The following is a 513,516-nucleotide window of genomic DNA, read 5'->3' on the forward strand; positions in this document are numbered from 1 at the left end:
AAGATGCAATATCCATCCCCACACTACTACAGAAGTCAGACAGACGCTCCTAACGTTCTACAAAGAAATGCCTGAAAAACTTTCAGCAATAAATGTGTTCTGGAGTCGTCCGCTGTAAGGAAATGACACAAAAATTCACAAAATTTCTTACGTAGCTAGTGGGACACTTGGGTACTGGAGTAGTGCTAGTTAGTGTAAGAAAAACATGAAACTAACGAAAGTTATTATTTATTTTGCAAAAATTCTGAGAAATCACAATGGCACTTTTAGTTATGAATTGAACAAGTTATATCCTAGTTCTTTTCGGAATGTGAAGTTACCTCTCAAGGATAGGACTCGCTAATGAAATTTCTATACAAAGTTTAGGATGGTTGTTGACTTGGTAGAATGGCTGAGAGGCGCGCCTACTCAACTTGAATAATTATCCTTTAGAATGTTGCTAGGTACGGTCGAGGCTGTCGCGTGTGAAATGCAGTGAAGGGTACTGTTGTGGAAGAAATATGGGGCTCGCAATAGCTGTAGCGCACAATACCGTAAACTGCGATGACTGCTGTCTGCGCCGCTCGCTGCTGACAAATAAGAAAAGTCTCGTTCTATCTGGATTGACCTTCGCCAATCAAACTCTCCCTATGCCTTGATGAAGTCAAGGATTCCCATTCGCCCCTAGTCTAACTATTGGCTTGGTACACCGGTCAGATAACCAGTCCACCGCGATGCCACTCAAAAATTCGCTCGCAGGCGTTTAACTATAACTCTCTCCGTTCACACCGCATAATAAGTGTGTCGGCCAACACAGTGAACAACGCTTAATCGCAAGGACTCAATATAGAGTAGCACTTCGATTCGCTCTCGACAGAGGTGCTCTCCCAGTGAAGTACTGAGGAGAGACTGTTCCTCGCTCCAAGAGCGACAACGGAACGGCTCCTCTCCACGCCAGACGTGAAGGGGTATATCTTTCGGTCTCTTCCATTATTCCTTCAGCTCAAGGCGTCAGAAATATCGTCTGCCAATCAGCATTGCTCTTCTAAAACAGGAGAATGACGTTTCGTTTAAGGCGACCAATCCGGAAACCTGTATCATCGGCGTTTGGTGTTGCTGTCTACGTGTGAAAATCTCTGAAACTGCGAGCTATGTGTAAAGAATGCATAGGCTGGCCGCTCCCACACAATGTAGCGGAATTTGCTTTTAAGCCGAACACAGGGTTGTTCCCCCCTTTCACTCGGGCCCACGCTTTCCGCTACACGGGCGGTCACCGGCCGACATAGGCTGGGTCGTCCTCTGAAGGACCTGGCGTCCCGTTGTGCGGTTTCTCTCCCGAACTAAAAGCTTCTGTGACCGTCGTGTCTGGACTGTATGTGTGTACGCCAGCCTCGAGTATTTCAACCACGGTGCGCTTACTTGTTAACTGCATATCGTTTACGTGAATTCATACAACATTGACTTTATCTTATCGAGTTTGGGTTCGAATGAAGTGTTTTGATGTGCGGAATATGATTGTGAGGGCGGAATATGTAAGCAATGAAGGTCAGGAGACCACGACGTCTTACAACATCTGTCAGGAATAGTACTCGAAATAACATCCTCCAGAAACTGCGAGCCACATCGTGCGGATCAAGAGCATCAACACTCCGTACTTCAGCTCTGGGACTGGTTTATCCAGTAGCGGAATATTGCTCACCAGCTTGGATGAATAGCGCTCAAGCGTACCTTGCATCTTATAACCAGTGCCATCAGACCCACACCTACTTTCTGGCTAGTTATAAACTGATCAGCCAGAACGTTATGACCACTGGCCTACTATCGATGTAAACCCACCCAGACGACAGTAGTGCCACCTGGCGAGGAATGACTGCTAACAGACGCATGCACGAAGCATGTAGTATCAGTGAGCATGCTGTCCGTGTGTAGAATGGGTAATGGGTAGCTCCGTTTGACTGCGGGCAGATTGCGATGGCACGAGCATATCAAAAACTGCACGACTTTTCGGGTGTTCGAGGAGTGATGTGGTGAGTGTCTTCAACACGTGACGAAACCAAGGTGAAGCCGTGTCCAGACGTCGTGGGGTTGATCGGCCACCCTTCATTAGAGATGTCGGAAGTCGTAGGTTGGACAGACTGGTAGAACAGGACAGGTGGCGAACAGTGGCGGGACTAACATCAGACTTTTATTCCAGGCGGAGTACAAGCGTGCCTGAACACACAGTGCACCGACACTCCTTCGCAGCCAATGTTAAAACCATAACATTGACAACTACGACTGAAATGGCTCGTGACCATCAGCGCATTGGCGCAGTGGCAGAGTGTTGCTTGGCTTGGTCTGATGAATCTCGAAACATTCTTCATCGTGGGGATGGGAGGCGCTAATCCGTCATTTTCCAGGGGAACAGCTCCTTCACACCTGTACTGTGGGACGGAGACAAGCTGGCGGCGCCTCCATTGTGCTCTGGTGAACATTCACGTGGGCCTCCATTGGTCTAGTGGATCTCGTGTAGGGCACAAGGCCAGGGAGTACCGTATGCTCGTTGCAGACCACATATCCCTTCATGACGATCATGTTTCCCGACGGCAGTAGCATTTTTCAGCAAGATAATGCGCCATGTCACAAGGCCAGGTGTGTGATGGAGTGGTTCAAGGAACACAGTGTTGAGTTCCAGTTGATGTGCTGCCCCCCCCCCCCAGCACGCCATATCTGAACCAAATCGAACGCATCTGGGATGTGGTTGAACATGGCGTCTGGGCTCATCGCCACCCTGCCCAGAATTTACGGGAGTTAGGTTACTCGTGTGTGCAGATGTGGTGCCAGATCCCTCCAGAGACGTACCAAGGTCTCATTGCTTCTATGCCACGGCGCGTCGCCGTGGTTACCCGTGCCAAAGGTACACACACCGGCTGTTAGGTAATTGGTCATAATGTTCTGGCTCATCAGTTTAATTACTCGCTTACCACCTCTGTCTCCACGGTGGGAAACTTCTATTGTACGGGAGTGCAAAAAAATTACAGAAAACTTATAACCTCCCTGCCCATGCAGACGTTCTGAAAACCATAACGGCTTTAATACTGACTACTGCTGGAGACGCACATGGCAGGCGCACTTGGCAACATAAGATGCTAAGTGTATCGATCAAGCCACCTGGCTTTAAACTGCCAGGCAATATCTCGTCTAAGCGAACAAAAACCAATACTGGAAGGTGTGCCGACTCTTCTCACAGGTGGGAGAAAATAATTTCTCCATGCCGTGACTGTGGCGCCGACAAACAGACTGTTTCAAGAATGTCCTCTGAGCGCTTTCACTGGCGATCCAAAAAAGTTCCTACCGACGATGGAGCGATCAGTAGGGCTATATTTATGGCCTGGATGTAAGCTTTTAGTTTGAGGTAACTGTAATATTATCTGTTTATGGGGTAGCCATTCGCTAAATATTTGTTCTTACTTTTCACGCCGTTCACGAGAAATTATGCTGATTCCTTTCTCCGATTGCATTTTCGGCAATATTTTGCAGTAAAGGTGAATATGAACTTTTACAGAATACTTACCGACGTAGAGAAAGGGACGGATCTAATACCATCAAGCACTGATTCCGGTACGACATAAGCAAGGCAACAGTGTCATCCGCATCCAAATTCCTCAAGAACGCGCCGTTCCATTACTGCGCAACAGAAACTCAATAACAGTTTATCGTTTGTGTACAAAGAAGACACGTAATGGTTTGCAAATTCTACATGCAGATTTATACGGCACAGTTGTTATAGTAGACTCTGAACAACACAGCTGTCTGTACTTGATGGAAAAGGGAAATCAGCGTTTGGCGTCATTGGCCGGGAGGCCCATTACGGGGCAGGTCCGGCCACCTTGGTACAGGTCTTATTACATTCGGCGCCACATAGGGCGACCCGCGCGCCGGATGTGGATGAAATGATGAGGAAGACAACACAACACCCAGGCCCTGAGCGAAGAAAATCCTCGGCGCAGCCGGGAATCGAACCTGGGCCCCTTAGGATGGCAGTTCGCCGCGCTGACCATTCAGCTATCGGTGCGGACACTGTACTTGATGAACCTGTCTAAATCCACCAGTCGTAAACGAAAACCCCATTTTATGCGCTGGAATAGAGGAAAGAAGGCGTAATACATTAGGGTCACCAAAGTCATGGTTCAAATGGCTCTGAGCACTATGGGACTTAACATCTGAGGTCATCAGTCCTCTAGAACTTAGAACTACTTAAACCTAACTAACCTAAGGACATCACACACATCCATGCCCGAGGCAGGATTCGAGCCTGCGACCGTAGCAGTCGCGCGGTTCCAGACTGAAGCGCTTAGAACCGCCCGGCCACACCGGCCGGCGACAAAAGTCATATGGTAGAGATATACACATATACAGATGGCAGTAGTATCGCGTTCACAAAGTGTAAAAGGGCGGCACATTGGCGGGACTGTCATTCACGTGAAAAGGTTTCCCACGTGATTATGGCCGCATTAGGGGAATTCACAGGCTTTGAACGCGAAATGGTAGTTCGAGTAAGACACATGGGACATTCTACTTCGGAAATCGCTAGGAAATTCAATATTCTGAGAGCCTCAGTGTCAAGAGTGTGCCGACAGTAGCAAATTTCCAGCATTACCTCTCGTCGCGGACAACGCAGTGGCCTATGGCCTTCACTTGACGATCGAGAGCAGCGGCATTTACGTCGAGTTGTCAGTGCTAATAGACAAGTAACACTGCGTGAAACAACCGCAGACGTCCGATGAATGTATCCGTTAGGACAGTGCGGCGAAATTTAGTGTTAATGGGCTATGGCAGTTAATGGGCTTTTGGCAGTAGATGGCCGACGCGAGTGACTTTGTTGACAGCACGACATCGCCTGCAGTACCTTTCATGGGCTCGGGAACCATATCGATTGGACCCTATAAGATCGTAAAACCGTGGCTTGGTCAGATGACTCCCGATTTCAGATGGGAAGAGCTGATAATACGGTTCGAGTGTCGCGCTATAAGTGTTCGTAAATACACTCCTGGAAATTGAAATAAGAACCCCGTGAATTCATTGTCCCAGGAAGGGGAAACATTATTGACACATTCCTGGGGTCAGATACATCACATGATCACACTGACAGAACCACAGGCACATAGACACAGGCAACAGAGCATGCACAATGTCGGCACTAGTACAGTGTACATCCACCTTTCGCAGCAATGCAGGCTGCTATTCTCCCATGGAGACGATCGTAGAGATGCTGGATGTAGTCCTGTGGAACGGCTTGCCATGCCATTTCCACCTGGCGCCTCAGTTGGACCAGCGTTCGTGCTGGACGTGCAGACCGCGTGAGACGACGCTTCATCCAGTCCCAAACATGCTCAATGGGGGACAGATCCGGAGATCTTGCTGGCCAGGGTAGTTGACTTACACCTTCTAGAGCACGTTGGGTGGCACGGGATACATGCGGACGTGCATTGTCCTGTTGGAACAGCAAGTTCCCTTGCCGGTCTAGGAATGGTAGAACGATGGGTTCGATGACGGTTTGGATGTACCGTGCACTATTCAGTGACCCCTCGACGATCACCAGTGGTGTACGGCCAGTGTAGGAGATCGCTCCCCACACCATGATGCCGGGTGTTGGCCCTGTGTGCCTCGGTGGTATGCAGTCCTGATTGTGGCGCATACCTGCACGGCGCCAAACACGCATACGACCATCATTGGCACCAAGGCAGAAGCGACTCTCATCGCTGAAGACGACACGTCTCCATTCGTCCCTCCATTCACGCCTGTCGCGACACCACTGGAGGCGGGCTGCACGATGTTGGGGCGTGAGCGGAAGACGGCCTAACGGTGTGCGGGACCGTAGCCCAGCTTCATGGAGACGGTTGCGAATGGTCCTCGCCGATACCCCAGGAGCAACAGTGTCCCTAATTTGCTGGGAAGTGGCGGTGCGGTAGGATCCTACTGCGTAGGATCCTACGGTCTTGGCGTGCATCCGTGCGTCGCTGCGGTCCGGTCCCAGATCGACGGGCACGTGCACCTTCCGCCGACCACTGGCGACAACATCGATGTACTGTGGAGACCTCACGCCCCACGTGTTGAGCAATTCGGCGGTACGTCCACCCGGCCTCCCGCATGCCCACTATACGCCCTCGCTCAAAGTCCGTCAACTGCACATACGGTTCACGTCCACGCTGTCGCGGCATGCTACCTGTGTTAAAGACTGCGATGGAGCTCCGTATGCCACGGCAAACTGGCTGACACTGACGGCGGCGGTGCACAAATGCTGCGCAGCTAGCGCCATTCGACGGCCAATACCGCGGTTCCTGGTGTGTCCGCTGTGCCGTGCGTGTGATCATTGCTTGTACAGCCCTCTCGCAGTGTCCGGAGCAAGTATGGTGGGTCTGACACACCGGTGTCAATGTGCAATGTGTTCTTTTTTCCATTTCCAGGAGTGTATATTCTAGCCTTATTTCATAGCTCGTTGGATACGCTGGAATTAATCGTATGATTACGAAATCTTAGATCGTCGAATCAAAAAGGTGACAATTATATCGATATTAATAACAAAAAACGATTTACTCTGTATATAAGCTGAATATGCTTACCGTTCCGATGTCAAAGTAAACTGTCTTAAAAATATTAACTGGATGACCGTCGGTCGTTTGCGGTACAATAAATTTGGTTAATTGTTTCCAAATTTAGTTCCTGGGACACGACACGTTTTCAGATTCACCGAATCACTTGCATAAAACATGGTTAATTGCAGGATTTCACCTCTCCTGGAAAGATTGTTACTGTCGTCGTTTCAGATCGCCAAGTTATTATTCCATTCGAGAAATGTTGGAATACGTTGCGATACACTGTTCCAGTCTTAAAACATTGAGATACAGTGCTCTAATAAAATCCTCTCCTGTTATTTGCTCCTAACATAGTTTTTCTCTCGCATTTGCTGCATTAAACCCGCGTGTCGTGTTAACCCATCACACACTGACCACATTATTTTGGCTCATCATTTAGGATGCTCGCCCCTGCCAAAGATGAAATTACCCAAATTTGTTTCATTCTGGTATTACTCTGGTTCGTAACGGCCTAGTGAGCGTTTTTTGCGTACGAATTAAAAACAGTGAAGGATAAAAAAAAGTTTGCAAGCCCGAAACATTCGCACATCTACTAGCAGTTAGAAGTACGCTGCTGTTGCCGACATTTTTCGCTGTTCCTACTGGTGCAAATGAATATTAAATAGGAATTCTCTTTTTTTTTTCTCTGCCTCTCCCGTTCAGGAGGCGAATTTATATAGCGTTATTGTCTTTTACGCCGACTGATGAGAATGGAACAAAGTTATGCAAATTTGACTAGTTAACGGTATTCATTTTTTTATTTCCGCGAGACAATGCAGAGCTTTGGAAGCAATTTAAGCCGAGTGAAAATAGTACGTGAGCAGGAACCACAACCTGCATCGCACTTTGCACGACCTGGGACCCGACTGTCCTTTGTCCTCTCTCTCTCTCTCTCTCTCTGTCGATCTCGACCCCTCTCTGATACCGTGTTTGTGTGTGTGAGAGTGTGTGTATGTGTGTGTGCCAGGGAGTTTTAACGGCTGCTTACGAGCGAGGAGGTGGATGGGTAGGCGAGGTTGGGAGGAACAGGGTTTTGCGGGGCGGCTGCATATTTTATGCATGCGGGCGGCTCTGTCGGTCGGCTCTCCGCCGTTCGGTTGGCAGGCCTGCGACGCTGCGGACTGTTTCTCCCGTGAATAGAGCGACTGGATGCGGGGCTCACACGTGACCCCACTACAGAAGCGGCTGCACCGGGGAACCCCCAAACGAGCCTCGCCAAGTGTTTGTGTCCCTGCTGTGCGCCCTAGGCGTGGTGTTGCCTCTGCGAAACACACGTTTTTCTTCTGTCTCGCAGGAGCACTTGCCTGTGTTCGTCCTCGAGACAAAATAACCGTGTATTCCGCTCTCTATGCAACAGTACTTTGTTTGTAGGCTCCTCACAACCTACTGCTTTCTAGAGAAGGAAGTCACAATTCTCTTCTTTTACTGAGATACGTGACATTCGTTCAGTTCTGAAGAGTGTTAACACCGCGGAAAAGAAAAATAACGGACTCCTTGGTACTGCTGACTACTACTGTAGCTGTGAATAAATTGACAATATAAGCACAATACTGGCCGCAATTTGAGAGCAGAGATGGGGCCCCTCCATGCCCGCACCAACGTGGTGACCAAACCAAAAGTTCTACTGTCAACATGTTAGTTATCTAATAGATGGATCACAGGATGCTGGGCTGTGTTGTTATCCGTGCGTCTGGGTAAGACTACGCATTAACACAGTCCATCAGGTGATAGATAGTGGACGAAATACGAATAAGGGTAGCAATTTGAAGAGCAGAGGGAAAAAAGTGCCAACGTTCGTGCCGTGGGAAAAAAACCTCTGCGACAGTGGGATGGGTAGCAAGAGCAGTAGTGGCTTACTAGCTGCGATAATTCATGCAAGGTTGGGTTTGTTAGTATTGGTATCATGCATCACTACCGTGGCAGGCGATGGCGATGTCTGTGGCCGCGGTTGTCTAGCGGTTCTAGGCGCTCAGTCCGGAACCGCGCGACTGCTACGGTCGCAGGTTCGAATCCTGCCTCGGGCATGGATGTGTGTGATGTCCTTAGGTTAGTTAGGTTTAAGTAGTTCTAAGTTCTAGGGGACTGATGACCAGAGATGTTAAGTCCCATAGTGCTCAGAGCCATTTGAATTTGATGGCGATGTATCGGAGTTTGCTGCAGCTGATGCATTCCTGGAACAATCAGGATCGTTATATATTAGTGGGAGATCGGCCATAGATCATCTCACTGTGTGGGGTGTGTGTGGAGCTTGTCTGCATTTAGTGTACGGTACGGCTTCCCTGTGTGGTGCCAGTTATTCGGCAAGTGTGCTCCAACTGGATATCCAGTAGTGGCTTCTGATTAACAGGGGTTCACCTGTACCGTTATGTTTGCGTATGCTTGGCCATAGATGTTAGGTCCTTACAAGTATGTCTTTTGGTCTTTTATGTTTCCGTCTATGGTTGTGGTCGTAGTTCCCCAGATTCAGAATAAACGCATTCTGCGAATGTCTGGAGTTTCTGTATATTCTTGTGGTGAGTTTGTGGATTACGTCCGTGCGAGTCTCAAGTCGGTATTCGCGGCGAAGGTCCGCAATGCTTGTGTATCGTGGAGCATTGCTTATGATTTTGAGTACTCTGTTCTGTATGAGCTGCAGACGGCGCAGGCGTGTGGGCGCAGCATATCCCCAGACAGGGGCTGCGTACGTCATCAGGGGTCGAATAAGTGTCATGTAATTGGACCTCGACACCCTTCTGTTCAGTGTGCTACGCCTGTTGAGCATAGGGTAGCGCTGTTTGAGCCTCGCGCTTGCTCGATTGGTTACGTATTGTATGTGGTCCCCCAGAGTAATTTCCGGTCCAGCCAGACACCGAGGTATTTGACTTTCTCGCGGAAACGTATTGGGCGTGCATGTAGAGTTATTGGTCTGCAGTATCGGAGTTTGCGCAGTTGCTTCGGTCTTCTAGCGAACAAAACGGCTTCGCACTTGTCGACGTTTACTCTAAAACGCCATTTCTCTAACCAAGGCTCAGCCACTCTGAGTGCGGTCTGTAAGCGTGACGTAATGTTTGATGGTTTCCAATCTTGCGCGAGGATGGCTGTGTCATCCGCGTAGATTGCCATCGTTGTGTTGTGTGTGGTTGGGAAATCGTTTATGTAGATGTTAAACTGTAGGGGCCCTATGATGCTTCCCTGGGGCACTCCCGCGTCAATTTGAGAAAGTAATTTTTGAGAATTTACATCTGGAGCACACCATTTAATGGAATTGAATCATGGACTGAAGGGAATCATGAAAAAAGGGAATCGCTGCGTTTCTGCTATGATGTTGCAGAAGGATGCTGAAAACTAAGTGGACTGATAAAATAAGAAATGAAGTCGTTTATGGCGTCACCAAGGAAAGGGACATGTGGTGAACATTGACTAGAACGGGCAGGACGATAGGACATCTTTTAAGACATCAAGGAATGACCTCTACGGAGCTAGATGGAGCTGCGAAGGGAAAAAAAAAACTGTAGGGGATGACAGAGACTGGAATACTAACTGGTAACTACAGACGAGACTCAGATTGATTCCATAATATTAAGTTACTCGGAGGTTTCACATTGTTGTACTTGCGTTAACCGCACCGTAATATCAGTAGGTTCAAACTAACCTTTCCTCAGTCTGCTTTGCAGCGTTGATACCTAACATATGTTTCTCAGTGAGTTATTTGTTGCGGAAATTAGCAGTGCGCTTTATGGAATCAGTTTGACTCCACATTTGTGACTGCGTCAGAAAACATTACTAAGTCTCAAGTCTTAATTTACGTACTTGGAAAAAGATTTTAATTATTTAATCGCAACAAAATCTCTTTAAACCTTCAAACCTCTTTATACCCCAGGAAGTGAGAACATCAGTCAGGGAGGATCTTGGTAAAGAAGAGTAGCACACACTATCAGGTGGAAATAAGGTGTCAACTAGAAAATATTGCTCTATACGCCCCAAAAAACTGGAGAGGAAACCTCCACAATATGCAGATGTTGTAATCATCTAAACTGTGGTCAGTACTCATCATCTGTGTGCCACATTTGCATTTAATACGCCATTTTTTCTAAACGAGAGCACTATTTTACATTATTTACAGCTGACGTAGTAAAGACGAACGTTAAACGCTTTCCAAGGAATGAATAAATCAGTACTTTAAATTCCTGTCTGAAAACTGTAGAATTTTATAACTCAAGCAACAGTTTTTTGTTTTATAAATACTTTAGTCTTTAATATGATTTTGACTTACTAAACACGTAATTTCCTTCTCTGGTTCTTCCAGAATCCGTTAATTAAACATAAAATCAAGTTGTGGCAATAAAGATTAAAAGACAAACGAAATATACACAGCCAGTTTGATTCCATGTCTGTAGTTATGTAACACGAATTCATGTCTTTAGTTACAGGTTAAGAGTAAGTACCACTCTTGTCACTGGTATATAATGTGGCCGAGTATGTGCGCCTGTATGGACCAGTAGGGCACACGTATCAAAAATCGATACTCAGCCAAGGACTTAGCCAGGATTTTGTTAAAGGGGAGGGGGGGAGGGAGTTGCCCGATGTGTTAAACAGGACTTTCGAAAGCCTCATGGTTTTCTTTCTACTTTGAAAACACGTTTATTTATTTAGTTATTTGATATACATAATTTGCTTTTGGGAAAACTTCATATAAAAAGCATTTGGTCTCTAAAATAAAGCAGGAAAACCTTCTCCTAAAAGGTTTAACGTATAATAAGAAATATCCATATTTGCAATTAAATTTTTCTTTCGTAAAATAAAAAATAACCGCCTTCTGTCACAATCGCGATTTTATTTCAATGTACGGTGCATTTCGAGCCTTCACGACTCATCTTCACGCCTTTAACAGTCTACATCAATTTTTCTTCTTGTGTCAGATTTAGGTTAATTCTGGCTGGTCCTGGTAAGGTTTCAGTGGTATATTACAAAGTGGCAAATTGTGAATATAAGTTAACAAAACTAAGACTAATTGAATGATAACTTACTGCTTCCAGTAATGGGTAGATGGTTTTGAACCACAGTATGAGTAAATATGTTTATGTGCTTGTAAACACTTATATACATATGTATATATGTGGGTGAGAGTGACTACATGGTCTTGAAGCATAGTATGAGTAAACATATTTATGAGCATGTATACACAAAATACATAAGTGTATAACTGCACATATACGTGTTTACTCATACCATGCCTCACAACGATGTTTCCACTGCTGGAAACAGTAAGTTATTTTTCGATTTATCTTAATTTTGTAAACTTGTATTCCTAATGTGCCACTTTTTAATGTAGCAATATAATCAATGAAGCCTGTGAAAGCACCTAAAGAGAAGTTCAAATGTTCAAATGTGTGTGAATACCTAAGGGACCAAACTGCTGAGGTCATCGGTCCCTAGACTTACACACTACTTAAACTAACCTATGCTAAGAACAACACACACACACACACACCCATGCCAGAGGGAGGACTCGAACCACCGGCGGGAGCGGCCGCGCAGTCCGTAACACGGCGCCTTAAAACCCGCGGCAAAAAAATTGTTCAAATGGCACTGAGCACTATGGGACTTAACATCTGAGGTCATCAGTCCCCTAAAACTTAGAACTACTTAAACTTAACTAACCTAAGGACATCCATGCCCGAGGCAGGATTCGAACCTGCGACCGAAGCGGTCGCGCAGTTCCAGACTGAAGCGCCTAGAACCGCTCGGCCACACCGGCCGGCCGCGCGGCAAAGAGGAGTCCCAAGGGCTCTATAATTCATGGTGCATTGAAATACAATCACGATTGTGACTGAAGGAGGTTGTTCTTTACTTTACGAAAGTAATAAAGTAACGGAAGAAACACTGACATTTATGGATATTTCTTTATTTGACAGTATGATATCTTCTCTCTACTGTCAAACGAATTAAAATTCGAATGAATTGCATTTCTACATTGCTAACAAAACACAACGTCTAATTTAAGGTTCATTATCGCAGAGCAGAAGAATCTTAATGTTGGACTGAATAATTTGTGAAGCTAAACTGCTCCAAATCTTTTTTGATAACAGTTATCTTTCTCCCACAATCTTGTATTTAAATTTATGACTTAACTGAAACCAACTCACATCAAAACATCTCAAGTTCCTAAAATACAATCTCAAATTTTATGAAATTATCTTCCATTTCATTAAAATTCTTCAGTTTCCTTAACTGATCAAGAACTTTTTTTAAATTACTATTTCAATAGTTAACTATAGCAAACAAATTTATTTATTAAAAAAATGGAATGCAAAGATATTATGTGCTACAATTTTGAAATCTTAAGACTGATTCACGCATTAATTTCAACTCTACTTCTAATGAGTTTCTATTCATCCATGATAATATGGTTATGTAGCCTATGATGCCAATAAACCCCTCTACGATGTACAACATACGTTGTCACTTATATGAGTTTATACACAAATACGTTAAGTTGTGATGGTTGGACTCAATATTCCAAGGATATTACAAACAAGACATTTCACAACAGATCGACGATCACTAGCCGCCTTCCGATTTAAATATGGCTTTTAGTGTCAAGAGTCTCCAAAGAGATGTTCGGCTGCCTCCGATGCCGCTCTTTTCGGCACCTTTAAAGGAATTGGCATGCGACAGGAAAGAAAGGAATTCGGAAGGAATTGTTTGTGGCCTATAATAAGGAAGAAACCCCGGCATTTGCCAGAATTGAAAATGGGAAACCAGAGAAAACCATATTCATGGTTGCCGGCGGAAGGATTCTAGCCACCCCACCTCCCGAATTCAGAGATTGCTAGTTTAGCACCTTAAGGCGCAGAGCTAACCCGATCAGTGGAAAATATAACAAAGAAGTTGAAAAAATCAGCCAACCGGTTGCAACCAAAGGTTTATTCAGCCGTCCACCTAGGTTGCGATATTTATAAATATATCTTATTATAACTATCGAAACCTAGGTCAAGGTCTTTGATGGCAACTGGTTGGCTAGTTTTTTAAAGCACTTCAAATTGAATCAGTTGCTGAATTGCAGCCATATTTAAGATTTTGGAATATAGCAGAACTGGTTGTTGTACATTATTCCCAACGAAAATAAAGTTGAAACCTGATTGGTAGGTACTCAGAGAGCGCACAGGATAAGGTTATGATTGTGGATGGGGCCGTAAACAGTTACTGTGAGTTGCACAATCGAACATATAACTTTATTTTTCTAAGAATTACTCATTTACACATTGCTTTAAAAGATCACAATTAAACAATACGGCTGAAGGCATACTTAAAGAACTTGAGATGCACCAAAAAACAAGAACCACTGAAGGCCTGGCTTAGAAATCAAATGCAATTAAAAATAGAAAAAAAATTCCTTTACAAAAACCATGCCATTGAAAACAATTAGCGGCTGAAGGCCTACACTACATGTCTGAAAGACAACTATAATTAAAACACATTAATAAACAATTTATCCAACCAAGAAATTTCTTTTTAAACTTACAACAGAATGGCCAAAAGTCTAATTAAAGAAATATTAACGTATTGCATGGCTGAAGGCTGTAAACAAATTTGAAACAACGGCTGAAGGCCTGAACAACAAGTCAGACAAACAATTTAAAATAAACCTCTTCCTTCTCATAAAAATTTTCGTTTAAAGAATACACATGGCTGAAGGCCTTATTAAAAGGGTTTCACGTAAATCCTCGGCTGAAGGCCACACACAATACATCAAGCAACTAACGGCTTAGGGCCTGGATTACCAACAATTTCAGTCAGAACCAATTTTAAGGAATTTTTTAAAAATAAAATCAATCTTCAAACTTTTAATCCAACACAGCTGAAGGCCTTTATGTAAAATTTAAAAGGAACTGAATTAATACACAGCCAAAGGCCTCGCACAATACTTCAAACTAAAATGAAAATCACAATCTAAAACAAACAGAACAAGTACTGCTCAGAAGTGTTCCAAGGGTCGGCCTGAGAAGGTAGCTCAAACGTAAGGTGAGGTGAGACAGGCAGCCAAGAGCTGAAGTTAAATAATCAGATGGCAACCAAAACTAGGGACGGCCCAAGGACCGACCAACAATTTAATCAATTCCCTTCCGTCGGACCAACGGCACAACGACGGAAAATATCGGCCGAGGACGAGGATACGAACAGCACTACGTCTTCAGAAATTGGCGTTTAAAAACAGCCAAGGGAACAATAACCACTCTAAGAAAAATATTAACCAAACAACTTAAAAGGCTGTCGAACTAAACGAACTGGCGTTTAAAAACAGCCAAGGGAACAATAACCACTCTAAGCAAAATACACTCCTGGAAATTGAAATAAGAAGACCGTGAATTCATTGTCCCAGGAAGGGGAAACTTTATTGACACATTCCTGGGGTCAGATACATCACATGATCACACTGACAGAACCACAGGCACATAGACACAGGCAACAGAGCATGCACAATGTCGGCACTAGTACAGTGTATATCCACCTTTCGCAGCAATGCAGGCTGCTATTCTCCCATGGAGTCGATCGTAGAGATGCTGGATGTAGTCCTGTGGAACGGCTTGCCATGCCATTTCCACCTGGCGCCTCAGTTGGACCAGCGTTCGTGCTGGACGTGCAGACCGCGTGAGACGACGCTTCATCCAGTCCCAAACATGCTCAATGGGGGACAGATCCGGAGATCTTGCTGGCCAGGGTAGTTGACTTACACCTTCTAGAGCACGTTGGGTGGCACGGGATACATGCGGACGTGCATTGTCCTGTTGGAACAGCAAGTTCCCTTACCGGTCTAGGAATGGTAGAACGATGGGTTCGATGACGGTTTGGATGTACCGTGCACTATTCAGTGTCCCCTCGACGATCACCAGTGGTGTACGGCCAGTGTAGGAGATCGCTCCCCACACCATGATGCCAGGTGTTGGCCCTGTGTGCCTCGGTCGTATGCAGTCCTGATTGTGGCGCTCACCTGCACGGCGCCAAACACGCATACGACCATCATTGGCACCAAGGCAGAAGCGACTCTCATCGCTGAAGACGACACGTCTCCATTCGTCCCTCCATTCACGCCTGTCGCGACACCACTGGAGGCGGGCTGCACGATGTTGGGGCGTGAGCGGAAGACGGCCTAACGGTATGCGGGACCGTAGCCCAGCTTCATGGAGACGGTTGCGAATGGTCCTCGCCGATACCCCAGGAGCAACAGTGTCCCTAATTTGCTGGGAAGTGGCGGTGCGGTCCCCTACGGCACTGCGTAGGATCCTACGGTCTTGGCGTGCATCCGTGCGTCGCTGCGGTCCGGTCCCAGGTCGACGGGCACGTGCACCTTCCGCCGACCACTGGCGACAACATCGATGTACTGTGGAGACCTCACGCCCCACGTGTTGAGCAATTCGGTGGTACGTCCAGCCGGCCTCCCGCATGCCCACTATACGCCCTCGCTCAAAGTCCGTCAACTGCACATACGGTTCACGTCCACGCTGTCACGGCATGCTACCAGTGTTAAAGACTGCGATGGAGCTCCGTATGCGACGGCAAACTGGCTGACACTGACGGCGGCGGTGCACAAATGCTGCGCAGCTAGCGCCATTCGACGGCCAACACCGCGGTTCCTGGTGTGTCCGCTGTGCCGTGCGTGTGATCATTGATTGTACAGCCCTCTCGCAGTGTCCAGAGCAAGTATGGTGGGTCTGACACACCGGTGTCAATGTGTTCTTCTTTCCATTTCCAGGAGTGTATTAACCAAACAACTTAAAAGGCTGTCGAACTAAACGCCGTGCCAGACAGCATCAACACGATGAGGATAGGCGCACTGCCGGAAAACTACGCTAACAACCAGGGCAGGTAACTGGGGCGTCAACGGCCACAACGCAGATAATACCGACGGTGCACTTCACTGGTAAGAGTCAATTTAATAATTAATCACAATATAGGAAGACGGCTGCAATATTTTGCCGACTCCAACACATCATACGTTGCTGCTAGCCCGAACGGCCCAGTAAGCAACAACCCGCAAATGAACGAAGAGATGTCACAATAGTTGAGGTTTCATAACAGGTTAGCTGATCAATCAACTTCAGCGTCCAGGTTCGGTGCGAACGAACTTTGTCGCTCTCACAGCTGGCGCCTCAATCCAACAGCATGTGCACACCGCCAGCGGTGTCGCGCCATGGAGACTCCCTTGCTGTTCCGTCCCAACCGACTGGGTGCCTGCAGCACGCAGACAGCATTAAACAGCTGCTCAGTCAAAACCGCACAAGCTACACAAGGTTCCACAAAAACACTTCCACAAACAACTCGAACAATATTAAAACCAGTGACTGTGGAACACCAAGGACGAATCACAAGTCAACACACACGGAGAACCCAGAAGCGGTTGACGACCAAATACACGTCGTCCGATGAGACGACCGACCGAACGACCAACCAAGGTCGTCCCCACTCAAGTCATGGGTGTCGGCAACGATCGGGCGAGTCATGGCTGTCTGGACCCCACTGCTGCTCTGTCCCGACTCAACTCCCGACACACCACGACCCGCAAATACTAGCGGTCGCTCCAAAGATAGTACGACAGTGCTCTTATCGACAAGTGCTGCTGCTGCCGCCCACGGGCAGGCAAGCCAGCAACTCAGTGACGCCAGTAAATCGAATAAGCAACGGGACAGCAGTACCGCAAAGACAAGTTGTCAAGCAATAAACGACACGAACATGAGCCGCGCACGGCTCAAAAGTGCATCACAACAAAACGTGGACTTCTTATATTGCATGTTTTTCCTTTCTTTGTACATGCATTTTAAGATTCAATTTTGGAGGGAATTGATGGCTTCAGTCATTATATATTATTATATGAGCGAAAATAGATCTTGGACGAAAGAGGGGGGGGGGGGGGGGGATGCAGAGCAGAGCATAGTCGGCATCTACGAATTCAAGCAGCGCGCTGAAAAACTCTTTTAGGAACGAACGAACTATAGAATGTGTTGTCATCACATACCCCTTCTGCTCTCCACAACCCCCCCCCCCCCCCCTCTGTTCCATGTCAGAACCGGTTTTCATAACTGAGCACCACCTGTATGACCAGATGCCGTTTAGGTGACATTTTTGTCGATCAACGAGATTTCTGGGCGATGCAGGCAAATCTAAGTGTATTTTTATGGACTGATTTTAGTTTAATGTTATTTACAATGATGTTCACCGTTCCGCTGCCTTGTGAAATAAGAGTAATATTTCTCTCCCTAATTTCTACCAGTCTCCAAATAATGGCTCCAGTGTTAAAATTAATCTGCTGTGGTAGGGTAATTATGCTGTTATAGTAGTGCGTACAAACGTTTAACTTATCATAACTCTAGTGGGTGAATCAAAATCGATTTTCTTCTTTCTCGTTTCAAACATATACGTAACTAGAATTACCACAGCTGCATACAGCATAAAAATAATAAACGGCGGCACTTACATTAAAATAAACTGCAAGTAAGAACTAAACTGATGAACAAAACAAAAACTGAACCCAAGAAAGGCCAACAATGTACATTAGATGGTCTTCGCTAAAATAGCTTCAGGCAGACACTGACAGTGCTGTCGACGTACCGATAGTTTAAATCTATCGATAGCCTTGTTGATAGTCGATAACACGTATCCCTTTTTTGTTGTATAATTGAAGGTCAAAATATACGGGGCATAAAAAAGTTCCCGTTCGAAAGTCGTACTGCCGAAACGTAGAAACGTTATGTTACTCAGGCAAAACCGCCGTGGTCATTGGGGCAATCATCCCACCGATGTACCAGGCTGAAGATAACTCCTTAGGTAAAACATCATGTCCTGCTGCGTGTACAAGCCCTCAACTGCCTGCAGCATATCCTCGTCTGACAGGAGTCGTAGACCCTTCGAGGCCTTTCAAGGGACCGAAGGCGTAATAATCCCATGCGGAGAGATCATGACTATAGGGCGAATGCCCAAGTGTCCTCCCACTTCAGTTGGCGCAACTTCTGCATTACGACATTTTCTATATGGTGACGTGCGTTATCATGAAGCAGCTGCACCCCTTGTCGTACCATTTCACAGCGGCGATTTTCCACAGACATGCTGCTCCACACACATTCTTCATTCTCCGATAGATGGCTGTCCTTCAGTAGCCAAGAAATGAATAACGGCGTGTTGGTCGTGTTTGGACACTTTTCGTAATAACGTCTTCATAATTCACGTTTCCGCATTACCTCACGCAGTCCGAAAAGACAAGAATGCAAGACTAATCTCTTGCCAACATGTCGGTACCTATATACCCATATCCAGATACAACGTCCCATAAGTTTATACTCGTGGACGATATGGTAACGACTTATTAAAGTAAATCTTACAAAAACATACAGCAAGAAATGAACGGAGCTCTAAACCAGCTGCGCCTTTATTATATTAAATGGCATCTACAACCCAACCCAATAAGGCAGTCAGTTTAAACTTGCGTCTTAATAGGAATCGCGCTACGTTGAGAGCCGTGCGTGGCTCTGTTCGTGCCGTGTCTCATTTGACATCCTGTTTTTACTGTACTACCACCTCGTTATGTTAATTTCAATTACTGGTTTCACTGAATTGCCGCATTGCCTGCCCGTGAGCGGCAGCAACGGCGCTTAGCGATATAAGCCCTGGCGTATTATCTTTGCTGAATGCTATTACTTCTCGGTTGTCGTGTGTTGAGAGTGAGTCCGGATCTGCCAGTGAGTTGGGAGGCGGTAGCAGTGCACTTCGGACCTGGCAGTGTTTGACTTAGGACGCGGTAGAAATTCAGTCGGGGCGCGGCTGCAGTGAGGTCTGGACAGCCATGACTCCGCCCGTCGGTCGGTCGTCTTGTCGGACGAAGTGTATGTTGGCCGGCGATCGCTTATGGGTTGCCTGCGTGTGCCGACTCGTGATTCGTCCTTGTTATTGCACAGTCGCTGCCGTTAGTATTGCCTTCCTTCGTGCAAGTGTTCGTGAAACTGTGTGTAGCTTGTGATGACTGCTCAGTTATTTTTGTGCTGTCTCCGTGCTGATGTGGCTTTGAAGTTCCTTGTGCACTGGTCTGGTAGAAAGCAAGTCGTCTTGTCGGTGGGTCCGTTGACTGTCTCTTGGTTGGGTTCCCGGCGGATCGGATATAGTTGGGCCGACTACCTGTCTCCCCTAAGCGAACGTTAATAAAAAAAAATGGTTCAAATGGCTCTGTGCACTATGGGACTTAACATCTGAGATCATCAGTACCCTACAGCTTAGAACTACTTAAACCTAACTAATCTAAGGACATCACACACATCCATGCCCGAGGCAGGATTCGAACCTGCGACCGTAGCGGTCGCGCGGTTCCAGACTGTAGCGCCTAGAACCGCTCAGCCACCACGGCCGGCGAACGTTAATATTTCAAGTGCAGACCGACCCCGGAAACTTCTGTGCGCCGCAGGCTGTACTGCCTTTTCTTATTGGTGTTTTATTGTGTATTTTAATGGCTTATAGCCGATGGTTTGAATTTGTATGCTTTTAGTTGGGTTTCAAATAATGGGCCTTCAGCCGCTTTAAAATTGAAAATTCCTTACTTGTCAAGTCTTCCATTGTTTGGGGCTTCAGCCTCATTTAAATTTTTTTTTTTTTGATAAAGCACTGGGCCCTCTGCCTTTTGAAAATTTATTGTAGTTGTGTTTCTCAATCATGAGCCTTCAGCCGCTTTAAAATTTAAACTCCTTACTTGTTAATCTTAGATTGTTTCGGCCTTCAGCCTGTGTAAAATATTGTTTAAAGATAAAGCTTTGGGTCTTCTGCCTACTAAAAATTATTTTAGTTGTTTTAAGCAATCGGTCTTCAGCCGTTTTTAAATTAAGGTTCTTGTCTTTCAAGTATCAGACGGTATGTGGCCTTCAGCATAATTGAAGATAAGGCATTCTGCCTTGTGTTTTTTTTTTTTATTAATTTTACCTGCAGTCTTAAATCATGGCCTTCAGCCGTCTTTAAATTAAACTTGTTTGCTTTTCAAGTGCTAGATTTGTTGGGCCATCAGCCAAGTTATAGAAATTACTTACGTGAGGCCTTCTGCCTTTTAAATATTCGGTTTTGAGTCTGAATTTTAAGTTAATGGATTTCAGCCGTTTCTAAATTTAAGTGGTTGTGCCCTTAAGGCATAACATAGTGTGGCCTATTAAGCCAATAACTAAGTTAAAAAAATTTTGCTGTATTGTTTGGACAATTAAATAAAGTTATATGTGTTCGAGTGTAACTGACAGCTCCCTTTTGGCCCCGTTTCACAATTCCAACTACCTGTTCTGTCCTGCAGACTTAAGCAGTGCGTTTCACGTTGCATACACGCTGCAGCAACGCACTCAAACTGAAACTTTTTGACCGCCCCTAATAATTTCCAGTTTCCTTGCACAGCAGCTGGGTTGTATATAATTGAGTCTTTGACTCAACTAAGAGAAGCAATAAGAATAATATCAGGAACGCTTACACCTATACCTTTTGACTGGCTAAAAGCACTAATACAGCACCACCATAAATCATAAGAAATCAGTTATAAGGGGCGTTCAAAAAGAAAGGAGCCGGAGGCATAATTACAGAAACCAGTACCTGTATGTTAGAAGTATTGATCCTGGCTGTTGAGACACTTGTCCCACTGTGACTCAAGGCTGTGAATGGCTGTCTCATAAAATTCCCAGGGCTGCGATGTTAACCAGTTCCGCATGTGCAGCTGGACGTCGTCGTCCGAGGTGAATCGTTTGCTCCTCAGAGCCTTTTTAAGGGGACCAAAAATGGCATAATGACAGGGACAACAGTGAATGCCCAGCGTTGCACACAAACCTTGACCACCCTTCGCCAAATGATCAAATCAAAACGACCAGGCAATCTCAACCTTGGGGGTCATTCTACTTCACGACAATGCAAAGCCTCATACGGCGAACACAACCGCGGCACTCTTGCAGAAATTCAAATGGGAGGTTCTCGGCCACCCTCCATACAGTCCAGACCTCTCTCCCTGTGATTGGGCCATTTTTGGTCCCCTTAAAAAGGTTCTGAGGGGCAAACGATTCACTTTGGACGACGACGTGCAGCTGTACGTGCAGAACTGGTTACATCGGAGCCCCGGGAATTTTATGAGATAGCCATTCACAGCCTTGAGTCACAGTGGGACAAGTGTCTCAACAGCCAGGATCAACACTTCTAACATACAGGTAGTGGTTCCTATAATTACGCCTCTGGCTCGTTTCTTTTTGAATGCCCCTTATACACTCCTGGAAATGGAAAAAAGAACACATTGACAGCGGTGTGTCAGACCCACCATACTTGCTCCGGACACTGCGAGAGGGCTGTACAAGCAATGATCACACGCACGGCACAGCGGACACACCAGGAACCGCGGTGTTGGCCGTCGAATGGCGCTAGCTGCGCAGCATTTGTGCACCTCCGCCGTCAGTGTCAGCCAGTTTGCCGTGGCATACGGAGCTCCATCGCAGTCTTTAACACTGGTAGCATGCCGCGACAGCGTGGACGTGAACCGTATGTGCAGTTGACGGACTTTGAGCGAGGGCGTATAGTGGGCATGCGGGAGGCCGGCTGGACGTACCGCCGAATTGCTCAACACGTGGGGCGTGAGGTCTCCACAGTACATCGATGTTGTCGCCAGTGGTCGGCGGAAGGTGCACGTGCCCGTCGACCTGGGACCGGACCGCAGCGACGCACGGATGCACGCCAAGACCGTAGGATCCTACGCAGTGCCGTAGGGGAACGCACCGCCACTTCCCAGCAAATTAGGGACACTGTTGCTCCTGGGGTATCGGCGAGGACCATTCGCAACCGTCTCCATGATGCTGGGCTACGGTCCCGCACACCGTTAGGCCGTCTTCCGCTCACGCCCCAACATCGTGCAGCCCGCCTCCAGTGGTGTCGCGACAGGGGTGAATGGAGGGACGAATGGAGACGTGTCGTCTTCAGCAATGAGAGTCGCTTCTGCCTTGGTGCCAATGATGGTCGTATGCGTGTTTGGCGCCGTGCAGGTGAGCGCCACAATCAGGACTGCATACGACCGAGGCACACAGGGCCAACACCCGGCATCATGGTGTGGGGAGCGATCTCCTACACTGGCCGTACACCACTGGTGATCGTCGAGGGGACACTGAATAGTGCACGGTACATCCAAACCGTCATCGAACCCATCGTTCTACCATTCCTAGACCGGCAAGGGAACTTGCTGTTCCAACAGGACAATGCACGTCCGCATGTATCCCGTGCCACCCAACGTGCTCTAGAAGGTGTAAGTCAACTACCCTGGCCAGCAAGATCTCCGGATCTGTCCCCCATTGAGCATGTTTGGGACTGGATGAAGCGTCGTCTCACGCGGTCTGCACGTCCAGCACGAACGCTGGTCCAACTGAGGCGCCAGGTGGAAATGGCATGGCAAGCCGTTCCACAGGACTACATCCAGCATCTCTACGATCGTCACCATGGGAGAATAGCAGCCTGCATTGCTGCGAAAGGTGGATATACACTGTACTAGTGCCGACATTGTGCATGCTCTGTTGGCTGTGTCTATGTGCCTGTGGTTCTGTCAGTGTGATCATGTGATGTATCTGACCCCAGGAATGTGTCAATAAAGTTTCCCCTTCCTGGGACAATGAATTAACGGTGTTCTCATTTCAATTTCCAGGAGTGTATTATTCAAAGAATATTGTAAGACGTCGTGGTCTCCTGACCTTCATTGCTTACATATTCCGCCCTCACAATCATATTCCGCACATTCCGCCCTCATAATCATATTTCGCACATCAAGACGCTTCATTCTAACACAAACTCGATAAGATAAAATCAATGTTGTATGAATTCATGTAAACGATATGCAAATAACAAGTAAGCATACTGTGGTTGAAATACTCGAGGCTAGCGTACACACACACATTCAAGACATGACGGTCACAAAAGCCTTTAGTTCGGGAGAGGCAAACACCACACATCAGGACGCTGGTCCCTTCAGAGGTTTTCACAGGGAGCTATCTACGTCGGCCGGTGGCTGCCCGTGGAGCGGACAGTGTGTGCGCGAGTGAAAGGGGGAACGACCCTGTGTTCGCCTTAAAAGCAAATTCCGCTACATTGTGTGGGAGCGCCCAACCTACGCATTCTTTACAAATATAGCACACAGTTTCAGAGATTTTCACAGGGAGACAGCAAACGCCAAACGCCGATGCTACAGACTTCCGGATTGGTCGCCTTAAACGAAACGTCATTCTCCCGTTTTAGAAGAGCAATGCTGATTGGCAGATGATATTTCTGACGCCTTGAGCTGAAGGAGTAATGGAAGAGACCGAAAGATATACCCCTTCATGTCTGGCGTGGAGAGGGGCCATTCTGTTGTCGCTCTTGGAGCGAGAACACGTAACGAGAGCGTGCACGCTTGTACGTGTACTCAAAGAGCAAGGAACAAGTCCCTCCTCAGTACTTCACTGGGAGAGCACCTCTGTTGAGAGCGAATCGGAGTGCGACTCTATATTGAGCCCTTGCGATTAAGTGTTGTTCACTGTGTTGGCCACCACACTTATTGTGCGGTGTGAACGGACAGAGTAATAGTTAAACGCCTGCGAGCGAAATTTTGAGTGACATCGCGGTGGACTGGTAATCTGACTGGTGTACCACGCCAGTAGTTAGACTAGGGGCGAATAGGAGTACATGACTCTATCAAGCCATAGGGAGAGTTTGATGGGCGAAGGTCAATCCAGATAGAACGAGAGTTATCTTATTTGTCAGCAGCGAGCGGCACAGGCAGCAGTCATCGCAGCTTACGGTATTGTGCGCTACAGCTATTGCGAGCCCCATATTTCTTCCACAGCAGTATCCTTCACTGCATTTCACACGCGACAGCCTCGACCGTACCTAGCAACATTCTAACGGATAATTATTCATGTTGAATAGGCGCGACTCTCAGCCATTCTGTCAAGTCAATAACAATCTTAAACTTTGTATAGAAATTTCATTAGCGAATCCCATCCTTATGAGGTAACTTCACATTCCGAAAAGAATCCGGAAATAACGTGTTCAGTTCATAACTAAAAGTGCCGTTGTGATTTCTCAGAATAAATAATAATTTTCGTTAGTTTCATGTTTTTCTTACATTAGCTAGCACTACTCCAGTACCGAAGTATCCCACTAGTTATGTAAGAAATTTTGTGAATTTTGTGTCATTTCCTTACAGCGGACGACTCCAGAACATATTTATTGCTGAAAGTTTTTCAGGCATTTCTCTTTAGAACGTTAGGAGCGTCTGTCTGACTTCTGTAGTAGTGTGGGGGTGGAAGTTCCATCTTGCAGGAGCCACAGGGTAAAGTGTACATCTCAGATTAATCCGTTGCGCAGAATGACAGAATAGCACCCACACGCTCACAATATGGTAACAAACGGTCGAACCTAAATCTTCCTGTACTCCAGATCCTGGCACCAAAAAACCGCTAGAAATCAAGGTGACCCCTAGGGCATATAGGTGGAGAGGTGTTCCCAGCGATCTAGAAAAGGAATGGAAAAGATTGTGAAGCAGAAGCAAAATCAAGACTAGAAGCCTAGCTGATGATCCAGAGGGCTTTAACCTTTCGAGAAGAGTACGAACTACCCTAAATCGTGTGAGGGCAGGCTTCGGAAGATGTAGCGAGATCATGAAAAATGGAACCTCTTGAACGACCTTCAATGCGGGTTTGGGCTCAACTAGCCGGTAGACCGCCTGATCAATTTCATTTTGGATGACTTTAGTGGTGAACTTGCGAACAAACATACACCCACGAAAAATGCCATTGACTGGCTAAAAAAAAATTTGTCTTATCGTGTAAAATTTTGTAATATGTAGTGCTGAATGTGTTTTATTATACGGCGTTATCACAATTTTTAAATATTCGTCTTGTGAATGCCGAACGAAGAAATAAGTAAAATAAACATGTCTACAGTGCAGTAAAAGGCACACATTTCACTAATTATTTTCTGTGTAGTGCTGTTCAAACGTAGAATATTATACAATCCGAAGTCGAGTTGTTTGCAGCAATAACGCGAATCGTTTTTCGTTGTTTCATCACTGATCAAGGCAAAGCTGTAACAAACAAAGCGGCTAAAGCAAAGTACCCTCTTTACACTTTCGTTGCGTTGACCCATTTGGCATAACGATATAACAAGAGTAGCTCCAACCAGTAACTGAAAACAAGAAACGAGCACCAATCTAACAGGGAAAGGTAGGTCTTTTGGAACCGTTGCTGAGCCCAGTCCAGTGCGGATCCCCTCAGGATTCCCATTCACATACCTCCACCCACTTCCCATTTCAGTGCCCTCCAGTGTATCGACTACTTTCACTGCGTTATGTCATACCATATCAGATTTTGGGGCACTTGGGTTCGTTTAGAGAGGATGCTTAGAGCGTCCATAACGATATTCGATGTTGATTTTCATCTATATCTACATCCATACTCTGCAAATCACTGCGAAGTGCATGGCAGAGGGAATACTTACGCATCTTCTTTCAGATTGTACTTCACTATAGATAACTGCATCATCTGCAAAAAGCCTGAGATTAGTGTTAATATTTTTCGCAAGGTCATAAATATACAACATGAACAGCAAGGCTCCCAACACACTTCCCCAGGGCACACACGAAGTTCCTTTTACATCTGACGATGACTGTCCATCCAAGATAACATTCTGTGTCTTTCCTACCAAAAAGTCCTTAATCCAGTCACAGATACCACCTGATACCTCATATTATTGCACTTTCGCCAATAAGTGTAGATGAGGTACTGAGCCAAATACTTTTCGGAAATCAAGAAATACTGCAGTTACCTGACTACCTCGATCCAAAGCTTTCAGAATGTTATGTGAGAGAAGAGCAAGTTGGGTTGTTGGGTTTTCATAATCCATGCTGGTTGTCATGGAGGAGGTCATTCTGTGCAAGATGCCTGATTCAAAGATTCCACAACGAAGCGATGTCATTCTGTCCAAAGATATCTCATTCTAAGATTCTACAACAATTCGATGTCAAAGATACTGGGTCGTAGTTTTGTAGATTTCTTCGACTACCCTTCTTGTAGATGGATGTTACCTGTGCATTCTTCCAACTACTGGGCATTGTTTTGTTCGAGGGATCTACGAGAGATTACAGTAGAAGAGAGGCCCACTCAGCTGCAAATTCAATGTACCATCTGGTAGGGGTTCCAAACGAGCCCTAGAACTTTGTTCATTTTTAACGATTTCAGCTTGAGGACCGGGGTTCAAGTCCCCGTCCAGCTATCGAAATTTAAGCTTCTCATAGTTTCGATTAAGTCAAATTATGATTATTCTTAAAAAAAGTTGCAGTTGTATTCTTCCTATTCTTTAACTAGCAGAGCTTGTGTCCCTTCCCTGATGACCATGTTGTCGACGTAACATGAGGCTTTGCAGTGGAGTGGTCACTTCCCCGCCCCCCCCCCCTGCTTCCCCACCCCTTTTGGCAGAGGCCAGCGCCGTCCGACGGACCAGGGAAATGCCTCTCCCCCTAGGACATCCACGCAGCCGCTATCGTACGTTGTTCTGTGCTTCTGAGACGAGTAGAAAAAAATGTTCAAATGTGTGTGATGTCTTATGGGACTTAACTGCTAAGGTCATCAGCCCCTAAGCTTACACACTACTTAACCTAAATTATCCTAAGGACAAACACACACACCCATGCCCGAGGGAGAACTCGAACCTCCTCCGGGATCAGCCGCACAGTCCATGACTGCAGCGCCCCTAGACCGCTCGGCTAATCCAACGCGGCTGGACGAGTAGAAGAGACCCATTATCCAGAGGACAGTTGGATGCCCCAACGGGGCGTGAGACGTCCTTGTGAAAAGGACGGTACGAAGTTAGTTAAGGCAAAGGACGGTTAGTTCTTTATAAGAAAGAGGGCACACCAGTAGTTGTACCAGGACTGGCGGCGTAAGACAACCATTGTACAGGATCCCAGGTGTCGCGCCACCGAGTAGGCTCATTATGACCACCACAAAGCTGTCTGGGCATTCCATATTCCGCACACCGCTGTCAGACAGGAGTGATCAACCCTGTCAAACGGCTGACTGAATTCAAGGGAGGCCAGGACCCTGTGATGTGCTGTATCTGTGCAAGTGCAATCAGGTCACGGTATCGACATAAGGCAGCCCAGACCTACATCCACATCTACAGCTACACAGATACTCCGCGAGCCACCGTAAGGTGCGTAGCGGAGGGTACCCTGTACCACTGTTGCGATCCCTTCCTAAGAAGCCTGATTGTCTGGCACCACGTTTCAGGCGAGCAAAAGAATCTTCATATCACAGTTAAGGAGACATTGAGGGCGATAGTCATTGACGGAGGTTACACCATTTGGTTTATGGACAGGAACGAGCAATCCTTCGAAAAAGACACCAGAAAGCTGTACTTCAGGGCACATCGAGTCGTTGCATATGTCCGTCCAGGCTGGCGTCAGTAACTGGCGGTAGGTCGTGTAAAACTGTAACGGGAGGCCGTCGGGTCGTGGCGACTTGTGAGGCGCGCCAGCCATTATAGCTGCAGTGACTTCCTCTTCAGTTATATCCTAAAGTAATACCATCTGCGCGTCCCGCGGTAGTGTGCCATACATAAGGCGAGATATCTCCTCAATCGCGTCTGGGGGATGATGGTGGTCAGCGAACAGTTGACTATCGTGAGCATAGAGAGCATTTCCGATCGCACCTTGTTTTGTGAAGCAGCGACCGTTGGCTGAAGTTGCAGCATGGTTCAGCGACCGTCGCCGACGCCAGCGTTCCGCGATGATGTGATACATTGAGGGCCCTTCGTGGTCCATTTTATCCATGGTACGCGCACCAACAATCGTCCCTTCGAGGTGCGGCCTCGTGAAGTGCTTGCTGACGGGCAGATAAGTATAGTAGCATTGCAGAACAATCACGCAGAACGCGGTAAAAAAAATCTAGTGAGTGCCGCCTCCAGGCGGCGATGTCCCTGCCGTGACCTGTCAACGCCTTTCTAACTGTCAGCTGGCGCAACGTAGCCACCAAGAGAGTGCAGTCGGATAGGCTTCTCACCAACGGGTGCTTGACGTCCCTATTGCCTCCACGAGCTGTCGCAAGGTTACTGAGCATATATACGCCGCATGGTCGGAAAAAACAACAGTCTATATTTCAGCGGCTCGTGTACCCTGAACAATGGTGCGCGAGAGATATACGCGGTCTGTACGGCTGGAGGAGTAGCTGGAATAGTGCGCGAAAACCGCCATATCGCTGTGTGCATACTCCCACGTGTCCATGAGTCGAAGGTTGGTTACGAGAGCGCCAGACATTGAACTTAGTGTGGCAGTTGGTCGTTCGGCGCCTGGATGGAGTTAAAATACCCACCAATGATTAGGGCATCCTCGTGTTCCATAAAGAGGGTCGCAACCACATCTGCGAATGTCATGGCGTCGTTCCAATCCGGAGGGCACATAGATTGCAGAGTGAGCGCCTTGTCTCTCTCGGTCTGGAACCGCGCGACCGCTACGGTCGCAGGTTCGAATCCTGCCTCGGGCATGGATGTGTGTGTTGTCCTTAGGTTAGTTAGGTTTAAGTAGTTCTAAGTTCTAGGGGACTGATGACCTCAGATGTTAAGTCCCATAGTGCTGAGAGCCATTTGAACCATTTTTTTGTCTCTCTCGTAAGGGAGGAAAGTGACGTCTTCGGCAATTAGGCCACGATGGAGAAGGATTGCCATTGGGAGAAGCATGTGACACGTGATTAGTGTATTCGAAAGGGCCGACAAAATCCTCGACATAGACCTTCTGGTGGAGGACAACGTCCATATTTGCAGCATTCAGAGTGCCTTGTAACATCGTCAGTTTATGGTGTGCACAGATGGCGTTCATATTGAGAGACGCCAGTCGGTGTTGTTGGGCCTCCAAGTCCGCAAGGAAGGTGGCGTCATCTCCAGTGGCGGCCGTCAGGGGCGGACCAGCCGCAGCATCAAAAATGGTTCAAATGGCTCTGAGCACTATGGGACTCAACTGCTGTGGTCATAAGTCCCCTAGAACTTAGAACTACTTAAACCTAACTAACCTAAGGACATCACACACATCCATGCCCGAGGCTGGATTCGAATCTGCGACCGTAGCGGTCGTGCGGTTCCAGACTGTAGCGCCTTTAACCGCTCGGCCAGCCGCAGCATGCATCGCGTTTTCTGTCACCGTGTCGTAGCTGTCCCTACAGTTCCAACGAGACATCCCCTTTCACGGCACCAGGCACAGAGTCATCTAAGACGTCATCAGCCCAGGAGCTCATCAGTACTGATGTGGTGTCCCTCGACGGGTCGTCCGCTGTGCACGCAGATGGAGTTGGCAAATCAGGAGGAATGTCACCCAGGACGATTATGGAGGGTCCAGTGCCGCCGCGTCACTAGGACGTAAAGCTGTCTTGGGGTGAGGTGCCGACACATTACCGTCCGACTTCTGCGTGTCAAAAGACTTCGCGTTATCGGATATGTTGTCGTCATCTTGTGGGTCCATTCTCTGAAGATAATCATCCGAGGGTGGACGGTGCCTCTTCCGACGCTTCCACGGGGCCTTTTGTTGCATAAATGCTGTTCTGTGTCGGAATGGGAGCAGCTGTCCATCTTCTCCTTGCAGATGAAAGGAAGGCAGAAGTCGACACAACGCGAGGCATCAGATACATCTACATCCCAATGTCGTGGTCAGCGGTACTAGGCAGGCGAGTGTCTCCTGTCGACAGTGCCTCTGGTTGCAGTGACGTAAAAGGTGTCGGACTCGTCTCCAGGACGGTAATAATCACCTGTGACAGGTCGCGTGGGTGGTGCGGAAGGTCAGCAGTTGGTGCGGTGACTGCAGCATAGGTGACATGAAGAACTGTGGACGGCGCAGTGGAAGCGGCGTCGTTGAGTGGTGCCTGTATAATCCGGCGCTGGAGACAGTTTTAGCGGGCAGGCCCTTCGTGGCCAGAGCCAGCGTAGGTACGGGGCTCTCCATTATACATAATGATGGCACTGCATCCTCCTATAACCAGGTAAGACGGCACATGCCTCATCAATTCAATTTTCACTTGACAGGCAGTGTACAGGATAGGTCTCAAAGGTGGGTCTCAAACGTTTTCCGTTTTTCGACGAAGTGACTGAGTACACTGTCATACGGCTTAAAAGCCGACATGACGACGTCCGGCGGGACCTCGAATAGGAGTTCGGAAACCCTGATCGTACGCAGGCCGAAACCCGAGTGATCAATCATTACAGGGTGCTTAAACTTGAGGTTTCGCGCGTGTCGGCCCACAATTTCGGTACAGAGTTCTTCGGTGCGCATCTTGACAAATGCAACGTTCCCAGTGATGGAAAAGTGAATGCCAATGACATCTTGCGGATCCAAGTGAAGATCATCACATATAAAGTTCACAATTTCGTAAGGTCCTAGTTGAGCATATTCGGCGTGAAATGCGATCTTGATGGTTTTCCGGCGGTAAGAGTGTTCCATGGCTCACTCATAAAAAAAAGCACTCCGTCTTCAGGCCATAAGTGGCCCATCGGGACCATCCGACCGCCGTGTCATCCTCATTGAGGATGCGGATAGAAGGGGCATGTGGTCAGCACGCCACTCTCCCAGTCGTTATGATGGTTTTCTGTGACCGGAGTCGCTACTATTCGGGCGAGTAGCTCCTCAATTGGCATCACGAGGCTGATTGCACCCCGAAAAATGGCAACAGCGCATGGCGGCCTGGATGGTCACCCATCCAAGCGCCGGCCACGCCCGACAGCGCTTAACTTCGGTGATCTGACGGGAACCGGTGTATCCACTGCGGCAAGGCCGTTGCTCGCTCACTCGTAATAGGGACTCAAATACACTAAACAGCGGCGAGAGCTAAACAAAGCGCACTCGAGCTCCACAACAGGCGGGACGCAGCGCTCGTCCGCGCCTCACGGCTGCGCGAGCTGAACTGCCCATTCGGCTATCCGTGCATGACTCCCGGCCCGACTCACTTCGGTATGTCGTCAACCATGTGTTTGCAACCTGTTCTCGTACATCCATTATGTATATTCCCGAGCGTGTGAGACATTTTACTTGACAGTCTCCTGCCCAGTGTCGGTGAATGAATACGATATTGCAGTGTCTGTGTTCAAATAAAGGGTTTATGCAATTATAGCTCATTTCAAAAGAGCAACAAAAGTTTTATACAAATGTTAGCAATTTCTTCTTTTTCTTGTGCCTCTGTCCCACATCTGCGATGGGTCGGCATGGTTCTGAACAGATTTGGCATGCTTAATTTTAGGGGTGGCCAGATGACCTTACTGTCGCCACCCCGTTATACCCTGGCACGGAATGTATGTGCCAGCCATTTGTGTTATTCGTTTGAAAGTGTGCGAAAGGTTGCTAACCGTTTACGAACTGTGTAACTTTGAGGTGGGAGCGCCTAACAACCACAGTCAGGTTGGCCGGCACACCGACCATTGACGTTGATGAGCGAGCGCATGCTAGGTGGCCACATCACCTAGGTGGAAGTAGCATTTGATAACAACGAGAAAGACTTGCCGAGATCTGAAAGAAGGCAATAAATTCTACTTATTCCATTGGAAAGTGGAAACCTATGGTCTCTCTGTGTGTGTCCTTCTTCTTTTTAACTTAAAATTGATATCCTACGTTGCTTACATTGGCGTCCGCAGGTGGGAGGGTTGGGGGAAGGGGAAAGAGGGATCACTTGCCCTCTCACCCCCAGCCCCCTAGAATATGGAGTACAGAGTTTTATTACAGGATTCTCATAAACTCCTTCACGTAATTTACCGTGATTCCGTAAAACCTCTCGTTTAGCCAATTGTAGCATTATGTGACTGATCGCAGCCCGATAATGCTATGGTAATTACCATCTTCTCTTTGGAAAATGTGTCACCAGGCATTCGAATATGGAGGGATGGCTCCATTTGTTTATAATTCGCTCTGCTTTCCATAACAGCAACAACACTGTTGTATCGCGGATCAGAAGAAGGCATAAAAAGAAGTCGCTCTTGTATGCTATGCCGAATTCCTTTATTGAATTCTTCGTAGTTTTGTTCTCTGTCTACGAGGCATTTCTCAGCTGTTGTGGAATCTAATTCTCCGTCCAACATTTTTAACGTAATCAAAACAGCTAAACGGAGTGCTTCCTAGAACATTGTTTGGTTTCACAGAATGCCATGCGCGCCACCGTGTGCAATCCGCTATGTCTTAAAAACTGTTTTCTGCCTCATCGCTTCCGATGAAGATTAGTCAAAGTTTTTTTTTAATTTTTTTTCCGTTTTTAATTGTTTCCTATTCAGACTTTTCATATTCAGTATCACTTTAGCAATATTAATCTATGAATAAAAATGTATTTTCCAAATATTTTACTACTTTGTCTCTTAAGCTATTGATGGTTTTGTTGGGTACAAGTCAGATTTAATCGTCAAAGGATATAATTTTAGACCGTCGGCTTAAAAATGTATCACATCCATAATCATTTTAATAATAAAGATACTTTTCTTTGAAGATAATCGTCACCTAGGCTTGCCTTTTAAGTGCCAAAGTAATCTATCTACAACTAATATAAATATTGAGTCGATGATCACTAATTCTCTGGTATATAATAATTTTTTGTGTCACCTACAAAATTTAGTATTGTGGCATGACACGACTCAAAACTGACCAACTCATATATACAGACATCACAACAATAGTTTATCGTATTCTGTGCACGAAAGTAGACTCATGATGGCTTGCTGAATATATGCAGATTCAGTTTTATACGGCACAGCTACCGTAGCACCCTGTAGTTGTGTATATTTACACTAATCTTGGAGGCCAAATAAATGAGTCTAAGAGAGTTAATAGTGTTTTCTGTGATAGAAAATAAGGAAAAAACTATGAATTTTTAAGGTCAAAAAGATTTCCTCTCCAGGTATTGTGACCTTCTCAAACTCTTTGAGATACAACCACGGAGGTATAATGAGGGGAGTTGTCACGACTTCACAAACATGGAGACGACGTCCGCCATGTCGGTTGCCCCAAACGTTACCTTCTAGTTAAAGTGTTTTGATCAAAAAATTGCACCCCGGTGTCATTTACAGGAGTACTAATCGTTCTAATTACAGTATAAAGTGTAAAGGAATCACATTTCATTCGTAATTCTAGTGATATTTTGTATTATATACATGAATTTTAGTTGCACTAAGTACTTTTACTGTGGTACTTTTATTTCTGTCAATCCGTTTCAGATGTCCTATCAACCCAACTCGAAAAGCTTTCTGGGTGAACGCTTTGAGAAGGAGAGATCGAAAACCGAATACGCATAGCAAAAATGCTCTCATTATTTTGTAGAAAGGAACATAGACTTGACTTGCCATATGGAACTGGGACCTCGTCGGTACACTATGAGATGTCGGTGTATAAATGAAGTAAAACATTTATTTAATATAATTAATTTTTATTTTGATCACAATTACATGGAACTTTCAGCAAAAGTGCTTGGTACACCATATTTTTAGGAAAATTTCACCTTTTTCAGCAAGTCTTTTTCCCCTTTTACTTATACAACTCTATGCAGGTCAGCTTGTAGTTAAGCTGACATTGTAAGAGTGATTCCAGAGTCCCTGGCGGCAGTCGATTTCTTTCATCAATCCACTGGCCGATATAGCGATTATACGCGTTCCACAGTGGCGTTGTGTGCGGGAATAGAAAACAAATACTCGCATAATATTTGCAGTAGTCAGGTATACAACAGTATTTTCAATGGTCACCCAATCTGACGTTTCAGATAGCGTCATCCAATCAACACTGGCGTCGGCGACGGGCGCTGATCCGTGCTGTAATTTTAGCCGACAGTCGCTGTATCACAAAACAATGTGCGATCGGAAATGCTCTCCACGCTCACTATAGTCAACTGTTCGCTGACCACCATCATCTCCCACACGCGATTGAGGAAATATCTCGTCTTATGTATAGCACACTACCGTGAGACACGCAGATGGCATTACTTGACGACATGACTGAAGAGGAAGTCACTGCAGTCATACTGACCGGCGCGCCTCACATGTTGCCAGGACCCGACGGCCTCCCGTTAGAGTTTTACTCGACCTACTGCCAGTTACTGACGCCAGCCTGGACGGACGTATGCAACGACTCGATGTGCCCTGAAGTACAGCTTTCTGGTGTCTTCCTCGAAGGATTGCTCGTTCCTGTCCATAAACCAAATGGTGGAACCTCCGTCAGTGACTGTCGCCCTCAATGTCTCCTTAACTGTGATATGAAGATCTTTATCCGGCTTTCGGTCACCTGATACGTGGTGCCAGACAATTAGGCTTCTCAGGAGGAGATCGCAACAGTGGTGGCTTGCGGAGTACTATGTAGCTGTAGAAGTGGTTGTAGGTCTGAACTGCCTTATGTCGATACCGTGACATGATTACACTTGCACAGATGCAGTGCATCACAGGGTCCTGGCTCCGCTTGAATTCAGTCAGGCCTTTGACAGGGTTGATCACTCCTATCTGACAGCGGTGTGCGGAATGTGGAATTCCCAGACAGCTTTGTGGTGGTCATAATGAGCCTACTCGGTGGCGCGACACCTGGGATCCTGTACAATGGTCGTCTTACACCGCCCATCCTGGTACAACGACTGGTGTGGCAAGGATGCCCTCTTTCTTATAAAGAACTAACCGTTCTTTGCCTTAACTAACTTCATACTGTCCTTTTCACAAGGACGTCTCACGCCCCTTTGGGGCATCCAACTGTCCTCTCATCCTTCATCTGATAAAGGGCCTCTTCTACTCCTCTAAGCAGCACAGAACAACGTACGATAGTGGTTGCGTGGATGCTCTTGGGGGAGAGGCATTTCCCTTGTCCGTCGGTCGGCACTGGCCTCTGTGCCCAAAGGGGTGGAGTGGGCAGGAGGGGGGGGGGGGGGGAGATGGACAAGTGGTGACCAGGGGCGTGGTGCCCAGGCATCTGTCCTCTGCTCCACTGCAAGGCCTCATGTTCCGTCGACAGTGGGGTCATTAGGGATGGAACACAAGCTCGGCTGGTAACAGAATTGGAGGAAAACAACTGCAACGTATTCTAAGAACCATCTGATAATTTGCCTTAATCGAAACAGTGGGAAGCTTAAATCTCGATAGCTAGACGGAGACTTCAACCCTGGTCCTCCAGCTCAAATCCTTAAAAATGAACAAAGCTCTAGGGCCCGAGGGGAATCCCTATCAGATAGTACATTGAATTTGCGGCTGAGTGGGCCTCTCTTCTACTGTAATCTCTCGTAGATCCCTCGAACAAAACAATGCCCAGTAGTTGGAAGAATGCACAGGTAACATCCATCTACAAGAAGGGTAGTCGAAGAGATCTACAAAACTACGACCCAGTATCTTTGACATCGAATTGTTATAGAATCTTAGAATGAGGTATCTTTGGACAGAATGACATCGATTCGTTGTGGAATCTTAGAATGAGGCATCTTGAACAGAATGATCTCCTCCATGACAACCAACATGGATTATGAAAACCCAACGACCCAACTCGCTGTTATTTCACGTAACATTCTGAAAGCTTTGGATCGAGGTTGTCAGGTAACTGCAGTATTTCTTGCTTTCCGGAAAGCATTTGGCTCAGTACCACACCTACACTTATTGCCGAAAGTACAATAATTTGAGGTATCAGGAGACATTTGTGACTGGATTAGGAACGTTTTGGAAGGGAAGACACAGAATGTTATCTTGGACAGAGAGTCATCGTCAGGTGTAGAAGGAAATTGGTGTGTGCCCTGGGGAAGAGTGTAGGGAGCCTAGCTTTTCATGTTGTATATTTATGACCTTCCGAAAAATATTAATATCAATCTCAGGATTTTTGCAGATGATGCAGTTATCTGTAGTGAAGTACAGTCTGAAAGAATCTGCATAAGTATTCCCTCTGCCATGCGTTTCGCAGTGGTTTGCTGAGAATGGACTAGATATAGATGAGACTCAACATCGAATATCGTTATGGACGCTCTAAGCACCCTCTCTAAACGAACCCAAGTGCCCCAAAATCTGATATGGTAGGACATGTGAATGGGAATCCTCAGGAGATTCGCACTGGACTGTGATCAGCAACGGTTCCAAAAGACCTACCTTTCCCTGTTAGATTGGTGCTTGTTTCTTGTTTTCAGTTACTGGATGGAGCTACTCTTGTTATATCGTTATTCCAAATGGGTGAACTAAACGAAAGTGTAAAGAGGGTACTTCGCTTAAGTCACTTTATTTGTTACAGCTTTGCGTTGATCAGCGATGAAACAACGAAAAACGATTCGCGTTATTGTTGCAAACAACGCGACTTCGGATTGTATACACACTTTTCCACCATATTAACTCTTTAGTCAGCTGGATACATATGAGCCTAACGTAAAAATCAGTGTGCACTGTGCTGAAGAACGAACGTCAGTGTCCCAGTTCTGATGGCTTTCATTAGTTAAAAAATGACTTTTACACAAAACTCTTTTTAATCAACATTTCCCCATTTCTTTAAAATTTAATTTCATCATTGTATCTGCTGATCTTCAACTCCACTAGTCATGTCTTACTTTCGCTTACTTTTAAGCAACTATCATTAAAGTACTGAATAATTTTATTTGTCACACTATTGCAGTAGCTGTCTAATTCATTAAACTGTTCCTTTTGACGCATAATAAATGTGTCATCTTTATATAGAACTATTTTGGAACTTAGAGAACGATAATGAATAACATTCGCATCAATCAGAAACGGAAGATGACCCAATACTGAGCCCTGTCGCACACCATATTTTTCAATATTAATTTTAGGTTTGTGGACCACCTATTACCAAGTAGGACTACTTTCAGTTAGAGTTATCGGCTTCAAATTAAGACCCATTCAATACTGCACAAGGAATTTATGATTTACGAACATGTGCCTTTTCTGCTTACCTTCATCTGCAGCACGGGCTGTTGTTTCATCCATAACACTGCGACTGCAGCTAGGCTGAGAGAATTCATTCAATATGAGGTTCTACACGGAGGGGACAAGTGGATGCTATGATTTCAAAAAATTGACGCAGTTCTAATGACATTTTCGCTATGTTCTTAATTAATCCCTTCTCAAGGCTGTACTTTTCTCACGCTGTTTTTGCACATGAAAGTGAGTCACTTTAACGGTCAATCAGTCAAGTCTGCTGCTCGTCTATTCGTGAGCATGTTATCTATGTCTTCCACGTTATTTGATAGCAAGGCTTCCAAAGCTCTGTTAAAAACACTGACCCTGAATTCCTTGTGTCTTCCACATCGTCTCCAACTTATTTTTATTTGGTGCCGTCGGTTCCTTCCCCCTGTAGAGACGTTCAGTGTCGTAGTTTCACCTAACTGCTCTCTCCTTTGCGTTCAACAGTCGAATTCCACTCCCACATTTACCTCTAAATGACTACTCTGCAATTCACACATAGGCGCCTAATAGAGAGTTCATCGAACCACTTTCACACTATTTCTCTACCATTCCAGTCTCGAACAGCACGCGGGAAACACTACCTTTTAAATCTTTCCGTGCAAGCTCTGATTTACGTTAATTACGATTTTCATTTCTCCCTATCTAGGTGGACGTCAACAAAATATTTTGACGTTCAGAGGAGGAAGTTGGTGACTGAAATTTCGTGAAAAGATATCGCAACAACGGAAACCATTGCTAAAAATCCCATACAGCGTAGCAGTACTCAAGCAGAACGTTAACAATCGCAGTGTAGGCAAGCGTAGTGTAGATCTGTTGCATCTTCTAAATGTTCTGCCAATAAAACGCAGTGTTTGGTTCTCCTCGCCCACAACAACATCTGTGTTATCGTTTCAATTTGAGTTGTTCGTAATTGTTCTCATTAGGGATTTAGTTAAATAGACAGCCTTTAGATTTGTGAGATTTATCGTGTAACAGAAATTTAACGGAGTCCTTTTAGAATTCATGTGTATAACCTCATAGTTTTCATTATTTACAGTCAGTTGCCTTTTTAGCGCGCCATTCAGGTATCTTGTCTAAAATCATTTTGCAATTTGTTCTGGTCTTCTGATGACTTTACTAGATGATGTATTACAGTATCATCTGCAGACGATGTAAGATGGCTGCTCATTTATATAGACTGGAAAGAGCACGGGGCCTGTAGCACTTCCTTGCGGAACGCCGGATATAACTTCAGATATCACTTCTGTTTTACTCGATGACTTTCTGCCAGTTACTACGGACTGGGATCATTCTGACTGGAACTCACGAGTCTAGTCGCACAACTAAGATAATACTCCATAGGCATGCAGTTTGATTAGAAGCCGCTTGTGAGGAACGGTATCAAAAACCTTCTGAACGTCTAGAAATACGGAGTAAATTTGAGATGCCCTGTCGATAGCATTCATTACTTCACGAGAAAAAAGAGCTAGTTGAGTTTCACAAGAACGATATTCTCCGATCCGTACTGACTATGTATCAAGAGATCGCTTTCTTCGAGGTACTGCATAATGTTCGAACTCAGTATTTGTTCCAAAAGCGTACTGAAGATCTACTGCAATTTCGCTTCTTGAGTATTGGTGGGATTCGTGGGACATACCAGTCGTTAGGTACGGATCTTTCGTCGAGCGATCAGTTGTATATGATCGCTAAGTATGGAGTTATTATATCAGTATATTCTGAAAGAAATCTAACTGGTATACAGTCTGGGCCAGAAGACTTGTCTTTAAGTGATTTGAGTTACTTCGATATACCGAGGATATTTACGTCCAAGGGACTCATGTTGGCAGAAGCTCTTGATTCGAATTTTGGAATATGTATGTCGTCTTCTTCGGCGAAACAATTTCGGAAAACAGTATCTAGTGACTTTTGCACATAATGATGACGCTTTGCTTTTAATTCCACCAAAGGTTTTTTGACGTTTGAGAATGCTAAATGAGTCCTCCCGACGATCATTACATCTTCTGTTTCTTCGCATTTTTTGTGAAGGCATCTTACCTTGGCTTCCCTGCACTTCCTATTTGTTTCATTCTAAGTGATTTCTATTGCTACATTTCTGTCTTTACTTGAACATATTTGTAATGCCTTCTTTCGTCGATGAATTAAATCTGTCTTCTGTCACACAATGTTTCTTCGCAGTTAACTTCCTTGTATACCTATTCTTGTTTGTCTAACTTCAACGATACCCTTTGTAGTGATGTCCATTCGTCTCCAGCAAAGGTGGCGGTTGTGGTATTCGTTGTTACAGTACAGAAGCAGCGTCATATGCACCTCACCTTCCTCAGAACATCAGTACCCCTCTTCTTTCCACAATGAATCTTTCACGCGATTCTCTTAAACTTCAGCCTAATAATTTCATCATTACTAAATTGTGATCTGAGTCTACATCTGCTGCTGGAACGCCTTACGAAGCAGTATCTGGTATCGCAGTCTGTGTCTAATCATGAAGTAAGTCAGGTAGAATCTTCCCGAGTCTCCTTCTCTTATGTTTTTTGAAAACTGTATTTGCTATTACTAGCTGAAGTACGCTGTAGCACTCAATTTTGAAGCTTTCTCATTTCTCATACCAATGATTATCATAAGGGTCAGTCAAAAGAAAACGAGACAGTTAGAAACAAGTAAGTAAATTGCTTATCATTTCGAAAGTAATCGCCATAACGATTGATATATTTATCCCACTGTGAGACAAAACGGTCGATACCTTCTATACAGTCACGTCGATTAAATAGCTAGGCGTAATGTTGCAAAGCGAAATGAAATAGATCGAGCGTGTAAGGATTATAGTTGGGAAGGAGAATGGTCGATTTCGGTTTATTGGGAGAATTTTAGGAAAATGTGGTTGAGCCGTATAGGAGATCGCTTATAGGACAATAGTGCGACCTGCTGTTGAGTACTGCTCGAGTGTTTGGGATCCGCACTAGGTCGGATTCAAGAAAGACATCGAAGCAGTCCAGAAGCGGGTTTCTAAATTTGTTACCAGTAGGCTCAAACAACACGCAAGTGTTATGGAGATACTTCGGGCACTCAAATACGAATCCAATGGAAAAGTACGAAAAAAGGATGTTCTTTTCGAAGAACACTATTGAGAAAATTGAGAAGGCCAGCATTTGAAGCTGACTGCAGAACGATTCGGCTGCCGCCAACGTAAGGACTACGAAAATAACAGAAATTAGGACTCATGAGTAGGTACACTACTGGCGATTAAAATTGCTACACCAAGAACAAATGCAGATGATAAACGGGTATTCATTGGACAAGTATATTATACTAGAACTGACATGTGATTACATTTTCACGCAATATGGGTGCATATATCCTGAGAAATCAGTACCCAGTACCTCTGGCCATAATAACGACCTTGATATGCCTGGGCATTGAGTCAAACAGAGCTTGGATGGCGTGTACAGGTACAGCTGCCCATACAGCCTCAACACGGTACCACAGTTCATCAAGATTAGTGACTGGCGTATTGTGACGAGCCAGTTGCTCGGCCATCATTGACCAGACCTTTTCAATTGGTGAGAGATCTGGAGAATGTGCTGGCAAGGGCAGCAGTCGAACATTTTCTGTATCCAGAAAGGCCCATACAGGATCTGCAACATGCGGTCGTGCATTATCCTGCTGAAATGTAAGGTTTCGCAGGGATCTAATGAAGGGTAGAGACACGGGTCGTAACACATCTGAATTGTAGCGCCCACTGTTCAAAGTGACGTCAACGCGAACAAGAGGTGTCCGAGACGTGTAACCAATGGCACCCCATACCATCACGCCGGGTGATACGCCAGTATGGCGATGACGAATACACGCTTCCATTGTGCGCTCGCCGTGATGTCGCCAAACACGGATGCGACCATCATGATGCTGTAAACAGAACCTGGTTTCATCCGAAAAAACGACGTTTTGCCATTCGTGCAAGCAGGTTCGGCGTTGAGTACACCAACGCAGGCGCTCCTATCTGTGATGCAGCGTCAAGGGTAACCGCAGCCGTGGTCTCCGAGCTGATAGCCCATGCTGCTGCAAACGTCGTTGAACTGTTCGTGCAGATGGTTGTTGTCTTGCAAACGTCCCCATCTGTTGACTCAGGGATCGAGACTTAGCTGCACGATCCGTTACAGCCACGCGAATAAATCAACTCGACTGCTAGTGATACGAGGCTGTTGGGATCCAGCACGGCGTTCCGTATTACCCTCCTTAACTCACCGAGTCCATATTCTGCTAACAGTCATTGGCTCTCGACAAACGCGAGCAGCAATGTCACGATACGATAAATCGCAATCGCGATAGGCTATAATCCGACCTTTATCGAAGTCGGAAACGTGGTAGTACGCATTTCTCCTCCTTTCCCGAGGCATCACAACAACGTTTCACCAGGCAACACCGGCCAACTGCTGTTTGTGTATGAGAAATCGGTTGGAAACTTCCCTCATGTCAGCAAGTTGTATGTGTCGCCATGTGGCAGTAGTCCTTCCCGCGCTGATACTAGACAACGCATTTCCAGAGTGACGACGAGGCTGTTCACGAGGTGAAACATCCTCTGAACAGCCAAAAGGAAGCCTTCTACAACAAAGTCCGCTGCCACGCCGCTAACCGTTGGGAAACGTGTGTCGCATTGAAGGACGCACATGCAGAGAAGGAATGGTCCAATCATTAAGGTTTCTTATCGCAGTTTGACTCTTTAGAGGTGATAAGATTTGGGGTTATCGTTATCAGGAGAAAGAAAACTGGCGTTCTACGGATCGGAGCGTGAAATGTCAGATCCCTTAATCGGGCAGGTAGGTTAGAAAATTTAAAAAGGGAAATGGATAAGTTGAAGTTAGATATAGTGGGAATTAGTGAAGTTCGGTGGCAGGAGGAACAAGACTTTTGGCCAGGTGAATACAGGGTTATAAATACAAAATCAAATAGGGGAAATGCAGGAGTAGGTTTAATAATGAATAAAAAAATAGGAGTGCGGGTAAGCTACTACCAACAGCATAGTGAACGCATTATTGTGGCCAAGACAGACACGAAGCCCATGCCTACTACAGCAGTACAAATTTATATGCCAACTAGCTCTGCAGATGATAAAGAAATTGATGAAATGTATGATGAGATAAAAGAAATTATTCAGGTAGTGAAGGGAGACGAAAATTTAATAGTCATAGGTTATATACATGGAAGAACCCTGGAGATACTAAAAGGTATCAGATAGATTATATAATGGTAAGACAGAGATTTAGGAACCAGGTTTGAAATTGTAAGACATTTCCAGGGGCAGATGTGGACTCTCACCACAATCTATTGGTTATGACCTGTAGATTAAAACTGAAGAAACTGCAAAAAGGTGGGAACTTAAGGAGATGGGACCTGGATCAACTGAAAGAACCAGAGGTTGTACAGAGTTTCAGGGAGAGCATAAGGGTACAATTGACAGGAATGGGGGAAAGAAATACAGTAGAAGAAGAATGAGTAGCTTTGAGTGATGAAGTAGTGAAGGCAGCAGAGGATCAAGTAGGTAAAAAGACGAGGGCTAGTAGAAATCCTTGGGTAACAGAAGAAATATTGAATTTAATTGATGAAAGGAGAAAATATAAAAATGCAGTAAATGAAGCAGGCAAAAAGGAATGCAAACGTCTCAAAAATGAGATCGACAGGAAGTGCAAAATGGCTAAGCAGGGATGGCTAGAGCACAGATGTAAGGATGTAGATGCTTATCTCACTAGGGGTAAGATAGATACTGTCTACAGGAAAATTAAAGAGACCTTTGGAGATAAGAGAACCACTTGTATGAACATCAAGAGCTCAGATGGAAACCCAGTTCTAAGCAAAGAAGGGCAAGCAGAAAGGTGGAAGGAGTATATAGAGGGTCTATACAAGGGCGATGTACTTGAGAACAATATTATGGAAATGAAAGAGGATGTAGATGAAGATGAAATGGGAGATACAATACTGCATGAAGAGTTTGACAGAGCACTGAAAGACCTGAGTCGAAACAAGGCCCCGGGAGTAAACAACATTCCATTGGAACTACTGACGGCATTGGGAGAGCCAGTCCTGACAAAACTCTACCATCTGGTGAGCAAGATGTATGAGACAGGCGAAATACACTCAGACTTCAAGAAGAATATAATAATTCCAAAGAAAGCAGGTGTTGACAGATGTGAAAATTACCGAACTATCAGTTTAATAAGTCACAGCTGCAAAATACTAACGCGAATTCTTTACAGACGAATGTAAAAACTGGTAGAAGCCGACCTCGGCGAAGATCAGTTTGGATTCCGCAGAAATGTTGGAACGCGTGAGGCAATACTGACCCTACGACTTATCTTAGAAAATAGATTAAGGAAAAGCAAACCTACATTTCTTGCATTTGTGGACTTAGAGAAAGCTTTTGAAAATGTTGACTGGAATACTCTCTTTCAAATTCTAAAGGTGGCAGGGGTAAAATACAGGGAGCGAAAGGCTGTTTACAATTTGTACAGAAACCAGATGGCAGTTATAAGGGTCGAGGGGCATGAAAGGGAAGCAGCGGTTGGGAAGGGAGCGAGACAGGGTTCTACCCTGCCCCCGATGTTATTCAATCTGTATATTGAGCAAGCAGTAAAGGAAACAAAAGAAAAACTCTGAGTAGGTATTAAAGTCCATGGAGAAGAAATAAAAACGTTGAGGTTTGCAGATGACATTGTAATTCTGTCAGAGACAGCAAAGGACTTGAAAGAGCAGTTGAACGGAATGGACAGTCTCTTGAAAGGAGGATATAAGTTGAACAACAAGAAAAGCAAAACGAGGATAATGGAATGTAGTTCAATTAAATCGGGTGATGCTGAGGGAATTAGATTAGGAAATGAGACACTTAAAGTAGTAAAGGAGTTTTGCTATTTGGGGAGCAAAATAACTGATGATGGTCGAAGTAGACAGGATATAAAATGTAGACTGGCAATGGCAAGGAAAGCGTTTCTGAAGAAGAGAAATTTGTTAACATCGAGTATAGATTTAAGTGTCAGGAAGTCGTTTCTGAAAGTATTTGTATGGGAGTGTAGCCATGTATGGAAGTGAAACATGGATGAAGTGAAACATGGACAATAAATAGTTTGCACAAGAAGAGAATAGAAGCTTCCGAAATGTGGTGCTACAGAAGAATGCTGAAGATTAGATGGGTAGATCACATAACTAATGAGGAGGTATTGAATAGAATTGGGGAGAAGAGGAGTTTGTGGCACAACTTGACAAGAAGAAGGGATCGGTTGGTAGGACATGTTCTGAGGCATCAAGAGATCACAAATTTAGCAGTGGAGGTCAGCGTGAAGGGTAAAAATCGTAGAGGGAGACCAAGAGATGAATACACTAAGCAGATTCAGAAGGATGTAGTTTGCAGTAAGTACTGGGAGATGAAGAAGCTTGCACAGGATAGAGTAGCATGGAGAGCTGCATCAAACCAGCCTCAGGACTGAAGACAACAACAACAAGAAGATTTGGGGTGTTGTAGGCGCAGTATCTTTGAATAGAGAACGTCCTGAGTCCCAGGTTCGATCCCTGTTTTTGCTTACATTTTGAATAAAAATAATCAGCAATGGCGACCAAAGACTGGGTGTAATGAGGCATTCTGCCAATAGCAATTTCAAACAGGACGGAAGAGCTGACAGATATTCAGGCTGCTCTCTTGCCCTTGGGGTGAGAAACTACCTCTAAAACGCGGAAGAATCAGCAACGATCAACAACCTGTGGCTGTAGAAGACAACGGAAACTACTACGTGAAAGACATACACAACATGTAGCCTGTAACTGAAAAAACGGCATTCTCGAAATATTCTGGATTATTCCCCCTTTTGGATCTTGTATTCAGATCGAATACCCAACAAAAGGGTAACAATCAGAGAATCGGAGCGTGGAGTGTCATTAGTTTTAATGCACAAGAGCATACAGAAAATCTAAATCTGAAAGCGAGAGCTTATCCTATGTAAAGTATGGGGTCAATGAACTGAAATGGCATGAAGACAAGGATTTCCAGTCAGACGAACAATGCGTAATATCAGCAAAAGCAGAAAATTATATAAAGGGAGTAGAAGTCGTTGTGAGCAGGATGGTAAGGTAGAGAGTGAGTTATTGAAAACCTTTCAGCGATAGGGCTTTCCTCATCAGAATCGACAGCAAATCAACACCCACAATACCAGATCAGGCATACATGTCGACGTCACAAGTAAAACATGATTAGATAGAGGAAGTATCTGAGGATATTGAACGGATAATTCAGTATGTAAAGGAAGAGGGGCAGTCAAATGAAAGCGAGACACATGGAAAAACGTAAGACAACTGTTTATGATTTCAGGAGTAATCAGCATTACTTTAATACATTTATTCCATTGTGAGACAAGACGGTCAATGCCTTCATGGAAGAAAGTTTGGGGTTACTTACGGAACCATGATTGTATTCAGGCGTGCAGCTCATCGTCCGAAGCAAATCGACGACCACAAGTGTCTTTCTTCAGAGCTCCAAAATATGTAAATCGCACGGCTAGTGATCCGGAATATAAGGAGGAAGCTTACGAGCTTCCCGGTGAAACTTTTGCACCATAGTCGAAACATGTGGGCTGGTGCACATGTTGGCAAGGCTGTTTCGATTACACCGCAGAAGTTCCGCTGGGAAGCCGTTAAGCCGTTACACATCCCTCCCCGTGCGATTTCCACATTTTTGGAGCTCTGAAGAAAGACACTTGTAGGCATCGATTTGCTCTGGACGAAGAACTGCGCTCCTAAATTCCGTGGGCAACCGCAAACATTTTTCCATCTTCATTTACATACACATTGCGAAGCCACCTTACGGTACGCGGCCGAGCGTACCCTTATCACTAATACTCATTTACTTTCCTGTTCCATTTGCAAATAGACCGAGGGAAGAACGACTGTCTATATACACTACTGGCCATTAAAATTGCTACACCACGAAGATGACGTGCCACAGACGCGGAATTCAGCCGATAGGAAGAAAATGCTGGGATATGCAAATGATTAGCTTTGCAGAGCATTCACACAAGGTTGGCGCCGGTGGCGACACCTACAACGTGCTGACATGAGGGAAGTTTCCAACCGATTTTTCATACACAAACAGCAGTTGACCGGCGTTGCCTGGTGAAACGTTGTTGTGATGCCTCGTGTAAAGAGGAGAAATGCGTACCATCACGTTTCCGATTCTGATAAAGGTCGGATTGTAGCCTATCGCGATTGCGATTTATCGTATCGCGACATTGCTGCTCGCATTGGTCGAGTTCCGATGACTTAGCAGAATATGGAATCGGTGGGTTCAGGACGGTAATACGGAACGCCGTGCTGGATCCCAACGGCCTCGTATCACTAGCAGTCGAGATGACAGGCATCTTATCCGCATCGTGCAGCTAAGTCTCGATCCCTGAGTCAACAGATGGGGACGTTTGCAAGACAACAACCATCTGCACGAACAGTTCGACGACGTTTGCAGCAGCATGGACTATCAGCTCGGAGACCACGGCTGCGGTTACTCTTGACGCTGTATCACAGACAGGAGCGCCTGCGATGGTGTACTCAACGACGAACCTGGGTGCACGAATGGCAAAAAGTCATTTTTTCGGATGAATCCAGGTTCTGTTTAAGGCATCATGATGGTCACATCCGTGTTTGGCGACTTCGCGGTGAACGCACATTGGAAGCGGGTATTCGTCATCGCCACATCGCCACCCGGCGTGATGATATGGGGTGCCATTCGTTACACGTCTCGGTGACCTCTTGTTCGCATTGACGGCACTTTGAACAGTGGACGTAACAATTCAGATGTGTTACGATCCGTGGCTCTACCCTTCATTCGATCCCTGCGAAACCTTACATTTCAGCAGGATAATGCATGGCCGCATGTTGCAGGTCCTCTACGGGCTTTTCTGGATACAGAAAATGTTCGACTGCTGCCCTGGCCAGAACATTCTTCAGATCTCTTACCAATTGAAAAGTCTGGTCAATGGTGGCCGAGCAATTGGCTCGTCACAATACGCCAGTCACTAATCTTGATGAACTGTGGTACCGTGTTGAGGCTGTATGGGCAGCTGTACCTGTACACGCCATCCAAGCTCTGTTTGACTCAATGCCCAGGCTTATCAAGGTCGTTATTATGGCCAGAGGTGGTTGTTCTGGGTACTGATTTCTCAGGATCTATGCACCCATATTGCGTGAAAATGTAATCACATGACAGTTCTAGTATAATATACTTGTCCAATGAATACCCGTTTATCATCTGCATTTGTTCTTGGTGTAGCAATTTTAATCGCCAGTAGTGTACCTACTCATGAGTCCTAATTTCTGTTATTTTCGTAGTCCTTACGTTGGCGGCAGCCGAATCGTTCTGCAGTCAGCTTCAAATGCTGGCCTTCTCAATTTTCTCAGTAGTGTTCTTCGAAAAGAACATCCTTTTTTCGTACTTTTCCACTGGATTCCTATTTGAGTGCCCGAAGTATCTCCATAACACTTGCGTGTTGTTCGAGCCTACTGGTAACAAATTTAGAAACCCGCTTCTGGACTGCTTCGATGTCTTTCTTGAATCCGACCTAGTGCGGATCCCAAACACTCGAGCAGTACTCAACAGCAGGTCGCACTATTGTCCTATAAGCGATCTCCTTTACGGCTCAACCACATTTTCCTAGAATTCTCCCAATAAACCAAAATCGACCATTCCCCTTCCCAACTGTAATCCTTACACGCTCGATCTATTTCATTTCGATTTGCAACATTACGCCTAGCTATTTAATCGACGTGACTGTATCGAAGGCATCGACCGTTTCGTCTCACAGTGGGATAAATATATCAATCGTTATGGCGATTACTTTCGAAATGATAACCAATTTACTTACTTGTTTCTATCTGTCTCGTTTTCTTTTGACTGACCCTTATGATAATCATTGGTAGGAGAAATGAGAAAGCTTCAAAATTGAGTGCTACAGCGTACTTCAGCTAGTAATAGCAAATACAGTTTTCAAAAAACATAAGAGAAGGAGACACGGGAAGATTCTACCTGAATTACTTCATGATTAGACACAGACTGCGATACCAGATACTGCTTCGTAAGGCGTTCCAGCAGCAGATGTAGACTCAGATCACAATTTAGTAATGATGAAATTATTAGGCTGAAGTTTAAGAGAATCGCGTGAAAGATTCATTGTGGAAAGAAGAGGGGTACTGATGTTCTGAGGAAGGTGAGGTGCATATGACGCTGCTTCTGTACTGTAACAACGAATACCACAACCGCCACCTCTGCTGGAGACGAATGGACATCACTGCCAAGGGCAATCGTTGAAGTTAGACAAACAAGAATAGGTATACAAGGAAGTTAACTGCGAAGAAACATTGAGTGACAGAAGACAGATTTAATTCATCGACGAAAGAAGGCATTACAAATATGTTCAAGTAAAGACAGAAATGTAGCAATAGAAATCACTTAGAATGAAACAAATAGGAAGTGCAGGGAAGCCAAGGTAAGATGCCTTCACAAAAAATGCGAAGAAACAGAAGATGTAATGATCGTCGGGAGGACTCATTTAGCATTCTCAAACGTCAAAAAACCTTTGGTGGAATTAAAAGCAAAGCGTCATCATTATGTGCAAAAGTCACTAGATACTGTTTTCCGAAATTGTTTCGCCGAAGAAGACGACATAAATATTCCAAAATTCGAATCAAGAGCTTCTGCCAACATTAGTCCCTTGGACGTAAATATCCTCGGTATATCGAAGTAACTCAAATCACTTAAAGACAAGTCTTCTGGCCCAGACTGTATACCAGTTAGATTTTTTTCAGAGTATACTGATGTAATAACTCCATACTTAGCGATCATATACAACTGCTCGCTCGACGAAAGATCCGTACCTAACGACTGGTATGTCCCACGAGTCTCACCAATACTCAAGAAGCGAAATTGCAGTAGATCTTCAGTACGCTTTTGGAACAAATACTGAGTTCGAACATTATGAAGTACCTCGAAGAAAGCGATCTCTTGATACATAGTCAGCACGGATCGGAAAATATCGTTCTTGTGAAACTCAACTAGCTCTTTTTTCTCGTGAAGTAATGAATGCTATGTACAGGGCATCTCAAATTTACTCCGTATTTCTAGACGTCCAGAAGGTATTTGATACCGTTCCTCACAAGCGGCTTCTAATCAAACTGCATGCCTATGGAGTATTATCTTAGTTGTGCGACTAGACTCGTGAGTTCCAGTCAGAATGATCCCAGTCCGTAGTAACTGGCAGAAAGTCATCGAGTAAAACAGAAGTGATATCTGAAGTTATATGAACGCACGTTGCTTAAATCGCATTGACCGACCGTCTGCGCAGGGTTCCATACTTTACACTGTAGCAACACAATGCTAGGGCTCCCTGTCAACTGCAGCTGTAGAGAAGAGGCTATGGAACAGGCCAGTACCTCCCGCATACCAATGCTGCCAACTGCTGAAGACTTACGAAGGTCGAGGCATTACTTTTCAGTCAACCCTCGTTTATTAGCCTTTGAAATACTGCATCCCAACTTATATTTTGATTCGCATCACTACATTAGAAATGAACAAAAGTTTTACGTCAGCTGCAACAGAACAGTATTCTATGAAAAGGGTCCTTAGTATGTGTGATTAAAATTATTCAGTGAACTGCCAAGTAGAGCTATGACTGTCCTCACAGCGGACGTAAGTTTCCGATTAAGAAATTCATCCTACAACAGCCTTTCTACACATTACAGGAGTATCAGTCACTATGTGATCAAAAGTATCCGGACACTACCAGAGACATACGTGTTTCAAATTTGGTGCATTGTGCTGCTACCTATTGTCAGGTACTCCATATCAGCGACCACAGTAGTCATTAGACATCGTGAGAGAGCAGAATGGGGCGCTCTGCGGAACTCATGGACTTGGAACGGTGTCAGATGATTGGGTGTCACTTGTGTCATACGACTGCAAACGAGATTTCCACACTCCTAAACATCCCTAGGTCCACTGTTTCCGATTTGATAGTGAAGTGCAAACGCGAAGGGACACATACAGCACAAAAGCCTACAGGACAACCTCGTCTGATGACTGACAGAGACCGCCGGCATTAGAAGACGTTCCTAATGTGTAATAGGCAGACATCTATACAGAACATCACGCAGGAATTCCAAACTGCATCAGGATCCACTGCAAGTACTATGACAGTAGGCGAGAGGTGAGAAAACTTGGATTTCATGGTAGAGCGGCTACTCATAAGCCACACATCACGCCGGTAAACGTCAAACGACGCCTCGTTTGGTGTAAGGAGGGTAAATATTAGACGATCGAACAGTGTAAAAACGTTGTGTGGGGTGACGAGTCATGGTACACCATGTGGCGATCCGATGGCAGGGTATGGGTATGGCGAATGCCCGGTGAACGTCATATGCCAGAGTGTGTAGTGCCAACAGTAAAAGTCGGAGGCGGTGGTGTTATGTTGTGTCGTGTTTTTCGTGGAGGGGTTTTGCACCTCTTGTTGTTTTGCATGGCACTGTCACAGCAAAGGCCTACATTGATGTTTTAAGCTCCTTCTTGCTTCCCACTGTAGAAGAGCAATTCGGGGATGGTGATTGCATCTTTCAACACGATCGAGCACCTGCTCATAATGCACGGCCTGTGGCGGAGTGGTTACACGACAATAACATTCCGTTATGGGATGGCCTGCACAGAGTCCTGGCCTGAATCCTATAGAACGCCTTTGGGATGTTTTGGAAAGCCGGTTTCGTGCCAGGCCTCACCGACCGACATCGATACTCTCTTCAGTGTAGCACTCCGTGAAGAATGGGCTGCCATTCCCCAAGAAACTGTCATCAATGGTAAGGGTGGGCCAACACCGTAGTGAATTCTATCATTACCGATGGAGGGCGCCACGAACTTGTAAGTCATTTTCAGCCAGGTATCCGGATACTTTTGATCACATAGTGTAATTACTCGCAGAAAAAGAAGTGTTTTAGAGTAGGTAAATAGCAGCAAATCATTTTTTTATACTCTTATCCGAAGTTAGTCAGTGACATATTGAGAAGTATGCATCCCTGTGTTGTGTGTCAAGAATTGTAGCCTTTTCTTTTTTTGTACAAGTACAATGAATCTTTTGATAAAATATTATCAACATTATTATTATTACTGTTATTATTATTATTTACATCATAAGTTTTACTTGTTTTCTGTCAGAGCTCGTACTTCACATTTTCCACCAGACCGCAGAAACATGTCTGTAGCAGATTGCTTGTGGTCTGCCACTGTGTTGAATGGTTCTGATGAGACTTGTCACAGCCTTCCAGATTTGAAAACAGTTACCCATAAATAAGCCACAACTAATTCCTTCTTAGTAACACGAGCAAGCTCCTTATATTTGTGTCGAAGTAGTTCTTTTGTTTTCATTTCGTGGCGTTGTATCTGAGCATGACAAAGTAATGCGTTTTCCAGAAGCCGTGTGACGTTGAAGAAATGCTGACGTCATTTTGAGAAAGTATATCGAGCGCAGAATTGAAACATCGCCAAGTCGCAACTGTCACAGTATTAACTACATACTTTTACCGTAACTGACATGTTTGTGACCGAATTGTTCATTGACCATTTGCACGAATTAATCTGAATAACTCTGTTTTTAAAGAACTGTGTACGTATACAAAAGTAAACTTGCGAGGGACGCTTCACATAGGAATCATTAGTCAGCATAATACGTTGTCGATTGTAAACTTCGCTTTTGGGGCGGATACAATCAAACTGATAAGGCAGCCTGTACCACACGCACAACCGAAATGGACAAACATTTTCTGCGGCTTGAAACGTGTGATTGTGATTCCGTCTGCGAAAGAGAGCCTCACATTTCTGCGTCCCAGCAATAAACCACTCTGTGCGCTGTGGCGATGCGTTCCCCTTTAATGGTATCGTGCCGTTGCTCAGCAACGGGTTCTGCAGTGCATTCTGCTTGAAGAATATAGCATTGTCAACCCGGACTAAGCGAGAGCGGATCTCGGTCACCAATAATCTGTACCGCTTCTGAGTCCCACGATTCAAACTTTAACTCTATAATCATCAGTCTTATGACTGTTTGATGCTACTGACCAAGGCGGCGCAATGGATAGCACACTGGACTCGCGGTTTAAATCCTCGTACGGCCTTCGACATTTAATTTTCCGTTATTTTCCAAAATCACTTTATTTCCCAAAATCACTCCAGTCACATGCTGGAATGGTTCCTTTTAAAAGTGACGGTCGATTTCTTTCTCCACGCTTGTCCTCAGTCTCTAGTGACCGCACTGTCTACGAGACGTTGAACTCTGAATCTTCCTTTCTTTCGTTTGATGCCCATAACGAATTCCTCTCCTGTGCCAAAGTATTCATCTCAAGAGCCCCTTGCATCCGACGTCCTTTATTATTTGTTGGATATATTACAATCCCTGCCTTTCTGTAGAGTTTTTACCCTCTACAGTTCCATCTAGTACTACAAAAGTTATTTCCCGGTTTCCGACAGGTCCTATCATCCTGTCCCTTCCTCTTGTTAGTGTCTTCCATTTGTGCCTTTCTTCTCTGATTCTGTGGAGAACCTCATTATCCCTTATCGGTCCACCTAATTTCCAACGTCCTTCTGTAGTACCATATCAATGATTCTTTTATTTTCCGTTTTCTCCACACTCCGCGTTTCACTATCATACGATGCTTTGCTCCAAACGTACATTCTCGAAAGTGCGTTGCTTAAATTGAAGTCTATATTTCGCGCTAGTAGTCTTATTTTTACGGGGATTGTCCTCTTTGCTTGTACTACTCTACATCTATATCAGTACTCTGCAAACCACTGTGAACTGCACGGAACAAGGTACATCCCATCATACCGGTTATTAGGGTTTCTTCCTGTTCCACTCATGTATGGAACGTAGGAAGAATGATTTTTTTAAATGACCCCGTGCGTGGTGTAATTAATTGGATCTTGTCCTCACGACCCTAACAAGAGAAATGCTTAGGGGGTTTCAGTACGAGAGCTGATCGACAAAGACTGAGACTGACCTTTTTTCGTGTAGTTCCCGTGACAGTTTCCTATCTGTAACATGAATATCTGAAAAGAGCGATTTTTTATGTATAATGTCCACGGGCGGCACCACTCTCTTATCTGTAGGTTGGTAGTAATGCTCTATGTTGTTGACAGTCTCTGCGTTTCGCATTCCAAACAATGGAGGCGGCGCTAGAGGAGTAGTGATGATGATGATGAGGTCCCATACTCCGAGGAGCGTAGGGGACGATGCGGGAGGCCCGCACCGCCTACTAGGTAAGGTCCTAGCGGAGGTGGTTTGCCATTGCCTTCCTCTGACCGTAATGGGGATGAATGATGATGATGATGGAGATGACACAACACCCAGTCATCTCGAGGTAAGAAAAATCCCTGACCTCGCCGGGAATCGAACCCGGGACTACAGCACAATAAAATTCTGTGTTCATTTAAACATTTTATCAACTGAAACTTACGAGAAGCTGCCGTAAGCGTAGGGTAAAGGTGCACTACTTCATGCCACAGTGTATAGGTCACTCAAGGACTTCAAAGAAGGTCGACCTTTCTGTGTTAAGTAAGGTGAGCCTGGTGCCTCGGCTTCTGCTGTGACTCAAGTCAACATCAACATACACACTACTTAACCTAAATTATCCTAAGGACAAACACACACATGCCCGAGGGAGGACTCGAACCTCCGCCTGGACCAGCCGCACACTCCATGACTGCAGCGCCTTAGACCGCTCGGCAAAGTGATGGTAATCACATTTTTTTTAACTCTCAGAGAATGATTTAACAGCATGTAGTTTTCCCTCACACTACTGTTACAGCAGCACACTAAATGTCAGTATTGTCTTAACTGAGGAAGCACATTGCAAGGAAACAATCAAAATTTTCTCAGACTGGTTGGCGACTTCATCAAGACAGTGCACGGTCTCATGTCGAAAATGAAGTCATTCAGTTTCTGGTTCAGTTCAGCATTACCTAAGGCAAAGCTTCAGGGTATTCGATTTGAGAACTCTGAAGCAGTGCTGAAGAAAAGTGAGGCTATTCTCAGAGACCTGACAAACAATGCCGTGCACCCTGTGTTTGAGGACTGGTAAAGACGCTATAAAAAGTCCATTCAGTAGAAGGAGAGTACTCTGAAAAAGATGATGTAAACATTGAAATGGAGTAATAAACATCTGTGATAGAAAATCAGTCCAATGTGAGTTTTTTTTGTTCAGCTCTCGTATGTTCCTAGAGTCATCATTTAAAGCTGCTTCTTGAAATTTGGTACGTATGCTTTATCGCCATTGCTTACGTCTGTCTTTAAGAGTCTGCCAGTGCAGTTTCTTCAGCAGTTTTGTAACTCTCTCCCGCTGGTCAAACAGACCTGTGACCATTCGTGCTGCCCTTCTCTGTATACGTTCAATGTCCCATCTTCTCCTATATGGTAAAGGTCTCACACACTTGAGCAGTATTCTATAATGGGTTGCATGAGTGATTTTTAAGCAATCTTCTTTGTAGACGGGTTTCATTTCCCCAGTTCTCTACCAATAAACCGAAGTCTGCCACCCGCTTGACCCACGACTGAGCCTATATGATAAGGCCATTTCACATCCTTAAGAAAGAATTTAGCCAAGGTTTTTGTGCGAGTTTGTTTCCGTCGTTGCTTCTTCGATACATGGGTCGAATAGTGGGGGCGAAAGAGTGCGTCGCTATCCTACACCCTTTTTGAACTGAACTCTTCGCTCTTGGCCTTCCATTCTTATTGTTCCCTCTTGGTTCTTGTATTGTACGAGTGTTGCCCAGAAAATAACACACCGCATTTTTTTCAACAGTTCCTTATTGAACATACTGAGAATTACACATACGAAAGAATGGTGTTTTATCTACGCACCCTATTTGTCCACGTATTCTCCATCCCGTTTTATAGGCTTACACTAGTGCGAAACAACGGTGTGTATACCTTGTCGGTACCAATCTTTGTCTTGGTGGCGGAGACTGTGCTTCAATGTGTGAATCACCTCCTCATCGTCCTCAGAATCAAGGTATATAGAAAAAAGCCTCAAAATGTCTTCCACGAATGCATCTCTCCTCGCGAACGATAACATCAGCTCGCTACAGCATGTCAGATGTGACAGCCGTGGATGGTCTCCCGACCGCTGCAAATCGTGGAGCTGCGCCGATCCGCCTTCTGATGACCTCAGCCCCCGTGCCCAGCGACTGACTGTACTTCTGCCGACAGCAGATGTTCCATAGACTTTGCACAAGCGTTTGTGAATACTCCCCACAGTTTCTATTTCTGCAGTGAGAAATTCAATGACGGCACGTTGCTTGTAACGTACATCACCTACAGACGCCATTTGGAAACTGTCCTTCAACTTCTGTCGGAAGTGACAGAAACTTGGCGCGCTCTCTCAGGAGACTTCAACTAATACATACGTCACATTCGTAGCATTCGTAGCATTGTTTTCGGCTGCGAAAAAAAATGCATTACTTTCTGAGCAACCTTCGTGTATTACATGTCTTTCTCCACCGCTATCTGCAACTTTTCTCAGAATTTGGAACATATTACACAGTCGTAAAGTTTCTAACGTTTTTTCTAGGTCCAAAGATCCTATGAAAGTGTCTAGTTTTATTTTAGTCTTGCTTGCATTACCAAGTGCAACGTCAGACTTCCCTTCTGGTGCCTTTACCTTTCCTAAGACTGATCGACATCTAACTGATCGTCCGTTTTATTTTCCATTCTTCTGTATATTATTGTTGCCAGCAACTTGCATGCATGAGCTGTTAACCTAAGTGAGCGATAGTTTTCGCATTTGTCTGCCCTTGCTTTCTTCAGGATTGAGTGGATGATATTTTCCTCAAAGTCTGAGGGTATGTCTCAATCTCATAGATCCTACACACCAACTTGAACAATCGTTTGCCTGCTGGTGTGGACGAGCGGTTCTAGGCACTTCAGTCTGGAACCGCACGCTCGCTGCGGTCGCAGGTTCGAATCCTGCCTCGGGCATGAATGTGTGTGATGTCCTTAGGTTGGTTAGGTTTAAGTAGTTCTAAGTTCTAGGGGACTGATGACCTCAGATGTTAAGTCCCATAGTGCTCAGAGCCATTTTTTTGAACAATCGTTTGGTTGCCACTTCCCTCCAGCGATAGAAATTCTGTAGGAATGTTATCTATGATTTCCGCCTTGTTTTATCGCAAGTCTTCCAAAGCTCTGTTAAATCCTGACTACAATACCGAATTCCCTAAGTCTTCTACATTGACTCCCATTCCTTTCTCAGTCACGTCATCAGACAGGTCCTCCCTTTCATAGCAGAAGCCTTCAGTGTCCTTTTACAGCCCATCCGCTCTCTCCTTTGCGTTTAACGATGGAATTCCCTTTGCACTTTTAATGTTTGCCCTCTTGCTTTTAATTGCACTAAAGGTTGTTTTAGGTTTTCTATACGCTGAATCAGTCCTTCCAACCCCAATTTCTTTCGATTCCACCTACTTTTCCTTAGTCATCTTGTCTTGATCTCCTTACACTTCCTATTTCTTTCATTCTGAACCGTGCGTGGCTCATGTTCGTGCCATCTTTATTTAACATCTTGTTTTTAACGTAAGGCCGCTTCGTCATTTTCAATTATTGGTGTCACTGAATTGCTGTCTTGTCTGGCCGTGAGCGGTAGCAGCAGCGCTTATCGATACGTGCTCTGTCGTACTATCTCTGGGCGACCGATAGTATTTCCGGGTCGTCGTGCGTCTGGCAGTGAGTTGGACGGATCCCCAGTGAGATCCGCACAGCCAGTACCAGCGGGGACGACCGTTGGTTGGTCGTTCGGTCGGTCGTCTCATCGACGGCGTGTATTTGGGTCGGTTCCTTCCTGTGCAGAGATGTCGGTTGTGTTCCCTCTGCATGGTTGGGTCCGAGCCAGTGTCTCCGGCACGTCGTCCGTCCGAAGGAAGTCAGTGAATGGGAGACGGACCAGCAGTGCAGTCACGACGGAGCAGCAGTCGCGGACGGACCAGCATTCCAGTCGGTCGGTTGGTTTGGAGCAGCAAGCAAACGCCCCCATCGCACGAAGTCGAGCTGGAGCCGCTGGCGACGTGCACGCGCGGTTGGAGTGTGAGGTGCTGCTTGCGAGTGCTACGAAGTTCATCGCCCATCGATCTTGGACATGAAAATTGAGTCCTCACTTAACTTACTATCGAGCCTCAACTGTTTACATTTCTTCGTTTGATCCTGGTTGTCGCTTTTGGAACATTCCTGCGAGCAACAACGTGTGTGTATTTAAGTCAGCTAAGATTCCGGTCGTCTTCCTGTGAAATTTAACTTAATTTATTCCCTGTTATGGAAGTTCACCAGCGGTATCTTCTGCCTTGTGGCCGTTGACGTTCCGGTTACCCGCCCTGGTCGTTGGCGTAATTTTAAGCAGTGTATTTTCCTCGTCGGGTTGTTGCTGTCCAGTGTGGCGTGTAGTTCGACAGCTGAGGTGTTGTTGGTCGTTGTGGGCGCCAATATTCTGTGTGTCATGTGTTGAAATCTTGTGGTCGTTTTGCTGGTTGCATGAAACGGAACTGATTTGGTTGATTGGTCGGTCGGCTCTCTGCCAGTTGGGTTGGCTCCAGATTAAGAAGTTGTTGAACAGGCTGCCTATCCCACCTAAAAAGGCGTTACTGTTACAATCCCAGGCCGACCCTTGGAAACTTCTGAGTGCCGTTCCTTGTGTGTTATGTAGTAATTTCCCCGTTTGGATTTTAGTTATTTGGTTAAGCAGTGGCTTTCAGCCGAGTATCAATATCTTTTAAATTAATGTTCTTGTCTTGCTCTTATGGCATGAGATTGTTATATTTTTATATGGGACCTTCAGCCGAATTTTACTGGAGAGGTTTTAAGATAAGGCCTTCTGTCTTCTAGGCCTTAAGCCGTTTAACATATTTTGTTGATATGTGGCCTGCAGCCGAGTATTAATTTCTCTTAAATTAATCTTCTTCTCTTGCCCTTAAGGCATAAGATTGTTATGCTTCTGAATATGGCCTTCAGTTCAATTTGCATTCAATGTTTTAAGATAAGGCCTTCTGCCTTTTGATTGAATCTCCTCTTATTGCTTAATATGCGACCTCCACCCTAGTTCCATTAAAATTAAATTGCTAAGGCCTTCAGCCGATTAGACTGAAGATTCAGAAAATATTCTTCAGTGAAACCTCCAGAAGAACCTTGTACATCACTTTTGCTTAAGCCTTGTGTCTTGGATTTTGAATGTGGCATTCAGCCGATCTAAAGTTAATCAAAGGAGGTCGATTAAGCTTTTGAGTGTTTTTCATCCTTGTTGTAGTATTGTGTGTTGATAAATAACGTTTGTACGTTGAGTGCAACTGATAAGAACTCATTTTGGCCCCTTTCTACAACCTAATCCGCTCTGTCCTGCTAGCCCAGGCATTTCACGTTCCTAAATCATCTTATTGCTTATTCCCTTTTCTCTCCGAATACTTTTGTACTTTCTTCTTTCGTCGATCAATAGCTGTATTTCTTCTCTTACCGAAGCGTTATTCACAGTTACCATTCTTGTACCTATGTCTGTCTTTCCATCTTCTATGACAGCTGTTTTTAGAGGCTCCATTAGTGTTCAACTTAACTGCCTCCTCTGATATTCATTATCACAGAATCTACAGACGTAGGGAACTTCAAACGCATCTCCTCATTCCCCAGTACTACAGAATCACACTCCTGTCCACATTGTTTCTTCCGGACGCTTGTCTTAAACTTCAGTCTGCTCTTCACCATTACCAAATTGTGATCTGAGTCTACATCTGCTCCTGGGTACGCCTTACAACCCAGTGTGAGATTTCGGAATCTCCCTCTGTCCTTGACGTAAACTAACTGGAATCTTCTGGTGTCTCTGAGGCTTTTCCAAGTATACCTCTCCCTCTTGTGAGTCTTGAATGGAGTATTCGTTATTAGTAGCTGAAATTTGTTGCGGGTATCAGTTAGTCTTTATCCTCTCTCATTGCTACTACCGTGCCCATATTGTCTCGTTACCTTTACTTCCCCCTTCATGAACCATTGACTTAGCCGGTATAGGCAGGCATGCGTGCCTCAACGATACAGATGGCCGTACCGTAGATGCAACCGCAATGGAGGGGTGTCTGTGGATAGGGCATACAAATATGTGTTTTCTGAAGACGGGCAGCCTTTTCAGTAGTTGCAGCGGCAACATTGCGGATGACTGACTAGCATGACCTTGCAACATTAGCCAGCAAGGCGTTGCAGTGCCGGCACTGCGAACAGGTGAAAGCATGGAGAAACTACATCCGTTGCCTTCTCTCCCCCTCCGCCTCCTCCCCCCTCCCCTCAAGGGCATGCAGCTCTACTATCTGGCTTAATGATGATGGAATCCTCTTGCATGAAATATTCTGGGAGGTAAAACAGTCCCCCATTTGGATCTCCGGGCGGGGATTACTCAGCAGGATGTCGTCATCAGGAAAAGTAAAACTGGCATTCTGCAGGTTGGAGTGTGGAATGTTAGATCCCGTAATCGGGATGAGAGAATTTAAAAAAGGAAATACATAAGTTAAATATAGTGGAATGAGTGAAGTGCAGTGGTAGGCAGAATAAGACTTATCGTCAGGTCAGTAAAAGGTTATAAACACAAAATCAAACAGGGGTAATGCAGACGTAGGTCCAATAATGAATAAGAAAATAGGAATGCGGGTAAGCTACTATGAACAGCACAGACAATGCGTTCTCGAGTTAGACACAAAACCAACACCCAATACGGTAGTACAAGTTGACATGCCAGCTAGCATCACAGATCATGAAGTGGTTCAAATAATTCAGGTAATTATAGGAGACAAAAATTTATGTGTGTTAGGTAACTAGAATTGCGTAGAGGGAAAATGAAGAGAAGGAAAAATAACAGAAGAACGAAGACTGGAAGAAAGGAGTGAAAGAGGAAGCCGTGTAGTAGAATTTTGCACAGGGTATAACTTAATCACCGCTAACACTTGATTTAAGAATGATGGTAGAAGACTGTATACGTGAAAGAGATAAGGGACACTGTAAGGCCTCATACAGATTAGTCCGCAGCTCGTGGTCTCGCGGTCGCGTTCTCGCTTCCCGAGCACGGGGTCAGGGATTTTCACCTGCCTCAAGATGACTGGGTGTTTGTGTTGTCCTCATCATTTCATCATCATTCATGAATGTGGCGAGTTGGGACTGAGTAAAGATTGGGAATTCGTACGGGCGCTGATAACCGTGCAGTTGAGCGCCCCACAAACCAAACATCATCATCATCATCATCATACAGATTATGTTACGGTGCGACAGAGAATTCAGAACCAGATTTTAAACTGTAAGAAATTTCCATGTGCAGACGTGGAATCTGGCCATAACTTACTGGCTAGAAACTGTAGACTGAAACCGAATAAATCACAAAAAGATAAAAGATTAAAGAGACGGGTCAGGGTCCTGGATAAACGGTGGGAACTAGAGGTTGTTGAGAGTTTCAGAAAGGGCATCAGCCCACAATAGATTGAAACGGGGCAAAGAAATATAATAGAAGATGAATGGATAGCTTTTGAGATAGGAAATAGGTAAGGCAGCAGAGAATCACGCAGGTAAAACGGCAAGGCCTAGTATAAATCCCTGGATAAATCAGAAGATAAGAATTTAATTGATTTAAGTGACGAAAAAAAATATAAAAATTTAGCAAATCAAGTAGGCGAAAGGGAAAGGAATACAGATGTCTAAAAATTGAGACTGATGGAAAGTGCAAAATGGCTGAGCAGGAATGGCTAAAGAGCTAATGGAAGGTTGTAGAAGCATGCATAACTAACAGAAAGACAAAGACTGCTTATAGGAAAATTAAAGTGACTTTTGCAGAAAAGAGCAGCAGTTGTGTGAATAACAAGAGCTCAAAAGGTACGCCAGTAAAGAAAGTAAATCTGGAAGGTAAAAGGAATATAAAGAGGTTCTGTATAAGGGAAACGAACTTGAGGACAATATGATAGAAAGAAAAGGCGAAGAAGATGAAATGAAATAGACTATTTGATACTACAAGCAGAGTTTCACAGAGTACTGAAAGAGCTAAACGGCAACAAGGCCCCTGGAATTGATGGTATTTCCTCAGAATTATTGAGAGCCTTGGGCGGGCCAACCATGACAAAATTATTCCATCTGGTGCACAAGATATGTGAGACAGGCAAAATACCCCTCAGACTTCAGGAAGAAAGCAGTAATTCCAGTTCCAAAGACGTCAGGTACAGACATGTGTGAATACTACTGAACTGACCGTTCAAAGTATTGATGCGTATTATTTACAGAAGAATGGAAAAACTGGTGGAAGCCGACCCCAGGAAGATCAGTTTGGATTCCGGAGAAATCTAGGAACACGCGAGGTAGTGTAAGTAGGCTGTTTATGTTTTCTTTATGTAAGTAAGCTGTTTATGTTTTCTTATTGGCAACGTTACGTAGCGCTCTATATGAAAATCACTGGCTGTGCTGTGTGCAGTCTGTGGATAGTTTGCATTGTTGTCTGCCATTGTAGTGTTGGGCAGCGGCAGCTGGATGTGAACAGCGCGTAGCGTTGCGCAGTTGGAGGTGAGCTGCCAGCAGTGGTGGATGTGGGGAGAGAAATGGCGGAGATTTGAAATTTGTGCATGAACTGCTATATATATTATGGCTATTCAGGTAAATACATTGTTTGTTCTCTATTAAAATCTTTCATTTGCTAACTATCCCTATCAGTAGTTAGTGCCTTCAGTAGTTTGAATCTTTTATTTAGCTGGCAGTAGTGGCGCTCGCTGTTTTGCAGTAGTTCGAGTAACGAAGATTTTTGGTGAGGTAAGTGATTTGTGAAAGATATAGTTTGATGTTAGTCAGGGCCATTCTTTTGTAGGGATTTTGATAGTCAGATTGCGTTGCGCTAAAAATATTGTGTCAGTTTAAGCACAGTCTCGTATACAATTCTTCTAAGGGGACGTTACATATGTCGACCATTAGCCGAGGATACCTCACTGGAATCTTCTGATTTTTTCTTGTAGTTTGTGTAATTAGTGTAGATTTTGTTTATTGCTAGTGCGTAATTGTATTGAGAATCTCCTTTGTAGTTGCAGTCTTTCATTGTTGTACAGTAAAACAGTTGTGGCATGCATGTAGATTTGCACCAAGTATTTCGCAGCTGCGCTTGCAATTAACTAGATATTATTTTCAGTGCTATGTTAATGTATTCCCCTATTTTTGCTCTTCAAATTGTGTTTTTCTGTGTTGTTGTGTGAAATATTGTGACAATAATGGCGTGTGAAAAACGTAATACTAGGCTCCAAAGTAAACTGAGAAATGACAGTGAAGACAAAAGTAGTGTGTTAGCGCCACCATGTAATGAATTAACTAATGTTCAACATAGTAATTTGGTAACTGTGCATAGGGAAATGGAGCGGGCGGCAAACAATGGCGTAGGCAGTGAAACAATTAGTGAACAGGGAAGCATTATCGATCGATCGCTCGGCAACAGCTCGCCTCAGGAATCCGAAATGATAGGACACAATTTTGCAAATACTGTAGATTCAGGTTTTGCGTCCTCACCGTTTTCTCAAATGAGTCAAGACACATTTTCTGCTTGTCAAAATGTGAATGTTACCGGTGAAAATGCACTGCCAAAAAGCATAGAGAAACAGATTCCAGACACTAATACATTATTATTGCAATTAATGCAACAAATGGAACAAAATCAGAGACAAATGGGACAAAGGCTTCAAAAGTTAGATACAATGGAACAACACCAGAGACAAACACAGCAACAGTTAGACACAATGGAAGAACACCAGAGACAAACACAGCAACAGTTAGACGCAATGGAACAAAATCTTCACATCACGCTTGAACAAACACGTGAAGATTTAACTACTGAGTTACATAACATTGAATCGAAATGTCAAAAAGTCTGTAATGACGTAAAAACACAAATTTGTGAGCATTTTCAAACCTATTTTTTCGCGGCATTAAAATGCATTACAGAATCACGAAGCAGCCATAAAAGAACTGCAAACCATTGTTCATGAAAATCATGAGACCTTGTGGGCTAAAATTGACTCAGTTGCATCTATCGATTCGGTTACGCAACTTGCAAAAACTCAGGAAAACTTAAAGGACACAGTAGATTCGATTTCAACACAAATGGACACTCTGAAACTTGGTTCAGAAAAACACACTGAGGAAATGTGTTCACTATCGGAGAAAGTAGCCGAACTTTCGGATCCGGTCACTAACTTATCTACAAAGGTAGATGATGATCTGAATGACACAAGACCCATAGCCTTCACTGACACAGAAGAGTATGAACAAATTAGAAAATTCAAACAAAATCAAAATCAAATCAATACACAGTACAAAAGAGAAATCCGGGAAGTACAATATCAGTTGACAAAGGTAATACAAGAATTACATATTTCAGAGGACACTCGCGCTCCAGTACGGGAGGAGGGACATAGAAATACGGAACAACCACAAAATAATAACACAGGACACTTCGGAAATTATGAAAGAAATTGGCAAGGCGCATTAGATTTTGAGATGGAACCGCCGAAACGAAGTAACAATGAGCGATGTGCGACTCGCCGACACGATGATTTCGACTATAAGCTGTTCATTACTACACGTAAATTCAAAACATTTAAGAATTCTGGCAACGACATTCATCCACAAGCATGGCTTCATCAATTTTCTCATTGTTTTCCTCCCAACTGGTCATTGGAGCACAGGTTAGAATTTATGTGTGGCTACTTGGAGAATGAACCAGCTGTAAGAATGCGATCGGTCATTCACGATTGTCACAGTGAAGGAGAATTTTATCATGCCTTCCTCTCAGCATATTGGTCTCAAGCTACACAAGACCGAGTAAAGCATAGCATCATAATGATGAAACATTTCGAACAATCTGAATTTTCCAGTCTTGTGAAATATTTTGAAGACATGTTGCACAAGAATCAGTACCTGTCAAACCCATACAGCACCTCAGAACTCATCCGCGTTTGCTTAATCAAACTGCCTGAACATTTGAGACATATTATTTCAGCAGGACATTGCAAAGACGACATTGAAGCTTTTCAGGGACTGTTACAAGAACTGGAAATTGACACTGACAATTGCGGAACGCGAAAAAAGGAGTACAACAATTACAGGTCACATCTGTCACAATTCCGCGATGACAGAAATAATACACGACAAGGCTATTCTTATAACGTAAATCGTGACCAAAACAGACACCACCCGTATGACAACCGTTGGCAGAGTAGTAATAATTACAGGTAAAGATCACCTCTCCGCGGTAATGACTATCACAGAGACAATCAGAGAAACAGACAATATGGGAACCAAAATAATTATTATCAAGGGAGACAGAATAACTTTAGACGCAACGGTCCAGCGCGCAGTTACGACTCAGGGAGAAATTCTCCACCACGTGACCGACAAGAAAGAAACTATGGAATCTACCGACATGACGACAGAAGATATGATCGGAACGACAGACCTGAACTGCATCAGAACTGGCGGGATTTAAACAGAGCAGAGCCCTCTCGTCACAGTGAATTTGTAGAAGTTAGGTCTCCAAATCCCAATAATGACGCGCGCCAACAGAGAGACAATAGGCAATGACTCATACCGCTGGCAGCCACAAAACGTACTTATGAAACTGACTACGCAGCTGCCGTAGCTAGTAATTACGTAAAAATTGAAGACATTAGGGACATCTTACTCCAGGAACACGACGTAAAACATAACAACATTGCATATCCTGTGATTCACATTACTGTAAATGACGTAAAATTTACGGCAGTACTTGACTCGGGCAGTCCCATTTCAGTAATTAGTGAAACAGCTTTTAGCAAATGCAACAAATCGAACAATTGCCCCACACTTCCGTTACGTAATATTAAATTACAAGGTGCAATCTTTCGAAAAAGTGTAGATGTACGCCAACAAACCAACTTAGAATTCTTTTGTCAAAGCCACAGCTTCTCTATGAACTTTCTTATTGTTCCATTATTGTCGACGGAAATTATACTGGGAGTAGACTTTTTGAATGAATACAAAGCAATCTTAAGCTTTCACGATGCTGAAATAAGTTTAGAGAAAGAAGGTAAGTCAATAGCTTTGAAATTTGAAGACTGGCTCTCAAACCATGACGAGGAAATTAATCGGCTTTACCTTCTGTTAGACAACAGTTCGGAATTTTCTACGGAACTAGACACTAACAATCACTCTGCAAGTACTGACAGGGATGATATCTACGGCATATTTGAAATTAATGAGTTAATTCAGAATAAAACTCAAACAATTGAGAATTGTAATGACACTGATAGGCAGGACCTTTTTGAGATTTTACAAGCACATTCCACAGTTTTTACTCACAAAACAGGAACAATCAAGGGATTTCAATACCAATTTCGTGTTCGTGAGCATACTAAATTTTGTGTTAGACCATACGTAATTCCAGCACATTATAGGGACCGTGTTAGAACAGAAATACAATATATGCTTGACGAGGGCATTATTGAGCCTGCAGTAAGCTCATACAACAATCCGTTACATGTTGTTGAGAAGCAAAATGGATCGATCAGGCTTTTCTTAGATTCGAGACAAATCAATACTATCATTATTCCTGAAACAGACAGGCCGCAGACGATGGAAGAACTTCTTCAAAATTTTAATGGTGTAAAAGTGTTGTCTTCCATTGATCTCAGATCCAGTTTTTATCAGATCTAACTTCATCCAGAATGTAGAAAATACACAGCTTTTCTTTGTTTTGGCGTTTGTTATCAGTTTCGAAAACTTCCTTTTGGTTTGAGCATTTCTTCGGCAGCATTCATTCACGGGCTAAATTCTATATTACCTGAGTTCTTAAAACGTCACATCACCTTATATGTGGACGATATTCTGATAGCAGAAGCCTCATGGGAACAACACTATCGCATCCTCAACAGCGTGTTACGTATTTTTGCAGAATCTGGAATTACAGTTAACTTGGAAAAGTCTGAATTCGGTAGGTCAAAGGTGAAGTTTTTGGGACATATTATTTCTTCTGAAGGCATTCAGCCGGATCCTGAAAAGTTAGAAGCAATCAGAGCCATTCCAGTTCCATCCACAAAAAAACAAGTCCGCAGTTTTCTAGGTCTCGTAAATTTTTACCGTCGTTTTCTGAATATGCAAATTCTTGTTACACCAAAACTTTGTTCTCTCACTGGAAAAAATACTATTTGGACTGGGACGAACAAGCACAGTTGGAATTCAATTCTTTGAAAGAAGCGTTACTTCACGTGCCAATACTAGCTCATCCAGATCTGTCACAAGATTTCTGCCTTAGCACGGATTCTTCTAAAGTCGGTCTTGGTGCTCATTTATTTCAAGAAGCCACAGAAAATGACACTACTGTTCAGAAAACCATTGCTTTTGCTAGCCGAGTGCTAACAAAATCTGAAAAAAATTATTCCGTTACTGAATTAGAAGCTTTAGCTATCGTTTGGGCATTTAACAAATTCCGTTCCTTTCTTTCTGTTAAGCACGTAAAAGTATACAGTGATCATCATGCATTACAATTTCTTATGTCTTCAAAATTAAATCATGACAGGTTAAAACGTTGGGCATTGTTTCTGCAAGAATTCCGCTTCACAATAGTCTACATTCCCGGCAAGGAGAACATTGTTGCGGACGCGCTGTCACGCGCACCGGCTGGGCTTGAGAAAAGTAACACAGAAGGCAACCTCGAAAAAAATTTCAGTATTCTGTACATTCAGAAAGTCGCCTTTGAAAACTTCATCACCACATCTTTAAAGGACATTGCTCATGAACAAGATAAAGATCCGATTTGGAAAGACATCAAGAGCAAATGGCATGAAAAGACACACACACACAGATTCGGCATTATTATCTGGTGAGAAACAACATACTGTTCAAACGCTGCACTGTTGATGACAAGCTATGGGTACTTTGCATTCCTGACGATTTTGTTAATAAGCTCATTTGGTACATTCATTTCAGCTACGCACATTTTGGTCCACGAAAATGTTATCATATTCTTCGGACGACTTGTTATTTTAACAATATGGAAAAGAGAATTCGAAGAGTCTTGTCTATTTGTAAACTTTGTCAAAAGGCGAAACCATCTACTATCTCCCATCGTGCTCCGCTGTTTCCTATCATTCCTTCTAAATTAAAAGAATTTGCTGCTGTTGATCTCTTGGGACCGCTTGTCAGAACATCTAATGGATTTGCGTACGTTCTAGTCGCTGTTGAACTTACTTCAAAATTTGTTTCTTTCACTCCGTTACGTAAAGCCACTGGACGGTCTGTATCTAACGCCTTTGTTAAAAATTTCTTACGTGAAGTAGGCCACGTTGCTAAAGTCATTTCAGATAACGGACCGCAATTCAGATCTGCTGTTTGGTCACGCATGCTTCGGAATCATAAAATCAAACCTGTTTTTATTTCATTGTACTCACCACATTGTAACCCATCTGAACGGATTATGAAAGAAATCAATAAGCTTTGCAGACTTTATTGTCACAGAAAGCATCAGCATTGGGACAGATATTTACACTTATTTCAAAACGTGCTGAATGAAATGCCTCATGATTCCACTGCTTTACCACCTACTCTTGTACTAAAGAATGAAGAACCACCGAACAGAATCAGAGAGCTTGTACCTTTCCCAAATACACGTAAACTTCGACACAAAGACATAATTGATTTGGCTCTTAAAAATATAAAATCTTCAGCAGACAATAGGAGAAAACCACACGGTAAAGCAAATGCAAAGAAATTATATATTGGTCAGAAAGTTCTCATTAAAGCTCATTCATTGTCACATAAGAAGAAACACTTGAGTCACAAATTCTTTCTAGTTTACAATGGACCTTACAGAATCCGACGTATACCACATGATAATTGCGTTGAAGTTGAAACTCTGCGTACTAGGAAGAGTAAAGGTTTACATCACATTTCACATGTGAAACCGTTTATTGAAAGATAATCTGCCTTTTAACTTTGTCTTTGCCATATAACTTTTCACTTTACATTGCTAGTATGCTTTGTCAGACTTAGAATCTGTTAACATGCTACAATGTTGGAAGTTAAATATCAAATCAAGAACCAAGAGAACTTACTTAAACAGAAATTACGAATGCATTGTTATAGTGAACAGACGTCACCGTGTTATTGTGTGTGTACATTCTTGCTTGTTAGTTGCACGATTACGTAACGACTATCAGGCTTACATACTTAGAACATATACTGCCAATGAGATTTTAATGCAACATTTTGGTTTACTTGAAAATACATTCTGGATTTAAAGTACTTTATGTGAGATACCAGATGACACAGTGATTAGTTTATGTAACAGCTACACGATTTTATCATGACGCTACTAATGAGTGACAATTTACAATGTTGCTATTGCGGTGTTTCTGTTTTATGTCTGCACAGTTTTATGTATTATTCTGGAAAGTAAAACATGTTTTAGTAGTAACTTTTGTGGTATAGCTACTAGGAGACAGGCTTTTCTGTAGCACAACAATACGTTACAGCACAGTACTTTCTTCATCACAACAATAAGTGTAATAACTACGATATCTATACGCAAGGCATTTCACTTTTGTTTATCATGAGGTAAGTACATTGACTTCTGCAGAACTTAGCTTTCGGAGGACAATAACTACGACACTTCCACAGAGATTATCTTACAGCAAGACGCACATTTAGCGCTACAGGATACGTATTTGAGTGATTAATTTTGTACTTAAAACATTTATTTTTAAAGATTTTTGAATTACAAAGAAAGTTTTCCGTGATACATTTCATTCCATTGCTGTAATCTGTAACACCTGAGGGTATAATTACAATAATCCTCAGGGGGGTACACGCTTACTTTGTGTATCATGTGTGTGGCAAGCACAAGGAGCCCTAGCTAATATGGTATTTGCTTATACAACTTTACACATCGGTACCATATTCCTCTAATACATAAATTACACAGCTATCTGATCATTTAACTTAGAGATAAACATTTTTTTTACTACATCAGTGACAGATGTTTACGTAATTACATCGTTGTATAACTTCACACTTACGAAATTGTATTTTGTCTGTACTTTGTGAACTGTTCATATTTTTTTGGTACCATTGTGATACTATGAGAGCTTTGAATGATGTATTTGGTAAGGGAGAATGATTTTAAAGTACGTTTGAGGTAGATGACGCTATTGAAATGAGCAGAGAATATTTTTTATGGTTTGAAATTATTGCAGAAAGCTACGACTTTTTTGAGATTTGACTGAGGTGTTATGATGTTATTTTTACGACGACGATGTGTATTATGCTGTTGAGGTATGTTTATGATCAATAAGCCGATGTTATATGAGGAATTTGATTATGCTACATATTTATAATGATGAAATATTGAAGAATGTCGACGAATATGTATATGTGTAACAAGGTAAGGAATAAGGAGTAGTCGTTAGGCACTCTGATTTGTGAAAAAGGTTGTTGGAAACCAAGAATCGTACTTGTAAGAGTTATGAAATGTGTGTAAATGTGTAAATGTATCACAATGCCGGCAAAAATTTTTTGGACACTGTTATATTCATAAGATTTTGTTTCTACACATTTGCAACGCAAATTCTCGACCCGTGAAATTTTGTATATGAGACTGTCACTGTAGCGGAAACTGCTGTCATAAATATTTCCATAAGAAAATTAAGTGACCACCTGCACGTAATGCGTCGTGGGCACCCAGCTGTGTCAGACGCCGGGAGAACAAGTCATTAGTGAGTGCCTCGTCAGAGGCACAGGTAGAAAAAAAGAAAGGGGAGGCCATTGTCCTCGCTATTGACATTTCCTTGTTGAAAGCATACTGTGGAGCTTGTAATTTATGATATTTACTACAATGCCTAATGAAATGATTAGAAACATTTTACATCTATTGTCTTTGTAGTTGAGAGATTGCTCATTTTGTTTAATATCTGGTTTCCAGCTGTGTTGCAGCATTAGTTTTATAAAATAAACTTAGATGCATTTGCTAATGTGAACACTTTCTGTCAACAGATCTATTAAATAATTATTTTATGATCCACATTCTTCGAAAAAGGAGCTTTTGGAATGGAAAGAATAATAAGAAGGGACTGATAACAATAACTGCATATATAATTTTCTTTTCAAGTACTTGGTAATTTTTTTGTAGAATTAATTTTTGTGGTGCACCACTTTAATTACATAGACATTAAGATGTGAATAGACATTTCCCTTTTCTGCATTGTTGTTTTTACTGTAATATTTTTATATTTTTTCTGCTTGAGCTATGTCATGTTTAGGTATAAGTTACTGCTGTTTGCCAGGCATAGTGTTACTGAATTTGACTTTGTGTTACTCTTCTAAGCTAGTTTTATTACTGTTTTATTTTTCTTGTTTGCTGCACAGTGCCTTATATTAGTTGTAATATTGCAATTGCTTTGCCTATTTTAATTTTTTGTCATTGATGTTTGTGTTAATTGTTTTGTGCTGCTGCATTGCCTCGTCCCTTAGTTTATGCATCTGAGCTCAGTAGATTTAAGTTAGCTTAAGAGGGGGTAGCCTATAAGAGAATGAGTTGCGATGAATTTGAAGAAATGCACTGAGAGGTTATACGAGAAAAATACAGAAAGCATGTTTGGATAGGATTTGTTTGGTGGAAGCAAAGGTTGAAATAAGACGAATGATCTACGGAATGAAGTTTTGGGTTGGACTGCAGTACCAAATGTTACACTGAAAACGAACCCTGTCCTTTCCTTTTGTGTTATCCCACTATGTGTTTGTGTACCCTTGTGTATTTGTTTTCTTCCTGTCTCTGTGTAGTTTCATAGAATTTTTTCTTCTAATATTAAGCTACATTCACTATGATGAGGAATACTGTTCTCCTCAAATATAATTGGCATTAATAATATGTTATTTACTTTGTAAAGATGTTTAGACATTATTTATTCTGTTTTGTTTTAATGATCATGTGTAAAGTTGATGTTTCAAAAGTTATTCTGATCTTTTATGTATTTACTTATGTCATAATTCCTGTAACACTGATGTATATGTTAGTTCGATTCTTTTGTAAAGCCTGTATTACTACAAATGTTATCTGTATTGTTATGTTTTTAATGATGTATTTTGTACCTTTGTAATTGTATTCTCATGTTATAATATTGTAATTGACACCAGTTCATCAAATTAAGAAACTTGTAAGTATTCATTTCACTGCACACATTTCTGTTGGTCATAGTAATGCACAATATGTGAGAAGTTGGGACTGTTAGTGTTTGCACGTGTGTTGATAATTCAGCAAGGGACTGGATAACAGCATTGCTGGTTCTAAGAACAATTCCAAAAAATTTCTTGAGTGGACGAGTGGTGGTTTATGGACTTGCTATATTGTCTGCAAGACTTCTAAGGACAATTCCAAAAACTTTGTGTGTGCACAAGTGGTGGTTATGGACTTGTTAATTAACTGCAAGACTCTTCAATGGTGATTGTGCACCCGCACAGTCACAACAGATGGCTGCTGGCCATCTCTACAAGGACTACAGTGGGTCTGCATCTCTGATGACCCACCAATACCATTATTTCTACAAGGACTACAGTGGGTCTGCACCTCTGGTGGCCCACCCATACCACAATCTCTACCAGGACTACAGTGGGCCTGTCCACAATTTCTACAAGGACTGCAGTGGGTCTGCACCTCTGGTGGCCCACCAATACCACAATCTCTACCAGGACTCCAGTGGGTCTGCTCTGTGATGACCTACCTACCAATCTTCTTCAAAACGTCGAATGACTCTGCTGTGGGTTTGCTCTGTTGTGGCCCACTACCTGTCAGCATGTCAAGAGTCAGCACTGTCTTTCAGTTGGAAGGACAACACTACTTCTTCAAGACTGCATGGAAATCCACTACTTCCATGTGCATTGTCTTTTACTGCTCAGACTTTGAAAAAAAAAAAAAAAAAAAAAACACTGAAATTTTACTGTAATGAACAATCTGGACGGTCTTTATGGACTGTGAGAAAATTTTAGCTTTTGACCAACATTGTATAAATAAGTGTGTGCATTTGATATCTTTGTTATTGTAATTATGAAAAATTTTTTTCAAATCATTATTGGCCACTGCCCAAAACAATTTGTAAAATTTGTTTTTGGGGAGCATGGGGGCTATGTAAGTAGGCTGTTTATGTTTTCTTTATGTAAGTAGGCTGTTTATGTTTTCTTATTGGCAACGTTACGTAGCGCTCTATATGAAAATCACTGGCTGTGCTGTGTGCAGTCTGTGGCTAGTTTGCATTGTTGTCTGCCATTGTAGTGTTGGGCAGCGGCAGCTGGATGTGAACAGCGCGTAGCGTTGCGCAGTTGGAGGTGAGCCGCCAGCAGTGGTGGATGTGGGGAGAGAAATGGCGGAGATTTGAAATTTGTGCATGAACTGCTATATATATTATGACTATTAAGGTAAATACATTGTTTGTTCTCTATTAAAATCTTTCATTTGCTAATTATCCCTATCAGTAGTTAGTGCCTTCAGTAGTTTGAATCTTTTATTTAGCTGGCAGTAGTGGCGCTCGCTGTTTTGCAGTAGTTCGAGCAACGAAGATTTTTGGTGAGGTAAGTGATTTGTGAAAGATATAGTTTGATGTTAGTCAGGGCCATTCTTTTGTAGGGATTTTGATAGTCAGATTGCGTTGCGCTAAAAATATTGTGTCAGTTTAAGCACAGTCTCGTATACAATTGTTCTAAGGGGACGTTTCAGTAGTACAGACGCTACGACTTATCCTAGATGATAGGTTGAAGAAAGGTGAATCTACGTTTATAACACTGTATTTATAGATTCAGAGGAAGCTTTTGACTAAGTTGACTGGACTACACTCTTTGAAATTTTGATGCTATCAGGGATGAGATACAGGGAGCGAAATGTTATTTACAACTTGTAGACGACCCAGACTGCAGTTATAAGAGTCGAAGCACATGAAAGGAAAGCTGTATTTGAGAAGGGAATGAGACGGGGTTATAGCCTATCCCCGATATTATTCAATCTACACATTGAGCAAGCGGTAAAGGAAACCAAGGAGAAATTTCGAAGGGAATTCAAGCTAATGGAGAAGAAATAAAAAACTTTAAGGCTTACCGACAGCATTATAATTCTGTCAAAGACGGCAAAAGATTTGGAAGAACATTTGACCGGAATAAAGTTGAAAAGAGATTATAAGATGAACATCAACAAAAATAAAACAAAGGTAATGAATTGTAATTGATTTAAATCAGGCAATGCTTAATGAATTGCATTAAGATATGTGACACTAAAAGTAATAAATCAAATGAATTCGCAATTGCGAATAAGGACCACCATCAGCTGTAGAATGGAATGATGACAATGCAAATCTATGCCGGATCGGGGCTCGAACCCGAATTTTCCGCTTACCGCGAGCGATCGCCTTACCTTTTTTTTTATCTCGTTTTTTTCGTGATTGTTCGTTTCGTTTTCGTTTGTTCAGGGCGGACGTCCCACGACACCCGTTCAATTTCGTCGTCGATCTATTTACTCAGCTTTTTTATTACACACTGAGGTACCGTGCCGGCATCCGTTTGGCTATCCGTGCACGGCTGACGGCCATACCCAATATGTCTTCAATCGTGTGCCGTGGGTCTGGTTGTGAGTCGCGATAAGCGGGAAATTCGGGTTCGAGTCCCGGTCCGCCACAATTTTTAACTGTCATCATTCCATTCTACAGCTGATGGTAGTCCTTATTCGCAACTGCGAATTCATTTGATGTGTTTCGTAACGGCTGTGGTCGCCGCAGTGCCTGTTCCTTGGGACATGCTTGTATATCCAAAGGAACTTTGCATCGTAATCAGGATAACAAAGGCACTGCAATATCGTACTAAAAGTAATGGCTAAGTTTAGCTATACGAGCATGAAAATAACTGACGATGGCCAAAGCAGAGTGAATATAAAACGCAGACTGGCTTTAGCGAGATGAGCATTTATGAAAAAGATGAATTTGTTAATACCTAATACAGATTTAAGTTTCAAGAAGTCTTCTTCTGAAGGTATTTGTAACCTCTTACGGAAGTGAAAGACGGACGATAAGCAGGTGCGTAGTACCAACTGAGCCTGAACGCATTCATTCTGTGAAGCTATTGGATCTGCATCAGCTGAGCTACTGAGGAGCAGTTCCCTCCCCAGTGCTCAGTTACTAAATTAATTACTGTCGCGCAGTGGATTTGCTGATATCAAAAGGGTGACTACTTCTCATTACTTTCGTCTTTCTTCGATTTCCTCTCAACCCATATTCTGTACTCACTAGACTGTTCATTCCATTCTGCAGATCATGTAATTCTTCTTCATTTTCACTCGGGATAGCAATGTCGGCAGCGAATCATAACACTGAAATCCTTTCAATCGAATTTCAGTTCCACTACTGAACCTTTCTTTTACTCGTATTTCCATCATTGCTTCTTCGATATATAGATTGAATAGTAGGGACGGAAAACTACAACTATGTCTTACACCCTTTTCAACTCGACAGCTTCATTCTTTGTCTTATTCCCTCTTGGTTCCAGTACATATTGCAATTACCTGCCTTTCTTCATAGTTTACCCCTATTTTTCTAATAATTTCGAACATCTTGCATCATTTTACATTGTCGAACGCTTTTTCCAGGTCAACAAATCCTATGAACGTGTCTTGCTTTTTCTTCAGTCTTGCTTGCTATCACTCATCAGACATGTCTTCCCCCTCGAAAAGGCCTTGAACGTAAAAAAACAATAAAAGTGAACAGCATGAAAAATGGATTCACTGACTAGTAACTTAAAATCTTGGCCTAAGTTAATCCAATATTTTTTCCGATCATGTTCAGTGTGCGTAGGTTAAGAGATTTAATTCTGCACACAATAAAAGGAACGTCTAATAAGAGCAGGTTATTGAGATACCCTAGCATTAGTTACTATGGCAAAATTCTGAGAAAGAAGAATAGGGATGAAAAGTAATCATCATCCTAGATTATTAGTTGTGTGAAACATAGCCGTGAGAGACACGCCGTGATTATACAAGGTGTGTGAGAAAGGTAATGAGAGTGACGTCCCGACAAGATGACCAGTCAAAGTTTGAGCTCCATATGGCCATTACGTGATTATTAAGAGCACCGGTGAAGTTTTGTATTTGTTGTGAGTTACGAAAATGGAACAGAGGAATTTAGAGCAACGTTATGCCATCAAATTTTCTTTTGATATTGGGGAATCCAGCCGGCCGGAGTGGCCGAGCGGTTCTAGGCGCTACAGTCTGGAACCGCGCGACCGCTACGGTCGCAGGTTCGAATCCTGCCTCGGGCATGGATGTATGTGATGTCCTTAGGTTAGTTAGGTTTAAGTAGTTCTAAGTTTTTAAAAAAAAAAAAAAAAAAAGTTCTAGGGGACTGATAACCTCAGAAATTAAGTCCCATAGTACTCAGAGCCTTTTGAACCATTTTTTTGGGGAATCCAGCGGGTGAACTTTGAAAAGTTGAAACAAGTCTTTGGGGAACTTTCGTTATCAAGAGCGCAAGTCTTTCCATAGCACTAATCATTTTTGGAAGGCCAAGAACACGTTGAAGATGTACCAGCTTTGGAGGACCTTCAACTTCAAATGCTGATGAAAACGTCGAACGTTTGCGTGCTCTTGTGAGACTGATCCTCCAAGACAAACTGTCAACCAAGTGTTTTACAGAGATGTCCTTGAAAGGCTCAGGAAAAGAGTGAATCGAGTGAGACCGGACGTTGCAGACAAGTAGGTGATGCATCATTACAATGCCCCATGTCACAGGGTCACCTCCATCACAGAAGTTTTGACCTCAAAAGACATTCCTGTTGTTCCGCAGTTCTCCTGTTCATCTGATCTGAGTCCTTCTGACTTTTTTCTTTTCCAGAAATTGAAAAATGTCATAAAAAACGTCATTTTTTGACTCTGGAGAACATTCAAAAGAATGTGACTGATATGTTAAGACCCTGTCAGCCGAAGGCCTTCAGCGCTCCTACCAAAACTGGGAACGACTCCGCCAATATATAGTTGCAGAAAGGAACTACTTGCAAGGAGAAAATATTGTTGTTTGAAAGAAAAAACTTTGGTAGAGTAAAAAACTCATTACTTTTCTCACGCACCTCGTCAGAACATACCAAAATGAAGTGAAAAATAACATGCAACTACTCCTTCTCTCTCGATCTTGGATGAGTCTTCACGAATTCAGCTAAGTAAAAAAAAAAAACGCCTAACTCACCGTAATCGTTGTGTCAAAATGTATACTGCGGATGGTTCATGTGGCTTTTCCTCAAACTCGTCAGACAGCAATCGGGCCGCCCTTATAAGTCGGGTCTAAGTTCGGAATCGTAGTTTACTACTTGTGGTCAGAAACCGAAGTACCTTTACTGTTCTAAGACTGAGAAAGAAGTAGTGTCTCCTACACACGTTTCCTGTCCCTGCTCTACGCCTATTCCGTGACAAAAATATTCGCCAGTACCGGGCAATGACATAACTGTTAAGTTGCTGTTATACTCCCACCAAAGCACTGTGTGAAAAGCGTTCTCCAATCAGAAAGTTCTCCGTCTTTGCTGTTTTGAGAAACCTTTGAGGCGTGAACCTTCGTTACTGACTTTCTTTTTTAGCTCGCCAATGCACAGCCTTCACGCGCTCAGTTTCAGAAAGACAGCTCCTCGCCTCCCATTCTCAACCCTATTTTTAAGAGTGCACAATAAGCTCATTTCTTGAATGCTGTTGGAAGAATCCCTAACACCCTGGAGCTTGCGTCAGGTGGACACATCGCGCTTGCACCCGGTGGCGAAAAAACTGAATAGCTTGAATATCTTTGTGCCCGGCAGTGAGGCAAGAATCTCTTCAAATGTTGCCTCACCCATCCTGCCTTCCTTGAAGTCATCAGACTGTGCACAATACCAAGTGCAGAGCACTTTAACGTACCTGAGCTTAGCTGTAAAAGTGGCCATTTACTTGCTTCAGGTGAGTCTCCAAAGTTCATCGCTTGAAGGTTTTAGGTGGACTCGTGCATTGTTTATTGCATTCCTGCAGCTGGTGGAAAAACTATGGGCGGCTGCCAGGATGGCGTCGGACGGAAGAAATGTTCAAATGTGTGTGAAATCTTATGGGACTTAACTGCTAAGGTCATCAGTCCCTAAGCTTACACACTACTTAACCTAAATGATCCTAAGGACAAACACACACACCCATGCCCGAGGGAGGACTCGAACCTCAGCCGGGACCCGGACGGAAGATTTAGCGTCGGTAGCTTAGCTAGACCAGATGGCCTGATTTGTCACCCCTCCACCCCTCCCCTTCCCACAAGACTTGCCTGTGTTCCTAAGTTGTCTCAAAGTGGTAATTTAGTCCTGTCATCACCCCTGTGGCTTACAATTGAATGTGGATCGGCCGTTAGGCGTGCCGAGATAGTCCGCGCAGTTGCGCTAATGCTGTGTCCTGGTTGGTGCAACGGTTAACGTATGTGTCTACGAAGCAGAAGATCCTGGGCTCAAACCTCGGTCCGATACACATTTTGATTTGTCGTCACTGATTTCGCGTGATGTCCCGATACAGCTGACAATAGTGATCCCTTTCCTTTCTTTTCTTCCCCTCTCCACCTTCAAATTACATACTTCTTAAGTCCCAGCTTTCTAGGTAATGGGAAAATCGTGCATATACCTCAGGTGTAGGTGATCTATTGATCTGATGTTGTTACATTTTGCTGAAGATGTACTGAATCTCAGCTTTATCTTCGATAAGAGTAGTAGCTGAAGTAATGAATTAAAATTTGTGGCCAGCTTGGGACTTGAACTCAGGCCTCTAATTCACTAGGCAGATGTGTTAGGCACCACAACACCCTGGCATGATAACTAATGCAGCCGCACAGAGACTCAAGTCTAGTGTCCTCTCTAACCCAAACTTCAAATTCAGGCAGGATTTCCCCATTGCATATAAAGCTGACACGCTATTCCAATATAGGAAAGCCTTAACAATACTGACGATTTAATCAGAAATATATAACCAAGCGATGCTAAATGTTACTATCTTTACATAAAGAAAAGTATTGTCTTCTAAATAACCTTCAAATTTCCTGAGCTACACCCATAATTTCTATACACGAAATTAGTGAGTTTGCTCATGGCACTTTTGTTGCCTACGTCTACGGACACTTTCAGAACTCAAATTAATAATCAAATTAACTAATTTAGTAAGATTGAAAACTGAATTGTTATTGTACCTATGAACAGTGAATAGTTGAGGAAGTATGAGAACAGTGGCATATTTAAGTTTAGAAAAATAGTAACAAGTTTTTATTAATCATTTTATAACTACATTGAGCTGATAAATCTTACAACAAAATGACAAAAACAAATTAGAAAAGGGGTGGTGGTTGGATGGAAAAGCATTTATTGGAGTGGAAGCTATATAAATTCTCCACTCAATAAATCCCTTTTACAACGCAATCTGACTTTGTTTACATGAATCCATTGTGAGGCTTAATTCTGTTCAAATGGAATCAATTAAGACCAAGTACACCACAACAGAGAACAGGGAGCTGTGAATATCATTTAACAACCCTACGCCGGTGCAGCAGTACTTCACCCTTTCACCTTGATTCAGCTGCAGCAGAAAATGGTACGCTGCGAGCGAGGAGCGACGAGCTGCGGCAGCTGTAATGGTTCTGAAGCCCGCCCGGTTAGCCGTGCGATCTCAAGCACTGCTTTCAGGGCGGGAAGGCGTGCCAGTCCCCGGCACGAATCCGCCCGGCGGATTAGTATCGAAGTCCAGTGTGCCGGCCAGTCTGTGGTTGGTTTTTAAGATGGTTTTCCATCTGCTTCGGCGAATGCGGGCTGGTTCCCCTTATTCCGTCTCAGTTACACTATGTCGGCGATTGCTGCACAAACACTTTCTCCACGTACGCGTACACATGTGCACCAGTCGCTCTGTCCATATCGTTACAGCTACTAACATGACAATGGTCAGAGTTTTAAGACCTGGCCACTATTTGTTCGAAAGCTCAGATTACAGCAGTCTCTCTTAAATGGCTTCCTCCACCCACTTTCTGGCAACTGGCTACCTTCGCAGTGGACTGTCGCCTAGCCCGGACAGAATGTTGTGCAAACTGGCCCCCTCCTGCTCCACCCCTAAGTGGAAATAGGGGAGTGCCACCGACCAAAGTCCCTCTGCAGGTACAATCCACAGAGCCCTGCTTCCGAAAATCACTTGCACAGCAAGGACGCAGGACTCCCCGCAGTCCATCTTTGTCTCTGATCTCCGTCGCCTCCACTACGGCCCCTTGGATATAAGTTCTCTACAGTCTACACCTGCAGTTATACGAACATTCTACCCACAATTTCCTCACGTAAAAAAGTCATAAACCACACATATCAAATTTAGTACTGGGGAACACCGAGATCATGAACAAAAATATGAATATTAATCTAACTGACCGTCAGAGTGTGGTGTGTCACCTCTCAAAGTGTTTAACAAACTAATTTCCTGTTATGGTTTAGTAAGGTTGTGATTGTTGTCGGGCGCGAGTTGTGTAGTCTGACTATGAAAGTGAGCGAATTCGCTGTTCTATAGTAATTCCCGACCTATTTCCAACTAAGGTAAGTCTGTCACATTTTTTTCTTCACAACCAACGTTTAATCCGCCTAAATCAGCATGTTCTTAGCTGTATACAATACAGTCGGAAAGAAATCGTTTACTGAATATTTTCTCAATAGACATGCGTTTGGGGATGAATGGTCTACTGGTCTATTGCCCGTTCCTCCCACATCGCCTTTTGTTCTTCATTTGACGACTTCTACCGCAAGGATTGCCTTTCTCATTTGCATATGGTACATCATTATGTACAGCGAACGGAGCGACAAAATTGGCCCACGAAAAATATGGAACAAACTAACTAATAAAGCGATGACCCACGAAAAAGCATCGAAACAATCTTTCGTGCCTTTGACTACTTCAAAACAATACGTAATAAATAAAAATGACAATCCACTTTCAATTATTGACAAAACCTACGGAAAACATGGAAAAAGACTTAGAACTTGTCACATATCTTAAATATCTACAAAAGCGACGTTTCTCATGACTATAAAAGAAGTGCACAGACTAGCGTATCAACCTGCAGAACGAAACAGATGCCCGCACCCAACCCACAATGAAGCGAAAATTGGTAGAGAAATTGGGTCCTTGGATTTCTGGCTCGGCATCTTGACCTAAGATTCAGGAAGCAGTGAGCTCATAGCTCGTGTGCTGACATAGATAATGAAGACGATAGAGGGCAGCCTACCTGTACGATGAGTCACAAAAAAAAGGGGGGGGGCGTCCGTTCCTCTCTGCGCATGGGGTGAAACGAACCTAGAGACAATTAATTTATTGTTATCACAGACGAAATTTATTTTTTTATGTTACTTTTATATGAGAATTTTATTACAATAATTTTTAATTAACGGTTCCTAATTTTGTTATTTTTTTTTTTCATAGCTGAGGTCTCCTCAGTTTTCTGCACACGTCAGGCCACCGGTCTCCTCTAGTTAGATTCCTCACTTAATTCTGCTTCTTGAAAATCTGTAAGTAGGCTTTCGCGGGATACCATAGCTTTTGTTTTAAAACAACTTGTTACACTGCTGATTAGGTTATTACTGCTGCCGGCCGAAGTGGCCGTGCGGTTAAAGGCGCTGCAGTCTGGAACCGCAAGACCGCTACGGTCGCAGGTTCGAATCCTGCCTCGGGCATAGATGTTTGTGATGTCCTTAGGTTAATTAGGTTTAACTAGTTCTAAGTTATAGGGGACTAATGACCTCAGCAGTTGAGTCCCATAGTGCTCAGAGCCATTTGAGCCATTTTATTACTGCTGATAGGTTATTACTTGGTGCTTAGTAATCCACATTTATTGATCCGTTTCGAGACTAACTCATTATCAGAAAATCCCAGCAGAACTATACAGAGGTGACTCCCTACAAAAAACATAACAGAAAAAAACCTTCTGTGTTCTTGGTTCTCAAAATCAGCGCCATAACAAACACAAGACAAACGATGAAAAAGTGAGTAACGACAATAACATGACACATCTCCCTGAGTGTATTGTCAGAAGTGTCTGCTCAGATCTCATTTCGCCACATTTTATGTAAGTGCATGTGGGGTGAAGTAGCGAGCGGAAATTTATGAAAAACTGAGTGAAAGCAACGTACTAAATAGTAACTGATTGAGACATCATCCATGGACACGAAACAGGACGGAAAATGTAAGTACAGAAACGTACATAACCTCTACCCTCGAAACAGCTCTCCACAAATACGCAATAATTTTCTTCATGGCTAGTTTGCAGATGACATGCTGTCAAAAAACGACGAAAACGAGTACTAAAATCGATGTACAATAAAACAGTTCAATTAGCGATGTAATCTTAAGGTGTGTGTCCAAACAAAACGAAGAAAATTGCAAATATTGTATTTCTTGGGCCTACAGTAGTTAAATTATTACAAATGTAACATTTTACTTTACAGAAATAAAAATTTAACCCACAGAAGATCACACATTGGTGTGGAAACATGTCTGGGGAAATATAAAAATAAACTAATTGTTTTTGCATAAGTCTGATTTGCAAAACAACCCAGTTCCCACCAGAAGATTACAAAACACATTTGCAACAGAGAAATAATGATTTTCTACCTCACGATTAACAATTTTTTAAATATACTGGGCAAATCTATGAACAAACCAGTACGGTTGCATGTGTCTCTTCTTAGATATGTTCATGCTTTTGCCCTGTATCTTTCTTTAAAAACTTGTTAATCGTGATTTAGAACATATTTATTGCTCTGTTGTTTATGAGTTTTGTAATCTTTTAACAGATGTTCTGATGACGAGTTAATCTCGAAACGCTTATAGAAATGTGAATTACTGAACACCAAGTGATATAATTACTGTAGTGACCTAATAAGCATTGTCATATTTTTTTTAAAAAAATTAGGTCAGGCGTTGGTTGCAATCCTCCTACCCTCCACGTTGCAAAAAAATAAATAAATAAATAAAAATAAAAATACGATATACTGGCGTTTATCGAAAAGCGCCTGCTGATACATATTTTTCAGCATCTCCATGACGCTCATCCGTGAGTCCAATTAGCCTGTGAGCATTCTTCCCGTTCGTTCTACATGCCCTATTAATCCTGTTTACGACGGGTCCTATACACTTGAGCAGATTCAGATGGTACTCACATGTGCTTTGTATCCACCCACTTTTCAAACTTAGTGTGTTCTCAGTGTCCTCGCAATGATCCGATTTGCCATCTGCTTTACCTACAATGCAACATGAACAAAAAAGGTCCCAACACACTTCACTGTAGCAGCCTTGAAGTTACTTGTACATCTGTCTATGACTGTCCATACAAATTAACATGCACACTACCAAGAAATCCTCAAGCCATTCGCAGATATCGTTTGATACTCCATATAATTGTACTTTTGTTAATAAACATTCGATGGAACCATCAAATGCTTTTCAGAAGTCAATAAAGACTGCACCCAACTGATTACCTTCATCGATCGACTTTGATTCAGTTTCAGTACACAAGTCTTGTTCCAACGAATTACTTGCGAGATGTGATCAAAAAGTAACGGAATTCTTTAATTTCGCTGGCTTTATAGTCCGATGCTAAAATATTTTTATCTTGTTGGTACACATGTTGCTGATGTATGTCTGCATTTTCAGCAGTTTTGAATATTTAGTTAATTGTTGATAGTCGAAAAAGTTCTGTGTGTCCAGTGAGCGCTGGATTTTTTATTTAAGAAAAGGTAGATCAAGGATTTTGCTTGAAAAATCGAATAAAGTGTAGGACCGTATTCGGTAATGTTGACTGTGGCTTTTGGCGAATCTGCTATTAGTAAGATAAGAGTTTACGAGTGATATAAACGTTTCAAAGAGTCTCGAGCAGACGATGAAGATGACGATCGCCCTGGATGGCCAGCACATCAATTACTGACGACAAAGTTGAAGATGTCAAGAAAATGGTTCTGGGAAGCCACCAAACAGCCATCAGAGAGGTTGCTAATGATGACAGCATATCCTTTGGCTCATGCTAAGCATTTTTTTCGGATGGTTTGGGTATGAAGCGTGTAGCAGCAAAGTTTTTCTGAAATTATTGAATTTCGACCAAAAACGACGTCGCGTAGGCATCGCTGAGGAATTGCTGAATGAAACTTCTAAAGAAGGTTACAACAGGTGACGAAACATGCGTATATGGGTATGACGTAGAAACCAAGGTCATATAGCCCCAGTGCAATCCGCCTGAAGAGTCAAGACCAAAAAGAGAAACAACAAGTCCGATCACGTGTGAAGGTTCTTCTCGCCGTTTTCTTCGATTACAATGGAACAGTGCATCGTGAGTTCCTGCAGAATACAGAATACTAGCTGGAATTTACGGGTGAGGCAATATGAAGGAAAACGACTAGAACTGTGGCAAAACCACCCATGGAAATTGCGTCACGATAATGCTCCAGCTCACACATCAATGCTTGTTCGTGATTTTTGGGAAAAAAAATAAAACATTTAATGTTACCTCAGCCATCGTATCCGCCGGACGTGGTTGGTTGATTGGTTTGAGGATTAAAGGGACCAAACTGCAGAGGTCATCGGTCCCTTGTTTCATAAACACGGACATGGCCCCCTGCGACTTCTTTCTATTCTCGAGCCTGAAGAGGACCATCAAAATACGTTGTTTTGCCACCATTGGTGAGATAAAAACAGAATCGCTGAAGAATCTGAACACCATGACGAAAAGTGAGTTCCAGAAGTGCTTCCAAGATTAGAATAATCGCTTTCACAAGAGTCTTGTATTTGAGGAGAATTATTTTAAAGAGGACATAGTTGATATTGATAAATAAATAAAGATTCCTTAAGAAAAATAAAAATTTCCGCTCCTTTTTGATCACACCTCGTACATGCTGACGAGTGAGGAAATGATGCGAGTGGATTGTGTTAAGTTACAACAAATTTCACTTTCACACTAGAGATATTTATTTCTCTTATACTGCTAAGTATTAGTTCACTCTTCAACCAGCGACCCTGTTCCAAGCATTTTTCCTAATTGATCGAAATGGTCCAAATTGCTCTGAGCACTATGGAACTTAAGATCTGAGGTCATCAGTCCCCTAGACTTAGAACTACTTAAACCTAACTAACCTAAGGACATCACACACATCCATGCCTGAGGCATCTAATTGGTCACAAAAAATGTAGAAACCACACGTTCTACAACATCATATTGTGACAAATTTATCTGTGCTAAATTTGTTTGTGTGCACCTCACTATTCGTGACACCCCGACTGTTTAAAAAGTAATTCAATAATGCACTACCCCACACATTATGGGGCGAAGCACCTAAGCTGGTAATCCACTTCATGTCTGGAACGGTTGGAAATGTGTAAAAACTTTATCCATAAGAGATAGTACGCCCAAAGGTGAGTGTGTAGCTGTATGGTCAATGATCTCAACTAAATGTAAATATTCCCAGCAGATTATATCCCATTACTCATTGTTTATACAAGGCAAAACAGATTACGTTGTGATTACGGTTTTGGTCTTCATGTTATTCAAATCCTACAGCTTCGTCATGTTGGTATAGAACTCATAGGCTCGGTTTTAGAACAACATATGCTTCAAGACCCCGGTTGATACAAAACCATTTGATGCTGTCAAATTTGACACACTGCTCAGAAAAATGCGACTGCTAAATTTTCAGATAGAACGCTGTTGTGATTCGAAATCTATTTGAAAAACAGACGCAGCGAGCTGTCTGTAGGAATGAAAAGTATTTTATCGGACGAAATGACACTCGTCGGAACAGTGGGACGAGATGATACTACAACACTTAAAAAATTAGGTCAATTTATTACAACATGACATGATGAAATACTTAACTTTGTAACAATCACTGTCCACAGGAATGTCATGAGTATTTATTATTGTCACTGAAAATTGACGTATCACTTGATACAGAGCAAGATGCTCGTCTCTTCTCTCAAACTGCACTTGACGATAAATTTTTATGCAGAGATCTGCCTAACACATTTATCGCACTGCCGGCTTGGTAAAGAGACGATGCTGACTGAGCTGACTGAGCTGACTGTTCCTAGACGTAAGTAAGCGAGCTGATGCAGTGACGCGTGGGAACTATTTTGGCATGTCTACGCCACCATCTCTCATTCGTCGTTGCTTCTGGCAGCGACTGTGTTTACTTGTGGTTCCGTCACGAAGTACCAACCTTCCCACAGTATCTCGTTCATCAGACGACAACACAGAAAAGTCGTCCTGTAACTACTGTCACGTCCAGTGAGCGGTCTAGACGCTCAATGACATTGGAGACTGGAGGAGGTCGGTCGATTCAGCTAATGTAGATGGATAAGTGGAAGTTTGAAATAGTTATGGAACTTGGTCGGGAAATAATTGAACAAATTGCAGGCTTTGAATAACTACAGTCTTTAACTCCTCGTCTGGGCAAGAACTGGATAATGACTTGAATGAAAGTACACTACTCCTGAATTCAAAATCCCACGGAGGGAGGTACGCGGCTAAGTATGAGCGCAAGCAGCGAGCAGAGCCAAAGCGAATACCCCCCCCCCCCCCTGTCCTCAGGGACTACGAATTTTTATAAGAGGGTTTTTACAAATTTTATTCCATTAACGGGGAAACATACATAATTAAACTTCCCCTATTTAACACATTGTAACACGGAAACTAATTATCGTGCGAGTATCAAACCTGGTTGCATTAATGTGCAGAGTATGGGGTGCATGATTTCCATGCTTCACAGCGCTATCGCCCAGTTCCAGCTATGGTCTCCAGATGCCGTGATCAGTCATCGTGATTCATATTCTCACGCACCTGACCAGTCGCAGTGCACTTGATGTGTGAACACGAGCATGGACAAAAGGAGCAGGGCATTATTGGTGAAGCTCTGTTATCAAAACAACAGTAATGCTGCAGCTGCACTTCGAGAATATCGCCGGCTGAAAGGATTACGGAAGGGTTCTCTTTCTCCACCTGTTGTGCGTAGCATGATCAAGAAGTTTGATTCAACTTGAGAACTGGGCGTCGCCACCGGGAAGAGGCCGACGATCGGTTACACCACAGGTGGTTGATGAAATCGCTGTTGCTATGGAGACAACGCTGCGCGCAATTCCCGATCGTCAGACAGTGCGCGTGCTGTGTCGCGACAGTTGAATATCCCGTGGTCCACTGTACGAAGGTGCTTCGAACCATTCTCAAATGGTTTCCGTACAAGATCCATGTCGCACAGCAGCTTGCACCACAGGACGCACAACGACGTGTTGACTTCGCTCTCTCGCAAGGACTGAAGTTGACGAGGGCTGGCCGTGGACCTACCACGGACAGTCGAAGTTAATTTTTTTCTGAGGGGTGAGGTGAACACACAGAATTGCCGAGTGTGCGGATCTTCACCTCCAGTCCCTGTGCATGAAGCTCCTCTGTATGGTGAACTTGTCACCGTGTGGTGCGGCTTCATGGCTACGTTCGTCATTGGCCCATTCTTTTTTGAACAGGTCGGCGCTCAAGGACCAAAGATGTGCAGTGTGGCTGGTCAGCGTTATGGCGATCTGCTTCGCCAGCAAGTCATACCCGCCCTACAGGAGGGAGACGCATTGAACTCAACAGTGTTCATGCAAGATGGGGCCCGACCGCACATCGCTCGTGAAGTTCAGCTGTTCCTCCAAAACACATTTGGAAACGATCGAATTATCAGCCGATCGTTCCTAAAAGCTTGGCCGACATGATCAACCTGATCTCCCTGGGATTTCTGGTTGTGGGGCTATCTGAAGGACAGGGTTTATCAGGGGCACATTCACACATTTGCTGATCAGAAGCACAGTATGTCAAGAGAGGCAGCCAGCATACCGACGGACATGCTTCGTTCTGCTGTACAGAATGCAGTCCCGTGCTTTCACACTCTTCTGGACATTGATGGGCGCCTATTGAGCCCTTTTGTAGCAGTGATGGTACCGGTATGTAATGCTATGATGTACCGTAGCAGCTCATTAAAAGTGTTTCAGTTGAATTGATTCTGCATCATTTTTCTTCCCTATGTCCTTGACATTAATGCTACCACGTTTGGTACACGTACGGTAATTAGTTTACGTGTTATAACGGGTTAAGAAGGGAAAGTTTAAATATAATCACCAACTACATATAAATCAATATTTTCCTATAAGAGAAACATTTACATTTTTACATTTCACTTATCATTGTTAGATATTTTAATACCTGGAATAAAGATACATGTTATTTTATAGTATGAGACATTTCGTATTGTCCTGTCAATTCACTTTTATGGTAGAATGGAAATATCTTATTTTACAATCAACTTTAGAATTGATTACACTTGATTCATTGAAGTACGTTTCATAATATAATTACAATTTCAGTACTTGACAGAGAAAACAATTCACACTAGTTGTGATTCTTCAGTTTCTCCCGGCGTATTTGTTGCTCGAACAGTCCACGGGTATAATGCCGGTTCATAGTGTCCAACGGGCACAGTATTTCGGCGATCAGACATGTCGCCATCGTCAGGTGCGCTGATGAACTGAGCTCCTGAGGGCGCCCGCCTGCCCTCAGGAGCTCAGTTGGTCAGCGCAGCTGACGATGGCGACATGTCTGATCGCCGAAATATTGTGTCCGTTGGACACTATGAACCGGCAGTATACCCGTGGACTGTTCGAGCAATTCACAATAGTTTTTCACACTTTCTACCAATGTTATCATTCTTCAGCGTTTGTCAATTTTTGTCTAAACACTTTGATGAACCTCACTTCTAACGTGTCTAGCAGGCACTACAGATCTGTCAAAAATTATCTCTCCACTGTCTCTAGATGTGCTTCAGGAGGGTAGAACACTACCTGACTATATCCCTCTCTGGGTACTGATTTACGACAGTGTTTTCAACACATATTTCTCTACAACTATCGTTACCCATTGTTTTTTGCACACAAAGTTAGAATAGTCTTGGCAACAATTACAGTGTCTGCGTAGACACCATATTATTACTATAATTACTACACCAGAGCCCATGAGCCGGCCGAAGTGGCCGAGCGGTTCTAGGCGCTACAGTCCGGAACCGCTCGACCGCTACGGTCGCCGATTCGAATCCTGCCTCAGGCATGGATGTGTGTGATGTCCTTAGGTTAGTTAGGTTTAAGTAGTTCTAAGTTGTAGGGGAATGATGACCACAGCAGTTAAGTCCCATAGTGCTCAGAGCCATTTGAACCAGAGCCCATGAAAACCAAGGAAGAGAAATGACTTAACGAGAAGTTGCTGAAGGCATTTCTCTCCTGGTATTCAATCTCGCTTAGTAGCTCATCCAACTTACCTCCTGGAGCTGTTAGCTCATCAGACTGCCTAATTTATGTTGTATTGGCAGTTCCAGCTTAAGTTTATTTGTATTCTTCCTCTCATTATTCACTATACTGCAATTTATTTCCATGCTTAAGTTCAGCACAATATCACTCCCTACTGGGGACATTTGCTCGTATTATATGTCCTGACTGTATCACCATCTGAGCCGTATACCCACGACATTTACCTATAAATGTTAACTTCCCTGCGTCTCGGAGCATGATACCTGTGGGACTTCCGTCGAGACAGATGAAGGAAATGCCCTCCCTACCGGGACAACAAAAACAGCCATTCATTATTACTTAATGATACAGACTTTCGTTTAAAATTATTAGCTTCTGCACGCAATCCTTGAGAACTTCTCGCACTGATTGCGGCGCCTCAGCCGCGCACTTCTTTTGCTCATTCGTGAACAAAAGTATAAATACGCGCTCGCGTATTCTAAGGCTCTCTGTAACTGTTCGTTATTTAACTTCGCGTATTGACATTTCGCGTCATCAATTAGCATAGCTCTTTCTTTGGGACAACACACATAAATAAATGTCTCGTTCCGTTCCCTTCTGACGGTATCGGTAGTATTTTGTAGAGATTATACACGTCGTTCTCTACTAGCGGGACATTAAACGCGTAACTTAAGACTTTTCCAGGAGGAAATATCCAGATCAACGGTTTTGATTAGTCGATATCCTCTGCCTGCCGTTAAGGCCCACAGGGAACCGCTTGTCTTGGATGTCATCTATTATTAGTTCAAGATACTTTACGATCTGAACTGGATTGATCAGATGCGGCTCCATGATACCATTCTAAGCGCTGACAACGCTGATATTAACATATCGTATTCCCGTTCTAGATCATTGAAAATGCTCTTCAGTTCCATCAGCTGATCGTTAACGATGATCAAAGTTACTGCTCGCTGTAACCGTTTGTCAGTGCTGTTCTCAAAGTCTACTATGCCCCAGCTTAATTTGGTTCATTTCATGCGTGATAATTTCTTCATTTTTTGTTGTGGAGCTTACCGATTGATTAAAACTAGCCAACGTTGCTTTAGCTATTGTCACCTGCTCCTCCGAAAGTCTGAGTAGCTGTTTCTGTTCTCCTTCTAAGGCACCTATCTTTGCCTTGAAGTACGTGGCGTCATCTTTGTCTAGGGTTCCGAACAAAATCTTACTGACCTAGCCCACGAAGTTTATGACTGGGTGTTGTGTGATGTCCTTAGGTTAGTTAGGTTTAAGTAGTTCTAAGTTCTAGGGGACTGATGACCATAGATGTTAAGTCCCATAGTGCTCAGAGCCACGAAGTTTAAGATTCCTCGTTACTTCATACGGGATTCGTGCCGTGCTAATTGCCAGTCTGGTTCAAATGGCTCTGAGCACTATGGGACTTAACTTATGAGGTCATCAGTCTCCTAGAACTTAGAACTACTTAAACCTAACTAACCTAAGGACATCACATACATCCATGCCCGAGGCAGGATTCGAACCTGCGACCGTAGCGGTCGCGCGGTTCCAGATTGTAACGCCTAGAACCGCTCGGCCACCCGCCGGCAATTGCCAGTCTGACCCTGCCCCTTTTCTATTTTTCCTATGTACCATCTTAATGCAAGTTCGGCTCTGTTACACTCTGTTGCACTCATATTGAATAATGCCATCCTGTCTTTGTAGTATCCCATTGTTTGCCTCCCGAGAATCGCAGTGCTCTCAAATTTCTCTCTCAGTTCCATTAATTAAAAAAACACACAATTTTAAACGTTACACTGAAAATTTTTCTCGACCCATGTTGTCATAATACAGTGCATGTGACGAATGGAACTTCGTTACTTGCGTGTACGGCTCTTGTCTGGTGCGCTCAACCACAATCAGCAGTAAGATAACACCGACGGAGCATTATGATGTCGACATCTGGAATTAGAAAAATTCCTTGAGTCTGTTTGCATGAACTGTGAGATATTTATTTCGCTTCAGATTACAACATTACGCCCATTTGTTGATACCACTGTGTACAGACCTCACCATTGTGTATCTAACTTATGTGATCTGCCTCGTCATACAATCTCATCAAACAACAGAACCTTATCCCTACAACGGAATTCCCTTGAATTCTGAGTCCTATCATAATATTCCGTATTTTTTGTCTTCCTCTACGCATTCCGTGTTTTTGTACACCGCTGTATTTCATACATGCACTCCTTTGGCTCTGCCTCATAGCCATGAAACTTATACCTCAGCCGGATCTTTCTGTAGTATCCTTGGACTGTTACACGTTCTTCCAAAGAGCAATTCATGTGGCCTATAACCTGTCGCACTATGTGCTGTAGTGTTATACACAAAAACCGCGAGTGTAACCCAGCTGTCCCAATTGGCCTGTGCTCTATTTAAATAATGTCACAACATCTCCGTTAATGTTCGATGCGATCTCTCTAACGTTCCGTTTGTTTGAGGGTGGTAATTTGTTGTCTGTATCTTCTCGATACACAGTAGTTTACATATTCTTTTCATAGTCTCATTCATAAAATTATTTCCCATGTCACGTAACAACAGTGGTGGTATTCCATACGTCAGTATAAGTTCTCATCTAGCACCCTCGCTACTGTGTCAGCACCTTGCCTTTCAAAGGGTTCACCTACCATAAACTTCGACAGCGCATCCTGAAACATATTGATTACTTGCTCACTCTGTCTGTCTGCTTTAATGAACCTACTATGTTAGTGTCACATCTTTCGAAAACGTGCTTAGGTGTCTTCATGATCTCTAGAGGCATCCTTGTGTGTTTCCTAGTGAGCTAATTCTTTTGACAGCTTTCGCATTTCCGCATATATTCTTCTGTATCTTTCTTCATACCGTTCCGTACTCGGTACACCTTTATTCGCTCATAGGTTCTTCCTGTGCTGTAGTGTTCTCCAATGGGAGAATTGTGAAACTGTTTTAATATTGCGACTTTTCCAGTCGAACTTATTCGTTCCGACCTTTCCCGACTCAGCTGTCTTTTGTTTCCGGACATACTTTTCTATATCCTTGATGCAGTTTTCACATTCCTGAATAATATCCCCGCTGTTGTCACCTGCCGGTGGGTTGCTGACCCGTGCCATGGCTTCGGTTTCCGGCATGCTTTGACCTAGGTTACTGTCGCCTTCCGGTCGCGCACCAGCCACCCTGACCTCTCTCACTTGCGAGAGTGTTTCGGCGACCTGCTTTCGTTTTCCAATCTTTTACAGGATCTGATAGTCGTATTCCTCCATCTTTAACCCAAATTTCATGAGTCTGGATGACGGATATGATATACTACCTAACCTTATTAGATGTTTATGGTCAGTACATATGAGGAACTTTCTTCCAAATACATACGGTCTAAGTATTTCACTGTCCAACAAATGGCCAACATCTCCCTCTCAATCATACTGTACCCTCTTTCTGCCTTATTCAACGTTCTCGAGGAGTACGCAACAGGTAAGTCGCTTCCAGTTTTTCCCTGATTTAAAACTGCTCCAATACTTGACTGGCACGCGTCTCTCGTAATTATGAAGTCTGTTTCAAAGTCGGAGTGCTCTTGAATAGGCCACTGATCATCATCTCTTTCTAATGCTGAAATGCGGTTTCTTGCTCGACACCCAGGTGAGAGGCTCCTCTTTCTTCAATAATTCGGGTAGTGGCTTCGTGATTTTGCTGAAGTTGCTTCTGAAACGCTGATAGTATCCCACAAGGCCTAAATACGCCTTTAATTATTTCGTTACTTTGGGCTGTGGATACTTCTTTGTTAGTTTGACCTTCTGTGGATCTGACCACAAGCCCCAAGTCGACAAAATATGACCCAAATAGCACACTTCTTTCACAAAAACTCGCACTTGTCCACTTGAAGTTTTAAATTGTGGAGTCTAAGCCTTTCGAATACCTCTGTCAGCCGCCCATTATGTTCCTCTCTGTCCATTACGCCTATCATTCCGTGTTTCTTGGTGCTGGTCGCTACTTCTCACATCCTCTTGTATCAAATCGATACTGTCCAGCACCGAAAGGAAATGTTCTAAGTCCTCGTCCGGTACAATAATTAATTTTTCTCGGATATTGGATGGCAACTTTGACTTTAACAGCCAGAGCACATCTTTCTGTCCATCGGCTCGTCCCGATACAGAGTGAGATTGACGTATTTCTCGAAATACCGGCGAGGCCCTCCTAGCTCCCGGTTGTACTGTTCCGGCGAAAATACCTTTTTTCGTAATCTCTCTTGTACTCCTGCCGACCAATATTTCGACAGGCATGCCTTTTCAAATTGATTATGTGTATCATAATTCTCGATAGCTTCTGCCGCCCACAATGCTCCACCGCCTTGGATATGCGAGGCTACGAACTGTATCTGTTGTCGTTCGTTCCATATTTTAGGAAGCACGTTGCTAATCGACCGAATAAATCCAACCTGGTGTACTGGCTTCTTATCTGGTATGAATACTTGGAACAACCGGTATTTTAATAGGCTCTCGTCCATTAAAATACCCATCAAAGCATTGTCTGCCCCCATCGCTTTAGGCGATTGTTGTATGTGTGGTTGCTCTCTCTGGTACTCTTCATAAATTGATCCTGCATCTTCCGGATCAGATTCATACCCGTCACGCATGTGTACGTCAGGCTGTGGTACACCACGTGACTGTTGCGGTAATGTTTCCGCAACGCGACGAACGTTCTGGATTTGTGTCGCGATTCTTCGAGCCACTTTGGAATTTCGTCCGTTGCAACCTGCTTAAGCTGCTCTATATCGGTGGCTATTATTTTCTTCGTTTTATTTAATTCTGCGGCTTCTTCGCCACTATCGCTGGCTATAGCGCTCTTTACTTCGGATTTAATCCGATCACCTATCAAAAGTCTTTTTCTCTCACCCAGTCGTGGAGTTCTTTATTTATAGTTTCACTATGCTCAGCCACTTTAGCCCTAGCAGCTAGATCTGTTCGAGTGGTAAATTATTGACTAACTGTACTAGTTGCGCAACTGATAAGCCTTCCGTCTTCTTTTGCGCCATTTGCACTGATTCTATCGTCTCTTCAATGGGTTTCAATGCAGTTTGCACAGTACTAACATCACCCACTAATTTAGTTACTGTTTCTGTCTTTAGTGACCTCCTGCATTGCTGAACCTTCTTTTGTAATACTTTTGAAACAAGCATTCGATTTCGCTGCTAGTACTTCATCGCGTTCTCTTTCCCTAGCCGCTTGTGCTTTCTCGCGTACTCTGTCTTTTGCCATTTGCATTTCATCGCGTTCTCTGTTTTGTCCTGCGATTTGCTTAGTGAGCGCATTATCGCATTCTATTTCTATTGCAGCTTGCGCTTCATCGCGTTCGTTCATCAAGTGCTCGATCTATCTAATAAAGCTGCAAAAGGGTCTGCAGCGGATGCAGGGATACCAACTGCTGCATTATATGGCTCAGTTCCAGTTGCTACCGAGTCAGCAGCAACATTGCTAACATCGGCAACATCTTCATCAGTAGTTTCTTGCACAGGGTCCATGTTTGCGAATTTACCAATTTTGGTCAAATGGTTCAAATGGCTCTAAGCGCTATGGGACTTAACATCTGAGGTCATCAGTCCCCTAGACTTAAAACTACTAAAACCTAACTAACCTAAGGACATCACACACATCCATGCCCGAGGCAGGATTCGAACCTGCGGCCGTAGCAGCAACTCGGTTCCGGACTGAAGCGCCTAGAACCGCTCGGCCACAGCGGCCGGCAATTTTGGTCATTTCACAAACAACTATGCCTAGAAATGGAAACCTCCTTCGATCTAACCTGATTAACTAAACGAAACTTTGTAGGCACACCAATGAAATTACTTGACTGGCAGAATAACAAGTTAACTTAAACATGAAAATTTGCTTGCGCTGGCTTGCGGCTTAGCGATAGCTCTAATTCTGCGCCGCACTGCAACATTAGCTACACTATTCTATGCTGAACGCGCAATAAAATGATTCTACTGGCCACGAAATCATGCGACTATGCAGGGCAAAACTATTGCAATATACTGCGATGGCAACATGCAAGCGACCGTACCTTTTATGCAGAACTGCAGCGTGGGGCGGATGTGAAGCTCATTATCTACAACAGGAATCTATTTTCCGCTTCAACATCGCTTTCCTCAGTACTACACCGGTACAGCTGGTTCATGAAAAATGAAACAAACACAAAATTAGCACATTCATGAATTTTAGTTCTGGCCTCACGTTGTGCGCCAGTTGAATTTTATTTTCAAAAAAGAAAATTTTCTCTCTCGTTTTGTGCGACGCTCTTTAGTGGTGATTGAAAAATAAATTTTGATACGAGGAAATTAACTGGACTGCCGTTAATTAAAAGAAGCAGCCAAGTAAAAAAATGATGATAAGTTTAATTTATCACACGACACTGATAAGAAAATCAAAATTCAACAATTTTGTCTAACCTGCTTTGATACCGCTGGAGTGGACTAACCGCACACATCGTTTGTTGGCCGTATGTTGATCAATAACATTATGCGTCATGCACCTTCCCGGAAACTGCATTTTCAGATCGGCTTTAACAGACGTCAGGGACGCACGAGTGGCTGCTACAAATTCAAACATCAGTAATGTTCGGCTGCGCCCAGCAAACGATATGTCGGCGGTCTAACAGTTCTCGTAGCTGAAACATAGAAAGGCTGGCAGGCAAGGTTAACATTATTAAAACACTGATCAACAATAACAATTATTCATATACTGACGATTCTTTTACGTAGATGAATACTTTACACACCTTCAAATTAACTTTCTAGGACAAGAGCGGAGATATCAATAAAGAACCAGCCTCAGGAGAGAGAGAGAGAGAGAGAGAGAGCTAGACGCTGCTTATGCCTATATACAAGTAGACAAATGAAGGCAAATTTACTATCATTTTTCTTCAGTCTCTTCCTGTTCTGGAAGCCTCTTGCGTGGAAAAATGTTCGAGAGACTTCACTGCGCTCCTTTCCGCCGAGGGTGATCGCATAAAATTTGATTGTTAACGCCGCTTGCGCTGCGTCTGGTGCATTATTTGCCAATTAAAAAATACAATTGCTCTCTTTTGCTAGTGGTAACATCTGTATGCTCTCTCACATATAAGAAAAATTAATTACAATTTTACATTATAAGGCAACTTAAAGACAATACACTGAATTAATATAAAGATACAGCGATTCTTACGTAGGTTTCCATAAATGATTTTAGTTTTTGGGGCTTAAATTTATTTACACATAAATAGAAACATTTCAAGGAGCCAGATATTACCACCTGATCCAAACAGATAAACAATTTGTCACTTTGTAGCCCTGTCAAGACGGAGTTCATTAACTTCTGAAAAGTACTAGGAGCTGTTTTAAGACCCACGAGCATTCGTTTGTACTCGTAATGTCCATATGGCGTACTGAAAGCTGTCTTTGCTCGATCCTATTCGTCTAATAAGACTTGACAATAGTTCTTCGCTAAGTCGAGAGTCGAGAAGTACTTTGCCTTTCCTAGACTTTCAAGAATTTCGTCATTTTTGACAATGGCTACATTGAATTTGGGGAGATCTCATTAACTTACCTACAGTCCGTGACTATTCGTCACTTCTGCTTTCTACTTGCATCAATCCTTTTTGGAATTAAAACCAGGGGAAAATTTCAACCACTTTTACATGGTACTGTGACATCCTTTAACATCTTTTCAATTTCTTGCTGGAGCACCTCCTTTTGTGCTTGCCATTTTGCGAAGGGTCGCGAACATACCACCCTACCTTCTACTCCTGGTAGCACTTTAATTTCGTACCTGATACTATTCCTGTAAGATAATATGTCTCCAGGCAAATGGAAAACGTCGCTGTACACGGTGCATAACTGTGATTTCTGCCTTTTCTTCCGCATTCAAATGACTCTCACGAATGTTCTCCTTTAGTGCACTTATTCTTGATTTCAGCTGTGGATTTACTGACACGGTTCACACTGAACGATCGCTGCAACAATGTGCGCTCCAGAACTGCTTCTGCTACAGGTAGTCTACTGACACACTCTCATCCTTAGTGTTCAGCAAACTAATTAGGAGCTGGCCGCCGTGGCCGAGATGTTCTAGGCGCTTCAGTCCGGAATTGCGCTCTGCCACGGTCGCAGGTCCGAATCCTGCCTCGGGCATGGATGTGTGTGATGTCCTTAGATTAGTTAGGTTTAAATAGTTCTAAGTCTAGGGGACTGATGACCTCAGATGTTAAGTCCCATAGTGCTTAGAGTCATTTGAACCACTCGTTAGGCATTTCCCTGGTTTTACTTTTACTAATGCTGTTTCGAAATGGTAGCCTCTTTCATTCCATTCCCCTCTATTTTTATTGGACACACCCGTTTCTCCCGGGATCCTATTGTTAACGCTGAAACAATTTGTTTGGGTTCTTTTTGCTTCTCTCCGACATTAACAGTTACCTGTCACTGTTGCGTTCCGACAGTTAATAAGTTTCTGTCACTATTCACTCTCGCCTTTCCACATCTTTCTCGCCTTGCTCTAAAGTATCTTTCGCAAGATCCTTCTATTTTCTTTGAATGTACTACAGGGTGTCCAAATCGAAAGAGGCCCCACAAACAAACATTTGTTTAAATTACACTTAAAGGCTTTGCATAAAAATCAGGAAATGTCGTACCTTGTTCATGGGGAAATAAACGTGAATCAAAACAGGTGCTAGAAGTGACCGTCCTCGACTTGTAAACGCAGTTGAACACGACACTGCTGATCCTCGAATGTTCCTGCCAGAACCTCTGGTGTCACTGCCTGGATTTCACAGATGATGTTCGCTCGTGAATCTTCCAAGTTGTGTGGTTTTCTCCTGTGATATAGGATCCGTCCATCCTCGAAGTATGATGGTATAGCATAGTTGGTTCAGACTCTGCAAACTTGCTATGGCTGAAAAGTCCCACTCGAGAGTGACAATCTCTACTGCAGTTTGGGCACTTGAAATGTGAAGGACTTCCACCAGAGGCCGCTCTCTCCTTTCGTCTTGCCCTCTTCCTGATGTCTTCTTGCATGCGTTCGTTCTCTGCAAGCTCAACCCCATTGCACACAGCTTGTCGCCACTTGACGCGGTCACCAGCTGTATTTTCCCACTGACTTAGATCGATGCGCCGACCTGAGTGAGCGAGCGGTTCTAGGCGCTTCAGTCTGGAACCGCTCGACCGCTACGGTCGCAGGTTCGAATCCTGCCTCGGTCATGGATGTGTGTGATGTCCTTAAGTTTAAGTGGTTCTAAATTCTAGGGGACTGATGACCTCACATGTTAAGTCCCATAGTGCTCAGAAGCATTTTTTTGGATCGATGCTGGACTTGGTCAGATCTCTCTTGCAGACATCCTTGAAGCGAGGGTGCAGTCTTCCTGCTGGCCTCATACCATGCCGAAGTTCTCCGTACAGCACCTTTTTCGGTATTTTCTCAGCATCCATGCTCCTAACATGTCCCAGCCACCTTAGACGTCGGTATCTCAGGAGAGCGTGAATGCTGGTTGTGCTTGCGAGCCCCAATACTTCGGCGTTGGGTACTCTGTGCTTCCAAGAGATCTGGTGGATCCTCCGGAGATAGCAGAGATGGAAGCTCTTCAGTCGGGATTCGTGTTTAGCAAGAGTTGTCCATGTCCCACAGCTGTACAAAAGGGTGCTGATAACACAAGCGCTATATACTTGCAATTTAGTTTTTAATGTGAGTAGTCCATTCTTCCGTACTCTGTTTTTCAATCTACCCACGACAGCCGATGCTGTTGCAGTTCTGTTGGTGATCTCAGTGTCCACAGACAGATTGCTACATACTGTAGAACCCAAGTAAGAAAAATCATCAACTACCTGGAGAGGATTGCCGTCAATGCTGATGGATCGAAGGTTGGCGGTTCCCTGCGCCATGATCTTAGTCTTTTGGAGGTTGATGGTAAGACCAAATTTTCCACATGCATATGATAGCTTGCTGATTAGATACTTCAGCTCATCCTCTGAATTTGCTACCAGAGCTGCGTCATCTACACATAACAACTCTCAAATAACAATTTAATGACTTTGGTCTTTGCCTTGAAGGAGCAATGTTGAAGAGATTTCCGTCAAACCTTGTATATAAATACGCTCCCTCCTCACAGTCTTCAAAAGCAAATCTCAGCTCAAGGGAAAAGAAAATGGCAAACAGAGCAGGAGCTAACACTCACCCCTCCTTTACATCGCTATTTACAGGGAATCATTCCAGCGTGTTGTCACACTGCGACGACCTGGCTCCTCCTGCGTCCCCAACCGAAATGCCCACTGACTCCACCCGGAAGAACCACGACGTCGCCCCAAAGATGGGGCCACAGTTACTACATATTGATAACCGCCGCTGCTGCCACTAGCGGACAGGCAACGCTTGCGAAACCAAGTGGCGCCGGTCAACCCGAGAAGAAGGCAAACGACCGCAACCATGTCAACTGAACGATACGGTCTGGCCTCCAACAGAGGACAGAAACCTACAAACAGCACCAACACGAGCTGCAGCACAGCTCAATCGCAATTGTCAAGGAACTCATTGAGAGTGTCCTTAGTGCCATAAAGTGATTGCAGTATTAATTTTAGCGCATCTGATAAACTAGCAAATTGCCTGCTTTGGGACTCTGGCCTGCACCAGAAACGTTATCTCCATCTCAGGGCATGTCTATTAGTCTTTTAACTCACCACTGAAATTTCTTAATGCTACTATCGCTGCTGTGCGTCCTCCGCTGCGAAGCGTTGCCCTTGTGCTGCCATGCGTTGTCGTCGCTGTCGCCCCTTCTGCTGTCTGCCTTCCACGGTTATGCACCACCGTCTGCAATCTCGGGTGCCTGTCTATGCTGCCACTGCTGCTGGCTGCCCTCGAGCCGTGTGTGACCCGCACAGCTGCCTGCCGTCACTGGTGTCGCAACACCGCCTCTGTGTCGTCTACTACCCCGCATTGCCCGCCATGGGTGCCACTGCTGACGGGTACCCACGCGCCATCTGCAACTACCGGTGCCACTGCACCACTTCTGCACACCACTTGCAACCTCGTGCAGCCCGCTGCAGCTCCTGCTGCTGCTGGCTGCCTCTAGCACCCCGCTCCCCGCAACTGCCGACGCCGACGCACCGCCTCTGCGTGCCTTCTGCGACCCCGCGCTGCCCGCCGTGGCCGTAGGCTGTCCTCGAGCCGTCTTCCACTATTGCTGAGGCTGCACCGCCCTTGGCCGCCTCTCAGAATGTCCACTACGCCCCCAGACGCCTTCTGTCTGCTTGTCTGGTCCCGTCTCTTCTTTTGTCTTTTCCAGTCGCCGTCCGTTCCTTGTGTAAGACGTGTATATTTCTATTGTTTATTGTCAAATCACAATTTATGAAAGATGTTTATATATTATTAATAGGATTAAGTAGGAATAATTAATATTTGTCATATTGGAAATAATTGTGGTAGCAGGGAATGTCTGCACCAAAGTATTGTTGACAAGAGAGACCGCAAATTGATATACGAGGTGCATTCAAGTACTAAGGCCTCCGATTTTTTTTCTAATTAACTACTCACCCGAAATCGATGAAACTGGCGTTACTTCTCGACGTAATCGCCCGGCAGACGTACACATTTTTCACAACGCTGACGCCATGATTCCATGGCAGCGGCGAAGGCTTCTTTAGGAGTCTGATTTGACCACTGGAAAATCGCTGAGGCAATAGCAGCACGGCTGGTGAATGTGCAGCCACGGAGAGTGTCTTTCATTGTTGGAAAAAACCAAAAGTCACTAGGAGCCAGGTCAGGTGAGTAGGGAGCATGAGGAATCACTTCAAAGTTGTTATCACGAAGAAACTGTTGCGTAACATTAGCTCGATGTGCGGCTGCGTTGTCTTGGTGAAACAGCACGCGCGCAGCCCTTCCCGGACCTTTTTGTTGCAGTGCAAGAAGGAATTTGTTCTTCAAAACATTTTCGTAGGATGCACCTGCTACCGTAGTGCCATTTGGAACGCAATGGGTAAGGATTACGCCCTCGCTGTCCCAGGACTTGGACACCATCATTTTTTCAGCACTGGCAGTTACCCGAAATTTTTTTGGTGGCGGTGAATCTGTGTGCTTCCATTGAGCTGACTGGCGCTTTGTTTCTGGATTGAAAAATGGCATCCACGTCTCATCCATTGTCACAACCGACGAAAAGAAAGTCCCATTCATGCTGTCGTTGCACGTCAACATTGCTTGGCAACATGCCACACGGGCAGCCATGTGGTCGTCCGTCAGCATTCGTGGCACCCACCTGGATGACACTTTTCGCATTTTCACGTCGTCATGCAGGATTGTGTGCACAGAACCCACAGAAATTCCAACTCTGGAGACGATCTGTTCAACAGTCATTCGGCGATCCCCCAAAACAATTCTCTCCACTTTCTCGATCATGTCGTCAGACCGGCTTGTGCAAGCCCAAGGTTGTTTCAGTTTGTTGTCACACGATGTTCTGCCTTCATTGAACTGTCACACCCACGAACGCACTTTCGACACATCCATAACTCCATCACCACATGTCTCCTTCAACTGTCGATGAATTTCAATTGGTTTCACACCACGCAAATTCAGAAAACGAATGGTTGCATGCTGTTCAAGTAAGGAAAACGTCGCCGTTTTAAGTATTTAAAACAGTTATCATTCTCGCCGCTGGCGGTAAAATTCCATCTGCCGTACGGTGCTGCCATCTCTGCGACGTATTGACAATGAACGCGGCCTCATTTTAAAACGATGCGCATGTTTCTATCTCTTTCCAGTCCGGAGAAAAAAAAATTGGAGGCCTTAGAACTTGAATGCACTTCGTAATTTTAAAAATAGCGGGAGAGACCGCGTATGGATACATTTTAAGAAAAGAGCGGGAAATACCGCGCATTGATACATTTTGTAATGGTAGCAGGAATTGTCTGCACCAGAAAGCATTGTTTGTAGGAGAAACGGCACTTCATCGTTCGTATGAAGTCAGTAGTAAGCGAGAAGTGAAGCGAGTCGGTAGCAGGTCTGAAGCGAGAGGTTGGGAGGAGCGGTGTGCCTGCCAGCCACTAGCTATGATTTACAAGAGATTATAAACGAATGTACAGAGACATCAGCTAACTATTATAATAAGAGGAACTATTATTATTGAATTAATTTTTTGAGAAACTTAAGACTACTGAAGATATGTTTGCGCATTGCTAGTTGTAAGATTATTGTAAAAGTAAGTCCCATTTGAGCTTTTGTAAAATCATTTCATTCATAATATAATTTACTTTTGCCAGCAATATTCCTTTTCTAATTATAATCCATCCCAGAAACCATCAACGTAAAACTTTGCGAAAATTGTATTGTTGTCAAGAAAAAGTTTAACTATGATTTACGTAAAGTCAGTCAAATTAATTAAAGAATAACGTCAGCTTTGCTATTAAAGAATAACGTCAGCTCTGGTAACAAATACAGCCACTTATTATGAAAGCCCACCAGCAGCTAATAAAGTATAGTAAAACAGAGTAAGTATATTCATGTCGCAGTTCGATGTAGCAGTCAGATGGCGATCCAGTGTCAGTAAAAAAGGTAAGGAACAGTTTTGGGTTATTGCAGATAACGACTGAGGGCCACGACGACGACACATTCTATGTTTCGTCGAAATAATCAGAAAATCACTTTTAATAAGCAGCAATTAAATTTGTATGCGAAGATAGAGAAAGAGAATAAATTTCAAAGGGAAGATTTCATTTGTTATTATTAAGCAAGAGATAGAAATCCTAAGGAAAGGTTTCATAGTTTATTGTAAAAGGGAAGGTTATCACTACAAAAAAAGAGGTATAGAGGAGACGGGAAGGTTTCACTTGGCGCTGGATAGTGTGACGCCCCTTCCCTCCTTCACTCGTCGGGAGGAGACGCGACTCGTAACGGTCTTCTCAGCTTGTGCGAACTGGTAAACTGCAATCGTTTATTTTTATTTTTATGCCCGGTTAATTCTGTGATGAAATAAAATCTTGATTCTTGATTTCATCATTACGGTCGTTTTTCACATCATACATAGCGAGGATTAAATTTTGCTGTCTACTATTCCGTTGCTATGTCAAGTTATTAACAACTGTCCGACGTAACTCCAGACATAGCTTATGTTGCAGTAAATGGTTTTTTTTTTACGCCGTAATACTGGTTTAAACTAAGCACTCTTCACTGTCCATTATTCATGTACTCACTTAGTCACTTAAAATGTTTAAAGAGTCCATCAACGTGCTTTAATACACATTGTATTGGCCGTTTAATGAGTTAGGCGACACTTAAGATTTATCTTTTGACTCAGATTTTATTGTTCTTTCTGTAATAAATTGTTTGTCCCTACAACATACGCACTCCGATATGTCATTCAAGATTAACTTCTATTCAGTTCAGTAATCGTGACGCTGACAACAACTTTTGACTAATCGGCTTACTTGTCTTTCTTCGTGTCTTCGCTTTATTGTGTCCTACTCAAAACTACGAATTGTTTCCAGAACGAGATTTTCACTCTGCAGCGGAGTGTGCGCTGATATGAAACTTCCTGGCAGATTAAAACTGTGTGCCCGACAGAGACTCGAACTCGGGACCTTTGCCTTTCGCGGGCTAGTGCTTATGGGAGCCTTTATATTTTATGAAGTAACAGCTTTTTCATGAGATGAGAAAACATTTTATTTTCCAAGCACAGATCAAAAACTAACAAGAATAAACAACTCGTAACCAAGCCGACTACGGCAAAGATAAATATCTATCAGCTGCAGCTTTCACCCGCTGTTTTTGGCGCAGTGGATAAATGACGTCGCCACATCAGCTCCCCTCCTTTTGAAACCGGGTGCGCCAGGTATGTGGGGAAACTTGCACTTGATTTTTCTACCAGCACTCGTGAAAACATCTGGTGCAGGCAATGGCTGCTCCAGTTCTGCACTTGCTGCTTCGTTGTCCTCTTATGAAACCGAGGGCTCGGCGAGACTATCTGCTGTTTCTTTGGCCTCCGCGTTTGAGGGTGATTTTGCAGACCGAGGAAGGAGTGTACCCTCTTCGGTGTAAGCAGGTTTAAGCCGCTCAATTGAGACTGTCTCTTCTTTACCATCCTTATCGATTTTGAAGCTGTGGCTTCCTCTCGTGATTACCCTGTATGGTCCAGAGTAAGGCGAAACAAGCGGCGGGCGCACCGTATCATCCCTAAGCCACACGTGGAACGTTGCTTGCAGGTCTTTATGTACAAACACTCTCCGGTCTCCATGTCTGACAGGGTTAGTGGGTTTGACGTTTCTCATTCTAACGCTGAGTTGTCTCGCGAATTGCGTGCATAGCTCAGGGGTGAACGGCTGTGTAGATGCTGGAACGATAAATTCTCCAGGAACCCTCAATTGCTCACCATAAACCAATTCTGCGGAAGAGCGTTGTAAGTCCTCCTTCACAGCGGTAGTGCTTCAGGCCATGACGTGGAACTACACATTAATGCAGCTTTGAGCGTGCGGTGTAGTCGTTCCACCATTCCATTACTAGATGGATGATAGCTTGTGGTGCGTAGGTGGTTGCACCCGCACAGTAGTAAAAGTTCATTGAAATGTTGGCTTTCAAACTGCCTTCCGCGATCTGTTGTTATGTTTTGCGGAACGCCAAACCTGGAGAACCATGAATGCAACAGTGCTTTTGCAACCGACTCCGCAGAAATGTCTTGTATTACAACTACTTCTGGCCACCTGGTAAAACGATCAATGATTGTGAGCAAATAGCGTTGTTCTGAAGAGCATGATAGCGGGCCCACAATGTCTACATGTATATATGAAAATCTTGCAGATGGCGTCGGGAAGTCAGCAATAGGTGCAAAGACATGTTTGCTGATTTTATTACACTGGCATGTTAGGCATGCACGCGCCCATGCACGACAATCTTTTTGTATTCCAGGCCACACTACTTTGGAGGAAACTAACTTGGCTGTAGCTCGTACTCCTGGTTGTGATAGGTTATGTACTGCACTATAAATCTCGCGCCGATATTGTTCTGGTATGTAAGGTCGCTCCTTTCCTTTTGCTACATCACACCAAATTCCGTCTGGAACATTTGGGACAGACAGACGTCTGAGCTGCAGCGCAGTTCTCTGTTCCTCTATTAGACGGCGCAAGAAAGGATCTTCTCGTTGTTTAGACGCTAACTCGGTCCAACGAATTGAATTTAAACTGGCACAATTGCTAGACAGGCAATCTGCGACCAGGTTGTCTCTTCCTGAAATGTGACGCACGTCAGTTGTGAACTGTGCAATGTACTCGACTTGCCTGCACTGACGTGGTGAATTGAGCTCTGTGTCTCATTGAAATATAGCTACTAACGGCTTGTGATCGGTAAAAATTGCAAAGTGCTTCCCTTCGACAGACGTGCGAAAATGCTTTATGGCTAAGTAAATAGCAAGCAACTCACTGTCAATAGCACTCCATTTTTGCTGCTGTCGAGTCAGGTTTTTAGAGAAAAATGCGAGCGGCTGCCATCTGCCATCAACTTCTTGCTGTAGCGCTGCACCCACTGCTGTTTGACTCGCATCAACCATGAGCGCTAAAGGAGCGCTCAATCTTGGATGTCCCAGTAGTGTTGCCTGAGAAAGACATTTCTTTAAGTCATGGAAAGCTGCTTCAGCATCTGGACTCCATGGAATTTTACGATTTCCTGTTGTATTTTTACCTGCAAGTAACGTTGTGAGTGGCTCTTGGGCGGCAGCTAATTTAGGTAAGTGACGTCTGTAATAGTTGAGCATGCCTAAAAATCTGCGAAATCCTTTGTAAGTTGTGGGAAGGGGCATCTGTTGTACTGCTTCAACCCGCTCAGGTAAAGGTGACAGGCCTGCTGCTGAAACCAAATATCCCAGGAACTTAACCTCGCGTTTTCCAAACGTGCACTTTGTTTCGTTAATAATTATGCCATACTCTGTCAGACGGCGGAAAAGCTGCCGCAGATGTTCGACATGCTGATATACAGAACCAGAGAGTACTAAAATGTCGTCCATATAACAAAATACGAATGGTAATTCTCGAAGCACGTCATGCATGAATCTTTGCCATGTTTGGGCAGCGTTTCTGAGGCCAAATGGCATAAAATTGTACTCAAACAAACCGAATGGTGTGATAACTGCTGTTTTTTTTAATGTCAGATGGAGCCATGGGAATCTGGGAAAATGCTTTGGCGCAATCAATCACACTAAATATTTTGGCATTGCTAATCGTACTATTAAAATCAGTCACATTGGGTACTGGGTAGCGGTCGGGAATTGTGCGGGCATTGAGCGCCCTGTAGTCTCCACATACTCTCCATGAATTGTCTTTTCTACGGACCATGTGAATTGGAGATGCCCATGAACTATCGGACCTACTTCCAATACCTGTTTTTAGAAGTCTGTCGAACTCAGCTCGCGCCGCGAGCAGCTTCTCTGGAGGCAGACGCCGCGGGCGGAAGGCAACGGGTTGACCTTGTGTCGTGCTGATGTGGTGTTGAGTATTGTGTCTGCATTTCCTGGTTGCGTTGACGGGTTCGGTAAGGGCTGGAAAGTCTTGCAGCAGTTTACGAAAAAGTGATTCCTCCGACAGTGCTCTGATATTGCCTACAGTATACGAATCGTTACGACTGTCGGGTGTCTTCTTGCGTGACGCACACGTGTGCGCCCCGCTTAGTTGCGGGTACGAAATCGTATCACAATATCCCGACGCGGATGACGCGGTAGAGGAGCCGGAAATCTTCGTGCTGAAAGACACGGGCACATCGCACTGCACTTGAACCGACATGGAAGACGCAGTAGGCAATATCCCTTCTGTGGGAACTGTCACCAAACGACGGTTAACCAGGTCGGGCATAAGTCGGTGGTTCCGTAAAAAGTCCGCTCCTATTATAGGACCCGGCACATCATCAACCACAAAAGTCCATTTTGGATGGAAGTTGGAATTCAGATGTTATGCCAACTGTTTCTCACCATAGGTAGATATTCTGGAATTGTTTGCCGCAGTCAGCACATGTTGCGTTGTTGTCGTGAGTATATCACCTCTCTTTCTGGAATAAACACTGACTTCTGAACCTGTGTCAATCAGAAACTTCTCACCTGAAGAGAGGTCCAACACGAACAATCGGTGTGATTGGTTGACTGCAGATACCGTGGCGTTTTCACTGCTTTGAATCACGCTCTGACTCGGGCGCCTATGTTGTTGTTGGTGAACGTTAGCACCCTTTAACGCCCGCCTCTTAACTTTGGGTATCTGCAGGGTTGAATACATTGACGGGCAGCTTTACCGAAGCGTCTGTGGTACCAGCACCATTGATCTGTCAAATCCTGTTGGATAGCATTTCTTCGTCTTTTCCAACTGCGACTTCGTAGCTGCTGGTGGTGTAAAGTTACTTGCACGTTGAGTTTTGCCACTTGTGCTGCCAGTTGCTGTATGGTGGGTTCGGTCGATGAGCACTGCTGTTGGGAAGTGTTATTGCATGTTCCTGGCTTACTGACGTCAGATTCCATCACACTACACGTTCTTGGACCACTATCCTGGCTGTAGTTGAATTCGGAACACGCAGAAACTTCGGTTAAGGTGTTTGCGATGGTGCCTGCCTTTTTTACTAAGACTTGCAATGGTAAGTCTGTTTCTGCTGCAATGACGGCACGGATGTTGGCAACGAAGTTTACGAAGCCATATTAGACGTATAGACTCTTCAGGTAGAAGTTCCGGACCGGCTAATGTACGTAAGGCTTTGAGTACCTGTGACGGAGTCTTGTCGCCCAAATCTTCGTATGCGAAAATTTTTTGTAGTCGCAAATCTGGTGACAACGTATAATGCTGTATGAGAGCTTCCTTTAGCACAAAGTAATTTTGTTGCGACAAGGTTTCTTCTACTTACTCTATCACTTCTAAATTTCGATGTGAAACCACTATATTAAATTTATCAATGTTGTTAGACACTCCACGCTGCCGAAATATGCATTCAGCCTGCGTAAACCAAAGCTGGGGGCGCGTCGGCCAGAACGCGGAAAGCTTAACATTTCCGTGTCGTGCGCAGGTACTCCCATCTTTTGCGTTAACATCTGTCGTTCCGTTTTGTGGCGAATCAAAGGGCGTGGACCGCGATCCTTGCTCGAACAGACTGTAGTCTTCAATCTTGATTCCACTGCCCCATGCTTTTGTCTCTGAATTCATTATTCTCGTCGGTATATACACTCCTAAAAAATGGAAAAAAGAAAACATTGACACCGGTGTGTCAGACCCACCATACTTGCTCCGGACACTGCGAGAGGGCTGTACAAGCAATGATCACACGCACGGCACAGCGGACACACCAGGAACCGCGGTGTTGGCCGTCGAATGGCGCTAGCTGCGCAGCATTTGTGCACCGCCGCCGTCAGTGTCAGCCAGTTTGCCGTGGCATACGGAGCTCCATCGCAGTCTTTAACACTGGTAGCATGCCGCGACAGCGTGGACGTGAACCGTATGTGCAGTTGACGGACTTTGAGCGAGGGCGTATAGTGGGCATGCGGGAGGCTGGGTGGACGTACCGCCGAATTGCTCAACACGTGGGGCGTGAGGTCTCCACAGTACATCGATGTTGTCGCCAGTGGTCGGCGGAAGGTGCACGTGCCCGTCGACCTGGGACCGGACGGCAGCGACGCACGGATGCACGCCAAGACCGTAGGATCCTACGCAGTGCCGTAGGGGACCGCACCGCCACTTCCCAGCAAATTAGGGACACTGTTGCTCCTGGGGTATCGGCGAGGACCATTCGCAACCGTCCCCATGAAGCTGGGCTACGGTCCCGCACACCGTTAGGCCGTCTTCCGCTCACGCCCCATCATCGTGCAGCCCGCCTCCAGTGGTGTCGCGACAGGCGTGAATGGAGGGACGAATGGAGACGTGTCGTCTTCAGCGATGAGAGTCGCTTCTGCCTTGGTGCCAATGATGGTCGTATGCGTGTTTGGCGCCGTGCAGGTGAGCGCCACAATCAGGACTGCATACGACCGAGGCACACAGGGCCAACACCCGGCATCATGGTGTGGGGAGCGATCTCCTACACTGGCTGTACACCACTGGTGATCGTCGAGGGGACACTGAATAGTGCACGGTACATCCAAACCGTCATCGAACCCATCGTTCTACCATTCCTAGACCGACAAGGGAACTTGCTGTTCCAACAGGACAATGCACGTCCGCATGTATCCCGTGCCACCCAACGTGCTCTAGAAGGTGTAAGTCAACTACCCTGGCCAGCAAGATCTCCGGATCTGTCCCCCATTGAGCATGTTTGGGACTGGATGAAGCGTCGTCTCACGCGGTCTGCACGTCCAGCACGAACGCTGGTCCAACTGAGGCGCCAGGTGGAAATGGCATGGCAAGCCGTTCCACAGGACTACATCCAGCATCTCTACGATCGTCTCCATGGGAAAATAGCAGCCTGCATTGCTGCGAAAGGTGGATATACACTGTACTAGTGCCGACATTGTGCATGCTCTGTTGCCTGTGTCTATGTGCCTGTGGTTCTGTCAGTGTGATCATGTGATGTATCTGACCCCAGGAATGTGTCAATAAAGTTTCCCCCTCCTGGGACAATGAATTCACGGTATTCTTATTTCAATTTCCAGGAGTGTATATTTTCTTTATGCTTCTGCTACGATTTTTCGGGGTCACCACTATGGGAGCCTTTATATTTTATGAAGTAACAGCTTTTTCATGAGATGAGAAAACATTTTATTTTCCAAGCACAGATCAAAAACTAACAAGAATAAACAACTCGTAACTAAGCCGACCACGGCAAAGATAAATATCTATCAGCTGCAGCTTTACCCGCTGTTTTTGGCGCAGTGGATAAATGACGTCGCCACATGCTCTACCATCTGAGCTACTGAAGCACGACTCACGCCCGGTCCTCACAGCTTTACTTCTGCCGGTATCTCGTCTCCTACCTTCCAAACTTCACAGAAGCTCTCCTGCGAACCTTGCAGAACTAGCACTCCTGAAAGAAAGGATACTGCGGAGACAGGGCTTAGCCACAGCCTGGGGGATGTTTCCAGAATGAGATTTTCACTCTGCAGCGGAGTGTGCGCTGATATGAAACTTCCTGGCAGATTAAAACTGTGTGCCCGACGGAGACTCGAACTCGGGACCTTTGCCTTTCGCGGGCAAGTGCTCTACCATCTGAGCTACCAAAGCACGACTCACGCCCGGTCCTGACAGCTTTACTTCTGCCAGTATCTCTTCTCCTACCTTCCAAACTTTACAGAAGCTCTCCTGCGAACCTTGCAGAACTATCACTCCTGAAAGAAATGATACTGAGGAGACATGGCTTAGCCACAGCCTGGGGGATGTTTCCAGAATGAGATTTTCACTCTGCAGCGGAGTGTGCGCTGATATGAAAGTTCCTGGCGGATTAAAACAGTGTGCCCGACCGAGACTCGAACTCGGGACCTTTGCCTTTTGCGGGCAAGTGCTTTACCAATTGTTTGGAAGGTAGGAGACGAGATATTGGCAGAAGTAAAGCTGTGAGGACGGGGCGTGAGTCGTGCTTCGGTAGCTCAGGTGGTAGAGCACTTGCCCGCGAAAGGCAAAGGTTCCGAGTTCGAGTCTCGGTCGGGCACACAGTTTTAATCTACGAATTGTTTTTCTGTCGTTGATCCATTGCTCTCAAGATTTGTAACTGTTCATCAGTACGAAGGCTAAGTCTGAAAAACTAATATCACTCAACTGAAGTCTAGCATTCGTCTTACTATACCGTCGCGTTGAGAACGGTAAGATTAACTTTCATCAGTCGAATGACTGAGCAATACTTCAGTCTCTACCGCACGAATTATCAAACTTCCAAAACTGAAACAATCTAATAGCGTTTGCGTCCAGACAACTATCGCAAAAGTACTCTAGAGCGACTCATGAGCAACTAACTAACTGAACATTGCCATAACCGAGTTCCATTGTAGTCGCACTGGATTTCCTTTTCGATGCGGCTACAACTCTCTTCCAAGGTAAATGTTATCTTTGAATGAATTACTTTCTTGGATTTAACCTTCGTTCATATGATTTTGAATTTATTCTATAGATGGCTCTGAGCACTATGGGACCTAACTAACCTAAGGACATCACACACATCCATGCCCGAGGCAGGATTCGAACCTGCGACCGTAGCGGCCGTGCGGTTCCAGACTGTAGCGCCTTTAACCGCTCGGCCACTCCGGCCGGCTTATTCTATAGATATTTGATAAAGAATCTATGATAACCCTTTCCTTTTATCTCCCCTTTTTGTATGCTATTCTCAGTATTTGAATGATATAGGTGTTAATCAAAATATTACAAGTGTAGTTTTTATCGTCAATAGTTGCTGTCACTGTCAAGATAACTCACTTCCCTACTTTTAAGTTTCCGCAAAGTTTGTTAATTGGGGTTTTCTGTCCTTGGGACGTTACAATAGAGACCATCTTCTTCTTCTCCTCGGGAACTCTTTTACTCTCCTGGCTCCTGGTTCTGCTGTTGGCCTGCGTACAGGTTATTTAAGTAATGCAAAAGGGATTCTCAAAGCTGTTTCGTCGTTTTGCTAGACGTTGGACCGTGCACGTTCGATATTCCAAAGAGAGACGACCTATTCCTATAACTCGTGGCGTGGTAACTACACGCTAATCCAAGACCAGCCCCCTCCAGCCAGTGGTCTAGACGCTCAGTAACATTGGAGACTGGTGATCATCCGCCCAGTCAACTAACGCGGCGATGGCTTACTGGAAGTATCCCAGCAGAAATTAGTTTGTTCTGAATTCTGTGAACGATTTCTTCCCATTCTTCTAGACTTTTTCCCCAATAACCCACCAGAAATCAATGAAGACTTGGGTCTACCTCTGGATGGGCACCTCAGCTAGGCAGGAAATATAGTCGACACATGCAAACATTTCTCCAGTTGCCTCTATGCTCTCTAGTAGTTTCAGAATGTATTTGCACGGAGTGTGAAACGTTAACTTTGTGATAGCACCCGTTCTACCAAATCTCTACTATTTCGATGCGATCTAAAAAGGCATGAATAGCGAAAAATCTTAGGTGGTTGACTTGTGAATTCTTGTATGTGGTGCATCTGCAACATCCATCCGTTCGACCATGTAAGTGCTAAACACCATATTAGGATGGTTGCGGTCAGAGAGTTTACATGACTACCATACACTATGTTTACTTCATCGACTCCTCAGTGTGCACGTGTCCCCAGTATTCAAAGAAAAAGTACATGTATCTCATCATAACTGAGACACAAGGTCTCAAGCATCCGAGATTTGTTCGTTCATAAAATAAAAATTTTCTCAATTTCTTCTCTGGCTGCTGCCCCCCTTGGAACAAGCTACACTCCTTTCTGTGCACAATTCAGTACCCTGATGCATTTTAAGAAGAATCTGGAGCATTTCTTTCTGTCGACCTCAAAATATTTCTTTAAAAATTAACGTACCTCTTTTCCCTCTGTCAGACAGCAAAGCAAAAGGTTCCATCTTCTTTCTCTTTTTGTTTATCAATCAATGACACCATTTTCTTTCCCCCTATTTACATTACTTGTTTTTCTATAGAATTTTTATACTTCTTTCATTCTTTTCCACTTATCTGTTACTGTTAGATTCCTGTCTTCAATCTACCCACCTGTAATTTCCTTTATTTTTGTACTTGACATGAATTGCAACTAGTTTATTCTGCACTATGTACACTGAGCTAACAAAATCCACGTGATAGCGATATGCGTATATACAACTGGCGGTAGTACCGCGTATACAAAGTATAAAAGGGAAATGAATTGACATAGATGTCATTTGTACTCATGTAATTCATGTGAAAAGGTTTCCAACGTGATTATGGCCACACGATAGGAATTAACAGACTTTGAATCAGTAATGGTATTTGGAGCTAGATGCGTGGGACATTCTGTTTTGGAAATTGTTAGGGAATTCAAAATTCCGAGATGCGCAGTGTCAAGAGCGTGCTGAGTGTACCAAATTTCACGCATTACCCCCACCACGGGCAACACAGACTTCACTTAACGACCCAGAGCAGCAGCATTTGCACGGAGTTGTCAGTGCTGAGAGACAAGCAATAAAGCATGAAATAACGGCAGAAATCAATGTGGGACGTATGATGAACGTATCCATTAGGACAGTGCGGCGAAATTTTGCGATAATATGCTTGGCAGCATACGAGTGACTTTGCTAACAACTTGACATCGCCTTTAGCGCCTTTCATGGGCTTGGGAGCCGTATCGATTGGACCCTACACGACCGGAAAACCGTGGCCTGCTCAGATGACTCCCGATTTCAGGTGGTAATAGCTGATGGTACGGTTCGAGCGTGGCGCTATAAATATTTGTAAATATCACAGAAATACTGTGCACTCGCTATGAATCTCGAATCCACGTAGAAAGTTATGCAGAGAAATCAACGCACAATTAATGCTGCAGATTATTGAATGTTACCGGAGTAATCCTTGTCAGTGCAATAAAAAATCACCGGATTACACGGACAGGAGCAAGAATTGATGGTTATCAGCAGTTATTAGACATTTATCGCTTGCAATATCCGGAAGCGAAAATAGAAGATATGAAAACGAAAACTGTTGCTCTGCGAACAAAGTTCCGAAACTAACTGAAAAAAGCGGAGGATGGCAAGAGCCCAGGTGTTAGAACGTCAAACATTTCTACATCGAAGTTCTGGTCAGCCAGTGCGCTTGTTTTTTGTTTCTGTCCCGTATCGCCATAAGCAGTTTGTCGAACGGCTTAAGAAATCTTTCGGGTCAGTGGTTCGGATTTCCTTCAACAGATTCACAAGTGAAAAGTCATTCCTTTTCTTTCACCACTCAGGAATCCATTTCGTCTATTTCATTATTTTCAGTTGTTTATTTTTGGCAATCAATGCTAATATGATTATGGCTCATGCTTTTTCTTGGTTTGACATGTTGTCTTCACGAAAGCGTGTCGCCAACTCAAAATACTGACAATATTATAATACATATACAATAATATAAACAATAATACAAATTGAAGGTCTTTGTGAGGGGGAAGATTTGTCTGATACAACAGAAGAAGAAACAGAAGTCGATCTAGAAGAAATGGCGGATTCAGAATTAGAATCAGAATTTAAGAGAGCTTTGGAGAACTTAAGATCAAATAAGACGGAAGGGATAGATAACATTCCATCGGAATTTCTAAAATCATGGGGAGAAGTGGCGACAAAACGACTATCCAAGTTGGTGTGTAGAATGTGTGAGTCTGGCGATATACCATCTGACTTTTGGAAAAATATCATCTACACAATTCGAAGACAGCAAGAGCTGACAAGTGCGAGAATTATCCCTCAGTCATCTTAACGGCTCATGCATCCAAATTGCTGACAAGAATAATATGCAGAAGAATGGAAAAGAAATTTGAGGATGTGTTAGATGACGATCAGTTTGGCTTTAGAAAAGGCAATTCTGACGTTGTGGTTGATAATTGTAGCAAGACTAAAGAAAATCCAAGACACTTTCATAGGATTTGTCGACCTGCAAAAGGCGTTCGACAATGTAAAATGATGCAAGATGTTCGAAATTCTGAGCAAAATTGGGGTAAGCTACAGGGAGCGATGGGTAATGCACTATGCATACAAGAGCCAAGAGGGACTAATAATAGTGGACGACCAAGAACGAAGTGCTCATCTTTCGCCCCTACTATTCAGTCTGTATATGGAAGAAGCAATGATGGAAATAAAAGAAAGATTCAGGAGTAGAATTGAAATTCAAGTTGAAAGGATACCAATGGTACGATTCGCTGATGACATTTCTATCTTGAGTGAAAGTGAAGAAGAGTTACATGATCTGCTGAATAGACTATACAGTCTAATCAATACAGAGTGTGGACTGAGAGTAAGTCAAAGAAAGACAAAGGTAATTAGAAGTAGCAGAAATGAGAACAGCAAGAAACTTAACATCAGGATTGATCGTCAAGAAGCAGATGAACTTAACGAATTCTACTATCTAGGCAGCAAAATAGCCAATGACGGATGCAGCAAGGAGGACATCAAAGGCAGACTAGCACTAGCAAAAAGGGCATTCCTGGCCAAGAGAAGTCTACTAGTATCAAATACAGGTCTTAGTTTGAGGAAGAAATTTCTGAGGATGTACGTTTGGAGCTCAGCATTGTATGGTAGTGAAACATGGACTGTGTGGGAAAATCAGAATGGAAGAGAATCGAACCATTTGAGATGTGGTGGTACAGACAAATGTTGAAAATTAGGTGGACTGATAAGGTAAGGAACGAGGAGGTTCTGCACATAAACAGAGAGGAAAGGAATATGTGGAAAACACTGACAAGGAGAAAGGGCAGGATGATAGGACATCAGGGAATGACATCCAGGTAGTAGAGGGAGCTGTAGAGGGCAAAAACTGAAGAGGAAGACAGAGGTTGGAATACATCCAGCAAATAATTGAGGATGTGGGTTGTAAGTGCTGCTATGAGATGAAGAGGTTGGCACAGAAGTGGAATTCGTGTGGGCCGCATAAAACCAGTAAGGGGACTGATGACTCAACAAAAAAAATGTTGATGGTGTGAGAATCACTAAAATATATTGAGGTTTGACATTATATTGTTGACGGTATTATTCAAATGTGTGAATTTCTACGGGACCAAACTGCTTAGGTCATCTGTCCCTAGACTTACACACTACTTAAACTAACTTAAAGTAACTTACGCTAAGAACAACACACACACCCATGCCCGAGAGAGGACTCGAACCTCTGGCGGGAGGGGCCACGCAGTCCGTGACGTGATGCCTCAAACTGCTTGGCCACTTCGCACGGCTGACAGTATTATTGTCAGTAAATACTGAATGTGTGAGGGCTCCCTTCTTTCAATTAGCTTTACACAGTGCATTTCACAAAAGCATTACGTAGAAGATCAGATATACACATTCCATGTTATAGAAAAAACATAAAATATTCTAAACAATCAAATATACAAGTACAGAGGAAATGGACACAAAAGGAGAGAAAGATGAAAAAAATTATCTGTCACAATTAGCAATGTCTTCACATGTGTCAGCCACTAAGTGTGTCCGCTGGTCAAATGGAAAGAAAATATGATACAGCATTGGAGGAACCATTATCAACAACAAAGTTATCTTCCGGCGTGACACCGGCCTCTTTCCCATGTTATTGTTTATGTCCAGCAAAGAATGCTCACTACGAAAGAATATAGATCGGAAGTGCGAGATAGGCTATTGCAGCAGCACGTCCATATCGTAAAGGCGTGGACATTTTGAACTTCAATCAACTAACCCTACCCTGCCAGAGGCATCGCAGTAATCGAAACAGCTCTGCTTTCTTGAATGAATACGATTTCTATAAACGACATGTCACATTGATTGTAACTACGTGTTACCATCACATAGTTTGAGCAATATGTGGTCTTACACCATAAGAAATATTTATTTGCTTTGTTTATTTGCTACGTATCAAAACAATCATTTGCCCACCTCCCTCCTGCTCTACTGTGAGTCACATTTATTGTCCTCTGAGCAAATGATAACTTTTGAACAACTGTTTATTAGACTCCTGCATCCATATATATGAGCTACCACATTGTGTACGTACACTTCATGTGTAAAAGCAGCTGGAAATCATTATGCAAAGATCACAATTCATGTGTAAAACCAGTTGAGACCACATGACTTGAACAGACTTGACATGCCAGACAGTGTGAATACACCTCAATGTGATGGTGCCATGACGTGATGGCCAATTGAACTGGCCTTTACTCAAATGAATTACATAAGTTGAAATAGATGGAATATTTTCAACCTTCTATGTCACATGCTGGTCAAGATACCAACTACACATCCATAAATTCCTATATGAATAATTTTGACTGAAATGATTGAATTTGCTACAGCAAACGAAGACAGCTTTCACTGAGGTAGTGAGCAAAGACTTTAATATACTTCTAGACACGTTTAAAATTTTCAGGGTCACTCTTGAACTTATTTCTCATCAACAACATGATTATCTACAAGCTACAAAAATGCCTCATCTACTTTTTGCTCAGCATACAAAGTGTGACTTGTGTCTACCACATAATTACTTAAATTAGTACACTGATTGTGTATGATAACACTGCATATAATAACCAGTTCTTTACACAGAGCCTTATGTACATCCATCTATAGCTCTACTTGCTCTCAGAAAGTGACTTCACTGGCTTCCATCCTTTTCTCTACCTGTAGGTCAGAGACTTTTGTGCATGTTTCCCAACTTTTATGCACAGCAGTTTGTTTAAAGTCTACCTTTGCAACAATGTTTTTCAGCTGTACTTTAATCTGCTCATCCAATTGTACTTTGAAGGCAGCAAACTGATTTCCAATGTCTTATTTCACCTCTGATTTCAGTTTAGAAATTTTGTTAGAAGTATGAGTTTGTATGTGCTTAATTTCCTTTTGTAGCTTGGAATTTACACTATCAAACTCTGATTTTAAAATGACTTTTCCTTTATCAGTTTCTACTTTTAAATTTGCAGTTTCCTTTTTTAATTTGAACTTTAAGTTGCTTAACGTCTCAATTAATGACACTATCGAAACATTTTGCCCTTCATGCCTAAAATCTGAATACAAATGCTCCTCTACTGATTCTGTCATTATGTGAGTATCTTCTCAACCGGTAGATACAGATCAAGCACAACTGGTTCACCTTTGCCTTGCTCTACTGAAACCACACTAGGAGATTATACCACAGGTTCATACCTATTCTGTACTCGTGTTAAGTACATATCCGGACTGAAAGCTTCAGTACTACTCTGTTCCCACTTAATTCTGTTCATATCAATAATACCCTCTACCAGTCTGTAGAATGGAATTTACTGGGCCCTTACTACTATTGGAAGTCTGTACTGAATGTTATAAGTAGCCCAACAGTTAGAAAATAATTTAAAAGATTAGCTTGTGATATCATCTCCATCACGTTGCACACAGATGCATAAGCTGCCTTTGCAGCTGTGGTTGGTCATTGCTTGCCTCCAGGCCCATAAGACAATGCTGCCATTGCATTTGCCGCAGTCTGTGTTTTGACTCCCTGCAGATGTATTAATGACCAAAAAGTGAACTTATCTGCCTCCAGCTACAGTTTGCAGATCACTGTAACTCTCCCTTTCTGTCAAAAACTACTCTCACAACATAGGATAGAATAAACTGCCTGGCATAGTAAGAAGAGGACAAGTGGGGAGACATAACTGACTGACAACACAGAACTACCATTTTGTGTTGTGTACCTGAAGTTCATCTGCACATACTTGACCTGTTAACATTAACTTTTCTTATCTGTTATTCAGTCATTTACACTGCACTCCCATTTGTGTGAGCTGATTAAGCTTTGCAGTAACACAACAAAAGTCTGGGAGATGTTGATACACCATAAAATAAATAACAAGAGAATCTATTAAAATCACGTACATTGTGGAGGCCATATTTCCTCCAATTTGTTTGGTGTGGATTAGTTACAATAAATACTCAAAGATGCAGATGACACTCATCAGAATTCACGAGACAGGCACCAATTCTGACTGATCAAACACTTTGACTTTTACTTCAATAGTGACTCTCATACAAAATTACAATAACATGCTGCTGCCACATGGGACTCGGAAATGAAACACCAGTATGGTTCTGGACCTGCTAGTCAGTAAGTTGCAGATAAAAGCAACCTACCTATACAGTCACACCAAGAAAGTTTGATCTAATTACAACACTGAGAACACACATAGCTAGATAATATACATTGTCCGACTTACTGATAGCAGGGTGAGAGACTGCACCATGACATAACATAAGCTTTGTTCATTTACACTACCAAAAAAGCACTGCCTACATGACTGTATATATTCAAGTTTATATGCCAACTAACTCCGCAAATGAAGAGACTGAAGAAATGTATGATGATATAAAAGAAATTATTTAGATAGTTAAGGGAGATGAAAATTTAATTGTGATGGGTGACTGGAATTTGACAGTAGGAAAAGGAAGAGAAAGAAAAATAGTAGGTGAAAATGTACTGGGGGAAAGTAATGAAAGAGGAAGTTATCTGCTAGAATTTTCCACAGAGCATAATTTAATCATCAGTAACACTTGGTTTTAAAGTAATGAAAGAAGCTTATGTTTTTGGATGAGACCTGAAGGTACCAGAAGGTTTCAGATTGATTATATAAGGGTAAGACAGAGAATTTTGAATCGGATTTAAAATTTTAAGATATTTCCAGGGCAAGATATTGTTTGAATTGTAGCTTGAAACTCAAGAAATTGCAGAAAGGTAGGACCTGGATAAATTGAAAGAACCAGAAATTGTTGAGGGTTTCAGAGAGAGCATTAGTCAATGACAACTGGGGAAAGCAATTCAGCAGAAGATGGATGAGTAGCTTTAAGAGATGAAATAGTGAATGCAGCACAGGATAAAATAGATAAAATGACAAGGTCTAGTAGAAATCGTTAGGTATCACTGGATATATTGAATTTAACAGATGAAAGAAGAAAACATAAAAATGTAACAAATGTAGCAGGCAAAAAGGAATACAGGTGGCTAAAAAATGAGATTAACAGGAAGTGCAGAATGGCTAAGCAGGAATGGCTAGAGGACAAACGCAAAGATTTAGAAGCATATTTCACTAGGGGAAAGATAGATACTGCCTACAGGAAAATTACTGGAATGGACAATGTTTTGAATGGAGGATATAATGTGAATATCAACAAAAGCAAAACAAGGATAATGGAGTGGAGTAGAATTAAATCAGGTGATTCTAGGGGAATTAGATTAGGAAATGAGACCCTTAAAGTAGCAAATAAGGTTTGCTATTTGGGCAGCAAAGTAACTGATGATGGCCAAAGTAGAGAGGATATAAAATGTGGGCTGGCAATGGCAAGAAAAGCATTTCTAAAGACGAGAAATTTGTTAACATCAAATATCAATGTAAGTGTTAAAAAGTCTTTTCTGGAGGTTTTTGTATGGAGCGTAGCCTTGCATGGAAGTGTAACATGGATGATAAACATTTTAGACAAGAAGAGGATGGAAGCTTTGGAAATGAAATGCTATAGAATAATGCAGGAGATTAGATGAGCAGATCATGTAACTAATGAGGAGGTAATGAAGAGAACTGGTAAGAAAAGAAATTTGTAGTACAACTTGGCTACAAGAAGAGATCAGTTGATAAGACACATTCTGAGACATCAAAGGATCACCATTGTAGTAGTGGTGGGAAGTGTGGTGGTAAAAATCACAGAAGGGGACCAAGAGATGAATGCAGTAAGCATATTCAGGAGGATGTAGTTTACAGTAGTTATTCAGAGATGAAGAGAGTTGCACAGTATAGAGTAGCATAGAGAGCTGACTAAAGACCACAATAACAACAACATTGTACAGCTGAGGTGTAAGTGCCTTTTGACACTTGACACAGGTCCTTCCTCAGTCAACACATGACATGTTCTTCTTCACACAATGGCCCATCACTTCTGTTTATAAGTTTTCAGTCTACTGTGAAGTCAGATAAGCCACATTACTAATGTTTACCCTTTTAATAATGTTTTTTCCTTGACTTACTCCTCCAGTGGAGACTCTTTTGGTACACTTCTTGAAATAATTTTACAGTCAGGGTAACTCTTAAAAAACTTTTTTTGTATGGACAAATTTACTTTTCCCTTGTTTTGGGGCTTGGCAAGTGTCCAATTGAACTTTGCTAAGGTTCGTGCCCCCACAAAATGTGTCTATAGTTGACTCAGTATGACAGAGCATGCAGCCACATCCCCTGTTCACGATTCCGTATAGACTGAATAAGTGGACCCATCCACTATATTGGAATCCAGCTGTTATATTCTATGACATACTGCCTTATAGCAGTGTTTTGTTCTGATGGGCAACAAATGTTAGGTAAAAATGTTCCGAACTTTTCTGCTCTAATGTTTTAGTGATATGGTCACCTGAAGATATTACTTTCAGTGGCACAAAACATGTAGAGTTCCAACAATAAAAGGACTAAATACAGTTGAAGTGGTTTATTAATACCCAATATTAGGGACTCAGTTTAAAAATTTTTATTTCAAGGAGCCTAGCCAAGTCTTTACAACTATTATCCCAGTGTAACATACATCATGCCTTTGTGACCCAAGCTGCTTACCTTTCAGAACTGAGGCTGTTTTATCCAGATAAACTTACTGACAAGAGACACTCTCTTGAATTTGCTGGCAAACCTATGCCACAAATTTAGTCAATAGTGAACATAGGACACAGGTCATATATGTGGCTATCAGAAGGTTTTGGAGTGAAGAACTAAATTGTTTGGTTTCCAGCAATTGAGAGAGCAGATATTGTCTATCTAGCCTTCATGTTGTCTGCTTCTGACTTTCTGTTCACTAGGACCAGCCACTAGCAGCATAGATATGAACTGCCACCTCTCCTGTTTCCTATTCCTCATCATTTAAGCCCTAACTCTTAGATTGGCAGTCATCTTCCATCTCCTCCCACAGGGCATACCATAGTATACCACAGTTGCAGACTGTACCATGAGTTCCCTTTAATTCCCTCTTTTTGTTTCAGACCAGCCTCCCTTCCAGCACTTACAACCCATCCTGCTCCCAGAATCCTGTACTAATAGGTGTAAGAATCGTAACAGAATCCACAATTCAGCCCAAAGGGTAGCCATGTTTTTGATTCAATTCCATCATTATGCAGCTGGTCATAAAATTTTGCCATTGTTAGCATGCTGTGGGTGTACCAGCACACCAGCTTTGCTGATGAGTAAGCGCTGCATCTGCTCACTTTTTCGCTGCAGTGGTCTATAGTCATCTTGCTGCTTGTCAACTAGTGCTGCCATGTGTCCACCTCGCTACAGAGAGCAGTGCGCCACACTGCATAAGTGCACATTGCTTGAGTCTGTGCTGTGTGTTAACTGTTGAAATGCTTAGCAGCATATCATTGCAAAGCTGTCTAGATGCATGTGGCCTGCAAAATCCTGTGTTGCTTCCGCAGGCTCACCAAATGCATGGATGCAATATTCATGGTTGGCATGGCTCAACTGCTGGACCATCTGAGAACATAGCCAGGGCTACACTCTGCTGAAGCTGAGCCTGCCACCCAAGTTGTGCACACTCCTAGCCACCTTGACTGCTGCCTTCCTGCGGCATAGCCCACCTGCCAATCCCACCCAGAAGCACTGCCCCACATTACCCACCTGCAGCCCTTGACTGGACTGCAGCAACCCCTGTTACTTGTGGCCAACACAGCACACCTCGCTGGGGCCACATCAGCCACTGCAGCCCACAACTGCACAGTCTACACCACTAATCTGTCAGTGCTGCTGACTGCTGCGTGTGTGCCTGCCCATCCTGAGAGCTCTGTCATGCTGCACTGGGCAGCCTCCTGCCATCAACCCCATGAGTGTCCTCCCTCCATGCTGGGGTGTGTATCTCCATCATTGGTCAGGCAGCTGTCCCCACCTCTGGTGCTGCTGCCAGGCAGGTATCGTGTGTGTATGGACCTCGGCCACCCACAGCTACCACCACCTTCTGCATGCCACTCCACTGTCACCCACTGCCACATTTTGCACATCTTGATGTGACAAGTGTACTGTAAGTGTTACAATGTACTAAGACACTGTAGCCATTTTTTCAGTGTAGAATGTCAAGAGTGAATAGGGACTCTCAGATCAGGAAATTGTAATTTTAAGTGGACAAGTACTGTCCTGTTGAACATTTATAGAGCCCAGCTTTCATTTCACATGGTATTATTTTGGCTCCTTATGCCTGTAATAATAAAAATTCATGAGTTCAGAACTGTTTTGCTAGATGGTCACTGCATAGCTCATGACAGGCTCAAATATGATTAGGCAGAGATAGGGATAAAGTTTTCCAGAATGTTGCAGTGCTAGGCTGTGATTTTATGCCTCATTGGTGGTGCTGGTTGTATGGATTTTCTCCTGCCCGCTCTTCTCGCCCCAACACTTAAGAAGTACCATAACTGGGATGACTTTGCAAAGCAGGGCAACTTTGTCACTTTTTGAATGAAAATATCCTTGGTGCCCTGCCAAGTTCCTGGATCATCAAATTGATGCGCCACTGCTTTCACTGCACCGGACAACTATTAATGACAGATTTGGCATGCAATTTACATTTATTCATTGGTTCCTGGTCTTTATCAGTGCTTTTTCTTTGAGCTTTTGTAACATGAACTTTCTGGTACTCTACAAACACGTCTAGACCTGCCCACTCATTCCGATGTAAGTGAAAGCTATTTCTTTTGCTCAGTGCAGTATATTATCATTTTAGAATCAGTTTCAGAAATAAAATTATGTAGTGTATTTAGCATAATAATGTAACTTGGCAATGTTTTACCAGGAAGCTTGGTAAAAATGGGACAATTTTGCCAACCTAGAATTTATTGTAAAGCCAAGACCAAACCGAGAGTAAACAGGTATCAAAATTATGACAACACCACACTACAGCTAGCTGTCTCTGCAGAGATTAATAAGCAAATGAGTAGTGGAAAAGCTGCAAAAGAGTTCAATATCCCTCAAAGACCAATTGAGAACAAAGTAAAGAGTCTCCACTTAAAGAAACGAGGGTGTCAGACTGTGCTGAGCAGAGAAGAAGAAGAGGAGATGCTCAAATGATTCCTCATGTGTGCATGTTGGGGAGTGTCTCTTAATACCCTTGATCTATGGCTCATTGTGAAAAATTTCTTGGATTTGATGGGGAAGCAGATTCTGTAATTCAAAAATAACTTACCTGGTAATGACTAGTAGCATTCTTTTATGAATTGGCATAAGCAAAGACTTTCTTCACACAAGTGCCAAAATATTTCCTGTGCAAGAGCTAGCTTGGAATAGATCAGCTTAAAGCATACTTTAGTCTTCGTTAGAAGGAGTTCCACCATCCCACATATTCAACTATGATAAGACAAATTTGACTGATGATCCAGGGTCCAAATGAGTATTATTTCATAGGGGATGCAAGTATCAAGAAAGAGTTATAAACTCTACCTAAGTAAGTTTTTATTTGATGTTTGCTGCTTTGGTGTCAGGTGAACTGCTTCCTCTTTTAGTAGTTTATCAGTCTCTGCAATTAAGGGACCTGTGTATTTTACGAGGACCAAAAGGAACAAATATGGCTAAACAGCAAGTGGTTAGATTGATGCTCTGCATTTTGAAAAGTAGTTTTCCCATTTTGTTCTGCCATTTTCCAGAAACCTGGCCCCAAATTTTTAATAGGAGATAATCTTAGTAGCCAAGTGAATGTGAGTTATCAAGGCATACCAATTCGTCGCATTTGCTTTGTGTTTTTGCTCTCAGCATCCACTGATCTGTGTCAACCTCTAGATGCTTCAGTCTTTGCTCCAAGTAAAAGGAAATGGAGAGCCATATTGACAGAGTATAAGATGAGAAACTCATCTAGTTCCAAGACACTCGAGAAAATTGCATTTCCCAAATCGTTGGCAAAACTTCCCATTTTTTGGATGGAGGAGAGAAAATGAATGTGGCATTGTGCCACTAAATCCTGAAGAAGTTTGTTCTAGAACCCCACATGCAGAGAGATCTGATGGCAATGGCGCACCTATGAGAATTAGTGATTCATTCATGAATGAACCTCAAGCCTGTTGTGAAAATGGTAGTCAGAGTCCACTGAAGACGTGAAGAAGGAGAAGTGATGTGGCACCAGGAGAAACTGTTGACAAATCACACTTGATAAACCACCAATCTCTTCCGAGTATCCCTGTAATGAAACAAATTGAGGGGACTGGTAGAAGGAAGAACACTCAGAGGAATAGCCATCACAGAAGTGATGAATCTGACCGTGCATTTTACTTCCATGAAACATCTGATTCTGAGCTTCAACAAGATGCAGAATCTGTGGAAGAACTAGATAGTCAGGAATTAGTTGATCCAGTGTGATCTTGCTTTTTGCTATTAAGAGGATCATAATTCAGCCATTCATGAGCATTGTGAAATTAATGCCTGAATGGCCCAGGATGTTACAAAACTAAAGCTTGGAATGTTTGTTGTAGTAACACTGCTGACAAAAAAGTGTCAAGCAGTTTTTTGATAAACTTATTCAATTTGGGAGTTTGAGATGTCACATCTTCATACAACAAATGGGAAAAAATTTTTACTTCCCATATGTGTCAGATGAAGTATCCCTGAATGTAAAAGACATTTTGTACATCACTAATCAAAGCAGAGGTACATTTTTCTTTTCTGATGAAAACATTAAACTTTTCTTTTAACTTTGAAGATTTCTGTATCACTTTCTTTGTAACTATCTTTGCATTAAATTGTTTCATACTAATGTGTAATTTGTTTTCATTGCTTTAAACTTATTTTTTGGTAATTTTTTAGTGATTTCCATGTATTTTAACACAGTTGGCAAAGTTGCCCAGTTTTCCAGGTAACTTTGCCAAACATGTTTTCCTTTTTTTAAAATATAAATACAGAAGTACAAAATTCATTTGTATCAGATTGGGACATTTTTTAAAGATTGACAAACTCTGATCATAATTACTATAGATAAATATTTTTTTAAAGTTCAGCCAATGAACTGATAAAGCTTGACTTCCATAAAAAGTTAATCTTTTTGTTTGTATCACTCACCTACTGACAACGTGGACACATTTTCTTCAAATAAATTAACTGAAGTCCTAGACAAAGTCTCAGGTCCCAGACTAACATAGTTTATGAGGCGTTAAACACTAACACAACTTTTATCATTGGAATAAGTAATGACTTCCTAAACACTCTGAATAGCGTAAGTGGTAAAGTGCTATGAGGGGAACTAAAAACTTAGCATTAGTCTTAGACCATATACTAACAGATACCAGTAGTAAAAAATGTGATGTATACATAAAAGACAAGGAAATATTTAAGAAATTTGGTACCCTTACTGTGCCAATTGAATTCATCCACCAATGTGCTGATCAGACCAGGGTTGTGTACGGAGAGGTGACTAGAGAGAGAGAGAGAGAGAGAGAGAGAGAGAGAGAGAAGAGGGTGGCAGGGAGAGATGGGGGCAGGTGGTTTGTACCTCGGCAGGTGACAGCTGGTCTGCCATCTAGGAATACCGAAAGATGGGTGGTAGGTATACAGGCTAGGCATGTGATGCATGATTGTAGGAGCCGGTGCGGAGCAGTACACACTGAAGGTGAAGTCGTGACATGAATTTGGGAGGGGGTGACAGGATGGAGGAAAAGGACACTGCTGGGTGGAGTATATGGGGAAAGTGATTGAGGCCAGAATGATTATGGGAGTGAAGAATGTGTTGCAAGGATAACTCTCATCTGCGTAGTTCAAAGAGACTGGTGGAGAAGCGGAAGGATCGAGATAGCCCGGGGTGTGAAACAACTGTTTAAAAATCAAGCATGTTATACTCAGTTACATGTTGTGTCAATGGGTAGTAAACTTTCTTTTTGGTAAGAGTCTGGCAGTGACCATTCATCCTGATAGAAAGTTGGTTGGACATAAAAAGCTGTGCAGTGTTTGCAGCAGAGTTGGTATATTATATATATGGCTGCTCTCACAGGCGGCCTGGTCCTGATGGCATAGGATATTCCTGTGACAGGACTGGACTAGGAAATGCTGGATGGTTGGATTGTGCAGGTCTTGCACTTTGATCTTCCACAGGAAGACAGGAGTTGATAGTGGTGGCATAGGGATGCACCAGGATGTTGTGTAGGTTGGGTGGATGACGTAACGCCACTTTAGGAGGGGTAGGAAGGATAATTTTATAAATGATTATGGAACAAGAGACATTTTGAACTTATTTTTACCCAGGAGAAACAAACAAAAACATTTAAACGCCATTTTTTATCAGGGATTAAACTGCATAATAATTTGCCCAGGCAGAAGAAAGATACAATTAAAGCAAATTTTTTTTCAACGGGCAGTCAGTGTGTTCCTCTCAAATACTGCATACAACACAGTTAAAGATTGCTTAGAGAGTTAGGAAAACCTGAGTGAGATATTGCATTTGCTAAGGCACTGGATGACAGGGACTCATGCTCCATCTGGCCATACTGATTTAAATTTTTGTAAATCATGTCAGGCAAATGAGAAAATGGTTCCCTCAACAAGGCCTTGGCCAGCTGCCTGACCTGTCATTTACTCATTAAACACATGTGTATACTCCTATGTATGCATGTAATGTATGTATGTATGTGTATGACTAACAATTTGCTAATATTAAACTGACATATCCAATATCATGATAAATTGATCCTTGAATGAAATAATTACTAATACTAACAAATTGTTGCACATCACATACACCATCTTCTGCACTTCTGTACTGTCATGTGATAACAAAGAAATATATCTTCTGTGCTGTAATTAAAGAACCTCTCAGCGTCATATTCTGAGCTCAACGGGAATTTAAATGCTCTAAAAGGCATCAACATTATATTACCAGCGATGTGATTCTAAATTTAACAATGAGTTTCAGATATGTTACTTAAAATCCGTCTTGATTGCAAAAAAAATTTTTTTTTATTATTCATATGACCGGTTTCGGTTCATTCAGAACCATCTTCAGATCTGATATTTTAGTTACAGGAGTAACCCGTTCAAATCCAGCACCTTTCACGTGCTACGTCACGTAGCACGTGAAAGGTGCTGGATTTGGACGGGTTACTCCTGTAACTGAAATATCAGATCTGAAGATGGTTCTGAATGAACCGAAACCGGTCATATGAATAATAAAAAAATAAAAAAAAAATTTTTGCAATCAAGACGGATTTTAAGTAACATTATAAAATCATTGATTGCTGTTGTCCCATAAGACATTATGTCTGTTTTTGCAAAGTTTCAGATATGTTACATCAGGTAAATTAGAACACAGTTGTGCTTATATTTATTCTGCTGTACTTGTGATCCACAGTTGATATTTTTTCTTTACACAATATAAAAAATCAGTGTTTGCTTTCATTTTGATTAAAGTTAAAATATGACATTTTTCAATAGTATGTTCTCTACGACCAGCTAGCAAACAGCTTAGATGGAGAATTTGGTACACTCAGATAATTTGTATGGGAATATGAAAATGAATACAAGTAGTTCTGTTTTGAATTAAAAGTATAATTTATTTACTTAAGAACATAGCACATCTTGCATAGTATTTAAGGTACAATTGGTAAATGAATTCTCCCTTCAGTAACCACAATTATACTCAATGATGAAGTTTTTATTTGTGCAGACAAAATAAGTTAAGCATACCACTGTAGTTTCCTGTGGCTTATGGAATGTGCAAGAAGTTCCATAGTGCTCAGTACATCTAACAGTCCTCACAGAATTTTGAAGTGTTAAATACTGTTTATGTTCAGTTGTAAATAAGTGCACAGTATTAACTATTTGAATTAATTAGTACCAAAATATTCTCATAAAATGTCTATGAAGTTAACAGCTCAGGCACTTCAAATAAATTAATTTAAACTACTAGAACACAAATGGCTGAATCTCTCTTTTGTGGCTGAGAAGATTCTACAATTGCAAGTACCAAATGTAGAATCCCATTAAATACAAATGTTTCTAAAGTTGTATCTTACACTTAAAATTTAACTATTTCAGGCTGTGGATAACATCCTGCAAGCAAAGTAGCCTATTCACATAGTTATGTGTGTTTTCTGGGCAAGACTTTTTTCTTTAATATCTCTGACGTTAATGCGACAAATATTCTGAAAAATTTACTACAAAACATTCTGTTTACATACTTGAAAATGAAAGTTTTAGTGCTGACAAATATCTCCTCATACTAAATGTAACCCTTTTATGAATAACTGTACAACAAAAGATTAAAACTTCAAATAAAAAGCTACATATCTGCAACTTATAATTCGAAAATTAACAGTTGGCTTAGCATGGTAGTCATCCTGTATGCAATGTACCAGTTAAAAATTATTAAAATGTACATAAAATAAATTTTGACACAAAGTAAGATTTTTTGTTTTCTGGAATGTACTAAGATTTTTACAAAAAAAGTGTCAAAAGAAACTGCAATAATCATGAAATCTATGCACTTGACCTGTGCCACTACAGTACAAAGGACTATTATTGAGATGTTTAATATAATGCAAATAATTTCTGTATAATAGTTTGAAGCAGATAATTCCTTTCAAGTATCACAATAAAGGGAGAATTAGAGCCTTTTCAAATTACATTGTTATTTTTCATATTGAGTCCCACCATCATGTGGTGTAAAACGAACTATCACAGGTATGACTAGAAATAAATTAGTAACACACACAATTTACATATGATATACATGTTCATGCATTATTATATCATGCTTTCAAGTTACAACACAAGGGGCCACAAAACACATTAAACACAAGTACAAAAATATTATCACAGTTCCATTATAGGAAATCAGAACTTGCTATGCACTGCAGCTATAAATTCCTAAGACCAACAAATAACTGCTTTAAATGCAGTCCTTTCAATGTATGGTGATGTTCTGGGTCAATGTTTCAGTATAAAAAGCTACTCACAGTCACATGAAAACATCATATAAAACATTTATATTAGGAACTACTGTGTAGTTCTAGATGAGCTTATAAATATATGCTGTGGACATTTGTACATGATGGAGATGTTCAGTGTACTTCATATATTCTTCAGGCTGTATTTTAAACAAAAACCTAATTTTCCTTAGCAGTGACACACTAACAATTCAGACAATGTTTCTGGCTGCTATAGAAAAACATCAAATTTTCATAAAAATTGCTTGCACTGCCACATAAAATTGCAAACCATTCACAAATTCTCAAACAAAAACAGAGCAGGAAATTTAGTTCATTGTTATTTCAGTCTATAACACACAGAAAGAAAAAAGTAATTAGATTAATTGTACAAACAATATCCAACACAATGACAGAGACAAAATTGTGTTAACATGGTCACATTAATTTCATTCATCAGCAAACTTAATAGCTCCCTCACTATAATCACTAAGTCTTTTTTTTAATAAGCATGATATTCAAGCACTCAACATAACAAGCATTACAGGAACCCCAATAACACAAAAAATTTTAAAATTAAATACTATAAACAAAATGCTAAGTAAAAATAAAAATTTATGTCAACATGCATACTAAAAAGGAACAAGTGGCCATTTTGATGGAATCTGAGAATTTATGTACATGAAATAGCAGTCCTATAATACATCTGTGGCAGTTCTCTTGCACTTTTACTACAGTATATTTATCAATGTTGTGAATTGCATCATGGCCTTTCAACAAATCCTCAGTGCTGCACTGAGATCCTCACTGAATATACTTTAAACCTCTTATATTTACATAAATAATACAATAACATAATAACTGATAGGAGGGGCAATGAAGCCCATAAATAATGGTTTATTAATATCACATTTGTAATTTGAAAAGATACTGCATAACAGCAGCACAATAAAAATAGTATGTGGCTTAGAATGCACCACTGGCAAATAGACAGTCATGGGAGATCACAAGATGATGATCATAATACTTAGCTTTGCACCTCTTTTATGATAAAAATATCAACTACCAGCACTGAAAAAGGAATTTATTAATATGCTACCAACTTCTCATACAATTTTTATTTTAAATCCTACTTTTCTTCTTTTGAAGTCTTCTGATCTCTACCCTTTGTTTCCTGCTGACTGAACATTTACACTAGATTCCATTTTTGCATTTTCTCCCCTTTTCTTTCCTTTCACCACTCCAGTTCAGTTCACCAAAAAAAACATTGTCTACCATAACAGACAACTATCACCAAATCAACAGTTTTAAACTTACAATTAACAAGCGTCCTGTGCACGCATAAGTAAAATAAAACAAAATTATGAATAATAGAGCATTTTTCACTTTTCATTTCACGTCATTCCATAATTTTCTTCGCTGCTGCTAAATCAATAAACTTATCTACCAATATTCACACTCTTCCTGTTTGTGCAATGAAAACTCTGCAAGTCTAAATTTGCAAGCCCATTTTTAACTATAAAACTACAAATAAGATAAAATTTCCTGAATTAGTAAAATAAGCAAACACTATGCACCTATAAAAGTTCTATTATGTGCAAAGACCTTCCCGACTCAAGTATCTTCGTGAACCTCTCCTCCACTAACAAATTTTATTTTTATTTGTCCATTAATGATGCGGCATTAAGACCACGGGCACTGACATGCTGCCAGTTTCCCTGAAAACACAAAACAACAGCTAAAGGTGGATTCAACTCACAATAATAAAACTTTTACTGGCTACAACAACAGATGTAAAACATAAGTCAAACAATGGAAAATCCAGGATAGAATGTAACAATATTATGAGGAAGGAAGTTGCTACTAACCATATAGCAGAGATGCTGAGTCGCAGATAAGCACAACAAGAAGGCTCACACAATTATGGCTTTTGGCCACTAAGGCCTTTGTCAGCAATACGCACACATACACAAATGCAACTCACACACATGACTGCAGGCTCAGGCAACATTCATTTAATGTAATTGGATAGAAAAAAAAATCTACTCACTGAGCAGCAGCAGGAGAACTTACGTATAAAAAAAGGTTTTACATATGCAAGTTTTTGAAGCCAGTGGCCCCTTCTTCTGGCAGACAGGCTGATGATGAAGAAAGAGGGGTGAAGGAAAAGGACTGGAGAGGTTTAGGAAAAGAAGTAGAGTTTGGAAAAATCAGACAGAACCCCAGGTCAGGGGAGACTTACTGGAAGGACTGTTTGTTGGGAACCGCACTGGGTGGGATTTGAAAACTTGAGATGAAAGACAGGGTAATATGCAAGACTCTGATTACTGCTAAAACATCATGCACAGCTTAGTAAGAATGAAAAGCTTAGTGCATTGCATGTAATAGAGGTGGGAGGGGGGACAGCAAAAAATATACAAGGCAGAAAATGAAAACTAAAATGGTGTGAAGAAAGGAGCACTTACTGTGAAGAAATTCTGAGATGGAAAAAATTAACATAAATTATGGCCAGGTGGGTGGTGAGAACTAAGGACATGTTGTACTGCTAATTCATTTAAATTAGGACAATTATTTGATAGGCTGCAAGGTGGGGTTGTAGAATGCTTGCCAGCCACATGAGTGGTCTGGGTTCAATTCCTGACTGACACAAAGATGCCTACATATATATAAAAAAAAAAAATCAGTAGTACTCCAGACTGCTAATCACTGGCTAAACACGATAATCAGCTGTGTTAATTAGCACAGTATATTGGATGAATTTTTTTCTTTAGATAGCATACATATTTAAACTGAATGGAAACTAAATGACAAAAAAAAGAAGACTGAAACACAAACCAGCAATTAACCCCATCCTCCCTCCTCCCTTCCATCTTAATGTATTTTACATTTCACAGATATGCTCATAGAATATGCACCTTTGCTTAAAAATTTGCATCAGCCAGGAATTGAAACTGTGCCACCTGCATAGCAGACAAGCATTCTACCACATTGAGCTGTGGGGCCCATTTAAAACCAGTTCTAGCTTTAGAGAATTAAAGAGGTCTCCTTGTTAGTAGGAAAGCATTATAAATGGTGTGTGTAGATAGGAAGTGTTCAATGTGATGAATATAAGCATTGTATCCACAGTATTCGATATTACTGCACTAAATGGTGACAGTCATGATGACAACTGACCATAAATGGTGGATATGGGGGTATGGGTGGGAAGGGGTAACTACTAAAGCATAAGTGTGGAATGTATGGAATAATTTCAGCAAAACACATCTCAATTACTACTACTGGAAAGAAATAACACCACATAAGATTTGTCTAGCACTCACACCCCTGTGTGGACATATTGGTAAAGATATAGATTGGAAGGCCAAGACACAGAAAACATTCAAAAAGACTGATATTATTGTCACATCCAGTGACTATTGGATTCCTTGGCTGACTGATGGTAGTGCTGTTGAAATTTACCTCTATTGGTTGGGAAGGGATGGAAAAGCAGTGACATAAAAGTAACATGGTAACAATGGGTAATCAGATAGTCCATTAATAAGTCTTTTCATAAAAGAATAAAATATTGGAATGATTAATGGACATAAAAAACACTTTCAAAATCAGTATCCATAGCCTGCAGCCAGGCAAGCCAGAAGGATGCCTTCCACAATCCACTGGAGAAGTTGCAAGAATGGCTGAGTTGACATAATGAAAGCCTCCATTCTGGCACTTAAGTGAGCTCAGTTGCCACACACTGTGCCCTGCCAACTGCTGCTAGGAATGGAACACTGTCAATGCAGCATGGTGTAAGCATCAGGCCACTGCAGTGGTGACCTGGATTACATTCTGCTGGGGTGCTTCAGTGGTCTACATGACCAAACGTGACATCCTATCATAACAGGGCTAGGATGAGTGGCCACAAATACCACCCTGCCACTGCATTTGTCATTGGCAGCAGACTACATCAAGTAGTACTTCACACCAGCTAACAACCCGAAGTGGATCTCCACTAGAAGTAGACACTGCCTCTGCTAGCCACAGGTCTATGGTTGGTTGGTTGACTGGAAGGGGTGGGGGGACATCAAACACACATGAGGTCATTGGTCCCATGACCCAAGGTCGCAAAAACTAAGGTATTGGTCCCATGACCCAAGGTCGCAAAAACTAAGGTAGGAACAACACCAGCAGCACAGTCCAGTCAATGGGAAAGGGAAATGTGCAAACAAAGAGGTGGAAGGAATGTCAGGGTGGCAAGCAGAGTAACAAAAACGGGAGGGAAGGTGGGGTGGGCTGAGAGCAGGAACACCCCAGAGGTACTACAGGGCACCGGCACCACCACCTACCCGTCCTGATCCCACTCCATACTATGACTGCAACAAAATGGAGACAACACATACAGAAGAAGAGGGGAAAAGGGAGGGGGTGGGGAACCTGGCTGGCATGGAGGCAAGGCCAAAGACCTCCCAAATCGACACCAATGCTAACTGAGGGACTCCAATTCTGGAAAGAAATTAAGGCACTTAAGTCTGAGAAGTCAAATCACTTTCACAAAGAAAACTGAGGATAGATGTAACCACAAGGGTCCTCCACTAACACATGTGACAAGGAAAGTGGGAGGGCGTATTTAGTGTGAAGGGGCACAAGATGGGGGCAGTCCAGCAACTATGGACTACTGTGAGAGGAGGGGGACACAGCTACAAAGGAGAATGGATAAATGTGGAATAAAAATCCCTATGGCTAAAATGAAGACAGCAGAGGATGGTACATTTTTGCACAAGTTTCATTAGACGAGGGGGACGGTCCTCCATAAACGGTCCCACAACTGACTGAAAAAGAATTTGACATGAAGCTGCAAATACATCCCTGGAGGGGTCACAAAGATTGGGGGTAGGTGGCTGCCCTCCCAGCCATACAATTGGCAAGCTCATAACCCAGGATACCCACACAGCTGGGAAACCAAAGGAAATCAACTGAACAAACAGCATGGTCAAAATCGGTGCAAAGGTTGAATGGCAGAGATCAAGGGGTGGTGGGGAAAACACTGGGTGATAGCCTGAAGGCCACTCATAGAGTCCATCATAACAAAACTTGGGTGAGGGAGGAATGATTAATAAAACATTGAGCCCAGTAAATGGTCATTAGTTCCAGAGTAGACAATTCCACACATGGGAGGCAAGAGATGGTGTTCCCTTCCAAGAGAAGAAATGAAGGCTTATCCCACATGATGTGGATTTGGAGCCATTATTGTTTCAGGAGAGAACATGGGGAACAGGACAAAGAGAGAAGATGGAAATCATGGTGCAGAGAAGCGAGGCAGAGCCCAACTGGTAAACACATTTGAGTGGGGTGACATCCCGGAGCTGTGAAAAGAATAGAATAGGAGGAGTGAGCATGGAAAGAACACTAAAGATTAAGGAAATGGCACCTGTGGAGCCAAAGAAGATAGGAATTCAATAGCTGGACTAGCACCTAATCAATGATGAGACAACATGGACCGAAATATTAGAATAAGAGTTACTTTTCTCTTTCACTCTTTTTTTTTAAAAAAAAAAAAGACTTCCTTGTCATACTTTTAACTTCATTCTTAAGTGTAACTACAAAGAAATGAAAGGAGATTTGGGGGGGGGGGGGGGGGGGAAGAAACACAAAATTAATTATAACTCAGAAAATTGTGTGTCAAACATGTAGAAATTTAGGTGTAAAATGCTTTATACAACGTTTATAAAATAACACAGTTCCAAACAATGAGTTTTATGGTCAAACTTGGTACATATTTTGTAACATACAAAATGCACCAGAGAGGTACACCAAAAGCAATGTTGAGGAAGGGGGAGAGAGGACGAGGGGGGGAGGAGACAGACAGAGAGAGAGAGAGAGAGAGAGAGAGAGTGTGTTTATAGAGTGACTTGTGATGTGGCTACCGACAGTGTCTTTAACTTTATATGAAGTGAATGTCATTCTTCCTACAAAGCTGCTCTTGTGGTAGTAACAGTCTTTGGATGACTATGGGCAGAAGTATGTGGTTATTCCTGAAGAGTATCCCAAACCATGTTTTTATGGTGTTCAGATCCAGAGACAGGTCACTCAATGTGCTATACTGGTTGTGGTCTTCCCTGTTACCTTACTGGTCAGTACTTGCCTTCAGAAGATGCAACATATAGTACATACAGTCAACAAACACCTATAAAAGTAAAAGAGACATACTACCCAGCTTTCAGGACTAAGTGCCCCTTTGGCACGGAGGGGAGAGGGGTATACTAGAGGAGACTAAAAAGGAAGGGTAAGTAACTCCAGTCCCAGTTTGAGACCTTGTTTACCTTCATTGTCAATGCAGGTGGATCTTTTTCATCGTGGGGCCTAAGTGATCTGCTCTTCATTTCTAACCTTTCCTAAAATATTTTCCTCTCCTCCCCAACAAAGGAACTGTTACTCGTAGTTCCAAAAGTTAGATAGTAATATGCATTTCACCTCCTAAAAGCAGCAACAAAATCTAATAACTGAATTTTCCTTTGATACATTTTGTTGCACAGTCACAAGGTTGTATGTAAGGATCAATGACTTCATTTCTAAAAATCTGCAATTTACAATTCTGAGTGGAAGTTCCATGGAGTACATACGTTCACGTGTGTGTGTGTGTGTGTGTGTGTGTGTGTGTGTGTGTGTTTTCTATCTCCCATGAGGGCCTTGTTGGCTGAAAGCTCATTTTCTGTTTCTGACAGTCTTTTTGTTGTCTCTATCTGCAACTCAGCATCTCCACTATGTGGTAAGTTTTTGTTATCTTACTTTTCCCAGCTGCGTTACAGACAGTAATGGAAGTAAACATGGATTATGACCCTTGTCCATCATTGGATGAACCTTCTAGATGTTGAATCTGTGGTTATAAATTGATATCACCACCTCTGAACAATAGCAACACTAAACATTCATCTACCTGGCCACTGATGTCCAAGTTTTAGATGCCTCTAATTTCCCAATGATCTTCCATTGCAGTTAGTATTGACATCAACCAAGTAGCTTATCTCAGCTATCTTCTCTTCCTCCCATGTCTCCAACTGCCATTTTACTGTTAAGCATGCTGTGTCTTTGGAGTCTTTTAAGGCAGCATGTCTGAATAAAATCTTCTCAGTTTTCAGGTTGTGTCAGTTTGAACAAAATTCTGTCCTTGGAGTCTTTTAAGGCAGCATGTCTCAATAAAATCTTCTCAGTTTTCAGGTTGCGTCAATTTGAATAAAATTCTCAAGTTTTTGAAGCCTATCTCCACCATTGTCATCAGGAGTGAAAACCTCGGACTGCTGGAGCTGGCATGATTTTCTGCTTATACGGGCACAAATGCAGTGTCTGGCACCAATCAGAGATGGCTGAAATGATGCACGTGCAGAAGATGAGTTGGGCAGCTCATAGCAGCTCTGGCCCACTGTGGGACTGTGCGGTGTCAAGTGGTATTAGAGGCCTGTGCCACATTCAAAACTGCTGCTCCCACATCCCTACAAATGTCAAGCACCCAGCTTGGCCTCCTTTTGATATCCAAAGTGTGCCTCCATGCCCTACTAAGTGTGTACTCCTGGTCTCTGTTAAAATTGTTGTTGTTTATTCTAATCTCAGCCACTTTCTTTACAAGGGAATCCCAATATGTTGGTGCATGAGACAAAACTCTCATGTTTTCAATTTGTATTTTGTGTCTGTTTTGCAGGCAATGCTCAGCTATGGTTGACTTGTCAAGCTTCCTTTCTTTAATATGTCACTTGTGCTTGGCACAACACTCTGCAACTGTGTGAATTGTCTGTATATAGATGCTTCCACGTTCTCAATGGATGCCATGCACACCAGGAACACAAAGAGCTATGCCATCTTAACAGGACACAGAATATCTCGTTTCATGGCGTGGGCCAGAACACTGGTTTCTGTACATGTTTCTGCAGCACACATCCTAGCTTGCTGCTCATTGCCCCACAGTATGGCAGGAATGCAGCCGGCTTGGCCTCTTCTGCCAATTCACAAGGCATCCTCCTTTGGTGGCACCTGAAAGCATTTAAAATGTCAGCTGCTAAGCCAGTTACTTTCCTGCCGTACTGTGGGGTGATGAGCAGCAAGTTATGCATGTGCTGTGCTGCAGAGACAGGGACTCAGATCAGTGTTCCAGAGCTTGACAAGTCGACCATAGGTAAGCAATTCCCTGAAAACCAACACAAAATTAAGTTTGAAAACACAAGAGTCTTGACCCATGTGACAACATATTGGGATTCCGTTGTAAAGGAGCAACTGAGATTAAAACAAATTACAACTAATTTAACCGAGACCAGAGGTAGTCATGCCACTGCAAAAGACTCCGAGACGACATATCTTTCCTCTAATGTGAGGATGTAATGCACAGTGTAAGATGGCTGAGAAAACTTTGAAAAAAGAAATCACATCTGCTGAGTTCTTCAGCACTTTCACAACACTGCCACAACAAGAAGTTAATTCATCACTTTGCTGTAGTTAAGCAACACATTCAAACTGGTGCAGTGGGCAAAATTTTTTAAGAGGGCAATTCACACCATTATGAGAAAGTGAATGTGATATACAGGGTATAAGCTCAACCTTAATGCCAGAAACTTATTTGATTGTCATCTATTTTTGTCATCAACCTTGTCGTCATTCTATTGAGAGTGGGTGGACACAGTCACGGAAGCACAATAGCACACAAATTTGCGCAAGACAATGTCTAAGCAGCGTAACAAGTTTGACCGCTTAACTCACGGAGTAACTTACATGAAGAATGATAAGGCTCATAGATCAGTTGTTAATCTCTCTGACCAAGAACTGGATGATGGCTCTGTGACAGTGCTGAGTACACAACTTAATTTTTCTCCAGCCCCACAACATCTGCCAATTTTGGATATTTTTACTGGAATAGAGCAGTGCATTCGGCATCTCTCACATGATGCAGCCGAGGATGTCAGACTAACCATCAGCCAAATACTAGTAAAAGCTAAGCCACTGATATCTAATATTAACCTGGAGCAACAGTTTGGTTTGCACTTATTACGAGAGAATGAGGACTTGGTTGTCTTGCAGCCAACAAAGGAAATGCCACTGTGATTGTCACGACTGATGACTTCCACCTGGAGGTGCTACATTATTTAGAATATGATGTGTACCAGAAACTAAGTAGCGATCTGACACAGGCCACTGTCAAAAAGACAGGGAAGTTATTAGAGGACACTGGTTTACTAGATGAAGCACTGCAGAATTTAATGACCCACACTGTCAGACCTCTCAGGCTTTATAGATATAGAAAATGTCCCTCTTAGGCCCACTGTTAGTGCACACAGTTCGCCCACCTACAGACTGGTCGAACATCTGGCAGGATAATGAGTGCCAAAACTGGGTCATTGAGAAAACCATGTTGCAAACTCACAGACATTTGTTGAAACACTCAAGAAAATGAAAATATGCCACAATGATGTAATGGTTTGTCTGGACATTGTATCACATTTTACAGGGTGCCAGTACAAGACATGCTGGTTCTTTTGTACTACCTGGAATCGTCAAGCTGTTCTGTCTTGTTCTAATGAAACATACTTCTTGTATTGCAATGAATATTATGAAATGGTGGGCGGCACAATGATGGGATCACCACTGTCTCTGGCAGTCATGAATTTCTTCATGGAGCACTTTGAAGAGCAAACTCTGAACTCTGTAGTGTTGCGTTCATCTTGCTTCCTAAGTTACCTCAATGTCACCATCCTGTTATTGCCTCATGATGAAAATGCACTTCAGCAGTTCACTGACTGCATGAACAATGTCCATCTCAACATTATTTCTACTACTGAGATGTAGAAGGATGGCAAGGTGCCATTCTTGGATGTTTTAGTTGAGTGGAAGGCAGGAGGCCAGCTTGGTCATTCATTGTACAGGAAACTGACGTACACTGATCAGTACTTGAATGCCAATAGTTTTTACAGCCCTGTACACAAAAAAGTGGTCCTGAACACATTAATGCACAGAGGGAAAGTTATTTCTGATTACCACCTATTGTATGAATTGCAGCTCTGGAGACGTGTTCAGAGAGAATGGTTGTAGCAAAAGAGACGCTGCAAATGCTTTCAGGTGCCACCAAAGAAGGACATCTTGTAAATTAGCAGAAGAGACCACGCTGGCTGCATTCCTGCCACGCTGTGGGGCAACAAGCAGCAAGTTAGGATGTGTCCTGCAGTAACATGGACTAAGACCAGTGTTCTGGCCCGCTTCCAAGACACAAGATATGTTGCACCCTATTAATGACAACATAACACCTCATGTGCCTGATGTGTATGGTGCCCCTTACAAATCAGAAGCATCTATATAGGTCAGACAATTTGCACAGTTGCAGAGCGTTGTATCGAGCACAAGCGACATAGTGAACAAAGGGAGCTTAACAAGTCAGCCATAGCTCAGCATTGCCTGGAAAACAGACACAAAATACAGTCTGAAAACACAAAAGTCTTGGCTCATGCATTAACATATTGGGATTCCGTTGTAAAGGAGGATACTGAGATTATAACGAACAAGAACAATTTTAACACAAAGCGGGGGTCACACTTAATTTGGTGTTGGGGCCAGCTTTGGATATCGAAAGGAAGCAAAGACAGATGCTTGAAGCTTATAGGGAAGCAGGAGTACCTGTTTCAAATGCGGACGAGCCTCCCGCACCACTTCATGTCACTCGGTCCCATGGTCAGCTGGAGCTGCTACGAGCTGTCCAACTCACCTTTAGTGCATGTGTCACTTAAGCTGTCTCTCACTGGTGCCAGAGGCTGCAATCATACTTATATAAGCAGAAATCCATACTAGCAATGACGGAGATAGCCACTGAAAGTTCGAGCATTTTATTCAAATTGACGCAGATTGAAGACTAAGAAGATTTTATTCTGTTAAACATACTATTTTTTGCTAACTGCAAAAGATTTAGGTTTGCAAGTGGTAGTTTTGTGGAAAATTAACATTGTTGCAGTATAGTCAACTTTCATGTCAGTTTCTTTGCTTAATCCACAGTTACAGCTGATTTGTGGAATCCAGTGTAATTCATCTCTTAGGCCAAGAACTGCAAAGAAATCAGTGGGTCAATGTCGAAATCAAGATGTATCCTTCTTAAGTTTACCTTTGCGCAGGCTACTGCAGCTAGCTTTCTGAAACTTCCAGAAGATGCCTCTCAGAACAACTTCATTAGACTGATTTGGAAACCACACAATCCCACTGCTGCCTTTTAATAATAGAAAATTTCTTACTTCAAAACAACCCAGAAGCATTTCACTTGAAATATAATACCATTTGAGCCTGAAAATCTCCTAGTACTGTTCTGCTACAGCTATAAATTTCTTTATTCTCATCCAGAAGTAAAAGCATTCAGCTTTAATATCTTCTGGATTCTCTTTCATTTCCCACAAAAACCCAAGCAAAACCAATCCACAGATTAGCAGCCATATCCCAAGGTTCATAACCCTAAAATACTAGTCCTACTTTAAAACGTGATTTAAAGTATCCACCCACAGTTCCTTAGTCCAACCCCCCCCCCCCCTCCTCCCCCACCAATTGGTAAAACCTGCAGTATTAAATGTAGAGCAACATGTGAAACTACTAGTATCAAATAACAACTGTCACACATGCACTGCACTACTTTCTACACGTGGCGCACCAGCTACCTCCCTCCTAGCTATCAGCCACTCTCCTCCAACCTTCCCTTCTCTCCCCCTCCCAACCTTATTTTTCTCCTCATCCCCAACACCCCACTCAAGCTACATAACTATAGTAGCTATTCGGTGTTTCCAGCCAGCACAATGTGGGCACACACGTGCGTGCGCGCACATGTATGTGTACTCTAGCTTGAAAAAGGGTTCATCCAAAAGCTAGTGACATCTTCGGTTTTGTTTACGTGCTCGCTGATGACTCAGTGTCTCTACTATTTGGTGAGAAGACCTTTCAAACAAAAAATTCCAGCTATTGTTTTAAATATGCTTGTTTCAATATCAGTTCTCATGTTTTTATCTCATGGATCTTCATTTAATAAACAAATAGTCGTCTTTTCCACAGTTGTTCTTGACCCAATTTCTTTGTCTTGTTTTCATGTTTGTATTTTTCACCACTATGTGTTTAGATTCATCAGCGCCTGATACTCTCCGATACTTCCAATATTAAATTTTTATTTATTCCACTGCTTACAAAGTACTTCATTTTAATGGTGTTTAGATCTAAACCTCACACTGACATTCTTGTATCAATTTTCTGGTCATATATTTTATACCTCATACTCTAGGGTCAAAATTCATTGGCCATCTGCAAATTGTAATAAATACACTGTATAATCACTTATTGAGATCCCTATACGGGGTGCATTCAGGTTCTAAGGCCTGCAATTTTTTTTCTCCGGACTGGAAAGAGATAGAAACATGCGCATTGTTTTAAAATGAGGCCACGTTCATTGTCAATACGTCCCAGAGATGGCAGCACCATATGGCAGATGGATTTACCACCAGCAGCGAGAATGAGAACTGTTTTAAATACTTAAAATTCCGACGTTTTCCTTACTTGAACAGCGTGCAATCATTCATTTTCTGAATTTGCGTGGTGTGAAACCAATTGAAATTCATCGACAGTTGAAGGAGACATGTGGTGATGGAGTTATGGATGTGTTGAAAGTGCGTTCGTGGGTGCGACAGTTTAATGAAGGCAGAACATCGTGTGACAACAAACCGAAACAACCTCGAGCTCGCACAAGCCGGTCTCACGACATGATCAAGAAAGTGGAGAGAATTGTTTTGGGGGATCACCGAATGACTGTTGAACAGATCGCCTCCAGAGTTGGCATTTCTGTGGGTTCTGTGCACACAACCCTGCATGACGACCTGAAAATGCGAAAAGTGTCATCCAGGTGGGTGCCACGAATGCTGACGGACGACCACATGGCTGCCCGTGTGGCATGTTGCCAAGCAATGTTGACGCGCAACGACAGCATGAATGGGACTTTCTTTTCGTCGGTTGTGACAATGGATGAGACGTGGATGCCATTTTTCAATCCAGAAACAAAGAGCCAGTTAGCTCAATGGAAGCACACACATTCACCGCCACCAAAAAAATTTCGGGAAACCACCAGTGCTGAAAAAATGATGCTGTCCATGTTCTGGGACAGCGAGGGCATAATCCTTACCCATTGCGTTCCAAAGGGCACTACAGTAACAGGTGCATCCTACAAAAATGTTTTGAAGAACAAATTCCTTCCTGCACTGCAACAAAAACGTCCGGGAAGGGCTGCGCATGTGCTGTTTCACCAAGACAATGCACCCGCACATCGAGCTAACGTTACGCAACAGTTTCTTCGTGATAACAACTTTGAAGTGATTCCTCATGCTCCCTACTCACCTGACCTGGCTCCTAGTGACTTTTGGCTTTTTCCAACAATGAAAGACACTCTCCGTGGCTGCACATTCACCAGCCATGCTGCTATTGCCTCAGCGATTTTCCAGTGGTCAAAACAGACTCCTAAAGACGCCTTCGCCGCTGCCATGGAATTATGGTGTCAGCGTTGTGAAAAATGTGTACATATGCAGGGCGATTACGTCGAGAATTAACGCCAGTTTCATCGATTTCAGGTGAGTAGTTAATTAGAAAAAAAATCGGAGGCCTTAGAACTTGAATGCACCTTGTATTATTATATTTTTGCGTCTAATGCTTACACTTTCTTTTGTGTGTACATTATATTAAGCAGGTGAATTACAATATCCTTGGCACAATACCTTCTTAAACTTGAAACAAGGTGATAAATATATCCCAACTATGACTTTCGATATAGAATTTTTCTATAATGTTTGAAATGCATGTATAGCTTTTATTTGTTCTCACTGATTTCATAGCCTCCCATGTACTGGCTAAAGATATGCTTTACTACATCTACAAACACCAAATAAAGAGACAATAATATCAATAATAATGATAATAACAACAACAGTAGGGGCTTTGGATGAAGGAATAGCTATACTAAAGATTAGCCAAGAGTATGAGTTAAGACGCCCAGGTCAAGGGGAGTTGTTCTGGACAGATACAGAAGGAAATCAACAATAAATTTCCACCTCACATCTTCTCGTTGATCCAATGTCTTGGAAGAACCTCCTATCTAACTTTGGAATAAACCATTTTTGCCAAGCATTATACTCTTTTGTTGCATGAAAGAACCTAGTGTTCTTAGCTTTTGATTATGTGTCAGTTTTACTTTTGTTGTGTATCACACCCTTTCAGCACTGTATGTCAGTCCATCGTGTGGAGTTCATTTTACATAATGCATAACACCCATCACAACAGCCATACTATTACAGCTCCTCTGAACCAGTGGTTTTGTTTGTTTAAGCCTTAAAACAGTCATGACGTACTTCTCTGTGCCTAAACTGATAAAAATAGAAAGAAACTGGGTGCTTCTTTATTTATTACAACTAGTAATGCATACAATATCAATCCTATAATTCACTATTCAGAAAATATAGTTCTGAACTGGCATAAGCAGCTAAGAAAATTAACATTGTTATTCATAAAAACAGACATTTACTTGAAGGTAAAATAAGAAACAACATGTACTGTAGAATGAGATTTTCACTCTGCAGCAGAGTGTGTGCTGATATGAAACTTCCTGGCAGATTAAAACTGTGTACCGGATCGAGACTCAAACTCGAGACCTTTGCCTTTCGCAGGCAAGTGCTCTACCAAACTAGAGCACTTGCCTGCGAAAGGCAAAGGTCCCGAATTCGAGTCTCGGTCTGGCACACAGTTTTAATCTGCCAGGAAGTTTCAACATGTACTGTATTTGTCAAACTGAATGTTTATAGCTTAATAACTAAATAAATTGTGTATAGAAAGAATTAGCAGGTCTCACCACAATGCCATGCACCCATCCAGTTCCTGCAGGGTTTTCTGGAGTAACACCATATCTGCGTGATACAACTCCTGAAGCTGTTATGGCCCACACTTCACCATCTGCCCTTCCAGCTGACACATGGCGGAAACCCGATGTTGATGCACTACTTGTACTTCCAGAGGCTATTCTGTCTATAAAGTTCAGAGAGAGTTAAATAAGTAAAGGAATAGATGCTGAGTGTTAGGTATTATAAACATCAAATTAATAAAACTTTGTAAACTAAAAAGCAAATTAACACAACTCTCTGTATTTATTAACGCAGCAAACTGCTCTGAGAGCCAAAGAAATTGGTACACCTGCCTAATATCAGGTAGGGCCCCGCGAGCATGCAGAAATGCCGCAACATGATGTGGTGTGAACTCGACTAATGTCTGAAATAGTGCTGGAGGGAATTGACAGCATCAATCCTGCAGGACTGTCCATAAACCTGTAAGAGTATGAGGGGGTGGAAATCTCTTCTGGAAAGCACGTTGCGAGGCATCCCCAATATGCTCAATAATGTTCTGGGGAGTTTCGTGGCCAGCAGAAGTGTTTAAATTCAGAAGAGTGTTCCTGGAGCTGTTCTGTACCAATTCTGAATGTGTGGGTGTCATATTGTCCTGCTGGAATTGCCAAGTCCATAGGAATGCACAATGGATATGAATGCATGCAGGTATCAGAAAGGATGCTTACGTACTTGTCACCTGTCAGATTCATATCTAGATGTATCAGGGGTTCCACATCAATCCAACTGCACACACCCCACACCATTACAGAGCATCCACCTGCTTGAACAGTCCCCTACTGACATGCAGGGTCCATGGAGTCATGAGGTTGTCTCCATACCCCTACATGTCCATCCGCTCGATACAATTTGAATTGAGACTCGTCTGACCAGGCAACACATTTGCAATCATCAAGGGTACATGAGTGGGCCTTCGGTTCCGAAAGCCCATATCAATGGTTTGTACACTGACACTTGTTGATGGCCCAGCATTGAAATCTGCAGCAATTTGTGGAAGGGCTGCACTTCTGTCATGTTGAACAATTCTCTTCTGTTGTCCTTGGTCCCGTTCTTGCAGATCTTTCATCCTCGTTATCTTGGAGATGCTGTGTCTCATCACTCATGCACCGACTATAACACCACGTTCAAACTCACTTAAATCTTGATAACCTGCCATTCTTTCAGCAGTAACTGATCTATCAACTGCGCCAGACACTTGTTGTCTTATATAGGCGTTGCCGACCACAGTGCCGTATTCTGCCTGTTTACATGTCTCAGTATTTGAATATGCTTGCCTATACCAGTTTCTCTGATGCTTCAGTGTATAAAGGCTATAGCAGGATAAGGGACACATCTCTGTTCAAACTACTGCACATCATTACCTGGTAGTGCAAACAATGTAACTGTTTGACTTAAACTCATTCCATTTCTGATATTAAGAAAAAGAAAAGAATTATGGTGTCAATGGAGAAGTTAATGAACAGTGCATGACAAATATTTAAAAAGATGAACTTGTACTACTGACAGAATGTAGTTGTGAAGAAGGCAAACTGCAGCTGATTACAGAGAAACGCTTGCTGCTTCAGAATTCAACTGGCTAGAGGTTTATTTTGAGAAGATGTGGATTTGTTCTCATAACAGTATGAACAAATGGTAAGTAAGTGTCGCTGTGCAAGGTGGATGATCAAATGGATGTTTAAAATGAAATTTTAATCAAATCAGTGGATGGAAGTCAATGGCCATGCATCAGAAATGGAAAGCTGATTTCATTTTCTTGGAAGATTATGGCCAGTCTTTTCTGCGACACAAAGGGGTTCTCCTTACCGATAACGTCACATAGTGTAAAATAATAATAGGTGAATATTACGCAATTTTTTGGAGTAACAGGATGAAAAATGGCAATAAAATACCCAACAATGTTATGTAAATGAGATATTGCTACTCACCACATAAAGGAGATGCTAACTCATACACAGGCGCAACGAAAAGACTAATATGCATTTTAGCGTTTGCCCCCCCCCCCCCCAGACACACACACACACACACACACACACACACACACACACACACACACTCTCTCTCTCTCTCTCTCTCTCTCTCTCTCTCTCTCTGTCTCTGGCCACTGTGGCCTGACTAAGATGTAAGTGCACCTGACAGGAGAAGCAATCCGGTGGTGGGGGTAAGGATGAGACATGGTGTGGGAAGTAGAGGGGGTGGGGAGAAGGATTGGGGGGGGGAAGGGGGGAGAACATGTAGCGCTGCTAGTGGGAGCTTGCAGGGGCAGGTAGTGTGCTGATTGGTACAGCCGGCAGTGCTTTTCTTTTTTGGAGGGGGTTGAAAGCAGTCATATGATCTACAGACTAGGCTGCAAACACTGTGCTGCTTTCTATGGTGGGCACAATGAGTAAAAAGCTCTGATGCCTGCCCGCATGAAAGGCCTCAACTAGCTGTGGCCAAGGGACAGCAGGACCATCCAGATGATGAACATGCTGCCCAACACAGTGTGCTTCACTTCAACGATTGTTTCACAGCCTTTGCCATCTGTACCCTTCCTACCAAAACCAGTTTTTATGAACTGTGCAGGCAGGAATTCTCCCTGCAATATATCCTACATTTTCATATCCCACTTGGCTTTCATAACCTTCGCTAGTTCTTGCCTTACACCTACTTATCCCCTTCCTCGTTACCATTTCAGCATCGGATTGCTGCTCCCTTCAGGCACGATTACAACTCAGTCTGCCCACAGTGGCCAGACACAGTGGTCATGTGTATGTGAGTTGGTGTTGGTGTGAATAAGTGTGTGTGTGTGTGTGTGTGTGTGTTTTCTACTTTGGAAGAATCTAAAATGTATAGCAGTGGTTTCATTTTGCCTGACTGTGGCTCAGTGTCTCATCTATTGGTGAGTAGCAATCTATCCTTTTCATAATACTGTTATTCCATCCTATATTTTACATTCTTTTATTTTAGCAGAAGAGATATTGTAAAATGAGACAATTCTCATCCTTTGGGACAGTAATCTTGTCGACGAAAGTGCTTTGGTCATGGTAAAAAGAGGGATGTAAGCTACATTCTGTAATAACATTCATCTTATTCACTGAATTTGGCTATCTACATCCATACTTTCATATACAAACACATTTATAACTGGATTTTTTAATGCAATGTATGTCCCTTATAGGTGGGTAATGGTATTTGAAATCCACTGATGACTCTAAAGTAGTTATGGAAACAATGGCCACACAAATGAATAATATGAATGGATGTTATGCAGACATTCCATAAATGCACTGGAAAAATATTGGACAAATACATTGATCTAAAAGGGGAATAAGTTGAAAAAAATCTGACTTTTCGCTTGAACGTAATCTCCGACTGCAAGGAGAGATACTTGCACCTTCTTTCATGAGTTATTAGGATAGCTTCCTTTTCTAAGTGACCTGTCTTTATTCATTTTCAATGCCTCTATAGAATTAAGAAATATTCTGTTCATTAATAACACGTAGGTGTAGTTGTAACACATTTCTGAGCCAACGGTCAAAAAAAAAAAATGTCATAATATATCACTAGTGTGATTTTTTCCATGCTTCTCATCTACATCTGCACCTCTATTCTGAAGTGAATTGCAGAGGTTACTTTTTATTGTACCATATATTACAGCCTCTTCCTGGTCCATTCATGGATTGAGTACACGAGAATGTCTGTACACCTGTGTGCAAGCTGTTACATGCCTAGTTTTATCTGCATAATTTCCAAAGGATAGATATGTAAGGCACTCAATTTTTGTATAATACAACTGCAATTTCTGCACTAAAATATATTTCTCTAATTTTTCTAAATATGCCCTCAGTATTTGCACATTGTCTTCCACTACATGTCTATCAGTTTAAGATTTTTCAGCATTCTGTTCCACTCTATTACCATTCTCAACAGGCCTGTCACAGTTCATACAGCTGTTTGTTGTACATGGTCAATGTCTTCTATTAGTCTGATCTGGATCTCACACATCTGACCAGTATTTAAGTTGGGCCATGTAAGTCTGTTTTATATTCAAACTGCAGTTTATCAAAATTCTGCCAATGAATTGTAGACTACTATTTCTTTGACTACAACATTGTCTATGTGGTCGTACCTCTTCATATTTCTAACATTGTTACTCCCAAATATTTTTATAATATAACTGACTCGAGTTGTGACTAATTAATCCTGCAGTAGAATATCATACTTTTACATTTTGTGTAGAGCATAACTTAGAATTTTTCTACATTAAGAGTTAATTTACATTAAGAGTTAATTGTCACACTTTGCACACCGGTCCAGCATTTTGTCAAAATCTAGCAGACAGAATTTCTTTGTATATAACTGCATCATGTGTGAAAGCCTGGAATTGCTATTAAAACTATTTGATAAATCATCGAAGTATAAAATGCACATCAACGGCCCTGTTACACTCTTCAGGGGGGAAACTAAACCATTCCACATGTAGACTAAATTTCTGTCTAAGCTGACTAAAGATTCTAGTCTATTGCTAAAAATACGTAATCTCTCATTCCATGTATCCCATCTTTTAGGCAAAATTTTGTTTCATAGCTCTCCCTGCCCTCAATTTCTGGCTCTAGTCTACTCATGATGCTGAATATTATGTGGATTCTTATCAATACAATAGTGTTTCAAACTCTGTCCCCTATTTGTGAATGCTTCCATAATTTATCATTAATCTTTCAGTATTCTCATCTATTTTGAACATTATTATGATCTCTTATAAGTATTTTGTAGCCCTCTGCAGCAACTTTTAACCTCATTGAATGGTGAATCTCCTTTCCGCAACTACAAGTTATATGTAAATATGCACTGAGAATTGCCTGGATACATAATTATAACTATAGCAATTATTTCTGATCTACAACATTGAAATTAAACTCTGAAGGAATGTTATGGCAGATAGAACCATTACCACTTTAAGATTCACGTTAACTTCTTACCCTGAGTAGCTGCATCATTTGCAGATGTTGGCAGAGTCTGCCAATGTGTTCCTTCAGGGAACACAGGAGTGACTTCACGTCTTAAAGACAACTGCCCTTGAGAATCAAGAGCCCATACAGCATAAGAGCCAACAGATATTTGTTTCAAGACTTTGCCAGCTGGAGGCTCCACACTTTCCCACACTGCACCTGTGTACACAATGATTGTTGTGCAACAAATGTGTAACAATATAGAACAAGCTCTTAAATGAGACTGAAAATGTAAACATACAAACTACGTGCAGACATCTGGCTATCAGTTAGATATGTGTTGCTACTGCCAGTGCTACTACCATTACTACTACACTACACTACACTACAACAGCAACAACAACTACTGCTACTACTAATACTAATACTAATACTACCACTACCATCACCACCACCACCACCACCACCACCACCACCACTACTATCATGTATCAGATACAGTACTTGCCAACTGCAGCAACAAGACAGTTCAAGGTCACTTTATAATTATGACTGCAGCCTTTCTCAAGTTATTACATTTAATATGTAGTTGGATATAAGTGTAAGAGTATAACAGTAGGCTTCGTAAGAAACTCATATGTGACAAAGGGGGGTGGGGGGAGGGGGGGGGAGGAGGAGTACTATTGGGATTCACACAAGTCTATAACTTGAGGGATTTCCCAGTTGCATGAACTATTTAAGGCATAATATTAACATGGAGAGCCTTTGTGAGAGAAGAAAGAATGTAAGTTAGCAGAGAAGCCTCTCAAGGCTAGCTATATATAGCCTGACAGGTGATGTGTGAGGCAGAGCCTGACATGAGATTTCCAGCCAGAAGAGGTGACAGATCACCTTTGGGCACTTCTATCAAGAAACTGACCCTGGCGTTTGAGTTGTAGAACTTGTTCAACACTGCCCATACTAATGGTGAATTTTCTTTTTCTTTTCTTGGAATCTTTTATACAATTCTGAAATGATGTCACAGATGACACTGAACTCCCAGACAATCTGACAATGACTGACCACAAATCGGCCAATGATCCAGCTATGCAAAGGGCCATCCAAATGTGTTTATTGTGCCACAGTGCTTCCCTATAACATGAGTTCTTTGTACCAAAACCACATAATATGCAGTCAGAACCACTATGTCCAAGACCTTACTAGGATGTACTGTCTCCAGCCTATATGGAGCATACAACTGTAGTGGTAACCTCATGTATCAATGGTAACAAGCACCAGATAAGTGTTAGACATTGACCCACGAGAAACTTAGCTGAAACTGAAGAACAAATTAGCATCTAAAAATGGTAATGAGTAAAATTAATATTAAGAGTCAAGCTTCATATTGTATTTTCGGACCTGTAGGATTACTGTCAGTGATCCCAAAACGCCAGTATGCAGAGCCATTCCTTCCAACTGCCCAAACTTGGCCTCTAGGACCACAACTGATACTAGCCAGAGGATAATCACTTGGTACATGCTCCCAAGAAGTGCCCTGGGTAAAATAAAAAAATATACCACTTTCCTAAAATACTGAAAATATTTCATTTATGTTAAAACAAGCATGATACAGACAGAGAAGTAATTCTACTTACAGATGGAGAGGTCTGAGACACACCTCTCCTGTAGACGGCATCACCATTTGCAGCAACAGCCCAAACATGAATCAAATGGTCACTACCAATTTTTCCACTGTCCTGTTAACAAAGAATGAAAGCTGCTGTTATATCATGTTATATAACAGTCATTTTAATATTTACACTTGCAGAGTAAGAGTATATTGCAAATATACACCTGCAGTGAGATATCAACAAGTTTTGTATTTCCTAGCTCTTGCCAAGGACCACTTGTTGAGAGTCGACATTTCCTCACCCACCTACGCCGACGTACATAGTCCGTGAAATGTTTCTGACCATGGTAGGTAGAAGGAAAGTCAACAGCATACTGCCACCCTTCCTTATCTACTCCTCCGGGAGTGTGGTAGTCAATACTCCACTCTGAAACCTATTTCACAGAAATTAGTTTACACAATTAATAGACAAGACGTATATTAGGAAAAAAATGTACTACACTTCCATAGAACTATTTAAAAAATTGTCCAAGATTTCTTTATATTCACATAGCATCAAACGAGACGATTCTGGATGCTTTGATGTTATTATCACCATAACTTGCATACGCTACGTTAGACTGCATTGTTTGTTACAGAAGTGGTGGAGTATATGTATAACAAATAAAATATCCTAAACAGAAAGTCCATGTGTACCTATATTTGACCGAGACAGACAAAGTGTCCAAAACAGCCCTATGGACTTCGGTGATTTCGGACACACGATCTTTAAATCTCTATCCAGTTACAAAGTACAGGCAGATAATTTGGACATAAATTGATGTTTCTTAAAAATTCTGCATTCTTCTTATTTGATTTTAGTGACTTCTAAAACATTTTGATGATGTCCATCATTATATATAACTGATAAGGATTGAGATAAAGAATTTTATATATTAAAGATCAATTCTTATTTTCTAACAAATTAAATTGCAATTTTTTTTAAATCCTAAAGCAAAATACTGAAAAAAGAAACAAAACAGGGAAATTCTACTAACAGAGAAAAATCAGTTTTCTTACTTGACATTCAAAATCAAGTTGAAAACACTTTGAACATTGGCCATTAAGTTACAATAACCTATGAGTACAAAGCCTCCAAAAATAAACAACCCTCTCTTCTCGACTGGTGTACAATTTGCTCACGAAACTTGTTCTTCCTGTGTTGTGTCTTCATCAGGGAAATTTGGAACCAAAGATATGTTTCTACTATTGTGTGAGCACAAGAATTTCACACATACTTCCCTTGCACCAACATTTGTGGCCCCTCCAACATATTGCCTCATATGCTCATTGTTTCTGGATGTGTATTTGTAGACCACAACAAGAAAAGCCTCTTCATTCAGTAGTAAAAATTCAATGGATGATGGGTCATTTTTACTTTCACTATACTGGTAGAAGCACTTCAGTTGTTTGCACACTGTTTCCATTTTCCTGGAAGTCACAGCCATAACTGATCTCCCATAAGCAATGTCTACTTTGTGGTGGTGGAAATAACCAGACTTATTTTGAGGATAACAAACTTCTTTGAGCATTTCTTTGAAAACGGAAGTCCATGACTCTGCATTGCTATGTTGGCCCTCCTCATTATCAGGCAATTTCAATGAAATGGGATTAGGCCTGTGGTGTGAAATGCACTCTTTATGTTTTCAGTAAAGTTTGCTGAAATCTGCTTCAGAAGAGATGGAAAAACATCTTCAGAAATGGTCTCGCGAGCAAACTTTTTCCATTCAGTTAGTACTGCTTGCCATGCTGCTTTCAATGGTCTGAAGAAGCTTGCATACAGTGTTTGGGGAAGTGGGTCTCACTGGTGCGAAGGAGAATGAATGAAATATTGTTCTTACATTCTCCAATAAAATGTAACTGGGTAAGTCAACACCAATCATCACTGTTGGCCCACTTTGCTTCTTCAAATAGGTCAAAGCGACTGTAAGCAATGAGTCTTCAAATACTGTTAGATCACATCTACTTTTATTCCTACTGAAACGCATTCCCTATGGGCCACCTTCTTGCCATGTGTCCCAGAAATGCTCAGATTTACAAAGGACATATGGTGGAAGCAGTTTATCATCAACACTTACTCCCACTATTATCAAAACACTAGATTTGACAAATCCTTCACTTTTTAAGCATGCTTACTACCTTACTACCTCATTTTTTAATTATCTGCTGCTTGCCTGGATATCTGAAATGTTAGTTTTGTCAGAGCTGACCATGTTGCTTGGTGGGAGATTTTCCAGCACTGGCTTTATATTGCGAAAATACATTTTAGCTGTCACTTTGTCATGGCAAACAGAGTTGTTCTGAATGCCATCTGAGGAATAAATGCACCAATACTTCTCCTGGAAAATTGTTACAAAATTTCTTCTCTTTCTGGCTAGTTAGATCAATTACCCAAGGTATCCCATTTAGTGAAAGGAAATCCCTAATGTGCAGATCTCAAGATACCTTGCTTCAGCATTTCATTTTCTTCCTCATATAGTACTAGTTGTCCTCCCATTTGTTTTGAATGTGTTTCCTGCACTTTCTTTTGAAGAGTCGATGTAGGTATACTACACAAATCACATGCTTTTCTATACTATAATTTACCACAATGAATATCACAAACAGCTTTATCTAAAAGTTCTAGGTCATAATTACACTATACTTAGCACCTTTCTTGCTTTTATACTTTCTTGGCATTATTCAAAATCACTCCACAAAGTACACAATTTTATAAAATCTATCATTATTTTATAAATTTACACTAAAGCTTGATCCTTATACAGCTACTGACTCAATGCCATAAGCTACTGATCTCAGTGACAACTGCAATTACAGTACTTTTCTGCTGGTCTCAACATTCAAAAATTTTCACTTGATGATACTGCGTAAACTTCTAACAATGAAACTGTTCATCAGATATTTATCTAGGTAAACATCTGACCAAAAAAAAAAGTCATGGAACATGGTAAATACAATCTGTGCTTAAAATAATTGCTGTGCAGAAGTGAAAATTAGTGGCAATTCATTGATATGCAGTGGAAAATAGCTAATAAATCATACCATCCAAAATCCTCCTGGTGCCCAAAATCACCCTGTTTGGCTGCATGTTACCAATAATTGAAGCCAGCTGATAATGGTGGAATACAAATTCAAAAATAGTTATGAAATTGCAAAAACAAATGTCTATGTGATTAAGAATCTCTAAATCTTATAACTGGAAACACACCCATTGCCAATGCATGGACAGCAATTTTGTCTTCTCTCTTGTTCGCTTATGTTTTCCTGTGCTATCACTCCACATATATCGGTCAGTTGGTAGCCCATGAGAAGTGTATCCAGTGAGAGGGTTCCAGCGTTGGTTTTCATAAACATAGAAGCAGTGAGTATCTGCCATAGGATTGATACCTGAACTGCTTGTTTCCAGACCTGTAACAGATTTCAGCTTTCAAAATAGCTTTCCAAATAGAGCATGCGATATCCTAGAAAAACATTTCCAGTTTTTACATATCTAAACACAATTGCTTCAGTATAAAGCAGTTTTATTTTTAAAACATTGTAACTGTATTACAATCTTATTATTTATTATGCCTACCCCTTCCCTGCTCCCACTCCAGTGCTAAACATGCCTTCTTTCCCTCCATCATACTTACATACCGTATTTACTCGAATCCAAGCCGCACTTTTTTCTGGTTTTTGTAATCCAAAAAAACCGCATGCGGCTTAGAATCGAGTGCAAAGTAAGCGGAAGTTCTGAAAAATGTTGGTAGGTGCCGCCACAACTAACTTCTGCCGTCGAATACATGTAGCGCTGCACAGGCATGCTTTGCAGGCACAAAGATAAATACTGGTGCCAAAACCTCTGCGTCAGCAAATAAATTTAAAAAAAAAAAAAAAAAGGTGGAAGACGAACTCTTTTCTCCACCCCGAGTTTCGACCACTGCATTTTCATACATTATCTAACGAAGTAAATACAAATTCCGTATTATTCATATTCGAATGTAGCAGCATTTCAATGTACTACGAAAATCTGACTGGCAAGACTATTTGGGATGTTTGTCAGTATGGCCAACTCTGTTCTGAATTTTTTCCTACCTGTGAGAAGAGATGGTTGCTAATAGGAACTTTTATGAATTGTGAATCACATGCAGTATTCTATTCAGCATAAGAATAATACGAATATTTTGCCATGTATTCTTTCGTGTTTGCTGCTATCTCATTTAAATCCTGTCTGCCTAATAAACTACGAATCTAGTGTGAGACCACAGCAAACGCGTAAGAATATACATATAATGTCATGTTTATATTCGTATTAATCTTATGCCTAATAGTGAGGCAGTCAGAAATGAAGCACGGCAATTGACTAGATTTTTAAACCTAAGATGACTCTAATTTCTGTGCAGCATGTAATGTACTAAAGAGGCGTCTGCAAAGATTTTCAAACGGAGAAAAATTTTCGCTAAACTCTCGTTCAGAACATCATCTATCATACGCAGTCTATTATTTGGTTCTTGTTGATCATTATCAAAGAAAGCAGCAGTGTAAGTAACAACAAACAGCAGTCTCTTGCCATTGTTTCACTAATGAGACGATTCCTCTCTTTTAAAAAAAAAAAAAACTGTAAACAGCGGTATCGTGCACAAAAGCAAGCCATGCCGCGAGCGCCAACAGGCCGTAACCACTCATTATCAGAATGCGACAAACAATGCATGACACAGTACAATAATGCATTTTCAGCTAAGAGTGACGTAAACACCTATAACAAGAGAACGGCACTTATCACATCAAAGAAAAATAAGCAATCAATTCAAACCAGACAAAGCACGTGAAAAAGGTAGGGTACCCCTTATAAATACGGACGGAGCGCCTGACGCATAGCAATGGCTACCTGGTAAAGCTTAACTGCTAAGCTTATGACTCGAACAAAACTACTGTAGTTGTATCGTCATTCATTCGACCTAAATTGTGCCTCATATTACAATGGGCCAGCTTTGTTTCGATTTGGAGGTGCGGCCTAAAACTTTTCTCTCCCCTTGAATTTCGAGTCTCAAATTTCAGGTGCGGCTTAGATTCGGGAATTTTTTTTCCTTGATTTCGAGTCTCATTTTTCAGTTGCGGCTTAGATTCGAGTAAATACGGTAGTCCTTTCCTGTTCTCTCCTGTCCACCCCTCTCCCCTCCCCACCTCATCACAGCCTCCAAATGCTGTACCTAGCAGTCCTACCCTGCCTCTGCCTCTGCCCCTGACCCTGCCCCTGCCCCTGCCCCCCCCCCCCCACACACACACACACATCTCTGCAAGAGTACCCACAGGCAGCACCTTCCCCCACTCCTACCTTGCTATTCGTCCCCCACCCCACAGAACACCTCTTCTTTAACACCACTTTACAATCCAACTAGATTGTCAGACACAACTGCAACTGTGCCCATTTGGTCTTCAAAGTTTCAGGTTTTGTTGGAAAATGTAAAAAGGAGTCATATTTCTCATTCTGTAGGAGCCAGCCACATGGAATGATTGGAGGTAAACAACCATGTACACAGAGTGAGTCATAAAAGTGTAAATATCTATATGATGACAGATCAATGGTCACCAAATACAAGAGGTTTCCAACAACAGATAGGCATTTAAAAAAAATAACTCAATAATTGTGATGGTATAAAAGACTATGGTTTCATTTGAAAGGAAATTAATTTGATGATGATACATCTGTAATAAATTCACAACAGAAAATAATTATAATTTATTCAGGAATATATTACAATTTTAAAAATATTTTAAGTTTGCATCTTTGGTGACCCCACCTTGTGTAGGGAAAAATTTCCATGACAGAGTAAAAACTACTACAATGGAGAAGGTGAAAAATTCATGACAACCTTTCAGGAAAGATCCTCCCCAGCCACCAGTGTAGACCCATGCTGTATTGTCGTAGCCAACACCCCACGTTACCCCAGCGGCACATGTTTCAACACGACGCAGATGACCACCCATCTGCCTCCAGTACATCTCCAATGGATCTATAATCACCTGAATAGAAATGTTTCATTATCAATATACTCTTACTACTTAGTAATAACAATCACAGTAATAACAATGCTGAAAACAGATCATTATCTTTTATGCCACACTCAAGAGACACGTATAAAGGGCTGTGAATATTTTAGTATGACATGATGAACAGAAGTCAACAAAAAAAGTTTTAAAGAATAGAAGGTTGGAAAAGAAAAGCAGGTCATCTTGAACACCAGTACAAGATAGCACCATTATATGCATGGTAAAACGGACTGATATATTCCTGGTACACGTCATTGAGGTCATTAGTACACTTGAATTAATGACACCAGACAAATAAATATAAAAAGAATCACAAACAAAATTTAAAAAAGCAGTAACTGAACATTACAGTCATGTTGTTGTTATTAATAATAAACAATCTTTGACAAGCCAGTAAAAACAAGTACATTCTCACTACTATAAATTTAAGCTGAAATGTAGGTAGCGAACAGAAAATGCCAAAATAACTTCCCCTTTTCAATGTTACCACACAAAGCTGTATGACTCACACTCACACTCTCTCTCTAACTGTGTCACACAGTATATCTACATGTACATACATACATACATACATACTCTGCAATCACTGTGAAATGCATGGGTTTATAGTTCCTTCCCTTCATTTTATAAGTGAACTCAGCATAATAAAATGTTGAAACATGATGCACATTAATCTTAATTGAAGTAAGAATTACTTTATCTCTTCTGAAACAAGTATCTACATTACCTAATGTAGATTTCTCAGAATCACTCCCAGACAAAAATCCTTCCATCAATTCCCAGTTCAACTTCTCAGCAGTGGTTCCCAAGAAACTCATAATGAAATTCACTTGTTGATTGCTGAGGAATGTCATACCTATTGTTTCTTTTTGCTAAAATGCAATGTCTGTGAATATTTCTATAGTTAGGCACATACTTTGTTTTCCAGTTTAATATATACAGTTGTGTGGATAGTAGATTTAACAATCTAGCTATATGCAAGAACAGACAGTAAGGCTTCAGCCTTTATACTGAACAACTCTGATGATGCATCGTCATATAATAGGTAACAATCACAGCACTAAGGCTCACGAGAATTTAAAAGTGTATCTAAAATTGGATGGCAGCGAAGTTAAAGATGTAGCTTATGTCCACTGCTAATGGGCACAGAATGGGAATATGGGTTGAGCAGACTGGCTTCCGGCGGCTATCTGTCTTGGTGAAGACTGCCAGTCTTGCTAGCGGGATGAAAGCAGAGCTCACCACCTGCAGCATCGTCGACAGGACTGACTGCGGGCCTTTGGTATAGAGCCGCGTGGAGGGTCTGAATCAGAGGCTGAGACGGTTCTGCGACCGTGTGAGCTGCAGATTCCTCGAGCGCGCCATAGGGTGGTGGGGTTTCGGGTTCCGCTGGATAGGTCAGGAGTCCACTACATGCAGCAAGCGGCTACACGGGTAGCAGGGTTCAAATGGTTCAAATGGCTCTGAGCACTATGGGACTCAACTGCTGTGGTCATAAGTCCCCTAGAACTTAGAACTACTTAAACCGAACTAACCTAAGGAAATCACACACATCCATGCCCGAGGCAGGATTTGAACCTGCGACCGTAGCGGTCGTGCGGTTCCAGACTGTAGCGCCTTTAACCGCTCGGCCACCCCGGCCGGCGGGTAGCAGGGGTTGTGTGGCATGGACTGGGCGGTTTTTTAGGTTAGATGGCCTCAGGCAAGTACAGAAAGGGCTGTGGGGCAAAGTCAGGACATGCGGGGGCCAAGCAGCAATCGGTATTGTAATTGTAAACTGTCAAAGCTGTATTGGTAAAGTACCGGAACTTCAACGCTGATAGAAAGCACCAAAGCTGAAATCGTTATAGGTACAGAAAGCTGGCAGAAGCCAGAGAGAAATTCTGCCGAAATTTTTACAAAGGCACAGACGGTGCTTAGAAAGGATAGATTGCATGCAACCGGTGGTGGCGTGTTTGTCGCTGTTAGTAGTATTTTATCCTGTAGTGAAGTAGAAGTGGATAGTTCCTGTGAATTATTATGGGTGGAGGTTACACTCAACAACCGAGCTACGTTAATAGTTGGCTCCTTTTACCGACCTCCCGACTCAGCAGCATTAGTGGCAGAACAACTGAGAGAAAATTTGGAATACATTTCACATAAATTTTCTTGGCATGTTATAGTCTTAGGTGGAGATTTCAATTTACCAGATATAGACTGGGACACTCAGATGTTTAGGACGGGTGGTAGGGACAGAGCATCGAGTGACATTATACCGAGTGCACTATCCGAAAATTACCTCGAGCAATTAAACAGAGAACCGACTCGTGGAGATAACATCTTGGACCTACTGATAACAAACAGACCCGAACTTTTCGACTCTGTAAGTGCAGAACAGGGAATCAGTGATCATAAGGCCGTTGCAGCATCCCTGAATATGGAAGTTAATAGGAATATAAAAAAAGGGAGGAAGGTTTATCTGTTTAGCAAGAGTAATAGAAGGCAGGTTTCAGACTACCTAACAGATCAAAATGAAAATTTCTGTTCTGGCACTGACAATGTTGAGTGTTTATGGAAAAAGTTCAAGGCAATCATAAAATACGTTTTAGACAGGTATGTGCCGAGTAAAACTGTGAGGGACGGGAAAAACCCACTGTGGTTCAACAACAAAGTTAGGAAACTACTGCGAAAGCAAAGAGAGCTTCACTCCAAGTGTAAACGCAGTCAAAATCTCTCAGACAAACAGAAGCTAAACGATGTCAAAGTTAGCGTAAGGAGGGCTATGCGTGAAGTGTTCTGGTCTTACGTTAAATCAGTAAGTGGCTCAAAACAGCATATCCAGACACTCCGGCATGATGATGGCCTTGAAACAGAGGATGACACACGTAAAGCTGAAATACTAAACACCTTTTTCCAAAGCTGTTTCACAGAGGAAGACCGCACTGCAGTTCCTTCTCTAAATCCTCGCACAAATGAAAAAATAGCTGACATCGAAATAAGTGTCCAAGGAATAGAAAAGCAACTGGAATCACTCAACAGAGGAAAGTCCACTGGACCTGACGGGATACCAATTCGATTCTACACAGAGTACGTGAAAGAACTTGACCCCCTTCTAACAGCCGTGTACCACAAGTCTCTAGAGGAACGGAAGGTTCCAAATGATTGGAAAAGAGCACAGGTAGTCCCAGTCTTCAAGAAGGGTTGTCGAGCAGATGCGCAAAACTATAGACCTATATCTCTGACGTCGATCTGTTGTAGAATTTTAGAACATGTTTTTTGCTCACGTATCATGTCGTTTTTGGAAACCCAGAATCTACTCTGTAGGAATCAACATGGATTCCGGAAACAGCGATCGTGTGAGACCCAACTCGCTTTATTTATTCATGAGACCCAGAAAATATTAGATCCAGGCTCCCAGGTAGATGCTATTTTCCTTGACTTCCGGAAGGCGTTCGATACAGTTCCGCACTGTCGCCTGATAAACAAAGTAAGAGCCTAAGGAACATCACACCAGCTGTGTGGCTGGATTGAAGAGTTTTTAGCAAACAGAACACAGCATGTTATTATCAATGGAGAGACGTCTACAGACATTAAAGTAACCTCTGGCGTGCCACAGGCGAGTGTTATGGGACCATTGCTTTTCACAATATATATAAATGACCTAGTAGATAGTGTCGGAAGTTCCATGCAGCTTTTCGCGGATGATGCTGTAGTATACAGAGAAGTTGCAGCATTAGAAAATTTTAGCGAAATGCACGAAAATCTGCAGAGGATAGGCACTTGATGCAGGGAGTGGCAACTGACCCTTAACATAGACAAATGTAATGTATTACGAATATGTAGAAAGAAGGATCCTTTACTGTATGATTATATGATAGTGGAACAAACACTGGTAACAGTTACTTCTGCAAAATGTCTGGGAGTATGTGTGCGGAACGATTTGAAGTGTAATGATCATATAAAATTAATTGTTGGTAAGGCGGGTACGAGGTTGAGATTCATTGGGAGAGTCCTTAGAAAATGTAGTCCATCAACAAAGGAGGTGGCTTACAAAACACTCATTCGACCTATTCTTGAGTATTGCTCATCAGTGTGGGATCCGTACCAGATCGGGTTGACGGAGGAGATAGAGAAGATCCAAAGAAGAGCGGCGCGTTTCGTCACAGGGTTATTTGGTAACCGTGATAGCGTTATGGAGATGTTTAGCAAACTCAAGTGGCAGACTCTGCAAGAGAGGCACTCTGCATCGCGGTGTAACTTGCTCGCCAGGTTTCGAGAGGGTGCGTTTCTGGATGAGGTATCGAATATATTGCTTCCCCCTACTTATACCTCCCGAGGAGATCACGAATGTAAAATTAGAGAGATTCGAGCGCGCACGGAGGCTTTCAGACAGTCGTTCTTCCCGCGAACCATAAGCGACTGGAACAGAAAAGGGAGGTAACGACAGTGGCACGTAAAGTGCCCTCCGCCATACACCGTTGGGTGGCTTGCGGAGTATAAATGTAGATGTAGATGTAGAATGCTACAAGACTCTGAGGTAGAGAAGGTGGGGTCTGTTGGAGAGGGGAGGGACAGGGGCATTACACCATGCCAGTGAATTTGCAGTGTGCAAGGGATCTGTGTACTATATGCTATAAACCTATGAACTGGGGACAATTTCAATGGTGTCTGAATGTCCGTTGAGGAATGATAGCACTTTCTTTCTCATGAGCTGAAACCAGAGGAGGCAGTGTTATTGGACATTGGGGTCTGGAGTGAAGTCAACATTCTCACTCATCCCAAAGCTGTTCAACTGCTTTAAGGTTGGGACTCTGGGCAGGCCAGTCCATTTCAGGAATGTTGTTGTCTACAAATCTTTGTCTCACACATGCTGCTTTGTGACAGAGTGCATTGTCATGCTAATAGAAATAGTGATCATCTCTGAACTGTTCGTTTACTGTGTCCAGAACACAATGTTGTAAAATGTGTTAATATTCCACATTTAGCATTTTCTTAAGTGCAATGAGGGGACCGCACTCCAACCATGAAAAACTACCTCCATATTGTAAGAGAACCTTCTCCGCACTTCACTGTTGGCATTACACATGATGGCATGTAACATTCTCCAGGTATTTGACAAACCCAAGCCCTAACATCAGATTGCCACAAGGTATAGTGCATTCATCACTCCTAGTCACTGTTTCCAGTCATCAACTCTCCTGTGGCATTTCTCCTTACATAACCTCAAGTGTGGTGTAGCACTGACTATAGCAATAAGCAGCTTACGAGGAGCTGTTCAACCATTGTACCACATTATTTTTAATTCCCTACACACAGTCATTGCACTAGCTCCACTGCTGGTAACACTCTGGAATTCATTATTGATTCTTTCCGTTGATTTCATGTGATTGTTTTACAACTACCCTCCACAATTCTCGACATTTTCTGCCTGTCAATATACCTAGGTTTAGCTGTGGTTTTTCCTTCATGTTTCCACTTCACAATCACATCACTGACATGAAGATGTAAAACATCACCTTTAGAAAGGTTGAAATGTCCCTAACGGTTTTATTACAGCAGTGTGCACATAAGAAAGCAAATGGTTGGGTGATGCACAATGCCAGGGAGACTTGTGCCACATAAAACTCCAGCCAATAACATCTTTCAGCCACATATGCCTGTAGTGTAAGCTTCACAGAATGTGGTGCAGCTGGCACTGATTTTCGAGAAATATACTTTTTTTCACTGTTGTTGGTATAAACGCTACAGTTCTTGAGTTCTCTGTAAAAAAATTAACAGTTCTGTAGAATTTTCCGAAAAAATATTATGATCAAAATTCTGAATAGCTGTGAAGCTGGCAACCAATTTTTAAGAAATATACATTTTTTTCAGAGTTCCTGGTAGATATGCAATAGTTATAGAATTCTCTGTACTAAATCTGAATAATTCTGCAGAATTTCATGAAGAAAACACTAGACATTGGAAAATTTTAAAGTTGTAAAAAAATTATTTGCCAATTTGCAAAAATAACATTTAATCACAATTATGAATAGCTTCCCGAGAGTTATAAAGAAAACCTTGATGACATTTTTCTGTGCACATAATAGTTCATGAGATAACTGCAATAATGAGGGTCATATTTTCACCACAGAAAATATATGAAATCGCACTAGAGTTCTGATGACAGTTGCAATCATAGTTCTGGATAACAGCCCAAGAATCTTATCACAAAACCTAATGTAATTTCTTGTGAAGGTAATCATTTAAAACTGCAATGATGTGGGACTTCCCTAACATATAGCTTTTCATTTGGAGGCTGAGCTTCACTGCCCTAGTTGTGATGGGTGCATGTAGGTACAGGTCAGCACACATCCTGTCATCTGTCACTATGTATCCAACTCCTAACAACCCCAGAAATCTAATGGCAGTTGCGATTTTTCATCTATTTCATGCATTGTATTACTTACTTTACACACTTTTCATCTATTTTGTATTACCAAATTCTGAGGCTTCCTTGTAGCCTGTTTACCATTAACAAGTTTTCCATGATGTAACCCACTGCCAGCCCCCAACCTGGAGGACCAGGGTATTTGATTTTGGGGTAAACTTTCCCTAGACGAATTACTTTCTGTTCAGCTGTTGAGGTTCATCTCCCTTTTTCTTACAAATGTGAAAGTATGAAGAACAGGGAGTGAAAAGATAGGTTGTTTTGAGACACACTTCGTCTGGTTCATTGACAAAGACCTGTCTGGCTTGGGTGGCCTTGCCAGTAGCTATGCTACCGCCAGCATAGCTCTTAGTGTCATCTGAACATGCAAACCTCTCCGCCCACACAGACAGTGCTTCTTTAAGGCGGTGTCTCCTGGAGTGGAGACATTGTATTACAAAAAATTAAATTTGATTTTCTTTGCTACAGTTATGTATCTGATTAGAAGGTAGCTTTCTCTATAATTTGCTTTCACGATTTCCTGTTACTTCATTGTTCGATACATACTGGGTTATTCCAGTATTTAGCAAGACATATGCTATTTTTTTCACAGAGGAGTTCATGCATCATCGAAGTCGAGCACTTTTTGTACCTTAATACTTCCGCTGTCACGGTTGTAAAATAGGAATAGGGGTAGGTTCTTGTTCACTTAGAAGAGGTAAAACATCAACTGACTCATACAATGAATTCAATTAACTTGTGTCAACTCAAAAGACACGTGCTTATTGGACCACCAATCATCAGTATTCAGAAATCACCTCTTCAATGAGAATGTGAGCGCTGTTGTAGACCCTGCTTATGGTGGTACAGCTGCTGGAGAGGGTCATTTGAGAGAGAGAGAGAGAGAGAGAGAGAGAGAGAGAGAGAGAGAGAGAAAACTTGGTGTTGGTGTTGTCATCTCTGCTCACTAGAAGGAGTCCCAGCCAATGCTTAGCAGCCTAAAATAAAGGTCATTTGTAGACTTAATTAACACTTTCAATGTTTTCATTTTATCAGTGGTGTTTTGCCTTCAATAAATGTCATGGATGAAAAGCTTTGTATTCATCTGCATGTCATGTCAAACAGACATAGGTCTATATAACAATGTGCAAATTTTCTTAGCTCTAGGAAATGTGCACTGCATAGTGAATACCAGAAATTAATTATAGCAGAATTATTTTGATATGAAAAAAGCATACTGATTTCATTTTTAACAAAAAAAATTGCTTTTAAATTACTCAGCTCTAATTCTATGTCATTAGGAATCTGTATTATATTTTGATCACTAACTAAAAATGGGTTTCAAACTTATGAAAATGACTTTCAAATGACCTTTGCAATATTTATGTTATTCAGTATATTTGCACAAACTGTTCTTATCCACAGCATATTGACGCTTGTTCTTTCAGGTTTGGAAATTTTTCCACACAGTGACTCTTGATGTATAATGCAGTAATATTTTAGTACAGTATGATTTAAAAACTTTTTGATTAAAGTTTCAGTGCCATTGATTCTACCTATCACTGGCGGCTCTCCATCAGTACACACATTGATGACTTTACCATAACATACTTCTAAATTTTTTCAGGCATAATTCCACATTTTCCAATATTTCTGATAGTATTATTTTAGCATGCAATGCCTCCAGACTTTCAAGATTTTGGAAGACATTAAAATTAACACCAATTCCTGTTACAAAAATTATATACTGGGCAACACTGCATATATCATTTGATCCACCTGAAGTTAGTGAGAAGACAGTACAATGAACAAGGTTTTCAAGTTGCTGAGGTACGTCCTGAGAGAGTTCCTCATTTCATCTCTTAACTGGCCTTGATATAGCAGTTTTTTCACTTTCATTTCAATATCCTTATTACTATGATGGCGTGTAAGCATTTGGAGGCCAATTATAAAAATATCTTCCCCATCACTAATGCTACAGAAGTTTCATATGATGCTTATGTCATTGCTAACTCTTATCAACTTACTTTAGCAAATATAAATATCTTTTTCTGGCTTTTTCCTTTTCGTAAGTCACAAATTCTTTCTGTACATCAGATCCAAGTACAAGCTTCATTGCTTCTTTGTTGGTCTGGCATTGCGTTTTCTAGTGTCCATCAAGGCCATGTTGTCTATCATGTGCAAGAGTACTTCAAAAGACAATGCAGTAGTCTGTTCCTGATGGAATACAATAAACAGAAATAAGGACCTCCAAACTATGGAGCGAAGTCCTCAAAAAATTCTGCCATAATTAATTTCTGGCATTCATTACACAGTGCACATTTCCTACAGCTAAGAACATTTGCACAAAGTGACATAGGCCTAAGTCTTTCTAAGATGACATACAGACAAGTACGAGGCTTTTCATCCATGACCTTTATTGATGGCAAAACAATGTCACAGATAAAAGAATCAAATTAATGGAACTTAAGGTTCCTGGGCTATAAAAGATGATGTTTAAATACATTAGTTAAATCATTTAAAATGTTAATTTAGTCTAACAAACAACTTTTATTTTAGGCTGCTAAGCATTATTTGCGACTACTCCTAGCGAGCAGAGACAACACCAAGCTATCTCCCCCCCCTCTCCCCCCCCTCACCCTCCTCACAAGAAAAACATACAAACACACTTTGATCCAGAAATCTCGTCCACAATTATCTTCAGTAAATGACACTCTACAGTAACTGTAGCACCACAAGTGAACCCATGACTGCTCAGTTTCTCACTGAAGAAATTTCCAAACACTGATGATTGGCACTCCAATAAGTGTGTGTTTTTTGAGCTGACATAAATTAATTGATTTAATTGCATAAGTCAGTTGTTCTTTTAGCTCCTCTAAGCGAACACAACCCTACCCCTATCCCTATTGCTATTTTCAAACCCTGAAATGAAAGTATTAAGGTACACAAGGTGCTTGACTGTACGACACATCTGAACTCCACAGCGGGGGAGGGGGGGGGGGGGGCAAAAAAAAAAAAAAAGCATATGTCTTATTAAATACTGGAAAATTCCAGAAAGAATCATCACTGAAATAACAAGAGTTCATGGCACATTATAGAGACAGTTGCCTTCAAATCTAGTACTTAAGTGTAGTAAATAATATAAAATTAAATTAAAGTTGTTGTAATATAACTACCATTAGATTGCTAGGGTTATCAGCAGTTGGACACATAATGACAATCGACATGATGTGTGTTGACCTGCACCTACATGCACCAGTCACAACTAGGGCAGTAAAGCTCAGCTTCCGAGCGAAAAGCTACACGTCAGGGAAGTGAGTCCCATATTATTGCAGTTTTTAACGATTACCTGGACAAGAAATTATAGCAGGTTTTTTTGATAAAACTATTGGACAGTTATTAAGAACTATGATCAGAACTACCATCAAAATTCTAGTGTGATTTTGTATTTTTCTGTAGTGAAAATAGGACCCTCATTATTGCAATTATCTCATAAACTACTACCTACACAAAAAAAAAGCATTAAGGTTTTCTGTAGAACTCTCGGGGACCTATCGAGAATTGTGATCACAATTTTATTTTCGCAAATTGGCAAATAATTTTTTACAACATTAAAATTTAGTATTTTCGTCATGAAATTCTGCAGAATTATTCAGATTTAGTACAGAGAACTCCAGAACTACAGCATGTCTACCAAGAACTCTGAAAAAAATTTGGGTACCAACTTCACATGACTGCTTCAGAATGCATGTAGAACACTTAGCATTGACTTTGATGTCAGTTTACATATGGTGACATTACTTAGCTACTATACTGTTCATTATGGGTGGCATAAAACAAACACTATAAGTAATATGTTCAAAAGTGCTACTTTTCCAAGCACTTAAATTCTACTAGGGGGAATCAAAAGCAGCTTCAGTGGATCAGTACAGCACTTATCTTGGTGATACCCATTATTAAGGTACACAATGGCTGGAGCATGGTGTGTGCAACAGAGACAGAGGGCACACTGGTACCAGTGCAAAGTATTCTCCATCTATCTCTGTGCAGAATGCAATATAGAGCCGCCTTCTTCAGTGCACACCACTATTCCTGGGTGACATCCAATGCCTAGTCCATGTTTGAAGTCACTTAGCTGTCCTGACTGACCCACTCTGCAGTTCTGCTTCTCTACCGACAACATAATACCGCCTCTACTGACAACACAATACTCCCCAAAACATTTTATAATGGTAGGCCCACCTCTTGTCACATCAAGAGGTCAATTCTACATTACACAGAGATGTCTGATAAGATAATGTAATATCATTTAGGGTGAATTGTGTTCGGCATAGGCACACAAGCAGTGAAGCTGCATTACACAATGTTCACAAGTACTGGTAACATCTAAAATGAGGATAGTGTTTTATTTTTCTTATGTATTAAAAGAACAAGAACCGAAGCTGATATAAACTGGGGCGGGGTGTAAGGTACAATGGCCATGATGCATAAGAGAGCAAGGAGAAAAGCTTCTCGTCTTGCACAGAGCTGGTGTAGATACAAGTGAAATTTTACTTTTATAATTTTGGTAGATACTACACAATAACTTCAGTCACCTGCCAGCTTGGTCTAACCAGCATTTTTCTTTGTATGGACTTTTAAACTACCGGTAAATTGTTTATTTCTTCCTTCTTTTTTGGATTATGGTTTAGGGCACAAAACTGCTATGGCCATAAGCGCCCATTCCGTGGCGTAGTGAAGGGTAAAAACTGGAATTTAAATCAGCAGCAATGGGAGCTAAACTCAAGAAGGAGGAAACTAAAAATGGAAGGAAATCTTAGAAAGTTGCTATTGAGGGGGGATTGTTCTACCTGAAAAGAGCTTCAAATTACCAATGTCATCTCACTAATACTGATAAACACAAGGACACGATCAGCTGAGTTCATGTCATCTGGTACAAGGTAAGATATATCAGGCAACAGTTGTAAACGGGCACGTAGTGGATTAAAACAGGGGTACTGAAGTAAAAGGTGTCTCACCATTCATGATTGAGAGCAGTGGGGACAAAGCAGGGGAAGATTGCCACTTAAAAGATGTCAATGGCTAAAAGAGGTTTTATGTCCCACAATTTATTATCAAGAGGTGCAGACCAATGTTTGTGCCGTAAAAGAGCAACACAATGACATAAAATGTTCAGCAGATCGGCAAAGGAAACCATGTGAACAGCGGGCCGAGGAAGAGAGGCTGCAGCCTTTGACGCTATGTCGGCTGCCTTGTTTCCGCAGATACCAACATGCTCTGGGTTCCAGAGGAATGCCACAGAGATGCCCCCCAAGTGAAGCATGTGGAGGCAGACTCAGTTCTGGTAGAACTAACAAGAAAAATCACCCTGTTGGCATTTTCTGTGATCTTGATAAGGCCTCTAATTGTGTAGGTCACAAAATTGTACTAAGGAAACTGAAATCATATGGTGTTTAATGCATTGCCTGTGCATAGATTGAATCACAAATAACAATGGAAAACAGAGTCACATTAGTAATTTATACAACAGGAATAATACATCTGATTCACAGCAATTAGTTTAACCTCCAGTCTTACTAAGACTCCTCATTCCATGCTGTCATAATATTCTACTATAATGGAATAATGGAACAAGGATAAAAAGGTTTTATTCTTTCACATCTTGCAGAAGCCCTTTGGGGACATGCCAGTTCATATTCTTCATAATAGCATAATGTCAGTTCGCTAGTTGCATTTGTGAAACACTTTCCAATGACAATCAGCATGACATTTTGTGGTTTTATTATTAGGAGGTGAATTTGATCTTCATTTTTGTCTTACAGCTACATATTTAACGTACCTCCACAACATCACGTAACCAGTGTTAATCACTGTACCTTCTGAATACTACTGTTTTAAATAAGTCGAAACCTAGGTCAATGGGTTTTCAATAAACCTTGTACTATTGCAATTAATTTGGCTGTTTTTCCCCATTTTCCTCACGAAGAGTACATTACAGTTCTGGTCAACATTTTAAACTAAATTTTCAGTATGTTTCCCAGCTTTCTTTGCAACATTACTTGCAGTCTGCAAATGTCTTTGCATATTTTATGCAGGAAGTGTCATTCATAGAGAAAAAAATTAATTCATTGTGTTTGTACCTTTTCTCTCTAGAATTCGCTTTTCATCCCTGCAATGCACCCAACTCAAGGCAGTGCATATCATCAAAAGGAACTTGTTACAATATATTTTTTATACTTACAGCTGTTATTTTGACACAAAAAACATACCTTTTTGGATTTGTATACAAATTTAGTTAGTGAGACATCACCATGTATGTAAAGGTGGGTGATGAAATGTGGTTTTTGCCGATGAGTATATGTGACATAATGTTGCCCATTTACATGAACCTAAAAAAATTCAGATGGAAATTAATGTCAGCCCTTGCACACATTAATGATTAAAAACATCTTGTTCTCTATTAAACTATGCTAGGTTTATAGATTTCATTCATCTAATATGTGTCAATGAAATTAATAGTTTTATATACTGCAAAATTCGGATAAAAACTATTTAGCAAAGCTGGTTATTTCTTATAATAGTTTGTTAATTGTGCCTACCTTGTACTCATCTTCACAACAAATTATTGTAATGGTAAATTCTGCTCCTTGTCTAAAGGGATTTGCTCCTTCTCTTTCCTCTTCTCCCCATGAACCAGCCAAGTATGAATTTCTCACAACTACATCTGGTGAGAAACGAGGATTGAAATGGAATGCAATGTCCTTGGCCTCTAGATCTGCTTTGTGACGCACAGCTAATGACAAATACTGCAAATTAACAGCAAACCTGTGGAATAAAATATATTAATAGGTTTTTATAAAAAAGAATTAGTTGGAAACAAAAATAGGGGTTTTCAATTTTAGGTCTCAGGGAGTAACTCCAAGGGACAAGCAAATTTCAAGAATGTATCAGAAACTGTAAAAGAGGCTGGGATAGAGTAGGATTACATCCAGAAATGGGGACTTTCAGTGTTAGGCCTTTGGGAGTAACTCCGAGGGTCAAGCAGGTTTCCAGAACTTATCTTATGTCAACATCCTATTATCAAACATCCAACCACCAATTATCTTCATCCTGGCTTTGTTTTTCATTTACATCAAAAGGATTGGCATATTACGTCTTACGCACATACCCCCAACCTGCTAAAAAGAAAACCCCTTGCACTGATATTTTGGTTATTACATGAAATTAAAACAAATAGTTCATTAAGTATCTTATGATAAAATCTAACCTCAATATTTGAAAAAATCCTCATCTATAATCAAGACACAAAATTTTAGTAAGTAGCAGTAGCCCCTCCCCCTTCCCACTCTGATCTCCTTTAAAGACTGCTCAGCACACTGATTCTAAAAATAGCTCCAAATTAATACAATAATAGAAAATCCACATTGTAAACAAAAAAATTAAGAGATGAACACATGTATATCCTGCTTCTACAGTTCAGCTATACTGAAGGAGAAAAATAGTTTAGGGTTTTATTTAGCACTTAGAAAAACAAAGCACAAAAGACAAAGTAAATAGGCACTATATGCTGTCTTTTAAATATTGTTTGGTGTGTATGTCTGTACTTCATCAAGGGAGTAAGTGTTGATGTTTCAAATGACACTTTTCCTATTTTTTAGTTCTCACCTATGTGGAGAATATACTGTAAGACTTTAGTCAATAACATCCACAATGAATTTTGCTTGGTCATGAATTAACTCTATTACAATTGCCAGTTCCTGATGATGTTAACTTACTCTGACTTTTTGTTAAAAAGGACTGTCCTCCATACGTACACTTTCACCATACTATACGGTTGTGGCGACGTCATTTATCCACTAGGCCAAAAACAGAGGGTGAAAGCTGCAGCTGATAGATATTTATCTTTGCCGTAGTGGGCTTGGTTACGAGTTGTTTATTCTTGTTAGTTTTTGGTCTGTGCTTGGAAAATAAAATGTTTTCTCATCTCATGAAAAAACTGTTATTTCATAAAATATAAAGGCTCCCATAGTGGTGACCCCGAAAAATCGTAGCAGAAGCATAAAGAAAATATATATACCGACGAGAATAATGAATTCAGAGACAAAAGCATGGGGCAGTGGAATCAAGATTGAAGACTACAGTCTGTTCGAGCAAGGATCGCGGTCCACGCCTTTTGATTCGCCACAAAACGGAACGACAGATGTTAACGCAAAAGATGGGAGTACCTGCACACGACACGGAAATGTTAAGCTTTCCGCGTTCTGGCCGACGCGCCCCCAGCTTTGGTTTACGCAGGCTGAATGCATATTTTGGCAGCGTGGAGTGTCTAACAACATTGATGAATATATTATAGTGGTTTCACATCTAAATTTAGAAGTGATAGAGTAAGTAGAAGAAACCTTGTCGCAACAAAATTACTTTGTGCTAAAGGAAACTCTCATACAGCATTATACGTTGTCACCAGATTTGCGACTACAAAAAATTTTCGCATACGAAGATTTGGGCGACAAGACTCCGTCACAAGTACTCAAAGCCTTACGTACATTAGCCGGTCCGGAACTCCTACCTGAAGAGTCTTTACATCTAATATGGCTTCGTAAACTTCGTTGCCAACATCCATGCCGTCATTGCAGCAGAAATGGACTTACCATTGCAAGTCTTAGCAAATAAGGCAGACACCATCGCAAACACCTTAACCGAAGTTTCTGCGTATTCCGAATTCAACTACAGCCAGGATAGTGGCCCAAGAACGTGTAGTGTGATGGAATCTGACGTCAGTGAGCCAAGAACATGCACTAATACTTCCCAACAGCAGTGCTCATCGACCGAACCCACCATACAGCAACTGGCAGCACAAGTGGCAAAACTCAACGTGCAAGTAACTTCACTCCACCAGCAGCTACGAAGTCGCAGTTGGAAAAGATGAAGAAATGCTATCCAACAGGATTTGACAGATCAATGGTGCTGGTACCACAGACGCTTCGGTAAAGCTGCCCGTCAATGTATTCAACCCTACAGATACCCAAAGTTAAGAGGCGGGCGTTAAAGGGTGCTAACGTTCATCAACAACAACATAGGTGCCCGAGTCAGAGCGTGATTCAAAGAGGTGAAAACGCCACGGTATCTGCAGTCAACCAATCACACCGATTGTTCGTGTTGGACCTCTCTTCAGGTGAGAAGTTTCTGATTGACACAGGTTCAGAAGTTAGTGTTTATCCAAGAAAGAGAGGTGATATACTCACGACAACAACGCAACATGTGCTGATTGCAGCAAAAAATTCCAGAATATCTACCTATGGTGAGAAACAGTTGGCATTACATCTGAATTCCAACTTTCATCCAAAATGGACTTTTGTGGTTGCTGATGTGCCGAGTCCTATAATTGGAGCGGACTTTTTACAGAACTACCAACTTATGCCCGACCTGGTTAAACGTTGTTTGGTGACAGTTCCCACAGAAGGGATATTGCCTACTGCGTCTTCCATGTCGGTTCAAGTGCAGTGCAATGTGCCCATCTCTTTCCGCACGAAGATTTCCGGCTTCTCTACCGCGTCATCCGCGTCGGGATATTGTGATACAATTTCGTACCCGCAACTAAGCGGGGCGCACACGTGTGATTCATGCAAGAAGACACCCGACAGTCGTAACGATTCGTATACTGTAGGCAATATCAGAGCACTGTCGGAGGAATCACTTTTTCGTGAAGTGCTTCAAGACTTTCCAGCACTTACCGAACCCGTCAACGCAACCAGGAAATGCAGACACAATACTCAACACCACATCAGCACGACACAAGGTCAACCCGTTGCCTTCCGCCCGCGGTGTCTGCCTCCAGAGAAGCTGCTCGCGGCGCGAGCTGAGTTCGGCAGACTTCTAAAAACAGGTATTGTAAGTAGGTCCGATAGTTCATGGGCATCTCCAATTCACATGGTCCGTAGAAAAGACAATTCATGGAGAGTATGTGGAGACTACAGGGCGCTCAATGCCCGCACAATTCCCGACCGCTACCCAGTACCCAATGTGACTGATTTTAATAGTACGATTAGCAATGCCAAAATATTTAGTGTGATTGATTGCGCCAAAGCATTTTCCCATATTCCCATGGCTCCATCTGACATTAAAAAACAGCAGTTATCACACCATTCGGTTTGTTTGAGTACAATTTTATGCCATTTGGCCTCAGAAACGCTGCCCAAACATGGCAAAGATTCATGCATGAGGTGCTTCGAGAATTACCATTCGTATTTTGTTATATGGACGACATTTTAGTACTCTCTGGTTCAGTATATCAGCATGTCGAACATCTGCGGCAGCTTTTCCACCATCTGACAGAGTATGGCATAATTATTAACGAAACAAAGTGCGCGTTTCGAAAACGCGAGGTTAAGTTCCTGGGATATTTGGTTTCAGCAGCAGGCCTGTCACCTTTACCTGAGCAGGTTGAAGCAGTACAACAGATGCCCCTTCCCACAACTTACAAAGGACTTCGCAGATTTTTAGGCATGCTCAACTATTACAGACGTCACTTACCTAAATTAGCTGCCGCCCAAGAGCCACTCACAACGTTACTTGCAGGTAAAAATACAACAGGAAATCGTAAAATTCCATGGAGTCCAGATGCTGAAGCAGCTTTCCGTGACTTAAAGAAATGTCTTTCTCGGGCAACACTACTGGGACATCCAAGATTGAGCGCTCCTTTAGCGCTCATGGTTGATGCAAGTCAAACAGCAGTGGGTGCAGCGCTACAGCAAGAAGTTGATGGCAGATGGCAGCCGCTCGCATTTTTCTATAAAAACCTGACTCGACAGCAGCAAAAATGGAGTGCTATTGACCGTGAGTTGCTTGCTACTTACTTAGCCATAAAGCATTTTCGCACGTCTGTCAAAGGGAGGCACTTTGCAATTTTTACCGATCACAAGCCGTTAGTAGCTATATTTCAAAGAGACACAGAGCTCAATTCACCACGTCAGTGCAGGCAAGTCGAGTACATTGCACAGTTCACAACTGACGTGCGTCACATTTCAGGAAAAGACAACCTGGTCGCAGATTGCCTGTCTAGGAATTGTGCCAGTTTAAATTCAATTCGTTGGACCGAGTTAGCGTCTAAACAACGAGAAGATCCTTTCTTGTGCCGCCTAATAGAGGAACAGAGAACTGCGCTGCAGCTCAGACGTCTGTCTGTCCCAAATGTTCCAGACAGAATTTGGTGTGATGTTGCAAAAGGAAAGGAGCGACCTTACATACCAGAACAATATCGGTGCGAGATTTATAGTGCAGTACATAACCTATCACATCCAGGAGTACGAGCTACAGCCAAGTTAGTTTCCTCCAAAGTAGTGTGGCCTGGAATACAAAAAGATTGTCGTGCATGGGCGCGTGCATGCCTAACATGCCAGTGTAATAAAATCAGCAGACATGTCTTTGCACCTATTGCTGACTTCCCGACGCCATCTGCAAGATTTTCACATATACATGTGGACATTGTGGGCCTGCTATCATGCTCTTCAGAACAACGCTATTTGCTCACAATCATTGATCGTTTTACCAGGTGGCCAGAAGTAGTTGTAATACAAGACATTTCTGCGGAGTCGGCTGCAAAAGCACTGTTGCATTCATGGTTCTCCAGGTTTGGTGTTCCGCAAAACATAACAACAGATCGCGGAAGGCAGTTTGAAAGCCAACTTTTCAATGAACTTTTACTACTGTGCGGGTGCAACCACCTACCCACCACAAGCTATCATCCACCTAGTAATGGAATGGTGGAACGACTACACTGCATGCTCAAAGCTGCATTAATGTGTAGTTCCACGTCATGGCCTGAAGCACTACCGCTGGTCCTACTCGGATTGAGAACGGCCATGAAGGAGGACTTACAATGCTCTTCCGCAGAATTGGTTTATGGTGAGCAATTGGGGGTTCCTGGAGAATTTATCGTTCCAGCATCTACACAGCCGTTCGTCCCTGAGCTATGCCTGCAATTCGCGAGAAAACTCAGCGTTAGAATGAGAAACATCAAACCCACTAACCCTGTCAGACATGGAGACCGGAGAGTGTTTGTACATAACGACCTACAAGCAACGTCCCACGTGTGGCCTAGGGATGATACGGTGCACCCGCCGCTTGTTTCGCCTTACTCTGGACCATACAGGGTAATCACGAGAGGAAGCCATAGCTTCAACATCGATAAGGATGGTAAAGAAGAGACAGTCTCAATTGAGTGGCTTAAACCTGCTTACACCGAAGAGGGTACACTCCTTCCTCGGTCTGCAAAATCACCCTCAAACGTGGAGGCCAAAGAAACAGCAGATAGTCTCGCCGAGCCCTCGGTTTCAGAAGAGGACAACGAAGCAGCAAGTGCAGAACAGAAGTAGCCATTGCCTGCACCAGATGTTTTCACGAGAGCTGGTAGAAAAATCAAGTGCAAGTTTCCCCACATACATGGTGCACCCGGTTCCAAAAGGAGGGGGGCTGATGTGGCGACATCATTTATCCACTGCGCCAAGAACAGCGAGTGAAAGCTGCAGCTGACAGATACTTATCTTTGCCGTAGTCGGCTTGGTTACGAGTTGTTTATTCTTGTTAGTTCTTGATCTGTGCTTGGAAAATAAAATGTTTTCTCATCTCATGAAAAAGCTGTTGCTTCATAAAATATAAAGGCTCCCATATGGTTATAAAACACATAATCTTGATGCCAACATGTAAACATAAGCCACCACTCGTGACAGTGAGTCACAGTACAGGAATAATATGCCTTGGATGCTGCTATAAGGCATACTTGCCACAAATGGTCAGTTGAAACAAATTATGAAAATCATGTAAAAGGAGCTTAACAGATTGTGAAAGTGCATCCACCTTTGACCCTTTTTCTAGTATAAGTTCACTATACCCTACTCAGACTTACACACTTATATTTTCCTGACACTAAAATTGTTTATGAGTGATTGCTCTGGTAGACAGATGAATGCCAACTGGAACATAACAATACTTGCTCAATTAAACAAAGATTTTGAGACTTTACTCCTGTTTCAGCAAAACCAGTACTGATGGACTGCAAGAAACAAGGCATCGGTTCAGTCTATCTTAATGAAATGAAAAATGTACACATCAATGCTACAGCTCCCAACATCTTACCTCAACTATCCACAGCAGTCCTATAGATAGCTTTCAGACCTACAAACCAGGAAGCAAAATAGGAACATGTGTTCATGGAACATTCTGAACCACCTTTTGCTTTCCTGACTATGTATTGTTTGCCTCTAGTGCAACAATAAATGGATGAATTTAACACAGTTAAGTTTGAAGGCAGCCCTAAAAATCAACTGTAATAAGATTAAAATAATGTAGATGAACATATTGTTGTTGTTGTTGTTGTTGTTGTTGCGGTCTTCAGTCCTGAGATGGTTTGATGCAGCTCTCCATGCTACTCTATCCTGTGCAAGCTTCTTCATCTCCCAGTAACTACTGCAACCTACATCCTTCTGAATCTGCTTAGTATATTCATCTCTTGGTCTCCCTCTACAATTTTTACCCCCCACGCCACCCTCCAATACTAAATTTATGATCCCTTGATGCCTCAGAACATGTCCTACCAACCGGTGCCTTCTTCTCGTCAAGTTGTGCCACAAACTTCTCTTCTCCCCAATCCTATTCAATACCTCCTCATTAGTTACGTGATCTACCCACCTTATCTTCATCATTCTTCTGTAGCACCACATTTCGGAAGCTTCTATTCTCTTCTTGTCCAAACTATTTATCGTCCATGTTTCACTTCCATACATGGCTACACTCCATACGAATGCTTTCAGAAATGACTTCCTGACACTTAAATCTATACTCGATGTTAACAAATTTCTCTTCTTCAGAAACGCTTTCCTTGCCATTGCCAGTCTACATTTTATATCTTCTCTACTTCGACCATCATCAGTTATTTTGCTCCCGAAATAGCAATACTCATTTACTACTTTAAGCGTCTCCTTTCCTAATCTAATTCCCTCAGCATCACCCGACTTAATTCGACTACATTCCATTATCCTCGTTTTGCTTTTGTTGATGTTCATCTTACATCCCCCTTTCAAGACACTGTCCATTCCGTTCAACTGCTCTTCCAAGTCCTTTGCTGTCTCTGACAGAATTACAATGTCATCGGCGAACCTCAAAGTTTTTATTTCTTCTCCATGGATTTTAATACCTACTCCAAATTTTTCTTTTGTTTCCTTTACTGCTTGCTCAATATACAGATTGAATAACATTGGGGAGAGGCTACAACCCTGTCTCACTCCCTTCCCAACCACTGCTTCCCTTTCATACCCCTCGACTCTTATAACTGCCATCTGGTTCTGTACAAATTGTAAATAGCCTTTCGCTCCCTATATTTTACCCTTGCCACCTTTAGAATTTGAAAGAGAGTATTCCAGTCAACATTGTCAAAAGCTTTCTCTAAGTCTACAAATGCTTTCCTTAATCTTTCTTCTAAGATAAGTCGTAAGGTCAGTATTGCCTCACATGTTCCAATATTTCTACAGAATCCAAACTGATCTACCCCGAGGTCGGCTTCTACCAGTTTTTCCATTCGTCTGTATAGAATTCGCGTTAGTATTTTGCAGCTGTGACTTATTAAACTGATAGTTCGGTAATTTTCACATCTGTCAACACCTGCTTTCTTTGGGATTGGAATTATTATATTGTTCTTCAAGTCTGCGGGTATTTCGCCTGTATCATACATCTTGCTCACCAGATGGTAGAGTTTTGTCAGGACTGGCTCTCTCAAGGCCGTCAGTAGTTTTAAAGGGATGTTGTCTACTCCCGGGGCCTTGTTTCGACTCAGGTCTTCCAGTGCTCTGTCAAACTCTTCACGCAGTATTGTATCTCCCATTTCATCTTCTTATACATTCTCTTCCATTTCCATAATATTGTCCTCAAGTACATCGCCCTTGTATAGACCCTATATATACTCCTTCCACCTTTCTGCTTTCCCTTCTTTTGTTAGAACTGGGTTTCCATCTGAGCTCTTGATATTCATACAAGTGGTTCTCTTTTCCCCAAAGGTCTCTTTAATTTTCCTGTAGGCAGTTTCTATCTTACCCCTAGTGAGATAAGCCTCTACATCCTTACATTTGTCCTCTAGCCATCCCTGCTTAGCCATTTTGCACTTCCTGTCAATCTCATTTTTGAGACACTTGTGTTCCTTTTTGCCTGCTTCATTTACTGCATTTTTATATTTTCTCCTTTTATCAATTAAATTCAATATTTCTTCTGTTACCCAAGAATTTCTACTAGCCCTCGTCTTTTTACCTACTTGATCCTCTGCTGCCTTCACTACTTCATCCCTCAGAGCTACCGATTCGTCTTCTACTGTATTTCTTTCCCCCATTCCTGTCAATTGTTCCCATATGCTCTCCCTGAAACTCTGTACAACCTCTGGTTTAGTCAGTTTATCCAGGGAAATCACGGAAAACCTAAATCAGGATGGCTGGCACAATTATGACTGTAATGAAAATGTAAAGGAGGTGGACAAAATGTATAGCCTAGCAAGTCAATGGTAGAGGGTCCAAGGAAGTTTTCCACTAGATTCAAGATATAGAAATAAGATTGAGATGACTATCTAATACACACATGAGAAATGTGGATGTATTTAGCTGAAGATGATAATTCAGGTACAAATCTGTAGGAGGTCTTTACTGAGCAGTGGAAATAAATGGATGATAGTGATGATGATGACGGAAGTATTTAAAAATGGAAATTCATGCTCATTATTTCCTACTACCTATCTCCTCAGCATCAGCTGTAACTGAAATGCAGTTACTGGGAGGCCACAAAATGAGAACAAAATCCAAAAACTGTTCATGGGGCCCTTTTCTGTCAATGACGTTCTTGTTGAATACTGTGGTAAAAACAGTAAAACCTGAAACATTTCCTTGAGGGGCAAAACTCTCCTGATAACACCAGTCTCAGAAAATACCAGAAATACAAAATATGAAAATCATGCAGATAAGAAGGGAGTAGCCAAGGAAGCGCCATCAATATAGCTGCCTGATTATGATTTATTACTAGATAATGTCAATATAATTTAAGTAAAAAGTTTAAGAATGAACTCCTTGCCCATATACACCATGAGGGCTACACTGTAATAAGAACATGGCTTGACCCAATCTCCAGAATGAGAATAATTACCACCTTTCCAAACTAAAGTTACAGCCAGATGAAAGCATTTCTTAGGTGCTGCAAAATGTGAGAAGGCACTAGCTTGGTACACAAAATGGGTCAGACATGCCAAACTTAAACAGGTGTAAAATCCCCAAGATTGGTGATCTTTTACAGAAGCTCAAAATTTAGCACGGACTTCAATGTGAGATGCTCATAATAGTTTCCACAACAAAACTTCGTCTCCAAACAAGGCAAAAAATCCAAAGAGATTCTGGTCGAATGTGAAGTATGCCTTCTCTGTGGGATAGCAGTGGAAATAATATTGAAGACTGTGCTGCCAAAGCAGAGTTACTAAACACAGCCTTCCGAAATGCCTTCACAGAAGAAGACGAAGTAAATATTCCAGAATTCCAATCGAGAACAGCTGCCAACATGAGCAACATCGAACTAAATATCCTCAGAGTAGTGAAGCAACGTAAATCACTTAATGAAAGCAAGTCTTCTGGTCCAGACATTATACCAATTAGGTTTCTTTCAGAGTATACTGATGCAATAGCTCCATACTTAAAAATCATATATCCCAGGGAAGCGGCCTGGGACCTCTGCTGTTCCTGATCTATATAAATGACCTGGGTGACAATCTGAGCAGTTCTCATAGGTTGTTCGCAGATGATGCTGTAATTTACCGTCTAGTAAGGTCATCCGAAGACCAGTATCAGTTGCAAAGCGATTTAGAAAAGATTGCTGTATGGTGTGGCAGGTGGCAGTTGACGCTAAATAACGAAAAGTGTGAGGTGATCCACATGAGTTCCAAAAGAAATCCGTTGGAATTCGATTACTCGATAAATAGTACAATTCTCAAGGCTGTCAATTCAACTAAGTGCCTGGGTGTTAAAATTATGAACAACTTCAGTTGGAAAGACCACATAGATAATACTGTGGGGAAGGTGAGCCAAAGGTTGCATTTCATTGGCAGGACACTTAGAAGATGCAACAAGTCCAGTAAAGAGACAGCTTACACTACACTCATTCGTCCTCTGTTAGAATATTGCTGCGCGGTGTGGGATCCTTACCAGGTGGGATTGACGGAGAACATCGAAATGGTGCAAAAAAGGGCAGCTTGTTTTGTATTATCACGTAATAGGGGAGAGTGTGTGGCAGATATGATACGCGAATTGGGATGGAAGTCATTACAGCAAAGACGTTTTTCGTCGCGGCGAGATCAATTTACGAAATTTCAGTCACCAACTTTCTCTTCCGAATGCGAAAATATTTTGTTGAGCCCAACCTACATAGGTAGGAATGATCATCAAAATAAAATAAGAGAAATCAGAGCTCGAACAGAAAGGTTTAGGTGTTCGTTTTTCCCGCGCTCTGTTCGGGAGTGGAATGGTAAAGAGATAGTATGATTGTGGTTCGATGAACCCTCTGCCAAGCACTTAAATGTGAATTGCAGAGTAGTCATGTACATGTAGAACTGTTTACGCAACGGAAGATCTGTACCCAAAGACTGGAAAGTTGCACAGGTCACACCAATATTCAAGAAAGGTAGTAGGAGTAATTCTCTAAATTACAGGCCCATATCATTAACGTCGATATGCAGCAGGATTTTGGAACATATATTGTGTTTAAACATTATGAATTACCTCAAAGAACACAGTCTATTGACACACAGTCGACATGGGTTTAGAAAACATCGTTCCTGTGAAACACATCTCGCTCTTTATTCACATGAAGTGTTGAGTGCTATTGACAAGGGATTTCAAATTGATTCCAAACTTCTGGATTTCCGGAAGGCTTTTGAAACTGTAACAGACAAGTGGCTTGTAGTGAAATTGTGTGCTTGAGGAATAACATCTCAGTTACATGACTGGATGCGTGATTTCCTGTCAGAGAGGTCACAGTTCGTATTACTTGAAGGAAAGACATTGAGTAAAACAGAAGTGATTTCTGGCGTTCTCCAAGGTAGTGTTATAGGCCCTTTGCTGTTCTTTATCTATATAAAAGATCTGGGAGGCAATCTGAGAAGCCGTCTTAGGTTGTTTGCAGATGACGCTGTTATTTATCAACTAATAAAGTCATCAGTAGATCAAGACAAAGTGCAAAATGATTCAGAAAGATATCTGTATGGAACGAAAATTTTCAATTGACCCAAAATAATGAAAAGTGTGAGGTCATTCACATGAGTTCCAAAAGGAATCCATTAAACTTTGGTTACATGATTATTCAGTCATATCTAAAGGCTGTAAATTCAACTAAATACCTAGGAATTACAATTATGAACAACTTAAATTGGAAGGAACATACAGAAAACGTTGTGGGGAAGGCCAACCAAAAAACAGCATTTTATTGGTAGGACACTTAAAAAATGTAACAGATCTACTAAGGAGACTGCCTACACTACAATTGTCCATCCTCTTTTAGAATACTGCTACACTGTGTAGGATCCTTACCAGATACCCTTATTTTCAATATCTGCAAGTTGCAGAGCACTACATGTACAAGACATTCTCTCTGAAGTATTGGGAAATTTTATTACAAATGGCCTCTGCTACATTCCCTTGTTTTTTAGTAAGTGAAGTGCTTGAGCTGGCAGAAGATGAGAATTGGAATCTTTCTTGGTCTCAGCATACAGATCTTTTTGGCCATTTATTTATTAAACTTTTTGCTCTCTGGTGATACATGACAATTCCTGATCCATGATGCAAGGCTACCAAAGTAATTTATACAAAATTCTCTGTGAGAAGACTGAAGCTCTTTACATGAACTTCTGCTCGGCATTACAACAGGTAAGTTTAGCTGTGTATACTACAGTTGTATGGCAGTACAGACAGCACTGAAAATGACATGGTGTAAGGCAAATTCGTTCAAACCCGCAGGAAATTAACTGTGCTTTTATAACTTTCTAACTTGATATTAAACCTGAGTTTTTTCTTGCTCAACACTTACAATTTTGTTTTTCTTCCCTCAACCTGTCATTCATCTGTTTCTCAATTCTGCTAACAATTCTCAACATTTTACACAGTTAACTCTTTGAAAATCATAACATACTTACTCAACTTTAGCGTTTTGTATACTTCAACTTTAAATAAAATACATGCTTAGTTCTTTTGACTTCAGCAGACTATGCTTGATACAATGAATTTGTCTAAGTCAGGAAAGTACCATTCCACAACTCCTTAAATGATTTTTAAGTGCTGTTCAATCCTTGAACGCATAACTTCTTCCATTTTTTCCTGCAGAAACATATTCTATTTTACAGAACCATTCTTTACTCTCAATTTATAGTACTGCTCAAGATGCATAAAAACTATGTCTCTTTCGGCTGAAGGCATATTGTAATGTCTGATTGGTCACTCAAGCTGAAATGACTGGAATTTTTCAAATTTGAAAGTCTGAATTTCACTGTCTTCTGGTGAGACACTAGGGAACTATGCAGTCCATATAGCTGGAGACCCACACACCTAGGAAACTCCAAGACAGCTGAGATTCAGTAAGTATCTGGGCTATTCACTAACAACTGTTTTATGTCAACATGTGTCTCACAATGAGGCTGATATTTTCTTAAACAGAGGTTTCTACCATTCTCATGATTCATGCAACTGAACCAATTCCTTGTTCTCTAAAATACACAATATTTCACAATCATACACAGCAGTAGTCACTGAAACTTCGCTAGAGTTTACAAGGACAGAGGAATGGAAGTGTTGATCTGCATTGTGAATGCTGAATGTCTTATACATTTGACATCTTATATGTGTAAATAATGAAGGAGATAACTACTCACAGTGAATTCCAATATTATTTCTGTGAACATAGTACACAATGGTTCAAATGCACTAACCTGTCTGCTTTGTCATGCACACATCCTGTCACAATGAGTTCTGAACCTGGGCAAAAACCATTGTGTAGCTGTGCTTCATATGGCAAACCTCGTCCAGTAATATCGATTTCTTGCACATAGAAATCATCCTTTTGCTGGGCTGCCTAAAATTATACAATATAAAATCACTTTCCAAATATAAGCATGGTTTTTTTACTTTATAAATCAAATTCTGTGTTTAGGTAATAGGTGAAATTTATATTTCTAATCTCTGTATGTGACTGTTAATTAGTATCGTGCTATCAAGCAATAATAGATCCATGGAATGTGTATCACAATAAAAAATAAATAAATACAGGGTGATTATAATTAAAGTTAAACTTTCAAAACACTATAGAAATAACGCCACTGGTCAGAATGACGTCAAATTGCAACAGAATATTATCAGAGAATGGGGAAAACATATGGCAGAAGGAAAAAAATAGTGTGAAAATTGATCAATAGATGGCGTTGTATTGTGTCAGAATACATAAATGAAAACACCTGTCATGCACACAACCAACTGAAGTTGGTATAAACATGCCGGGTACATGGCAGCTTCTCCTCCTTTCGCGTCTGTGACGTCAGCACGACTGTCTCAATACAGGGTCGCGCTCTGCTTGTAAAGCTGTGTTACAAGAATGATGACTGTGCACACATCACTCTGCAGAAGTTCCAGACACTGAAGGGCTTGAAAAAAGGCTTTGGTCCAATGACTGCCTTGGGTCTGTAGAAAATGATCCGGAAATTCAAAAAGACGGGTTCTTTTGGTGTGCAACCTGGTAGAAGGAGGAAACTAATTGATTTAATGTCAGTGGAAGCAGTGACCACAGCAATGCAGGAGGAGACAAGTGGTGGTGGTGCACAAACGTGTAGTGCATGGAGAATTGCCCACTCATTGGACATACCCGTGACCACAGTGCATAAAATGCTACAAAACATCCTTCTTTGCTATCCATTCAAAATTACCCATATGCAAGAGTTGCTTCCTGTTGACATGCCAGCAAGACAGACCTTTGCTTTAGAATTTCTTGCTCACATCGAAGTGGACAATGATTGGTCGTGGAAGATTTTGTGGACAGACAAAGCCCACTTCCATCCGACAGGATATGTCAATACACAGAATTGCCGAATATGGGCAACAGAAAATCCACACTAAAATCAAGCAGTAACACTTCATCCTGAAAAGGTCACTGTGTGGTGGAGGTTTATGGTATCATTTATCATAGGGCCATATTTTTTCGAAGCAACAGAGGCTTCCAGTCCTGTTACCTGTACCATCACTGGTAAGCGCTATCAGTGTCTTTTGCGCAACCACATCATTCCAGCTCTTCAACAGTGTGGATGTATGGATGGGATCATTTTTACGCAAGATGGCACACCTCCGCACATTGCAAATCCAGTTAAGCTGCTGCTGAAGCGCCATTTTGGAAATGCTAGAATTATCAGCCGCCATTTCCCTACAGCCTGGCCGTTCCGATCACCTAATCTTAGTCCATGTGACTTCTGGCTGTAGGGCTATCTGAAAGATATTGTGTTCAGTGTCCCCATTGCAAACTTAGCTGCATTGAAGGCACGCATTGCGCAACACATTCTGAACATGAATCTGGAAACACTTCAACCCATTATGGAACATAGTGTTTCTCAATTTCAACTTGTTGCAGAAAATGGTGGACAGCGTATTGAACCTGTTTTGCACCAGTCACACGGAAATTAATAATCCGATTTGAATTTGATTGACACTTTTTATGCAGTTTGTGGCCTCAGAACAATTAAAAACCAATGTGATTGATGCTTTTCACATGGTTTTTGGCCGCAGGACAATTAAAAATTCATGTGAGTGATGCTTTTAATGTGGTTTTTGGCCTCAGGAAAATTAAAAACCGATTTTTCCCATCCGATGTGATACGACCTTGCAGTGGTGGATGGGCTTATGTAACTAACAGAATCACACCTGTAGACCCATTCACACTGAGTAGTACAGTTTGTTTAGTGTCAAACATACACCTTAGGCATTGTTGTACAATTCATTTGTCATTTGTAGTTGACCGCTATTAAAATATGATGCGTACAGTGTCATCTATTGCTACATTTTGTAACTACACTCGTGGAAATGGAAAAAAGAACACATTGACACCGGTGTGTCAGACCCACCATACTTGCTCCGGACACTGCGAGAGGGCTGTACAAGCAATGATCACACGCACAGCACAGCGGACACACCAGGAACCGCGGTGTTGGCCGTCGAATGGCGCTAGCTGCGCAGCATTTGTGCACCGCCGCCGTCAGTGTCAGCCAGTTTGCCGTGGCATACGGAGCTCCATCGCAGTCTTTAACACCGGTAGCATGTCGCGACAGCGTGGACGTGAACCGTATGTGCAGTTGACGGACTTTGAGCGAGGGCGTATAGTGGGCATGCGGGAGGCCGGGTGGACATACCGCCGAATTGCTCAACACGTGGGGCGTGAGGTCTCCACAGTACATCGATGTTGTCGCCAGTGGTCGGCGGAAGGTGCACGTGCCCATCGACCTGGACCGGACCGCAGCGACGCACGGATGCACGCCAAGACCGTAGGATCCTACGCAGTGCCGTAGGGGACCGCACCGCCACTTCCCAGCAAATTAGGGACACTGTTGCTCCTGGGGTATCGGCGAGGACCATTTGCAACTGTCTCCATGAAGCTGGGCTACGGTCCCGCACACCGTTAGGCTGTCTTCCGCTCACGCCCCAACATCGTGCAGCCCGCCTCCAGTGGTGTCGCGACAGGCGTGAATGGAGGGATGAATGGAGACGTGTCGTCTTCAGCGATGAGAGTCGCTTCTGCCTTGGTGCCAATGATGGTCGTATGCGTGTTTGGCGCCGTGCAGGTGAGCGCCACAATCAGGACTGCATACGACCGAGGCACACAGGGCCAACACCCGGCATCATGGTGTGGGGAGCGATCTCCTACACTGGGCGTACACCACTGGTGATCGTCGAGGGGACACTGAATAGAGCACGGTACATCCAAACCGTCATCGAACCCATCGTTCTACCATTCCTAGACCGGCAAGGGAACTTGCTGTTCCAACAGGACAATGCACGTCCGCATGTATCTCGTGCCACCCAACGTGCTCTAGAAGGTGTAAGTCAACTACCCTGGCCAGCAAGATCTCCGGATCTGTCCCCCATTGAGCATGTTTGGGACTGGATGAAGCGTCGTCTCATGCGGTCTGCACGTCCAGCACGAACGCTGGTCCAACTGAGGCGCCAGGTGGAAATGGCATGGCAAGCCGTTCCACAGGACTACATCCAGCATCTCTACGATCGTCTCCATGGGAGAATAGCAGCCTGCATTGCTGCGAAAGGTGGATATACACTGTACTAGTGCCGACATTGTGCATGCTCTGTTGCCTGTGTCTATGTGCCTGTGGTTCTGTCAGTGTGATCATGTGATGTATCTGACCCCAGGAATGTGTCAATAAAGTTTCCCCTTCCTGGGACTATGAATTCACGGTGTTCTTATTTCAATTTCCAGGAGTGTATTTATATTTCTTCTGCCGTACATTTTCTCCCTTCCCTGATAATATTCCATTGCAATTTGACATCATTCTGATCAGTGGTGTTATTTCTATAACAATTTGAAAGTTTAACTTCAATTATAATCATCCTGTATATTGGTGTTAAAAATAAACTTCAGTGAAATCTCCACTTCCCAGACAAGAGTAAGATAAATGGACTGAAATAAAGACAAATGCTTAGAGAAGTGAATATTTCATTTGTATAAATATATGGTCTTCTGCAGCTACAAAGTGTATGAAACACATTGTAATGGTAGTCCACCAGAGCTGTTTCGATACTTATTTTTTATTTATTGCTTCTGGTTTTAGGCAAGGCTACATTCAAGTGGTATGCTATAAGAACTTAAATGTATTTTATACTCAGATATATGGCACTAGTCAAGGAATGTGTATTTGGTTATAAGGGATCTAGGAGGAAGAAACTACAAAATGTGACAAAATCAAACAATGTAAAATCCATGTTCGAATATCAACAATATAAGGAAATGGATAGGTTACTACTCACCACAAAGATGACAAACTAAGTGGCAGATAGTCATAACAAAAAGACCATTAAACACTTAGCTTTTGGCCAAAGCCTTCTTCTGAAAAGAAAACACACATATATTCATCTACACAAGCAAGCACACCTCATGCACACGACTGCCATCTCTGCCAGCTCAAACTGGAACCCAACAGTCACATGGAACGAAAGCAGCAATCTGGAGGGGGTGGGGCAGGGGATGAGATAGCAGGGTATGCATAGGGGAAGAGAAGAGTACTGTCTGATTGGAGTCTGCAGTGACTAGAGGGAGGCATGACAAACTGCCCCATCAGGTACAGGCTGCGGGAGGCTGTGGGACAGGGAGTCAGGGAGGGAGGGGGGGGGGGGGGGGCTTCTCTCCGCCTACCCATACCCTGCTATCCCTTCCCCTTCCCTGCCCTCCTCCAGATTGCTGCTTTTTCACATGACAGTTTTATTCTGGTCCAAGCTGCTGGAGGTGTCAGTCATGTGTGCTTGCTAGTGTTGGGAATAAATGTTCATCCTTAGAGTGAGTGGCAATCTATACTTTTCCTAATATTCTTTCATATCAAACGTGTTTATTTTTGCCTTTTTCCCTTGTATTTGTGCACTAGCAACGGATCAGCCCCATCCATCTAATCACTGTTTATAGCTTCTGACTATGCAACTTCCATTTTTTTTATTTCCTAAACATTAACTTTTTTACTTATACACAGCACTACTGGAGACTCCTGCACAAGACGCGATCCAGCATAACACATGTGGCTGTTGTAATCAGACAGCTCAGCTTACATTAGATAAGCTTTGCACAACAGTGCATGAAATAAAGTCTTTGAAGACTGTAATTCATCACTGCGACTGGGTGATCACAGTCAATAATAGAACAACATGACTAAGTGTTATATGTCAGTGCAATGGTTAGCATATTAACTTGTCATGCTGAGATCACAGGTTCAAATCTCATCAGATGTTGTGAAATTATTTTATTTCTAAATCTAATCAAAAGAGTCTGATTATCATTTTTATTCAATTAACTGGTCCAAACATATTTTTGTATTTCTAATTCTTTGCCACAATTTTTTTCATTACATTGACTTTTATTTGCTTTTATTTTTCTACCATCTGGAATCTTCCTGTGTCGTCTATAACCTGCAACCAAGTGTCAACAAGGACTCCTCATCAGTTGGTAACATGGCAGCTCATGTAGCCAATGAGAGGACAGTTTCAGGTAATCGATGATACCAAGAAATTACAGTCTGCTTTTAGCACTGAAATTCAACTTTTTTCTGTCTTGAGTTTCTCGTAAAGACTAACTGTAATAGCTGTAAACTAAGCGATCATGAGTTTAGTTGTGCCTCAGTTTGTTAACCACCACTTTCTTGAATACATTTCACATCACAGGGTTGTGGTTGTTTTGGATATGAGTTTAAATTCAGGGCTTGGTCATTTAAAATCAGCTGCTGACAGAACATCTCACATTTGCAACAAACCTTGCAGCGATGACCTCCAACATTGCTAAGCATTACACATTAACAGCATAAGTGATTCTTGTGTTTGTGTGTTACCTGTAACCAAGAGGTAGCCAGTGGCTAATGTGGCAACACCATAGTGGCAAATGACAGATGTTAGCTACCAAGTAATTTTAAATGGACTATGCTTTTTCTAAAAATTAAATTCTCTCATTACAGACAAGGAGACATTTATTAGTAATTGCAAGGATAATTATGTAATGATGAAAATGATAATAAAGAATATAATGAAATGACTTACACTCAATAGTATATTACAAACCTCTAAATTAATTGGATCAAAAACAAATATATCACCAAGCCCTGTTATTGCCCATATTGACCCTGGACTTGGTGCACCATGGACTCCATTTGCTTGACAGCACACTGAAACAGACACAACAAAACATACAAAAATTTTGCATTTTTTTTTCTTCGAAACACATTCAGAATGAATACTATAAGGGGCAAAAGAGGTAAGAACTTCAAATATAAAATCTCTGCATGATGCTTTACTTAAACTACTTTCTTTTAGACAGTTAAATAAATTTTTAAAGTTTCCCAGTTTTAGCCCACAGTTCACAACCAATAAATTGTGGTCTGAGTACACATCTTAGTCCACACCTACCCATGGTGTAAATTAAAACTTAAAATCTGGTAAGACAGAGATTCTGGAAACAGATTTTAAATTATAAGACATTTCCAGTGGCAAATGTGGTCTCTGACCACAATTTATTGGTCATGAACTGACAATTGAAACTAAAGAAGTTGCAAAAAGGTAGGAAATTAAGGATATGGAACCTAGATAAGTTGAAAGAGCGAAAGGTGTTGAGAGTTTCAGAGAGAGAGCATTAGACAAAGATCGACTGGAACAGGGGAAAGAAATACAGTAGAAGACGAATCGTTAGCTTTCAGAGACAAGATAGTGAAGGCAGTGGAGTATCAAATACGTGAAGAGAAAAGGCCTCGTAGAAATCCTTATATATCACAGGGCATACTGAATTTAATTAATGAATGGAAAAAATGTAAAAATGCAGCAAATGAAGCAGGCAGATGGGAATATAAACATCTGAAAAATGAGACTGACAGGGACTTCAAAACGACCAAGCAGGAATGGCTAGAGGACAAATATAAGGATTTAGAAGCATATGTCACTACAGGAAAGATAGATACCACCTACAGGAAAATTAAAGAGGCCTTTCGAGAAAAAAGTAGCAGCTATATGAATATCAAGAGCTCTGATGGAAAATCAGTACTAAGCAAAGAAAGGAAAGCTGAGAGGTAGAAAGAGTATGTACATGTTCTACACAAGGGAGATGATGGCAGTATTACAGAAAGGAAAGAGGACAGAGATGAAGATGAGGTGGGACATAATGCAAGAAGAATTTGACAGAGCACTGATGTTGAAACAAGGCCGCTGGAGTAGACTACATTCTGTCAGATCTACTGATGGCTTTGGGAGAGCCAGCTATGACAAAAATATTCCGTTTGGTGTGCAAGATATATGAGACAGGCAAAATACCCTCAGACCTGGAGAATAATGTAATAATTCCAATTCCAAAGAAAGCAGATGCTGACAGGTGTGTACATTACCGAATTCTGAAACACATGAGGCAGTACTAACCCCACAACATATCTTAGAAGATAGGTTACTGAAGGGCAAACCTACATGTACAGCATCTTTAGACCTAGATAAGTTTTTGATAATGTTGACTGGAATACAATTTTTGAAGTTCTGAAGGTAACAGGGGTAAAATAAAGGGAGTGAAAGGCTATTTACAAGTATGCACATAATACAGACGGAAGTTATAAGATTCAATGGGCATGAAAGGGGAGCAGTGGTTAACGTGGCAATAAGACAGGATTGTAGCAGATCCCTGATATCATTTAATCTGTATAGTAAAACTAAAGAAAAATTTGGAGTAGGAACTAAAGTTCAGGGATAGGAAATAAAAACGTTGAGGTTTGCTGATGACACTGTAATTCTGTCAGAGACAGCAAAGGACTTGGAAGAGCAGTTGAATAGAGTTAACAGTATCTGGAAAGGACGATATAAGGTGATCATCATCAAAAGCAAAATGAAGATAATGGAAGGTAGTCAAAGTAAAGCAGGTGGTGCTGAGGGAATTAGATTAGGGAATGAGACACTTAAAGTAGTAAATGAGTTTTGCTATTTGTCCAGCAAAATAACTGACAATGGCCAAAGTAGAGAGGATATGAAATACTGAATGGTAATGACAAGAAAAGTATTTCCGAAGAAGAGAACTTTGTTAAGATCGAATATAAATTTAAGCATCAGGGCCTTTTTTTTTTTTCTTTTTTTTTTTGTCCATACTGTAACCATGTATGGAAGTGAAATATAAATGGTAAACAGTTTAGACAGGGATAGAATAGAGTCTTTTGAAAAGCAGTACTACTGAAGAACACTGAAGATTAGATGGACAGATTGCATAACTAATGTGGAGGTACTGAATATAATTGGTACAACTTGACTAGAAGAAGAGATCAGTTGACAGGACACATTCCAAGATGCCAAGGAATCACCAGTTTAGTACTGGATGGAAGCGTGTGGGGTGACGAGAGTGGGTGAGGGGGGAGAATAAAATTATAGAGGGAGATCAAGAGATGTATACTGTAAGCAGATTCAGAAGAATGTAGTTTGCAATAGTTATTTGGAGGTGAAGGGCTTGCAAAGGATAGAGGGATACAGTAGCATGGAGAGCTGCATCAAACCATTCTTCAGACTGAAGACCACAACAACAACAACAATTAAATAAGTGGATATACCATTTTTGAAATGAACATTACAAGTAACCAATTTAAGTAAGAGAACTGAATACTCTACAATAAAACTGCTCATGAAAACAGATTTTAGAAAAAACCTAGCTGATGTGGATGATGGAAACTATTTATATGTTATAATGTAGATTCCTCATTGGCAATCATTGTGAGGTAGAATGAAAGGTTCTGGTGTAGCATCAGAATCAGCATAGTTTTATCAGGTTTTGGAGTGGTGGTTCTTTCTATTCAATCATTCTTACTGAAACCTTAGTACCATGTTGACAGAGAAGAGAGAATTGTGATAGCACATTAACTGGTAAGTAACACAAGTTGTGTGCCATGTAGCTCTCCTTTTCATCATCAGGAACATTATCAGTGATGCATCTGGAGTAGGTAGTTGCAGAAGGCTGTATAGGGCATGTTCTATAGAGTGAGACACAATAGGAATGTGATCCACCAAGTAGATGTAATATTCAAGTTTTGCAAAAGGAATAAAATTAAATTGTATCTGGAAAATTGATTAGAGTTCACACAAAAGCATATGGCAACCAGACAGGTATTTTGCAGACCCTCTATTAGTGTACTTCTGGGATGCAATCTGCATGCTGTTAAAACAGTGGACAAAGAGCAATGAAATAAAAGGCAGGTAAAGCAGTGTATTTTTTACCTGCAGCACCAAGAATGAGCTGAAAATGCTGCTGTAAGTATTAGTAGGATCCACAGAAGACTGCAGAGAAACAAGGGCAAAACATCTTGACTAGCAGAAAACCATTTACCGGAATAAACCTGATGAAACTGGTGTTACACAATGCCAATGTCCAGCATAAAGTACAAGTTTTTATGCCTACCGGCTATGTAGAATACAAAAAGATTGAAAGAATGTATGACGGGATAAAAGAAATGATTCAGATCATTAACAGAGGTAAAAATTTATTTTTTATGGAGTACTGGAATTTAATAGCAGGAAAAGGAAGAGAAGATAATATAGTATGAGAACATGGATGGGGGAGAGCAGGGGGTGGGGACGCAAAAAAGGGGAAAGCCACTGGCAGAATTCTGCATAGAGCACTGTCTAATCATTGCTAACGTTTGGTTTAGGAACACTGAAAGAATTTTGTATACCTAAAGAGAACTGGAGATACTGGAAGTTTTCAGAGAGATAATGGTAAGACAAAGATTTTGTTTGAAACCTCAGTTTATGCTACTAGACATGCCCAGAGGTTGATGTCAACTCTGACCATAATTTATTGGTTAAGACCTGGAGTTTAAAACCAAAAAGAATGTAGAAAGGAAGGAAATTAAAGTGATGAGACGTATATATAAATTGAAAGATCATATATCAGAAATCCCAGAAAACAATGCAAAAATACTTCTAGGAGATTTTAACGCTCAGATTGGAAAAGAAAAGAAATTCCGCGATATTGTCGGCAACTTTCCCGCACACAAACGAACCAACAAAAATGGAGAAAGGTTAATTATGCTCTGTAAGCAGTTTAAACTCAAGCTAATGTCAACACATTTTAAACATCTTCCCAGAAAACAAAAAACCTGGGTATCTCCGATAAAGAGTATCGGAGAATTTCAAATAGATCACGTTGCCATCTCCTCCAAATGTGACAAAGAAATATTGAACACACGTGTCCGAAAATCTCTAAACCTCGACTCCGATCACTATCTCATGAAAATAAAAACTAAACTGATCCCACAAAACAAACAGAAAAGCAGAAACGGTGAATATAAAAACAGAAATAAAATAAATTTTGATCTTACAACCCTGAGAAATTACAACCTTAAGCCCAACTCTAACCTCAAGGATTTTCAGAAAAAACTAAAGACATTCTCCCCTTCACAAAACCTCCAAGAATTTCAGAACAACTTGATTGAGGCAACAGAAACAACCTTTCCAAAAAAGAGCAAACCGAGACACCCATGGTGGGACAGCAACTGTAATGAAGTTCTGCATGAAAGACTTAAAGCCTGGAAAAAGTGGAACTCACATAAAACTGAAAACAACTTTGATGAATTTAAGCAAGCCAGAAAGAATGCCTCGAAAACTATTCGCAACACCAAGAGACAATATGAAAAACAACAACTGGACTCAATCGAAGAGAATTTCAAGAAATGCAACACGGCAGCTTGGTACAAAACATTCAACCAGAAACTCCGAGGATACCAGTCCCCTTGCCTAGACCTTATGAGAAATAATAAGACTCTCGCCACCAACAATACTGAAAACTGTGAAAACCTGGCTGAATATTTTGAGACACTCCTAAACTGCCAAACACCCATCCAGACTCTCAGTTTTACGCAACCAGAAACATTACCAACACATTCAACACCTCCGACACGAGAGGAAATCACAAACATAATCAAAAATCTCAAAAACAGGAAAGCATGTGGAGAAGACACAATTACAGCAGAAATGCTCAAGCTTGGGGGAGAAACATCAGTAGAAGCACTACGCAAAGAACTTGAACAAGTATGGGAAACCAAGAAAATCCCAAGTCACTGGAAAACTGCCCTAATTCACCCTTTGTTTAAAAAAGGTGACAAAAGGGATGTTAACAACTATCGTGGAATATCGCTTCTCCCAGTCCCATACAAAATTCTATCAAAAGCCCTGCTCAATCGTGTATCACCAATTATAGAGGGAAAACTTGGAGAATATCAAGCTGGCTTCAGACCAGGAAGATCCTGTGCCGAACAAATTTTTAACCTCAAAACAACAATGAACTATTTATCTACAAGGAGCAAGAAATATTTCATAACATTCATTGATTTCAAAAAAGCTTATGACTCAATCGATAGGGACACACTCATCAAAACACTTCGAGAATATGAAATAGATGAAACAACAATCACCATAATCAAAGAAACATTAACAAATACAACATCAAAAGTAAAATTCCAAGGAGAAATTTCACGGCATTTCGAGGTCAAAACCGGCGTCAGACAAGGAGATGCGCTGTCCCCAGTACTCTTCAACTGTGTTCTTGATAAAGTCATAGCAGAATGGAGAAAACTCACGCAAAAACATGGAGTTGAGAAAGTCCAAATTGGAGGGAAGTGCTACAAAGCCATTGAAACCAACTGTTTTGCCTTCGCTGACGATCTCGCCTGTTTAGCTTACACACAAAAAGACACAATAAAACAAATAGAATTACTTAAAGAAACTGCTGAAAAAGCAGGCTTGCAAATTTCATTTGAAAAGACAGAAATCATTAGAAATATCAAAAATCCACCAAAGAAAATAACTACGAAATATGGGAAAATACAGGTATCTAAACATTTTAAATATCTTGGTGAACTAATTCAGCCTGTGGCAAAAGGTCATCCAGCCTGCAGGGCTAGAATACAAAAACTAGAGACAGCAACTCACTATTGCAGACAAATGTATTCAAAAAAATGTATATCCAAAAACATTAAACTCAGACACTACCAGACTGTCATTAGACCGCAGATACTATATGCATCAGAAACACTGGCAAATTTTACATATGCAGAACAGATAGAAAATCGTGAAAGAAGAATTGTGAGGACAATTCTTGGACACAGGAAAATAACAGATGATCAAGGCAAGCCTGTATACAGACTAAAAAGCAACAAAGAAGTGTATACGAAGTGCAGCAAAATTACAGACGAAATTAGAAAAAGAAGATGCTCCTTTTATGCTCACATCATGAGGATGAACCCGAATAGGCTTACAAAACAAATATTTTCGTACATCGCAAATCTAAAAAATAAAAATTTATGGTTTATCAACACAGAAAGAGATCTAAAAGAAATGGACATAGATCAGGAAACAATATTTAACAGAAACCTTTTTAGAAAAAAACTGAATTCATTCACGGGTTTCGGTGTGAAAATTAAGAAGACTTGTGGAACTAAATGGTCTGAAGAGAGAAAAGCCGCCTTCAGCGCAAGAATGAAAGAAGTGTGGACTGAGAGAAAGAAGACTTCCCAGAAGCGCAAGAAATAACTGTTTTCACGGTCTTTAATGGCCAAATTTGTGTAATAATAATAATAAATTGAAAGAATCAATAGTTGTTGAGAAGGGCAGCATTAAGCAATGACTGACTGAAACACGGGAAAGAAATACAATACAAACTGATTGGGTAGCTTTGAGGGATGGAATATGAAGGCAGCAGAGGATCAAATGCATAAAAGAACAGAACCAGTACAAATACTTGGATAATATATGAGATATTGAATTTAACTGCCAAAAGGAGAAAATAAAAAAATGCAATAAATAAAGCAGGAAAAAGGCCATACAAACAGTGGAAAGTCCAGGATGAAGTAACAACAATATGGAAATGATAGATTGCTACTCACCATGTAAAGGACATGTTGAGTCACAGATAGCCACAATGAAAAAGACTGCTAAAACATTTAAGCTTTCAGACAAAGTCCTTCTTGTGAAGCATAAAACATGAACACAAATAAAACAACAGCAACTCCAGCTGGGAATATCAACAATGTAGGAAACGACGATTTCTACTTACTGTAAGGAAAACATGTCACATTGTAGACAGGCACAACTAAAAGACAATGACATAAAGCTTTTGGCCACAGCCTTCGTCAGTAAAAGAGAGACACACACAGCATTCACATACACAAGCAAGCACACCTCATGCACACACGACTGCCAACTCAGCATCTCGAGCTGGACTGCAACCATAAGTGGGATGAAAACAGCAATCTGGAGGGGGTGGGGATGGAGAAGGGATAATATTATAAGGGTGAGCAGAAGAACGAACACTGTCTTGCAGATTGTGCAGGGGCTAGACTGCCAACAGTCGCAGCATCAGGAGGTTGTGGGGCAGGGAGTTGGGGAGAAAAAGGAGCAAAAAAGGAGAACAGCATGGAAAGATGGGTGGCTGTATTCCCAGAAGGCTGCAAATAAACAGGGTGAGAGATGAGAATGGGGAGGAGATGACAGGACAGAGAGGGTGGAAACTGTTGGGTGGAGGTTGTGGAGACAGTATGTTACCGTAGGTTGAGGCCAGGATAATTACGGGAGAGGAGAATGTGTTGTGAGAATAACTCCCACCTCTGCAATTCAGAAAAGCTAGTGGTGGAGAGAAGGATCCAAGTATCCAGATGGCTCGGGTAGTGAACGAGCCATTGAGATCAAGTGTGTTATGTTAAGCTGCATGTTGTGCCACAGGGTGATCTACTTTGCCCCAGTCCACAGATTAGATGACATGGCTGCTTTCACAGGTGACCATGTCCCTGATGGGATAGGATAAACTTGTGACGGACTGGAGTAGGAAGTGCTGGATGGGTGGATTAGGCAGGTTTTGCTCCTGGGTCTTCCACAGGAATATGCTTCTTGTGACAAGGGGTTGGGATGGGGAGTGGCATAGGTATGGACTGGGATGTTGTGGAGGTTGAACAGATCAGCACTTCAGGAAGGGTGGGAAGTATCACAGGTAGGATCTCACTCATTTCAGGGCATGATTACAGGTAATCAAAGCAATGGTGAAAAATGTGGTCCAATCGTTCCAGTCTGGGCTGGTCCAGGGTGATGGAGGAGACACTCATTTGTGGCTGGTTGTAGGGGGTGGTGGGAGGATTGGAGGTGTGTGGAGAAATGGCATGGGGGATCTGTCTGCAGACTAAGTCTGGGGGATAGTTCCTGTCTGTGAGGTTCTTGGTGAGACTCTCAGCATACTCAGCAAGGGAGTCTTTGTCAGTGCAGATATGCTTCCCCGGGGTGCCAGGCTGTATGGGAGGGGCTTTTTGGTGTGAAAGGAATCAAAGCTGTCAAAATGTAGGTACTGTTTGTGGTTGGTGCATTTAACATGGACAGAGGAGAGCGGAGGAGGTCTAGATCTAGGAAGGTGGCACACTGGGTTGAGGAGGACCAAGTGAAAGGGATGGGAGAGAAGGTGTTGAAGTTGTGGAGGAACAAAGATAGGCTGTCTTGACTCTGAGTCCATATCATGAAGATATCATTGCATATCTTTACATATCTGTGCATACGTTTGTGTATAAGTGCATCTTTGTGTGTGTCCTTGTGTATTTTTTATTCATCTTTATGCATCATTTTCCTTATCCAGCTCCTCTCACAACCAACACCTATTTTGTCCATTTCTGCATCATTCATGTTTCATTTACACCATTCCTGTCACAGTTGACCCTTGGTCCATCTTTCTGCACAGTTCTGAAAAGTATCCCTTCCCTAAAATTCAGTCCCACATCCTGTTTCTTAAATGCTGCCTAAACCATGGAATCCCTCCAAACGGCCTAACTAAGGATTTCTTTCTCTGGATCCCAGCCCTCCTTTCACAATGATTTACACCTTTTCACATTCCACAAATCCCTGGCCCTCACAAACCTGCTATTAAAAAAACACATCTCCATGGCAGAGCATGGCAGAACCACCTCTGCTCCCTCCACAAGATACTACTACTGCTCTGCAATCCATACTCCATATATCACATACCTGAAATTGAATCACTTACTCTCCAGAACCTAGAGGAGCATCCCAGACACCACTTACATAAGTTATCCAATATGCTGACATCCTACCGTCGCCTCAGAGCACCATTATCCAACCCCCATCGTACAAACTGTATTCAAAGTGTTCCTCCTCATTTACCCCTCACAACAGCTAAACCTTGCCTAGCTGACTTTTTCAACTTGCTACATCCCCCAAAACTCTCCACTAAATCCAAAGACAAAACATTCCTGTAACACTGTTGTTAACCTTTCCACCAAAACCCTCAGTCCTATCCAAAGGCATCACCTTTAGCCGTACACCCAGATTTAACCATATTGGACTTGTCAACAACCTACTCTCCTTCTCCCAATCCCTGCAATGGAAGCACTTCTTTGCCACCAGCCCGTCCAACCAAATCCACCCTAATTCCAATATTGAACAGCCTCTTCCAGTTCAAACCACCATCCAATTATGATCCCCCCTCTGACCTAACTATCCGCTGGTTACCTTCTAGGTCCTTACTTCCAACTTAGCTTCACCATCCTTTCCCAGGTTCCTCCCTCAGAACACCAACCTTCCAGTAGAAGAAATAACAGCCATACACAACCTCAAAACAAAGTCTGACCTAATCATCCTACCTGCAGACCACTGTTGTTATGAATCGCAGTGATTACCTAGCAGAAGGCATCTGCCAGTTATCTGACTGCTCCACCTACAAACTCCGCCCCACAACTCCAAAACACACTCCAATCCCTGCTTAAAGCCTTAGATCTTTCCCAGAACATCTCCACCAAACACATTTCACTCCTCACCCCTATGACACCCCACACATCCACCTTCTACGTGCTCCTCAAAATCCACAAACCCAACAATCCTGGACACCCAATTGTGGCTGGTTATTGTGCACCCACTGAAAGAATTTTGGCCTTCATTAACCAACACCACCAATCAACAGCCCATAATCTTGCCTCCCATGTCGAAGACATCAACCACTTCCTTTGCCGGCTCTCCACCATCCCTATACCTTTACCCCCTGGACCCCTGCTCATCACTGCTGACGCCACCCCCTATACACAAACATCCTTCATGCCCATGGTTTTCTGCTTCATGTGGTCCTCTCAACCCAGTGTGCCACCTTTTAGATGCTGATCTCCTACTCTCTGATGGCTTCATCCACACCTCTGTCCACATTAAATGCACCAACACCAAAAAATCCATCCCATACAGCCTGGCTACTTAGGGATGTTGCATCTGCAGTGATAAAACCTCCCTTGCTCAGTAAGCTGAAGGTTTCAACAAGGCCTTCACAAACAGGCACTATCCCCCAAACCTAGTCTGCAAACAGATCTCCCGTGCCATTTCCCCTCATGCCCCTAATCCTCCCACCACACCCAAGAACCAGTCACAAAGAAGTGTCTCCTTCATCACCTAGTACCAACCCGAACTGGAACAACTAAATCACATCCTTCACCAGGGCTTTGATTACCTCTCATCAAGCCTTGAAATGAGTGACATCCTACCCAAGATACTTCCCACCCCTCAAAGTGCTGTTCCATCACCCACCCAACCTACACAACACCCTAGTATATCCATAAGCAACTATCTGTGGGATGCCCAAGTGCAAAACCTGCCCAATTCACCCACTTAGCACTTCCTACTCCTGTCATAGGTTTATCCTATCCCTCAGGGGCCGGACCACCAGTGAAAACAGTCATGTCATTCACCAGCTCTGTTCCAATCATTGCACAGGTTTTTATATTGGTATGGCTACCAACCAGCGGTCCACCAGGATGAACGGCCACTGCCAAACTTTGGCACAAATTGCAACTGAACATTACACACACCTGATTTCAATGGTGCTTCACTACCCAAGCCATCTGGATCGTTCACTCCACCACCAACTTTCCTGAACTGCACAGGTGGGAGTCATTCTTACAACACTTTCACCACTAGCATAATTATCCCAGACTCAAATTATGTAACATACTGCCCCCTCTGTCCTATCATCTCCTCCCCATCCTCATCTCCTACCTCGTTTATTTACAGTCCTCTGCCACAATGCATCTACCTGTCTTTCCCCACAACCTCCTTTTTTGCTACTTTTTTCACCACCTCCACACCCCACAACCTCCTAATGCTGTGCTTGTTGGCAGTCTAGTCCCTGCACACTCCACCAGGCAGTGCTTGTCTCTCTCTGCCCACCCGCATACTACTATCCCTTACCCTTCCCTGTCCCCTACAGACTGCTGTCTGCATCCCATGTTAGTTGCATTCCAGTCCGAGTTGCTAGAGTTGGCAGTCACGTGTGTGTCTGTGTGAGTGTGTTTACTTGTGTGTGTGAATGGTATGTGTCTCTCTTACTGATGAAGGCCGTGGCCGAAAGATTTATATAAGTGTCTTTTAATTGTGCCTGTCAGCAACTTGACGTGTCCTGTTTACGGTAAGTAGCTATCTGTCTTTTCCTATATTGCTGATAAAACATACACACCTTCACACAAGGAACATCTGTGTTTTCGACTTTGGGAAGACTTTGTCTAAATGATTAATTGTTTTGCAGTCTTTTTCATTGTGACTCTTAGAAACCTGATGTCTTTTTGTTGTGTCCATATGCAACTTAGTGTGTCATCTTTACAGTTCAGTAGAAATCTATCTTTTCCTTATTTTGTTGATATTTCAACCTGGAGTTTCCATTGTTAGAAATCTTTATAAGAAAGAGAAGCAGCTGTATGCATATCAAGGGATCAGACTGCAAACCAACACTAGGCAAAGAAGGGTAAGGAAGAAGTCCAAGTAAAAATCTGAAAAGGGAATTATAATTCTAGGAGAATAAATAAAAAAGTTGAGATTTGCTACTGACACTGTAATTCTATGATGACAGAAAAATCCTAAGAAGTTCAGATGAACAGTGTCTTGAAAAGGGGTGCAAGATGAATATCAACAAAGGTACAACAATAAATTAGGTGGTGCTGTGGGAATGATATAGGAAATGAATGACTAAAAGTAGACATGTTACACTATATGTGCAGCTATATAACTGACAATGTGCAAAGCAGAGTATATGAAATGCGGACTGCGAATATCAAATGAAGTTACCTGAAAAAGAGAAATTTATTACCACTGAGTATAAATTCTAGTGTTAGGAAGCCTTTCTGAAGGTATGTGTCTGAATTGTAGCCTTTTAAGGAAATAAAGTATGGACTATTAACAATTAAGACATGACAAGAATAGAAGCTTTTGAAATGTGGCATTACAGAGAAATGCTTAAGGTTAGAGGCCTGGATTGGATAAATAATGAAAAGATACTGAATCAAACTGGGGAAAAATAGTATTTATGGCACAGTTTGACTAAAAGAAAGGATTGGATGTTATGACACATACTAACGAAAAAAGGAACAGTTAATCTGATAATAGATGGAAGTACGTTTGAGTGTGAGTGTGTGTGTGTTTGGGGGGGGGAGTGTAAAAACTGCAGAGGTATAACTAAAGGTTTGACTATAGCAAGCAAGTTCAGAAGGAGGTAAAGTTATAGTAGTTAGGCACAGATGACAATAAGCATAGAGGAATGCAGCAAACCAGTCTTCATACTGAAGACCACAACCACCACCATTACCACCACCATCACAACAACAACAACAACAAACACAATTGGTCTATGGCAGGTACTGCTGAGGTTCTTGCCACTTAGTTTTATCCAAACACTGTCAACACATAGCTCTACTTGTGGTCGAGCCACTGCTGGCCACATTGCATGAGGTATTTATCACAATGGCCAAAATGATGAGTTTCAGTCCCACCTCCATTCACAGTATAAACAGCACTGTATGCTGCAATACTGCCTTTAATCACAACATAATTTAAATCACACACTATGCACAAATGAATTTTTACTCAAAAAAATGGTTCAAATGGCTCTGAGCACTATGGGACTCAACTGCTGAGGTCATTAGTCCCCTAGAACTTAGAACTAGTTAAACCTAACTAACCTAAGGACATCACAAACATCCATGCCTGAGGCAGGATTCAAACCTGCGACCGTAGCGGTCTTGCGGTTCCAGACTGCAGCGCCTTTAACCGCACGGCCACTGCGGCCGGCGAATTTTTATTCTGCAGTGGATTGTTCACTAATATGAAACTTTCTGGCAGAGTAAAACTGTATGCTAGACCAGAACTTGAACACAGGACCTTTTCCTTTCACGGAAAAGTACTCGACTAACTGAGCTACCTGAGCACAGCTCATGACCCTTACTTACAGCTTTACTTCTGCCAGTACCTCATCTCCTACCTTCCAAAACTCCACAGAAGTTCCCCTGCATAACTTTCTGAACTAGCACTCTTGTAAGAAAGGATATTGCACAGATATGGCTTAGCCACAGCCTGAGGGACTGTTTCCAGAACAAATTTTCACTCTGGAGCATGTTTCTGACTGATATGAAACTTCCTGGCAGATTAAAACTGTGTGCCAAACCAGGACTTAGCCATGGGACCTTTTCCTTTTGTGGGAAAGTGCTCTGTCAACTGAGCTACACAAGCATGACTCAAGATCTGTTCACACAAATTTACTTCTGCCAGGACCATATCTCCCAAACTTCACAGAAGTTTTCCTGTGTGACAACAGATCTTGAGTCTTGCTTGGGTAGCTCAGTTGTTAGGGCATTTGCCCACGAAAGGCAAGTACCCGGATTCAAGTCCTGGTACAGCACACAGCTTTAATCTGCCACGAAGTTTCATATCAATCCACACTCCACTGCAAAATGAAATTTCATTCTGGAAATAATCCCCCATGCTGTGGCTAAGCCATGTCCCCATTACGTATTTTCTTCCAGGAGTGCTATTCCTGTGAGTTATTTGCAGGAAAACTTCTGATAGTCTGCCATCTCACATTAAGTGCACAACTGATAACACTCTAGTCCTTGTGATACCTTTCATTCTTAATCTGCTGTATGTCATTTTATGTAACCTAGCCAGCTTAACTGCAGATCTACAAACATTTACTAGAACTGTCGCTAGCATGTTATGAGATTTTATGTCACACCTTTATAACTTCTATGAAGTTTGGAAGATAAGACATGACATACTAGCAGAATTAAAGCTGCTTAGTTCAGTAAGTTCAGCATTTGTCCATGAGAGGTAAAAGTCCCGGGTTCAAATCCGAGTCTGGCACATGGTTTTAATTTGCCATGAACTTTCACACACTATGTCATTTCATCCTCTGAATCCATCTTCAGATATTACTTTTCTTACAGCAGCAACAGTTTTTTTTTAATAAAAGTAGGAACATAAACTAATTCCTGAAAGACAGAAAATGGTACATGTTCACACTGTAATAAAATAAGTGCATGAAGATGGCTCCACAGGATCCAAAATAACACAATGTGTGATGTAAATAAAGTTATTTAGTGAATGTAGGTGGTATGAATATACTAGCTGACAAACAAACCTAGTATTGCCTAGGTATTCATTTTGCCAATTTTCTAAAAAACTATGTTTGTACTGAAGTATCAAAAAAATTTCATGTCCATGTACAAGTGAAAACACCTTTGATATTATGAAAAAGTCATTTACAAACATATGCACAATGTACAAATGTATAAGCACAGTATCCAAATTAAGAAACATGAGCCCAGACAGTTTCTGTATGCTGGGTGCAGCTGCTTCACTTATCTACAATGCAATTTTGTAAACGTCTCTACAGCAATGCCTCTTCATAGCTTCATAGATGGATGTCGTTTTTGCCTACAGCCATTTGCGTTTAGAAGTTGAAAGTTCTCAAAAGTGCTGCCAGGTATCAGGAATTTCCTTAAGTTGACTTGACTGTAGTAGTACCTTAGTAATAAAGAATAAATGTATTAAAGCTTCCTGCATGATGCAGCATTTTTTTCCCATATCTCAGTGTTTATGATGTCATATCTCTGGAACTACTTTTTATACAATGATATATTTGTGCAGGTACATTTAGCAGCATATGTGGAGTCTGTCCACAAAATATGTTGTGAATAGATTGTAGCAAAGGCATAATAAATTTAAATTTCATGCATGATGTGGCAGTTTTGCACACATCTCAGTGTTTATGACATCGTGTCTCCTGATCTAGGTGTCATACAACGGTATAATTTTGTAGGTACATTCAGCGTTATATGTGGATACTGTCTGAAAATGATCTGTGAATAGTGTTACTAGAAAAGAAGTAATAAATTTAAATGTCATGCACAATGTGCCAATTTTCCACTCATCTCAGTGTTTATGACATCATATTTCCTGAACTGAGTGTCTACCATGGCATACTCTTTACATGCGTTTAGCATCATATGTGGATACTGCCTGCGAAATTTACTGAGGATACAGTTAGTGTCACAGAAGAAATATATTTAAATGTCATGCATGATGTGGCAGTTTTTCATGAAGCTCATTGTTTATGATGTCTTATCTCCTGAACTACGATAGGTAGGCAGTTCTTACCCCCAAAGCAATTGTTTGACAGTAAGGAATACGTTTACCAAGTTTGGTTGAAATTGTTCCAGTGGTTTACGAAGAGATGTGGAAAAAAAACACACACACACACATTTTTTATAATATATATGGAAATTCTTTAAAAATCTAACAATAAGGGAAATTCCTGAATGGAAATATGCATAACTCACTACAGCATACCGATGTGAGGTGCATAGTAGCATGTAACAGAAAGCATTATTCACAATGGCTTTCAAGCTCTAAGTACAAACACAGTCACATATTCCCAAACATAACCTTCCACAATCATGGTGAGATGTACTTTTAACAGAAAAAGAGCACAAACTCTAAAGCTACAGTGAATACTGCTTTCTGTTATATGGTATGTTTCTGTGTGCCAAGCGTTGGTCTGCAGTAGATTCCTTTTAAATCCTACTGATCTGAATGAGTTTACTTTAAGCATACTAGTTTTCTCTCTGACAAATTGTAATGTACATCTCCTCAATAATAAATTAAAGATTGGCAATAAAAATTTGTAGACTGCAAGCCTGCACACTGAATGGCATGTACAAAAAGAAAAAAGAACAAAAGAAACAAGTGAAAATGCGTGATACATCTACCAGTCTAGTGAATAATCAGAACTAGCCACAATCTGATTTCAGAAAATCATTTCCTTGGCAGTGTCAGTTATTTGGACACCATATAGTTAATTATCAAATGTCTGTACACGAAACCAGTACCCTGAAACATAACTGAACACAAATGAAATTATGCCTACACAAGATTCAATGCTACTTTAACTTCTCACCATATGTTAGATTTGCCATCCAGTCCTCCATGTCGGTATCACCACAGAACTGCAGTTTGACAACGGCTAAGCTTTTGGTTAAACCAGGAGTGTGTATCACTATTCGTGGTTGAGCAGGCTCACTGCAGCATGCTATGCATGTTATCTCTGATAAGCTGAACTGAATCTGCAAACAAAGATTTACAAAAGTTCAGTGTCATTCCTCTTACTTACACAACTGAAAAATTATTATTACGAACAACAGAGATTTATTATATAGATTAAAATCTCCCTAATCAACTGTAACAGTATTTACCATTTGCAGGATACAAGATAGTCATAAAAAATAAGTATTCACCTTATAATACTTCTTAAACTTGAATGCAGCTTAATACAGAAACCTCAAGACAGATTAAAACTATTCCCCAGACTAGGCATCAACTTGGAACTTTGTCACTAATCTCTCAATAATTTAGAAGTAAAGGAGACCAGTCACCAACAGTAGAAGCGTAGAGTTGTAGACAGGCACACAAAAAAGAATGAAAACTTTGCTAGCTTTTAGACAGAGCCTTTAATGAGCTAGAGTACATAAACATGCTGACTAAACACACAATGCCAGGATGGGAGCACAGCAGTTTGATGGTGTTGAGGGTTTGTGTTTGGTGGGGTGGGTTATCTTTGCAACACATCCTTTACTCCTGTAATCCTCCTGGTCTCAATCTCTGCCCACTAAATACACCCACATTCTCAACTGAAGTCTCTCGTTCTTCAGTCCTGTTACCTCCTCCCAATACACACCTCAATGTCATGATCCTTAGATCCTTATATGCTACACACTCACTGGCTCTGGTGCCTGTGTGTCGCAGTCCTATATTCTGCACCCACTCTACTGCCTCCTCCTCGCCCCCTCCCCCCCCCCCCCTCCCCCTCTGCTCCTGCACACCTGCTGCCCTCCGAGCCACCAGTTACCCATCCCCTATCCCTTTTCCTGCTTCCTGGCTCTTTATCCCTATACCCACTCCACCTGACACAGCCCCTCACCACAGTCCATCTGCCAAACTGCAACCCCAGCACCAGTTTTCAGACATCTCAATGTAGCTGCATAGGTGTGTGTGTGTGCGCGAGTGGGTGAGTGGGGTAGGGGGCACATGCACCTGTGGGTGTGCATGGGGGTGGGGTGCAGTTTAGCTCGTTAAAGGACTTTTCCAAAATCTAGCAAAGTTTGCATTCTTTTTTGTGAGGCTGTTGACAACTCAACACTTTTATTATTACATTTTGCTAGAACTTTTCTTACCATACGTATCTCTTAATGATATTTTCCAACTCTGAGAATATTCTGGTCTTACAAATTACATCCATAATTCAGAACAACCTTGTCTTCCTCGAACCAGGTGCAGGATTATGCAGGGTGTTTAAAAAAAGTGATCCATATTACTACAGGAGGTAGTATTGGTGAAAACTAGCTATATGTCGGAAACCAATACCTGTTGAGATACGGGCCATTTTATTTGTGCTGAGTAATGTAAAGTATCTGGTGTTGGAGGGAGGATTCAGAAGAGACAGCACAATAAATTACCACAATATGCACATGTAAGCAGATGCAGATCCTCAAGCAGTCTGGAGGTGAGTCATGAGGATCACTTTAGTATCAATGTATGTGCTGGAAATGTTGGTGACAAAAGTCTGTATACTCTGCTAAAAAGATTAACAGCTGCAAAGTTTCACTGATTTATGTGTGATGAATTACCACCACTACTGGAGAATATTACCCTTGCAGAAAGCTGACTGTGATTTGTGCACAATGAGGCACCATCCCTTTTACTACAGATTGTGTGACAACACTCACCACAACGTTTCATGGGTGAGGAGGTCTGGTAGCATGGTCTTCCTGTTCACCAGAACTGAATCTTGCATATCCAGTTGTGGGGACATTTAATTATACTGGTGTATGCTCAACCCAGCGACAATTTCCAGATGGTACAGGGGTGTGTGACCACTGCATGTGACACAATTCCAATGGAGCCAGGTGTGTCTGAAATAGTTTTTCAGTCACTGCAAAGATCTGAAGGAAGTGTCAGGATGTGTGGTAATCACATGCAGCACTGCCTAAGTGTCTACTTCTGTGTAACAGACAGACGGGAATGAGAGGATGGAGTGGCCCAAATCACAACAGGTATTGGTATCTGGCCATATCATCAAAGGAACTTTACTTCCAGTTTTGACCAACATTGCCTCCTGTAGGAACAGGACACACTTTTTTTTAATGCCCTGTACATCTCTTTTCACTCAATTGTTTCACATTAAATTTCATAAAATGACTGTGAATGCTGAAGGAGAAAGATCTTCTCCTGTCAGATGGGGCTGCTTCGATTGTTTTCTGTCAAATCATAAGCTGCTTGCTTCTATGTGCATTCATCTGGACAACGGCTGTTCCCTTGCACTTGATATTCTCCATGGACATGGGACTGATGTATGCTAGAACACTGATTTGAGTTCTTGTTGGACTCCACCTCACCGGACAGAACTGAACAGAACACAACTGAATACGCAATCACATGTGCTTCAAAGGGTCACATAAAAAGGAGTCACATTCAGGAGGAGCTGGGGTTCAAACTTCTGTTTAGCGCCCAGTTTTGTTTTCCATGATTTTCCTGAATCAATTAAAACAAATGCCAAGTTAGTCCTTTTGAAAAGGCCAAGGACAATTTTCTTCCTTATCATTATCCACACCAAGCTCGTGCTCTATCCCTAATGAACTCAACAAGATGTGAAACATCAATCTTTGTTCCTTTTCTTTCTAAACAGATAATATTGAAAACTTCACTTAGAAAAAATTGCATTGCACATTAACTTCAGTGACCATTACATTTCATGATTAGCTCTAAGGCCCCATTCAAACTTGTTGTGTACTCCAAATTTCATCGGATGGTTTCCGCAACTTACTAATTTACTTTTGAGAGCATGGCACAGTGGCTACGTTGTTGTGCATTGGCAGGGCTGCATGTATGTGCAGGCTGTCCACACTGCAACATATGGGGCCATTCCACAAAAATTTTAAATAAAACAAAATAAAGTGCCTGTGATTCAATATCACACAAAGAATGATCCCTGTTGTTAATGGTACCAGGCAGAAGGTTTTTCTAGGTTAAAGGCAAAGTCCAGAAAGACAACAATCAAGAAAAATAGAATAAAAGAAGCTTCGTGTACAGTAAATAGGGATAAACCTAAGTGTAGTATCAATTTACTTCATTAAAATATCAAGGGAATAAAAAATTAGCTAGATGAACTGTTAGTGTGTTTAGATGATCTCAAAAACAGGAATGTGACTGATATACTTTGTCTGTCTGATCATCATTTAACTGTGGGGATGAAAAGTGTCAGTATAAATGGGTATAATATAGGATCTTACACTTACAGATCTAAAATGGATAAAGGACAAGATGCCATTTACACAAAAAAGGGTATAATACAAAACTGTAGAAATAAGCAAATTTTGTGTCAATCAGTACTTTGAAACTTGTGCATGTGAACTACAGCTAACTACAGCTAGATAATGTAGTGTTGATATTAGCAACAGTGTACAGGTCCCCATTAGGAGAGTGGGAGCTATGATTTCAATGTAAGCTTTCTAAATAATTCTGATAGGAACAGCTAACTAGAAGCACTATAACCTAGAATCAGTGATCAATTTCCCTACACATGTAGCTCAAGACAGTAGCACTCTAATAGATAATTATTTGGACAGCAAGAGGATGTAAAATTAACACATGCTTTCCCTGTGATAAATGTATTATCAGCCCATAATTCACAACTGATTAACTTACAAAACCTTGCAGGGTGTACAGTTCAGAAACAATTAAGTAAAAGTGTAAGGTTGCTCAACCCAGTATCTATAGAGCATTTCAGACAAAGTATAAGAAATTTAATTGGGAAGATGTATATAATGAGCCAAATGGTAATGGTAAATGCAACATATTTCTTGATAAATTTATATCCATTTTTGAACATTGTTTCCCAAAAAAATACTAAATTTAACACCAAACAGTTTTCAAAGAAACCTTGGATTACTACGGGTATTTAAGTGTCTTCAGAAAGAAAAAGAAACTGCATGAGGCAGCAAGAATTATTAATGACTCTGAAGCAATTTTACATTATAAAAATTATTATAACATACTGAGAAAAGTTGTCAGAAAATCAAAAAACAAGTGTTAGAGATGAAATTAACAACTTGGGCAACAAAATTAAATCAATATGGAATGTTGTTAGAAGGGAGACAGGGAAAGTAACCACTGGAGAAGGTAGTATTGCTATTAAGGAGCATGAGACCATCCAAACCAACAGTACACAAGTAGCTAATGTATTTAACAACCATTTCTTAATTGTAGGTGACAAAATTGGTGACAATAGTTCAAAAGAAAAAGCCAAGCAGTACATGGAAGAGACAGTTTTGAGAAATCTTAGATTAAGTTTCACCTAACAATCTGTTAGAACTTCAAGTTTAACACATATATTTCAGAACGACACAACAACACATATGAGTCACAGAGTAAGTTGACAAGTAAGACATGTGTACACGTTAACATTCGAATGAGCACTGAGCCCCAGTCTAGCGGCCGCTGCTCGGCTGGCCGCTTAGGTGGCGCAGCTACTGCATGGCTGGCAGACAGCGCCGCACATACAGGACGCACGTAATTGCGCAGCGGCACTTTGAATGATCGGCGAGTCACAACACTTTTCCCCCCTTTGAAATTGTTGCACTGGTCTTGATGGAGGTTTCCTGGAGATGGCTAACGTCCATAGGCATTGTTTGACTCGCCGTAAAGTCTCGAGGAGGAGGCTTCCCGTACGGACGGAAGTGTCCCCGATGATAATGGGTCGAGATGACAGGAGACGTGGGGGTCGAATCTGCTGGGGTCCCATGCACCAATCTGCCCGTTGCGGCAAGGCCAGTTGATATGACAGGAGACATGGGTGATGTGTCGGCGTCCGTTGGAGGAGGAGGCGAGTAGATTTGCTCTGACAGAGGATGGTCCTCCGGTTCCTGCATGGGCACGTCTCCTGGTGGCGTCCGTTCTGGTGCTGGCATCGCGATGACGGTGAGAGGGCTGCGTTGTGAGTATTGAGAGATGCCAAGATCCCGAGCATCAAGTAGAGCCAAAGGTGGTGTGGCGGCATTCGGAACAGGCGTTGCTAGCACCCGAGGCCGAAGCTGATCCGAATGATGCACTACAACACCCGTGTCCATCTGGATTTCATACAGGCGTCTGCCACGGTGTCTTAAGATGCGGCCCGGGCTCCATTTTGGCCACCTGCCATATCCTCGTACCCAGACGAGGTCGTCGGCGGTGAACCGGCCAAGTGAAGGCACCCGCGGCCATGAGGTGGGAGGCCACAGAAGAGAAGAAGCACATCATCAGCAGCAGAAGAAGTCAGAAGTTTCTGCATCTGAGCCTTAAATGTGCGGACCAGTCGTTCAGCCTCACTGTTGGATTGTGGATGGAACGGCGGGGCCGTGACATGCGTAACGCCGTGACGAGCACAAAAATCCGCAAATTCGGAAGAGGCAAATTGCGGACCATTATCAGTAACAAGAGTAGAGGGGAGGCCTTCCAAAGAAAAAATGTGGGCGAGAGCACTGGTGGTGCCGCGATGGTAGGTGATGTCCAACGGACAATGAAAGGAAAGTTAGAGTAGGCGTCAATTACGAGGAGCCAATAAGTACCTAAAAAGGGTCCCGCAAAGTCAGCATGAATGCGCTCCCAGGGCTTCTCAGGCGAAGGCCACGGTGACAAAGATGACTTCGGGGCAGCGGCCTGTGACGCACAAGGGCCGCAGGCAGCGACCATGTGTGCTATTTCAGAGTCGATGCCAGGCCAGTACACATGACGGCGCGCCAGAGATTTTGTGCGAGACACACCCCAGTGCCCTTGGTGAAGGAGGCGCAAGACCGAAGCATGCAAAGACGCAGGTACCACAACACGCAGCGAAGCATTGTCAGTGGAGAGGAGGATAACACCATCCCTAGCCGTGAGGCAGTAGCGCAAAGTGTAGTAGTTCCGCAACGGATCAGAAGTCTTAGCGGACGGGCGATCTGGCCAACCCTTCTCAATACAGCGTAAAACCCGGGAGAGGGTAGGGTCAGAACACGTAGCAGCCGCCAGCCTGTCCCCAGTGATGGGGAACCCGTCCACAACCTGCAGCTCGGCAACATCCAGGTGGAAACACAAAAGTTCGTCCCTATCGAATGCCTGATCAGGACCCATGGGAAGGCGAGACAGAGCATCAGCATTCCCATGTTGAGCTGTTGGCCAGAAATGAATCTCATAATTGAAACGGGACAAGTAAAGAGCCCAACGCTGGAGGCGGTGTGCAGCCTTTTCGGGAAGTAACGTTGATGGATGAAACAAGGAAACAAGTGGTTTGTGATCCGTAACAAGATGAAATTTTGAGCCATAGAGAAAAACACCAAACTTATGAAGAGCATAAATGATGGCCAAAGCTTCTTTCTCAATTTGAGAATACTTTTGTTGGGCATCCGTGAGCGTTTTGGAGGCATAAGCAATGGGTTGTTCCGAACCGTCAGAAAAACGGTGCGCAAGGACTGCACCGACCCCGTATTGAGAGGCGTCTGTGGTAAGAACAAGATATTGGCCAGGTTGATAAGTAGCCAGGCACGGGGCCTGTTTCAGCATAGTCTTCAACTTCTGGAAAGCAGCTTCACATGACGCGGACCAGTGAAAAGGCACGTTTTTATGCAACAGGCGATGCAACGGCTGATCCACCGAAGCCGCAGACGGAAAAAACTTGTGATAGTATGCTATTTTCCCCAAGAAGGCCTGCAGTTCCTTAACAGATGTAGGGCGAGGAAGGGCATCGATCGCAACGACAGTTTGTTGAAGCGGACGAATACCATCCCGAGAGAGTTGAAACCCCAAGTACGTGATAGATGCCTCAAAAAATTGTGATTTCTGAAGATTACACTTAAGACCAGCAGTCTGTAAGACATGAAAAAGTGTGCGGAGATTTTGAAGATGTTCTTCAGTGGTGGAGCCAGTGACAACAATGTCGTCCATGTAATTGATACACCCAGGGACAGTGAGCAATAATTGTTCCAAGAGAGCAGGGGCGCTAGCAACCCCGAATGGCAAGCGTTGGTATTGATAGAGACCGAAACGCGTGTTAAGGACCAGAAACTGCCAGGAATCAGTGTCGAGAGGAAGTTGATGATAAGCTTCTGACAGGTCAATTTTAGAAAAATACTGGCCTCCAGCAAGTTTAGTGAACAGTTCTTCAGGACAGGACATAGGGTAAGTGTCAATGAGGCATTGAGCATTTACAGTGGCTTTGAAATCGCCACAGAGACGAATATCACTATTTGGCTTAGCAACTACAATGACAGGAGAGGACCACTCACTGGAAGTGACAGGAAGCAAGACCCCTGAAGCAGTGAGACGATCCAACTCCTGTTTTACCCGATCACGAAGGGCCACAGGAATGGGCCGAGCCCAAAAAAACTTAGGCCGAGCAGTGGGTTTGAGCGTGATATGAGCTTCAAAGTCGTTTGCACGGCCTAACCCAGGTGAAAAAAGGGACAAAAATGTCATCGACAAGGAATCCAGTAGAGCATAAGGAATAGCATCAGAGACAATAGACAGAGTCATCTATGGAGAACCCAAAAACGCGAAAGGCATCGAAACCAAAAAGATTTTCTGCGTTGCTCTGGTCGACCACAAATATGGCAACAGTGCGAACCACGGATTTGTAAGATACCTCAGTATCAAACTGTCCCAAGAGAGAAATCTTCTGTTTATTGTACGACGGTAATTGCCGAGTGACAGGGGACAGGAGTGGAGAACCCAGCTGAAGATACGTCTGAGAATTAATTATAGTGGCAGCAGAACTGGTATCCACTTGCATGCCAACATCTCAACCATGGATTTGGACAGTGAGGAATAACTTCCCTGAAAGGGAAGAAGTGCAATTGACAGACAACACAGAATCAGAATCAGCGTCATGTTCATGAACATCATGTATGCGGTCGGATTTGCAAACGGAAGACACATGACCTTTCTTTTTGCAATTGTGACACACAGCCCAACGTTGGGGACAATCCTCGCGTGAATGTTTCGTAAAACACCGTGGACATGAAGGAAGTTGCCGGGGGTTTTGCTGCAGTTTCTTAGCGGGTTGTTTACGGCTAGGCCGAGGCTGCGGGGCCACGTCGGCCAGCCGGGACGTGCTGCACGCTTAGTCAACAGCGCACAGAGGTTATATTTCCCCGATATCACCCCACGCCTCTATTTGCGCCCCAGCGGCGCGAGAAATTTCAAAAGACTGTGCAATGGAGAGAACTTCATCTAGAGTCGGATTCGCCAACTGAAGGGCACGTTGCCGAACTTCTTTGTTGGGCGCCGACCGGATAATAGCATCCCGTACCATGGAATCGGCATAGGATTCTTTGTGAACGTCAGTAACAAATTGACACTTTCGACTGAGGCCGTGAAGTTCAGCAGCCCAAGCGTGATAGGATTGATTTGGTTGTTTTTGACAACGATAAAAGGCAACATGAGAGGCTACCACATGCGTTTGCTTTTGAAAATAGACAGACAGAAGTGAGCACATTTCAGCAAAGGACAAAGACGCAGGATCCTTCAAAGGAGCCAATTGCGACAACAACCGATACATTTGAGGTGAAATCCAGGAAAGGAACAGAGACTTACATGGTTGTTCGTCCGTGACATGAAATGCCAAGAAGTGCTGTCGAAGACGTTTTTCATAATCAGACCAGTCTTCCGCCGTCTCGTCGTAAGGAGGAAAAGGAGGTATAGCCAACGACGAGAAACGCCCCGCATTTGACGCCGCAACGAAATCGCGAATCGCCGCTGTTAGAAGCGTTTGCTGTTCAAGGAGATTTTGCAATAGTTGCTCGACAGTAGCCATGGAATCCTGTGAGTCAAAGGTGAAAAGGAAAAATCCACTACCTCGTCGCCAATTGTTAGAACTTCAAGTTTAACACATATATTTCGGAACGACACAACAACACATATAAGTCACAGAGTAAGTTGACAAGTAAGACATGAGTACACGTTAGCATTCGAATGAGCACTGAGTGCCAGTCTAGCGGACGCTGCTGCATGGCTGGCAGACAGCGCCGCACGTAGAGGATGCGCGTAATTGCGCAGCGGCACTTTGAATGATCGGCGAGTCACAACACAATCTCTTGTGAAATAAGGAAAATCATTAAATCTTTGAAAAATAAATGTTCTGTTGGAATATATGATGTCTCTAACAAGATATTAAAACAATGTGGAGACATTACAACTGATGTTCTGAATCACATATGTAATGCATCACTAACTAAAAGTATATTCCCAGACAGGTTAAAATATGCCATTGTCAAGTCAATCTGCAAAAAAGGGGACACCACAGATGTCAATAAATACTCACCAGTATCCTTCCTTACAGCATTTTCAAAAATCATCGAGAAAGTAACATACTCGAGAGTGGTTAGCCATCTCAACAGTAATGGGATACTTAGTAAATCACTGTTCGGATTTCAAAAATGCTGTTCCTCTGAGAGCAATATACAATTTTGTTGCCCACATAATAGAGAGTTTCAACAGTAAAATCTCACCAATAGGAATTTTCTGTGACTTATCCATAGCATTTGACTGCGTGAACCATGGCATTACTTTACAGAAACTACAATTCTATGGCATAAACGGAACAGTATATGAGTGGTTTAAGTCATATCTATAGAACAGGGAAAAAATTTTCTTTATATGGTTTAAGTGATTTAAGGAAGTTTGTCACTTCTAACTGGTGTGAAATCATGGGTCGCCTTCTTTTCTTGATGTATGTGAATGACCTCCCTTTTTATCTGAAACAAGAAGCTAAACTGACACTGTTTGCTGATGATACAAACATCATTATTAATCCAGTAAAAGAAACTCCAATAGAAAATGATAAAAAATGTATTTGGAAAAGTTATTAACTGGTTTTCTGTGAATGGGCTTGCTCTGAACTTTGAAAAAACACAGTACATCCAATTTTCTACGCAAGGAGTACAGTTCCTTCAACAAATATAGCCAGGGTACAGCATACTAAGTTTTTTGGTGTACATATAGATGAGAATCTTAGTTGAAAAATTCATATTTTGGATCTCGTAAAGTGACTAGGTTCAGCAACTTCTGCAATCAGAATAATTCCCAATTTTGAGGATACAGAAATTAGTAAGCTAACATACTTTGCATACTTTTACTCTCTGATGTCATACGGAATAATATTTTGGGGTTACTCAACAATTAGGCAAAAAGTATTCACTGTTCAAAAGAAAGTGTTTAGAATAATGTGTGGGGCTCAAAGTCATACGTCTTGTAGGCATCTGTTTAAAAGGTTAGGAATTCTTACAACAGCCTCACAGTACTTTTACTCAATAACGAAATTTGTTCTCAACAACATGGACCAGTTTCAAAACAACAGCGATATTCATGATTATAATACCAGAAGAAAGGAAGACTTACACTATTCTCTAGTTATCCTAACATTGGCACAGAAAATGGTAAAATATGCCGCTGTAAGATTTTTCAATAAATTACCAGATGAAATAAAATGTCTGAAAGACAGCAGTAATAGTTTCAAAAATAAAGTGAAATCATATATCTCCTTGACAACTATTTCTATACCACACATAAATTCTTGAATAGGAATAAATAAATCCATAGGTATAATATATGCATTTTTTGCCATTTAAGGGAATGGGTTGGGTGTGCATTTGTTATGCACTTGACACATTTAACATCACAACAATTAATGTGAGATTGATCAATGGAACACATAACTAACTGTGGTGGTGTGCACTTTCATAGAAGATGAAAACATAATTATTTCAATTGGGCTGATTTGACCAAATTTTTTAGTGGGCACCTTATATGAATTAAGTCAGTACTCTACTCTCAAATCCTGGGATTTCTCACGTCAAATTCCAAGTGGCGCCCAGTCAAATTCATGGCAATTCAGTTGGCAAAATCACCAAGACTTTTAAGAGAATGGTTAGCATAATTTGTGCAGTTTTTATTTGGAGTTCTTGGAAAGTTGGTCTCTTTCAAACATCACTTCATCCTAACCAGGATTCGTCATCAGATGGGGTTCCTTTAGCTTTGAAACCAGGAAAAACCATTTTCACATAATTACATTCACTAACAAAATCACAGTACACAGTACTGTATTTGAGTTAATAGAAGTAAAATTTGCTTGGTTGTTGCATTCCTTTCATTATCTTTCATTTACCTAACTAGCATGTATGCTTATAGTTGCAACATCATCAAGTTGTAACCACTATCAAGTCCAAATCTGCAACATTACAACACTTACAAGGAGAGGTCCCCAGTGGTGGGATAGACTTTTTGAAACCATCTACACAGTGATGTAGGTTAAGGTCTCATGTATCATCTCCTGCAATTTGGTTGGCATTTGTTTATGAGTAATTAACAAAAAAAACAGTATTGGAATTCTGCATGATGCTCTACAGCTTTGAAAAGAAAATGCTATACAGACCAGTTGCTTAGTGTATTGGTTGACACATAGTCCAGAATTTTGTCAGGTTCTTTAAATTTTTTTATTTATATGCCTTTATTGAAATGAATTTGACCTTAGTTTTATTTAATTAAATGGCTTAAATATAATTTTTTATTTCTATTCCTTTATCACATCATTTTAATCATCATATTAACTTTTCCATTTGCCCTCATTTTTCTTCGTATCATTCTTTTTCCTCTTGGAATCTTTGTGCATGTGAAATTACTTATTTTTATTTATCCATCATAATATTTAAACATTTTGAAATGTCTACCTATCAGTTCAAAAATATAAGATGAAATTATCTATTATACTGACTGTACAATGGTGTCAAAAACATATTTTTCATTACAAGATACAAATTTCTTTAGACAGTAACTGTCATACAAACATTTAAAACATAAATTCTTATTGCACAATGGACAAAATAAGGCAGTGAAGATTTAAACTACAGAAACGATGAAGTAAATGAGGAATAGAAATAATGAATTCAATAACAGGAATGAAAATACAGGATGATAAAAGGGAATAAAGTATATCCAAGTTGATATACAAAAATAGTTAAGATTACACACAAAGATTTCAAGTGGAAGAAGACTGATAGAAAGAAAAATAAGAGCAAATGGAAAATTTATTATTATGGTTAAAGTGACACAACAAAGCAACAGAAATTAAAAAATTACATTTAAACCAATTAATTGAATATAAATAATGATCAAAGACCTTTTGATAAAGATCTGCAAACAATAAAATTCAAAGCACCTGACAACAACCTACAGCCTTTTTGTGTGTGAGGACTGTACAGTAACCATCACACTATTCTGTACAGTTCCCTTTTTTTTCTGTCAATTACTTGTAAGAGAGGGTGCATCAGGGAGAATGGTTGCACGGTGTTATATCTGAGACCTTAAACTATATCACAGTATAGATGGTTTCAAAAAGTCAGTCCCATCAGAGGGGACCTCTCCCTGTTAGCACTGAAAGTATATTTATTATGAACACCAACATACAGCCACAGCAGAATTGGACTGGTGAATGGACAGTACAGCTATTTATAATAACCTCTCAGAACTGATAAATACTAAATGACAAATTTGAACTGGTGAACTGCAGCACACCAGCCAGTGACGCTAACTGCTGTGCAATTCTGTGGAAAAAATAGGGCATTGTTGTTGCCTGCCATTTCCCTTGCTTAATCTCACTCTTAATTTTCTTATAGGGCCCCGCAAAAGTTTTTACTCCTGAAAGGAGAGGACGTTCCTTCTTCAGCATTCACAGTCATCCTGTTAAATTTAATGTAAGATAACAACTGAATGAAGAGAGACATACGGGGTGTTTAAAAAATGTGGTTGTGCATTCTGTTCTGCTAGGTGTGGTGAAGTCTAACAAAAACTCAGATCTACATCCTAGAAAACATCAAAACATTTGACTAGTCCCATGACCCCACAACAGTGCACATGGATGAAACTGGCTGAGGATTAATAGTTATCAATTTAAGCAGCCTTAACTGAACACGTGAAACAACCGCAAATTTTCAGAAATACAATGATGTAGATTTTTATCACTAATGTTATGTCCTTTGTGACTTTTAACATTTTTTGATTAATTATAAATATCAATAATTCCTTGTTGTAGTAGTAAACAGTAAACTCTGATGAAATCTTCTCAGGTTATCAACCAGCAGTATTGTCTTGAGCATCAAGTCGACATCTTGCTCAGCTAATAATCTGAGCAGATTTGTTCAGCAAGATGTACTGAAAAAGCCTACTGTCTCACTCAGCAAGTATCATCTACCTTTGTTTGATTCTTCTCAGGAGACATTATGGTGAATGTTCCAGACTCCAATGTTCCCAAATCTCCACCAATCCATTCCAGTTCTAATACACAGTCTTCAAGTTGGTAGTTTGTCTCCTTCAACATGCATCTGGCATCTCCAGTTTTCACCCAAGATGATCTAAAATAACATTATAAATTTAAAAAATTTAACTACAAGATATACCTTAGCAACAATTAATAGACTGAAGTTATGGTTCTTCTCTTTAGCACATATAACATCCACATATAAGATTCTCTGTGTTTCTCAGAATTTTTGTGTTTCTCCTACCCTATTTTTCCCAGCATCTTCTTCCTCCACCATCCCCTATTCTTGTTGTTTCTCTCACCTTCCTCACCATCATACTCATCTACTTTTCTTTTAAAGAATGTAACAGTTATGAGCTGTTCCTTGTTTCTTTTCATGTTGCATGAATGAGCTGCTTGTTTCTAGTGGAATGGTGATTCTACACTTAAAAACAAAATATTCACTGCACAAAAATGTACAACACTGAAAACAGAAAATGACTGGGGAGTCTCTCAATTTAAGAATAAACTGCAAATGTAACAATACAGCTGCTGATGCAAAACCTCGAGAAAAACTGAAACTAAGTAAAATAATCAAAGAAATTTATGTTACCACCATAAGCTAAGTTGCTATAAGTGAATAATTCTTTACTGACAGCTAATTTTGATAGGAAATTTTCAAGTTGTGTACGAACACTTTAAAATAAAAACATCTTAGTCTGATAGATTAAAACATGAAACATCAGATCCAAGTTAAGTTGTCCAGATCAAGAAAATTTACATCAAAGCCTGTAGTGCTGCCACTTGTTATCCACATAACATAGTAATGAAGATCTTTCATAGTTGTACAATGTATATCAATAGGTCTAACATTTGCATACTAGTCATAAATAAAGCATTACTCATTAACAAAAGGTATATGGTGAAAAATTAATTTCTATAAACACACTACTAAGAAAAAAATAAAGTTGTACACCCTTTGAGAGCTTTACAATCCACTCAAGATTTATTGTTGCAACAATGCATATGGCTTAAATAAAATAATTACATTTACAGATCCATAGCAAATGCATTTCTGAGGTACCAGACACCATGCCGAAACACTCATATTAATATATGGTGTAGCCTCCATGGGCAGCAACGCAGGTGTCAACTCTGGCATCCAGTTGATTGTACAATTGGTGAACACAGCCTGGGATATGTTATGCCATGCCTGCTCGACCTGTTTATGTTGTTGTAACAGTTGTTGGTTGATGAGTCGTGCTGGTCACTAATCGTCCCATCATATTACACACATGCCCCGTTGGAGACAAGTCTGGAGATTGTACTGGCCAGAAAAGTTGTTGCATGTCTGCAGAGCATGTTGAGTTTCAAGGTCAGTGCGTGGGCAAGCATTATCCTGTTGGAACGACACATGACCTTCCTGTTGCAAGAGTGGCAAAAGCACGAGTCAAACAACATTTTGCACGTATTGAGTGCTGGTTAGCATACCCTCCAGAAACATCAAAGGTAAATTAAAGTTGTAACTTATTGCACCTCAGATCATAAAACCTGGACTGGGGCAAATGCATGTCTTGGGAAAATGCACTCTAAATGATGTAGTCATCAGGTCTACGTCATACGTGAAAATGAAAATGACTTGCATACAGGTAGGATCTGTTTTCATCTCTGAAGACCATAGTGCACCATTCCATCTTCCAAGTGATCATCTGACAGCACCAGTCGAGCTGTCCATGTCCATGCTATGGCATTAGTGGAAGACAGACTAGAGGTGTGCATGCCCACAATCCCACTGCCGAAAGCCGGTTTGCAACAGTTCATGTTGACACATCTGGGCTCAATGTGCTGTCATAGCTGTAAGCTCAGCCACTGCTGCTCTTACAATACTATGATCCTGGTGAGTGTCAGAGCTACAGGGACATCCAGAACCTCATCCATGGGTGGAGAATGTCACATGACTACTGATACCACCATCATTGCAAAACTAACATAGCACATCCAACTTGTGTGGCAATTCTCCGAAAGGACCATCCCAGCACTCAGAAGGCCACAATTTGAGCCGTTTCGGACTTGCTCAGTTGCTTCACATGTTTCCACAACATCGAGTCTTCTGATCATAAGCATTCCCTATTAAATGGTAGACACAAATGGTGTTCTGGTAACTATTCCATTATGCTATCTGTTGATGAACAACATCGAAACCATTATCAGTACATCTATTATCATCCAGGTGGTTTATGCCCTCATTGGATCAAAATTGACGTTGTATTACCAGATGTACTAATTTCTTCCCCGGCAATTTATATTAGAGATGTGGATAGCATTTAACAAAAAAAAGTTTTTATTTAAAACACCTTTATTCACTGACAGCATAAAAATGAAAGTGAAGCTAAACATGCAGGAAATAACAGTGGTTCACTGGTCCATTTTCACTGAAAGCCTAGGTTTCCTAAATATGATGTGCACCCACTCTTATTTACTGATCTTTTTACAAGATGGTGATTTTTACATCTGGCATTTCATGGGGAGCCAATATGTTTCCTAATTTATGGCAAATTTTGAACTTGATGTCCTGCAATATACGTTAATGACAACTCAATCACTCAAAAATGGCATAAAAGGCTGTAACCTAGATCATAATTAAATAAACAGCAATACAGTCAAATGGTGGTGTGTAAATTTAAAAACTGTTGTGTGACTGTTGCTTAGTAACATCAAAAACTGTCATACAACTGATTTGAAGTGTTTGCAAGTGCAATAAAGGTGTAAACAACAAATATCATTGGAAAATAGCAACTAGTCTTCAAATGGTACATAGGATTTTACTGGGACTTTTTATTTCTTCCCTGATAGGCATAGAAAATTCCTAGCCATGATTACGAAGAAGAAACAAAATCTCTAAATGTTAATAAATTATGAGACCGATTTACTGGCCAACACTTATCTTCAGGCGATATCTAAGTGTTAAAACATTATCGAAAATCCAGAATGGAATGTAGCAATATAGTTACTACTCACCATTTAATGGACATGCGAAATCACGGATAGGCACAAGAAGAGACTGTCAGAAAATGAGCTTTCAGCCAACAATGCCTTCATCGGACACACACACACACACACACACACACACACACACACACACACACACGACCACAGTCTCTGGCTGCTGAGGCCACACTGTGTGCAGCAGCGCATGATGGGAGACACAACTGGGTGGTGGGAGTAAGAATGCGGCTGGGTTGGGGAGGGGTAGGGATAGCAGGTTAGGGGTGGGGGGTGGTAAAGCATTGCTTGTGGGAGCATAAAGGGACAAGGCGGAGAGAGGGTATGACAAGGTAGGAGTGGGGGATGGAAAAGTGTTGCTTGTATGAGCAAACAGGGACAAGGCAGAGAGAGGGTAGGACAGCTAGGTGCAGTCAGGAGGTCAGACGGGGGACAGGGGAGGGTTAGCAGAAAAATAAAGAGAGAGGTAAAAAGACTGTAGGTGCTTTGCTGGAATGGGGGACTGTGTGGTGCTGGAATGGGAACAGAGAAGGGGCTAGAGAGTAAGGACAAAGACTAACAAAGGTTGAGGCCAGGAAGGTTACAGGAATGTAGGATATATTGCAGGGAGAGTTCCCACACCTACTCAGTTCAGAAAAGTTGGTTTGGTGGGAAGGATCCAGATGGCACAGGCTGTGAATCGGTCACTGAAGTGAAGAATGTTGGGTTGAATGGCATACTCAGCAACGGGGTTGGTCCAGCTATTTCTTGGTCACAGTTTGTCTGTGGCCATTCATGCAGACAGAAAGCTTGTTGTTTGTCACGCCCACATAGAATGCAGCACACTGGTTGCAGCTTAGCTTGTATATCACATGATTGGTTCCACAGGCCTTTGATGGTATAGGTGATGCTTGTGACTGGACTGGAGTAGGTGGTGGTGGGAGGGATGTATTATACAGGTCTTGCATCTACATCTTTTACAGGGATATGAGCCATGAGGCATGGTTTTGGGAGCCGGAGTTGTGTAGGGATGGACAAGAACATTGTGTAGGTTCGTTGGGCAGCAGAATCCCACCGTGGGAGGGGTGGGAGGTATAGTGGGTAGGACATTCCTCATTTCAGAGCACGATGAGAGCTAGTCCAAACCCTGATGAAGAATATTATTCAGTTGCTCCAGTTCTGGATGTTGCAGTGTCATGAGAGGAATGCTCCTCTGTGGCTGGCCGGTGCGACTTTGGGAAGTGGTGGGTGACTGGAGAGATAAGGCACGGGAGATCTGGTTTCTTACAAGGTTGGGAAAGTAATTACGGTCTTTGAAGGCCTCAGCGAGACCCTCATGTATTTTGTGAGAGACCCCTTGTCATTACAGATGTAATGGCCATGGGTGACCACGCTGTATGAAAGGTACCGTACTTACTCGAATCTAAGCCGCACTCGAATCTAAGCCGCACCTGAAAAATGAGACTCGAAATCAAGGGAAAAAAATTTCCCCGAATCTAAGCCGCACCTGAAATTTGAGACTCAAAATTCAAGAGTGAAAAACGTTTTAGACCGCACCTCCAAACTGAAACAAAGTTGGTCCATTGTAATATGAGACACAATTTAGGTCGAATGAATGACGATACAGCTACTACAGTAGTTTGGTGACTGTGGTAAGCTTAGCAGTTACGCTTTACCAGGTAGTCATTGCTATGCGTCAGACACTCGGACCTGGTTTGAATTGATTGCTTATTTTTCTTTGATCTGATAAGTGTCATTCTCTTTGTTATAGGTATTTCCATCACTGTAAGCACAAAATGCATTATTGTCCTGTGCCATGCATTGTTTGTTGCATTCTGATAATGAGTGTTCAACATTGGTCTTTGACTGAGTCTGATTGGTAGGATTGGTGGTGAAAAAGTGTTTCCACTGTAGAGACAGAGAAAAGGAGAGAAGATCTTTAACAAGTCCTGCATGATTGAATTTGGGAGTGGGGCAAAAGGAGAGGCCTCTCTCTCCTTTTCCTCTTACCCTCCCCACCCTACAACTAACCTCCCCGACTGTACCTAGCTGCCTTTCTCTCTCTCTCTCTCTCTCTCTCTCTCTCTCTCTCTCTCTCTCTCTCTCTCTCATCCCTGTATGCTCCCACAAGCAGCATTTTACTGTCCTCCACCCCTACCCTGCGATCCCTCCCCTGCCCTGCCGCAGTCTCATCCTTACCCACCACCCAGCTGCATCTCCCATCATACGCTGTTGCTCGCAGTGTAAACTCACAGCAGCCAGAGACTGTGGTCATATATAATGGGTGTGTGTGGGTGCGTGTTCTGTTTCCAATGAGGGCCTTGTTGATCAAAAGTTCATTTCTTGACAGTCTTTCTGTTGTGCCTATTGGCAACTTAGAATCTCAACTATATGGTGAGTAGCAACTATCCTTTTCATGATATTGTTAGTAAATTATGAGACAGATTTACTGCCTAATATCTACCTTTAGACAGTGAAATATGTAGTACTGCTAATAGATAGATACACATAAACTTAAAAATTCCTAATTAATAGTTCCTTCCTTGGGGAGGAAAAAGGGATAGGTTGGGGAAGGTTAAAATGAAGGCCAGGTCACTGAACTCCCAGGGTTATAGAGGGTGATGGTCGACATGTTACTGAATTTGTGAAATCTGTTGCGTTCTGCAAGAGATTATGGCAGTCGCAAACAAACACAGTAGTCTGGAGCTAGCATTGCTTGCAGTGCTGTAATTGCTACCAATAAACTAACTGGAAAAATATTAGTCATCCCCTTACCAGAGCACACTGACCACTTTGAAGCACTTTAGAACCAATTATATTAACTTAATTATGTTGTTAAATTAACTTAATTATGTCATGTATTGGAAAATTTGACTCATTCCACATCATTACGAAATATCGTATTCATGATCCATGGAACTAGTATTAATCTAATCTAATCTACTAGCTGGCCATGAGATCCTCCACCTCCAACATACGTCATGGTAGCAAAGTGTTACGTATGTGCCGATCAGTTTTATGGAATCAGTACAGTAAGATGGGTCAATGTGGAGGTACAACACGATGGCAGAAGGAGCTATTGTGAGTAGATGTGCCAATGACCACACCATAATGAAGCTGTCTAATTTGCTGGTGTAGCAATGCCAACTGTCCAATCTGGTTACAAGGAATACTGTGCCATTAACTTCCATGGAACATGATGTAAAAACAGTGGTCTTAAGAAGTTCCTAAGTGACAGCACTGAAGATGAGGGCTATGCCTTGCCAATCATAATTGGTTTCAAACACAAAAAAAACTGCTGCTGTCAATCAATGTAGATCATTCTCATTCTGAGTGTACACTGCATATGGAAGTCCACGCAATGGGCATCTGGAGTTGGGTACCTTGCAAAATCCCATTTCTCATAGCAGCACATAAAGCTTCCTGTCTTCACTGAGCCAAACAAACAAAGAAACTGGGCTGTAGCTGTCTGGAGGTGTGTAGTGTGGTCTGATGAGTCACAATTGTGCCTCTTTTCAAATGATGCAATGTGATGACTGCACCAGTATCCCAAAGAGGGATTTTAACAGTAGTGTACAAGGAAGGTATAGTTCAAGCCATAGGCGATTCTGTAATATTTTGAGGAGTTTTCATATCATAAATTGAGTCCCACTATTTCACACTCCCATGAGCATGAACCATGGTATTTATTTCAACATTCTAGGTGATCCAAAGTTGCCCTTTATTCTATATCTTCACGAAGAGTAGGCTGCAGACACTCTCATCTTCCAAGTTGACAACAGTCTTATTCATTGACCTGCAATGTGTGTTCCTGGTTTTATGGACTCTCGGGCAACATGTAGTGCCCTGAATGGCCTGCTAAATCATCTAATCTTAATCCCACTCAAAATGTCTGGCACTATTTTGAAGAGTGGGTGAAACATAGCAATCAACATCCACACAATTTGGTGGCTAAATGGGATCCAAATCATGTACGAGTGGCTTCAGCTGTATATGGCATGCCCGAGGATACTTGCAGACTTTCTTCTTCATCAAATTGCAAAGGGGGAGGGGGAAACATTTTTGTACAGTGTGCTTATGATGTTCACAGGATTGGGGCAAGTCAGCTTTAGAGCTTTGAGGTAAGCATTAGAAAACAACACATATGAAGGTTTTTATAACAAGAACATATGACATATGATCTCACAAAATATCACGAGCAGTCATTATCATTGAACAAGTTTACAAAAATAGTACATTTTTCATCAAAGTAAACCAGATAAAAGATGACAACCAAAAGAGGGATGACTCCACTACCCACAGGATACACAGAAATAGAAAATTCAACACAATACTGTAGCATAATATTGAATCATTTAACAGAGTCATAGGTACTCTAGCTTCCAAAATAGCAGCAACAGAATCAGCACATGTACGGACATCTCAGGAAGCAGCAAAACAGCAGAAACATATACTTCTCAGGGTTCAATCTCTTACATCAAGTGTTGAAGTGGAACTACTTGAAACTGAATTAGTACTGAATGCCCTCCCATCTAAGGATAATATTAGTGTGGCCTGAAGTTTACATGTTTGTGGATTCAGGGCACTAAGAACTAGAAGTAAAGGTTCAACACACCTATAAACACTATCAGCTATCATCATAACTACAGCTACTCCAGGAAACTGCATAAAAGATTATAGTGTTAAAATGTTCCCACTGCAATTACAACAGACATCAAGTATGAATGATAGCAAAACATCCAACAAATCCAGAGATTTGCCACATTTAGTCAAGAGTGTAACAGATAACCCTAGCAAAAATGTGCTGTACATACTCAGAGAAATTAAATAAATCCTTTGGAAGAAAGGTAACATTGTTTCTATGAAAACCTGTTGAGTAAATTTAGAAAACTGATATTCAAGAAAGCCTGAACAATAATTCTACTGCCACCATATCTCTCACATAAAGAAGATAAGAATAAGATAAAAATCATCAGGGCACATTTGAAGACACATGGATAGTAATTAGTTCCTTGCTTCATAAGTGAATGAAATGTAACTGTCAGTCTCCGATATTGGTACAAAGAACTCATGACCAAGCACTACACAGTAGGTTGCAGATTGTAAATACGAGGTCTGTTCAAAAAATTCCAGAACTTTGTCCACAAAACTTTTCTGCGTTTACCTTTTACTTTTAGTGCATGGCCTCCTCCACAGTTGAGACACTGTTCCCAATGCAGTTTCTACTTCCGGAAGTCTTGGTATGCCTCTTGCTGGATCGCACGAAGTGCCGTCTGCGAATTTTCTTTTATCTTGTTTTATTGCTACAAATCTTCGTCCTCTCAATGGGGTTTTCAACTTTGGAAATAAAAAGAAAGACCCAAGGGGCAGGTCTGGAGAGAACACGGGATGAGGCAGGACAATGATTTTGTTTTTTGTGCAATAGTCATACACTAACAGGGATGATTGCGCAAGTGTGTAATTGTGATACAAGAACCATGAATTGTCTCACCACATTTCAGGCTGTTTCCTTCTCGCTGACGTCATAACCTGTCCCGACAGTGCATCGATTACCAGTTTGTTCCTGTGGCACGAATTCAGGACGGACTAATCCTTCAAAGTCAAAGAAAACTATCAGCATGGCTTTGGTATTTGACCTGACCTGATAAGCTTTTTTTGGTCTTGGAGAACATTTCCCAACCCATTGTGAAGACTGAACCTTGGTCACGACATCATAACTGTAGGCCCATGTGTCATCACCAGTTATGATTCTCTTAAGGAACATTTCGTTCTCATCTGCATGATCCAAAAGCTCTTCACAGATTGTGAGGCAAAGGTCTTTCTGGTCTCGGCTCATGAACCATGGGATGAATTTGGCGGCAACACAATGCGTTCCAAGATGCTGTGTCAAGATTTCACGAAATGGTCTAACTGAAATATTACACTCTTCTGCAATCTCTCAGTCAGTCAGTCTTCTATTAGTATGCACAATTTAATTGATATTTCTGACATGAGCATCGTCGGTAAACATTGAAAGGCGTCCTGAACGAGGGTCATTTTTAACTTCCATTCGGACATTTTTAAACCATGTGAACCATTTGTAACACCAATTATGGCTTAAGCACTCACCACCATAGGATTCCTGCTTCATTTTACGTGTCTCTGTAAAGATTTTCTTGAGTTTCACAAAAAAGTTAAAGCTGACTTGTTGCTCCTCTAACTCAGCCATCTTGAAATTCACAGACTATACAACACAACATTCTACTTGTAGGGAAGCAGCCTACTCACGCTGTATAAAATTCACATCAGTCTTTCCATTGTGCGCCAGCTTAGTCCACTGTAACTAGCTCTGACGTCATAAATGTTGCACAATACTTTAAAAATCAAGTAAATAACCTGAAACGTTTCTAGCATGTCAGGAGTATCTAGCATGTCAGGAGTATCATGTCAGGAGTATCAGTTCAATAACTTTAACCATTTTCGAAATTTGGACTTTTTCTGTAAAAATCATTGGCGCAACACAGAAAAGAGCTAGTAACTTAAAAATTTATATTTGGATTCCTTTTGCATAATAATTTAGTAGAAACAGTATTCTGGATCTCACAAATTAAAATTTTAGTTGAAATTCATGATTTTCTGGTTTTTGTCTTAGAAATTAAGGAAGCAAGATAGATTAAGTAGGCGAATAAATAAGGCTAGGATGTTTAAATTTAAGTAGAAGGGAGATCCACTATAATCATAAAGATGTGAGAAGTTTCAACAGAATAACTATAAAACTATAGCGATAGCATTTCTCCAAAGAGCAAGTTCAGAGCTCGTCTACTGCGTATAGTGTAATTAAATTAATTCTCTCGCCCAAAATATTTAACTTAGCCACGTCAGACTTTTATTATGATTACTTACCTGTGTGCTGAATGCACATTTAAATTGAGAGCTTCATCGGCCGTCAGCAAAGAAAGCGGTGATTTATTCAATAACTTAAAGTGGTGCATTACTAGCCCAGCGGCTAGTCGGGAGAGCAATTTTGATCAGGCGTTCCCTTAGCCGTCCGCACCACGGCTTTATATATAAGAACGCTGCGCGAGAAAAAGGCCCCAGTTCTCTCCAGATGCTGAATAGCACACCACCTGTGCCGGGAGTCGTGTCGCGTCTGTATCATTGATATAAACAGCCTCGGATGCCGTAATAAGTTACTCGGGATACGCGTAACCATGAAATTGTTTTCGAGTGAAGTGTTCAATTCTGGGATGACTTTAATGATCTATCTTCAGTTTGCGTATGTCGTATTTTCACGTGCTGTCGCGGGACAGACATTCTACCATTATTTAGCGTGGCGTTTGATGAACATTATCATCAAATTATGGCGAGCATTCACTTAAACATTTAATTTGAACAATTATAGTTGTATCAGCGCATTAGACTCTGAACTGCTCTGTTAGTTGGATTGTGTGGGTTCTTTTGGTCTGTGACTTTCAGAATATAGGGAACATTTTTAGAGAATCGTTTTTGATTATGAATCCCAGACAATCTCCTAATTCCTCAGAGATATAAGCTGTAGCTATAAGTGTATTTTTCAGATGAAGTGGGCACTAGGAATTCTAATTACAGGCTTCACGTTTTGCTAATCACTTTCTGGTTGCCAATATTGTAGTTAGAGAGCCAGTGTTGAGAACGGCATAAGACTGCATAAATAATAGGAACATTTTTATAATAATTAATTCCACCTGCCGCCCCACATATGGTTAATCGGCCGGGAAATGCATCTTTTCTACATTACATTCTACATATATTATAACAACAAATAATTCCACCCACCGCCCCACATATGGTGCATCGGCCGGGAAAGAAACTGAGTAAAAGTGAAAGCGATTTTTAAATATTCGGATTCAGGAGTGAAATGCGACATGCAACTGAGTAATAGAACAGTGATAGTGTTACGTGTGCATGTGGACGACACAATTGGATTAACAACGCATCTGGATTGATGGAGCTGACACTGAGTCTAGCGGCGCTGCCGGCATCGCGAGAAGCCAGTTTCGCCTCACCGCAGCAACCGGAGCCGAGCTTGCAGTTGCAGGCCACACAGCAGCCGTCGAAGTGCCGTCTGCAGTTCAACGCGCTGCGCCGCATCAGTAATCCTGGTATGCCGCGCTGGCAACGCCATACGCCATGCAGAAGGAACTAAGTTAAGTGAAAAGCTGTTAAAAATTTTACTAACCTGCACTAAAAAACTGTCGGCAATGGAACCGCCAGAAGAAACTGAGGTTAAACTTAAATCAGAACCTATGTCTGTTGAGGGAACTGTAAATCCAGACAACAGTTCAAGTGTAAATATGCATGAAAATAGTAATGTTAAAGTGAAATATGAAGTATTGTCTCCTGACAGTAGTGTGAAAAGGGGCAATGATTCAATAATAGAGACCCCTGTAGTAAAGCAGAAAGCAGAAATTGTTAATTTATTGGATGATAGTTTATCTGATGAGTTAAAAACGAAACAGTCATCAGAGGTGGTAGAGTTTAAGCAGGAGAAGTTAGATATGACTGATCAATCAGAAGTTTCATTTAGTTTTGATGATTCTGGTGTTGGAGCTAGTTTTTCGTCACCTGAGTATGATAAAAAGCCAGCTAGTGAGCAACCCAAAGATACTGGGGCTATGGATTTAAATGTAATATTACAAGCAATAGCTGCCAGTAATGCTAGGATGACAGCTGAATTAAAGTCTGAAATAACTGAGGTCAAAAGCAGTAATGCAAAAATGTCAGCCAGTAATGTTAGAATGACAGCTGAGTTAAAATCTGATATAATTGAAATAAATAACAGGATTGTGGCCAGTCAAACCAATTTTAATAAATGGTTTGAGGCAATGGACAATAAATTAGAATCCAATAAAGCTGAATTAGAAACTTCCTTCAAGACTGGCTGCAATAAGTTGAAAGAGGATCTGGACAGTTTAAATTATAAAACTGATTACAACCATGAGGATATTAAGAAAAAGGTTGCTCAACAGTTATCTGAGATGTATAAAACAGTAAAATCCGAAGTTGCTGAGGTTCGCAAAGACTTACAAATGGAAGATGCGAAGCTGGAGCACAAGTTAATAGAAAAGATTGAGGCGGAATCTGAACTGTGCTCAGATAGGTTTAAAGATGTCAATATAAAAGTAAACATATGTCAAGCAGAAGTAGATGCAATCAAAACTGATACTACCCATATTGTGCAAAGAGTAGATAATGTTGAAATGAGAGTAGAAAATATTAGTACTAACATTGCTAACATTGAAAGTAAAGTAGCTTCAGTAACTTCTGGTAATGGTAGTATGCAACAAGTTGTAGCTGCAAACGCCGCTTTTATCGGGTGTCGGCAGTTCTTGCGGTTCGATCCAGATAAAAATATCCACCCGCTAGATTTCTGGAACGATTTTGAAGATGCGATTCCACCAACTTGGTCTGAACGAGAGAAAATCTTATTTATTAGAAGCCATTAAGCAGGTGACACCATGCGTTGGTCAGCTGATGTTATGTTGAAGTGTAAAACATTAGCGGAATTTAAAAAAAGCTTTCATTAATGAGTATTGGTCTAGTAATAAGCAAAATGAACTGTTGAGAGAATTTTGGAGTGGAAAACGCTTCAATGTAGGCAAGGAATCTATTAAAGAGTTTGCCAGGTCACGGATCTCACGTTTGTCACATTTGGCCAAAAAGCTAAAACCTGAAATGATAATACTAGGTCTTGAAGCCAAACTGCCATGGTATTGGCAAACTAGAATTATATCTGCCCCTAGAGACAATCTGGATCGTTTCATTGAATATTTGGAATGTGTAGAGCATGTGGCTGCCAATGAGGAGCAAGCACGTAATAACAGAAATGCTAATAACACTAGTAGTAATTTTAAGAACGAGCAGAATGGCAATGTCTGGATCGTTTCATTGAATATTTGGAACGTGTAGAGCATGTGGCTGCCAATGAGGAGCAAGCACGTAATAACAGAAATGCTAATAACACTAGTAGTAATTTTAAGAACGAGCAGAATGGCAATGTAAACATCAGAACAGTAGGTGTTCGCCATCCTAAGAGAAGTAGGAATTGGAGAAATAATTATCAGAACCAACAATGGCATCCAAATGATAGTAATTTTGTTCCGAACAAAATTATGCAGGTAAGCAACAGTGTGGAAAGCAATGCTGTGCCAGTTAACTATAATGGAAATAAAGGAAACAGTAGTAGGTCGAGGCAGCAAAACTAGTTCCCGTCTATGAGGACACTGGTGCTCACCAGGCGGTTATTTTTCCTAAGCCAGTAATTACAGTAATTGGTAAGACAGATCAGAATACTCAGACTGAACATGTGGATGAGGGGTCGGTAGCATCTAAGCATACGGTAGAAATATTAGATCACTCACAGTATTTGATAGATACCATGTTAGAGACGCTTTCTAAGTGGGAAGAGAAAGAGAAGGCGCAGCAATGTAACGGTAGGGAATACTGAATTGTCAGGTGGAGGAGCAGAAGAAATTCATGCTTATATTTACGATGAGGATGGTGTGCTCTTATCTAAAGTGCCTGTGCAGGATGTTGATTCTGTACTAATAGATTTAGGACAGGAGGTAAGTGAGAATGTAGAAGATAGCCTGTTGGGGGTCAATGAACCCAGTAGCTGTGACCAGTTGTCACTTGAGAAGGAACCCGACGACAATAGTGAAAGTGGTTTAGCTGTAACTAATGTTATGCCCGGTCTGGAGGTGAAGAGTCGCTCAGACTACAGTAATTTGGGTCATGTTCAGTAAACTAAATGTAAAGAAGTCGTGCGGTGTTTCGATTTGAAATTAATAGACCGACTGGAAAAGGCAGCTGAAAATGTAATTCAGGAAACCCCTACACACTTTGACCTAAATGTAATGAAGACAGATGTCGATCACTTTAGTTGGAGACAAATCAAAAAGGAACTATTGGATGAGTTTGAGGAACCATCTGTACAAACTAGAATAAGCCACCCTATAATAATAGTAAATATGTTGGGTATTAATGTACGTTGTCTCTTAGACAGTGGAAGTGAGGTGAATGCGATATCTCAGTCCTCCTTTGATGCATTACCTGGTAAAGACAAACTTACAGTAATGAGGGTATCAGGACTAAGAATAATTGGTGCTACTGGCAAGGTGTCAAAAACGGTAAAGCAAGAAGCTTTGCTGCCCTTTAACATTAATGGGAATTTAATTGACCATCCATGCTTAATTGTAAACAATCTCAGTATTGAGGTTTTAATTGGCATAGATTTCTTGTCGAAATATCAGAGTGTTGTTGACTTTGAAAGAAGCCAGTTAAAAATGCTCTTGCCGATAACCAGAGTAATTATGGTACCTTTTATTGATAAACATGTAGTAACTTATGATGAAACTTGGCAGCTGCCTATACGAGTTCTGAAAAATAGGAGATATTGGGACAAAGATGTTAATCTTAGTAAATACCAAGGACTTTTCAGGATCATAGGAAAACCACATGCCAATGCATATAGGCTAGAGTACCCTAAGAGTAAAAAGATATTAGGTCTCAGGAACGTGATCGACCTAAAGAAATTCATAGGTAGTGAATGAATTCTGTAGGGAGAAGGTTGTTCTGTAACCTCTACACAGTGTGGCAGCTGTGCAGTCCCAGCTGTGTGAGATCTTCTTTCCTTTTCAGGTCTCACTCATTCTTCATCTTTCCTATCCACCAAAATTTCGACTCTTACTCTCAAATACTAAAATCTTCTGGTATGACTATCAAGCCAGCATTAAGCTAATGAATTCTGTAGGGAGTAGGTTGTTCTGTAATCTCTACACAGCGTGGCAGCTGTGCAGTCCCAGCTGTGTGAGATCTTCTTTCCTTTTCAGGTCTCACTCACTCTTCATGTTTTCTATCCACCTAAAATTTCGACTCCTTCTCTGCAATACAAAAATTTTCTGTCATGGCTATCAAACCATGAGTTCTGTAACCATTCTATCCACCGATTAAAAAAAAAAAAACCTAATGTGACAAACCTAACAGTGACATAAACAACAGAGAAGTATGATGTAATTAAGATACAAATGTATTTGAGTAACAAGTATGTATAGAACCCTGGTAATATTATAAGTACAAAGTGTTGTTTTATTGGAAATGGTCCACTAACAATATTTAAATTTAAAAAGATATACAAATTCGTGTACAAGCAGGATCTGAAGTGGCAATGTGAAACCTAGTGTATGCTGTAGAGCTAACTAATTAATAGTAAAAGAGATTGCTTAGTGTTATGAAAAATATGCAGATAAGTTGTAAGAATGAACTCACCTTGTGTAGCACGGAATGGCAGTGTAATAGAATTGAACAGTGTTTGTGGTTGAGACGTGAAGGACATGTCCCTGAAGTATTTATAAGTTTGGAACTGGCCATTATTTTGGTGTTGGGTGTGTGGTGACACAACTACAGGTATTGAGGTTATGAGTTGGAGGCAGGAATGCGACCATAGGTACCCTTATGTTAGATGAGACAGAGTAGCTCATGGTGTCCTATAGGTTTAAGGAATTTAGCATTACGCTCGTCCATAATTACTTAATGCACTTTAGTGGTAGGTCGAGAGAGACCACCAGCGGTTTCAGCGTCCGATCGACTGGAAATGGATTGCCACGTGAGCAAACTGATCACCTACAATACACTATAGATATGAAATAAATGTGCTATCCTATGCTTTAAATGTTAACAGAGTGAGTGTTAAATAAGTACATACACTAGCAACATAATTGAGTAACATAATGGCCGACTGGAAACATTATTTATAGCTCAGCATAAATACACTTTGATGAAGTAAGTACATAATTGCAGATGTGGAACTGACACAGCAGCAGAGGACCAATAAATGGATTTAGTAGTCAACTAAACGTAGTGTGTTTTGAACACTCAGAACTGTACTATTACCACAAGTTACTCACATGTACAAAGAAGCTGAGAAGACAACTACTAATCAAATATATTCATACTATCTCTAAGAATAAGGTAATCGAAGATGAGTCAGCTAAGTAAATAAAATACAAATGTATCAGGAATGTACCGAGCATTGGTTCAGTGTTCCGGCCCAGAAATAATAAACTGAAATTAAATAGGATTTATGATAGTTTGCCTTGAGCATAAATTTTCTCTAGTACGTGACTAACGACGTTTTGAGCCATTTGTTTACCGATTTTATGACAGTTAAGTAACCGCGAGAGTAAAATTGAAAAAGTTCTCTTAACTTTGTTCCAGTAACATATTAAAAGATAAAATGTATATATCCCCATTTCATTGTGACCCACCCTCAGATATTAAGTGAACAGAGTCTGAGGCACTCTTTTTGTTTGTTCTACAGGACAAACCAGATAATGGCAGCCTTGTAGCTGCGTGAAAGCGTGGAGTTACTTGGACACCACTCACAGTGACTGCATAAATAATAGGAACATTTTTATAACAATTAATTCCACCCGCCGCCCTACATATGGTTAATCGGCCGGGAAATGCATCTTTTCTACATTACATTCTACATATATTATAACAACAAATAATTCCACCCGCCGCCCCACATACTCAATACAGCAAAGTACAATAACTAATAGGCATACAACAATGAAACTTTGGGCAGTTATACATTAAACATAGGCATGTGAAGGAATAGCGACCGCATTTTGCTCCAACACACTATTGGCACTAAATTATGAATGTTCCAGAATTTTTTGAATGGACCTCACAAGTAGCTGTAATTAAGTTCACTTCACTTGATATATTATATTTGTATTAATGACCTTGCAGACCGTAGTAATCTCAAACTTGTTGCAAAGGATGCAGTTATCTATAATGAAGTACTGTGTGAAAGAAGCTGCACAAATATTGAGTCACATCTTGATAAGATTTCAAAGTGGTGCAAAGCCTGGCAAATTGCTTTAAATGTTCAGAAACGTAAAATTGTGCAATTCCCAAAATGTAAAAAAACGTAATATCCCATGACAATAATATCAATGAGTCACTGTTGTATTTGGCCAACTTGTACAAATATTTGGATGTAACACTTTGAAGGGAAATTAAATGGAATTATCACATAGGCTCAGTTGGGGGTATATCAGGTGATAGGCATCAGTTTGCTGGTAGAGTACTGGGCAAGTGCAAATTGCTTACAAATCACTTGTGTGACTCATTCTAGAATATCACTCAATTATAAGGGGTCCTTACTAAATAGGACTAACAGGTGATATTGAACATACACAGAGAAGGGCAGCATGAATGGTCACAGGTTTTTTTGATCTGTGGGGGAACGTTAGAGAGATGCTGAAGAAACTGAACTGGCAGACTCTCGAAGATACAAATAAATTATCGAGAGAAAGCCTACTAACCAAGTTTCAAGAACTGGCTTTAAATTATTGACTCTATGAATACACTACAACCCCCTACACATTGCTTACATAGGGATCATGAGGACAATATTAGAATAATTACAGCATGCACAGAGGGCTTTCAATCATTCATGAACAGAACAAGAAGAAACCCTAATGACTGGTAAACTGGGACGTATCCCCTGCTATGCACTTAACAGAAGTTTACACGGTATAGATGTAGATGTAGACATAGCTGTAGATTTTATCCTGTGTGTAATAGGAACAAATTCAGATTTTCCTTCTCTCTGTCCATATGTGAGTGAGTGTGTGTGTGTGTGTGTGTGTGTGTGTGTGTGTGTGTGTGTGTGTGAGAGAGAGAGAGAGAGAGAGAGAGAGAGAGAGAGATATCTTGCCTCCTTGACTCTCTTGATATAGTTATTGTACCCTTCTTTTCTTTTCCTGGCCTGATGATGTGTCACTACAAGGTTAGCACGTTAATCTGATTTGTCAATGTTAGTGGTAGAGGTTCATCTAATGTCCCTCCTGTTCTCTCAACCCCCCCCCCCCTTCTCCCTCCCTCCCTGTGAGAACTGTTTTGAAATCTTTTCATATTGTGTAACTGGCGGGATGTGGGTACCTGTCTGGTATTAACCTAGTTGGGTGTGGGAAACCACATCCAGGTTGTTTGGCACACAAAATGTTGTAATTAATCCAGTGGGCAGACTCTATCCTGGGCCAGTATGCCTCCCTGAATCCAAAAAGGAACCCAAAAAATGGCATGTTTACGCTTTTGGCTACCAGGGCAAATCTGCACATTTTAAAAAATACTTTCTGCAATATATAAAGGTAGACTTACATTACCTTGAGTGACACACTATAGCTGAAAATATTGCAGAACAACTACAAATCACTGTGGTAGTGGGTGATCTAATCTAGAAAATGGGATTAATTTTGAAACTTTGAAAAAACTGAATGCTTTTGTAACAGAAATGTTATGTGAAGTTTCGCATAATATCAATCTGAAATGTCATAGTTGCAATGTACTATTCAGTAAAGACTGGAGTCTGGTGCCAAGAGCCAACTAGAATGCCCCCCCCCCCCCCTTCCCACAATTTTTCAACATAATGTGGTTGACTTCAACATCTGTTTAATAACCTGTGCCATCTGCACCCTACTCCTTAACACCAGCATTCACAACCTGAACAGAAAGAAACTCTCCCTGCAACATATCCTCCATCCCTATAACCCCACTGCCCCCTGTCTTCAATCTCCATCAGTCCATATCCTGAAAGTGACCTCACTTGCTCTCCTGCTCCAAATAAATTTCATCCCCCCACCCCCCCCCCCCACCTCAAGATCGACCTCATATTCTCCCTTCCACTTTCTTTCACCACTGCTCCTTTACCTTTCCTCATCTGTTACTCCATTTCCCTTACATTGGCTACTTCATCTTCCACTGTGGTCTACATTTTTCGCAATGTTTCTCCTAGAAGTCCATCTACTTATCCCATGCATACACCTAACATGTCTCACTCTAGCACAATCGTTTTTAATACTCCAAATGTCTAGTTCCTTCATCTCTCAATCTCATCACCTTACCATTTTCTGACCACCCAACCCAACCAAGGTTGCTTCTCCGTCCAATCAAACTGCAACATCAAACATCAGTGTGTGTGTGTGTGTGTGGGGGGGGGGGGGGGGGGGGGGGGGGGTCAGGCGTGTACGCAGGGATGGGTGCATGTTGTAGTCAAGAACTTCAGAGGGAGCACTAGGAAACATTATTGGACTGTAACAGGGGAAAGGAATGCAATAGAAAATGAATGAGTAGCATTGAGAGATGAGATAGGGAAGAACGCACAAAATCACACAAATAAAAAGACAAGTCATAGGACAAATCCCTGGATAACACAGAGGATATTGAATATAAATGATGAAAGGAAAAAAATATAAAAAAATGCAGCAACTGAATGAGGGGAAGGGAATAAAGCTGTCTAAAAAATGAGACTGACAGAAGCTACGAAATGGCTAAGCAGGAAAGATTAGAGGAAAAATGCAAGGCGGTAGAAGCATGTAGGGGAATGATGTATGTCAACTATATGAAAATTAAAGAGACATGTGGAGAAAACAAAAGCAACTACATGAATATCAAGAACTCAGGTGGCAAGCCAGTACTAAGGAAGGATGGTAAAACTGTAAGGTGGAAGATTCAAATAGAGGTCCATATAAGAGACAAAATTGAAGACAATATTATACAAAGAGAAAGGGGAGTGGGCGAAGGAGAAATAGAAGACATGAGACTGCAAGAAGAATTTAACATGACACCTGACAGAACCAAGATGAAACAAGCCCCCCAGAGTAGATGACATTCCCTCTGAATTATTGAGCTTATTGGGAGAGCCAGCTGTGACAAAATTATTCCACCTGGTATGCAAGATACGCGAGACAGGAAAAATTTCAGGTGGAATGTAACAATTCCAACTAAAAAGAAGGCATGGTCACAAAATATTGACATGAATTATACACAGAAGAATGGAAAAAATGGTGGAAGCTGCCCTCAGGGGAGATCAGTTTAGGTTCTGAAGAAATGTAGCAAAACACAAGGCAATACAGAACCTGAGACTTATCCTAGAAGATAGGTTAAAGAATAGCAACCCTACTTTCATAGCATTTGTAGATTTAGACAAAGCTTTTCACAATGGCAACCGGCCTACAAACTTTGATGTTTTGAAGTTAAAAATGATAAAATACAGGGAATGAAAGGTTATTTCCAACTTGTACAGAAACCAGACTGCAGTTATAAGAGTTGAAGGATATGAAAGGGAAGTCTAAATTGAGAGGGGAGTGAGACGTGGTTGTAGCCTATTACCCAATGTTTTTCAATCCATACACTGAGCAAGTTGTGAAGGAATCGAGAAGAAATTTGGGTGGAGATTTGAAGTTTTCGAAAAAGAAATAAAAAATTTGAGATTTTCTGACGACATTTTAATTCTGTCAGAGGATGCAAAAGATTTGGAAAAACATTTGAACAGAATGGAGAGAGTCTTGAAAAGAGATTACAAGATAAACATGAACAAAAGTACAACATGGTAATGGAATGCAGTCACACTAATTCAGGTAGTGCTAGGGGAATTAGACTGAAGTAGTAGATCAGTTTTGCTATTTGATCAGCAAATATCTGATGATGACTGAAGTAGGGAGGATATAAAATGCAGCACACACACACACACACACACACACACACACACACACAGTCTCAAGCAACTGAAACCACACTGCGATCAGCAGTGGTGGGCACTCCGAGCAGCATCAGAATGGCCAAATTATGGCCATCCATGCAGACAGACAGCTTAGCTTGTACAACACATGACTGGTTTCACAGGTAGCCCTGCCTTCGATGGGATAGGTGATGTTAGTGACTGGACTGGAGTAGGTGGCGGTGGGAGGATGTATGGGACAAGTATTGCATCTAGGTCTATTACAGCAATATGAGTCATGGGGTAAGGGACTGGGAGCAGGGGTTGTGTAAGGATGGATGAGTATATTGTGTAGGTTCCGTGGATGGCAGAATACCACTGTGGGAGGGGTGGGAAGGATAGTGGGCAAGACATTTCTCATTTCAGGGCATGATGAGAGGTAATCAAAACCCTGGCGGATAATGTAATTCAGTTGACCAAGCCCTGGGTGGTACTGAATTCGAGGGGAATGCTCCTCTGTGGCCGGATGGTGGGACTTTGGGAGTTGGTGGGACTCTGGAAAGATAAGACAAGGGAGATTTGTTTTTGTACAAGGTTGGGAGAATAATTAAGGTCAGTGAAGGCTTCAGTGAGACCCACGGTATATTTCAAAAGGGACTGCTCATCACTACAGAGGCGATGGCCTTGGGTGACCAGGCTGTATGGAAGGGAATTCTTAATATGGAATGGGTGGCAGCTGTCGAAGTGGAGGTATTGCTGGTTGTTGGTACGTCTGATATGGATGGAGGTACTGACGTTGCCGTCTTTGAGGTGGAGGTCAACATCTTGGAAGGTGGCTTGTTTGGTTGAGTAGGGCGAAGTGAAGCAACTGAGGAGAAGTTGTTGAAGTTCTGGAGGAATGTGGATAGGATGTCCTCACCTTCGATCCAGATAGCAAAGATGTCGTCAGTGAATCTGAGCCACGTGAGGGATTTAGGATTCTGAATGCTGAAGATTATATCAACAAACTGAGTAACAAGTGAGGGAGTACGGAACCAAATTCAGAAAAAAAAATTGCTAAAGAAGGGATTGATTGATAGAACACATTGTAAAGCCCCAAGGAATTGTCAGTTTGGTAAAGGAAGGAAGAAGTGTGTGTGTGGAGTGGGGGGAGGGGGGGGGGCATGGCGGGGCATACAAATTGCAGAGGGAGGAGAGAGGAGGGAGAGGGAGGGAGGGAGGAAAACTTGAATATAGTAAGCAGGTTCAAATGGATGTTGGTTGTGGTAGTTATGCAGAGATGATGAGGTTTGCACAGGATAGCACTGCAGCAAACCAGTCTTTGGATATGGAAGCAAAACAACAACACAGTATCCAAAAGCTAAGACATTTAACTCTCAAATTATGTCGGTGTGAAATTTATTAAATCCGTGAGGCAAGAAAGAGGCTGCATGAGATGATGAGATGACAATTAAGACTGACAGAGAGAGAGATACAACTAACCTTAATTGCCTTAAACAAACAATGAAGAGAAAAAAAGCATCCTTATTTTTAATAATATATATGTTATAATTACATGTCTACAGCTTTTTCATATTTGTTGAATTCTTCTGGTACCCTCTTTTTCAGCTCCTGTAGTATTCTAACTCTCCAAGGTTTTGAGAGTTCAAGATCAGCTGTTGATAAGTTTTCCACAAACCTAGAAAAGTAGCAACCACATTACATCAGAAAGCTTTTAAACAGTAACATGACATTCATTTAGTAATAGATAATAAATACAACTTTTAAATATTCTGTCTAGTCTGAAAATACAGGGTGTCCATCAATTATCTTTACAACATAGGACTTAACAAATGGTTTCAACATCTGATATGATAACTCATAAAATTTTGTTTATTTTCCAGGTGATGCAATTTTGACACAAAAATGGACTTAAAACCTGATAAAATGTGGACCTATAGGAGAAAGCTCAGAGTGTAGCCTAGTTTATACAGACAGTCACTGATACCCCAGTGCAATTGAACTTTAAAACATGGTATGGGAGGTCAACACTGTCCTGACCAACTATTCATGGTTGGCATACACCATTTATGGAAACTGGTAGCATTCTCCATAACAAGGGGTGGGTCACCCATCTGTTTTAGATGCCAACGTGGACACGGTATAGCAGGTGTATGGAAGGAGTCTGACAAAATCATTGCATACATAGGCCAGAGAGTTGGAAATGGGGCGATCAACAGAGCACAACATCTTACATAAGAGACTATGGCTACATCCCTACAGGGTACAGCTGCTTCAGGCACTAAAGCCTATGGACAAAGATCAGTGCGAGCAGTTTGCACTGGATATGCTAGGCAAGACGTGAGCGAACAATAAGTTTTTGGAAAGATTTATTTCTCTGATGAGGCAACATTTCATGTATCTGGTAAACTGAATCATCATAATTTCATATATGTTTCTCACAGCATCCTCATGTTACACATGAAATGGAAACAGTCCCAAGGTCAATGTTTGGTGTGGACTGGTGCACAACTGTAACATTGGTCCATTATTTTTCATTAAATCTGCCATCAACAGTAACGTTTACCTGACATGTTATGAGAGTTTGCTTAGTCACAGTTGAAACACCTGCTACCTGATGTCTTATTCCAGCAGGATCCCCCCCCCAGTCCCTAAGTGTCCAAAAGTTTCTGGGTAGGTAGATTGACAAGATGGTCACAATGGCCACCATGATCCCCTGACCTCACACCACCAGACTTTTTCCTGTGGGGTTTTGTGAAGGATCTGGTGTACTGAACCAAGATTATGCCTTCACAGACAGGCACTACCCCCAGACCTAGTCCGCAAATAGATCTCCCATGCCATTTGCCCCCCATAACCCTCAATTCTCCCACCACCCCCAAAACCCAGTCACAAAGGAGTGTCCCCTTCATCACCCAGTACCACCCCAGACTGGAAGCACCCCAGACTGGAAGAACTGAACCACATCCTTCACCAGGGCTTTAATTACCTATTATCTTGCCTTGAAATGAGGGAATCCTACCAAAGATACTTCCCACCTCACCTAAAGTGGTGTTCTGTTGCCCACCCAACCTCCATAAAATCCTACTCCATTCCTATGCCATTCGCCATCCCAAACCCTTGCCATAAGGATCATATCCCTGCGGAAGACCCAAGTGCAAAAAACTGCCCAATCCACCCACCCATCACTTCCTAATCCAGTCCTACCACAGGTTCATCCTACCCCATCACGGGCCACGCCACTTGTGAAAGCAGCCATGTCATTTACCAGCTCTGCGGCAATCATTGCACAGCTTTTTATACCAGTATGACTACCAACCAGTTGCTCACCAAGATGAACAGCCACTGCCAAACTATGGCCAAGACCACTCTGTGGCACAACACGCAGCTGAACATAGCACACTTGATTTCAATGGCTGCTTCACTATCTGAGTCATCTGGATCCTTCCATCCATCGCCAGCTTTTCTGAACTGCACACATGGGAGTTACACTTACAACACTTTCTCCACTCCCGTAATTATCCCATCCTCAATCTACAGTAACATACTGTACCCACGTCCACCCCCTCTGTCCTATCATCTCCTCCCCATTCTCACCTCCCACTCTTTTTATTTTCAGCCCTCTGCCAATGCATCTGCCTGTCTATCCCCACTCTTCCCCTTTTTTTTGTTTCTTTTTTCCTCACCTCCCTGCTCCACAATATCCTGATGCAGTGCTTGTTGGCCTCCACCAGACAGCATTCGTCTCTCTCCCCACCCGTATGCTACCATCCCTCCCCCTTCCCTTCCACCTCCAGATTGCTGCTTGCATCCCACATGATGTTGCATTCCATGCCAAAACGCTGGAGATGGTGATTGTGTCTGCATGAGGGGAGCTTGCTTGCTTGTTTGCACGTGTGTGTGTGTGTGTGTGTGTGTGTGTGTGTGTGTGTGTGTGTGTCCATTGTTTGAACCAACATTAGATACTTACAAGACTTGATGGCATACTTTCGCAATACATTTGAACATGTCACTGTGGAGATCTTAAATCATATGTGGAGAGAAATGGAATTCTGACTAGGAATTATCCATGCCACTAAGGGTGCACACAGTGATGTATGTGGATGAGGAAACAAAACTTTTTTTTGTTATCATATCACATGCTGAAAACATTTGTCAATATCTAGAATAGTTTTAAAGATATTAAAGTTGTAAGTTGTAAAGATAATTTATGGACAGCCTCTATATTGAAGCACAGTCCTAATAGCTGGTAACAGTAAATCACAACTTAAAACTTCCTGGCAGATTAAAACTGTGTTCCAGACTGAGACTCAAACTCAGGACCTTTGCCTTTTGCGGGCAAGTGCTCTTCTGGGCTACCCAAGCACAGCTCACAACCCATCCTCACAGCTTTACTTCCACCAGTACTTCATCTCCTACCTTCCAAACTTCACAGAAGCTCTCCTGTGAAACTTGCAGAACTAGCACTCCTGGAAGAAAGGATACAGTGGAGACATGGCTTTCCCACAGCCTGGAGGCTGTTTCCAGAATGAAATTTTCACTTTGCAGCAGAGTGTGCACTGATATGAAACTTCCTGGCAGATTAAAACTGCGTGCCAGACTGAGACTCAACTCAGGACCTTTGCCTTTCGCGGGCACACACTTTTAATCTGCCAAGAAGTTTCATATCAGCACACAAGCCACTACAGAGTGAAAATTTCACTCAGGAAATCACTACTTTGTTATGAAAAGCATACTTTGCTATTCACTGCACAGAGAAGTTGTTTAGCCACAGACAGGCACAATAAAACCGTTGCTAAAACAGTGGGCTTTCAGTCAAAGGCCTTCTTCTAATGTAGAAAACACATGCACATTCATGCAAGTACAACTCACACACACACATCACTGCCTCGTTGGACACAGACAGTGGTCATGTGTGTTGGGTTGTGCTTTTGTGAATGTATGTGTGTATTGTACATTAGAAGAAGGTCTTTTGGCTGAAATCTCCCTTTAATGCAGTCTTTTTGTTGTGCCTGTCTGCGACTCAACATCTCCTCTATATGGCAAGTAACATAATATTGCTATTCCATCCTGGATTTTCCATCATTTAAGTCACTACTTTGGTAGCTTTAGATCATATTCACAAAGATATTGACCTAAAAAATATTTTTAAAAATTCAGTAATATATTCAATCAGAGTTTAAATACATATGTGCAGTGACTCCACACAAATTAATATGATGGAAACAAATGAGTTAAAATAAGTAGATTACACAGTAAAGTACTCAAATTCTTGAACACAGGGTGTATACGTGGGCAAGGAAAAAAAATTCCCGGATTTCCCGGTTATAAATACACTTTCTCCCAGGTGAAAACATACTTTTTCCCTGTTAACTGACAGTATATTTTCTCTCGGAACTGTATAACTTATAAGCATAGAAAAGAAATGTGTTGTGAAAATACCTTTGATGTGCAGCAACACGGACGCTGCATATTTTTGTATTACGAAAGTATAAATTCGAATTCCACTAAACACCGAATGTTACTTTCCGAAGCATTGAAATTGAGATTGCAATGTGATTTGGTAAGCCAGTCATAGGTCATGTCACGTGATCTTGCCAGCCGATCACAGAGGGTATTCAGAACTTAGGACACGTGATGTAGTCAACCAATAGCAACATCACTGTTAAGTAGCGCGAACACACAAACAGAAAAAGTTAACGGTTTAAATTAATATACATAGTGTTGCCACACGAAACGCAAAGCTTCCACATATAATATTGGTCTATAAGATTAATATGCTACAAGAGAAGCTAAGCTTTCACATACAATGTTGGTCTTTTTGCGCGTATTGCAATTTAAAGATATATCACACAAAGGTGCCAGTACAATTTTTAATAAAGACATAAATGTCTGATCTTCTGGGCTCGAAATTCATCTAAATGGCTCGTCATCAAAGAGTTCTTACGATTCATTCACAAATCAACTCAGAATGTGTTCAAAAACCGGCGGGGATGCGTTTTTAAGTCGTATGAATAATTGATCAACTAACGTGCACTGGATGCTAGTCGCTTTGTGAAACAAGGGTTTTTCCCCTCAAGAATATGAATCTGCCCCCCCCCCCCCCCCCTTCTAGATTTGGGCCTGCTGTGCATGCATGATCTGGCAGCTTGGGCGCTCCAGTAAAATTTTTCCATTTGGCATTTAGCTGCTTGCGACTGCTTACACAGCCAACAGCCACATTTCTGTAGCCAGAAGTGGGAGAAGTTACTACTCAACTGCACATGCACATGATTCCGCTTGTAACTGCTAAAACGAATCTAATGTAAACAATTGTGACGTCTCGCTAATCAGAAGCAATTTGCTGTTATGAAGCACTGCACAGTCTTCCTAAGGCCTTTGACACATTTTGCTGTTGGCAGACGCTTGTATGAGCTCTGTTTTGTTGCTGTATATGGGGCATTTCCCTTGCAATTTAAGTTTTATTTTCATTTTTTCTCTTGTTCATGTTTTATTGCTGCAATATCGGGACACGGTAATATCCTTTGTTAGAGTATCGGTTCTTAACAATCAAAATTACGAAAATTTAACTGAAAACAAAAACAACGAAAAATTCCCGGAATTCTAAAAAATTCCCAGGTTTTTCCCGGTTTTCTGCTGGATGAAAAAATTCCCGGGTTTTTCCCGGATCTCCTGGATGTCCCTGGTTGTATACACCCTGTGAACAGAAAAGTAAAAAAAACCATCTGATGCTTCTGGCTGAAACCTGACACAAGAATCAACTAACAACTAAAATTAGAACACCTGAGCATAGAAATGCCTTGCTATAAAAAGACTGTTGCCTTATACTAAAAATTATAAAAGATAAAGTTTTGTCATAATGTTAAAATGTTCTTTTCTTTGTCACGAATATTACAGTACCTGAGAGAGGCCATCAAACCAACCAATATTCAGTACCTACAAAGCTATAACTTGCAATCCTTTTGGTAACCATTGAGATCACCAGAAATTTGTCATATCTTCATGCAAAAGTTATGATTTTACCATTTACAAAAATATTCAATGTTGTTTTACCACAGTGTACATTAAATACATTTTATTTCCTTTTAAATGTGCATGTCTACACATAAAAGTCATCTTAATTAATGGTTTTAGTGAGTTAACAGATCAATATTAATAATACAGTACTACATAATGCATGTATTATTATTTCTTTACTTTCTCAGACGTTAAGTCTGGTTAAAAATGGAAAGTGACGCGGACCTTGATCAAGCGTCACTTCCTTTTAACTGTACGGTATATGTTATATTGCATTTAGGAACTTTTGGGTAATTGAACATGTATCAATAATTACGGATTTCTGTAATTGTATATATAAGTTTGGATGTAGCTGTATTGCATTGATGTACTGGTGGATATTGTGTGGTATGACTCCTGTAGTTGATAGTATAATTGGTATAATGTCAACTTTATCCTGATGCCACATGTCCTTGACTTCCTCAGCCAGTTGGATGTATTTTTCAATTTTTTCTCCTGTTTTCTTTTGTATATTTGTTGTATTGGGTATGGATATTTCGATTAGTTGTGTTACTTTCTTCTTTTTATTGGTGAGTATGATGTCAGGTTTATTATGTGGTGGTGTTTTATCTGTTATAATGGTTCTGTTCCAGTATAATTTGTATTCATCATTCTCCAGTACATTTTGTGGTGCATACTTGTATGTGGGAACGTGTTGTTTTATAAGTTTATGTTGTAAGGCAAGCTGTTGTTGTATTACTTTTGCTACATTGTCATGTCTCCTGGGGTATTCTGTATTTGCTAGTATTGTACATCCACTTGTGATGTGATCTACTGTTTCTATTTGTTGTTTGCAAAGTCTGCATTTATCTGTTGTGGTGTTGGGATCTTTAATAATATGCTTGCTGTAATATCTGGTGTTTCTTGTTTGATCCTGTATTGCAATCATGAATCCTTCCGTCTCACTGTATATATTGCCTTTTCTTAGCCATGTGTTGGATGCGTCTTGATCTATGTGTGGCTGTGTTAGATGATATGGGTGCTTGCCATGTAGTGTTTTCTTTTTCCAATTTACTTTCTTCGTATCTGTTGATGTTATGTGATCTAAAGGGTTGTAGAAGTGGTTATGAAATTGCAGTGGTGTAGCCGAAGTATTTATATGAGTGATTGCTTTGTGTATTTTGCTAGTTTCTGCTCGTTCTAGAAAGAATTTTCTTAAATTGTCTACCTGTCCATAATGTAGGTTTTTTATGTCGATGAATCCCCTTATTATTATTATTATTATTATTATTATTATTATTTTGTTTGGCCATTTTAGAGCAAACAGAAGCACTAGTTTGCTTTAGTTTTCTTACTGTTCTTATCTTCCCAAAATTTCTTCATCCTATCACAATGGGTCTGTCATCATTTTAGTGTCAATTGTATTTTTGGTATCAGACTTCTTTCCATCTGTCATCTGGATGTGAACTTTCAAAGGTTGATCTTCATCATAAATTAAGAAATAAAAATTGTAATTTAACAAAACACACATATTCCTACTGATCTGCCAAACCTACATGTAACATTTAATACCATTTAATGCCATTAGTATCAGTTCTAAGGAAGTCTGATCTCGTATAGGAATTTCTTATGTCTATAAGTCCTGTAGTGCCTCAAGAATTTCGGGGTAAATTCTAGAAACACTTGGCCTTCCACTGTCTTGAACACTCGATATTTTAGGTACGAGTGCGAGAGAGTGAGAACGTTTCTATCGATCCATCTGTTTCTGTGTGCAGATCGGAAGTTTGTTATTAGAAGACTGTAAGAAAAGTGAGTCACTGACAATGACTAGTGCTTGCCGCCAGCACTACAGAAGATGTGAGGAAAAATCAATGAATAATTCTGTCACATCCTTTGATGTGTTAGTGTCTGTGGTGATTGTGAAAAAGACTATTGAACCAGTTGAATACAGTGTGCAATGCACATTCATGTATTGGACTCGCTTGAGACTAGAAACTTTTAAATTTTTCATGCCTTGGCTATGAACAAAACAAGACACACGTATGCTATTTTAATATGTGTGAATGACTCTAACATGTAAGGAATAAGTTAGCTTGCAGAAATTATTTTGTGTGAAAGTTGAAAATATAAAGTGATGGAACTGAAAAGTATTATACGAGTACCAAAATTATTTCAAGGATAGAGAAGTATTTAAATAAATTCCCTTAACCAGCTATAATCTTCGGAGAAGCAGCTTGTGGGAGATCGACATAGCTGATTACCCAGAGAAGAGGATCAGCTACACACAACGAGCAAGTTAACTGAATTGAGAGATGTGTGTGCCTTGAAACCCAATACCACACTGCCTCTTGCCATCCGAAAAACATTAGAACGTGGTCACCTAAGTGACAGGACCTGAAGAAAACGGGAATTTAAAAACAGAAATGGAAAGAAGATATTAGGTGTTGCCATAGCAACCAGGCCTAACAACATACAAGAACTGATTCCAGAAATCGTATTGAGTCCAATAAACAAATGGAAGAAAGTTGTGAGCGCAACACTGTAAAAGACGTGTGAAAGTAATAGCGAAGAAAACTGGAGAGAAGACCTCAACTTTTTGACTAAGAAGATCGGGTGTGGAGAGTGAGCAGTCTTCACACACATACATCGCACCGATGCCAACACAGTAACCAGCCATCAACGCTGACTGCACCAGCTACAGCTCACTGGTACTCACTCCGCGTCCGCTCGCTCACGACAACGGTGAAACCACTGTCCAACGCCGCCGATGCTATACATCTGCTCACCAACGCAGCTAGAACTCTACACCGGGTGAGCAAAAACCAATAAGTATTTGATAAAAGTTGAGGGGACGAATGAAGGATAAACTTTCATTAGAGTTATTGTACTCAATGGTGAATTTTCTTTTAGATGATTACTAGGTCTAAGATCAATGAAAGTGTGGATCAATTAGATAACCAGAGAACTGAGTTAAATGCTCAAAATGCTTCCTTGAGACAAGAGCTAAATACTAGATTAGACAACCAAAGGGCTAAGTTGGCTGAATCACCCACTCTAAGTGAAAAACTAGAAACACAAAGCGTAACTTTAAGTGAAAATTTAAATGCTTAGAATGAAGCTCTAAGGAGAGAAATAGGTTTAGTACATTCTAGTTTAAATGCTCAGAGTGAAACCTTGAACAGTCAAGTAGCAAATATAGTTTTATTAAAGACTGAATTTGGCTCTTTAAATGATATTGTTGAAAATCTGAAGTTAGATTTAAAGAGTGAACTCACTAGTTCTTTGAATATTCACATTAATCAACTAATTACTGAATTTAACCAGAGACAGGATGAGCAACTTCAAGATTTAACTAAAAAATTAGAATTTGACATTGAAGATAAATGTAACAATGTAGAAACTAAACTTGCCGAAAAATTAGGATCATTTCAAAGCGTATGCAATGCTACCTTCGATGTTGTAAATCAGAGGTTGCGCTCCCTGAAGTAGAGTATTGAGAAACAAGATAAGCTAATTACTTTTGCCCAATCGCAAATTGCAGGTCTCAACAGTTGAGCTGATACTTTGGAAAGGGATTTTAAAGAGAAACTAGCGACATCAGATACCTTAAATATAAGCAATCTGGACAAACAAGTAGAAGAGTTAATAGAAAAGTGACCACGAGGGTAACACCAACAACATTTCTTCAGATTTAGCTTTGGAACTTAACAATACAAAGAAAGGCATAGATAGTTTATGGAAAGAATTCAGCATAGACAAAAAAGTGACTTCTTCTAACGTGGTGTTCACCAGTGAGGCAATAACCAACCTACAATGGGGAGCAAATTCTGGACTATCCAGGCAATTTCCAAAATTTAAGCCAGATGGGGACGTACACCCAACTCATTTTCTGAAATGGTTTAACCAGGCCTTGCCGAAAAACTGGGAAGACTCAAAAAAGATAGAATTTGTGGTAGGGTGCCTTTTAGGAGAAGCTTCAGAATGGCGCACTGTGAACACTGAGAATTTTTCGTCTTGGGCTGACTTCCAGAAAAAGTTTAAGGAGAAGTATTGGTCAGCGGGTACCCAAGAAAAATTATCATCTCATTTGTGGGACCCAAAGTATTGTAACAGTACGTGGGGTGCAATGAGAAGGTATTTTGACTGGCATTTGACATGGGCAAAGTACTTAGATAAACCCAGGATCTTAATAAGGCAATTACCTATCTATGCTAGGAAAGATATATTATGTTATGGGTGGAAGACCACAGAAGAATTGTTATCCTTTGTAGATGCACTTGATGTCCTAAGCAAAGACAGGAATGAGAACGTATATCAAAGTGAAAGTCAGAATTACCGAAGAAGTAACAATAGTAGTAATAGTAATTTTAAGAGACATGAGACTAATCTAGGTAGAGTACACCAGTGTAGTTGGAATAGGGGTAACAAAAGTTATCAAGAGAAACATCTACCTTTGAATATAGGCCCAGTAACACTGCAGGAATTTGTACTAAATAGCAGTAGAGTACAAAGTGAAAATATAATATCCTGATTTGGTAACAAGCCGGTGATTACAAACAATGAGGAAAACGTTATGCGATCTGGATCCAGGGCCGGGGCCCAGGTCATAGAAATACATTAGGAGGCCTAGCTTATAATAAATATGTTGGCTTTACGCATAAAGTACTGACCAAAGAATGGTTGTTGCTAGAAGAACCTAGCTAAACTACCATTAATCCACAACCAATTATAGTTGGAAAGGTAGAAGAGTTTGAAGTTAACATAATTATTGATTCTGGTAGTGAAGTGTCACTTATTTCTAATGTTTTCTTTAACACGTTATGAACTAAACATAACTTACCACTATTACCGGTAACAGGAGTGTACATAGTAGGTATTACTGGGACCAAAAGTAACGTTGTGAAACACGAGACCCAGGTGAACTGCATCAGTGGGAATGTCCCATTTTGTCAGACACTTTCAGTAGTGGAAAATATCAATAGAGATGTGCTGTTTGGCATAGACTGGCTATCAAAATTTAACGTCATATTGAATTTTGAGGAAAATTTTCTTTATTTTGGGATAGGTGGTGATAAACATTGTGTAAAGTTTGTGACGGACCACTATAATGGTAAACAAATAACTGAGAATCAGCGTTTATCATTAATAGTGACAGTGCAATTGTCACCAGAGATTGAAAACATAAATCAAGCATCACACCGAGCTGACATACGAAACAAAGTAAATGAATCCCCAATGTAAACCAACGACCAAAAATTGGATTTATCTAAAATTCTATTGAAATATGAAATGGTATTTTCTGATAGTCCGGGTAGTATTAGTGACTGTGCATGTAAATTTAAGATCATGAAATATGAAATGGTATTTTCTGATAGTCCGGGTAGTATTAGTGACTGTGCATGTAAATTTAAGATCAAAGATAATACTCCACTTTTTTGCAGACCCTATCTGATACAGGTAAGCCTGAAAGAAGCAGTTAAGGAAGAAATGGATAAGATGATTGAAAATAAAATAATAGAACATAATACGGGTGTTATGAATAACCCTTTAGTAGTGGTAAAAAAGGCTACAGGATGTATGCGGTTAGGGCTGGATGCACGCACTTTGAATAACCATTTAGAGACAGAACGAGACAGACCAATTAACATCAATGAATTACTGTCCAATGTTTAGAAAGCACAGTATTTTAACACGATGGACCTGACTGCTGGGTATTGGCAAATTCGGTTACATCCTGATTCAAAGAAATATACAGCGTTTCTATTTGATGGGAAATCATATCATTTTAATGTGTTACCGTTTGGACTAAATATCTCGTTATCCATGTTTACATGTGCACTGGATGAGGCGTTAGAGAGGGAATTGTTAAGATAATTAATAATATATGTGGATGATATCCTTATAATCTCTGCTAAATGGAAGAACATTGTAAAACCTTAAGGAAAACCCTGAACAAAAGGGTAATACAGTAAAATTATCCAAACTGCATTTTTTGAGGCAAGAGCTTAAGTTTTTAGGGCATATTGTGGGAGTACAGGGAATTAAACATGATCCGGTATGTATAAAGGACATTAAGGAGTGTCTACTCCCGGTATGGCCAGATATATAAGAAGCCAGGAGCTGAACGACCCAAGACTTCTGCATTTATTGTGGAAGGGAATACCATGGAGTTGGGACCAAGAGGCTAATGATGCATTTGAAAATATGAGAAAAGCACTAGTAGAATCACCTATACTACACCATCTGGTTATCGGTGAGCCATTTAAAATTTCAACAAATGCATCTGACTATGGTATAGCGGCAGAACTTTTTCAAGGAGAATGTTGTCTGGAAAGTACAAATCACAGATCTATAGCTTTTGCTAGTCGAAGTCTTAACAAACATGAATTAAACTATACGGCTACATAGAAAGAACTATTAGTGGTAGTATGGAGTATCCTAAAATTCCAAACGTTAGTAAGGGGGTCAGGGATCCATGTACATATGGATCATCAAGCTCTATTTTTTTTAATGAGTAGCCGCTTATTACATAGTAGATTAATGCACTGGATGTTGTTCCTACATGAATATGACATTAAAATACAGTATGTAAAAGGTTCTGAGAATATTGTACCTGACACTTTGTCTAGATTACCTGTAGATATGAAAGACCTAAAATGTATAGAAGGACCCGGTGTAATTTTTCCGATTAATTTTATGACAATAGAACAATAGGGTACAAGAAATGGCTCAAAGAATAACTGACAATATCCTTCATGATACCTACTTTACAGAACTATGTGCTTTGTGTAATAGAAAATCTTTACCTCCTAATCAAGCAGAGAAATGGAAAATTATAGGGCAAAATTTATTTTGGAGAGACAGTAAAACATCTTGACGGTGGCATTTATGCATCCTGAAGTTGATGGAGGACGAAATCGTGTGGTATGTCCATAAAGGGTATGGACACTTTGGAATAAAAAAATGTATAGGCCACATGAACAAGTTATATTATTTTAAAAAGTTAGGGCATAAGGTAGCATCTTTGATTAGAACTTGTGAAACTTGTCAGAAAGTAAGAGAGAATAACACTCATGTTAGATGCAAAATGTATCCAATCTTTCCTAAGGCATTACATGATCTTACAGCAGCAGACTTCTTCGGATCAATTCCAAAAGTAAAAGGGGAAGTGACGTACATTTTTGTTCTCATAGAGTGTTGGTCTAAGTATGTTAAGTTGTATACAATTAAGAAATCAAATACACCAACAGTGATATACTGTTTGCAACAATACTTCATCGAGGTGGGCAAAACAAAACGATTCCTCTCCGATAATGGACCACAACTTGTCAGAAACGACTTCAAAGAATTCTTAGCATGGGAAGATATTTGTCAGGTATTAATCTCCAACTACAATCTGTCTTCTAACCTGTGTGAAAGGGTTATGAAAGACGTTGGGAAATTATGCCGTACATACTGCCATGAAAAACATGCGTCAATGGCAACAAAATTCAATGACTTTGAGCTTATTTTAAATGAATTACCGCATTTATCAACTGAATTAACACCTTTAGAAGTAATAGGTAAACCTCTTGTGGGAGAACCCCTTATTAAATATTCTACTGTTGATTACCAACTTAATCAAACAATAGTTTCTAAGAACTTGGTTGAAAAGCACAAGAACGAGTGAGTAAGCATAACAAGAAGGCTGTTGAACCTAAGTATAATGTTAATGACCTAGTCTTAGTAAAACAGCATCTTCAGAGCTCTGCCCTGAAGAAAGAAACACACTAATTTTTTCAAAAGTATGAGAGACCTTACCAAGTGCAAAAGCGGTGGTACACCCCAAAGCCTTAGTTTTAGTGGATCCTCTAACGGGATCACAAAAAGGAAAATACAATGTAAAGGACATAAAGTTGTATATCCCCCAGAGACATTAATGTTCTGTGTTAAAGGGTGGGGTGACAACCATCGGATCCCTAGTTGTTTTCGATGTTTATTCAAATGTAGTTTTCCTGACTGTATTCCCTTCAGTTCTTCAACTAGTCTGTAATCTGTGCTTGAATTCTTAAACTGTCCTATAATTTTTGTACATAGGAAACCAGATATGACCACAAGATTAGGACCAATTTAAAAGAATCAAAGATGGACAGTGATCTCTAGACATGAAATGAAACGAATAAAATATTATTTGAGTGAAAACTATAATATCATGGTACTATTCAAACAAAGTGATATCTAGATGTGATAAACTGAATGGAGTACTTTATGTGTGCATGAAATATAGTGTAAAGTGAATGACTAAACAGCTATGTTATCATAGCATATAATTTTCTATTTTTATAGAATATTTTACACCTTTTCTGAGATGTAATATAAATGGGAGGGTTTGTATCACTTTTGGAAGGGGTGGGTAATGTAAGTACAAGCATGACTAACACTAATCACATCCCCCCACCTTTCAGATAACCCTCACAGACAAGTGTAACTGATTCTTCACCATTTGCTGTTCCATAGGTGTTGCTAAGATTTTTCCTCGGGGGCTTCAAAGGCGAAGGTGAGAATGTCCATTCTGTAGGAGACGTTTAACATCATACCTCCTCTGGCTTCTCACTCAAATACCGGCAAAGTAGGGATCCTGGGGAAGAAGGGGGGTAGGAAGGGTTTTCCTGTCTTTGGGACTATCTTCTTTCTCTTCTTCGATCTTAGCAACCAGTTCCACTTTTACCTTTCTTACTTCTCATTTGAGTACCGGTCTATCTTTCCCTCTTTCCATATACATATACTTATATTGCTGAAGTCCTTCTAATTTCCTATGGTTTCCAATAACCTTCAACTTATTTCATATAAGTAGGTCGAAGAATAAGGATACAGAAACACACATCTACATACGTACAAAGATACACTTAAATACAAACAGGAGAATTACCTATTAGAAACCTGAAGTGATGCCAGAACTGCCAAGGGACGTAGGGGAATAACGATAGATATAAATCTGAGTCGATTCACATATTACATTGTTGGTATGTGACAGTTCTGCACCATTATTATTTGTTGCTCTCAAATATATTTACATGTGCCATGCTAGTCCTTTGAGAAAAGGCATAGTATCTACTGGGAGTTGGTAAATACAGGTAGACATAGAATCCACTATGTGTGAGCATGATATTCATTTGTATGGTAAAAGTGAGGAGTGAAAGAGAACTCTATGGTATTAGACAGTGGAATAGAAGCATACAGTAGATTTTAATTCTACCAGAGAATATTTAAGAATAGTATTCATAAAGAGGTGTGCTTGGGGCAATGAACCAGGAGGCCTACTCAAGAAGGATACGGAGGGCGCACTTGACATTTATTGGATGAGAAAAAGGGTGGATAGGCAGACCTATGGAAGGCTGTACCATAGAAGGATAGGAATAAGAAACCAAAACGGAAGGAGAAAGAGTACTCCTAGGCTCAACCCATGTAAGATATAGGTACTGTTCCTAAAGGGAAAAAGGGCAGTATTGTGACAGAAGTCACATGTTTAAAGGGATGAGTCTGGTAAGTTAGAATTCTATGCAGCACTAGCATTTTTACGTTTTAGATTTACAAGTGTCAGAAGAAGGGAACACTTTATTCTACCCAGAGTTCCTCCAGATTACAATACGTAATGAATAAGTACATACTTAGGAGAAATAGTACAAGAAGTAAGATTTAGTAATTCTGGTAAAATGTGCACAGTTATTAGTAAAAAATGAGAGGTAATGTTAAAAGATAAAGAATTATTATCTTGTGTATTATTATTGTACATAATGAATATGTAGAAAATATCACATGTTCGAGCTAAGGGGATTGATATGTAGTGCCTCAAAAATTTTGGGGTAAATTCTAGAAACACTGAGCCTTCCACCATCTCGAACACCCGATATTTTAGGTACGAGTGTGGAAGAGTGAAAATGTTCCTACCGATCCACCTGTTTCTATGTGCAGATCGGAAGTTTGTTATTAGAAGACTGTAAGAGGGGCAAGTCACTGACGACGACAAGTGTTTGCCGCCGCGCTACAGAAAACGTGAGGAGAAATCAATGATTAATTATGTCATATTCTTTGACATGTTAGTGTCTGTGTGATTGAAAAAAAATTATTGAACAGTTGAATATATAGTGCTATGCACATTCATGTACTGGACTCGCTTGGGACCAGAGACTTTTAAATTTTTCATGTCTTGGCTATGAACGAAACAAGACACGTGTGTGCTATTTGAATATGTGTACCATATTTACTCGAATCAAAGCCGCACTTTTTTTCCGGTTTTTGTAATCCAAAAAACCGCCTGCGGCTTAGAATCGAGTGCAAAGTAAGTGTAACTTCTGAAAAATGTTGGTAGGTGCCGCCACAACCAACTTCTGCCGTCGAATATAGGTAGCGCTACACAGGCATGTTTTGCAGGCACAATGATAAATACTGGCGCCAAAACCTCTGCGTCAGTAAATAAATTAAAAAATACGTGGAAGACGAGCTTTTTTCCACGCCCCGAGTTTCGACCACTGCATTTTCATACATATCCAATGAAGTAAATACAAATTCCGTATTGTTCATCTTCGAATGTAGCAGCATTTCAATGTACTACGAAAATCCGACTGGAAAGACTGTTTGGGATGTTTGTCAAAATGGCCAACTCTATGTTCTGAATTTTTTCCTACCTGTGAGAAGAGATGGTTGCTAATGGGAACTTTTTGAATTGTGAATCACATGCAGTATTCTCTTCACCATAAGAATAATACGAATATAAACATTTTGCCATGTATTCTTCCGTGTTTGCTGCTATCTTATTTAAATCCTGACTGCCTAATAAACTACGAAACTAGAGTGAGACAACAGCAAACGCGGAAGAATATACGTATCATGTCATATTTATATCCGCATTATTCTTATGCCTAATAGTGATACAGTCAGAAATGAAGCATGGCAATTGACTGGAGTTTTAAATCTAAGATGACTAATTTCTGTGCAGAATGTAATGTACAAAAGAGGTGTCTGCAAAGATTTTCAAACAGAGAAAAATTTTTGCTAAACTCTCGTTCAGAACATCTTCTATCATACGCAATCTATTATTTAGCTCTTGTTGATCAAAGAAAGCAGCAGTGTAAGTAACAACAAACAGCTGTCTCTTGCCATTGTTTCGCTAATGAGACGATTACTCTCTTTTTTTTAAATTGTAAGCGGCGGTAGCGCACACAAAAGCAAGCCATGCCGCGAGCAGCTACAGGCCATAAACACTCATTATCAGAATGTGACAGACAATGCATGACACAGTACAATAATGCATTTTCAGCTTAGAGTGACATAAACACCTATAACAAAAAGAAAGGCACTTATCAGATCAAAGAAAAATAAGCAATCAATTCAAACCAGACGAAGCACGTGAAAAAGGAAGGGTACCCGTATAAATACGGACAGAGCGCCTGACGCATAGCAATGACTACCTGGGAAAGCTTAACTGCTAAACTTACGACTCGAACCAAAGTACTGTAGATATATCGTTATTCATTCGACCTAAATTGTGTCTCATATTACAAAGGGCCAACTTTGTTTTGATTTGGAGGTGCAGCCTAAAACTTTTCTCTCCCCTTGAATTTCGAGTCTCAAATTTCAGGTGTGGCTTAGATTCGGGAATTTTTTTTTCCTTCATTTCGAGTGCGGCTTAGATTCAAGTAAATACGGTAAATGAGTCTAACATGTAAGGAATAAGTTAGCTTGTAGAAGTTATTATCTGTGAAAGTTGCAAATATAATGTGATGGACCTGAAAATTATTATACAAATACCAAAATTATTTCAAGGATAGAGAAGTATTTTAATAAATTCCCTTAACCAGCTATAATCTTTGGAGAAGAAGCTTGTGGGAGATATAGTTGATTACCCAGAGAAGAGGATCAGCTACACACAATGTGCAAGTTACCTGAATTGAATTGAGAGACGCATGTGCCTTGCAACCCAATACCACACTGTCTCTTGTCGTCCAAATAATGTTAGAGTCCTTCTCACAGACTGAAAATCTAGTAAAAGATCCAGTAAGTATGGAATATAATAAGGAAAGGAGAGTGCTGAGAGAGAAGGAAAGTGGTTTAAACTTCTACAACGAAAGTAATAGGCATACCATTTGAAACTAATGATGCCAACTCCTTTCTTTCTTCCAATTAACAGCTATTGTTTTGGTTCTTTTTACAGTCCTCTTTAGAGATCATTTACTTTAGTCACATCACAAGATGTCCAGCATCAGACAGCAAGGTAAGAGCAAAGTGGCTACTAAGCATATGAAACACAAGTAGAGGATTTTAAAATTCAGTAAAATAGTCTTGATCACAACAGATACTTCTTTTGGTTGGCAGCTGATTTCAGTCCATAATTCAGATCATATTCAGCTCATATGTACTGCAATAGAATAGTAATACATATTGAGAGGGATTTATGTACAAAGAAATAGCAATATGGCTAAAAAATGTCAAAAATAAAAGCTATGTTAATAACAAAGTATGATGTTATACCTATGATGGTGGCTGGTAGTAGTGGAAAGAGCATCTATCTGTAAGAGCATGCACATAAATGGCTGAATGAGGTAGCATTACTCAAGAATATATACTGTAAGCTCTGCCCATCACATGCACTGTTAAATCATTGACAGTCAATTGTACAGCTTACATGAATTTACAAGAAAACTAGATACTGAAATTTATGCAAGAATTACATACATAAAGGTTTAAAACAGATCCTATCATTATTAATTTAAAGTAAACAAAGAAAATTACAGACATTATTTGATCATTTTTGTGTGTAGAGTGCCCTCTTGTATGAACTTGTTGAAAGTAGTCATAGCAGAAACAGCTTTATTTGGTTACCACAGCAATGGCTTGCTAGTATTGGTAGTTACATTCCAGTAAAGCCCACCATAGACACCATGGCAGAGGATGGAATGCTGAGGAGGCAGCCACTGTCCGATGTCTTTGTGATCTACTCTAACAACTGGAGGATGAGTTGTGGCAGTCAGTGTCTTTGTTACTATTGTCTATCAAAGATTAAACACAATGATCAACTTCCAAGGCATCAGACAGCTACTGCCTCCTCAGCATTCCATCCTCTGCCACAGTGTCTATTCTGGGTCTTGGTGGAGCTAATTGTCAATAGCGCCAAGCCATTGTTACGGTAACCAACTACAACCACTTCTTCTTTTGGTACTATCCGGTTCAGAAGTTGGCAATCATGATGGCTTATCGTCTGTTGTCGGTAGTAACATGGAACAGTTCTATTGAAGATGTACTGCACCAGCATCCAAGGTTGTCAGACCGAGATAGTCATCTTCTTCCAGGACCTCTTTTGCCGTTATTTTTCCCTTAAGTTTTAGCAAATCATATCTATTTCTAATCCGCATGGTATGTCCTAGATATTGCAACTTTCACATTTCACTATCTTGATTAATATAGCTGTAATGTTCATTCTTCTCAAAATTTCTACATTTTTCTCTCTCTGAGTCCAATGTATTCTCATGATCTGTCTATAAATCCACAATTCAGGGGCCTCCAGCTTCTTTGCCATGTTTTTATTCAAGGTCCATGTCTATGCCCCATACAGGAGCAGAATATATGTAGCAGTCCAAAAGTCTGATTTTTGTTCTTAAAGTTAGTTTATGGCTTTTGAAGATAGCACTCATTTTCTGAAACACACTTCTTGCTTTCCCAATGTGAATCTTGATTTCTTGCGAGTTATCCAAATTTTCATTTACTATGATTCCAAGATATGTATATTGTTTTATCCTTTCTATAGTTCTTTGGTTTACGACTAAGTTTCCTCCTGTAATACTTTCCTTACTTACGACCATGAGTTTTGTCTTTGTGGTATTTATTTCAAGCCCATATTGACTGCTACCTCTTACAATTCTATCCATTAATAATCATAACACCTTGATAGTGGCAGAAAATACAATAGGATCATCAGCATATCTAATGTTGTTTGATCTTATTCCATTTATCACAATTCCTTCTTCTACTTCTTCCATGGGTTCTCTGAATATGAATTCTGAGTATATACTAAATAGTTTGGGTGACGTGAGACATCCCTGCCTCACTCAGCTGAAAATTTTGACTGCTTCAGTTTGTTCTCCATCAATATCCAATACCGCTGTTCTGATTTCAGTACAGGTTCTTGATGATTCACAGATCTTTTTCCTCCATTGCACTCCACTTCTCAAAATCTCCATCAATTTGTCATGTTTTACTCTATCAAAAGCCTTCTGGTTAAGCTATTAGAAAAGGAAATATTTTTTTTTATTTACTTCTCTACATCTCTGAAACAATACTTGTACACTGAACAAGACTTCTCTCATACCCACAGCATTAACAAACCCAAACTGATTAGGGGCTCTCTTTTCCTCACATAGTCTATACAGGGTGTTACAAAAAGGTACGGCCAAACTTTCAGGGAACATTCCTTACACACAAAGAAAGAAAATATGTTATGTGGACATGTGTCCGGAAACACTTACTTTCCATGTTAGAGCTCATTTTATTACTTCTCTTCAAATCACATTAATCATGGAATGGAAACACACAGCAACAGAACGTACCAGGGTGACTTCAAACACTTTGTTACAGGAAATGTTCAAAATGTCCTCCGTTAGCGAGGATACATGCATCTACCCTCTGTCGCATGGAATCCATGATGCGCTGATGCAGCCCTGGAGAATGGCGTATTGTATCACAGCCGTCCACAATACAAGCACGAAGAGTCTCTACATTTGGTACCGGGGTTGCGTAGACAAGAGCTTGCAAATGCCCCCTTAAATGAAAGTCAAGAGGGTTGAGGTCAGGAGAGTGTGGAGGCCATGGAATTGGTCCGCCTCTACCGATCCATTGGTCACCAAATCTGTTGTTGAGAAACGTACGAACACTTCAACTGAAATGTGCAGGAGCTCCATTGTGCATCAACCACATGTTGTGTCATACTTGTAAAGGCACATGTTCTAGCAGCACAGGTAGAGTATCCCTTATGAAATCATGATAACATGCTCCATTGAGCGTAGGTGGAAGAACATGGGGGCCAATCAAGACATCACCAACAATGCCTGCCCAAACGTTCACAGAAAATCTGTGCTGATGACGTGATTGCACAATTGCGTGCGGATTCTCGTCAGCCCACACATGTTGATTGTGAAAATTTACAATTTGATCACGTTGGAATGAAGCCTCATCCGTAAAGAGAACATTTGCACTGAAATGAGGATTGACACATTGTTGGATGAACCATTCGCAGAAGTGTACCCGTGGAGGCCAATCAGCTGCTGATAGTGCCTGTACATGCTGTACATGGTACGGAAACAACTGGTTCTCCCGTAGAACTCTCCATACAGTGACGTGGTCAACGTTACCTTGTACAGCAGCAACTTCTCTGACACTGACATTAGGGTTATCGTCAACTGCACGAAGAATTGCCTCGTCCATTGCAGATGCCGATCAATTGCTTTGAACGTCTTCCTGTTGGGACACCTTCGTTCTGGAAATCTGTCTCGATACAAACGTACCGCCCCACGGCTATTGCCCCGTGCTAATCCATACATCAAATGGGCATCTGCCAACTCCGCATTTGTAAACATTGCACTGACTGCAAAACAACGTTCGTGATGAACACTAACCTGTTGATGCTACGTACTGATGTGCTTGATGCTAGTACTGTAGAGCAATGAGTTGCATGTCAACACAATCACCAAAGTCAACATTACCTTCCTTCAATTGGGCCAACTAGGGGTGAATCGAGGAAGTACAGTACATACTGACGAAACTAAAATGAGCTCTAACATGGAAATTAAGCGTTTCCGGACACATGTCCACATAACATCTTTTCTTTATTTGTGTGTGAGGAATGTTTCCTGAAAGTTTGGCCGTACCTTTTTGTAACACCCTGTATACTCTTCTGTGTGTCACCCCCAAAAACAATTTCAAGATACGGTTCATTAAGCTTACCATATGATAATCTGCACATTGTTATGCATTTGGCTTTTTGGGCAGAGTAATGAACTCTGATTTCAGCCACTCCAATGGAATGTTTGCAGAGACAAATTTGACTGAAGATTTTCGTTAACCATTTTATATGATTTTCATCCATCAGTTTTAAGAACTACTTTATTTAGTCCCACAGCCTTTCCATACTTCATTAGATTGATGGCTGTTTGAACCTCTACTTATAGTATATCTGCACTTATTTCATTTGATTTCATCTGTACTTGAACTAAAAGCACATCTATTGCCATAAAATAAATTTTCTATATATTTTTCCATGTCTTTTCCATGTCTTCTATTTCCACCATAAAGTTGCCTGCTTCACCCAACTAGGTCATACAAATGCCCTTAGAGAGCAGTCTGCACACAAAGATGGTCAAATCATGCCTGTTCTTTCATTTCTTTACTTTAAATTAATCATTATAGGATTTGTTGTGAACCTTTATGTGTGTGATTGATGTCTATATTTGTATATCTATTTTTCTTGTAAATTCGACTACACCATTCAGTGTAGCATATTACACGTATGACGTACATGACTGGTTGTCAATGGTTTAATGCTGTATGGGATGGGCTGAGCTTACAGTATATATTCTTGAGTAAACATTGCATTATTCAACAGTTGACATATGTGCTCTTACGGATACTGCTTTATCCACTGCTACCATCTGCCATCATGGGTATCACATTGTACTTTGTTATTATTGTAGCTTTTTTTTACTTTTTTTAGCCATATTACCATCTCTTTGTACATAAATAGATCTGAATATGTATCACTATTGTATTGCAGTGCTTATGGCCTGATGAACTGTTTTAGTGAATTTTAATGTTTTATACCGATCGCTGTTTACACTCCATTGATAGAACGCTTTTTAAAATTTTAAACAAATACCAAAGTCCTTCATGCAAACATCAACTGCCTCATTGTTAGTGTGGCAAACAGGCCAATGTTAGTAGTTCAAGCTGTAGTTTCAGCATCAGCTGACAGGTTTACAAGCTGCTGTGACTTCTCCTGGCACAAGTTAGTACTTTTATGTTGTGTTCTAATAATCTGGGTGTTATATTTCACTATTATTACTGATATTATTGTCATCACCATCACTACATTACTTTTACTGACACTGCTGCTGTTTCTTACCGGTGTTGGCACATCTACTATTTGTATAAGTAGCACTACAATTGATATCAATATTGCAAAATGGACTTTTTTTAAATTTCTTTTCTTTTTCATGCTCATCATCTCCTCTCCCCTGCAATGCCACCTTCTTACCCCAGTCATCCTGTATATTTAGATCTACATAGCAAGCCATCTTCCGTCACTCCAGAACACCTTATTCTTGCTTGCACCACAGCATATAAACTGAGTCTTTTGTATAAAATCAGGGGTACATATAAATTCCTTGCAAAACTGAAAAATGGCTTGAATGATGACAAATTCCTCATATTAACAATGAGAATTGTCACAATACTAATTGTCATCTGCTCGAAGGCATTAATGTCTCTCTGACACTTGAAACCGTCAAGGTAGTGTAGGAAACTATATTTGTCAGACAGAAAACTGCTATGTTAACGCATAACTATTGCACTCTGAAAACAAAACACAGTAGATACTTCTCTTATCTTCATTTAGTTTTTAAAAAAATTTATCATCACTTTCCTTGATGACATAAAAACAAGTTGCTATTACTTCATCCTCTTCAGTTAATGCATTGACTGCAAGTGACATAAACTGTCACATGTATTCTGGGAAAGTTAGTCATCTTAAAACTTCCTGGCAGATTAGAACTGTGTGCCCGACCGAGACTCGAACTCGGGACCTTTGCCTTTCGCGGGCAAGTGCTCTACCAACTGAGCTACCGAAGCACGACTCACGCCCGGTACTCACAGCTTTTTACTTCTGCCAGTACCTCGTCTCCTACCTTCCAAACTTTACAGAAGCTCTCCTGCGAACCTTGCAGAACTAGCACTCCTGAAAGAAAGGATATTGCGGGGACATGGCTTAGCCACAGCCTGGGAGATGTTTCCAGAATGAGATTTTCACTCTGCAGCGGAGTGAGCGCTGATATGAAACTTCCTGGCAGATTAAAACTGTGTGCCCGACCGAGACTCGAACTCGGGACCTTTGCCTTTCGCGGGCAAGTGCTCTACCAACTGAGCTACCGAAGCACGACTCACGCCCGGTACTCACAGCTTTACTTCTGCCAGTACCTCGTCTCCTACCTTCCAAACTTTACAGAAGCTCTCCTGCGAACCTTGCAGAACTAGCACTCCTGAAAGAAAGGATATTGCGGAGACATGGCTTAGCCATCTTAATTTTCTTCAGTGTTGTTTCTCTGTTGTGGTTTATACCTTGAATCTGGCTATCTCATCTCACCTAGATACAGCAGACTTTCTAATATACACTGCTTCATGTTACATTTTTCTTGTCAATTAACAATCTTCTCCTTGGTGGATATTGGCAACCACTTAACAAATGCACTGTACCATATCCCACAACCTTTCAAAAAGCAACTTTCCTCACAAAAACTTCTATTAGTCATTGTCCAATATCCACATCCATTCTACTGTATGCAACTTCTTTCAATTGAAAGTGTTTTTAGTTTGATTAACATATCTTCCCAGCCAAAAATCTCTTGGGGGGGAGCAGAATAGAGGATAAATTTTTTTTCCATATGTATCCCCAAACAGAAACTTACACATCTTTCCCCATTACTCTCTTTAAAGACAAAAGATATTATTGGCTTTCATACATTACTGATACATTGGCTTTCAAACATAACTGACAACAAAACTAAATTCAGCAACCGATGTGATTACTTACACTATCTTTACAACAACCGTATTTACTTGAATCTAAGCCACACTCGAATCTAAGCTGCACCTGAAAAATGAGACTCGAAATCAAGGAAAAAAAATGTTCCCGAATCTAAGCCACACCTGAAATTTGAGACTCGAAATTCAAGGAAAGAGAAAAGTTTTAGACTGCACCTCCAAATCGAAACAAAGTTGGTCCATTGTAACATGAGACACAATTTAGGTCAAAAGGATGAAGATACAGCTACAGTAGTTTGGTTCGAGTCGTAAGCGTAATAGTTAATATTTACCAAGTAGCCATTGCTATGTGTCAGGCGCTCCGTCTGTATTTATATGGCTACCCTTCCTTTTTCACGTGCTTCATCTGGTTTGAATTGATTGCTTATTTTGCTTTGATCTGGTAAGTGCCGTTCTCTTTGTCATAGGTGTTTACGTCACTCTAAGCTGAAAATGCATTATTGTACTGTGTCATGAATTGTTTGTTGCATTCTGATAATGAGTGTTTACGACCTGTAGCCGCTCGGGGCATGGCTCGCTTTTCTGCGCGCTACCGCCGCTTACAATAAAAAAAAGAGAGAAATCGTCTCATTAGCGAAACAATGGCAAGAGACAGCTATTTGTTGTTACTTACACTGCTGCTTTCTTTGATCAACAAGAGTTAAATAATAGACTGCGTATGATAGAAGATGTTCTGAACGAGAGTTTAGCAAAAATTTTTCTCTGTTTGAAAATCTTTGCAGACGCCTCTTTAGTACATTACATTCTGCACAGAAATTAGAGTCATCTTAGATTTAAAAATCTAGTCAGTTGCCGTGCTTCATTTCTGACTGTATCACATTCAGCATAAGAATAATATGAATATAAATATGACATGATACATATATTCTTCCGCGTTTGCTGTTGTCTCACTCTAGTTCCGTAGTTTATTAGGCAGACAGGATTTAAATGAGATAGCAGCAAACACGAAAGAATACACGGCATAATGTTTACATTCTTCTACCTTTTCTCTTAATTTATTTGCTGACGCAGAGGTTTTCGTGCCAGTATTTATCTTTCTTTTGAGAGGTGTGAGGCCTAGCGTTATCGTGCAGGAGCAAAACTCCTTTTGTCAGCATGCCGCGCCTTTTGTTTTGAATTGCTCTGCGGAGCTTCTTTAGAGTTGCACAGTAGGCATCTGAGTTGATTGTCGTTCCTCGTGGCATAAAGTCCACTAGCAAAACACCGCGCCAGTCCCAGAACACAGTTGCCATAATCTTGCGCTTTGATAGTGTCTGTTTGGCTTTGACCTTAACGGGTGAGGTTGTGTGTCGCCATTCCATCGATTGTCGCTTGCTTTCGGGAGTGATATGGGATACCCATGTTTCATCTCCAGTGACAATTTGACTCAACATGTCATCCCCTTCTTCCTCGTCATGAATCAAAAAGTCCAATGAAGTGGCAAATCTCTTCCCTTTGTGGTCCTCTGTGAGGAGTCTGGGTACCCACCGAGAACACAGTTCCTTAAAGTTTAGGTTTTCAGACACAATTTTGTACAAAACCAATCTTGAAACTTGTGGAACTTCCAAAGAAAGAGTGGAAATTGTGAATCTTCTGTCCTCACGAACCTTTGTTTCGACTGCAGCCACCAAATCATCAGTGATCACAGACGGCCGGCCTGAGCGTTCTTTGTCATGGACGTTTTGACGGCCATTTTTAAACTCTCTAACCCATTGACGCACTTTACCTTCACTCATTGCATTCAAGCCATAAACTTCTGTTCACTGACGATGAATTTCTGCAGCTGATAGGCTTCTCACTGACCATATCTCACACGCAGTGGGCGATTCAATAATCGTAAACATTATAAAGTAGCACAGCGATGCGTACACGTCAGCTACAGAGCTGCAACTTGCATCAGTGTGAACGGGAAGGATGCCGGCAAGTGGCGCGGTGGCTTATTGCGGCGTCCGCGCTAACTACAGTACTATATGCGCGAACGGCCCTTACTTAAAAAACAACCCTTGTAGATTAAATACGGTGAAGTGGTCTATAGATCATAGTATTTCATGCTCTGAAAATTTTGCTACTTTTCTGGAAAAATTCCTGCTCGTTTTTAATGAAACTTTCCCCCTTTCTGTACATCATAAAAAAGTAGGAAATAAAGTAAGTGGATTACTGAAGGAATAAAAATCTCGAGTGCAAGAAAAAGATGGCTACGTAGGAAACTAAAACATAATATAAAAGTCCTGATTCTGTTACCTAAGTAAAAGATTACAAAAATAATTTTAAAAAAGTTGTAAAGGCAACCAAAGAACTGGCAAATAATAGATTTATATTGGATAGTGAAAACAAATCAAAGGCATTATGGTCAGTGATCAAAGCTGAAACAGATGCCACCAGTAGAGACCATGATATTTCTGAAATCAAGATAGAGGATAAAACTATTGTAAATCCTGCTCAAATTTCTGAATTGTTTAATGAATTCTTTATAAATTTAAACAAATCTAATTTCAATGTAGCAGAGTATCTAGACACAGTAAATTTCTTCAACGGTGAGCAACTTGACGGTGAATTTTTCAGTACCTTTACAAAAACTACAGTAAAAGATATAGAAAATGTGATACTGTCACTAAAAAGTAAAACATCAGCAGGATGGGATGGGATACCAACAAAAGTGTTAAAAACAGTCTCTAAAATAATTGCGCAGCCACTAACTACAATAGTTAACCAGTCCCTTCAAAAAGGTTATTTTCCAGGAACATGGAAGTACGCAGTAATTAAGCCACTATTCAAAAAAGGCACAAAAGAACACATGGGAAACTACTGTCCAATCTCTCTTCTTCCATCACTGTCAAAACTATTTGAGATGGTAGTCACCATACAAATTCAAAATTTCATAGAAAAATTTAAAATAATTTCAAAAAATCAGTATGAATTTCAAAAAGGCAAAACCACAATATCTGCTATAAATAATGTTGTTGATAAAATTAGCTCGTCTCTAGACAACTCACTGCACGCCACAGGAACTTTTTGTGACCTATCAAAGGCCTTTGACAGTGTGAATCACTCCTTGCTACTTTGTAAACAGGAAAAGTATGGAATTAGGGTCACGGTATTAGAATGGTTTAAATCCTATCTAACCAACCAACAACAAAGAGTAGTTATAACATCAGAGAGAAGAACTTATACTTCAGAATGGAAAACCATTTCACAAGAGTACCCCAAGGTTCTGTCTTAGGTCCCATTCCGTTTTTGTCGTACATAAATGATCTGCCACTTAATATTGAGTGTCACTCAGTTTTATTAGCAGATGACACATCTTTAATCATTGAAAGTAACATTACAGACCAAATTCCACAAACTGTATTAAATACTCTAGAAAACTTAAGATACCTGGTTTGATTTAAATGGGTTAAAATTAAACATGGAAAAGACTCAGATAATGCAATTTAAAACAAAACAAGCAAAATTAAATGATATTCAGGTCAGTCACAGAAACCAGGATTTGCAGGAAGCTAGCTGTGTGCAATTCCTAGGAATGCAACTAGATAAAAATCTTTCATGGGGGTCACACATACAGTACCTTGCAAATAAATTAAATAGCCTAGCATACGCAATGAAAATATTGTACAATGCTACCAGTATGGGTATAAGAAAAGTAGTAATAAGTCAGTAATAAGGTATGGAATTGTATTTTGGGGACCTCAAACCATATGTGTCGAATACTAAAGCTTCAGAAAGCCGTCATTAGAAATATGTACAATGTAGGGTGAAGAAAATCATGTCGCCCACTCCAAAAAAATCTGAGTATACTAAGTTTTCCCTCACTATACATATATGAGCTGATTATCTTTGTACACAGTAACCCCGATTTATTTGTAGCAAATCATTTTCAACATGATTACAACACCAGAAATCAAAATAATTTTATGTTGCCCACCCACCGTTTAAACCTTATGCTCAAATTCCATATTATATGGGTATGAAAATTTATAACAAAGTGAAAGGAAGAGAATTGCTCTACATAAATTTAGAAACACTGAAAAAATCCTTATATGAGAAACTAGTGCAGAAATGTTACTACTGAGTAGAAGAATTCATAAATGACAACATGAAAATTTGAGCAGGAGAGAGCAAATACTTACGACTGATAATCTTAAAAGTTTGTTACTTTTGAAGAAAAATTATTAACTGCTTAATTAAGCAATTATTCAGTACTATATGTTACATTACTGGTATTATAAGGAAAACTGTAAACCAGTTTTTGTGTTTTGACGAGTCTCCTGTACTTTAAAGTCAATTGCTTGAAATTGTATGTAATGAGACAATAAACTTTTACTTCTACTTCTACTTAAAATTCCTATCATTAATTGCACAATCTGATGATAATTATAAAATTTATTTCTGGAGGATTCATTTATAAAATAACGGTATATTTTAGCAAAGATTCTTCTTTTGTCAAGAAAGTTTATAAACTCTTTTTGCTTTGTAAACTCTTTGGAATATTGTGAGTACCACAGAATGCAGGAGTAGTAGGCACGGTTCTTATGGAAACGCACGTGTTTTTTTTAATTTTGTCTACAACAATGCAATTACTGGGTTTGTTGAAAATGGAGATTTTGAAGTCTGTGTAATATAGAGGAATGGGATAAAATACAAGACAAACATAGCAACAGATAGTACTTCATCGGTTATATAGTCATCTGGAATCCACCAAATCAAAATTTCAGCCACAAGAATGTACCCCTAGACGCAACAACTGGAGCCAACAACAAAAAGAAAAACTGAAGATAAGTAAAAAAGTTTTTCTTTTGTACATCTTAGGCCTCTTGAAGCTTTCAGAACTTGTGCAGAGACAGAGAATTTAAATAGTGATGTGTGGGAGGGAAAGATTACGAGACCTCACAACCACCAATGTGCAGCAATGTGAGGTGTAATTTTGAACACAGCTAGATCATCAATGTGTTTGTTTTCTTTTCTCTATGCTCTCCACTGACTACCAGAATTTGGTTACAGTAACTAATATTAATACAGAGTACCCTCCACTGTGTACAATAAAACAGGTTGTGGAGTGTTTCTGTAAATGCAGATTATGTTCATCAATTAGGGTCTGCGTTCAGCTAGTTTCTGTACAGGGATAGCACATTACAATAATGTAAAATATATATAAAACAGGACGTGGGTCCTGATTAGTGACAGGGATCATCACTTCAATTTCTGTCTCTACTCTGAACATCTTAGATAACAAACCCAGTTTCTGTTTATGTCCTTCCTATTTTACTTGCTGCCATTTACGTCATACTTCTTCCTTTCCACCGTTCCTGTTAAATATTTATTTATCTTCACAATAGTGTACTAACTGCTTTCAAGTTGTTAAAGGTATTTCATATCCACCTTTGCAACTATCAAAAATGTAGTACTTGTGAAGATATATTTGAAATATCTTAAATAATTTATTCATCTACTATCCCAAAATTCTCATTTTATTAAGAAGCAATCAAGAACATCTTTCAATTCTCCTTGACAATTAAAGGTTATTGGTTTATAGCTGACTGGAATACTTAAACAATGGAAACTCCAGGTTGGAACATGCATAATATAAGAAAAGAAACATCCCCCAAGCTCTGGCTAAGCCATGTCTTCGCAATGTCCTTTCTTCCAGGAGTGCTAGTTCTGCAAAGTCTGCAGGAGAGCTTCTGTGAAGTTTGGAAGGTAGGAGACGAGGTAATGGTGGAATTAAAGCTGTGAGGATGGGTTGTGAGTCACACTTGGGCAGCTCAGATGGTACAGCACTAGCCTGCGAAAGGCAAAGGTGTCCCGAGTTCGAGTCTCAGTCCAGCACACAATTAATCTGCCAGGAAGTTTCAAAATCAAACAATGGAAAATCCAGGATGGAATGTAACAATACCAGAGAAGAAAAGTTCTACTCACCATATAGCGGAGATGCTGAGTAGTGATAGGCGATGTGCCTATCGTGACTCAGCATCTCCGCTATATAGTAAGTTTCATAAGATAGATTGCTGCTCACTGTAAATATGACACGTAGAGTTGGAAACAGGCACAACGAAAAGATAATTACACATTAGCTTTAAGCCAAAGCCTTCTTCACAAAAGGAAACACACTCACATTCATTTACGCAAGCAATCACACTTCACCCAAGCATGGCCGCCATCTCTGGCAGCTTGGACTGGAATGTGACTGTCACGTAGAAATCTGGAGAGGGTGGAGAAGAGGAAGGGATAATAGGGTAAGGGTGGGGGAGTGTGCAGGACCAGATTGCCAGCAGGCGCAGCTTCAGGAGGCTGTGGGATGGGTAGATGGGGAAAGTGGAAGCAAGAAATGAGAAGATCAGGAAAGGGGAAAGACAACTGGGTGTACCAGTAGAGGGTAGCGCACACAGGGTGAGGGGACAAGAATATGGAGTATGTGATAGGTCAGAGGGGGTGGAAACTGTTGAGTGGAGGGAATGGGAGCAGTAGGTTACTGCAAGTTGAGGCCAGGATAATTTTGGAAGCAGAGAATGTGTTGTAAGAATAACTCTCATCTCCACAGTTCGGAAGAGCTGGTGGTGGAGGAGAGGACCCAGATGGCTCAGGTAGTGAACTGATTTCAATAGTTGCTTCACTACGTGAGCCATCTGGATCCTTCCCTCCAACATAAGGTTTTCTGAACTGCAGAAATTGGAGTTATCCTTACAACACATTCTCCACACCCGAAATTATCCTGGCCACAACCTATGGTAACCTACTGTTCCCATACACTCCGCCCAACAATTTCCACCCCCTATGCCCTATCAATTCCTAGCTATTCTTGACCCCTCACCCTCTTTGTGTGTCACCCTCTGCCAGCACACTTGCCCATCTCTCCCCTTACCTGCTCCTCTCCTTTTCTGCCCTCATCCCCCTCCTCTGCCCCCACCTCCTTGCCCCACAGCCTCCCAACACTGTGCCTGTTGGCAGTTTAGTCCCAGCACACTCCATCAGACAGCGCTCTTCTCTTCACCCACCCATACCCTGCTATCCTTTCCCCTTTGCCACCCTCCTCCCGAATGCTGCTCCCATTCTATGTGACAGCTGAAACCCAATGCAAGGTGCTGGAAATGGCAGTCATGCATGCATGAAGTGTGATCGTTTGTGTGAATGAATGCATGTATGTATTTTCTTTTCTACAGTCTGCTCTGGCTGAAAGCTAATGTGTAAGTGTCTTTTCATTGTGCTTGTCTGCAACTGAACACGTCATCTTTACAGTGAGTAGCAATATATCATTTCCTTATATTGCTACCTGGAATATGTGAGAGCATGTAAATCTTTGTCTCTCTCTGTGCAAACAGGTCACTACTCTGACATTTTTTTGTTACGATAATGTTTCAGTTAGTTGTGAGTTCAGTGCTATATGGAAAACAAAAAATATTCTCCTTCTCTAAGCAATTCTAGAATGATAAAACTTATGATGAATGTCTCATGTTTCAATAACTGCATATGTAACTGGACTCCTAATCAAGTACACTTGACAACAGACATCAAATGAGTTCAGAGATGTGTAACTAGGATTGTTATTTAGTTATTCATATGACTCGCATGCAGTTTAAAATTACCGGTATATAACATTAGTAATACTATATATAACAGGAATATGAAGACACAAAACTATATATAAAACTAACTAAATGTCAATATCCAGGTTCCTAATCCATATAAGAGCCATATCATCAGCTTTTATGAGGTCGCTTCAGGTCCCCTGGTAGGAACATAAGGGGCATTCATCTCTAATGTACTTGATTGTCTGTTTCAGAGCCCCACAGTCACAAACCAGAGATTCTGTAGCGTCCCATTTGTAAAAAGAGAGTGCACATGGTCCGTGCCCAAAGCGAGCTCTGTTCAATTTGACCCACAGTTTCCTGTCAAGTTCTGTGCCAACGGTATCACAATTATACTTTTGGAACCACTCATGCTTTTCAGGACTTTCAATAAGCTGACAGCTCTGGTTCCACAGGTCTCTCACCCTAGTATTACTGGCATCTTGCTCTTCGGCTTGCCGTAAAGGTAGGTTTCTTGAAGGAGTCTATTTCGTCGTTAACTTGGTATGTCTTCCTGTATGGGTAATTCCAGGTTCTCCTGTAGCTTGCGTTATTCCCTAAGCAAAGCCTCACTTCTGTGGATTACTGGTGGGTAGAGGTTGCTCAGCAGAGGAAGCCAATAAGTAGGTGTTGGCCGGACTGCCCCAGTTATTAACTACATAGTGTGGTTCAACTGGACATTGATCAAGTTGGTGTGACAGCTGTTTAGCCACACTGGAGCACAATACTCGACTGCTGAGAAGACCAGTGCAATGGAAAATGTGCACACAGTTTCTAAAGAAGTTCCCCATGTCATTACACACAATTTTTGAATAATATTGCTACGAGTTATTATCTTGGCAGCAGTATCTTCAAGACGTTTTCAATATGGAAGGGTGCGCTCAAGGGTGACACCAAGGTACTTCGGGTACTTGTTATGGCAAAGTGTGTTTCCGTTAGCTTTCACTCTGAGTTATGCTTTAGCTTGTTTGTTTGCCAGATGAGATGTACATACTTCAGTTTTACTTGTACTGGGTTTAAGTTGCCACTTTCTAAAATAGGCACTCATAATGGATAGTATCAAAATAAAAAAGCTTTAAAATGGACCTTTTCAGGACCAACTGCTTAAAGGACTTGGCCCATTAATCCAAGTATGCCGTCTAAACATAGAAGGTATTAGTTGAGGTGAAAGCAAGTACCTATCTAAACTCCTTATAGATAACGATATATTTACAAGCCACAAAATGTGCCATTGCCACTGGATATTCTGCCAATTACTGCCCACCCATCAATTTATACTTGAGATTTTAATAGTCACCACGGACACTTGAATTATGCACGTGACAAAGAGTGTGGTATTGCGCTCAACAACTGGGGTGAAAATGAAAATCTGTACCTGGTTTATGATGCCAAGGATTTGGGAACTTTCAGATCGGCTGCTTGGCGAAGAGATTACAACCTGGATCTCTGCTTTGTGTCTTGGGACTGCATAGGCCACCCAGTGCCTACATCCAGAGAGGTCATACCTAGTTTCCCACAGAGCCAGCACAGGCCAGAAATCCTCTATATGGGGCACTCTGTCCCAATAGCGAGATCTGTACCATGACACAGATGGAACTTCTGCAGGGCTGATTGGTGCAGTTTTGCTGACCACAACCATAAATATATCTGTTTTATTCCACTGGAACCTAAAAACTACCCTAGATTCGCTGGAGCTGTTCTTACTGCTGCTAAGAAGTTTATCCCTAGTGGGTACAGAAACGAATATATATCAAGCTGGAATGAACATTGTGAACAACTTTATGAACAGTATAGTGAAACTGGCGACAGAGATATTGCAGATGACCTCCTCCCAAGTCTTGACGCTGTTAGAAGAGTATGATAGCATGAGATGGTAGAAAACATAAACATCAGACACTCTAGTACAAAGGCACGGAGCCTTCTGCGTAAGCTTGGCAGAGCCTCCAATAGACCCGGGCAGAAACATGGTATTCAACCAAAGTGCTAGGATTGTAACAGTTTGGTATAGCCCATAAAGAAATGTAACAGTAATTTCTGGAAACTTAAATGGTAATCCTTGGAAGAAATATGACATAGTCCCCACAAACCCTTATTGTGTAAATTTAGAAAACCTGTATTTGAAGAAGATTGTGTGACCATTATGTTGCCACCATTGTATACTATGTATAGGGACCACGAGAATAAGATAAGAAAGATTAGGGTGTGTACAGAGGCATATAGACTGTCACTTTTCCCCTCGCTCAATATGTGAATGGAATAGGACAGAAATCTATGATATTGGCACCACATACCCTTTACCATGCATTGGACAGTAGCTTGTGGAGCATATACGTAGATGCAGTTGTAGGTAATGTGTAAAATTATGAATATCTCACCTCACTAACAAATCATTTGCCATATATTTTTAATACATTCTCTTATATAATAGCCCCTGGAAATCAAATGACTCATGATTACTCTTACAATTGTTGTGAAGGAAATCTCACACATTATATGACAAACTTACCAGTTTGGTAAACACTGAGGATCCACTGTGCATGCACCAGCAGCGACCATACACCACACTACATCACATTCTGACCAGTACATTTCACCTGCATCATCATCACCATACACTCCAGAATCAGCAGATAAGTCAGGATCAAAGACACTTCCGTCTGACTCTGGATGTGCTTCCATTCCAACCACAGAACCTACACTTCTAATAGGACTCCAAACTCCAGGATTTGACTTTACATCACCAGCACTTTTTCCCGCCACACGTAATCTACTTGGAGAATTTTCAGTATGTTCTTTGATTGCTGCAATTGTGTTGAAGCTTCCACTGTTGCCATCAGCAGAATTTGAGTCATCTTCAGACCTGAAATATACACCAGCCCTATAATTTCACATGTATAATCATTAAAACATAATTATCAAAAATAATGACAACATAAAGACTTCTTTCTCCAGAATAAGAATGGCATAAAACTGATACTTCTGCAGTGAACAACTTGTTCACTGTATTACTTTTCTTAATTACTACAATTTATGAGGTTCTCTAGACATGAGTGATGAATATACAAGAAATAGTAGAAATACTGTGAATAAATTGAATGAAAGTCAGATCACCTAAAACCGCCTAAATAACCCTCTTACTGTAATTTAACTTGCTCTAAAAACATGTGAATTTTTGAACAGGTGTTGCAAACCTTATGAGTGAATGCTGAAGACAAGAGAGAATATTTAATTAGCTATAGTGTTTTCATTCACTTGGATTAAACATAGAATCAGAAGATAAAAGTGTAAAATGTCTACAACATATAGAACTTAAAAATTAAGGCCTTTTGTTTCTATAAAAATTTGGAGCTATCTTTACTACAAAATCTTTAACAGTGAGCAGTATGCGTATTCTTTAACACAAAAAATTAGCAGCTCTGCAATGACATGCTGCAGGCTAACAAATGGAGAAGCCTGAATTATGTGTAGGCATTGTATCTTACAGCTTCTTAACTAGATCCAAATAGCATATGCTATTGCGAATGACCCAAATAATATCACAGCACTGCAATACAGAAAGCAAACAACAATTAATCACAGCATTACTTTTAACATCTGTTGTTGGTGCTTACAGACAGATCCACTTTTGTTATAAGAATTATTAAGATATCAGTGAACAGATCTTATTTCCGACTGGTATGATCGCATCACAATTGTGACTATTAACCACAAGATAAATTTTATGCTTTTTAGGATGTAGTACTGCACTAGATCATCATTCCTCTGGCAGCAGTCCCCAATACCATTAGATCCTACGAAGATAATATGGCAATTGACTTGCGTTACCAGGATGAAATTCTTCCTGCAGACAAAGCTTGTACTGCAGTACAAACAGTTTTTTGTTTGGCACAATTACAGTATCTACATACAATATTTTTAGGCTTTCTTCCATTATGATCATTACCACCACTTTATAATTTTTCTGTTCCAGCGAACCTGATACAGTTGCTGCTAAGATTCTGCAATTTTCTTGTGCTTCCACAACTGTTGTTCACATATCTGATGCCAGTTGGCACATTGAATTTCAATGTCCTGAAGGGTCTATTTCTCTCTTGGTCTCTTGCCTAGGACATTTTGGTGAAAGCAAAGTTGAGGGGTTCTGCAGGGAGCCCTCCTCTTCATATGGACCATACCACTGAAATTTCTTCAATTCAAGACTTCTGCAGGAACCTTTCTAACAGTTGTTAGGTATCTTCAGTGCTTACTTTATCTATTCTTGTTTTCTACAGGCAACGATGGAAGAATTACTTCATTTCTGTTCCCAGGAGAAGGTGCTTATTCACTACAATAACTGTTGTTGCTTGTACTCCAGGTCTTAGTATAGTTTGGAGGTACATTTTGTACAGGCTGATCTTAGAAGTGTGTGATTGCAGTTGAATTTGGAACATCTTTGAATTATGTCACCAGTCTCTTGAGGTATAGTGTTGTCTGAGGAAGCAACACTACTCACGTACTCGAAGTTGCCCACCTTATCTGTCCCCTCATCTTCAGTTCTTAGCTGTACTGTTGGAGAGTTCCTGCTCAACAACAAACCTATTTTCTTGGTTTTTGGTGATTTATAGACCATATTTGTGAATTATTCACATCAAAAATCTACTTTGGTTTATACTTTCCAAACCACTGGAAGACTTGTGATCAAAGCATAAGGCACAGATAAAATTACTTTGGAATTTCTAAACACATTGGGGGAAGTGACACTCACTCATACAATTATTCAAGCTAATGTGTGGAATCTATGAGACTGGATACATAGCATCTGACTTTCAGAAGAAAACCATCCACACAACCCCAAAGAAAGTAAAAGGAGATAAATGTGAGAATTATTGCACAGTCTGATTTCTTTGCCCAACTCTTCTCTAGCTGAATAATCTGAAAATTCCAGTCTCATAAAGATCAGATGTTTAAGAATCATTTCTGACATTTTGTATTACATCAGAGTTCTTTTTGTAATCTGGCCCCTGCCTTCACTCCAACAGCAGCAGGAGACCACATTGTTTGTTTAATTATTATTTTAAGAATTTATAACTAGAAGTAATTTACTTACTTAATTGTGCCTTGTACTTTTGTAGTTAGTTAATAAATTAAATTTTCTTGCATGTTTGTGGATTTATGAGGCACAGTTTTGCATTTACAAAAAAGCTGCATAGTGCAGAGTTCCACTGTCTGTAGTGCCTTTGTTGCTTGTTGTTTTGGATGGCCAATGACTGTAGTGGATGAAAGATGACTTAGACATCTTTAGTATGGATAAGAGCTGTGAATTTTGTGTTCAGATGTGAGCTCAGTTGATGATCCTTAATTCAAAACTCCAGGTGAATATGCCTTTGGTCACACAGCTTTTGGCTGTTGCCAGTGGGTCTCACTGTAGCAGGCTGGATGTGGGGATCCATGGGATGTCCACTACGTCACGTGTGTCCTCCAACTGGTCTGCTGCTGTGGTTGGGCCAGTTACTGCTGTGCTGAGGTTGCTCCTTTACTCATGATGGACTGGGAGGTCATTTCAAGGTGTGGCAGGCAGTGAAAGACATTCTGGTGGACTGATCAATGGTCCCAATTGGTCTGACAAACAGGTTGGGATTATTGTAGTTGGGAGCTTCAATGTCTGGCACATGATGGAGCTCCTTGGGCAATGCCTGCCAAGGCGGAGAAGTAGTACAGTCCACTCTGTGTTTATACCACAGATTCATCCCGGACATGGAACAGGTCCTTTCGGAGGCCATAAAAAGCATACAGTGCAGCCAACAGCAAGTGGTGGCTCATGCTGGTACTAATGATGTGTGTCGCTTTGAATCAGAGAGATTCTCTATGGTTTTTAGTGACTATATGAACTGTAAAAACAGCCAGTCTTGCCTGTAAGATGAGGGCAAAGCTCACCGTCAGTAGCATTGTTGACAGGAGCGACTGTGGGCTTTTGGTACAGAGCCAAATGGTGGGTCTAAATCAGTGGCTCATATGGTTCTGTGACTGCCCTTATCTTGTGCCACAGGGTGGTGGGGTATCAGGTTCTGCATAATAGGTCAGGGGTCTTTCAAATACAGGAGGTGGGTACATGGGTAGCAGATGCTGTGTGGAGTGGACTGGGTAGTTTTTTAGGTTGTGAAAGGGTTGCTCAGTCTCAAATGCTGTGGGTCAAACACAAGATGAGGGTAAACCTAACATAGGTATTATAATTGAAAGCAGCTGTGTTTGGAAAGAGCCACAGCTCATAGAAAGCAGTGACACAGAAATCGTAACAGGTATACGATAAATCGCACAAATCTAAGGGCTGTCAATTCAACTAAATACCTACGAATTACAATTACAAGCAACTTAAATTGAAAAGACCACATAGATACTATTGTGGGGAAGGCATAACAAAGACTGCGCTTTGTTAGTAGAACACTTAGAAGATGCGACAAACCCACAAAAGAGACAGCCTACATTACACTTGACCATCCTCTGCTGGAATATTGCTGCGTAGTATGGGATCCTTACCAGTTAGGATTGATGGAGGACATTGAAAAAGTGCAAATAAGGGCAGCTCATTTCGTGTTATCGCACAACAGCGGTGAGAGTGTCACTAATAGGATACGCGAGTTGGGGTGGCAGTCACTGAAACAAAGGCGGTTTTCTTTGCAGCGAGATCTATTTACGAAATTTCAATCACCAACTTTCTCTTCCGAATGCGAAAATATTTTGTTGACACCCACCTATGTAGAGAGAAATGAATATCATTATAAAATAAGAAACCAGAGCCTGAACAGAAAGATTTAGGTGCTCCTTTTCCCCACGTGCCATTCAAGAGTGAAATGGTAGACAAGTAGTATGAAAATGGTTTGATGAACCCTCTGCCAGGCACTTAAATGTGAATTGCAGAGTAACCATGTAGATGTAGACGTTGGCTAAAGTCAGAGGAAAGTTAATATGAAATTTTTACAAAGGATCTAACTGTGATCAGACAGTATGGATTGAATACAGTTGGTGTAGGAGTGTTTATTGCTGTCAGCAGTAGTTCTGCCTTAACACTATTCAATTGAATGTACATACCCCAGACCATTATTTAAATAATGGGTAATACATAAATGTTAGCTTAAAAAGGCAAATTGGTACAAGATGCTTACCAGCATACTCCTAAGATGGGGTTATAGATTAGACTGCCTTCAGCCATATTTTAATGATTTTTACTAATTAATTTTGATAAAAACCAGGCTCTAACACTATTTTTCTGTTAGTCAGGTTGTATTAGTTATAAGGATTATCCCATTAAATACCCTTCTTGGAATAACTAATAGAAGACAGAAAGCTCAGTCCCTTATACTCTTCACTTGTCTCACAAATGTTGGTGAAGAAAAACCTTAATTGCTTTGTAAAGGAAAAGTGGCACTCTCCTAATTAATATTCTTTGAAGGCTTTTGCATCTTGTACTTCTGTAACAAAGACAAATGTATCCCTTTTTATTGTACAGGGTGTGGCAGCATTCATAGCGTAATCTGACTTGCGTAGTACAATGACATATTGCAGGAATGCGCACCAGCTTGTGCTGCATTCGTGTACTAAGGAGCTGCCATTTCGAGTGTGACAGGGATATGGAGCAGTGGAGTGCATAGCATCGCGCCTTTGCTGTTGAAAGTTATTTCAAGAATAACGGCTCTGTTATTGCTGCCCAGCGTCAATTTCAGCAACATTTCAACCTGGGACATCATGGGAAAGCTCCAGATGGACAGACCATCATGAGGTGGGTATGTGCATTTCAAACAACAGGTTCTGTTTGCAATGGGAAACCAGGAAGAAGTGAAAGAACTGTGGGGACACCAGAAGCCGTGGAAAATGTTCGTGCTGCACTATCACATAGCCCAAAAAGATCTGCTTGTCATCATGTGCAAACTGTGCATATGTCCGACCATTCATTCAGGAGAATATTGCACAAAGATCTCCATTTTCATCCGTATAAGCTGCAGATTGTTCAGGAAATTAGGCTTCACAATTGGGTTTCACGTGAAAGATTCTGGCCTCACAATTGTGTTTCACGCGAAAGATTCTGCTTAACCGTGCGTGATCTCCTTTGCCAAAATCCACAAATGTTGCACACCATCCTGATGTCCGATGAAGCTCATTTCGAGTTATGTGGTTCAGTGAATAAACAGAATATGCATTATTGTAGTGATGTAAACCCGCATGAACTGCACATCAAGCCCTTGCACAGTGTGGTGTGGAGTTGCTTTCTTTGGGATTATTGGCCCTTACTTCTTTGAGGATGACAGTGATGTGGCTGTAACTGTCACACAGTGAACACTACCTAAAGGTGCTGCAAGACTTCGTTCTTCCCCATTCAGGTACGGTCGATGTGGATGTGGAACAATTATGGTTTCAACAAGATGGATTGACCTCGCATACTGCCAGAATTTGCATGGATTTCTTGTGACAGACATTTCCCGGTACAGTAATTTCCCGTTTTGGTGACATTTCCTGGCTGCCTTGCTCACCTGACCTTTCATGTGCAAACTTTTTCCTTTGGGGCTACCTGAAGCAAGAAGTGTTCTGAACATGTTGTGCCACCATTCCTGAGTTGAAGGATCACATCAGAACTGCCATCAGCAATGTCCCAGGGAATATGTTATTCCGAGTTATGGAAAACTTCCAACACCGCCTAGATGAATGTGTTGTGCAGAGGGGGCATCATTTGACAAGAGTCATATTCAAAAAGTAATCCACACAATGGACAATGACTTACACATTGGTAAATGGCATACCTTTAACTATTAACTGACATATGAGGTAATAAATAAATTGCAGTTACTGCCTGTTGGTGTGTTCTTAATATCCTACTATGAACACTGCTGTACCCTGTATAAGCACCCTTCATTTTCCCTGTCTAATCTACTCTAATGTGTACCTGACAGACTGTTGCTGTTCCAAATCATTGGTTCATGAAGCATGAGAAACTTGGTAAGTAATGCCTACCACATCAGCCCTGCAGCCACCTTCAGCACTACACCACACTGCCTGATCTCACTGTTGCACATCACAGTGCCACTCCACCGCCCCATTGATCTTTAAGTTTTGGACTGTTCAGACAAGTGCTATTAGTGGATGCCCTCTGAGGCGTAGCGTCGTATACCGATCCTGCCTTGGAGGCGGTTAAGTTGGAGATGTGTCTCAGAGCTGGATAGTGACAGATGGTGATGCGACACTGGACGCGCACGTAGTTTATGTATCAGCCGATAGAGGACAGTATTGGATAGGTGGACTGTGATTTTAGTTTCGATTGTGCCCACTGGAGTGCACTAAAGTAATAGAATGTTTTTCACAAACTGTTCTAGTATTTTCGTAAAGTTTTATTATGTCTTTTTGTGTATGTAAAATGTTATAAATGTGTTTAGCAGTATGAATGATGCGTGAGTGTGGTTTAAGGTTAATATGAAAATAATTGTTTAACGAGTTATGTAGTAGGATTTAGTGTGGGAACATTTCAAAGAAGTATATGTTAAAGGGAAAGTTAATTCAGCTATAAATAACAATAGTAAATAACTTTATGCATAAGCAAAACTTCAGCATTTACGTCGGTAAAAAGTGCAGTCATTAGGTTTACTATTTCGATTGGTTATTGGTGAAAAGTGCAGATTGACGCGGGAGAATGTTGTTTTGCTATTGGCTGTTGAGTAAACTGACCAATGGTAAAGCAATAGTCTTTGCACACCTTTCTCTGCTGGTAGGGAAGACTTCGAGTATGCTAGAGTATAGTCGGAGCCTAGCTGTGAAACAGTTCGGATGTGTGTAGTAGTAGTTCTGATGGAAATGAGAAGTTGCCGGATGTATCAGTGTTTCATACATCAAAAGTGTTGTAAAGTGACGGCATAATAATTCCGATGGGTGTGTAGAAATTTTGGAAATTTTAAGTGAATTCTGTGATGAGAAAAGACATATATTCCGCGTGGCGTATTGAGCAGGTCAGTGGCTAAAAAACTGTGACTGCGTTTGGTACCGACAGACTTAATATTTGGCGAGCATTCTCAATCAAAAACAATCAGTATTTTTGTAGCTATTATGTTTTCGGGAAATGCAACACCATAAACCTGCTAACGTGAGTGAAAGGGATTGTGAGTGACTGTGTTAAGACTAGCACAGGCTTGGCAGTGATACTTGTTCACCTAAGCTTCAGAATATATTAATTGAGGACAAAATTTCCAACCTTTCATTTCATGTGAAAACTTTCTCCCGAAATGTAGATTAGTGACTTCAATTGCAGCCTGGTTCATGTCGAAGTACAGCAGGTTTCGTTCGGCTTTCCTACTGATGATCTGCTGAGACAATGTTCACAGGTAGGTGCAGGTTCGTCATAAAGGGACGGAAAGAACCACGCCGCCACACCTCTACACCCCAAATTAAGGAACAAAAGGTAACTATTGTAAATTTATGTCTCTCAAAACAAAACTGTTACAATCAATTAATAACTGCCCTGCTTTAGTATGTAAGGCCCCCAAAATAGCACCATCTGTCCCAGGGAGTATTTAACAGCTCACAACTTTTATATACTTGATACACTACTCCTGCAGAAAGGGTAAGGAATATACAGTTGGCATCCTCTCAGTGGGAATTAGAATGATTTTACTTTTATTTTTTTAATTGGTTTCTTTGATTAAGAATGCTACTTGCTAGAAGACCACTCCCATGGCTCACCCACAGTACCACCCATGTAGCTGGGCTAGCATTGTCCACACAGTTAAGGACTGCTGATAAACAGACATCTCGTGAACATTGCCTGCAACCCTCAATGAAATGGGAGCACACGAAATTGCTCACATGACGCCTCGGTATCTGGGAGTAACTGCTGGGTCAAGACGAGCTTACTCTATCTCTCTCTCTCTCTCTCTCTCTCTCTCTCTCTCTCTCTCTCTCTCTCTCTCTCTCTCTCTGCTGTTGTTGCTGCTGCTGCTGCTGCTGCTGCTGCTGCTGCTGGTGGTGGTCCCCAACCAGATCATTAAAACAACGGCTGACGAGATCTTTTCACAAAATATCCATCACCATTTTGTACTCCAGATTTGAAAATATTTTGTTGACTTCCACTCACTTATGGATAAATCACCATCGTAATAAAATAACAGTAATAAGTGCTCACAGCACAGAAAGATTTTTCCCACATGCTATTCGAGAGTGGAAGCTCGAAAAATAAAGTGGTTCTGGTTCTGTCAACAATCTGCCAAGCACCTGAATTTGACCTGCAGAGTACTGATGTAGTGTAAATGTATGCTTCTGTAGATTATACTGCAAACTTAAGACTAATCACAAAGATTAATTTTTTTTTACTCAGTGAGGAAAATATATCAATAAGTTATTAACAAATCTCAGTGAGGACTCTGCATGCTGCATGAATGTGTTGATGTAAAATCAGTGTCCATGATTTACAGCAAATGCTTATTTAAATTTCCAGAACTGAGTATTTTTTCTCAATCTTGGGGCACTACATCTTGGAAGACTAATTTATAAAACTATATGTTGATGTCTATACAATACCACACAAAGAGTTTGTAAAGTTGTAAACCCAGCATTGTTTGGTAAAATTTCTGCAGTCGCTGCACTCAGCACACTTCTCTTTATTGTGGACAAGTTTAATAAGTGATGACATGATATTTTGTGACCACAGAGGTTCTGGATTGTAAAAGAAATTGTACACTACAGTATTTAGAAAAACCTGCAATGGCTCAACAAGCACTGAGCACTGGTTATCATCTCGGTTATTTCAATAATATGCTTGCTCTCCCCAAATACTGAAGGACAATACAGAAATGGCCAACTTTCAGAAGATGGAAAACTAGTTTGAAATAAAAGGAAAATGAAAGCAACCATCTTGATGGTCCCAAAGCCTTACATAGTTTGATGAGGAGGGAGTCTCTCTCTCTCTCTCTCTCTCTCTCTCTCTCTCTCTCTCTCTCTCTCTTGCTCTTCCCCTCCCCCTCCCCCTCCCCCTCCCCAACCCATTTGTACGAATGCAACACTTTCCATTGATTTTGTCTACCAAATTATGTTTGTTACATCCCACATCTCCCCTGAAGTTTTAATTTAATTCCATGAATATTTCACTTCAATTACTCTTTAGATTAATTGTGAATGTTCACTCATGTTAGTGGTTCAAAAGATCATTTGTTATATTACTTCGTAACACACACTCAATTCTTATGTGTCACAGTGTCTTTTCAACACATTAACTCTTAACAACTTCCCTCATTCTTTTTTTGTACCCAGGAACCAAGATTCTACAAACATTCCAAGATAAAACACTGACTCACTTTGGTAAGACTACAGGAAATAACTGGACTTACAAAAAATACAAATCTGAAAGCCAAAACCTACCTAAACCAGGAATGATGAAATGGGATATGAATATATTTTCTCCCACTCGAGTACCAAGTTTACCTGCTGCATTACTTCATACTGTTTTACTGTCCCATGCCATACAAGGAGAACCGTTTTACTTTATGTATAACTTTAAGCTTTTAAAATATATTGTATACTTTCTGCAAGGTAATTTGTCTCTTAGTTTACATTTCACATTACAGGTTCATTTCTAGAAGTAACTTTTTGAACAACAGCAACAGTTACTCTTACTAAAGAAACTTGCACTAAACTACTTTATGAAATTTACTTGGGTGTGGCTTATGCAAATGAAAGCGCCATTTTCTCTCCAGTAAAGATAATTAATTTTGAACAATAGCTTCTCTTTGTTAGAGTACATCTTCATTTGTTCCATATTTCTGAAAGCTCTCCTCTTCAGGATAGAATAATTTTGTTAGATGGTTTTCAAATGAAAATAAAACAAACTAACATCAGTGCAATGCCAGATCTACATACCCATTACACTTAGAGATGATGCTATAAAGCATCTGGTCTTAGATTAGTGCAAAAATAAACTGATTAATCTGAACTAAATCTCATGGTTCAATTCACTTTCAATTGCAGCCATCAGCTCACAGGCTAATGACGTTAAAGGTTTTGATGAAAACATGTTGAAAAATAGTAAATAATAATAAAAAAATGTAGTTGACCCAAAATAATGGTAAGTAAATATGGGAATATGTTACTCCCACACTGCTCAAATTGAAAATAATGTTTTCAAACTTTAAGGTTAGGTTACAGCAATTTAAGCAATGTAAGTAATCAATACAAATAATAATTGCTTCCATAAGAATTTTATGAGAGAACTTGTAATTAATGTGAAATAGTTTAAAAGCATTTCATACTTATTGACAGAATAAGCAAGACAAATGTGAACTATTAATAGTGAAGAGTAAGTATATGGAGCTCAATGGCCACCAATAATCAATGAGCATCTTTTATGGTAATGTTTTGTAGCCTGAAATAGAGTAACTACACAACTGATATTAAATTTTTCGCAAGTCAGCGTTCACAGGAGGCCGAAATTTAACTACTGAATGTCCAGTTCATGAGTAAACAGCAATGACAGCTTTGTGTGCACTGATGAAATGCACTAGTAAGTACGTGTAGGTCAATCAGCAATGACGTCTTCAATGGCCAACCAGTAACCAGTGGAAACACACACATCTGTCAGGCTCCACACCAATAGTTTCTCTAGCAAAGAATGTTGTTGTTGTTGTGGTCTTCAGACCTGAGACTGGTTTGATGCAGCTCTCCATGCTACTCTATCCAGTGCAAGCTTCTTCATCTCCCAGTAACTACTGCAACCTACATACTTCTGAATCTGCTTAGTGTATTAATCTCTTGGTTTCCCTCTACGATTTTTACCCTCCACGCTGTCCTCCAATACTAAATTGGTGATCCCTTGATGCCTCACAACATGTCCTACCAACCGATCCCTTCTTCTAGTCAAGTTGTGCCACAAACTTCTCCCCAATCCTATTCAATACCTCCTCATTAGTTATGTGATCTACCCATCTAATTTTCAGCATTCTTCTGTAGCACCACATTTCAAAAGCTTCTATTCTCTTCTGGTCCAAACTATTTATCGTCCATGTTTCACTTCCATACATGGCTACACTCCATACAAATACTTTCAGAAACGGCTTCCTGACACTAAAATCTACAATCAATGTTAACAAATTTGTCTTCTTCAGAAACGCTTTCCTTGCCATTGCCAGTCTACATTTTATATCCTCTCTACTTCGACCATCATCAGTTATTTTGCTCCCCAAATAGCAAAACTCCTTTACTACTTTAAGTGTCTCATTTCCTAATGTAATTCCCTCAGCATCACCCGATTTAACTGAACTGCATTCCATTATCTTCGTTTTTCTTTTGTTGATGTTCATCTCATATCCTCCTTTCAAGACACTGTCCATTCCGTTCAACTTCTCTTCCACGTCCTTTGCTGTCTCTGACAGAATTACAATATCATCAGCGAACCTCAAACTTTTTATTTCTTCTCCATGGATTTTAATACCTACTCCAAATTTTTCTTTTGTTTCCTTCACTGCTTGCTCAATATACAGATTGAATAACATCGGGGAGAGGCTACAACCCTGTCTCACTCCCTTCCCAACCACTGCTTCCCTTTTGTGTCCCTCGACTCTTATAACAGCCATCTGGTTTCTGTACAAACTGTAAATAGCCTTTCACTCCCTGTATTTTACCCCTGCCACCTTCAGAATTTGAAAGAGAGTATTCCAGTCAACATTGTCAAAAGCTTTCTCTAAGTCTACAAATGCAAGAAACTTAGGTTTGCCTTTCCTTAATCTAGCTTCTAAGATAAGTCATAGGGTCAGTATTGCCTCACGTGTTCCAATATTTCTACGAAATCCAAACTGATGTTCCCCGAGGTGGGTTTCTACTAGTTTTTCCATTCGTCTGTATAGAATTCGCGTTTGTATTTTGCAGCAGTGACTTATTAAACTGATAGTTCGGTAATTTTTGCATCTATCAACACCTGCTTTCTTTGGGATTGGAATTATTATATTCTTCTTGAAGTCTGAGGAAATTTCGCCTGTCTCATACATCTTGCTCACCAGATTGGTAGAGTTTTGTCAGGACTGGCTCTCCCAAGGCTGTCAGTAGTTCTAATGGAATGTTATCTACTCCTCGGCCCTTGTTTCGACTCAGGTCTTTCAGTGCTCTGTCAAATTCTTCACGCAGTATCTCCCATTTCATCTTCATCTATGCCCTCTTCCATTTCCAAGATATTGCACTCAAGTACACTGCCCTTGTATAGACCCTCTATGTATTGCTTCCACCTTTCTGCTTTCCCTTCCTTGCTTAGAATTGGGTTTCCATCTGAGCTCTCGATATTCATAGAAGTGTTTCTCTTTTCTCCAAAGGTCTCTTTAATTTTCCTGTAGGCAGTATCTATATTACCCCTAGTGATATATGCCTCTACATCCTTACATTTGTCCTCTAGCCATTCCTGCTTAACCATTTTGCACTTCCTGTCGATCTCATTTTTGAGACGTTTGTATTCCTTTTTGCCTGATTCATCTACTACATTTTTGTATTTTCTCCTTTCATCAATTAAGTTCAATATTTCTTCTGTTACCCAAGAATTTCTAGTAGTCCTCATCTTTTTACCTACTTTATCCTCTGCTGCCTTCACTACTTCATCCCTCAAAGCTACCCATTCTTCTTCTACTGTATTTCTTTCCCCCATTCCTGTCAATTGTTCCCTTGCGCTCTCCCTGAAACTCTGTACAACCTCTGGTTTAGTCAGTTTATCCAGGTCCCATCTCCTTAAATTCCCACCTTTTTGCATTTTCTTCATTTTTCATCTACAGTTCATAACCAATAGGAGGAGGAGGAGGAGATTAGTGTTTAACGTCCTGTCGACAACGAGGTCATTAGAGACTGAGCGCAAGCTCGGGTGAGGGAAGGAAATCGGCCGAGCCCTTTCAAAGGGACCATCCCGGCATTTGTCTGAAGCGATTTACGGAAATCACGGAAAACCTAAATCAGGATGGCCGGAGATGGGATTGAACCGTCATCCTCCCGAATGGGAGTCCAGTGTGCTAACCACTGCACCAATAGATTGTGGTCAGAGTCCACATATGCCCCAGGAAATGTCTTACAATTTAAAACCTGGTTCCTAAATCTCTGTCTTACCATTATATAATCTATCTGAAACCTGTCAGTATCTCCAGGCTTCTTCCATGTATACAACCTTCTTTTATGATTCTTGAACCAAGTGTTAGCTATGATTAAGTTGTGCTCTGTGCGAAATTCTACCAGGTGGCTTCCTCTTTCATTTCTTCCCCCCAATCCATATTCACCTACTACGTTTCCTTCTCCCCCTTTTCCTACTACCGAATTCCAGTCACCCATGACTATTATATTTTACATCTCCCTTCACTATTTGAATAATTTCTTTCATTTCATCATACATTTCTTCAATTTCTTCGTCATCTGCAGAGTTAGTTGGCATATAAACTTGTACTACTGTGGTAGGCGTGGGCTTCATGTCTATCTTGGCCACAATAATGCGTTCACTATGCTGTTTGTAGTAGCTTACCCACACTCCTATTTTTTTTTTATCCATTATTAAACCAATCCTGCATTACCCCTATTTGATTTTGTATTTATAACCCTGTATTTGCCTGACCAAAAGTCTTGTTCCTCCTTCCACCAAACTTCACTAATTCTCACTATATCTAACTTTAACCTATCCATTTCTCTTTTTAAATTTTCTAACCTACCTGCCCAATTAAGGGATCTGACATTCCACGCTCCGATCCGTTGAACGCCAGTTTTCTTCCTCCTGATAACGACGTCCTCTTGAGTAGTCCCCGCCTGGAGATCCGAATGGGGGACTATTTTACCTCTGGAATATTTTAACTAAGAGGACGCCATCATCATTTAACCATACAGTAAAGCTGCATGCCCTCGGGAAAAATTACGGCTGTAGTTTCCCCTTGCTTTCAGCCGTTCGCAGTACCAGCATCAAGGCCGTTTTGGTTAGTGTTACAAGGCCAGATCAGTCAATCATCCAGACTGTTGCCCCTGCAACTACTGAAAAGGCTGCTGCCCCTCTTCAGGAACCCCACGTTTGTCTGGCCTCTCAACAGATACCCCTCTGTTGTGGTTGCACCTACGGTACGGCTATCTGTATCGCTGAGGCACGCAAGCCTCCCCACCTACGGCAAGGTCCATGGTTCATGGGGAGGAGAGGGGAGAGGGGAGTGGGGGGGCAAAGAATAACTACGGCTTTAAAACCTGCAAACTGTTGAAACTTCAGTCCATACAGAAAACTACCTAAATCTCTGACCAATGATATATAATATTTATGTTTCTATCATGTTCACAATACAGCTGACAGCCTAATACACTGCCACAGTTGACAATAGTTTGGGTACAAGAGTCAAGCTGACCACACAAGCTAACAGCCAATATAAGATAGCCATAACCTAACAGCTGTGAAATGGTGTATTCTCTATTATATCAATCATAAAGATAATTATGACAACACTTTGTTTTGAAAACATACTGAATACACCACTTGCTGTTTGCCTAACATTCTGGGTAGGCAACTTTAAGTGTGCATGAACCTTAAGCACTAAGAATTATGCTTCTTTTTCTTTTTATTTATTTTAAGGATATTTAATGGCAATGAGTTACAAAAGCTTAACACATGTTTTACAAAAGAGCAAACTCTTTCTTGGAATTAAAATAAAAAATTTAAACTAACATTTTGTGAATTACTGTGCTACTGATAGAACTAAAAGTGAGAGAATGTATGTTGCAATCAATCATATAAAACCAGCCACTGACTCCTATGTGCATGCTGCTGCTAACATTAAGATTTTATGCTGTAGGATACTGGCTCAAGAGAATTACCAGCAATAATTTATCTACACCTGTGGAGACGCAAATAGCAAACCTTCTTTTTAATTTTTCAACGAGCTTCAAAAGATGAAACCTTCAATAGTAATCTACAATGTATGGTTAATATGTGCGGACTAAGTGCAATAATAGTTTTGACAGGTGATTTAGCAGTGTTGGTAAGCATGTGTCACGGTAACTTATATCAGCATAAAACCTCTTGCATCTGAAAAGTTTATGTTACATAACATATCATTTTTATGAACCAGATTCATTTTCTAAACTGTGGTCAAAACTCATCTCCAGTCAACAAAGTTTATACAATTGGTACTTGAAGTTCTGCCATTTTCTCAAGATCAGTGCACTTTCGTGCAGAGACAATAATGGTATGTTAGTTGCCATGATTAGGTCAGCCATGAAAGAGAAAGGGTGAGTCAGTTATTTAGCCTCGCTGCCAGGCAATTGTTGGAGAACCTTTCCCAAACAGCAACAAGGAATGACAGAAACCCAATTTATGCTCAATCTAGATTCCAGCAAGCCACATTTATCAGCTGATAGCTACTACCTTGGCAGTAATAGAAACTAGAGGATACTTCCAACTCAGGTAACGGCTCATGTCAGCACATAAAATTATTTATCACCTGATCTGTGAGCTACGAGTCCACCACTTCCACTGGCTCGCAAAATTGGTGAAAACTGCTAGCCTTTCTGGTGAGATGGTGCGAGAACTCTGATTATGCAGCATCTTTCCCACAATTGATCGCAGTCCTCTTGTCTGTTCCCTGACGGAAGTACTAAACCAAAAGTTTTTTTTCATTTCTGTGGTTGTTAAATTATATGCTGTACATTTATTACACACCTTGGAAGATTCATGTGTAGTTCTTATCATGAAATAATATTTTAACTTCCTTTTGCCTCAAAAGTGTTACAAAGGCACATGTTGAGCAATTTTGTTTAACACTTCTCAGTAGGTTGAACAAAATAAGAAAATCCTGTGTAAACTGAGAAGGCATGCTGCCGAATAAATGACTATTTCTAAATGCAACACACAATTCAGCTGTTCACATGGTAATATACAGGATTAAAAGGCCAAAGATATGAGTCGATGAATCAGAGCAACAAAAAATAAAATGATGACAGTACCTTTACTGCATGTATATAACTATGTGATATATTCTACAGAAAAATCTGGAAAAATTCAACATGAGATGTGATGTGCATGTACACAATACCAGAAACAGTGACTTGTTGGAATTGCCTTCCTCAAGACTGACTTTAGTCCGTAATAACTATAAATATTTGAGCATAAAATTTTTCAATAAATTACCATACTGAATTCGTACAGTACCACTAAATAAACATGAAAGCATATTACAAACTTGGCTGTAATACAAAGAATTCTATTCAACTGAATAACTTTATGATTTTCTTAAGTAACAAAGAAAATCTTTTAGTCCTTAAATAAGTTAGTTATTTTTTGTGTTATTTTATGTACATGTGATTGGTATTGGATGTAACTCGATTCCACTGTAACCTTTATGAAGTCAAGCGTATGAAAAAATACTTACAGACAAATAAAATGTTCTATTCTATTCTAGTAAGATTTCAAACATAAAAAATTGAGGTTCATTCTCAACTGGATGCACAATGCTGTGGAATTTATGTCTGTTACAGTATAGATGAATTAGGATTCTCAGTATTTTTGTCTCTATGAAACACTTCACACAAGTCAAATGTGCCTGTGGCCATTCACATCATTCTTGTTTTCACATGTGCAACATCCTCTGTTAGTCAAACCTGATATATAATATGACAGTATTTTCAAATGAATATCACAATTTTCAAAGTCATTACTTCTGAAATTTATCACTGTAGCTTTCTGGCAATTATCGCAGATTCATTTAGTAAGCTTGACACACTCAAAAAACTCCAGCAACAGAACTACAAGAATCAAGAAAGTCATTGCACATTATAGATAGGTTTAGTGTTGAAATTCCAAGAGCAAATGTTTGAAGAAAAGTTGGTCAGCTTATTCCTTCCTTCCATATATGTCCCACAAAATGACCACAACAAGAAAACTGGAGACCTCAGAGCTCATATGGATACTTACCAACAGTTGTTTTTCCTGCCAAATGGAGAAGGTAAGGTGGAAATGATAGTGGTACCAAAGTGCCCTCGACCGCAAATCAGTAGTTGGTTTGCAGTGTATGGACATAAACTGTGAAATTATGAGACAGAAGTGTTAGCTTGTACTTACCTTCAGGAGATGACATATTTGATACTGCCAGTTGACATATACTGGGCTGTCAGGAACAGTCTGAAAAACCTGAAGTGTGTTGCAGGGTAGGTTGTAATGAGAAATAACTGTTAAGAAATAAATTCCATGCAATGCGGCATTTCCAAGTTAATTAGCACTGTAGTTTGCTAATCAGACCATTCTGCGTGCAAATTCAAGCAGCCCACCCCAGATGGTGTTAGCAAATGTGTTCTTCATTTGGTTTCCTAAAACCGAACAAGAGAGTGATACAAAAAGTGGACATTGGACAATAGTAAGAATCGAACCTGAGCCAAAGGCTGAGCAGTCTCATGCACAATCATCTACACTATAAGAACAACTGACACTAATTGTATCTGGTGGGCCACTTGAATTCGCACTCACATCAACCTAATTGTCTAACTTCAAAGCTATAAATCCCAAAATGACTCAACTTTTTTGCATTTTTTCCTCAACCATTATTTCTCAGTACAACCTAACCCTTATAAGCTTCTCAGGCTGTTTCTGTCTACCCTGTATAAAAGTACACAATGTAGTCCTAACTTTTGCAACTATTAGCTTCTTCATCAGGAAGGAGTGGCGGATAGGTTAGGAAGGTTTTAAAATTAAGGACAAGTCACTTAACAATGAGGAGGAGAGAAACACTCCTGTTTTAATGGTGAGGGGGGGCAATATATGTAAATGTAGATGTACCTAAAATTATATTTAAGTTTAATATTATTTTTAACATGTTGTATATGTCAGCTTATTTAGAAAAGTAGCTGCAGAGGATTCCAGATGTGGTGTTACTGTCCAGTTTTTTAATTAAGTGAAGCTGCGTACAATGGTATTTCATAAACATATATATTCTCAGAGGTTAGCTTTCACTTCATGAGCCAGTAAATAAGGACATGTGCAGCTGTGGAAGGTGTTTATTAGGGATTTAGTGAGTCACAGAATAATAAAGTAGGTGTTATTCCACAATGTGTATGATTTGGTTTCTATTACTTAAAAAAGTCTTTGAACCATTCACATACCTGACAAAGGGAGGACACAACATTGGGACCACAGATTTACTTCAAACTTTGTACGCCTTCAGCAGGCCATTAAAACAACATAATATGCAAGTAGTAAGATACATTTCTCCAGCAATTCTGAGGAAACTGCAAGAGAAGTTTTATGTGTCTCTCATGTGGCTTAAGTCTCCATGCATAGAAGATGGTTGTTAGAGTTCATGGTGGTCAAGTGATCGGTATTCGAACTACATGAAACGAAAGAACATATATGAGGTGATGGTTCAATTTGTGATCAGACTTCAAATTCAATTTTCTTTTTTTCCATCACAGGTCATATTATTTAATTTATATGGTATTCAAGAGATAATATAATGAAAAAAGCATGTGTATTTGCATAAAGTTTGAATTTATGTTTTCCACCTCTGTACAACAAATACCATCCTGCAACACGTGGTGACGGAAGAGCATGCAACAAGTAACTGTACATTACCCTTGTGGGCTGGTACATTGTGACTTACTATATTACTGATTGATAATAATGTCATTCATATCACTATTTATTGAAGTTTGGGTTGGGCTTTCCAAGCCTATCCCTCATCCTTGAAAATTTAATTACAAATAGTTGTTCTTGTTCTGGTCTTCAGTAAAGAGGCTGGTTTGAAGCAGCTCTCCATGCTACTCCATCCTGTGCAAGCTGCTTCATGTTCAAATAACTACTGCACACTACATCCTTTTGAATCTGCTTAGTGTATTCATCTCTTGGTCTCCCTCTACGATTTTTACCCTCCACGCTGTCCTCCAATACTAAATTGGTGATCCCTTGATGCCTCAGAACATGTCCTACCAACAAATCTCTCCTTCTAGTCAAGTTGTACCACAAATTCCTCTCCTCCCCAATTCTATTCATTACCTCCCCTTTAGTTATGTGATCTACCCATCTAATCTTCAGCATTCTTCCGTAGCGCCACATTTCGAAAGCTTCTATTCTCTTCTTGTCTAAACTATTTATTGTCCATGTTTCACATCCATACATGTCTACACTCCATACAAATACAGGGTGTGTCAAAAAAATGTACACACACTTTGAACTGTCATAGACAATTTATTTCCCGTTCTACAAGGTTAAATATCTGTGAGAAAGTAATGTTCTGTTTCTTCAACAGGTGGCACCAGTGGCAAGGAAGTAACTGCAACATGGCGGATGTGCATTTGAGCTTTGAAGTCTGGAAGCAGATAATTAAGTGGTACGGGATGTTTGAGAATGTAGCTGTGGTTCAAAGACAGTGGAGAAGTGAGTATGGTACAGAACCAACTTCAAGGTTAACAATTACACGTCTACGAGACAAATTCGAAATTCATGGAACAGTGGGTGATGTGCATAAAGGTCGATAAGGGCGACCTCGTACAGCTACAAGTGATGATTCTACAACTGCGGTCTTGGAACTGTTTCAGCGTTCGCCTCAAAATCTTCAAGGCAAGTGGCACGTGAGAGTAATGTAAGTGCTAGTAGTGTGCTACACATTCTGAAGAAAGGCAAGTTTCGTTTGTACATTCCAAGGCTGGTGCAACAGCTAAGTGACGATGATCCAGATCGAAGGTTAGAATTTTGTGAATGGGTTCAGGAGATGGTGAGACGTTAACCGGGATTTATGGGTAGCATAATTTGGTCAGATGAAGCCCAATTCAAACTCAATGGAACTGTCGATAGGCACAATTGTGTGTATTGGGCTAAAGATAATCCTCACATTACAGTTGAAAAGGCTGTAAATTTGCTTGGTGTAAATGTGTGGTGTGATTTGTCTGCAAGGGGACTCATTGGGCCTTTCCGCTTTGAAGGTTCTGTTACCGGAGAAACGTACCTAACAATGCTTGCTGACTCCATATTCCCTGCCATTCGTGCATTATACGGCACTGATGAGTTTTATTTCCAATAAGATGGCGCCCCGCCGCACTACATAGGGACATACGAGCATACTTGGATCACAATGTGACAGACCAGTGGATAGGATGCAGGGGACCAACCGAGTTTCCTGCACGCTCTCCAGACCTCACGCTGCTCGATTTCTCCTTATAGGGCACAGTAAAAGATGAGGTGTACAAACGTATACCACGTAACCTGGACACACTTTGGAATGAGGTTCAGTTGGTGTGCGCAGAAATCTCATTGGACACTTTGGTATGATGTACGGAATCAGTGGTGACTCGTACTCAGAACTGTATTGATGCTGAAGGCAACCAGTTTGAACATAATCACATTTGGACTTTAAGCTTTCCATTTCCAGAAATTTAACATTGTAGAACGGGAAATAAGATTTTCTATGATGCTTCAAAGTGTGTATACATTTTTTTGACACACCCTGTACATTTAGAAGAGACTTCCTGACGCTTAAATCTATACTTGATGTTAACAAATTTCTCTTCTTCCGAAACACTTTCCTTGACATTTCCAGCTTACATTTTTTACCCTCTCTACTCTGACCCTCATCAGTTCTTTTGCTCCCCAAATAGCAAAACTCATCTATTACTTTAAGTGTCTCATTACTTAATCTAATTCCCTCAGCATCACCTCATTTAATTAGACTATATTCCATTATCCTCATTTTGCTTTTGATGATTTTCATCTTATATCCTCCTTTCAAAACACTGTCCATTCCATTCAACTGCTCTTCCAGGTCCTTAGCTGTCTCTGACAGAATTACAATGCCATCAGCAAACCTCAACGTTTTTATTTATTCTCCATGGATTTTAATTCCTACTGTAAATTTTTCTTTTGTTTCCTTTAATGCTTGCTCAATATACAGACTGAATAACATTGGGGATAGGCTACAACCCTGTCTCACTCCCTTCCTGACCACTGCTTCCCTTTCATGCTCATTGATTCTTATAACTGTCATTTGGTTTCTGTAAAAATTGTGAGTAGCATTTTGCTCCCTGTATTTGACACCTGCCATCTTCAGGATTTGAAAGAGAGTATTCCAGTCAACATTGTCAAAAGCTTTCTCTAAGTCTACAAATGCTAGAAACGTAGGTTTGCCTTTCCTTAATCTGTCTTCTAAGACAAGTCGTAGTGGCAGTATTGCCTCATGTGCTCCAACATTTCTGAGGAATCCGAACTGATCTTCCCCAAGATTGGCTTCTACCAGTTTTTTCATTTGTCTGTAAAGAATTCGCGTCAGTATTTTGCAGCCGTGACTTATTAAGCTAATACTTCGGTAATTTTCACACCTGTCAACACCTGCTTTCTTTGGGATTGGAATTATTATATTCTTCTTGAATTCTGAGGGTATTTCGCCTGTCTCATTCATCTTGCTCACCAGATGGTTATAGTTTTGTCAGGGTTGGCTCCCCCAAGGCTATCAGTAGTTCTAATGGAATGTTGTGTACTCCAGGGGCCTTGTTTCGACCTTCAGTGCTCTGTCAAATTCTTCACGCAGTATCTCCCATTTCATCTTCATCTACGCCCTCTTCCATTTCCATGATATTACACTCAAGTACACTGCCCTTGTATAGACCCTCTATGTACTCCTTCCACCTTTCTGCTTTCCCTTCCTTGCTTAGAATTGGGTTTCCATCTGAGCTCTCGATATTCATAGAAGTGTTTCTCTTTTCTCCAGAGGTCTCTTTAATTTTCCTGTAGGCAGTATCTATATTACCCCTAGTGATATATGACTCTACATCCTTACATTTGTCCTCTAGCCATTCCTGCTTAACCATTTTGCACTTCCTGTCGATCTCATTTTTGAGACATTTGTATTCCTTTTTGCCTGATTCATCTACTACATTTTTGTATTTTCTCCTTTCATCAATTAAATTCAATATGTCTTCTGTTACCCAAGGATTTATACTAGCCCTCATCTTTTTACATTTCTACTAGCCCTCATCTTTTTACCTACTTGATCCTCTGCTGCCTTCACTATTTCATCTCTCAAGGCTACCCATTCTTCTTCTACTGTATTTCTTTTTCCTGTTCCTGTCAATTGTTCCCTAACGCTCTCTCTGAAACTCTCTACAACCTCTGGTTCTTTCAGTCTATCCAGGTCCCATCTCCTTAAATTCCCACCTTTTTGCAGTTTCTTCAGTTTTAATCTACAGTTCATAACCAAAAGATTGTGGTCAGAGTCCACATCTACCCCTGGAAACGTCTTACAATTTAAAACCTGATTCCTAAATCTCTTTCTTACCATTATATAATCTATCTGAAACCTTCCAGTGTCTCCAAGCCTCTTCCATGTATGCAACCTTCTTTTGTGATTCTTAAACCAAGTGTTAGGTATGATTAAGTTATGCTCTGTGCACTATTCTTCCAGGCGGCTTCCTTTTTCATTCCCTACCCCCAGTCCTTATTCATCTATTACTTTTCCTTTTCTTCCTTTTCCTACTATCAAATTCCAGTCCCCCATGTGCCCCATGACTATTAAATTTTTGTCTCCCTACACTATCTGAATAATTTCTTATAGCCCGTCATACATTTCTTCCATCTCTTTGCCATCTGAGGAGCTAGTTGGCATATAGACTTGTACTACTGAGGTTGGCATGGGCTTCTTGTCTATTTGGCTACAATAATGTGTTCACTGTGCTGTTTGTACTAGCTGACCACACTCCTATTTTTTTTATTCATTATTAAACTTACTCCAGCATTACTCTAATTTATTTTGTATTTATAACCCTGAATTCACCTGACCAGAAGTCTTGTTTCTCCTGCCACCAAACTTCACTATCTCCCACTACATCTAACTTCAACTTATCCATTTCCCTTTGTAAATTTTCTAACCTACCTTCCCGATTAAGGGATCTGACATTTCACGCTCTGATCCATAGAATGCCAGTTTTCTTTCTCCTGATAACGACATCCTCCTCAGTAGTCCCCACCCGGAGATCTAAATGGGGGACTATTTTACCTCTGGAATATTTTACCCAAGAGGATGTCATCATCATTTAACCATACAGTAAAGCTGCATGCCCTCGGGAAAAATTATGGCTGTGGTTTCATCTTGCTTTCAGCCGTTCACAGCATCAGCAGAGCAAGGCCGTGTTGGTTAATGTTACAAGGCCAGATCAGTCAATCAAATATTAAATAGTCAAATAACATATGAAATTCACGACAACTTCAAGAAAATGCACATGTATTTTTTTTCATTATATTATCTCTCAAATGTCATATAAATTAAGTGACTGGGTGGCAGTAAGGAGGAGGCTGGGGCAGATGGACAGGTAGGGGGACGGATAGTAGAGTAGAAGTGAGGGACAGTGATGTGCTGCTGGGGAGCACACAGGGAGAAGATGAAAAGAGGATAGGGCAGCTATATATGTGTTTGGGAGGTTAGACAGAGGACAGGGCAGTGGAGGTGGGGGGGGGGGGGGGGAGACGGATAAGGAAAGAAGTAAAAAAGACTGGGTGCGATGGTGGAATGAGGGCTGTGTAATGCTGGAATGGGAACAGGGAAGGGGCTGGATGGCTGAGGACAATGACTCAGCAGCCAGAGACTATGGTCGTGTGTGTGTGTGTGTGTGGGGGGGGGGGGGGGGGTGCGCGCACACACGCGCTTGTGTGTGATGGTGTTGTTCTATCCCCGACAAAGGCCTTGTTGGCCGAAAGTGCATTTTATGAAGTCTTTTTGTTGTGCCTATCTGCAACTCAGCATCTCCACTATACGGTGAGAGCAACTTTCCTTTTCATAATATTGTTACATTCCACCCTGGATTTTCCATTGTTTAGTTACATAATAGACGCGTAAAACTTATCTTGCATTTAACTCTGAACTGCCACAGTCATGCACATTACTATTTGCACATTATGTTGTTTTAATGGCCATATATAGATGTACAAACTTTAAGTAAATCCATGATCCCAACATCGTGGTCTCCCCTTGTGATATCCTTTTTTGTATACTCAGGCCTTTGTTAACAGTATGCTGTGTGGCACTGAGTCATAGGTTTCCTGGAAATCTAGGAATACTGAATCTGCCTGATGCCCTTCACATTGCAGGATATCGTGCAAGTAAAGAGCAAAGAGCAAGTTGAGTTCTGCTTGAGCGAAGCTTTATTTGTAATTGGCTTCTAGGCACTGGAACTTTCGCTGTAATTTCACTGTAATTTGAATCTGGACCTCTCCTGGTGTATTTTATCCATTTTTCTGCTGTAGAGCACTTGCGTAAAATTCACCAATCATAGTGAAGCTCTTTCCACGGTAATCAATAAGAACAATCCTCTTAAAATCAAGATAACACTAGTGGAAGTCTTTCTGGAAGATGAAAAGAACTTGTCCTTTTCGGTGAAAAGCAACCAGTTTCCTCCTACTCATTTCATTACTACTTAATTTCTGGTGTAAAGTGGTCCACTCAAGCCACCACACTAACAAATTAGTGCACAAAATCAATAGGAACTTTTTTAGTGGCCCAAACATTGCTGAGAATTTCTTTTGGAGATTTGCTCTTTATTATCATTCAACAAATTACCATCCACTTCCACGAAGGTTTCTCTCAGTCAACTCTTGGCATAGAATAGACTGTTCTCTTTCTTTATAAATAATTAAGGAGTAAAGGGGGCAACACAAAATGACAAGACTGCAGTTCAGGAGTTCTATTTTGTGACGAATGGACTGGTGGTACCTGAAAATTTGAAGGTCATTGTGAAAGGAGGGGTGAGATCCAGAGAAGGGAGTTTTTATGGTTCAGTGATCTCCCACCTCTGACCGCTCCATCCATACCTGTATCATACCTCTATCCATATCAGCCCACTGACACCATCAACATTACCTGTGTTTTGACAGCTGCCATCCCTTCCATAGAAAAAAAAGCTCTCCTATACAGCCTCAGCACCCATGGATGGCATTCCTACAGTGGTAGGAATTTCCTTTCCCAATATGGTGAAGTTCTCACAGAGGCCTCTCCAGGAAGGCACTATCCGTCACACCTAGTCCTCTAACAGATTTCCAGTGCCATATCCTCCCACATCGAGTATAGATTTAAGTATCAGGAAGTTGTTTCTGAAAGTATTTGTATGGAGTGTAGCCATGTATGGAAGTGAAACGTGGACGATAAATAGTTTAGACAAGAAGAGAATAGAAGCTTTTGAAATGTGGTGCTACAGAAGAATGCTGAAGATTAGATGGATAGATCACATAACTAATGAGGAGGTATTGAATAGAATTGGGGAGTGGGGACAAGAGGAGTTTGTGGCACAACTTGACTAGAAGAAGGGATCGGTTGGTAAGACATGTTCTGGGACATCGAGGGATCACCAATTTAGTATTGGAGGGCAGTGTGGAGGGTAAAAATTGTAGAGGGAGACCAAGAGATGAATACACTAAGCAGATTCAGAAGGATGTAGGCTGTAGTAGGTACTGGGAGATGAAGAAGCTTGCACAGGATAGAGTAGCATGGAGAGCTGCATCAAACCAGTCTCAGGACTGAAGACCACAACAAAACAACATCCTCCCACATCCCTAATCCTCCCACCACCCAAAAGAATCAGCCAGAAAGGAGCACCTTCCCAGATAGGATCAACTACTGAACCACGGCCTTCGTCAGGTATTCGACTGTCATTACACGCAACAGTGAGGGACATCCTTCCCACACAGAGAAAACCTAAGGAACTAAGTGAGTAATGATCACTTGAGAATTTAACTACAAAATGTGAACTAATAATGATTAGCTGGTTACCAAAAAGTTGCCATTTATAGGTATGCAAACATCCTGTTTTCAAATTAAACTTCAAAAAGAGGAATTAAAAATAACGTTTTAACATTCCATTGCCAAAATGGCTTTGAGAGATGGAACAGAAGCTTGGATTGAGCACTAACAGCTGATTGTGGTTTTTAAAAAGCATCCAGTCGGGCATTTCAGCAAAGTCACAGAAAACCTCAATCTGTGTGGTCACACAAGATTTTGAATCTTACTCCTACCAAATGTGGGTTCAGTGGTTTTGTTGTTGCACCAACTCAATCTGTTATACATTAAGGGAACACTGAAGCATGTGGAAGATTAAGAGTTTACATCTTGTCAATGAGGAGGTCATTATAGATGGATTGCAAGTTTGGATTGGGGAAAGAAATCAGCAAAGTCCTTTTCAAAGGAACTACTGTGGTATTAGTCTGGATCAGTTTAAGGCACCCATGGGTATTATAAATCTGGACAGTCACTTGAGGATTGAAACTGCTGTCCTCTTGAATGTGATTCCAGTGTCTTACCACTACATTATCTCAGTTTGTAATAGTCAATGTCAATAGTCATCTTAGTTGTATCTCTTCATCACAGCAGATAGGATCCCTCCCAATCTGGGGTCTGAGTGCCCTGCCCCTCCTTTCCAACCTTTCCAAACTTCCTCAGTCTACTCCCTCTGTCTTCCCCAAAGGAGTTAACAGTTACAAAAGCTAGGATAGTTTATTCTACTTTAATTTGTGTCTATATGCAGTACTTGCAGTTTTGCCCCCTGGAGATAAAAATGGTCAGCTGTTCCACCGTATTGTAACATTACAGTGTTATATTCAGCACCACCAGTCATTTTAGAAGCTAGTTAGTTAGTTTCATATTCCTTGGGTCATTTGCACGATATATCATAATGATGTGGAATGAGTGATTTTACATTCACATCACAAATTAATTTTGTAAGTATACTTACATACTGAACATCTATAAGTTTTATTATTATTATTTCTTTCTATTCTCAGACGTTATGTCTGGTCAAAAATGGACAGTGACGCGGACCTTGATCAAGCGTGACTTCCTTTTAACTGTACGGTATATGTTATATTGCATTAAGGAACTTTCGGGTCATTGAACATGTATCAATAATTACAGATTTTTGTAGTTGTATATGTATGTTTGGATGTAGCTGTATTGCATTGATGTACTGGTGGATATTGTGAGGTATGACTCCTGTAGTTGATAGTATAATTGGTATAATGTCGACTTTATCCTGATGCCACATGTACTTGACTTCCTCAGCCAGTTGGATGTATTTTTCAATTTTTCTCCTGTTTTCTTCTGTATATTTGTTGTGTTGGGTATGGATATTTCAATTAGTTGTGTTAATTTCTTCTTTTTATTGGTGAGTATGATGTCAGGTTTGTTATGTGGTGTTGTTTTATCTGTTATAATCGTTCTGTTCCAGTATAATTTGTATTCATCATTATCCAGTACATTTTGTGGTGTGTACTTGTATGTGGGAACGTGTTGTTTTATTAGTTTATGTTTTATGGCAAGTTGTTGATGTATTATTTTTGCTACATTGTCATGTCTTCTGGGGTATTCTGTATTTGCTAGTATTGTACATCCGCTTGTGATGTGATCTACTGTTTCTATTTGTTGTTTGCAAAGTCTGCATTTATCTGTTGTGGTATTGGGATCTTTAATAATATGCTTGCTGTAATATCTGGTGTTTATTGTTTGATCCTGTATTGCAATCATGAATCCTTCCGTCTCACTGTATATATTGCCTTTTCTTAGCCATGTGTTGGATGCGTCTTGATCTATGTGTGGCTGTGTTAGATGATACGGGTGCTTGCCATGTAGTGTTTTCTTTTTCCAATTTACTTTCTTTGTATCTGTTGATGTTATGTGATCTAAAGGGTTGTAGAAGTGGTTATGAAATTGCAATGGTGTAGCTGATGTATTTATATGAGTGATTGCTTTGTGTATTTTGCTAGTTTCTGCTCATTCTAGAAAGAATTTTCTTAAATTGTCTACCTGTCCATAATGTAGGTTTTTTATATCTATAAATCCCCTTCCACCTTCCTTTCTGCTTAATGTGAATCTTTCTGTTGCTGAATGTATGTGATGTATTCTATATTTGTGGCATTGTGATCGTGTAAGTGTATTGAGTGCTTCTAGGTCTGTGTCACTCCATTTCACTACTCCAAATGAGTAGGTCAATACTGGTATAGCATAAGTATTTATAGCTTTTGTCTTGTTTCTTGCTGTCAATTCTGTTTTCAGTATTTTTGTTAGTCTTTGTCTATAGTTTTCTTTTAGTTCTTCTTTAATATTTGTATTATCTATTCCTATTTTTTGTCTGTATCCTAGATATTTATAGGCATCTGTTTTTTCCATCGCTTCTATGCAGTCGCTGTGGTTATCCAATATGTAATCTTCTTGTTTAGTGTGTTTTCCCTTGACTATGCTATTTTTCTTACATTTGTCTGTTCCAAAAGCCATATTTATATCATTGCTGAATACTTCTGTTATCTTTAGTAATTGGTTGAGTTGTTGATTTGTTGCTGCCAGTAGTTTTAGATCATCCATGTACAGCAAATGTGTGATTTTGTGTGGGTGTGTTCCAGTAATATTGTATCCATAATTTGTATTATTTAGCATGTTGGATAGTGGGTTCAGAGCAAGACAGAACCAGAAAGGACTTAATGAGTCTCCTTGGTATATTCCACGCTTAATCTGTATTGGCTGTGATGTGATGTTATCTGAATTTGTTTGGATATTAAGTGTGGTTTTCCAGTTTTTCATTACTATGTTTAGAAACTGTATCAATTTAGGATCTACTTTGTATATTTCCAATATCTGTAGTAACCATGAGTGGGGTACACTATCAAAAGCTTTTTGGTAATCAATGTATGCATAGTGTAGGGACCTTTGTTTAGTTTTAGCTTCATATGTCACCTCTGTATCTATTATCAGTTGCTCTTTACATCCTCGTGCTCCTTTGCAGCAGCCCTTTATAATTTTGTTCTGTGTTGTATGTGTCATTAATTTCTGTGTGATGACTGAAGTTAATATTTTGTATATTGTTGGTAGGCATGTTATGGGGCGATATTTAGCTGGGTTTGCTGTGTCTGCTTGATCTTTAGGTTTCAGATAGGTTATTCCATGTGCAAGTGTATCAGGGAATGTGTATGGGTCTGCAATGTAACTGTTAAATAATTTAGTTAGATGTGAATGTGTTGAGGTGAACTTCTTTAGCCAGTAATATGCTATTTTATCATTTCCAGGGGCTTTCCAATTGTGTGTAGAATTAATTGCTCGGGTGACTTCATGTTGCAAAATTATCACTTCAGGCATTTGTGGTATCATCTTGTATGTGTCTGTTTCTGCTTGTATCCACTGTGCATGCCTGTTATGTTGTACCGGGTTTGACCATATGTTGTTCCAGAAGTGTTCCATGTCTGTTATGTTTGGTGGATTGTCTAAATGTGTTATCCATTGTTTGGTAAAATCTCTTTTGGTTTGTGTTGAATGTTTGGTTTTGTTTCCTTCTATTTTCACTTTTTTTGTATCTTCTAAGTCGTTTGGCCAATGCTTGCAATTTCTGCTTTTTTTCATCTAATTGCTCTATTGCTTCTTGTTGTGAGATTTTACCTAACCTTTTTCGTTTTTTGTCTGATATTTCGTTTCTTATAAATTGTGTTAGCTGTCCGATGTCTTTTCTCAGTTTTTCTATTCTGATCTGTAGCCTGTGTTGCCATGCTGGTTTTGTGGGTTTCTTCTGTGTGTTGGTTTGTTCTGATCTCTGCCTAGTGTGTATATTTAGTGTAGTGAGTGCTCCTATATAAACCAGTAGTTGTAACTCTTCCATAGTTGTGTTTTCATTTATTTTGTTGTGTATGATTGTGTTGATAGTTTTTATTGTTGTTTCGACTTGTGGGTTATTTGGCGGTCTATGCAACAATGGTCTAATGTCTGTATTTGTGTCTTTGTATTCTATATATGTCAGCTGAAATTTCTCTTCTATATCTAACACGTGTGTCTCTTCGTGTTCTATTTGTGCTTGTTCTGGTGGCTGTCTTAAGATTTCGTTTTCCTCTGATTGTTTAATTGATGCGTGTTGGTCTTTGTTTGTTTGCTCTGGGATGTTTGAGTCCATTACTGTATTTTCTTCTTCTTCTTCTGATTGCACATTATTTTGTTCCAGTATTTGTTGTACTTGTTGTTTGATGTTTTCTAATTCTGACTGGGGTATCCTGTTATTTTTTATTATTACACGGATCTGATCAGCTAGTCGTTGTTCTGTTAAAAATTTTAATTCCGGGTATCTGGTAATAAATGTTGTGTATACTTGTGATCTGTATCCAGTTGTGTTGGTTCCTAGGTTTGTTGCTTGGTAATAACAGAACATGAGGTGTCAATTAACTTCATCTGACCATCTCATCCTCTGTCTTTGTTTTCCTTCTAGGGTGGTTGCAGGAAGCATATCCTGCAAAACACCTCTATTTGGATTTAAATCATTTTCCAGTTGGCTAGCAGTGTCGTTACCATTGTGGGCGGGCATAGGGTTCAAGCGTCGTCCCCGACCATGACGGCGCTTGTCCGAGGCTTCTTTAGTTCTGTCCTGAACCAAGTAATCACACTAAAAGGGGGGTTAGCCCTATTAGTGGTTTGTTCTTTTCGTCGCCTTTTACAACTGGCAGAACATACCGGAGGCCTATTCTTTTCCCGGGCCTCCACGGGGGTTATTATTATTATTATTATTATTATTATTATTATTATTATTATTATTATTGTTATTATTAAATACACACATGGGAGTTAGTAATTTCTACCCACCACCTTCTACACATTACAATACCAAAAATTCTTCAACAAAATAGGGGGAGTTGTCAAGAAGAAATTTTTTCAGTTTGTTTTCAAAATTTTATTTTGCTGTCTGCCGGACTTTTGTATCACTGTGTAACTGATCAAAAATTTTACTTGGAGCATTGGGCACCCCTTGCTGGGCTAAAGACAACCTTAACATAGACTGTTGAATGTCATTTCTCCTTCTGGTATTGTAATTATGCATATCATTGTTCCTTTTGAACTGCAGTGGATTTTGTTCCAACCTATAATAAACTCAACCCAGGGATACCATTGGGGTGCACGTTGAGTGAGGTCTCATACCACACTCCAACTGTGGAGGTTCAAGATTGCATGTAATAGATTTACAACAAACTTTCTAAGGGAATAAATGTACTGTGATGTAGTAGCCAGAAATCCCAACTCTTTAAACATAACAACAAAAACAGTCAATTTTTAAAAAAATAATGTAATTGAATAGATAAAAAAATATACTACCAAGCAGCAGCGGAACACACACACAAAAGAAGATTATAATTGGGAAAGCTTCCAGAGCCAGTGGCTCCTTCTTCAGGCAGAATGGTTGAAGGGAAAGGAAGTTGGGTGAAGGAGAAGGACTGGAGAGATGTAGGAAACGGGGTAGAGTCACCCAGAATTGTGGGTCAGGGGAGACTTACCAGATGGGAAGAAAAGGAAAGACTGATTGTTGGGGACTGCACCAGGTGAGATTTGAAAACCAGAGAGCTTAAAGGTGTAGGTAATATGCAAGACAGAGATTACTGCTTAAACATTATGCGCAAGTTAATAAGAGTGTAGAGTGAAAAGCTAATTGCATTGTGCATAACAGAGGTGGGAGGGGGATGGTGAAAAACAGACATGTAAGAAAAGAAAGACGTAGAAAACTAAAAAAGAGTGACAAAAGGAGTAGTCACTGTGAAGAAATGCTGAGACGGAAGAAATTAATGTAAATTAAGGCCAGGTGGGTGGCAAGAACCAAGGACACGTTATAGTGATAGTGCACACCTCCTGAGGTCTAAGAAACTTGTTTCTGGGGGAAGAACCCAGATGATAGGTGTGATGAAACATGCACTGAGGTCACAACTGTCATGTACAGCATGCTCTGCAACAGGATATTGCATGTTCCCAGAATACACCCTCTGTCATCCTAACTGAAGATTTGGTGGTAGTCATGTTGATGTAAAAGGCCAAAAAGTATTTACGCAACAGCTGGTATATGACATGTTTCACAGGTGGCTCTCCCTTTGATAGTATATGTTTTGCCATTTACAGGGCTAGTGCAGGAGGTGTTAGGAGGGTGTATAGGGGAAGTCCTACAGTGGGGACAGTCACAGGGGTAGGAGCCACAGGTAAGGGAGATCAGTGCAGAAGGAGCATAGGGTCTGACAAGAATATTGTGGAGATTGGGAGGTTGAGAAAAGCTATTCTAAGTGTGAGGGCAAAATCTTGGACAGAATAGATATCACTCCAGAGTGTGATTTTAGGAAATCATGGCCTAGTTGAAGTAGCTGATTAACACATTCCAGTCCAGGATAACACTGAGTCACCAGTGGTGTACTCTGAAGTTGTTTTTTGGGGGTATCAGCAGTACCAGGATTGGATGTGATGGCTTTGGAACCTGCTTTGGAACTAGGTTGGTGGGGTAATTGCATCCAGTGAATGCTGAGGTGAGAATGGTGGTATATTGCTGCAAAGAGCCTGCATACGAACAAATATGTTTGCCTTGGATGCCAAGGCTGTATGGGAGGGAACGTTTGACATGGACAGGATGGCAACTGCCAAAATGTAAGTTCTGTTGTTTGTTAGTAGGTTTAATGTGGACAGTAGTGTGTAGCTCGCCTTTGGTATGGATGAAATCAACATCAAGGAAAGTGGCACAAGATTTGAAATAGGAATGTGTGAAATTTAACTAAGAGAAGGCATTTAGAGATTCCAGGAATTTTAACAGGTCGGCCTCATTATGAGTCCATACGGTAAAGATATCTAAACCAATTCAGGGGCTGAAGACTTATGGATCCCAGGAAAGCCCCCTCCTAGCAACCCACGAAAAGGTTGCCAAAGGAAGGAACCATCCTGGTTCCCATGGCTGTACCCCTTATCTGGTTGTATGCCTGCCCCTCAAAGGTGGGTAGTTGTTGGTAAGTATAATTTTGATTAAGATGAGTAGGAAGGATGTCACAGGTTTGGAATCAAGTGGGTCCTGACCGATGAAATGTTCAGCAGCAGACAGATCATGTACGTGGGGGATGTTGGCATCAATGGTGACAAACAAAGTGTGTGGTGGGAGTGAGACAGACACAGATTTAAGACAATTTAGGAAGTGTCTACATCTACATCGACACTCTGCAAATCACATTTAAACGTCTGACAGAGGGGTCATCTAACCACCTTCACAATAATTATCTATTATTACAATCTTGTACAGTGTGAGGAAAAAATGAACACCTATATCTTTCTGTGCAAGCTCTGATTTCCCTTATTTTATTATGATGATCATTTCTCCCAATGTGGGTCGGCTCAAAAAAATATTTTCACATTCGGAGGAGAAAGTTGGTCCAGCCCAAATCCTGCATCATTCCAGTGACACTCTCTCCCCTATTTCACAATAATACAAAACATGCTGCCCTTCTTTGAACTTTCTCGATGTCCTTCATCAGTCCTATCTGGTAAAGATCCCACATAGCAAAGCAGTATTCTAAAAGAGGATGGACAAGTGTAGTGTAGGTGGTCTCTCTAGTAGATCTGTCACATTTTCCAAGTGTCCTGCCAATAAAATGCAGTCTTTGGTTAGCCTTCCCCACAACATTTTCTGTGTATTCCTTCCAATTTAAGTTGTCCATAATTGTAATTCCTACATATTTAGTTGAGATTACGGCCTTCATATTTGACTGACATATTGTGTAATTGAAGTTTAATGGATTCCTTTTAGCACTCAGGTGGGTGACCTCACACTTTTTGTTATCTAGGGTCAATTGCCAATTTTTGCACCATACAGATATCTTTTCTAAATCCTTTTGCAATTTCATCAGGTTACTTTCCATTAGGAAAGTAGGTGCACTCAGAGATTGTGATATTATTTACAAATTACAGAGCACAGCAATCAGCCGTACTTTTTCTTTTGCAGGTTTTATTTTGCAAATACAGATTTCGGCTAATGCATAGCCATTATCAATGCACTATTTTCTAGTCAGTTCCCTGTTGTTCAGGTGTCAGTCACAGTTCTTCGAATTCAAAGGACTGTGACTGACACCCAAACAGGAACAACAGGGAACTGACATGTATCGAGACTAGAAAATAGTGCACAGATAATGGCTAGGCAGTAGCTGAAATCTGGATTTGCCAAATAAAACCTGCATTTTGTAATTTGTTTTAATCTTCTCATGACTTTACTAGTCAATAAATGACAGCATCGTCTGCAAACAACACAGCTGCTCAGATTGTCTCCTAAATCATTGTTATCTTTGATACAGGAGGGAAGTCTCTGTACTATGGGTTGTTAGTACTGATCAACTAAGGCAGATATTCATTCGGTGGGTGCTGTGAAGCCAGCAACTATAGAACAGTGAGGATGATTGGGTTTGTGGATCTTAGGAAGAAGATAAAAAATTGGGGTGTGTGGTTTGGATGGGATGAGAAGTTCTATGGATTGAGGTGTTAGTCCTTGTGAGGGGTCTGAGGTTTTAAGGAGGGACTGAAGGTCAGTTTGATCACACGGATGGGATCTTGATGGCAGACACTGTATGTAGAGGTGTCAGACAGGTGCCGTTGACCTTCACTAACATACTTCTTTCAGTCAAGTACCATAGTGATAGATCCTTTGTCCGCTGGGAGGATAATGATAGAGTCATCAGCTTTTACGGAATGTAGAACCTTCACTAACATACTTCTTTCAGTCAAGTACCATAGTGATAGATCCACCTGAGGATGGGTTGTGACACAGTGCTTGATGTGCGGAATTCTTCGATGGCTTGTAAGGGATGATTTTCAGATAGTGGTGGTGGATCAAGTTGGGATCATGGTCAGAACTGTTCAAGGCAGGGTTCAATGTCATATCTGCTGTTCGGAAGGTTTTGGGATTGGGTTGCAAAGTGATATTTCCAGTTGACATTACATGTGAAGGAAAGTAGGTCCTTCACCATAACAGCATGATCAACTGTAGGTTTAGGGCTGAAACTGAGACCCTTAGAGGACACAGATAATTCAGGAGGAGAGAGGGCTTTAGACAAGAGGTTGAGCACACTGTACCGCTATGACTGGTTCTTGTGATTATAATAATGCATGTAAAGTTCTGGTTGGAAATAACGAATTATTTAGGAGCAATGACACGACTCACCAAAAGACAGAACAGGTGCATGAACAAAAGGTACAGTTTTGCTTTTCTAGCTTTCAGAATGAAATTTCTTTCTCAAGCTGTAGAAGAAACACACACACACACACACACACACACACACACACACACACAAAAAAAAAAAAAAACAAACAAAAACACACTATTGGGTGGGGGTGGGCAGTGAGGTACCTTATGTTTCGGACGGGAAGTTACTGGAGTGAAGAATGTGCTGTAAGAATAGCTCCCATATGTGCAACTAAGGAAAGCTAGTGGTGCTGGGGAGTGTCCAGATGGTACGGGTTATGAAGCAGCCACTGAAATCTCGAATGTTGTGCTCTGCTGCATATTGTGTCACTGGGTGGTCCACCTTGATTTTGGCCACAGTTTGATGATGGTCAATCAGCCCGACAGTTTTAACTTTGGGGATCTCACAGGAACTGGAGTTACCACTTTGATAAGGCTATTGGCACAAAATCCCCACAGAACAACTTTATCTCCCAAGTTCATTTTTGACTCAATCCATGTAAAGCCATGCAGTGAAAGGATGAAAAAATTTTGGGAGAAAAAGAAGTGGTATGTTAGATGAAATTTGCTCTTCAGATGGACACAACAGATAGAAATTCCCTGTAAAGGCAATGATAGCTAATCCTGGGTAGAACACTAATAATGGAAGTAGTAGTGTGAACTATACACTGCATAATTGAGTGGTAAATAGGCATGAAAATATTGTTAAAGTTTTTGGACAATGCCCCCCTCCACCTCCACAGCTAACTAGCACAGAACACACTTTCACAATGTTTCCACAACCTCAATTATATGGTGAATAGTTACTTTCACTCCTTTCATTATCAACAACGAAAGTGACTGGTTATACAAATTCTTTTGAGTTGCAACTACTACAATAACAGAAATACTGCAATGAGATTTTTTACTGATTCCTGTAATGCACTATTAAAAGTAGATAAACAAATGCCGTAATTCGATCCATTATTGGCCACAATGCAATTACTTTTATATAACACACAAAAAAGCTATACACCAAACTGATAAAGAAAAAACGAAGTGTGTTTTATACATGCTTTCTCACCTGAGATTGCTAGCTTCACTAATAGAATCCTGGGACGTGGTTGCTGTAGAAGGGGCACCATTTGAGCTGCGTTGTTGTTGCTGCAACCTAAGTGATGTGGGAGTAGGTGCAGAGCGTGATGTCTCTTCCCATTCCCGCAGCACACCACAAGTATCAGAACTGCTGTGACGTTGAGCAAGAGAAGTCCAACTGCGGACACGCTGTTTGGCACCTCCTCCTCCAGTAACACTGCCACACACACTGTTTCGATGGCTTGATCCTGCACCTGACCAAAGGCTAGCATTGCTGCTTGTTCGACTCATCTGCATTGGAGCTTGTATAGCACGCCATTTTCGTCCAGTCGGATCAGATGGTAGCACTCCAGTGCGGAAATAAATTGTTCTGTCTTCACTTCCTACCGCCCATACCTATCAGAAATGACATAAGAAAAAATAATTAACTAAAATGTACAATGTGAGCTTTTCCAGACCATGATACATTACCATTCTTAGTTTTGTGGCCAGCCAGTGCAATGTAGGTGGCACAGGTGTGTCCTAAATCATTTGTAATAAAAACTTTTTCCAAAGTTGATAATTTTGTTTTGCCATGGATTACACACAAATATTATTAGAGAAAACCTGTGTCATTTTCTATAGAGACAAAAAAATATAAAGAATTAAACCCCATAAGTTACTTAGATTTCAGATTGACAAGGTGCCTGTACTTACACATCATTACTGATTTTGTCCTAATTTAAGGTATATGTAGGACTTGCCTAGAAATGAAAATGACAGAAGTGGGAGTTACAGATGGACAAGAACTTAGGACGGAAAAAAAAAAAAAAATAAAAAAAAGCAGCAGGTGCAGGCTGGGTGAGGTATGAGCTATTTATATTAGCTTAGACTTGCAACAGCAGTTAGAGCAGCAAAAAGAGTACAGAATAGTAATCTGACAGTTATGAGTTTGAATCTATGTACAAATATTAATTTTATTCCTTTTTATTTTAAATTTTTACATTACTTGTACTACAGTATACTGCATTTACTAAGATTTTTTGTAAAAGGCATGAAAAAGAGAGGCTAGGGAAAATTTGGGATAGTAAATAAATTTCTAGGGAGGGATTGTAAGGTGTAAACAAGAACTTTTTATATGAAATTAGATACTTTTATTATTTTAGATTTGATGAGTTACAAGTGCTGGAGGGATATTCATCGTAAAAACAGGAGAGGCAGAAATTCTCTTGGCATCTTGCAGAGGCGATAAGCATATCATTTTTACAATTACATGGGTGGAAAGTTCTGGTTGAAAATTATGAATTATTTGGGAATAAAGGAGATGACTCACCAAAAGGTAGAAGTGGTGCATCGTTGATAGGCACACAAACAAAAGGTAAAGAGCTTGGCTAGCTTTCAAAATGCTTGTGTCCCTACACTGTGCTCAGTCGATTGAGGACAGAGAGAGAGAGAGAGAGAGAGAGAGAGAGAGAGAGAGAGAGAGAGAGTGTGTGTGTGTGTGTGTGTGTGTGTGTGTGTGTGTGTGTGTGTGTGTGTGTGCGCGTGCGCGTAAGCGCAAGCGCGCTTACGTGGGGCTTGTTTTTCCTGCAGCTAGAAAAGGGAATTGCATTTCAAAAGCTAGCCAAGCTCTGCATATTTTGCTTGCACACCTACTGACAAAACAGTGCTTGTGCCTTACGTTGAGTCAACTCCTTTACAATTACATGGTTGTTTTTAAGTTTATATAGGAAAACCAAATAGTTTACACTAGTAAAATGTCTCTCACTGATGGTACATATTGGACTCTTGCTTTTCTGCGAGCCAGACTCAAGTAATGTGACAATATTTCATTTTGCTATGAAATTTTGGATTTAGGTTACAATAGTTTTTTTCAAATACTTATGAAAAGCTTGGGAAATATGTGGAAAATAAAGCTGAAATTGATGTGTTGACATTTTTCTCCATGTTGGACCTTCGTAAACTATGGCCATTTAAAAATTTCAATAACAATAATATAGTCAATATGCTGTCTGAACAATGAATTTTTAATGTGTGCTGATAGCAAGTAAGTCTTCACTCAGTGTGTATGATGAATTTTTATACATGGGAACCATCCTTTGAAGATTTTAATGTGTGACCATTTTATTTTAAATGTCATTTCACAACTTTAGGAAACAAGCAAATGAGAAATTTTTGTTAATTATAAAAAGAAAAAAAATCTCTCTCATGTGAACCACAATAATCACACACAATGACAAAATTTACCTGGTCATTTGGTGCAACAGATACTAGAGCCATGTTGCCAACCATCTCAACCCAACCAGTCCCAGTTGCTGCCTCTTCACTCACACCACAGCTTTCTCCTCTAATGCCTTTGCGAAACCAAACACGATGATCTCTTGTTACAGCCCAAACAGCACTTGTGCCAACAGACACTTGAGAAAGTTTCCCTTCCTCTGGTGGAGCCACTTCAATCCAGAATTCACCTACAATTTATTAGAATTTATTAAAGAAAGTTGCACATAACTACCTTTACAAAGATTACACTCATGTATATGTCCAAACCATAAACAAACAAATACTTTGTAGCTTATCACTAAATTTAAATATCATTAATCACAAGAGATTTCAGAGATTTTAATTCAACACTGGATGAAAATTTTGATTTATAATTCAGCATGATTCTTCTCTTCTGATGAGACAAATGTGGTGGTTTCTTCATGTTTGTGCTGTCTCTCTTTGTGGAGAGCTCAGTATTACAGCAACAAATATTTCTTTCACAAAACGAAAGTTGCTAAATTAGAAACTAAAATTGTCTTCTGACAATTGAGCAATGGTTCTGAAATGCATGCTGGTTAATGAGTATTAAAATTCAGTAACTTTTTAAAACAGTGTTTAGTTACTTATTTGTAATTAACATGAGTTTATATTTTTTTCTTTCAGTGATGTTTTATAACCAAATAACTGTTTCAAAGCGAGATCTCAGTGTTGCACAAAACTGTCATTGTCATTCACAACTTGATCCACAAATCAAACTACAAAATTCTGATTTAATTTTTATACGAAACTGTAACAAGTAAAATACATAAGATGAAATATTAGATAAAACCTCTGATTGTTAATTTCTATTTAAATGGTATCCAAACAATCATTTTCTATTATGAGCATACTTGAATATCATGTACGTATTAAACAATGTGAAACCAATTACACGACCATATAATATCATTTGACAGACAAAAAATCTACTCACCCAGTGGCAGCAGAAAATGCACATAAAAGAAGGTTATAATGAGGAAACCTTTTGGAGCCAGTGGCTCCTTCGTCTGGCAGAAGGGTTGAAGGGGATGGAAGAGAGTGAAGGAAAAGGACTGGAGAGGTCTAAGAAAAGGGATAGATTTTGGAAAAGCCAGGGGAGACTTACCAGAAGGGATGAGAAGGAAACACTGATTGTTCTGGATTGCACCGGATGAGATTTGAAAACCTGAGAGCTTAAAGGTGCAAGACAGGGTAATATGCACGACAGAGATTACTACTTGAACATCATGTACACCTTAATAAGAGTGAAAAGCTAAGTGCATCAATCCTTCTTGTCAGTCTTTGTTGGTGTCTGTCATGTTCAAACTGTCGTTTGTTTTCTACCTTATGTGCTAAAACGTTCATTTATTTATATTTATCACCAAGATTAATCAACATCTTGCACCTATATCTTTTCTATATTGGTTTCCATGCATGGTAAGTCTCTCCTGACCTGCAGTTCTGGGTGATTTTTCTAAAATCAATCCCTTTTCCTAGATCTCTCCAGTCCTTTTTCTTCATCCCTCCTCCTTCACTTTCAACTCTTCTGCTGGAAGAAGAAGCCCCTGGCTCCAAAACCTTGCCTAATTATAACCCTCTTCCATGTGTGTGTTCTGTCGCTGCTTGGTGAGTAGATTTTTTTATGTATCCAATTACATTATAATGTCAAAAATTGATTGTTTTCATTGTTACTATTAGATGTTCAGTTTTTTCATACACAAAAAAATAAATTATTACCAAGTTCTGCAAAGAAACAGGGAGCAATATTATTAGCACAAAAAAAATTTGAAGAGGAACTACATAAAACTCTGCCTGGCAGCAGAAAAGGCAAAAGGAACACAGAAGTAGTTCTGCTTTTGTTCTGCTAGCTAGGATTGAATATTAAACTAACTGCCTGAAGTACGAGGTGCATTCAAGTTCTAAGGCCTCCGATTTTTTTTCTAATTAACTACTCACCCGAAATCGATGAAACTGGCATTACTTCTCGACGTAATCGCCCTGCAGACGTACACATTTTTCACAACACTGACGCCATGATTCCATGGCAGCGGCGAAGGCTTCTTTAGGAGTCTCTTTTGACCACTGGAAAATCGCTGAGGCAATAGCAGCACGGCTGGTGAATGTGCGGCCACAGAGAGTGTCTTTCATTGTTGGAAAAAGCCAAAAGTCACTAGGAGCCAGGTCAGGTGAGTAGGGAGCATGAGGAATCACTTCAAAGTTGTTATCACAAAGAAACTGTTGCGTAACGTTAGCTCGATGTGCGGGTGCGTTGTCTTGGTGAAACAGCACATGTGCAGCCCTTCCCGGACATTTTTGTTGCAGTGCAGGAAGGAATTTGTTCTTCAAAACATTTTCGTAGGATGCACCTGCTACCGTAGTGCCCTTTGGAACGCAATGGGTAAGGATTACGCCCTCGCTGTCCCAGAACATGGACACCATCATTTTTTCAGCACTGACGGTTACCCGAAATTTTTTTGGTGGCGGTGAATCTGTGGGCTTCTATTGAGCTGACTGGCACTTTGTTTCTGGATTGAAAAATGGCATCCACGTCTCATCCATTGTCACAACCGACTAAAAGAAAGTCCCATTCATGCTGTCATTACGCGTCAACATTGTTTGGCAACATGCCACACGGGCAGCCATGTGGTCGTCCGTCAGCATTCGTGGCACCCACCTGGATGACACTTTTCGCATTTTCAGGTCGTCATGCAGGATTGTGTGCACAGAACCCACAGAAATGCCAACTCTGGAGGCGATCTGTTCAACAGTCATTCGGCGATCCCCCAAAACAATTCTCTCCACTTTCTCGATCATGTCGTCAGACCGGCTTGCGCGAGCCCAAGGTTGTTTCGGTTTGTTGTCACACGATGTTCTGCCCTCATTAAACTGTCACACCAACGAACGCACTTTCGACACATCCATAACTCCATCACCACGTCTCCTTCAACAGTCGATGAATTTCAATTGGTTTCACACCACGCAAATTCAGAAAACGAATGATTGCACGCTGTTCAAAAGGATAACGTCGCCATTTTAAGTATTTAAAACAGTTCTCATTCTCGCCGCTGGCGGTAAAATTCCATCTGCCGTACAGTGCTGCCATCTCTGGGATGTATTGACAATGAACGCGGCCTCATTTTAAAACAATGCGCATGTTTCTATCTCTTTCCAGTCTGGACAAAAAAAATCGGAGGCCTTAGAACTTGAATGCACCTCGTAAGAGAGATATCAGATGCAAATTGCAGGAGACAAAAGAAAAGTCCAGACTTTGGAAAAGGACTGATTAGAGGTACTAGCTGGTGACTATTTACCTGTATCTACACTCCTGAAAATTGAAATAAGAACACCGTGAATTCATTGTCCCAGGAAGGGGAAACTTTATTGACACATTCCTGGGGTCAGATACATCACATGATCACACTGACAGAACCACAGGCACATAGACACAGGCAACAGAGCATGCACAATGTCGGCACTAGTACAGTGTATATCCACCTTTCGCAGCAATGCAGGCTGCTATTCTCCCATGGATACGATCATAGAGATGCTGGATGTAGTCCTGTGGAACGGCTTGCCATGCCATTTCCACCTGGCGCCTCAGTTGGACCAGCGTTCGTGCTGGATGTGCAGACCGCGTGAGACGACGCTTCATCCAGTCCTATACATGCTCAATGGGGGACAGATCCAGAGATCTTGCTGGCCAGGGTAGCTGACTTACACCTTCTAGAGCACGTTGGGTGGCACGGGATACATGCGGACGTGCATTGTCCTGTTGGAACAGCAAGTTCCCTTGCCGGTCTAGGAATGGTAGAACGATGGGTTCGATGACGGTTTGGATGTACCGTGCACTATTCAGTGTCCCCTCGACTATCACCAGTGGTGTACGGCCAGTGTAGGAGATCGCTCCCCACACCATGATGCCGGGTGTTGGCCCTGTGTGCCTCGGTCGTATGCAGTCCTGATTGTGGCGCTCACCTGCACGGTGCCAAACACGCATATGACCATCATTGGCACCAAGGCAGAAGCGACTCATCGCTGAAGACGACACGTCTCCATTCGTCCCTCCATTCATGCCTGTCGCGACACCACTGGAGGCGGGCTGCACGATGTTGGGGCGTGAGCGGAAGACGGCCTAACGGTGTGTGGGACCGTAGCCCAGCTTCATGGAGACGGTTGCGAATGGTCCTCGCCGATACCCCAGGAGCAACAGTGTCCCTAATTTGCTGGGAAGTGGCGGTGCGGTCCCCTACGGCACTGCGTAGGATCCTACGGTCTTGGCACGCATTCGTGCGTCGCTGCGGTCCGGTCCCAGGTCGACGGGCACGTGCACCTTCCGCCAACCACTGGCGACAACATCGATGTACTGTGGAGACTGCACGCCCCACGTGTTGAGCAATTCGGCGGTACATCCACCCGGCCTCCCGCATGCCCACTACACGCCCTCGCTCAAAGTCCGTCAACTGCACATACGGTTCACGTCCACGCTGTCGCGGCATGCTACCATTGTTAAAGACTGCGATGGAGCTCCGTATGCCATGGCAAACTGGCTGACACTGACGGCGGCGGTGCACAAATGCTGCGCAGCTAGCGCCATTCGACGGCCAACACCGCGGTTCCTGGTGTGTCCGCTGTGCCGTGCGTGTGATCATTGCTTGTACAGCCCTCTCGCAGTGTCCGGAGCAAGTATGGTGGGTCTGACACACCAGTGTCAATGTGTTCTTTTTTCCATTTCCAGGAGTGTACATTTACACGTACATCTACATCTACACTTTGCAAGCCACCTATGGTGTGTGGCAGAGTGTACTTTATGCTGCAATGTCACTCTTCCTCCCTTTTCTTGTTCTAGTTATAAAGGTGCACAGAAATAAGGAGTGTAGATAAGCCTTTGTAGGGATCCTTTTACTGGTTAAAGAAAGGCAACAATCAAATGGAAGTATGAAGGATGCTCAGCACTGGAGCCAGATCTAAAAAGTTAACACAGGATTACATATTACAACTGTGGCAAAATCATGGGACACTCCAGGCAAAGACAGGAAGAAATATGAGTTTCGCCCTAACATCAGGGAGAAACTACAAATGAAATTTCTTACACTACTGAGTGGACTGATACATTACCTGACTAGCAATGGCCTGAATGCTACATATCTATACAAAATCAAATGACAGTTGAATGATAGCTGCGCCTACAGCAGTGTGGGACCGCACGCTCTACGAAGGTATGGTGGGTAACATCAGTCTGATGTTACTGTAGCTCAAACCATGTGAGCAGCCCATAGTGGCTTGCCTTTTATGTATTCTGTTTTACAAATTTTGTGACTAACGCTTTATCACTTGATTTTCAGTTTAATACATGACATGCCAATTTGAGAGTTTTATTTCTGATGAAGGTACTCATAGCAGTGCCGAAACTGGGTCAAAAGACTCTTTTATTGTGATCAAGGGCTGCTATTGCTGTTAATTTTACTTTGTAAATGGTTGCTGATCCTGCAGCCATGTTCAAAACTTTAAAATAAAAATAAAATGTATATGAATGCAGCTAATGCAGAAAACTACAAGGTGTACAACTTTGTTTCTGCTGTTTGCCGATAGGTAACGACAACGGTAAGTAGAGGTCGAAAGAAACAGATCGCAGACATCAGGCAGTCAGCTTGGACCTCGGTCAACATAACCTCATTCAAACATTAGTCAATTTGTGTCTGCATCATAGAGTTGTTCTTGACTGAAAATGTCAGTTTACGAGCCTAATTCTCTTCATTTGTGGGAGGTTTACTCTTTTGTTTCAATATGAAGAAAACAGTGGCCGAGTCTCATCGAATGCTCTCAAGTACATATTGTACGGATGCTATTAGTTAAAGAACATTTTGTGAGTGGTTTTAACACTTCAAGAACAGTGATTTGAATGTCGTAGACTGGCATAGTGGTGGATGAGAGAATATTTTCGAAAATGCAGAATTGGAGACATTGCTGAGTGAAGACTCATGTCAAACTCAAGAAGAATTGGCACGATTAGTGGGAGTGACACAGCAAGCCAACTCAAAATGTCTTAAGGCTAAGGGTATGATTCAGAAAGAAGGAACTTGGGTCCTGTGTGAGCTGAAATCAAGGGGCATTGAACGACATTTGTGTGTTTGTGAACAGATGCTTCAGAGGCAAAAATGGAAGGGATTTCTGCATCACATTGTGGCTGGGGACAAAAAATGGTTTCATTATGATAACCCTAAATGCAAAAAATCATGGGGATATCGCAGCCATGCTTCCACGTTGATGGCCAAACTGAATATCCATGGCTCCAAGATCATGCTCTGCACTTGGTGGGACCAGCTCAGCGACTTGTACTATGAGGTGTTAAAACCAAGTGAAACAATCACAGGTGCTTGTTATCAAAAGCAATTAATATGCTTGAGCAGAGAATTAAAAGACAAATGGCTGCAATACAGTGAGAGGCATGATAAAGTGATTTTGCAGCACGACAACGCTCGGCCCCACATTGCAAAAGAGGTCAAAACGTACTTGGAAACGTTAAAATGGGAAGTCCTACCCCACCCGCCATAGTCTCCAGACATTGCTCCCTCCGACTATCACCTGTTTAGATCAATGACGTAGGACCTGCCTGACCAACACTTCTAATCTCATGAAGAAGTCACAAATTGGATTGATTCATGGATCACATCAAAAGATGAACAATTTTTTCGACGCGGGATTTGTACAATGTTCGAAAGATGGGAGAAAGTAGTGGCCAGTGACAGAAAATACTTTGGGTGATACATGTGTAACCAATTTGTTTCATTAAAGCCTCAAATGTTGAGGAAAAAATGGTGGAAGCAAAGTTGTACACCTTGTAAACTCTTTTAAGGTGTTTATCATAGCTGTGGACATTGTTCCAACTAAAATATTTGAAGGATCGCCTTGCTGGACTTTGACTTTATCTTTGACTTGTTTGCCACGAGATGTTGCAGCAAATGTTGTTCCATCATGTTAGTAAATAGCTTGGCTGTGTGCTAGTGTTTGTACTAAAGCAGATATCATGGATGCAACAATTAAGTCTGGCCAACCATCCACTGCTCATGAAATTTATTACAGTGTATTAAATCCAGTCTCTATCCTAACACTCAACGAATCAGACTCCAAAGACCTATTGAACATTACTGAAATTATTCATTAGCATGAATTGAAACAAAAGTTCAGTAAAAAACAATGAAGTGTCCAAGAGCTCCACTTGCCTGCTTCACACTCCCTGTTTCATAATACTTAAAATTATACTTATTGTTTTGTGTGTCCAGATCCTGGATTCACATTTCTAAATATTTTTTATTTTCTAGGTGGCTTCAGTAAGAAGTTGAGCATGAAAAATATTTTCTTCTGGCAGCTGGAACCCAGTTTCATCTATCATTTCTTTCTTCCATCTAAACTTTTAGTTCCACTTCTAATGAAGCAGCCACAATATTTATAACAAAATACAAAATCACACATTGAAAACTACAGCCAAGTTGCGCTTCAACTTCAAGATGGAAATGTTAGTATCAGAAACATAAATGATCTAATCATCCTGTGTGTTATTTCCTCAAATTATTCCACACAGTAGTTTTTGTAATTCACAAACAGTACAATGGTCGTAACAGTGTAAATCAAGTGGAAAACAGCAATTTCCTTACTTCAAATGATTTTTATTTCACACTGAATAAATCCATTCCTCACAAGCTGAAAACATACCTGTAGTGTTCTCTCTAGTGACACCAGCTCTTACAAGAGCTCTCCCATTCCAAAGGACTGCCCATACAAGGCCGGTAGGTCCAACACTAATCTGGTTCACTTCACATCCTGGGGGAACAGGTATTGCAGTCCATCGTTGTCCTTCAGGAGCTGTAGTGCTCACACCGGTGCGAAACATGACCTGCAAGCCCTGCAATGCTCATCATAGGCTACTCTTCCACAGAAGCACAGAATGCATTTCAATGATTTCAGCAGACTGTTGTAACCTGTTGAGTGTCTCTGCAGAGAAAACAATCTTTTCATCTCCTAAAACTGAGCCAAAACTTTTCTAGAGAACCTGACTCCCTGTTCTGCAAAAAAATTACTAAAATCAAAGTGATAAACTACTTTCATAAGAAATTAATGTCAGCTTACACTAACTCTGCATTAAAAGTGAATATAACTGTGGATCACTTGTCTGTGACTGGTCATAGCCTATTATAATAAGTGTTATGACTGTGTGTTAGTAAAACATACACCTGCAACTTGTCAATCATGTTCACAAACAGCTTTAGAAAATTATATGAAACTTATGCACATATTCAGACAATTTTCCTAACATCATATTTAAATTTAATCCAATTTGTCTCACCTCATTTAGAAAAAAAGAATAGCATATAATGAATTGGGAAGAAAAGACTTTTGTGGCACAATCTGACAAGACATTTTGTCTTGTTAGTAGCATATATATTCTATATTTGCCCACAATGCTAAACAGTGTATGTGGATTTTGAACACTGTGTGTAGTTCAGAAAAATTGGCTAGTAGGGACGACCCAGATAGCTCAGGTAGTGCAGCAGCCTGCCCAACCCCCCACCCAGCACTTCCTATTCCAATCCTCTCACAGGTTTAACTTACCAGATCAGGGGCTGGGCCACCTGTGAAAGCGCTCATGTCACTACCTGCTCTGCTGCAACCACTATACAGATTTTTATATTGGTATGATTACCAACCAGCTGTCCACCAGGATGAACAGCCATCACCAAACTGTGACCAAGAGCAAAGTAGACCACCCTTTGGCACAATATGCAGCTGAGCTTAACATGCTTGATAAGCCATCTGGATCCTCCCCTCCATCACCAGCCTTTCTGAACTACGCGGATACCCTTACAATACTTTCACCACTACCGTGATAATCCTGGCCTCAACCTAAGGTAATTTACTGTCCCACACACTCCACACACCAGTTTCCACCCCCTCTGTGCTATCATCTCCTCCCCACTCATGTCTTCCAGCCTCTTTGTTTGCCACCCTCTGCCAATGCACCTACCCATCTTTCCCTACCCCTCTCCTTTTCCTTCCACCCCCCCCCCCCCCCCCCCCACAACCTACTGACACTGTGCCTATCAGCATTGTAGTGACTGCACATTCTGCCAGTCAGTGTTCCTCTGTCTCCCCATGTGTACTCTACTATCCCTTCCCTTCTTTCCCCTCCACCTCCAGATTGCTGCTGCCAGCCCATGTAATAGTTGCATTCTGCCCTGAGCTGCCAGAGTGGGCAGTCATTTGTGCATGAGGTGTGCTTGTTTGTGTGTTTGAAAGGTGTATGTTTAAATGATTAATGGAAAATCTCATATAAAGATGCGAAACAAATACTAACAAAGAGATAGAGGGGCTGGCCAGTACTTACTTCAGCTCAGTACAGCCGATAGATACACATAAAACAGAACCAAAAATTTACGTTCCTAGCTTTCGGAACAAATGTTCCTTCATCGGGGAGGAGAGAGGGGAAAGAAAGAGAAGAAGGGAAAGGAGATTCAGTTACTCACAACCCAGGTTATGAAACAACAGGGAAAGGAAAATAGGTAGGGTAGCAAGGATGGAGGCATGGTTGTCAGAGGGAAGCCAAAGATACTCTACTGTAAGTACTGTGCCAGCTTCAAACCAAAGAGGATGCATACAGAAGTAAAGAGGTATATAGTATAAAGATAAACACAACTATGTAGGATGAAAAGATGCGTGAATGGCTAAGAGGAAAGGGAAAGAGGAGAAGACTGAAGAGTAAATGGGAGTGAGGTTGTTTAACGTAGGTTCAGTCCAGGGGGATGGCGGGATGAAAGGATGTGTTGGAGTGCAAGTTCCCATCTCCGCAGTTCAGAGGGACTGGTGTTGGGTGGGAGCAGCCAAATGGCACATACGGTGTAGCAGGTTCCTAGGTCCCTAGAATTATGCTGGAGGGCATGCTCCGCTACTGGGTATTGGGCATCTCCTAGGCGGACAGTTTGTCTGTGTCCGTTCATGCGCTCAGCCAGTTTAGTTGTTGTCATGCCGATGTAAAAGGCTGTGCAGTGCAGGCATGTCAGTTGATAAATGACATGTGTAGTTTCACATGTGGCCCTGTCTTGAATTGTGTACGTTTTACCAGTAGCGGGGCTGGAGTAGGTGGTTGTGGGGGGATGCATGGGGCAGGTTTTGCAGCAGGGTCGGTTACAGGGGTAGGAACCGCTGGGTAGAGAAGGTAGTCTGGGAATATTGTAGGGTTTAACAAGGATGTTACGGAGGTTAGGGGGCCGACGAAAGGAAACTCTGGGTGGTGTGGGGAGAATTTTGTCAAGGGATGATCTCATTTCAGGGGTTGACTTGAGAAAATCATATCCCTGGCAGAGTAATTTGTTGATGTTTTCGAGGCCAGGATAATATTGGGTGACAAGGGGGATGCTTCTGTGTGGTCTGGGGTAGGAACATTGTTGTTGGACGGGGAGGAATGTATTGCTCAAGAGATCTGTTTGTGGACAATGTCTGCAGGATAGTTGCGGGAGAGGAAAGCACTGGTCAGGTTATTGGTGTAATTGTTGAGGGATTTGTCACTGGAGCAGATATGTTTGCCACGAATACCTAGGCTGTAGGGAAGGGAGCGTTTGATGTGGAATGGATGGCAGCTATCAAAGTGAAGGTACTGTTGTTTGTTTGTGGGTTTGATATGGACGGAGGTGTGGATGTGAGCTTCAACAAGATGAAGGTCAACATCCAGGAAGGTGGCTTGGGTTTTGGAGAAGGACCAGGTGAAATTCAGATTCGAAAAGGAGTTGAGGTTATGGAGGAAATTAAGGAGTGTTTCTTCACCATGAGTCCAGACCACAAAGATGTCATCTATAAACCTATACCAGGCCAGGGAAAGCAGCTGTTGGGTCTTCAGGAAAGCCTCCTCCATGCAGCCCATGAAGAGGTTGGCATAGGACGGAGCCATCCTGGTTCCCATGGCCGTTCCCCTGATTTGTTTGTAGGTCTGGCCTTCAAAAGTGAAGTAATTATGGGTGAGGATGAAGTTGGTAAGTGTGATAAGGAACGAGGTTTTTGGAAGATCTTCGGGTGGGCGTTGGGAGAGGTAGGGCTCAAGGGCAGAGAGACCATGGGTATGGGGGATGTTTGTGTAAAGGGATGTAGCATCTATGGTGACAAGAAAGGTTTCAGGTGGGAGAGGAGTGGGAATGGATTTGAGGCGTTCTAGGAAGTGGTTTGTGTCTTTGATGTAGGATGGGAGTCTGCGGGTGATAGGTTGGAGGTGCTGGTCTATCAGAGCTGAGATACGTTCGGTTGGGGCTTTGAAGCCTGCTACAATGGGACGGCCAGGATGGTTCTCTTTGTGGATTTTGGGTAATAGGTAGAAGGTAGGGGTACGTGGCTCAGGTGGAGTGAGTAAGTCTATGGAAGCCGTTGTGAGGCCTTGTGAGGGACCTTGGATTCTTAGGATTTTTTGCAGCTCAGTCTGGATGGAGGGAATGGGATCCTGGGTAACAGCTTTGTAGGTGGAGGTGTCGGAGAGTTGACGCAGTCCTTCTGCCACATACTCCACACGGTCAAGTACGACAGTTGTGGAGCCTTTATCCGCCGGGAGGATGACAATAGAGCGGTCTATTTTCAGCTCCTTAATGGCACGGGATTCAGCTGGGGTGATGTTGGGGGTTGTCGGGATGTTCTTCAAGAAGGACTGGGAGGCAACACTGGATGTGAGGAATTCCTGAAATGTCTGCAATGGGTGGTTTTGGGGGAGGGGAGGAGGATCCCTTTAAGAAGGCAGTCGGAACTGTTCTAGACAGGGTTCAACACTGGGTCTAGTATTTGGGGGCTGTGTTTGGGTAGTGAAGTGGTATTTCCAGTTGAGGTTCCGGGTGAATGAGAGGAGATCTTTAACCAGGGCAGTGTGGTTGAATTTAGGTGTGGGGCTAAAGGTTAAGCCTTTTGACAGAACAGATGTCTCTGGAGAAGAGAGGGATATGGATGAGAGGTTTAGGACTGAATTGGGAATGATGATATGTGGCATTTGACTGTGGTTATAGTTGAGATTTGGTCTGTGTGGGGTATGTGCTGGGATGGGGAGATTGAGTAGGGTGGCTAGGCTAGGTTTGTTGGCTATGAGGGGGGTTTGTTGAAGGTTCTGTTGTGGTTGGTGCTTGTGAGGGATAGGGAGAGGGACCCCACTTCTTAGGTGTTGCACTAGCACTGTGGATAGTTTTTTCAGGTGGTGTGTGGCATGGAACTCAAGTTTGCAGCTGGCTTCTAGGATGCTGACATACTGGCCATCTTGTTGTTGGTGGTGTTGTCGCCCTCAGTCTGAAGATTAGTTTGATGCAGCTCTCCATGCTATTCTATCCTACGCACGCCTCTTCATCTCTGAATAACTACTGGAACATACATTCTTCTGAATCTGATTAGTGTATTCATCTCTTGGTCTCCCTCCATTATTCTTAACCCTCCCCCCCCCCCTTTCCCTCCAATAATAAGTTGGTGATCCCTTGATGTCTCAGAATGTATTCTATCAACTGATCGCTTCTTCTTGTCAGATTGTGCCACAAAATGTCTTTTCTCCCCAATTCTATTCAGTACTTCCTAATTAGTTATATATTACTGATGCAAACTTCAGTATTCTTCTGTAGCATCACATTTCAAAACCTCTTCTCTTCTTGTTTACACTGTTTATCATCTATGTTTCACTTGCATACAAGGCTATACTCCATACAAATACTTTCAGAAACGACTTCCTGACACTTAAATCTATATTACATGTTAACAAATTCCTGTTCTTCAGAAATGCTTTTCTTGCCAGGAGCTACCAGCTTACATTTTATATCCTCTCTACTTCAGCCATTGTTACTTATTTTGCTAACCAAATAGCAAAACTCATCCACTACTTTAAGTGTCTCGTTCCCTAATCTAATTCCCTCAGCATCACCTGATCTAATTCTATTACATTCCATTATTCTTGTTTTGCTTTTGTTGACGTTCATCTTGTATCCTCCTTTCAAGACACTGTCCATTCTGTTCAACTGCTCTTCCACATACTTTGCTGTCTCTGACAGAATTACAGTGTCATCAGCAAACCTCAGTTTTTATTTCTTCTACCTGGACATTAATTCCTATTCCAAATTTTTCTTTGGTTTCCATTACCGCTTTCTCAATGTACAGACTGAATTACATTAGGGATAAACTACAACCCTGTCTCACTTCCTCTCAACCATTGCATTCCTTTCATGCCTCCTGACGCCTATAGCCACTGCCTGGTTTCTATACAAGTTGTAAATAGGCATGAAATGATAATTAAATGGACACCCTAGCTGCAAACAGGCATTGTATTTCATTGGAGACATGTTGAAAATGTGTGCCCCGACTGGGACTCGAACCCGGGATCTCCTGCTTACACGCAGCTAGGGTGTCCATTTAATTATCATTTCATTTCTAGCAAAGCTGCATGGTCATCTACGGTAACTGTTCTTTCTGGAACAGATACTACCATCATATATAGTTGTAAATACGCTTTTGGCCCCTGTACTTTACCCCTGCTACCTGTAGAATTTCAAAATGGAACATCTTACAGCACATATTTTAAAATTGCTTCTAATGTTGCACAGCTGTCCCTTAAAAATGTTTGGTCTACTTTGTGTGTAATGCATGTGCCTTTCTTTCCAACATAATATTTTATATTACTAAGTATTTATCTTAAATATTTGAAAATGGGATAGCATACAACAGATATGTGCACAGAGAAACAGCCTTATGTACCACATCTATAAAACAATGCAAAGAGTTGTACAATACTAACTCGTCCATGTGCTGTGATTGCCCAAACGAGAAGATTTCCTGCTGCTGCTCCAGGAACATTTTGACCTCCAACTGAAACATCTATGAATGGTTCCTGTGGAAACATAAATTTTATTTAGCAATGTAGCTTTTAACATTAACTATAGTATGCTTGTACACTGGCTTAAAAGTTCACATGTAGTTTAATAAATAATGGCAATAACATTCTACTCATTCCATGAATATTACTGTTTCCTTAAATTCTTTTTACATGTCTGTTTGCTGCCACTGAGAACAGAAATTCTTTCTGGACTTTGAAAGCAGACACAAGAAATAACCTATATTACAAAACTGTTGTTGTTCTCATTATTTTCCTATGTCCATACCACAATTAAAATACAGGTGTGCAGAAACAAAGACTAAAACTTTTTGATCAATTCTAATCCCAGTGCATTACACTTTTATCTTGAATAAGCCATTATCTACAATTATTAACTGTCAAAGTTGCTTGTGCTCAGAAGTCAGTTGCACTACTCAGGGGGTGTTTGGTTAACTTTTCAATGTTAGGATCTCTACTATTTCCCACCTGTAAGATGGCATACGGTGTCAATACAAAACAAAAATAAATATTATGAGAAGCTCAGTAATCCCTGTACTGTAACAATGCACATGCAAGCAATAATTTCAAGATTCTTGCATATGACATTTGTCAAGACAATACTTTCATATTAACAGAATATTCCGTCGGTTCTTGGTAGAGCAACATTATAATAATAAATGAAAAGCACCAGTTTGCTTTTGTTCTACAATATTATTTTTATTGCTAACCAGTTTTCGGCTTACAAGGCCATCTTCAGGCATTTACTGAGTATTATCACCAAAGAAGTTAAATGTTAGCAGACAACATTGGAACAGAAGTAACACATCTAGAGTGAAGTAGAAACATACAGTGAGTAACATCTTTGCAATGAAACAGTAAAAACTGAACAGTACATAAATAACAATGGAGTTGGCAGGAAAACCTTTAGCACAAAATAAGAATAGCATGCCTACATAACAGTTTCTATTGATAAACAAAACTATTGAAATAAGATAAAATTAGTACTAGGCAAGGCTGCATCAAGAGGTATGAAACATGGAGAGTAATACACAACCAATTAAAAAAGAAGAAGAGACAGTTGTCAATGTAAATACAGAATACATGAGGAACTTAAGCCATATCAATACAATAAACAGAAATTAATAAATGCAGGAAAATTGAGGTGTTTGAGGGAACCTACAGTTTGAGAGTGTGGTGGTACTGCATTTTAACATTAACATTATAATAAAAGCAGTGGCTGTATACCAGTTTACATTAAATAAATGAGCAAAGTAAAATATGAACAGTATTTGATGAGACAACTACAAGGGGAGTTAAACATGGACAGTAATACAAGTACAAGTTAAAAGCAAACCCTTAACTATTGAAACTACAGCATATGTGGAATACAAAGACAACTGCAACAAATAAAACAACTTAATGACTACAGGAAAATGGGAATATGTAGGAAGAGAGAGTGTGGGAAGTAATGAACAACAAAGATGATTATATGAAGTTTAGGAGAGGGGAAGTGTTGAGTTGTGTCTGGTCATTTAGGATGAGATCTGGACTGTGAGCAAGATGTTTGTTAATTTCCAGGGCTTCCAGCAGGTTGAGTTTATGGCCTTTGTTTGCTAAGTGAAGTACATGGGACACTGGCTGGTAGTTGTGACCCTCACCCAGTACATGCTCAGCAAATGTAGAGTCTGAATTCTGCAACCTCCAGCTGCGTTCATGTTCAGCCAGCCTAGTTGATATGTCTCTGCCTGACTGATCAATGTAAAATTTGTCACAATCAGAACAGGTGATTTTGTATACCCCACTGTTGGCTAATAACTGGATCTTATCTTTGCTATTAAAAACACACTGGGCTGTAGTGTTCCTGACAAAGTAGGAAACCCTATACTTGCAGGATTTCAGTGTTTTGGCTATAGTCTGTGATACCTGACCTAGAAATGGTATAGTACACCATTTCTTGCAGACAGTGGATGGGGAAGCAGGTGGGGCATAGAGGAGGGGTATAATTTTCCGTTTTTGTTTCCTGTGCAAGATGTGGTCAATAAGAACTGGATTGTAGCCATTGGCTGAGGCAATAAATTTTATTGTATCTAACTCTGCTTTAAAATCATCTCTGGACATGGGGATGGATATGAGACGGTGTACCATTGAGTGGAAAGCTGCATGTTTGTGAGCTATGGGGTGTTGTGAGCAAGGAGGTATTACTGTGTCTGTAGTAGTTGTTTTTCTGTAAATTTTGAAACAATGTGTGTGTGTACTGATGTCAATGATGAGATCTAAGAAGTTTATGGATTTGTTGCCAATTTCCATAGTGAACTGGATATTTTTATGTTGACCGTTTAGGTTTCTCAAGAATGTGTTGAGTTGTCTTGTAGTACCAGTCCACATACACAGGACATCATCTACATATCTAAACCAGTATTTGATGTTTGCACTCAAAGGTTCTGTTTTTAGAAAATTTTGTTCAAAATGGTCCATAAATATTTCAGCCAACAGTGGACTAAGAGGGGAACCCATAGCTAAGCCATCTAATTGTTTATAAAGAGTGCCTTGGAACTGGAAATAGTTCTGTGCAAGGCAGGTCAGTGTGGCCAGTCTCAAGTCATTCAATTCCACAGGATTGACATTAGACTTGTGCATCAGCTCTGTCAGAATGTCAATACATTCTGCTACTGGTATGTTAGAAAACAAACTGCTGACATCAAAGGATACTAATTTATCACTGTGTGAGACAGATATACCTTTTAACTTGTTTACTAGGTCCACAGAGTTTGAAATACCATGCTTTGGTTTAAATTTAGTCTTGCTCTTAATTAGGACATCAAGTTTAGTGGCTAGTTTGTAACATGGAGCAGTGAATGATGATACAACTGGACGAATAGGAATATCTTGTTTATGCAGTTTAGGAAGGCCGTACATTCTAGGAGGCACTGGGTTCATATTAGTTAACAGTTTTACTTCAAATTCAGAGAATATGCTTTTGCATGAAATGATTGCATATTTAACATCCTCTTTGAACAATTTAGTAGGGTCTTTAGGAAGGACTTGGAAGCCTGTGGTATTCAGAACTAATTCAGTACTAATTTTATCTTATTTCAATAGTTTTGTTTATCAATAGAAACTGTTATGTAGGCATGCTATTCTTATTTTGTGCTAAAGGTTTTCCTGTCAACTCCATTGTTATTTATGTACTGTTCAGTTTTTACTGTTTCATTGCAAAGATGTTACTCACTGTATGTTTCTACTTCACTCTAGATGTGTTACTTCTGTTCCAATGTTGTCTGCTAACATTTAACTTCTTTGGTGATAATACTCAGTAAATGCCTGAAGATGGCCTTGTAAGCCGAAAACTGGTTAGCAATAAAAATAATATTGTAGAACAAAAGCAAACTGGTGCTTTTCATTTATTACAATACTTTCATATATCTAAGGCAATAACTGGTTCTAGAACATTATCTTGATCAAAAATAACTTCATGGTCCTCTGTAACACAGTCTTCTTCCCATATAATACATGTAACTGATGAAACATTAACTGATATTCTGCCGGTTGTTAGGGAACTTCCTGATGATACTGTTATTTTATAAGAATTATCTAGGAATTTTACAAACAAAAATATTAGTATAACTGTTTTCTGCAATTAAAAATGAATAGATCTATTTGCATATACCTGAGTGGGATCTTTATGCAGTGGAGCAACAGCACACCAAGAGTTCATTGCACTATATCGTCGATACCTCACCCATTTTCTACGTCTAACACAGGATTTCCACTGTTTCTTCGCATGGAAATTTGCCGGAAAGTCAACTGCATATGTCCAGCCCTGTGCACAATATAAAACTGTTGCAACAAACCAGGAAACATAAAATAAAAATGATGTTAGTTCTAAAAAGCTAATGTTTATTAAGTCCCTAATTATGGTCTTTGTCATCCCCCAACAATTTTTGTTTAACATTTCACTAACTGGTAAGCACTGTGTGAACAAAGTGATAAATTGATGAAGGGTAGTGGTAAGGTCTTATGGGACCAACCTGCTGCGGTCGTTGGTCCCGATGAAGGGCATGGATGCAATTACCTGATGATGCATACTGTTATAAACGCATTCACATTCAATTGGAATGATACAGCAATAAGCGTGAAAACAAAACCTATTATTATCAAGGCATATAGCGCGCGCGCGCACACACACACACACACACACACACACACACACACACACACACACACACACACACACACACACTTTCTCTCTCTCTCTCTCTCTCTCTCTCTCTCTCTCTCTCTCTATCTTCTTAAAAGTTTACATAACATGTGAGCTAAAGTTCATAATGTAGATGTTAAAACACAACAGATACTTACGGCTAACTGCACACTGCCGACCCCTCAAACTGAAAACTTTGTCCAGTATTTGGTAGAATGCACAAGTCATTGCCATCTATAAGAAGGGCAACAGAAGTGATCCACAAAACAACTGTCCAATATCTTTTACAGATTCTTACGACAAATTCTGGGTTCAAACTTAATGAAGTATCTCAAACAGGATGACTCCTCCATGCCAACTTAGCATGGATTCCAAAAATCTGTCATGTGAAGCTGAAGTCTCAATTTTCTCACACGTCATACTGAAAGCAATGGATCACGGCAGTTAGGAAGACGCAGTATTTCTTGAAAATCATTACTACCACACCTCCACTTATTAATGGAAATATAATCATGTGGAGTATCAAATGAAATTTGCATATAGAGTGGGGATTTCTTGATAGTGAGGACATCTAAGATAGTCAACGATAGATGCAAAAGCAACCAAGGGGTGTTCCCCAGGGAAGTGTGTTGGCACCTTTTCTGTTCATTTTCCGTGTTAAGCACATGACAGACAATACTATTAATAACTTCTGACTCGTTGCAGATGAAGCAATTATCAGTAATTAAGTACTGCCTGAAAAAAATCTGCACAAATATTCGTTCAGATCTTAACAACATTTCAAAGTGGTGCAAAAACTGGCAGTTTACTTTCAATGTTTAGAATGTAAAATTGTGCTTCACATGCAGTATCCAATTACTACAGTATCAATGAGTCACAATCAGTGAACACACAGAATCTGTAAAGATACGAAGTGGAATGAGCACATAAGTTTAATCGTAAGTAATGCAGGTGGTAGATTTAGGTTCATTGGTAGGGCATTGGGAAAATGTAATCCATCTGCAATTAGGCTATGAGATTCCTTCTAAAACACTTGTCCAACCCACCCTAGAATGTTGCTCTAGTCTGCGGGAACTTTTGTGATAGTCAATTTAGATCAACAAGTTCATTTATTAAAACTTGTTGTTTACATTAAGACACAAAACAAATGATGTATTGTTCATAACTATTACTAATTGTGTGAATTGTGTGGGACTACAAATGGCAATTGGCAACAGCACAACTTCAGTTACAGTTGTGGAAACCATTCATGTGTGAGGCTGAACTAAGTCCACTGAAGTAGAAGTTAATAGCAGTAGCCAGATGGCACTGTATTCAGATCCCAAGCAGACCCGATTGGGACATGAACAGTCTAACCAATAACAGGTGAAGTGTAGAGTCATCGACAATACTTTAGTCAGCTGTGGAGGTGAACACATTCACTTATGCACATAAGTGAGAATGGGCCAGCAATCACTTGGCATTAAGTCAGCTGGCTAGTGTGCTCACATGATCTGCTGTAGAGATGCTGTGTTATTCTCCCCTCCCAGTGACACTGCTGGACATGGGTGGAGTGGTAACAGTATGGCACCATCTATCAATATGTCCTGTCAGGATTTCAAGTAGACCCATACCAAACAGATCTATCATATAATATCAAACATATACAAAGAAAGGCACTAAGTATGGTCACAGGTGCATTTGAGCCATGAGAGGTTGTCACAGAGGTGCTGAGAAACCTAAATCGGTATGCACTTGAAGCCAGATGTCATATATCCAAAAAAACTGCTTAAAAAGTTCAAAGAACCAGCATTAAGTGAGGAATCTATGAAAATACTACAACCACCTTTGTATGATGCCCATAGTGACCTCAAGGACAACATTAGACCACTACAGTGAGTACAGAGGCAGATTCTTAAAATGCTTCATGTAAATGAAACTGGAAGCAGTCCTAATGACATTTACAATGGGGAATAGCCCCTACCACACATTTCAAATCAGTTTTTGAGAATTTAGATGTAGATATATTGAGATGTGTATGTTGCAGTACCTATAAACAGATGGATCCCCTTGTAGTATTTGATACTTATGGGTTAGAGAATAATGTCCCATATGAAAAAAAGGGGGCAGAGCCACTTCATTAGAGCTCTGTGACCAAAAAAGAGAAATGTGACTGCTGGATGGTAGTTTTGATGACTGTATCTCTTCTGTCACTTCCAGTTGCACATTCTCCCATTGGAGCATGATGTCTGACTCAGAAGTGAGGTATCATTTCACATGGAGACAGCACAACTGCTGGTAGTGTATCCTGAACAAGCTACCATGATTGATAAGTGAGCTTTGTCAATGCCACAGATACAGACAAGTCTTGGAACCCTACATTACGTTTGAACCTTCTATTACTTTTGTAACAGGGGAACACTGAAGGAATAAAAAAGATGAGTAAGTTGGTCCTTCAGTCATGCCTCATCTGCTCCAGGTCCTCCAAGACAACTTACAGTCCTGCACTTTAAACTGCATTTGCATCACAGTGTCTCCTGAAGGACAAGTAAAACAGGTCGGCAGCCAAAACAATCCCCCTGCTTAGAGAAATCATTATACACTGTGATACAATATTAGCTTCTGTCTAGGATATTAAAAAATATACTTAAAAATACATTTGGAGTGTTTTAATTGTTTTAAGTTGTTAAATCTAAGATCCAGTGCCTCATACACAGTCAGGTTAATGATTTACGCAAATCTTTGCATGATGTGTTAAGTGTTTGTTGCAAACTGCATATACAAAGTTACATGGGTGGGCAAGCAACAGCACGGTGAGTAGGTGCCTAAGGCATTGAACAAATTTATATGCTTGTCATATAAGCAATATGTTGCAAACTGGAGCACCTCATCCCCAACACACAGACAGGGGGTGAAGCTGGACCTGAATTCCCTGTACCACCCTGTTTCAACGTTGCATGCTACACTGAGAGTCTCCAGGTAGGACACAAGATGGATCCACACACTATGAAACCATGCTTGAGTCAGGACTGTAAAAAGCCTCTATAAAATAGAAGCAAATGTTTTCTGGCTGCTCCCCAGGTCTTGTGGGTAACACAGTTCAAAATATTGGGTGTTTTGAAAGGTCGTGCTCTGAGGATAAGTTTATTGTTGAAAGTTTAGCCTCAAACCTCACCAATTCTCTAAAACTTAAAATAATGTAGGTCATGCTTTGATCAAGAAGATTAAACTGCAGAACAATTGTTTGAAAAGAAAACATCAAATTTTGAGTTAAAAATTTAAAATGTGCTTTCTGCCAGTTTTAAATGTGCTTTCTGCCAGTTCTTCCAATTTTGTAACCATTACTTATATCTGTAGCGTGATTGCAGGAAGATGAAAGAAGAGCATGAAACTGAAAAATTATCTCTAAACAAGAGGTGTTGAGTTGTGGTTATTGCCAAGCTGACATCATATTATTTATAGCAATTTTAAACAGGTTTGCACTTGAAACACTACCTTGAGGGACTCTGTTTCCTTGTATAAAACAGCTTCATACACTGTGTGATCAAAAGTTTCTGGACACTCCCAAAAACATACATTTTTCATATTAAGTGCATTGTGGTGCCACCTACTGCCAGGTACTCCATATCAGTGACCTCAGTAGTCATTAGACATCGTGAGAGAGCAGAATGGGGCACTCTGCAGAACTCACCAACTTTGAACGTGGTCATATGATTGGGTATCACTAGTGTCATATGTCTGTACGCGAGATTTCCACACTCCTAAACATCCCTAGGTCCACTGTTCCCGATGTGATAGTGAAGTGGAAACATGAAGGGACACTACAGCACAAAAGCGTACAGGCTGACTTTGTCTGTTGACTGACAGAGGGTCAACAGTTGAAGAGGGTCGTAATGTGTAATAGGCAGACATCTATCCAGACCATCACATAGGAATTCCAAACTGCATCATGATCCACTGCAAGTACTATGACAGTTAGGCGGGAGGTGAGAAAACTTGGATTTCATGGTCGAGCAGCTGCTCATAAACCACAAATACATTGGTAAATGCCAAACGAAGCTTCGCTTGGTGTAAGGAGCATAAACATTGGATTACTGAACAGTGGAAAAATGTTGTGTGGAGTGACAAATCACTGTACACAATGTGGCAATCTGATGGCAGAGTGTGGGTATGGCACATGCCTGATGAACATCATCTGCCATCGTGTGCAGCGCCAACAGTAAACTTCGGAGGCGGTGGTGTTATGGTGTGTTCATGTTTTTCATGGAGGGGGCTTGCACCCCTCGTTGTTTTGCATGGCACTATCACAGCACTGGCTTAAATTGATATTTTAAGCTCCTTCTTGCTTTCCACTGTTGAAAAGCAACTCGGGGCTGGCGACTGCATCTTTCAACATGATCAAGTGCCTGTTCAAAGTGCACAGCCTGTAGCGGAGTGGTTACACAACAATAACAACCCTGCAATGGACTGGCCTGCACAGAGTCGTGACCTGAATCTTATAGAACACCTTAGGGACGTTTTGGAATGCCGACTCCGTGCCAAGCCTCACTGACCAACACTGACAGCTCTCCTCAGTACAGCACTCCATGAGGAATGGGCTGCCATTCCCCAACAAACCTTCCAGCACCTGATTAAATGTATGCCTGCAAGAGTGGAAGCTATTATCAAGGATAATGGTGGGCCAACACCATACTGAATTCCAACATTACCGATGGAGGGTGCCATGAACTTGTAAGTCATTTTAAGGCCACTTGTCCGGATACTTTTGATCACACAGTGTATCTATATCTAAAATAATTAAAGGAAAGCAAGAGCCATCGAGAAACAGGAAAATATCTCCAGAATCCCAATTTGTGTGGCTATCAAAGGATATTATACCTCTAAATTGATAGCTGCAACAGGCAGAAAATGTGCTTTGTTGATGCTGCACATTTTAGCAATTTTGGCTGAAATAAACTCACACTGCAGCGCTCTTCTTCAGCATGCCAGTGTAAAAGTGTGCACAGAAACAGCTAAGTAAAAAATTCATGCCATACACTAGGTTATTTATATGTAAAATCTGACTTCAGAATTTTCCTTTGTGTGAGACCACATGTACAAGATTTGTGTGTTGAAGTGAAGTTCTAGATGTGCATATTTTACTCTGTGCAATGCCTTCTGCATAATCTTTCACTGATTGTATCAACATTTGTTTGTATTGTGATATATTGTGCAAGTGTTGCAATAAACTTGTACTGTTACCATCGATTATATCCTCAAATTTAATTGTGCTCTTTTAAAATTTGTGGGAACAGTAGGTCCATCCTAATTCAAAACAACTGTTTTCTCATTTCATTGCACAATTTTGTGAGAAATAGGTTACTTTTGAGAATTTTTGGACACTTACAAAACTAGCATAATCATTTCACTTGTCACAACAAATTTGAATAATACTCCAAGCTTTCAATGATATCCACCATCATCTTCATTAGGAACTGAAACTGACTGTTGTGAACTGGCAAGGTTCTCTCTTTTATACCCTCAGAATGGCATCCAATTGGCCAGATTATGTCAAGAAGGTGCATACAGTGGTGGTGCAATCCACATCCACAGATTTTGCTTGCGTTTTCTATCTAGAATTGCTTCAGCACAATCCATCACATCAGTCCATGAGCTGTGAGAATTATTCCTCTGTGGTTTTTCCGTATCAAGTGCACACTTTCATGCATTGCTAAGTGCACATCCAGGGTCTCTATTGAAGTTGTTTTCACAAAGTCTAATTTCAACAGCTTCTCTGACCACAGAGTTCCAACTGTTCGAAGTGTGAGCATGTATTCTCTTGTTCAAACAAAATCTTGTGCTAATTTAACAAACTGTGCTCTGCCACTGCTCATTTATCCAAATGCTTGTATTTCAGATAACACTGATGCTCGATATAATGATTAGCAACCGTTCGTATAGACTGACCCACATAACTCTGCTAACTTTCCCAAGAAATGGTATAAATTCCTGGCACTCTCAGGCCAGGAGTATCTTTAATAGGTCGCAACATTTCTTTAAATTTTCGGGGTGGCCAGGAGACTGGTCCGATTCCTTACCCGTTTAGGACTCTACCTATCTTCCTAGTTGTTGCACCACAGAATGGAAGCCATGCTAGGTGTTGGCCCTCTTGGCTTGTTTGAATGGTGTTGCTTACAAAACAATATTTTTCCAAGTTACTGGTATGAGTGTTTTGGATATGTAATTTATTTTGTAGCAAATCAACATTTGTTGTTCACATTTCTGCCAAAGAATACATCACCCCTGAATTTCATTGCATATCAATGCAAAGAAAGATGAGTTTTTGAGAATTTTCGGAAGTTACCACTGTCCTTTGGATAATCTTCAAGCAGCTTGTAGTAAACCAGTGTTTATGGTCTAGTTATGTAGCAGATATTCTAACGTACATATTGTGTTACATCTAGTTTTGTCTTAAAGAGGAGTAGCTCTATATATTATCTGCATTTATTGCAAATTAACTCAATTTTCGAGTTTGCTAACAACTGCAATTAACCTCAAAACATTTCTGGAAACTAGTAATTTTTACCACAGGTGTTTTGCCTCAATAGAAATTTCATTTTGTGTATTTGCTTCAATTCTTATGTGGAACTGGCAACTCATTAGCTCAACAGATGAAAAGATAATCTGTGGGCTTACATTAAAGTTATTTGTTCACTGCCTTGTAATACATTGCACCAGCCAAAATGCATTCCAACTGTGAAAGCTGTTCTCGATCATGGCACAAGTTGGTTGACGTTTATAAGCAGCTGAAAATCGCCCTGACTACTATCAAACAATCGGCAGCTGCTGCGAATTGGTGAGTTGTAGGAGCTCCCCAGAATCATGAACTCACGATACTGGTACCAGAGGTATCACATGTACTACCCTCTCCTGTCGATCCTGTCTCCTCTGCAGAATGTACAGGACCTGTCACTACTTGCCCACTTCTTGCTTACTGCAGCAAAGAATTCAATAAAATCTAGCGAGGTTACCATGAATACTGACTGTGAATTAATCTGGGTGAAGTTAAGTAACTAAGATTGGCCAAAAATGGTAATTGGATACTTTTATAGACTGCCTGGGTCAGGTGCTCTAGTGGTAGACCGCTTCACACAGAACTTGTGAAATATCATTAATAATTTTTGTGATCATGATGTTGTAACAGGGAGTAACTTCTACTAGCCAGGTATACATTGGGAGTGTCATGTTATCAAAACTGGCACCAGAAACAGGAATTTTTGCGGCATTATTCTGGATCTCTTGTCCTAAAAGTACTTTGAGCAGATAGTTAGAGAACCAACTTATGAGACTAATGTCTAAGACCCCTCTGGCAACAAACAGACCTGAACTTACCGAATCAGTTAGTGTGGAGGAAGGTAGGTAGCAGATCATAAGGCTGTGATAGCATCTACAACAAATTGTGTTACAAAGATTGTTAAGAAATGTAGGAAGATATTTTTGCATAGCAAGAGTGACAGGATACAAATTTCAGAGTACCTGAACAGTCAGCATTACATATTCAGTGATGAGGACCAAGATGTAGAGAACAAATGGAAAAAATTCAAAGGCACTGTGCTACAAGCCCTAGAAAGTATGTTCCGATTAAGGTCTTAAGAGATGAGAAAGACCCACAATGGTTAAATAGCCATGTTACAAAACTGAAACATAAACAAAGAGAACTGCATCTCAGATTCAAGAGAGGTAAAAAACTAGCTGACAAACAAAACCTGAACAAAGTGAAAATGAACGTAACGAGAGCAGTGAGAGAAGCTTTCAATGACTCTGAAAGTAAAACTTCGTCAACCGATCTGACTAAAAACCCTGAGAGGTTTTGGTCTTATTTAAAATTAGTAAGTGGGTCAAAATCATCTATTCATTCACTCAGTGACCACACTGGCACTGAATCAGAAGATAACAGAGAGAAGGCCAAAATACGGAATTCGTCTTCCAAAATTGTTTCACCACAGAAGATCATAACACAGTCCCTCCTTTCAATCGTCATACGAAAGTTGAAATGGCAGATACTGAGTTAACCAATTGTGGAACAGAAAAATACCTACAGTTGCTTAGTAGTGGAAAGGCATCAGAACCAGATGAGATACCTATAAGATTCTTCAAAGATTATGCAAAAGAACTTGCTCCCCTTCTAGCAGTAATTTATGACAGATCGCTTGAGCAACGAAGGGTACCTGGCGATTGGAAGACAGATGCACACAATTATAGACCTGTATCACTGGTGTCAATCTGTTGTAGAATTATGAAAAATGAAAACAATCAATTTTTGACAAAATAATGTAATTGGAAACATAAAAATTCTACTCACCAAGTGGCGGCAGAACACACACGTAAAAGAACGTTATAATTAGCCAAGCCTTCAGAACCAGAGGCTCCTCCTTCAGGCAGAATGGTTGAAGATGACGGAAGAGGGGTGAAGGAAAAAGATTGGAGAGGTCTAGGAAAAAGGGTAGACTTCGGAAAAGTCATGCAGAACCATAGGTCAAGGGAGACTTACCGGATGGAATGATAAGGAAAGACTGATTGTTGGGAACTGCACCAGATTAGCTTTGAAAACCTGAGAGCTTAAAGGTGGATGACAGGGTAATATGGAAGACAGATTACAGCTAAAACAACATGTACGAGTTAATAAGAGTGAGAAGCTAAGTGCATTGTGCGTAACAGAGATTGGAGGGGGATGGCGAAAAATAGACAGGTAAGAAAAAGTAGAAAACTAAAATGGAGTGAAGAAAAGAGTAGTTACCATACTGTGAAGAAAGGCTGAAACAGAAAAAATTGAAGTAAGATAAGGCCAGGTGGGTGAAGAGAACCAAGGATATGTTGTAGCACTAGCTCCCACCTTCAGAGTTCTGAGAAACTGGTATCTGCGGGGAAGAATCCAGATGGCATGTGTGGTGAAATAGGCACTGAGATCATGATTGCCATGTTGTAGAGCATGCCCTACAACAGATATTGTGTCTTGCCGAACATTTTTATGCTCAAGAATTATGATTTTTTTGGAGAAGGAAAATCTCCTCTGTAAATATCAATGTGGATTCCACAAACAGCGATCCTACAAAACTCAGCTCGCTCTGTTCCTCCACAAGATCCACAGCACTGTAGACAATGACACTCTGGTTGATGCCATGTTCCTTGACTTCAGGAAGGCAATCAACACCATCCCGCAACACTGTTTAGTGAAAAAAATATGAGCTTATCAAGAATAGGAGCAGATCTAAAACTGGATTCAAGACTTCCTTGTAGACAGAACTCAACATGTTGCTCTTAATGGAACAAAATCAACACATTAAAGGTCACTTCCAGAGTTCCCAGGGAAGTGTGATAGTACCATAACTGTTCACAATATAAATGATATAGTAGAAAGCATCGGATGCTCTCTAAGGCTGTTTGCAGTAGACCTGCCCACTTCTGGGAAAAAAAGCACATGTCACACCCATCTACAGAAATGGTGGTAAAAGTGATGCACAAAACTACCGTCCAGTATCCTTGACATCAATTTGTTGTAGAATCTTAGAACATATTCTGAACTCAAACTTATGAGGTATCTCATGACCTCCTCAGTGCTAACCAGCATGGATTCTGAAAATATCGATCACATGAAACACAACTCCCGCTTTTCTCACATGACATACTGAAAGCTTTGGATCAAGGCTGTCAGGTAGATGCAGTATTTCTTGATTTCCAAAAAGCATTTGAATCAGAACCACACCTACGTTTATTGTCAAATGTATGGTCATATGGGGCGTCAACTGAAATTTGTGACTGGATTGAAGACTTTCTGTTAGGGAGGACACAGCATGTTACCTGGGATGGAGAGTCATCATGAGGTGTCCCTCAGGGAAGTGTGTTGGGACCCTTGCTGTTCATGTTGTATATTAATTACTTTGCGGACAATATTAGTAGTAACCTCAGATTGCAGATGATGCAATTATCTATAATGAAGTAATGTTTGAAAGTGACTGAATAAATATTCAGCCAGATCATTATAAAATTTCAAAGTGGTGCAAAGATTGGAAACTTGCTTTAAATGTTCAAAAAAGTAAACAATGTCCTATGACTATAATATCAATAAGTCACTGCTAGAATCAGCCAACTTATACAAACACCTGGGTGTAACACACTGTAGGGATATGAAATTGAATGATCACACAGGTTCAGTTGTGGGTAAAGCAGGTGGTGGGCTTTGGTTCACTGGTAGAATACTGGGGGAGTGCAATCAGCCTACAAAGGAGACTGCTTATAAATCATCTGTGTGACTGTTTCTACGATAATTCTCAAGTGTGTGGGACCTGCATCAAATATCACTAAGAAGAGATATTGAACATATACGCAGAAGGGCAGCACAAATGATCACAGGTTTGTTTGATCCATGGGAGAGTGTCACAGGGATACTAAAGGAACTGAACTGGAAGACTCTTGAAGAAACATGTAAACTAGAGAGTCTGTTAACAAAGTTTCAAGAATGGGCTTTAAATGATGATTCTAGAAAAATACTACAATCCTCTATGTATCACTCTTATATGGATCGTGAGGCTAAGATTAGAATAATTACTGCACACACAAAGGCATTCAAGCAATCATTCCTCCCAAGCTCTATATGTGAATGGAATGAGAAGAAATCCTAATAACTGGGTACAGAAGGACTTACTCTCTTCCACACAGCTCACAGTAGTTTGCAGAGTATAGATGTAGATGCAAACAATATTACAGGTTTGCAGCATATATGAATGTACTTGTTAGGAGATACCACTACAGGAAAGCCAGTCGCACAGCTTCCTCCAGCAGAATCATGTTGCTAACAGATCAAATACATCCTGAACCCCACTAAAATCAACCAAACAGTTGTCTGAATTCCTTCTGCTTCAAATTTTTTCCCCCACACACCTGGTATGGAAAATACTGTGATACATACTTGGATATGTACAGTTCTTCCCAGACATGAAGAGAATAATTAAATTGGCTCCTTTCCATAACTTTGCGATTGTCTTGTTTCATATTAGAAACTAAAATGACCAAAAAATGATTTAGCAATTTGTGTGAGGTGGCAACATATTCCAAAGTGGTTTTTTTCATGATATGATCATATTGCCATATTGCAGAATTCCTAATCCAGCTCTGCCCTAAAGAAATGGTGGTTGTAGACTTCCTCATCAACTGAGTTTTACTCCCAATCACAATCCTCAGTGATGGACTGTCTGGAGCAAAAGGCTAGGTCCTAACTGGTGGTAACTGTGATTCGGGCTACATATTGTTCTGTGGTCTGAGTAATACCTCCTTATGTCATTAAAAGGAGATCTGGTATCCCTCCCTGAAGTCCTCTTTATGCCCTGCCACACCTGTACTGCTTTTGTGAACTGATTAATTGATTAACTTATTTGGTGATGGTGGCTGTTTTATGGCACTCAACATCATTGTTTCAGTGCACTTGCTGAATATGAATGTGGGCAATTTATATAATGAGTGAAGAATCCTTTATAAATAATGTTATTGTGATGGTCGTCATTGTCTTCGTTTCTCCTTTATCCAGTATCAGGCTGGGCTGGGACATTTAAGGTACTTCTCAATTTTCTCTGCCTTTCCACTGTTTTCCTTCTATAACTCCCCCCCCCCCCCCCAATTCACATTCCTTCTTCTCAAATTTGTCTTCATTGAGTCTTGTCCTCAAACTTGGCCTCCATTAGATTAGATTAATACTAGTTCCATGGATCATGAATACGATATTTCGTAATGATGTGGAACGAGTCAAATTTTCCAACACAAGACATAATTAAGTTAATTTAACAACATACTTAAGTTAATATAACAACTTTTTCATTTTGTGTTTTTTTATTTTTATTTTTTTTATTATTTTTTTTTTAATTTATATCTAAAAATTCCTCTATGGAGTAGAAGGAGTTGTCATTCAGAAATTCTTTTAATTTCTTCGTAAATACTTGTTGGTTATCTGTCAGACTTTTGATACTATTTGGTAAGTGACCAAAGACTTTAGTGCCAGTATAATTCACCCCTTTCTGTGCCAAAGTTAGATTTAATCTTGAATAGTGAAGATCATCCTTTCTCCTAGTATTGTAGTTATGCACACTGCTATTACTTTTGAATTGGGTTTGGTTGTTAATAACAAATTTCATAAGAGAGTATATATACTGAGAAGCTACTGTGAACATCCCTAGATCCTTAAATAAATGTCTGCAGGATGATCTTGGGTGGACTCCAGCTATTATTCTGATTACACGCTTTTGTGCAGTAAATACTTTATTCCTCAGTGATGAATTACCCCAAAATATGATGCCATATGAAAGCAATGAGTGAAAATAGGTGTAGTAAGCTAATTTACTAAGATGTTTATCACCAAAATTTGCAATGACCCTTATTGCATAAGTAGCTGAACTCAAACATTTCAGCAGATCATCAATGTGTTTCTTCCAATTTAATCTCTCATCAATGGACACACCTAAAAATTTGGAATATTCTACCTTAGCTATATGCTTCTGATTAAGGTCTATATTTATTAATGGCGTCATACCATTCACTGTACGGAACTGTATGTACTGTGTCTTATCAAAATTCAGTGAGAGTCCGTTTACAAGGAACCACTCAGTAATTTTCTGAAAGACAGTATTGACACTTTCATCAGTTAAGTCTTGTTTGTCAGGTGTGATTACTATACTTGTATCATCAGCAAAGAGAACTAACTTTGCCTCTTCATGAATATAGAATGGCAAGTCATTAATATATATTAAGAACAACAAAGGACCCAAGACTGACCCTTGTCGAACCCCATTCTTGATAGTTCCCCAGTTTGAGGAATGTGCTGATCTTTGCATATTATGAGAACTACTTATTTCAACTTTCTGCACTCTTCCAGTTAGGTATGAATTAAACCATTTGTGCACTGTCCCACTCATGCCACTATACTTGAGGTTGTCTAGCAGAATTTCATGATTTACACAATCAAAAGCCTTTGAGAGATCACAAAAAATCCCAATGGGTGGTGTTCGGTTATTCAGATCATTCAAAATTTGATTGGTGAAAGCATATATGGCATTTTCTGTTGAAAAACCTTTCTGGAAACCAAACCGACATTTTGTTAGTACTTGTTTGTTACAGATATGTGAAGCTACTCTTGAATACATTACTTTCTCAAAAATTTTGGATAAAGCTGTTAGAAGGGAGATTGGACGGTAATTGTTGACATCAGATCTATCCCCCTTTTTATGCAAAGGTATAACAATAGCATATTTCAGTCTATCAGGGAAAATGCCCTGTTCCAGAGAGCTATTACACAGGTGGCTGAGAATCTTACTTATCTGTTGAGAACAAGCTTTTAGTATTTTGCTGGAAATGCCGTCAATTCCATGTGAGTTTTTGCTTTTAAGCAAGTTTATTATTTTCCTAATTTCAGAGGGAGAAGTGGGTGAGATTTCAATTGTATCAAATTGCATAGGTATGGCCTCTTCCATTAACAGCCTAGCATCTTCTAATGAACACCTGGATCCTACTATATCCACAACATTTAGAAAATGATTATTAAAAATATTTTCAACTTCTGACTTTTTGTTCGTAAAGTTTTCATTCAATTTGATGGTAATACTGTCTTCCTGTGCTCTTGGTTGACCTGTTTCTCTTTTAATAATATTCCAAATTGTTTTAATTTTATTATCAGAGTTGCTGATTTCAGACATGATACACATACTTCTGGATTTTTTAATAACTTTTCTTAATATAACACAGTAGTTTTTATAATGTTTGATAGTTTCTGGGTCACTACTCTTTCTTGTTGTCAGATACATTTCTCTTTTCCGGTTACAAGATATTTTTATACCCTTAGTAAGCCATGGTTTGTTACAAGGTTTCTTACGAGTATATTTAACTATTTTCTTGGGGAAGCAGTTTTCAAATGCATTTACAAAAATGTCATGAAATAAATTATATTTTAAATTGGCATCAGGTTCACGGTACACCTCATCCCAGTCTAACTGCTGTAGGCTTTCCCTGAAATTTGCAATTGTTAAATCATTGACTGAACGTACTACTTTGGAGGACTGTTTAGTATTGCTGAATGGAGCTATGTCATATATTGTAACTAGCTGTGCACCATGATCAGAAAGACCATTCTCAACAGGCTGAGCATTTATCTGGTTAAACTTATCTTGGTCTATAAAGAAATTATCTATCAGTGAGCTGCTATCCTTTACCACCCGAGTAGGAAAATCAATAACGGGTGTCAAATTGAAAGAACCGAGTAATACTTCAAGGTAATTTTTCCTATTACCCTCTTTCAGAGAATCTACATCGAAGTCCCCACAAATAACAATTTGCTTCCCCCTGTCTGACAGATAGCACAACAAGGAGTCCAAATTTTTCAGAAACAGATGAAAATTTCCTGATGGGGACCTATATACAGTTACAATTATAAATGTGCCTTTATTTAATTTAAGCTCACAGGCGCATGCTTCTATATGTTTCTCTACACAAAACTTTTTTGTTTCTATACTTTTTGCACAATGATGACTTTTGACATATATGGCAACTCCTCCTTTCTCCATATTTTCTCTCATTACATGTGCAGAGAGCTTATATCCACTTACATTTACCTTATCCATATCAGTAACAATGTGATGCTCAGACAGGCATAGTATATCTATTTCATCCTCAGCTTCTAAATCTTCTAAACAAACCAGAAGCTCATCTATTTTCTTCTTCTTCTTCGTTTCACCCAACTTTGGGGTACGTTGAATCAATCACTTCTGTGTGTTCTGTACCTTTCTTTTCGCCCAGTACTGTTTCATTCTTTCTGATCTTGCTTTTCTTTCCTCATCAGAGATGACAATCGTTCTTTTCTTTCTATTTTGGAGCTGGAATCCCTCTTTTCTGTCTTTGCTTATCATTTTTGCGGTCCTGTCTGTGAGCATTTTTTCTGTGATGTGTAGTTCTCTTAAGTCTTTCTCTGTTTGGATAAACCAATTTGGTTTGGATTTTTTATTCCTGAAGTAGTCAAACATTCTTTTTGTAAGTCTATTTGGGTTCATTCTGAGAATGTGCCCATAAAACTCAATTCTTCTTTTCCTCATTGTATCCGAAAGTTTTTCTGTAGTTTTGTAGAGTGTTTCATTTTTGGTATGAATTAGTTTGTCGTTATGAAATTTGGGGCCTAAAATTTTTCTCAATATTTTTCTTTCTTTGATCTCTAGCCTTTCAATTGGGCCATGGTTAGTGATAGATAATGTCTCAGCTGCATATAGTGCTTCTGGTTTAATGACAGTGTTGTAATGTTTTATTTTTGAATTCCATGAGAGGGACTTTTTATTATAAGTATTTTTAGTAAGCTGAAAGGCTAGTTCAACTTTGTTTCTTCTTAATTCTATTGCTTTTTTCTCAAGGGCGTTCCAGCTAATCCATTCACCAATATATTTGAATTCTTTAACAATTTCGATCTTTTGGTCTCTTACTTTAAGATATTTCATTGGCTTTTTTATATTTGTGATTATTTTGGTTTTTTCAAAAGAAATTTTAAGGCCTATTTTCTCTGCTTGTTTCTGTAATTCGAGGATCTGTTCTTTGGCTTCTTCCCATGTTTCAGCTAGTAGGGCCATATCATCTGCAAATGCTAGGCAATTAACCTTGATGCCTTTGTTTTTTGTTCCTAGTCGGATTCCACTATTGATTTTCTTGTTCCATTCTCTTACTATTTTTTCTAGGGCACAGTTAAATAATCTAGGGCACAATTAAATCATCTATTTTATTCTTTAAACTCCCAATATTTTGATGAAATATACTTACATTATTTTTAATTATACTTTTATGAGAACCTTTCCTTATTCTAACATTTGCAGTACTCTCCTGTCTGAGTTTCTCATTGTGCTTAGGCCTAGTTGCTATACCAGTGGTCACATGGTGTTCAGAGAGGCAGATTATGTCAACTGGGTTGGGTGACTTTAATTCATCAATGCAATTACCTAGGACTGAGATACAACTTGGTGGAGATAAAATTTCTGGTGATTGGTGAAAATTTATAATTGACAGCTGTGATTGGTGATCCAATGTGCTAGAATTGTGCTGTTTAATTTCTTTCCTAAACTGAAGATTTGTTTCAATCCTGACCTCTCGTAGAACTTGACATCTTTCTGTCTTACCTATCCTAAAAAAGGTGCTGCTCCAACACCTGTAACCACTGGTATTTTACCATTCATGGCAGTGCCTCCCCCCCTTAAATTTCCTGCTATTACCCCAGCCAGTTTCCCCTTCCCTTTCCTGTTGAGATGTAGGCCGTGCCTGGTATAGTCCCACTTACTGAGAGAATCAACAGGAACCACACCAATATGAGCCCCCGCACCCGACCCAAGCAGCCGTTCCAACTCCAAATTAACTCTCCCAACAGAAGAGTTCAAATGAGGCCGGTCATGGCGTCTCAGGACAGATACAAATTCAACACTGGTGTGTCTCGATGCCGACGCAATCTTTACCAGGTCACACTCTATACTGTACCCAGGATCTCTGTCGATGCTGTTCCCTGGCCCTCCCACAATAACCACGGTGTCTTCCCTGGTAAATCCTTTACAGAGTGAACCTAAATCCTCTGTCACCTGATCCAGACTAGCACTTGGTTTGAAAAAATTTGTGACCTGGTATTCTGGTCCTAATTCCTCCTGCAGAAGTTGGCCTACACCTCTGGCATGAGAACTGCCTAACAACAAAACTTTCTTCCTTTTCAATGGCTTTCCTACATTCTTTTTCAATTTCCTATTGAAAGTTTGTTGTGTCCTGTCTACACCTACCTCTGCTTGAGGCTCATCAGTTTCTAACTGAAGCAACAGGTCAAACTTATTTTTGACATTCACCACAAAACTGTCAGACTTAGTTCTAGGCCTGTTCCTTCTGCTACCTGTTGCCACTTCCCACCTCTCTTTGCCCTTCTCCCTCCTTAACCTGTCCAGATCTTCCCTAGTCTGATCTAGCTCAGCCTGAAGGGCAGCAATTTTCCCCTCCTGTTCCACTATCTTCCTATCTCTGCTGCAAATCCTACATAACCACTGATGAGCCTGATCCACTTTCCCGACACCCACGCCACTGCAGTCCCCCCAGTGAAAAAAACTACTGCATCCATCACACCAAATCCCGGAACTAACAATTCTACGGCAAGTCTGGCACTTCTCACTCATGGCAAAAATAATACTTTAGCTAGAATAAATCAATTAAATTGCCGAAAATCAAAAAAGACGTTACAAGAATTAAGCCTATTCACAAATGTATATAAGCAAGTTTCTGATTTAAAATTCTGCTGTTTTTCTGAGATCTGTATTAAAACAATGAAGGTATACGCTATTTATTTTATATTTCACTCGATGGAATGAAAAAAAGGACAATTAAATGAGATACTTTAACTTTGATTCTCCAAACACGTTACGAGAATTAGGCCTATAAACAAATGTATATAAGCAAGTTTCTGATATAAAGTTACGCTGTTTTTCTGAAATCTGTATTAAAACAATGAAGTTATACGCTATTTATGGTAGTTTCTTATTTGTTATCAAGAAATTAGTTAAATTACCGTGAAACAAGAAACAAACACGATTACAAAATTTAAGCCTAAGCGCGACTTCGCGAAGTTACGATCTTTTCGTGTTTTCTGAAAAAATACGCAAAGAAAAGTCAAACCTTTAACGGCAAGACTAAATGATACACTAATGCATGTATTTAATTTGTTGTCGGCGTTAAACTAAATTATATTCCTGTCTAAATCACTTAACTTTCTGGAAATGGTTTCTCGCGTCACTTACTCGGCGGCCATCTTGGAACACAGGTTCATTTTGGTATGCTTCCATCTTTCATTCCCCTTACATGTACAAACTATTTTAACCCGTCGATGACAATTTCTTGGGTCTCCAGCCGGGTGGTAGCGCTGATATCTCGCGACATTTCGGGAAGTGTCATACTACCCATCTTCTGGCCAGAAGATGGGTAGTATGACACTTCCCAAAACGTCGCGAGATATCAACGCTACCACCCGGCTGGAGACCCGAGAAATCTTCATCAATAGTTTATGCCGGGAAAGCCTACAGTCACCTATTTTAACCTGTTCTTGTCAATTCTCTCATTCAGCTTTTCTACTCCAATTCATTCCTAACATCCTCACTTCTAACTCTGTCTCCTCATTTTCCATAAGGAATTTTATTTCTAAGGAATTTTATTTCATGGCTTGGCTTCTCCTCTCCTTTCTTCTTTTCATTGTCCAGGTCTCTGATGCATATGTCATTATTGGTGCATAGAACATTTTGTACTGCACTTACTCACATTCGCCACACCAAGCCCCTCAAACACTGGTACTGTGCATTGCTCTGCTGTTCCCTTTTCATAACTTCTGGCTTCATTCTAGGATTTTGCACTGTCACACTTCCCAGATATTTAAAGTTATCCACACTTTCAATATTCTGTCCTGTGATGTTAATTTGCCCCTTGCATTCTCTGTCTCTTCTGGTTACCACCAGTCCATATATCTCGATTCTTTCATTTCAGATCTCTGCTTGTTCTTGTATCTCCTTACTTTTGGCTCCCCACACCACAATAACAGTGGAAAACAGAAATAACTTCATCTCCCTTCCACTATGAGTTTCTTTTGCCTCTTTCACGATTTCATTCATCACCATTATAAATAATAGTGCTACCACCACACTTCCTTTTCTCAATATTGTAACAGTCCTAAACTATTCAATTCCTAAAACTTGGATTTGGCACAGCTGAAGCTTTTTTCACACATTGCTTGCCGGATTTCAGTTGTCGGTTTTCCAACTCCCTCTCTGTATCATGGAAATATATTTGCAACTTTTGCAACAGGCGGTGACCATTTCAGAAAACACATACACAAACAAATACAAACAGACAAGTGTGTTACAAAGGACAATTCATACTCCTTTCAGAAGTAACTATGTAATGATGCAGCATGGGGCTACATGATTTGCTCTCAGTCAGCTGATAAAAACAACACGAGACCAGAAGAATCACTAGTTCATTCATGTCTTTCTTACCCAATCTGTCCCATCACATACACAGTCAAGTATCAAGCTGTCTGTCTGCTATCACTTTGCAGTAGCGCTATTCAATCCCTTGTGAAGTCGTGTGTGTGTGTGTGTGTGTGTGTGTGTGTGTGTGTGTGAGAGAGAGAGAGAGAGAGAGAGAGAGAGAGAGAGAGTGTGTGTGTGTGTGTGTGTGTGTGTGTGTGTGTGTGTGTGTGTGTCCGTTTTTCAACAGATGTTGACAATTTTGTTTTTATGTTGCACATTTGTAAATAACTAAGGCTGTACTGCCAAATTTTGTGGGACACACAAATAAACATTATGAATGTATATTCACTAGAAAATATGTTATATAAATAGTTTCTGAACTTAAAAAATCTTTCTATCAAAAATATATTGATTATCACATAAACACACACAGCAATTAGAGGAAAATGATTATACGATACAATTGCTAAAGCTTATAGAAGCCATGAGGCTAGCTCACACATGCCAATTTTATGTGGATTACATTGTGTGACACTTCTAAACTTTCATGACCTCTCCAATAAACACAATATATAAAAACATGCACAAACTACAGAAGAGATGTCTGACTATTGAGTAATTACATATTCTGCAAAAAGATACACAAGCATTTGACACTTTTCTTTGTATGATACCCTACATTCATGAATCATTGCTTATTCAGTCATGAAAAACTAACACAATTTGAATAGCAATGTTTAGCAGAAAAACATGTCTTAGGACAGGAAATTTAAAAAATGAAATTACACAGAGGAAAAAGCTGATTCACAAAAATGATCTTACATCATCATCCAACGGTTGGCCATCCAGTGTGGTCTCAATGTGCCAGTCACCCTCCCACTGCCATGCCATTGATGGTAACCTAATCTTATCAAAACTTCTATCAACGGAACCCTCTTGATTTGAGAAGTGATATCTATCTGTTGGAAGCAAGCGGCTAGTAAAACCTTCCACGGGAAGCCACCTCTGGAAAAAATGAAAGAAGAACTAATTTTTTTCTACTCTGATAGATAAAACAGTATGCCGTCAGTATCTCTGTCACCAAAATAGGAACAACTGGAGCAGTATTGTCACACTTAACAACTGAAAACATCTATTAATATCATAAAAAGGAGAAGTGGAAAGGGACAGTCAGAAGTAAAATACAGAACATAAATTTCTTGAAACCCTAGATCAGGAAACACAACACTGAAACTTACCTGTCTTCCGATTCAGGGTGAGGAGTGACATTTCGTTCTCTTTAGCAGTTTATCATATTGCCCTCAATGAATGACACTCCAATGCTCCTCATCTATCTCTTATATTGCAGTATTTTCTTTTTTTTTTCCATTTTTATCTCTAGCACTTATAAATACACATCATCCTCCATATACAAATCTACAAGTCAGCTGATACTTGAAAAAAAAAAAAAAAAATACCTACTACTATTCTATTACAGACCATTGCAGTGAAGCTTTAAGAATCACACAGAGTCATAATGTTGATGGACTAAATCACAGCTCATTTATAGAACACATTTATACTCCTGTATGGTAAAAATGATGAATATTCTACTGCAGATTCTCTCATTCAGTATCAACATATGAGCTTCCCATCAATAATATTTGAGACAGAGGAGGTGCATTCACACACGAACACCTATACACAGCCGGCCGGAGAGGCCGAGCGGATCTAGGCGCTTCAGTCTGGAACCGTGCGATTGCTACAGCCGCAGGTTCGAATCCTGCCTCAAGCATGGATGTGTGTGATGTCCTTAGGTTAGTTAGGTTTAAGTAGTTCTAAGTTCTAGGGGACTGATGACCATGGCAGTTAAGTCCCATAGTGCTCAGAGCCATCTGAACCTATACACACGAAAACTTAAAAGAGGAGTGACAGAAATAAACACAAAATAATATATTTAAAACCCCCGAATGAGATTTTCATTCACTCTGCAGTGGAGTGTGCGCTGATATGAAACTTCCTGGCAGATTAAAACTGTGTGCCCGACTGAGACTCAAACTCGGGACCTTTGCCTTTCGCGGGCAAGTGCTCTACCATCTGAGCTACCGAAGCACGACTCACGCCCGGTCTCACAGTTTTACTTCTGCCAGTATCTCATCTCCTACCTTCCAAACTTTACAGAAGCTCTCCTGCGAACCTTGCATAACTAGCACTCCTGAAAGAAAGGATATTGCAGAGACATGGCTTAGCCACAGCCTGGGCGATGTTTCCAGAATGAGATTTCCACTCTGCAGCGGAGTGTGCGCTGATATGAACCACAGCCTGGGGGATGTTTCCAGAATGAGATTCTGGAAACATCCCCCAGGCTGTGGCTAAGCCATGTCTCCGCAATATCCTTTCTTTCAGGAGTGCTAGTTCTGCAAGGTTCGAAGGAGAGCTTCTGTAAAGTTTGGAAGGTAGGAGACGAGATACTGGCAGAAGTAAAGCTGTGAGACTGGGCGTGAGTCGTGCTTTGGTAGCTCAGATGGTAGAGCACTTGCCCGCAAAAGGCAAAGGTCCCGAGTTCGAATCTCGGTCAGGCACACAGTTTTAATCTGCCAGGAAGTTTCATATTTAAAACCCCTCTTTCCAGAATTTTTAGAAACCTCTTGATCAAAAAAAGGCAAAAGGAGCTAATCGAACCAAAATACTCACATCAACCACTTGCTCTGATTCCATTCATTGGCTCTGACCTGTGACATAATTGTATTTTGTTGTTTTGACATCATGGAGGTGGGGCACATTGGAAATGAACTGTGTTTGTACAGGGTGTGTTGTTGTAAGGGACTGTGCACTCTAGTATAGGGTGTTTATGCTTCTAAATTGTTTGTGAGTGATATTAGTGAAGCATTAGACTTCATGCTATGTTCTACTCAGTGTTTTTGGGAGTATGCTTTTGTTATCTTCCAAGTGAGTTATTTTATTTTCGTTGGTTATTTGCCAATGATTTGTTTTTAAATAGGTAGTTTGTTGCTTTGCACCTAGTTTAAATTTTTTTCTTCTTGTTGTGTGCCTCAGCAATACAGATAGCCATACAGTAGCTGCAATCACAATGGAGGGGCATCTGTTGAGAGGCCAGACAAACTTGTGGTTCCTGAAGAGGGTTGGCTGGTTGGTTGGTTGGTTTGTTTAAGGATTAAAGGGACCAAACTGCTCCAGAAGAGGGCCAACAGCCTTTAGAGTAGTTGCAGGGGCAACAGTCTGGATGACTGACTGATGTGGCCTTGTAACACTAACCAAAACGGCCTTGCTGTGCTGGTACTACAGCCATAATTTTTCCCAAGGTCGTGCAGCTTTACTGTATGGTTAAATGATGATGGTATCCTCTTGGGTAAAATACTCTGAAGGTAAAATAGTCCCTCATTCGGATCTCCCGGCGGGGACTACACAGGAGGATGTTGTTATCAGGAGAAAGAAAACGCATTCTATGGATCGGAGCATGGAATATCAGATTCCTTAATTGGGCAGGTAGGTTAGAAAATGTAAAAAGGGAAATAGATATGTTAAAGTTAGATATAGTGGGAATTAGTGAAGTTCGGTGGCAGGAGGAACAAGACTTCTGGTCCAGTGACTACAGGGTTATAAATACAAAATCAAATAGGGGAAATGCAGGAGTAGGTTTAATAATGAATAAAAAAAATGGGAGTGCAGGTAAGCTACTACAGACGGCATAGTGAACGCATTATTGTGGCCAAGATAAACACAAAGCCCACGACTACTACATTAGTACAATTTCATATGCCAACTAGCTCTGCAGATGAGGAAGAGATTGAGGAAATGTATGATGAGATAAAAGAAATAATTCAGATAGTGAAGAGGGGCAAAAATTTAATAGTCATGGGTGACTGGAATTCTATAGCAGGAAAAGGAAGAGAAGGAAAAGTAGTAGGTGAATATGGAATGGGAGCAAGAAATGAAAGAGGAAGCTGCCTGGTAGAATTTTGAACAGAGCATAACTTAATCATAAAACACTTGGTTCAAGAATCATGAAAGAAGGCTGGGTACATGGAAGAGGCCTGGAGATACTGGAAGGTTTCAGATACATTATATAATGGTAAGGCAGAGATTTAGGAACCAGGTTTTAAATTGTAAGACATTTCCAGGGGCAGATGCGGACTCTGACCATACTCTATTGGTCATGAATTGTAGATCAAAACTGAAGAAACTGCAAAAGGTAGGAATTTAAGGAGATGGGACCTGGAAAAACTATCACAACTAGAGGTTGTAGAGAGTTTCAGGGAGAGCATTAGGGAACGATTGAAAGAATGGGGGAAAGAAATACAGTAGATGAAGAATTGGTAGCTTTGAGGGATGAATTAGCGAAGGCAGCAGAGGATAAAGTAGGTAAAAAGACGAGGGCTACTAGAAATCATTGGGTAACAGAAGAAATATTGACCTTAATTGATGAAAGGAGAAAATATAAAAATGCAGTAAATGAAGCAGGCAAAAAGAAATACAAATGTCTCAAAAATGAGATCAACAGGAAGTGCAAAATGGCAAAGCAGGGATGGATAGAGGACAAATGTAAGGTTAAGATAGGTACTGCATACAGGAAAATTAAAGAGACCTTTGGAGAAAAGAGAAACACTTGTATATCAAGAGCTCAGATGGAAACCCAGTTCTAAGAAAAGAAAGAAAAGCAGAAAGGTGGAAGGAGTATCTAGAGGGTCTATACAAGGGCGATGTACTTGAGGACAATATTATAGAATGGAAGAGCATGTAGATGAAGATGAAATGGGAGATATGATACCGCGTGAAGAGTTTGACAGAGCACTGAAAGATCTAAGCCGTAACAAGGTCCCGAAAGAGGACAACATTCCATAAGAACTACTGATGGCCATGGGAAAGCCAGCCCTGACAAAACTCTTCCATCTGGTGATTCTTCCCTCAAACTTCAAGAAGAATATAATAATTTCAATCCCAAAGAACGCAGGTGTTGACAGATGTGAAAATTACCAAACCATCAGTTTAATAAGTCACGGCTGCAAAATACTAACGCGAATTCTTTACAGACGAATGGAAAAACTGTTAGAAGCTGACCTTGGGGAAGGTCAGTCTGGATACCGTAGAAATGTTGGAACACATGAGGCAATACTGACCCTACGACTTATCTTAAAAGATAGATTAAGGAAAGGCAAACCTATGTTTCCCGCATTTGTAGACTTAAAGAAAGCTATTGAAAATGTTAACTGGAATACTCTCTTTCAAATCCTGAAGGTGGCAGGGGTAAAATACAGGGAGCAAAAGGCTATTTACAATTTGTACAGAAACCAGATGGCAGTCATAAGAGTCGAGGGGCATGAAACGGAAGCTGTGGTTGGGAAGGGAATGAGACAGGGTTGTAGCCTATCCCCAATGTTATTCAATCTGTATATTGAGCAAGTAGCAAAGGAAACTAAAGAAAATTTGTAGCAGGAATTAAAATCCATAGAGAAATCCATGAAGAAGAAATAAAACTTTGAGGTTTGCTGATGGCACTGTAATTCTGTCAGAGACAGCAAAGGACCAGGAAGAGCAGCTGAACGGAATGGACAGTGTCTTGAAAGGAGGATATAAGATGAACATCAACAAAAGCAAAATGAGGATAGTGGAATGTAGTCAAATTAAATCAGGTGACACTGAGAGACTTATAGTAGTAAATGAGTTTTGCAATTTGGGGAGCAAAATAATTGATTATGGTCAAAGTAGAGAGGATATAAAATGTAGACTGGCAATGGCAAGGAAAGTGTTTCTGAAGAAGAGAAATTTGTTAACACACAGTATGGATTTAAGTGTTAGGAAGTCTTTTGTGAAGTAGTGTAGCCATGCATGGAAGTGAAATATGGACAATAAACAGTTTAGACAAGAAGAGAAGAGAAGCTTTCGAAATGTGGTGCTACAGAAGAATGCCCAAGATTAGATGGATAGACCACATAACTAATGAGGAGATATTGAACAGAATTGAGGAGAAGAGAAATTTGTGGCACAAATTGACTATAAAAAGGTATTGGTTGGTAGGACATGTTCTGAGGCATCAAGGGATCACCAATTTAGGAAGGCAGAGCCGAGCGTAAAAATTGTAGAGGGAGACCAAGAGATGAATACACTAAGCAGATTCAGAAGGATGTAGGTTGCAGTAGGTACTGGAAGCTTGCACAGGATAGATTAGCATGGAGAGCTGTATCAAATCACTCTCTGGACTGAAGACCACAACAACAACATGTATGTATGGACCTTATAACAAAATTTACAAATCATTTGTTGGTTGCTGCTATGCACAATTTGTGTGTGAGTGTATATTGGACTGGTTTTCTATGAGTTCATATTTAGTAGTTTACAGTGCTGACTATCGTGGAGTGCATTGTAGTTGCTTTGGTCATATATGTCTTCATAATAGTTAGTTTTGCTAGCTGTGGGTCAATGTATTGTGGGCATCACTTAAGCTATTATGGTGAAGTGAAATTAGTGGTACCAGGTTTTTAGTTGTGTGGAATATTGGTGTTACTGTCTTTGTTGAGCTACATAGATCTAGCAAAATTTACAGTACCGGGTTTTCATGCTGCATGTGGATTCTTGCTATCACTGTTTTTGTTTGAGTCATACAGGTCAAGTGAAATTTGTGATAATAATTTTGTGTGTGTATGTGTGTGTGTGTGTGTGTGTGTGTGTGTGTGTGTTTAGTAACGGGGGAGGAGATGCCTGGTATCACTATCATCTTTTGAGCTGTACACATCAAATGAAATATTTGATTCCAGTTGTGTGTGGTAAGCTACTTAATAAATTAGCATCCCACTTCAACTGAAGCTTTCACGCACAATGCAATGATGCTGTGGCATCTGAGTTCATACATGCGCAAACTGAGACAATAAGCTAACAATGAAGACAATCAATTATTGATAAAATTATTTAACTGGATAGATAAAAAATCTACTCACCAAGTGGCGGCAGAGCACACACATAAAAGACTGTTGTGATTGGCAAGGTTTCGGAACCAGTGGCTTCTTCTTCTTCAGGCACAAGGTTTGCCTGAAGAAGAAGCCACTGGCTCTGAAAGCTTGGCAATCACAACAGTTTTTTTATGTGGGTGTTCTGCCACCACTTGGTGAGTAGATTTTTTATCTATCCGCCAGTTCCTTCTACTAGTCAAGATGTGCCACAAATTCCGTTTCTTCCCAATTCTATTCAGTACCTCTTCATTAGTTACACAATCTATCCATCAAATCTTCAGCATTCTTCTGTAGTACCACATTTCAAAAACTTCTATTCTCTTCTTGTCTAAACTGTTTACTGTCTACAGTTCACTTCCATGCATGGCTACACTACTTCACAAAAGACTACCTAACACCCAAATCCATACTGCGTGTTAACAAATTTCTCTTCTTCAGAAATGCTTTTCTAATCTTGCCAGTCTATATACTATATCCTCTCTACTTCAGCCATAACAGCAGAACTCATCTACCACTTTCAGTGTCTCATTCCTAGTCTAATTTCACAGTGTCGCCTGATTTAATTTGACTACATTCCGTCATCCTTGTTTTGCTTTAGCTGCTGGTCATCTTATATCCTCCTTTCAAGACACTGTCTGTTCTGTTTGGCTGCTCTTCCAGGTCCTTTGCTGTCTCTAACAGAATTACAGTTTTTATCAGCAAACCTCAAAATTTTTATATCTTCCCCCTGAACTTTAAGTCCTTCTCCAAGTTTTTCTTTGGTTTCCTTTCCTGTTTATTTAATGTACAGATTGAATAACATTAAACACACATTACAACCCTATCTAAATCCCTTCTTAACCACAACTTCCCTTTCATGCCCGTCAAATTTTATAACTGCCATATGGTTTCTATTTAAGTTGCTCCCTGTATTTTACCCCTATTACCTTCAGAATTTCAAAGAAAGTAGTTCAATAAACATTGTCAAAAGCTTTCTCCGAGGCTACAAATGCTATAAAGATAGGTTTACCGTCCCTTAACCTTCTTCTAAGAGAAGTTGTAGAGCCTGTATTGTCTTTTACTCCAACATTTCTAATGGTTCAAATGGCTCTGAGCACTATGGGACTTAACATCTGTGGTCATCAGTCCCCTAGAACTTAGAACTACTTAAACCTAACTAACTAAGGACATCACACACATCCATGCCTGAGGCAGGATTCGAACCTGTGACCGTAGCAGTCCCACAATTCCGGACTGAGTGTCTAGAATACTCCAACATTTCTCCTGAATACAAATTTTGCTTTTACCAGTATTTCCATTCTTCTGTAAATAATTTGTGTCAGCATTTTGCCACCATGATTTATTAAAAAATAACAGTTCAGTAATATTCACACCTGCTTTATTTGGAACTGGAATTATTATATTTTTCTTGAAGTATGAGGGTATTTTGCCTGTCTCAACATATTACTAGACACTAGATTGAACAGTTTAATCATGGCTGGTCTCCTAAGGCTATCAGTAGTTCTGATGGAACTTGTTTCAACTTAGGTATTTTAGTGCTCTGTCAAATTCTTCACAGAGTATCCTTTCATTTAATCTTCATATACATCATTTTCCTTTTCTATAATATTGTCTTCAAGTTCATCTCCTTGTATAGACACAATGTATACTGTTTCCACATTTCATCTTTCCCTTCTTTGTTTAGCATCAGTTTTCCATCTGAGCACTTGATATTCATATAGCTGCTTCCCTTTTCTTCAAAGGCCTCTTTAATTTTCCTGTAGGTGGTATCTATCTTTCCCCTAGTGATATATGTTTCTATATGCTTACATTTGTCCCCGAGCCATTTTGCAATTCCTGTAAATTTCTTTTTTTAGAAATCTGCATTTCTTTTCACCAACTTAATCTGCTGAATTTTTATGTTTTCTCCTTTCATCATCTAAATTCAATATGTCCATTGATATCCAAGGGTTTCTCCTAGGCCTAGTCTTTTTACCTACTTTATCCTCTGCTGCGTTCATTATTTCATCTCTCAAAATTACTTATTTGTCTTCTGCTTTTTCCTTTCTCCTGTTGTAGTCATTATTGCCTAATGGTGGGCCTCAAGGCTCCATTTTGCAGCCAGTCGTTCCTATCCTATATTAATGACTTACCCATAAATACAAATTCCCCATCGGTTCTGACTGCAGATGATACATCTGTTTTAATTGAAGATTACAATGCAGAAAAAATTCTGAGCTCCATTGTAAGCTCACTGAAAACCTTTGAAAACTGGTTCCAGTTATATGGGTTGAAACTGAACATTGAAAAAAACCCATATGGTACACTTCAAAACCAAACATTCAAAATTGTGGAACTTAAAATACAACATAACAATCAGCTTATGAAAGAAGACACCGTCAAATTCCTGGGACTACATGTGGACAAGAACTTAACATGGAATACACATGTTGACATACTATCACATAAACTATGCAAATACTAGAAAATTCCACTGACCTGAGTACACAACAAATTGCTTGTCACTGTTATTTTGAATCTGTTGCTAGATATGGGATAATATTCTGGGAAAGTTCAAGTAGTGTATCTCAAATATTGAAACTGCAAAAGAAAATTGTCCAATACAAGTGTACTGCACAGCAGAGTCTCAGTGCCATTATTTCGGCAACTACAAATCCTAACTGTTCCCTCATATACATTTATGAAATAATAATCTTCCGACACAGCAGACAAAAATTATTTGAGGAAAATCATTTTAACCACACATACAACACAAGGAATAAAAATAATTTTATGTTACCCACACACCAAATGAAATTATATATGCACGGATGCTGCAGTATAAGAGCCTGAGAATGTATAACAAGTTAATGGGCAAAAACACATTTAATATGAAGCCAGAAATTTTAAAAATGAGGCTACAGCAGATTCTGTGGGAGAAATGCTATTATTCAATAGAAAAATTCATAGAGGACGAAATGATAATTTGAGCAAGGGGTAAGTTAAGTGTTAGATTTTATTGTATGTATGTATATATAACAAAATTGTATTATTATTGTGATGCTGTTCATTAGCATCAGCTGTTGTGCGTTTATGGTGAAATTTTACCACAATTTTGACATGTCTCCTGTACCCAAATCAAATGATTTAGATTATGTTTGTTATGAGACAAATATATGACAATTCACAATGCTCCCTCTGAAACTCTCAGCAACCTCTAGTTCTTTCAATTTATCCAGGTTACATCTCCTACCTTTTTGCAGTTTCTTCATTTTTAATCTACAGTTCATAAAAAATAAATTGTGGTCAGAGTCCAAACCTGCCCCTGGAACTGTCCGACAATTTAAAATTTTGTTCAGGAGTCTCTGTCTTACCATTATGTAATCAATATGAAACCTTCCTGTGTCTCCAGATCTCTCCCACCTATACAACATTCTTACATGACTCTTAAACCAAGTGTTAGAAATGATTAAATTATGCTCCAAGCAAAATTCTACCAGGCAGCTTCCTCTTTCATTCCTTTCCACCAATCCATATTCACCTACTATTTTCCTTTTCTTCCTTTTTCTACTATCCCCCATCACAAATAAATTTTCATCTTCCTTAACTATCTGGATAAGTTCTTTTGTCTCATGACAATCAATCTTATCATCATTTGTGAAGCTAGTTGGCATACAGACTTTTACTACTGTGGCGGCTGTGGATACTATGTAGATCTTTGCTATGGTAATAAGTTCATTATGCTGTTCATGGTGGCTTACCAGCATTCCTGTTTTCTTCTTCATTGTTAGATCTACTCCAACATTACCTCTATTTCATTTTATATTTGTAAACCTGTGCTCACCTCACTGTAAGTCCTGTCCCTGTTGCCACAGAGCTTCATTAATCCCTACTACATTTAACTTCAACTTATCCATTTGCTATTTTAAATTTTCTAACCTATCTGCCTGATAAAGCAATCTAAAAGTCCACACTCCAAGCCATAGAACGCCAGTTTTATTTCTCCTTGTGATGTCATTCCGAGTTGTCCCCACCCAGAGATCCGAATGGGAGACTATTTTACCTCTGGAATATTTTATCCAAGAGGATGCCCTCATCATTTAACCATATAGTAGCGCAGCATGCCCTTGGAACACTAAATGCTGGAGTTTCCCCTTGCTTTCAGCCATTCACAGTACCAGCAAAGTATGGCCATGTTGGCTGGTGTTACAAGGCCAGATCAATCATCTAGTCCTAGTCTGTCACTCCTGCAACTACTGAAAAGGCTGTTGCCCCTCCTCAGCAACAACATGTATGTCCGACATCTCACCAGGTATCACACATACAAACATCACAACATAAAATATATTTGATATTAAGTAAGTAATGAATATAACAGTTGCAGTCATGAACTAAAAATTACAGAAAAGTGGGGATACATGAATGACAGTCTATTTGTCAAAAGGCACACAACGCCAGCAACTTTATTGTGCAGTAGTACGAGTAAGCTTTTGTGAATGTTCTGCTAACTACACACAGGTGTTTATAAATTCACAAATTCTTCTGCAGGTTAGAAGTTGTCACACAGATAAGATTTCAGTGTGTGTGTGTGGGGGGGGGGGGGGGGCTGGCTGTCAAAGTTTGAGGCGCTGGAATTTGTTGGTGGTAAGTGATTGGGTTTTTTTTCTTTTTTTTTTCAAAATTTTAGAATATAGGCCTATCTCTCATTTACACAACTGAATGAATTATCAACTGAATGAATTATCGATAATGATGTAGTCAAGCCATGTGCATTAGAATTGAATGTATTGTGTGTTATCAAACTTCAGCAACAGTCTATTTACAGAGAACTAATTATTAATTTTTAAGAAAATATTATTTATTTTTCAAGTGCTGAAGTTGCTCCATTTAGCTTGATTCTAATGCCTGCACCACAGCAAACTGAACTATTTCTGTTTCTTGGTATTATGGCCTACATGACAAGAACAAGTGAGGACCCAACATGGACACTTGTTTATTCATCCGTGAAAGAAGAAATTAGCACATGGATCAAAACACTGACAGGAAAGGCCTGTCTAATAAATAGTGTGGAATTTGACAGCAGTCAGAGAAACAATTCTTTGAAGATATTCTTACAACAATGACAAACATCATGTTCCTAAATTGCATACAATGTGGTTCCAACGTAACCTCCTCCACATGGAAGATTGTATTCTTTCAAAATTGAGAACTGCATTATTATATTTCTAACAGAACAAGCAATTGTGAATGTGGTTTTGAAATAAAGAAGTATTAACAAAGAATCTGTCTCAACTTTTTACGTGTCTATTCAGATGTGCAAAAATCACATCATGTCAGTGGTTCAGTTTGGGAAATGAATGGAACATGGCAAGACAGAGTAATATATTCTGTATATTGTTGTATTAGGGCTCCGAAGATGCTTGAGCTTTACAGATACTGTTACAAAGGCATACGTGCATACCCAAAAAAAATGTCAGTGACAAGGGGCACAATTGTATGCGCACAGGTTAGTAAATGGTTCCGAAATGAAACACAGGGAACTACCAAAACGGGTTAGACATTACAACACATAATCCTTGAACAAGCAGCGAAAGAATAAATGATACAGACTACACATGACTATGGACAAATATTTGAATAATCCTGGTGGCAAATACAAGTACTCACCTCATTTTGGTATGATTCTTCTTTAATTCGTATGGGTATATCCAAACCATGAACGTGAACATAAATCTGACGATCGCCTCCAACAGCCCACATGAAATGTGGGACAGCTGAAAGATGTTTGAACTCCAGTCCCAAGTAAACAAACTCTCTCCATGTAGTACCACTTGTGGACAAGCGAAATACGCGTCCCTCATTGTTAATTGCAAACAAAAACGAACTCGGCATGTCCTTTTGGCTTTCGGAGCGTTAAGATGTAATTATCTTGTGTTTATGCTAATACTCTATAAGTTTCTAAGCCATGTGTAAACATTATGTCGTGAGTGAAACGTCATTCGATTTGTCATACAACAAACCCTGTAGCGTAGCGGCTGTCACTGACAGCTTTAAGTAAACATTTCTGCCGGCATGTGTACAATGAACGTCTTTGAAAAATGTTGTGTATATGACAGAAGTTAATAACAAATTTTCGCAATTTTTCGAGTTATTTCATAGTACAATCATAACGTTGAGTATAGAATTTTCTTCTTATGCCTGATAATTCGTATATTTCTTATACAAAATCAACAACTACTCGTTGGCTAGTATTATCGAAGACTGTATTTAATGAGATGTATTATGTAGTAACTTAATCATTATTTTCCTAATAGAAAAAATATGCAAAGTACAGTTTTATAGCAACCAAGGTTTGATATACATATATTTCATGACAAAACGGTAGAATGTTGAGTAACTTTGCTCTATGGTCATACAGAAACTTTCATCTTTCGCGTCGTGCAGTATGTATCTTTGGTGTATTCATTTGTTTTTGGCGGGAAAAGTTGTCAATTGGAATTGCAATTACGCAAAAGGCATCGAAAATCGCTATGGATATAGCCGAGTTCACCCCGGAAGTGCTGCCAGATTTACTACCCATATACTATAAAAGAATTTTTCCGTACGGCCCTTTTTATAGATGGTTGAGCTACAGTGATGGTAAGTTACCAATTGTAAAAAAGTGCACAGTTTAGTAAATAACGATGAAAAGTGTACAAGTAGTGCTCTATATTCATATAACGTGACTTGTAGGTAAAGTGCGACTCGTAACAATTTGGTGACAACACGTATGACACAGTAATCTGTTGAAACATGCATTTTCTCGTACTTTTTGTGCTGCTTCTGGAGGAGAAGGTATACGTGGATACGTACCTTGATTATCGTACACATTCTTGGTTTTAATTTGCACGCCTAGATGCTGTCACACCATTTATACCACCATTCAACAACAAATCCCTTTGTCGTATTGTAGTTAGTTTCTGTTTTTCCGTTTTATCGTCGTCTTAGAATGTGATTTGTATAACAGGTATACATAAAGTAATTTCGGTGAGGTTCAAGGACTGGCATGTTTATGAAGCGTTGTAGTTCTCGAGAGAGTATTGTAAGTATCTAGTATACAGTACGAAACATTGTTCCCCCTACTATGCACCATACATATAAGTCTGGCAGATATGATTCAAGCAACCATCCATAAGAATTAAATGATAAATGGTAACCAAAACATAGGAGTGGCTCATAGCCTACAACCGAAATATAGAAACATAAATATTCCAGATGCATTAGAGGTATGACATTACACATCAGACAATATACTAATTGCTTATGTTGTTTACTAGACCCTTTTATTTGTGAAGCTGTATTGACAGACTGAACTGTAGATACTCAAAGGTCTACCTTAGTGTGGTTTCAAGTTGAAGATGCCAACAAGTGTGTCATTACAATTTTTTTTTCACATACATGTTGTACATTCCATAGATAGATCAATGTCTCCAATCAAAACGCCTACTGTCCCACTGTGACCTGATATTTTCAAGTTTTAATATATCTGAAGACCTTAATAACCAGACGACACCCAGCAATGGGTTTCTTCCACCATCTTTGTGTTGGGTCTGTTGCTCTTCAATTCGCTGAAACTACAAAATTCCAGGGGCTCATGCTTTATAGAAAACTTTTTTGGTCCTTGCACATGTCTTACCTGGCTGCCCTCTCCATCTGGACTCTAAATGTCCGATACGTCCTCAGCAATACTTCCTGGGGAGCATATCAGAACACCCTCCTCCATATGTATCAGTTCCTTGTCCATTCACTGAACGAGGTGGCGCCATGGTTAGACACTGGACTCACATTCGGGAGGATGACGGTTCAATCCCGCGTCCGGCCATCCTGATTTATGTTTTCCGTGATTTCCCTAAATCGCTCCAGGCAAATGCCGGGATGGTTCCTTTCAAAGGGCACGGCCGACTTCCTTCCCCATCCTTCCCTAATCCGATGAGACCGATGACCTCGCTGTCTGGTCTCCTTCCCCAAACCAACCAACCAACCTTGTCCATTTGTAACTAGGCTATGGGTGTTTCGCTTATGCACATGCACGTCTGTCCATGTTATGCCGTCTAAATACAATACACCATTGTGGCAGCCATTTTGCAACTGGTGCTTTTTACACAAGCCTGTAACCAGAAGCATCCGAACTACCTCTGTCATACTGACATGATGACCTCCTTAGCAGATACATATGCTGTTTGTCTGCCATGCCTGTCAACCTATCCTACGCCTTCTTCGATGACTCCATTGACTGCAAATATGGTGCGCATCCTTCTTCTCTGTTACCTCCTGGAGTTCGCTTTCAGCTGTTGCTCCAGCTGTTTAACTTCATGCTACCTGCCACTTTTCTGATGTATGTGCATCCTTCACCACCTTGGCTTCATGCCGTGTTCACCTCCAGTTTCATTCACTTCCTAAGGACACTATTGCAGATTCTGTCTATCGGTGTAAGTTTCTCTACTTTTGCGCGGAACTTAGCAATAGTACCTAGGTGTATACTGATGGCTCTCGGACTGATGATGATGATGTTTGGTTTGTGGGGCGCTCAACTGCGTGGTTATCAGCGCCCGTGCAATTTCCCAACCTTTGCTCAGTCCAATTTCGCCACTTTCCTGGATGATGATGAAATGATGCGGACAACACAAACACCCAGTCATCTCGAGGCAGGTGAAAATCCCTGACCCTGCCGGGAATCGAACCTGGGACCCCGTGCTCGGGAAGCGAGAACGCTGCCGCGAGACCACGAGTGGCGGACAGGCTCTCGGACTGACAGTAGTGTTGGGCATGCCTTCATCATTGGCACTGATAATTTTAGGTACTGGATTCCGGAACACTGCTCAGTACTTGCAGCTGAGTTCTTTGCCCTGTATCCGGCCACACAGTATGTCTGGTGACACAGACGTTTGGATTGCATCGTCTGCTTTGATTGTGTCACTGCCCTTCCGAGCCTCTGTGTGCTGTTCACAGTCCATCCCTGAGTGCAGTGGGTCCAAGAAAGCTTCCACTGCTCAATCTTGAAGGAGTCATTGTGATGTTTATGTGGGTCCCTGATCACGTCAGTCTGATGGGAAATGAGGCTGCTTATACTGCTGCTAAAGCTGCAGTTCTCCTACCTCGGCCCAGTAGTTCTTCCATCCCTTCTGATGATCTCTGTGTTGCTCCCTGATAGCAGGTGATGTCACTTTGGCATCACCATCAGTCTTTCCATAATGGGAACAAGCTCTGGAGAGTTAAACGTCTTCCAGCTGCGTGACTGACCTCCTCTTACCATGAGGAGATCATTTTAGCTAGGTTTCCTATGGGCGCTGTCATTTTACCCATTGCCATTTGTTAAGTTGTGATCCCCCACTACTTTGTGCTTATTGTCATCAACCATTGACAGTTCACCATTTCTTGACCAAATCTCCTATTTTTAACCATTTACATTCTGCTGTATGTTTGCTGTCCGAGTCATTATCGACTGTTTTAGTGGACGACCACTGTTGACCGCATTTTACTTTTTATCCGTCATAGCAATAAGACGAAGGACCTCTGATCTTTAGTTCAGGACCTCTGTTGTCTCTATAGTGTATTTTTTGCACCTTTCTCCAAAAGGAAGTCATTATTTTGGGCTTAATGCAAACAAACATCAAGACCTCATATTGCTGGTCGATGATGAACTATGCCCTACTTTAGAACGATGGGTTTTTCACTTCGTCAGGGGCAATAAAAATAATAGGTTTACTACCGGTGTCTTCATCTTGGCCTTTGAGTTTACTTGAAAAGGTCAAGGTGATGTTATACTGATGTCCATTATAATAATCCGGGCTGTTTGCCTTGGTCGATTGATGAATTCTGGGTCAATTCCCAACGTTTCATCTCCGACTGCGGGAGACATCTTCAAGGGGGTTCGTAGCTCAATGGAAGGTCCAACACACCCACTGGCTCACTACTCCCGCAGTTGGAGACGAAACGTTGGGAATTGACACAGAATTCATCAACCGACCACGGCATAACAGCCCGGATAATTGTAATGGACATGATATTTCCGGCCATGAAAATCTACATTTTAGTATGTTATACCAATGTGATGTGAAACCATACATCCTCCCCCTTTAAGTGCTGGATATTTGGGCATGTGTCTTTCCGGTGCAATTCCAGTGCCACATGTAGAGACTGCAGACGTCCACTGCATGCAAATGCTCCAGGTGCCCTTCCTCCCACCTGTGTCAACTGTGGAGAGCGCCACTCACCATGCTCGCCAGAATGTGCAGTACTCCAAAAGGAGAGGAAAATTATGGGGTACAAGACCATAGACAGGCTGACTTTCCAAGACAAGAGGCTAAATGGAAATATGAGAAGTTGAACCCCATGCACTTGACATCTTCCTATGCTGCAGCTATAATGCCATCACCCTCACTAGCAACTGTAGTCCCCTCATTTCTGCCTTGTACAGTGGGCCCTCAGAGCCACCCGCATACCCCTCCCCCTCTGTTGGTTGGGGGCACTTCTTCTGTTGCTCCCAAAGCTCCTACTTTGGAAGCAACGCCCGCCCCCCTCCAGACACTGTGGACATCAGTCCCCCCCCCCCCAGTTGGGACTCCACCTTCCAAGGTCTTCCCCCATGCAAAAGCTGCTAGTTGAAGAGCTTCATGGTCTTCCTCTGTTCCTTAATCTACTTCAGAGAAGCCCTCCCATCAAGCCCCCAAAGAGCAGCGAGAGGACAAACAGATCAATAAGATAACTTAAGAAACAAGAGACTCTGGTTACCCTCACACCACCACTCTCTAAAAGTTCTGCACCTGAGGACGAGGTGGAGATTCTGGCAACCACCAAGGACCTAGAGCTCACGGACACAATAGTACTGGATACAAGCACTCAACCAGTGGCAGCGGGTGACACTGAGGTGTAAACTGCCTGTTTGGTCACTTCATGCCTTTCCACGCTACAGAAAGTGTCGTCCTTCAGTATAACTGTGGTGGCTCTTTTCCCCCACCTGGCTCAGCTACAACTCTTCTTAAACATCACACCTGCTTTTTGCTTTGTCTGTCAGGAAACCTGGTTTCCAGCAATGTGGACCCTTGCCCTTCATGGCTATCGGGGTCGTTACAAAAATCATAATGACTGTAACAGAATGTTGGGAGGAGTATGTATATATGTCCTTACCTCTGTATATAGCAAACCTGTGCCCCATCAAACACCTTTAGAAACTGTGGCCGTCAGGGTGAGGACAACATAGGAAATTACCATCTGCAGCATCTACCTTCCTCCAGGTCGTGAAGTACCACAACATGTATTGGCTGGACTAATTTCTCAACTCCCCCCACTTTTTCTACCTCTGGGTGATTTCAACACCCATAACCCTTTGTGGAGGGGAACCAAGATCACTGGCCATGGAGAAGATTTGGAGAATATTCTAACACAACTTGACCTTCGCCTCCTAAATACAGTTGCCCCCATTCATTTCAGTGAGGCACATGGCACATACTTGCAATGATCTCTCAGTTTGCAGTCCAAGCCTTCTATTGTCTATCCACTGGAGACCTCATGATGACTTGTGTGCTAGTGACCACTTTCTACTCTTCCTGCCCCTTCCCTGACATCACTTGCATGGATGCTTGCCCAGATGGGCTTGACTGGAGCACTCTCAACTCTGCTACCACTATTGGATCTCCATGATGTGGTGATCCAGAATGTCACTACCACCATTGTTTCTGTAGTTGAATCGGCATTCCCTTTTTCTTCAAGTTGCACCTGGCAGAAGACAGTATAGTGGTGGTTACTGGAAATCACTGTGGCCATTAGGAATTGTAGGTGAGCCATACAATTTCATAAGAGGCACCCATCAGTGGCGCATCTCATTGCCTTCAAATGACTCTGTGCTGCCCAGGTCCGTCAGCTCATCAAAAGACGGAAGCAGGAGTGCCGGGAATGGTGCATCTCCACCATTGGAACACAAACCTCCTCCCCAGGTTTGGACTAAGCACAGGCGCCTTTACTGATATCAGATCCCTGCCGGTATACCTGGGATTTTCACACATGGAGCTCTATATACTGACTCAGGTGCAATCACAGAGCATTTTGCCACATATTATACTTGAACTTCTGCATCTGAGAATTACCACCCTGCCTTTCATACCATAAAACAGCTGCTGGAATGACAACACCTGTCTTTTACAACATGTCACCCTGAGCCATATAATGTTCCATTCAGTAAGTGGGAATTTCTCAGTGCACTTGCCCATTGTCCTCGCACTAACCCTGGGCCAGACTGCATCCATCATCAATGATTACCCACCACAGAGGGCTTGCCACTCTTTGGTGGGTTCGTGCTTGGTTACCATGGGGCCCCAGCCTTTGCAGCATCTTTTCCCTTCCATGCTGCATGTCTGTCCTCTTGCTATATTTTTTCCCCTCCCTTGGGGAACATGTCTGGGGCATTATTGAGAATGTTCCACATTGTCTGTTGCTGACTTAAGAACAGTCTCACCATTGTTTTTGTTTAGGTTCTTCTCCGCTTCGGCGTTTGAGGTTCCCCTTTTTCTTCTTCCTCCCTCTGTGCTCCTGAAGGCTGGCCCACATGTCAGATGCATAACAGGTAACTGGGTAATGCGGAATTCCCAGCCCCAGGTCAACAGGTAGGGTTTGCATGTACCCCCAGTACAGGCCAGGCCCAGGGAGCGATGATTGCCTGAGCTGCTACCTTCCCAAATTGCCGATTGGTCCCTCTGTCAGATGTTCGGGAGGTGTGACCTGAGGTGTGAACAATCACCTATGATGGGTATGCCCTCTTGTGAAGGGGGCTTCCAGTTGGAAGGAGCAAGCCATCGGAGAAGCTGGCAATCGTGGGGGATTTTCTCACAATAAGCCAATCATCTTCACAATCAATGTCTACAAAACATAAACGGAATGAGGCTAATGATTCAAAGACCCTTCCAGGTGCGCCAAGGTTCCTCGTGGTTGCATGTAGTGAAGATGGTCAGTCTTCCGCAACAGTAAATCCATTAATTACCCACAAAGGTGTTGATGCAAATGCAGGGCTGTGAAATCCTGCTTGTATTTATGGAATCGCACTTTACTTCTTAAGCACAACAATTGCTTGCTGCTTCACTTCTCCACGGCCATCCTGTTCATGTCAAGCCCCATAGAACTCTGAATTCTTCCATTGGTGTTATTTACACTAGGCTCCTTAACGGTCTGTTTAAGGACAAACTCCAATCATAACTCTCTAATTAGGGTGTCATTGTAGTCCATCTGGTGATGAAAAAGGTAGATTCCTCCTTAGTGCTTACACACAATCTTTTTCCCTTCTTTGATAGAGTGGTATTTCCGTCCAAGATCAAAACAGGCTATGAAACTATCACAAGCCGACCGTACATATGCTGCTACCAGTGATATCATTTCAACCACACTTGAATGTCTTGTTGACACCCAGTCAAATGTATAACCTGCGGTAGGGATGCACACGAGGGCGATTGCCTGCCTCCTTCTCCCCGCTGTATCAACTGCAAAGGCGGCCATGCCGCCGCCTCTCGAGATTGCCCCATGTATCTCAATGAGCGGACTGTCCAGGAGATCAGTGTAAAAGAAAAATTTCCTTACATGGTCGCTCGCAAGTTATTGGCTAGTCATAAACTTTGCATTCTACCGTCTGGCACTTATTGTACTGTTCTTGCTACATCTTGCTCCATGAAGGACATTGCCACGCTGACGTGTGACCTCAAATTCAGCTCTGAGCTTGTGAAATCACACAGTGTCAAGGTAATATTGCCGTCCCCTCATCCACCTGTGCAACAAGCCATCAAACTCTTGCTTCAATGGGCGATGTCACCAGCTACACAACTGGCATGTCGGAAAGGACAGTGGGAGTACTGCAGTGAAGACTTCCTAGGTCCCTCCAGTCAACCAACACCCGAGTTTTCCTCTGCTAACCAGAAAGGCTCGAAGAAGTCCAACAAAGGCAGATGGTTGTCTCCTTCGCCAACTCGAAAATCCTCTTCGATGGTGTGCCACAGACCGACAGAACAAGAAAGCCAATGCTTCTGTGGACCTCAAGGAGTAGGATCCTCCTGCCCTGTGTGTCCGTAGGAGAAAGTCTTTGTAGGCTGGCACTAGGCAGCCACTGAGGTGACAGCCCTTCATTTTTTCCTTATCATGATGCTCCTCCAATGGAATGTTCAATGCCTTTGTTCCAACAAAGAGAATTTACGGCTGCTTTTAGACTCACAACATCCCCTTGCACTCTACCTTCAGGAAACATAACTGCATCCTCACAAATGCTTCAAGCATTTGCATTTCTACGCAGTCCATTTTGACCTCCTCCCTGAGGTCGGCATTCCATCTCAGGGTGGAGAGTCATGCTGCTCATATGGGATGATGTTCATAGTCAATCCATCTCCCTGACAACACATCTTCAAGCCGTTGCAGTTTGCCTTTTCCTTCCTCACCTGACGTTTCCTCTTTGTACTATTTATATCCATCCGTCATTCGATGTCACCAAGGCAGACTTCTTCCAGCTTATTGGGCAGTTACCTCACCCATTTCTGCTGCTCGGTGATTTCAACGCACACCATCCCCTTTGGAGTTCTCCCAAACCTGTCCGAGAGGTGCCCTCCTGGCTGACCTTCTTTATGAACTTAAATTTTCTGCCTTAACACAGGAATACCCATATTCCTTTCCGACTCCTTGCACACCTATTCCCATTTGGACTTATCCTTCTGCACTACCCAGCTTGCCCATTGTCTTGAGTGGTCCGTTCTTACTGACACCTACTTGAGTGACCATTTCCCATGTGCTATCCGCTTGCTGACTCCTACCCACTGCATAAACACCCGCATGGCAGCTTACAAAGGCTGACTGGTAGCTTTATTCCTCCCTGGCAACCTTTGAAGAACAAGATTTTCCCAGTTGTGGGTGACCAAGTGGAATATCTTACAAATGTTATCCTTAGCACTGCAGAACGTTTCATTCCTCACAATTCGTCTTTACCAAGCCATGTCCTAGTTCCTTGGTTGACTGGGGCAAGCCGCGACACAATTCGCTCACAGAGGCATGCCCTCTGCGTTTTTAACCATCATCCTATGATTGCAAACTGCATTCATTTTAAACAGATGCGTGTACAGTGTTGTCACTTTCTTCGGGATAACAAAAAAGCTAGCTGGATTTCGCACACTAGTTCTATTAACAGTTCCACCCCTTCCTCTGTCGTATGAGCCAAACTCTGACTGCTCTCTGGGACCAAGATCCATTCCCCAATTGCTGGCCTGACAGTAGCAGACAATGTCATCGTGGATCCTGTTGCTATCTCCAACACCTTGGGCTGCCATTTCTCAGAAATTTCGAGTTATTCCCACTATCACACTGACTTCCTCCATCGGAAACAAGCAGAGGAGGCTCAAGTGATACCCTTGCTTCTCAGAATCATGAATGCTACAATGCCGCCTTTACTATGAGGGTGGAGAATCGGAGTGAACTGAAACCATGATCTAGCTTGATCATGCTCTCAGTTCATCCCGATCCTCCACCTCAAGGCCAGACGCTGTTCACATTCAGATGTTTCAGTACCTTTCTCTTGCGGGAAAGCGCTTTCTGCTTCATACTCATAGCCGCATCTGAGCAGGGTGCATGTTTCCCAGATGCTGGTGTGAAGCCACTGTCATGCCCAGTAAGGACAAACACCTTCCTTCTAGGTTCTGCCCCATCTCTCACCAGTTGTGTTTGCAGGGTGATGGAAGGTATGATTCATGCCAGCTGGTATGGTGGCTCGAGTTTTGCAATTTACTAACCACTGCACAGTGTTGATTTCGAGTGCGCTGTTCTGCAGTTTCCCATCTTCTCACTTCGTCCACCTACATCATGAATGGTTTTCTGTGGAGATCCAAGACTGTAGCTGTGTTTTGCGATTTGGAGAAGGCCAACAACACCTGCTGGAGAACTGGTGTCCTCCGTACTTTCTACATGTGGGGCTTCCATGGGCGCCTGCCCCATTTCCATGAGGAATGTTTAAAAGATCGAGTTTTCAAGGCGTGTGTGGGTTCTGCCTTGTCTGGCACATTTATCCAGGAAAACTGTGTGCCTCAGGTTTCCGTCCTGTGGCGTCATCCTCTTTGCTATCACCTTAACCCTATAATGGCATATCTCCCGCTGGGCATCTCCGGTTCCCTTTTTGTTGACGATTTTTCCATCTATGGCAGTTCTTCATGGACCTGTCTCATTGACCAATGTCTTCAGCAGTGTCTCAGTCGTCTTTACTCATGAAGGATCAACAATGGCTTTTGTTTTTCCACTGACAAAACCATTTGTATGAATTTCTGGTGGCACAATTGGTTTCTCCCACCATATTTACATCTTGGGCCTGTTGCTCTTCCATTCATTGAAACTGTGAAATTCATGGGGCTCCTGCTCGATAGGAAACTCTCTTGGTCCTCCCATGTGTCTTATCTGGCAGTCGCTGTATGCGGTCCCTCAATGTCCTATGTGCCCTCAATGGTACATCCTGGGGTGCTGATTGAACCACCCTCCTCCGTTTGTACTGCTCCCTTGTCCATTCGAAACTAGATTATGGGCTTTGTATATGCATCTGCATGTCCGTCCCTCTTACGCCGTCTTAACACTGTCCACCATTGTGGCATCCGTTTGGCCACTGCCGCCTTTTACACTAGCCCAGTTGAGAGCCTGTTTGCCGAAACTGCTGAACTACCACTGTCCTGCCACCGTGAATTTCTCCTCAGCAGGTATGCATTCCGTGTGTCTGCCACGCGTGGCCACCCATCCTATGCATCCTTCTTCGCTGACTCCTTTGATAGCCAGTATGGGGCATGTCCCTCTTCTCTGTTACCTCCTGGAGTCTGGTTTTGGCTCTTGTCCAGCGGCTTAACTTCACACTACTAGCATCTTTCCCAGTGGGTATGAACCCTTCACCACCTTAGCCTTGTGTGGCAGCTCGTGTTCACCTTGGCCTTCATTTGCTTCCTAATGTTACTACTCCAGTTTTGCTCTATTTCCCCCTGATGGTCTGTGGGTTAGAATAGGCCCAGGATATTCCTGCATCTCGTAAGATGCTACTAAAAGGAGTCTCATACGTTTCGGCCTTATATGATGGTCCCCTGTCGAGTTTGACCTCCATCTTTCTAAATTTTCCCGAAGAGCGAGCCAATTGAGGAGGGGCGCCTTATATGGTGCATTGTGTCCATTGTGCATTGAGGTCTTTAGCCACTTTCTCGTCATCACATTGCAGTCCCACTCATTCTCCATCTCTTGGGCGAGGACACCTTCCTGGGTGCATTTTCCCCAATGCACTATGCAGTGTCGCCTTCTGCGCCGACAGTGACCATGGACTTCTTAGCATCTCATATCCAGCACGGTAACCAGTCTGTTGTGGTGGGGCCACCATGTACCCTGTTGTTGTAGCCCCCTGACAACACAGGGATCGCTCTGCTGATGCCTGCACCATTAACTCCCCATGTATGCCATGGAGTAGATGACCATCTCCCTGGGGCATTGGGACTCCCGGCAATGGCAGTGAACCTTATTCACCCCAGCACCTCGTATGTACGAGAGGTGATGGGGAATCTTTCATATCCACGAAGCCTCAGTTTTTTGTGGAGCATTTGGTGGACAAGTTTGGGGAGGTGGAGGACTTGTCCAAATGCGCTCTGGGTCAGTCTTGATAAAAACAGCATCCTCTGCCCAGTCACGGGCATTACTCGTTTGTGACAAGTTGGGGGATGTTTCTGTGACCATCATGTCCCATAATGTGGTCAAGGGTATTATATTCCACAGGGACCTTCTTTTGCAGTCTGATTACGAGCTGTATGCCAATTTAGAGCGGTGAAGTGTTCATTTCGTCTGGCGTGTCCATCGGGGTCTGAGGGATAATTGGGTTGCCACCAGTGCCTTCATCTTGGCCTTTGAGGGTGACACATTGCCCTAGAAGGTAAAGGTGATGGTCTACCACTTGTGATGTCAAGCCATATATCCCTCCCCCAATGCGGTGCTTTAAGTGCTGGAAGTTCGGCCATATGTCTTCCCGTTATACTTTCAGCATCACATGTCGAGATTGTTGACATCCATCACATCCCAATACTCCATTTGCCGCGCCTCTGACCTGTGTCAACTGCAGAGAGCATCATTTTACTTGCTTGCCAGACTGCAGGATTTTACAGAAAGAGAGGAAAATCATGGAGTATAAGACCCTGGACTGACTGACCTACACTAAGGCTAAGACTAAATTTCAGCACCTACATCCTGTGACTATGACCTCCCCTTAAGCTGCTGCTACGAGAACAGTTGTCACCCCATCAGTTCCTCTCATTCCTGACACCTCTGAGAACCAGAAGACTACACCTGCCCCCTTTATGTTGACGGGGGTGTTTCCCTCCCTGTTGCTCCCGCACCACCCACTTTGAAAGCAACACCCCCCCTACCCCTCCCCCCTCCCAACCATCAGGGATATCAGTCCCCATTTCTGAACCAGAGAAGCATAAATTTTCTTCGGCACTCACACCACTGCTACCTACAAGCTCTGCATTTGCGGATGGGGTGGAGATTCTAGTGTCTGATGAGGACCTAGATCTTGCCAGACTCTGAGACAATGGAGATAGACTGCTCAGGCAAGACGTCAGTGGCAGCAGGTGATCCTGAGGTGTAAACTGCCTCATTGAGTGTTCCATGCCTTCCCAGTCTCAAGACGATGTCATCCTCCAGTGGAATTGTAGCGGTTTTTTCCACCGCCTGGTTGAGCTATGGCAACTGTTCAGCTTTACACCTGCTTTCTGCATTGCCCTCCAGGAAACATGGTTCCCGGCAATTTGGACCCCTCTGTGGCTGTAAGGGATACTACAGGAACCATAGCGACTATAATAGAGTGTCAGGTGGAAGTTTGCGTTTATGTCCTAAACTCCGTCTGTAGTGAAACTGTGTCCTCTTCAAATCCCTCTTGAAGCTGTGGCTGTCAGAATAAGGATGACGCAGGAAATAACTGTCTGCAATGTATATCGTCCTCCAGATGGTGCAGTATCCCTGAATGTATTAACTGCACTGATTGATCAACTCCCTTAACCTTTCCTACTTTTGGCAGATATTAATGCCCATAACCCCTTGTGGGGTGGCGCCAATGCTTACTGGCTGAGGCAGAGATGTCGAAGCTTTAGTGTCTCAGTTTGACCTCTGCCTGTTAAATACTGGGGCCGCCACACATTTCAGTGTGGCTCATGGTAGTTACTCGGCCATTGATTTATCAGTTTGCAGCCCAGGACTTCTCCCATCTGTCCACTGGAGAGCACATGACGACCTGTGTGATAGTGACCACTTCCACATCGTCCTATCACTGCCCCAGTGTCAGGCCCACAGACACCTGCCCAGATGGGCTTTAAACAAGGCGGACTGGGAAACTTTCAACACTGCTGTCACTGTTGAATCTCCCTCACACAGTAACATCGATGTTATGGTTGAGCAGGTGACAACAACAATCATTTCTGTGGCAGAAAATCTGGTCCCTTGTTCTTTAGGGTGTCCCCGGCGAAAGGCAGTCTCTTGGTGGTCACCGGAAGTCACTGAAGCAATTAAGGAGTGTTGGCAAGATCTACAGCGGCATAAGCAGCACCCTTCCCTGGAGAACCTCATGGCCTTTACATGGCTCTGTGCCTGCATTCGCCGACTTATCAAATGATGGAAGCAGGAGTGTTGGGAGAGATATGTCTTGACCATTGGGTGCCATACGTCACCTTCCTAAGTCTGGGCAAAGATCAAAAATTTTTTCGGGTACCAGAGCCCAACAGGTGTTCCTGGTGTTAACATAAATAGCATGTTATCTACCGAAGCAAACGCAATTGCCGAGCACTTTGCTGAGCACTATGCTCGAGCCTCTGCATCGGAGAATTACCCCCCAGTCTGTCGCACTCTCAAATGGCGGCTGGAAGGGAAAGTGCTCTCGTTCACTACCCGCCACAGTGAATCCTATAATGCCCCATTAACATAGTGGGAGCTCCTCAGTGCCCTTGCATATTGCCTCGACACGGCTCCTGGGCCAGATTGGATCCACAGTCAGGTGATTAAACATCTCTCATCTGACTACAAGCAACATCTCCTTGTCATCTCCAACCAGATCTGGTGTCATGGCATTTTTCCATTGCAGTGGCGGGAGAGCACCATCATTGCGGTACTCAAACCCAGTAAAAACCCACTTGATGTGGATAGCTCTCGGCCCATCAGCCTCACCAGTGTTCTTTGTAAGCTGCTGGAATGTATGGTGTGTCGGCGGTTGGGGTGGGTCTTGGAGTCACGTGGCCTACTGGCTCCATGTCAGGGTGGTTTCTGCCAGGATCGCTCTACCACTGATAATCTTGTGTCCCTCGAGTCTGCCATTTGAACAGCCTTTTCCAGACGCCAACACCTGGTTGCCATGACACCACCTGGCGACGTCATATCCTTGCCACATTACACGATTGGGGTCTCCGAGGCTTGCTCCCGATTTTCATCCAAAATTTCCTGTCGCTTTGTACTTTCCATGTCCAAGTCAGTGCCTCCCATAGTTCCCCCCATATCCAGGAGAATGGGGTCCCGCACAACTCTGTATTGAGTGTCTCTCTATTTTTTAGTGGCCATTAATGGTCTAGCAGTAGCTGTAGGGCCATCCGTCTCACCTTCTCTGTATACAGAGGACTTCTGCATTTTGTAGTGCTCCACCAGTACTGGTGTTGCTGAGCAGCACCTACAGGGAGCCATCCACAAGGTCTAGTGATGGGTTCTAACCCATGGTTTCCAGCTTTCAGCCGCAAAGTTGTGTGTTATGTACTTTTGTCGGCGTTATACAGTTCATCCAGAACCAGAACTTTATCTTAATGATGATCCACTCATTCTTAGGACTGGTTTTCGATGCCCGATTGACTTGGCTTCCTCACCTTCATCAGCTTAAGTGGGAGTGTTGGCAGCACCTCAGTGCTCTCTGCTGCCTGAGCAACACCAACTGGGGCGCAGATCGCTCCATGCTGCTGCAGTTATACAGAGCCCTTGTTCAATCGCCTCTTGACTATGGGAGTCTGGTTTATGGTTCAGCGGCACACTTAGCATTGTGTTTACTTGACCCGGTGCACCACTGTGGCGTTTGCCTTGTGACAGCAGCTTTTAGGACGAGTCCAGTGACCAGCGTCCTTGTGGAGGCCGGGGTCCCTCCATTGCAGGTTAGGCATGCACAGCTGCTGGCCAGTTACATTGCGCACATTCGTTGTTCTCCTGCACATCCGAATCACGGTCTCCTTTTCCCACCCAAGGTGGTTCATCTCCCATATCAGTGGCTCAGGTCAGGGCTTCCAATTGCAGTTCGTGTCCGACCCCTTCTTTCCGAACTGGAGTCCTTGCCTTTACCACCTGTACTTGAGGTCCATTCATGTACACCTCCATGGTGTACACCACCAGTACTGGTGTTGCTGAGCAGCACCTACAGGGAGCCATCCACAAGGTCTAGTGATGGGTTCTAACCCATGGTTTCCAGCTTTCAGCCGCAAAGTTGTGTGTTATGTACTTTTGTCGGCGTTATACAGTTCATCCAGAACCAGAACTTTATCTTAAGGCCATGGCTTCGTCTGGACCTTTCACATGACCTTAAGAACTCAGTTAACCCCTGGGCTCTCCGCAGCCACTTGCTCTCGATTCTTGACATTTACCGAGGCCACGAAGTGTTTTACACCGACGGCTTGATGGCTGATGGTCACATTGGCTTTGCATATGTCCATTGAGGACAAATCGTCATCCTTTGGTAGCGACCATCCCAGGAGTCTTATCTATGCCCTGGAATGGTCCAGTCGTTCAGTGATGTTTGTCTGGACCCCAAGTCACGTCAGAATCCCAGGCAACGAACTTGTCGACAGGCTGACCAAACAGGTTACACGGAAACCGCAACTGACCTGCATTCAGTACTATGCTGCAAGGTTTTGTGGCTTTGGGAGATGAAATGGCATAACCTCAGCATGCACAACAAATTGCGTACCATTAAGATGACTATGGGGCAGTCCTCTATGGCAGTCCTCTATGTGGGCCTCTCACAGGGACTCTGTGGTTCTCTGTTGGCTCTGCATTGGCCATGCTTGGGTGGGAGACAGCCACCTCTTGCGTCATGATGACCTCAGTGTTGGTGCGGCACCCAGCTGACAGTGGCCCATATCTTGGTGAGCTGTCCTTTTGCTGCCCTGCGACAGACTCTTCAGTTACCAGACTCGTTGCCATTAATTTTAGCTGACAACACTTCATGAGCTAATTTAGTTTTACATTTTATATGTGATGGTTGGTATTACCATGCTATATAAGTTTTAGCACATGTCCTTTGTCCCTTTGTGTTCTCCACTCTAATGCGTTTAGGGTGGATGTTTAAATGTGTTGCAGAGTGGCTGGCTTTTCCTCTTTATTCTCATGGTCGGCCAGCCACGGTCATCTGCTCTCTTGTTTTTGCCCTTTCTACCTGTTTCGTGCTTCTCTCTGTGGTTTTCCTGTTTTGTCCATGCTATTGTTGGTCATCCTACTGTCATTCTTCTGCCTTTCTCCTGTTATCGTGCTGTACATCTTCTTTCTTTTCTTCTTTCCCCTGTGTAATTATTTTACCGGGAACAAGGGACCGATGACCTGACAGTTTGGTCCCTTCCCCCCGCTCTTTTAAACCAAGCAGCCAACCTCACTCTATCACCTTCAGTTTCATGACCTTCACATGGAACTTTGTGATGGTATCTTTGTGTACACTTATTTCTCTCGTACTGACCACGGTGTCAGGTGTTCCTTCGTCATCTGCGGCAACATTTTTCAGTATCGGCTTCCAGCACACTGCTCAGTATTTACAGCAGAGCTCTTCGCCCTGTATCAGGCCATGGAGTACATTCGGCGACACAGGCTTTTCAATTGTGTCCTCTGCTCAGACTTGCTCAGCGCTCTCCAAAGTCTCCGTGCGTTGTACACCGCCCTTCCCTTAGTGCAATGGGTCCAGGAAAACTGTCACTTGCCCAATCTTGATGGAGCCACTGTGATGTTTATGTGGGTTCCTGGTCATGTTGGTCTGCCAGGATATGAGGCTGCTGACACTGCTGCCAAGGCTGCAATCCTCTTACCTCAGCCCACTAGTTCCTGTATTCCCTCTGATGATATCTGTATTGCTGTCTGTCAGGAGGTGGTGTCATGTTGGCAACACCATTGGTCCTCCCGTCATGGAAATAAGCTCCAGATCATTAAGCCTCTCCCAGTGGCTTCGCTGACCTCCTCTCATCCCTCCCGCCGGGAGGAGGTCATTTTAACTGGGTTGCGTATTTCGGACTGCCTTTTTAGCCATTGTCATTTTTTAACTGGTGCTCCCCCACCACTTTGTGCAAATTGTGCCCAAGTTTTAACTGCCCGCCATTTCCTGATGGAATGCCCACGTTTTAACTGTTTACGTTCCCACTTGAGTTTGCCATCTGAGTTACTGGCTGTTTTAGCGAATGACGTGCAGGCTGTCAACCACGTTTTACTTTGTATCCATAATAGCAACATAGCGAAAACCATTTAATTTTTAGTTCTGGAACTCCATTTCTCTATGGTGTATTTTATAGCCATTTCTCCACGTCCTGGTTTTTAATTGTCTTCTCTTATGTTGATTGGGACCATTGTGTATTCGTTTTTTAACTCCTCTCTGTCTTCATGTTCTATAGTTTTGACTTGGGTGCGTATGACCCCAGTTGTTTTTGCACCCTAAAATAAAACAATCCAATCAATCCAAATGATTATACATCTCTCAGTGGATTACCAGCACTACCTCCTTGCTGTCTTCAACTGCATCTGGAGCGATGGCAAATTCCAGTCGCAGTGGCGAGAAAGTATCTTTGTTCCAGTGCTAAAACCTGGTAAGAGCCCACTAGGTACGGATAGCTATTGTCCTGTTAGCTTCACCAATGATCTGTGCAATCTGGCCGAACATATAGTGAGCCAGAAGTTGTGTTGGCTCCTTGAGTCATGGGGCCTTCTGGCTTTGTCCCAGGTCTGTTTTGCCAAGGTTGCTCCACCACTGACAACTTGGTACACCTGGAATCTGCCATCCGAATGGCCATTTCCTGTCGTCATCACCTTATTGCTGTCTTTTTTGACTTGATGAAAACCTATGAGGCCACTTGGCAACACCACACCCTTGCTACATTGCACAAGTGGAATCTCTAGGGCATGCTCCCGATTTTTATACAGAACTTTTTGTTGTTCCGCACCTTCGAAGTTAGAGTGGGTGCTTCACACGGTTCCCTCTATATCTAAAAACAATGGGGTCCCATAGTTCTCTGTACCGAGTATCCCACTCTTTTTAGTGGCCATCAAATGGTATTGCAGCAGCTGAGGGGCTTGGAGTATCACCCTTCTTATATGCAGTGACTTTAGTATTTCCTTTTGCTCATCTATTATTGATGTGGCTGAACATTGACTGCAGGGAGCCATACAAAAAGCACTGTCATGGGCCCTCACCCACGGCTTTCAGTTTTCAGCTGCCAAGACCTGTGTCATGCACTTCTGTCGCCATTGTATGGTTTACCTGCACCCACAACTTGTTCTGCACCTTCAGAGTTAGAGTTGGTGCTTCAGACAGTTCCCCCTATATCCTATCGTTCGTCTCCATAATGTCGTGGAGGCTTATCGCTTTTTAGGACTGGTTTTTGATTCCCACTTAACTTGGCTTTCCCACCTTCGTCAGCTTAAGCAAATGTGCTGGCGGCACCTTAACATTCTTCGATGCTTGAGTCACAGCGACTGGAGTACAGGCTCTGCCTACACCATTGCAGCTGTACGTAGCTCTTGTGTAGTCCCATGTTGACTGTGGGAGACTGGCGTATGATTCAGCATTGCCCTCAGCATTGCGGATGCTGGACCCTATACACCACTGTGAAGTTCAGCTTGTCATGGGAGCTTTTCAAATGAGACCCATGAACAGCCTACTCGTGGAAGCTGGGGTTCTTCTGTTGCAGATCAGTGGCAATAACTGCTTGCCAATCATACTGCGCATGTTCACAGCTCACCTAAACATCCAAATTACCATCTCCTTTTCCCTAACACGGCACTCCATCTCCCACAACAACAGCTCAAATTGAGGATTACAATTACAGTCCATGTCCTGTCCCTTCTCACTGACTCGAGTCTTTCCCTCTACCACCTCTCCTCCGGGTCCACTCACGTACACCTCCATGGCATCTACCCTGACCACAGATTCGTCAAGGCCTTTCACAATCCCAAAAGACTCAGTTCATCCTGTGGCCCGCCACCACCTGTTTCTCTCTATTCTTGGTGTGTCCCAGGCTTCAGAGGCAGTTTACACTGATGGCCTGATGGTTATGTTGGGTTCACTTATGGACATACTGACCATCGCTCGTTGCCAGATGGCTGCAGTGTTTTCACTGCAGAGTTGGTAGCCATCTCTCGCACTCTTGAGCATATCTGTTCCTGTGCCGGGTAATCCTTCCTCATTTGTAACAACTCCTTGAGCATCTTACAAGCTCTCGACCAGTGCTGTCCTCACCGTCCTTTGGTAATGGCCATCCAAGAGTCCATTTACATCCTCAAACAATGAAGATGGGCAGTGGTCTTTGTATGGACTCCGGGACATGTTGGAATCTCAGGAAATGAACTGGCTGACAGGCTAGCCGAAAAAGCTACTCGTAAACCCTGTCTCGATATTGTCATACTGGAATCTGTTCATCGATCGGTATTACGCCACAAGATATTTGGGCTCTGGAATACAGAATGGTGCTACCTGACTTTGTCAAATAAGTTATGCATGATAAAGGAGATGATGAGTGTGCAGAGGTCCTCCATGCAAGCCTCTTGCAATGACTCCATTGTCCTTTGCTGGATCTGCGTCAGCCATTCTTGGCTGACACAGTGTCACCTCCTACACCATGAGGGCCCGCCTCAGTGTTGCTGTAGTTCACGCTTGATTGTGGTTGACATCTTGTTGGACTGTCCACATTTAGCTGCTCTGAGGCAGAATTTTAACCTTCCTGATGCTCTACCCATGGTGTTAGGTGACAATGCTGCAACAGCTGATCTAGTTTTAAGATGTATTCGAGAGGGAGGTTTTTACCACTCGATCTAAAGCTCGGCATCTGGTCTTCTCTCCCAGGTCTTCACCCTACTTGCATTTTAACTCTTCCTTGCTCCCTCTGGTGCTGTATGTTTGCATTGGTGTTCATCTTTTCACCTATGTATTCCTCTTGTCTTGTGTTTTTAGGGTGGAGATTTTAGTGTGTTGGAAAGAGACTGGCTCATCCTTTTTTATTTTTGCAACTAACCGGCCCAGCCCATCAGCTATATTGTTTTAATATCTTACACCGCTTTTTCTTTTTAGTTAATGTTTTCCATTTTAGCTTGCCACTTTCGTTTTCTTGTTCAGTGTGATTACACAGTTTTACACATTTTGTTCCTTCCCCTGATTTTAAGTGATAGGATTCTTTTGAGGTATGGTTTTAAACTGAGACCTGTGTGACTAAGGAATAAGGGACTGATGAACATGCAGTTTAGTCTCTTTACTCTATAAAACAACCATCCAACTTTTGTCATTGTCATGCATTTTTTTGGAATTGTACTGGCCATGGGAGGGGTCTATACATTGGTTTGCATAGAAATCAGCAGTGGGTGGATACCTCTCTGTACCACATTGGAAGCAAGAGTGGTGCAAGAACAGACTACCACAGTGATCACCATTTGTTTCACTTATTTTGTTCCAGACAGGGCACTTACTTCCCTTGAGATGGTCACATTAATTCAAAAGCTCTTCTCCCTCCCTCCCCCCTCCCTCCCTTTTTCCAGCTTGGGAATTTTAGTGTGCACAAACCTCTGTGCTGAAGTAACATTTCATCTGGTAAGGTCCTTTTGACTGACCAGCTTCTTTCCAGTCTCAGTCTATGCATGCGGTGCAGTACAGCTGTATAATGCACGGATACTGCACCAGGATACTGCAAATATTATGTTATCTTCCCCCAATCTTTTGTCTTCGTTACAGTCACCACTGCATGATGATCTTTGCGATAGTGACTTCTTTGAAGTGATACGGTCACTTTCTTATCACCACCAGACAGACCAGTTGCCACATTGGGCTCTCTGAAGAAGACATCTGGCAATTGTATACCTTTGCCTACTCCCCATCTGATAGCTTCAACAAAATTGTGAGAGATGTCTCTGAGGTGATCACCCACAGTGCTGGAAATGCTATTCCATTTTTACAGGTCACCCCACTATGATCTGGTACCATGGTGGACCAAAGACATTGTAATAGCTACTCAGAAATGACGAAGGGCCCAGCAGCATCTCGAGTGACATTCTTCACATCCTATCCTCATCACAGTTAAGCTTCTCCAGGCAAAGCCTCACTATGTAACTAAATACAGTAAGAAGGAATGATGGAAGTGTTTTGTCTCTTCCTTGGGAATGTATGCTTCATCATCACAGGTGTGGGCCAAACTCTGTAGGCCACTGGGCTGCCAAAGATCAAAAACTGTACCAGGTCTCCCCTACCAACGCGTTGGTTCTCTCTGAACACCTGATGACCCACTTTGGGACAGTATCAGTGTCCTCTTTTCACCAGCCTGCCTTTTGTATGCATTAAAGACAAGTTGGAAACATCCCCATATCCTTTTGCTGCCCCCCCCCCCCCCCTTTTCCCCATTAAGATGAGTTATATAATGATCCTTCCACTAATTGGGAACTGCTTCAGTCTCTTAACTGGTCACACAATAGGACCTTAGGTGTTGATTTGATGCATAATCAGATGATACAACATTTGAATGTGACTCAAAAGACTCCATCTACTTAGGGTCTTCTACCATGTTTTGCCAGAAGATGTTTCCCTTTCACAATGGAGCAATAGTGTCATCTGAGTACAGCAGCCAAAAAATCCACCATCCATCGAAAATGACCTCTACATTAGTCATACCAAATTAATCCATAGTTTTACAATGGTGAATCAAATATAAACTGGAATTTTTTTATAGTTGTATTTAAGCTTCAGAAAAATTTATGCACTTGAGCTTATTTTTCTATGTAGTCTCATGAATGGGAAGAACATTTCTCCTAGCAGATAGGCAGTTTCTTGATTTCATTTTTCTGTGACAGCAGCCAATTCCACACGAACTCTACAACAGTACCATCATTGTCAAATCTGTGTCCTCCAGCTGCTTTCTTTAGTGGTCCAAACAAATGAAAACTGCAAGGTGATGAGCCTGGACTGTAGGGAGGATGTTTTAGTGTGTCCAGAACCATTCCTTAATTTTTTGTGCTCTGCAATGAGAACATGTGGCACCATCTTGTGGACACTTTCTCAAATCCAGGGTTGTCAGTAATGATCGCCTGAGCACCTTTGTAGCTTATACTAACCTCAGTAGCAATTTCAGCAACTGTTATTTGACTGCCCTCTTCAATAAACTGGTTAACAAAGCAAATATTCTCACTGGTCATGCTTGTCCTTGGGTCAGTGAGCTGCATTCTCAACTGTTTCTCATTCTCATAAAAACTGTTTGTGACATGCGTACACCTGAGTGCCACAAACTGTGCTGCAAGTCTTTTCAAAACTTCGATGATTTTACACCCTCTGTTGTGAGGAACCTGACTGTAATGCTTTGTGCAACAGATGATAATAACTCTTCCTCCGACATTGGGATTCTGACTGAAGGAACAGTACGATAACATTCTAGCTGTGGAGAACAATCACCAGAAATGAAAGCAAAAAATGAATGGATGTTCCTGAGGACTGTGGAGACAAGGAGGTTCCACTTCTTCTGTTATTGAGCTGGTCTACAATTTTACATTCTCCATGTGGGAATTGGAATCAGTTCTGTATGCAGGCAAAGACACTGCTCCGAGACCACATCGGATTCATTATGCCATGCTGTCTTCAGTGCCCTGGAGCCGAAGACAAGCACCTATCTTGTTTCAGACGGACAGTACCCTGTCGCTTGAAAGGAAATAATATTAATTCCCATATGTAACTCAGACAAGGATTGTGTCAGCTCTAATAACTACCAGAGTAGCCCTTACCAGCCGTGTGGGTAAGACTCACGAGCATATGGCTATTTGCAGCCTCATCTGGCCCCCCAAATTCTGGGGTCACCTGTGTCACTCTCAATGTGGTTCCAGCACTACCATTCCACATTTACAACTTAATTCTACCGGAGGTGGCAAATACAAGAGCTACCATTTAGTTGGTTGGTTCATTTTTTTAAAAGAAGAAGAAGAGAGTAGAAAAAATATTTGATACCACGTGGACATAAAAGATCATTTGTGGAGTCTACCAATTGTTATTCAGTCTTTCCTCAAGGATAGGCCCTTTCACTTTCGCATTGGTGATTCCTTGTGTGACTGTTTCCCTCAGGAGAATGTGGAGAATGCCCCTCCCCCGCACCCCCAAGGCAGTGTACTCAGTGCCACAATGTTTGCATTTGCTATCACTGGCATCTCTTCTACATTCAGAAGCCCAGTTAAAAGTTCTTTGTTCATGGGTGACTTTGAGATCTCTAGTCTTCCTCCAGTCTTATGACAACAATGACAAGACAACTTCAGCTGATCATAAGGAGGTTGGAAACTTGGCCAATAAAAGTGGTTTTAGTTTCTCACTTGAGAAAACTGTTTGTGTCAACTTTAACCATGCTTGCAGTTTTCACCTACCAGAGCTCATGAAGGAGCACACAATTTTGAAATTTAAGGACAATGTGTGCCTTTTGGGCCTATAATTTGACTCAAAATTAACCCGGCTCCCACACTTGAAAGACCTGTGAACAAAACAGCATGAAATCATTGCATGCTTTGAAATGCCTTATCGGAAAGTCATGGGGAGCTGACTGGCCCCACTTCCTGCAGCGTTATAGGGCATTCATCAGATAATGGTTAAATTACAGCTGCATGTTTTATGGATCAGCCCGTATTTCCTACCTCAAGATGTTAGACAATGTCTATCATAAGGGCATTCAGATATCGACAGACTTTTCAGATCCAAGCAAACAAGCCATTCAGGATATGTGCTAATGACTGTCTCAGGGATCTGGATGTAACAGATCTCTGGATACACAGTCAGGTACGGAACAAATTTCTGCCATGGCATCTTCGGAGGCTCAAAGTGATTTTCATTGTAATACAGTGCAAGAAAATTTGTAGTGCAGATTATGTTTGTACAACTCTGTTTTCTTTTAAGTACATACCACAGTTTAATAATTGTTGATATGAGTGGATCCCAGCAAGGGTATGGCCTCTCTTGTCCAGCTGTTTCCCTTGGGAGGATTCTCCAAGCGCGCCTTCTGGAACAATTTATAAATTAAGATGTAGAGTTCTATGACATTATGATGGCCCTGGAGCGGATTCAGAGGCATCACATTAGTATGTTTCTTGTTTGTTCTGAGTAGCTCAGTGCACTACAAGCAGTCCACCAAATGTAACCACTTGACCAGTCAATCCATTGCATCCATGACAACCCCTTGGTCTTTTGCCAGATACCTGGACAAATTGAGATACAGGAAAATGACAAAGCATCCAAAGAAGCATGTTGGGATGCTGTTGTACATCAATGTGCTGCACCTTTTCACACTGTCACCTCATTATCTGACAGAAGAATCATGCGTAAGTGGGAGCCCGAATGGTTGGAAGTAATAGACGACAAACTGCCATCACTCAGAAAATTGAGCCGTAGTTCCTCTACATTCTCCTGCCGTGCACGGCAGGTTTCAAATTCCTCATTGAGATATGACAATTTTGATTTTTTTTATCTAGTTTACTGAACATATATATCTTTCTATTTGTTTCTGTTATCCATTATACTGTGGTAAATATTTTTGCCATAACCATGTCATGGTCACTGATACTAGTTTGTCTGGACATCCTTAAAGGTCAGGTCTATTTGTTGCCATTGGATCCGATATACTTACATCATGAGTGGGGTTCTAAGCTATCTGTTCTAGGTAATTTTCAGAGAAGGCATTTAGTAATATTTCACAGGATGTCTTTTCACACCCACCACTAACAATACTGTGATTTTTCCAAGTGATAGTTGGATGATTGAAGTCTCCACCTTCAATTACAGTATGATTGGGGAACTTACGTACAAGCAAACTGATGTTTTATCTAAAGTTTTCAGTTACATCAGGAAATGAGTCTTGTGGGCGATAAAAGTATCCAATTATCATTTTATGCCCATTCCTGATACCGAGTCTTGCCCAATCAATCTCACATGCAGTTTCAATTTCTACCTCAGTGGATTTCAGTTTCTTGTCTTCTGCAGCAGATACACCACCTCCATTTGCCATTAGTCTAAATATGGTAACATATTTTTGTTGCAAAAACTGCACAAAAAGACAAATTAAAAATAAATTACTTACATGCCACTGTCCAATGGCTGGACCATAATCAGTCACACATGACACACTAGCACTGTGAGATGTTATTGTCAGGTTATAGGTGTGACCCATATCATTGACGGTGATATGAACTTGGACAATGAAAAATTCTTTCACCCCTATTATCTTTCGGGTAAGCATTGTTCATGTTTGTGACCTTGGTCATATATTGTGTAACAACAACCACACAAACTTCTTTCCCGAGTGTAACAATAACCACACAAACTTCTTTTCCAAAATTGTGTATACTACTACAAAACAGTATGTTTTTATTAAGCTTCCATTAAGTTAAAAGACATCAAGGTGTCAATGATGATCAAATCTTTACTAGTTCCCCAGACCACAAGCATCCCACAATGGACTAGACAAGAACAGGGCTGGTTCAACCTAGTGCCCCATGTGGCAGCTGCTAATAGTGACACACCCTGTATAGAAATCTTCCAGTTGTGGCACCTCAAGTGGTAGCTTGCATCGCTTGGGTCTTAAATCGGCCCTGGACTAGAGTATAAACATTTTGAAAGCAAATTACAATGTAGCAAGAACAAGCGACTTGTTTGTAAATCTTTAATCTTAAAGTTTTAATGTGATCATGAGTGATATAGCCGTTTCAAATTCTGACCTTTGTTGATGCTTGTTTGAAGGTGTTAAACTTGATGCAAAGACTTGTCATATTTTTACTCCATTATGCTTCAGTGATTCATCTTTAAAAGTTTCTAATAGTATCATATTGTTTTGTTACAGTGACACCTAATTACTTTCAAAACAGAGAATTTTCTTTCACACTGGCAGATGATGTATATATACGTTTTTTGTCTTTCTCAAATCAAGAGGAATTAGAATGTGAAATGCAAAAGAGGAATCCATTTAAGATAGATTTAGGTGCAGTATATAATTTCAGGTAAGTGTGTCTGTCTGTTATTTTTATCTACTGGCAGCGAAAAATAGAACACCATGAAACACCAGACCCATTTTGATCTGATAGCAGAAAGTACGTTAAACAGCCATGGGGAGACAGAGAGAGAGAGAGAGAGAGAGAGAGAGAGAGAGAGAGATAAATCATGGGTCACTATTGAGGTTAAAGTATTGTGACAGAAAAACTGACATCAATCTGCTGGCAAGAACAAGTAAAGTTCCTGCAGTAGTTGCACACCATAAAAATCACTCAGGGTTACTGATAAAAGTGATTAAAAAGTAAGAGAACGTGTACATTATGTCAGTAATCAGTAATTCCAACTACAGACCTAAGTCCATATGGGATAAAAGTGAAAAGAGAGACTGGACAACAGCCCACAGAACAGGATAATATCATTATTGATTTCAATGGAAAGGCTATAAATGATCAGGTATGTTTAATTATGATCCTTTAATTATCATTTCTTAATTGTGACAAAAAATATAGAGATAACCAGTTCAACAATGAAAGCAGTATGTTGAAAAACCAGCTTGCACAAAATTCAGTCTTACTGATGTCTCACCCACTTCTCCTACTGAAATTAAAAATATTATGTCTTCTATCAAAAATAAAAGATCATCTGGATTTGATGGTGTTTCCAACAGAGTACTAAAGACTTGTTCCCATATAATAAACACAGTCTTTTCTGAAACATTATGAACCCATTGCATTATTCCAGGAAGATTGAAATATGCCACTGTAGAACTCCTCTATAAGAAAGATGAATGGAGAGCTGTCAGTTACTACCGATCTGTTTCACTACCAATATTTTTCAAAATTTTTGAGAAGATTATGTTTTTTGGAATAATATCCCACTTGAGTGACAATAATATTGTCAATAAGTCATAGCTTGGGTCTGAGAAGAGTTGCTCAAATGAGAATTCCATTTACATGCCCAACAAATTTAGCAAGCATTAAATAACAAAATAGCCCCTATTACTCTTTTCTGTGACCTAAAGGCATTTGACTGTATGAATCATGATGTTCTTCTATACAGCTGCAAAAGTAATCAGTGTTTGAAAATATAGTATGGATGGATTAAAAAATCTACTCACCAAGCAGGCGACAGAAGAAAACACGTGTAGAAGATGTGGAAAAGTGCAAGCTTTAAGAACCACTTGTTCTTTCTTTGGCAGTAAAGCTGAACAGAAAGGAAGAGGTTTTGAGGAAGAGGACTGGGGAGGCTTAGGAAATGGGGAAAGTTACAGAAAAGTTGCCCTGAACCTGGATCGTGGAAGACTTACTGGATGGAATGAGAAGGGAAGACTGATTGTTAGTGCTTGCATCAGATAAGATTCGAAAACCTGAGAACTTGAAGACTGAAGATTGGATAATAAGCCAGGCACAAAGTACTAAAAAAACATTGTGCAGGAGTCAATAAGAGCGGAAACTAATTGAATTATACATGACAGACAGGCAAGGGGGTTGGTGAAATGTAAGTAGGTCAGAAAATAAGAGATAGAAAACTAATGGATCAAAGAAAAAGAATAGTTAGCAAAAGAAAATGCTGAGGGTTCAGAAATTAACGTATCTTTAGGACAAATGGGAGTTGAAAACCAAGCACATGTAATGCCATTTTCCACCTGTGCAGTTGTGAGGAGGGAGAATCTGGATAACAAGTGTTGAAACAGGCACCACAGTTAGGATATTGTGTGTTAGCTGTGTACACACTCTGTCTAGGCCCATTCATCCTAACTGACGACTTCATGGTAGTCATGCCAATGTGGAAGGCCAAACAGTGTTTACATAACAGCAGGTACATGGAATTTCATTTCACAGGTGGCTCTCCGTTTGGCAGTATATATTTTAAGTTACAATGCTTTTATAAGTGGTGGTAGGAGGCTGCATCAGGCAAGTGTTACAGCTATCATGATTACAGTGGAAAGAACCATAGGGTAGGGAAATTGTCACAAAAGGAGTATTGGGCTGACCAGGATAAAACGAAGATTGGTGTGGAGGGAGGGGAGGGGGGCAGAAAGCTACTCACAGTGCAGTTGGCAAGAGGTGAGACAGAATGGACGTCATTTTGGGGCATGATACTAGGAAGTTATCTTTTTAAAGTAGCTGGTGAAGAGTGGGATTACTTCCAGAAATAGGGACAAGCAGGTTTCAAGAAACAGAATGTGGAACCTTAGTTTAAATAGTACAAAGACATGTTTTCAAAAGGGCGGAATATAATATATGATAGGATTCATCATGGCATAAGAAGAGGATTTGGAATATTGGAGAGTGAGGAACTGGTGAAAAAGAAGCAGAGTAAAAGAATAGTTAGTAGTTACTGAAAAGAAATCTGAGACCACACAAATTTAGAGTGGGGATGGGGTGGAGGTGAGTGAGAACCAATAACATGTAACACCAGTTCCCACCTGTGGAGTTCTGAGAAACTTGTCATATCCACTGGTGTGTCTCATTTTGCAGATCATGGTGGCACCTCACTTGTCACCATTGATGCCACCTCCCTCTGTACTAATATTCACGACATAGACTGCATTTACATGCAACACATCTTCCGAGAGACAAAAACTGAATTTTGGAAACCATTTTTCACTGTCATATTTACATGTTAAGCTCTGAAGCGTATTTGCTATCCCAGTTAAATATGGTGCCTGGAAAACAGTTGTTACAGTTTATGATTTAATCAGCACAATCACTATTTCTCTTCAGTTAGATGAGGTGTAAACAGCTTCAGTCAAATATTTCTACTTATCCTTCACTGTAAAAAACGCCACTCCATTAATATTGGCCAAAGATTTTTGAAAATAACATGAAACCTCACAGCCTAAGCACATTTCAAAACAAACTGCATTTACATGGAAGCAAAAATCGATTGTGAACTTGGAAAACCGGCAACGATAAGTGGATTTCCATAATTGATTTTGAAGTGTTTACCACCCAGAAGCGGTATTGGGAAATCGGTTTACAAAATATGGTTTTGGGAGCACCCATCTAAATGGGATGGTACATAATCTATCTATTGCAGAGCGTTACCTAAACTATCCCAGGTCAGAAGCTAGGATAATACTGAGTGACAAGAGCTGCACTTCTATGTTGTTTTTTGGAGGGATCACCAGTATCTGGTTTGGATGTGATAGCTTGGGAAATCTTTTGAACAAGGTTGATGTAATAATTACTTGTGCTTCTTTTTCGCCAATCCCACCAACTCTGATATTCTAAACCTTCATGAATCCTATCACATATTGTATTAGGTTCTTTTGAAAACGTGATTTTGTACCATCTGAAATAAGTTATTACATTCTCTTACTTGAAATCTGCTTGTCGCTGGGAGATACTTCCAAAGGCCTAACTATGAAAGTCCCCTATTTCTGGAGGTGATTCTCTCTTCACCAGCCTGTTTTACAGTTTTAAATACAGCAATCTCTTGCATTTACCCATCTAATATGTGATCCATAAACCATATCTGCCTTTTCCGACCAACTGATTTCTCTCCTTCTATAAAATCCTGCAGTTGTCTGCCCCTCAAGTTTCCCAATGGTATCATCCACCAAACCAACTACAAACTGCAGTAAGTGACTAGACTGTGGTACCCGACTGAAGGGAGAATGTAAGCAAGGGTCTACACCAGTGTTCTGACACTTCTGCATACATACATAATCTGGGATCACCATCACATCCCTGTGGTGCAAACTGACCTACAGGCCCCCCTTAAAATCTCAGGCTCCTCACAAGGACTAATGCCTCAATCCATAGAACTTCTTGCCCCATGCAGACCACTAACTCCCACCCTTTACCTTCTTAAGATCCATAAACCCAGTCACCCTGCCTGTCCCATAGTTACCAGCTTCAAAGCACCCACTGAATGTATCAGCACCTGCAATCTGTAGTATAAACACTCGCTTTATATATTAAAAATGCCAACTTCCCACCACATATGTTCATTGTCATCATTGATGCCAAATCCCTCTAAACCAGCAATCCCCAAGTTCATAGTCTCTCTGTTGCTGGGCATTACCTCAACCAATACCCACCTGACTCCACACCTACAGCATCCTTCCTTCTCACCTTGATCAGCTTTGTACTTAAGAACAGTTACTTTACCTTAGATGGGCAGAGATACAAACAGGGAACCAGGATGACTCTTTCCTACACTAACCTTTTCATGGGTCACTTGGAGGTTACTTTCCTATTTTCCATAAACCTGCAGCCGATGATTTGGTTTAGATGCATAGATGACATCATTGCCATATGGACTCATTGTGAAACTGACCTATTGAAATATTTGAAATCTCTAAATAAATTCTCCCAATTAAATTTTGCATGGTCCTATTTCGAATCATGTGCCACTTTCCTTGATTTTGGGCTCATCCTCACCAAGGGTCAGCTACATGCTTCTGTTCACATTGAAACTACAAACAACAGTACTCACATTTTGACAGTTTCCATCCTCTTCATGTCAAATGTTCCTTGTGTTTGCAGTTGCATTGGCAATGGCGTGCAAGGGAGACATTAGTTCAGATGTAAACTCTTTACACCAGTACACCATCATTCTCACCTCAGCCTTCACTGTACGTAATTATCCCACCGACCTAGTTCAGAAGCAGATTTCCTTCGCCATCACATCCAGCCCTGGTGCAGTTGATCCATACAAAGAATGACTTACATGTACACCTCTTGTCACTCAGTCCTAAGACTTGCCTGATGCAACCTCCTATGACCACCTATACCAGCTCTGTAGTGGGCAAAACATATACTATCAAAGGGAGAGCCGTTTGTGGTATTACATATGTTGTTACCAGTTAAGGTGAATGGGCATAGACAAAGGGTGTATATTCGGAGCACACAATATCCCACTCAGAGCATACTCAACAACATGACTATTGTGACTTGTGTACCTGGTTCACCATACATGCCATCTGTATTCTTCCTTATGACATATTTCTCAGAACTGCACCAATGTGAACTGGAATTACAACATATGCTTTGTTCTCACCACCTGTCTGCCCTATATTTATGATTGTGTTGTGTTTTTCCAGTGGCTGTTCTTTTTCTTTTCTCCCTTTCAGTTTTCTATATCTTTTATTTTCTGACTTGTTATATTTCACTGGATCCTCACCTATCTACTCTGTATAATGTTCTTAGCTTTTGGCTCTTATTTACTCTTGCACAATGTTCTGTCAGTAGCCTCTGTCTTGCTTATTAACCCTATCTTCTACCTGTAATTTCTCAGGTTTTCAAATCTTGTCTGGTGCATGTATTAACAATCAGGCTTTCCTTCTCATCCTGTGTAATAAGTCTCCAGTGACACAGAGTTCAGGGTGACTTTTCCGTAGCTCTTCCATTTCCTAAGCGTTGCTAGTTGTTTTCCTCCAGCCTCTTCCCTTCCATTCAACTCTTCTACCAGAAGAAGGAGCCACTGGGTTGAAAGATTGCACATTTCCATATCATTTACGTGTGTTTTCTCCTGCTGCTGGTTGGTGAGTTGATGTTTTATCTAGCCATATTGTTCAATATTCTCCTAGATTAAATAAAGTTTTATTGAATTGCAGGTGTAGTCAACTGTTGGATAGTCCCATATCTAACCAAAAGAATGCAGAGATTGTATTTAATAATTCAAGCAATGTAAGCAGGTGAAATTCTTCTAACCGGAGACAAATTACTTATGGTGTTCCACAAGACACAGGTCAACTGTTATTTCTCAGATACATAAGCAACCTTCCATCTAATTTACAACAAACAGAATTAGTTCTATATGCAGGTGATACTAATATTGTGCTGGACATCATTAAAACAAAGGTGTTTCTTGTTGCAGTGCTATATTCTCATGAAATTCCAGTCACCAACTTTCTCCTCTGAATGACAACATATTTCATTGACACTGACCTACATAGGGAGAAATGATCATCATAATAAAGTAAGGGAAATGAGAGCTTGCACAGAAAGATGTAGGTCCAGAATGAGATTTTCACTCTGCAGCAGAGTGTGCACTGATATGAAACTTCCTGGCAGATTAAAACTGTGTGCCCGACCGAGACTCAAACTCGGGACCTTTGCCTTTTGCGGGCAAGTGTTCTACCATCTGAGCTACCGAAGCCTGACTCACGCCCAGTCCTCACAGCTTTACTTCTCCCAGTATCTCGTCTCCTACCTTCCAAACTTTACAGAAGCTCTCCTGCGAACCTTGCAGAACTAGCACTCCTGAAAGAAAGGATACTGCAGAGACATGGCTTAGCCACAGCCTGGGGGATGTTTCCAGAATGAGATTTTCACTCTGCAGTGGAGTGTGCGCTGATATGAAACTTCCTGGAAGATTAAAACTGTGTGCCCGACCGAGACTCGAACTTGGGACCTTTGCCTTTCGCGGGCAAGTGCTTCTGTAAAGTTTGGAAGGTAGGAGACGAGATACTGGCAGAAGTAAAGCTGTGAGGACCGGGCGTGAGTCGTGCTTCGGTAGCTCAGATGGTAGAGCACTTGCCTGTGAAAGGCAAAGGTCCCGAGTTCGAGTCTCAGTCGGGCACACAGTTTTAATCTGCCAGGAAGTTTCATATCAGCGCACACTCCGCTGCAGAGTGAAAATCTCATTCTGGAAACATCGCCCAGGCTGTGGCTAAGCCATGTCTCCGCAGTATCCTTTCTTTCAGGAGTGCAAGTTCTGCAAGGTTTGCAGGAGAGCTTCTGTAAAGTTTGGAAGGTAGGAGACGAGATACTGGGAGAAGTAAAGCTGTGAGGACTGGGCGTGCGTCATGCTTCGGTAGCTCAGATTGTAGAGCACTTGCCCGCGAAAGGCGAAGATATAGGTGTTTTTTTTTCTGTGCACTGTTCAAGAGTGGAGTAATGGGGAATTATTGTGAAGGTAGTTTGATGAATCCTCTGCCAGGGTTGGCAAGTGTGATTTGCAGAGTAGCCATGTAGATGTAGAATCCAAGCATACATACTGCAACAGAAGAAAAAGTAAATAATATTTCTAAAGGAATTATTGAGTGCTTTACTATGAATAGTCTGACTCTCAATTTCAAAAAGACACAACATATTCAGTTTTGCACATCTAGAAATACTACACCAATGGCAAGTGTAACACAAGGGAGGGAGGGGGGGGGAATAATAATTAGGGTGGAAGCTTCAAAATTTTTAGTGCTAGTTCTGCAAGGTTCGCAGGAGAGCTTCTGTAAAGTTTAGAAGGTAGGAGACGAGATACTGGCAGAAGTAAAGCTGTAAGGACCGGGCATGAGTGTGCTTCGGTAGCTCAGATGGTAGAGCACTTGCCTGCGAAAGGCAAAGATATAGGTGTTTTTTCTGTGCACTGTTCAAGAGTGGAATAATGGGGAATTATTGGAGCTCCTATAACAACTTAGTTTAGCCACATATGCAGTTTGAATTATTGAGATTTGTGGGCAGAGACACATCAGCAAATTAACATATTTTTGTGGTTCTGTACCATGTAGAAGAAAGGAGCACTTGGATTGCTCAGTCAGTGGAACACTTGCATCCGAAAAGCAAAGGTCCCGAGTTTGAGTCTCAGTGTAGCACACCAGTTTTAATCTGCCAAAAAGTGTCAGATCGACGCACGCTCTGCTGCAGAGTGAAAAATTGATTCTGGAATTATGTTCATAGTTAACATTCATTACCCCATATTAAGGTTTTCCTTGCCATAAAAAGGGGTACACATGTTGCCACCACAATTTTTGATCACTTTCCCAATGATATAAAATGTCTGATAGATGGCAAAAAAGTTCAATGTGAAAACAAACAGAATAATTTCTATTTTTGTAATGCGTAATAGCTGGTGCATAGCAATTACTAATAGAATTCTGTATTAAGAGAGGGATAGAGGGAGGGTGTCAAGTGTACTAACTTACAAAGGGGCAGCATATAGTCAAGTGGACATTGAACTATTATTTATGTGTGAACAGTCATTGCAATTCATCATAAAACTAATCCATGAGGAATACCCTTAGACAAAAGGCTCCGTGGAATGCAGAAGTGTGAAGCAAGAAGGAATCATGTCATGGAGACACACTTTTGTTTCTTACTACCAACTTGATGAATTTGAGAGGAGTCTAATTGAGGCCTTTGATCGTTTCAAAAAATTCCAATTAAGTTAAAAGTACCACATCAGTTGTGCAACACTGCTGGCAATAGTGGACACATGAACCTTCTCACCCCTTAAAACTTGGACATCCATGCAGCACAAATGCTTGCCAAAATTGTCGTATTGTAAAGTGGCAGATCACACAGTTTGTACAGCACAGATAAGAGCATTTATGTACCCATAAGTGACAATACAAGCTGTTGTAAAACAGTTGCTAGCAGTGAGGCTGAGCACACACACTTCTACACTGTCTTCCACTTATGCCCCAGTATTGATGTGCATGGTTCAATTGGTGTCTTTGAGGATCACCGGGAGAATTGAATGGCATGCCATTGTCTTCAGCAATAAAAGCAGATTCTGCCTATGTGCAAGTAGTTGTCGTTCGTGCTCAGTACATGCAGAATGTAGTGCAATCAGTTCAGTTGTTCCAACAGGTTAATACTCACTCCCACGCTCCATGTGAAAGTCAGTATGCTCTGCTAGAAGTGCAACTGCTTCCCTAACAGCACTATCACCAGACTTTTTTCCAATCAAACAAATCATGGGCAAGCAACTTCTGCAACTCTTCCACCCACAACTCTTACAGAGTTATGTGAACAGATCAGATGTGTTGAATGATCTATCCCAAGACAGTATCAGTCACCTTTATGATTGACTACAGGCAGGCTACACTGCAAGTGGACATTGAACTATTTTTTATGTGTGAACAGTCATTTCAATTCATCATAAAACTAATCCATGAAAATGTCCAGATACTCTGTGACCACAATGGTACTGAAACAGAGGATGACAGACTAAAGGCCGAAATACTAAATGTCTTTTTCCAAAGCTGTTTCACAGAGGAAGACTGCACTGTAGTTCCTTCTCTAGGTTGTCACACAGATGACAAAATGGTAGACATCGAAATAGAATGGAATATTCCAGAATTTGAAATACGAACAGCTGCTAGCATGAGTTTGTTAGAAGTAGATACCCTAGGGGTTGCGAAGCAACTCAAATCGCTTGATACGGGCAAGTCTTCAGGTCCAGATTGTATACCGATTAGGTTCCTTTCAGATTATGCTGATACAATAGCTCCCTACTTAGCAATCATATACACTCCTGGAAATTGAAATAAGAACACTGTGAATTCATTGTCCCAGGAAGGGGAAACTTTATTGACACATTCCTGGGGTCAGATACATCACATGATCACACTGACAGAACCACAGGCACATAGACACAGGCAACAGAGCATGCACAATGTCGGCACTAGTACAGTGTATATCCACCTTTCGCAGCAATGCAGGCTGCTATTCTCCCATGGAGACGATAGTAGAGATGCTGGATGTAGTCCTGTGGAACGGCTTGCCATGCCATTTCCACCTGGCGCCTCAGTTGGACCAGCGTTCGTGCTGGACGTGCAGACCGCGTGAGACGACGCTTCATCCAGTCCCAAACATGCTCAATGGGGGACAGATCCGGAGATCTTGCTGGCCAGGGTAGTTGACTTACACCTTCTAGAGCACGTTGGGTGGCACGGGATACATGCGGACGTGCATTGTCCTGTTGGAACAGCAAGTTTCCTTGCCGGTCTAGGAATGGTAGAACGATGGGTTCGATGACGGTTTGGATGTACCGTGCACTATTCAGTGTCCCCTCGACGATCACCAGTGGTGTACGGCCAGTGTAGGAGATCGCTCCCCACACTATGATGCCGGGTGTTGGCCCTGTGTGCCTCGGTCGTATGCAGTCCCGATTGTGGCGCTCACCTGCACGGCGCCAAACACGCATACGACCATCATTGGCACCAAGGCAGAAGCGACTCTCATTGCTGAAGACGACACGTCTCCATTCGTCCCTCCATTCACGCCTGTCGCGACAGCACTGGAGGCGGGCTGCACGATGTTGGGGCGTGAGCGGAAGACGGCCTAACGGTGTGCGGGACCGTAGCCCAGCTTCATGGAGACGGTTGCGAATGGTCCTCGCCGATACCCCAGGAGCAACAGTGTCCCTAATTTGCTGGGAAGTGGCGGTGCGGTCCCCTACGGCACTGCGTAGGATCCTACGGTCTTGGCGTGCATCCGTGCGTCGCTGCGGTCCGGTCCCAGGTCGACGGGCACGTGCACCTTCCGCCGACCACTGGCGACAACATCGATGTACTGTGGAGACTTCACGCCACACGTGTTGAGCAATTCGGCGGTACGTCCAACCGGCCTCCCGCATGCCCACTATATGCCCTCGCTCAAAGTCCGTCAACTGCACATACGGTTCACGTCCACGCTGTCGTGGCATGCTACCAGTGTTAAAGACTGCGATGGAGCTCTGTATGCCATGGCAAACTGGCTGACACTGACGGCGGCGGTGCACAAATGCTGCGCAGCTAGCACCATTCGACGGCCAACACCGCGGTTCCTGGTGTGTCCGCTGTGCCGTGCGTGTGATCATTGCTTGTACAGCCCTCTCGCAGTGTCCGGAGCAAGTATGGTGGGTCTGACACACCGGTGTCAATATGTTCTTTTTTCCATTTCCAGGAGTGTACAACCGCTCGCTCACCGATAGATCTATACCTACAGATTGGAAAATTGAGCAGGTCGCACCAGTGTTTAAGAAGGGTAGTAGGAGTAATCCATCAAACTACAGACCTATATCATTGACGTCAGTTTGCAGTAGGGTTTTGGAGCATGTACTGTATTCAAACATAATGAATCACCTCGAGGGGAACGATCTATTGATACGTAATCAGCATGGTTTCAGGAAACATCGTTCTTGTGCAACGCAGCTAGCTCTTTATTCGCACGAAGTAATGGCCGCTATCGACAGGGGATCTCAAGTTGATTCCGTATTTCTAGATTTCCGGAAAGCTTTTGACACCGTTCCTCACAAGCAACTTGTAATCAATAAGCTGCGGGCCTATGGGGTATCGTCTCAGTTGTGCGACTGGATTCGCGATTTCCTGTCAGTTCGTAGTACTAGATGGCAAATCATCGAGTAAAACTGAAGTGATATCAGGTGTTCCCCAGGGAAGCGTCCTGGGACCTCTGCTGTTCCCGATCTATACAAATGACCTGGATGACAATCTGAGCAGTTCTCTTAGGTTGTTCGCAGATGATGCTTTAATTTACCGTCTAGTAAGGTTATCCGAAGACCAGTATCAGTTGCAAAGCGATTTAGAAAAGATTGCTGTATGGTGTGGCAGGTGGCAGTTGACGCTAAATAACGATAAGTGTGAGGTGATCCACATGAGTTCCAAAAGAAATCCGTTGGAATTCAATTACTCTAGAAATAGTACAATTCTCAAGGCTGTCAATTCAGCTAAGTACCTGGGTGTAAAAATTACGAGCAACTTCAGTTGGAAAGACCACATAGATAATATTGTGGGGAAGGCAAGCCAAAGGTTGCGTTTCATTGGCAGGACACTTAGAAGATGCAACAAGTCCACTAAAGAGACGGCTTACACTACACTCGTTTGTACTCTGTTAGAATATTGCTGCGCGGTGTGAGATCCTTACCAGGTGGGATTGACGGAAGACATCGAAAGGGTGCAAAAAAGGGCAGCTCGTTTTTTATTATCGCGTAATAGGGGAGAGAGTTTGGCAGATATGATACGCGAGTTGGGATGGAAGTCATTAAAGCAAAGACATTTTTCGTCGCGGCGAGATCTATTTATGAAATTTCAGTCACCAACTTTCTCTTCCGAATGCGAAAATATTTTGTTGAGCCCAAACTACATAGGTAGGAATGATCATCAAAATAAAATAAGAGAAATCAGAGCTCGAACAGAAAGGTTTAGGTGTTCGTTTTTCCCACGTGCTGTTCAGGAGTGGAATGGTAGGGAGATAGTATGATTGTGGTTCGATGAACCCTCGGCCAAGCACTTAAATGTGAATTGCAGAGTAATCATGTAGATGTAGATGTAGATGTAGATGTAGCTGATAGAGGGATAGAAAAACAGTTAAAATCGCTCAAAAGAGGAAAGGCCGCTGGACCTGATGGGATACCAGTTCGATTTTACACAGAGTACGCGATGGAACTTGCCCCCTTCGTGCAGCGGTGTACCGTAGGTCTCTAGAAGAGCGTAGCATTCCAAAAGATTGGAAAAGGGCACAGGCCATCCCCATTTTCAAGAAGGGACATCAAACAGATATGCAGAACTATAGACCTATATCTCAAACATTTATCAGTTGTAGAATTTTGGAACACAAATTATGTTAGAGTATAATGACTTTTCAGGAGACTAGAAATCTACTCTGTAGGAATCAGCATGGGTTTCGAAAAAGATGATCGTGTGAAACCCAGCTCATGCTACTCGCCCATGAGACTCAGAGGGCCATAGACATGAGTTCCAAGGGAGATGCCGTGTTTCTTGACTTCCGCAAGGCATTTTATACGGTACCCCACAGTCATTTAATGAACAAAGTAAGAGCATATGGACTATCAGACCAGTTGTGTGATGGATTGAAGAGTTCTTAGATAACAGAACACAGCATGTCATTCTCAATGGAGAGAAGTCTTCTGAAGTAAGAGTGATTTCAGGTGTGCCACAGGGGAGTGTCATAAGACCGTTGCTATCCACAATATATATAAATGACCTTGTGGATAACATCGGAAGTTCACTGAGGCTTTTTGCAGATGATGCTGTAGTATATCAAGAGATTGTAACAATGGAAAATTGTACTGAAATTGAGGAGGATCTGCAACGAATTGACACATGGTGCAGGGAATGGCAATTGAATCTTAATGTAGACAAGTGTAATGTGCTGCGAATACATAGAAAGAAAGATCCTTTATCATTTAGTTACAAAATAGCAGCTCAGCAACTGAAAGCAGTTAATTCCATAAATTATGTGGGAGTAGGCATCAGGAGTGATTTAAAATGGAATGACCATATAAAATTAATCATGGGTAAAGCAGATGCCAGACTGAGATTCATTGGAAGAATCCTAAGAAAATGCAGTTCTGAAACAAAGGAAGTAGGTTACAGTACACTTGTTCACCCACTGCTTGAATGCTGGTCAACAGTGTGGGATCCGTACCAGATAGGGTTGATAGAAGAGAGAGAGAAGATTCTATGGAGAGCAGCGCTCTTCGTTACAGGATCATTTAGTAATAGCGAAAGCGTTACTGAGATGATAGATAAACTCCAGTGGAAGACTCTGCAAGAGAGACGCTCAGTAGCTCAGTAAGGGCTTTTGTTGAAGTTTCAAGAACGTACCTTCACCGAGGAGTCAAGCAGTATATTGCTCCCTCCTCCGTATATCTTGCGAAGAGACCATGAGGATAAAATCAGAGAGAGTAGAGCCCACACAGAGGCATACTGACAATCTTTCTTTCCACGAACAATACGAGACTGGAATAGAAGGGAGAACCGATAGAGATACTCAAGGTACCCTCCGCCACACACCGTCAGGTGGCTTGCGGAGTATGGATGTAGATGGGTACATACTGTTACCGTGCAACAGTTTGAGCTATTGATCTATAAATATAACAGTTCCATGTACTCCATATGTATTGTTCACAATTTTATATGAACTTGAAAAATCTCGATACACCTTTTTTCCCTTTTTCACAATGTTTGTTGTAGTGCAGGTTGTTTAGGGAAGAATACTTTAGGTGGCACCCTTTCCACTTGGCATTTTATGATTACCTATGCATTGTCATTACCATTATGCATATAATTACTCCTGTGAATATGCTAACATAATTGACAATCTTCTGTGATGGCATGGACATTGCTATTTTTTTTTTATTTCTTTTTTTTGGGGGGGGGGGGCGGGGGGGGGGGGGGGGAAGAGCTCTTGACCGGAGTAGGGGGCATTACAATCTATTAATGCACTGTGTGCTTCCATTATAGTTTCAGGGCTTCTCACTTATCTCTTGCTTGATGAATACAGAAACAACACATGAGTGATTTACATGAAATTGCTTAGGTTCTGGAACATGAATACAACTTTTCTTAGCATCCACTCTTTGCTGTTCTTCTCTGCTTTCATCATGTGTTTATGACAGGTAACGGTTTGCAATTTCATCAGTGTTGCACCCTATTTACCAGGTTCTGCATTAATATAGTCTGGGACACGTGTTTTTAAATTCTGCCTCCTCCTTAGTGATATGGTATGAACTCACCGTGTCGCTTTCTGTTTCTTCGTTGAGTTTTGGAGCTATGCTCATTGTTTTACTTGCCTCTTCTTGTTGTACATTGACTGTAACTCTTAACCTAGCTGTGTCTTTCTGTTCTGCATACATTAACATTTCAAGTGCATGTTTGTTTTTAAAATGTTCATCATATGCTTAGCTGCTTTGGACATTTGTATGGTAGCTCACACGTGATGGAACTGGCAGAGAGAGAGAGAGAGAGAGAGAGAGAGAGAGAGAGAGAGAGAGTGTGTGTGTGTGTGTGTGTGTGTGTGTGTGTGTGTCCGCGCGTCCGCGCAATGCATTTGTGACCCAATCACTCCTGTCTACGAACAGTTAACATGGCTATATGAATATAATAACATGGCTACATGAATATAAGCATAGAGACCATTATGCCCTCTGCTGTACAAACTTTTCAATCATTGTAATTCCTCGTATTTATCTTCAACACTAATATTACTATCTGGACAGCAGAATCATCTCCGTATCGCTATGCAATACAGCTATCTTCTAAAAGTGGTTTTCTGTTATCAGGAACCTGACTTTGGAATTACCTTCCTTAAAATTTCAAGAGAAGTTACACACCTTTCCAACTTCATACAATAGTTAATGGTATACCCTCTAACACAATAGCTATCTCTTCCACATAAGTGTCTCCATCTCATTCTAGTCAACCCAGCCCTCCTTACTGTCAACTCTTCTGAAAGTCTGCTCTTTCTCAACAGGTACTACCACTATCATTTTAATCTCCTTCCCTGTCATTATCCTTCTGTTTCTGATGATATTGAACATTGTTTGAAAAGTGATGATCAAATTATTATTATTTTATTCCTCTTGTCTGGCATTATTATTTGTATTAATATTTATTCACACATCAAAATTGAGAACATTTTGTAATAATTTTTGCTGTTTAGTTCCTAGTTCAAAGTAAGAGAGAGGGCTGGAAGGACTAATCTGGTCAGGCTAAATAAAACAACCTATTTTCCTCATTTGTCTTCTGTTTGTAATTTTCCTCATTTTGAGGTGTTTTATCCGTAATATCTGTCATATTGTAAGTAACAACTTTAATATTACAAAAAATATATTTTTTATATGTGCTCGTCATTTCAATGTGTGCTACATTCTTTTCCAGGCCTAAAGATCATCGCTCAGTTTCACTTTTTCAACCACTGGAAAAAGAACTTGTGTTTGATATTGATATGACAGATTATGATGAAGTGCGTTCGTGCTGCAGTGGTGCAGATGTCTGCCTTAAATGCTGGCGATTTATGAGTGTTGCTTGCAAGGTGTTAGATGCTGCCCTTAGAGGTATTATTCTGTTTCCAAAAAATTGCATATCAGAAATTAATACATTTATAATGGCTTTAACCTTGAAGTACCTCATTTCAGATGACTTTGGTTTTAAGCACCTTTTATGGGTTTTCTCTGGACGAAGAGGTGTACATTGTTGGGTATGTGATGGAGCAGCCCGTAAGTTAGATGCATCAGCGAGGTCTGCAGTTGCTGAGTACTTGACACTTATATCTGGAGGAGATGGGCAGGCAAAGAAAGTGTCATTTCCAGGTGACAGACTCCACAGCTCTATCAAGTAAGTTTATTGCACAGTTTTCCTGCTTGTAACAGTTCCACATTTTATCAAATAGCATTACAAAACTCTCATTTTTAATTGCCTGTTGTTGTTGTCTTCAGTCCCAGGACTGATTTGGTGCAGCTCTTCACACTAGTATATCATGTGCAAGCCACTTTGTCTCTGCATAAGTACTGCAGCCTACATCCGTTTGAACTTGCTTACTGTTGGGAGCTCAGTGATAGCTATTCTGTATGATGGCTAATAGACATCTGAAAGATGATTCAAGTTTCACCTCTTATCTCATTGTCTGCCTCTTCATAGCAGGGAACGTCCTGTTAGGCTCTTCTCTTTGTTGGTGTTAGTACTTTAGGGTTACAGAATTTCAACTAGTCTGTTATTCATAGTATGGTTAATTCAGTAATGATGCAATCACCTGATTTATTTGAATTGCTAATGCTGCTTCTTCTCAATAATAATTCGCTTTGTGCTACTATGCAAAAATTTGTCTGTCTGTCAACAAAACAAGACTGCAAGAGAGTGAGCGATTTGTAAAAAGTTTTATTTGTTTATCAGTCAAGCTAAGTGAGAAATTGCTTAACATATATCGTTAATATTGCAGCTAAAGGATGTTTGTTTCATGTCTTTGGACCACTGTATAATTAAATAGTTTTGCTGCCTGAAGACTTTACAATGCTGCCAGCACAGATGAGACAAAGGTTTTCTTTCTGTTGCACTAGCTCTTCTGTGCTGCTTGTTTGTCAACAGAAAGGGGGTTGGTATTTACAGATGACTGAGTATCGAGTCTCAGAAATCCTTCTTCCCTGATTCTGCTGCTATATGCTGGGAAAAGATCAAATCAGTTAGCAAATCACCTCCATTGCTCTGGGATCAGTGTAATTCAATATTCACGAATCGAATGGACAGTCGTGCTCCTTTATTACCTCAAAATTTAACAGTGCGTATCTTCAGTATACACCGTGTCACTTATTGTTTATCATTTACACTCGCTTTCAGGAAAGTCATTCCACTTAATCAAAAATTAATGCTTGTTCAGAATACTATATTTCAGTCTTTTCTAAGCATTTAACCACTCACATAAAATACACATTTGAAAATTTGTTTCCGGGCAATTTTACACTACCAGTTTTATAACTACTACAATAAACATACTTGAACTTTCTGATCTCTACATCGTTGTGCAGCTCCCATGACAGTAGGTTATTATATCTCGTAAATATCACAGAGCATTTCCATTGGCATAGGACTATGTGTAAAACTTCTAAGATCTTGGTAGCAATACAGTCCTTCCACCTTTCCTGAGTTCAGGTAGCCCAGTATATATGCATTTGGGCTTAGAATTCTCACAGTAACATATGGGTCTGTCTGCATATACTCTCTTTCTCTGGTTTTCAATTCAGCAAAGATAATTTCAGATGATTACGTATTTAGACTGTGTCTCCAACTTAAAAATTGTGTGATGTGCTTCCCATAAAACTTTTTTCGTTGTTCATCCTTGAAACTGAGGTTAATTAATGCTTATCTAATTTTACCCTTGCATGATACTTTTCTTTCACTTCAGTAGGGCTCCTAATCATCTATTGTGCATGTTTGCCCCAATGTAAGGTCTTTTGGCATGTAACCACTCAACATTTGTTCCAACTAATCCATAATTTCTTCAAAAATGTGTAGATAGCCTATCCTTAGGCTCTTGTGTTTTGAGCATGCTCGGTTCAATTCTCTTGAAACACAATTAGCAGGATTTGCTTCTAGATGAAATTTTGAAATAAGTATTTGCCAAATATCGTTCTATTTCAGAAAAGTGTTCCTTACCTCACTGATGAATTGTCCCCAGTATCAACAGAATAATGTCAGATTTGCTTGCAATGATTAAATAATTATTCATGTTCCTAATAACTGATATGGTGATGGCATTCTTCAGCACATTGGCTTTACATACTTAGTGAAAATATCAAAGATCGCATGTACATACTTCATACCTCCTCTTGCCCTGGTTACAGGTCAACATGTGTTAACTAATACAGTTTCTGATTTATTTATTTCTCAAAATGTTTTGTATTTGCTTTTAGTATATAGCCAACTTTTTTGCACGTTTAGCCACACCTAAATGCCCCCAGCTGTAATAAGTACGTCAAACTAATTTTTCCTCTGATTCATGCAGAGTGCATACCATCCAATGATCACTTTTGACACACTGCCAGTAGAACAGAATGTCATGGTTGATGATGTAATGTTGACGCAGTTTGTTCTCACACCTTAATTTCTCTCATACTTCTTGCCAGTGCAGATCCTGTTCTTGAAACTCAGCCATGTGCTGACACGTATCCAAGAAATATCGCCAGTAACACTTACCCTTTATCAGTAAAATCCTGACATCCAGGTTAGGTTCAGAATTTACAGGCATGCCATTCATACCTTCAATTAACCATGATAATGTGTCCACAGTTACATTTTGTTCTGTCTTGATGTAAACTACTCTAAAGTCATACCTTTGAAGGAAAAGAGTTATCTAATGAGCCATGGGTGGACCAGCTCACAACTCAAAAGAAAACTTAAAGCATTATGGTATATAAACACCTTAGTATTATGTCCACACAGATAGTAATGGAAGCTGAGAAATCCCCATTCAATTGCAGATGCTTCTAATTCAGTCAGTGAATAGGTCTGTTCACACGTGTGTATGGCTCAGCTTCGAGCTCCTATAGTACAAAAGGTCAGCTTTCCATTAATTTCGTAAATTTGGAATAGACAACACCCCAAGCAAATACCTAAATTATCAATAATGGGTGTGAATTCCATATTCATATGAGAATGGTACACCATTCTAGCATCATGCAACTCTATCTTATGCTTCAAAAGCTCATTGGCATTTGTCAGTCAATTCACACACAGTACTGTAAATGATGTAGCCCACAGTTGCGTTTCACAGTTCTTTACTTTCAATTCACAACCCCCAATATTACACAGTTATATGACCAGGTCACACTATTGGTTAACTTTTGACAAGCCGCACTAATAGTTTGCAGGCAAACATCAGCATATTGCTACAATAGTTTGCTGTTGAACATCTATGAGCAGTAAATAACTAACAACACAATTCACTTTTTCTCAAATAAATTTAACAGACACTGTCATTGTTTAAACACTTGGCCTATTTATGTTACACTAATTTCACTGTTCATTTGAGGCATTACTCTAAATGATACAGACTTCCCATCTGAAAATCGGCCATGGACTAACTGTCGCGGGACCAAAAATCAGGCCTTTATATATGCTCACAATAACAGGTATTGAAACTATACATTGTTCGATGTTTATGTTACAGAAATTACAATTAAAACATAAGTCATTCAATTAACTGAATCTATTGAAAAAATCTTCCTTTTAACAGTTCCTTCTGCCACAAAGGTTAGGCCGAATTACTTATTTAAACACAAACAATACTTTAGACAAACCTGGTAATTATTTTGGAATTAAGGACTAGCTTTGCTAATATGTTTTCGAACAGAGCCAAATAAATACTTTAATAATTCTAGTAGTTCTTCCAAATGTTTATAATTATTACAGAACTTATATTTGTTTATAAGTCAACAATAGAATCTAAGTCATGAAACAATTACCGATTTCATCATAATTTTTTCTTGGTACCATACACTTGTAGTGCGTCGGCTGCTCACAGGCGGCATTCTTTTGAGTCTTGAACCATCTCTTCAAAGTTGTTGATGCCAGTCCATGTCTTGATATTCTGTGACCATGATTGCTTCTTTCTACCTGGTGGGTGCTTACCTTCTATTCTGCCTTCTAGAATTAATTGCAGAAGTTCATATTTCTTTCCTCTCATAAGGTGCCACAGGTACAAAGTCTTTCTTCTTTTAATTGGCCCCATTAGTTCTCTATCCATTCCGACTCTATGCAGCACTTCAGCATTGCTCACTTTCTCAATCCATGGTATTTTTAGTAATCAGTGCAAGAACGACATTTCTGTTGTTTCTGATCCCTTTACAGAAGGTGTTTTAATTGACCAAGTTTCTGCACCATAGAGTAGGATGGGGATAACATAGTGTTGTACCACCCTTATTCTCAGATGGAGCGGCTTGTCCGTGTATATCAGCACATTCGTAGCTTTCAGAACATTTCTTTGGCAATCCCACAGTGAATCTTAATTTCCTCATCATAATCAAGTTTAGAGTTGTAGCACAGATCCCAGATATTTAAATCTGGTTACTTTCTCAATTTTACTACCATTAATGACAAGGACTCGTTTTGACCAGCGGTTCTTTCAATTGATATCCATTTAGTTTTCTTGGCATGTATTCTGACACCAAAATGCTGACCAGCTTTATCTATTTCTGTAAGTATTTTCTGTAGCTTGGCTACGGATGGTGCAAAAAAAGCTGTGTCATCAGCATACCCTAAGTTCCAGATCTTCACTCCATTTACTTTTATACCGAATAATTCTGAGTCTTGGCTGGATTGAAATATCTTGTCTAGATACAAGTTGACCACTAATGGGGATAGTATACAGCCCTGGCAGACTCCTTTCAGTATTTTCATAGATTCTGTTTTTAAATTTTTGTTAATTCTGACCTCTGCTCTTTGATTCCAGTATAATTGCTGGATGATTCTTATGTCCTTACCATCCGATCCTGTTTCTCATAAGATTGTGATTAAGGAGGTCATGCCTATAACAAAAGATATTAACTAGGAATATTCAAACTAAATTAGGAAATTGATTACATACACAACACTAAGCACAAAATTATATCTGGTGCTATATATATTAAGACTGAGGGCCAACCTTTCTCTTTTATGAAAATGCAGATTGTACTCATATATGTTAATGGTCATTAGTCAAAAATGGAAAAATGAATTTAAGGATGGAGATGGCAAAACGAGAGAGGAAGTAAAGAACCCCTGCTTGCTCCATCACAACTGAGTGTTCAGTCATGCATTGTCAATAAAAATTCCCAAGTTTGAGGAACAATCTCAGAAAATTTCTAATGGCACTGACCACCTCTGAATCTGGCACAGTTCCTTCCAGTGTCAGCACATGTCCTACATATTTCACTTCATTCTGACCAAATTTAAATTTGATGACATTTAATGTTGCTTGCACTCCTGTCTTAATTAGTTCTAAGTTTATGTTGCAACTAACAGATCATCCACATAAACATTAACTTTTTCCTGTAAGTCTTCTCCTAAAACTCATGCTAATACAGCAATGAAAATTTCTCCACATAAATTAAGCCAAATGGTAGAAATCAAAATGATAGTTGTGATCTGCAAATCTAAACACAGTATATTTTCTTGAACCTTTCTCTAAATTGTTCTGCCAGTATGATGAATGTAAATCAATACTTCTGTACAAGACTACACACATCTCCAGAAAAGCCGTTGTAACACAAATTGATATGAGCCTTTGCAAGAGGGCTCTACACCATAAAGAGGGCCACTTGCAGCAATTCACTGACACAGCATTGTTCCAAGGCACGCACTGGGCATTGCTGCCCACCTCCTGGTCGTTGCCAGGCTAGTTACCAAAAGGAGAGTCACTTTGGCATGCGCCATATGTGACACTTGCAGTAGCAACACCACAACAAACCTGCTTGGTCTGGTGTGTATAAATACTGGCCTTCTGATCAGGCAGGCCACTGAATTCATAAATCACCCCCAGGGGACTCACCACTTTTTGGTGAGTACGTGCTTGGCGACCACGAGGCCCCAGCCCTCGCAGCACTGCTTCTCTTTCAGTGCTGCTTGTCTCCTCTTTTGTGTCCTTTTCCCCTCTCTTGGGGAGATGTCTCGTGCCTCCATGGGCTCTTGAAGCTCATTTGCATTGGTTTACTTGTAGGTCTCTTTTCTCTTGTACTGCTGTTTCCCTATACTGTTCTTTCCCTGTATTGCTCTTTCCCTACACTGCTCTTTTCCTGTATCACTCCTTCCCTGCAGTACTCTTTTCCTGTACTGCCCTTTCCTCGTCCTGCTCTTTCCTCGTTTTTCTCTTTCCCTGTTCAGTTTTCCCTATTCCGCTCTTTCCTTGTTCCTTTCTTTCCTTGTTCCTTTCTTTCCTTGTTCTGCTCTTTCCTTGTTCTGCTCTTTCCTTGTTCTGCTCTTTCCTTGTTCTGCTCTTTCCTTGTTCTGCTCTTTCCTTGTTCTGCTCTTTCCTTGTTCTGCTCTTTCCTTGTTCTGCTCTTTCCTTGTTCTGCTCTTTCCTTGTTCTGCTCTTTCCTTGTTCTGCTCTTTCCTTGTTCTGCTCTTTCCTTGTTCCTTTCTTTCCTTGTTCTGCTCTCCTTTTCCTCCGCTGTGGCGTTTTGAGGCCATCCTTCCTTTCTTCCTTTCCTTCTTATCTTTTTTTCTCCTCCCTGTGTGTGCCTGATGGCCACCCACACGTTTGACGCACAGCAGGAGACTGGGTAACAGGTATTTCCCACCCCCGGGTTGGCATGTAGGGTCCGCACATACCCCCTGGTACAGGCCAGGCCCAGAGAGGGGTGATTGCCTGAGCTGTTACCTTCCTCCTCTGCTGATTGGTCCCTCCATCTGTCGTTCGGGAGGTGTGGACAATCACCTAAGGCGGGGGGCTCCCCTTTGGAGGGCCCCTGCTGGAAGGAGTGCCTATCGGAGACGCTGGCAATCATGGGGGACTTCTTCCCAATGACTGATTTTCCTTATCTTTCACAGAGTGTTTCACATAAATGAAAGTGGAATGAGGCTTCTGCCTCAATGTCTCTTCTGTTGCGCCCCGATATCTAATAGTCTCACGTTTAGACGAAAACCAGACTTTTTGTTTCTGTAAACCCCTTTGTTATACGGAAAGGCATGGATGGCATCACCGGCGCTGTGAAGTAATGCTCTCGTCTCCGAAATGGAATGCTTCTTTTGGAAATTGATAGTGCTCTCCAGGCCCAGAAACTACTCGAGGCCCAAACCCTCAACGAATATCTTATAAAAGTGGAGGCTCACAGGACACTTAACTTGTCCCATGGTTTTATCTACACCCGGCTGTTGGATGCCTTGACAGAGGACGAAATAACTAATTATCTATCGGATCAGGGCGTTACTGCTGTTCATAGGGTTATGAAGAAGGAAGCTGCCGAATTGGTGCCCACTCGAACATTATTCCTGACTTTCCTACCAAGATCAAGGCAGGCTGTGAAGTCATCTCTGTGTGCCCTTTCATTCCCAATCCGTTGAGGTGTTACAAATGCCACCAGTTCAATCATACCAGCACGTCATGTAAAAATGCGGCCAAATGTGTCACTTGTAGCAGGGAAGCACACGAGGGCGCCTGTCCACCTCCTTCCCAATGCTGCATTAATTGTCATGGAGAACATGCTGCTTCTTCTCGTTCTTGTCCCATCTATCAAGATGAGCGGGCTGTTCAGGAGATAAGGGTGAAGGAGAAGGTACCTTTTTCTGTTGCCCGGAAATTGTCGGCGAGCTGTAAACCAAATGTCCCTTAGTCTGGAAGCTACAGCACCGTGTTAGCCTCTCCTCATCCCACTAAAAACATGGCTACGCAGACTTGTGACTTACAGTTCAGTTTGATGGTGGCAAAGTTGCCTCGCCTTCAAGCTAACACTCTGTCTCCTACTTCCCGGGCAGTAGATTCTGCTACCTGTTCTTTGCCCTCACCGGTGAAGACGGTTGCAATGCAGCCAGCGAACCGTCAATTCAAAAAGGACTATTCCCAGGAAGATTTCTTGCATACCTCGAGTTTGCAGCCATCTGGCTCTTCTGCCAATTGCCAAAAGCCAATACAATCATCCAAATTCAAACAGTCTTCCCCCTCTCCGACTCATTGGCCCTCTTCAACTCATCAGTCCTTTTCAACTGACTGACACTAGGGAAGCTCCTTTGATCCTGCTGAGTTGATGGACGAAGATGCTCCACCTGTTGATTCCAGTGGCTATCCTCCCTCAAGAGCTTGCCCTAAGCGGCCGTTGAGATGAGTTTCTTCTTCATTCTCCGGTGTTCCTAAATTTTATGGCCCTTTTACAATGGAATATCCGTGGCCTTTGGTCTAACAGGGCGGACCCTCGGCTGCTCCTGCGATCGCAATGTCTGCTTGTCGTCTGTCTCCAAGAAACCAAGCTATGTACTCAAGACCATTTTGCCCTCTCCCATTTTACTTCACTCCGGATGGACCTTCCCCTTAGGGCGGGGATTCCTGCTCATGGTGGGGTCATACCGCTTCTATGAGATGATGTTTGTTATCATCCTATCCCCTTGCACACTCACCTGCAAGCAGTTACTGCCCATGTTTTCCTTCCCAAATTTACCTTTTCCCTCTGCACCATTTAAATCCCTTCGTCTTCTGCTGTCACTAGGGCAGACCTGACACAGCTTGTTGCTCAGCATCCTCCACCCTTTCTGCTCCTCGGTGACACCAATGCCCATCATCCTCTTTGGGGCTCTCCTGTCGCCTGCCCGAGAGGTTGTCTTTTGGTGGATCTTCTTAATCATCTTAATCTTGTGTGCCTTAACACCGGCAAAGCCATGTTTTCTCTCTGATTCTTCGCACACTTATTCGCACTTAGACCTCTCAATCTGCTATGCCCAGCTCGCTCGACATCTCGAGTGGTGTGCTCTTGCCGATACTTACTAGAGTGACCACTTCCCTTGTATGACTCGCCTGTACAACCATACCCCGCCACAGCAGCCTGCTCATTGGAAATTCTCTCTGCCTGACTGGAGGCTATATTCCTCCATTTCAGTCTTTGACGAATGACCGTTTCCCAGCTGTGATGATCAGGTTGAGCACCTGGTGGACGTTATTCTCTCAGCTGCCGAATCCTCTATTCCTCATACTATTACTTCTCCCTGTCGGGTCCCAGTCCCTTCGTGGACTGTGGAGTGGAGCAATGCGATTCGTGCCTGACGACGTGTGCTTCACATCTTTCACCGCCATCCTACGTTAACGAACTGCATCCGCTACAAGCAACTACGTGCGCAGTGCCGTCGCACTATTAAGGAAAGCAAGAAAGCATGATTGTTTTCCTTCACCAGCTCATTCATCAGTTTTACTCCATCGTCTCTCTTTTGGAGTGGCCTGCGCTGGCTTTCTGGGTCTACTACCCACTCCCTGATCCCTGGTCTGACTGTGGCGGGAAACGTCGTAGTCGACCCTGTCGATGTCTCCAACGCTTTGGGCCAGTACTTTGCTAAGGTTTCAAGCTCTACCCACTACCATCTGCCAGGCAGAGGAGTCTCGTGCAATCTCTTTTCTCTCTTTGAATCGAGAATGCTACAATACTGCTTTTACTATGAGGGAGCTTGAACATGCTCTCTTCTCATCCAGGTCTTCTGCTCCTAGCCCGATACAATCCACGTCCTCAAGCTGCAGAATCTTCCTCCCGTGGGAAAACGCTTTTCTCCGCGATACCTACAACTGTACTTGGACTGACTGTTTATTTCCCACACTTTAAAGTGAAGCGATTATTGTTCCACTACCTAAGCCTGGTAAAGATAAATCTCTTCCTTCCAGCTATTGTCCAATTTCCCTTACTGGTAGCATTTGTAATGTGATGGAACGCGTGATCAATGGTCAATTGGTATGGTGGCTGGAGTCACAGCATCTTCCTACTAATGCTCATTGTGGGTTCCGAAAGCAGTTGATCATGACCTCACCCTGTCTACATTCATCATGAATAATTTTCTGCAGAAGTGACAAACAGTGGCCATTTTCTCTGATTTGGAGAAAGCCTATGACACCTGTTGGCGGACAGGCATTCTACGTACTATGCACACATGGGGCCTTCGCGGTCGGCTTCCCACTTTCGTCCAGGAATTTTTAACAGACTGAGTTTTCCGGGTACTTGTGGGTTCCTCCTTATCCCACGCTTTTTCACAGGAGAACGGGGTGCCTCAGGGCTCCGTACTGAGTGTCGTCCTCTTCGTCATAACCATAAACCCCATTACGGACTGCCTTCCAGCTGGCATTTCCAGCTCCCTTTTTGTTGACGACTTTGCTATTTATTGCAGCTCCCAGCGGTCGTGTCTCCTGCAACGCTGTCTTGACCGTCTCTATTCATGGAGTGTCACAAATGGTTTCCGCTTTTCTGCTACCAAATCCGTTTGCGTCAACTTCTGGTGGTACAAGGCGATTGGGCCAAAATGCTCTCCCATTCGTGGATGCAATGAAGTTCTTAGGGCTTACATTCAATAGGAAACTCAGTTGGTCTCCCCATGTGTCCTGCCTGGCTGCACGCTGCACCCGGTCCTTAAATGTCCTTCGTGTATTGAGTGGTACCTCTTGGGGAGCTGACTGGACTGTCCTCCTCCGCCTCTATCGATCTCTTGTCCGCTCCAAGTTGGATTGTGGATGCATTGTCTACTCCCCTGCATGGCCGTCTATCTTAAGCCATCTCAATACAATGAATCATTTAGGGATCTGTCTTGCCACTGGTGCCTTTTGCGCTAGCCCTGTTGAGAGTCTCTACTCAGAAGCCGGTGAACTACCACCGTCATATCGGTGCAACATCCTACTCAGTAGGTATGCATGTCGGCTTTCTTCCATGCCAGGCCACCCAACCTTTGACCCTTTTTTTGATGACATTCTTGACCGCCAGTATGAGATGTATGTTTCTTCTCTGCGGCCTCCCAGCGTCCACTTTCATCACCTGCTTCAGCAGCTGCAGTTACCACTTCGTGCACTTTCTGAATGGGGGAGAGCCCTTCACCATCTTGGCTTCAGACACAGGTTTGTGTTCATTTTGAACTCAGCTCGTTCCTGAAGGATTCAACTCCCAAGCTGACTTATCACTGCAAATTTCTCGAACTTCGCTCACAACTTGCTGGTACCATATTTCTGTACACTGATGGTTCCAAGTCCACCCAAGGTGTTGGCTGTGCTTTTGTCATTGGGGCTGATAAGTTTCAACAATACCGGCTTCTCAACCAGTGCACAATTTTTACAGCAGAGCTTTTTGCCATCTATCGGGCTGTTCACTACGTCCGGAGGCACCAGCTCACTTGCTGTGTGATCTGCTCTGACTCCCTCAGTGCCCTTCAGAGTCTAGATGATCCCGATCCAGTCCATCCCATCGCTCGACGGATCCAGGACTGCCCCCATTTGTTCCCGGATGGGGGAGCGCAAGTGATGTTCATGTGGGTTCCTGGCCATGTAGGTATGCCTGGGAATGACACTGCTGATGCTGCAGCCAAGGCTGCAGTCCATCTTGGTCAGCCCGCCTCTTACTCTGTTCCCTCGCAAGATATTTGCACTTTTCTCTATTGGCGTATCACGTCACTTTGGCATGACCATTGGTGCTCCCATCATGGGAACAAACTCAGAGAAGTCAAACCTCTCCCAACAGCCTGGTCGACTTCTTCCCGACTGTCTCGCTGTGAGGAAGTAATGTAAGCTCGGTTGCGAATAGCGCGCTGCTGCTTTAGTCAACGCCACTTGTTGAGTGGCGACCCTGCACCCAGCTGTCCTTTCTGTAACCAGCCATTAACAGTCAGACATTTCCTGATCCTGTGCCCCTGTTTTAGCCACTTACGTCTCAGGTTTGGGCTGCCGACCGCGTTGGCGGACATTTTAGCAGATGACGTGCGAGCTGTGGCTCGCATTTTTTAAAATACAGTAATATGACAAAAGAGATTTGATTTCTACCTGGTGACTCCAGTGTCTTGTCGACATATTTTAGATACTCTTCCGTAACGACTTGATGTTTTAGATTCGTTTATTTGTTTTTTCTTCCTTTTCATATTGGACCTCATAACAGTTTTTTACCTTCGTGGTCCCAGCATTCTATGGTCCTATACTGGGCGCTTGTGACCTTAGATGTTTTGCACTCTAAAACCCTTGGGGGGGGGATGACAAATCATTGAAATGAAATGGCATCTGTACCATCGGGCTCAGCATTCATTTGCTGGCTACGGGCTTGGTGACCCCAGGGTTCCTGACATTCGCCAAGAAGAACTGAAAGCTGAATGGCCCCAGGAAGGCATTGTTGATATACAAAACATTACGGAACAGGTGGATGGTGATCTCATGAAATCGGATTCTTTTGTATTGAATTTTAGCAGTAAAAAACTACCAGAGCACGTTGAGGCTGGTTTCCTTCACCTCATTGTGCTGCCTAACCCAATGCACTGTTTTACGTGCCAGTGCGTTGTGCACACCACCTTAGATTGCAAGGATAGCAGCCACTTGTGACAAATGTAGCAAGGCTGCCCATGAAGATGTTGGTTGTTCATCTCCAAAGTATGTAAACTGCTCTGGGAATCACAGTGTCTTGAGTAGGGACTGCAGTATCATTGTTGAAGAAAGGAAGATGTAGCAGGTCAAAGCAACTATGTGGATCATGTATGGTGAGGTCAAAAAGATCTGTAAGGCCATGTAGCCCCCCAAATTTTACTACCTCCTTTGCGTCTGTTCTTAAATAGCCAATTCAGGAAATTGATTCTGCTCCCCAAATGGAGGTCGCTAGTGTCGGCGCTAGTACCTGCATTTGCCAGTGCTCTTGTGCACCTGCAGTTCCTTCAAATCCAACACTTCCTCACAAAACACTAACGTTGTGGAGCTCCCTGCTCCTCCAAAAGTTATGTCTGGTCCACTGTCCAGCACTGCTGTGGTTGTGTCTCAAAGCCTACCCAGGGCAGAAAATCAAGAGCCAAGCGTCCACCACTGATGGAGTTGGGAAGTAAACAGTCCAGTGATGTTGACATCACCCTAACTTGCGTCTCTCTTGACTCTTCGGCAGAGCTAATGGACCTCAGTGTCAGACTGGATCAATCATCTCATCCCAAGAGTGAGCTCCCACTCATTACGGGGTCCCCATTCCAGCAGGAAGACAGAATGAAAGTGCAACCACCGTGATAGATGGCCCCTCATTATACAGTGGAACATTAATGGGTTCAGGACACATGTGGAGGAATTGAAACTCCTAGCATAGGAACCCCTCCCCCCGTGCCTGTGTTTACAAGAAACATATTTTAAAGCCACTGACACTCCTGTACCTCGGGGCTGTATCCTTCACCGAAAGGATGACCTGAATATGGACACAGAGCCAAGGGAAGAGTTGCTGTATATGTCAGTGATGCGCATCACTCCTCTGCTCTCCCCCTGGTTACTGACCTGCAAGCAGCTGCTGTTGAAATTCATGTGTGTTGGAGGATCATTGTATGCTTGCTGTATCTACCTCCACAAGGTGCAATAGACTCTGAGGCTCTCATAGATGTTAGGGAACAACTCTTGTGGCCATTTTTCCTGTGGTAGACTTCAGAACCCATCATGTGTTGTGAGGCTCGACCTCTACTTGCCCTCGGGGTCGGGTTTTGGAGAGCCTCATGATATCTCAGGAGCTTTTGTGTCCTCATTACAGGTAACCACACCCATTTCTGCACTGCTACTGGATCATTCTCAGCCATCAGCCTCTCTTTCTGCTCTCCAGTTGTCGCAGACACTGTTCATTGTGAGGTCATTGATGACCATCATTCCAGTGACTACTTCCTACTCCACATTCACCCACTGGATGAAGCATTCCCTGAAGAGAAGCCACCAAAATTTATGATCAGCAAGGCTAACTGGACACTGTTCAGCCAGCTGGCTGTGTTTGAACACCATAATAGCATTCAGGGAGGGGTGGACCACATCATAAGAGTGATCCATCATGCCGCCGACTTTCCCATGTCAGAGTCCTCAGGTCGTCTTAAGAGGCAACCTGTACCTTGGAGGACGGATGAGTGCTGTTCTGCAATCCAGGACATGCATGTGGCTCTTCAGTGATTTAAATGCTGCCCTACAGCAGACCACCTCATAGCCTTTTGAGTCAAAAGAGCTAAGGCTCAGTGCATAATTAAGGAGAGCAAGAAAAGGTCACAGCAAACGTTCCCGGACTCCATCAACAGTTTCAATTTGTTCTACGAAAGTATGGGATGCCATCTGGAGGATTTCCAGTAAAAAGTATTGAAACAGGGATGTCTCCAAACATTGCCCAGAGACATTGATCAGACGCTGACAGAGCATTTTGTGAAAACTATTGCCAATTCCAGCCTGGACCAAGCATTTTGCCACAACTGTGCGAGTGTAGAAAGGGGCAAGCTGGACTTCAGATCTAACAGTTGTGAGTCTTAAAACTACCCTTTGTCCATGTGGGAGCTGGAATCGGCCCTGTCAGAGACTTGTGACACTGCACTCAGTTACAACCAAATCCAGTATTACATTGTCGACAACCTGACCCTGCTAGAGGCAGTAATTTGGCAGTCTCTCATATGTAAGCAGCTCTCTGTTGGCATATTCTTTGATATCAGTAAGATGTATGACACTACTTAGAGACACAGTATTCTCGCACAACTGCATCAGTGGGGCTTTGTTGGCAACCTCTCCTTCTTCATATGGTCTTTCCTACCTCAGCAGTTTTTTAGAACCCCAGTCGGTGACACACTGTCCGATTGTTTTTAGCAGGAAAATGGTGTCCCTCAGGGCAGTGTTTTAAGTGTTACCCTCTTTGCCAGTATCATGTCTACAGTAAAGAGTATTGAACTGTGCTCCTTATTTGTGGGACGATCTTGCTGTTTTATATTCCTCCTCCAGTGTTGCAATACTGACCCATCAGTTGTAACCACAGCGCAGTGCGTGTATGCATTTTAATCGTTCTTGTTGTATTTTCAGTTTACCTGACTTGCATATGAGGGACACTATTCTACATTTTACAAACTCTGCGAGATTTCTGGGGCTCATTTTTTACTCCAAACTGTCGTGGTTACCACACCTAAGAGGCCTGAAAGTGAGAACCCTGAAGGCACTAAATATCATCAAGTTCCTTAGCCACAGGTCCTGGGGAGCATACAGGGTGCATCTGCTCCAGTTTAGACTAATGGCTGCACAATGTAGCAAGGCCATCCTACCTGAACACTATTGATGCTGACCACCATGAGGGGATTAGGCTAGCCACAGGACCAACCCCACACCCAGTGTCCATGCTGAGCCTGGAGAACTGCCACTCACCATCCAGCAGCAGTTCTTCATGGTGCATCAGCCATGCAAGTTCCTCGCAACTTCAAATTCACCTGCATACCACACTGTTGCTCGTCCACCTCTTGAATGCCTTTTCTCCAATTGCCCATGAACCACACTGCCGTTCTTTGGGATCTGCATGCAGTATGTGCTGGCATCACTTGGTGTGGAGCATGTACAGCTACAAATGCAGGGTTTTAACTGCCAGCCACCATGGTTGCTGCAGCATCCCAGGGTGATTTTAGCTTTAGTGCAGAATAGGATTTTGCACTCCTGCTTCTGCTTTTAATGTGATTTTGTTCTGACATTTGATATGAGCACCACAGCTATGTAGCTGTCTTTATGAATGGGTCTAAACAGGAGGCCTCTGTTGGTTGTTCTATAGCTTTCCCAGATTGTCCCCTCAAGGTCCAGCTACCTCAAGACCTTGCTGTCTTCAACACAAATTATATGCAGTATTGCAGTCACTGGAGCAGATGAGGCAGTCTTCCAGTGCTGAATTTCTTATCTTTTCTGATTCTCTGAATGCCCTTCACTCTATACAATGTTTGTACCCAGCAGATAAAGCAGTCCAGAATACCCAAGATGCCCTCCTCCAGTTACGATGACTTGGGAAGGAGGTGTCTTTCTGTTGGGTATTGTGGGGAATGAAAGGGCGGATCTAGCAGCCAAGGAGGCTTGTTGTGATCCTCAGTCATTTCAGTGTGCCATCCCCATGCAAGCTATAGTTTCGCTGTTGAGATCCAGAGCCTTGCGTCAGTGGAAGGATGAGCAGCTGGAGGTGACAGAAAATTAAGCTCCGTCTAATGAAGTCCACAATGCAGCCATGGCGTACCTCCTTCCAGCCACATCGACAGGATGAGGACCTCCTTACTCATCTTCACATAGGCCACAGCCCTAAGACACATGGCTCCTCACTCTGGTGAGAGGACCCTCCAATGTGTGGTGGTTGTGGCATACAAATCACCGTGCCCCATGTTGTGTTGGACTGTATTTTATTTTCTGACCAGTGGGCTGCAGTGGATTTGCCAATGAATGTGCCCTCTATTTTAATTAACGTTCAAACAAATGAGACTAGAGTTTTAAAGTTTTTTAGATTGTTCAACATTGTTCTCAATATTTTAGGGAGATGGTTTTAAAGTGTTAACAGGGAGACCTGGTTCACCTATGTTTTTTAGTAAGTGGTCAGCCAATGACATTTGCTTGTATGTTTCTTGTAGCTCTTGTCATTTTAATCTCCTGTATTGCACCTTTTACTCTTTCTCTGTCTTAGCACATATGATAACTTTTTCATAATTTTATCCCCATTTGTTTCTTTTAATGTGTGTAAGGGCACTGATAACCTCACTGTTGAGTGTCCATAAGCTCCAAACATACACTCAGAAATGGTATCAGTCACAATGTACATTCCACCATCGTCTTATAAGAGCCGCTTGCCATAGAGTCCAGCTGCTGCCTTATGGACCATGAGTTGAGCTGGAGCCATTCTAGGCACTTAGTCACTGCTAGTCAGCTGTCTTGTCTTCAGTAGACTGTCACCCTGCCGCATCACTCCCGATGTAGATTGGCCACCAACTGGGGATGTTGTATATGCAAGGTTGTTCCATGCCTGGGCCGCTTTTATCACAGCAACTTCTGATGACCTCCTACAATGCTTCACTGGTGGTTCTGCAGATATAGGCTCACTCTGCGGATGGAGGCTCACCTTCCAGTGTTGCCAGAAGTGGACTTGATCTTGTCATACAAACTATTGGAAAAATAAAGGGATTTTAATGCCTTCAAATGGTTTCTGACTCATCACAACCCACCATCCTCCACCAGAGCACACCAACACCCTTTACAAGTAGTCAGAAGCAGGGTTGACGAAGATGCTATGGTTGTCAGCAATACAAATAAGTAGCAGCACATACATTATGTAACCACTCATGGAGTCTTTGTATCTGTTCTTCTCGGGTTTGTCCTCTTCCTGCTGTCCTATTTCTTTACATCAGGTATAGATTCAGTTTCGATACCTGGGAAGTGCCCAAGGGATGAACCAATGAAACTGGTTATATGTATGCAGTGTAATTTACCAAGCTATGTAACTCCATGTGCCAGCAAAGAGGACATTAAGCCAGGCGGTGTAAGAAAAATGCTTGGTTGAGATGTGGAAATCTGTGGGTACCAGGGAAGTTCAGGCCAATGTAGATAGTAGATGATTGAAGGCATAATTTATTGTAAATAGTGATGTTATCTTAATTATGAACTAAATAGTCTTCCGAGGGTCTGCCCTAGTAGGAATGTGGTTTAACATCCACAGAGCACCTGAGTTGCTTTCAGAGCTTTTCTCTTACTTTCGGTTTCTGTGCCACATTCCTTCTACTTATTCTGGTGTCAAGTGAGGTAGTTGTAAACTGTGGCACAGCACTGCTGAACTAAAATATATTCAGTGTTGCAACAGAATCTGGTGGTTTGGGTTTTTTGTCTTCCCAGCATGCAACACTGAATCAAATCAGTGTAGCAAGGTGCTGAGATACCACTAATGCAAGGTGGGCCTTTCGCCATAGCGTCACTGTTCAGTCAAAATGATAGCAGGGAATCTACCCAAGACAACTGTCAGAATCAGTGTAAGGCATATAGGAAAATTAGGTACTAAGGAATTTTGACACAGATGAAGTGTTAGAAAGTATTATAGAGTAGAATTAAGGGGCACAGGTTGTAGCTGGTAGTGTGCTTGTGCTTAAGTAAGAACATCGGTATTATTGCAGAGCTCAAAAAGCAGGATAAGTTAAGTTTAAGGTTTAACCAGTAATTCTCTGGAAATTATGATCAGAAATGCAACTGTAGTGACCTTAACATGGATTTTTATTTGTAAATAGATAAAGTGAAGCTCTTCTTTCAAAACTTGTGGCCTCTTCTCACAATGTAATGATGTAGTTATAGGTACAGAGTACTTATAAGTAGTGGAAAAATCGGAAATTTTTATGACTTTTTTAAATTCTATAGTCTTTCCTGATTACATTTATGTCTATATTATAGGATTTCAAATGAAAAATGACCTATATAAACGAACACAAACATACACACAAAATTCAAGCTTTCGCAACAAACTGTTGCCTCATCAGGAAAGAGGGAAGGAGAGGGGAAGACGAAAGGATGTGGGTTTTAAGGGAGAGGGTAAGGAGTCATTCCAGTCCTGGGAGCAGAAAGACTTACCTTAGGGGGAAAAAAGGACGGGTATACACTCGCACACACACACATATCCATCTACACATATACAGACACAAGCAGACATATTTAAAGACAAAGAGTTTGGGCAGAGATGTCAGTCGAGGCAGAAGTGCAGAGGCAAAGATGTTGTTGAATGACAGGTGAGGTATGAGTGGCGGCAACTTGAAATTAGCGGAGATTGAGGCCTGGTGGATAACGGGAAGAGAGGATATATTGAAGAGCAAGTTCCCATCTCCGGAGTTCAGATAGGTTGGTGTTAGTAGGAAGTATCCAGATAACCCGGACGGTGTAACACTGCGCCAAGATGTGCTGGTCGTGCACCAAGGCATGTTTAGCCACAGGGTGATCCTCATTACCAACAAACACTGTCTGCCTGTGTCCATTCATGCGAATGGACAGTTTGTTGCTGGTCATTCCCAGATAGAATGCATCACAGTGTAGGCAGGTCAGTTGGTAGATCACGTGGGTGCTTTCACACGTGGCTCTGCCTTTGATTGTGTACACCTTCCGGGTTACAGGACTGGAGTAGGTGGTGGTGGGAGGGTGCATGGGACAGGTTTTACACCGGGGGCGGATACAAGGGTAGGAGCCAGAGGGTAGGGAAGGTGGTTTGGGGATTTCATAGGGATGAACTAAGAGGTTACGAAGGTTAGGTGGACGGCGGAAAGACACTCTTGGTGGAGTGGGGAGGATTTCATGAAGGATGGATCTCATTTCAGGGCAGGATTTGAGGAAGTCGTATCCCTGCTGGAGAGCCACATTCAGAATCTGATCCAGTCCTGGAAAGTATTCTGTCACAAGTGGGGCACTTTTGTGGTTCTTCTGTGGGAGGTTCTGGGTTTGAGAGGATGAGGAAGTGGCTCTGGTTATTTGCTTCTGTACCAGGTCGGGAGGGTAGTTGCGGGATGCGAAAGCTGTTGTCAGGTTGTTGGTGTAATGCTTCAGGGATTCCGGACTGGAGCAGATTCGTTTGCCACGAAGACCTAGACTGTAGGGAAGGGACCGTTTGATGTGGAATGGGTGGCAGCTGTCATAATGGAGGTACTGTTGCTTGTTGGTGGGTTTGATGTGGACGGACGTGTGAAGCTGGCCATTGGACAGATGGAGGTCAATGTCAAGGAAAGTGGCATGGGATTTAGAGTAGGACCAGGTGAATCTGATGGAACCAAAGGAGTTGAGGTTGGAGAGGAAATTCTGGAGTTCTTCTTCACTGTGAGTCCAGATCATGAAGATGTCATCAATAAATCTGTACCAAACTTTGGGTTTGCAGGCCTGGGTAACCAAGAAGGCTTCCTCTAAGCGACCCATGAATAGGTTGGCGTACGAGGGGGCCATCCTGGTACCCATGGCTGTTCCCTTTAATTGTCGGTAGGTCTGGCCTTCAAAAGTGAAGAAGTTGTGGGTCAGGATGAAGCTGGCTAAGGTAATGAGGAAACAGGTTTTAGGTAGGGTGGCAGGTGATCGGCATGAAAGGAAGTGCTCCATCGCAGCGAGGCCCTGAACGTGTGGAATATTTGTGTATAAGGAAGTGGCATCAATGGTTACAAGGAGGGTTTCCGGGGGTAACAGACTGGGTAAGGACTCCAGGTGTTCGAGAAAGTGGTTGGTGTCTTTGATGAAGGATGGGAGACTGCATGTAATGGGTTGAAGGTGTTGATCTACGTAGGCAGAGATACCTTCTGTGGGGGCTTGGTAACCAGCTACAATGGGGCGGCCGGGATGATTGGGTTTGTGAATTTTAGGAAGAAGGTAGAAGGTAGGGGTGCGGGGTGTCGGTGGGATCAGGAGGTTGATGGAGTCAGGTGAAAGGTTTTGTAGGGGGCCTAAGGTTCTGAGGATTCCTTGAAGCTCCGCCTGGACATCAGGAATGGGATTACCTTGGCAAACTTTGTGTGTGGTGTTGTCTGAAAGCTGACGCAGTCTCTCAGCCACATACTCCCGACGATCAAGTACCACTGTCATGGAACCCTTGTCCGCCAGAAGAATGACGATGGAACGGTCAGCCTTCAGATCACGGATAGCTTGGGCTTCAGCAGTAGTGATGTTGGGAGTAGGATTAATGTTTTTTATGAAGGATTGAGAGGCAAGGCTGGAAGTCAGAAATTCCTGGAAGGTTTGGAGGGGGTGATTTTGAGGAAGAGGAGGTGGGTCCCGCTGTGACGGAGGACGGAACTGTTCCAGGCAGGATTCAATTTGGATAGTGTCTTGGGGAGTTGGATCATTAGGAGTAGGATTAGGATCATTTTTCTTAGTGACAAAGTGATATTTCCAGCAGAGAGTACGAGTGTAGGACAGTAAATCTTTGACGAGGGCTGTTTGGTTGAATCTTGGGGGTGGGGCTGAAGGTGAGGCCTTTGGATAGGACAGAGGTTTCGGATTGGGAGAGAGGTTTGGAGGAAAGGTTAACTACTGAATTAGGGTGTTGTGGTTCCAGATTGTGTTGACTGGAATTTTGAGGTTTTGGGGGGAGTGGAGCTGGAAGTGGAAGATTGAGTAGATGGGAGAGACTGGGTTTGTATGCAATGAGAGGAGGTTGAGGTTTGCTGGAAAGGTTGTGAAGGGTGAGTGAGTTGCCTTTCCGGAGGTGGGAAACCAGGAGATTGGATAGCTTTTTAAGGTGGAGGGTGGCATGCTGTTCTAATTTGCGGTTGGCCTGTAGGAGGATGCTCTGAGCAGCCGGTGTGGATGTGGGAGAGGAAAGATTGAGGACTTTTATTAAGGATAGGAGTTGACGGGTGTGTTCATTGGCTGAGTTGATGTGTAGGTGAAGGATTAGGTGGGTGAGGGCAATGGATTGTTCAGTTTGGAACTGGTATAGGGACTGATGGAAAGAAGGGTTGCAGCCAGAGATGGGAACTTTAAGTGTGAGGCCTTTGGGGGTAATGCCAAATGTGAGACAAGCCTGAGGAAATAAAATATGGGAGTGTAATCTGGCTAGGGCGAAGGCATGTTTGCGGAGGGAATGTAAATAAAACTTAATGGGGTCGTTGGGGAGGTGTTGTTAGGGTGACATGGTGGAAAAGTGTAACATGAGGCTGAAATGAAAACGAAAATAAAAATATATGGGGAGAGAGGAAGGTGAACTAGAAAGCAACTGGAGATCTGGTGTGAAAAAAGGCAAAAAAGTGTTGGTTAGAGCTGAGCTATGTTGATCCTGTGGTGAACTTGTGTAGGAAGACAACGATGTGCATAAAGGTAAGGTGGTTGTGTTGCCACCAAAACACGTTAAAGGGTGGAGAAATTTGGGAAAATTTCGAAAAAACTACGTGTAAATGTATTAAAAGGAGTGTTTTTGTCGTGGCAGATTATGAAAATGAGGCTAACAATTGTCTGACGAAGAAATAATGACGTTAAAACCTGTGGGAAGCGGCTAAAAATGATCGGTGATGTGAGAAAAACGGAAATGGAAATAAAGCAAAAGTTATTAGAACTAGCCGAAATAGTTGTTTAATAGGTGAAAGGAACTGTTTGTGAACTAGAAACGGTGGATTTCATAGCAGCGGTAGTGTTGAAAGCGGAAAAATATAATTTTTGGTTATGATTTGGAAGTGGGTTACGTATTATTACGCATTACGTATTATTGAGTATATATCGGCGGGATAAAATTGTATAGTAGATTACGGTAAAAAGGAGAAGGTGAATACAATGTGAAACTACTGGCAAAAACAGAAGGAGAAAATAAGACGACAGAAAAGATTTCGAAATGCAACAGTGACAATAACAAACGTAATTGTTGGGTTCAAATTAATGATATGAATATAATAGAGGGAAACATTCCACATGGGAAAAATATATCTAAAAACAAAGATGATGAGACTTGCCAAACAAAAGCGCTGGCAGGCCCATAGACACACAAACATACACACAAAATTCTAGCTTTCGCAACCAACGGCTGCTTTGTCAGGAAAGAGGGAAGGAGAGCGAAAGATGAAAGGATGTGGGTTTTAAGGGAGAGGGTAAGGAGTCAATCCAATCCCAGGAGTGGAAAGACTTACCTTAGGGGGGAAAAAAGGACGGGTACACACACACACACACACACACACACACACACACACACATTTCCATCCGCACATACACAGACACAAGCAGACATTTGTAAAGGCAAAGAGGTTCGGCAGAGATGTCAGTCGAGGCGGAAGTAAAGAGGCAAAGATGTTGAAAGACAGGTGAGGTATGAGTAGCGGCAACTTGAAATTAGCAGAGGTTGAGGCCTGGCGGATAACGAGAAGAGAGGATATACTGAAGGGCAAGTTCCCATCTCCTTCCCTACCCTCTGGCTCCTACCCTTGTAACCGCCTCCGGTGTAAAACCTGTCCCATGCACCCTCCCACCACCACCTACTCCAGTCCTGTAACCCGGAAGGTGTACACGATCAAAGGCAGAGCCACGTGTGAAAGCACCCACATGATTTACCAACTGACCTGCCTACACTGTGAAGCTTTCTATGTGGGAATGACCAGCAACAAACTGTCCATTCGCATGAATGGACACAGGCAGACAGTGGCTGTTGATATACTTCCCGGGATGTGAGGTCGTGGTCCAAGAACTTTTCTGCTCCTTACGTTTCGTCCAGGACTGCGCTGGACTTCCTCAGAGGTGCTGCTCCGCTGAGTCTTGCCGACTGACTGGTCGGGTGTCTGAGAGCGACTTATATATTGTGAGAAAGGGGGGGGGGGGGCCATGGTTCAGGTGACACGTGATGAGCAGCCGGAAAGTATATCCACAGCCATGTCAACCGGTCGTGAAAGCCTTCATTCTACAAACAGGCAGACAGTGTTTGTTGGTAATGAGGATCACCCGGTGGCTAAACATGCCTTGGTGCACGGCCAGCACATCTTGTCACAGTGTTACACCGTCCGGGTTATCTGGATACTTCCCACTAACACCAACCTGTCAGAACTCTGGAGATGGGAACTTGCCCTTCAGTATATCCTCTCTTCTCGTTATCCGCCAGGCCTCAACCTCCGCTAATTTCAAGTTGCCGCCACTCATACCTCACCTGTCTTTCAACAACATCTTTGGCTCTTTACTTCCGCCTCGACTGACATCTCTGCCCAAACTCTTTGCCTTTACAAATGTCTGCTTGTGTCTGTGTATGTGCGGATGGATATGTGTTTGTGTGCGAGTGTATACCCCTCCTTTTTTCCCCCTAAGGTAAGTCTTTCCGCTCCTGGGATTGGAATGACTCCTTACCCTCTCCCTTAAAACCCACATCCTATCGTCTTTCCCTCTCCTTCCCTCTTTCCTGACGAAGCAGCCGTTGGTTGCGAAAGCTAGAATTTTGTGTGTATGTTTGTGTTTTAATGTTTTCCTCTACACACACACACACACACACACACACACACACACACACACACACACACACACCAAATTTTAAAGTTAGTCTTGTATGCAGCTACGCCCCCTTTATTTCTGTACAGAAACCAATATTACTTCGAAAAGAATTGTGAACTTCCTGTTTCCAGGACACATTGTGTAGGTTGGTAACAGTGCAGGTTTCTAGTGCCTATAAATGATTATCTTTACTAGTATATATTTTTGCTTCACTGAAGCAGTTTGTTCACATGTTACTGAATGTCTGATGCCCAAGTGCTACATATACACTCCTGGAAATGGAAAAAAGAACACATTGACACTGGTGTGTCAGACCCACCATACTTGCTCCGGACACTTCGAGAGGGCTGTACAAGCAATGATCACACGCACGGCACAGCGGACACACCAGGAACCGCGGTGTTGGCCGTCGAATGGCGCTAGCTGCGCAGCATTTGTGCACCGCCGCCGTCAGTGTCAGCCAGTTTGCCGTGGCATACGGAGATCCATCGCAGTCTTTAACACTGGTAGCATGCCGCGACAGCGTGGACGTGAACCGTATGTGCAGTTGACGGACTTTGAGCAAGGGCATATAGTGGGCATGCGGGAGGCCGGGTGGACGTACCACCGAATTGCTCAACACGTGGGGCGTGAGGTCTCCACAGTACATCGATGTTGTTGCCAGTGGTCGGCGGAAGGTGCACGTGCCCATCGACCTGGGACCGGACCGCAGCGACGCACGGATGCACGCCAAGACCGTAGGATCCTACGCAGTGCCGTAGGGGACCGCACCGCCACTTCCCAGCAAATTAGGGACACTGTTGCTCCTGGGGTATCGGCGAGGACCATTCGCAACCGTCTCCATGAAGCTGGGCTACGGTCCCGCACTCCGTTAGGCCGTCTTCCGCTCACGCCCCAGCCCGCCTCCAGTGGTGTCGCGACAGGCGTGAATGGAGGGACGAATGGAGACGTGTCGTCTTCAGCGATGAGAGTCGCTTCTGCCTTGGTGCCAATGATGGTCGTATGCGTGTTTGGCACCGTGCAGGTGAGCGCCACAATCAGGACTGCATACGACCGAGGCACACAGGGCCAACACCCGGCATCATGGTGTGGGGAGCGATCTCCTACACTGGCCATACATCACTGGTGATCGTCGAGGGGACACTGAATAGTGCACGGTACATCCAAACCGTCATCGAACCCATCGTTCTACCATTCCTAGACCGGCAAGGGAACTTGCTGTTCCAACAGGACAATGCACGTCCGCATGTATCCCGTGCCACCCAACGTGCTCTAGAAGGTGTAAGTCAACTACCCTGGCCAGCAAGATCTCCGGGTCTGTCCCCCATTGAGCATGTTTGGGACTGGATTAAGCGTCGTCTCACGCGGTCTGCACATCCAGCACGAACGCTGGTCCAACTGAGGCGCCAGGTGGAAATGGCATGGCAAGCCGTTCCACAGGACTACATCCAGTATCTCTACGATCATCTCCATGGGAGAATAGCAGCCTGCATTGCTGCGAAAGGTGGATATACACTGTACTAGTGCCGACATTGTGCATGCTCTGTTGCCTGTGTCTATGTGCCTGTGGTTCTGTCAGTGTGATCATGTGATGTATCTGACCCCAGGAATGTGTCAATAAAGTTTCCCCTTCCTGGGACAATGAATTCACGGTGTTCTTATTTCAATTTCCAGGAGTGTATTTGTGGAAGCACATATCCTTTAGTGTGCAATAAACACGAACGATGCCACGCTTCAAGAAATTCAATAAAAGGAAATTCCGTGGTAACCAGTTCACAAACAAAGCAAGCCACACTGTTGAAAATAACCTATGTATCACTTCTTCAGGGAAGAAACTCCCACATGGCACGCCTCCTGGTGATTCAAATTTTTGTGTTAACAATGACACTGTTTGTAGTGGATTTGTTGTTGTTGATGTGGGCATCCTATCTTCTTTGATAAAGGAAGTGGTGAAATGTAAACAATGTGATGATGTAGGCTGTCTGGAAATAAATGAATAACAAAGTAGCAGGAAGGGTTTAGAGTCAAAATTAGTTGTGTAGATCCTGCAATGAATCTACCTTGAAAATGACTTCGAACATTGTGCATAATTCACATGATATGAATTTGAAGTTAGTGCATGCAATGCATGCAATAGGAAAAGGAAAAAAGGCTGCTCAAACACTTTTTTGGTTTGATGGACCTTTCTCTTCCACCTCCTCCTCCTCCTCCTCCTCCTACCAGTAGGTTAAGCAAGTACATAAAAGTACTTTTAGGTGCCTTGACGGTTGTGTCTAAAGCATCTAAGAAACGTGCAGTAGAAGAAACTGTAAATATTAGTGGAACCAGGGACATTGCGGTTGCACTTGATGGGACTTGGCAATGTCGAGGGCATCATTCCTTGAATGGTGTTCTAAGGTGTTCTCTGGAGAATGGAAAAGTTGTAGATGTTGAGTACTTACCTAAGTACTGCCACACCTGCCATGGTAACACTGAAGGACATATTGAACATCAGTGTTCTAAGAATTATAATGGTTACAATGGAGGTATGGAGTGTGAAGGAGCTCTAAACATATTTCAGAGGTTGGTGCCCGTTTATAACATTAGATATACGAAATACCTAGTCAATGGGGACTCTAAAGCTTTCAATAAAATTAATGAGTTCAGTCTTTATGGTGATACCTTGGTAACAAAACTGGAGTGTTGTGGACTTGTGCAAAAGAGGATGGGTGCCAGATTGAGGAAGCTACAAAGAGAAATGAAAGGAAAGTTGATATCTGACGGAAAATCTCTGTCTGGCCAAGGCAGATTGACAGAAACTGAAATAAACCTCCTTCAGAGTTATTACGGACTGACCATTAGCAATCTGCACCTCTGAATGATTTTACAGCATGAGAAAAGCTGTATGGGCCACCTACTTTCATAAGTTGTCTACAGATGACCACCTGTTCATGGGCTTCGCAGAGTTTTGGTGTCTTTACCAAACAGCAAAAGAAAGTTATCAAATATACCATCATGGGCATTCTCTTCCTGAGCCTATATGAATGAAATAAAACCAATTTTTAGAGACCCGAGTGTCCCTGTTTTGCTTAATAAATGTCTTCATGGGAACACTCAAAATACAAATGAAAGTTTCATCCATTGCTTATGGGAAAGATTACCCAAGAATGTTTTTGTAGGATTAAATTCATTAAAAGTTGGCTTACTAGATACAGTGATATGTTTCAATGATTGAGTGATAGGAAGGTTGGAAGTCCTGAGAAATTTAGGCATAAAATGTGGCTCTAATATGGAAGATCAATTGCTTGCGTGTGACAGACAACGGGAGCATGAGGCTGAAAGATTCGCTCTTCAAGTTACCAAAGAAGTAAGAAGCGTTAAAAGGAATGCCAAGAGGAAGCTTTGGAAGATGATGAAATGCTGCAGGATGAAGACTATGTTTCAGGAATGTTCGGAGGCACAGTTTAATTGGACTCACATCTTCATTCGCAATTTACCACAAGTTGTATTTTTCAGAATTCAGGTACAAATATTTCCTCAAGTTTATAAAGCATTGCTATAACCTGCAATAGTCCATACTTATGTACTAGACCTAAGCTTTATTGCAGAATCAATTAAATTATAGAAAAAATAACATTTTTATTAGGAAAACAATTATAAAAATTGAAATGTAAGATGTGATATTTTTTTATCCTTGTAATATACATAATATGAGGAATTAAATAGGTCTAGTACCTCAACCATCATGTCATGCATATCTGGTAAAAATTTGGTCTCCTTCAAACGTATAACATTGGATTAAATGGTACCTCAGTTTGAGGAAGCATTTTGAAAAAAATAAATTGCATCAATTTCTTTGTAATTTTTTTAATAACCTTAAGCAGGTTCAAAAATATTCAAAATACTTCTAATTTGTTTACAAAGTGTGCTGCATTACCTGATATCAACAAAAAATCTGTAAAACATATGCTTTATAAACAGTGCCTGAAAGAAATAGGTGAGGATTTTTACATAATATTGAGCCGGAAAAGTACCGTGTATCCTTAAGCTACTAGGGTAATGTCATTTGGGGAATGGGATAACTACTTTTATGAGCTGGGCTCCAATTCTAAGACAATAATACTTTGAAAAGACTGGGTACCTAGTTTTCAAACAATGGAAAATCCAGGATGGAGTGTAACAATCAGCATCTCCGCTATATGGGTATGTAGTTTTGTTATGTTACTGGGAGTATTGTTGTAAGAGGCCTCCTGGATTCCCAAAAAAACCTCATGGCTATGAGGTGGTTAGACTCAGCTGCCAGACAAGTCAAAGAGATATACTGTAAGAATGTTGTGACTTTCCAGTGAGACACCCTCCAGGTCCCTCACCACTCTTTGGTGAGTAAGTGCTTTGCTACCACAGGGCCCCAGCCTTTGCAGAATTGGTTTCTGCTGCAGACCTACATTTCAGACTCTCTCTTCCCTCGTCTGACTTTCCATTAGACGGTCCCTTTGGTGCAGAACCTGCTTTATGAATTTGGTCTTGATTTCTAGTTTCACTCTCAGCGCTATCTTCGCCTCCCATTAATAATTATATGGACCCCATCATTCGATTTAACCTGCCATCTTTTCCCTATTGTACAGAAGTGCTTGTCACGCAGGGAAGGTCACCCACTGTGGTGTACGCACTGCCTCTGTGTCCTTCAACCCACCCTTCCTTCCTGTTGTTGTAGGCCAAAAACCCAGCACAGAAGCCATCTTGTTGGGGAGGGGGGGGGGGGGGTGTCATCATGCACCTGCATGATAGTAGCCCCTGATCGTGCAGGGATCACACTGTTGGTGCCTGCACTGCACACTCCCCACATATGTCATGGAGTATGTCCCTGTCATGACTCGGGCATGGGGACTCCCAACAGTGGATTACAGGCCAGGTAGCCATTGCTGTGGCTCTCTGTCACCCATGGGACAGCCCCCATTCAGAGTGGATGGCACCATGGCGGATAGTTCGCACGTGAAGCAACTTTAATTTTCTCCTGCTGGTGGTCAATCGGCCGCAGCAGTGTCTTCAAATGGAAAGGCCTCATACAATGCAACAAAGTACTATCCCAATGCTTTCCTTTTTCCTTGCCGTGCTGTTGGAGGAAGGCGGGACTAAAAACAAAGAGCAAAATCCTCCCTGCCCCCCCCCCACCCCCCTCCGCCCTCCCCCCAATATCTGGTATGTATGAGGGCTGATGGGGACGCCTTTTTGGCCACAAAGCCTTTATTTTTTGTGGTTAAATACAGGGAATTTACAGTCATCTCTTAGATGAAGAGCAGTTCCATCTTCATTGAAACGTCATCTCCTGCTCAGTCACAGGTGCTGCTCTACTGTGAAAAGTTAGGTGACATTCCTGTGGCTGTCACTCCCCACAAGAGTCTCAATATAGTCCAGGACGTCATCTTTCACCGTGATCTTCTTCTGCAATCTGACGATAAGCTGTAGGCTAACTTAGAATGATGGGCTGTTCGGGTACAGATAAATCAGGATTTTACTATCTATAATGTTTATCCCCCTCCCCCATTCCTAGTCTTGTGTGACTTCAACACCCATAACCCTTTGTGGGGTGGAAGAATGGTCACTGGCCATGATAAAGACTTTGAAACTTTACTGGCAAAACTTGATCTTTGCATCTTGAACTGTGATTCCCCCACACACTTCAGTGTATCACACAGAACTTATTCGGCCGTTGATTTCTCCTTTTGTACTCCTGGTCTTCTATCTGTCCAGATGGGTTCTTTGTAATGCTGACTGGTATGGGTTCATCTCTACTGCCATCCATAGCTCTCCATTGCAAGGCAGTGTCAATGCAGGTGTTCAGCATACAACAGCAGCCATTCTTTTGGCAGCCAACCAAGACATCCCCTCTTCCTCAGGATCCCCCCCTTCTCCGTCCCTGTTGAAAGACGGTACTCTGATGGAACCAAGAGTTCATTGCAGCCATTAGAGATCATAGGCAGGCTCTCCAATGCCATAAGTGGCACCCTTCAATGGAGCACCTTATTGCCTTTAAACGGCTCCGTGCCTGTGTTTGCTACCTCATAAAATGATGAAAGCAAGACTCCTGGGAACCAAATGTTTCCACCATTGAATCACGTACCTCTCCGTCACAGGGATGGGTAAAGATCAGATGACTCTACGGCTTCCAGTCCCCTACAGGCGTACCAAGTATTTCCTTAGATGGTGCCATTTATACAGATCCAGATGCTGTTGCCAAGCATTTTGCTGACCATTACACTCACACATCTGAATCTAAGAACTGCCACCCCACCTTTTGGCTTATAAAACAGCAGGAAGAACAAATGCGCATGTCTTTTGATATCTGCCACCTGGAGCCATATAATGCTCCATTCAGTGAATGAGAACTTTCCAGTGCCCTAGCCCATTGCCCTGATACTGCCCAAGGGCCAGACCTGCATTAACAACCAAATGCTGAAACATCTGTCAGTGGATTGTCAGTACCACATCCTTGCCCTCTTTAATCGGATCTGGAATGAGGGTGAGCTCCCATCTCAATGGTGAGAAAGCACAATAATTCCAGTACTGAAACTGGGTAACAACCTCTTCCAGATGACCAGTTATCAGCCTTACTGATGTTCTCTGTATGTTGGTTGAAAGAATGGTGAGCAAGCAGCTGTGTTGGCTACTTGATTCTCTGGGCCTTTTGGCTGCATCTCAGGGCAGTTTTCGCAAAGGCTGCTCCACTGCTGATAATTTGGTTCACCTCGGGTCCACCACCTGGATGGCCTTTGCACATTGTCAGCACCTCATTGCTGTCTTTTTAGACCTACAGGAGTCTTACGACACAATGTAGCATCACCACATCCTTACTATGTTACATGAGTGGGGTGCCCGGGGTCCACTCCCAGTTTTTGTCAAGAACTTCCTGTCGCACCATACTCTCCGGTTTGTAGTGGATGCTTCACTCAAAGCTCCCCATATCCATGAGAATGAGGTTCAGCAGGGCTCTGTACTGAGTGTTCCTCCATTTCTGGTGGCCATCAATGGTCTAGCAGTGGTTGTGGGGTCTTTAATGTTGCCCTCCGTATATGCTGACAATTTTTGTTGGAATTATTGCTCCTCTAGTATGGTTTTGCTGAGAGTTGCCTACAAGGTGCCATATGAAAGTGTGTCAGGGGCTCTCCCCCAGGGCTTTTGGTTTTCAGCTGCCAAGACTCATGTCATGCACTTCTGTTGCTGTTGTACTGCCCACCCATATCCAGAGCTTTACCTAGATGATCAATTACTTCTTATAGTTCAGGCACACCGATTTCTGGGACTAGTCTTCGATTCCTGGCTGACGTGGCTTCACCACCATCACCAACTTAAGTGAAGGTGCTGGTGACACATCATTACACTTTGCTGCCTCAGTAACACTAGCTGGGATGCAGATTGCTCTACCCTTTTGCTGCCGTAGAAAGCCCTGATTCTATATTGATGATGAGAGTCTTGCATGTGGTTCAGCATCATCCTCAGGGTTGCAAATACTGGACCTCATTCATCAATATGAGGTCTAACTTGGGACAGTAGCCTTCCAAACTAGCCCTGTGAACATCCTGTTAGTCGAGGCTGGAGTCTCTCCATTACCTATCAGGCACCGACAACCGCTACTGAATTATGCTAGATGCATTCATAGCTTCCCTGAGCATGCCAACTAATGTGTCCTTTTCCCTGGAAGGAAAATCCACCTCCCTCAACCACGGCACAGAGTGAGGTTACAATCGCTGAATGCCTCCAGTGTTCGGAACTGTAACTTCCTCCACTGTCGCCTCTGGTCAGGGAAACATTGCTTCTGCCCCCATGGCTTGTGCCCTGACCTCAGATTTGCCTCAAAGTCTCCTTTGGTCCAAAATATTCCGCTGACCCCATGATTTTTCGCCACTTGTTCTTGGCTGTCATAGAGAAGTACCCTGGTTGGGAAGCAGTGTTCACTGATGGCTCAACAGTCTACGGATGAAGACGTTTTGCATACACACATGCACAGTGTAGTGAACTCCACTCTCTGCCACACAGCTGCAGTGTCTTCACTGTTGAATTGATGGCCATTAAATTCATCCTTAGCCATGTTCGTTCTTGCACTGGCAAGAGTTTCCTACTCTGTAGTGACTCCCTTAGCAGCCTTCAGGCTATAGACAAGTGCTACACTCCACACCCACTGGTTGGAGCTATTCAGTATCTTGTCTCTGACCTCCATCAAGCTGAGTGGCCAGTTATTTTCCTATGGACCCCGTCGTGTTAGGATTTCGGGAGATGAACGAGCTGACTGATTGGCCAAGCTGGCCACCAGGATGCCAATTCTGGAAATGGGGGTCCCAGAACCAAACCTTTGCTCATTTATATGCCATTGATAGCTGGAAGTCTGGAACTCAGAATGGTCTGCCCTGATATCCCCAAACAAACTGAGGACAATAAAGGAGACCATGACCATGTGGCATTCTTCCCTGCTGGCTTCTTACAGGGAACCCACCATCCTCTGTAGACTCCACAGTGGTCACATTTGGCTGATCCATGGTCACATTCTCAAGCATGAGGATCTCCCTCACTGCTGATACCAAGCCCGTGCAGCAATGGTCCACTTGCTCATAGACTGCAATAGTTTGGCTGCTTTGAGAAGGCATCTTAATCTTCCTGATAAGCTCCCTCTAGTGCTAGCAGATGACACCAACTCAGCTGACTTGGTGTGTCCTGCAAAGGTGGTCTCTGTCCATCCCTTTAAGGAAGGGCTTTTTGGTGCCATTGACTGCCTATGGGGTTGCAGGGGCACCCCTCGTCCCCTCCCCTCCCCTCCCTCTCCCCCTCTCCTCCTGGGGTCCGCTGGTGGCCCAGCCTAGCATCTGCTGTTTCCACCTTTTCCTTCTCTTTATCGGTTTTCATTTCTTGGCATTAAAGCCTTCTCTTCACTGATTTTTTAACAACTTGTTTGTGCTGTCTTTTTCCTTGGCTTTACTTCTGCTTTTTATTGTGTTGGCTACACACAGGCTTTCCACGATTTGCCTTTGACCTCCTACTTTTGACGACTACACCTGGTTTCGCACTTAATGGATGAAGGGCTGATGATCTTGCAGTTCAGTACCTTTCACTCCAAACTAACCAACCATCCAGTGGGACAGCTCGAAGAGAACTATAGGAATTGGCAGGGGAGACCATTTGTAAAGTGTACTTGTGGTTACACATCTCAGCTATCCTGCTACTTACTAGCAGGTCTACTGCTAATTTTCAGGGACAGCCAATGACTGAAACCATATAAACTGTGGAAAGTTTTAACTGTATGTCAGTATCTGTTTTAGCTGTTAAGTACTACAGAAGAACTCGTATAGATGTTGAGAACCAAAGACCAGCTAAATGTGTCCAATTGTAACTAAAAAGAATTGACTAGCTCCAGGTACAGAAATGGAAAGAATTTGGAGTCCTGAATTTTTCAAAGAAGAGAGGAATGTAACAGCATGGGAATAGGCTACAGGACTCGATGCTGTAAAGAACCACTTGCAGCAATACGTTGTCACAACATTGCACCATGCCACACACCTGCCAATTAATCCCCAGCTAGTTAACAACCAGACACACTTCAGCATGTAGCATATGTGACATTTGTAGCAGCTACATCACAACAAACCCCCCCCCCCCCCCTTGGAGCACATAAATACTGACTGCGCTGCCAGGCAAGTCATCAAATCAGTGAGTCATAAGAGTTGACATCCACACAGTGTCATCATCTGCTGTGAGGCTGCTCTCCTCAACACTCATTTGGCAGGGGATCCAGCCGCCACCTGATGACCCAAAGGTCAAACTAACATCCAATGAGCCACTGGGGCATCAGCTACCACTGGCCACCCTTCGACACAGTGGAAAACAACCATAAACCAATAATCGCCGTCTTCACTTTCGTGTCATTGGCTTGATCTCTAGTCTTTAACTGTACATAAATGATTGATGATTCTACAGATAGTTTAAGAATCTATACTCACTGCAGCCTCACCACAGAAAAGTAAAGTTCTGCATTAGACAATAATAACAGAAGTGATTGTCAGTGATATCAGGAAAGTACAAACCAAAGTCTAAAGAAAATTAGGTACAATAATCACTGAAGTACAAGTACACAGTTGCATGGAGTCCCCCGGAAGATTGCCATTAGCTGCTGGGCGTCATAGCAGAGCTATACAGTGTGCTGCAGACTTGGCAGATGCTGCAGCTCATGGGTTGCTGACAGTGTATGGCTCAAGTGGCCTGGAGCACAGCTGTGACTGCAACTGGTTACTGGAGGTTGTGCTACAACTTAACTACACTACACCAGAGGAGTAACCGCAGGCTCTTGATGGCCGTGCGACCCACAGATGCGCAAGCTCATCCCCACTAGCAATGCCGCTGTAATTGCTGCGCATACTGCCTATGACTGATGGTTCCTTGGGGTGCCTGCTAGCATTAATCCTGTAAATAGTTAGTGTGAAATCAGCACCAAACCCAAACACACGATGTTCTAACGAGGTGCGTAACTGCCTTCCGAGATGGACCACTTATCGGTTAAGGGCCGGCAACCTGCATGACACAGGTGTTGTGCTGGGAAGGCTGACTATCAGTGGCCCTGCCCTGCGTATGCTACAGTCTCATACCTTAAGAGTGGAAGCAAAAGGTCACTCTCCACAGTAATGAGAACCACTATGACATGGAGTCTGACTGGGACACAGTTAAGTAGAGGGTGCCGCACAGGTCAGTGCTGAGATCACTGCTAGTGAAGGATGTTGAATGTAACATAGAAGATGCATCAAATAATGCCGTTCAAGACAAATCATGGCTTGTTGAAAATAAATTGATGCTAAATCACAGTATGACTCAGTTTTCAGTTTCCAACACACAATTCAACCGAAACTTATATTTTGATTTCAAAAAATGAGCGTAGGATTAGTGACTCTGAACATTCCAATTTCCTAGGTGCTCAGATAGATGGTACGCTGTCAGGGAAAGCTCATGTTCAGAGTCTTGTTCAGAAATGGAATACCACTAATTTACTATTAGAACACTATCTGCAGTACGTGATAATCCAACATGAAAATTAATCTACTTAGCTTATTTTTAGCTGGAATGACATTTTCACTCTGCAGCGGAGTGTGTGCTAATATGAAACTTCCTGGCAGATTAAAACTTTGTGCTGGACTGAGACTCAAACTCAGGACCTTTGCCTTTCGCGCGCAAGTGCTCTACCAATTGAGCTACCCAAGCACGACTCACGCCCCGTTGTCACAGCTTTACTTCTGCCAGTACCTTGTCCCCTACCTTCCAAATTTTCCAGAAGCTCTCCTGCAAACCTTGCAGAACTAGCACTCCTGAAAGAAAGGATATTGCGGAGACATGGCGTAGCCACAGTCTGGGGAATGTTTCCAGAATGACATTTTCACTCTGCAGTGGAGTGTGCACTGATATGAAACTTCCTGGCAGATTAAAAACTGTGTACTGGACCGAGACTCGAACTCGGGACCTTTGCCTTTCCCAGGCAAGTGCTCTACCAAGGTAGGAGATGAGGTACTGGCAGAAGTAAAGCTGTGACGATGGGGCGTGAGTCGTGCTTGGGTAGCTCATTTGGTAGAGCACTTGCCCACGAAAGGCAAAGGTCCCAAGTTCGAGTCTCGGTCTGGCACATGGTTTTAATCTGCCAGGAAGTTTCTTATTTTTAGCTGCTTATGGCATGTGGCAGTAGATTCTGGGATAGCTTTTCCTAGTTGCAAATGGTATTTTTGGCTGAGAAACAGGAAGTTTGAGTAATCAGTGGAGTACATTTGCCAACCTGTGTTTAGGAGATTGGGATTCCTCTCATAAGTATTTTCATTAATGTCTTCCAGTGTCAACAGTACATGCTTATTTCCAAGTTTTAGCAGCTTTCACTCATTTAATAATAGGCAGATATCCAATTTGGATCACATCTCATTGACCTTCATGCAGAAAGATTGTGTTTTTGCTGCTTCCACTTTCAGTAAGTTATCATAAGAATTAAAGAATTTTAGCAGTAATCCATGCAGTTTCAAGTCGAAACTGAACAATTTCCTGATGACTCATTCCCTCTATTCCTTTGGAGCATTCCTGGAAAAATTTAGCAACTTCCTATGTTACAGTGTTGATTGCATTCGGGCCAGAGGGGGATGCAACATCATAGTGATCAGTGGGTTCATTCTGCCAAGATCTTTGTAAATTTGTTAGTAATCAATAAAGTATAACTTTCTAAAATATTAATGAAAATTTCCGAAGAAAATTTATTATAGGTGCCAATGACATTGTTTATTTTTAGGCGTGCTATAACTTTCATTGAACAACAGTTCATGGAGATATGTATTGATGAACAAGATATCCTGGGTCCACCAGAAGCCATAAGAAAATTTTTAGCAATTCTGGATGAACAGATGAGGCAGGATGTGGAAAAGGAATTTCAAAAATTGTCTACTTCCCGGGAACGTTGGGATGCTTTTACAAAGTACATCAAACAACAGCAGGAGCAGGTAATTATTATAAGTGTATCCTAGATGTACAAAAACTTAATATGTAATTTGTTTAATCTAATTTACTCTTTTGTAAGTGTAGTATTCCAAGAAGCAACAGAGAGCAAGTGGTTTGGAATAAAAATTTGAAATAATAAAAAGTAATTAAGACTTTAATATTGCCATATTTAATATCAATGATTTGGTCAGTTGTGAGATGTTATGTCACAAGAACTATATTTTATACGTGAATCATAAATTTATTACATCCTAGAAAATTGATGGCTATCCACTCATTTTTAGAAGTGTGTGATAATTCTGTAATGATAAAAAACCGTGTACTTCAGATGCTATGGTGTGTGAGGGAGGAGGGTGTGTACTTCCCTTTTGTACCTTGCGGACGCAAGTGAGTACTAGCCATAATTTGTTGTTAGTTGATGAGATTTAGGGAACGTGTGTGTGTGTGTGTGTGTGTGTGTGTGTGTGTGTGTGTGTGTGTGTGTGTGTGTCCTTTTGGCTGAACCTCATCACTCTCATTTCAAGAGTTCTAAAATCTATTTTCACTATTATTCTTAAGTCCATAATATGTCATTCAGTAGGTGATGCAGTGATGCAGTACCTCTGCATTGACTGAAAAAGAGGAGGTGCAAGGGAAAGTAAGGCTGCTAAGTAACTTAAATTATGGAAGGAGATGAGCTGGAAAATAGATTGTCCCCAAATGTCAGTGTACTGGGGTGGACAAAAATATGGAATCACCAAAAGCACAACATGTTACCATGCATAATACGGTATAGGAAGCCTGTTGGCATCCAAACCAGGTTCCATTCATCTTAGAATGGATACATACAGGTAATGTATACTTTTTGAGGGACTCGTATATCATTTTTTTTCTTGCAAAATAATGGCAAGTTCAGGTAACAGTGATGGAGGTGGATAGTGATTGTGCACCCTTCTCTCCAAAACAGACCACAAGGTGTAATATTATTGAGATTGGGTGACTGCAGTGGCCGTGGGAGATGTGGCAGTTCATCCTCTTGTTTACAAAACCTGTTGTGGATGATGTGATATTTATGAAAAGGTGCTTTGTCGTCTTGGAACACAGCATTATTTGGGACACTGAATTAGGGAACAAACATTGTACCCTGGGGATATAAATGATCAGGGTAAAATGCTCACATAGTCCTTGGCAATAACGTGGTTTTTTAGGGTAACTGTGAGGCCGATGAAATACCCCGATCTGGCTGCCCAAATCGTCACCAAATCCTCATCATGTTTCACTCTTGGGATGCAGCCTCAGCCAAAAGTTTAAAACCATGTGAAACAAAACTCATCCAACGAAAATACTTTCTTCCATTACTCTATATTCCAGATTTTATGGCTTCAGCACCACATTTTCTTGTTAAGACAGTTATGTCACTGAAAAGTAGTTTTGGAATTCCAGCTTGCCCTGCAATTACCTAATTTTAGTGCTCCCTTCGTGTTTTGCTGCTGATGTGGTTTGTGAGTGCAGCATTCAGTTCCACAGTGACTTTTGCAGTTGCCGTCCCCTTATTTTTTGTCACAGTCCTGTTCCATAACCATCTGTGTCACGATCACTCATCTAACACACTTTTGTCTGAAGTGTGTCTTGGTGAATGATATTTTTCAGCTTTCCCTGTGTGTGTGCAGCATAAATCCTTGACATGGTGTCTCTTGAAACACGAAACATTTCCGCTCCCTTGCGTGCAGTAGTGCCCACCATGTGAGTCCCAACAAGTTGCCCACATTAAAGTTCACTTATCTCCCAAGTTGTGCACTCAAGGTACATAGAGCACTGTTCTGACCATAACAGATTCTTTGTAAGTCACTTGTCCTGTTTATTAAGCCAACTTGCATATTTTTGGCTGTATGAGTTTTAGTAGGCAATCAAACTAGATGGTTACAACAGCATGGAGGGCAAACCTACACCCTGGGTATTTGTGCCAGATGGAGAAAGTTTGCTTCTGTGTGCCTGCTGACACATGCCCTATCTACAACTCAGTACTTCTGATTGTAATTCTCACCAAACTACTACTGTTAATATAATGAGGTTAAATGAAGTTCAGACTTGTTTGATGGCACACAATTTATTATCTTTCAAATAAAAGCAAAATTGTCCCCACAAACCTAGTCATTCTCACTCTGCAGCCTCTTTCATTCACTTAACACAATATGAATTGAGTTCCCCATTGCTAGTAGAGTCTTGAAGGTTGCCTTTAATGTAAGAGTCGTTTTCAGACTTTCTAAATATCCTCAGTTGTACAAATTAACTTTTTCTACCCAATACTCACACTTGTTACCCTGTCATTCTAAAGCTCAAGCTAGACCCACTCACAGATCAAAGCAAATGGCAGGCTTGAAGCCGCACCGTTCTAATACAATGGTTCTTCCCCATCAGCAATGCTAACTCACTGGAGCAAAGATGCATAGAGGTAGCTTCAATCTAACTGGGACAGGGTAGATATTTGTACTCTTCCAACATGCAAAATATTGAAGACATTGCACAATAGCCACTTGTGGTCATATGGAACAGTGCAATCTGCAGCTTGACTACCATCTGCATTTATGTTCAGACTTGTTTTTCCACAATGTTTTCATATCTTTGTTCAAACTCTGACCAATAGCATGCACAAAAAAGGGGGTGGGGGTGATAATAGTGATGTTATATCAACAATATTAACATTACTATTGATACTAAAAATGAGACACAAATAGAAAAAGAAGTGAAGTTGGAAACAAAATAACTAACTTGCAGACAAAACAGAATGTTGAATCTCAAGGGCCAGTAGAAAGTTCAGTTTACGGTCAGGTATCTGGTGAGAAGTATATGTGTTATCTAGTTGCAGTATATACATTTCAGGATCAGTATACAAAGATGAAACATTCAGGGGGTATAAGAGCTACCAGTGCTACTGTAGTTTTCAGAATATTGAAAAGAAGACAATCAAAGTAATTTAAATGTTCCTGTTCAGGCTGTCAGCTGATAATGCAAGCACATATTCTTTGCATTGCAGCACAAGTGGCCAATACTATCTGGCAGTACTTTATGCTGAACTTACTGTGTTGCTATTATGGTCTTCAGTCGGAAGACTGGTTTGAAGCAGCTCTACATGCTACTATATCCTCTGCAAGCCTCTTCATCTCTGAACAACTACTACAACCTACACCTTCCGTATCTGCTTACTGTATTCATGTCTTAGTCTCCGTGTATGATTCTTACACTCCACAGTCTACATTCCAGACAAATCCCTTCAGAAAAGGCTTCATAACACTTAAATGTGTATTTGATGTTAGCAAATTTCTCTTCTTCAGCAATGCTTTCCTTGCCATTGCCAGTATACATTTTATATCCTCTCTACTTTTGCAATCATCATTTATTTTGCTGACCAAATAGCAAAATTCATCTACTACTTTAAATGTCTGGTTTCCTAACCTAGTTCCCTTTGCATCACCGGATTTAATTCGACTACATTCCATTATCCTCATTTTACTTTCATTGATGTTCATTTTACATTCTTATTTCAAGACACTGTCCATTCCATTCAACTGCTCTACCAAGTCCTTTGCTATCTCTGATAGAATAGCATCATTTGCCAATTTCAGTGTTTTTATTTCATCCCCATAACTTAAATTCCTACTTCAGATTTTTCTTTGGCGTACTTTACTACTTGTTCAGTGTACAGATTGAATATAATCGGGAATAGGCTATAGCTCTGTTTGACTCCTGTCTCAACCACTGCTTCCCTTTCATGCCCCTAAACTCCTATAACTGCTGTCTGGCATCTGTAAAAGTTGTAAATAGACTTTCTCTTCCTGTATTTTGCCTGTGCTACCTTCAGAATTTCAAAGAGAGTATTCCAATCAACATTGTCAAAGACTTCTCTAAGTTTACAAATGCTGCAAATGTAGGTCTGTCTTTCCTTAACCTATCTTCTAAGATAAGTCATAGGGTCAGTATTGCCTCACATTTTCCTACATTTCTCCAGAATCCAAACTGATCTTCCCCAAGGTCGGCTTCTACCAGTATTTCCAGTCTCTGGTAAATAATTCAGGTTAGTATTTTGCAACCATGACAAACTGGTAGTTCAGTGACTTTCAAGCCTGTCATCAACTGCTTTCTTTGGAATTGGAATTGCTACATTCATCTTAAAGTCTGAAGGCATTTCACCTGTCTTGTACATCTTGCATACCAGATGGAAGAGCTTTGTCATGGCTGGCTCTCACGAGGCTCTCAATAGTTCTGACAGAATGTCGTCTACCTCTGTAGCCTTGTTTCAACTTACAAGGGGGGACCACGACGTTGGGATCGCAGATTTACTTCAAACTTTGTACACCTTTATTAAGCTATTAAAACAGCATAATGTGCAAGTAGTAAGGTGCAGTACTCTGGCAATTTCGAAAAATTGCAAGAGAATTTTTACACGTATGTTATGTGGCTTATGTACCTGTGCTTTGAGTATTGGTGGTTAGCGTTCGTGGTAGTCAAGTAGTTAGCTTTCGTGTTCCAGAAGACGAATTTACATTAGGCAATGGTCTGAGTCCCACTCACACTTAATTATCAGTCTGCTTTTTTTCATCACTCATCATATTATTTAATTTTCAACATTTGAGAGGTAACATAACTTCAAAGGCTACTTGTATTTGCATGAAGTTTTAGCGAATTTCATATTATTTGTTACAGGTCTTCCAGCTTGCACAGTTAGTCATACCCCCAAAATGTACACCAATTTGCCAACCATGTGACATTTATTTCTATCGGCAAGTAAAACACTTTATAAAGTTCCTTCAGAACTGTTCATTTCTGATTGACAGCAGATGACAAGTTACTTCCTGTTTTAACACTTCTACTTAATTATTATCTACACGTCGGTAAGGTAATCCTCAAAACTTCGAAGACAGATGAACTGCCTTATCAAAAGTGCATGATGTCTGTTGTTATCTAGAAGGTTAAAAACGAAATTTTTCTCCACATAACTGAAATATTTGTAGATTGCCTGGTTCTTCATGAAGTGAAGTGTGTGGTTTACAGTGAAAGTGATCAGTTCCAGTTTTTAAACATTTATTCTTCTGTTCGTAACAGTTGATCAAATGCATAATGACACATTGCAAAGAGTCAGAGTTGTACAGTATGTCTTCATAAAACAGCTGACTGATTCACAAATCAAGAAACATACTCTTTCACAACTTTAAATCTTAGTGAAATAATATTCAAGTAACTAACACAGGTTACACTTTGAGATATCAGCTCAGAACTGCCCGTTCCAGCAGCCTCGCTGCTTCCCTATTTATATATTCTAAATAATGGATGGTCACTTGGACCATTATTACTTAATAATGACTACATATTTTTAATCGTATTTACAATTAAAAGTTCCAAAGCTAAGATTGTTATAACCTCAAGTTGAACAAATATATTTCAAGGACGACGCAATACATGAAAGTCACAGATCAAGTAAACAGAGTAAGGCTTGTGTCACTTTAACAGTCAAATCATAACTAAGTCCGAGTCTAGCGGCCGCTGGCTGGCTGGCCGCTTAGGTGGCGCTGCTGCTGCATGGCTGGCAGACAGCACCGCATGTAGAGGACGCTGGTAACCGCGCGGCGGCACTTTGAAAGATCGACGATTCACAACACTTTTTCCCCCCTTTGATGGAGGTGGCCTGTAGATTGCTAACGTCCATAGGTGGTGTTTGACTGGCTGTAAAGTCTCGAGGAGGAGGCTTCCCGTACAGACGGAAGTGTCCTCGATGATAACGGGTTGAGATGACAGGAGACATGGGGGTCGAATCTGCTGGAGCCCCGTGCACCATTCTTCCCGTTGCGGCAAGTCTGGTTGTTATAACAGGAGACTGGGCGATGTGTCCGCGTCCACAGGAGAAGGAGGCGAGTAGAGTTGCTCCGACAGATGATGGTCATCTGGTTCCTGCATGGGCACGTCTGCTGTTGGCATCAGTTCTTGTGCTGGCACCGATATGATGGTGAGAGGACTGCGTTGTGAGTAATGAGAGATTCCAGCATCCCAAGCGTCAGATAGAGCCGAAGGTGGTGTAGCGGCATCCGGAACAGGCGTTGCTGGCACACGAGGCCGAAGCTGGTCCGAATGACGCACTGTAACACCCGTGTCCGTCTAGATTTCATGCAGGTATCGGCCACGGTGTCATAAGATACGGCCAGGACTCCATTTTGGCCGCCTGCCATATCCCCGTACCCATACAAGGACGTCGGCGGTGAACCGGCCAGGTGAAGGCACCCGCGGCCGTGAGGTGGAAGGCCGCATGAAGTAGCATGCTGGGCTGTTGGCCTTGTGAGAGCTCAGCCGGGCTGTGGTCGCCCATGGGGGTGAATCGGTAAGAAGCCAGAAATTGGAGAAGCGCATCATCAGCAGCAGAAGAAGTCAGGAGTTTCCTCTTCTGAGCCTTAAATGTGCGGACCAGTCGTTCAGCCTTACCGTTTGACTGTGGATGGAACGGAGGGGCCGTGACATGCATGACACCGTGACGGGCACAAAAATCCGCAAAATCAGAAGAGGCAAATTGCAGACCATTATCAGTAACAAGATTAGAGGGAAGGCCTTCCAAAGAGAAAATGCAAGCTAGAGATTGGGTGGTTGGCGTGGTGGTAGGCGACGTGCAACAGACAATGAAAGGAAAGTTAGAGTAGGTGTCAGTAACGAGAAGCCAATAAGTACCTAAAAAAGGTGCTGCGAAGTCAGCATGAATATGCTCCCAGGGATTCTCAGGCGAAGTCCACAGTGACAAAGATGACTTCGGGGTGGCGGCCTGTATTACACAATGGCCGCAGGCAGTGACCATGTGTGCGATTTCAGAGTCGATGCCGGGCCAGTACACATGACGGCACGCCAGAGATTTTGTGTGAGAGACAACCCAGTGCCCTTGGTGAAGGACGCGGAAAACCGAAGCACGCAAAGATGCAGGTACCACAACACGCGGCGAAGCATTTTCGGTGGAAAGGAGGATAACACCATCCCTAGCCATGAGGCGGTAACGCAAAGCGTAGTAGTTCCGCAGCGGATGAGAAGTCTTAGTGGACAGATGATCTGGCCAACCCTTCTGAATACAGCGTAAAACCCCAGAGAGGGTAGGGTCAGAACCCGTAGCAGCCGCCAGCCGGTCACCGGTGATAGGGAACCCGTCCACAACCCGCTGCTCGGCAACATCCAGGTGGAAACACAAAAGTTCGTCCCTATCAAATGCCAGATCAGGACCCTTGGAAAGGCAAGACAATGCATCAGCATTCGCATGTTGAGCTGTCAGCCAGAAATGAATCTCATAATTGAAACGAGACAAATGAAGAGCCCAACGCTGGAGGCGTTATGCAGGCTTGTCGGGAAGTGACGTTGATGGATGAAACAAGGAAACAAGTGGTTTGTGATCTGTAACAAGATGAAATTTTTATCCATAGAGAAAAACACCAAACTTATGAAGAGCATAAATAATGACCAAAGCTTCTTTTTCAATTTGAGAATACTTTTGTTGGGCATCCGTGAGCGTTTTGGAGGCATAAGCAATGGGTTGTTCAGAACGGTCAGAAAAACGGTGTGCAAGGACTGCACCAACCCCGTATTGAGAGGCGTGCGTGGCAAGAACAAGATGTTGGCCAGGTCGATAAGTAGCCAGGCACATGGAATTTCTGGAAAGCCGCATCGCATGACGTGGACCAGTGAAAAGGCACGTTTTTATGCAACAGGTGATGCAACGGCTGGGCCACCGAAGCAGCAGACGGTAAAAACCTGTGATAGTATGCTTTTTCCCCAAGAAGGCCTGCAGTTCCTTAACAGATGTAGGGCGAGGAAGAGCATCGATCGCAGCGACAGTTTGCTGAAGCGGACGAATACCATCCCAAGAGAGTTGAAACCCCAAGTATGTGATAGATGCCTGAAAAAATTTAGATTTCTGAAGATTACACGTAAGACCTGCAGTCTGTAAGACATGAAAAAGTGTGCGGAGATTCTGAAGACGTTCTTCAGTGGTGGAGCCAGTGACAACAATGTCGTCCATGTAATTTATACACCCAGGGACAGTGAGCAATAATTGTTCCAAGAATCGCTGAAAGAGAGCAGGGGCACTGGCAACCCCGAATGGCAATCGTTGGTATTGATAGAGGCCAAAAGGCGTGTTAAGGACCAGAAGCAGCCGGGAAGCAGCGTCGAGAGGAAGTTGATTATAAGCTTCTGACAGGTCAAGTTTAGGAAAATACTATCCTCCAGCAAATTTAGTGAACAGTTCTTCAGGTCGAGGCATAGGGTAAGTGTCGATAAGGCATTGAGCATTTACAGTGGCTTTGAAATCGCCACAGAGACGAATATCACCATTTGGCTTAGCAACGACAACAACAGGAGAGGACCACTCACTGGAAGTGACAGGAAGGAAGACCCCTGAAGCAGTGAGACGATCCAGCTCCCATTTGACCTGATCACGAAGGACCACAGGAATGGGCCAAGCCCGAAAAAGCTTAGGCCGAGCAGTGGGTTTCAGAATGATATGAGCTTCAAAGTCGTTGGCACGGCCTAACCCAGGAGAAAAAAGGGACGAAAATGTCGTCGACGAGGAATCCAATTGAGCATAAGGAATAGCATCAGAGACGATATTGACAGAGTCATCTATGGAGAACCCAAAAACGCGAAAGGCATCGAAACTAAAGAGATTTTCTGCGTTACTATGGTCGACCACAAATATGGGAACAGTGCGAACAACAGATTTGTAAGATACCTCAGCATCAAATTGTCCCAAGAGAGAAATCTTCTGTTTATTGTAAGTCCTTAATTGCCTAGTGACAGGTGACAGGATTCGAGAACCCAACAGAAGATACGTCTGAGAATTGATGATAGTGGCAGCAGAACCAGTATCCACCTGTATGCGAACATCTCAATCAAGTATTTGGACAGTGAGGAATAACTTCCTGGAAAGGGAAGAAGTACAACTGACAGATAACACAGAATCAGAATCAGCGCCATGTTCGTGAACATCATGTATGCAGTCAGATTTGCAAACGGATGACACATGACCCTTTTTTTTGCATTTGTAACACACGGCCCAACATTGTGGACAATCCTCTCGTGAATGTTTCATGAAACACTGCGGACATGAAGAAAGTTGCCATGGGTTTTTCTGCGGTTTCTTAGAGGTTTGTTTACGGTTAGGCCGAGGCTGCGCTTGGGAGCGTACTGCGGCCATGTCGGCGGGCAGGGACACGCCACACGCTTAGTCAACAACGCACAGAGGTTGTATTTCCCCGATGTCACCCCATGCCTCTATTTGCGCTCCCGCGGTGCGAGAAATTTCAAAAGACTGTGCAATGGAGAGAACTTCATCTAGAGTCGGATTTGCCAACTGAAGGGCACGTTGCCTACCTTCTGTGTCGGGCGCCGACCGGATAATAGCATCCCCCCTTGTGAACTTCAGTAACAAATTGACACTTTCTACTGAGGCCGTGAAGTTCAGCAGCCCAAGCACGATACGATTGATTCGGTTGTTATTGACAACGATAAAAGGCAACACAAGAGGCTACCACATGCGTATGCTTTTGAAAATAGACGGACAGAAGTGAGCACATTTCAGCAAAGGACAAAGACGCAGGATCTTTCAAAGGAGACAATTGTGACAACAACCGATACATTTGAGGTGAAACCCATGAAAGGAACAGAGACGGACATGTTTGGTCATCCGCGACATGAAATGCCAAGAAGTGCTGTCGAAGACGTTTTTTGTAATCAGACCAGTCTTCCACCGTCTCATTGTGAGGAGGAAAAGGAGGTAGAGACAACGACGAGAGACACCCCACATTTGATGCCATGACGGAAGTGTTTGCTGTTCTATGAGACCTTGCAATAGTTGCTCTAAAGTAGCCATGGATACACGTGGGTCAACGATGAAAAAGAAAAATTCACTACCTCGTCGCCAATTGTTACAACTTCAAGTTGAACAAGGACGACGCAATACGTGAAAGTCACAGATCAAGTAAACAGAGTAAGACGTGTATCACTTTAACAGTCAAATCATAACTGAATCCGAGTCTAGCGGCTGCTGGCTGGCTGGCCGCTTAGGTGGCACTGCTGCTGCATGCCCAGCAGACAGTGGACGTGCGTAACTGCGCAGCGGCACTTTCAAAGATCAGCGAGTCACAACAAAGATGTTTTGATTACACAGAATAATATGTCTAAAATTACAGAATTGAATAATATGTGAAATTTATAATGTAAAAATGTTTCTAAATGTGAAAATGCCATCTAAATATGAGTACAAAAATGAACTTCACAAAATTAATTAATACATGCTAATTACACGACGACTCACATTCCTAACAATAATTGAAACTAAGAGGGTAAAACGAAACAGGTTTTGGTTGACAGAATTTGTAACAGATGCCTAGAATTTTATAATTAGGCATATATCTGGTTACAACAAGTTTAATTAATAAAGTCATTAAGACGAAATGTTCTTTATAGCTATCATCCTAAATTTACATTTTAACAATATGTGCCTTCATTTGCAAGCGACAGAATAACTTCTTGAATGAGTAAACTACGTTCGTAAAAGTCCAATTATTTGAACAATTACAGTTGGTGATTAATACCATATATTTTATTCTTACCATTTTCACTAATTCAAATCTTACCCAATACTACAGTGAATGCCACAGTTTGTTAAAATACATCATCATTTGTTTTATTTTGTAATAGTGTCTGCTAATTAGTTTCCAATTTAGTGTCATTTTTATGAAATTCATGAATCACTACAATACCAATCATTTTAAAGTGAGGTATTGTTCTACACGATATCAGGGAATCGAAGTTTTCATTAAGTCTTTGTATGGTAGGTATATTACACTGTGAAGATGCTATTAAAATCCCTTCCATCATACATCACCATTTGTCAGCACCTACATTTGCATTATGCATGGTTTGCACCCAAATTATTAGAAGAAAGAGAAACTTTTGAAAATATCAATGAGTTCAGTTTTCCCTTAGAAACTCTGATCATTCCCTTAAATGCAGGAAAACTACATTCGTTTGATGTAGTATATGCCGTTTCAATTTATGTTTTCCATGTCCGCATAATAAATACCATCCGGCAATGTGTGATGTCGAGAGCACATCTGAGGAGTAATAGTATATTATACTTGTGGACTGGCACATTGTGACTTACTATATTACTGATTGTGAATAACATCATTCCCATCATTATTTTTCAAGGTTTGACTTAGGCTTTCCAAGTCTGTCCCTTGTCCTTGAAAATTTAATTAAAAATAGTTAATACTTAAATAATGTATGAAATTTACTAGAAATTCATAACTTCATGAAAATGCAATTGGTTTTTTTTTCCTCAGATGTCATATAAATTAAATAATAATGATGAACAAATATAAGTTAAAAAGTTAACCATTTGACCACAGTGACTTCTGGCAGTCGTTACCTTCACACAGATACTTCACTTAAATAATAGATGCGTGAAACTTCTCTTGAGATTTTCTCGGAATTGCCACAGTAGTGCACCAGTGCACCTTATTACTTGCACATTATGTTGTTTTTAATGGCCTACTTAAGGTGTACAAAGTTTAAAGTAAATCTGTGATCTGAACATCTTGGTCTGCCCTTGTTAGATCTTTCTGAGTTCTGCGAAAATTCTTCTTGCAGTATCATATTTCCCCTCTCATCTTCATCTATGTACACATTCCTTTTTATAATATTGTCTTGTAAGGACCCTCTATATACTCCTTCCATCTTTCAGTCTTGCCATCTTCGCATAGCACTGGTTTTCCATCTGAGCTCTTAATGTTTCTACAGCCGCTTCTCTTTTTCCCAAAGGCCTCTTTCATTTTCCTGTCTGCGGTATCTATCTTTCCTCTAGTGAAATATGCTTCTAAATCCTTACATCTGTCCTCTAGCCATTCCTTCTTAGCCATTTTGCACTTCCTGCCAGTCTCATTTTTTAAACGTTTTTATTCCCTTTTGCTGCTTCATTTGCTGCATTTTTCAATTTTCTTTTTTCGTGAATTAAATTCAGAATCATTTGCATTATCTGTGAATTTCTATTAGGTCTTTTCTTTTTTCTTATCTGATCCTCTTTTGCCTTTACTATTTCATCTCTCAAAGCTACCCTTTCATCTTATACTGTATTGATTTCGCCTGTTCTAGTCAACTATTGCCTAATGGTCCCTCTGAAACTCTCAACAACCTCTGGTTCTTTCAACTTATCCAAGTCCCATCTCCTTAATTTCCTACCTTTTTGCAATTTCCTTAGTTTCTGTCTGCAGCTCACAACCAATAAATTGTAGTCAGAGTCCACATCTGCCACTGAAAATATCTTACAATTTAAAATCTCGTTCCTAAATCTCTGTCTTACCACTGTATAATCAATCTGAAACTTTCCAGTGGCTCCAGGTCTCTTCCACATATACAACCCTCCCTTATGATTCTTAAACCTAGTTTTAGCATTGACATTATGCTCTTTGCAAAATTCTACCAGGTGGCTTTCTCTTTCATTCCCTTCCCCCAGTCCACATTCATCTAATATTTTTCCTTCTCTTCCTTTTCCTACTATCAAATTCCAGTGCTCCATCATGATTAAATAGACATGTGCTTTAATTATTGAATAATTTCTGTTATCTCATCATCCATTTCTTCAATCTCTTCGTCATCTGTGGGGCTACCTATCATATAAACTTGTACTACTGTGGTAGATGTGGGCTTCGTGTCTGTCTTGGCTACGATAATGCATACACTCTTCATAGTTGTGTACCCCCATTCCTATTGTCTTATTCATTACTAAACCCACTCCTGCATTACTCCTGTTTGACTTCGTATTTATAAACTTGTATTCACCTGATCAGAAGTCCTGTTCCTCTTGCCAACAAACTACACTAATTCCCATTCTGTCTAATTTCAACCTACCCATTTCCCTTTATAAATTTTCTAAATTACCTGCCCAATTAAGGGGTCTAACATTCCTTGCTACGAACTGTAGAATGCCAGTTTTGTTTCTCCTGATGCAACATCTTCGTGAATACTCCCCACCCAAAGATCTGAATGGCGGCTATTTTATCTCCAGAATATTTTACCCAAGAGGGCACCATCATCATTTAACCACACGATAGAGCTGTATGCTCTCAGGAAAAATTACAGATGAAGTTTCCACTTGCTTTCAGCTGACTATATCAGTTGTTACAAATCTTTCAAATGGCTGAAGTATTTTGTGTGTTTAAAATTCCTCTGCAGGGGATAATACAGCAAATGTTAGTAATTTAATTTTTAGTTCACATTATGTTGCATTGACGGTGTTTTGGCGTTCCCATGCTGAAGCAACCCATTGCTTTCCTGCTGCTGCAAAAGTAAAAATATAGCTTTACATTGTGTGTATACTTAATTAATATACCTTTCACAGTTACCAAAAGCAAACAACAGTTATGTTTGTCAACTGAGTCCACAAGCCCTACAAGTAGCCAAATACTTCTCAGACAGTTACATCCTCCATGTCCATGAGGATCACCTGTTTCATGCAGGCAGTTTTGCTGGGACCACATATGCTAGTTTCATATTATCATTTCTTATACAACACCTGTTGTTATCTGTGCTTTGAAAATTTATCTGTTGAGGTATCATGTTTGCAAATGCACTGTACCTACATTATTGCATCGTTGACTTGTCATGCCGTTTCTCACAGTTGCTTAGTTAGTCCTGTGAAGCTCAAATTTGTACCTCTGGTATGATGACTACTTCTCTTTCGCAGTGGTAAACAAAATATGAAATTTTTAAATTATCAGTGCATATTATGCTTGAGCATGTCTACCCTTAAGGGAATTAGCTGTTGGAGAACTTTCATCTGTACTCATATTAATGAAGAATTTAGATTTAATTTCCTTAAATCATTTCAGATGAAGATGGAATGGCTCCTTTCGAAAAGTCTACACAGCTTTCCTTCCTCGTGCTCTCCAAGCCTGTGCTCCTTCTCTAATGATGTAGTCATTGATGGGATGTTAAACCCCAATCTTCCATTTTGCTTTTCTTCTCATTTTCATTGCTTCCTTTCTTTTACTGTAACAAATTTTCTGTGTCCCAACTACTGCAACTACTGCAGATCAACATAGTCCATCAGGATGTCAGTTTTTTTTTTTTTTTTTTTTTTTTTTTTTGTGATTCCAGTGATTAATATAAAGCTTCAATTCCTTATGCATCATATCCTCTCTCTTTTAAAATTTTATTTGTTTTCATTTACATCAATCTTTATGTTCTACAGGGGCATCTGAAAAAACGAAAACAATTCATCATACAGGAAATTATGATTCAGTACACCTATCCAAGGTTGGATATTAATGTCACAAAAGGACTGAACCATTTATTGAAGTCGCCATTTTGCGTCCATCCTAAAACAGGAAAAGTGTGCATTCCATTTAATCCAAAAGCAGCAGAGAAATTTAATCCAACAGCAGTTCCAACAATCAGGTAACTGTTTTATACAAGGTTTTCTCTATCATTCTCTTCTTCTTTGCTTTCACTTTCAAATGTCAGATGTATCACTTTCCCATTTATTTGTTCTCTTTCATCAACCCCATTTTTACTGTGTTTCATATCTTTCCTCTCAGATACCTCTCTTACTACTTTCCATCTCTTTGTCTACTCTTGAACTCTTCCCCATCCTCACCACTACCTATGTGCCCCCTCCCCCCTTGCATTTTTCAGTGCAGTGTGCCCTATATTCCTGTGTAGTCACACTAACTGCACCTTCTCAATTGCTAATTTGTTATTCTATCAAACAGTTAAATACATTTCATTGTTAACCAGGTTTCTGACAACTATTCATCCAGGTAGTATTTCTACACACTTATTGTTGATTTCTCCATCTGCACTTGCTAAGGCTATCACCAGCTAAGCATTCTTTCATTTCAAGGTATTTTTAATTTTCTTAATCTCAAGTCTTGCTTGCACTTTTGTTATCCTTCCCATGGTTTTAATAACAACAGTGCAGCGTATATTTATCTTTCATGTTGTTTTCTATTAGCATATTTTTGTGGGAGTGTTTATTAATTTTAAGTAAATTTTCCAAAACATTGATGTATAATGCTATTTTAAAATAATTTTATTTATTTGATATTGACAGTCAGTTAATTGATGAAATTCAGAAATATGACGCTAAGACGAAGGAATTATTAACAGAAGATGATCGTAACAAGAGAGTCAAAGATTATAAAAAGACGAGTATGTACAAGGGTGTCGTAGTTTTTGAAGAATTCTTACGGAAACTCGAAAAATCAGGAAAAGATGATGTTGTCAACAGGCATGGTAAGTGTTAATCAAGGTATTTTCCAATTATATAGCCTGAGAGAGAGAGAGAGAGAGAGAGAGAGAGAGAGAGAGAGAGAGAGAGAGAGAGAGATTGGCCTTAAATCAGAGTAGTCGTTTTTTCCTTCCCATCGTCCATCTGATATCAGGTTTTGGGAATTTTACTTTTATCTTTTCTGTTACTCACTCCGGCCCTTTTCTGATTGGATTTTGACTGCACTGATGCCAAAGCTTACTCTTTTGTGAGATTCTTTCCGCATTAATCCTTTTCTGCCCCTCCTCTTCAATTTCATGACTCCTCCATCTTATTCACTTTTCCAATACTACTAATAATGCTTTTATTAGTATATGTACCTCTATCCTCATCAACCATTCTTACCAGTTTCTCTTCACTAGTGTTTGGTTTATCAGTTCTCCATCATTCACTGGCTTTTCAGGATTGGTCTGTCATTTTCAGTTCTTAGCTCTTTCCCAAATTCAGCTGTTTCTTTTCACCCAGTGCAAGATTTTCAGGTTTAATTTTTTATTGTCTTTAGTTGTGTGTACCTCTTGCTCAGAATAAAACAAACATAAGTTTCTGAGATCATCTCCTTACATTTGTTGTGATGTTGAAACATGTGATTTGCTGAGAGCATATATTCTCACCTGCCCTAACTTGTTGCAAAATCAAATACAAGTTGTACTACAAAATAGTTGGATGAGTTCAAAAGCATAAGAGCTAAACAATGTGGCAATTCCCTGCATTACATTACCAATGTTGCTATACCCACTATGTGAGTTGAACAGAGAAAACTGCAAGGGCAGCAAGGTGTCATTTACTTATCCACTTATTCAACCAGCAAAATGCAATTTGAGAGATTGCATTTTAGGTGACTGTCTTGGCCATGAGGCTGTAATGATAACTTAATCCTTATACCTTGGCCTAATCATGCAACAGTGTTTTTATCATTTGAGCTCTTGCTCTTGATAGCTACACTGAAAGCGTGTGGTAGCTGTGTTTGCCTCATCACCTCTACTGTTCCAAATTCAATATCATGGATGCTATAAAGAACACAATATGTTTACTGCACAAAATCAGGAAGAAAAGCTTTAATTCTGTGATGCTTTGAACCTCTAACATTCCAAACTGGAGCTCAATACCTTTATCTTCTCTTATTATCGGCTGGATGTTAATCATTCTCCAGAAGCCAGCAGCAACTGAAAATTCTCTTAAATTCAGTTAATAACTTAACAGCCTGGGAATAAAAGCAGCTCTATTGGTTATATAACTCTAGATGATGATTCATTCTACCACCTTTGACTCCACTATATTTGAACCATTTATATGTAGAAATTGTGTCAGTCAGCACAGAGGTATATTGTTACTTCATTCTCCGGCTGCATTTAGCTGAGAACTACTGTGGTACAGAATTTGGATTGTGGTGGTAAATTGTTTCTTAAACACTGTGGTGTCTTTGACATAGCCCTGTTAATCTTATGCAAGCAACTTAGTGGTCATTATGCCAAGCTAGAAAGCTGAAGAAAGGCTCTTTAGTAGCTAGTACATTTGACATTTAATAGCACAAGTGGTTCTCTTTTTGATTAGGTATATTTTACCAGTGGTAGCTGGAGAAGCTAGTAATGGGGAAGTGCCAAGTATGGATTTGACAGTGGAGGCTTACTGAATGAAGAATATCAACAGTATGCTTAAGAAATTGATTGAGGCAGTGCACACAAGTTTCTAAGACATGTATGTTGGGAAGTCACCAAAGCAGTTGCTGTGGATGGATTTGGAAGAATTGTAAAAAGGGTGAGACAGTTCTGGATAAGACATATAAGTTGATACATTACTTTTGAGTAGTTTTCAGTATGGCTAAGCTGGACAGTGAATCTGCTTGTGAACGGAATTGATGGAGGTAGTTACTAATAATGAAGGTAGCTGTGTGCCTGTTTTTCTATCCATATAGCATGCCAGTGTGGAAACAGATACAGTAATCATGAATGCCAAGGCTGTATGGACATAAAAACTAATCATAACTGTTAAAGTACCACTATTATAGTTTCTCAAATGTTTAACTTGTATCCTTAAGTTTGGACCTTATCGTCAGTGAGGTCAACATCTAGAAATGTCGGATGGAACTCAGAAAAGGACTGATCAATCTTACCATTTGTGTTCACTCAACTTGCCATATATCCCATAAAGAGGGGGCACCAACAAAAGAAATACATGTTGTAGAAACTTAATCTGTATACTGCATTAACAATAAACTTTCACTATACAGTTTCATAATATTTCTGTTTGTGCAGATTGCAGGTAACCTAGAGAAGTTGAAGGAAAGCTTCTCATTTGACGGGGGGGGGGGGGGGGGGGGGTGCCACTGCTTAACCAGTTATTTAATATAACTGATGTGTACAGGTATCTTAATATTTACTTGGTGATTGCATTAGTATTTGACAGAGATAACAGTTACTTAGACATGTAACAACAGAGATTTGTTGACAATACGTACTACTTATCATACAGCTTTACAGTGTATCAGAATGAGAAAAGGAGTGGAGGCCTCTGGACTCCAAGAAGTACCTAATGAAGTGACATGTGGAAATGTTGAAATACGAAAATGCTATCACACTTCTCGCAACCATCCCTTGGTCTGTTTGTATGCTTTCTTCTCAAAGAAGAGATAATATATTGCACATTGAACATGATCGTATCTCATGTCGCTCAGATTTCATTGTTGATTTCCCTCTTGTTTAATTTGCTGTGTTCTACTTGTGTGATTTACTTTTCGATAGAACCATTCTGTTCAAACCATTCCTCTTTTCATCAGAAGAAAGTCTGTAATTTTATATTTTGTTAATGTGAAGCCATCTGCTGCTGCCTGACAAACATCATGTTTCTTAACCTTTAAGGTGACCTCCCACTGTTGACAGTCCTTGACATTTTCCCAATTTTTTCCGGAATTATGACTGATCAGAATTATGATACACGTTTGCTGTATCATTATCCCCATGTTCTTCAGCATCCTCTTGCGTCAGACCATATTTGGTGGGAAATCTATGCTGCTAGCTGTTAGACAGTTCTTTTTCATCTTCAGCATCTGTATTCCGATAATTTCTCAAGTGACTGCAAAGCCTTAGTTGCATATTTAACAGTTTGCTGCTCCAGTGCGTGAAACCTTCCCGGTTCAGGTCCTCTGAAAGATTGGCATATATAGTGGCACTACACAATCTAAAGATAAAATTATATACCCCAAAATCTATTATGTTATGTGACTACCTGTATAGGAGGGTTCTTGCATATGCAGAGTGTATGTCCTTACGTCTGCGATCTCCTTCCAGACCCCCAGACTGATTTCAAACAAATTTGCCACTGAAACATCAGGCCTCACGAGTATCAGAAGTGTGGGGTTTATAACCTCCTATCTCCAAGAAGAGAAGAGATACGGTGTTCTTACCAGACCCTGGCATATAGGCTGCCCTGAACTGCAGTCATACTGTGTGGGAACAGTACATGCTGGAGGGCACCCTACATGTCAAGTGCAAGAAAAGGTTTTGCAGCCCCAACATGTAGGTTGCTTTGCATGACAGGCATGTTATGTTGGAATAGTATCAACCTGCTTTGCATGGCAGCCTGTTTGTTAGGGGCAAATAATGATTTTTCAAGTAGTTGATGTGCAGCCTGCCCTGTAACAGACATGCTGTGGAAATAGGACGGGCCTGCTTTATTGAAATTGATTGCAGGTGCTATACCTGCTATTGAGCATGGCTGAGGACAGATTGAGATGGACAGAGGATAGGATGGACAGGGCTCAGGGGAGAGGGAAATTAATAGATGAGGGAAGGAGGGGAGATCCATGAAGCAGGTGAAAGGTGTGGGCAGGTGGAGATGTAGAGGGGAGGCGAAGATGGAAAGATAGAAGGGGAGGAGGAAATTGTCAGAAAGAGGACAAGGAGGAGATATACAGATAAAGTTGAGAGTATAACATTACTACCAGCAGTTATATGAAATTCGCTTTATACTCTATATGTGATATTCAAGAGTATGAACTGTTACATAAAATTATTCTGAAAACTTTATCTTTGGCAATAATATTATAACAAATGTGAGGCCTGATACTCTTTTGTTTAATCTCAGATACTTTTACCTAAATCAAGAATGATAATAATACTGTTAACTTTCATTTACTTTTGAAACTGCAAAATACCTGTGGCCCACAGTTAAATTGGAAATAATTTGTTTGCTATTTTACTGACAGTGAAAAGAAATTAAGTTTGCTTTCATAATAATTGCTCTCAGAAAAATTATCACCATGATGTCGCATGGACTCGACTAGTGCCTGAAGTAGCGCTGGAGGGAACTGACACCATGAATCCTACAGGGCTGTCCATAAATCCGCAAAAGTAAGAGGGGGTGGAGGTCTCTTCTGAACAGCACGTTGCAAGGCATCCCAGATATTCTCAGTAATGTTCATGTCCGGGGAGTTAGGTGACCAGCAGAAGTGTCTGAACTCAGAAGACTCCTGGAGCCACTCTGTAGCAATTCTGAACATGTGGGGTGTCACATTGTCACATTGTCCTGCTGGAATTGACCAAGTCTGTCGCAATGCGCAATGGACATGAAATGATCAGACACGATGCTTACGTACATGTCACCCATCAGAGTCATATCTAGATGTATCAGGAGTCCCCCATCACTCCAGCTGCACACACCCCACACCATTATGGAACCTCCACCAGCTTGAACAGTCTCCTGCTGACAGTTCAGGGTCCATGGATTCATGAGACTGTCTCCATACCTATACATGTCCATCGGCTCAGTACAATTTGAAACGAAACGAGACTCATCTGACACACACACACACACACACACACACACACACACACACACACACACACACACACACACACCTATGCTCTTAAGTTGTGCTGATGAACACACATTGTCACGGTTTCAGTAATGCTGGTGACCTGGGGATAGGGGTTGGTGTTTCATTGGGAAAAGCTGAAGGGATCAGGAAGAGAGGTTGGGAACAAATAGCTAGTGGCTCAGAGGGAGGAGGCAGTTGTGCAAGATAGGAATCCGAGAGGTAAGGGTGGCGGTTGCCCAGGCTAGGCATGTGACACATGGGTACAGGGGCAGGTGCAGTGTGACACATGATGAAGATGACATAATGGTATGGATTGGGAGAGGATGACAGAACAGAACAGAAGGGAAGACTGTTGGGTGGAGGAAGTGAGGACAGTGTATTAACAGAGGTTGAGGCTAGGAGGATTATGGAAGTGAAGGATTTGTCACGAGTATAAATTCCCATCAAAGTAGTTCAGAAGAGCTGGTGTCAGGGAGAAGGGCCCAGATGGCATGGGTTATGAAGTGCCCATTGAATTCTAGCTCATTGTGCTCAGGGTGTGTTGTGCCATTGGATGGTTAACTTTATTCTGGGCTACACTTTAGCAGCTGTTTATTGTGTGTGGGTGGACTAGGGCTGGGGGCTAGTACCTATCTCTGAAAGTCTTAAGAAGACCTTGAGCACACTCAAGAATGGAATTCTTGTCACTGTAGGTACTCCATCCATAGGTGGCCAGGCTGTATCAGAGCAATTTTTTTTTTTTTTTGTGTGTGTGTGTGTGTGTGTGTGTGTGTGTGTGTGTGTGTGTGTGTGTGTGTGTGTGTCTTGGCCCTGAGTTCAGATTATGATGGCCCTGACTTCAGATTATGAAGATATCATCAGTGAACTTGATCCAGACAAGGGGTTTGGCAATTTGGGAGGCTAAATCGTCCATAAACAAGTTGGCATAGGAGGCTGCCATGTGGATCCATTAGGTGCCATGGATTTGTTTGTGGACTTCATGCTCAGAAGAGTAGTAGTTGTGTGTGGGGATATAGTTGTTAAGATGATGTTGTTGTTGTGGTCTTCAGACCTGAGACTGGTTTGATGCAGCTCTCCATGCTACTCTATCCTGTGCAAGCTTCTTCATTTCCCAGTACCTACTGCAACCTAAATCCTTCTGAATCTGCTTAGTGTATTCATCTCTTGGTCTCCCCCTACCGTTTTTACCCTCCACGCTGCCCTCCAAAACTAAATTGGTGATCCCTTGATGCCTCAGAACATGTCCTACCAACCGATCCCTTCTTCTGGTCAAGTTGTGCCACAAACTTCTCTTCTCCCCAATCCTATTCAATACTTCCTCATTAGTTATGTGATCTACCCATCTAATCTTCAGCATTCTTCTGTAGCACCACATTTCGAAAGCTTCTATTCTCTTCTTGTCCAAACTATTTACCGTCCATGTTTCACTTCCATACATGGCTACATTCCATACAAACACTTTCAGAAATGCTTTCCTTCCCATTGCCAGTCTACATTTTATATCCTCTCTACTTCGACCATCATCAGTTATTTTGCTCTCCAAATAGCAGAACTCCTTTACTACTTTAAGTGTCTCATTTCCTACTCTAATACCCTCAACATTACCCGACTTAATTCGACTACATTCCATTATCCTCGTTTTGCTTTTGTTGATGTTCATCTTATATCCTCCCTTCAAGACACCATCCATTCCGTTCAACTGCTCTTCCAAGTCCTTTCCTGTCTCTGACAGAATTACAATGTCATTGGCGAACCTCAAAGTTTGTATTTCTTCTCCATGGATTTTAATACCTACTCCGAATTTTTCTTTTGTTTCCTTTACTGCTTGCTCAATATACAGATTGAATAACATCGGGGAGAGGCTACAACCCTGTCTCACTCCCTTCCCAACCACTGCTTCCCTTTCATGTCCCTCGACTCTTATAACTGCCATCTGGTTTCTGTTCAAATTGTAAATAGTCTTTTGCTCCCTGTATTTTACTCCTGCCACCTTTATAATTTGAAAGAGAGTATTCCAGTCAACATTGTCAAAAGCTTTCTCTAAGTCTACAAATGCTAGAAACGTAGGTTTGCCTTTCCTTAATCTTTCTTCTAAGATAAGTCATAAGGTCAGTATTGCCTCACGTGTTCCAGTATTTCTACGGAATCCAAATTGATCTTCCCCGAGGTCGGCTTCTACTAGTTTTTCCATTCGTCTGTAAAGAATTCGTGTTAGTATTTTGCAGCTGTGGCTTATTAAACTGATTGTTCGGTAATTTTCACATCTGTTAACACCTGCTTTCTTTGGGATTGGAATTATTATATTCTTCTTGAAGTCTGAGGGTATTTCGCCTGTTTCATACATCTTGCTCACCAGATGGTAGAGTTTTGTCAGGACTGGCTCTCCCAAGGCCGTCAGTAGTTCCAGTGGAATGTTGTCTACTCCGGGGGCCTTGTTTCGACTCAGGTCTTTCAGTGCTCTGTCAAACTCTTCGTGCAGTATCGTATCTCCCATTTCATCTTCATCTACATCCTCTTCCATTTCCATAATATTGTCCTCAAGTACATCGCCCTTGTATAGACCCTCTATATACTCCTTCCACCTTTCTGCTTTCCCTTCTTTGCTTAGAACTGGGTTTCCATCTGAGCTCTTGATGTTCATACAAGTGGTTCTCTTATCTAAAAAGGTCTCTTTAATTTTCCTGTAGGCAGTATCTATCTTACCCCTAGTGAGATAAGCCTCTTCATCCTTACATTTGTCCTCTAGCCATCCCTGCTTAGCCATTTTGCACTTCCTGTCGATCTCATTTTTGAGACGTTTGTATTCCTTTTTGCCTGCTTCATTTGCTGCATTTTTATATTTCCTCCTTTCATCAATTAAATTCAATATTTCTTCTGTTACCCAAGGATTTCTACTAGCCCTCGTCTTTTTACCTACTTCATCCTCTACTGTCTTCACTACTTCATCCCTCAGAGCTACCCATTCTTCTTCTACTGTATTTCTTTCCCCCGTTCCTGTCAATTGTTCCCTTATGCTCTCCCTGAAACTCTGTACAACCTCTGGTTCTTTCAGTTTATCCAGGTCCCATCTCCTTAAATTCCCACCTTTTTGCAGTTTCGTCAGTTTTAATCTACAGGTCATAACCAATAAATTGTGGTCAGAGTCCGCATCTGCCCCTGGAAATGTCTTACAATTTAAATCCTGGTTCCTAAATCTCTGTCTTGCCATTATATAATCTATCTGATACTTTCTAGTATCTCCAGGGTTCTTCCATGTATACAACCTTCTTTTATGATTCTTGAACCAAGTGTTAGCTATGATTAAGTTGTGCTCTGTGCAAAATTCTACCAGACGTCTTCCTCTTTCAGTTCTTAGCCCCAATCCACATTCACCTACTACGTTTCCTTCTCTCCCTTTTCCTACACTCGAATTCCAGTCACCCATGACTAATAAATTTTCATCTCCCTTCACTATCTGAATAATTTCTTTTATTTCATCATACGTTTCCTCAATTTCTTCGTCATCTGCAGAGCTAGTTGGCATATAAACTTGTACTACTGTAGTAGGTGTGGGCTTCGTATCTATCTTGGCCACAATAATGCGTTCACTATGCTGTTTGTAGTAGCTTACCCGCATTCCTATTTTCCTATTCATTATTAAACCTACTCCTGCATTACCCCTATTTGACTTTGTGTTTATAACCCTGTAGTCACCTGACCAGAAGTCTTGTTCCTCCTGCCACCGAACTTCACTAATTCCCACTATATCTAACTTTAACCTATCCATTTACCTTTTTAAATTTTCTAACCTACCCGCCCGATTAAGGGATCTGACATTCCACGCTCTGATCAGTAGAACGCCAGTTTTCTCTCTCCTGATAACGACATCCTCTTGAGTAGTCCCTGCCCGGAGATCCGAATGGGGGATTATTTTACCTCCGGAATATTTTACCTAAGAGGACGCCATCATCATTTAATCATACAGTAAAGCTGCATGCTCTCAGGAAAAATTACGGCCGTAGTTTCCCCTTGCTTTCAGCCGTTCCCAGTACCAGCACATCAAGGCCGTTTTGGTTATTGTTACAAGGCCAGATCAGTCAATCATCCAGACTGTTGTCCTTGCAACTACTGAAAAGGCTGCTGCCCCTCTTCAGGAACCACACGTTTGTCTGGCCTCTCAACAGATTCCCCTCCGTTGTGGTTGTACCTACGGTACGGCTATCTGTATCGCTGAAGCACGCAAGCCTCCCCACCAATGGCAAGGTCCATGGTTCATGGGGGGAGGTTGTTAAGATGTATGAGATGTTGTTAAGATGTATGAGAAATGAGGTCGTGAGTTCAGAGTTGGGAGGACACTGGAAGAGGCAGTGTTTGATAGCTGCATGAGGGAGGTTGATGTATAGGAAGGTGGAATTAACATTGGTGATTAGGAATTCTTTCACTGAGTGCAGTAAACAGCTACAATGGGGTATAGAAGATTGTTGAGTTGTGGGTTTTGGGAAGCATATACAGGGTTATTACAAATGATTGAAGCGATTTCACAGCTCTACAATAACTTTATTATTTGAGATATTTTCACAATGCTTTGCACACACATACAAAAACTCAAAAAGTTTTTTTAGGCATTCACAAATGTTCGATATGTGCCCCTTTAGTGATTCGGCAGACATCAAGCCGATAATCTAGTTCCTCCCACACTCGGCGCAGCATGTCTCCATCAATGAGTTCGAAAGCATCGTTGATGCGAGCTCGCAGTTCTGGCACGTTTCTTGGTAGAGGAGGTTTAAACACTGAATCTCTCACATAACCCCACAGAAAGAAATCGCATGGGGTTAAGACGGGAGAGCGTGGAGGCCATGACATGAATTGCTGATCATGATCTCCACCACGACCGATCCATCGGTTTTCCAATCTCCTGTTTAAGAAATGCCGAACATCATGATGGAAGTGCGGTGGAACACCATTCTGTTGAAAGATGAAGTCGGCGCTGTCGGTCTCCAGTTGTGACATGAGCCAATTTTCCGCGGGCTACCCTTGAAACTTGCCCGCACGCGTTCAACCGTTTCTTCGCTCACTGCTTACTGCAGGCCGACCCGTTGGTTTCCCCTTACAGAGGCATCTAGAAGCTTTAAACTGTGCATACCATAGCCGAATGGAGTTAGCAGTTGGTGGATCTTTGTTGAACTTCGTCCTGATGTGTCCTTGCACTGTTATGACTGACTGATGTGAGTGCATTTCAAGCAAGACATATGCTTTCTCGGCTCCTGTCGCCATTTTGTCTCACTGCGCTCTCGAGCACTCTGACAGCAGAAACCTGAAGTGCGGCATCAGCCGAACAAAACTTTATGAGTTTTTCTATATATCAGTAGTGTGTCGTGACCATATGTCAATGAATGGAGCTACAGTGAATTTATGAAATTGTTCAATCATTTGTAATAGCCCTGTACAAGGCGAGTGGGGTTTTTGGTTTGAGGAGGGAGATGGACTCGGGAGAGAGATTCTGGGCGGAGCCTAAGGTGTTCAGTAGGGAGTGGAGGTTATGATGGACACCATGGCAGAGATTGTAAGTGGAGTAGTCAGACAGTTGGTTTTCTGTCAGGTAGTCACTGCAGTTCATCACAACAATGGTGGAGCATTTGTCTGCTGGAAGGATGGTTAAATGAGGGTCTGTTTTGAGATTGTGAATGCATGTCCTTTCTTCTGTTGTGAGGTCTGTATTGAGAAGGGACTTGCAAAATGATCTTGAGGCCAAATGAAGGTGAGAAATTCATGGAAGGTGAGTGACCGTGGAATGGTTTGGTGAGAGAGAGGAGCAGGGGGGGGGGGGGCACATCACTGTTGAATGGTGGTATGAACTGGGAGGGTGAGGTTCAATGCTGCTGGTAGTTTAGTTTCAGTTGGAGGAATTGGTAGTAAACAAGTGTTTCCGCTGTAGTGATCGAGAGAGGGAGAGAGAGGACTTTGACAGGTTCAGTTGGTTAACCTTGGTTGTGGGTCTGAAGAAGAGGCCTTTGGATAGGACTGAAAATTCTGTAGGATCAAGGTTTTTGGTAGAAAGTATAATCACACCATTTTGGGGTTATTTGTGTTCTGGATTGTTGGAAAGGATTCTTGGAAGATGTGGCAAATCATAAAGATCAGCAAGGCAGGCTCTGGGTGCCATGAAGGGTTGTTGTTGTTGTGGTCTTCAGTCCTGAGACTGGTCTGATGCAGCTCTCCATGCTACTCTATCCTGTGCAAGCTCCTTCATCTCCCAGTACCTACTGCAGCCTACATCCTTCTGAATCTGCTTAGTGTATCTTTCTCTTGGTCTCCCTCTACGATTTTTACCCCCCACGCTGCCAGCTCCAATGCTAAATTTGTGATCCCTTGATGCCTCAGAGCATGTCCTACCAACCGATCCCTTCTTCTAGTCAAGTTGTGCCACAAACTTGTTGTTAGTTGTGTGATCTACCCACCTAATCTTCAACATTCTTCTGTAGCAACACATTTCAAAAGCTTCTATTCTCTTCTTGTCCAAACTATTTACCGTCCATGTTTCACTTCCATACATGGCTACACTCCATACAAATACTTTCAGAAACTACCCCCCCTTCTAACAGCCGTGTACCACAAGTCTCTAGAGGAACGGAAGGTTCCAAATGATTGGAAAAGAGCACAGGTAGTTCCAGTCTTCAAGAAGGGTCGTCGAGCAGATGCGCAAAACTATAGACCTATATCTCTGACGTCGATCTGTTGTAGAATTTTAGAACATGTTTTTTGCTCGAGTATCATGTCGTTTTTGGAAACCCAGAATCTACTATGTAGGAATCAACATGGATTCCAGAAACAGCGATCGTGAGAGACCCAACTCGTTTTATTTGTTCATGAGACCCACAAAATATTAGATACAGGCTCCCAGATAGATGCTATTTTTCTTGACTTCCGGAAAGCGTTCGATACAGTTCCGCACTGTCGCCTGATAAACAAAGAATGAGCCTGCGGAATATCAGACCAGCTGTGTGGCTGGATTGAAGAGTTTTTAGCAAGCAGAACACAGCATGTTGTTATCAATGGAGAGATGTCTACAGACGTTAAAGTAACCTCTGGTGTGCTACAGGGGAGTGTTATGGGACCATTGCTTTTCACAATATATATATAAATGACCTAGTAGATAGTTTAGGAAGTTCCATGCGGCTTTTCGCGGATGATGCTGTAGTATACAGAGAAGTTGCAGCATTAGAAAATTGTAGCAAAATGCAGGAAGAACTGCAGCGGATAGACACTTGGTGCAGGGAGTGGCAACTGACCCTTAACATAGACAAATGTAATGTATTGCGAATACATAGAAAGAAGGATCCTTTATTGTATGATTATATGATAGCGGAACAAACACTGGTAGCAGTTACTTCTGTAAAATATTTGGGAGTATGCGTTCGGAACGATTTGAAGTGGAATGATCATATAAAATTAATTGTTGATAAGGCGGGTACCAGGTTGAGATTCATTGGGAGACTCCTTAGAAAATGTAGTCCATCAACAAAGCAGGTGGCTTACAAAACACTCGTTCAACCTATACTTGAGTATTGCTCATCAGGGTGGGATCCGTACCAAATCGGGTTGACGGAGGAGATAGAGAAGATCCAAAGAAGAGCGGCGCGTTTCGTCACAGGGTTATTTGGTAACCGTGATAGCGTTACGGAGATGTTTAGCAAACTCAAGTGGCAGACTCTGCAAGAGAGGCGCTCTGCATCGCGGTGTAACTTGCTCGCCAGGTTTTGAGAGGGTGCGTTTCTGGATGAGGTATCGAATATATTGCTTCCCCCTACTTATACCTCCCGAGGAGATCACGGATGTAAAATTAGAGAGATTAGAGCGTGCACGGAGGCTTTCAGACAGTCGTTCTTCCCGCAAACCATACGCGACTGGAACAGGAAAGGGAGGTAATGACAGTGGCACATAAAGTGCCCTCCGCCACACACCGTTGGGTGGCTTGCGGAGTATAAATGTAGATGTAGATGTAGACTTCCTGACACTTAAATCTCTATTCGATGTTAACAAATTTCTCTTCTTCAAAAACGCTTTCCTTGCCATTGCCAGTCTACATTTTATATCCTCTCTACTTCGACCATCATCAGTTATTTTGCTCCCCAAATAGCAGATCTCCTTTACTACTTTAAGTGTCTCATTTCCTAATCTAATTCCCTCAGCATCACCCGACTTAATTTGACTACATTCCATTATCCTCGTTTTGCTTTTGTTGATGTTCATCTTATATCCTCCTTTCAAGACACCGTCCATTCCATTCAACTGCTCTTCCAAGTCCTTTGCCGTCTCTGACAGAATTACAATGTCATCGGTGAACCTCAAAGTTTTTATTTCTTCTCTCTGGATTTTAACACCTACTCCAAATTTTTCTTTTGTTTCCTTTACTGCTTGCCCAATATACAGATTGAACAACATCGGGGAGAGGCTACAACCCTGTCTCACTTCTTCCCAACCACTGCTTCCCTTTCATGCCCCTCGACTCTTATAACTGCCATCTGGTTTCTGTACAAATTGTAAATAGCCTTACGCTCCCTGTATTTTACCCCTGCCACCTTTAAAATTCAAAAGAGAGTATTCCAGTCAACATTGTCAAAAGCTTTCTCTAAGTCTACAAATGCTAGAAACGTAGGTTTGCCTTTCCTTAATCTTTCTTCTAAGATAAGTCGTAAGGTCAGTATTGCCTCAAGTGTTCCAACATTTCTACAGAATCCAAACTGATCTTCCCCAAGGTCGGCTTCTACAAGTTTTTCCATTCGTCTGTAAAGAATTCGCCTTAGTATTTTGCAGCTGTGACTTATTAAACTGATAGTTCGGTAATTTTCACATCTGTCAACACCTGCTTTCTTTGGGATTGGAATTATTATATTCTTCTTGAAGTCTGAGGGTATTTTGCCTGTCTCATACATCTTGCTCACCAGATGGTAGCGTTTTGTCAGGACTGGCTCTCCCAAGGCCGTCAATAGTTCTAATGGAATGTTGTCTCCTCCCGGGGCCTTGTTTTGACTCAGGTCTTTCAGTGCTTTGTCAAACTCTTCACGCAGTATTGTATCTCTCATTTCATCTTCATTTCCATAATATCGTCCTCAAGTACATCGCCCTTGTATAGACCCTCTATATACTCCTTCCACCTTTCTGCTTTCCCTTCTTTGCTTAGAACTGGGTTTCCATCTGAGCTCTTGATATTCATACAAGTGACTCTCTTTTCTCCAAAGGTCTCTCTAATTTTCCTGTAGGCAGTATCTATCTTACCCCTAGTGAGATAAGCCTCTTCATCCTTACATTTGTCCTCTAGCCATGCCTGCTTAGCCGTTTTGCACTCCTGTCGATCTCATTTTTGAGACGTTTTTATTCCTTTTTGCCTCCTTTATTTACTACATTTTTATATTTTCTCCATTCATCAATTAAATTCAATATTTCTTCTGTTACCCAAGGATTTCTACTAGCCCTCGTCTTTTTATCTACTTGATCCTCTGCTGCCTTCACTACTTCATCCCTCAGAGCTACCCATTCTTCTTCTACTGTATTTCTTTCCCCCGTTCCTGTCAATTGTTCCATTATGCTCTCCGTGAAACTCTGTACAACCTCTGGTTCTTTCAGTTTATCCAGGTCCCATCTCCTTAAATTCCCACCTTTTTGCAGTTTCTTCAGCTTTAATCTACAGTTCATAACCAATATATTGTGGTCAGAGTCCACATCTGCCCCTGGAAATGTCTTACAATTTAAAACCTGGTTCCTAAATCTCTGCCTTACCATTATATAATCTATCTGATACCTTTTAGTATCTCCAGGATTCTTCCATGTATACAACCTTCTTTTATGATTCTTGAACCAAGTGTTAGCTATGATTAAGTTATGCTCTGTGCAAAATTCTACCAGACGGCTTCCTCTTTTGTTTCTTACCCCCAATCCATATTCACCTACTATGTTTTCTTCTCTCCCTTTTCCTACACTCGAATTCCAGTCACCCATGACTATTAACTTTTCGTCTCCCTTCACTACCTGAATAATTTCTTTTATCTCGTCATACATTTCTTCAATTTCTTCGTCATCTGCAGAGCTGTTGGCATGTGAATTTCTACTACTGTAGTAGGCGTGGGCTTTGTGTCTATCTTGGCCACAATAATGCGTTCATTATGCTGTTTGTAGTAGCTTACCCGTACTCCTATTTTCTTATTCATTATTAAACCTACTCCAGCATTACCCCTATTTGATTTTGTATTTATAACCCGGTATTCACGTGACCAAAAGTCTTGTTCCTCCTGCCACCGAACTTCACTAATTCCCACTATATCTAACTTTAACCTATCCATTTCCCTTTTTAAATTTTCTAACCTACCTGCCCGATTAAGTGATCTGACATTCCACGCTCCGATCCATAGAACACCAGTTTTCTTTCTCCTGATAATGACGTCCTCTTGAGTAGTCCCTGTCCGGAGATCTGAATGGGCGACTATTTTACCTCCGGAATATTTTACACAAGAGGACGCCATCATCATTTAACCATAAAGTAAAGCTGCATGCCCTCAGGAAAAATTACGGCTGTAGTTTCCCCTTGCTTTCAGCCATTCGCAGTGCGAGCACAGCAAGGCCGTTTTGGTTAGTGTTACAAGGCCAGATCAGTCAATCATCCAGACTGTTGCCCCTGCAACTACTGAAAAGGCTGCTGCCCCTCTTCAGGAACCATACGTTTGTCTGGCCTCTCAACAGATACCCCTCCATTGTGGTTGCACCTACGGTACGGCTATCTGTATCGTTGAGGCACGCAAGCCTCCCCACCAATGGCAAGGTCCATGGTTCATGGGGGGGCATGAAGGGTTGACAAAGGGAATTCATTGTGGGTAGGATACATGTTGATGGGTAGTAGTGCTCCTGGGCATGCGAAAGACGTCAACATGTTTGATAATTAATGGAGGTGGTGTCTGGAGTGCTCTTCCAGGTATAAGAGGGCAAGGGTTATCTATCTAATGTGAGTATCTTAAATAAAGCGCATCTCGGTCGGTATGTCCCCAGTATACAATTAATAAAATACAGCTGAAGCTCCACCATATCAGTCTCCTGCACAATTGATGGCTTCACTTCATTGATGACTTATCATCAAAGTTCGTGCCATATTCTCTGCATAAACCAGCTATGAACTGCAAATTTGAAGCTCCAGCTATCTCAGAGAATTCCAGTAATTTTGATGTTTATACAAAAACTACAACTTTGATTATAAACTGATCCTGTATTTTGATAGATTTCTGGAAAAATTCTTACCTTGTAGGAAGATATATATGAATATATTGTTTAGGGCTACGAAAAGTCGCAGCAGTAACATTTAAATCAACAATCATGTCCCTAAACATAGTCGGATGTTCACAAGGTGGCAGTATCGTGCTGATGCACAAACACCAGTTTTTAAAATCACTTCCCCCAAAAATTCACATCATGAATGACTGAATAATGAAATGCTGTTTGTGTGTAGGAAAAATGTGAAACTTACTGAAATTCATCGTAAAATTAATGTCCATAATGATGGCACATATTTTGCAGTAGGTAGCTCTCGGTAACACTTACTATCTGTGTATTAAAGCAGAAAGCTAATGGTCATTACCAATAAATGGTACTAATGGTGGAGCACTACTACCTTGGACATGAGCATCTTTTGTCATTTTAATTATTGGCAAATACTGTTACTTATTTAAACTGAATGTATTGTGCTGTTTCTTGGTGTATTGCATTTACATTTTGGCAGTATCTTACACTGTTTTTTTTTCCCCATTCTCTCTTAGATCTCAGCATGGAATTTTAAGAAGCCATTGGGGTGAAGTGATGCAGTTACTAAAAGAACAAAAGTCTGCTGCTCCCACATAACACATCAGAACATGCTTTTCTTTGTGTTATAAGATGTCCTCAATATTAGTGAATGTTGTTTTTTTATAATTAATGTTGTAAATTAGTTCAGTATTAACATATGTTGACAATAAAGACTTTGAATAAATCTGATATTGTCCTTAATGTCCTTACGTGACCCTCCTCTACTACATAAACTTTTTTCTTGTAGAGAGTAAGATAGTGTATAAAAAAATGTAATAATGTAACATTTTCAACTTTCATAACATTATTCTCTCAACAGTTATTAAACCACACCTGTCTGGTTTTAAAACTTTTTCCTGGGCAGTGACATGTAAATAAATAGTGTAATTTGTTACTTTCTGGCTGCTGCAAATTTTTTACTGTTTTTTGATACTTGCTAGCCGAGACACTCATTTTATACATGTTATGCATTATTAGATTAAGATTTTTCTCTGTGTTTTCAAAACCTCAGTGACTAACATGCTGGGATGTTACTAATCTGGTTAATGATGATCACTGCTGCAGTTCCTCAGTAACACTGAAATATAACCATCTTATTTTCTGAAAAATGTTGGCTTCATAACTAGAGTGTTGAATAACTAACACAACACCAGTGATTTAAATTTGACTTAGTAGCACTTTTATTATTGTCAACACACATTTTGGTGATGATCACCGACACTCCTGTTTATTTTTCACAAAGCCCAAAGACCATGTTAGTAAATAAACTTGGCGATCCTTATCAGTGGCAACATATTTCATAAGCAGTTCCATAACATACTTGGCAATCATGGTTGTACATGTTAGACTTCCACATTCTGTAACATTACCAGCTACTACATAATTAGCAGTTCACCGGTAATGTTACTCTTGTGAAAGGATTTTAATTTTCACTGTGATCACATGTACTGAAAATGCAGCAGACTGTTTTCATTTCTTGAAATATTTCTAATCAAAGGAAGCAGCAGGAAAACCAATGGGAACCAAATCAAGGTTCTACTAGGAATAAAGTAAACTCTAATTACATAAAAGGAAATTGGTTGCCAGCCTAATTTGGCAAAGCTGTACAAAGTACTTTCACTGTTCACAAAGAAAGTTAACAATTATTGTGGAATTTACTTGATACTTAAATTCTGTTATTCAAGCAGAATACGAGACAGCAACACACTTTTGCTACTAATGTATCAGTGGTTTGGCATGAATAACAGATAAGGGGAATTAAAATATTAAAACATTTTTGCAGCAGGTAGCTCTCGGTAACACTTACTATCTGTATATTAAAGCAGAAAGCTAATGGTCATTACCAATAAACAGTACTAATGGTGGAGCACTACTACCTTGGACATGAGCATCTTTTGTCATTTTAATTATTGGGAAATACTGTTACTGAAATGGCATTCAAATATTTATTTGTTCTGACTACTGTTTGTTTTATGTGGGAGCATATACTTCTTTATATTCGATAGGACACACATAAGACACATGGTCCCTGAATAAATTATAGTTTGCCAGTTACTAATTATAATACACAAACATTATAAAATTGGTAGTAGCATTTCATTAGTATAATAATTGTAATTTAGAAAGCAAATCTGATTCAACAATTAGTTATTATATCAGTAGCTCATATCAAAGCTCGACAATTTAGTCAAAACATAACATGAGAAACACTTAACTGTATACACGTGGCAATATAGACATTGTTGCTTACAAACTTGTACAGTACTTATTCCTTATGCTTCAAGTTTCTGAGCTAGTAAATCATTCAGAATGACCCAGTTTTATGCTAATAATTTAAATGCTGTTTTGATATTTCAGTAAGAATAACATACAGGCAAAATACCTCAGATAATTTCTTTGCAAATGTAGTTTAGTGAAACTTTAACTGTCCCTCATGAAAAACATGTGGTGTACTTCAGAAACAAAACTCACTGCATGGTTAAGACATCTACTACTCCACTAATGTTATTAAATGTTGTTATAGAAATTGGTTACTTTTTGATTCAATAGGACAGGATACTTTGGAATATCACAGCTCTTAGGACCCTGTTTAGATAAATGACTTAAAAATAAAATATGAGTGCTCAACATAACTCTATGCTACTATATCCTGTGCAAGCCTCTTAATTTTTGAATAACTACTGTAACCTATGTCCCTCTGAATCTGCTTACTGTATTCATGTCTTGATCTCCCTCTACAAGTTTTACCATGCACACTTCCCCCTAGTACTAAATTGGCAATCCCTTGATATCTCACAGTGTGTACTACCAACTGATCCCTTTTTCTATTCATGCTGTACCACAAATTTCTTTTGTCACCAATTCTGTTCAGTGTCTCCACATTAGTTATGTGATCTACCCGCCTAGTCTTCAGAATTCTTCTGTACCACCACATTTCAAAGGCTTCTATTTTCTTGTTTAAATTTGTTACTCATCCATGTTTCATTTCCATGCATGGCTATACTCCATACAAATACTTCCACAAAAGACTTCCTGACACTTAAATCTACAATCAAAGTTAACATGAATGTCACAGTATGAAATAAGACTTCCACTTCTTGATGCTTAACGAAGTCAGTCTCTAACATGTTTTTACACCGAGACTTTACCAGGCATAGACTTTTACGCACAGATATTAGCATAGTGAATAAATACAACTGGCTGACTTTCATCGTAAGAATATTAACTGACAACTCATGTGACTACATGTTGTTACTGAACCGAATACTGAACTCCAATTGATGGTACTACCATCTGATGGTTCTATATACAGACGAGCAAGTAATTAATTTGTGAAATTAGTAATTACATTTTAGCTCAAAATCACCAAAATTAGTGGCAGTAACATTGCAAAAAATCAAGTAATAATTTGGATTATCTATATGACATTTGACTAGAAATTTGTCACATGGACTATTTTGTTAAATCATATATACCTCCCGCAGGATTTATCAAGTTTCATGTAAATTTCACAGGTTCCAAATTTTTGTAATTGCCTTAATTTCTTAACTATCACATCATTACTCCAACCAAAAGTATTATCTAGTTCAGTAAAAAACTGGGCAACAAAATCTTGATGCCAGTTCTTGGAATTAATAAGCTTGTGGGCTCAAATAACGGAAGTATTTCCTGCCTGGTAGAAAATTTAACAACAATTAATTCCTTGATTAATGACTTTTCAGAAATAGTTAACTGTTTACTGAAAAGAAGGAAATAATTATTAGCTCATGATATTTTTAAGATCACATCGCATGTGAACATCGTAAACTACAGAGTCCTCTCAAAGGAGATGCTTCCTGACAGACTAGCTATACACTTACTACATACATAGTCAGATAAACTACTGGCTAATAATTTTCAATAAATACCCCGTAAATAAGAATTTTGTTAATTTAGGTAATACCTGTAGTTCATAAAGAAAAAATAGTTAGCTCAGGACTAGAATTTGAGCAAATCGATTTACTCCACTTTGCTACATTTCAACGTTATTGGGGAAATATGTCTGATTTTAATTCAGTGGTTGAAAGTGATAACCACATTAGAGATAAAACCACTGTTAGTTTTTAAATGGATACTACATTCTGAAATTTACTGAATGACCTTGAACGAAGAATAAGATAAAAAATGTTAGAAGCTTTTTATAAATTCTCAAAAGAAAGTCAATAAGTTTCTATGTAAAAACTACCCAACTTTGACTTAAATGCACAGACACATTAAAAATCACTAGCATTTACTGAAGCTGACATTTTGGAAAAGTTATCATTTCCAGTTTTTTGCACAAAAATTCTTATTTTATATATTTATATTATTATTCAACTTCCCCATACTCTGTTTTAAAAAGTCACTCTCTTTGTAGTCTTGAAATAGTTCTTAATCTCCAGTGATTAGAGGCTATTGAGATGTAGAATATATTAGATACTAAGTTGAAAGAGCTAAATGTTAATTACAAGACTGGATTTATCAGTTCAAAAACCTTAATTGATGATTAGGAAGAATTTTGAAACATTCTGGCAAATTAAAACCGTGTGCCAGACTGTGACTCCAAACTGGGCCTTTGTTTTTCGGGGAAGTGCTCTACTGGTTGAGCTACCCCAGCATGATTTGTGACCCATCCTCACAGCCTTACATCTGCCAGTATCTCATCTCTTACCTTCCAAAACTGCTCTGAGAGCATATGACTAAAAGGAAAGTTCAAGTTCCCAGGCCAGCATACAGTTTTAATGTGCCAGGAAGTTCCAAGTCAGCACTCATTCTGCAGTAGAGTGAAAATGTATTCTGAAAAAAGAAAGAATATTTATAAAGAAGATAAAGAAATAAATGTTAAGGGTATAGGAAATGAAGAAATTTTTGGAACTAAATATGTGATAAATTACTATGTACCTAATGCAAAGACAGTTCAGAATAAAAAGAGAAACTACCAACAGCTATAGCTATTTAATGCATAGTGATACATCAGTAAGAATTGCTGAGAATGTAGGAGGAGGTTCAACTTTTTTCTTTACATTCTGTAAGGGCGTTCTGTATAACTCTCTCTGGTTTCTGTACAACTCCCTTTGATCCTAAGGACAACGTCCAACCAATTCATTTCCTGCCATTTATAGTGATGGTTTATCCCTTTTTGACATCACTATGAAGGATTTTGTTCTGTGTGTGATCTATTTTTAAGTTAGTTCCTCACAGTAAGTAAAGTCTCCTGACACGAGATACTTTGATCCCAGATGTTAGCACCCTTCATCTTACTTCAGTTGTCCCAGACCGTTAGTAAGGAAAACTGGATTTGCAGTTTGTAAGAATATTTTTGGAAATAATTAAATTTTTCATCTACTGTGTGCCCTTAGTAAACTTTTGCCCTATTTTTAACATCTTAAATTTTCCTTCAGTAGCATATCTGAGTCATCATTTCCAATTCTGTCAAATTTTGCTTTTCTCTTCTTAGTTAGATCTGATTAATGAGAATGCTGTATTGCTGCTATTTAACACTCATGGTCATAAAAACCACTTAACTGCTGGCCATTTAAACTGCTACACCATGAAGGCTGCAGGCAACAAAAGTCAAACTGCAGCGAAGTGTACTAGGTGCTTTGATATACAGATGGTTTACATTTCATCACAACCAGAGAAAGTAGGTGGGAGTAATCCCATCTACATTCTATATGTAGAGAAAGATGGTGCCATAGGTGTCTCATGCAGAAATCACCTTTGAATGTTAGTTGTTTGTAAGAATATCATGTGATGCACCACGTAAGAAGGAGAAACCTCTACCAGCCCATCGTGGGATCATAGGCTGTGGAGACTGCAGTGCATTGTTCTGCAATATTGGTGACTGTGTTGGTTTGGATCCCAAGACTGTCAGACAGATATGGAACTGGTAGGTTCAGGAGGGCCATACTCAAAACTATGCAGGATCTCAGTGGCCTCACTCAACAAGTGCCCAAGAGAACAGACATTTTGTTTGCTCAGCTGTCCTGTACTTTGTCATGAACTGGGCTCATTCGCAGCAAGACAAGTACCCACACATACAGTGGAGTGACAGTTGAAGTGCCACAGACTATCAACATGATGACCATCGATGGAGCTTCCCTTGATGCGATAGCAGATAGAGGCACACCAACTGTGGCAAGCCCAGTGGCAACATAGCACACAGGTGTGGCACTATGTCATCTTTCCAGATGAGTCCCTGTTCTACAAGGGTGATTCAAATGAAAATCTTAACAGTTCTATAAAATTTCGAAGAACTGTGCAACGGAGTTGGTAGGTGGCAGTAATGTACCTTGCGGATCATAAAGTGGAAGACAGGTGGCAGAGTGATGCTACAAGACAGGAGAAGGCAACAGATTCCACATCAAGATGGCCACCGTGCTGTCAGCTGCACCATGATTGAGAAGCAATCTGGGATGCGTTTACTGTGTAGCGGTGACAAACCACCAAAATTCATCGCAGAATGACAGCGCAGTATGGTGATGTGGGTTTGTCACTGCAGCAAGTGTAAGAATGGTGAAGTAAGTTTAACAGCAGTGTAACTTATGTGGAAGATGCCCCAAGACCAGGGTAGGCTCACCACATAGTGATGGACAAGAATATTGTGTTAGTGGAGGAGCTAACTTGTAAATGAAACCAGACACGTAAATCTTTACGAAATGGCCTTGAGTTTCAAGATTAGTATTGGTTCATTGCAGAATATTGTTCATAGTGTGTACTGCACTTCAATAAGATGTCTGCAAGATGGGTGCCGCTTCAGTTGACTAGCAAATTGCAAAACTGTTGCGCCGATGCCTGTGAAGAATTTTTGTATTATTTCCACATGGAAGATAATCTGGGAAAAATTGTTACAGATTGAGACTTGGGTCCACTAGCACCAACCAGAAAAGAAAAGGTCAAGCAAGGAATGGCGCCACAGCTCATCGCCAAAACTCAAAAAATTCTGCACTCAACTGTCTGCTGGCAAAGACATGCTCATTCTCTTCTGGGATGCAAAGGAGCAATTTTGGAGCATTACAAGGATAGGGGAGTGATGGTAACCAGTACTTCTTATTCAGTAATGCTGAAAAATCAAGTTCGCTGTGCAATCAGGTGTAAACAACGAAGTCTTCTGACTTAAGGAGTATTGCTAGAGCATGACAACACCCAACCACCTACATCCCATAAGGCAGTTGAGACTATTCAGGAAATTAAATATGAATGTCTTGTACATTTTCCTTACTCACCGGATCTCTGTTTAGTGCACCCAAAGCAGCAAAAGGAAGCAGGCATTTCACAAGTGATGAAAGAGGTGAAAACCATGGCGCATCACTGGCTACTCACATGACCAAAAGAATTCTTTCTTCTTGGTTTCTATGAACTTCCAAAGTGGTGGAATACATGCACTCAACATCAGGGAGACTACATCAAAAAATGACATACAAGTTTTTTTATTCGTGCTTACAATTAAAAATAATTTAGTACTTTTAAGGTTTTCATTTGAATCATCCCTGTAATACAGCATTGCAATAGACTTAAACATGTGTGGATGTGCAGAGGAGAACGAATTTTGCAAGACAGCATTCATCAACAACAAATGGACCCAGCATTTGGCATGATGGTATGTGGTGCTGTTATGTACACAACATTGTCACCTCTGGTTCATTTAGCATGTAATCTGGACAGCAGCCATTTCAGGCTGGTGGCTGTGCCCAATTGGTGAGGTGTCTGTGACATTATGTTTCAATAAGATAACACAGGACAACATGTTGTCTGCACTGTCTTGACATACTTCAATACGAAGGGAGTTCTCCAAATCTCTCTCATGCATTGAAATGATCCAGTCACGGGTTTCTGAGAAACACTATGTGATCAAAAGTATCCAGACACCCCCAAAAACTTCTGTTTTTCATATTAGGTGCACCTAATGCCAGGTACTCCATACCAGCAACCTCAGTAGTCATTACACATCGTGAGAGAGCAGAATGGGGTGCTCCGAGGAACTCACGGACTTCAAACGTGATCAGGTGATTGGATGTCACTTATGTCACACCTCTGTGCGCGAGATTTCTACACTCCTAATCACCCCTAGGTCCACTGTTTTCGATGTGATAGTGAAGTGGAAACGTGAAGGGACACGTACAGCACAAAAGCAGGGCAATCTCGTCTTGTAACTTCGTGAGTCAATACACGATAACTTTATTCCAGTAAGCTACTTTGCAGAACAGCTCGTAGCATTGGAGCTGTTGGCTCTGAAGGACACAGCCAGTTGAGTCTTAGCACCTGTTGCTATGCTAGCCATGGGAAGCGGTATCTGTGTCACTTAGAGCAACTAAATATTCAAACCCTTAAGAATATAAATAAACTATAAATATTGTTTAAAGTCAATGCCCTGCCTTTCGTTATTCAAGAGAATATGGTATAAAAATTTCAGCCTTCTATCTGCCACAGTTTCGGGGTTACAAGAAATTACCTAAAACACTCCAAACCGACATTTAGACTAAAACAACTCAGGAATAATAGCAGTTTGTCTTTTAGTATCATTTGAAATCATTACTGGAGTTCACAAAATGTCTGATCAATTTATTTGGATTTTCATATTAAAAACATTAACAACTTTACAAAAATGAAATTTAAAATCCAGAAAAGATTATTATTTAATTAATATCTATTTGTTTTCTTGTTGTGGAATGAATGAGAATGAGTGAGTGTGTTAAGTGGGACATAAATAGAAATTCAGTATCGTATAATTTACCACATTACATAACTGTGTAGTGGGGAAATTTGTGTTTTCCCCTTGTTGCTGATAACATATGTCTAAGAGTACTTGCTTTTTTAAGAAGGCAGCCAGAATAGCTGTTTGCAGAGTAATAGTTTTTTAAATAAATTCTGAGATTAGTTTTCCTTTCGTTTGGTTTCGTTAAACATTATATTAATATTTCCCTATTGAAATGACTGAATGCAACTGGGAATAGTGATTGGCATAGGACAGTTTTGGCACGAGAATGATCTCGAACGATTGTTCTGATTGGCTGGTCATTTTGATCAAACAGAGTTTAGCAGTTCCCACGCACTGCCAGTTATAACAGGCTGTGAAGGAGCAGCATGGAGGAATCACTGGGTAGCTATTGAACGGGCAGGTCATGTTGAACATGTCTGTCTGCATAATGAGTAAAATGAAGAAGTTATTAGAATTTCGCATCCATATTGCATTTACGGACAGTTTTGCGATGTTTGGAAGTTCTAGAATTGTTTTGTTCGAAAGATAAATGCGTGTGAACTTTTGTCCTTTGTAAAATTCCACGTGGCATTTTTCGTATCCATATATGGAATATTTGGCGAGCAGTTTCCTTAATAGAAATCTACTGAAGAAGACTGAATGTGAAACTCAGATATAGTAGTGGAGTATTGATTGTGAAATCGTTTAATTCTTGGTGTTGGACTTTAGTACATTTCTGGCTGCCTTGTGTTTGTACTTGGTTATATGGACTGTGAACTGAAGACAGTGATGTTCTTCACTAATTACATGTGGGCTGATGGCAGGTGTGTTCTTTTTTTTAACTGATATGGAATAAAAAGATTCGTATCAGAATTTTGACATTTTACTGAAAGAATGAAGCAACCACTTTCCGCCTGAAAAGTATTATAAGAATTTACAGGATAGCTTGCTACCAGAGTTTACACAGACTTTGCAATGTAAGTATTGATGGTGTTATCTTCAAGACAGCTTTTACGCTCTCAGCGCAGCACATACGTATGCAAGCGGGCTGGTGATCTGCTGCCATTCTTAGGTAGGTGGAACTTTTGCAGTGAAGAATATGACAAACGAGCAAACATTTAAGACCTGCCCCGCCGCTGTCTGTGGACTAACAGAGACCGCCGACAGTTGCAGAGGGCCGTAATGTGTAATAGGCAGACATCTATCCAGACCATCACACAGGGATTCCAAACTGCATCAGGATCCACTGCAAGAGCTATGACAGTTAGGCGAGAGGTGAGAAAACTTGGATTTCATGGTTGAGTGGCTGCTCATAAGCCATACATCACACCGGTAAATGCCAAATGACATCTTGCTTGGTGTAAGGACCATAAACAATGGATGACTGAAAAATGGAAAATCATTGTGTGGAGTGACGAATCACTGTACATAATGTGGTGATCCGATGGCAGGGTGTGGGTATGGCAAATGCCTGGTGAACGTCATCTGCCAGGCTGTGTAGTGCCAACAGTAAAATTTGGAGTCAGTGGTGTTATGGTGTGGTCATGTTTTTTATGGAGGGGGCTTGCATCGCTTGTTTTTTTGCATGGCACTATCACAGCACAGGCCTACATTGATGTTTTAAGCACCTTATTCCCACTGTTGAAGAGAAATTCGGGATGGCGATTGCATCTTTCGATACAATCGCGCACCTGTTCATAATGCATGGCCTGTGGTGGAGGGTTTACACAACAATAATATCCCTGTAATGGACTGGCCTGCACAGAGTTCTGACCTGAATCTCACAGAATACCTTTGGGATGTTTTGGAACACCGACTTCGTGCCAGGCTTCACTGACTGACACTAATGCCTCTCCTTAGTGCAGCACTCCTTGAAGAATGGGCTGCTATTCCACAAAAAACCTTCCAGCACCTGATTGAACGCATGCCTGCGACAGTGGAAGCTGTCATCAAGGCTAAGGGTGGGCCAACACCATACTGAATTCCAGTATTATCATTGGAGGGCACAACGAACTTGTAGGTTATTTTCAGCCAGGTGTCCAGATACTTTTGATCACGTAGTGTACTGCTATATCACCATGTAATTTTACCTTCCCACACTTCACCATTAAATTTTTAGTCTCTTCATCAGTTTCAAAAGCTTCGAGAGGCATAAGATATACAAAATATCTTCATTTTCTCATTGTTGGCTGCAGTTCATCTAGGAGTAGATTCTTGAGGCTGAAATTTTTAAAATTTTTGGGTTACAATTGGCATAATAACTGATGAAGATTTTCCTATCTTACTCTTGAATTTTATATATTTACTTTTTTGACACTTTTTTTCAGTATCACACCATCTTTTCAATTTCCACTTCTACAACACCACAAATTACACTGTTATTGCCAATCTCAAAAATACGTCTGATTACGTCAGAGGCATGCCCACTACCATAACAATATTCCAAAGAGTTAACAAACTTTCTTGACAAAATAAGAATCTTAAAAAAGTTATATCATTATTTTGTAAATGACTCAGAAATAAAAATCGTCAGATTGTGCAAACGAATAATATGAATTTTAAGTCCCTCACATATTTCGCAATTTCAGATATTTCTAAGAAAAGAGTAATTTTAACTGTATACAGGGTGGTCCATTGATTGTGACCGGGCCAAATATCTCATGAAATAAGTGTCAAATGAAAAAAACTACAAAGAACAAAAATTGTCTATCTTGAAGGGGGAAACCAAATGGCACTATGGTAGGCCCACTAGATGGCGCTGCCATAGGTCAAACGGATATCAACTGCATTTTTAAAAAATAGGAACCCCCATTTTTTATTACATGTTTGTGTAGTACGTAAAGAAATATGAATGTTTTAGTTGGACCACTTTGTTCGCTTTGTGATAGATGGCGCTGTAATAGTCACAAACATATGGCTCACAATTTTAGACGAACAGTTGGTAACAGGTAGGTTTTTTAAATTAAAATACAGAATGAAGGTATGTTTGACCATTTTATTTCGGTTGTTCCAATGTGATAATGTACCTTTGTGAACTTATCATTTCTGAGAATGTATGCTGTTACAGCGTGGTTGCCTGTAAATACCACATTAATGCAATAAATGCTCAAAATGATGTCCGTCAACCTCAATGCATTGGCAATACATGTAATGACATTCCTCTCAATAGCGAGTAGTTTGCCTTCCTAATGTTCACACATGCATTGACAATGTGCTGATGCATGTTGTCAGGCGTTGTCGGTGGATCATGATAGCAAATATCCTTCAACTTTCCCCATAGAAAGGAATCTGGGGACGTCAGATCCGGTGAACATGCGGGCCATGGTATGGTGCTTCGATGACCAGTCCACCTGTCATGAAATATGCTATTCAATACCGCTTCAACCACAGGCGAGCTATGTGCCAGACATCCATCATGTTGGAAGTACATCGCCATTCTGTCATGCAGTGAAACATCTTGTAGTAACATCAGTAGAACATTACATAGGAAATCAGCATACATTGCACCATTTAGATTGCCATCGATAAAATGGGGGCCAATTATCCTTCCTTCCATAATGCCGCACCATACATTAACCTGCCAAGGTCGCTGATGTTCCATTTGTCGCAGCCATCATGGATTTTCCGTTGCCCAAAAGTGCATATTATGCCAGTTTACGTTACCACTGTTGGCGAATGACACTTCGTCGCTAAATAGAATGCGTGCAAAAAATCTGTCGTCGTCCCTTAATTTCTCTTGTGCTCAGTGGCAGAACTGTACACGACGTTCAGAGTCATCGCCATGCAATTCCTGGTGCATAGAAATATGGTACGGGTGCAATCGATGTTGTAGCATTCTCAACCCCAACGTTTTTGAGATTCAGCGACATTTTTGAGATTCCCGATTCTCACGCAATTTGTCTGCTACTGATGTGTGGATTAGCCGCAACAGCACCTAAAACTCCTACTTGGACATCATCATTTGTTGCAGGTCGTGGTTGACGTTTCACATGTAACTGAACACTTCCTGTTTCCTTAACTAACGTAACTATCTGGCGAATGGTCCGGACACTTGGATGATGTCGTCCAGGATACCAAGCAGCATACATAGCACACAATGTTGGGCATTTTGATCACAATAGCCATACATCAACACAATATCGACCTTTTCCGTAATTGGTAAATGGTCCATTTTAACACGGGTAGTGTGTCACGAAGCAAATACGGTCCACACTGGCGGAATGTTACGTGATACTATGTACTTAAACGTTTGTGGCTATTACAGCGCCATCTATCACAAAGCGAAAAAAGTGATCCAACTAAAACATTCATATTTCTTTATGTACTACATGAATATACACTCCTGGAAATGGAAAAAAGAACACATTGACACCGGTGTGTCAGACCCACCATACTTGCTCCGGACACTGCGAGAGGGCTGTACAAGCAATGATCATACGCACGGCACAGCGGACACACCAGGAACCGCGGTGTTGGCCGTCGAATGGCGCTAGCTGCGCAGCATTTGTGCACCGCCGCCGTCAGTGTCAGCCAGTTTGCCGTGGCATATGGAGCTCCATCGCAGTCTTTAACACTGGTAGCATGCCGCGACAGCGTGGACGTGAACCGTATGTGCAGTTGACGGACTTTGAGCGAGGGCGTATAGTGGGCATGCGGGAGGCCGGGTGGACGTACCGCCGAATTGCTCAACACATGGGGCGTGAGGTCTCCACAGTACATCGATGTTGTCGCCAGTCGTTGGCGGAAGGTGCACGTGCCCGTCGACCTGGGACCGGACCGCAGCGACGCACGGATGCACGCCAAGACCGTAGGATCCTACGCAGTGCCGTAGGGGACCGCACTGCCACTTCCCAGCAAATTAGGGACACTGTTGCTCCTGGGGTATCGGCGAGGACCATTCGCAACTGTCTCCGTGAAGCTGGGCTACGGTCCCGCACACCGTTAGGCCATCTTCCGCTCACGCCCCAACATCGTGCAGCCCGCCTCCAGTGGTGTTGCGACAGGCGTGAATGGAGGGACGAATGGAGACGTGTCGTCTTCAGCGATGAGAGTCGCTTCTGCCTTGGTGCCAATGATGGTCGTATGCGTGTTTGGCGCCGTGCAGGTGAGCGCCACAATCAGGACTGCATACGACCGAGGCACACAAGGCCAACACCCGGCATCATGGTGTGGGGAGCGATCTCCTGCACTGGCCGTACACCACTGGTGATCGTCGAGGGGACACTGAATAGTGCACGGTACATCCAAACCGTCATCGAACCCATCGTTCTACCATTCCTAGACCGGCAAGGGAACTTGCTGTTCCAACAGGACAATGCACGTCCGCATGTATCCCGTGCCACCCAACGTGCTCTAGAAGGTGTAAGTCAACTACCCTGGCCAGCAAGATCTCCGGATCTGTCCCCCATTGAGCATGTTTGGGACTGGATGAAGCGTCGTCTCACGCGGTCTGCACGTCCAGCACAAACGCTGGTCCAACTGAGGCGCCAGGTGGAAATGGCATGGCAAGCCGTTCCACAGGACTACATCCAGCATCTCTACGATCGTCTCCATGGGAGAATAGCAGCCTGCATTGCTGCAAAAGGTGGATATACCACTGTACTAGTGCCGACATTGTGCATGCTCTGTTGCCTGTGTCTATGTGCCTGTGGTTCTGTCAGTGTGATCATGTGATGTATCTGACCCCAGGAATGTGTCAATAAAGTTTTCCCTTCCTGGGACAATGAATTCACGGTGTTCTTATTTCAATTTCCAGGAGTGTATAATAAAAATGGGGTTCCTATTTTTAAAAAATGCAGTTGACATCCGTTTGACCTATGGCAGTGCCATCTAGCGGGCCAGCCATAGTGCCATCTGGTTTCCCCTTTCAAGCTAGATGAGTTTCATTCTTTGTAGTTTTTTCGTTTGATGCTTATTTCGTGAAGATATTTGGCCCAGTCACTGTCAATGGACCACCCTGTATATAGAGGTAGTACATATCGATTGTAATAAATTCATTTCTTTTTATACATTTTAGCCCGAAATATAATGCATCGTACACAAAATAATATGAAATTCTTTTAGTTAAACAGCTGAGATAATGTTCACCTATACAAGATTCAAAAATATTCCTGGTATTGGCTGAAAAAAAATATCCCCCCCTCACAAAATTTGGAAACACTGTGTTTACAGTATTTTGTGACAGACTATAAGGTTTTTCCAAATGGTATACAAAATGATGCCAAAAGATAGATTACAGATGTATAGATGAATCTGATGCATTAAATATTGCAGAACACATAAGAAAAATATCTACTGTACAAATCATAATCTATACATACAATATCAGGACATGGCATTCAGATTTTCAGATCTGTGGAATGTAATGTCACAAGACAATTCATACAAGGTCATAACTACAGCATTGCAACACTAAACTATAGGAATAAATACAGAGACAAGGTAAATTACTAGAATTACTAATTGTAAATTTACATACATAATATCAAATCTTCAAAAGAGAAGAGAAAAATTTCAGAGCTTAAGTGTACGATGAGTGAGCTGACTTGAAAAACTCATGACGACGGGTACAGACCAGAAGAATATACTCAATCATGAGTAGAAATATAGCACAAAATCAGCCACATAAACCAGTGTATTTAAGGATATCTTGACTCGTGAAAGAACAAAACAATTAAAAAAATATTAGGGCCTAAGTTTACGATGTGGGAACAGACCCATGAATCCAAACCACACCAGGTACAAACCAGCGACGATTGTTTTGACACAACAAAATGGAGGAGGAGGAGATTAGTGTTTAACGTCCTGTTGACAACGAGGTCATTACAGACAGAGTGCAAGCTCGGGTGAGGGAAGGATGGGGAAGGAAATCGGCCGTGCCCTTTCAAAGGAACCATCCCGACATTTGCCTGAAGCGATTTAGGGAAATCATGGAAAACCTTAATCAGGATGGCCGGAGACGGGATTGAACTGTCGTCCTCCTGAATGCGAGGCCAGTGTGCTCCACAACAAAATGAATAAAGCTGATAATCATATCAATAAGTCCACACGATGACGAGGGTTACCCAAAACAAAGTTAAGCACAAATCTGTCCACATCTCAAGCTCCAATCAGATACAATATTGCAATACTCAGCATAAACCATAGTTAGCTCTAAATGACGACATAATCGAGTAGCTTGAAGACCAATATCAGTGTATGAAAGCAGACATGTATACATCTTGTTATATTGTCCATACTATTCACTAATTGTCCATTCAAACTAACCTACATAAGTAAAAGCCTAAAAGATTCATTTACACTTGATAAAAAATACATATTGATTTAAAGTTACATAATGTATTGGAAGTTAATCCCCCTACTTGAAAACACATGCATTTATGCAGAGAAACACTGTCTTAGCAGTCTTAGCTAACAATTCACAAATATCAGTCACAGCGTTGATTTAGTTGACAGATGCTTGAGTACATTACCCGGCATCTATGATCTCTTGTAAGTTGACTGGTCCAGCAGGGTACAACCATACAGCGGTGTGGGGAGTGGATCCGCCCACATCTTTCAGTTTCCTCCTTAAAGTTCTCATCACAAGCTTCAGTGGATATGTAATTTCTTGTCTAGCATTTACATCAAATCCTGAAACATTGTTCTGTGTTCTGAATATGCTTTTCAATACCTTCTTCACATCACACAAGATATGCTCTCCCTATCCATTTTTCAAAGTCAGGTGCGATTAAAAAGTGTTCACTTATGAAACATTAATAAACAGAGTTAAATGCAATGAAAAATAAAGAGCTAACAAGGTCATGGTGTTGATAGATCACATTGGCCTCACAAATTACAATCTTTGGAACATTAACTTCTCTGACGAGCTGTCATGTTTAATTCAGTCTGCCTTTGTAGTTCATGCAGTGTTCACATGTATCAGTCTTTACGGTAATAATAGAGGGAAACATTCCACGTGGGGAAAAATATATATAAAAAACAAAGATGCTGTAACTTACCAAACGAGAAAGCGTTGGTAGATTGACACAATAAAAAACACACAAACACACACACAAATTTCAAGCTTTCACAACCCAAGGTTGCTTCATCAGGAAAGAGGGAAGGAGAGGGAAAGACGAAAGGATGTGGGTTTTAAGGGAGTGGGTAAGGAGTCATTCCAATCCTGGGAGCAGATGGATATATACACTCCTGGAAATTGAAATAAGAACACCGTGAATTCATTGTCCCAGGAAGGGGAAACTTTATTGACACATTCCTGGGGTCAGATACATCACATGATCACACTGACAGAACCACAGGCACATAGACACAGGCAACAGAGCATGCACAATGTCGGCACTAGTACAGTGTATATCCACCTTTCGCAGCAATGCAGCCTGCTATTCTCCCATGGAGACGATCGTAGAGATGCTGGATGTAGTCCTGTGGAACGGCTTGCCATGCCATTTCCACCTGGCGCCTCAGTTGGACCAGCGTTCGTGCTGGACGTGCAGACCGCGTGAGACGACGCTTCATCCAGTCCCAAACATGCTCAATGGGGGACAGATCCGGAGATCTTGCTGGCCAGGGTAGTTGACTTACACCTTCTAGAGCACGTTGGGTGGCACGGGATACATGCGGACGTGCATTGTCCTGTTGGAACAGCAAGTTCCCTTGCCGGTCTAGGAATGGTAGAACGATGGGCTCGATGACGGTTTGGATGTACCGTGCACTATTCAGTGTCCTCTCGACGATCACCAGTGGTGTACGGCCAGTGTAGGAGATCGCTCCCCACACCATGATGCCGGGTGTTGGCCCTGTGTGCCTCGGTCGTATGCAGTCCTGATTGTGGCGCTCACCTGCACGGCGCCAAACACGCATACGACCATCATTGGCACCAAGGCAGAAGCGACTCTCATCGCTGAAGACGACACGTCTCCATTCGTCCCTCCATTTACGCCTGTCGCGACACCACTGGAGGCGGGCTGCACGATGTTGGGGCGTGAGCGGAAGACGGCCTAACGGTGTGCGGGACCGTAGCCCAGCTTCATGGAAACGGTTGCGAATGGTCCTCGCCGATACCCCAGGAGCAACAGTGTCCCTAATTTGCTGGGAAGTGGCGGTGTGGTCCCCTACGGCACTGCGTAGGATCCTACGGTCTTGGCGTGCATCCGTGCGTCGCTGCGGTCCGGTCCCAGGTCGACGGGCACGTGCACCTTCCGCCGACCACTGGCGACAACATCGATGTACTGTGGAGACCTCACGCCCCACGTGTTGAGCAATTCGGCGGTACGTCCACCCGGCCTCCCGCATGCCTACTATACGCCCTCGCTCAAAGTCCGTCAACTGCACATATGGTTCACGTCCACGCTGTTGCGGCATGCTACCAGTGTTAAAGACTGCGATGGAGCTCCGTATGCCACGGCAAACTGGCTGACACTGACGGCGGCGGTGCACAAATGCTGCGCAGCTAGCGCCATTCGACGGCCAACACCGCGGTTCCTGGTGTGTCCGCTGTGCCGTGCGAGTGATCATTGCTTGTACAGCCCTCTCGCAGTGTCCGGAGCAAGTATGGTGGGTCTGACACACCGGTGTCAATGTGTTCTTTTTTCCATTTCCAGGAGTGTATGTGTGTGTGTGTGTGGGGGGGGGGGGGGGGGCGCGAGTGTGTATACCTGTCCTTTTTTCCTCCCTAAGGTAAGTCTTTCTGCTCCTGGGATTGGAATGACTCCTTACCGTCTCCCTATTTACGTAGATTTGGAGGCCCAGCTCTTACGACCAGTCCAACACAACCCTCCACCGTCAGTTATTTCGCAGATAATGGACAATGATCTACGATCTTCGACAAGGATAACATCTACTTTAGTAACTCCACAACAAATGAGTGTTACGTAGTTACCTCAAACAATGGACTCAGGCTTTGTTTCGCCAGATTACCCACAACAACAAGTGAAAAGTGAAGTGGACAATCTACTAAATAGTGTGACGATCGATCACTCGTACGAAGTTCAAAGAGACTGAAATTCACGTACATGCTTTGATCCTCTACTCGCCACAACGTCGGTTATAGTAGTGCTGTGTGCAATGCCGCCATTTGTGCAAAACACACATACTGTCATCTATTACCAAGCTACACAGCCTCGCCTTCCTCACAAATCAGTAGCAGACATTTTTATGGATCCAGTTCACCAGAACAAACCACCGGATCGGCGGCCCAGTTTTGCGACCACGTGGGTACGAGTGCACCCAACATAGCCTCTTCACCCAGCAACATTGTACTACAACATGGCGACCGCCAACAGGTTTTACCAGTGTTTTATGGTGCTACCACAAAGGGTGCGTGGCCTGTGTGCGTGGAAAACTCTTGTTGTTGCAACCCCTCCCCCCCCCCCTCCGCCCCATCCTCCCTCACCCACATGGGGCCTCGATTCCGACCACACAACTGCTCGCTCCTTCCACAGTACCGTCTGCCATGCTAGGCTTCCATGTCATTTCTGAGTTGGACAATGTCAGTGCGATTCCTGCAATGTCTGGTCCAGTTTATGGGCCCTTATTACGTGCGCCACTTGCCTGTTCGCTGCCACAGTACCGACCGTGCCTGCCACGTCGTGTTTTCGGGTGTCTTCAGAGACATTAGAACCAGCAATTGTTCCAAACGTGTGTGCCAGTTACATTTCCGCTCCGGTGATGCCAGATCCCAGCATGAACTCCTGTGCAGCAGGACCGCAGGCCTTCCAAGACACGCCAAAGCCACCTTCGTCTCCACCTCCAGGCCGCCTACCCAAGCTGCCTCCCTTATATGAGGACAATCCAGTTTTGTGGTTTGCACCAGTGGAGCACCTCTTCGAGCTGCATCAAGTGACTGATGACAACTGCAAGTTCCTATGTTTGATCACACACCTTCACGACCACTCGGATTTAATTTGTGATCTCCTACTTTCGCCTCCACCACCACCGAAGTACAAGTACACCAAGAAAATGATATTGGACTGACTTGCCTGCTCCCCACAGGAATTGATAATTAAGATTCTGTACGAGGAGCACCTGGGGGACCGCACTCCTTCACAACTTTGGCGCCGCCTCAGATTACTCATGAGTGAACACATGATGCCAGACGTAACCCTGTGGGCAGTATGGTCTGCCAAGTTACCTACCGACCTACAGGTACACCTACTGCCACAGTCTTTCAAGTCTATCAGTTCTCACATAGGCGTCGCAGACCTGCTGTATGCGCTCCTGCACCAGAAACACCCAGCTCATCCCCCATTGCTGTGTGACACTGTACCTCCTGTTTACCGGCCATCTGTAGGCAGGGGCAGGGCCCGTTCCGCCTCCATGCCTTCTATGCCTCCAGTCAATACTTGTTTGCTCTCTCCTCTTTCCGAGTACTCAAGGCTCACCCATGCTCCATACGTCCCAGTTTATGTCCCACAACAAGTCAACGAGGACAAGCCTCCCCGGTATCACAGTCACCACCACCGCCACATCTGGCTCATCCGAACTGTTGGTACCGCAAGAGTTTTGGAGCTGAGGCTAAGAAGTGCAAATTACCTTGCCAACACCCAAACGCTGACCACAGGAACTAAGTGACGCTGAGTCCTGCAGGGAACTTAACAGTCGTCCCCTAACATTGCACTCCGAGCGGTCGTTTATACGTGACAGACATTTCATCGCAGTTTGTCTACCTTATTGACACTGGCACTGACGTGTCTATCATACCTCGATCGTTGGCTCCTACCGACTGTTCACCGACGATGTCTCTCCTACGAGCTTTCAACGCATCAACATTACAAACTGTCGGTTCTGTGAAAGTGATGGTACACCTATCCCCTTCTCTGCATTTCCTGAGGACCTACATCGCCGACATTGATGAACCAATTCTTGGTATGGATTTTTTTGTCCCCAAATGTAGACCAATGTTCAGTGTTACACCACCCAAATAACACTCAGATACTGTGCTCCAGCAACCATACTCCTTGTTCCATTTCCGCCGCAACATGGTATTTAGTTGACGAGTGTTCTGCCCTCGCGGGCATGATTGTGACCTGCATCACTAACCTACTTTCAGAATACGACTCAGCAGTCCACCTCAGCCGGGAGAACGATGAGCTGAAACAATGCATTGCTCACACTTACAACAAGCTCGCTGTGGTCCATACCTCAGTCATGAAACTGCAATCTGCAGTTACTTCACCGGATCAAACTTCATCGCCAAGCATCAGTTCGAACACTCATCACATTAGTTCAAAAACATTCATTGCATGTGACGATTCGCGTTCAGTGACCTCCGCACCGCCCAAGCGCCCACTATGCGCCGTGCCCTGTGTTTCAGACTGTGTCTCTAATAACAGTCGCTCACGCAGCACGATCACGCCCACTACGCAGGCAGCCGCTCTGCTTATTGATAAACTTTCCCCCCTCTCCCGCGTGCCAGCCAAGCAGCTCGGTGACCATCGCTGTCCCTCACGTGATGTCAGCACCTCTCTCACCCACACCGGTTACCCAAGGCAAAGTTAACAACAGACAGTCGCTGCGTGCCCCAGTCCGCTCCATGCTGTGCGTGCAGCCGACCTCTACAAACAAGTGCACGCCACGCTCACGTAATAGGCATGTGACTTTGGTGCTGCCTTTTCACACTTGCACTAACGGTTACACCCCATCATGCCCCACTTGTCCCAAAACTCCACGTCAGAATGTTACCCAGCCTCGTGTGCAGTTCTCAGTCTCTTCCATCACTGACAGAATGACACACGAGATAATTACCACTGCGGGCCCTCCTATTCGACACAAGGTTACATGCCTCAACACCATTAAGTTGCACGCAGCCCGGCAGCAAATTAACGAACTTTTGGAGGCAGGCATTCTACAGCCATCAGACAGCAATTGGTCTTCACCAAGTCACCTCGTCACCAAACACGACAGTTCTTTTCGAATGTTTGGTGATTACAGACGTTTAAATGCTCGCACTGTCATGGACAATTACCCTGTGCCAAACATAAACGATTTCCCTCATATGTTATCGGGCGCCACAATCTTCAGTGTGATTGACTGCAAACGTGCTTATCACCAGATTCCCGTAGCGACCGAAGACATTCCAAAGAATGTGATCATCACACCGTTCGGTTTGTTCCAGTACAACTTCATGCCATTCGGTTTAAAGAATGCGGCACAAACGTGGCAACGTTTCGTTGACACAATATTACGACGATTCGAGTTCTGCTTCACATACCTGCATGACATATTCATTTTCAGCAAATCGATTGAAGACCGCAAAGATCATTTATCCCAGGTCCTCCAGACCTCCTCGAGGTCAACAAAGAAAAATTCCAATTGCGTCAGTCTTCTGTGACATTTCTGGGTTACACTGTCTCTGCAGACGGAATACAGCCTCCCAAATCCCGCGTGCAGTCTATCACCTCATTGCCACCCCAGCCACCTACACAGAAGTCAGACCTTTGCTAGGTACTATAAATTACTACCGCCGTCATCTACCTTCTTCCGCCGCTGTGCAGGCCCCGCTGATGGACTCGCTCACCAGCAAACAAACTTAGGGCGTTAAACCAGTCCACTGAACTGAACCCATGCTAGAGGCTTTCAGGGCTCTTAAAACACCTTTAGCTCACGCATTTATACTTGCCCACCCTGATCAAGCTGCCGATTTGTTCATCATTACGGACGCCAGTGACGTCACGGTCAGGGCAGTATTACAACAGAGCAAAGGCAACACAGTTTCACCACTTCATTTCTTCTCCAAAAAACTGTCTACAGTACAGAAGAAAAATTCCGCTTTTGATAAAGAGCTTCTGGCAGTGTACGACTGTCAAACATTTCCACACTGACATCGAGGGCCATCCTTTCTTCATTCTTACTGATCACAAACTGCTGGTGGATGCCTTCTGCAACCCGCCAGGATCCTACCCCCCACCCCCCACCCCCCCTCACCCCCATCCCCCCTCCCGACGCTTCCGCCACTTCTTTGACCTGCTGGTCTCTCAATTTATTACAGACGTATGCTACATCAAAAGCACAGAGAACATCCCCGCTGATTTCCTCTCACGGATCAATGCCATTTCAAGTATCATCGATCAATCCTACCTTGGTACTCTACAGGCTTCGGATGAGAACACTCAAGGTTTGCTCATGGACCCGAAGTCTTTGCTCATGTTTACCAAGGCTAAGGTCCCTGGCATTTTGGACAAAGTTGGTGTGACTCTTCTACAGGCATTTTGCGACCTTTGCTCCTGCCCGCGCTGCACCGACAGGTTTTCAACGCCTTACATAGTCTCACCCACGCCATCAGCCAAGCCACCACTCGTCTCGTCACTGAGCATTTTGTGTGGAAAGACGTGAAATGGAACTGTCAAACATGGGCACAGAGCTGCATTTCCTGTCAACGAAACAAAATAGGACATCACACCTCTCCAACACTCAGCAAGTTTGACATCCCTAAGGGACGTTTCCATCATGCACATATCAACCTTATCGGTCCCCTGCCTCCGTCGGAGGGCCACAGGTATATCTTGTCCACAAGAGACCGAATGTCTCGTTGTGTGGAATCCGTCCCCTTACCCAACATCACAGCAGAAACTGCGGCCAAAGGATTCGTTTCATCTTGGATCACAAGGTTCAGCTCTCTGTCCACCATCACAACCGACCAGGGTCGACAGTTTGAATCTGCACTTTTTATAATTCTCTGTAATCTTTGTGGTATTAAAAAGATCCATACGAAAGCCTACCACCCACAAAGCAACCGTTTGGTGGAACGATGGCACCGCACCCTTAAAACTGCACTCAGGTGCCACGACTGACTCTGGTCCGAGGCACTTCCTTGGGTGTTGCTAGGCCTATGTTCTACATTTAAACCAGATTTACATGGGACGATTTCTGAATTCGTTTTCGGCGAAAACCCAGTTTTACCTGGGGAACTAATTCTCCCCCAAGATCCCGGGGATTCCCCCTCCTTCCCAGACTTTATCGGAAGGATGTGTGCACACTTTACAAACACCCGGCTACACCCACCTGTCAGCCATTCCCACCTGACACTTACGTGCTGACTGCACCCAGCTCTTGCTCACATGTCGTGCTGAGGGACGACTCTGTCAGACAACCCTTACAACCTCCTTACCTCGGCCCCTTCGAAGTACTCCGGAGGGGCGAGACAACGTTCGACATTTTTGTGTTAGGAGAAGAGCCAACACCGTGTTACGAGTGGAGGCCAAAATGCACGCATTTTGGTTCACGCAGGCTGGCGTGAAGAGGGAAGAACTATACTGACGTGAGGTCTGGAACATGACAAGGAATGAGAATTCATAAAGTGATTATAATCAGTTTGATACTTAACTTTAATCCATTAATGATGAACGTCGCTCTTGCAGGTACATGAGTCACAATATTATCTGTTCAGAATACATTCTTGAAGATAGTACTTATAGTAACTGAATATGGCTCCTTGCTAGGTCATAGCAAATGATTTAGCTGAAGGCTATACTAAACTGTCGTCTCTGCAAATGAGAGCGTATGTAGACAGTGAACCATCACTAGCAAAGTCGGCTGTACAGCTGGGGCGAGTGCTAGGGAGTCTCTCTAGACTAGACCTGCCGTGTGGCGGCGCTCGGTCTGCAATCACTGATAGTGGTGACTTGCGGGTCCGACGTATACTAATGGACTGTGGCCGATTTAAAGGCTACCACCTAGCAAGTGTGGTGTCTGGTGGTGACACCACATTCCTCCCCCGCAAATTGTGGTATAAGGCCTCCGCCCGCCGTGGGGAGGACCTCATGTTGACGTATGCGACGAAGTGGGGAGCCTAACAACAGGCGAGGCTGTACCACCCGCACCCTGCCATTCAGACTGCAGGGAGCTAGGGAACGCCTGAAAACCTACTCCAAGGTGCACTCCAACATGTGGTGTATGTGCCCCTAGAGAGACAGGAGGGGCTGAAGGGTCGACCTCCATCAGGCTGGGGCACCCGACGGCGAAGACGATATATGGTCCGGAGCGGGCAAGAGTGCTATGTCTGAGAACAACTGGTCAGCGGTGTGTGACCCAGGGGGGTGCCCGGCGGCTGTAGTGACGCGTCCACTGCAGGTGTTGCCGGCGGGAGAAAAGGCGGCGGCGCGTCGCCATGGGACAAAATGGAAGGCAGCGTCACTAACACCTGGGACTGAGGCGAGCCAGTAGATGGGTCCCCGGGGAGCTGATCAGACGACACCGTCGTTGAAAGCAGACGGCGAGCGGCAGATCCCGTGTGATGACAGAGGCGCAGCTGATTGAGATGCCGGCACATCTCACCAGAGGCCCCCAAACCCAGATACATAGCGCGTCCGAGGCAGCGAAGAATGCGCCCTTTGAGTCAACGCTGTGAACCTCGATAGTGGTGGTAGTAGACAATGTCGCCTGGGGCAAAAGCAGGTGTCTGCCGCTGCACAGGGACATGATGCGGCAGATGTAGCAAAGACATCAAGGTTCGATGATGGCGACCGTGGAGCAACTCAGCTGGCGAGCGACCATCTCGGGGCTGAGAGCGATACGAGGACAAAAAGAGCAATAACGCATCCTCCCGAGAATGCGACTCTTTCAACTTCAACATCTGTGACTTGAAAGTCCTGACCAATCGTTTAGCGGCACCGTTTGACTGTAGCGAAAATGGCGCGGACGTCAGATGTTGAATACAATTGGCTTTGCAGAATGACTGAAATTCTGCAGACATGAATTGTGGGCCATTGTCGGAAACAATAGTCTGTGGAAGACCTTCAATGCAAAAGATAGAAGATAATGCTTGGATGGTGGCAGATGATGTCGTGGAAGACAGCCAGACAACAAAAGGAATATTACTGAATGAATCTATCACAACCAACCATCGAGCATTCCTGAATGGACCAGCAAAATCGTTGTGTAAGCGTTGCCAAGGGAAAGTGGCTTTTGGCCATGCAAAGAATTTCCGCGGTGGTGCTGATTGTTGTTCGGCACACATATTCGTAATCGCGGCATCGATTTCGAACCAAGTACAGTGCTGACGAGCAAGTTGATTCGTTCTCACTATACCCCAACGTCCTTGGTGGAGAAGCTTTAAGACAGAGGACTGTAACGAATGTGGGACCATGACCCTGGACTGATCATTATCAGAACGCAACAGCAAAAAAACCACATTGAACAAAAAGTCTCTCCTTGTGAGCAGAAAATCGGCGAACCAACTGGTCCCCGATCCGTGACTTTGACAAGGGCCATTGCGTAGCAACAAAACGCAGAACGGTAGCAAGGACAGGGTCAGCAGTTGTGGCTGTAGCTACATGATGAAAATCAATCGAAAATTATTTGACCACGTCATCAGTTTCTGAATCAATGAACATACAAGCAAGTTTGGAGGAATCGAATGCCGTATGCTCAGCAACAGGCAAACGGGACAACGCATCGGCGTTTCCGTGCTTAGCAGTGGACTGATACGAGATATCGTAGTGGTACTGCGAGAGAAAAATAGACCAGCAAATTAATTTCTGCACTGTACGTGGAGGTACAGGCTTGTGCGGATGAAAAGCGATGTCAAAGGTTTGTGGTCTGTGATTATGGTAAAGTGACGACCATACAAGAAGTCATGAAACTTTGTAACACCAAATACGAGAGCCAATGCTTCTTTCTCGATCTCTGAATAATTTCTTTCTGCAGACAAGAGCAATTTGGACGCAAAGGCAATAGGGCGATCGTGCGAGCCATCTTTGTGTGCAAGCACAGCACCTATCTCGAAATCCGATGCATCCACCATCAACAAAAAAAGGTGCTTCTGGGGATCGAATGGCGTCTGTAAGTATGGGAAAGCAACGCCAATTTCAACCAGTGAAAGCCGCGTTCGCATTCCATTGTCCAGATGAACGGAACACCTTTACGGCGTAAGTGATGAAGTAGAGCTGAAATGGAAGAGACATACGACACATATCTGTGATAATAGTTGATTTTTCCCAGCATACTCTGTAGCTGCTTCAAATTCTGCAACGAAGGCAAGTCTTGTATGGCACTGGGATGTATGCCTTAGGCATTAAGTACATGTCCCAGGTATAGCAAGTCACTAGCAAAAAACACACATTTGTCCTTCCATAAGCTAAGGCCATTTTGTCGCAAGACCTGAAATAATGTTCTGAGGCCGGCCGGAGTGGCCGAGCGGTTAAAGGCGCTACAGTCTGGAACCGCACGACCGCTACGGTCGCAGGTTCGAATCCTGCCTCGGGCATGGATGTGTGTGATGTCCTTAGGTTAGTTAGGTTTAACTAGTTCTAAGTTCTAGGGGACTTATGACCACAGCAGTTGAGTCCCATAGTGCTCAGAGCCATTTGAACCATTTGAATGTTCTGAGACTGGCTAAATGTGCTTCTTCTGTCTTTCTGGAGATCACAATATCATCCAGATAGTTTGCTGCAGTAGGGACCATCACACAAACAGTTTGTAGATATTGCTGAAACAATGCTTGGGGGGGGGGGATGCACACCCGAATGGCAGTCGTTTGAATTGATACAAACCAAGATGCGTGTTAACCACCAAAACGCGCTGGGATTCTTCGTCCACCGGTATTTGCAAGTATGCATCTTCTAGGTCCAACTTCGAAAAATATGTGCCTGGACACAGTTTGTCAAGAAGATCTTCCAGGTGGAGTAAAGGAAAAGTTGCAATCACTAGTTGTGGATTCACTGTTGCCTTGAAGTCCACACAAAGTCTCAATTTTCCCGAAGGTTTTGGCAAAATTACTAAGGGTGATGCCCAGAGAGAAGCCTGCACACGTTCAATTACACCTTGTGATTCCAAATCGTGTAATGTTTTTGCGACCTCATCACGCAATGCGTGGGGAACATTGGGCACTCTGAAAAATTTCGGTTGCGTGTTTACATTCAGTTCCAAATGTGCTTTATAGTTCTTAGCGCAACCAATGTCCGGTGCAAAAATGTCTGCAAATTCTTCACATAGACGAGAAACACTGTCTGAAGGCACAGTCTGGTTTACTGATAGGACCTGATTTACTATAGACAAGTTAAACAACTGAAATTAATCGAAACCAAACAAGTTCACAGCAGAAGAAGAGTGAAGGACGTAAAATGACACAAGTTTTGTTTGTCCTTTGTATGTTTCAAGAAGGCTGCACTGTCCTAACACAGGGATCTCTTGACCTGAATAGCTAGTTAACTTAACATTTGCGGCATGCAGTGGAGGTGTGCCCAGCAGTTTGTAAGTGTCCTGATCGATCAATAAAACTGCAGCTCCGGTATCGAGCTGGAATGGTATTACTTTGCCGTTAATGTCCAAGTCTACAAAAAGTTTATTGTCCTGCTGATGACAAGAGCGACTGTCTCGTGCAACGTGAACTGACACTGGTACAAAATCACTTGCGACTTGACATGAGTTCCGGCAATGTCGACGCACACTATTTGTGGGATGAACACAGTCACTATTAGAGAGAGTGTCACTGGGAGGAGTGGAATTGACGATATGAATTTCCATGGGCGAAGTTTCACGAGCCTGAGTATCCTTGGTTCGATTCTGATTCTGGCACGAAGCAAAGGGCCTGGAATGGTTTTGAGTTTCCGATCCGAGCATTTTCTGGCAAACACTCTGAACATGTCCTTTTTTATTACAATAAAAGCAAATAGCTTGGCGTGACGGGCAATTCTCATGCGAATGATTAGTAGCACATCGCGGGCATGATTTGAGCACTGCGTATGCTTGCCGGTGCAGCAGACGTGGCTGAGAGCCTGGCGGCAGCGGTGTGAACCGGGCACAAGGGCTGTTTACTGCTCCGTGCAGCTCATCCAGCGGGCCGGTTAACCTGACACATGGCTGGCAAAGTTTCAAATGATTCCTGAGCAAAATCAAGTGTGTCCTGCCGATCCAATATGTCCATCACTTGTTGACTAGTTTCAAAATCTGTTCCCTTATACGGACATCAAAAACGTTTTGTGCAATTGTGTCACATACCATAGTATCTGAATATGGGAGTCCACATTGATATTCAAAAGCACAATCCCTAGTAAGGCCTTGCAAGGTTGCAACCCACTCCCGGTTAGTCTGACCTGCCGTACATTTTGTACGAAAGAAGGTATACCATTTTGCAACTACATTGACTGATTGTTTGAAATATGCATCTAATGCAGACAAAACTTCTTTGTAGGACAGAGTTGCTATGTCACATCGGGGAAATAATTTGACTATCACACAGGGTTTGCACACCGACAGACGACAAAAGAAAAGGCTGCCAATCGTTACCTTGAATTCTGTACGCGGCAAGATGGAATCTAAATTGGCGTGAGCACTCTGTCCAGCTTTCTAGTGCAGCATCAAAAGGTCTGAAGGTCGGTGCAACTGCGTGTTGTGGCTGCGTTAGCAGTGGAGTGGGGGCTGCCGCATCGTTTTGCATTGCCCATTGACCCTGGACGAGCTATCCAAGGGCATCCAGTAATGCCTGCGTCTGCTGATTCTGTAAGCGATAAAATTCGGACAGTACATCTGGAGATTGTAGCAAAGCCATTACACAACAAAATGAGGGCAGTCGCAATGACATATGTCAGTATAGTTAAGAACACCATTTTTACTCCTCGTCGCCAATTTTGTGTTAGCAGAAGAGCCAACACCGTGTTACGAGTGGAGGCCGAAATGCACGCGTTTGTGCTCATGCAGGGTGGCATGAAGAGGGAAGAACTACACTGATGTGAGGTCTGGAACATGACAAGGAATGAGAATTCAGAAAGCGGACATAATTAGTTTGATTACTTAACTTTAATCCATTAACGATGAACGTCACTCTTGATGGTACATGAGTCACAATATTATCTGTTCAGAATACATTCTTGAAGATGGTACTTATAGTAACTGAATATGGCGCCTTGCTAGGTCGTAGCAAATGATGTAGCTGAAGGCTATGCTAAACTGTCGTCTCTGCAAATGAGAGCATATGTAGACAGTGAACCATCGCAGGCAAAGTCGGTTGTACAACTGGGGTGAGTGCTAGGGAGTCTCTCTAGACTAGACCTACCGTGCGGTGGCGCTCGGTCTGCAATCACTGATACTGGCGACATGCGGGTCCGACATATACTAACAGACCGCGGTCGATTTAAAGGCTACCACCTAGCAAGTGTGGTGTCTGGCGGTGACACCTCAGACATCATGATAAAAGATCATCCACAAACCGTTTCTCTACACAGTCTCAAGCCTGCCTTTGTAGACTTCGACACTCCTCTGCCGTCCCAGTCGGACCTGCTAACGAGTCCGTTCAACCTACGGTTGGGATTTCTCCATCCAATGATTCACCACCACAGTTCACGGGATCCTCAGACATGTCATCATCGTCATCCCCATTCACAGGTTTTGAAGACATTTCTGGTACTAGAGACGCGGATGTCCCATCCTTTGTTTTGCACTGCAACATACCACCTGACCGTATCGATGACATGTCAATTATAATGTTAGATAATCATGTGCTTGTACTGCTCACCGATAGCACAGACCTGACCCTCACCAAGGAACTCAGTGTCAAGATAGTGCACAGCTTGTCCCTTCCACGAGAGTGTGACCTGTCATGTGTTCAAGCTTTCATTTCTTTGGACAGCTCAGTATGCATTCGGAGAAGGCATGCTCACATGCCACCTCCTCTCCCATACCGCTACTCTCAAGTTGGCCGCAGCATCATCCCCCCCCCCTCCCCCCTGCTGGGGGGTAACGCAGATAGGCACAATCTGCCTATCTGCGACTAAGTATTTCCACTGTCTGGTGAGAAGCAACTTTCCTTTTCATAATATTGTTAATTTAATGTTATGGCATCCAAAATCTGAATCATCATCTCTGTTATTACACACTTCGTGTAAAAGATCACTTTCAGTTTCATTAAATGCTACATCCACACTGTTTCTACAGGGTTTTATCAACTTTACTGGTGTCATGGCATTACTTTGGTTACTCATGTTGTCAGGTAAAGATTGGACACACTGAAAGGGGTTCCATTGCTCAACTAACATCACTTATTACAGATGGAACTTAAACTATATTACTATCAAAATTACACTTCCTGCTTAGAACTTCTTTCACTTTGTTCTGCCAATTTGGATACCATTTTTGACTAACCATAGCTAAATTATTCCAGAATGCACATGTATCTATATTGTCATCGATCTGGTCCCAACAAATTTAAAAAAGTTTTCGCCTTTATTCCCTAGACTTACTGATAACTCACCTTTACTGTTTGAATCATTATTCTGCATGAAATTAATGAAAAACTGCTTTGACTGGTGTGGTATTCCATGATGCTTATTTACACCATCACATACATCACTTACTTTATTTCTATTCACAAATAACTCTGAAAAGTCGTCATTCTTAAACTGCACAAATATGTGATACTCATCATTATCGTCATCATCGCCATCATACTATTCCAAAATTACTTCATAAACATAATTAACAACACAATTCTCATCGCCATCAGAATCACACGCCTCACCTACATTAATTTGCAATAAGCTACCAGTCTCAGACTTACCAACCTCAGTTATTTCACAGCTCTCATTCACATCTACATCAAAAATACCAGCTAATTCAGATCCAAAACAGTCATCACATGACATCAATAACACTGTTTTCTGACCAAGAGAAAAAATCATTAGTACACACTACATCAAAATTCTTGTTACTCTCACATTATCCCAAAATTTTTGATCAAAACATAAGTCAGAATCTGATATTCCTTCTGTTCAACTTCAGATACCTGTGCTACATTATCAATACTGTTATTATTGTCTAATTGTAGGTGTAAATTGGGGGTCCTGTACTTGTGTTTCCTTGCCCCAAAACTGTGGACCTCCATTGAGGCGGACTGCTGTTTCCTGATTAGTTACCTCTGTGCTTATTTCTCCTATTAAATTGCCCATGGTTATCCCCATTATTCCTGTTCTGGTGATGTTCAAAATTTCTGTCTCTATTACCATTTTGACCCTGGTAGAAGTTACCACTATCTCTGTTTCTGTAGTTATTACCATTGCAATCTCTATCATGGTATGTGCTTCTTTCTACTAGTGTATCCAGCCTGTCAACATATCATAAAAACTGTTCAATACAATTTTCAGGTCCGTATACTAAATCCCACTGCACTCTTTCTGGTAATCTCCTTTTGAGTGAATCAGTCAATGTCATTTCATCAAATAGTTTGTCAAGGTTTATTAATTTCTTAAGGTGATTCTTACAAAACTCTTTCAGAATACCATCCCTATTCCTATAATTAGAACCATTCAAAAATTCACTTTTAATTTTCCCCTGTTCAGCTTCCAACCAAAATTTATTTAAAAGCTTTTGTCGAAACTTTGATATGCCTCCCAGTGACTTGAATTTAGATTTACCCAAGACAGAGCTTCGCCTTCAAGACATCTTTTAGCAAATTTAATTTTTTGATTGTCACTCATGTCTTACACAAAACTATCTCTACAGAGGTGCAGAAAATCCACTGGATGTAAATTGTCTGATTGAAAACTTTTAATTGGAGTGTTGGACCATGCAGTACCATTGTTTGAATACAGATTGTGAATTCAATTTTCCTGAACTTCTGAAAATTTTTGATCTAAAACATTTTTATTAGTTTGCATACTATTTTCAACATTAAAATTTTTTGATCTAAACTACTGAAGTTGCCGAATGGGCAACTAACTCACTTTCCAAAACAATAAATTTATTTTCTAAGATATCAACTTTTCCATTCACACTTTTTAATCCCTATGACAACCCATTTTTAGTTCTGAAACCTGATTACTAAGTTGGTCTATTTGGTATTGTACTGTATCCATTTTACTATTGTTTTCAGTTTTAGATCACTTAATTGTCCTTGTAATGAAGTAAATTTGCTATCATTATCTGTCCTTATTTCAGTTAACTGCTCATTCATTGCACTAAATTTGCTATTGTTGTTTGTTTATATTTCAGTTAACTGATCATTAACTGCACTAAATTTGCTATTGTTATCTGTCTTCATTTCCTCTAATTTTGCCAAAAGCAACTGCAAAATATCAGTTTTCACTGTTTCTTTGCTGTCTACACTCTTTCACTTGGTTGAAACATGTCTTGGTTGGGTCCTATAGCTTTCACTTCATACTTCATCACTACTACCCTCATCTCTATTCGTTTTCCTTAGCAATCACAAAAAAAAAAAAAAAAAAAAAAAAAAAACAACAACAACAACAACAACAACAACAACAACATTTTATGTCCGTTGTCGTAGCCGTAAAGTCCTCTTTCAATTGATCTGGTCCATCATTGTCGTTACGACTTTGTTGGGCAGCTCTCAGGTGTCATTTCTTCACGCGATTGAGACTTCATCTGTAAATAAACTTAAAATGACACAAATCACTGTCCTTCCTTTTTCTGCAACAGACAAAACTTGATTGTCAGTCAACTGATCCCAGATGACTTCCACAATCGTATTCTTACCCTCCCACAAATCACCATTAAATTTCCAGTCTCTTCATTAGTTCCAAAAGCTTTGAGAGGCATAGGATACACAAAATACTTTTTTTTACTTGTCTTCATTTTCTTGTTGTTGGGTGCAGTTTGTCTAGGGGTAGATTCCTGAGGCCGAAATTTTTTAGCTTTGTGGGTTCCAGTTGACATAATAACTGATAAGGATTTGTCTGTCTTACTCTTAAATTTTATCTTTTTTGTCACATTTTTTCAATATCACACTGTCTTTAAAATCTCGATTTCTATAACACCACAAATTACATTTTTATTGCAAATCATAAAAATACGTCTGATTCTGATGTACTCACAATATTCCAAGGAAACAAACAAAACAGTTTACAAAATTTCTTGACAAAAGAAGAATGTTCACAAAGCTATATCATTATTTTATAAATGAGTCCAGAAATAAATTTAATAAGTATCATCAGATTGTGTAAATTAATAATACAAATTTTAAGCCTGCCAGATATTTCGCAATTTCAAATATTTCTAAAACAAGAGTACTTTTAACTGTATATACAAAGATAGTACATATCAATTGTAATAAATTACTTTCTTTTCATATATTTATATATAAAAATTTATATATTTTATATAATGCATCAGAAACAAAATCAATGAAATTCTTTTAGTTAAACAGCTGAGATAATATCCACCTGTACAAGCTGGTATCGGCTATTTCTATATTATCACAAAAAAAAAAAAAAGGTCTGGCACAGAGATGAAGTAGCACAGAACAGCGTGTCCATACCTATCTACAAGCTAATTCCAACTCAATGCTCAGCTGGTGGAGATTTACAATGGCTGCCAGGGTTGGCATTCCCTGTGTACTAAGTTTTGCACCCCATATACTGCCAAATCAACTACAAATTTAATCAAATTTTCTTCTTACCAATTTGTTAATGCAAAATAAGGATTTTCTTTTATTTGGTGTCCTTTCTGGTGTTGCAGTTTAATGGCTAACAGTGTAGTGAGGGGCCCACATCTGATCAGGAGCAGTTCAAGAACATTTTTGCGCACAAGCAACTTAGCATTTGGCACACTTCCCTCTTTTTTCTTGTTCACTTTCATTCATGTTAGTTTTACCTACAAATTTTAATACACTTTGCATACAAACCTGGGTTGGCAGCCCTACAGTCAGGCAACTAGCACGAGTGTTGGTTTTCTCGTAAAGATAAGTCATTTTAGATTATAAAACATATAGATTAGTACTGATTATGTGGTAAATAGGTATATTAGTGTGCCTTTTAAGTGTACCATTAAAAGTTTCATTTTTCTTTACGTAATAAAGCAGAAAACACGAAAAGACCGTACAGTCGTATTTTCTGTTTACGTTCTGCTGCAGCAAATCTATAGAATTTCGTTTAGTTGTTCCTTGCTCTCTCCAACAATTTAAATTAACATACCTCTTCATTATGTAACTAGCATTTCCGGAAAGTAGCGTAAAGTTTAAGTTGTTGTTTCAAAAACTTTGCACTTTTGTTTTTGCTTACACACAGTTGCGTATAGGCCAAATTTGTGTAACCGAATTTTCGTGTTTATCTGTAATTTAACTGACTTATTCTTAATAAACCATTACGTTTATCATGAGTGAAAAGTGCTTGACCTACTGTAGAATTGTTAGGTCGGGGCTTTGGTTTGATGGGTGCTGTAGTTTTTTCCATGTGGGTGACTGTAGTGGCGTGGGAATAGGGGAAGTAAATGAGACTCATCACTGGTTTTGTAGGATTTTGTAGGAAGATACTAGAACAGGAGGGGAAAATTGCCACCCTTCAGGCTGAGTTAGACAAGGCCAGGGGAGAACTTGACAGGTTAAGGAAGGAGAAGGGTAAAGAGAGGTGGGAAGTGGCAACAGGCAACAGGAGGAACAGGCCTAGAACTTTGTCTGACAGCTTCATGGTGAATGTGGAAAATAGATTTGACCTGTCGCTTCAGTTAGAAGCTGGTGAGCCTCAAGCAGTTGCAGGTGTAGACAGGGCACAACAAACTTTCAGCAGCAAATTAAAAAGTAAGAATGTAAGGAAATCAGTAAAGAGAAAGAAAGTGTTGTTGTTAGGTAGTTCCCATGGAAGAGGTGTCGGCCAACTTTTGCAGGATGAACTAGGATCAGAATACCAGGTCACCAATTTTGTAAACCTAGTGCTGGTCTGGAGCAGGTGACAGAGGATTGAGGATCACTTTGCAAAGATTTCACTAAGGAAGACACCGTGGTTATAGTGGGTGGGGCAGGTAACAGTATTGACAGAGATCCTGGGTACAGTATAGAGTGTGACCTGGCGAAGATTGCATCAGCATCGAAGCATACTAGTTTTGAGTTTGTATCTGTTCTTGGGCACCATGACCGACCTCATTTTAACTCTTCTGTCAAGAGAGTTAATTTGGAGCTGGAACGGCTGCTTATGTCGGGTGCAGGGTCACACATTGGTGTGGTTCCTGTTGATTCTCTCAGTAGGTGGGATTATACTAGGCATGGCCTTCACCTCAACAGGAAGGGGAAGGGTAAACTGGCTGGGGAAATAGCAGGAAAGTTAAAGGGGGGAGGCACTGTCATGAGTGGTAAAATACCAGTGGTTATAGGGTTCAGAAAAGACCCTTTTTTAGGGTAGGGAGGACAGAAAGAAAGCAAATTTTAAGAGAGGTTAGAATTGAGACAAACCTTAAGTTTGAGAAAGAAATCATAAAACATAATTCCAGCTTATTACATCAGCATAAACAGCTATTGGTTAAGAATTTTCAACAGTCAGCAGATATTATAACTCTACCAAATTTTAACTCAGTCAATGTGAAATGTCAGCTACATTTATTGCATCAAAATATACGAGGACTGAGAAATAAAATTAATGAATTAACTATCTGCATAGATGAATTAGAGTCTTCAAACCCAGCTGACATAATCTGCCTCTCTGAACATCATGTGACCACTGGTATAGAACTTTTAAGTGTTACAGGGTTTAGGTTAGCATCTCACTTTTGTAGATCAGAAATGGAAAAAGGAGGAGTTGCCACATTCATTAGGAACTGTCATAAATTTAAGAACATAGACATTCATAAATTTTGCCTAGAACAGCATATGGAAGCATGTGCAACAGAATTAGAATTTCACAAAAAATCCTTCATAATATTAAGTGTATATCGAGCACCTGCAGGTAACTTTAATCTGTTTGTAAACTACCTTGAAGCTGTACTGGCCCATTTAACAACCAAAAACAAAGAAATAGTGGTTGCTGGTGATTTCTATGTAGATTTCCTTAAAGACTCTCCCAATAAGAACTTATTTGAGTTAGTAACACTATCATTCAACTTAATTCCCACTGTAAAGTTCCCCACTAGGGTAGCCACTTGCTCACAAACAGCCATTGATAATATCTTTATAGAAAAGTCCAATGAACAAAATTATATTACAAAACCAATAGTCAATGGCCTCTCAGACCATGACATGCAGTTCCTTCTGTTAAATGTTAATACTGAACAGGATATAAAATCTGTTAAATCTGAGCTCAAGAGTGTAATCAATAAGCCAAAAATTGATTATTTTAGGACACTCCTCAGAGACATTCACTGGACTGATGTTTACAGTGCTCATGGCATGAATGAAAAATATAACACTTTTGCTAATAAAGTGCTTACCTTATTCGAACACTGTTTTCCCCCAAACCTTACCAAGGTTAGAGCAAAGTCTACAAAAAAGCCATGGATTACTCGAGGAACAGGGGTATCTTGTAAAACTAAAAGAAAACTGTATCTGTCAATCTGAAACAGTTCCGATGTTGATGCTATAGCACATCACAAGAAATACTGCAAAATATTAAAGACTTTAAATAAGGATGTCAAAGCAAATATATTACAAGGAAAAGATAGTCATATCAGATAACAAAATAAAGACAATATGGGATATAGTGAAGGAGGAGACCGGTATAACCAGACATGAAGAGGAACAAATAGCATTAAGAGTAAATGATACATTGGTGACAGATGTGTATAGTGTTGCAGAACTTTTTAATAAACATTTTATAACTGTTACTGAAAAGATGGTGTTGTCAGGTTTGGTAGCTGCTGCTATGGAATACCTCAGACCAGAAATTTCAAGGAACTTCCATAATATGAATTTGACCCTCACTACCCAAACAGAAATAATGTCCATCATAAAATCTTTAAAATCAAAAACATCTAGTGGGTATGATGAAATATCAACAAAGTTAATTAAAGAATGTGATTCTGAGCTAAGTAACATATTAAGCTATCTGTGTAACCAGTCGTTTATCAGTGGAATATTTCCTGAATGGCTGAAATATGCTGAAGTTAAGCCACTGTTTAAGAAGGGAGATAAAGAAATAGTATCAAATTTCCGTCCAATTTCACTGTTGCTAGCATTCTCAAAAATTTTCGAAAAAGTGATGTACAGTCAGCTTTATAACCATCTTATCTCAAATAACATACTGTCAAAGTCACAGTTTGGATTTCTAAAAGGTTCTGATATTGAGAAGGCTATCTACACTTACAGTGAAAATGTGCTTAATTCATTAGACATAAAATTGCAGGCAACTGGTATATTTTGTGATCTGTCAAAGGCATTTGACTGTGTAAACCACAATATCCTTTTAAGTAAATTAGAGTATTATAGTGTAACAGGGAATGCTGCAAAATGGTTCAAGTCTTATATCTCTGGCAGGAAACAAAGGGTGTTATTAGGAAAGAGACATGTATCAAGCTATCAGGCATCATCCAACTGGGAACTAATTACATGTGGGGACCCACAAGGTTCAATTTTGGGGCCCTTACTTTTTCTTGTGTATATCAATGACCTTTCATCAGTAACATTACCAGATGCCAAGTTCGTTTTGTTTGCCGATGATACAAACATTGCAATAAATAGCAAATCAAGCGTAGTCTTAGGAAGATCAGCTAATAAAATATTTGTGGACATTAATCACTGGTTCCTAGCCAATTCTTTGTCACTAAACTTTGAAAAAACACACTACATGCAGTTCAGAACTTGTAAGGGGTGTCCCACGAGTATATGTCTAAAATACGATGACAAGAATATATCTAAAAACAAAGATGATGTGACTTACCAAACAAAAGCGCTGGCACGTTGATAGACACACAAACAAACACAAACATACATGCAAAATTCTAGCTTTCGCAACCAATGGTTGCCTCGTCAGGAAAGAGGGAAGGAGAGGGAAAGACGAAAGGATTTGGGTTTTAAGGGAGAGGGTAAGGAGTCATTCCAATCCCGGGAGCGGAAAGCTTACCTTAGGGGGAAAAAAGGACGGGTATACTCTCGCACACACACACACACACACACACACACACACACACACACACACACACACATATCCATCCACACATATACAGACACAAGCAGACATATACAGAGGCAAAGAGTTTGGGCCCAAACTCTTTGCCTCTGTATATGTCTGCTTGTGTCTGTATATGTGTGGATGGATATGTGTGTGTGTGTGCGAGTAATGTGTTCATTGTAAATAAGTATTATAGTAGTTGTATTACATGTTTATTACCTTATAAATAAATAACAAACTTTTTTTATTTTAAATTCAGTGCAATAGTATTTGTAAAATGACTTTCATATAGTGTTCATTAAAAAATGACGATCATTCCACTTGGGACCTGTGGAATGGTACATTAGCTTATTTGTTTTAGTTGTAAATATTTGTCATGTATTGTTTTTCTGACATGTTCCACATCCTGGAGGACCTCCTCACTATGGATCAATTGGAATGAAAGTAAATCTAATCTACCGTATTTACTCGAATGTAAGCCGCACTCGAATCTAAGCCGCACCTGGAAAATGAGACTCGAAATAAAGGGAAAAAAAAATCCCAAATCTATAAGCCGCACCTGAAATTTGAGACTCGAAATTCAAGGGGAGAGAAAAGTTTTGGGCCGCACCTCCAAATCGAAACAAAGTTGGTCCATTGTAATATGAGACACAATTTAGGTCGAATGAATGACGATACAGCTACAGTAGTTTGGTTCGAGTCGAAAGCTTAGCAGTTAAGCTTTACCAGGTAGCCATTGCTATGCGTCAGGCGCTCCGTCCATATTTATACGGATACCCTTTCTTTTTCACGTGCTTCGTCTGGTTTGAATCGATTGCTTATTTTGCTTTGATCTGATAAGTGCCGTTTTCTATGTTATAGGTGTTTACGTCAGTCACTCCAAGCTGAAAATGCATTACCTATACTGTGTCATGCATTGTTTGTCGCATTCTGATAGTGCGTGTTTACGGCCTGTCGCTGCTCGCGGCATGGCTTGCCTTTGTGCGCGCTACCGCTGCCTACAATTAAAAAAAAGAGAGGAATCGTCTCATTAGCGAAACAATGGCAAGAGACTGCTATTTGTTGTTACTTACACTGCTGCTTTCTTTGATAATGATCAACAAGAACCAAATAATAGACTGCGTATGATAGAACATGTTCTGAACGAGAGTTTGGCGAAAATTTTTCTCCATTTGAAAATCTTTGCGGCCGCATCTTTAGTACATCAAATTCTGCACAGAAATTAGTCAACTTAGATTTAAAAATCTAGTCAGTTGCCGTGCTTCATTTCTAACTGTATCACTATTAGGCATAAGAGTAATACGAATATAAACGTGACATGATACGTATATTCTTCCGCGTTTGCTGTTGTCTCACTCTAGTTTCGTAGTTTATTTGACAGACAGGATTTAAATGAGATAGAAGCAAGCACGAAAGAATACATGGCAAAATGTTTATATTCGTATTATTCTTATGGTGAAGAGAATACTGCATGTGATTCACATTTCATCAGGTTCCTATTAGCAACTATCTCTTCTCATAGGTAGGAAAAAATTCATAACGTAGAGTTGGCCATACTGACAAAAATCCCAGTACTACCAGTCGCATTTTCATAGTACATTGAAATTCGAAGATGAACAATACGGAATTTGTATTTACTTCGCTGGATAATGTATGA

General features: G+C 41.6%; 2 protein-coding genes and 1 pseudogene across 2 annotated transcripts; 1 reads left to right on the forward strand and 2 right to left on the reverse strand.

The window, feature by feature from the left end:
* Positions 1-31,276: 31,276 nt before the first annotated feature.
* LOC126098619 (5S ribosomal RNA) lies at positions 31,277-31,394 on the reverse strand (annotated as a pseudogene).
* Positions 31,395-128,012: 96,618 nt separating this feature from the next.
* LOC126089526 (tectonin beta-propeller repeat-containing protein) lies at positions 128,013-363,927 on the reverse strand. Its single transcript, XM_049906916.1, has 24 exons — positions 363,559-363,927; positions 351,791-351,973; positions 331,428-331,580; positions 327,683-327,775; positions 321,607-321,787; positions 313,864-314,084; positions 311,627-312,033; positions 291,063-291,215; positions 275,141-275,494; positions 240,816-240,938; positions 218,707-218,866; positions 205,357-205,522; positions 189,159-189,262; positions 183,287-183,429; positions 169,899-170,124; positions 169,569-169,688; positions 156,737-156,887; positions 154,093-154,292; positions 151,070-151,279; positions 150,871-150,972; positions 150,635-150,770; positions 149,267-149,455; positions 144,263-144,435; positions 128,013-131,120 (listed from the first exon to the last, which is right to left on the reverse strand). The coding sequence occupies exons 1-24, from the start codon at positions 363,781-363,783 to the stop codon at positions 131,061-131,063; spliced, it is 4,233 nt and encodes a 1,410-aa protein (XP_049762873.1). The 5' UTR covers positions 363,784-363,927; the 3' UTR covers positions 128,013-131,060.
* A 430-nt stretch (positions 363,928-364,357) lies between these two features.
* Positions 364,358-474,072, forward strand: LOC126162867 (DNA primase small subunit). Its single transcript, XM_049919648.1, has 8 exons — positions 364,358-364,530; positions 389,997-390,153; positions 405,501-405,676; positions 405,758-405,956; positions 441,740-441,947; positions 456,197-456,402; positions 457,058-457,239; positions 473,864-474,072. Exons 1-8 carry the CDS (start codon positions 364,422-364,424, stop codon positions 473,881-473,883), a joined length of 1,257 nt encoding a protein of 418 aa, XP_049775605.1. The 5' UTR covers positions 364,358-364,421; the 3' UTR covers positions 473,884-474,072.
* Positions 474,073-513,516: the final 39,444 nt, after the last annotated feature.

This window comes from Schistocerca cancellata, chromosome 1 (assembly GCF_023864275.1).
Source record: "Schistocerca cancellata isolate TAMUIC-IGC-003103 chromosome 1, iqSchCanc2.1, whole genome shotgun sequence".
Taxonomy (NCBI): Eukaryota; Metazoa; Arthropoda; class Insecta; order Orthoptera; family Acrididae; genus Schistocerca; species Schistocerca cancellata.

Bases quoted from the DNA above. Each gene is read 5' to 3' on its own strand.
- LOC126162867 (XM_049919648.1), top strand. From the start codon at position 364,422: ATGGATATAGCCGAGTTCACCCCGGAAGTGCTGCCAGATTTACTACCC. The intron at 405,677-405,757 runs GTATTATTCTGT...ACCTCATTTCAG, and splicing joins GTTAGATGCTGCCCTTAGAG to ATGACTTTGGTTTTAAGCAC. The intron at 405,957-441,739 runs GTAAGTTTATTG...GTTTATTTTTAG, and splicing joins AGACTCCACAGCTCTATCAA to GCGTGCTATAACTTTCATTG.
- LOC126089526 (XM_049906916.1), bottom strand. From the start codon at position 363,783: ATGCCGAGTTCGTTTTTGTTTGCAATTAACAATGAGGGACGCGTATTT. The intron at 314,085-321,606 runs GTATGTTTTCAG...AATAAATTGTAG, and splicing joins CACTAGAGAGAACACTACAG to GTGAATTCTGGATTGAAGTG. The intron at 312,034-313,863 runs GTAAATTTTGTC...CATTTCTGATAG, and splicing joins CTGTTGCACCAAATGACCAG to GTATGGGCGGTAGGAAGTGA.